This window comes from Zeugodacus cucurbitae, chromosome 6 (genome assembly GCF_028554725.1).
Source record: "Zeugodacus cucurbitae isolate PBARC_wt_2022May chromosome 6, idZeuCucr1.2, whole genome shotgun sequence".
NCBI classification, from domain to species: Eukaryota; Metazoa; Arthropoda; class Insecta; order Diptera; family Tephritidae; genus Zeugodacus; species Zeugodacus cucurbitae.
In genome coordinates, this window is record NC_071671.1 from 27148490 (window position 1) to 27712796 (window position 564307).

General features: G+C 34.4%; 40 protein-coding genes and 2 long non-coding RNA genes across 79 annotated transcripts; 22 read left to right on the forward strand and 20 right to left on the reverse strand.

The window, feature by feature from the left end:
- Positions 1-2605: 2605 nt before the first annotated feature.
- LOC105215989 (uncharacterized) lies at positions 2606-5594 on the reverse strand. The gene is made up of 4 exons (XM_011190234.3): positions 5273-5594; positions 5028-5113; positions 3596-3752; positions 2606-2969 (listed from the first exon to the last, which is right to left on the reverse strand). Exons 1-4 carry the CDS (start codon positions 5460-5462, stop codon positions 2845-2847), a joined length of 558 nt encoding a protein of 185 aa, XP_011188536.1. The 5' UTR covers positions 5463-5594; the 3' UTR covers positions 2606-2844.
- A 1510-nt stretch (positions 5595-7104) lies between these two features.
- On the reverse strand, positions 7105-9373 carry LOC105215988 (uncharacterized). Of its 2 annotated transcripts, XR_003752619.2 has the most exons (4): positions 9079-9373; positions 8914-8999; positions 7311-7896; positions 7105-7251 (listed from the first exon to the last, which is right to left on the reverse strand). XR_003752619.2 is itself a non-coding variant. In XM_011190233.3 (3 exons), the coding sequence occupies exons 1-3, from the start codon at positions 9263-9265 to the stop codon at positions 7768-7770; spliced, it is 402 nt and encodes a 133-aa protein (XP_011188535.1). In that variant the 5' UTR covers positions 9266-9373; the 3' UTR covers positions 7105-7767. The 2 variants fall into 2 exon arrangements, 1 of the variants encoding a protein (XP_011188535.1); XM_011190233.3 differs by having other exon boundaries at positions 7105-7896.
- A 471-nt stretch (positions 9374-9844) lies between these two features.
- On the forward strand, positions 9845-12729 carry Aats-cys (cysteine--tRNA ligase, cytoplasmic). The gene is made up of 6 exons (XM_011190232.3): positions 9845-10218; positions 10357-10846; positions 10908-11594; positions 11654-11798; positions 11858-12447; positions 12509-12729. Exons 1-6 carry the CDS (start codon positions 10040-10042, stop codon positions 12632-12634), a joined length of 2217 nt encoding a protein of 738 aa, XP_011188534.1. The 5' UTR covers positions 9845-10039; the 3' UTR covers positions 12635-12729.
- Positions 12730-12743: 14 nt separating this feature from the next.
- Positions 12744-13938, reverse strand: LOC105215985 (nucleoporin Nup37). Its single transcript, XM_011190231.3, has 3 exons — positions 13700-13938; positions 13425-13623; positions 12744-13354 (listed from the first exon to the last, which is right to left on the reverse strand). Exons 1-3 carry the CDS (start codon positions 13841-13843, stop codon positions 12744-12746), a joined length of 954 nt encoding a protein of 317 aa, XP_011188533.1. The 5' UTR covers positions 13844-13938.
- Positions 13939-14700: 762 nt separating this feature from the next.
- Positions 14701-28178, reverse strand: LOC105215984 (uncharacterized). 2 transcript variants are annotated; one of them, XM_011190230.3, is made up of 13 exons: positions 27928-28178; positions 27052-27247; positions 25391-25516; positions 24960-25136; positions 24476-24874; positions 23625-24411; positions 20527-20968; positions 20273-20438; positions 19888-19996; positions 17338-19811; positions 17156-17273; positions 16386-16826; positions 14701-16305 (listed from the first exon to the last, which is right to left on the reverse strand). In XM_011190230.3, the coding sequence occupies exons 2-13, from the start codon at positions 27232-27234 to the stop codon at positions 15401-15403; spliced, it is 6327 nt and encodes a 2108-aa protein (XP_011188532.1). In that variant the 5' UTR covers positions 27235-27247; positions 27928-28178; the 3' UTR covers positions 14701-15400. The 2 variants fall into 2 exon arrangements, with proteins under 2 accessions (XP_011188532.1, XP_011188531.1); XM_011190229.3 differs by having other exon boundaries at positions 20527-20980.
- A 152-nt stretch (positions 28179-28330) lies between these two features.
- Positions 28331-29398, forward strand: LOC105215983 (alpha N-terminal protein methyltransferase 1). The gene has a single exon (XM_011190226.3). It carries the CDS (start codon positions 28483-28485, stop codon positions 29194-29196), a length of 714 nt encoding a protein of 237 aa, XP_011188528.1. The 5' UTR covers positions 28331-28482; the 3' UTR covers positions 29197-29398.
- Positions 29399-29548: 150 nt separating this feature from the next.
- On the forward strand, positions 29549-31128 carry Tango7 (eukaryotic translation initiation factor 3 subunit M). The gene is made up of 3 exons (XM_011190225.3): positions 29549-29717; positions 29840-30019; positions 30081-31128. Exons 1-3 carry the CDS (start codon positions 29673-29675, stop codon positions 31017-31019), a joined length of 1164 nt encoding a protein of 387 aa, XP_011188527.1. The 5' UTR covers positions 29549-29672; the 3' UTR covers positions 31020-31128.
- Positions 31129-31344: 216 nt separating this feature from the next.
- Positions 31345-32336, reverse strand: LOC105215981 (phosphopantothenoylcysteine decarboxylase). The gene is made up of 3 exons (XM_011190224.3): positions 32202-32336; positions 31928-32131; positions 31345-31863 (listed from the first exon to the last, which is right to left on the reverse strand). The coding sequence occupies exons 1-3, from the start codon at positions 32313-32315 to the stop codon at positions 31606-31608; spliced, it is 576 nt and encodes a 191-aa protein (XP_011188526.1). The 5' UTR covers positions 32316-32336; the 3' UTR covers positions 31345-31605.
- LOC114804418 (cytochrome c oxidase assembly protein COX19) lies at positions 32202-32860 on the reverse strand. Its single transcript, XM_029042710.2, has one exon. It carries the CDS (start codon positions 32666-32668, stop codon positions 32393-32395), a length of 276 nt encoding a protein of 91 aa, XP_028898543.1. The 5' UTR covers positions 32669-32860; the 3' UTR covers positions 32202-32392.
- Positions 32861-33014: 154 nt separating this feature from the next.
- Positions 33015-34491, forward strand: LOC105215979 (GDP-fucose protein O-fucosyltransferase 1). The gene is made up of 2 exons (XM_011190223.3): positions 33015-33180; positions 33256-34491. The coding sequence occupies exons 1-2, from the start codon at positions 33078-33080 to the stop codon at positions 34338-34340; spliced, it is 1188 nt and encodes a 395-aa protein (XP_011188525.1). The 5' UTR covers positions 33015-33077; the 3' UTR covers positions 34341-34491.
- Positions 34492-35621: 1130 nt separating this feature from the next.
- Positions 35622-46521, reverse strand: LOC105215978 (polycomb protein Asx). Of its 2 annotated transcripts, XM_011190221.3 has the most exons (10): positions 45545-46521; positions 44511-44819; positions 43145-44411; positions 42124-43054; positions 41950-42033; positions 40905-41737; positions 39264-40835; positions 38858-39178; positions 38594-38780; positions 35622-37976 (listed from the first exon to the last, which is right to left on the reverse strand). In XM_011190221.3, the coding sequence occupies exons 2-10, from the start codon at positions 44768-44770 to the stop codon at positions 37645-37647; spliced, it is 5787 nt and encodes a 1928-aa protein (XP_011188523.1). In that variant the 5' UTR covers positions 44771-44819; positions 45545-46521; the 3' UTR covers positions 35622-37644. The 2 variants fall into 2 exon arrangements, with proteins under 2 accessions (XP_011188523.1, XP_011188524.1); XM_011190222.3 differs by lacking the exon at positions 35622-37976 and having other exon boundaries at positions 38637-38801.
- A 183-nt stretch (positions 46522-46704) lies between these two features.
- LOC105215977 (protein LTV1 homolog) lies at positions 46705-48533 on the reverse strand. Its single transcript, XM_011190220.3, has 2 exons — positions 48374-48533; positions 46705-48317 (listed from the first exon to the last, which is right to left on the reverse strand). The coding sequence occupies exons 1-2, from the start codon at positions 48374-48376 to the stop codon at positions 46794-46796; spliced, it is 1527 nt and encodes a 508-aa protein (XP_011188522.1). The 5' UTR covers positions 48377-48533; the 3' UTR covers positions 46705-46793.
- A 200-nt stretch (positions 48534-48733) lies between these two features.
- Positions 48734-53203, forward strand: LOC105215975 (rab GTPase-binding effector protein 1). 2 transcript variants are annotated; one of them, XM_054233152.1, is made up of 8 exons: positions 48734-48919; positions 48996-49265; positions 49332-49606; positions 49673-50246; positions 50307-50499; positions 50754-50889; positions 50962-51078; positions 52286-53203. In XM_054233152.1, exons 1-8 carry the CDS (start codon positions 48859-48861, stop codon positions 52559-52561), a joined length of 1902 nt encoding a protein of 633 aa, XP_054089127.1. In that variant the 5' UTR covers positions 48734-48858; the 3' UTR covers positions 52562-53203. The 2 variants fall into 2 exon arrangements, with proteins under 2 accessions (XP_054089127.1, XP_011188518.1); XM_011190216.3 differs by having other exon boundaries at positions 48741-48919; positions 49673-50499.
- On the reverse strand, positions 53036-88307 carry Rabep1_0 (trehalase). Of its 4 annotated transcripts, none has more exons than XM_029042694.2 (8): positions 88157-88307; positions 66429-66449; positions 57885-58068; positions 56931-57809; positions 56186-56584; positions 54782-54926; positions 53464-53547; positions 53036-53384 (listed from the first exon to the last, which is right to left on the reverse strand). In XM_029042694.2, the coding sequence occupies exons 1-7, from the start codon at positions 88168-88170 to the stop codon at positions 53465-53467; spliced, it is 1725 nt and encodes a 574-aa protein (XP_028898527.1). In that variant the 5' UTR covers positions 88171-88307; the 3' UTR covers positions 53036-53384; position 53464. The 4 variants fall into 4 exon arrangements, with proteins under 4 accessions (XP_028898527.1, XP_011188520.1, XP_028898526.1 ...); XM_011190218.3 differs by lacking the exons at positions 66429-66449; positions 88157-88307 and adding exons at positions 62693-63136; positions 75095-75209; XM_029042693.2 differs by lacking the exons at positions 66429-66449; positions 88157-88307 and adding exons at positions 62693-63133; positions 75095-75194.
- A 10960-nt stretch (positions 88308-99267) lies between these two features.
- On the forward strand, positions 99268-106435 carry LOC105215974 (C3 and PZP-like alpha-2-macroglobulin domain-containing protein 8). The gene is made up of 3 exons (XM_011190214.3): positions 99268-99429; positions 104996-105397; positions 105479-106435. Exons 1-3 carry the CDS (start codon positions 99423-99425, stop codon positions 105955-105957), a joined length of 888 nt encoding a protein of 295 aa, XP_011188516.1. The 5' UTR covers positions 99268-99422; the 3' UTR covers positions 105958-106435.
- Positions 106436-109651: 3216 nt separating this feature from the next.
- LOC105215972 (dystrobrevin beta) lies at positions 109652-124962 on the reverse strand. 11 transcript variants are annotated; one of them, XM_011190205.3, is made up of 10 exons: positions 124706-124962; positions 122031-122449; positions 121881-121966; positions 120659-121467; positions 119912-120584; positions 118581-118670; positions 118138-118182; positions 116573-116948; positions 113348-113391; positions 109652-112726 (listed from the first exon to the last, which is right to left on the reverse strand). In XM_011190205.3, the coding sequence occupies exons 2-8, from the start codon at positions 122363-122365 to the stop codon at positions 116617-116619; spliced, it is 2370 nt and encodes a 789-aa protein (XP_011188507.1). In that variant the 5' UTR covers positions 122366-122449; positions 124706-124962; the 3' UTR covers positions 109652-112726; positions 113348-113391; positions 116573-116616. The 11 variants fall into 11 exon arrangements, with proteins under 11 accessions (XP_011188507.1, XP_054089291.1, XP_054089290.1 ...); XM_054233316.1 differs by lacking the exon at positions 124706-124962 and adding an exon at positions 124554-124667; XM_054233315.1 differs by lacking the exon at positions 124706-124962 and adding an exon at positions 124335-124520.
- Positions 124963-125410: 448 nt separating this feature from the next.
- Positions 125411-126206, forward strand: LOC105215971 (dynein light chain roadblock-type 2). 2 transcript variants are annotated; one of them, XM_011190204.3, is made up of 3 exons: positions 125411-125643; positions 125697-125749; positions 125824-126206. In XM_011190204.3, exons 2-3 carry the CDS (start codon positions 125729-125731, stop codon positions 126136-126138), a joined length of 336 nt encoding a protein of 111 aa, XP_011188506.1. In that variant the 5' UTR covers positions 125411-125643; positions 125697-125728; the 3' UTR covers positions 126139-126206. The 2 variants fall into 2 exon arrangements, with proteins under 2 accessions (XP_011188506.1, XP_054089833.1); XM_054233858.1 differs by having other exon boundaries at positions 125412-125749.
- On the reverse strand, positions 126128-126723 carry LOC105215970 (dynein light chain roadblock-type 2-like). The gene is made up of 2 exons (XM_011190202.3): positions 126581-126723; positions 126128-126516 (listed from the first exon to the last, which is right to left on the reverse strand). Exons 1-2 carry the CDS (start codon positions 126584-126586, stop codon positions 126217-126219), a joined length of 306 nt encoding a protein of 101 aa, XP_011188504.1. The 5' UTR covers positions 126587-126723; the 3' UTR covers positions 126128-126216.
- Positions 126724-126829: 106 nt separating this feature from the next.
- Positions 126830-127584, forward strand: LOC105215969 (dynein light chain roadblock-type 2). Its single transcript, XM_011190200.3, has 3 exons — positions 126830-126971; positions 127034-127112; positions 127164-127584. The coding sequence occupies exons 1-3, from the start codon at positions 126969-126971 to the stop codon at positions 127373-127375; spliced, it is 294 nt and encodes a 97-aa protein (XP_011188502.1). The 5' UTR covers positions 126830-126968; the 3' UTR covers positions 127376-127584.
- A 423-nt stretch (positions 127585-128007) lies between these two features.
- Positions 128008-134073, forward strand: LOC105215967 (transposable element Tc3 transposase). 3 transcript variants are annotated; one of them, XM_011190198.3, is made up of 2 exons: positions 128008-128143; positions 129506-134073. In XM_011190198.3, the coding sequence occupies exon 2, from the start codon at positions 130055-130057 to the stop codon at positions 131510-131512; it is 1458 nt and encodes a 485-aa protein (XP_011188500.1). In that variant the 5' UTR covers positions 128008-128143; positions 129506-130054; the 3' UTR covers positions 131513-134073. The 3 variants fall into 3 exon arrangements, with proteins under 3 accessions (XP_011188500.1, XP_011188499.1, XP_011188497.1); XM_011190197.3 differs by having other exon boundaries at positions 128069-128344; XM_011190195.3 differs by having other exon boundaries at positions 128069-128240.
- Positions 133413-137494, reverse strand: LOC105215966 (testin). The gene is made up of 3 exons (XM_011190194.3): positions 136884-137494; positions 135539-136681; positions 133413-135465 (listed from the first exon to the last, which is right to left on the reverse strand). The coding sequence occupies exons 1-3, from the start codon at positions 137179-137181 to the stop codon at positions 134870-134872; spliced, it is 2037 nt and encodes a 678-aa protein (XP_011188496.1). The 5' UTR covers positions 137182-137494; the 3' UTR covers positions 133413-134869.
- A 959-nt stretch (positions 137495-138453) lies between these two features.
- On the reverse strand, positions 138454-141606 carry LOC105215964 (protein kinase 4-like). Its single transcript, XM_011190190.3, has 2 exons — positions 140907-141606; positions 138454-140833 (listed from the first exon to the last, which is right to left on the reverse strand). Exons 1-2 carry the CDS (start codon positions 141602-141604, stop codon positions 140755-140757), a joined length of 777 nt encoding a protein of 258 aa, XP_011188492.1. The 5' UTR covers positions 141605-141606; the 3' UTR covers positions 138454-140754.
- Positions 141607-141617: 11 nt separating this feature from the next.
- On the reverse strand, positions 141618-146089 carry LOC105215965 (KH domain-containing, RNA-binding, signal transduction-associated protein 3). 3 transcript variants are annotated; one of them, XM_011190191.3, is made up of 7 exons: positions 145816-146089; positions 144584-145069; positions 143202-143326; positions 142626-143140; positions 142337-142447; positions 142041-142255; positions 141618-141876 (listed from the first exon to the last, which is right to left on the reverse strand). In XM_011190191.3, exons 2-7 carry the CDS (start codon positions 144909-144911, stop codon positions 141794-141796), a joined length of 1377 nt encoding a protein of 458 aa, XP_011188493.1. In that variant the 5' UTR covers positions 144912-145069; positions 145816-146089; the 3' UTR covers positions 141618-141793. The 3 variants fall into 3 exon arrangements, with proteins under 3 accessions (XP_011188493.1, XP_054089831.1, XP_011188494.1); XM_054233856.1 differs by lacking the exon at positions 145816-146089 and adding an exon at positions 145336-145456; XM_011190192.3 differs by lacking the exon at positions 145816-146089 and adding an exon at positions 145247-145389.
- A 174-nt stretch (positions 146090-146263) lies between these two features.
- Positions 146264-147130, forward strand: LOC105215963 (DNA polymerase epsilon subunit 4). Its single transcript, XM_011190189.3, has 2 exons — positions 146264-146662; positions 146739-147130. The coding sequence occupies exons 1-2, from the start codon at positions 146503-146505 to the stop codon at positions 147026-147028; spliced, it is 450 nt and encodes a 149-aa protein (XP_011188491.1). The 5' UTR covers positions 146264-146502; the 3' UTR covers positions 147029-147130.
- A 927-nt stretch (positions 147131-148057) lies between these two features.
- Positions 148058-150602, reverse strand: Khdrbs2_0 (KH domain-containing, RNA-binding, signal transduction-associated protein 2). The gene is made up of 5 exons (XM_011190187.3): positions 150148-150602; positions 149531-150032; positions 149208-149321; positions 148983-149155; positions 148058-148295 (listed from the first exon to the last, which is right to left on the reverse strand). Exons 1-5 carry the CDS (start codon positions 150422-150424, stop codon positions 148153-148155), a joined length of 1209 nt encoding a protein of 402 aa, XP_011188489.1. The 5' UTR covers positions 150425-150602; the 3' UTR covers positions 148058-148152.
- A 279-nt stretch (positions 150603-150881) lies between these two features.
- On the forward strand, positions 150882-152806 carry LOC105215961 (KH domain-containing, RNA-binding, signal transduction-associated protein 3). 2 transcript variants are annotated; one of them, XM_054233857.1, is made up of 5 exons: positions 150882-151319; positions 151401-151519; positions 151593-152053; positions 152171-152303; positions 152376-152466. In XM_054233857.1, the coding sequence occupies exons 1-4, from the start codon at positions 151109-151111 to the stop codon at positions 152298-152300; spliced, it is 921 nt and encodes a 306-aa protein (XP_054089832.1). In that variant the 5' UTR covers positions 150882-151108; the 3' UTR covers positions 152301-152303; positions 152376-152466. The 2 variants fall into 2 exon arrangements, with proteins under 2 accessions (XP_054089832.1, XP_011188487.1); XM_011190185.3 differs by having other exon boundaries at positions 150883-151319; positions 152171-152271; positions 152376-152806.
- Positions 152807-152963: 157 nt separating this feature from the next.
- LOC128922646 (uncharacterized) lies at positions 152964-154936 on the reverse strand. The gene is made up of 3 exons (XR_008471832.1): positions 154798-154936; positions 153860-153875; positions 152964-153100 (listed from the first exon to the last, which is right to left on the reverse strand). It is a non-coding gene; the product is annotated as an uncharacterized LOC128922646 (long non-coding RNA).
- On the forward strand, positions 154807-164887 carry LOC105215960 (DNA repair protein RAD50). Its single transcript, XM_011190184.3, has 12 exons — positions 154807-154948; positions 155086-155467; positions 155530-155715; positions 155810-156023; positions 156083-157261; positions 157325-157391; positions 157463-157819; positions 159326-159495; positions 159572-159832; positions 159893-159995; positions 161034-161262; positions 161326-164887. Exons 1-12 carry the CDS (start codon positions 154880-154882, stop codon positions 162033-162035), a joined length of 3927 nt encoding a protein of 1308 aa, XP_011188486.1. The 5' UTR covers positions 154807-154879; the 3' UTR covers positions 162036-164887.
- On the forward strand, positions 164691-165076 carry LOC114804419 (uncharacterized). The gene has a single exon (XM_029042717.2). The coding sequence runs from the start codon at positions 164789-164791 to the stop codon at positions 164954-164956; it is 168 nt and encodes a 55-aa protein (XP_028898550.1). The 5' UTR covers positions 164691-164788; the 3' UTR covers positions 164957-165076.
- Positions 165077-165302: 226 nt separating this feature from the next.
- On the forward strand, positions 165303-172991 carry LOC105216002 (pickpocket protein 28). Its single transcript, XM_011190247.3, has 8 exons — positions 165303-167250; positions 167326-167526; positions 167681-167804; positions 167881-168029; positions 168112-168319; positions 168807-169395; positions 169511-169670; positions 169761-172991. The coding sequence occupies exons 1-8, from the start codon at positions 167120-167122 to the stop codon at positions 169801-169803; spliced, it is 1605 nt and encodes a 534-aa protein (XP_011188549.1). The 5' UTR covers positions 165303-167119; the 3' UTR covers positions 169804-172991.
- A 21-nt stretch (positions 172992-173012) lies between these two features.
- On the forward strand, positions 173013-293019 carry LOC105215959 (uncharacterized). 6 transcript variants are annotated; one of them, XM_054233854.1, is made up of 9 exons: positions 266397-266879; positions 284128-284210; positions 284406-284491; positions 284575-284838; positions 285113-285548; positions 285627-285920; positions 286042-286204; positions 286885-287011; positions 291214-293019. In XM_054233854.1, exons 2-8 carry the CDS (start codon positions 284150-284152, stop codon positions 286982-286984), a joined length of 1404 nt encoding a protein of 467 aa, XP_054089829.1. In that variant the 5' UTR covers positions 266397-266879; positions 284128-284149; the 3' UTR covers positions 286985-287011; positions 291214-293019. The 6 variants fall into 6 exon arrangements, with proteins under 6 accessions (XP_028898547.1, XP_054089829.1, XP_011188483.1 ...); XM_029042714.2 differs by lacking the exons at positions 266397-266879; positions 291214-293019 and adding an exon at positions 173013-173097 and having other exon boundaries at positions 286885-287518; XM_011190181.3 differs by lacking the exon at positions 291214-293019 and having other exon boundaries at positions 286885-287518.
- Positions 293020-293517: 498 nt separating this feature from the next.
- LOC105215958 (uncharacterized) lies at positions 293518-294193 on the reverse strand. The gene is made up of 2 exons (XR_851919.3): positions 293820-294193; positions 293518-293748 (listed from the first exon to the last, which is right to left on the reverse strand). It is a non-coding gene; the product is annotated as an uncharacterized LOC105215958 (long non-coding RNA).
- A 284-nt stretch (positions 294194-294477) lies between these two features.
- Positions 294478-299149, forward strand: LOC105215957 (5-oxoprolinase). Its single transcript, XM_011190179.3, has 8 exons — positions 294478-294663; positions 294760-295039; positions 295094-295406; positions 295581-296343; positions 296404-297146; positions 297207-297467; positions 297531-298731; positions 298812-299149. The coding sequence occupies exons 1-8, from the start codon at positions 294490-294492 to the stop codon at positions 298962-298964; spliced, it is 3888 nt and encodes a 1295-aa protein (XP_011188481.2). The 5' UTR covers positions 294478-294489; the 3' UTR covers positions 298965-299149.
- Positions 299150-308361: 9212 nt separating this feature from the next.
- On the reverse strand, positions 308362-347875 carry Spen_4 (Protein split ends). 3 transcript variants are annotated; one of them, XM_029042725.2, is made up of 13 exons: positions 347735-347875; positions 346037-347671; positions 339548-339767; positions 339199-339473; positions 331816-331910; positions 330654-330929; positions 330405-330594; positions 328757-328884; positions 328436-328657; positions 327393-327534; positions 325875-325950; positions 310799-311647; positions 308362-310731 (listed from the first exon to the last, which is right to left on the reverse strand). In XM_029042725.2, exons 2-13 carry the CDS (start codon positions 347657-347659, stop codon positions 308453-308455), a joined length of 6375 nt encoding a protein of 2124 aa, XP_028898558.1. In that variant the 5' UTR covers positions 347660-347671; positions 347735-347875; the 3' UTR covers positions 308362-308452. The 3 variants fall into 3 exon arrangements, with proteins under 3 accessions (XP_028898558.1, XP_011188476.1, XP_011188479.1); XM_011190174.3 differs by having other exon boundaries at positions 331816-331949; XM_011190177.3 differs by lacking the exons at positions 346037-347671; positions 347735-347875 and adding an exon at positions 342384-343812 and having other exon boundaries at positions 331816-331949.
- Positions 347783-374152, reverse strand: LOC105215955 (E3 ubiquitin-protein ligase MYLIP). Of its 3 annotated transcripts, none has more exons than XM_054233764.1 (4): positions 373863-374152; positions 351630-352591; positions 350546-351205; positions 347783-350470 (listed from the first exon to the last, which is right to left on the reverse strand). In XM_054233764.1, exons 2-4 carry the CDS (start codon positions 352559-352561, stop codon positions 350344-350346), a joined length of 1719 nt encoding a protein of 572 aa, XP_054089739.1. In that variant the 5' UTR covers positions 352562-352591; positions 373863-374152; the 3' UTR covers positions 347783-350343. The 3 variants fall into 3 exon arrangements, with proteins under 3 accessions (XP_054089739.1, XP_011188474.1, XP_054089738.1); XM_011190172.3 differs by lacking the exon at positions 373863-374152 and adding an exon at positions 368503-369332; XM_054233763.1 differs by lacking the exon at positions 373863-374152 and adding an exon at positions 361038-363146.
- A 1900-nt stretch (positions 374153-376052) lies between these two features.
- On the reverse strand, positions 376053-385216 carry LOC105215954 (uncharacterized). The gene is made up of 7 exons (XM_011190170.3): positions 384906-385216; positions 381522-384478; positions 381036-381439; positions 380689-380967; positions 378408-378894; positions 378092-378231; positions 376053-377890 (listed from the first exon to the last, which is right to left on the reverse strand). The coding sequence occupies exons 1-7, from the start codon at positions 385039-385041 to the stop codon at positions 377794-377796; spliced, it is 4500 nt and encodes a 1499-aa protein (XP_011188472.2). The 5' UTR covers positions 385042-385216; the 3' UTR covers positions 376053-377793.
- Positions 385217-385422: 206 nt separating this feature from the next.
- LOC105215953 (40S ribosomal protein S16) lies at positions 385423-387047 on the forward strand. Its single transcript, XM_011190169.3, has 5 exons — positions 385423-385539; positions 385608-385649; positions 385752-385883; positions 386050-386164; positions 386804-387047. The coding sequence occupies exons 1-5, from the start codon at positions 385528-385530 to the stop codon at positions 386947-386949; spliced, it is 447 nt and encodes a 148-aa protein (XP_011188471.1). The 5' UTR covers positions 385423-385527; the 3' UTR covers positions 386950-387047.
- Positions 387048-387528: 481 nt separating this feature from the next.
- LOC105215952 (structural maintenance of chromosomes protein 2) lies at positions 387529-392060 on the forward strand. Its single transcript, XM_011190168.3, has 8 exons — positions 387529-387710; positions 387801-388008; positions 388072-389113; positions 389178-389605; positions 389663-389809; positions 389890-390012; positions 390234-390427; positions 390493-392060. Exons 2-8 carry the CDS (start codon positions 387841-387843, stop codon positions 391931-391933), a joined length of 3543 nt encoding a protein of 1180 aa, XP_011188470.2. The 5' UTR covers positions 387529-387710; positions 387801-387840; the 3' UTR covers positions 391934-392060.
- Positions 392061-392338: 278 nt separating this feature from the next.
- LOC105215951 (trypsin I-P1) lies at positions 392339-393937 on the forward strand. 2 transcript variants are annotated; one of them, XM_011190167.3, is made up of 6 exons: positions 392339-392681; positions 392746-392890; positions 392971-393078; positions 393176-393297; positions 393360-393544; positions 393638-393937. In XM_011190167.3, the coding sequence occupies exons 1-6, from the start codon at positions 392570-392572 to the stop codon at positions 393809-393811; spliced, it is 846 nt and encodes a 281-aa protein (XP_011188469.1). In that variant the 5' UTR covers positions 392339-392569; the 3' UTR covers positions 393812-393937. The 2 variants fall into 2 exon arrangements, with proteins under 2 accessions (XP_011188469.1, XP_011188468.1); XM_011190166.3 differs by having other exon boundaries at positions 392349-392681; positions 392743-392890; positions 393638-393936.
- Positions 393938-394215: 278 nt separating this feature from the next.
- Positions 394216-397375, forward strand: LOC128922626 (zinc finger protein 862-like). Its single transcript, XM_054233762.1, has 3 exons — positions 394216-394642; positions 394703-394807; positions 394867-397375. Exons 1-3 carry the CDS (start codon positions 394542-394544, stop codon positions 396722-396724), a joined length of 2064 nt encoding a protein of 687 aa, XP_054089737.1. The 5' UTR covers positions 394216-394541; the 3' UTR covers positions 396725-397375.
- LOC105215950 (putative cyclin-dependent serine/threonine-protein kinase DDB_G0272797/DDB_G0274007) lies at positions 397290-399974 on the forward strand. Of its 5 annotated transcripts, none has more exons than XM_011190165.3 (3): positions 397290-397446; positions 398011-398166; positions 398260-399974. In XM_011190165.3, exons 1-3 carry the CDS (start codon positions 397444-397446, stop codon positions 399676-399678), a joined length of 1578 nt encoding a protein of 525 aa, XP_011188467.1. In that variant the 5' UTR covers positions 397290-397443; the 3' UTR covers positions 399679-399974. The 5 variants fall into 5 exon arrangements, with proteins under 5 accessions (XP_011188467.1, XP_011188466.1, XP_054089740.1 ...); XM_011190164.3 differs by having other exon boundaries at positions 397297-397446; positions 397990-398166; XM_054233765.1 differs by lacking the exon at positions 397290-397446 and adding an exon at positions 397480-397811 and having other exon boundaries at positions 397990-398166.
- Positions 399975-405160: 5186 nt separating this feature from the next.
- On the forward strand, positions 405161-423696 carry LOC105215949 (uncharacterized). The gene is made up of 13 exons (XM_054232780.1): positions 405161-405716; positions 409250-409584; positions 414759-415004; positions 415068-415520; positions 415585-415717; positions 415796-416037; positions 416097-416321; positions 420887-421213; positions 421944-422189; positions 422255-422707; positions 422775-422907; positions 422982-423223; positions 423283-423696. Exons 1-13 carry the CDS (start codon positions 405707-405709, stop codon positions 423514-423516), a joined length of 3279 nt encoding a protein of 1092 aa, XP_054088755.1. The 5' UTR covers positions 405161-405706; the 3' UTR covers positions 423517-423696.
- The last annotated feature ends 140611 nt before the right edge of the window (positions 423697-564307 follow it).

Here is a 564307-nt window from a genome sequence, read left to right on the forward strand (position 1 = left end):
GAATGCCCCGGAAATGTCCAGAAAAGCTCCGAGAGCATACTCTTTATATTCCAGGGCCTTTTCGATGTTAAATACTAGTGAATGGAGTGCAGTCTCTACAGATTTGCCTTTAGTATACGCATGCTGTGCCTTGGACAGGCTGCCAGGGGGCGCCGCGTTCCTTATATGCACGTCTATAATTTTCTCAAATGTTTTCAGAAGGAAAGAGGTTAGGCTTATGGGCCTAAACTCCTTTGAGTAGGTTGGGTTGTTCTTACCTGCCTTTGGAATGAACACTACCCTAGCCTCTCTCCACGAGTGCGGCACATACCCGATCCTTAGGCATCCTCTAAAAATCGTTTTTAACCACGGCACAACCAACCGTGGTATGTTTTGTAGCATGGCTGGGATGATTCCATCCTTACCTGGGGATTTGAATGGGCTGAACGAGCGTATTGTCCATTCAATCTTGTCATCCGTGATAATTTGTTCAGGAAAGTTCCTAGGACATTCCTCTACACACTCAGGAGTGACTGTATTCTTACAGCCTGGGAAGTGCACGCTGACAAGGTCCTCTAATGAGTCCTCACAGTTGTGCGTCCATTCCCCGTCAATTTTGCGAATCAGACCAGGTGGAGCGGGACACAAAATCATAGGGAATCTTACAAAATTATTTGTCATAACACATTTTATTGCGAACGCTAGTTTCCGGAAACGGATATTACATAAATAGAATTTGCAAGATATCGTATTTGTTAACGATTTAAATACAGTTGTTGTACTTGAAAATAGTTATAACATCTTTGCAACTGGTACAACTCTAACCAATTTCTTTGATATTTTGACTGAGAAACACAGTGTCATACCAAACTTATGTACATATGTATATAAAATAGCATATTTTTTGTTTGCAAGCAGGTAGTAAGAACTTCCACAAGACGTCGCAAAAGTCATAAGAGCGGTGCTCACTATTGTCAAAAACGTAACATCGCTCAGCTCACGTTTTCGCTGTTCGCCACTCTGAGAAACGCACCAATAATGCATTGTGGTCATAAAATTGAATTCGCTCTGCAGGAATTAAAGACGATCCCAACCATAAAATAAACGTTATTTACAAACATACAACAACAAACCGGTTTCGAGATTCATGAGAAGTACATAGTACTACATACTTACAACTTGTACTAGCGTAATCGTATGGTATGATTATTGAAAACCAGGTATTCGTGATATTTGGTTTGTAATAAAAGAATCACTATACAATTTAAAGACAATACCTACATTATTTATGCATACTTACTTATATACATATGTATGTATAATCAAATAAATGTATTACACATGCCTGTACAAGTATAATTTCTCCGAAATATCACATTCCATATTATTGTGAAATTAAAAGTTACTCCCAATTACCGGTTGTATATTGCAATTATCGTTTTTTTACATTGATCAATTCAATGGGAAAGAAAAAATTGTTTGCTTGCGTATGAATGCAAAAAAACCGGCGCCTAAGCATTATTTGTAAATAAAACATGAGAGTAATTATTAAAAAAAAAAGTTATGACTAAGTAATATGTTTATTATTTCCATATTATTGTCAGTGTGTTCAATTGGATACATGAGTTGATAAGCCTGTGGCTTAACAATATTTCGGTCGCGCTACGATAATATGTAGCTATGAAGCCTTCAAATTAAATAATTGTTTTCATTTTGACTTTCAACATTTGAGGAAATATTTTTATGCTGAAACCTTGTATGCTGTTTCGTTGATCGTGTGAAAAAGCTCTAATGTTTACGTTCTTATCTTTTAAGGTAGAAATTTAACTAAACATAATTGAGACTTTCATATAAGAGAGCCTTTTTCCCTAATATATATGTATATAGTTATATTCTTCCACACTACTCACTACTTGGCACATAAAATGCTGAACACATAGACGACGATAAGCGGCGAACGACATCTGCCAAATATTAAAATACACACGTTCTTATAGGCACAGATTTTTAGACAACAGCAGGACTTCACGACGAAAGGGTTGAGGTCTCGCTGTCGCTAAATTAGAAATGTTTCTAATTTTGCCGACGACAATAGCCGCTGTAAAGCTGCCACTATTATGGAAAATTTAAAATTATTCAAAGTTCTAACAAGTATAACGTTATTTTGCCAGCAGAATCGTAAAATAACTTTGATATAGCATTTATAATAACAATCGATTATTTAAAACAAATAAATCGACCATGTTTACATTTTTTGCACAAATAATTTCACTTTAAACTAAATACGTAAATTTTATTGAAGTGAAAGATTTTAGTACGGCAACAATGAAATTGCTGTTTGATATGTCGCTGCCGTCTTTAAAATGTTCAAGATGCTGGCTTCAAAGCGACATTTGTAATCAGCCGTCGCTACGTCGTATCGTGTCGTCGTCTTTGTGTTCAGCACTTAATGCAATCTAAGCAAAGCAAAGTAAGCACCAAAATATAAAACCACGCTATGTGAAAGACCTTTTCATTTAGTAACCAGATGTACCCTTATCTCAAATGTTAGTAAGCTTAATATTTAATGCGAAAAATTTTAAAAATTTTTTATAGAAGAAGAAAACATTTATGTATCACATTTAAATATTTTTACATATTAGAATGTATAATTGATATTTTATTTCGTTTTTTTTTTTTTTTTATTGAAATACATTTATATACGTATGTATGCATGTGTGTTCGTAAGCTTTAAATTAATCGTTCTTAAATATAATTAGTAATATTATTAAATGTTGGTTACATTAACAATTTAGCACACTTCAGAGATATATATGGATATAAGTAGATTTTTTTGCGAATATATATGCGTATTTAATATATATATTACATATTAGTATATGATGGATATAGACCGCCAGTCGGGCGAAGCAGTTGCTCTCGTTGTTCGCGATTGTTGCGAATATTTTTGAAGAGTGAATACATCGCCAACCAGGTGTAAATTTTCAGAACTAAAAGGTGTAAAAAAGAAAAAACAAACGCAATTATAATCAAAATATGTACCTACATATATTTTAAGCAGTATAGCTACAACAAGTTTGCACTAAATATAACGGTTTCCAATAGTAAAAATAATGTTATTTTTATAGTATCACAAAAAAACTCGAAACAACAACGAAAGGGTAGATCCACTTCTATTAGAAACTCTTATATTAAAGTACCATATATGCGGTGTGTTCAAAAAATAACGGGAATTTTTGGCTTCAAAATTTCAGTTTAGAGAGTACAAATTACAAAAAGCAATACTGTAACGATGCCCTAGCCTCCATATTACCCAGACATGACTCCATGTGACTTTTTCCTATTTCAAAAAATAAAGAGAATCTTAAAGAGCCGTCGTTTTACAAGCATATGAGAAATCGCTGAAAGAGATATTCCAAAAATCGACCTTAAGAAACGTGACGACGTTTGGAAGAAGCGCTGGCATAATTTCATAATGTCGTATGTTTTTTATGTTTTTGTATGCTATTTTTTGAACACACCTCATAAATTGTACAGCAAATCATATTTTTTCTACATTCAATGTAAATTTTACTATTTCTAACAATTATAATTCGTAATTTATAAAATTACTTACCTAAACCGAGGATAATTGGTAATATCGATCCAAAAACTGAGGAAAATGAGATGTCCCTAGAAATAACGTAGTCAATAAGAAGCGTGTAGTAAATGAAGCAGAATAGAAGAGACACGAGAGAATTCAGTAGCCATGGCAATAGCAATAGATGTCGTTCCTGAAAATAAATACAAAAAATTATATTTTATATAATACTGTAAAAGTTATATAACAGTATAGAATAAGTTTGTGGAAGAAATTGGGCGATGTGCTAGTGTGAAACTTTAAATACGTTTTTCTCAAAACTATGTTTTTGAACTGGTGAAAACAAATGAAAAAAGAGGCTTGGAAAGAAAGATATGTATAAGCATCCATCAAAAGTAAAAAAGTACATATGTATGTTTGTATTATATATATAAACTTCTACAAATATATATGCTTATCTCTGGATCAACTTTATTTGCATTCTTCAAAAATGTCTCAACATATTTGTGTAGTCGTACAAATATGTAATTATCTTACACGTTTGTATATAAATGTATTATTTGTTTGAAATGCAATGGGACTTTTTTATCTGCTCATCACACTTGGATTCGTGCAAATAATCACACTCGCAATGGAAAACTGAATAAGAATGCCTTATCTCTTCGAAACACGAAATGTTTAATAAAAAAACAATGGGTATATTTTTTGTTAAGGTATGTATAAACCTATCTGATTATGATTTCTACTTCATCTCCGCGAGAAACGGCGGAAATCATAGCACTAATGAAATGAATGTGAAATGGCCAGATTCCTTATCGTTATACATATATAGTAGCAGTGGCCGCTGCAATATTTTACCAATTTTCCAATCATTTAATGATGGTTAATATGAAATATTGTCACTGGCATGAATTGTGTTTGCCCCAGTGGCTTTTGATATTTCAAAAAATCATTTAAAAATATCGCCTACATTTCGCACAGGGATGTTCGGATGGATCTGAGTCATCCGCGTAAGGTTGCAATCCACAATAAGTGTTTGTAAAAACCCTATTTACACACATACTCACATACATATGTATGTAAACAATGCTATTTATTTATACGTGATAAGCAATGAAAATTATATGACAATTTAATTCAATAGTTCGTTATTTATTGAACTAATAAAACAAGTAACAAGTATTTTATATTATTGTGCAAATATAATTGTTAAAAACGAAATTGAAACGTCGTTGATTTTGAAAATTTGAAGACTAAGTGAAGTTATACACACATACATATATATGTACATGTACGCACATCTGCTTATATCACAAATTGCATTCATTTCTTTCCTTTATCGGATAACATTTAACTTTTATTTTTATCGAAATCCTTAATTCACATACATATGCAGTTATATACAAATATAATATATAAATATATACAGATACAGATGTTAATATGTGTATAATTATTGAAAACTTACCTTAATGGTGCCCAATAATAAGCAAATGGATGCAAATAGATTTATTGCACTTAATACGATAAAGAATACAAATCCAATGACGAGAACTGCAAAATAAGTGACAGAATAGATATGAATTTAGGAAGCAAACGCTGAACCGAACAAATCGAATGCGTAATTTCGCAAAACACACATGAGTATTACTCACATATGCATGTACTTATGTATATAAATTTTTTCATATTAAGTAGAAACATTATAATTACCATGACGAATTTCATCAGGATTTGGTTGGTCATTCTCTTGTGCTTTATCTATAATCTGCTTAACAATATCATCTACATATCCCAAGCAGAAGCCAAATAATAAAACTGATAAAAGCGAGCCGATTGTTTCGAACCAACCAATGATCATAGCAGCCGTCTCCAGACGGAAACAAAAATATTTGTTCAACATTTTCGCAATAGTTTAATCTATAATTTAGTAAATTTAAAACTGCTTTTTTAGTTTTGAAACTAAACTGATTACAAACAATGGAATTCACCAATGTCACTTAAAATAGAACTTGAATGCTGCGTTCGCCGAACTGATACAATCGTGTACAATCAGCTGGTTGTCAGATTTTAGCGACCTCTACACAGTGTTGCAAATTACGGGAAATAAATTATAATTTGTAAGTTATTTTGCAATATTTTTAATAAAAAACTTTTAAATATGTTTAGGTATTCTTACTTATATGAAGTGATTGCGCAAGAGAAATTTAATTTTTCATTTTCAGTTATAACAACAATATTAAGGGTCTTTCAATCAACATTTTAGCATGTGACCAACCGCTTATCAGCCATTAACCGGATATTTTTGAAAAGGAAGTTTTAAAAAATACCGTTATGAATTTCAAAATTGTAACATGCTGTTGACGCGATTTTTCTCCACATCATTTGTATGTTGGTGTTTTGGCTATTCTAAGTATGTCCACATTGTTAGTCACCTCCTAAATTATTTCGGTGTGTCAACCGGAGCAAGATGCATCTTCTTCGCCTTCTTAGAAGCGCTTCCATTACTCCAGCACTGTCAATTTTTCAATTGTTTTTGAGTAATTAAATTCATTATTCCCGTCCTGATGTATGGCGCTGAAGCGTGGACGATGACAACATCCGATGAGACGACTCTTGGGGTTTTCGAGAGAAAGGTTTTGCGCAAGATTTATGGTCCTCTAAACATTGGCAACGGCGAATACCGCAGACGATGGAACGATGAGCTGTACGATTTATACGACGACATTGACATAGTTCAGCGAATAAAAAGACAGCGGCTACGCTGGCTAGGTCATGTTGTACGGATGGAAGAAAACACTCCAGCTCTGAAAGTATTCGATGCAGTACCCGCTGGAGGAAGCCGCGGAAGAGGACGACCTCCACTCCGGTGGAAAGACCAAGTGCAAAGTGACCTGGCTTCACTTGGTGTTTCCAGTTGGCGCCAAAAAGCAAAAAGGAGGAATGAGTGGCGCGCTCTGGTGGATTCGGCTATAATCGCTTAAAGCGGTTCCTACGCTATATATATATATATATATAAATTCATTTTATATAAAATACTTTGAACCACCGTCTCCAGCCGTGCTCATTAAATATTTGAAAATTTTAATGCAACTTAAATTAATATCTTTATTTAATTTATATGAATATAATAATAAAACAATTGATTTTGTTTAATTTTTTTTAATAAGATCTACGTAAGTGGCTCTTTAAACTTTGGTATTTAAAATTCGTTATGTGATCACCGACTTATTTGCCGTGGCTTATTTCCCTGGATGAGATATTCATTTTTTTTTATGCAATTATTTCTATTTTTTATACAGTTTGAGTTGACTTGGCTGTGGAATGGAAGAAAATAAATACATATCACAAAAAGTAACTATTAGGTTTTACAAATTCAAACTGATATCCGTATATAAATATATGAGCTGAAGATGTACAAAAAAGATTCGTTTTATAATTACTTGGATAATTTCTGATTTTACGTTAAAAATAGAAAAAAGTTTACAAAAAAATATAGAATGTAAAGTTTTTCAAAGGTTGATTTTTTGGAGGCAGTTTTGTCAAATTCATTGTTATTATTTAGTATTATTTCTTTATTTTTTAAAAGCTTGATTTTGTTTTTTGCATTTCAACTGTGTTAGACGTTTTAAGTCGCCGCCAATGTGCTATTTTTGGGTTAGCAAATCAGCTGTTGTATTTATGTATATTGCCTAACGAAGAATGAGCACAATTTAAAGTCTAGTCTCACCTTAAAATAAAATATACTCACTTAAAAACGTGTGTCCTTTTTACAAGTATTGTTGTATTGCGATATTTGAAGTTTTCCAGCCGTTATATAACAATGTATCCTATTGCTGATATATGTGTATATGTATGTCTATTAAACCTTAGGCATTTCATATATAAAATATATGTATATCGCTGTAGAGTCATGTGTTGAAAATATGTATTTTCTTGTTTCATTTAATTTGTTCTATGAAAGTTAGTTGTTGTAAATATTACATTTGTATTTGTTTAGTTGTATGTATGTATGTATGTATGATTGATATGAAAATGATTGTGTTAGTTTATTTAACTATATATGCGTGAGTATTTGTAAATTTATGTTTAGTTTTAATAGATTTAATTTAGTTTAGTTTGTAGTCATGTGCTCCGGCGAGAGAGAGTGATCCTCAGCATATGCAAATATCTTTGTGTACATATGTATGTGTGTTTGCAGCGCCTTTTTAAACATTAAAAGTTTGTGTTGGTTGGCCAGTTGCTGTCAGTAAAGCTGCGGTGCTCTTGTTTTTCACAACTTTCTCCTGTTTCTTTGTTAAATGTATGAATGGGTATTTTAATGACGGTGTGCAAAACTGAAATGAGATAAAAAAACGATTATTTTATTTAAAAAATATGCTTACATACATACATATATATTTCAAAATATGTTATTTCGAATTCAAATTTTAAATTTATATTGTAACCTGTAATCTTTTAATATAGTTTTTTTTTTAATATACATATTAACCATGTGCCGATTTTATTTAGCTAATTTTGCCATTAACCTGAGTATATTCAAGCAAATATTAACACCCAATTGTAATAAGACTCACATATTGATAGTTGTATTCGGCATAAAGTCAACTAGCATAACGAAAATCATTACATTTAGTATGATAGGAGCCTGCAACCTACACCATTAAGAGAGGAAAGAGATGATTTCTTAATTTCTTTAAACATTTTCGCAAATTTATCACTGGGAGCAAGAAAACCAAATTCCAATTTCGCCTATGTTTAGTAGAGAATTGGTACACATTCGATATTTCACTATAATAAAACTATTTTTTAATTTATGCGAATAATGAAATGCATTTTATATTGTTTGATACTAAACTAGAAACACTATATGTTAATAAATAATATATAAATATTTGAATTATAATAATACCAAATATAATTATGCAGGAAAATGCTAAACGCTTAAGTTTTCAAGCACCAACATACAGTTGAACTTCCATAACACGAAATTCTATATTTCTAAGTTCTCCATAACTCGAACTCTTGAATTGGCAACAGAAATCAAATTACATACAAATTACCTTCCAGAACTCGATTTTTTTTTTATGGATTATGGTGATTCGAGTAAGGGAAGTTCAACTGTATATACCTACAAGTGTGCGTGCGTTTACAGTCAGGTATACAACTTTGGTATATAAATTAGCACATATATACACACACATAAACACATAGTTACAAGCAAGGTATACCATATAGTGAGTATGCGTGTATACATAATATCAAAAACCCGTGAATTTTATGTATAATCTAATGCAATTGATTTATAGCAATTATTATTTGCGTTAAACGATTGTGTATAATTATTAACTTACTCTGTGTATGCCCAATATTAGGCAAATGGATGTTATCATATTCATAACACATAAGACAATATACAGCACTGATGCCCAAATCACATCTGCAAGAAGTTCAAAAATGTGAATAATTACTTATTATTATATATGTACACATGTATGCATAAATAGCATATAACTTACCGTTGCGCATTTCATTGTAGTCAATCTTCGATTCGTCGTCTGCTAAGGATATCAACCACCTGGTCATTACATCCGGATATTTCAGACAGAAACAAAGCAATACAAGTGTGATTATGGAAAGTATTGTACCTATCCAACCTAAAACAACTCGCGATACTTCAAAACGGTAACACAAAATTTTCGCCATTTAAAACAAATGTTAGTTTAACAATTTGCAAATTTATTTATAACCACCAGTTTTACAGCAGTGCGTCTTGTGTAAACGGAAGTATACAGCTGAATACTTTGAATCAACCGAAAACTACCCCTATTTGGGAAGTGATACACAAAATAGACAAAAAGTGATAGAGGTATAAATGAATCGATAACATGTATTGTATCGAATAAGATTCAACATTTGTTTTCAATTTCGATAACTTATAGTTGAAATGCGATGCAGCATAAAATAAATATAATCTATATAGCTGTCACTTTCTAGGATTTAATAATTAAGTAAAAAACAAGTAATAAAATTTCGATAAATTTGTTTCTTAAACGATTGCTTTAATTTATGTATACACTGCTATATAACATGTTGAATATCGAAAACACATTTTTAATTGTTCTGTTTATCAATATCGGTTTGCTACTGCAAAAAAATGTTTTTAATATAATTAATGTTAAAATTTGCGAATATTTGTTAAATAAAAGTAATAATTATAATTTTTTACAGTATACTATGCGGATAGATAACAGCTGATCGAATGTTTGTATTTCCTAGTGGCATATGCACACAAATGTCAATGTGCCTTGGCTGGTGCAATTTCTTGTTACACGTTGAAAGTCGGTTGAACGGTGATTAATAATAATATACACTTATATTCTATATAAGTATATAGAGTTGCGACTATCTTTGAAAATCGTGTGCAATTAAAACTCCAAACGAATATAAATATAATAATTGTTAGCGTTCCATTTAAGTATGTCGAAACGAACTCAACCGGTATGGCAGCAGCCAACATCTACAGACCTACCAAAGTTGCGTCTGTTCAATAGCTTAACAAGGCAAAAGGAGGAATTTGTGCCACTGGATGGTAATAATGTGACTTGGTATAGTTGCGGTCCAACAGTATACGATGCAACGCACATGGGACATGCGAGGTAAATTTGAAATTTATTGCCACGTCCGCCTACATAATTGCTTCATGTGTATATCTACAAAGTGATAAATACACGCTATGTTGCTACTTATTGTGATATCATTGAGATATGATACCTGATTTTTCGTTTTCATTTTAGGTCATACATATCTTTCGATATTTTGCGTCGCATACTTTCTGACTATTTTGGTTACAATATTTTCTATGTTATGAACATTACCGATATTGATGATAAGATCATTAAACGTGCAAGACAAAATTATCTCTACAAAAAATATGTAAATGTTGCCAATACAATATCACTCGACGTATTATTAGCAGATCAAAAAGAGGTATTGGATCAATTCAATGTCATCTGCAGAGAAACGACTGATCCGAATAAGAAACTTATGTATGAACGCATGTTAATAAGAATGAATGATGCAATGGAAACTCTTATTATGGCTGTAGCCAGTAATGATCCCGAAAAGATAGACGAAGCGCGCGTCTTGTATTTGGCGGAAGCAAAGGATCCTATATCCGAGTGGTTGGATCGCAAGGAGGGCTCCACTGTTACGGACAACGCCATCTTCGAAATATTACCACGATATTGGGAGAATGAGTACCACAAAGATATGGCGGCGCTTAACGTTAGTATTTTGTTAACAACAAATAGCTAAATATTATAAACATATGTTTTGCTTTTTACAGATTTTACCGCCAGATGTACTCACGCGTGTATCCGAGTACGTACCACAAATAGTCAAATTTATACAGCGTATTTTCGACAACGGACTTGCTTATAATGCAAACGGTTCGGTTTACTTCGACGTGAATGCCTTTGATAAACGTGAAAAACATCATTATGCCAAACTTGTGCCTGAAGCGTATGGTGATACCAAGTCATTGCAAGAAGGTGAAGGCGACTTGTCGCTCACAGCGGATCGTTTGTCTGAAAAACGTTCACCCAACGATTTTGCGCTTTGGAAGGCAAGTAAAGCAGGTGAACCCTCGTGGGATAGTCCCTGGGGCAGAGGTCGTCCAGGCTGGCACATAGAATGTTCCGCAATGGCCTCGGACGTCTTTGGTTCAATGTTTGATATACATACTGGAGGTGTTGATTTAAAATTTCCACATCATGACAATGAATTAGCGCAGTCCGAAGCCGCTTTTGATCAAGCCGAATGGGTGAAATACTTTCTGCATACCGGTCATTTAACCATTTCTGGTTGCAAAATGTCGAAATCATTGAAAAATTTCATTTCGATAAAAGAAGCATTAACGAAGAACACGCCATGTCAGTTGAGACTAGCATTTTTATTACATTCGTGGAAAGATACGCTCGATTACTCGAGCAACACAATGGAAATGGCCTGCCAATATGAACGCTTTATGAATGTAAGTACTGCAGTGCTTGTTCGTAAAGACATTACTAACTACTTCCTCATGCATTTTAGGAATTCTTTTTAAATGTAAAAGATTTAACACGGCGCATAGAGAGTGACACCCCAAGCTCACAGTTTGGCGCATGGACAAGCTCCGAAGCGGCCATACAAGAAAAATTGAAGACAACGCGTGAGGCAGTACATGCGGCATTATGCGGTAATATATTGTTTATGAGTTACAAATACAACATTTTTATATATCATATTGATTTACAGACAACATTGATACGCGTAGCACTTTGGATGCGTTGCGTGATTTGGTCTCCGTTACAAATATCTACATACGTGATAATAAAGATCAAGTGAATTGCCTATTATTGCGTCGCATTGCTGCCTACATTACCGACATACTGCATATATTCGGTACTATTGATGGACCACGCGGTGGCATAGGTTTCCCCGTGGGCGGCGGTCTTAGCAGTAATGTGGACATTGAAAAAACTTTGCTACCATATGTAGATGCGATAGCCGAATTCCGCAATAATGTGCGTGAGGAAGCGAAAACTATAAAAGCAAATGCTATACTACAATTGTGTGATAAATTACGCGATGATGTGTTGCCAAATTTGAGTGTGCGGCTGGAGGATAAGGAGAACGGTAAATATGCTGTGAAATTGGTGGATCGCGAAGTATTATTGAAAGAGCGTGAAGCCAAAAAAATTGCCGAGGCCGAGCGCCTAGCTGAGAAACAGCGTAAACAAGAAGCTGCTGCGCAACTGCTGGCAGCCAAAGAAGCACAGAAGCGCATCAAACCACAAGAGATGTTCCTTAATGAAAAAGATAAATATTCACAATTCGATGAAAATGTAAGTGATTTTAGTTTTTTATAACTAACTTTTTAATAAAAATATATTTTGTTACTCCCAGGGTTTGCCAACACATGACGCAGAGGGCAAGGAGTTAAGCAAAGGTCTATTAAAGAAATTGACTAAGCTGCAGCAACAACAAGAAACGCGTTATAAAGAATATTTAGCTACTGCCAACGACAATTAATAAACATTTACTACTCAGTTCTAACGGATATATAAAAATCAAATATTTTATAGAAAATAAAAAATGCTTTCAAATTTTTTAAATTAACAAACGTACATATGTATGTATTTTATTTAATTTGCAACTTCCATAAGCATAATTTGCGATCTGTTGCCACTCCTATGTAGGGTAAGCGGTGGTGCCAAGACAGGCCCCCGTATAGCTTAAGCGTCGCATCGACTAAAGGTATTCTCGACTTTGCGGTGAAAACTTTAACCGCCACATCCGGACGTCCAACACTTGCGACCACCGTCTCTGCATTTGGCGCTATACGCACAATTTGTCCACCATCTTCATGGACCTGTTTTACATCGATGGGCGTTGGTCGTCGCAAATCCCACGATATTATATCGCCGGCTACGAGCGCTGTTATGCACATGCGATTTAATGGACACCAATCCACTGATTTTAGCGGTGACTTTTGCGCTTCTACCGATATCACTGCTGCTTGTGTTTGTATGTTGTATAGGTGTATAACACCGCGCTTTTCCGCTACTATTACTTTACGTGGTTCCTCCGGATGGCATTTCACCGACATACCAGCTGACAGCAAATGAAATGTTATAGTGTTTTCAAAATTTGATTTGGTATCCCAAATACGGCAAGTGTTATCGTCGCCGACTGATGCCAGGAACTCGCCATTGCAATCCCATATAACCTCATTGATATAATTACTATGTCCTAAGTAAATAAAATGAAATTAGCTAGAGTAAACTTTATTGAAATTGTAAAAAATGTTAAGTCTACCCACCATTGAGTATTTGCACGGTGTCAGAGTTTTGCAGATCTGTGCGAAATATGCGTAAACGAAAATCGGAGCCAGCAGCGCAAAATATAACCGATTTCGGCACCACTGCCAATGAAGTCTCGGGCGCAAAACATAATGAAACACAGCGACTTTCGTGATACAAGTCTTTTATACGCTTCCAATCAAAGCAGCCAGATTCTTCCTAAACAAAAAGTTAATTAATTTTCATATGTGCAGCCGCTCCAAACACACATGTTGTGTTGATATGAAATATTTACCGGCAAACTTATGAGACCCAATATAATCTTCTTATGACTAGCAAGCGCTACCAAATTACTTGCAAAATCGCTATTACAAAATTCAAAACACTCTAATTGCTCTGGAAAACTCAGAGTGTGCGTTGGTGTTGTAGAATTTCGCATAATTTATTTATAAATATAGAAATAAACTTAAAATTGTACTAGACACTTGTAGACTTGGCGCGTATCGTTTACTATTGGTAATCGATACTTATCGAAACTATTAACGATATTTTTCAACGATAAATGCAACTCAATAAATCAGTTTTTGTGATTTTCGATTCGATAATTCGCTGTTCGCAATGTTTGACCAAATTTTTTTGTTTAAAAATTCTATGTGAAAGCAACAACAAGGTTATGCGCTAAATATTACATATATTATAATATTATTTAAGTAACATTAACCACAATTTCACCTGCATGCAAGTAGTTCCCGTATGACACTAACCACCTCTTTGCATGTCCACTCTTCTAACACCCCTTTCCCTTTTGTCCGACCCTGTCGAAACAGCAAGTTTCCTGGCCCTCCCCTTTGCTGACTTCGAAGACAATTGATTTATACTTGCCGCTTCAGGCAGACTTAGTTAAGCGCTGTAACAACAACAATTTGACCTAGTTTTTCTTTTGCCAAAATTGTCGAAATATCAGTATGAGATGACCTCAGTGAAAACTGTTGTAAACTTCGGTCCATTGATATGGTGTTCCATAGGCCACCCGATCTCTCAGTAATTTTCAATCATTTCCAGAGGAACTGCGCATTTTTTAAATTTATTATTCAGCGAAAATGATAAGTGATGTCCAATGCAGCAGTTAACGCAGACGCTAACGACTTTATTTTAGATATACATACATATGTAACTAAGGACTTTCAGTCACAAGGTAGCCGTTGCAAAAAATTTACAACCGAACCCAACTATTTCAGTATTGAATTCTCGAAGATAAAAAGATCGTTTGGTTTGTGATTCCATAATTATAGGCAATGCAGTTTATTATTTATATTTATTATTCATGAAGAAAATTTTACAAATCATATGTGAAAAGGTAAATAAGTAATAACAAAGTGTTCTTTATTTTTCTGTTTATTGGTATATAAATACTTCAAATATGTCGCAGTGATAATGCAATTGCTCAATTGCTGATTGGCTTTTATATAGAGTAATGTTTGACCGAGTGCGTCTATTTAAGCTGTATTTAAAAGTGTATAAACGCACTGTGACCTCAAGTCAAACGCTTATATGTACACGCACGCACACACACACTCCTATGCGCAAGCGCACCAACAACAAAAAGTACTCCGAATTCAATAAAATTAAGTGTTTCATCAAAAAAATTCTAAAATTAGGGTAAAAAATTTTAAACTAAAAACACTAATGTTTTTGTTGTTGTTTAAAAATGTTTCATACTAAAATAACAAAATCCATCAACGTTGGTATGTAATTTCCACAAATTCATATAACATAATACACATATGTATGCGCACGCATATTCACTTGTACACATGTATGCTATATATATATATATATATACATGTATATGTATTTGCATATGTACAATAGCGTAGAATTGCTCATTCACAGTCCAATTTGTGAAATAACGATATTTCAAAACGGTTGATAAGTTGCAAGATCTATATTAAACCGTTGCGGGCATTTAAGTTTCTAAGCACTAGTCCGGAATTGTTTACATAATTGAACAGAGCCCAGACGTCTCAATGCCGCATTGCACTTTTTTCGTTTTCGTCAGCTTGACATTCTGCAAAGCCGGTTTCAATTCGTACGTTAACGTTTCCTCTTGTGGCGGCGGTGGCGTTGACGCTTTCGGTGGTGCTGCTGTTTGTCGCTTCGCCACAGTCGGCACAACTGTGCTGGTAGTAGTAGTGGATGGGGGGAAATAACGTGGCGCTGTTGATGTACTGCCATAGCTGCCAATGACAGATATCGTACTTACATTGGACTCCTCATTGGCAGCTATATTCTTTATACTGCTACTGCTGCTGCTGCTGCTCGACACCACCGGCGCTAGTGTAGTGGTACGTATGCCGGTCGTACCGCCGCCACATAGTACTGGTATTGTGGACACAACACTTATGGCCGATACTTGGCTATATTGTGTTGTAATTTCACCAGCGTCAGTATTGTTGTCACTATTATCATCGCCGCCTGATGTATGCGCATCAGACGCAGTTGAGCCTTTGCTGGGGCTACTCAGCAAATTGCCGGCTGCCGTTGTGCCTGTCACGCCTGAGACGCTACCACCATTATTACTATTGCTATTATTACTAGTACTACTATTATTTGCTGTTATACTACTCTTAGCTATATTTATTTTAATTTTATTAACTAAGCTAGCCAATGGTATCGCAGGTGATGGACCAACAGTGGATAAATTATGTTCGTCTTCGCCATCGCCATTGCCATCAATAGAGGTATTCAAGTCAATCGGCGTTGCGGATACTGCATTTGTACTAGTGCCCTCAGCGAATTCCGTTGTATCGACTTGCACAAGAGATTGTGAGGAAGGTGGTCGTTCGGCACTAGGTGACATGCCTGATGTTGACGATGCAATTGTTTGAGTTTGTGTTTCTTCTGTAAATAGTCAACATACAAATTTGCATTTAGCACTAAAATATGAAATTAAATTTGGAATTTTATTATGCCGAATTTACCACTGCTCTGTATGGAGATTTCCTCATCGGGTGCTATAAGCACAGTGCCAACATCTTCAAAACCGTCATCTTCATCCTCATCGTCATCTTTTGGTTCTTCTTTAATTTTCACATTCAAGAATGACATTTGTGATGTTTCATCGGCATCTGGTTGCTCCTTTTCCACATATGTATCCAGGTCTGTGAATGGAATGTGCGGCTCTTGTATTTCCACATCTGAGCCAGCAGCATCTTCATCTGCGTCCGCGTTCGATGCTGTTTCGGCCTCGTTATTCTCAGTGTCAATATCAATGCCATTTTTATCTGCGATGGGTGGTACACTTTCCGGTACATATTCATCGTCATCGTCAATTTCGGTGACAGAGGGCTCTTCATTAGGCAATACGATAACATCATCGTCGTCATCGTCCATTGCATTATCAGTTGATTTTACACCTTCAACTGAAATAATTAATGGAATAAATTAGAAATTTTATTAAATGAATATTAAAAATTTTCACATTCTTCTAAAAATAATAAAAAATCCCAAACGTTATTTTCCTCTCGTATTATTTTCAAATACAGTTGAACTTCCCTAACTCGAATCACCATAATCCACCAAAAAAAACTTCGATTTAGAAAGACTTCTGAGTTACGGAAGGAATTTTGTATGAAATTTGACTTCTATTTCCAGTTCAAGAGTTCGAGTTATGGAAGTTCAATTGTACTTTTCTACGATTTATTTTTCTCACTATTCTATGAAATATATTATTGTTGTTAAAAACACTCACCATCGCTGTGATCATCGCCTTCAATTTTGATAATCACATCATCATCCGCATTCGCTTCTTCTGCGCCCTTGTCTTCCACCTTCTCCTCTGCTCCCTCAACTTTAGCATTTAGTGCCGCCTATTTGGTATGCAAATTTGTGTTATAGTAAAATGAGAGAATCACAAAATTTTCATATCTTTACCTTGTAATCTTCGTAGCACAGCGGATGATATATTTTATCTTCCACACGTATGGCGTTGCGCAAATGCCATTCCTCAGTTTCCTCGTGATAGAATTGTTCGAACTTCTCTTGACACATATCGCACACACGATCCACATCTTCCGGTAAGGCCGGACAACTAAGTGGGACCGGCGAATTGAGCCACTTTTGATTTGACGTCTCATCGGATGCTTCGACATCATTTTGTTGCGCTTCAAAGAAGTTCTTCTCACGTTCCTCTAAATCTTCGATTTCCTCATATTGCACCCAGTCGGCTAGGTCATAATACCATTTACGTGAATGCGCTTTACGTGATAGGTCTCGTTCGCGCCGATTCTGTCGGAAATGCCAATCTAAATGCTGACTATATTTGATGGTTTGCTCTGGTGGAAAGCGTACACCACAACTGCTGCATTGCATGCCAGAGAATAATGTGTCCACAATGGCCAGTTGGCGTGTTTTAATCGTTTCCGTTTTGGTTAAGTCTATAGGGCGTATAGCAACCGGTTGCGGCGGCTCCTCTTCAAGAGCGGCTGCTGAGGGCAAAATACCAGCATCTTTATTATTAGATGCTATAACGTTACCCGCACCACCCAATATGCCAGAGGAGACTAGTTTCTGGAATAGCTCATCGATATTGATTTTATTTAATGCCGTCGCAGAGAATATTGGTATAGCCGAATTGCCACTGCCAGCTGTGCCGACCACCTGTGGTTCACTACTGACTTCACTCGTTGCTTCCACACTGTCGGGTGCTTTGATGACCGCCTCCAAATTAACATCAGCCGGTGTGTCCATAATAGTGGCATCTTGCTTCAATTCAGTCTTGTTATCAGTATCTAGTTTCACACTCTCAGGTAACGGTTCGCCAATAGCCGGAATTGCCGGCGCTACTGTTGCTATTGGCTCCGGTAGTGGCGGTTCGGTTTTAATATAAATCATATCTTTAACTACGATTTGTCCAGCTTTCAAGCCTTGCGGAAGAGCGCCAAAACGTATAAAGTAACTTATACCGCCCAAGACGTAGCTCTTTGGCAAACCGCCATACTCCACTTTAGCGGGTTCACCATCCAGCAAAACTGTCAATAAATTGTCGGCAAACTGCACGGTGTGTTCTTGATTGCCCAATTTGAAGCTTTGCGGTTTCGCATCAAGGAATAACGGTATAACGATGTGTGCATCAACAATCATATTGATCTTACCGACAACCAAATCTCGACGCAACGCACCGATATTCACCTGTGGTGGCGGACCTTCCGCTTTAAGTATATGTATTCTATTTTGTATGGGAATTGAGACGGGCGGTCCGCCGAAATATATCTCATACCACTGATCGTCAATGTACAGTTCGCGTGATGGAAAACCGAAACGCAAACGATGTGGCTGTCCGTTAATGCTGAAGGTTTTATAGTCATCATTGAATTGCAACGCTATTGGTGGCTCATCATCAATGATGATTGAACGTTGACCAGCTTGAAAGCCGATTTCACGTGGCTGATCCAATTCCATGAACACAATGGCTACCTGATCGTAAATGCGTATCTCCTTCGAGAGTCCATCAATTGTAATTGTGCGCACCAGATCGGCCTGCGGATTATCAATAGAGTTGCACGGTTTCGGTATGTTCGGTGGTAGTGGTATAATCGGCACCATTGGTGCCTGTGGCGGCGGTGGCACATTACTACGTATCATTGGGCCAGCATTCACAAATGGCGGTCCTCCACCAGGCGCAACAACAGGCGGCATTTGCATTTGCCAAGGCATTTGCGGATGCATGATGGGCATATTTGGTGGCGGTCCACCGCGGTAGCCGCTGTTATTAGGATGTGGTCGCATCATATTACCGCCCTTTGTCCATGGTTTGGGCTGGCCGGAATTGCCTGTCATATTAGCGTTGATTGCGACGCCATCCACTTTCTCACCCCATTTAGTGGGTTTCAAACGTTTTTCACGTTGCGGTTTGGCGCGTTGTAAAGTACCCATTGCATCGCTATTGTCATTGCTACGATCGTCGTAAATGGGCGAACGTGTTGCAGCAGTATTACTTGTGCCCAGTTCACTGACGGGAATGGCACTGTTGGCATTATTATCTCCTGTATTGGCTGACGGCCTACGTAATTTCGGAATACGTTTCTTCAGTACAGCTTCACGTGCCGCGGCGGCGCGTTGTTCCTCCAAACTCTCTTCGTCCTCTTCAATTTGCTTCGATTTCGTTGTAGCACTGCCTCCAAGTGATTCGCGTTTCTTTGCCTCCTTCAATTTGCTCGTCTCATTTATGGACATCACTTTCTGCATGAGATTCTTATATTGATCCTGATTGATGGAGTTTGCTTCGAGCAGCTCCTGTGCCTGTGCTACAATTGTACGTATTTTCTCGTCGTTGGCATCCTGTGAATCATCGTTCAATTGTACTTCCGAAAGTTTAACACGCTGCGTAATGTCTTTACTGGACTTTTCTGTAAATTGAAAATTAATAAATAAAATATTAACTAAATTTTTTATTTTTTTTTTTTCAAATATTATAACAATTACCTGATTTATTAAATTTGCTGTATTTCGTTGCTTTTGCCAATTTGGCACGCACGTCATCCAAGGTTGATGCTTTCTTCGTAGGTGATGTTACGTTTGTATTTTTTGAAGTCTTAAAATTTATTAAAAAGTTTAAAATAAATAACAAGGCATTAAGAGAGCACGAATAGCTTTAAAAAAAAATATATATAAAAACAACGGTTGTTCAAGACTGCAGTTGTAGTATTTTTATGCGGAAATATGACTGCACACCTTACGCAGTTATCGATATATTTTTTATAACGATCATCTCAACTTAGTTAAAAAATTTTAATAATTTTTTCATGTTTACATATTTATAAAATTATATAATGATTTATGGCTTGCTACCCCCGTTACCAGTACTCACCTTCAAGTTATTCCAACTCTCCGCATTCTGTTCGTCGGTTATAAATGGCGGAGGCGGTGGTGTTGGCGACTCACTATCGCGTTGTGATTTTTGTTGCAGCTGTTGCACTGCTAAAATCTGTGGCGGTATACAAGTACGCAAATCTACATCTTCGTCACCAAATAAGCTAAAATGAATTACATAATAAATAAAATAAAAAATATGTTAATAAACATACATAGTATGTTTGTGTTATCGTTTAATTATGTACTTACGCATCGAATTTAGCTTGTTTCAGCTTCTTGGCCAATGGTTCTTCAAGGTCCGTATTTGATGTGGAGGCACGCTTCTTCTCATCGCCATCTGCTCTATCGATTTCCATTGCATCCGTCGACGACAATGGCTCCGCATTATACTTGCTTAGTTGCTGTTCCGTAGTGTCAATGCTGCTGTGACGTTTAGCATTAACACTAACGCCAGCACTAACAAGACCAACACCGCCACCACTACCACCACCATTATCATCATCATCCTCAATTTTATCAACTTTATACTTAGTAGAAGTTTCATTTTTCAACAATGTTGTTACTGCTGTGTTGCCATCTTTGCCTTTCGTTACGTTGGCCGCTCCTGTTGTTGCTGCTGCTGCTACTGTTGTTGCTGCTGTTGACAACTCGTCGTCTGAGTCAAGTGCAACAGTGGTCGTCGGTTGTTGCGCTGTAGATTTGTCTAATTTATTATACAATTTCTGAATTTTAAACGACACTTTTGCTGATGTTGTTGTTGGTTTTGTAGTAGTAGTAGTCAAAGTACTAGGTTTTTTAACCGCTTCAGTAGTTAGTATGATCTGTTCTAATTGTGGCGCATACGCAGCAATTGGGGGGAAATGCCTCAAGTCAATGTCCGTTTGCGCAGCAATTGCCAAACATCCGTCGGCCACTATTTTAATATCTAAAATTGGTTTTTGTTTTTTATGCTTACGTTTGTTTCATTGCTCTTACGTTTTCATGCTTACTGTTTATTTTTGTTTATTTTTAATAAATATTTTATTATTTATTGCTTGTTTTATTAATATTGTTTTGCTTGAATTTCTTTTTACAAAATATTAAACAGTTGCCACAAATTTACAAGGACAATAATATTAAATATTCATATTATAAAAGTATACGACTAGCAAAAAATTACGTTAAATAGAAATCAATGTGGAAATTAAATTAAATTAAAAAAACAAAAACAATGCATATATGTACTTAAACCAATTTTAAAAAATTAAAAATAGCGCACAAGTTGTAATGTCTTGGTGGGGACAATGAATCGATTGATTGTTGCCGCACACATATGGCGTACAATCAACAAAGTAATAAATATTAAGGTGAAAGTGGGTGGGGTAGTAAAAAATGTAAAAAGAAATGTATAACATAACTACGCCATACAATCAACACACGCCGCCGGCAGTAATATAAGAGTGTTTGCTTTGCTATTGATATTGAAAATAATTATGTGCAAAATTAATTTATTTCTATTTTTTTTTAACAAAAAACCGTTACTACACTCAGAAAAGGCAAAATTTAATTATTTTTATTTTTTTTTTAGCATAATAAACCGTTTTTGCGCACATAGAACAATTTTTGCTTCACCAAATTGACGCCTTTAGATTTATAATTTTGTTTTTATGAAATTATATACGTACAGTTAAACTTCCCTAACTCGAATCACCATAATGACCAAAAAAACTTTGAACTGGAGAGACTTCGAGTTGCGGAAGGTAAATTTGTATGAAATTTGAATTCTATTGCCAATTCAAGAATTCGAGTTACGGAGAACTTCGAGTTCTAGAAGTTCAACTGTAATAATAAGGAAGTTAACTGCAGAATCCAATTAATTTTCATATTTAATATGACTTAACCAAATTTAAGATACAAAAAACTTTTATATAATATTATATAAACTAGATAAATTGTGCAAAAAATTTGAACTGAAGTTGTAGTTAATATTTTTGAAAAAAAAGAAAAAAAGTAAATACTTGTTAATTGTGTGTTGATTGACAACATTTTCTACTTATTACTCTTACTATAAGCTAAATGTAAAATGCTACAAACTAAATACGTTTAGAAGATATGAAATAATTTGTTTTATAGAAAAACATATTAGATTTTTTTTTTCAATTTCAAAATAATTGAGCAAGCACACTTTTTATTGTCGCGCGGCGTTGGCGTTGATATTAAAAAAATATACATTTATGTAACTTCGTGGGAAAATAATTAAGTACTAAGAGAGAGTAAGAGAGGAAACGTAAACATTAGTGTACTACATACAAAGTCAGCTTGCTGCGAATAGTGTTAATATTCTTCAACACCTTTTGGTTTTGCTTGACATTATTAATTTTTTATGTTCTTTTTTTTTATAATATACAAGCAATGAACTTGATTTCAGCTTATTTTACGAGTCTTTATTAGGTTTTTATAAGTTTTCTCTTTTCAAAATGTTTACACACTTGGCATTGTTTTTAGTACTATCATTATTCAACTAAATAAGTTTATGTTATGAGTATATCACACAGCTACTTTTAGCTAGTACTAGTTGCTCAGAAATTCTTCTGCTAACTTATTAATTAATGTACAAAATCCAAATTTTTTTTTGTTTTGTATACTCTTACAAGAAAGTATTTTAATATCACAGAGAGTTTGGACGTGTGGTGTGGCATCTAATCGCAGTTCAATTGTTGTAATACGTGTTTTGGCAATATCCTACTCAGAGAAAGAGAGAGAGTGATTCGAAGGAAATGTATGACACGTAAACGTATTTTTGGCGAACGATTCAAAAATAACAAACGAGTAAAACAACTTTGGTTGAGCGTATTTTTTTTTTCATAAAAAAGTATTTATTTCATCACATTCAAAGTCTACTTAAACTATAACTTAATTTGTTCACCTTTGGATTCGAGATTCGATATTTAGCAGTAGTAGTAAATAAAAAAAGATCACACATACAAAAGAGCATTATTAGATAGAATATGGGAAACACAGACAACGGCCAAAGCGTATAAATTATGTACTAAAGTAAAACGACTTGAGCTCACACAGCAAAGAAGAAGAAGCGCTCATTTAATGCCCAGTTATAAAACTGCACAAATCAGTGAAATTCACCAGGCCATATTTCTATGAGATCAATAGATACGAATGGGTGGGTAAATTGCCGAATCTTACTTTTGGATTGACTCAAAACTACTAATATTTTGTTTGATGTAATATAATTGTCTACAAATATAACCAAAGTCCACACGCGCCCAACTTACTCTCTATGCTTCGCACATTAATAATACATGTTTCTCGTAAAAGCTGTGAAATAATGTAAAAGTGGAAACGATTCTTACTTTTGTTTTCTACTTTTAATGCGGCGGCATTTTTCAGCTCCTCCTCGTGCTCGGCAACAGCAATGCTCGATTTTGATTGTTTCTTTGTTGCAAATACTTGTCTATCATCGCGATCCGTGAAAGCGCTCTGTGTTGTAGCTTTATCGATTGGCGAACGGCTACGTGAACGTTGTTTACTGGTTGTTGACGTATGTGTACTGTGTGTTTTGCGTTTAAGCTCTTTTTTCCTTGAGGACGCTGTTGTATCGTTGCCGGATAATGATGTAGTTGAGGATTTACGCTTGAATGCAGTAGAAAGTGGCGCAATTTCAAAAGCGTCTTTATCACATTTGCTATTCGTTGACTTTTTACTGCTGCTGCTGCGACTACCCGTATTTCCAGTTGAGTTGCCTTTTTGTCGTTCCGAAGAACACGAACTACCAGACGATGTGGAACTCTTCGATTCGCTACGCTTGCGTTCTTTATCTCTATCCTTTTCGCGTGATGAGCTGCCTTTACGTCGGCTTTCTGAACTCGCATTACCACCAGCCGATTCACTGCGACTGCTTTTACTACTGCTACCATTGCGGTATGAAGACGACGATGAAGATGACTTTGTGTCAGCCTTATGTGTATCGTCGACGCCACGCAATGTTGATGACTTTGATGAGCCACGCATTGTTGGCGTCGCATCTTGTATTTGCTGTTGACGCGCCAAACGTGGATCACGGTGTCGAATAGTGTTCAACAGTGCGGGATTTACAGGATGCACTTTGGGTTTGTTGCCCATAGCGGCTGGTGGAAAATTCTATAAACAAAAAATACGATTGATTCAGTTATGCATAAATAGAGAAATAAATTGTAATGTTTACCTGTGGCGGCATTGACATCATACCAACTGGTACATGCGGCTGTTGTGGTCTGGTTTGGTTAAAATTTGTATGGAAAAGTGCTGCTGGCGGCACCGCATTCCCCCCAACAATCGCCGGATGTGTGGCGCGTGGATGCATGTGGTGTTGTGACATCAAACCCGGTGCCATTACGCCAGTTGGCATTTGTATTGGCGCTGACACACCGGGCATGCGTGCAGTCGCCGCTTCGGGTGGCATGAGCCCATTGGTTACTTTTGACAGCTGTTTATCTTGTTCTTCCAAACTTTTTTTGGTCGCTTCCAATTCTAATTCAAGTTTACGCTTTTTCAATTCCAATAATTCGCGTGTTTTAGCTTGTAGTATTTCCTCAACATCGCCTTGTACTTTGAGATCATAATTCTATATGAATTAACATGTGAAAAATAGAAATTTGCATTTAGTATATAACTTTCAATATCATATATGTATATTTGTGTTTCCTTACGGGTTTAAGAAAATTTGGATTTACGTGTATAGACGGTGGTACTTGTTTTGCTGTAATCGGCCAATTATTGTCAATCCGCTTCACCTTCACATCCAATGCGAAGAGTTTTTGTGATGGGAAAACCTCATTCCACGTTAAGCGTAATGCGTACATACGTTCACGTATTTTTTCGTTAACCTTTGTAACACAAAAATTATGTGAAATGTTAAAATTTTTTTTATTTACTTTCAAGTATTGAAATACCGTTGACAACTAAAATATTTATTATTAATAAAAATTATTAAAGATTATTGTAACAAAATTAGCAACATTTTAATTTAAACAATGCTATTTCAAATTGACTGCATTAAGCGAAATTCAATATTATAAAATTATTAGTTGTCAACAGTCGTTAGACACTGTAGGTGTTAGTTCCAGTAGCAAATGCTTACCTTTTCGAATACATCGCAAAATATGTTCACAATACATTGACTGAAGAGATGAATATATGTGCTTTTAACATTTTTCACGATAGAATCTATTAAATATAGCAAAGGCAACTTTATATCTGGCGGTACCTGTAGAATTGGAACAGTGGGAATAAACGAAAAAATACATTTAAAAAACTGCAATTAATTGACGCCTACTGCATAAACAGCCAAACCGACAAACAGCACCAGCGGTGCGCAGAGAGGTGCCAATAAAAAGTTACATTGAAAATTATTGTAAAATCCCTTGTCAGCACAAACTATCTTTTCCACTCAATAATTAACTCAGCTTTAATTCGTTACAGCTGTTGCCATAAACCTAACAGGAGTTACAACTTAATAAATAAAAAAAATAAGTTCAAAATAAATTCAATGTTAAAAATAACTGACCACAAGATTTGCATTTATAGCACATAGCGTCAATAACACTTTTATATTATATGCGATACCCCCTAACAGATTGCGCCATTTTAACAATTCCTACATGTTTAAATACAAATTTATGAAAAGCTTTAGCTACAACAAACAGTATCACGAAATAAAAGACATTCAAAAATAACTGATCTTTGAAAAGGAATTTTATTAAATTTAGTTTATATGTTAGTTGTTTAAAATGTTTTTTTTTTTTCATCATGTAGACATTGCATATTATCATTTTTTAGCCACATCCGGTGGATTTTACGAATCGCTGGAGCTGTAAATTAATTTTAAAATTGTTTCTCGGAAATAGTTCCAAAAAATACGCATGCAAAATGGAAGTATTTATTACAAACTAAGCTTAAATAAATTTTCACATTTTGTATTATTGTAAATTTCCATACACTTTTCAACCTGAACCACAACACAGTTCCAACATGTATACATTTTAATTTGATTAATTAACCATAACCAATTAGCTTGTATACTATAAAAAAATGTATTGTATTAAAATATAATAATTGTAAAACGTTTTAAAATCTTTACTATTGCGACACTGTATCCAAAATCGGGTATCTTTGATCAAGGTTTTGTCGTTTCTAAATAAGACTGCATTGTATTACTGAAACATGAAACATTTGAGAATAGCTCCCTCTAATATTTATAAGCGTATATGGACTTAAAGCCAGCAACCATTAAAAATTACCGTTTAAAATTTCAATTATGATTTTCATGTTAAAAAAAGGGTTTCTAATTATAAAATTATGCTACTTTTACTATCAATTTCTCAATGCAATTTTCAGCACATCACAACACACTATAAGCCTCTACTTTGCAGTTTTTAAGGGAGTTTAGTACACTTCGTCTAACACTTGAAATAATGAATTATTTACCAGGCTTCTGCCTAAGTTGGTCCATAAAATGCTGGGTTGTTAAATACAACATTATTTTATTCAAAGTTAATGGTAAATAACCTTTTAACGAATAAAAAGTACCCAAGCATGTCTACATCTTGTAAATTTTTCGATTTTGATTAATTTATCAACACACTGACTAAAATATCTACTTGAAAGTTGCCTGTTATAACACGTTTGAGACTCTTTTCCTATCACGTTTTGAATTGTATTAAAGGCGGGAAATCATACATCCACGTTATGCCATGGCGTTATTTTTTAACCTATTTTAAATTCATTAAACAAATTTTTAACCTTGGCGATGTGTTGCTCCACCACTTTAACTATGACCGATGCGCATCCAATGTTTTCCTCGGCTAGCATTGTTAGCATGTTTATCAATGGTTTACTGTTGCATGTCAGATCAGACAAGCTGGATAGATATTCCTCTGCCACACGTGCTTCATTTTCTGCTTTAGTTTTCACAGACATTTCCATTTTAAGTGAATACCTGGAAATTAAGGATTTTCATTATTTTTCAAATTTTTACACTATGCAATCTTCTTCATCATTCACACCAAACATTTTTTCCCCGCTAATTCATAGACACACATTTCAAAGTTTAATTAAAAAAAAAATTATCTAAATATTTACGTATTTAAATGTACGCATTTGTAAATTTCCCTACAAATATGTATGCACACTTTCTAGACTTTGATATGCACTAGAAAGTTTTTCGTTTATATCGATTTTTTTATGGACAATACAAGGCATTTATTCTCAATGCACAAATATTAATAGCCATTTCCTATCGTTACAACATATTCGTAGTATACATGTAAACACACGATTTGCAAAGGTTTGCTACAAAATATACGCCATGATGGCGATCACTCAATGTTCGTTTTTGCACAAATATATATGAATTGAAATATATGTATATGCATAATATACATATAGTGTGTATAAATGTATATATCAATATTTTAGCAAAATTTTAATAAATTTACTCTTACACTTTTTCAACAGAAGCACAACACTTATTTGAAATTAATAACTATGAGTATTCAATCAATTTGCATCAGAAACAAACATAATTTTAATAATTTATAGGAAAAGAAATGTGTATGTGTACAGAAATATCTGCATTAATATTTTGCGTCTCTAAAGGAAATATACACAAAAACTTACCTTCAATTTTACTTGAAGTCACTTTATTATACAATCAGCACTATTTTATTGTTAATAATTAACTTTAAATTTATTTTAAATCACTTATTTTCACGTAACACTATTTCTGCGACGTTGTCTACTTCACCGACTTTTAAGAAAAAATTAATTTGCTAAAATGGCGACCGATTGTCGCTGAATCGGCTGATAAAGTGCTGAGTAAGACGTTACCGTATCGTTTAAAAAACTTTCAAAATTCTGTTCGTTGCTTTCTTTCACGCATGAATAATTTTTCAGAATACATTTTTTTGTTTCCGGTATTTTTTCTTTTATTCAGATATCTTTGCGACAACAATTGACAAATATTTTATATATTATAAATAAAAACTATAATCAACATGAAACTGATTGCATACTGAATTACTTTGACTATGTACTCTATCAAGAAGCAGCACTTTGTAAGCAAGTTTGACATTTGCATAAGTTGTGCCAAGAAATGTGTTGTGTAGTAAACTAGAATTTTTACAGCATTTCTTGTAAAAAATATTTATTTATTATAGTATATAAAGTGGCAATATGTCCGTGCTCAACAATGATCATTTACCGGCACAACAAGCTGACCAAACAGCCGCAACAGAAAATGATTTTTACGGTAAAGCACAAAAATATTGGTCCGAAGTTCCTGCTACAGTAAACGGCATGCTTGGTGGTTTAGGATACCTCAATAGAATCGATATCCAAGGTTCAAGTAGTTTTTTAAGAGATTTAAAAGACTTGGGTAAAAATAACGCACTCGATTGTGGAGCGGGTATTGGGCGTATAACAAAAAATTTATTAATGCCGCGTTTTAACACAACCGACATTGTTGAGCAGGATGCCAGTTTTACGGGAAAAGCCCGCGAATATTGTATCGAAGGCAATGAACATAGCAATCGCTTAGGTGAAATATACACTATGGGTCTCCAAGAATTTACTCCAACTGCAGCTAAATATGATGTGATATGGTGTCAGTGGGTGCTGGGCCACCTCACCGAAAGCGATCTTTTCAACTTTTTTCAACGTATGCGTATTGGTCTAACCAGCAAAGGTTATTTGATCGTTAAGGAGAACGTTACATCGTCTAATATGGTTGAGGAAGATAAGCAGGACTCTTCAGTAACACGGCCACTGAAAACTTACGAGACTGCTATTAAAGGAGCTGGATTTCGAATTGTAAAAACTTGGCGACAACAGAGCTTCCCTAAAGGTTTATATCCGGTATACATGTTAGCATGTCGGCCTATTGAATAAACATGATTTTTTAATATTTGTAAATGTAGAAATCTTAATTTAACTGAACTCCAATTTTTGGACTTAAATATTGGTTTAAAAAAAATTAAAAGGAAATTGTTTAGTTTTTATACACAAACCTCATGAAGGTTTTAAAGGAAATTGTTAGTTATAAATCTGTACCATACTTAGTAAATAAAAAAATAAGTATACAAAATCTCTACATATTTATTTTTGAGTTTGAATAACAAAAATCATCCATTAACTTTGTTGTTGTTTATGAAACACCATTTCGTTTCACTACTTTCGCAAACTGTCAATTTCATGAATGAATACAAGACTACTGTGAATATTTCTCAGTATTTGTGTAAATGGCTGAACACAAGAAGAAGCATTTTCGTGTTTCTTTTTGCTACGTGTAGCGCATAGGTGTTGCGGGTGTAAATTTATTCGGCTTTGAAAAACAGTTGCAAGCACAAATTGAAACCTTAATAAACATGAATTCACCTCCGGTATTTATTGACTTATCTTTGGATGAGCAGGTAAACAGGAAAATTCCTTGAATAATAACTAAGAAGCTATGTTCTGAAACATACCATGTGTGAGGTTATGTTTTCTGTATATAATGCAGCGAGGTACTAAAGCATTTGCATTAATTTTTTAGGTGCAAGAACTGAGAAAATTCTTTAAGAAACTGGGAGCTGAAATTTCATCCGAAAAGTCCAACAAAGGAGTTGAAGATGATTTACACAAAATCATTGGTGTATGCGATGTTTGCTTTAAAGATGGCGAACCCTCGCAAATTGATGGCATTCTTAATAGCATTGTTTCCATCATGATTACGGTAAGTATTTTTTGAGTGATACAAATGAAATTTTTGTATTCAATTTATCTCTTATTAATAGATCCCACTCGATCGTGGCGAAAATATTGTTTTGGCATACTGTGAAAAAATGACAAAAGCTCCTAATGTGCCATTGGCAAAGGTTTGCCTGGAGTCGTTGTGGCGTTTATTTAACAACTTGGATACATCATCACCTTTGCGCTATCATGTTTACTATCATCTAGTTCAAGTGGCCAAACAAAGTGACCAAGTTTTGGAAGTGTTCACAGGTGTTGATCAGTTGAAATCGCAATTTGCTAATTGCCCACCATCTAGTGAGCAAATGCAAAAACTATACCGCTTGTTACACGACGTGACTAAGGATACAAACTTGGAATTGTCGGCTAAAGTCATGATTGAATTGTTGGGCACCTACACAGCAGATAATGCCTGTGTTGCTCGCGAAGATGCCATGAAGTGCATCGTGACTGCACTTGCTGATCCCAACACATTTTTGTTGGATCCATTGTTAGCACTAAAACCGGTGCGTTTCTTGGAAGGTGATTTAATACACGACTTGTTGTCAATTTTTGTATCCGACAAATTGCCATCGTATATACAGTTTTATGAAGATCATAAGGAATTCGTTACTTCCCAAGGCTTAAATCATGAGCAGAATATGAAGAAAATGCGTTTATTGACTTTCATGCAACTGGCGGAAAGCAATCCGGAAATGTCATTTGAAACACTCACAAAAGAATTACAAATTACCGAAGATGAAGTCGAACCATTCGTTATAGAAGTGCTGAAAACAAAATTAGTGCGTGCACGTCTCGACCAGGCCAATCGCAAAGTGCACATCTCATCAACAATGCATCGTACATTTGGCGCAACCCAGTGGGAACAGTTACGCGATCTTCTTTACGCTTGGAAGGAAAATTTGAGTTCGGTACGTGAAGGTTTGGGTAGTGTTTCAGCTGCACAACTCGATTTAGCGCGCAGTCAAAAATTGATACATTAACTGAATTCACAATTTTCTAACAGCCACAGACAACAACATTTTGGTCTTTTGTATTTATAAATGATTTAAATAAATTTAATTCGAAGTAAGGAAAACCAAACATAAGAAAGTTTCAATTCTTCAAATATTTGTAATGGATGGTAAAAGTAGTTACCGTATATGCTACCAGATTTAAGTACATAGTGAATGTATTTTTATTTAAAATATGCTTTACGGCTTTTATATCCGACATAAATTAATTTTTTATTACTATCAAGGCAAAACGTTAACTACATATATAAAATATATTCATATTTCATATAAAATTCATTGAAACTAAAAGCACTTAAATTGCAATATAAATTTATATATTATAAAACATTTTCAATTGATACAAGTAAGTATATAAATTTATTCATTTATTTAAATTTGATTTTTAGTCTACTACTTAACTAAAAGTATGTATTCCATTTGGAAATTATTGCTTTGTAGGAAATTATTCACCGCTGATGAATGACGTCACTTCACAGTACGCATGTACCAAATATTTGTAATTATTATCTAAATACATCTAATTATGTCTGCACATAAGTAAAAAATTTGGAAGCTATGATTTTTCTAAAAACGGTTTTAATCGTTCAACGATTGTAGACACTTCCGCCATTGCACCATTGCCCGTATCACCGCACATCAACATCTTAGATATACAAGGTATTTCGGTGTATCCCCAGGACTTAAGTTTGCTTATTTGTTCATAGGTCAGTGGGTGGTCGTACATGCGAGTATTCATTGCTGGACAGAAAAGTAAAGGCTTGTGCAGGTCCCAGGCACGTACTATACAGGTTAGCAGATTGTCGCAGATGCCCTAAAATTAAATAGAACACATGTAAAATAATATTGATAAACAAGCGAGCTATAAACAAGCGTACCGTTGCTATTTTAGCCAAAGTATTTGCACTGAGCGGTGCGATAAGTAAAATATCTGCCCATTTTCCAAGATCTATATGTAATACGGGATCACCTCGTTTTTGCCACATTGACCACTCAGCGACGTCAATCAATATTTTCACCTTTGCAGGCAATAGCGTACTTTCAAAAAAGTGTCTAGCGTGCTCTGTGGGCACAATTTTAATCTACGAATTGTGTATGTATTGTAATCAATAAAATTTTAATTAATTCGCAATTATGTATGCATGTACTCACATTTATAGTGTAGTCTTTCTCGTATTCTTGTATCTTTTCAATTAGCAATGGCAATTTGATAGTCGCCACACTACCCGTAACACCGATTAATATGTTCTTTTGTGGTCTCATCATAGCTTCTATTTGGTTTCTTTGCAATTTTTTGTTATCTTATTTTGATGTTTGATTGATATTAATTTGGTTTATTGCAATTAGTTTTTGTTATTTTCCTTTGTATTTGTCTTATGCTCGTCTTCAAAGCCCAGCTTAGACCACTGTGTTTGCTCCATCAAATTGTTTTGCATGCGACAACCAAGATATTCTTTAGCTTCTTGGCGACACTTTGAGTTGTTATCGTTGTTTCGGCGCAAACAGTTCATGTACAGGAGATAGTATTTTTTACAAACACTTTCGTGGTCAAGTGGAAAGCTTCCCTTCTCCGGTGGTGTTGGTATGAATGACTTCTGATTAAGCGTATTCGAATTCATTTGACAAATTAATGGTGTTATAGCTACCTGGGAACGGGTTTACAAGTTACCTATGCGCGATTACACAAACTTCACGTGAAACAAAATAAAGCACAGAGACATCTGTTGGGAAAATATTGCTGTAAAAAAATATATATATTCATGAAAATACGGAAATATTTAATTGATTTTATTGCTTGAATCAGACATTGATAGCATTAATTATATAATAATAAAATCAGTTCAATATATTGTTTATTTAATATATAAATGCACAGCCTACCTATTTCTATGTTAGCTTTGCAACACTGTCATATTTCTTGTTTACTTTTCAAATTGTTCACTTACCAGCACTAACCTAGTTTTTGTTTATTGCTTTGCTCCTTTTGTTTGTACATTTTTCCAATTGATCGAAAGAGAAGCCGGTGGAATGCTTGTGCTACTGAGGATAATTTTCTTTTGCACATTGATTTTCTCCAACAATGCCTCCGAAGTTGATGGCAATGGTTATTTGGCTTATTGTCCATGCATGGGTGCGTATCAATATATATTCTAATATTATTTAACACAGTTTTAGTAACAATGTTTATATGCTTTATGGTCATTAGGTCGATTTGGTAACCAAGCTGATCATTTCTTAGGAGCATTAGCATTTTCAAAAGCCATTAATCGTACACTAATTTTGCCACCATGGGTTGAATATAGGAAGGGTGAAATCCGGTCAACACAAGTTCCTTTCGACACATATTTTCAAGTGGAGCCCTTACAAGAGTATCACCGAGTTATATTGATGGCTGATTTTATGTTGCAAATAGCTCCCAAAATTTGGCCCGAAGAGAAACGTATTTCCTTTTGCTATATGGAGAGAAAAACATTAAGTCCCAACAAAGCGTCGAAACCGGACTGTCATGCAAAAGATGGAAATCCCTTTGGGCCATTTTGGGATACGTACAATATATCCTTTGTGAATTCTGTGTTTTATAGTCCGCTCAATTTTGATATACACCACAGAGGAATGGCATCAAAATGGCAAGAGAAATATCCGGCTACAGAATGGCCAGTTATACCCTTTACTGGTGCGCCTGCTAGCTTTCCGGTACAAGCAGAGAATCGAAATTTACAACGCTATCTGCGTTGGTCAAATATTTATGAAGAAATGAAGCGTAATTTTATAAAAAATAAATTACCTCGTGGCGCTTTTATTGGTATTCATCTGCGCAATGGTATTGACTGGGTACGAGCGTGTGAACATGTACGCGATAGTCAGCAATTATTCGCTTCACCACAATGCCTCGGCTATAATAATGAGCGCGGTTCATTATATTTCGATTTGTGCTTACCTTCCAAAGAACTGATTATCAGACAAATCAAACGTTTGATTAAAAGCGTAAAACAAAGTAACCCCACCAATGAGATACGTTCTATATTTGTGGCAGCAGATGCAAATCATATGATTACCGAATTAAATACAGCATTATCGAGAATGAATGTTACCGCCCATAAATTAAATAATGATGACCCACACCTTGATTTAGCCATATTAGGTATGTCAAATCATTTTATCGGAAATTGTGTGTCGTCATTCAGTGCATTTGCTAAAAGAGAACGAGATGTTAAAGGTTTACCTTCGTATTTTTGGGCGTACCCAAAGGAAAAGGAACGCCAACATGCAAGAACACACGAAGAACTCTAAGGCATATGGAAAAAATACTTATATCGCATATTGCTCGCATTTGAACTTAATACAATTCTCATATATAACCTATAAGGTGTTTTTATTTTTAACATATTAAACTAAAATATTAAGTAAGCGCTAAATAAACTCAATGGTATTACATACAAAATCGTCGATTTGTTTTTAATTTTCAATGCAAAAAAGTCGGCGAAAATATATATTGCAGGCTGTTAAGCTTTAGTTTTTAAGGTACAGTGTTCAATAGTTGCTGTAGTCGTAGTTGTAGAAAATTTTCCCATATAAAATATAATTTGGAGGAATATAGTCGATTTAAGGAGTTTTAAAAAAATCACTTTTTTTCGCAATTTCGTTAAAATTTGAAGTTGATACGGTAATTTCGAGTTATTCGACAAATAACAAAAAGCGCCCGGGCACTCCAAAACGCTAGTATAAAACTTTAAATGCGTTTTTCGCAAAACTGTGTTTTTTGAACTGGTGACAACTGTGTTTTTTGCAGGCTGTTAAGCTTTAGTTTTTAAGGTACATTGTTCAATAGCTGCTGTAGTCGTAGTTGTAGAAAATTTTCCCATATAAAATATAATTTGGAGGAATATAGTCGATTTAAGGAGTTTTAAAAAAATCACTTTTTTTCGCAATTTCGTTAAAATTTGAAGTTGATACGGTAATTTCGAGTTATTCGACAAATAACAAAAAGCGCCCGGGCACTCCAAAACGCTAGTATAAAACTTTAAATGCGTTTTTCGCAAAACTGTGTTTTTTGAACTGGTGACAACTGTAACTCGAAAATCGCTCAGTAGATTTTAATGAAATTTTTACAGCTTTTAATATACATAATAATGCTGGGCCTGATCGAAGCCCTTTTTTTAAATTCGATTTTTTTAGATCAAATAACTGTTGCTTTTTTCCGAAAATTTAGAAAAAAATAAAAAAAAAAACGGTATTTTAACTGTTTGTGCTCAGGACTGAGGAGGTTAACAGTCCTTGACCGAATAAAAGTCCGTTTACATATATGCTACTGCCGCGGGTTGCATTATTCAATAATTCCCATTACAGTTATTTGAAGAGAAAAACACTTTTTTTTAACTTGTATTTGTTTTTTTTTATAATATTTATTGGATATTTTGCGATACGTGCGTCTAGGAGCAAAATTATGTATTTATTCATGTATGTAGTTTTTAATGCTATTTTCTGTATCAACGGTTCTTTATTCATTTAATTTAGTTTAAAATACAGTACGAGTAGTGTATGCGTGTATTTATGTAAGTATTTATATATATATGCTTTTATGTTAATGTATGTACTATGTATTTATGTTTGTTTTGTTATGTAAGGTGTCCGTATTAGGCGACTTATAAAATATTATTTACAGTATATGCGCTTACTCCATGGTTCCATTGTCTGTCTGCGACTTAACCAATATATCTTCAAGCATTGTAACGAAAACTAAATTGGTGTATTCTCTTATGCGTGAACAATAAAGTTGGCTGGAACGCACTTAAATATACATGCATACATATATATATTGTATGTGTGTGTGTAGCGTTAAGCCTTACTTAGTTATAATTAAGTTTTGTTAATATCTAAAGGTATGTATGGTCTCAGCGGACAGTTGGAACCAATTGTAAACATTTTGCTTATTTTTAGTATAATCTACATATATATATATATGTGTTATGTATTTATGTTTGTGTATATTAACTTTTACATAATATAGCTTATATTATAACTAATAAAGTAACGAACATAAAATATTCGAATTTCAATAAATATATACAAAATATTTATTACATACATATATAGATTATTATGCTTTATTTACTTATGTATGTATGTTTATTGAAAAATATACATACATAATGTACTTATATGTTACATATACATAACGCTTATTGCAATTAATTAGTAGTTATTAATACAGACTATAACGGGAAAAAGAAAACAATTTTCGAAACATTTGTAATTTCAAAAGACATACATACTTATTTATGTAAAAAAAAAAACAAATGTAATATTATGTATATTTTGTAGTATTCAATGAGAATAAATATATTGATGGTGAGAATTTCGCGTTGGGCAAGTGTGTGTGAAAAATTCATAATTTTATTTCATTGCATTTTTTAAATTTTTGTTCTAGCAGAAACACTTGCATTTTATATGTACATTTGTATATGCAGCGGCACTTAAACCGCATTTATTGTGTACGATAATACGATAACATAAAAATACTAAATACGTTGTCTAAAATAAGTGTTGAATGAAACTGGGCTTCTCATTACAAATATTTATGGTATGCAATAAAAAAATAGTACTACTATATTAATATATAATATATTTATATGTATATATTTACGTTTATATTATACTTTGAAGTCTTTCCAAGGATCTCACAATCAAATTATGCAGAATTTCTCACAAAAGTTCTTGTAGAGTAGCATAAATAATGTGCATAATTGTTTACCAATATTCATTGTTAATTTAACGTTTCACTTGTCTTGATATTGCAATAATGTACAACATTTTTTCTCTAGCTTTTAATGCGATTTGTGGTCTGTACAGTAAATTTTTAAGTAAGATTTTCTTTCAAAAACTTTTTAATAACATGCGACTTTTATGTTAAACGCTTGTTAAATATATACCAAAAAAAACTATACAAAAATAATAATAATATTGAAAAATGATTGAATTATCGTCTCAGCATTAAAGGCATAACTTGAATTCGATGTAAATTCTTGCATATTATAGCGAAAGTAGCAGCAAATCGGAAGGTAATGCTTGAACGCTGCTCTTAGTACTTTAATTGATGCTTTTAAAAACACAGAAAAATGCGATGAACAATAGATAAATAGTTAAAAAAAAAAAATCTACTCTTTTGTTTCCTCCAGTGCACACATACTACTTTTCGCTATATTATACAAAATTCACAAAGCTTGTTCAAACTGAACGGCAGCGATTCTCATAGTTCGGCATTTATATAGTTGCATTAAGCACTTTTTCTATAGCAGAACTTAATTTTGTATTTATATTTAGTTATTTATGCATTTACCACCTGTTAAATTGTATTTTATTGTTACTATTTTGTTGATTTAGTTTGTTTTTGTGTTTTTTTTTTTTTGCAGAATTCAGAATTCGTGTTCAAGTTGATATATTGGTGTAAATATATCTACCATATATGCAATTAGGTATATCTATTCAAGTACTAATATATATATAACTATTGTTGTGTTTTGTTTAGTGCTGAACCACAAATACTTCAACTACATGTGCGCAAGGCCTAAAAGGTTATTACAGAGACTTCATTATCTCATCTGATCACACAGGAGACGCACACCTTCGACGCACTCATACAATCGTCATGACAGAATGCGCCACATTGTTGACAAATAACCATTGCATTCAAGGAGCAGGCACAATTGTCCGCTTCAGTGCGCGTGATATGACCACTACCGCCGCTGCCAGCGCCAGCAGCAACACCGACGCCACCACTGCCATTACCAGCTGCAGCGGCGGCCACGGCAACGGCTTTGCTTACCAATTGTTCAGCATCCAGTGTGCCAGCATTGGCGGCGGTCACTATGTAATTGCCATCGGAAATAGCTGCGGCTCCACTTAAATTGTCTATATAAGTTATATTGCCTAAAAGTATGTTATAATTTTAATTATTTTTTTTTTTTTGTAGTTTTGTAAGAAATTATAATATTTTACATTATAAATTATTTCTAATTTAAATAATTTTTTATACAATTATTATATTATATAGGTTATATTGCCTAAAAGTATGTTATAATTTTAATTATTTTTTTGTAGTTTTGTAAGAAATTATAATATTTTACATTATAAATTATTTCTAATTTAAATAGTTTTTTATACAATTATTGCTAGTATCGACAGGCAGCAGATAATCGACTACTGTGTGATTATCGATTATAGATGCTATCACTCGCTCAACCAACACAACAGATATTTTTCACTCGTTAGACAATTTTTGAGTTTTGTAGAGTTACACAATAGCAAATTAAAATATAATCGACTCAATCGACTAGAGTCTATGTATTCTAATGCCAGTCAACACTTGCAATAGGGGTGTTAGTATATTATTGCACAAAAAAGGTGAAATAATTTTTTTTTTTACCTAAAATATTATTCAATTAATATGTTAATGTTCATTTAAGTTATTTGTTAACAAAAAAGTCTATATTTTCATGGAATGATATATAAACTATAAGTACCCATTTATATATTTATGTACATACCTGCCGTGAAATTTCGTCGCATTATACCAGTCGCTGCTGTTGTTTTTATCGCACTGATTTGTTGTTGTTGTAGATGCAATTGATTGTGTATAGTGTGGTCAAGCATTGCATTTGAAGCGTCAATGTCGACGGAGGCAGGACGCCCGCGTCCTGTTATTGGTATTCCATTCATATTGTGCAGTTGACTCTATAAAAAACAATAAGGTATCTACTTTAAATATATGTATGAGGGGCAATTTAACAAGTTTCTGCACACTAACGAACCTGTGTTGTTTGTGGTACGGGCGGTGCGCTGGATGCTCGTGGCGCTTGATTATCAGCTGCTCCGACATTCGCTCGATGCACCAAGACATATTGTCCACCACCATTACTATTCTGATGTAGGTCGTGTGGTTGCGGTGATTGTTGTTGTTGCACAGCAGCAGCTGCTGCTGCTGTCAATTGCTGTTGCAATCGTGGATTTGTCGTTACGTTGGTGTGCAGCGTGTTGGCTGTTTGTGGTGTAAAGAGATGTCTTATAAGGGTGGGCGATGGTTTTCGTTGCACATACTTTTTACGTGGAAATCCCATACGCGGACCAATCACCTACAAATTGTGATATAAATTAGTTAAGAATTTAATTGTGAAATAATGAATTGAAAATAATTCCGCCGTAGGACAATTAACTGACCTTATATACGCCAGGACGTCCAACACCCATTATATTTGCAGGAATGCTTGTTAGGTCCTCTTGTTTGATGAAATTTTGAGATGACGAAGCGCAGGTGGCAGCTGGCGACGAGGTCGCTACTGATACAGCGGCAGTGGATGCTGCTGCCGGTGCTGTTGGAACTGCACTTTGCAGCGTCATTGTCGTTGCTATATTGCTCTGTGTCAACTGTTGCTGCGGTTGTTGTTGTTGTTGCTGCTGTTGATGCTGGCTCAATATAGCAGATGGTGGTCGTAATTGTGCTTTCAAGTTCTCACGATTTGGACTGTTTTGTATAACTGCTTGACAAATTTGATAGCTGCGCTCTAAATTCACCGCTCCTGGTGGCAGTTTGTTTACGGTTTTACGTCCCTTACCGCTGGTTGGTAATTTACTCGTTGGCCGTTGCTGTGCAATTGTGGTTGGGATGCCAGCTGGTGTTAGACCCTTAATGGCATTTGTATTTGCAACGCTCACATTCGATGTGTTAACATTACTAATATTTGGCGCAGCATTCACAATCAGTTCGGCTGTGCGTGCTGAGTTCGCAATTGCGCTACTAAAAGGCGGGTATGTACTCACAGCTGCGCCGGGCGGTATAGTGACCGAAGCGATGCTTGCATTTGTGCCCGTAACGGTTGCCACATTCGTGCCGCGCGACATTGTTATAAGATTCATTGGCTTCGAAATATATTTTGATGCATTGGCTTGTGCTTGTGTGGCTAATGATTGAAAGGCGGGCATAGGCGGTTGCTGTTGCTGCTGTTGAAAACGCTGTAGTTGTTGTTGCACATGTATTTGATGCTGCTGTTGTTGCTGCTGCTGCTGATGTTGTGTGGGGCTAGCAGTGACCATATTGCAATTAGTTGCTGCCGACACCGTAGGAACTTGTGGCTGTGTCAAGAAGTGTCTTTGTTGAGGTGTTTGTTGCTGCAGCACTAATTGTTGACCCATGTGCTGCTGCGCAGTTAAAGCACCCGGCGAAAGATAGTGTTGACCATTTGTGCTCAACTCGATCGCTTTTCGTATTGTCGACAGCGTGTGATGAGGTTTTTGTACGTGTTGTTGTTGCTGCTGTTGTATGTGTTGAGCTAAGGTTGGTGTTTGCTGCTGTTGCTGTTGCTGCGTTTGTGCTGCCTGAAAGGTAAACTGCTGTGTGGCGTGGTGCAAAAGTTGTTGCTGGTGTTCGAGATGCTGTTGCTGCTGCTGTTGTTGTTGTTGTTGATGTTGTACAAGGAAATTCCCAATAATTTGTCCATTTGTATCGAGTAGTATTTGCCGTTGTGGCGTGTTTTGTCGCTCTGTTGATGTTTGTTGTGTTTGTGAGTGCTGCGCCTGTTGCTGTTGCTGGGCCAAACGACCTATAGTCGCTGGTGAGTGGGCGCTCAATTGTATGGTCACATTGCCTACACCGTTACCATCAAGCCGGCTGTTGCCGCCACCCATATGCAATTCGTTAATGCTGTCGTCGGAATTGCTATTGGTTATAACCGTGCTGGACACTTCCATTTCATTAGTTGACATTTCAACATCGCAAATCATATCCGAGTCCAACTATAACAACAAAAAATTGTATGTAATTGCAATTAAAGCAATGTAGTATATGCTACAAATTAGGCTTACCTCATAGTCAGGTTGCTCGTACGTTAAATGGCCACGATGTTCTTGATTTTCTGTTTCACCCAATTCTTGTTGTTCCTCTAATTGCTGTTGATGTTGCAGTTGTTGTTGTTGCTGTTGCTGCTGGTCTTTAAGCAGTTGTCTATGTTGTTGTTGCAATTCATCAACTATATCACGTACAGCATCATTATCATCAGCGTCATCATCATCGTCGTCCTCATCCCCCTCCTCCGCCTCGTCATCATCGACATCTTCAACATCTTCCGTCCGCATATCATCAACTACTTCTTCTCCGTGTTCATCGCCTACACCGACACCAGCTACAGCACGACAATTAACAATTGCCGCCGCTTCTTCATCACCACCAAAACTCATACACTCCGCGACATCGTCAGCTTGAGTTGCATCCACGCTTGGCATAGATGCATCTTCAACTGATAACGTATTCATATTTTTCACTTTTATAACGCCTTGATGCGTTTGTATCACACCGTTAAAACTGCTTGACGCTGCATCGGTTGGCTGTTGCAATTTTATACCACCGAAGTTCCAATCGTGTTGCACATGATGGAACAAATCCTCTCCACTCTTTCCGGTCATCGATAATATGATTTGTTGCTGCTGCTGTTGTTGTTGTTGCTTTTGTTCGAGTGTTACTGGAGCGGCGTGTGACAGTTGAGCCGCTGTTGCATACAACACATCACCACTAGTCGTCGGTGCCGAGGTCATTGATGAGGAAGAGGACGAGGATGCCGATGAGGTTGCCACTGATGAAATACAACTGCCAATATCTTGCTTATTTTCAAAGAGATTGTCACAAGTTTGAGTTGTTGTGCCTACCGATGAGAAGAGAATTGGGAAATAATAAAAAATAGTATTGTATATGAAAATCTTATAAAAGATTTCGGAGTAATAAATTTCTTATAAACTAACCTAGACATTATATATTACAACAGCTATTAATTAATATTACTTTAAATTGATATGTAATAAGTTAGACTGCTTTTGTGTGTTCTTCCAGTACCTCATATATATTTCAAATATTTACCTTGATCAACTGAATCACAGAAAATGAATTTCTTCTCCTTTATATTAGCGACGTCGCCAGGCGTAAGTAAAGCACTGCTCGTACCTATAAATCATAATTTATACAATTAGGTGTAAATAGTTATCTTATGTTTACCATTTAAACCATAGAAATATGTTTTTTAATATAACTTACCTGCACTGCTATCTGTACTAACATCGCCAGATTCCAAAACATAATTTTGTGCGTCAGCGAACTTTTGCTCGATGAGCTCATCATCATCATCATCCTCGCCATCTTCTATTGAAATGATTGAACACCCGTGCAATTGTTTGTCTTGAGTTGCGAAATTTTGCAGTGTTATGCCGCTGTTGAGACTTGGCAATGGCGACACTGCCGGCAATACCGCATTCACATTCACATACGTTGACGTTCCTGACAGCAGTGTTGCAATACTGTTACAGGTACTATTTGCCACAGAAGTAATTGCTGCTGCAAATGATGTTTCTGGATTTTGTAAGAAGTTGTTCGACGCTTTCAAGCTAATATCAGCAATACTATTGCCCACAACTAACTCTTCACCACTGCCTGTGGCAAGCAATGTCTCCTTTAGCAATAATGCCGCATTAGTTTGCTGCTCGAATTTTGTATTGTAAATATTGCTGTTATACAAAAAACTATCGTTGGTGGGCATTTTTGTGGTGGATGAACTGGTGGTTAAACTATTGCTACCACTCAATTCTTGTGAACTTGAAGTCGCTGACGACACAGCGGCCGAAAGTGTGTCTTTCAGCTCATCTTTAACGGCATGACTAACTTCTTGTTCTATACTGGTTGCAGCGTCAGTTATATCATAATCAGGTTGTTTTTGTTGTTGGCGCTGTTCAATTTGGTGTTCCATTTTCATTTGCTTACTCTGTGTACGATTATCATAAGTAATATCTGACTCCGAACGTTTACGTATATTGCCGCTGCTCCCACACTTAATCAACTGTCTTTCATGTTCCAAAGCAGCAAGTGCTACAGATATTTTAGACTCTTCACCGGCTGTTTCACTTTGTATGCCACTTGAATCACTACGCAATAAATCAAAGGTAGACGAAGAATCGGTGCAACCAACATTATCCTATAGTATATTATTATTTGAATAAAAAAAAAAGTTAGTAAACTCTAAAATCCCAAAATAAAAAATATTTTTTTATAACAACACACTCACCACATCGCAATTTGTATCAGTCTGTTTTTCATAATCCGTTGTAGACGAGCCTGTTTGTTCTTGCTGTCGCAACTCCTCTAGCTGTATTTCCTGCTCACTTTTTAATGAGTTCACATTCGTGCTAGCAATTGATTCATCAATAAATTCTTCACCCTCTTCTTTAATATCCACAGAAGAAGATGTTGTATTTTCTGTACTCTCAGCACTTGTTGCTGATGTCACTGTTGTTGTCGTTGTAGAAGTTGCTGACGTTTGCGCCGCTAATGATGTGGCCGTTGATGCTGGTGCTGCCGTTGGTGTTTTTGTGGATGTTTTCACAATGGTGGCGACCAGGCCACCTTTACTCTCCAATTTGAATTCTAGCCGCTCATCTATTAGATTAGTATAACTATCACTGCTTTTACCGCTACTATAACTTATATTGCTGCTATTGCTACTAGTACTACTGGCGCGATTGTAAGACTTTTCACCCCAAATCGGTTCAAAATGTTTCAATTTCCATGGATCCAATTTATTCTTTTCTCTCTCGGCTTCGGTTTTCATTTTCATTTGATTTTCGGGCGTGAATTCACCTTCCGCCAATCGTTCACGCCACTCCAAGCAGGCACGTGCAAAGAACTCATTGTTTAGGCTGGATGGACCCAATTTTATAGCTTCCATAGTAACGGTGGAATCGACATTGTTCTTGCGTTCTATTTCGATAGCCTCGCGATCAACGCTTGGTAGCAACTGAATGAGGTTATACTGATATAGGGGAGGCAGCATAGAAAATGTTTGTTTATTGAGTAAGGCTCTCAAATTGGTCGAAGCTAATATTGAGTCGGGTGTTTCGAGGTCAATTTTTCCATCTTTTGTTTGCTCGATTTGTGCAGCAGTGGAGATTTTCTTGGAAGACCGTCTACGAGGTTTAAAACTGAACCCTGGTATAGATGCTAACACCTCACGCATAGTAGAAGCTTGTGTAATGGCTGTTATGGGTGTTGTTATAGATGCCACTGCGGTTGATGTCGCAGTGGCAGCAGCGGCGGCGGCGGCGGCGGCAGCAGCAGCAGCAGCAGCTGCTGCTTTAGCTTGCTGTTGAGCACGACGACTACTACTGGCACGGCTTGAAGGGCTAGGTGTTGTGTTCTTTCCGCTGGTGGCATTAATCACAGTATTCGCAGTTGCAGTTGACGTTGCAACGTTGCTACTCAACGTTGTTGTCGCCGTAACTGTAACCTTTTTCTCGGGTGGTATAGGTTTAACAATGATACGAGGAACATGACGTCTGTAAGGTGAAATATAGGGATAAAATCATATTCAAATAATATTGCATATAATCATATACACTCAACAATAAATCATAAAAAGTATATTAATAATTTACCGTAAACTGTGGCTGTGTTTTGCGCTGCTTGTTAGCTTACTTCGCGAACTCTGTTGTTCGATTGCAGTATCTAATGCTAGGGGATCCTTTTCCTCCTCCTCACTTAAGAGATTGACGTGTTCCGTTTTTTCAGCCATGGGATCAGCATTTAGTTTCTGTCGCACAGAAGGTGAATGCGATTCCATAGTCAATGAGAGTTTGTTTTGTCGGGTTGTTGTTGGGCGATAAGTTATTGATGTACCCAATAAGGTCGTTCTCATACTCTTAGCAAATTTGAGTGGATCAGCAGCTTATCCGATGCAACGAAATCTAATATTTGAATATATATAAAAAAATATTATTACAAATAATAAAAAAAAAAATTTTTTTTGAAACATTAAAGATAAAAATTAAATTCCTAATAGAAATATCGACACAACCACCAATAATATCTAAAATGTTTTATTGCTTCATCTGTTCAATTAGTAATTATTACTACTTTTACTTACAATCAGAAATTTTTTCTTGTCACACTACTTGATAGGGTTCATAGAATTACTTTTTGGATTACTTGATGCATTAATTCAGTGACATAAAATTATGCAGTAAAATACATTTATGTACACTTTTGAGTATTTTAATAACAATTCGACATCTATACATACATAAATAAACGCCCTAACCAACTTTTTTAATTCGCACATACGGATTAAATCGGCTATTCTCTAATGCGAAATGTTAGATTTGAGAAAAATATAAACTTTTGTGTGTTATGCGAATATTATTTAACACTATTTTGTTAGTTTAGTACTACCTATTTATTAACAAAATAATAAGCTTGGCTTTTGCTTTTCATCTTCTTTCTTTAGAACAGGAAAAAGTACAAACTTCTGTTTACAATATTTTCTGTGTAGTTTTGTGGTGTTTAATAGTACAAATTTAGCGAATAATTATTTTAATCAAATGCTAATATGTACGTATGTATGCACAATAAATCAGCCCTATTATGCGGGTACGCAATATATATTTATATATTATTTAAAATTCAGACTTACCTGACCTGTGGACTCATTTTGACCCTATTTCTGGTCACAAAAATGAGGTGTACAATTTTTTATAGTCGAGATTAACTCGAGTTTATATCCAAAATTGTTGCGTTTCGTTTTTTCTGCAATTTTTCTATAGCCTCTGAAGCACATTTCTTCTATAGATCTCAGATTTATCGCATCACTTTTCTTCCTACCCGTGTATAGTGGTGGATGGATAAAGTCGTGCGTCGTTTATTCGTTCCCGTTCTTTGATTTCGTTTTTCCTTTGTATCCCATTACTATTCAATTTATTTTCATCAGGTTTGCTTTTCTCGCGTTTCTCTATCTATCACTTCTCCTATTTATCAGAACGCTCTTTTCACTGTTCTTTTTTCAATTGCTGGAATGTCTTTGCAACTATTTTTTTTCATACGCATTTTCATTTTGCCATGAACTACAACTCAATGGTTCTTTTCAATTTTGTGATTCCTTTACCACAAACTCATTTAAATTTTCCACAATTTGTTTTCTTTTCTTCTTTTCACGATTATTAATTCAGTTTTTCATCAAATTTGCATAAAGTAGACAGCGGAAGAATTAAAGACAAACTAACAAACAAAAGCAAATTTTCCTGTTTTCATTCGTTTTGACAGACCCAGCTGACACTCATAGAACCAACTCCTTTTTTCTTATACTTATTGGCCACACTTGCATCACTGGCCAATTCGACCCATCTCTTTCTCACACCAATGCAATGGCACAGTTATTGCAATTCAAGTTTCTGCTTTTGCATATCTTTTTACTTTTTTCGATCTACAATTAACTGCACAATATCATTTTGTATAAAGCCATAAATTATGTAATACATTTTTATATTAATTATATATTTGCTGTTTTTTTAATGAAAAAACCGAAATTTTAACAATTGGACGACGATATAACTTCATTGATGCGAAACTGACTTTTCTATGTCCATGTTCTTCTCGACTCAATACTTTCTGACAGGGTTGCTTTACGAAAAACTTTCTCATTACGTACATTTTGTTGCATAGCTGCGAGAGAAAACGAAAACACCAAAAAGTACTGTTTTCAGAAATGCTGAATTTCGAATGTCAAAATAAATTTCAAAACAGCTTTAGCGACGTCAAAAAAAAAAAAAAATACAGATCGACGAAAAAAACTTAAAATTATATATTTAAAGGATATTATCCGCATCTTTTATTAAAATAAATTTTTATATTTTTATGCAATAGTTAATAGCATTTTTATTTATAAATTATATAATTTTGTTTCCTTGCTGATTAGACTTCTGATTCATTTTAACGTGCGTTTGCCGTTTCTTTTCTTCTTTAAAAGCCTCAGCATTTGCCTTCCTTTCGATCCGTCGTTCCAGCCGATACTCTTTCAATAGTCGTTTACGTTCCCGCTTTTCCTCGGGAGTTTCATCTTTGGGTCGTATAGATAAAACACTTAATGTGGATATCAGCGACTTATTGCATAGTGACTTTGGACCGCTCGACGAAATCGCACCGTTTTCCAGTTTTGCTAAAGCTTTCTCAGTAAGTTGGCTATTATCACCATTTCTTAAAACATTTGTTGGCATTCCCGTTTTCGGATCTATTTCAATTTTAACTGGCCCATCATTTGATTCAGCCTTACTACTCCTACGACTTCTGCGTGTGGGCTCTGCAATGAGTTTCGGGTGATTATATATATTGGAATAAGTCGAGAGCACAGATTCACAATCCCATTTCTTCTCTTTATCGTCATTCATTTCCAATTCAACTAATTCCTCATTGGGATCTTGTTCACCCTCAACTATATTCCGATATTTTCCAACCCGTTCACGGTCCCATTCCTTTTTGTATGGTTCAACTTTTTTGCCATATTTTTGTTCTCTGTAACATTTCATCAAAACCCGATGCTTCTGATCCCAATCGCCCTCAATTTCTTCACAAGCGAGATCACCCAATTCTGGATCATCATATGTTGCGTAAAAGTGCTCGAATCGATCATCTAACAATGACAATTGTTCGTTGCGCCTAATGACACTTGAGGACATAGAATATTCTGTGAATCGAGATTTTGTTTCCTCATCATTAAAACGACGTTCACGCAATAGTGGTCCAAGACGATCCATTAATTCCTCATCATCTTCTTCACTCTCATTTAAATCGTCAGAATCAAAATCTCGGTCATCATCTTCCTCCATATTAGATGACTCTTCATCACTATCACCTTCCTCATATTCACCATCTTCATCGTCATCTTCGCCTTCTGCCATTGCCTTGACAACAAAATCATCATCCAACATGTTATCTTCATTATCAAAATCGAAATCTTCATCTAACGCTGCAACTACATCTGGATCCCAATCCGGTCGTGGTCCAGAAACGGTCGCTGCTCTGTTTAACATACCTTCATCCTCTTCAAATTCAGAAGCGAATACTGAACTCGGCAATGCCAATTTAGGAGCTGTAGTTACTGCGCCTTCTTCAATTCTCTTACGTGCATGATTTGGATTTTCAACATACTCCCAAACTACTTCCTGCTCTGGCTTTTTTAAATGCTGAAGATAATCATAATCATCGTCAAAGAAGATACCAAACTTCTGCTGTTCTTCACGGCGTTTAACAGTGTTTACGGGATCTGCTGTTTTAGTTTGGTTCTGAGGGGTCGCTTCCACCAGAACACGTTGAGGCGCAGTATCATCGGCTACCAGAGGGTCATGTTGACTTCTGTGTACCAAATGAAACGTCACAGCATTTTTTCGATCGATAAATGCTTTCTTACCTTTGCCCTGTGAGTTGAGAATAATTAAATTAAAGCAACAACGAAAATATTACAATATCTTACCATTGTGCTTCAAACTTTTCAAATTGTGGAAATGTAAAGATAATTTTATTATGAATTGACAGTAAAACGCATGTGTCCAGCGATACAGAAGGCATACGAAAAGAAAAGGAATGAAAAAACAAAAAGTGAACAAATAACCAAATAGCTGGAATAATAATAAACAGAGAAGAATTGACTTACGTGTAGGAGTTGCCAATTTTCAAATATAAAGAAAAAATAAATAAAATCACAAATATTTTTTAATTGCTTTGAAATAGGAATAAACAATTACAAAATATATATTTATTATATCAAATATTGTTCTATTTGCATAACGCAAGAAGTTGGAGCAAATATAAAGCACACGCATGCTCTTAAATGTATTTATTATAATTGGTATCACAACTATACTATTCTGACTGACAAAGTTGTAAGAAGAAGAAAGTTTATAAAATTGGTTAAAGTGCAAAAAATAATTGAGTAAATCATGCAAAGATCGTTTTAAAATGGAAGCAAAAGAAAGTAGTACCTCTGATCCTACAGATGCGGCGGCAGCAGGAAACGACGGTAATAATACCACTTCGTACTACGGTATCTTTATACGAATGTATTTATTGATTGCTTTTAAATGTTTTCCCATTAGAAAATTTGCAACAGCTTGTCGAAAATCTACGGGAGGAGAAAAGAAAAATACAAAATGAATTTAACGCCCAAAGAGCAAAAATGAAGGAGCTCTATTTACAAAAGGAGACCGAACTAAATAAATGTCATGCCGACCGTAAACTATTGCAGCGTGAACTGGATGAAATGAAGTCTCAATTCGTGGTCGCGGATTTAAAGTCTGAAAATGAATTGCATGTAAAGGAGCTCAAAGCGCAAGAGGAAATATCCTCGTTGCAGCAACTGGTGCAAGGTAGAAATAATTAAAAAATATTAAACTCGGTTCAATATTACACTTTCTTTCTTTTTTTAAATTTAGATACGATTGAAGAGTCGACAATTTTAAAGGCAGAGTTAGAACGCATGAAAGAAGAAAATAGCAAACTTTGGCAGGAAAATCGCGAATACCGCGACCATGTACAACAACAACCTGCAGAAACTACGAGTTTGGCACCGCAGCAAATGTTGAGTCACGTAAAAAAGACTTTAAGGAAACTCGGCGGTGATACTACCGGCAGCATAATAGGAAATAGTTTAAGTCAATCAGACGGTATTGATGAAAGTAGCAAGTCTAAAAGTGGCAAAAAAGACTACGTAAGTAACTTCATTTTAATAATGGTTAAGTAAAAATATATGTTTGATAACATTGCATAAATTTAGGCGCAAGAAGATGCTGAAGTTTTACGTTCAATTGTGGTGCAGTTGCAAGAGGAAATGGAAGCATTGAAGGAAAAATTACGTGAAACAGATGACAAATTAAGAAATCGAGAAAGTAGCGCAATAACTAATGCCATAACGCATGAGAATGATGCGCCAAAGGATGATGTAACCATTAACAAATCCACTTCCATAGATATCAACACTATAACGTGCGATGCCTGTATACAATACGAAAAACGACTGCAAGAATTGCAAGCGAAAAGCGCTGATGACCAAGCTACAATTGCTGCTATGCAAAAGGCAATTGCCGCCTCGCGTGAAGACCTACAAAAGGAAGCTGCATTGCGTAAAGATTTGGAAGATCAATGGCAAGAGCGGCGTGAGGCTCACAAAACAGAAGTACAAAAATTACGTGAACAGGTAAAATCAAACGAAGAACAATTGCTAGAGTTACAGCAAAGGTTTCTCGACACCAAGGAAGAGGTTATGCGCCAGCTGCAACGTGTCACCGACGAACGTGAACGCGTTAACAAACAACTTGAAACCTTGCAGGCAGATAATGACTTTCTATCAGGTAGTTATTTAGCATCTTCTCTGGAGATCGAGAGTCAAGTGATAAATTTGCCCAACACAGTTGAAGAGTTGCAAGAATTGATATTGCAACAGCAAAACGATCTTATACAGGCGCGTGTGAATAGTGAACATCAGCGCAAACAATGTGTTACCTCGCTGGATGAAATACAAATTTTGCGCGATCAATTGGAAAAAAGTAATAATGAGCGTTTGGCATACAAGAAGAAGATGCAAACCGACAACAAATCGTTGCAGTAAGTGGGAACGTTAAAAAATTTGCATGCATTTATTTTTTGTTTTTAATGTTTTAGTTGTTCACAAATTTGTAGAGTATTAATAAAACATTTAAAAATGTTACTTTTTTAAATATTGTTTCGTTTATTATTAGTAAATTATATTCAATTTAATTTGTATTTCTTTAATAGTATGTTATAATAATTTTTGCCGTAACTTTTGTTAACAAAAAAAAAATTATATAAAGCATTAAAAATGTTATAACTATTTTTAGGGATCGTTTAACCGAACATCTGCTAACCATTCAAACCTATGAAACGGCCAAGACGACGTTAGAACGTAAAGAAGCCGAACTGAATAGACAGATATCAAGATTTCGCGTTGAGGTCATCGAATTGCAGGACACCATTGTAATTATTATTATTCGTCTAACTTGTGTTACGTACTATTTAATAATTTATTTATTAAATTGAAAATTTCAGGAAAAGTTAACCAAACTGAATGCAGATTATAAGACAAAAATCAAGATACTACAAGAGGATTTAGCCACTAGCGAGCAAGTGCAGAAGGATTTCGTGAAATTATCACAAAACTTACAGGTAAGAGACAATTGTATTTTACTTTTTTATATTTATCTTTGCTTATTATTATTTCTTTATTTTGATAATTTTTTTTATAATATTTTTTATTTTATTTTATAATGATTGTTTTGTTAATTTTTGCTTAAATTTGTATTGTAATTTTAATATAATTAATATTTTGGAACTTATTTGTATTTGTAATTCAAATTTATTTTATTTTTTAAGACAATTATTGCTTATACACTTAGATAGTAATTATAAATTTTATGTTTTAGTAAAAGTTTTGTTGTTTTTTTTAATTTTTCTTATATTGTTATTTTGATTTAATTTTCGTATTGTTTTTTAAACTCATACATATTTTTAATTTAAATTTATTTTATTTTTTAAAGACAATTATTTTTTATATATTTAATTGGTTATTTTTTATTTCAGTATTAATTTTATTGTTATTTTTTTATTTTATAATATTTTAATATTAATCTTTTTGATTTTTTTAGTTTTGCTTATATTTTTATTTTGATTTAATTTTTCGTGTTTTTTTAACTCGTTCAATTTATAATTTAAATGTATTTTATTTTAATTTTTTTAAACAATTATTGTTTATACATATATGTATATAATTTTTTATTTTTTTTTTAATAATAATTTTATTGTTTTTTTATTTTGATTTGATTTTAATTATGCTTTTGTAACTTATTTTTATTTTGTATTTAACTTTATTTTATTCGTTTTTGAATATAAAAATTGTGATATGGGTGGTAAATATATACATACATATTTTTTTTAATATTTTGTTTGTATTAATATTCATATTATTTTATATTTAATTTTAATTTTTGTATTTTTTTATTTTGTTAAATTTTTATTTTTTATGTTATTTTATTTTTATTTTATTTTATTTTATTTTGTTTTATTTTGTTTTATTTTATTTTATTTTATTTTTATTTTATTTTATTTTATTTTATTTTATTTTATTTTGTTTTATTTTGTTTTATTTTGTTTTATTTTATTTTATTTTATTTTATTTTATTTTATTTTATTTCATTTTATTTTATTTTATTTTATTTTATTTTATTTTATTTTGTTTTATTTTTTTGTTATTTTATTTTTATTTTATTTTATTTTATTTTATATTATTTTTTATTTTATGTTTTTACTAATTATTTTTATTATAAATTCTAACTACTTCCAATTCCTCTCTCTCTCTCTCTCTCTCTTTCTCTAGATGTCCTTGGAGAAGCTACGCAAATCCGATACAGAAGTGCGTTGGCAAGAGGACGAAGATGTCGATAATTGTCCAACATGCAACACCTATTTCACGGTGACTGTGCGTAAAATCCATTGTCGCCATTGTGGTCACATCTACTGTGAGAAATGTCTGACGAAGACGGTGCCGTCGGGTCCGCGCAAAAAGATTGTACGTGTCTGTGATATTTGCCATACACTGTTAACACCAAATACAGCGCCCTACTTTAGTCAGGAACCGGTGGCCGCTAACTGAACGCAGCTACATACTAATTCGCGTTTATTTACTTTTAAGTACTCGGTACTACACACATACATACTTACATAAAATACATACAATTGAATTGAAAATCATTTAGATAGTCGGAACAGTTTATTGTAACGAAATCAAAAAACTATAAAAAAACATATTTTCCTTTTAGCGTTTAATATTTCCTAGAAAAAGAATATTAGTTTAGTTAACAAAAAAAAAACAAAAAATCGAAATATTGAAAATATTCTCTGTTCATGTTATTTGATATTACTGTGCATAGTTGGAAAGTTATTTGCGAAGATAGTTCTGTGTATGTATGTTTGTTGCAGAAAAGAAAGAAAGCAATCATATCCAGTCATAGCATCAGCGCTCATTAAATGAGTCAGATTTGTGTGTATGTAAATTTGTTTTCTATATTTGCTGCTTGCAAAGCTACAACAAATCAAGTGTGCTAGCTCTAATAAACTATTGCCAACATTATACATACATAAATATATTTTATTAAAAGCAACAAAACAAAAACAAATTTAATAAATAAAATAAATAATAATAATAATAAATAAAAATAAATTGTTTAAGAACGTAATTAGTGTAATGTGCAAGTTGAAATAAAATCTAAAATAAATTTAAATTCTATATACAATATATGTATAAATATGTATTTCATAAATTAATGCATGATCACTGGATAAAATACATATAATACGCTGCATTTGTACGCAAAGCAAAGTGGTGTGTGTGTGTGTGTGTAAGTAACGTCATGGTCATAAATATCACGTCTTCAACGGCCGCTAACGTGTGTGTGTCGGTTGACTTAAATTGGACACTGCAAATAATTATAATTTTTTTTTAACTAATTAATTCACATCACTTCAATATATGCTTAATGCTTTTGAAGGACCTACCTCACCACAGCGTTTGACCCAGCTTTGTGCCGAACAAAGCGATTAGCGCTGCAACAGTCAAACTGAAAACGGTATTAACCGAAACTGCAAAACAGATACATTGTGTTTGTTGTAAACAATTAATTAATTAATTAAGTGTATGTGTGTATTTGTACAGATATTATTAATTTTTTTTGTTTAAATTGAACTTATGAAAATTACATAGAATACAACGAAAAACAAATAAAGCTTGATTGTTTGTATATTTACAGCAACAAAGTGATGGTGTGGTATAAAAAAAATAATTTGGTTTATTATAACAAATATTTTTTTTTGTAAAATTGCATTTAATTAAGTTGTTTAATTAATTAATTATTGTTACATACATGTAAACTAAAAAAACAAGTTTAAGGTGTGTCTCTTATCTGGAAGTAGCTTGCACGTTCTCTCTTCCTAGTTGAGATTTGCTAGTTTATATCATTAAATTTATGGATAATACAAACATACATACATTAGTTATGTACATTCAGTTGCACGTACATATGTGTAGTTTGAGGTTAGGTTGACTTTACAAAATACATCTGTTTCCTGACTTCATTTCTATACATAACTGATCTTGCGTATCACGATTAACGTTAATATTTTAATAACTTTCGCAAATATTTTATAAGTTTTTTTAATTAATTTTGTATTTTAATATTTAAATAATTTTTATGATTATTTTATATTTTTTATTGATGATTTTTTTACGAAAAATATAATTGAGAATTAAAAATGTTTTAAAAACTAATAATTTTTGATAAAATTTTTTTTTGGTTAATTTAAATATTTTTTTTTTACTAAATTGTGAAAAGTAGGTTATATGCAGTGGTGAATAACGCGTACGAAGACTTTATGTGGAAATACACCATTTTTATTTACGTACAATACAGTTATTTTACATATACAGTGTGCAGTGTGAATGTTTGAAATTGTATGCGTGTATATGTGTGTATAATTACATGTATGTGTATGTGTATGTTCCAACATTTTTTAATGAAACAAATTTTCAATTTTATTTTGTAATAATTTTTAATAATTTGTTTAACTATTTTTAATTTTATTTATTGTACAATTACAATGCAATCTTAGATGAATATTCTCTAATTATATAATATATAATATACATATATAGTTTAGCAATATGCTGTGAGACAATAACAACAACAAATACAAATGAACTGTAATGAGTCGAGATTTTTGATGGGTTTTTGTTTATTTTTATACTTCTTTTTATCTTTTAACTATTTTTGTAAGTGAATTTTCTTTTTCTTGCTCTACTTTGAAAGCGCATCGTCACCTGTTGATACCGCACTATTCGACAGTGACAAGTCGCCACCATATTTTGTGAGAAACTCAACAATAACGCCATTGCTCCAGCCAAAGCCCTTCTGCACCTCATACTCGCCGCCGCCACCATGACCGCCAAAGTGTAATGCATCGTACTGTGTAGAGGAAATTAAAAAAAAAACCAAAAAATAAAATTATAAATTAAATGAATATAAAAATTAAATTAATATATAACAAGTAAGGAAGCGCTAAGTTCGGGTGTAACCGAACATTTTATACTCTCGCAATTTATATATTTAACTGTATTTATATTATATAATACACAATTTGACCCACATATTCGTCATATATATTGTATAAAGTCCATTGAAAGTTGGAAACCATAATATTAGGTTAGAAGCCCTGAGGTCCTCGTGTTCGATATTTGGGGCCTTAAAAACCTATAGTCCGATTTCGGCGATTTTTAGAATGGGGCTGTCACACTATTGACATAGTATTTGTGCAAAGTTCTTCACTAGTACTTACTTTATATATTGTAAAGAAAACGATTCAGATTGTCTTCAAAGTTCTAGTATATAGGAAGTAGGCGTGGTTGTGAACCGATTTGGCCTATTTTCACAACATATCATTGGGATGTAAGGAAACTATTACAAACCAAGATTCATTGAAATCGGTCGAGTAGTTCCTGAGATATGGTTTTTGACCTATAAGTGGCAGCTTTCATCTGCCATTTCTTATGTGAAATTTAGTGTTTCTGACGTTTTTCGTTAGTGAGTTAACCCACTTTTAGTAATTTTCAACCTAACTTTTGTATGGGAGGTGGGCGTGGTTATGACCCGATTTCTTTCATTTTTGGACTGTATTAGGAAGTGGCTAAAAAAACGACTACAGAAAGTTTGGTTTATATAGCTCTATTGGTTTGCGAGATATGTACAAAAAACTTAGTAGGGGGCGGGGCCACGCCCACTTCCCCAAAAAAATTACATCCAAATATGCCCCTTCATAGTGCGATCCTTCATACCAAATTTTATTTCCATAGCTTTATTTATGGCTTAGTTATGACGCTTTATGTGTTTTCGGTTTTCGCCATTTTGTGGGCGTGGTAGTGGTCCGATTTTGCTCATTTTCAACCTTCCTATGGTCCCAAGAAATAAGTGTGCCAAGTTTCATCAAGATATCTTAATTTTTACTCAAGTTACAGCTTGCACAGACGGACGGACAGACAGACATTCGGATTTGAACTCCACTCTTCACCCTGATCACTTTGGTATATTTAACCCTATATCTAACTCGTTTAGTTTTGGGTGTTACAAACAACCGTTATGGGAACAAAACTATAATACTCTCTTTAGCAACATTTGTTGCGAGAGTATAAAAATATAAGTTAAGTTTTCACTTTTAATTCGTTACGAACCTTTTCAAACATCGCCTGCGTCTGTTTGTAAGCCTCGAAATTCGATTTAACCCAACGATGTCCCCATCGTTCCGATAGTTTCTTTGCCTCCGGCGTGCCCAAGTTCTCCAAACCGATAACGAGCAGATATTGCATTGGTGGCCACACATTAGGGAAGTCCCATTGTTCACCTGTTGACGCAAGCGTATTTGGCACGCCACCGGGGTAGGTGTCCAATTTCAAGTTATCAATGTATTTTAGTACAGATGCTGAGATTCTCTTGGAGTCGGTGGTATTAAATGCGCCCGTCCAGAGTGGTGCCAGATTGGTTGGTACAAAGTAATTGCGTGGTTTTTGATTGATCATGTCGTAGTCCAGCCAAACTCCGACATCATTATTCCAGTGTATAGCTTGGATAGCCTTGAGAAAGTAAAATTACACCAGAAAAAAATATAAATATTTTTATTCATAGATGAATATTTGTAAGAATTGTTGCGACGACTCGGCAACGGAACTGATTAATAAATCTACTAGTATAACTGTAATAATATATAAACTTGTCTATGAGAATTCTTTTGAAGAAGTTAGTAGAGATGACAGTGCATTAGAATATATCTGGGGCTCGTTTAAGAACTTCCAAAAAATATTATAGTAAATCGGCAGTCGGTGCTCCACAACACTATGGATAGTCTGCCTTTAGAGCTATAAACAATTTAGTCTTGACAATGCTACATGCTTATTCTCCGTCTATAAACTATACACTCACCTCTAATATCTTTGCCGCCTTCAATTCATATTCAGTGCTTTTTGCTTTGTTTCCTGCTTTGTCATGGAATTCCGCAATCAGTTTTGCATTCCAGTGCAGTATGGCATTAAGTTCGACGGGTACAATTGAACGTGTCTTTAAATCGGTAAGATTACCATCGCTTGTGCCAGCCTCATTGATGAACCAACGTGAACTGAAGTCCATACCCGATTCGGCACCGGCCTTCAACTCGGAATAGTGTTGTTCCTTATCTTCATCGGTACGGAAAGCTGTCGATGTGATAATATCTTCACGATAAGATTCTGGCCGTGGACCGCTCGAACTATCTTTGTAGATGGCAACATCATAACCCTTCACCTGTACAGTGTGATTATTCATCCAATATTCAAATTCATGTTCCAAAGTGTCCAAAGCTTCCAAGGCGAGACTGTAATCTTTTTTGAAATCAACATAAGACTTGACCATAGCTGTCAATAGTGGAGGCTGTGAGCGACCCGAGTAGTAAACGCGACCACCGTTCGGTATGAAACCGAAACGTTGTACAATGGATAATAAGTTTTCGATCATGCCACGTGCTGTTTCATACATTTCCGAATACAATAGACCGCGAATAATCCAATAAGAATCCCAATAGTAAAATTCGATGAAACGTCCACCCGGCACGATGACGGGATGATCAACAGGTATTATCGAATAGTATTCTGGATTCTTGTGTACGTCTTCGATCATTTTGCGTCCCAACTCCTTCCAAATGCCATTCAAATCGGCTCCCCATTGTTTGAGATCAGGATCGTTGATGGCATTCAAGAATTCCGGATTTTCCTTCCAGTCGTTTGGCGTCCAGGGTTCAAATTCTTTACCGCGCTCCTCGAAATGTGTCTAAAATTAGAGTAAACAAAGAAAGATGTGTAGCTTAAAAGCTTTTGCTGAAAGTATTGTGGGAGCCACACTTACATCTACGAAATCACGTATCTCCTCCTCGGATGGTGTATTGTTGTGTTTCTGCATGAACTCGTTGAATTCCTCCATGGTTTTCTCTGGTCGATTCTTTAGCTTCATGTCGACAAACGTTTTTGAGTCCTTGAAAAGGTGCGCCATTTGTACGGTGTGCAACAGTGGTCCATGGCAATAGATTTGGCTAACGAGAAACAAAAACGGACAAATTAGCCATTTCAACCAAATACAAATGATCAACAAAATGTGTGTGAGGTTTTGTGAAACCATCTTGCAGTTAGGCTGTTGATCGTACGAAGATCTTACGCTCGTATGTAGTAACGCTCTTATAATAAATACGAACATAAATTTTTTTGTTTTTTATGGTAACTATGTATGTATGTAAGTCAATAAGTTTGAGTGATATCTTCGATTTGTGTCTAAAATTGTGTAGTTTTTTTGTACTCGATTTTACTGAGTACAAAGTGTCTGAAATCCTTAAGTATTAGCAGACGGCCTAGAGGGGTTTACCCAAACCAGTAACCCAAAAAATAAAAACCCGTAGACTGGAAGAAGAGCTTCTATATACTATGGATGATGGGCTTAGTTACTTAGTCTTGACCTACACAGTTCTTGTCGATTGAGTACCCTTAATATTGTTTTGCTGAAATTATTCGAGCTCAATTAGTTCAAACTAAAGGAAAGTCTGATATATATATATATATATATATAAAGGAAAGTCTGAGAATATATACCTTTTGGCTGTGCTGAACACGATATATGTCAATGTTCAGTTTAGTGATTGGAAAAAGTCTCCCTTGAAGTAAATGATGTGAAGGAAAGATGAATAACTTTTTAAGGTACATAAAAAGTTTTGCATTTGTTTTCCGAACCATCGACAGCGAATACCGATATTTCAAACGATATCTGAGATCGCTTATAAGCTTCATTTAGGTTGTAAAACGGAACAGCAAATATTCCGAAGAACTTTTACATTCAGGCTCAGTTAACGAACGAACGAAGGTTTTCGATGTGGCCTTCGTTTTTGATAGTTCTCCCGAAGGAGTAATTTATACTTGTAGACATAAATTTTGGCAAGATCTAAGTTATATATTGAGAGCATTACAGCCTTTTAAGATTCTTGCTTACAAAATGATATTACACTATACGGCAAAATAGATTTTTTTTCTGAGTATTGGTCCAAACTAACTTTTTTCGGGAGATTGATTCAACAGTTAAAAAAAATAATCTCCGAATTTCGAAACTGGCATTTACAAGTAAGGAAGGGCTAAGTTCGGGTGTAACCGAACATTTTATACTCTCGCAATTTATTTATTTAACTTTATTTATATTATATAATACACAATTTGATCCACATATTCGTCATATATATTGTATAAAGTCCATTGAAAGTTGAAAACCATAACATTAGGTTAGAAGCACCGAGGTCCTCGTGTTCGATATATGGGGCCTTAAAAACCTATGGTCCGATTTCGGCGATTTTTAGAATGGTGCTGCCACACTATAAAGGTAGTATTTGTGCAAAGCTCTGCACCGATATTTTCACTAGTGCTTACTTTATATATTGTAATGTAAACGATTCAGATCGTCTTTAAAGTTCTGGTATATAGGAAGTAAGCGTGGTTGTAAAGCGATTTGGCCTATTTTCACAACATATCATTGGGATGTAAGGAAACTATTACAAACCAAGTTTCATTGAAATCGGTCGAGTAGTTCTCGAGATATGGTTTTTGACCCATAAGTGGGGGACGCCACACCCATTTTCCATTTTTTAAACAAATCTCAGTGTAGCTTCCTTCTCCCATTTCTTATGTAAAATTTGGTGTTTCTGACGTTTTTCGTTAGTGAGTTAACGCACTTTTAGTAATTTTCAACCTAACCTTTGTATAGGAGATGGGCGTGGTTATTATCCGATTTCTTTAATTTTTGGATTGTATAAGGAAATGGCCAAAATAAACGACTGCAGAAAGTTTGGTTTATATAGCTTTATTGGTTTTTGAGTTATATACAAAAAACCTATTTGGGGGCGGGGTCACGCCCACTTTTCAAAAACAATTACATTCAAATGTGCCCCTATATAGGTTTTCGGTTTCCGCCATTTTGTGGGCGTGGCAGTGGACCGATTTTGCCCATTTTCGAAAGCGACCTCCTCAGGGTGCCAAGGAACATGTGTTTGAAGTTTCATTAAGATATCTTAGTTTTTACTCAAGTTATCGCTTGCACGGACAGACGGACAGACGGACAGACATCCGGATTTCAAATCCACTCGTCATCCTGATCATTTATATATATATATATAACCCCATATCTAACTCTTATATTTCTTGGTGACACAAACAACCGTAATGTGAAGAAAACTATAATACTCTGTGCAACAGGTTGCGAGAGTATAAAAATCGAAATATTTGGCTTCGAGGTTCGAAAAAAGATTTTTTTTAATTATTAGTAGTTTCAGAATAAAGTTACTAAAAATCCAAAATATGGATATTATATCCATACATTTTACTCTTAATTTAATTAAGCTAACAAGCAAGATGCTGAAGAAGGGTGAAAATTAGATCTTCGAAAAAAAAATAAAAAATTTATAAATCGAAATATACTGGATCCCTTATAATATCTGTCTAGTTATTTATACCATGACTAATCAGAAATCTTTCACTTTAATAAACATGAACGGTAAAATTTTGTGTGAAAAATTTGTAATTAACCAGAGAGAAAACCCATTTAAATTGCAATTAAATTATTTGTGGTATATGTATGTATGTGTGAGTAGTTATTTAATGATTCTTTCAACTGGTGTTAACTAAACGACTATTTTTCTGATGTGTTCTACCCCAAAACACCTACATATTTGTATATGTACATATACTTATGTGCCTATAGAGATGCCTGTAGATATATCACTCATTTTTATTACAAAAGTAAATTACACTTTCATTCAATTTAATGCTTGTACATTTAGAGCTGACAGCGATAATTTCACTGTAAATTATTGCAAATTTTCAACTTTGAAATTTCACCTTGAAACGATTGAAATTAGTGTCGCATGTACAATATATTTTCATGCTTTAATGCGGAACAAGAAGAAGAAACTTTCGGAAACAAATTCATAAATTTAGTACCGCTAAAAGACACGTACACAGTTTTTAAAAATATATGGAGACTTTTTGGAATTCGGGTTTTTTTTTATTGACTAAAAGCACAACTTACTCTTAAACAAGGGTTAAGGATTTAAAATATTGTTCTAACTTTGGAAAAATAATATTACTTTTTTCTCGCAGCAAAAATCGTTGAACACGTAATTCGTTCTTGTAAAAGAATAAAGATTTCTGAGTATCACTGAATGGTGCAAATAACGTATTTATACGGATTCATCAAAGCTTCGTTGTGCCGACGTGTGAGAGCTCACATTGCTTGCCAGATGGAGTGAGTGATTTAAAGTGACGTCACTTTAGCTAAAAAATGTTAACTTGAAATGAGTAAGTGACTGAGCAGTAATATGATTATTTAATAAATATACAATTAAAATTTTAAAATAAACTCATTTCCGTTCGGTTAAGTTTTCAGATATTCCATTAACATTGAATTCGATGGGTTACAAGAATTTTGAGAAAAATTATTAGTTAGTTTTAATATTTAAAACGAAGAGCATTACCGAATAAAAAGGGAAAAACGAAAACAAGGAAAACCGAATACGATGAAGATATTAGGTCTAATACAAGAATGGTGTCTCCTGTTTGAAAAATTTTAAATATATATTTTTTAGAATTAACGGCAATCTCGGTAAATACTTATTCATTTGTTGTAGAGCTCTTGGTATTCGACTAAATGACTAACCGAATTAACCGAATAGGGCATTATTCGAATAATAATATTCGGTTCGTCAGTCATCGACTATTCGGTTAACCGTTGTCGACTATTCGAACGTGCAAGTTCATTAATTTTCTTATTTTTATTGAAAAAAGTGAAACATTAAAACTATCAAAAAACTTGCTTTAAAATACAAAAAATAACAATGATTTCACGGCAACCATTAAGTATTGACCAAATAGTTTTTAACCATTTCAACTGGGCGAATGGATTAAATCAGTATTTTTTATAAAACGTCTATTTCGATATTAGAAAGTTAAAAGGTTAACATTTGTTGGTTGCAAGCAGCTTCGACGTGGTGTCACAATGTGTCCAGCAATGGAGAACGTCCTTTCTGATTCTGATAAAGTGGCTGGAATGTGGAAACTTTAAAAAATCAAAGGCTGTTTGGGTTTCAAACAATTTTCATTTATTCGAATAGTGACGGTATAACTATTCGAATAACAGCAGTAGAACGACTATTCGAATAGTACTAACCGGTTAATATTTATACGAACGGTTAAAAACCGAATATTCGAATAATCGGTTTTCAGGTTAATCGAATAATTTTAAGAGCCCTAATTTGTTGACTTGAAGTTTGGAGTTTGAAAATATTATTTCTACTTGATTTTAATTATTGACTAATTAATATATCTCTTAAAGACTCCATTCTAATTTTTAAGGGTTAACAATAATCAGAATCTGGTCTTATGAGAAAAGAATTATTATTATATTTTTATTCACTCTTAATCATTTTCAATAATTTTTGTAAATAAATTCTCCAATACACCATTAGGCTCTTAAAATGTATTATATATATGTATATTTCATTTAAATATAGAGTCACGACATTGCAACTATCATCAGCTTTGAACCCATCAAAGCCAATTCTTATACCAGATCCATGTTTCTTTTTCTCTTTAAACCATTTTCAACAAGTTTTGCATAACATCACTTACCAAGAGGCCGGCTCGCCATCATTGTAGAGTCGTTTCTGTATCGAATTACAGCAGATTCCACGACCAAAGCTCGTGCGAACACATAGATTTAGTATGACAAGCGCACTAATTGGTATAAAGCGCGAGCTTATAACACTTTTCATCACTATCATTTTGCTGCTTTTTGTTTATTTTATTTAAATGTAATAATACTTTTAATTAATATACTTAAGTAGTTAAGTATGGGTTTAGATTTTATTTAATTGAACGTAACTCATTTATATTTGTTACGAGAATAATACTTTTGGTATAACTGCTAAATTTTTTTTTAAATATTTTAATTTTTCCTTTTTGTTGTTTTTTTAAATTCGACTCGGAATGATTCCGATTTCGATTTTAATGTTTTGCTGTCCGTCTATAACTTTTTCATGTATGAATTTATAAAACTGAACTTGAGAAACACTGCTAAGGAATTAAAAAAAATTTTATTATTCTTTTTTAGAAAGGAATACAAAAACGCGTCCTTAAAGAACTTTTAAACAATTAAGGCGTTAATTTCCTTTTTCGTGCACAGTTTTTATAATTACAACAAATAATTTTACTTTTTTTTATTTTTTCTTTCAATTACGCGTAAATTCTTCACACACAAACATATATATTTATTACAAATTAATATTTCGTATGCCAGCTGGCGGACGCGGATATAACTCGTTCGTATTACTTATTCGTTACAGTAGACTTTCGTTAACAACGCTGCCGCAAATGTCGGAAGTGCGGGCCAACTTGTGAATGAACCATTCTAAAGCGTTTCTGAACTATTTATTTGCGGATTAAGGCAGGCAAGCGTACTCGCGAATATATATAATATACTATATGGTTATTGTGGTAAAGCTCAAACAGAGGATATACATACGAAATTTAATGTGTATTGGTTTGCGAAAATTGAAGACCACAATTTAGTGTGAATGAAAGTTAAGGTTAAGGCTACCCAGTAGGGTTCATTTTAAATGCAATTTGTAGAGTGTGCTTGAGACTGTTTTTTAACCAAATTTTATTTCATTCATTAGAAGAATTTCGAAAACTTATTCTAGGTCGGCACAGCTTCGGCGAACTCGGCGAAGTGATTGGAATCGACATCAGCTGACTTCATAACTTTGTCGAATCATGAGGGTCATAACGATCTGTCAGGAGTATTTTGCTGACACAAAGGACAGTCTAAGCCGTTTAAGTGAAACTCTTTGCAGTTGCGGAGATCTACCTACCTTGACCTAACCTATAACAAGTTCATTAAAATAAGTTTCGGTGATCTACCTACCTTGACCTAACCTATAACAAGTTCATTAAAATAATTTTCTTTCGACATCGAAAAATTCAATGATAAATATTAACTTGAGAAAGGTGTTTCCTATGACAATTCTGCATTTTTTTTGTGAAAAAAATGTAGTAGAGATTAAGGTTTTGGGATGTTTAGTCAAAGAATAAAAGAACTAAGGAAATATTTTAAAAGAAGGTGGCTCTGAGTAATATGGGAGCAAAAAATGATTTTCGGTATTTTACTGCTGCTCTTCTATGTGCTTATCCCTGTTTTGAGAGAAAAAATTTTTTTGGACTTAGAACTTTCCAACGCGCTTTTTTTCATTTAAATTCCACATACAATTTAGAGTTTTCTAACATTTGAAAATCAAACTCACTAAAATTATAATTTTGCACAAAAATTGAAAAAAAGTCTTTTCGAATATAATTTTGGTGTAAAATTTCCTACAGGGTACTTTAATTCTCGTTTAAAATCATATATTAGTCAATTTTCATCAAGAATCTGTCACATACATACATATGGAAATAGCATATGTGTGCATGTAGAGGTTTTATGAGTTTATTAATGTTTGCAAGCTGTGTGGTGGTGTTGGTGGACTCAGCGTACTTTTCTATTTTTAAACTGATCACTAGTGAATTTAATCGGTAATTGTGAAAGTACCGTTATTCATCACATAAATTTGAACTTACACACGTTTATATGTATGTATGTATGAGTGGGTTTGTTTTTGTTGTGACTTATGGCGTTACATTTAATTTCAGTACGCCTCAGGAAGTAATTGTGGCGAGTATATTCATTTAACTACAACTACTATGAAATATTTATATGACATCCACACATACATGTAAACATATTTACGTAGGTGTTGGGGGTGTGAGTAGTTATGCAATTTGTCGGGATCATGACACAACTTTTAGGTGAAATATATGCAGTTAATTGTCGTTACACTTAGTGAAAAAAGGCTGTGTACACAGTTGGAGAAGGTAATTGAAATCTTATAAATTATTTTAGACTCTCACTGCCACACCCACAAAATAGTTGTTTGCAAAGTTAATTCAAGTAACCAATTACTATCATTTTTGGGTTAGGTGACGAAAGTAGTTGGCGTGGTCCTGCTGGTGTAAAATATAAGCACGTCATTAAAGTGAGTTTACTAAGAGAGGCTTGGTATTCATTTATTGGATATTTTCACGGATGTTACAGGGTAAGTAAAATGTTCACATCCCTTATACATTTTCTAAAGCTACTAATACTAAATAAATTTTTAATCATGCATAATTTACGGATCAGGTCAATAATTAGATAAAAGGCGGTTGTATCAGAACCGATGTTTAGGTGAAATCACATACATATATAGCAATCAAACAAAACTTTGAACACATCTTTGGTTCAAGAACATTTTGAAACTAATATAAAACGGACCGCCACGTCCACTTTCATTTTAATGTTATTTTGAAAGATTTTTACACTGTTTACAATTAACCGGCTCTAATTAAAGTAAATAATCCGTTTAGTTACTAGAATCCCAAATATTTGCATGTGATCTGGATACTTAAAAGAAATGCTCAAAACCCAAATGAGTTTAAATTATTTTTGTGCAACTCATCGAGGTTTACAAGATCCTTCTGAACAATTCGTAGTTTTAAATACATAGTATAAAGGCATCTTTACAACTTCTGGCACCGAGATAATTTTTCTAAAACCACGCAAAGCCTATTCGTATGTCAGATATATATATTAAATCTCATAGTTTTCTTCTTTCTTTTTTAATTTTCTATTCACAATTATTTTGATAACAGAATTATCATATAAATTTGTCTCAAATTACATAGTTTGGTAATTGGACGAAAATTTTTGTTCAACAGTGTAAGTACACGATATGTAAATTTCAACGTAAAATTGTATTTTTTTGATAAACTTGCATTTTATTTATTCATAATATGTAAGTATGTTATCTTTGGCACCCAGGGCGGCTTTCATGCTGACCGTGTTGATGGGTGTGTGGTACTTTAATTAGGGTGTTAAGGCGCTGATTATCGAGGTTCCAGACGTGTGTAAATCCATGTGAATATAACGGATTGATATATTACCTGTGATTTTCAAGCACTTGACACATTTTAACTGAAATGTAAATTATTGCCTAAGCGATTTATCTATTTTTTTAGTGCAACATTGTAACTGTTAAAATTTGTTTACAAGGTTTATTTTAAAAATAGCTGTAAATACTAATGCATTTCTCGCATAAACTTGCATTTTTAATTTTAAGAGTTTTTCTGTTTCTTTTTATATTATTGTTTTTGAGATTTTGTTTTTGTTATATCCATTGTATATATGATTATATTTTTTATACACCCTAACTGCAGATCTCATTAAATTCGATCACCTCATCGGATTTCATGCGATTTCATGCCTAATATGATTTCATTTCGTATTTGTACTTACAATTGGGCATCTTCGGTGGCGCTGCAAATGCAAATTTGGGAAGGGAAAAGAAAGAAAAATCATCATAAATTAAATATAAAAAACTTTTGTTTGAATAATAATTGAACAGTGGCGAAACGTGATATTATACGCATATGCATTTTTATATATAAATATATATATTTCTTTAATTTCTCCCGAAATCTCATTCGCATAAGTCAGACGCAATTTTTTGAGAAACTTGTTACGTCAGTGACTGTGATCGGGTATTATTTAATTAATCACACATTTTAACATATAAATGCACGAAACTTAAACCGTATCACACACACGTAGGATATATTCATATGAACCTACATGCATATGTATTTATATAAGTTTATCGTTTTAAACCTCACTACGTAAAACATTTAACTCGTTTAACGTCGTAAAAAAAAAACAAATATTTGTGAAATTGAAGATTGCATTGATTGAGATAATTGCAGTAAACAAATTAATCTAATTGAATTTACTTTCCTTTCTTTCCTTTTTTTATTGACAAAATCATCATACACAATATGTATATGGTTTATATCTTTGTAGAGATATCTGCAATTGTGAATAGAGAATTTTTTTTCGAGGCTTTCGCTATAATATCGGATAATCATGCATCATTTAAGTTCTCTGCATAGACTGTTTCTCGTTAATATTCCCTATAGAGGTAACTGGAAGAATTATGATTGTTTTAATAATAGTCTGTGACATTTTGCCTCGAACATTGACCTCAGTTGATGAAATATACTTTATTCCTACATAGAAACCTTTATTTCTACAAAATAACCGTTCTACAGAAGACTCAAAGCACTCAGTTTACTAGTCTAAAGTTAATCTATCTTTTCCACGTTGAATATTTTACATTTGTTGTCTGATATTAGATGAGCTCATTGAAAGTTCTTCCAACGAATGTTTGGAGTTCCATATAGGCGTCTTTAAAGCTTATCCGCATGTAAGATGTGTTATTGATGCGCTATAAAGCCTATGAGCTTGTTGGAGAGAACTTCAGAACTTTCTAAGCTAAAAGCACTCTGAAATTCTGGTTATCAACTGTGGAGATTCAAAAATTGTAAAATGTTTTAAAATAGATTTTACATAGCAAAAATATTCAGAACTCCTTCAAAATATAAAAATTATGGCTTTTAAGTAGTATTTTTGCCAACCTATCGTGTCCCAATATAATCGCACGTGGGTTAACCCACCTACAATAACCTAAATGTTAGCTAGACTCTCTTGTAGAATTTCAGTTGCATTTCTCTACCGGGTGCTTTTCAGAGAGTTGCGTGTTCGCATTGTGTGTACTTGTAAGACACGTGTGACGAGTTGATTACAAGTATTAACGTAAACATGTAAATTAAATTGAATAATTTTTCCAGTACGTTTGTCTGCATTATTATCGCACATTTTATTTATAAAATGTATGCGAAACAAAAGAATACAAGAAGTGTCAACTTGCAATTTCGGATGCTCAAGTTAATAAACGAGAGAAGAATATCTATCTGAGGGATACATGGAGAAAATAAACTAAATAATATTCTTAACTCAATCTGTTTTAAGAAAATTAGCATTTAGCTCACTCTTTTCGACAGAAATTGGCTTACTTAATAGAGGAGAATTTAAAAAATCCAACAAAAGTGATAGCTAAAACAGAGTTTATGATTAGAAATAAAGGCGTATTCCATGGCATTAAAATTAAAAGCATTAAATAACTTAACAAAAAAATATTTGTGTGAGAATTTGTCAAAAAAGTGCGATAGTATTTATCAGCTACCCCGCAATCGCTAATAAACTGCAGGGCGGCAATTAAGTTTCCTGTCATAAAATTACTTTCTTTCTGAACTCCTTCATTTGGTAAACAAGCGGAGCATATAATAACCGTTATAAAATTCTAACTGCTTTTTTTGGCAGCAGGGGATTTGCTGATAACTCTTTAAAGCAGTCATTAATGAGGTTCTCTATTGTTGAAGTGCTTAAAAACTTTAAACATGTCAAAGAAAGTATAAAAAATGTCAAATATTAGATAGCTTATCTAATCAGTCATTTTAAAGGTTTATATACATACATACATGCATACAATACAAATTTAGAACTGTGTGTTTTGCAGATTTCTGAAGGCCTAAATCAAAGTTCAATATCTTCGTAATCATTCCTTGAATATTATCGTACAAATGCATCAATAATAATCTGTGTTGTTAACATAAATAAAAATATAAGTGATTTTGATTTATACTTAAATAAATTTAAGATTATTAAAGTGATACGATTTTTCTGATTTTTTGGAACCAATATTGTATATCAGTTGTGATTTAGCTCTACCTCTATGGATTCTAGTGTCAACTCTATTTTTCGGAACAAGATTTTAGCTACATATAAGTTGGAGGAGTTGAGTTTATATGTTATGTTAGAAGTGAAAGTACTGTTACTTCATGCATTATAAAATCATGGAGGATGCTTTTTATACTTTTGTAACAAAGTTGCTAGAGAGTATTATAGTTTTGTTCCCATAACGGTTGTTTGTAAGACCCAAAACTAAACGAGTTAGATATAGGGTTATATATACCAAAGTGATCAGGGTGAAGAGTGGAGTTCAAATCCGAATGTCTGTCTGTCTGTCCGTCCGTCCGTCCGTCCGTCCATCTGTGCAAGCTTTAACTTGAGTACAAATTAAGATATCTTGATGAAACTTGGCACACTTATTTCTTGGCACCATAGGAAGGTTGCTTGAGCAAAATCGGACCACTGCCACGCCCACAAAATGGCGAAAACCGAAAACACATAAAGTGCCATAACTAAGCCATAAATAAAGGTATAGAAATAAAATTTGGTATGAAGGATCGCACTATGAAGGGGCATATTTGGATGTAATTTTTTTTGGGGGGTGGGCGTGGCCCCGCCCCCAAATATGTTTTTTGTACATATCTCGGAAACCAATAGAGCTATATAAACCAAACTTTCTGTAGTCGTTTTTTAGCCACTTCCTAATACAGTCCAAAAATGAAAGAAATCGGATAATAACCACGCCCACCTCACATACAAAGGTTAGGTTGAAAATTACTAAAAGTGGGTTAACTCACTAACATAAGAAATGGCAGATGGAAGCTGCACTCAGATTTTTTTACAAAATGCAAAATGGGCGTGGCGTCGCCCACTTATGGGACAAAAACTATACCTCAGGAACTACTCGACCGATTTCAATGAAACTTGGTTTGTAATAGTTTCCTTACATCCCAATGATATGTACTACACGCCTACTTCCTATATACCAGAACTTTGAAGACGATCTGAATCGTTTACTTTACAATATATAAAGTAAGCTCTAGTGAAGATATCGTTGAAGAACTTTGCACAAATACTATGTTCATAGTGTGGCAGCCCCATTCTAAAAATCGCCGAAATCGGACCATAGGTTTTTAAGGCTCCATATATCGAACACGAGGACCTCGGTGGTTCTAACCCAATATTATGGTTTCCAACTTTCAATGGACTTTATACAATATATATGACGAATATGTGGGTCAAATTGTGTATTATATAATATAAATAAAGTTAAATAAATAAATTGCGAGAGTATAAAATGTTCGGTTACACCCGAACTTAGCCCTTCCTTACTTGTTCTATATTAATTTAGAAAGAGGACTGATTCAATACAAATATTTACTTCTTAAGAATATATGAAAATGTATTGTATACCCTATTAATTACTTATTTTAGGCTCATATCAGACGAGTTCTAATGAAGTCTAATGAGAGAATTTATCTCCTAACCTTAAAATCTTTCAGAAACATTGCAGATTAGTCGTAACAATAAAATCAATGCCGCTGATTTCGCTTAAGATATCGGATGTGTTATTCAATAACAGCTTAAAATCTCTGTTGAAAGCTTTCTGTGGGGTTTCTAAGAAAAAAATAAGATAATCTGACAGTAGAACAATGTGAAAGAAAAAATATCTTGATCAAATTATAATATAGTAAATACCACTGTAGTACTGTAGCAAATTAAGACAAATCTATAGCTTCTTGTCATAACTTTCACAAATATTTAAGTAAATAAATAATAAAATAAAATAACCACACACGTAATCGAGGGAATTTTAAATCCGTGTGCATTTAGTGGGGAATTGAAATAAAATTAAGTAAACATTGCTGATATTTAAAAGTGTGCCGAAATGACTATTAACATCATAGCACACTTTTAATTGTATATAGTACTCTTTAAAAAACAAAAGCAAGTCATTTAACACAGTTACTGATAACATATCTCGTGCTGGTTGAAACAATAAAATAAATCCTTTCCAGTATATACACATCCTATACTCGTATAGCCATAATATTATATGACAATTTGTTTTAATTGACTAGAATCGCAGTCTCATTAACTGTTTTTATGATTTTAGAAGTGGTGAAAAGTGTCTAACTAATTTTCTTAGTAGTTGTTGTACGTGCATAGGTAAGTAACTTGAAGTAGATAGAACTTGTTGTTTAGAAACAAATAAACCTTAAATAAAATAGATAATTAAGATTATCTATTAGATTGCTGATGTAGATGTATAGACGAGAGTGGTGGCTATGCGAAGAGAGAAATTTTTATAAGGAAGCAAGTGTTAAAGTTCTAAATATATTTCTAATAGGCTTAATTAAAAGCTGCTAAGTAAGTATACAACAATTGTCGGATAACATCAAGTTTGAGAAGTGAAATCAGCAAGATTAAAGCAAAACTTATAGCGGAGCATGAAATTATATCATAACCCTGACTAGGGCAATTAAAAGCTAAAATAGTTTAATAGAAATTATGGACACTAATTCATCTGAGCGGTTGTAGTAAGTTCGTCAATCTAAATGTTATTGAAAAACGAATAATAGCCGTCTTCGATACGCTAATACTCCAGTTAATCGCTACCCAAAAATTTTACATTAGAACAAAAGTTACTCAACTAATTTCAATAGATTAAGGACTTGTAAGCATCACATTAAGTCTGTAGTACAAACCCTTCTATTCTGACTCTATTTAATTATGCCAGTCTCTTTAATTTATACCAGTTCTTTATTCTATTCACCACTCCCCAAGTTGGTTGAAACGTAGTTAGGTTATGATAAATGTAGTTGTCATTTCTTTCAAGTATGGAATAAAAAGTAGACAATATTTATAGTGTGCATTTGAAAATAATTTTTTTTTATAGAAAAATGCATACATTGCAAAAGTTGCAAAAGTGGTTTAAAACATGTTTTAATGCATTTTTATATAAATATTTAATTTACATACATGGAGAACAAGAAGTGTAAAAATTTAATGAGCAAACCTGTTAATTATGGCACAAATATAATAAGTGAGTTTGACAGGCTCTTATTTTTTATAATATTTATATGCATATGCACGAATATGCATTAACTGGATATATTAAGTGAATCTGCGCTGCGGTAGATAATGTCGTTTTGGACACGTGGAATCTAATTTGCAATTATAATATATATGTATATATATTATTTATATGCAAGCACATCGTTCTTAGTTAGTGAATGTTTAAAAAAAATGAAAGTTGATACTGCACTAAGACATCACAATTTGTGTTAATGAGTTAGTGTTTATTCGAGTATACTAGACAAATAAGTGCATTAATAGATTCAATTGCATATTAACAGTTAAATCTTTAATTAGAAAATTTCTATTACTAAACTCGTAATTAATTTATTTCAATCTACTAATTGCATTAAAAATGATACAGTGATATGGGTACCTCGGTGCTATGAATACCTCGGATTTGTGGACGTAACTTTGGTTGTGGTTTTTAGCTTATGATCATATATCATCGGAAACAAAATCAATTTTAACGAAGATCATTTACAAAATTAATGAAAAATAAATCAAAATTGAAGATCGTTATGATTGAGATATGAAATCAAATCTGGAGCTTAAAAAATGCATTTGAGCTCTGTTGAGGATTGATATTGTTATAAGATTTTACTAGGGGTACTCTGAGATTTCTTCTTCAAATTTAAGGATATATGTACAGTACATACATATATTTATTATTAAGAAAAGAAATAATTAATTCATAATGACAATAAATACATAATATTATACATTTAAACAAAGGTCTACAACTTTGCTTCCGCCGTTTTCCAATAGATGTCTCTAAGGTCAAGCACTGGTCGATTAAATCGATTTTTTTATATCGATCTTGGACATTTGTGTCAACATTAACCCAACAAAATATTTGTAGAGATCTGTTTGCATGCCAAACTTATTCTCAACTGAAAATGTCACTTTTTGAGCCGAATTCTCGACATTTGCGGGAAATTTTGCTTTTCTTTTTTGATTCCAAGAAAAGTGCAGCTGAGGCTCTACGAATGCTTTCGGATACGTACGCTTAGGCTGTCCTAAGTGAAAAAACCTTAAATTTATAAAAAACGGCGGAAGCAAAGTTGTAGACCTAATATTTTACTATTTGGTTACAAAGACTAAAATTATTTTATAAAAAATTTATAAAAAATTCAAGAAAACAAAATTATATTATATTATTGCAATTAATATAAAAAATATTTATAATTGTTATGAATCATTTGTACAAATAAAAGATTATATTTATTCACATTGATTAGGAATTAACTTTACATATATAACTTTGCAAAAAATTGCAACAAATAATTTCACAATTAATTGCACTTCAGTTATTTTCATTGTATGTATTTCACACAGCGCTAAAAACAGACAGCACAGTTATAACTTTTAAAAACACTTAAATCAAAATTATTTTATTTTGAAATGACTGAAGTAGCGCTCATCTTTTGGCGTCTACAAGTAGTGCAATTATTTTTGCATTATTTGTTAGACTTTAGAGTTGTGAGACATGTAAAAATGCATTAATATTGAAGCTAATTTTTTCCTCAAATATTAAATTGCGAAGTAAGACTGAGCGTCATACAGATACGAACGCCTACGTCAGTAAACAGTTTACAATTTATAAACATTGCATACAATTTTCGTATTTCCTTATATTTTTATAGCGCCGTAAATTGTATTGTATTGTAAATACTAGTGATACATATTTTTAAGTCTACCAAATATTGAAAACAATGTAATTAATTAACATTCTTAATAATTTGATATGTTTAAGTTTTTTAATTTATTAGTTGGTTAATTATTAATTTTATATGTGAATTATATTATTTTAAACGTATGTAATGTAATGTTGATTACATACGTTAAAAAATGTGTCAAAATAAATGATTTAATTAAAGAACATATTTAATTAATTTTTTATAAAATAAACAAATATTTGAAAATATTAAAAATAAAGAAATTTTTAATTAATTTTTTATAAAATAAACAAATATTTGAAAATATTAAAAATAAAGAAATTTTTAATTAATTTCTTATAAAAAAAAAATATTTCAAAATATTAGAAATAAATACTATTAAAATTATACAATTTAGCTTCCTTTTCATTAAAGTTTCATTTTGGTAAATAGGTAATAGCTAAGCAGAATTTTTAATAAAAATAATTTTTATAAAAAATTAAGAAAATTTAAAAAAAAAATTATTTGTAAAACTGATAACATTACTTTTAATTTTTCATAAGAAAAAGTAAGGTTAGCTACCTTCACTTTGCTTTTTTCATAACGCTCTAAATATTAATGTTCATTTGTTTTTTATTTCAATTAATTTTAATAATTAAGTTAATTAAATAATTTAATTAATATTTTTAAAGAATTTATAATAAGAAAATTTTAAAATATTAGAGTTAAATATTTTTAAAATTATACTATTTAGCTATGCATTTTATATTAAAGTTTTATTATTTTTTTTTACTTTTAAGTTTCAATTTGGTAAAAAAAATAGCTTTTAATAAAATTCTTAAAAAAATTAATAAATTATTTAAAAGACAATATTTTTAAAACTTCAAAATTTAATTTTTAACAAAAATAATGCATTAAAATTACAAATATTTAAAAATCAAGTTATTCAGATTGAATTTTTAATTAATTAATTTTTTTTTATTGTAACAAAAAATAAAAATTTACTCAATATTTTGCGCTACTCACACTTCCTTTGATAAGCTTTAGAAAAATATAAATCAGTGCAATACATACATATTATATACTTGTATATATGTATATGTAAGTCATGTTTTAGATAAAAAAAAACGCAAAAAAAATGCCATTCAAGTAAACCCCCTTGGCTGATATAACCGAGTGCAAAAAGATCGGTCCACATAGCAATTAATTGCGGTTGAAATACACACACACACGCAAAATTATAATAAATATTCAAGGACTGCGGCAACGCTTTCTAATTCCTCTAAACAAAGTGAATGGGCCCTTCGCGCAAATCGAACAAATTTATTTCATTAATATATACGTTTAGTTGTTGAAACAATCAGTTTGCTTGCACTTTGTCACTTTTTTGCGCGTTCGCCTAAAACGGTCAAACGGTTAATTGCCGACAATCGATGCGGATTCTTATTATCACTGGCATACGTTGGAGCTGATTATTCATTTGATTAACGCAATCGCGGATTAATTGTTCACAAATACATCTGTTTGTGTGTGCGTTATTTTAATTTTAATTTAATTTATATTTCTATATTTATTTTTTTTTTCATTGTAATTATCAGTTGCTGCAATTTAATAATTGTTTTGTGAAAACTTTATTTCTACATTTCTATTTGTCAGTTTCTGTCTGTTGTTTACCGGTCGAAATCAAATGTCGAACTGATCTGAAGTTACCGTATACATTTTTAAAATACAATGCAAATGTTGCTCGGTCGATCGGACATGCTTGGGAAATATTTAACTATGCATGTACATATGTATGTACGTATTTAAGTGTGTATGTACATATGTATGTAAGGAGCAAGTACTACAGTCATAAGTATTTTATTGTATTTGTTTATATTTTATAAAATTGACAATAATCGCTCACTAACTGTTAACGATTTGTTTTTGTAATTTTTTTTTTTCATACATTCTAATATGTAGCACAGAAAACTCTCTTACGTTGCTGATAATGAAATTTTATTTTTAAGCTCTCTCTACGTTTACTTTAGCTTTGCGTTGTACTTGTACATATATGCTCTATATTAATTAATATTTTTGTTTTATTTCCGTACACTTATAAAATTATTGTTTTTTCTTGGTTTTTTTATTTTTGTTTTTTTGCTTTTGTTTTAAAAGTTTGCAAATAAAACGAACGTGAAATATTATCTTCGCACAGTGGGAAATTCCCAAGTGTACCGCTGAAGTTTATGCACAAGCATTTACAGTAGAATTTCGTAGACAGTAATTAAATGAAAATGCTTGAAAAGGAACAGTGGAACAAATTTTCTTTGGAAAAAGCTTCGAAAGCTACCATAATCAAATCTAATTGAATGGATCTGAATTAGAAGAGAAACTTACGAATCTCAAAAGCTTTTCTTTGGAAAAAGTTTCGAATGTTTTCTGATTACATGTAATTGAATGAAATAAATCTGTAGTAGAAGAGAAGCTTTGGAATTTCAAGAGCTTTTCTTTGTTAGCAGGGAAATTTACGAATCACAAAAGATTTTCTTTGGAAACAATCCTGATCACGTATAACTAAATTAAATGGATCTTAATTAGAAGATGAACATTTGATTCGCAAAAGCTTTTCTTTAGGAAAAGCTTCGAAAGCTTTCCAGATCATATGTAATTGAATGAAATAAATCTGGATTAGAAGAGAAATTTTCGAATCTCAAAAGTTTTTCCTCATAAAAAGCTTTGTTCGAAGCTACCCTAATCACGTATAATTTAATCAAATGTATATGAATTAGAAGAAAAACCTTCCAATCTCAAAAGCTCTTTTTTTTGCAAAAAAACTTGGAAGCTATCATGAACTATGCTTTCTATGTGCTTAGTTCAACTTTTTTATAAATTTTTTATGTAACTATTAAGCTTTTATAAATGTTGCATAAGACACTTAGAAAAATCATTGTTTTTTGGTATATTAATTACTTTCTCAGCTAAACAAAAGCTGCGGAAAGGTTTTTATGTTATGAGCTTTCAAATTGTAGCATAATCACGAACAAAACGAAAGCTAAGCTTTTCTTCAAAGCTTTCACTTCGTATATATTTAATATAGAATATTTGCCTATATTAACCATCTAACGTCTTCATATATATGTATTTATTTCTGAGTTTTTCATACAAATAATACAAAAGTAGTAAACGGAAAATTTAGAAAGCTTTCTACAGTAATCGATTTCGTTAAAATTGTTTACAATATTAACTAGAAGTATTCAAGGTCCTTAATAACAGGCACTTGTGATTTTCCGCACAAATTCTAATTGGGGGCAAAAACACTATAAGGAGCACTCCAGAATAATGTCGTCAAACTATAGAGTAGTATTTGACTAATGTATACCAATGTATGTAGGTAGATATTTTTTTTTAACTTTCCATACATTTGATAAGCAACTTGAGCGTATTTTTGTGCTGAAGCATTTCATCTATAGCATTAATGTCGAAAGTTTTTTTTTATGAGAGTCCGTTTTGCCCTATAATGTATAATTAGTATTCCTCAAAAAATCATGTTACTCATAAACACCGATGAAATATATGTATCTGTCATACGCCGGTCTTCTATGACTCTATGAATCATTTACTCCCCTGTCGACATTTAATGCGTCGTCACACAATTTTGTGAATTATGAGACGTGTCTCACATAATTATGTTTATGTCAATTATCAAGAAAATAGTTGAAAAATAACTATTTTCGAATGCGTACATATTTATTTACTTAACACAGTGTAATAATTTACTTTTCCATCAAAATGCTTAATGAAATGTCAATTTAATATTTTCTAGTCAAGTATATCCAATGACATCATAATATATTATTATTGCTATACTAATATTAGCAATGCAAGTAAGTACTTTCAAACCACAATAATACAATGATAATGATGATAAAAGGTAGAACGTACCAACAATTGGCGATAAAACGTCAAGTGCGGCATTGATAACTGGAGTGTTTCAAAAAGTTAAACAAGTAAATGGCATAAACAAATTCTTAACAATTAATTTAATAAAAAAATGTAAATATCAATATTGTTTAATATTTATCAATGTTATTTAATATTGATCAATGTTAATTGATACCAAAATTTATTTGAAATGCTCGGGAAGGCAAAATTCTATATGAAAATCTTTAGAAAATGGAAAAAGAACCTAACCTAATACAAAAAACTGAGAAACTTCGAAAAAAAACTTGACTTTGTTTTGTGTTTAGCTAAGAAAAGATGAGTTTTGACCAATAACAATCATTCATAAAAAGTTGGGTTATATTGATAAATCGATTGTAACTTTTCATAAGAACAAGTGAAGTTAGGTTCCTAGCAGCACTTTCATTCATAATTCTCTAAATTTTAATGCAAATTTGTGCTTTTAGCTTTTTAGTTGAAATAATTACAATGAAAATAATCAAATAATTAGCTTCATTTCATATTATCAATAATTATCCAAATAATATGTTACTCCATAGAGGTTTTAATTATTATTTTTTTAACTAATATTTAATGCTGACTACATTAAGCGTCAATTTAAGTTTGCCATTATTAACTTATTGTTAGCTTAGTAAGAGGTATTTTTTAATTTATTACTGGTTTTAAAGGTTAGCGATAATTTTCATATAATAACAAAATTTTCCCAAAATACAACTAATTATGAATATAAGTGTTCTCATTTGTTAAATGTACCAAAAAGGAATGTGCTTAAATTTTATAATTATTATTTTATTTAATTTCACAATATTACTGCTCTGCCAAATATTTTTATTTTTTTAAGAATTTAATTTTTTTGGTTTTTTGCATTGAAATATTAATTTACTTTTTCTTTGCGCCTAATTGCATCAATTAGTTAATTTCATTAGATATTTTTTGTTATATTACTTACGTTAGATCATGCAAATTAATATTTGTTTAGTGAAGCGGAGAAAATATGTTTAAAATTTAAAAGTATTATATTCATATGATATATGTAAGTGTATATGTAAGTGTAAATATTTTATTTGTTTATATATAGGTTACGTTTGTCATATTCTTCGCTTTCTTTTATTTATTTTTTATTAAACTAATTCAAGTTGTACAGTGACCCCATTGAACGCGCCCTTTATGGTTTTTTAAACAATTTTAGGGCAGAAAACGGCTTTTAAAAGCTGTTTCTTTAAGTCTTTTAATTATTACCCGGCCTACTCCACCATGAGTTTTGAGGTAATCTGACGGAAGAATGTTTCTACAAGTTCTAACTCATCTTCGTATTGTCAGAGAATTTGATAAAAACCCATTTCAGGTCAGAAAAACGGTTTTTAGAATTGCAAAATCCGCAAAATATCCAACGTTTCAGAAGAATAGTATCAATTCTTACTAAAAGCTCTACAAAGATGTTTTACCATCAATCATCTGTCACGGACTTATTTTTAGAAAAACACTTTAAATTCGTATAAAGCCAGAACCGCAGACTTCACTCACAACATTGTAACGAGTCAGGGCTGAACTTTATATTCTTAATGGCGTCTATGTATGATGTTTGCTAAAGTAATTTAGTTTATTGTGTGAAAGAAATTGCGCATATTAATATAGTGGGAAATATGATGCTTCTAAAAGCTAATACAATGCACAATTCATTTGAGAATATTTAACAACAAATAATTGCATTGCAAAATGCAAAATGACAATCTGTAGATTGTAAAAAAAAGCGAAAAACAAAGAAATGAAAATCACTTAAGTTCCATATACTCTTATTCAAGGTCTGTGCATTTCTTGGCAGCTGGATAAATATGTGGCGCTATCGTCGTTTTGCATCTACCATTTCTGTTTATAATGTCATGAAATGTACTCGTATTTGTAGAACTCCAATAAACCGAACACGCTATGCACGAAACGTTTGCAATCCGGTTGGTTTTGCATATTTCTTGCACTTTTTCTTCTTTTTATTGTTATATTTATTAAATTTACAACTCATTTTGTTGCTAATTGCAGGCATTGACATTAGAGCGCAATTTACAGGACAACAAGTAATAATTTGAAATCAAAGAAATGTGCGAAGTCATTAGGAAAGTGTGAAGTAGAGAAGGGAGACTGTGAAATTTTGATTTGTAATGATGAGTTCCACGAAAAAAAGAGAAGTGTGCTGAATGAGTTTGACTTAGTTTTACAAGCATTAGGGAGTAGTTAGAGCGTAAACGGTCAAGGTCATATAAGTAACACTGTGAGTTTGTTGAATCAATTGGTTGATTGATCTTTTTGATTACTTTTGTTAAGCCCTATAATGTACACGACGGTCGCTGAATCCGAATCCGAGATTTAACTCCAGGGTAAGGTTTGACATATATCTTAAGGCTCCACAACAACGCCAAAATTGTACCAAACTAAACCAACCAACAGCAACTTTATTGGAAGCCAATTTCAAGGTTAGAAATAATGCTAATCACTAGGAAATGGGTACATCGATCAGATCCTACGAAATATACTGTAGACTTGTAAATTCTTTTGAACAACTTCAAGCCTTACAAGTACTGCCATTGAATTGAAAGAGCATTCCGTCTCTAGTCGGTTCTAAGAAACCGGAACGTTTCCGATCTAGGAACTGAACTTCTGAACTTGGCAGTATTCCTCAAAAAATATTTAGGAAGCCTTTTCTGCCGCTACAACAACACTTAACAAGTAAGGAAGGGCTAAGTTCGGGTTCATCATTGGGATGTAAGGAAACTATTACAAACCAAGTTTCATTGAAATCGGTCGAGTAGATCCTGAGATAAGATTTTTGACCCATAAGTGGGCGACGCCACGCCCATTTTCCATTTTGTAAAAAAATCTGAGTGCAGCTTCCACCTGCCAATTCTTATGTGAAATTTAGTGTTTCTGACGTTATTCGTTAGTGAGTTAACCCACTTTTAGTACTTTTCAACCGAACCTTTGTATGGGAGGTGGGCGTGGTTATGATCCGATTTCTTTCATTTTTGGACTGTATTAAGAATTGACTAAAAAAAAGACTGCAGAAAGTTTGGTTTATATAGCTCTATTGGTTTCCGAGATATGTACAAAAAACCTATTTGGGGGCAGGGCCACGCCCACCTACCCAAAAAAATTACATCCAAATATGCCCCATCATAGTGTGATCCTTCATACCAAATTTTATTTCCATAGCTTTATTTATGGCTTAGTTATGGCACTTTATGTGTTTTCGGTTTTCGCCATTTTGTGGGCGTGGCAGTGGTCCGATTTTGCTCATTTTCGAAAGCAACCTTCCTATGGTGCCAAGAAATAAGTGTGTAAAGTTTCATCAAGATATCTTAATTTTTACTCAAGTTACAGCTTGCACAGATGGACGGACGGACAGACAGACATTCGGATTTGAACTCCACTCTTCACCCTGATCACTTTGGTATATATAACCCTATATCTAACTCGTTTAGTTTTGGGTGTTACAAACAACCGTTATGTGAACAAAACTATAATACTCTCTTAGCAACTTTGTTGCTAGCAACTTTGTTGCGAGAGTATAAAAATACAAGTACTCTAATGACTACCAGCCAACATAGAAGGCCGGTCTTTGTGTCAGCAGAAGTATTCTACACCCCAATAATTAGTAATAAACCAAAATAATTAGCATTTGCTCCATTTTTCCTACAGGGCACTTTATGTAACTAATTAATTACAGCAATAATAATAGACTATTTGCCGTTCAACGGTGTGTGTACTCACGTGTGCTACTGCTTTATGATTTTAGAATGAGAAATGGTGTGAATAGACGGATATATCTCCGAATGTGTTAAACTCACATGTAAAATATTGTTGATGTGGATATGTTAGTTATCTTAATATACATAAGTGGTTTCATTAAAGTTTGCATACATTTATGTCTCGTGCAGAGTCCATGTTGTTGACGCGCGTTTTAATAATCGTGTTCTTCAAATATTTTTATTTATTTTTTCTTTGCGAAAAGAATAATATTAAACACGTTTTCTTTTATAATAACAACAACAATTGATAAACAGAGCGAATGGTCGCATAACCTTGAGTCCGAGCTGCGCTTGGCTGTGCAGCCAATGGAAGTAATTTATGAATTATTAAATACATGGCATTTTGTGTTTATATGGACATGCATTTGTTATTGTTGATAGGGTGTAAAAAGGCGTAAACTTAAAAATTTGGGAAGCACCTGTGCAAATTGTCCCGGAAATTTTACGCGGAACTTAAAATTTTGTGGTTTTGAGTACATTTTTTAAATTTATTTATTTACTTTTGCCTCTCAGATTTTTTTAATTTTATTTTTTTATTTACTTTTGTAGTTCACCTGTTGAAAACAATAAATAAATATTCTATACTGACAATATTTTATATTTTAATCACGCGCAAGCGCCAAAAATACCCTTCTATGTGCACTATAAATTAATTCCCTTGCAATATTTTTGCATATAAAGTACTTCAAATACATTATAAATTTCTTATGAAATATTCCAACCTCATTTAATAGCCACCCCACCCTAATTCTTATAATTTCTAAACAGCATTTTAGTCTGTACTTGCGCAGTTGAACTAACATTTGTCCAATTTTAATTAATTCTTTAGTTAATACTTGACTTTCAGCACTATTTAGCAATATTAGCGGAATTAAAATTATAACTGCATACATACATACATAGCTACCTACATTTGTTATTTGTATATATGTACTTGTGTTCATGCTCATAAATATGCGTATAAACACGTTTTTGAACTTGCAAAAACAGTAAAATTAGCTAATTTACATAAACAATAATATTTAAACAACAATTCATACATCTAAATACACATAAATACAAATATACATACATATATACATTCTATTTAACACATTAATTATTCAAACGACGTATGTATAAGCGTACACGTATAAAAGAAAGGGGGCTCGTTTCGCATGAACTTGCGGTTTGCAAGCTATGAACTGTCTGCCTGCGCATTGGCTTTTTTTCTTAATTCTAGTGCTGACGAAATTTGTGCAGAGGAAATAATGTAGACTTGCTGGCATAGCATATACATATCTATACATATGCATACAAGTTTGCTGTCAGGTGTTAGATGCCACAAATTGTGGTTTTATATAAAATTTGTATTTAGCTTAGTAATATTATAAGTAATTACTTACATCTAAATATATACATTTGCAGCTAATAAGTTGTTTTTATTGTTGTTTTATCTATACCTCGTATTTATAATTGTTATTGCTAAGTAAAATGATTGTACTTTCGACATACATACAACGATTAAAATCATGTTTGATATATAAAAAATATTCAATCAGAATCGAGTTTAAGCTGCGTACATAGTGAAGCGAATAAGCGCGCAGCAATACATTTACATACACATACATATATATTTCTTGGAGTCTTCCTAGTTACAAGGTTATATATATATATATGTATATACATCAGTTACAACATAAAACTTTAGAGGCGTTTATCTCAAAACTCACTTTTTTTAATTCGGTGAACACGATTTCCAGAAAAGTTATGAAGCGATTTTGTTCAAATTTTGAACACAACTTTGTAAAAACATGATCTTATTGATTTATATTTATTTATTTTTATTACAACTAATTTTTCTGAGCCAATAGGTATATGGCAAAAATTTACAAAAATAAATTATTTTTTTTTGTTCAAAATATCTCAAAAATGAAAATCTTAATATTTTTCTTTGCAATATATGATTGTATACATTCAAAAAATTAAAAAATACCCATTTTTAAACCTCTGAAACCCACTTAACCCCTTAAAATATTACGTGAGTATGAGGCAAACCCTCATAATTAATGTTATATAATGTTTTAAGTATTAAGAACAACAATATGTCGGATTTTCGTTATTTACTGTTGCAACGCCAATCACATACATACTGTTATTAAATAATGAGTAATGCGATCAGTTGCATTCTTTCTCACAATTTTTTGTTGGTTGAATTTCTTTCAATTGCGTTGGAGTTTATTACCTTTTTATTTTCGATATTTTTTTTAATATTTTTACCATTTTTTTATAAAAGCTATTAAATTATTATAAATGCTATAAAAATTATAATTAATTGTGAATGACTAAATTATGCTTAATTAAATAAAATATATATATATATACATATATAATTTATATAAAAATTTAAAAGAAATAATTTCTAAATTAAAAATTTAAATTCACTAAATTCGTATTTATAAAATTTGTAATAGAAATTATTATTTTTTTAATTTTTATTACAATTTTTTTTATATTATTGGGTTATTTTACTATTTATATTCAAAATTTATAATAAATAATTTATTATTAATTTTTATTATGCTTCATGTTACTATTTGAAACAAAAATACATAGTAAACTAACTGGCCTAATTAATTTATAGCACAAAATTCTAATTTATAAAACTAATAATAATAGAATATATTAATAATAATTAAAATATAATAATGAAAATAATAAATTTTTGGAAATTATTATTATTATTGTTTCATTTATTTTACTATTTTCATAAAAATTTTATAATAAACTAACCGTCACAAACTCAAACGCAAGTGTAAAGACGGTTTAAACATAAATCGTTGCCTACTTTTAGGCTCTAAGTAAAGTTGATTCAACTCCAAACAATGGCAAAACGCACACATGCATACAAGTGGCTGTGAGACATACGCACTCTCCCGCTCAAAAATATACACAAATACATATATTTCGAGAAAATTGCGTCTATGTTTGTATGTACATAAATATATGAAAGTGGTTTGTTATCTCATCACTTGTACGACTTCAATGACAACATAGATTTGCTCTTTTCGTTGCAAAAATTTATCGGTTATCTACGAGTATTCACATGTACATTTGTATGTTTTTATATATGTGAATAAGTATTTAATAACCACGCGCGTCTGGTCTCTAATAAAGTGGTAATAAGTAATGAGTATGCTTGAAAAATGCTTTATTTTATAACATTTATAACAACAGTTATGTGAACAAATATAATGCCATAAAAGTGGTTATTTATAATCTAATAACCGCATATATCCTTGTCAAGTGGTAGATAAGTCGCAATGCAGACAAGTGGGTTAAGCTACTATAAATTAAACTTTTAAACAATATCAGCACTTGAATATAAGGAATTTTATCTTTAATACTATTTATAAATACATATTTGAAATATATAAAAATTTCTTGTAAATCACACGAAACATTATCCAACATATTTCGCTTGAATTCGTGGTTAATGTAAAAATATATATTATTATAACCAAGATAAAAAGACGAGTTCTGAGAAAACATATTTTGTGGTCTGTTATGAATTATTCCGCAGACCAAAATGCGCTATAATTAAAATACAGGGTGATCTAATAGTTTTCATATAAAAAACTTATTACGTTTAAGAATTGCTTTTACTGCTTAGATCTTGTATAAGAATATCAATATCGTATCCCTACTGAATGAAATTTCAAATCTCAGCCAATATGGTTTCAGGCTCCAAGAATTATGTTATATAGCACAACAAATATTTATTTGAAACATTTTTTTTAAGATTTTTCAAAATAGTCACACTGAGAATCGAATCAGTTTCACGTCAAATTCCATCGGGTTCAAAATCAATGCGCTTAGCCCAAAAGGTGATTTTTAAAGATGCCATTATTACCGAATAAAACTATTCTAACTGAGAACAGGAAAGTCCGAATGTGTTTCTCGATCATCTAACAAGTACTCATAGTGCGACGAGCTCTTTTCCAATTAATGTCATTGTAATATATAAAATAATAATTTAGCAATTGACTCCTAAGCTAAATAAGAAAGCCGTTATAAAATAAACAGAGCGAACTCTAATTAGACTGCAATCGCATACTTTAAGGTGGCAGGAAAAACGAATGTAGAACTTTCATAGAAGATTCCATAAAAGCTAATGTGAGGGGTTCAAAAAATTACGGGAATTTTCGGTTTTTGGAAAAAAAATATTTATTAATTCCTTTACATTAATATAGTCGCCTTCAAAATTGTTTCACATTCGGTATTATGTACTTATGCCCGCACTTCTCTCAATCACCGAAATTCTTCTCTTACACAATTTTTTGGATAGCCTTTGACCCTTTCAGTGTTTTCTCGTGAGGGTTAAAAGGATGGCCCTTTACATTTAGAAATAGGAGAAAATCACACAGAGTCTTATCTGGCGAATGTGGTAAAAAAATTACAATTGTACTTTTCAAAAAATTCCCGATATTTTTTTAACACCAGATACCAGGTATCACTCATATAACTCATAACTCAATAATCAATTCTTTAACGAAATATTTCTAATTTGTTGACAAAAGTTTATTATGTCATACGTGCATTATATACTCATAAACACAGCTATATGTATGCACTTGTACTTAATTACAGGTTAGTTAAATCCGACTATTTGAATTGTTATTAAATTATTTAATGAACACTTTTATTTGAGAATTTTAATTACTTAAGACACTCTCGAGACTTTTCGAACATATATATTCACATATGTATATTTTTAAGTACTTTCATATGTAAGTATGTATGTACATTTTGACCTTCCAAGGTGATCTTTGCACTGGTGTGCGTGTACTTGTACATATCCACACCGCACACGCTGGCGAATATCAACATTAAAGCAAAACAAAACGAAACGTTGAATGCGTCATCGTTAGCAAAATTTGAAAGAAGTCTCTATGAAACAAATTTTCAGACATATATACAGTTAATATGTACTGACATACATAATAAAAATGTCTATATATACATATGTCCATACATACAAGTGTCTATCATAATAGTGCAAATCAATTGTGAAATGCATATTTGTTATCTAGCGGTTTAAGCGTCGTCGTCGTCGTTGTCGGTAATAAAATAAACAAGAGTACAAACTGTACACGCCATATCTACAATTTGGAGGTGTGTTAACGAACGTGTGTACCTTGTATTTGTAGTTGTTGCTTGATTCATACAGTCCAATATCAGCAGTATGGCATTCCCAACAAGGCAGCAATAAAAGACTAAATAGGCAGAAAGGCGAAAGAACCCGTTTATATCGGTCGTGAGAGCGTGTTAGATATCACACAACAGCTGTTGTATTGATTGTTGTTATATGTTTGTGAACGTGAGTGGTTTCTCGCTAAAATATATGTTTGTATGGGAGTACAGACCGTGCCTCCAATAAGAAAAAATACCAAATTTGACTATAAATAACTCTATAAAAAATATATAAAAACTAATTTTAAAATTTTGTCGGTTCAGTATTTTTTTAGTGATTTTTGAGTTTTATCTGAGATTTGAAATTTCTACCGTTTTTTGACAGTCGGCTTTTGGCGCCATTGCTCACACATTCCATAAATCAAAAACTAAATTATTCCTATATTTATAAGTCGTTATTCAGTTAGCCGGAGTTATCTAGTTTGCTTAGATGAAATTTTCATTGGCGGTATTAAAAGCTAAACATCTAAGTTTAAAGACTCTATATGAAGTAGAAACGTACAATCAAAGTAAACAATGACACTGCATTATATTATTACAATGACACTTAGCTTTATATTAAAATAAATTATAATAAAATTATATAAATAGGAAAATAGCGGGAATTTTTTAAATTTTATTTTTACGGTATTTTTTTTTTGCCAAGAATTCACGTACAAGCAACGAAATGTGAGCTTTTAACAAACGAAAATCGCAATTAGACTTTGGGAGAATTTTCAAATTTCCGTTATTATTTGAACGCACTCCGTACATACTTGCCTTTACACTTAAAAAAATTGTATATACAAATTTCATTCCTAACAAAAACTGTTATGAATAAAGAAAAACAAATTCAAGATAAATATATAGTGCACATCCGCTAAGCGAATCAGAAATAATTTTTTTTTCATACGGGTGCTGCTTCCAATTTATTTTTTTGCTAACTGATGGGCAGTATGGATTATAACGTCATATTTTTGGGTTTCCTCAATAGGCTGGTCGACGTAAACTGGTGTTTTCTGCCGCTATAACAACATATAATCATATTTCTTAAATAAAATAGATTCTGATATTGTTAGTTAGGAGCTTTCTTAACCATTAGAAGTTGTTTTTAGATACAATAATTGCCTACCAAAATGTCTGCATATGTTCTACGCTTAATGCTTTGAAACCGGTATCAATTTCATTAGAAAAAAATTTAAATTTAAACTGAAAAATATTAATTTTAATTCATTTTAATTGAAAATGTTAACTATGCAGCAATTATTAAAGAAAGACAAATTAATTACTAAATCTTCGTGCGTTTTTTCTTAAACACCACTGTATGTAGCTACTTATATGTATATCTGTTTGTAATTCACTCATAAGAGCACGTACATATATTACGCTTTTCACGTTTTATTCATTCTTTACGCTTTCCAACACAATTTGAGGTTAATATGAATTTGCAATTTGCGATTTTCTGCAAAAAGCAGGCGTCTGGTATATAAATTTATTAAATACAAACAAACAATACAATACAAATAACTTTTGCTAACTTATATAGTTAGTTGTACGAGTTGGTATGTACTTTTGTGCTTTTTTGTACTTTTTGTGACTTGCTGATAAACACGAGCTAAATCTATACACAACAATATACATAATTATGCAATTATTACAGAATTTTTAGCACAATATCACAATTCGTTACACTGTTCATTTATAAATATATATATATAAAAGTTTTATGGCAAAATCTGTGCATAACACTTACCCTTCGTTCTTCATCTTCAATTGATTATTGCGGTTATTACGTTGACGTTTGTGGTTAAAGTAACTGATCCGTGCACTTTTATAAACTAACGGCAATATCGTACGCAAGGCAAACGCCGACTTTTTGTTTAACAAATTCACACCAATTGTTGCAACAACTGCAAAATCAAGCAAAAAACAGATGAAATGTAGCGAAAATCACTAAACTGTCATTATATGTATATGCATTATTATGCCAACATACATAAAATTGTATATCATACGATATATCAAAGTTTCAAACACACGCACTTTCAATACCTGTGAAACACACACGCTTATTGGCTTTTTTTCTTAAAGGCAACTAACGCCAGCTGTATTGTGACGTCTGCAAGGAGTTTTTGCGTAAGCACTACTGCTTTTATTTGAATTTCTTTCAATATGTTTCTTTTCTACCAACTTTCAGACACGTAGTTTCAACAACGCTTATTTGTTCAACAACTGTTTGGACACTGTTTAAGATCCGTTGCGATCGCTACGATGTAACTGCAGCAAACATATATTTATACATCGTACTTTTTAGCGAGCATTTATCAACTCTTTCACATTTACTTCACACACTTGCACAACTAAATCCATGTGAACACATTTTGCCATTAACTTTTGTGATATCCATGCTCACCGAGTGATTGAGGTCGTCTACACCGCATGTAGTGAGAGAGCGTAATGGCGAGGGTTTGTTAATATACACATACATACGGCCGGTGCTTGTGTAGGTGAGCAAATTTCCGTATCGTATGCTTTAGTGTTTTTATCATTGTTTCTGACAGTGAGAAATCACGGATGGTTCTGTTTTTCATATGCACGATAGTATTTTCAATGTACCAGCAAGAAAATGTAGCGCCACACAGGTGATCTGAACTGTGTGTGATGCACTTTACTCACTAAATTTTCTAAATTTGACAATTTTAATGGTTTTTTTTTACGTCAAAATAGCTGAATATGATAATATCAGCTAAAATGACAATTACAATTGGCTTGATGACGTCTTAATAGCTGTTACTTATAGCAAGTGTTTTATTTATAAATTATGGTTGTTTGACTTATTAATATCTAAAAAAATATAAATAGCTGCATGATACATTATCCTCTCTTTCAAAGCGCTTCGCAGTACTGATGAAATAATTGTGAAAACGTTTACAAAGCATATGTGGAGTCAGTATACCCAGTAGATAACGAATAAAAATTATACCCACTATTTCAAATACTGCAAAGTACACTATGAATATTAGCCATGAAGTAGGAGTCAAATGAATAATGTGATATAATTCTGAAAAGATTAAATAAATAAATCAGAAAGATTACTTAAACCTAGACTACAAGCGGCTATCAGGGATGCTGGCGGGCTTTCCTCTAGACAACACGGTTTTAGACCCGGTAGGTCAACTTTAGAAGCGATCAAAAGCGTCATCGAAAGCGTAGAAGCCGCACAGCGTAGATGCCATAAATATAAACGAATAGTTCTGCTGGCGACCTTAGATGTCCGAAATGCCTTTAACAGTGCGAGATGGGTGGATATGATCGACGCTCTAGAGAAGAACTTTAGGATCCCCGAATACCTCAACACGGTTTTGCGGAGCTACCTCAGTAACAGGAAACTGTTATACCAGACAAGAGAGGGAACACGTCAAATAGCGGTCACTGCAGGAGCAGCACAAGGATCCATTCTAGGCCCAGACCTGTGGAATATTAGCTATGATGACATACTCAAACAAGAAATGCCAGACGAAACTTATCTTATTGGCTATGCAGACGATATCGCGGCGATCATTACAGCGCGAGACACAGATTCACACAATCTCCAGCTCGCCACAGAAAAAAATAGAGCTACTACTGCTAACAAACAAGCATATACCTCTAGAAGTCAGTATGCAAACGACTACGGATATTCTAAGGACACAAAAAACAGTGAACTCCCTGGGTGTAAGACTGGACCCCAGATTAACCTTCTGGGCACAAATCCAGCACGCCGCAGGAAAGGCAGCGAAAATCACTTCCCAACTTTGCAGATTAATGGCAAACATTGGGGGGCCTACCCAAGAAAAGAGAAAGCTCCTAATGTCAACCACTATTAGCGTTTTACTATACGGAGCAGAGATTTGGGCTGATGTGCTAAAAAGGGAGAATCGGCATAAAGTATTGGCCAGAGTGCACCGGACTGCAGCTCTAAGAGTCGCATCTGCTTACCGAACAGTGTCAGGAGAAGCAATATTAGTTATAAGCGGTAATCCCCCAATTGACCTCCTAGCTTACGAAAGGAAAAAGATATGGGAACTAAAAAAAGTATGTCCAAAAAATAAGAGTGCGATTGAACAAGCAAAGAAAGATACAGCATCAGCATGGCAACGAAGGTGGGAAAATGATAGCCGCGGCAAATGGACGGCCAGACTTATAAGGGATCTAAACTTATGTACAAGCCGTAATTTTGGAGAAGTCGACTACTACACAACACAGCTGCTATCCGGTCACGGGTACTTCAAAAAGTACAGTATGTGTGAACACACATTTTTTAAATGTGTGCACTGGCAACGGGAACGCACCACAGTAGAAGACCTGGTTGGACCAATAAACGCTGATAACATAATCAACGTCATGTTGGAGACCGAGGAAAACTGGAATATTATCCAGAAATACGTAGCCAACTTGCTACGCAACAAAAAGCGGGACCTGGACGCAGGTGTGTAGATGTAAATCTCTCGATGAGAAAAATGGAACGCCACCCTGAAGTAATGCGAAAGCGGTTTCAGGGTGGGCGACGGTTCCCTAGAGGGGGGTTTTTAGTGGCCTGCAAGTGGCACATACCATCGCTGCGACGACAGCGTTGATGATGCGGTAGGCATTTTCCACCCCCTCTCCTGCGAAAAAAAAAATAATAAATAAATAAATCAGAAAGATACAGTCTTAAAATTAGTAAAATGAACTTTGACCTTGCAAATAGCAAACCTTAAGGAGCACAGCTTGAAGCCGGTTCCCAAGACTGTCGGATATCCATAACCTCAACAGACCCGGATTTCTATCCGGCAGATGACTGACAACTCGACGGCCTTTCTCAAAATTATTTGGGAAATATTTCTGTCGCTACAACAACAACAGATGGGAGTAGGTAAGAAATTTTCCTGGAACTCATAAGTGGAGGTTCGATTGGACGAGAAAAACAGCATTAATATTGGAACAAGAAAGTGTTTTAAGCGTCATTAAGCAAAAATTTATAATTAAATGTCCAACGTAATCTTCAACTCATATTTTCAGTGATTCAGCAATATAATCATTATCTTCCGCTTCCAAATTTTGAATGACCTTACGTGAATTTTGAAAACTTGAGCGTTAAATTTACATGTTGAAGGTCAAGTAGATATAGGTATTGAAGAAAAGAACAAAATTTAGAAGAACCTATGTGAATCCTGCAATTTTGCTAGAAATCTAATGAAAATATGAGTACCTAAAAAATTCTTAGTGGGCTCCATACAACTAACACTGAGAGTACGATTGATCATTGTAAAAGAGACTCTCTAATAAAGACACGTCAAATGTGTAGCCAAATACAAAGAAAATCATAGATATTAATGAGTGTGATTAGCGTAAATGTACGAGTTACTCACACACACACACACTTATTCACATAGCGCTTATACCCTCTAGATCTGTCAAATTAGTAAGTTCGCAAAGAGCGTCTAATACATTCTATTATAACTCATTTACACTTTTATGTCGCAAATAACACCAGACTCATAAACAATAAAACATTGTTAATGTTCAAAAATAAAACAAAAACAAAAGTCTTCTTGAGTAAGTGATGAAAAACAAAAATATTAACTTAATCCGTTAAAATGTATATGAAACTGCTTAAGTAGAGAAAAATATGCTATAACATGTAAGGAAGGGCTAAGTTCGGGTGTAACCGAACATTTTATACTCTCGCAATTTATTTATTTAACTTTATTTATATTATATAATAAACAATTTGACCCACATATTCGTCATATATATTGTATAAAGTCCATTGAAAGTTGGAAACCATAATATTAGGTTAGAAGCACCGAGGTCCTCGTGTTCGATATATGGGGCCTTAAAAAACTATGGTCCGATTTCGGCGATTTTTAGAATGGCCTGCCACACTATTAACATAGTATTTGTGCAAAGTTCTGCACCGATATCTTCACTAGTGCTTACTTTATATATTGTAAAGTAAACAATTCAGATCGTCTTCAAAGTTCTGGTATATAGGAAGTAGGCGTGGTTGTGAAGCGATTTGGCCTATTTTCACAACATATCATTGGGATGTAAGGAAACTATTACAAACCAAGTTTCATTGAAATCGGTGGAGTAGTTCCTGAGATATGATTTTTGACCCATAACTGGGCGACGCCACGCCCATTTTCCATTTTGTAAAAAAATCTGAGTGCAGCTTTCATCTGCCATTTCTTATGTGAAATTTAGTGTTTCTGACGTTTTTCGTTAGAGAGTTAACCCACTTTTAGTAATTTTCAACCTAACTTTGTATGGGAGGTGGGCGTGGTTATTATCCGATTTCTTTCATTTTTGGACAGTATTAGGAAGTGGCTAAAAAAACGACTGCAGAAAGTTTGGTTTATATAGCTCTATTGGTTTGCGAGATATGTACAAAAAACTTACTTCCCCAACTTCCCCAAAAAAAATTACATCCAAATATGCCCCTTCATAGTGCGATCCTTCATTCCAAATTTTATTTCCATAGCTTTATTTATGGCTTAGTTATGGCACTTTATGTGTTTTCAGTTTTCGCCATTTTGTGGGCGTTACAGTGGTCCGATTTTGCTCATTTTCGAAAGCAACCTTCCTATGGTGATATCTTAATTTTTACTCAAGTTACAGCTTGCACAGACGGACGGACGGACGGACAGACAGACATTCGGATTTGAACTCCACTCTTCACCCTGATCACTTTGATATATATAACCCTATATCTAACTCGTTTAGTTTTGGGTGTTACAAACAACCGTTATGTGAACAAAACTATAATACTCTCTTTAGCAACCTTTGTTGCGAGAGTATAAAAAGTTATTAAGTAATTTTTTAATAAAAATAAAAATATTTCTTAAAAGCTCCAGCTCCGAACATTAAGAACTGTTTAAATTATAAAAAGATATAAAAATATTAAGTAATCTATTTATTTAGAGCACGCCAGCTACAAGCATAAAAATGCGTATATCCGCATACTTATGAATTTATGTGGACACAGGCATACGTGTGTATGTACTTTAATTTAATAAAAATCATTTAAATTGATGCAAATTACCTACACCGAGATCACTGTCACACGCTGCTCTGGTGTCGTTTTTTTAATAGGAGCGCGTAAATATTTAGCGGAAATTGTAATTTACTCATAATGCTTTGCTGACCGGCAAAGCTTGTTGACCGGATTTGAGTGCTTGACTCCTGTGTATGTGTGAAGAGGTTTGCGTGTGCTCCACGAGACACGCTATCTCTGTGTGTGCGTGGCATCTTCTGCCATAACTACTATATTTGTATTTACATAGATTTTATCCACGACTACTATTATCTTACTTAGTCAATTAGTAGAATTAGAAGTAAACATGTTCGCAAATGCCATTGATTTAATCTGTGTTAGTCGAGCCAACAGATTAAATACAGATTCAAAGAGCGCGCAACCGACACACACTTGCATATGTATATATATGTATGTATATGAAGGGAGTGGAATGAGCGTGAACGATTTAGTAAAAGAATTATATAAAATGTGACCTTTAGAGAACCGGTAGCTAAGCGAATACATTGACTTTACTAGAGAAGAACACTAGCAATATATACATAAATACAATTATAATACAATGCATATCTTTGAATGTATGAATCCACATACATACGTGCACACGTTTATAAATATGTATACATAAATGTTAGTATGTAGCTGAAACCATTTGTTTATAAATTCCATGCTATTTGCAAGTATATACATATATATGTGTGTAGCTATGTATTTACATATGTAAGTGCGTCAAGTGATATCTAAAAATAAGCAATTTCCCATCTGCGCCAAGATGACGTTGCCATACTCACTTATTTTATTTATTTATGTATTTTACTTGACGAACGCATGTCTTCAAAGCCACTAAAAATGAGTATCCACGTCGTGTGTGGCCCATATTGTGAGTGATCGACGTACAGCAACGCGGGAGCATTTATTTACTAAAGAAGGAGACACAAAAATTAAAATAATTGTAAAAAATCTAGGTGTGTGGCTTCATTTTCCAATGCTAGAAAACAGCTAAGTCAATAAAGTCTAGTTATTATTTATTTTACATTTATATACTATATAATTATTATTATTTAGCCTTTTATGTATGTATGTGAGTCTTCATATATACGAATATTTTTCCGTACTCACACTTATGTACATACATTTATGCATGCTCAAGTAACAAAGATGGGGGCTCGTCCCTCCCATACACTTATACACAAATGTCTTACACGCATTCGTATCAAAAACAAATAAAAACGCGCTTACATTGAAAAATGGACAGTTCGTGTATCTGTAAAGCGAGTAAACAAAATGGGTACACTGCACAAAATAATTGGTTAATAATACAAATGATTAATACAAAAAAATATATATATAAGTATTAATATTAAAAAAATAATAATTATTGTATGAAAATTGCTATATATTTTTGAACCATACAATTATTTTCTTCTGAAATTATGTATACATTATTTTTTATTATTTAATTGTTTTTATTAAATTACTAATTTTTTCACAAAAAAAAATAAATTTATATTACTAAATATTTACTTTGTTAATTCAATTATTTCGAAGTCAAATAGAAAAAAGGAAATTAAAAAAGTAAAAAAAAGTATATTTCCAAAAAAATAAAAAAAAATATTTTGCTTTTTTTTCACACATTTCAATTATTTCGGAGTAATATAAAAAAAATATTTGTAAAAATTTATACTTTTACCAAAAAATTAATTTATATCATTATATATTTACTTTTTTATTTCAATTAATTCTGAGTAAAATAGAAAAAAGTAAAACTAAAAATTTATATTTCCAAAAAAATAATTTTTTTTTCACACATTTCAATTATTTCGGAGTAATATAAAAAAACAAATATTAAAAAAAATTATATTTTTACCAAAATAAAAATTTCACTCGAAATATTTTTATTAAAAATGTTTAAATACATTGTGGAGCAAAGTACCACTTGAATCTTAGACTCATCAAACTCATAACCGATTACACTTAATATTGACTTGATAAATTTAAAATAATTTATTTCCGTATTTGAAAATTGTAGAAATGTATCTTGAATTTTTACATTTTTTTTACTTTCAAAAAATTAAACAAATCGAAATTACTGGTCCACACTGTTTAATTGTGAATTATGTATGTATATTCTTAGCTAACAATATTCCTTAAACATTGCTTTATATATATTGATTTATAAAAAATATACAATATACTCTCAACAAAGTTGCTAAGAGAGTATAGTTCACATACTGTTATTTGAATTTTTTAAAAAATATTTTAATAAAATTATTTATTTCAATTACTATATGGATAATGGTACGTTTGATATAAATTAAAAGATATATTGTTAAAGTGCGTGAACAACGTAAGTTGTTTGTAACACCCAAAACTAAACGAGTTAGATATAGGGTTATATATACCAAAGTGATCAGGGTGACGAGAAAAGTTCAAATCCGGATGTCTGTCTGTCCGTCCGTCTATCCTTCCGTTCGTATGTGCAAGCTGTAACTTGAGTAAAAATTAAGATATCTTAATGAAACTTGGTACACTTATTCCTTGGCACCATAGGAAGGTTGCAAAATCGGACCACTGCCACGCCCACAAAATGGCGAAAATCGAAAACATATAAAGATCCATAACTAAGCCATAAATAAAGCTATGGAAATAAAATTTGGTATGAAGGATCGCACTATGAAGGGGAGGTGGGCGTGGCCCCGCCCCCAAATAGGTTTTTTGTACATATCTCGCAAACCAATAGAGCTATATATACCAAACTTTCTGCAGTCGTTTTTTAGCCACTTCTTAATACAGTCTAAAAATGAAAGAAATCGGATAATAGCCACGCCCACCTCCCATACAAAGGTTAGGTTGAAAATTACTAAAAGTGGGTTAACTCACTAACGAAAAACATCAGAAACACTAAATTTCACATAAAAAATGGCAGATGGAAGCTGCACTAAGATTTTTTACAAAATGGAAAATGGGCTTGGCGTGCCCACTTATGGGTCAAAAACCATATCTCAGAAACTACTCGACCGATTTCAATGAAACTTGGTTTGTAATAGTTTCCTTACAATATATAAAGTAAGCACTAGTGAAGATATCGGTGCAGAACTTTGCACAAATACTATGTTAATAGTGTGGCAGGCCATTCTAAAAATCGCCGAAATCGGACCATAGGTTTTTAAGGCCCCATATATCGAACACGAGGACCTCGGTGCTTCTAACCTAATGTTATGGTTTCCTACTTTCAATGGACTTTATAGAATATATGACGAATATGTGGGTAAAATTGTGTATTATATAATATAAATAAAGTTAAATAAATAAATTGCGGTTTTACCCGAACTTAGCCCTTCCTTACTTGTTATATATAATTTTACCCCTTAATTTTAATTTTTCGAAAATAAAATTTTGACTTTTGTTAAATTTCAGTGAATTAAATTTTTTATTCTAAATTAATGTGAAAAACTGTCATTTAATTATATTTATATTTTTATATCTTTAGTATAAGCACAGTCTTGAACATACTATTCACTCTTTTGTGGCGCGCTTCTAAAGACAACATTGTAACAAGTACACGCCCACCACACATATGCAAAAAAATATTAAATTTACTGTGACTGTGTGAGAACTAAACATACATGCATACATATGTACATGTGTTTAAATGCATACAAGCATATTTTTTTTTTCAAATTTATATAAACAAAAGCTTTTGTGGCACCCTGTGTTATTTTATATAAAAAAGCTCGCCTAAAAAGCTACTCATACACTTTCAAATGGCGGTTAGCTTAGTTTGTCTACTAGTTGCAAGCACACCAACGCTATGACTGACAATGGTGCTATTATACATAGTATTGTATATATTAAATTAATTAAACTACCGGATAATGTAACACTTAACTAATTAGCGTGAGTGCATTTGAGGTGAATCGCAATACTTACAGAACATCTGCTGTGGCAAAGCAAATAGTTAATTAATTGTTGCACTAGCACTCGTCGTTTCCGTTTTCAGCAATGGCGGCTGCATAGCTAGACACGTATCAAAAATGTTGCAAATTTCGCGTTGAACTTGTATTAGATTGAAGTTATCACAGGTTTAGTGTTTAATATTAGTTCAGTAGAGTGCTTAAATGTATTTCACTAAATTATATTTATAAATATATGTAAATTTCAGTCTTAATAAGTTACTTGGAACAATCAATTGTTGAGCAGTCACAGCTGCAGCAGAAGACCAACTGAACGAGTGTGGCAAATTCAATGCGTCAGTATGCATTTTGGCGAATAATGGAAGCTTTTGTTGTTGGTTGGAATGAATTTGGTAACACTTTGAAATGACAGCTAAAATGTTTTCTTTATGTATGCGCGTGCATTTGCAAATGAGAAGCCATTATTTATGTTTACAAACAAAATGAATGACACTGTGTAGGGTGGTAATTACAAGAACAATGTAATATACATAGTAAATCAACAACGTGCTGGGCGGCATACGAAATGATGTGACCAGTTGATTTTTAGATTTTGTAGGAAATTTTTATTTGAATTTTTTAAAAAATATTTTAATAAAATTATTTATTTCAATTACTATATGGATAATGGTACGTTTGATATAAATTAAAAGATATATTGTTAAAGTGCGAAAAAATACCAGGAAAGTTTTAATACCAAAAATATATCTTTTGTCGTTACAACAACAACAAAAGTGGCATTAAGTGTCATATTATCATATTTTCTTGTTTTAATGTCAGCATCACCTGCAAACCATCACATAAAGAAAGGCTTTAATGGTAAATCAGAAATATGCTTCCAAATGAAGCTGTTCATTTTTGCTTTGCATCATTATTATTTGTAAATCATAAAGTGACTCAGCATCATTGAATCTAAACTTTTTTTAAAGCTATACACGATTTTAAAAATAAATATTCATCACTAATAATATATGCATATCTATATGGATGTACATATGTATGTATGTAAACACCTTAGTTCCCTCAAATCATAACTCAAGCCATACAACATTCAATTCAACTGTACTTGGAAATAACAGCGTTACCAGATGTAGTCGCTACTTTTTATTGGCTTGCTGAAATAAAAGTAAAAACAAAATTAATGAACGTCATAAAATCAGAAGAGCACTACAAAGTAATAACAGCTTACGGAAAGCTTCAACAAACGAAATCAGCGATGACATCAGTTGCACTTTTCACAGTGGGTCGGGCCAGTCAATGCCTTCGTATAAATATGTACACAACAACATCAGCAGCAACAACACCGGCAACGGAAGCACAAAACTAACAGCAACAACATTGCCTCATTCAATACCGGCTTCTAGTAGCTTACACACTCACACATATTTACTTGCATATAAGAATAGCAACATCGGCATTCGTAGGGTTGCCATATTTCAGATTTAGTTGTAAATCAGAGCTTTTTTTGGTGAACATTAGGCGTTTGTATATTATTTTTGTATTTATTTTAGAAATACGTTTATCAGCGTAATTAGATTTGTCCATATAATTTATTTATTTATTGAAAATTAAATTTTCAAATTGTAAAATCGTGTTACTTTTTTATTAATTTTTTTTTTTATTAAAATTTGTCATCCTGGCAACCACGTCATAACAGCATTGACACCAATGCTTGCCGCATCGCTAACGACCTCAAAATCGGCAAACATTTATTTATTCTAATTACAACAATAACGCATAACATCTTGTTATGGCCACTTAACGTATTAGTCATTCTACACAGCATATGCATAGACGTGAATAACGAATGAAAAATTCTTACGAGTAAAAAAGTGAACCCGACGATCGTAAATTGCCATTTGAAAGCTCCCAAGCAATTGCTAGCTTCAGTTTCAGCTTGAATCTCGTCGAGTGCGCAAGTGGATTAGCAGATACACCAAATACCAAATATTTGATTTTAAATATTATTTATATTATTAGTGCAACAACAACAGGAAAAACATAAAAAAATGCCAGGTAAGTGTTGGTTTCTTGTAAATTGTGGGTGAGGGTGTAAGACGATATAAAAATTGGGGCACGTATATATAAAGAAAGTTACTAGAAAGCAAAATAAAGTGAAAATAGAAAAAATAAGAACTAGTTCATACGTTGCGAATTCCTTTTACATATGTATGTGTATATATTATACTTGTATGTATGTGAACTAACGCTGACTTGACTCTATTGTAATAATTCACAAGTTCGGTGTTGTATTTATTTAATTGATATTAAATTTACATTATTGTTTTTTTATTGCGTAGGTGACCTTTACACCTTACTCCTTTGGTTGACTTGACGTCCATTTCAATTTATAGGTAACTAGTTAACCTACAAATGCGGTACTCTAGTTGTGTTAAACCTTCTATAACTGTCTGTAGAGGCAGAATCTTGTTTGAGAGGACACTTGTTAACAACAAATTTATTACTTTCAGATTTTTAATATATGAGATAATAAATTAGTGTACCTATTTGTTACATTTGATTGCATATTGATTTGTTTGTGCAAATTTTAGAAAATTATGTCATACTTTAGTAAATGAAGCATATGTACATTAGTATGTAGATAGGTTTTATTTATATAAAAACACATATGTTCATACATATGTACATATACATACATACATACATACAAGCAACATTTTTCTCGATATACTTAAATCTTTTGATACTTGTTTGCCGGCTAATAAGAAAACAAGAAAAAATAAAAACAACACTAAAACACTAAAACAGCTGCCGCCCAGCTTTCAATAGATTGTTGTTCGTGGTCGCTTTCATGTTTGAAAATCGAAAGATATGCATTTATAGGTATATATAATATAGATAAATATAATATGCAATAGCAAAATTCAAGTAATAATTCCACATAAGCAATACGCATATACATATAAACCTAAGCATGTATTAGCCATATACTCTTGATTTGGCTCCAAAAATAACAACGCATATCCAAGTATATATATACATAAAAACATATGTATTTGTATTAGTCTGCATACTTTCTCGTCGTCTTTTTAACATTATTGATACTTTTACTTTGCATTCTTGTTGATTGGTATTAGCATAATTTTTTTTCAAACAAGTTATTTTTTTTTTAATATTTAATCCTAAATTTTTAATATATGCATTTTTAAAATACGCATTTTAATTAGACATATTTGAATTAGAAATTTGTATTGGTTACACATCTTTAAAAAAATAACACGTTTAAATAAAAATAAATTAAGCTCATTTTTATGGAAAATAATGTTTTTTTCACGAAATTCCTCAGCTAGTAATTAGCGTAGGCAACACAATTTTAATTTAAATTTAAATTTAAAATTTAAAATTAAAGACTTTTTAATGTGTTTTTTTTTTCATTTGTGTTATTAATACTTCAGTATTATGATCACATAAAAAATAAATATTCAGTTTACTTTTGCCAACAATTTTAAATATTTACTATTGATATTTAAGAAATAATTTGAGTTAAATCTTTATTTTTGATTTTTTTAATAATTTCAGTAAAATTTTACAATTGTTTCGTTTTAAAAATAGAAATTCGGGATTAAAAATGCAGAGTATGCGAGCGCATAACAATAGACATTTTATATTATTTGGCAAAACAAAGATAACACATTATACACTGATATATAATTATATATGCGTTTAAACAAATTTTTTATATTATTTTATTATAATATATATATTATTTTCTCGCCTGGATTAACGCATGCGAAGATTATAGTAAAAAAAACATTATTTAATCTTTAATTGGAATATATGTATGCATACATTATTTGTTTATGAATATTACGCATCCTTTATCTGTGATTAGTGCACATCCAGTTATTATCATTAAGTCGAAGCACAGCATTTCACCCATCTATTGGATGGAGTGAGGTGGTAGAGTAAATTAAAATTCCATATGTCTGAAAACCTAAATATCGTTCTAAAATCTGGAAAAAAAAAATAGAATAAAATTTAATATTTTTAGCATCTAATATTGTTATAAATATGTTCCAAATCTATAATATAAAAATGAATCGCAAAATGTGTTGCTAAGCGCATAACTCGAGAACCGCTGAACCGATTTCGCAAATTCTTTATTTATAATGTTTTTAGAGGTACCGGGATGGTTCTTACGGAGAGAATTATTACGGAGAATTAGAAAAATTGCTTGTCCACAATTTTCTACACATACAAACAATTTTCATTCATTTCCGATTTCACTCATTTTCAACGCCCATATAATGGGAATAGGGACAACTTGGCACCTGTTAGTAGGCAGACAAACGACAATTCGGCCATGAAATTACTCCTAAATTGCAAATCAACGAAACACCAGTCTGCAAAATCGCAAAAAAAGAGCTATAAAGAAGATTTTCCAGATATTCAAGTCGCTAACATTAACATTAATAACATTTTTAACGGGTTTCTGTCACTTCATGGCCTCGAAAGAGAAAGAGGCGTGTTTTTCCTGACATGAAACCATAATATATTAAACATAAATGGCTGATTGAATGACCTATATTGGTGGTAAAAAAAAAGGATCTCTTTGATCTTAATGCGACAATTTAGAATTTCGTTAAAGGAGAGTTGACACAGCTACAAACCAGGATGACGTATTCAATTATCCCACAGACTATTTTAAATTGCTGGACTATCCCCACTCACTTGCAATTAAAAGTAGTGTGAGTTGTCATCATGCTGCGTAACATAAATTCTGTGAAGAAGATAATCAATATCGTCACCAAAGCCAAGATAAAGCCAACTATGAAATTTGGTCATTTGTTACTTTCTCCAATATACGATTAAAAAAATCAAAGTTTTACAAATTATGATGATTTACGCTTAACACAGATCTACAATAATGTCTATCATTCATTTTAAAATTTATCGCCTATAACGTTTTCGTTTTTATGAGTAAGAATTTTTTCTCTGCATTGAAAGAATTACTAATTTAATGTATACCTTAGCCACAAAAACGTGTGGCCGGGCATGCTAGTAAAATAATAAAAATAAATGAAGAAAAATTTAATAACGTTAATATTAATAAGTAAAATTATATTCAAAATTAAATTAATTCATTTAAAAGTTAAAAACATAATATTTATTTTATATAAAAAAATTTTAAATATTTAATTAATATTAATATATTAACATAAGATGAAAAATTTTAACTTACTTATTAAATTTTATTTATAATTTTTTTTACCAAAATATGTAAAATTTAAACAACAATTGAAAATTTTCAATAATACAATTTTTCCAAATATTTTTTTTTATTCTATTAAAGCTTTTAAAATAACAGCAATTAAGTACCTTCTGTGAAAAAAAAACAGTATATAATCTACGCATTGGAATGTAAATATTTGATTTTTTACGAAAACATTATTAATTCTCAGCTTTTGGCGGACTTTCAAACAAGCTAACATATTTGTCATTACATACATACATAGTAAACATATATACCTACAAATTTGCATATTGTTTTGCTGATAACATACATTTATTTTTAATTGAACACGTCATAATTTACGAGTATATACATATGTATGTATGTGAATAGGTACCTGAACCAGTCAGTTTGTAATTAAACTCTACATCAAGTCTCTGTTTAAGCTTACAATGATAACGTCATTCGAAATCGAAAACATTAAATCAGTCATAAGCATTATAAACCATGTTTTCGTGATCATTAGTAAACATATATACTTGCTTGTAAACATATACTGATTTAAATATATATTTATGGTTTGTATTAGGTATATAACGCAAAATAATAATGACCTCACTACATTCAGCTAACAAAACAAAATTATACTAGACATTTGTTATTTAATTTAAGCAAACTGTAGTAGGTGGTGGCCGGTGCCCATAGTAGCGACTGTTGTTTGTTTGTCAACCCGAAACACAATTTGTTTTTGCAAAAAAACGAAAATTGAAAAACAAGTCAGCAATAGAATGAAAGAAGAATAACAAATATTAAAAAAAAATAAAAACAAATTGTAAGTTTGTATATATGTATGTATGTCTTACAGTCCAAATAGAGTGCGATCCACATAGAGTGGAAGAATACACAAATACTCACATTAATTAGCAACAAACGGATTTTTGTTTTCTGTACTTTTACTTTTTTTGTGTATCAAACACCCATTATATGTGCAATTAGCACAGCCGGTATATACAATATGTCTGTATGTATGTGGCTATAATCGAGTTCGTGCTTACAAACTTATGAAAAAAAAATTCGTGCTTTTGCATGAGAATTACAAAAAACTCACGCTTTAACAATAAAATTTTGTGCGACTTAATAGTGTAAAATAAAAAAAGAGAAACAATTATCACCTAGAAGATTCTAGACGGGCAGCCATTTAAGTTTTCTGTTTAAGCGTTGTTTTGAAATGATGTCATACATACATATACATATACACTATTATATATAAAAATGTGTATGCTTTTAGGTACATTAATCTTTCCATCTACTTCTTTTTAACCCCATTCCATTTGCTACGTTATGACTTTATTGAACAATTTATATATAAAAAAGAAAAAAATTGTGGATGTGTTATATTTTCGTTGATTCGTGCGATTTTCACATTCGTTGATATGCAAGTAAATATGAAATGAAAAAAAAAAAAAACGATTTCAATCTGATGAAGATAAATTTTTTGTGCACACTAATGGGATAAAATCGTGAATTTCAATTAGTCAAAATCTTAGCCATATTCTGTGGTTACAAAGCCATTTAGACATATTAGAGTTTTAGTTTTCGTCGACGTAATAGACTGCAGATGATAAATATACAAGTTGGGTGCTTTTTTTCAAAATTCTGCTTAATTTAGTCAATTAGATAATTATGTAAAATGCTACAATTACTAATTGACTTAATTAAAGAAATTTTGTTAATTATATACCCTTATAACATTGATAATGCACATATGAAACAATTGTTAATTGACTCAATTACGGAAATTTAGTCAATTAGTTAATTGTCGACACTAACACAATTGATAATAATAATACACATAGGAAAGAATTGTTAATTGACTCAATTAAGAAAATTTAGTCAATTAGCTAATTATCGACACTAATACAATTGATAATACACATGGAAAACAATTGCCAATGTACTCAATTAAAAAATTAAGTAAATTAGCTAATTGTCTTCTCTTATACAATTAATAACACACACGAAACAATTGTTAATAGACTCAGTTACGAAAATTTTCTCAATCAACAATTGAGAAAACACATAGAAAACATTATGCTAATTTACTCAATTAAAGAAATTTAGTTAATTAGCTAATTGTGACATCGATCATGACTCATCAACGGCATTATGAATCAGAATTCGAAACTGAAACTGTAGCTGATGATGTCTAATCTCTATTTCATAACGGTGCTATTCAAGTACCTGAACCGCCAACAAATATTTTTCTCACATTTAAAAATCTTGAATTACATAAAAACAATATATAAAGTATAATAATGCAATTGAAAGCATTTTCTATACTCAGCAATCAAATATTTATTATATTTCTTTTCTTGAAATTTCTTACAGAAATCAACACACCCGACAAATTGGAATACCAATTCCATCCCGTCTCTGGCGGTGTGTTCACATTCAAAGTGCGCGCCGCACACGATGCCCATTTGGCATTGACCGCATCCCCCGTGGAGGCAGAACCCATGTATGAGGTCTTCATTGGCGGCTGGGAGAATACCAAATCGGTGATCAGGAAGGATCGCCAGAAGCCCGATGTTGTAGAAGTGCACACACCTGGCATTTTGGAAGCTGGTGAATTCCGTGGCTTCTGGATACGTTGGTACGATAATGTCATCACTGTTGGACGTGAAGGTGAGGCAGCCGCCTTCCTGTCGTACGATGCACAAAACTTGTTCCCCGTTAACTATGTGGGCGTTTGCACCGGTTGGGGTGCCAGCGGCAGTTGGATCATTGATGGTAATTTAAATACATTTAATTGCTTTTGCATTACATTGCAGTAATTTGTTTTATTTGTATCTTTTTTTATGAACATCACAGAGGCTCAACCAGCTAGTGCTCCAGTTTTGGGCTTTGCTCCACCATGCGGCAGCGGTCCTGGCTGTTGGGTACCAGCATCCGGTGGCACCGTACCACCCGCCGCTGTAGAGGGTGGCTTCGATGGTAGCGAACAATTGTACGTAGCGCGTGCACGTCATGAAAGTGACCTCATTCCCGGCAAATTGCATCCATCACATGGTGTCTGCTATGTGGCATGGGGTGGTGGCGAACATGGACACGCCGAATACGAGGTACTCTGCTCGAGCGGTGGTCAATGGTTGCCCGCAGATAACGGTAGCATTCCATCGAACGCTTTCCCTGCCGGCGAAACCGCCGAAGGTGAACCACTGTTCATCGGTCGCGCCACACACGACGGCACAATCACGGTGGGCAAAGTGCAGCCATCTCATGGATGTTGTTACATTCCATATGGCGGCGAGGAGGTCGCCTACAAGGAGTTCGAGGTGTTTGTTGTCTAAAGTAAAGTCAAGTTAATTAACATTTATCAAAAGTAAATAATTAAGTAAAAAACAAAATGTTTGTATCTGTGTACAGTAGTGACGCACAAATTGCACTCAATTAAGCGGTTAATGTTGTTTATGGCATTGTTGTTTAATCGAATAGTATAAAAAATGTTGATAATCCAAAAGTAAAATTTGATAAAAAGGCAGGAAGGTGCCTTACTATCAGCTTAATTATCAATTATTATATTATATTTCACTGGTCACAGACTGTTAAATCGAATGATTCAAATCAAATTGTAAAGCAATTACTTAGATATTTCATTTGCATTAAAAAAGATATTTACTTTTTTTGAATCGGTTGCATTAAGATTTCTGAGAAATACCGTTATATTTTTATATTTGTATTTATATAAAATAATTAAATGTATGGAATTTATTCACTGCAAATATTTAATAAATAATATATAAATAAATTGTTGGAAAACAAAAAAAATACTGTTTTATTTAATTTATTAAAAAAAAATAATTTTTTCTTACTTAGGTTATTAATTAATTATTTTATTTTAAATTATTTGTGGAAAATTTAATATTTTTAATCATTATTGCAATAAAAAACATATGAAAAATAACTTAATATTTTTTTTGTTCTTATGTAAAATTTTAATAATCATTCAAAATTTTCGAAATTTAGAAATTAACTATCTTTAATTAATTATTTAAAATTATTTTGAGAAATATTATAATTAATTAAATAAAAAGTGAAATATAAGATTTGTGGATTAAAAATTCTAAATTTATTATTAACCCAAACGATTACCCTCCTCCCGCCCAACCGACGCGTGGGGCGCAGTCCGCATACGAGCGGAATTTGCCGAGTCTAGAAAGGCAAGAGATTTTTAAGCGTCCTGTTCTCAATCTGCTCAGCTACAGAAACAAACATTTCAACAGCTGAGAATTAAAAATTTATAAAAACAAAAAGTTAAAAATTTCTGAATATTACTTATTAAGAGAAGACAAAATAGTTTTTTTGATGCTAAATATTGAATCAGATGGATCAAATGTGCTGGAATGCGAATTAAAATCATGACATATTCGGCAGAATGGTTCATTTAACTCAAAATTTGTTCTAGAAGATTTTAGAAATAATGGTCTAAACTGCCTGGATGAACGCAATGGGACATTAAACTTAATATCAGACAAAAGGAATGAACTACAAACTAAACCATTCAAAAGTTTTACTAGGAAAATTATACCTAGCATTTCTCTGCGACTAGTGAGTGTGGGAAGATTTAAAAGTTTTAAACGACTAGTATATGGGGGAAGATTCAATCTTGAATCCCAATGTAAGTGGCCTAAAGCAAAAAGTAAAAATTGTTTTTGAACGGACTCAAGCTTATCAGAATGGGATTGATAGCTAGGATTCCATACCACAGAACCATACTCCAATATAGGCCTTACCAATGTTGTAAAAAGAATTTTAGTAATATACGGATCACTAAATTCTTTAGACCAACGTTTAACAAAGCTAAGAGCACCTTTAGCTTTTAAGACAATTGAATTTACATGAGAATTAAAATTTAGTTTAGGGTCCATATTAACTCCTAAATCAACAAAGCTAAAAACTTGCTCTAAACTGAAGTTATTTATTACATAGGGGGAAAGATCAACTGTTCTACGGGAAAAGCACATCGTTTTACATTTTTTAAGATTCAGTGGCATATCATTTTTGTGACACCAAGTAACTAAATTATTTAAATCCGATTGCAACTCAGTCCTTTCGTTATGAGAAGTATATGATTTAAAAAGTTTTACATCATCCGCATATAATAAAATTTCTGAAAACTTAATTACTGAAGGTATATCATTGATGAACAACAAGAACAGAATCGGGCCGAGATGACTACCCTGTGGAACCCCTGAAGTGACACTAATTGAATCGGATAATGCATTATTAAATAAAACTTGTTGTTTTCTCTTAGTAAGATATGAGAATACCCATTCAAGAAGTCTTGGTTGAAAACCAAGAAGATACAGTTTTTGGAAAAGAATTGAGTGGTTTACTCTATCGAATGCTTTACTAAAGTCTGTATATATAACATCAGTATTCTTGTTATCCCTAAAACCCATTGACAAATGGTTTACAAATTCAAGCAAGTTTGTTACTGTAGATTTCCCTTTACAAAATCCATGCTGAAAGAATGAAATTAAAGGAGATATTAAGAAAGTTATTTGGTCAGTGACAATAGCTTCAAAAAGTTTGGGTATAGCTGACATTTTAGCTATCCCGCTATAGTTCTCAACAGATGATCTAACTCCACTTTTATGCAAAGGTAATATAAAAGAGTTTTTCCACATTGACGGAAAAATACCTTGTTTAAGAGATAGGTTAAAAAGCTTAGTTAAGGGCAGATAGATATGTTTTGCGCAATTTTTAAGAAAGCTTGAGGGAATCATATCAGGGCCATATTTAAACGAATTTTTTAACGTAACTAAATAATTTAAGACATCTGTTTCAGAAATAATTGGTGTATTAATTACAGTACTCGGACATAACACTTGATGATATGGCACATTCATAGGGTAGTTTGAACAATAATTGGATTTGAAGAATTCTGCAAACATATTAGAAATAATATAATTGTCACATGACATTGTTGATTTATATTTCATCGCGGACGGAAAATTTGAAATCCTGCGTTTGGAGTTAACGAAACCATAAAACAATTTCGGATTACGAATAATATTATTTTTTACTTTGATTATGTAGTTTTTATAACATTTTTTGTTAAGTTCCTCAAACTGACGACGCAATTTAGAATATTTTAAATAGTCAACAAGAGCTCCAGTTCTTTTATAAAGTTTAAAAGCACAAGCTTTTTTATTTTTTAATTTACATAGCTCATTCGAATACCACAAATTTGAACTTTTTCTTTTGATAATAAAACATTTCGGAACAAATCTTTCAAAAATATTAAAAATTGTTTCATTAAAATGTGATACATTTAATTCAATATTACCACTATAATCAGGCCAAGTCAATTTAGAAAGTTCACAATTAATCTTTTTGAAGTTAGCTTTCGCAAAGTTGAACTATTTTTTTAATAGTCATTCAAAATATTCTAAATTAGAAAATTTATTTTTTTGGTCCATATACAGACATATGTAAAATTTACTCACCCACATTTAAATTTACTATTTTTTATTAATTTGAGATTTATTTATTTTTGTTTTTAAATGATAAGTGAGATAAAACTCATGTAAACTTCAATTGGAATTTTTTTTATAATCATTCAAAATATTCAAAATTCAGAAATTTACTAATTATAATTAATTGTTTAAAATTATTTTGAGTAATATTTAAATTTACAATTTTAAAATATTACAATTTTAAATAATTCTTTTTTTTTTAATCATTCAAAATTTTCTAATTTAAAATTTATTTAATTAGTTATTTTTAGAAATATCAATTATTTTTTAATTAAAAGTGTATAAAACACTTGTGAACTAAAAATTATTAATTTTATACAATTATTATTTTTGGTTATAAATTTTAAAAATCTTTCAAATATTCTAAATTAGGAAATTTATTTTTTGTTCAATATATGTATATACTTATGTAAAATTTACTCACCATCATCATTTACCTTTAAATTAAAAAAAAAAAAACACCAACAAATAAATTTTAATTTTTCGCTTACAAATGCAAAGTTTGTTAATTTATCCCTTGCATTTAAGTATTTATTTTATTTTTATTAATTTGTAAAACTGGATTATGTGCTATATATACTGTATACTGTATGTACATACATATGTCTAAGTATATAAGCACGTTATTTGTATGTATGTATGTATTTGTTTTTGTTTTTGTATGCTCACAAATTTAATAAGTATGCATGTAAGTTTATGTGTTGTATGCATGTATGTATGTATGTATGTTAGTTATAACGCTTTAAAAATTCCAACTTTAGTGTATTTTATTAACTTCGTTTAATTTACGATTTTTATTTTAACGAGCATTAGCCGTAAAATATTGTAATATTGAACCCGCATATACTACACACCATAAATGTCAATATTTATTCCTGTTTGTTTCATATTTAAGTACAAATTTTTAAGTTTTATTATATTATTCTTGGACTCGTCGTGTAGACTACAAACTTCGGCAGCTACAATAATAATACATTTGTATGTGTTTGTATATATGTATGTGTGTGTGTATATCAACGACCTGCGCAGGCGTATTGTATGCTTAAATAAGATTTGCCTGAAACGTGTTGGTGGCTATTGCATTTATAAGCAGTCTCAGTTAATAATAAATTTATATTTACATAAGTTTTCTCAAATAAATTCTACTTTTAAAATACTTCGGCAAGAATGGTATTAAAAATTTAATAAAAAAATATGAATTAAAAATTGTAAATAAACAATTATATATAAAAAAATTATATGAATAATAACTTCTTGATTTTACTTATCAAAAATTTATCAAAATATTTGTAAAAAATTATTTTAAAGGCATTTTAGGCCATATCATTGTATAAAATAATTCATACATCGCATAAAAATATATTTGAACTAACGCTGCTATAAAATAATTACAACAAAAATGCAATGTATTCAATTCGTAAATGTATAATTTCTTACTCGAAAATCTACAATTTCCACCACCATAAAATTTCTCAAAATCTGATTTTAGAAATATAATAAATAAAAAACAATTTGAGGTTATGTCGAAAATATTTATAGAAAAATTTTAAAATTTATACACATTTTAGATTTTCCACTATCAGTTAATGACAAATTCGATCTTTCCGTCAAAATTTTTAATTTTTTTTAAATTTCTTAGAAACCGTGCTCAGTATAAATTACAAAATAAACTACATTGTATAGTAGTTTCTATCGATAATTATTAAGTAAAAAGTGCCTTATCGATTCTCTGAATTATTTATACTCCAGTCTGAAGCCACGAGTTGCTATACAAAAATATATACAGTTGATCTCCTTTTTGCACGATTAACTGGGAAGGTAAATTACACGTGCAAAAAAAAAACCGTGCAAAAAAAATCAAATTTTTATATAAAACTCACTATTGGGACCAATTTAAGAAAAAAATCGTACAAAAAATAAAAAAAAGTGTAAAAATATCTAATTTTACATGAAAATCTATCTATTCGTACAAAGAATTTACACTGTTGTTGTTGTTATAGACTTTTCTGGTATTATATATTATTATATATAAGTACATATTACTGTTAGAAGGAATAAACAACAACTATTCTGGGAATGGTAAAAAATAATACATTTCAAAGTTCCATCATTAATCGCTGTGTCTTCTTTTTTCTTACTTCCTCATATAGCTTCATTTATTTGTTTACGTATTGAAATTGTTGCAACCTTTTCACTGGCTTTCGAATCTATAATTTGAAATTTTAAGTTTAAATCTAATTTAAAATTTATTAATTTCTATTAACAGAATTGGATTTGTGACGTATTGACGTATGGAATTTTTATTTTATTGCAAAAAAATATACAATTAAAATAAAAAATCCGTGTAAAAAAAGTAAAACCATGTAAAAATAGTAACTGGGAGTGGCCAAAAACACCGTGTAAAAAGGAGATCAACTGTATTTTTAAAACAAAAAAAAAATTAATAGAAAAATAAGCAAATATTTTTGCTTTTTAACACACTGTATAGATACTACCGGTAGTCAAACACACAAAAATCTATAATTTAAAAGCACACTTTTAGGCGCGCTAAATTTACCATTTTATTTTATATTTTTAGCAAAAATTTTAGATGCACTTGGAATAAATACTGTTAATTATTTCAAGAGTTTATAATTATATTTAATTTGAAGTCCACTGGTGTTAATATACATATATTTAAATATATTTTTCATTTTATGCAAAATATAAACAAAAAAATAAATCTAGTCAAAACTTTTTTCTAACAAACACTTGGTGCTCGCATAATAACATAATTTCCAATATAAATATAATAATAACCACCAACAATAATGAAACAAATATATTTTCAGGCAAATCTATATTGCTATAGTCTCTCAAAACGTTTTCATGCAACTCTGCCACATTCTACTACTCATTGAAAATTTGCTTAATTAAAATAAATACAAGCTTTTAAATTTAGAATATCAATTTGTTTAGTTTTTCTCTTCGTTTTCTTTTTTTACTATAGTTTCATCATACACATATGCAGTTGTTGTATTTATTTATTTATGAGTCTTTATTTTTAGCATTGTCTTAATTTAATACATGTATTTAGTTTTTTTCTGTTTTTTTTTTACTCCTCAATGATTAGAATTAAGTTATAAGTAAGTACATGTTGTTACCACTTGCAAATAAGTTAAGTATTCGTTTATCAAAAACAAAGTTAAATATACACTCAAAAAAGCATACTAAAATTAAATTCAAGTTTCATTTGCATTTTTTTAAATTAAATTAAAGTAAATAAATAGTTCCCTCACGTAATATATTTAATATAGCATTTATATATATATAATTTTATTCCGGCATTTTATAGTTTTTTATTATTTCATATTTATTTAAATTTTTTATTTAACTTTTCCTCCTTTGTAAGTAAGTAGTTGTAAAGACTTATTGTTGTTGTTTTTTAAATAAATCCTAGTAAAAAATGTAAACGTAATCGCCGCTGCTGCCATTAATATTATTTTTATTGGTTTAACTTTGTTGTTGGCTTTTAGTCATTTTGAAATTGTAAACGCCATTGGGCAAACTGTTCCTGCCAGTGATTACTCGCATTTGTCTGGAAGTGTACAAGAGAAAGTGGATAAATAAACATTAAAATTCAACATTTTTACAAACAAATACATACAACGATAACAACAATAGCATTTCTTTTCGTAATTATACCCAACTAATGATCGTATTTACAGTTAATGCGTTAACTACGTTAGGCATAATGAAGGGCTTAGACTAAACATAATTTGAAATTTTTGTTACACAATATTCAAATACAATACTTAAATGAATATATTAAAAATGTAAATACAACTCAGTAGTTTAGTTTATTTATTAAAAAAAAGTTCGATTATGAATATTGAATTTCTTTTGAAATATAAAAGACGTTTCAGGCAGCCAATTAAATAATTTAGGCTTAATTAGACTAGCATATATTTCGATAAATACTAATCGATTCAATTAAATAAAGCTGTCTGAAACGTCTCTAAGGCTTAGAATTAGATTTTCGTAAGAAGTCGTGAGCAGAAATGGGTGAACGTACAACAGGACTGCAACTAGTATGGTAGGGGGAGACTAAACATGATTTTATTTGAACATTTTTTAATATACATATATACTCTTTTTTTTTGGCCGGTTATTGTAAGTAATAATTATTTTTTTTTATTTTACATTGACAATGCTTTACCTTAACGTTCCATTCATTGCTATAAGACTGCGATTCATCAAAGTCTGTAAAATCGCATTTAAAGTGGAGTGTAAAAAATTGCATTAAATATTGAAACGTCTTAAAGAAGTTTAAAGCTAAATAGCTTTACTGATTTTCTAAAATATTAGCAATAAAAAAAATATTTATATTTCGCCCTCAAAGCTTTTTATAACGTAACATAACTATTTTTTGTACAAATTACTAATATTCCATTGTACATATAATATTTAGTTATATAAATTTATTATATTAAAGTAATTTATTTGAACCAACATATGTACAAACTTGTACACTACCATTTAATTTTGTTATAGCTATGATTTTCATGAGTTCTCGCGACAATTTTTTACCGCTTTCTTAATGATTTCAATGACAGCTAGAATTCGTTGATTTTCTTTTTATACTCTCGCAACAAAAGTTGCTAAAGAGAGTATTATAGTTTTGTTCACATAACGGTTGTTTGTAAGTCCTAAAACTAAACGAGTTAGATATAGGGTTATATATACCAAAGTGATCAGGGTGACGAGTAAAGTTCAAATCCGGATGTCTGTCTGTCCGTCCGTCCGTCCGTGCAAGCTGTAACTTGAGTAAAAATTGAGATATCTTAATGAAACTTGGAACACGTGTTCCTTGGCACCATAAGAAGGTTAAGTTCGAAAATGGGCGGAATCGGACCACTGCCACGCCCACAAAATGGCGATAACCAAAAACACATAAAGAGCTATAACTAAGCCATAAATAAAGTTATGAAAATAAAATTTGGAACATAGGATCGCATTAGGGAGGGGCACATTTGAATGTAATTTTTTTGGAAAAGTGGGCGTGACCCCGCCCCCAAATAGGTTTTTTTATATATATCTTGCAAACCAATAAAGCTATATAAACCAAATTCTGGTTTGCAGTCATTTCTTTTCGCCGTTTCCTTATACAGTCCAAAAATGAAAGAAATCGGATAATAACCACGCCCACCTCCCATACAAAGGTTAGGTTGAAAATGACTAAAAGTGCGTTAACTCACTAACGAGAAACGTCAGAAACACAAAATTTCACAGAAATGATAGCAGAAGGAAGCTGCACTCAGATCTTTTTACAAAATGGGAAATGGGCGTGGCATCGCCCACTTATGGGTCAAAAACCATATCTCAGGAACTACTCCACAGATTTCAATGAAATTCGGTATATAATATTTTATTGACACCCTGATGACATGTGTGGAAAATGGATGAAATCGGTTCATCTGATTGAATTCCATCTGAATCCTTCACTTTATAATATATACATTAGGAACCAATGATGATAGCAAAATAAAACTTTACACAAATACAGTATATGATCTGTGGCATCACTTGTGAAAAAATTGTCGTAAACGGACTATAACTTTTCAAGGCCCCAGATATCGAACATGTTGAACTCAGCGCCTAAGGTTAAATTTTAACCGAAAATATGGGTAAATCTCTCAACTAATTTAATGTAATTCAGAGGAAATTGTTTTCTTCCAATAGTGTGTCTCTGTTCCAAAAATTGTTAAAATCGGGTCACAACATCTCCTAGCTCCCATATACCTAATTAAAGGTTTTTCAAAAATTCGTTGGGCTTTATTACGCATATATGTATTGGTTAATATGTGATATATCTTAGCAAAATTAAGTGAGCGTATAGTATTGGATATAGTGTACCTTGCTGGTGAAATTGAATGAAATCGGTTCAGGAATTACCTCAGCCCTCATACACTATATAGGACGATTTTCATTATTCTATTAAACTTTATGCCGAATTTATAGGTAAATTTGTGCGTTATCTTAATAAAATTTCTTCAATAAATTGCGAGAGTATAAAATGTTCGGTTACACCCGAACTTAGCCTTTCCTTACTTGTTTCTCAGTAATATTGCAAATCACACTCTTTTCTGAGCCTACATATAAATTGCTCAACCTCATACAATACTAAAATTACAACTTAAGCTAACTATGCGCAAAATACAGTGTTTGTAAGCATCACAGTGTGTACTCAGTAACGTGCGATCAGATAAGTAAGTAACACAATAGCTTCTGGCGCATGAATTTATTACACATGTGAACCATATGTTAGCATGAATATATAGCAACAAAGCAGTAAATTTCCAATTGGCAGATTATATAATAAAAAAAAATGTATAAGAAATTAAATAAAAATAAAAAAGATTAAAAAAATATAAATAGGTAAAAAAAATAAAATAAAATAAAAAATAGAAATAGTAAAAAAAAATAAATAAGAAATAGAAATGAGTTAAAAATTCAAAAAAGATCATAATACCACTTTAAAAAACATATAAGAAAAATTTAAATAAATAATAATATTGAACTAAAAATATAAAAAAAAAGTTATAGAAAAATAAATAAAAATAAATTGAAAATAAAGATTTACAGATTTAAATTCCAATTAAAAAACAATAAAGAAAAATTAAAAAAATATAGAAAAATAATAACTAGTTAATTAAAAACAATAAAAAAGTTAAAGAAAAATAAAGGAAATAAAAAAAAAATTAAAAAAATTTAAGATTTTCAATTTGAAAATCATTAGAAAAATTAAAAATATATTAAACAATTAACTGTTTTATTATTTAAAAGTTAAAGGAAACAAAAAATAAATAAAAAATTAAAATTTAAAGATTGTCCAATTGGACAAAAGCATAAAAGAAAAATTTAAAATGTACAAAAAATAATTAAATGTAATAAAGAAATAAAGAGGAAGAATTAAAATAAATAAATAATTAAAAAATATTATAATAATTTAAAATTTAGATCTAAAGAATTATATTCCAATTGAAAGAAATTCATATAAAAAATTAAAAATATAAAAAAATATAAAAAAATATATAAAAATATCATAATAATTGATTGATTATAATAAAAAAGTTAAAGAGAAATAAAAAATAAATCAAAACTACGATAATAAATAAATAAATAAATAAAACATTAAGATAAATTTAAAAAAAAATCGAAAAAGTTTTAAAAAATTTACTGAATACCAAATCGATAATAACACATTTTAGCCCACATTTAATGCCTACTTTTTCGAATATGCATGGATAATAAAAAAAATATATAACCCAAATTAATTTCCTAAACTTTATTTAGATGAATAATCTATATTTTTATTGCTAATATGCTAAATTTTATTACATCTCATCTAGCTTCTGTTCTGGTAATTCGCTACACATTTTACCTTTAGTAACAAACACTTCTTAGCAGTGGCAAATGAAAACTTCATCACAAGCTCATACTATACTTCATAATCAAGGCATGCATAATCAGTTGCATTTCATCGATTGTCTCGCCGATTTCGTGTAGCGCCGGAAAACCGGCTTGCTCATCGTCAATTAAAATGTCAGGATAATGTTTGTAACACATAATACGTTGATTACGTGTACGACGTTCACACTCATCCAACCATTTGTACTCTTCATTGGTTTGAAAGACATTCTCGAAGAGACGACGCTCCTCCGCATCAACATCTTCGTTATCATAAGGCGCCATTTGTGATGCGCCAGTCATGACTTCATCGATTGGTGTTGATTCACCACCCACAACGGGACGCATATCTGGTTTTTTGGTGTTTTTTTTTTGCCAAAGTAGTTGTTTATAGCAAAGTTTGGCACAATTCGCCAAAAAAAAACAATAGGAGGCGAGGTCACATGTAGTTACGCGTTTTTATGTGTGTGTATATTTATTTATAGTTTATATGTAGTAGTAGTTAGTTGGTATAAACATAGGTAAAGAATGGAAGAAGTTATAAGTCGTTATTTGTATTTTTACAATTGCAATGCTTTTTACGTCGTCTATTAGGAAAGTAGTCTAAAATAAAGTTGAGAGCATAGGAAAACATGTTTTCATGAAAATACTAATTTTTTCTCGCCTTTAAAACGGATGTATGTGCTTATTATTGAGTATAGTAATGATGAAGTTAATAAATTTTTGTATAATTGTGTAGCTTTTCGTTCTACTGGCTGCACAGTGGGTAATTTATTTGATGAAATTGGTCTGAGATTCTAATTTTTTTTTTACTAAAAAGTGGTTAGTGACTGTAATATCACATTCTAATATTATAAGTTAGGTTATGTTGCCTATTTTCTCAAAATCAGCATGTTCTAAAATTTTATTTTTTTTTTTAATTTTTGAGGTTAAGACATAATAATGGACTTATTTATGAATCATATGATCCGGAGACATATTTAGGAACCATATTATATAAACAAAGGATAGAAAAACAGAGTCAGCTGATCTCTTAATTATTTTATATTAAAAAAGTTTTAAATTTTTGAAATTAAAATTCAAAAAAATTAATTTTATTTTTAAAGCATTTTTGCTCACATTGTTGTTGTAGCAGGCTTATTCAAATTTTATGAATAAATAATATGCATAAATAAAAACTTTACATTTTTTTAATTAAATAAAAAAAATAATTTTATTCCTTCTAACACATTTTTGGTCACATTGTTGTTGTTGTAGCCTTAGTTATGTTTAATTATTAAAAATAAATAATACTTTAAATTTTTAAAATTAAATTAAAAAAAAAAAATTGATTACATGGTGGACACCGTGCAACGTTTTTTCCTGAATTAACTTTAAAAATCTTTACACATTTTTTAAAAATGTTAAAATTCAATCACATAAAGGTATTTTATGTTGTAACAATTTATCAAATCGACAACAATAACAATTGCAAGAACTTGCAGCGCGACATAGACTTTCATTTTGCCAAAATTTACTCAACTGAACTACACAACTTACCAAGCGGCATAATAAAGCGAGGTTGCGCAGGGTTCGCAGTTGGTCCTGAAAAATTTTGCAACGCCATTTAACAACGAAAGCACAGAAATTTCGATTATTTTGATTATTTTGGAAATTTGGTGCCTCTAGCATAAACAAATTATGCGAATTCAATGGGCGCGTTAAGCAAATTAAAATGAGTGACTTTTGCGCGAGCTATCAAGTTAACAAGTCACCTGCTACAGACATAAATATGTGCGTATGTGAGATGACAATGCCGATTAGTTGATAAATTAGCGAAATATCGATGAAGCAGAAATTGCAGCTAATAAATTATTGATGATGACTTGTTTACAATTATAGAAGTCTACAAATGCGCATGGTACGCTCACTGCCAGTGGGAAGGTACAGAAGTCTACCCATATGTATGTATGTATTTGGAAGTGCTTGCATTTCGTATTTACCTGCATTCAAATCGTTTACCAAATTCGAAAGTGCCGATGTTATATTATCAGCAGCGTCATTTATCTCAGCCATGGGATTAAGCATGTAGGCTACGAGGCGCCATTTATTGGATGTGATAGTCGTACATTTGTACATATAGATAAGGTGACAATAAGACATAAAGATGAATGACATATGTACATATAATAGACGAGAAGCGTGTATAGTTGAAAATGGTTTCATAAAAAGTTGCTTTATTTTAAGTATTGTTGTTGCTTTTAGCATGAGGGTAGACGAATGTACACACATATTTAGCATGCTACAAGTATCATTTCGCTATAACTTCAAGAGTGGCGAATCGAACAACATCTGGTATAACTCACATAAACTGGCATTTTGATAATAACCGTTTACAGTGTTGGATTCGGTACAAAATGAGTACTCGATAGATGTCGCTAAGGTTTGAAAATTTTTGAAAATAATATTTAGGAGTAGTCAGGATTTTCAAAAATTCAAAAATTACTGAAAATTCTCACTTTTTCTTGCCTCTGACTACCCCAAACCTCTTAAAAAATAAATGCATTGCACAATTGTTATAACCTATAAGAGGTTTTGTTGAAATTTTTTTGAAAACTTATATATAAGAATTCAGATAAATATATTTTTTAACCATATACTAAGGATTTCGATTAGATATATTATAATATTATAACCTTTAAGAGGTTTTGTTGACATTCATTATGAATATTCATGCATAATATAGCAGGAAAAAATATATTTTTTAACCCTAGATTAAGAAACTCAACAACTTGCGGCGCAGCCATAAATCACCTCGTGTATACAAACAATTTCTCTATAGAAACAAGAGCGCATTACTCCAAATATATGTGTATGTTTTAACAATATATGTAGGAAAAATCACACTGAACTTCTATTACACTCGCATATAAACTAAAAACACATACACTTGAGAAGCAAATACTAAAGCAAACTTATTTTCACATTATTATTAATTTGTTTTCAATAATATTGATTAATTATAAAGCTTGAGACGAATTGCGGTTGACATTTACGAGCCCAAGTACACACAGACACATTTGTTTATACACTGTTAAAATTAAAATTTTTAGCTGAAATGAACAAGCATTTCATAGATGCCAGCAAGTGCTTGAAAATAACCCCATTTTAATTTGTAGTTATCATAAGCTATAAAAATTATATATCAATATCATAAATTATAAAATATAAAGTAACGAACCACGACGTACCTTGCCCTTTAAAACTTAACATGGGTAATTGCATTAAAAAAAAAACGAACTTATCACATTACGATTTCATTAGGTGCACTTACTTGAGCTCGCATTGCCAGTGAATGCTGAACGCACTTCATTGCTTATTTGATTCAATTGCTCCAGTTGGCTTGTGTTAAATGACTGTTGTTGCTGTTGTTGTGTACCTTGTAACGCACCAGTCTGCTGTGCCTGCAATAATTGCTGCTGCGTTGGACGGCCGCCCACGCCGCCGCCTGCCATGCCAATTAAAGAATGTGCTGTTGCTTGCTGTTGGCCTTGTTGCGCATGCATTGCAGCAATATTAAGTGAATTAGCACCGCCACCGCCAATTGCATTTACAGCACCTATGCCGCCGCCGCCGCCACCGGGCATGGGTGGTGATTTGCCCGAACGTGGACTGGAATTGGGTGTGGAGCGCGGTGAGGTCGTTTGCTGATTCTTCAGCATACGCATAAGTCCCTCCAATTGTTCCATGAGTTGACGTCGGGAGTCTTGCAAGGCGCCCAAATGACCTTCCAGTTCGCCCTTGCGTTGACGCAATGCGCGCAGCTCATTTATAAGCGCCGGATTTTCTGGTGTGATTTGTTCAACTTCTTGTTGACGACGTAGTCTGGCGATTTCTCGCATTATCTCCTTATTTTTGGATTCCAATTGAGCGATGAGTTCGCGTTGCGCACGCGAGTTATCCGAGCCGATACTACTAGCATTATCCACATTACCAGCATTGACCGGCTGCAATACAGGAAAAGAAATACAATGAATTATTGAAGAAATTGGAAAAGTGTATTTATAAATTTCCAACTCACAGCACGATTTTCTTGGGCAAGACGTGCGGCATAGCGTGCAATCAAACGATGCTCCTCATCATTGGCCGAAGCGGTGGCCATGCGTGACATGCTAGCACCGGTGGCACTGTCGAGACTGCGTCCAGTAGCACGTGAATCCAGCGTACTGGAGCGATCATACAACAGGCCACCACTATGTGCGCCACCGGGCACACCGCCATGCAGTAGTGGCGGATCGGTGAAACCGTTATGTGATGGTAATGGTGATGGCGGTACAATATGCGAGAGATTCAAAGTCTTTTCGGGATGTTCGGGGAATCGTGGCAACACTTGTGTCGTCTTCTCGGGCACACATCGGAAGCTTTTGCGCAACGAATGGCCGATCTGTTTACTGGGCGATTTATAACTCGAATACTCTTTGACTTCGTGATCATTCTGATGATTCAGTGATGTCTTGCCGTGCCAAAAACACTCTTGACATAATTGGTAGGCGTGGCACCGCTGACAACGATAACGAAATCCCGTAAAATTCTCCTTATGACATACCGAACAGATGGTCGGATGTACAATTGTCTCAACAGTGGCCAAACGATGCAATAGCGGTAACCAAACAAGGCACGATGGGCCCGGTTCAGACATAAGTGTTGCCATGAAATCATTCACTGTGACCTTATTCTCAGCTGGAAATATTTCCTCCTCTAAGCCGTCCTTATAGTGGAATGTGGGAGATTCATAAACAGCCGCTGGCAAAGCCAATACTTCACGTAGAAATTCACCCAATTTCCAATGTACCAATTGGCCAGCGCCATCAGAGATTTGCGAAAAAATATCTGGAATGATCAGAAATGCAAATAATTGATTTGTATGAAAATCAAAAATTATAGATATAAATTAATGTTAATTAAATTAAATAAATGTCTATAAATAACAAAAACATACAAAATATTGACAAAAGTAAATAATAAACTAAGCCATACAAAAAAAATCTAAAGTGAATATTAACAATAACTCAATAAATATAAAAAAAAAATTAATTAAATTATTAATTATAGATATAAATTAATGTTAATTAAATAAAATAAATGTCTATAAATAACAAAAACATACAAAATATTGACAAAAGTAAATAATAAACTAAGCCATACAAAAAAAATCTAAAGTGAATATTAACAATAACTCAATAAATATAAAAAAAAAATTAATTAAATAGTAAATAATATTTTCTTAATCCCGTATCACTCACATCTCAATTTATCCACTAATTTTCCAGAGCACATAGTCGCCAAAGCTACCTTGATTGAGAATACACGAATTTTGCCAGAATTATCGCTGCAAAATATTGGAAAATTATTAAAAAAAAAAAAAACAAATGGTGAGTTCCTTTTCAACTGACCTTGTATACGCTGCTAATAGCCAGTTGAGCAAGAGGCCAGCCTTCGAATCAACGGGCACTTGCTGTGCCGTTGGAAGACGTTTATTGAGGTTATGATAGAGTGATGATACGAGCGTCTCTAAACGGGCCACGCTCACTTCACTTTGTGGCTCCAATGTGTTCAAACCATTCTCACGGAATGCTTCAATCACATTCCATATATCGACCAGATGAAGATTTGTCGACTTTTGTATATAACGCAATTTCGAGGCGGTGCGATATGAAGCAAAACGTATCGAATCAAATGTCTGCAAACGCAAATCCTGCAGTATAGCTATACTCGATTCCAGTTCCATTTCAGGAGTTGCAAAGTATAAGGCTTTTATGGGGAAATATTTTTAGTGATTTGGTGTAGCGTTTACTTTAATGTGGAACGAATACTGTAATAAAAATATACATAAATTCAAATATATTCTATAAAAAATAAAGTTCAAGTAATCTAATATATGTGAAGACCGTTGTAGCTGTGTTTGACTTATTAATACCGTATAAAATTATATGCATACATAAATATGAGTTTACATTTGTTACATATGAAATACATATACACATGTGTATTGTTTTACTAAAGAATGCCGATGAGTGCAGCCTTAAAACTGTTCGAATGCTACAACATTCACCCACTGATATTCAAATACGGCAGGCAATATGTTCAATGGAAAAATATTGATTTGTGACATTTATAAAAGTGTAAATTGCATTAGAAAACAGACAATTGGAAATATTATTCATGGAAAAAATAAATGTGGTCAAGGCAGCAGTAGTTGAAAGGAAAAACTTGCTACAGATGGCTAGGCAAACGTTTAGCAGTAAAAAAAATAATTAGAGAGGAAGAGTGTTTAACTAAATACTTACAGTTACATTATACATTTGATAAACAAGCATTATCACTACATTTCTCATAACTATGTAAATAATATAAAAATAATTTTAGTAGACTATCAGAAATACTATTTTATATTTCAAACGTTTACAGCCTCCAAGAAGGCGCCACTCATCACACTCTGACGTAAAAAATATACATTTATTATTTTGCTCCTACATAAACTACCCACTCGGCAATATTTGTAAAATATTTTTGTTTCATGGGTGCCACATTCATTGCACTATGCATACATCTTCATGTGCGAGTAGTTGGCATGTAGGCGTCTGCTGATTTCAAAACTTCAGGCTTTTTGGGATGTGATGTTGTGCCGTGTGTCCAAAAATTATTCATCACACGAAAAAATTAAAATACAAAAACAAAAATAAAGTAAAAACAAAAAAACAAAAACAATATATCAACACACATATGTGGTAACTACAGACAAAAACAAAATATTGATCAGCCGAAAAAAATAGCAAAATCACAATATAATGACGAGGGGAATGTTTAGTATGGGCGAGAAGTCAAAATAGCTTGGTGACATCATTTCCTCTAATTACGGCGACAGCGCCGACAAACTGAACTGTTTACAAACAGAGATCTCTCTGTGTGAGGCTGTTGCGATGCGCAGCGCTGCTATCCATAGCGATGCTATGCGACGCGCTTCGTTGATTGTATACCGCTTAATCGCTGGTGGATTATAATTTCATCTTTCTTTCATTACTTTACAATTTCACGAGCGATAAACGCATTATACTTTTAATTACTTATACTAAATGTAGATAATTTAATACAAAAATTCGCTATGAAATTTCCAGTTTACGCGTTTGCTACACGTTTGCTTGCTTCTGTATAAACAGCAAACTCAACTTGTCAGGTGTTTATGCAAAACAAGTACGTGAGCGTCATCGGCTTAAAATAATTCTGGTATTTCGGTTTTAATGATAATTTTTTATAATCTCGTTTTTTTGCGCAAAATATGTTCGCCTAGCTATGCACATACACCATTGACACACATTAAGTAACTGATATGCTTAATACCAGACATTTAAATTTAATAAGAATTTCTTTATATTACATTATAGGGAACTGCATGATTATAGTATATAGTTTCAGTATGTTTTAGTGATTTTCACTTGTTCCACTAACAATTTCACTGCTGTTTCACAAAACTTTTAATTTTTCATTTAAATTACTACATTTTACAATAGGCAGATGTTATAAATTTCTGACCCATAAAACGCACATCACAAACATATTAATTCCGGCCGACAGCCAATTACTCTTAATCCTTTGAAAATCAACTCAACTGGAGCAGTGTGCACCACACTGATTTCTGTCTTCAAAAGATTATGATACACCAAATTGCTTTGCAGTTGCTGTCAGTAGCAGTATCATACTTATATGTTGTAGGCAATATAGTAGTAGCAGAAAAATTTAATCATGCGCAGTTGCAGTATCCCTTTTCGCAGACCGGTAGGTAGAGTTTTTGCTTTATGAATGAGGTTTTGCGAACGGTGGACTAATTATGAGGCGTATATCACGCTCATGTGTACTTCTTTAACAAGCCCAAGTAAGCTAGAACTTAATCTCTTCATTGAAGCGTGCATATTTCATACATGCTTATCGATTTTCACATATTTTCAGCATATTAACACATGTATAATTGTCAATCATATTTATAATTGTCCAAATTCTTATCATGGGTATTTTTTGCACTCCACTGGACCACTTTCACAGCGTTGCTAACCATCGTCACTACGCTGCTTACCTTTCTGCAATTTTTTATCGCCAATTGGTATTTTACTGCGGCACGCAATAGTTTTCATTTCACTTCACTGCTCTCTTTTCACAGCCTCTTATTTAATTCACATATCTTCACTTTTTATCTCTTGTCAGCTTAATGTATGTGATTTGATAAATATGCGTTCCAAATTATTTGATAAATAAAATTTAACAGCAACAAAACTTTCAGCCCACACCTCAAATCATTCAACTTGACTACAATGAAAGCGCGATATAACTATGAAGGTGCCATCGACTGTATTAAACAGTGATGCATTGGAATGTGCACAAAAATGTGTGTTATGCGATGAATGTTAATTTATAATAATTTTTTAATTCAATTTTTTTAATATATCTAATTATTTTCGATATAATACTATATGTGAATATATAATTTCGATTTATTTAAACTGAAAAATAGCTTTTGATAAAGATATATAATGAAATAAATCTTTGTGTTGTATATTGTATAGGGAATGCACTAATTCATCTGTAATATTTTATTGTAAAATAGTTGCAATATATTAAAAATAAAATACCGTATCATTAAAATTGTTTATTGTAGGGGCACATAAAACGTTTGTGATTACCGATATCTGATTAACAATCTCATGATATCGATTATTGGTAATGCCATCTTTGTATTCTAGTTCGAAAATAACGTTACACACATTCCGCATACATGTTACGGAAGTTCACGGAAGTTTTCCCTTAAAAGTTGTGCATTTTTTTATTCATATTTACATAAAAAACTATTATATATATTGCCACTGCTCTTCGTACTCATATTGTAGCTAGTAACCATGACAGTAAAAAGTGATAAAACCATTTATACAAACTATCACCTATTGACCTATATTGAGTTCACAAAATCACCTAAAGGAAATACTATGGAGACCAACTTACTTTCAAGGCATTCACGAAGTAAGCACAGCTTGTGTGACTTTTATTTTCAACTTTTAATCACATTTTTATAGCTTAAGAATTATTTTGTGCCAAAAAAAGAAGGATGCAAGCAGAGCAGCAGCAGGTATATATATATATATATATATATATATATATTTTGAGTGTATATACATATAAAACAATTGACATTTTTTATAGAGTAAGCGCACACGCTCATATGTGGAGGAGGTTTTCCGTTTAATTGAAGAAAAACCCGATATAGTAGATATAATAATATTGAATAAAAATGGTAATCCCATTAAGACAACTATGGAGAAACAACTTGCTATTGAGTTTGCTGGCCTGTATGAAGTATTGAAGGAGAAGGTGCAATTGGGTTTACAGAAGATTGATCCAAAAGATGAGTTATTAATGCTACGAGTACGCACAAAAGCCAATGAAGTGCTTATAACGCCAGATGGAAAAATTACTGTAATGGTAGTACAAAATGCACAAGACCGAATTCAGTTATGAATTGTAATTCCGAATTTAAGATTTTACAAAGCCATAATACACAAAATTATATATTCATAGTAAAATAATGATATAGTTTTATTGCATCACAACAATTGTGAATTCCTTTTCCGGTGCGACTAAATATTCAAATTTTCGTGTTGCAATGCGTAGGAAAGCCAAATCATTGGTGGCATCTAAGTCACGTACTGCGCTGCGTGCTGTTGGCACCAAGACTCCGCTAATCAATTTAGTTATGCCACCAGAAGTGCTGTTGTCGAATGTGGATTGTACCACAGTTCCTAAGGCATTATTCGACACCACATAGCCAATCGCGTTCCTCATGATACGTTCTGTGTTCTCAGCATTCCTGCGTACAACGTTTTCCAATTGTATTGACTGTTGTTGAGGAAACATTCTATTTAAATCTGGCAAATTTATTGATAATTATGTCGAAACATACCAACATTGAAAATTAATATATGAGCAAAAAAAAATTATAATAATTCGAACAGTTAATGCAGTGCAGGAAATCTGTTGCTGAGAAGTAGCTGATTGACATTTTTTTTGAAAATATTTGTATAAAGTTAAAACTTTTTTATCACAACAAATATGAATGGTTTTATTTTCATCTTGACTATTGGAAATTTTAATTCAAAATAGTCAAGTGATTTGCCACCCTGGTAACTAACGTGTAATAAAAAGTTCTATTTTATTATTTGTTAAACGCAACCCCGTTTATGTTTTCTGCTTGATCGATGACAACATTGATTTTCATTCTGGTTGTCGTCCACTGACTCAGGTGAAAAGTTTGCAAATTATTATAGTTTCAATAATAAATACAAGAAAACATGGTAAATAAAACAATTTTATACAAAATATTCAATAATATAGATTATGTAATTATATATTGTAGTCGCAAGAAGTTGAGGAAACATTAAAACGTATTCAGTCACATAAGGGTGTTGTCGGTACCATTGTTGTCAACAATGAAGGTAACATTACAATGCTACATACTGCTTATACTAATTGGACTATTTTATTAGGTATTCCAGTCAAGTCGACATTGGACAACACGACTACAGTGCAGTATGCCGGTCTCATGAGTCAGTTATCGGACAAAGCGCGTAGTGTCGTGCGAGATTTAGACCCATCCAATGATCTCACTTTCCTGCGTGTACGCTCTAAGAAACACGAAATTATGGTTGCACCGGATAAGGATTTCATATTGATAGTTATCCAAAACCCAACTGATTAATGCGTGCAGAAAAGGTATCTAGATGGTCAAAAGAAGAAACACTTCAGCTACTTACGTATTCATTGTATTAAATTGCGTGGCAGGTCAATCTGCGTTAAAATATACAATATATCTTTTAAGAACTGCTTGCATATTATGTGATTAAATGTTAGTATTAATTTTGATACAAACTTAATACAGCCCAATTCAAAAGCTTTTGAAAAAAATAACATTTTAGACTTTTTAGAAGTACTCTAGATGATGATTGTGGAAGCTGGAGGCAACAATACGGAACATAACCTTGATTGCATTTAGAATAATTGTGATGCATTATGTTTATAAATTCGTTATTAAACCATTTTTACAAGTTTTTAACATTTTGTTGAACAACAATAAAGCATTAAATTAAATGGTAGGTATTATAATTAGCAGGAAAACATTAGTGTTACCACGAAACACTAAAATATTTGACAATTCGCAATAGAAAGTACAGGGTGTCACTAAAATGAAAAAATGTAATTGTTATAAAATAAAAACAAATTTATGTACATACAGAAACATAAAAAGTTATTAGTACTTAATTTATTCTACGTTACAACATAACTTTCTAATTGTTGTCTAGCTAACATGAGTTTAATTTAGGCTGACATTTGTTGCAACCATGCCATTATGAATTGACAGCTGTAAATACGGATAGCTTGCGTAAAGTCAGATTTTCAGATTTTGTCATTGGCTCGCCCTGTCTGCCTGTCTTCTTGTGTGTTGCTGTTGCTGCATCGGATATGCAAGGTTTCCATTTTTATTAACGCATCGCAATTAATAAAGCTAAAAAATGGAACCAAATTTTATCTGTTTTTCTTATACAACAAACACGATCTAAATAAATGTACGTGAACAAAGTGTGTGCAAAGTGCAAATGATGAAGCTTATAGTTTGCGAGTGGGGTTACGGAAGTAAAATTTTTCACTCAAATGTGCTGTTGTGCGTGATGTAAAGTCCTTTCACTGTGTTATTTTCAGTGAATTTATAATTATAATTTCGAGTGCATATACGAAAACGATAAAAATAATTAATTGAGTGAATAAGAATATACACTTGAAATTGAAATAAAGAAAAATTTAATCGTTCGCATCCAGCGAATTCCCGAGAGTAAAATTTTCGTTTCGTCACGATTTATGTACATATTCACAATATCGACTGGTTTTCGGTATAAATATGTACAAAGTGCGTGTATATAGAGACGATTTGAACGCAAACGCACGTAGTTTACTTTGCTTTATCATTTTTATATACACATATGTACAAATAAGAGCCGCATATTCAAGTTAATCTGTGCGTTTGTTCACATCTGTATGTATTTACAGTGTAAACTAAATAAACATCGGCCATCAATTAAATGAAGAACACAAAAAATCTTCATTATATTGAAAGCTCTTCAGTGGAACCCTTTGATGTGTCTGGTGCTTTGTGTGTTATGTGATTGTTTAATTTTTCAAAAATCCGTTTACAATAAGTAATATAGAAAAAATGCGTAATATAAAAATTCAATTGTGATATCCGACATTTCATATAAGATATTTAAACTTTGCAATACTTGGCTTTCAAAACAGTGTAGCGCATAATAAAATCGACCATTGCTTGTCAATATACATATATTTGTATCTACACGAATGTGCTGTTGATGTTGCGTACAATGCTGCTACCATCTACGGTAGCATTGATATCAGTATCGCAAGGTGTACCATGATACATATGTATGTTTGTACATATGGCAATGTAAATATGTAATCTGTCACCAACAATTAATGCGACAGTTGTTCGGGTTTGAAAACTTCTTTTGCAGCAAGAAAAATGAACAAGCTGTGAAAATATTAATACGGGTGGTCTCCTACAATGTAAACTGTAAAATATGTGGTTTAATTTGTTATATTAGGTCTCAAATTGTAAAAAATATTGTGGAAAAAAAATTACCAAAAATATATAATAACAAAATGTGCACATCATGCACATCGTCACAGTGTATACTAATTAAACTAATAGCAATTGTGGAAAAATAACAAAATAGAACTAATTCAATTAAAATTTGAAAACTACGTCTTAAAAATCTTTTAATCTTTGTTTTAATTTATTTTCCGTTTTATTTATTTACAGATTCTACACAAACAACTATAAACACGGCATGAAGATAATATACATAAAATATAAGTCTACAGTGTTAATGGAATAATAAGAAAAGTTAATTTAAACATAAAACATTGCTTCTTCTACTAAAATAATATAATCAATATAGATAAGGTAATTTATAAAATTACAATCTAATTAATCACGATATTCGTAATCAAATCAGCGCAACAGCGAGCAAATACCTACAACATATTATATAATAAAAAAAGTTTAAAATAGTTAGACTCATGAATATTTGCTAAAACAAAATCGCCGGAAAATCGATTGATTCACGCTCGTATATTTGGCCACAAACTGTGATGAAATTTTTGAAGCGCCGTTAAGAAAAATAAGGGAGAATTCACTAAAAGTGCTAACTGCATTTTCACCACAATCATTGAATCCACTGCAGCATAGTTATCTTAATTTTTATGATTATTGTTGGCATAAAATATTACAGAAATAAATCGATAACAATTTCGAAAAGCAATTAGAAGAGTTTGCAGTGGCGGCTAGTAAGCGCCTGCCTCACCTCTGATGGCCCTACAACACTACCTCAAACACACAGACAATTACTGCGGAACTGCGCCAACAGTCACGGCAACAACAGCACCAACAATCAGCACAGGAGCGATAACGCAAGCACATTTGCAATTGCAACATCACGCAGCAGCAGTGACAGCGCAGTCCTCTCAAGAACAGCAACAACAACAACAACTAACACAGAGTCAACAACAACAAACGCAACTGCATAACATCACCATAACAACAACCACCACACCAACAACAACACAGGACACCACAACATTAGCTGCAACATCATCAACGGGTCACACTAACGCACAAGCGCATCAACAATTACTTGTACAATCACAGCATCGTCTAAAGCAGCTGCAACTCAAACAGCCCACCATATATCAACAGCATATGACCTATCATCATCACCATCCCTACTATCAGCAAAGCAGCCATCATAATACTAATACATCAGCTGTGTCCAATACATTAGCCAACACGGGTGCGGCCAATCATAAATTCAAAAGTGCGCAGCACAACCAACCGAATTACAATCACAATCGTACGCTTCCCATACACGCATTAAATCAGAATTCGAATTTCTCAGCGGCCAGTTCGAGTACTGGTGGCGGCACAGCCTCCAGTCATGCGCCCACACAGCAATCGAATGCCACCAACTCTAGTCGCTCCTCTGGCGCTAATGGACATGCCACCAATGCGGTGGATAGTGCCAAAGCCGGTGCGGTCGGTGCAACGATGCGCAGCGGCACATCAGCAGCTGGCAGTAGTACAGCTGTTAATTCGAAAAAAATCAAAATCGAACCAGTGCTGTCACAGTATCATCAAACAGAACGTTTGAACTTCGCAAATTCACATATTGTGTGGGGTGAGGAGCATTGGCGACGTGTGGTCTTCCAGGATGAGCGTAAATTCAATTTAGACGGACCGGATGGCTTCTCCAGTTACTTTCACGATTTACGTAATTACGAACAAACGCTATCGCAACGACCGCGTGGCAATTCCGTTTACATCTATATGCTAATCACCGCCGGTGGCCCCATTCACATGGAGGTGTCGACGGCGAAACAACGACCACAAACATATATTGAAACGATATTACGCGAACGGCCGAATATCATCACGAAATTGGGTGGTAATCCCGATTTTATACTGCAAGATCACAATTGGACGGCCAATATGACGCCGACCACACAAGAAATGCTCGATGCCGAAGGCATTAAAATGCAACGTTGGCCAACTATAGCGCACGACCTCAATATTATGGAAAACATTTGGGGTTGGCTGATACGCGAAGTCTACGATGGTGGACGCAAGTTTTCGCGCAAAGACGATCTCATATTTCGTATACGCGCAGCATGGACACGTCTGCCCATGGATTTTGTGGTCAATCTCTACAGTACACTGCCTGAACGCATTGCAGAATTATACTATACGCGCGGCATTTATACAAACTGTTGACGATGGCAGTGTTAGGATAGCATAGTTAAGTTGACATAGATCCACGTTGCGCGAGTACGAGGATAAAAAATACAGCACAATGGAAGGGTTGCAAAGCAAAGCAGCGCCAAAATAAGCAGACTGGGGTTGAAAAAGTTCTTACGACACAAAAAAAAATATGTTTTCAAAATGTAATGTAAATAAGGCAAGTCAAAACATCCGCAATGTAAATGGGAAAGAAGAAAGCAGTGAAAGATATTCACACACAGTTTTGGTAGCAGCAGATAGTGTTGAGCAGCATGTTAAAAGCGAAGAATACGAGTTTATACAAATTTATATTTATATACATGAAATGTATGTATGCCTAGGGTAAAACTGAAACCTCGCAGCCCGACGAAAAATGAAAAAAATTATTAGTTTATTGTATTTGTGCCTAAATGTAGGCTCATCAAAGTTATACGCGTGTGCGCCATTTGAGTTCTTCATTCACGGCTGCTAAACTCATTGCAATCTTTAAACTCTGCCCTTTTATAGTTTTTTATATAAAGACAGCTGAGATGAAGGCATGACAGCGGACGTTTTCAAATTTTATACCTGAAAAATACAGTTAACTATATATGTGGGAACCAATACTGAATTGTCTGTTATATTATTATTTTTTTTTTAAACTGTAAATAATTTCTCATTAGTGTAAGCTCACCACACATTTGTGAACAAGTGATTGATCGTCATGCGAATTTCTTACTGTTAAAATAGTGCAAAACATTATTTCAATTATTTTTGTGGGGAATTCGACTGCATAACGTTTCGAATACACGTACAAACCTGCAGTGTCCCAGCATGTGTTCACAAACAACAACAACGGCAGTCATACATGTGTTGTTGCTCCACAAAAATTCAATAACTCGCATTATTTTTTTTAATCTTCTTTTTTTCTTATGTATCTTTTGTAACGTGCTAAGACTGACTGCGACTGCTTTAGAATTGCGCATACATACATACATATATACCTAAAGGTATACAGACGAGACGAACATATGGTTGATTGGTACATCGGTTGGTCGGCTGCTTTGTCAACAGGCAGCTAAGCCGCACACGAACAAACAGCGTTGCACTTAGCACCTGCTTGTTTCTTCTTCAGTGCAATTTCCCAAACTTGCTGCTGTTCTTCCCGCACTTTGCACGCTGCTAAATCTCACACTCACACACATACACGCTCTGATGCATTGGCATACATACATACATACATATGTTCTGTGATAGTTGTTAGTGTGCTTTTGCATTTTATTTTTTAATATTTTTTAAAACTGAACAATTGTTTTTTATTTTTTATTTTTTTTGGGTTATACTTTTGACTTTTCCTAGTGAATCGCGCGCTATATTGAAAATACTATATAGTGCATAAATATAGAAACATTTATATCTATACATACATACATAATATGTAATTTGTTCACGGAACACTATGCATATACGTGTTTATATATATGTATATGTATGTATGTATTTATATATGCTGCACGACATGTTTGTTTGTATGTATGTAAGTGGGATGATCCTTCACATTGTGCTGCATAGGAGTTCTTTTGTAAAAAGTACTGAAGTAACTGAAGTATTATCGGAAAACTAAATGAAACAAAAAAAAACTAATAATACTACATATAAATAACGCAAAAAAAAAAACCTTGAAACAACAATAACACTATGTAATACGTATGGAGACTTGCGTTATCTGTACATACTCGTATGTAACGAATTAGCTTTTAGTAACTGTATTTTTTAATGAAATTTAATTTGGAGCAAATGAATATACTATATGTTCAATAGATATGTTAACTAAAAAAAAAACAAAAAAAGAACAAGAACAAGAAAAAAGTGTAAACTTAAATAATTAAATTAACTAAACCTACAACTTAGCTACATATACATAGTATATACATACATACATACCATATATTCATACATATGTATGTATGTTAAGTTAGTTAAGTTCAAATTTACTATCAAGCGACTGACCAGCAGCGCTCAGCAGCTCTATACATACATACTTATATCTAACTGAACTGCATGAATTCGTATGTTTTTTTGGCGTTTCTCACCTCAGCTGGTACGCCTTGGATGACTACTACTACTAAATATAATATGTAACAACAACAACAACCAGTTATATAATGTTGATTTCACGACCTGAATATGTAACAATTAGAAATCCTAAATCTAAAATATTGTAGTTCCACAAACAATGCAAATTCATTTATTATGCTGTCTGACTCGTCGTAGTGGGAGTAGCAGAAGTAGCAACGTAACGAAGCGGCTTGCAACGAAATGATGAATGGCATCGCGCATGCGTACTTATGTACATAAATACGAATTCGTGGAATGCGCGTATGTTTTGTGTGTGCGTGTATATTATGTATGTATGTACGTATGTGTATGTATGTGTGATGTGAGTACGGCATAATACTGGAAATTATGTGATTTTTTCGCTTATAAAATATTTTTTTAAAAACACACACAAACAAAAATGTATTTAAAAGCTCTAAAAATAAACGCTCTCGATGAATAACTGAAGTATAAATATAGGCAATTGTGTTTTACTTAACTTGATTTAATTTTACTGAAATTACTAAAACTTATCGATTCAAATAGATTAGATTGTCGAAACAGCACAGCACTTGGTGTCAATTCTGATAGTGTAGAACCGGTTGTTCTTGTACTTTCCGTTTCAGCTGGGCTGGATGATCGTTAAAACAACAACAACTGACTACTAAATAGTGAGGTGAGTTCGTTGGTCAAATAAAATCGGCTCAATTCCGATCAGAAGTTCGAGATTCTCGCTACAATTACAAAAACCAAGAACAACGAATGGCGGAGTTGTTCAGGAAGACTAGTTAGTATGCTTAACTGCTCTTAAAATAGTAAAAATTTAATGGAAGCATACTTTACATGCTAGTGGACCTGTTCAGGAAGACTAATAAGTACGCTTAAAAGCGATGAAAATAGTAAAAATTTAATGGAAGCATACTTTTCGGCGCCATACTATTTTGTAGCGAATGATAGCAATTTCACGAAAATGAACCTGATCCAAATTTTCAACTTTTTTGTTAAAAAAAACACTCAAATTTAAGCAGACAGTAAACATTGTGTATAAGTATATTTCGTGGCACTTTAAAATGTGCATATAAACTGGCGTACATATAAAAAATACGGTATATTTTATAAAAATATGTATATGCATGAATGTATGTATGTAAATATAAAATGCATTTTAAATAGGAATTGTAATTGTTCGTCTTGTGTTGAATACTTCCGTTGATAGTTAAATACTTAGCTGTATAAATATATATATGTATGTTTGTTTGTAAAAAAAAAATGATCTTATATAATACTACGCACACAAGTTGGGCTGCAAAAAGGCATTTTCTGTTTCACACAAAAACGTCCACCAATCAATGATTTGCCACAATCGATGCCAGCACAAATGAAGCACGCGCTGTGCCAATGTACATCACCCCAGGCGACACCCTGATCGGTTGGCTCAATTTGACGATTACAACGTTGGCAAGTGGCCGCAAAGAACTCATTGTAACATTTCAAACATAACGGCATATTGGTCTTCTCATCGGGTATATATTGTTGCCCAGCCAGGGGTGTATCGCAATGATAGCAACAAAAATGTTTGATATGAAAGGTGGCACCTTCGGCCGCCGTATACTCCTTAGTGAATATTAATTCGTCGCATGCTTTGCAACGCGGTATTTTCAAATTAATGGCTAAATCACGACCACAATACACTTGACCACCGTGAAAGAAATACACGAGATCCGCTAATAATTCACGACATGTATAGCACTTGAAACACTCGGGATGCCAGGCGATTTCTTTGCCAGCGCGTTCGGCTTTCACTGCGACCTCACCCAATGGTATTGGTTTAGCGCAATCACGACAATTCACGATTGGCGTTGGTGGTTGCTCTGAAAGAATATTTTTCAATAAATATATTATTGACGAATAATTATATCAATTTATTTTTGCATAAAATAAAACCTTTATTAGTTAGACGCATTTGTTGGAAGGCACTTGGTAGGACAGCAGCAGTCAGCATGTCAGCACCACCTACCGGTGTTGAGGCTTTTGAACCAAAGCCAGAATCATTGCTACTGGAACCACTCAGTCCGCACTTGCCTAAGTTGTTCTCTGTGGGACTTGTATACATTATGGCCGCGCTGTTGGGCAATTGTGTTACAAAACTACTCAGTTCCTCAGCGACAGGTCTATTTACGAGCAATTCTTCTCTGAGCGCTTGTATCGGTGCTAAAACGCGACATTCATCAAATCGGATATCATTTTGCTTAAGCGTATCGTAGAGTGCATCATAAAATGGACTATTTAGTAAGGCACTTTGCACTGCTTTCACATTTACACCAATATCTTTGAGTTTCTGTTTTGTAGCTGGACCCAAAATTGAGGCGTTCATAAAATCTGGCAACATTTGTGCGGGGGAAATGATCACCGCTGCTGTGGGTAAACCTTTACATTTGTTCTCAAACGCCTGTTTGAGTGGTTCAGAATGTAGGATTTGTGCAAAAATTGCATCACGTTCGTAATCGACATTTACGGGTAGGCCACAATTATTAGCCAAATTACATAAAGTGCCGAATTTCAATTTACGTGCCGGTGTTTCTTGACGCATTTGTGCGCTAAAACGCGCATTTGCTGCATTTTTGACAGGCAACGGTGAGTGGAAGGATAAATCATTTGTATCGTTTGTTAGTGACGCATTAAATGGTGTTTGTTGTGTTGGCATATTGTAAGCATCAACACCGGTTAGCATATTATGTTGCTGCTGTTGTTGTTGTGGTGTTATATACTCAACAAAACCGATACCCATATTGCCAATGCGTACAACAATTCCCTGTCCAACGCAATTTTCACGTATCTTCACCACATACTGTTGTAGTTGTGCGGCTTCGGCATCGGTTAGATTGTCGCACAGCGCCGCATTCAAATCATGCGGCGGCACTTGGAATTCCAATTGTTGTTTGCGCTTTTGTGCCGCATCACTGCCCGCAATCGGCACTTTGGCCGCGCCTAATTTCTCCATATAATCGGAAACAACATCTGGTGTTGTGTTCGGTGGCACCCAATCGACTTGTACGGGTTGGCTGGCGAGTGCTTTAATTTTAATGACTGTGTGGGAAAGAGAAATAATTGTGAGTTCGTCGTTTATATTGTTGTGTACAAAGTAGCAAAGAAAATATATTAAAATGAACTAATTACAGCTGATACAGCGCTAATTAAAACTTTATTGCGAAAAATAAAACGCACATTTATACATAATTACATATGCAAAGACAAACACAAGAATATATTAGTGTTCATGCATACTTACAAGCTGGCTTTGAACATATTTGTCCCAAAATCTCAAACTGTGCCCAAGATGATAAATCGTCATCAACACATTTGTGCTGATCCTTGCGACACTTGCAATTACGACATACTTTACGCCAAAAATGTAAATCTAAACCAGGACATTTGTCACCGCATTCACCACATGGTGCACCGGCACCCACTTCATGACTCAGCTTTGTGGAGCGTTGTAAATTTTCGCGTCGACTTTCCAATTTCGAAAGCCATTCTGGCGCAACAGGCTCCTCCACACAATTCTCACTATTACCGCGTACACTCATAATAATACTGAGTGGGTGGTGACAAGTTGTTGGCGTATTCTTAGAAATGTATGTCTGATTTGTGTATTGTTTTTAATGCAAAATATTTTTGTGTATATGTGTATATTACGATGAGGTCATTTGTTGCATATAGTAAATGTTATATTTAACAAGGCACAAATTAATTAAGTGTTCCGTTACGTATAAGTATTCGTTTTTCAAATGAATTACTAATAGTAGTTGTTTAACTAGAACACTCTTAAATATAAATATTTGCTATATACAACAAACTTGTAAATTGCATTTAAACAGCTGTTGAGTTGTCAAATTATATTTGAAACAGGGTTGCCAACGCAATAATTTGTAAAAAATAACACAAATTTCAGGGAACAATTGCGGATGTGCCAATGATGCTGACACAACAATTTCGGTTATTTTTTTAATTTTTAATGCTATACCGTTACTAACATAATAGTGGTACTCATTTAACGTCGTAAACGTATGGCAACATCGCAAAATTACAATATCGTAATTTTTACATGTATTTCATTTTACGACTATCTTGCAAATATGCGAGACCTTTTTCAGTGGCATTCATGACATGCTTACAATTAATTCACAATAAGCTGATATTACAACAATATTGCCAAAGAGCGCTCATTTAACATTTGTTGCCATATTGCAAATTTACTATATTTATATCATTGCAATGTTAAATGAGTACCACTATTATAAAAATTATATTTTTCTATAACCGGAAAACTGTTAAAATTTAATACATTTCTTAATTAATAATTTTAATAAACCCCATTCTTTAAAGTTTTCAAATCATTTGTATCACGCTTTACCCGCCATTAAATCAAGTACATTGAGTACACATACAACACTTCCAATATTTTTTTCGTATTTATTAATGCGTATCCTTTTATATTTTATTGTATGCCATTTATTTTATTTATTTTCATTTGTAGGGTAATATGTATTATGAATTGCATAGAGCAGCACATTTTCAAAGTAGAAGTCTTCATTCGTTGAGTGGAATCCATTATAAACACCAACCGAAAGGAGAGAACGGACACACAAAATTTATGCCGGCAGCGCTATATGTAGTACAATACGCTGCGCATGCAATGTGCAGAAAAATTCTAATTTTTTGTTTTCTCTTTTTTTCACTATAAACAGACTTCTGCAATTATAGTAAGTAATATTTAGATGTTTTTGTTTTTTAATATTTTTCTTCAATCGATATAGCAATTATTAAGTATTCTTATTATTTTTCATTCTATATATGTATGTATGTGTATATGTATTTGTATAACTTTTATTCATATATTTGCAAGTTCGATTTAACGATTGCTTGGTTTACTTTTATGTACTTTATCAGCATGTTGTTATGTTTGAATTTGTATAAGTGTTACAATAATATATATTTTTTTCATATTTTTGCTCGTAAGTATAATATTAATTTAATAAACTTTATGATTTATTAAGATTTAGTTACAAACTATATATGTATGTATTGTATAAATGTATATTGTTAAGTGTGTGTGTGTGTGTATTTTTTATTGTTTCCAACAATATTTGTATTCATTAGCAAATAGAAAAGTTATAATGATCCATTTTAAACGCTGCATTACGCTTTCCTAAAATAGTTATAAATTAAACTGTGGTGGAATACAACAATTGTCTGTTTTTACTTGCAAATAACCACAATTTTTTATCGAAGATAAAATTTTTTTTTTTCAAATTTGTATTAAACAAAAACTATTTTTGGATCAATTCTTAATTTAAATATTTAAGTAAATAAAAAATAAATAAATAAATTTTGTAACTCGAATTTGTATTGTGTTTGCATTATCGCAATATTCGTGGTGAATTTTAACTAATCAATTGTACACATTTTCAATAAACTTTTTTTTTTGTGAATATTTGTTTGTTTTTGAAAGTATTAATTTCTTTTAACAAAATACACAAAATTGTTCTATGTCTTTTAGTTATTGGGGTTCTTTAACAGTGTGGTGAGTTTTCACTTTTATAATGTTAGATAAACAAATTTTCACAATGGATATATAGTCGTATTGGATTATTAAATTCAGAAATTTTAGCGTGTTTACAAATAAAAATGGTGCAAAAAAATTTATGAGAAAGTATAACTGAGGACAATTTTATAAAATAATGGTTTCTATTTTTTTGTTTTTTAACTCAGCGCTTCAAGTAATTGTTCAGAAAACATAAATTATTAATACCAGTAATTTAACGAAACAAGTTGTACATATGTTTTAAGTTTATGTGTGTTTGCACAATTTAACATAAGAATTAGACAAAAGAAAGAATTTTTATATAATATCATTTTTAAACACAAATTACAAAACAAATAACCAAAAACAAAAACCAAAATAAAATAAAATAACAATAATAATAAATTAAAGATAACACATAGTTTGGACTTGATAGCATATTTTTTCGCATGTCTGTAAATCAATATTCAGTACGTTCATATTTATATATGTAATATTTATGCACATAAATGTGTTTGTTTGCTTAAATCCTGTCCCTTTTTATGCCGTTCATGATTTTTGTTTTTGTTTTTAGTATTATACGTGTTCGATTTAATGTTTATATGCGCAATTTTTCAAATTTAATTTTGTTATAGTATGTATTATAATTGTAGCTACTAATTTGCAATTTGAGCTTAAAATATGTAATAAATAGGCTTTTAACACATACAATTACTGGTTATTATTATTTTAATAAATTTATGTGATTTTGTTAATTAATTTTAATGTTTATTATTACATTTGTTTCGTATTTTTTAATATTTTTTTTTTGTGTTTTTTATAATTTTGTTTGTATTCACTTCGTTTGTTTGTGTTTTTCTTATTTATAAGTTTTTCCTTTTTTGTTATTTATTTATTTATTTTTTTTTTTTTTTAAATTTTTGAAAGTAATTCTGTTTGCATGTTTCATGTCATCTTTGATTCTTTTCCCTTTGTAAGCGCTCTACTACTTGTATCATTTAATCTTGCTGGTGTTTCCCATTAGCTTCTCGTTTTTTTTCTTCTCTGGTTTAAATGTTTAACCCTATTGTATTTGCTTGCTATTAGTTTTTCATTAAGAATATAAATATATAAATATCATTTTTGTTAGGTGAGAGCTTACTTTTTTCTTTATATAAATAATATGCGTCTTAAACGTTAGCCCGCAGGCATGTACATATATATATGTATATGTATATGTAAATGTTTGTATGTAAATACATTGTATGTATGTGTTTATGTATGTAAGTGGGCTTGATTTAACGTCATGTTATTTTGTTTTTTGTTTTGCTTTCATTTGACGTTTTATGTATGTATATTACTGGGTTTTTGTTTTTTTGTAGTTCTTTTCCCTATTTCGTTGATTTAAACATACAAATCTATATTGTTACTTGTTATTACATATTTAAATCGCGGTTCACTGCAATGCTGCATGAAGAATTTCACATTGTTAATCACTGGAACATTTTCTGTAAATTAATGCAAGTTTCACTGCTTGTTTGTTTTTGTTGTCTTTGCAATTGTTTTAATTACATAACATTGCTGCGCTGTGTAAATTTTAAAAGAGCTGCACCGGTACAAATGGTTGTAATTCACCAATGTGTAGTGGTTGTGGTGGTGCTGGTGGATTTGTTGGCCTAAAATAAATAAAAATAATTTTAATGACAGAAATCAAAAAACGCTTTTGCACAAACAAACGCTAGTTAGTACCTTACAAAAAACATATTAGCCGCTGACATGGTTGCACCTGCAATTTTCTTCGTATTGTTACCAATAGTTGTTGTTTGCTGCTGCTGCTGTTGTTGTTGTTGCTGTTTGTGTAGCGACTTTTGTGTAGCACCCGCTGTTGATGTTAGTGCACCATTAATATGTTGCTGTTGTTGTTGTGTAGGTGTGATTGCCGTGTAATTCTGTTGTTGTTGTTGTTTGCTCGCTATATTGTTAACGGACATAGTGGGCGCAACATGGTTTATGTTAAGATTAAGATTATTACTGTTGCTATTATTATTATTATTATTGTTGTTGTTGTTGTTGTTGTAAGGATAAGTGTGTGATTGACGTGGTGGCGGTGGGAGGGTTTGTTGTTGCCGCAGCTGTTGCGGCGTTTGTTGTAGCGTATGCGCTGACAGCTGTTGGTGTTGTTGTTGCTGCTGCTGCGGTTGATTGTGTTGTTGCTGTTGTTGATGTTGTTGTTGGTGTGACAACAGTTGTGTGTGATTCTTGTTTGCATTCACACTAAATGGTTGCTGTTGTTGCATTGTGGCCCCTAAGCCGGTAACAGTATTCATATTATGTTTTGCAATATTATTTAATCCGCCACCGCCGCCGCCAACATTTAGCCCGTTTGTGTTTTGTTGGCTTGTATTAAACAGCGGTTTTGTGGTTGTGACGGTGGTTTTATTACTCATATTATTATTATTATTATTGTTGTAGTAATTGTTGCTAATATTATGGTTATTACACTGTCCGACTCTGGCGTTTGGGGAGGTGTTATTTGTGGTGGTTATGGTGGTGGTGGTGTTGACTGCTGTGCTAGCTGTGGTAATGTGTGACGCAACAATACTTGCATTTGTTGTGTGTAGTCTGGCGTACGAATTTCACCTATTAACGTGGCTTCGATTATGATTCGGATTTATGCCAGTGTTGTGATTTGAATGCATAGTCGAAGCACCGCCGCCACCTGTAAGACACAAAAGAAAACCATTTTTATGTGTGCATAAGAAATAAATAGAAAATTATATGATTTTATTTGTTATTCGTGATTTGAATATATTTTTACAATTCAAATTTGTTAATCATAATTCATTGGATTTGCATAGTAAACGTTATTTGCATACAACGCACCTCCGAAATTCGACGAATTGGGATAATAATCTCTTCTATTGTAATCAGTTTCATAATCGGAAACATCATAGGGTCCTCGCGGTGCCATATTTGCTGTACCTATGCCGGTATTACTTGACACATGTCCAGTATGTGCATGTGTAGTCGGTCCATGGCCATAGGGGTAAGCATCGTATGTGGGTTGCTCATATGAGATTGGGTCTTCGTAGCCACGTCTGCAACACAACACATATATAAATTAATAATAATGTTAATAATACAGAATAATGCACAAATCAAATGCAAATATAGCATACCCATATGTTTCTTCCATGGCAGTTCGTGCCTTCTCTAATATGGACAAAACCTTTTGCTTAGGTGCTACTGTATTTTTATTAAATTGCAAATTTTGCGTGGATTGCGGAGTTCTGTGAAAAAAAATGTTTAAATAAGAAATTATTAAATATAAAAATTAATATAATAAAATAGAAAATAATAACAGAAAAAAAAATAGAAATTAATATTAAAAAAAAATGTAAAATGTTTTACATAAAAATAAATAAATCAAATTTAAATTGTTTTATATAAAAATAAATCTAAACCCACCGGTATGCATGATGTGGCGCCCCTTTACCCATAGACATATTGTTGCCACCAGCTACTGCACCCATCGTACCGCCGGCGCCACCTAAAACACCAGCTGTACCACCTGCACTTCCCACACCACCGCCAGTTAGATTACTACTAGGCGGCTGGTGAGGAATTTTCTTATAAGCTGACTTGGTTACATCGTCAGAAATGCCTGTATTGTCCATTAATTCTCTTAGCTGCTCTTGTCGTATAACATCATTACTATCAGGTATTAAGTACTTGCGTAGCTCAGCCATTGCGTAGGCGATACGCGCATAAGCTTCTGCCGGTGGTGCGATTGTAGAGATTTCCACATGTAAATCACTATTTAAATGTGCATATTTCGGGTCTTTTGACGAACGCAATTCCTCTTCCTTCGCACGATCACGCATCGAATTGCGTCCCAGTACGGTCATTTTACAAAGTGTCTCCTCTTGCAATCGGCGCAAGGAATTCCCTTTTGGTCCCAATAATTTGCCAACAAAATTAAACTGCAAACAAATCAGTTGTATGTGTATTGAGCTCTTGTTATTTTAAAATATGACTGCTTACCTTGGGATGTTCCCGTATTGGTACCAATACTTTTTGAGAAACACGCAATGGTTTTTCTCTATAAATATCCGCATATTTTTGTTCACGTGGTGGTATGCGACCCATAGATTGGACCTTCTCGATTTCTAAAATATATATAAAAGTAAGTTTTAAATTTTAAACATATATGTATAAAACATCTATAAACTAATTACAACTTCAACTTAACGATCGTTTAGCCGATTTTAATTAAAAAATAAATTATTATTTTTTATATAATATAATATAATATATATATTTTAGTATATACAGTAGAATTCGGATATAACGACCTTCAAGGGACCGGCGATATTATGTCGTACTAACCGGATGACGTATAAAACGGATAATTACATATGTATGTAATTATGTGTTATAAATGCGAACGTTTGATTTTCCTATTTAGGTATTTATGTTTATTTTAATTATTCTTATATGTACACAAATAAGTAGTACATACCAAATTACAAACATAAGTACGTAATGTACTGTAATAATGTCGCTAACGTAGGAAATCTGTTATTTGGGTTTGTTTTTGACAGACTTTTGTTCGGTAGTAAGAACTTTGGACAGCATTGTGAATTCTTGACATCATTGTTTTCATATGGTCATCATCAAAGTTAGTCTGAACAAATACATTAAGCGTTTCCGCAGCCTTCAGAGCTTCAGATACACTCAAGGTTGGATAAAACTCGTCGCTATCTTTGCTATTCTCGTTGTCGGCGATGATATTATCCACAATGTTTTCATCAGACGGCTCTTCACAAGTGGCGACAGCATCATCGACGCGCGCGTATTGTTTAAAGTCCTCGTTTGTTATGGGTAACTGATGCTTATCAATAGCCTTCGCCCAAATGCTCAGCAGTTCGTCGTCTTTTTCGTTAAAATCATCTGAAGTTATGGTACATTCTACATTGCTTCGGACAAAACCAGCATGTTTGTAACAGTTAAAAATTGTTCCTTGCTTGAGTTGAGTCCAGGCACTAACTGTGATTTACGCGCGCCAATAAGGAGAATTGAACGGTGAAGTGCGTCGTTTTAAACGGACGAATTATCGTAAAAATTGTCGCTATAAACGGTTTGTCGCTCAAACCGGAGTCGCACTAAACGGTTACATTTTCTTAGTATCTAACTATTAAACCTAACTTGAGTAAATAACAACTACGCTAAAAACGGTTAGTCGTTATAAGCGACGTCGTTATAAATGAATTCTACTGTATTATAATATTTTCATTTTTAAGTATTATAATATACATATCTATTTATTTAGCTTTGCATAAATATGTTTTCTGTTCCTTGTTAATCAGCATAATCTTAATTACGTTAATTTTGTTTCCAAATTTGATGCTACCGCTAAAACTCACCACAGTCCATTAATTTTTCGGCAATTGGAAACTTTCTATCCATACGATTTTTCTCAGCCATACAATCACGTATGTATTCGTTTGCCTTATCGTTCAATTGACCACCTTCGCCACCGCCTCCCATCATACCCATTCCAACACCGACAACACCGCCACCACCACCACCGCTGCCAACAACTCCGCCTACATGGTGGTGTAGATCATGATTTGAGCTATCACCATTATGTGGATCTACTCCCGGTACACAACCGCTTTTACGTTGCTTGCCATAGTCATCATCATCATTGTAGTTTGCGTAGTCACCGTTGCCGTCGTAGACGTCAGTCATCTTGCAACCGCACAACAACAAATGTTTGCGCTGCACACACAACAACGTGTGAAGAGCAGCCCCCAAAAGCAGTTATCAATTCACAAAACGTTAATAAACGGAACAGCAACTACGACACAATCAGCCAAGTGAAGGGGAAACCTAATACGAAAGTAAATCTGGAATATGCACAAAAAACGTGTATATACATATTTATTAAGTTGCAATTATTTAGTGTCCTCTCTGCATATAGTATATGTATGTGTATATGTGTTAAAATTCACGAAACAACAAAGAAAAATGTTGCGATTCCCATTTATGTTACTATTTCCGGTGTTTTTTTTACATTCACGCACATAGTTTAATTAAGAGTTGAATTATTTCAAACCGTTTATTAATATTTAATCTTCTGTATTTTTTTTCACAAAATGACTATCACTTTCACCTTCGGTATATAGAAAAAATTAAGTTGCATTTTACACTAGCCTATCAATCTTTCTGCCATGCATGCAATTGCCGACAAGCGTTGCAAATAACCGGACCGTTAAATCGATTTAAAATTTTTTTAAATGAATACAAATTTAGGAAGAATAAAATTTAATTATGTATATATTTTAATAATACATACTTTTATTTGTCTTAAAAAGATGTGTATTTTTGTTTTAATTATCACTACAAATTTAACACATACAACTTTTTTAACAAGTGTTGAGAATACCAAGTAACCGTTTCGTCAGCACTTTCGCACAACACTAGCATTCACAAATATTTTTCTATGCATGCAATTGCAGACATCAGCAAGATGCAATGCAATTTCCCCCTCCAACTATTATTCACATTTTATTATTTTATGCAATTACTGCTGCACTTCGATATTATATTGAAAGCGCACATAATATAAACGCATTCCTGCAATGTTTATTACCTTTAACAAAAAATAATAACTTTTAATTGTCGGAAAATGCAACGTCCGACGACTTTCTCGATTCCGATTCACCGCTTCGATTTTTCCAACAATCAACCAACAATGAGCAAACTGATGAATGTATTCAAAATTCGCAAGAAGGACTACTAATATTGGTGACTTTTTTGCAGAACACCAATCAACGCCATTGTGAATGATATAAAAACTTTACACACGTTCACAATCGTCGTTTGATAAATTTTAAACATATACAATTATTAAAATGTTTAATTTTATTAGAAATTATTTCGTGAATTTATTCAACCAACTCAATCTTTCACTACGTAAAATTCAGTTATTTAAAAAGTAAACAAAGTTTGATAAACCCTTGGCAGTGACATTTTGGAAATCAACTGAAATATTTTGAATTGTTTATTGTATATTAAATTGCAATACATATTTTCTTCAAATCTTGATTGACAAAATAATTTTCGATTGAAAAACAAAAAAAAATTTATTTTTTTTTATGTTTCATTCAATTACTATTGTGAATGAATACAGGACAATGCTAGTTGTCCTCCCGTTGAAGATTAAAAAATAAAATTTTGCCAGTACATAAATATTTTAATGATATGGTAGCTCTTGGAATATTTTATTTACTAACAATCAGCTGATAAATCATTAAGAATTTTGCGCGGGTTCATAAAAATGGCTAGCGAGGAATTATTTAGCGCAGAATTGACTGAAGATATCCTTAACAAAGAAGATGATAAAGAGGAGCAATTGGACAATGTGGAAGAAGAATCCGAAACGATGGCTGATGTTAAAGAAACCGAAAATGCTGAAATAGCAGAAGCGGCTAACGGCGGTAACAAATACATTATTACTTTTTGCGCAAATTTCCGATATGTCTAAATATATGTATGTTTTTTTTTATGATTCAGAAAAGGTGCATTCAACAAGTGAAAATGGTGGGCCAGAAGCACGCCTATTCCAGTTGCCACTAACACGTATCAGAAATTTAATGAAATTAGACCCAGACATGAATATTGCTTCAACCGAAGCAGTTTTTGTGGTCACGCGTTCAACTGAACTCTTTATAGAATCATTGGCGCGAGAAGCTTTCTCCTACACAACGCAATCGAAGAAAAAAACAGTACAGAAACGTGATGTAGATCTGGCCATTTCATCAGTAGATAGCCTCATGTTCTTAGACGGCGCAATGAATTTCTAGCAATTAGTGCGTACCATAGAAGTGGTGTTATATATATTTTTTCTAAAATTAATTAACCTTAAGTTTTGCGTATAATAATAATTTTAATGAAATGAATATGAATTGTTGCGTTTACATTTGGTTAATGTCGTATAGCAAGTATACTGTTCAACAGACCGATATCATTCAAGCAAAATATAAAATTTTATTCGGGAATATTATTATATTTTTTTTATACAAAATTCGACTTACCACAACTTTTGCTACTTTATTTAAATTAAAACCAGCTTAATTGTTTTATGTTTGTTATTTATTTTTAGATTTTTAGTGTAATTCTTAAAATAATATGTCTCTTACTATTGTTTAACATTCGAATTTTTAATTGAGTCTGATTTTTATAATGTCTTAATGTTTCTTTCTGTACCATGTTGTACAATCATTAACACTATTTTCATAGTTCGGATTTAAATTGGCTGCGACAAATACTTACGTTCAAATGATAACACTGCACACACATTCTCAATAGTTTCCTGTATTACTTATTACTATTATCATTATTATTATTTTTTTTTGTTTTAATTAATTAATAATTTCCAAAGTGCTCGTTGATTTGTATCAATTAAATGGGTTTTACATGTCTATATTATTTGTTTTATTAATTTTGTGGTTTGTTTGTCTCAATTAAAATTTTATACTTTCTGCTTTTGCTATAATAACGTTTTTATTTTGTAAAATGTACACTAATGACTTTTGTTTTAATTAATGTTTAAATTTGTTCCTTATATGATTTTTCATTGTTGTTTTGCTTAAAAATTTTGTATACGCGTTACTTGAAATCATTTACGAATAATTATAAGATTTGATATTAACAATTAAATACCATTATACTGTTTATTTGTTTACTTTCAAATATATTTTCTAACTCTGTACGTTTATATTTTATATATGTATCCTTTAGTTTTTGTTTTTTCTTTTCTCATGTTTATTTAGATATTTGATATTTAATAGTTTAAACTAACACATATTGTTATTGTTGTTTCTGTTTTCTTGTTTTTCTTTTTTTTTTTTGTTTGCAACATGGATTGGTAGTCATACTCATTTTGTAGAGTTGTTCTCTTGTTGTGTAAAATGCTTTTATTTACATTTTAACGCAATTTCGGATATGGTGCCGAACGATAACGTACGCTTTCCCCCCGTGAGCGAGATCCTGCTTCGTAGTGTGAGGAGGAGTGCGAGCCCGATGTTGCAGGTCGGTATGACGATGAAGAACGACCGTTGCTTGGTTTAGCTAATTTGGAGAGAATTTTGTGTTTTTTTCGTTATATCTATGTGTTTTGAAGCATTTGAAATATTGTATTTAAAGGCTGATTAAATGAATTTTTTAAGCTATTCTGTTTATATTTTTTCTTTTTTTTTACAGCAACTCCCTTTGGTTTCCTTCCTTAATTTCATTTATTATAATTTGGTATAGATACAACGAATTTAAATAACTTATGACATTGAAATTCGGAACAAACGGTTTTCATATAAAGTCGTGTTTTAGTTATTTGGTTTTTGCGTTACTTTGTTTTTTTTTCTCTCGGTCAATTTATATGGAAAACATGTAAAGAGTTGAAAATATTAGTGATCTTGGTTTGAGTTCTTCATTATATATTTTATAAGAAAATAACTTTTATATATTTTGTAGGTTTTCGTGTTTAAATGCATTTCATTTATAGTTAGTTCCGCATATTACTTTGTCCTGAGTTACTTTAATTGCACTTTATTTAAATTCGTTACTTTTATCGCGTAGTTTGTATTTATAATCTTCATGTTGGTATTATATGATTTAGCTACGGTAGTTTTTGGCATGTAAATTTCGCGTTTAAAATAGTGTTTTAACGTAGATTGCTTGTGACAATCAATCACTTGATTGAACGTGTAATTTTTCAGTTTCATTTAAATAGTTTATGCATGTATTGGGTACGCGACTTACCTGGATATGCAGCTGTGTATGAGGATGAGTGCGGATGATATTCGCGACGATAATCACGCTCATACGAACCACTTTCGTATGGCGCATGATGGGTACTTGAATGTTTTGATGGTGGCGGTGGCGTATAACGATCATATTCACCATGGTGCTCGTACAATTCATGATCACGTGATCTATAAAAATCAATGAATTTTACAAATTTCGGCTAAAAGTAATTATTCATACCTGTGTGATTTTACTAGGCCATAACCTGGATCCTCCATAACATAACGTGCCTTCTCTAAAATTGAGTAAACCTTCGGTTTAGATGACTTCTCAAATGCAGGTGGTGGTGGCGTACTGTAATATATGGTAATTCAATAATAAATTAGTATATTTCGATATTAAAATTTTCCCTGATGGTAAAAATTCATAAACACTCAAATATACATTCAAGTTATGTTCACTGTGCAGCGCACGTATAATCTGTAAGCACCACTAAATCATACATTTCTATACACTTTTATAAAAAATTCGAAATTAAAATTTAGATTTTTACATAAACTCACCGACAGCTATAGACAGCATGCTCACCGTATGATTTCGAGTAATGAGTTTTTTTGTACATACGCTCTTTGCCGTCCATTTCACGCATTTGCTCCATGCGTATATCGTCATTTGCATCTGGTATCATGAACTTTCGAATTTCAGCTAAAGCATATGCTAAACGATGATATGCTTCCGAAGGTGGTGCCACCGTTGATATTTCCACATGCAAATCGCGACTGAGATGTGCGTACTTTGGATTACCGGAGTTTCGTAATTCCTCCTCTTTAGCGTGATCGCGCATAGAATTACGTCCCATAACGACCATTTTGCAAAATGTTTCTTCTTGTAATTGGCGCAATGTATTGCCTTTTGGTCCCAGTATCTTACCAACAAAATTAAATTTCGGATATTCCTTAATCGGGAATAATACTTTTTGTGCGACACGTATTGGTTTTTCACTATATACATTTGCGTAGATTTCTGGCTTTGGTATGCGTCCGCTAACTAAAATTTTCTCAATTTCTGAAAATAAAAACAACTTTAATGATATGTACATGCATAATATTTATAGATACATATATGTACATATATTGGCAGAGCCACCACCTACTGCACACATATTTATCTACATACTTACCATCGTCTATTAAACGCTTGCAAACAGTATGATCTTTACCAAGCGTCTTCTTTTCTTGTTCACATTGCTCCAGATAGGAGTTAGTTTTTTCGTTTAGTGGTGGTGCGTCATGAGATTGCATTGCTTGTCCATGATCCTGTCCGCGTCCATGTCCATCCATATCTCCACTACTGCCAGCACCCGTATTACTACCACCACCGGCTTCATCGTCTGTACGCCTTTTCCTTTTGTAATCTGTGGTATCGTCATTGTAATCACGATCATAATCTCTTGGCATATTTAGTATTTAATAGTTCTTTGCACACACAGAATTATATATTAAAACTTATGTTCTTTCCACCTTCGTCAAATTTTCACAAGCTTTGGTTTTTTTTTTTGCGAAAAAAGATGGAGACTGAAAAAGTGTTGCCAAATTAACTGATTACATCAATGCGGCCGGACTGATCAAAATGTTTAAAATACATATCTGTTTTTATAACAGTTACAAAATGTTGAAATAAAGGATATGCGGTAATTTTTAGAATTAATTCAGTTTTTAACAAAATTTATTTTAATATACTATAATTTTTGTTTGTTTGTGTAATTATTTTTGAAATTTAAATTTAATAAATTTCAAAATTTTGTTATCATCATACGTTGCATTTCCGCATGCATTCGTTGGGATGCATTAAAATTTTGGCATCTCTGATTTTACGGCGAATGATATGGAAAATGTCAAAATTATTCGCCGTTTCAAGGGGAGGAAAATTAATGAAAGACTTGACAGGTATTCAGTCTGCCTATCAGCATATATGCCGTTGTCTATTTTTTAAATATTCCTCTTTATGTTAAATAAGTGAAGTTAATTGCCAACAAACTACAATTTATGTAAATGCACTAACACGGGTATAAGCGTAAAATAGCTGTATTGAAGTTATATTGTGAAAATATTGTAAACGAGTGTGTGAGGGGTAGCAACGGTATGGCGGAAAATGGCATGCGTGTTGGAGGCGCCAGCGGAGCTGAAGTTGGCGACTACAGCAATGGAAATCATGAACACGAGTTAGGACAAGAAAATATTAAGAGCACGCCGCGCTTAAATGAGACTGCACAAAAGTATATGCAGGAATTACTTGCCGAGCGTGCACGTATGGAAAATCACTTTCCTTTAGCCGTGAAGCTGATCGATGAAGGTGAGTGGGAGCATAGAGACAACATCATCTTATAATGATGTTAAAGTGAATTGCATGTTTAACGCAAACATTTTCTTACAGCACTGGAACGCATACAGCTGAATGGACGCATACCCACGCGTGAGCAATATGCAGATGTTTATCAGCAAAGGACTATTAGACTGTCACAAAAGGTGCATGTTCCCATAAAAGATAAAAAGGTGTGTAGCACATTTTTGTATATGCTACCTTTTATAGATTTTATTGAATTATTATTGTGTTTATTATCTCTAGTTTAATTATGTTGGCAAACTGCTTGGACCAAAGGGAAACTCATTGCGCCGACTGCAAGAGGAAACACAATGCAAAATTGTTATACTTGGACGTTTTTCAATGAAAGATCGCGTACGCGAAGAGGAGTTGCGCAACTCAGCTGATGCCAAATATGCTCACCTTAACTTACCGTTACATGTCGAAGTGTCAACTGTTGCCCCACCAGCTGAAGCATATGCACGTATTGCCTATGCTTTAGCAGAAATACGACGTTATTTAATACCAGATAAACACGATGACATACGGCAAGAGCAATTTCGTGAGTTGATGGAAGATCCGGAAGCAGCTAAGAAAATCACCACACGCCAACAACAGCAGCAGCAACAACAACAGCAACAAAATAATGCTCATTCAGTTGGCGGCAACAACAATAATTCAAATCATCGCTCAGGTGGTGCGGCTGGGAACAGTGGCATGTATAGGTAACAATCATAGTTTCCAATGTGTTTTTCATTTCTTTGCGTAATGCAGAATTGAAATTTTAATTTGGTTAATTTAAAAACATGAAAAGTTTATTGAACCATTATTCTTCCTTTTAGGCCAAAATATCAACAACAATTTAATTACCATTACAATGATGAGACTGTTTATTATCGTTCGCATAACAACAATTATCACCAACCAAAACCTTATGTGCCAGGTGAAAATAATGGCTTTTATAACCGATAATATGTATTTAATATGTTTATATGTTTTTGTTGTCCGCATATTTATGTATGTGTATAAATTTAATATATTTTACAGCTGCCCAACGCTCAAACCTAATGCACTCGACAATGCCGCCACAAGCTATTGTCAATGCTTCACCATCGGGTATGTTGCCAAATACATCAAATTATAGTGGGCGTGGTTCAGCCATAAATAGTGGCATACCATCGAATAACGTAAATAATTTACGATATCGTTCGTCATTGCCGCCGTATCAGTTTGTAAAAAAATAATGGAAAGACATAGCCATTAAATGGATTTCGAAAAGTTTATTTTTTTTGTTGCTTCGTTCTCCATATTTCCTATGTAATTATGCATATGCATATGCATAAACGTAAACATATTGTTTATCCCTAAAATGTTAGCATTACGGCTGACCGATGTTTCATTTGTTAACTAGTGTACTGGTTGCGTTATATAGACGTAGTTATATATTATTACATACAATAAATAAATACACACGCATACACATACTTGACATTTATGTATACATACATACGCGAACAACATCCATTTATACATACATATACGTTCATGGTTAAAAAAAAAAGTTTTTGGTGTGTACATAGAAACTCAAATGTAACGTATTTTATATACTATACATATTTATGCGTAGCCTTAACATATACTTTTCTAATATATATCGTATATATTTTTTTGAGTTTGTTTAAAACATATATAACCTTGTTTTTATATCTTTAAATTTAAAGAACTCGATACATTTTCATTCAACATTTATCCATAAATAATACGCGTTGCTGCTGAAAATTTATAACATAATATTAATAATATTTTTGAAACTCTAAAAGAGTGTTAATAATCTCAATATGCAAATATGCTACAACAATACATAGTTATTATTACATTATGGTTGATATACTGTATTTCCACTTTTTTTTTTGTTTGCGTTCCTTAAAAAGTGTTATGCTACAAGTAGTTAAGGGAGAAATATTATGACAACAGAATATGTCTAACAATCGTAAAGAAAACACTTTCACGTGTGGCATAACATTTATACAGTAATGCAATTCAACATGTGTACATCAATATTTTTTTGGAAAAACTGTAATTTTTTATTATTAACGTTATTGCTGTATTACGGCGAACGGCGCACTATTTTTTTAAACATATATGTATATCTATATACATACATACATACTTATATTATTTAAATTTGAAGTTTGTTATGTTTATCTAAAATGAATATGATTTTTATTCATTTATTATACATATTTATTCAAGTTTCTAAACAAATTATAAGTCAAATAATAACAGCACGTGGCAATTAGATTACAAATAAAGCAAGAAACTAATATAAATATTGAAAAAAGAAGAAGTAAAATAATACAAATTTATGCCTCAATATGCTAAAAGAAAAGCTGTGTCAAAAGGTGTGCAAACCATTAAAGTGTTTGTATATAAATAAGGGAAGCTAACTTTTTTGAGTGCGTAAATTTGGCGAATTGCCATGTTCATATACATACATACATACATACATAAATATATATATATATAAATACCTTTATGAGGATGCCTCTGTAAAGAAATATAATAATAAATGCATACTAATAATTGATTTAAATGAAGAAAGCTAAATATTTCAAGTTTAACTAGCATTATAAGTATTTATAACAAAAGATAATCTCATGTACGAATAATCGTTGAATTAAAAATGGAAATTAAATCTCAAAGTAATAATAAATATACACACACATAACAAAATGCTTAAGCATGTCGCTAAGAAAGAATTTATTGCAAAATTAATGCAAACACAACCCTTGAAGTACACTTTCTGGAACCTAAAAGCATATGCTAACAACCTAAACAGCACTCGTTAAGGGTGGTACAACTTATGGTTGGAATTATGGAATTTTAATCATACACATTACTATTATACAAACCATTTATAGACTTTAATTGGAAAGTAAAACTACGTAAATACCATAAAAATAAAACCAAGTGCTTACATGTTGGGTTGAACTGGTATGGAGGGTATGGTCCGTTAAAACTACGGCAAACTATGTTTAGAGGCAATAAACGTTAAACTTTTCGTACTGCTGCCTTCAATATACTGATTAATAATCACAGTAAAACATTTAGTTTTAAATTATTTTACTAATTTGAAAAAATTTACAAACGTTTCAGTATTTGTCGGATATTTACGGTTATGCTTCCGGCAACTGTCTTTTCACACTCTTCTCTAATTTATTGTGAATAAATTCTTTCACAATTGGCAAACAAATTCATTCACAATGAATAAAAGCTGAAAGCTCATTTCGTTAAGTATAAAATATTATTACACCGCATGTACCGTATGTGTGCTAAAAAAACAAATATCCAATTTTTTTTAAATATAAAGTTGTTTAAATAAAATTTAAGCAGTCAACTAATTATGCTATGCTAAAATTTCTTGCAAACAACCTTGTGCAGTAACAGCTGGTCACCTTACAATACATACCCGGCAAAACGTCGCAATTTTGCATTTTATTTTGTTGTGACTTGTTTTTGAATTGTTGTGAAATTTTGCGCCTCTCTAAAAAATGTCCACTATTGAAAAATTATCCATACAAGGAATACGGAGTTTTGGTTCCAATTCGGAGGATGTTCAGGTAAGCACAACATTGTTGAAAATATAGCTTAAAAGCTACAAAATCCGTGATATTTGGTTGTATTATGAGCTGTCGCTTTTGTTAAACTTGCTTTAAGTATGTATGTATTTATTAAACATATATTAAAATTTCATTAGACGATAACATTTTCGTCGCCGGTGTCACTGATCGTGGGTGAAAATGGTTGTGGCAAGACGACTATAATAGAGTGCCTTAAATATGGACTCACTGGTGAAGTGCCGCCTGGTGGTGATCATGGACGCAGCTTTGTGCATGATCCAAAAATATTTAATCAAGCTGGCACTTTGGGTCAAATCAAATTGGAAGTTAGTAATATACAAGGAAAACGCCTATCCGTTTGTCGCTCTATGAAAATATCGAATAAACGTGGTAAATATTCATTTGAAACACTAGATGCGACTATGAACTATATAGATAGTAAAGGTGATGGCAAAGGCACTACGAATTCCATTAGTAAGCGTTGTGTTGATGTCGATGTGGCTATGTGTCAGTTTATGGGTAAGTTGACCGACACATTTATTGAAAAGTATGAAAAGTGTTTTGATTATTCTTTTTCGCAGGTGTGTCTAAAGCTATAATCAATAATGTGTTGTTTTGTCATCAAGAGAATTCAAGTTGGCCATTGGATGAGTCGAAAAAGTTGAAAGATAAATTCGATGCCATATTCGGTATAACCGAATTTAATAAAACAATCGAGCGTATAATCAAAATGCGCAAAGAGGAAGCTGAAAATTTAAAAGTCAAAGGTACAAGATTTTATACTTTTGTAAGCTATACGTTTTTTATATGCTGGGTATTATAAACATTTAACTTTTTCTTTTGCTTAAAAATATTCAACAGAGACGCATTTACTCTTTCTTGCACATTTAAAGCAAGAAATGGATGATAAATCGCTAACTTTGAAGAAGGCACAAGAGAAGTGTGCAACTATAGAACAAGAGTGCGAGCGTTGTGAGGAAGAAATGAAGCCAATCGAAGCACGTCTGCTGGAGATACGCAACGTCGAATATGATGTCGGCAAGCATCAAGCGAAAAAGGTTGAAATCGAAACCGAGTAAGTACAATTAAAAATACAATTTTATTCATAACAGTTAATACAATTAACTAATGCAGACAGAAGAACTGCCAGGAGCAAATATTGGCTTTGAGCAGCAATATAAAAGTGCCATTCGAAGGTAGCCGCGAGGAGTTAGAACAAGAAATTAATGATTTCGCACAGAAAATGCTTGAGAAGCGTCAACGGCGAAATGTGTTGGACAAAAAGGTGGATGCGCTGAGGCAAGAAGAAAAAACTTTACAAAGAAACTATACAGATTTGGATAAAAAACGCATACTGCTGATGCAGCAACGGCAAAAGGAACAAGAATGCATTTCGAAACGTGCCGAACAATTGAAAACACTCTGTCAACAGTTGGGTATTACACTCACCGAAGATTTAGAATTTCAACCTGAAAGTGTGCCTGCGGTATTGGAAAAAGTGGAAAATTCATTGCTAAATAAAGAGTGCAGTATTACGGAAAGCGTGGCGCAAACCGATAAAGCGGATAGTGAACGGCAGCGTGAAATAGACACACAACGTGTGGAACTCACTAAAGTGGAAGAAGGCATTGTGACATATGAAAAACAGAAGAAACTCAATGAAAAAGAATTGAGCACAATTACCAAAGAGATTGCCGAAATCGAGACGTCTGCGCAGCGTATAAAAGTTTTAACCGAAAATATAGAACGTCTTATCAAAATGATGGACGAAATGAATGGTAAATGCAATCAGGAAACACTGCGTGCTGACATAGCTGAGAAAAAGGCAAAAATTGTGAAATTGCAAGAGCAATTTCGTGAATTAGACGAGCGTCTAACCAAATTGAATATGTTGTCCAAGTTGATGGCTGAGATTACGTTGAAACAAAAAGAGTTGGACAAGAAAGAGCAGGATGTGAAACGCGTAAAAGGCAAGCACGCCGATAACTTTAAGAAACTGCTCAGCCGGCCGGTGGAAAGCAATTATAAGCGTGCCATACAATTGTGCAGCGAAAAGTTGCGTGATAATATTAAGGAGTTAAATGGGAAATCCAATAAATTGCAATTGGCCCAACAGTCGTGTGAGATAAAACGTAAAAATCTGAAAGCAGAATTAGTGAAATTAGAAAAAGAATTGGAAGAGTCAAAGGAGAAAGTTTACGAAGCGTGTCATGCCGCAACATACGAGGATACGCTGGCTAAAAGCAAAGCGGCAATGGCGAAATATCAATTAGAGCATGGCGCCTTACGCTCTGCCGAGGCCATGTACAAAAAGTTAGTGGTCATTTTGTAATTGTAACATTTATACTGACTTTTGTATTTACAAATTATTTACAGATACATAGAAAAGGTCACAGAGGAGCCATGTTGTCCGCTATGCCATAAAGATATGACTGATAATGAGGCAAGTTAATATAATTAGAAATTAATAGATATATTTTGGTTTAAATATAATTTTTAATTTTATGCTCAAAGGCCACCGATATCACCATGGAATTATCAGATGAGATAAGTCGCTTGCCAGAGAATATAAAACGCACAGAAAAACTGTTGAAAGCAGAGCAGAAGCGATATGAAAATCTATTGCACATAAAATCGGTCGTAGAGACAGTCGCTAAACTGGAAGCAGACATTCCGAAGAAAAAACAAGAACTCAGCAGCATAGAAGAGAAGTTGGCGGAATGTGTAGAGGAACGCGAATCACTACAAATGCTGCTGGCTGAGCCGACAACTTCTTTGGAGTTGGCTGATTCGATGATGGGCGATGTCTCACTGCTGGATGAGGCTATGAAGGAGATTACGCGTTTGAAAAATGATATTGCGCAATTGAATGTGAGTACAAAGGAAAAAAATACGAATTATAAAAAACAAAATTAAATAAAAAAATAAAAATTAAAAAAATATTAAACAAAAAATAAACAAAAAAAAATATTAAATAATAAATAAAATAAGAAAATTAAAAAAATTAATAAAAAATAATTATTAAAAAAAATACAAAATTAATAAATAAAAAATAAACAAAAAAATATTAAATAAATAAAATTATCAAATTAAAAAAATATAAAAGAAATGATTATTTTAAAAAATAAGAAATCATTAAATTAAAAAATATTAAACAAAAAATAAAATGAAAATATTAAGTAAAAAACTGAATTGAAATAAAATAAAAAATAAAGTAATAATAAACAAAAAGACATATTTTACATTTAAAAAATATATTAAATAGTAAAATTAAAGAAAAAATATTAATATATATTATACAACAAATGAAAAAAATAATACATAAAAAAAATAAAGAAATTATCAAATTAAAAAAATATAAAAGAAATGATTATTTTAAAAAATAAGAAATCATTAAATTAAAAAATATTAAACAAAAAATAAAATGAAAATATTAAATAAAAAACTGAATTGAAATAAAATAAAAAATAAAGTAATAATAAACAAAAAGACATATTTTACATTTAAAAAATATATTAAATAGTAAAATTAAAGAAAAAATATTAATATATATTATACAACAAATGAAAAAAATAATACATAAAAAAATAAAGATACAAAATAAAAAAACAATAAAATAAAAATTATTAAATAAAAAAAAGCAATTAATAAAAAAATATATTAAATAAAAAATAAAAAAAAAATTAAATAATAAATAAAATTATAAAATAAAAATAAAATAAAAAATGTAAAGAAAAAATTATAAAAAAGAAATACAATTATTAAATGAAAAAATATTAAATAGAAATTAAAAAAATAAAACTATTAAATAAAAGATAAATAAAATAATATTAAATAAAAGAAATTATTAAATAAAAAAAAAAATTTAAATAAGAAATAAATAAATGTATTTAATAACATATAAAAAAATTATTTAATAAAAAAAATAAATTGAATAAAAAATATATTAAGTAAAAAATAAAATAGTAGTATTAATTTAAAAAAATATATATATTTATTAAAAAGTAAAAACAAGTAAAATAAAAGAAGTTATTAAATATAAATCAAATAAAAAAATATTAAATAAAAACTAACTATAAAATATAAAATAAAATAAAATAAAATTGTTAAATAAAATAAAAAAAATTAATTAAAAATAATTATTAAACATATTAAAAATAATTATTTGTTTATTTTATTTAACAATTTTATTTTATTTTATATTTTTTAGTTAGTTTTTATTTAATATTTTTTTAATTAAAAATAATTATTTTTTTATTTTATTTAACAATTTTAGTTTATATTTAGTTTTTATTTAATATTTTTTTAAATAATTAATATTAATTAAAAATAATAATTTTTTTTTTGAAATACATTCTATTTTTCAATGTATCACAGACAAGATTACCAGCCGACTTTGAGTCCGATGTCAATATAGAGGAACTGCAAATGACTAAAGCAGGCGTATCTGAAGAACTGGATACTGAACGCCATAAGTTAGAGGAGACACAGGCGAATCTCGAGAAAATCGTAAATACTTTGAATAAAATGCAAGAAAAGAAGAACGCGTAAGTACAAAAGCAAACAAAATTTGTGAAATAAACAAAACCATACACCACCATCAATATCTCTCCTAACACGCAGTTATCAAGATGAACGCCTAAAACTGCAAGAAGGCCAACAATCGTTAGCACAGCTGCAGGAGCGTCAAACCGAATTGAAGAATTTAATTGAGAGCAAAACTGCCGAAATAAAACTACTAACCACGCGACTGCCCACATTGAAGCAGAAGCTAAATGCCTTAGTAACTGAGAAGAATCGCCTTTTGGAGGCCTCGCGCAAGCGTGTGGCGAAAATGCAAACCGAATTGAATGCATACAAGAAAATGGACCATGAAATAGAGCGGTGACACGCAAAATTCTAGTTTTATAAACTCGTTGTTTACTTTTTAATGTTTCTTCTTAGCTTAACTAAGGAAGTGCTTGAATTTCAAACGCTAAATCTAGTTGCGGAAATTGCAGAATTGAAGGAGTCCATAAAGACGTGCAAAGCGCAGCTTGAAAAGAAGGTATAATTGTAATAAATATGTTTGATTTAAGTTAATTGCTTAAAATAAAATTTTAAGTTTAGCGATTTTTTTTGTTATGATTCTAATCAATTATTTTTTTGTTTTTAACTTTTGTATGTATATTTTTATTCTTTTATATTTTTATGTATATTTTTTATTTTTTTTATATATTTTTTTAATATATTCTTTTTATTTGTTTTTTAATTGTTCTTTATATTTTTCATTGGATTTTTTTAAATAATCTTTTTTAATTAAAAAAAATATTTTAATTAAAAAATTGAAATTTATTTTCTAATTAAAAAAAATTTATATTTTTTTTGTTTATATTTTTTTATTCCTCTTTTTATTTTTTATTTTTTTATATATTTTTTAGTGTTTTTTTATACTTTTTTAATATTTTTTTAAATTTTAAAAAAATTTTTTAATTATTATTTTTTGAAAATTTTTTTTATATATTTTCTTTATATTTATTAAATATTTTTTATACTTTTTATATTTATTTTTTTTTTAATTTTTATATATTTATATATATTTTTTATTTTTTTATATTTTTATGTATATTTTTTATTTTTTTATATTTTTATGTATATATTTTATTTTTTTATATTTTTATGTATATTTTTTAATTTTTTTTTTTATTTTTTTTTATGGAATTTTTTTAAATAATCTTTTTTAATAAAAAAAAAATATTTTAATTAAAAAATTGAAATTTATTTTTTAATTTAAAAAAAATTTATTTTTTTTGTTTATATTTTTTTTGTATTCCTTTTTTAATTTTTTATTTTTTTATATATTTTTTATTGTTTTTTATACTTTTTTAATATTTTTTTAAATTAAAAAAATTTTTTTTTATTATTATTTTTTGAAATATTTAAAAAATTTTTTTTTTTATATTTTCTTTATATTTATTAAATATTTTTTATACTTTTTATATTTATTTGTTTTTTAATTTTTATATATTATTGTATATTTTTATATTTTTGTTTTTAATTTTATATATATATATATTTTTTATTTGATTTTGAAAATTTTTTTTAGACCGAAGAAATTTTAAAAACATCAAATGAACTCGAAGCGGTCAAAACCGAGTGCTTACAACAAGAAACGCTCGAACGTGATTTGAAGGATAACCGTGAATTGAAGCTATTGCAGGATAAAAAGGCGAGTATTGATGTGCGGGTACAAGCTATTACCAAGCAATTGGGAAAAATGGATTTCCCAAAGTTATCACTGGAAAAGAACACATTGATTAAGCAACGTGAAAAGGGTACACAAACATTAAATACAAATACCAACATTAATTTTCACACATAAACACAACACATTACAGGCACCGAGCGCAAGGGTGAATTAATCGGCAAAATTGGTGAGGTTAAAGGTCAAATTAAAAAATTAGAAAGCGAAATTGACGAACCCAAATATAAGAATTCACTTGAGAATTATCGTCGTGCCTTCTACGAAGTAGACACATGCAAACAACTGATTAAGGACTTGGGTGAGAGTCGCATCAGTTTGGAGTGGTCACTCATGCAGTTTCATGCTGAGAAAATGCAACGTATTAATCGGCTTATACGCGAGTATTGGCGTCTAATTTATCGTGGCAACGACATTGACTACATACAAATACAAACCGATGAGGTGGATCTGAATGCGAATGCCGATCGGCGACGCAACTACAATTATCGTGTTATGCAATCGAAGAATGGCTCTGAGATTGAAATGCGTGGCCGTTGTAGTGCCGGTCAACGTGTGCTGGCATCGCTGATTATACGCATGGCATTGGCCGAAACGTTTAGCAGCAATTGTGGTGTGTTGGCGCTGGATGAGCCGACAACAAATTTGGATCGTAATAATATCCTATCATTGTGTGAGGCCTTGAATCGCATTGTGGACGAGCGGCGTATGCAATCGAATTTTATGTTGATCATAATTACGCACGATGATGATTTCATATCTACGTTGGGCAAAATAAACAGCTATCATCGTGTATTTCGTAATGATGAATGCAAATCGGTTATACGAAAGGTGAAAGTGTCCTAAATTGAAATGATAATGTTAATACAGCAGTTAAGTTGCACTTTTACTTTGCTATTAATTTCTAATTTATATATTTTTGAATATAAATATTATATTTAGCAACTATATTCCTATGAAAGATACATTTTTACAGTACTTTGTTTACTTAAACGGCAAAATTGTTACTCTCTCTTATATTAATATCTTACTGAATGATTTTTGCTATATTTCCAGTTATTATAATTTCATTGTACCAATTTTCGTCCTTCCGTTTGACTTTGTACCATACATTTCGGTATATAAAAGAATTATCTTATTAAAAATCAAGTGCCAAAAAGATGAGATCTTGGTACAGATCTTCCCCTAGTCTCCATGTAGCCATTTAGCCATTATAACGCGTCTCGTTGTTGTTATGTTAATAATATATGGAGATATAGCGTAACTGTGCTCTAAATCCAGATCCGTGCCGGTTACGTAGACCCTATGGTTCAAGAAAATTATGCGAAAATATTTTTTGTAATTGCGAGAGTATTTAGCATTCGGCTGCAGCTGAATTTGACCCCCGTTTTTTATGTTTTAATATTTTATAAATTTGGTTTAAAAAAATACTTTCAAATCAATATCCATTATTTAAAATTCTGCCGACTCTACGAAACACAATTGAATTAGTTTTCTATGTTTTTGTTTTTATTTTTTATTTATTTATGTTTTTTTTTTAGTTTTTTTGGTTGGTGTTTTCTCGTTCTTAGTTTCTCAGTTTTTCTTTTATTTAATTTTGCTTTTGTATAGATAAGCCGTTAATGTAGTGTGTTTGTTTTTGTTGGTAATTACCTTTACTTTTTTAAGAAAAAAAATGGTAATATTTTTCATAATAATTAATATATGTACTAGTATTATTATATAATTCTTTACATACTATTTTTCAAAAAACAACGATTTTAATTTAGTAATAGACAGACAGATATAGTCTGTTCTAAAATTAAGCGATTTTCTTAATGTCTTAATACATATAAATGAATAAAATCGGGTCATAAATATTTTATTTTTAAATGTATCAACGTCAGCCACCTGTAGCGTGCTACTGTCTGTCTTGGGAGTATATAATACATGGTCACTTTTAAATATTGTACCGTTTAAAAATTTGTCCACTGGAAATAACTATTGACGAGGTAAAATACTTCAAATGTTACTCATAATGAATGATTGAATGTCAAAAAATCTAAGATTTATTTTCAAAAGATCATTTGATTTTCTACTATTCCGTTGAACATCGCCTTAGGGAGAAGACTTCAGCAATAACCTGGATACCCAAAATCCTGTCCTCTTCTAAAGTAGTATAGTAGAACGCTGTACTCTCCCAATCCTTCTCTCATACTCTCTCTCACATTCTCATACTCACACATACTTCAAACTATCTCTGTCACACTTTCACTCTCTCTGTCCTACACTCACTCACGCAATCTATTGCTCACTCTCAATCATTTCTCTCTCCCTCACACACATTCATTCCTCTCTCTCAATTAAAAAAAGAAATTTTTATATATTTTTTGTTTATATGTGTTTTTATATATTTATTTTTTAATTTATATATTTTTTAATGTTTTTTTTTATAATTTTTTAATGTTTTTTAAATACTTTTTTAATATTTTTTTAGTTTTAAAAATTTTTTTATTATTATTTTATGAAATATTTTTTAATTAAATTTTTTTATATATATTTACTTTATATTTTTAAATATTTTTTTATACTTTTTTGTATTTTTTTTTTTAATCTATCGTTCACTCTCACTCATTTCTCTCTCTATTTCTCTCACTCATTTCTCTCACTCATTTCTCTCTCTATTTCTCTCACTCATTTCTCTCACTTATTTCTCTCACTCATTTTTCTCACTCATTTCTCTCTCACACTCATTTCTCTCTTTCATTTCTCTCTCACACTCATTTCTCTCTCTCTCACACACTCATTTCTCTCTCTCTCACACTCATTTCTCTCTCTATCTCACTCATTTCTCTCTCACACTCATTTCTCTCTCACACTCATTTCTCTCTCTCTCACACACTCATTTCTCTCTCTCTCACACACTCATTTCTCTCTCTCTCACACACTCATTTCTCTCTCACACTCATTTCTCTCTCTCTCACACACTCATTTCTCTCTCTCTCACACACTCATTTCTCTCTCTCTCTCACACTCATTTCTCTCTATCTCTCACACACATTCATTTCTCTCTCTCTCTCTCTCTCTCTCTCTCTCTCTCACACTCACTCTATCGTCTTCTCACTCTCACTTACCATACCGCTCACTCTCACTAACTCCCTCCCTCCCTCACTCTCTGGTAATTTTTTGTTTTGAAATAAAATTCTCGCCCGTAACCCGACTCTAACTGTTCTAATTCTTTCATTTCAATCGAACATCTGTCAATTGACGTCTAATTCGTAAGAGTCATAACGTAACCAAAGTAAACAAACATATTTACTAACGTAACATAATAAAAATAGTAAGAAGAGTGCTGTAGTTGTAATTTTACAAATATTGACAAAGTTACCTTATCTTTCGAGAGCAACTGTATCAATAACATTCGCGACGCAAATACTCACTCCATTGTGCGACCCCGTTCCGTACTAATTTAGTTACGCAAATTCATACACCTCTCGCTATAAATATTCGCAATATCGCCATTGATATCCTCAGTACTTATCGGGTTATTGCAACCAAGCAGTCTTAAGTTGACAGTATTCAACGGTATATAGAACGAAGTTAAAAATCAGCAACAAAACATGAAGTCATCTATGTTATTCGTTTCGTTATTGCTGATCGCCACTTTGCTACTGGTCAGAGTGCCTGAAGCAGAATCGACAATAATTCTATTGCTTTGTGCTCTACGATCACCATTATGTCCGTTCACTACAACTACAACCACAACGGCAGCTCCTAGTGGTTCCTAAGTGTGGACAAAAGGCACCGATATTAAACAGCACAGGATTTTAAAGTACTCAGCTGTCATTTAATGGAATTGGATATATAAATAAAAAAAAAAAACAAATGTAATGCAAATTAAAATAAAAGTCTTTAAATGTTAGGTTAGTTAATTATGAACGAAAAACGCGTTCAAAGTTTCCAGCTGCCAACTGACTGACGCTTCGGACATAACCGTCTTCTAACTGCTGTATCTTTAAAACGACTTCGAATGTCTGAAAATCACTTTACTACCGTATTCTAGACATGTTAAGTAAGCAATTTATGATAAAAAAAATAAAATTTATGATCCCATCCCATGGGATGACCCCCTCAAACCACAATTTTAAAGTTCTTCTGATTCATTCACTTTACAATATACAAGTTAAGCACCAGTGAAGATATCGGAACAAAACTTTGCACAAATATTGCGTTTCTAGAGTGACATCACCCATCTTAAAATCACCGAAATCGGACTATAACATTTGAAGTCCCCAGATACCGAACATGAGCACCTCGAAGCCAGAGTCTAAATTTTTAGTGAAAATATCGGTAAATTTCGCGATTGTATCTATGTGATTGGCGTTGCAACCGTTTAGCCGGTTATAGCCGAATCGACGATAGTGCGCCACCTCTCTCTCTCCTTCGCAGTTCGGCGCCAATTGGAGATCCCAAGTTTAACCAGGTCGCTCTCCACCTGTTCCCTCCAACGGAGTGGAGGCCTTCCTCTTCCTCGGCTTTCTCCGGCGGGTACTGCATCGAACACTTTCAGTGCTGGAGTGTTTTCGTCCATTCGGACAACATGACCTAGCCAGCGTAGCCGCTGTCTTTTTATTCGCTGAACTATGTCAATGTCGTCGTATAACTCGTACAGCTCATCGTTCCATCGTCTGCGGTATTCGCCGTTGCCAATGTTCTGAGGACCATAAATCTTGCGCAAAATTTTCCTCTCGAAAACTCCTAGTGTCGTCTCATCTCATGTTGACATCGTCCAAGCTTCTGCACCGTAGAGCTGGACGGGAATGATAAGCGACTTGTAGAGCTTGATTTTGGTTCGTCGAGAGAGGACTTTACTGTTCAATTGCCTACTCAGTCCAAAGTAGCACCTGTTGGCAAGAGTTATTCTGCGCTGGATTTCGAGGCTGACATTGTTCGTGTTGTTGATGCTGGTTCGCGATTATTAAACAAAAAATCAAAGGAGATGTGTCTCTTCCAACAGTGTGTGTCTGTGCCAAAAATGGAAAATCAGGTCAATATCTATTTTCGATTGCCCCATATACCTAATATTCTGATTATCAAACTTCCGGTGGACTTCATACCGCTTAATATGTGAGATACCTTAGCAAAATTAAGTGAATGTAAAAACATGGATATAATGTAGCTTGGTGGTAGCCCCATATGCAACATGATTTTAATTTTCTAGTGGACTTTATTCCGAATATGTGGATCAAATTGTGTGCTATCTTTATAAAATTAAATAAATAAATTGCAAGAGTATATAATGCTCGGTTACATCCGAATTTAGCTCATTCTTACTTGTTTATTATACAGTATTGTCCCTGCTTCACAGTCTGGCAGTCCAAGTAAATCACTTCTAACAAATTGCGTCTTAAATTATTACTATTGTTTTACTATATAATATACAATTTAATTAGAAAACATTTATTTCTAATCCGAATGATTTGATGTTAACAATTTCATACCATTTTGGCCGAGCTTCTGCAATTTGTAGCGTGCCTCGTTGTGTGTTTTAATAGCACGAAAAAATCTTAAATAACGTTTTTTCGAGTCTTAACAGTGCTCTAACGTTTCAGGTTTGACAGCTCTGAGGTGTTTTTAACGAACAAACTAATGTAGTTTCTGTTTTAATCGTCACCTGAACACATGAACTATTGTTTAGCTGTCACACACTCGTAGGTACCCGTTAAGCGACGGCTATCGAATTAAAAATCACTTACCACAGGTCAAAAACGAAAATTGAAGCTCATTATCTAAGTGTTTAATTACACCATGTTCAAATGATTACCTTCATTTACCACACCAATCGTCTGCATATCCCGTCTACATTGTTTCGTATTTATACCTAATGTCTTAGCTAAATTAACTCATTTTGTTAAGAACATTCGTCACGCAAACCTAACTTTGGCAGTTCAATGGAGGATACACAAGAAACGAAGAAAATTGTGAAAACTTATTGTCGTCGCAATTTAAAGAAATTTCTTAAAGAAACCACTTTGCATGGCTTGAAATATCTGGCTGACGATAGCATCACCATCTGGGAGAAGTGAGTTTATTTTGTGCAAGACGTTATATTTTTAAAAACTATAAATTTAATTTCATTTATTGTACTCCTTCTTAGATCCTTCTTTTTCTGCGCCTTTATAGCGGCTATCATAACCACAGCCAATCTAATTGCGAATGTCTATGCTAAATGGATTAGTACACCAGTGATTATTGGCATAAGTCCGCATCCCACGTCCATATTGAATACACCATTTCCGGCTATAACTGTTTGCAATATGAATCAGGTGATGTCGAGTCGTGTGGCGAATTATACATCGTAAGTAAAAACGATTAAAGTAATGAAAATTTGTTAGAAAATAATTTTTCAATATTTTGACCAAGAACTGAACTCTTCAACGCTCGAACGCTTGAAATTGACACAGGTCATTATTTGTTTTCGTAAAAATAAAAAAAATAAAAATGTTTTTCAGCGATTCCAACGAGGGTGTCTTGTTAAAACTTCTATGCAATTTAGATTCAATTGAGGATGAAAAATTAAGAGAGACACCACACTTTATGCATAACAATTTGACATTTTCCAAATTTATATTTGATGTGAGTATAGTTTTTACCGTTATTTAAGCATAATTAACTGTACCGATTATATTATTATTATAATATTCTTTACTAGCACGCCCAACCCTGCTCTCGTATGTTACTGTCTTGTTCGATTGGTTCGTCTGTAAAGAACTGTTCCGATCTATTTCGTGAAATTATGACAGATGAGGGCCTTTGTTGTGTTTTCAATGTGTTACATCCCGATTTTCTATTTAAGGGCAAGTAAGTGTTTTTGAATGCCTTGAAAGTTGATGTTATGAGTACTTTACACGTTCTTTCTTTATCTCTCTGGCCCTCATTGTAGCACTAAGAAAATAATTAACGATTACGATCGTGCCGATAATAGTATACCGATCGATTGGAATCCGGAAAGTGGTTATCCCAAAATTTTACCATCGAATTACTATCCGCGTGCAGCATCTGGTACAGGTGTATCAATGGGTCTCTCGTTGATATTAGATGCCGAATTGGATAATTATTATTGTTCAACAACTAATGGACCGGGTTTTAAGGTGAGTTTATTGTTACAGCATCATGAAATATATAATTATGCTGACAAATGTTTCTCTCTCTTATTTTGCCCGTCTCTTCTTCACTCTGCTTTATACATCTCTCACTCTCACTCTCTTTCTCTAATTTTTTACATTTCTCTCACTCATGCTCTCTCTCTTTATATGTATCTCTCTCCCGTTCTTTCTCTTTTATATTTTTCTTTCACTCATTCTTTCACTTTTTATATTTCTCTCTCATGCTTTCTCTCTTTTTACTCCTCTCCCTTTAATTCTTTCACTATTTATATTTCTCACTCTCTCATTCTTTATCTATTTATATTTCTCTCTCTCTTTGGCGTGCTTTCCCTCTTTATTTTTTTCCTTTATTCTAACTCCCTTTATATTCACTCTCTATCATTATTTTTCTTTCTCATTCTTCCTCTCTTTATATATTTCTCTCTCCCTCTTCCTATATCTTTTTCCCTCTCTTCATATTGATTCTTTCTAGATCGGCATGCACAATGCAATAGAAGCGACTGCGATCAGAGAAACCGCGCTCATTTTGCCTGTCAGCTTCGAGACTCGTTTACGCATCGATGTCGTTAGTACCGAAGCCACAGCAACGGTACGTAATCTGCGTCGCAACGAGCGTCAGTGTCTCTTCAATGGTGAAGAGAATTTACTCTATTTCGCCCACTATTCGCGTCGCAATTGCGAGAGTGAATGCCAAGTTAAATATCTCTATGAACAATGCAAATGTGTGCCATTCAATTTGCCGATGATCTATGAAAATGCAAGCATATGTAGCGTGCAACAAACATATTGCATCAATTTAGCCGACGATAGGTGGATGAAGGGTGACGGTGCAAATAGTTGTCGTCAACGTTGTTTACCCGCCTGTTTTGATTTGAGCTACAAAGCGGATGCCACATCGACACCACTGCGTGCCTACAACTATCTAACGCCGCCAAGTGTGCTAAAGAATATGTCAATGGCGTATATTAACAAAAATGTTGCGGTGGTACATTTCTTCTATCGCGAGTCCGTATTCCATGGTGATCTGAAGAATGTCTATGTGGGCTTTACAGAGTTTCTGTGTGAGTATTTTAGCTATATTTTTGTAACTCTATCGAAATTTAAAGACAAAAAAAAAAAATAATGGCATGACATAAAATTGGTTTACACCTTTGTTTCTACACTTTGCGACCAAAGCTAACACAGGCGGTATTATGGGCTTGTTTATGGGGTTTAGTTTCATATCTGTTGCCGAAGTCATTTATTTTGCTTTCATGCGTCCCATATTCGAGTTCATTTTGCCGTTGAGAAGAAAAAGAATGATCCAACGCAGAGCCAACTCAATGTTGGGTATGAGGTAAAGTTGTTTTGTTGTTGTACTAATTGAGTTAGGGAATGCCAAGAAATTAAAAATTTTCTTCACTTTTTTGTTTCTTTTTACAAGCAGACCGCATTTCCAACCACGTCATCGATTTCTGAAAGTCAACTGAGCGTCAGTGAGGACTTGCGGGTTAAAAAATAAATAAAATATAATAAAATATTATAATAATAATAAAATTAAATGCAAAAAAATTTTAAATTTATTAATTCGAATGAAAATTAAAATTTTAATTAATTTTATTTCTATTAAAGTTTTGTAACCTAAATTATTCGGAATTAAGACACGATTCGACATAGATATACAGATTCGTTTCTCTATAACTATTTTTATGTCAACTAAACTGGTTTTTTGAAAAGGGTTTAATTTAGCGGTATTTTACAAAAATGTAACAAGTAAGGTAGGGCTAAGTTCGGGTGTAGCTGAACCTGTTCGATACTTATTTATATATATATTCTCAATTTTCATTACTCAAAGTCAGACAAATACTTTCAGGTGTGAGAAAGACTTTATAATAACCAATCGGAAGGAAATGACAAGAATAGGTAAACATATGTACCGATTTCAACCATTTCTGGCATCGATCCGAAAGCTCGGAATTCACTATATTGTGTATATTGGTGTTAGGGGAAGGTCTAAACCGATTTCATTTTTTTTTCATAACAAATAAACACAAATAGGCTCGAAAGAATATCACATTAACAGAAAAAATATATATCTCCGTATATTTTCAAAGACATATAAGAAATTGACCGATATTTTCGGCATAACATCAGCCACGGGCATTGGGGTCTTAGTTTAAAATGTTGTCATATGGGAATATTAAATTTAACTTCGTTTGACCCGTAACTTGAACTTGCGTGTCTACGTTTGACTGGTTTCGACTCCTTTGATCTTTAGTTTAAATTCTCTTGAATTGATCTTTTCTAATTTGAACTTGTTAGACTTCTAGCTGGACAATGTTTGACGTCGAACCTTCCTTGAGTTTGTTGACGGGCGTTTTTTGCTGCACAGAGGCGTGTGCGTATCTTTGCTGCTACTAGATATTGGTCCGAGTCTATATTTGGTCCTCGGAGCGTACGCACGTCTAAAACACAGGAGACATGTCTTCCGTCTATCACAACGTGATCGATTTGGTTACGCGTGTTGCGATCAGGAGACAGCCCAGTAGCTTGATGTATTTTCTTATGCTGGAATCTGGTACTACAAACGACCATATTTCAGGCCCCAGCGAAATCGATCAACCTCAGGCCATTTGGCGATGTTTCGTCATGGAGGCTGAATTTTCCGACTGTTGTGCCAAATACACCTTCTTTACCCACCCTAGCGTAGAAAGCATCTTTGGTCATATCGTCCTTCTCTTCCGTTGGGGCGTGGGCGCAAATAAGTGATATGTTGAAGAACCTCGCTTTTATGCGGATTGTGGCTAGACGTTCATGCACCGGGGTGAATGCCAGGACTCGGCGACGGAGACTCTCTTCCACCACAAATCCAACACCAAATTTGCGCTCCTTTATATGGCCGCTGTAGTAGATGTCACAAGGACCCACCTTCTTCCGTCCTTGTCCCGTCCATCGCACTTCTTGGATGGCGGTGATATCAGCCTTTAGTCGTATGAGGACATCAACCAGCTGGGCAGAGGCACCTTCTCAATTAAGGGTCCGGACATTCCAGGTGAATGCCCTTAAATCATTATCCTTAAAACGTTTGCAGTGGTCGTCATCAAAAGGGGGATGTCTCATCCGAGGCTTTCTTCGAATTTTCATTGGTACTTCGTTTTTATGCGGTGGGTCCCAAACCCTATACACAACCGCAGAAGCGGGTTCGCCTTCTCACTTTAGCTCGCTTTCAAACGGATGTTGGTTAGCTACCCAGAGGATACTTGGTCTAAAACCGGAAGTCGTGAACTGCTTGAATCATGTGGAGAAGAATCGTTTCTGGCCACTCCCAAATGAAAGACAATCAGAAACTTTCCTCGCTTACGTGAACTTCTACACATGACCTCATGATCATGAGGTCCTTGGGTAAAAAAGACTCATGAGTTACTAAAGCGCCGTACAGCGCAAACGAGGGAAACTCAGGCAAGCAGTTGGTATAGATGTAACGTGTACATTTATATTTTTGGGAAAGTAATTTGAAAGCTATATGTATGGTATATACATACAGTCAGGTGAAAAATAATAGGGACACTTGCTTGAAAATAGGTAAAAAATAAAATTAAAAATAAAATAAAAAAAAATATCAAAAATGTAACATGCAATTGTTTGCTGGGATGTAAGTGAAGTAAGTGAACCGTTATCAAAGAAAAAATCTTGATCATTTTGTGAAGTAAGATCGTTTTTGAGTGTGCGAAATAATAGGGACATGTGTCATGTGTCCCTATTATTTTTCACATGACTGTATGCAAATATGTATATATATATGTATGTATGTAAATAGAATTTCTGCACCTTTTGCTCGCAACTCAGCACACCAAATCAAGTGTGCAAAATAATGTGGCTTATATTCTGTTATTGACCCTTCGCAAAAAAAAGTGAAACAAAAGCACAAAACAAAAACAAAAACCAAAAAATTGGAAAAATAAAATACACAAAATAAAGCCAAATAAATTCCCAAAAATATATTATGCACACATCATTTGCATTGCAAGTTGGTTAGTTAAGACGATATGTAATTGCTTAAGCGCAAAGTATTTCAAGCATGAAAACATAAATCTGTGCCGAGAAAACCAAAGCAGACCAACAACTGATTGAGTCCAACAACGCTGCGCGGTGGATATACATACATAAATAACAAATGGCTAGATTTACGGTGTGCCGGTGTGGCTGCGTAGAGTCGGTGTGTTGAACCTTTATCAGAATTTAATAAGATACGCAAGAGTGGAGATTTGGTTGCGCTTTTGGATAATTTAAGTGCCTCTACTCAGTGTGTTCATGTGTACATTTATACATATATACATATTTCCGTATAATGTTGAATTTATAGCTTAATATATTTTTATAAGTAGACAATGTCTGAATACTTAAAGAGTAAACCGTAAATATTGTTTTCAAAATTTTGAAAGGTTGTTATAATAACTAATCTCAATTTTTATTTTATTTCTTTCGAGAAAATATTATTAAATTCGTCAGAGGTGAGAGGTAATATTGAAAATGATTGGTTATTTTTAGTTTCCTAAACTAACTTTTTTAATTTTTTCTTTTTTGATTATTTCGATTTGTTCATTTATTTGTGTCACGTATGTTATGAGTTTCATAATTTATTTTAATGATTTTTATTTATTTTTATTTTGAAACAATGTTTATTTCTTTTCTTTTAAAGGTTAATATGTGTGAAAACATCTTTATTTCGATTTTATGGCAAAACAAATTTTTAAATTACATTTCTTACATTATATTTCTGCTCGGTAAGTACCTGAAAATTATACTCTTACTTAAAAATAGGATGGCAACAAACCTATGGTACATACGAGGTGTGTTCAAAAAATATCGGAAATTTTCGTTTTTTTTTTTAGTTTATTGATTCACCTACATTAATGTTGCCGCCTTCAAAATAGTTCTCTTTCGATATTATGCACATATGCTAACGCTTCTTCCAATAGTTGAAACACTTTTCAAACTGATTTTTGGCAAAGCCCCTTTGGTTCTTTCTGCGATTTCTCGTATGCTTGTAAAACGAAATGCCTTTTAAGGTTCTCTTTATTTTTGGATATTTATATTTTATATTTATTCTGGCGAATATGTCGGCTGGCTTGTTTTTAGGCAAGATCTCACGAACAAGCAACGAAGTGTGAACTTTTAACAAACGAAAATCGCCAATCTCATAAAAACACGTCCAACTTTAGCAGTTGCACTAGACAAGGTAAGCAATGAATAGAATTGAAAATTTTCGTACTTCAGGTGTATAAAAAATGGGCTCTCCAAATCCGCGAAGTTTTAATTTTAAGCACCTAGTATATCAGATCTCTTCTAACTTTTCGATACACATTGCTTGATATATCTATTAAAAGACGATTATACGTGATACGACCTTACGTGATATATCTATTAAAAGACGAATATATAAGTTTTAGTTGAGATATTAGATCCTTTCAAATATATGGTTATCCATGGAAAATAACAGCATTTTCGATCAAATACGAATAGTTACGTTCCAAAATTACGAGTCCACCGAAATTTATGACTCTGTGCTATTCTAAAATACTCTGTTCAAGGCTGAAGTCTATCATTGGTATTGGAAGTCAAATATCTGGACTAATTTAGACTTGATTAATGTTTTCCAGGAAAAGTTTGAAACTAAGTGATGTCCCGTAGCAAGTTACTTGTCTTTTTTTTAGGAACTTACCGAAGAAACCCCACTGAAAGTCACTGAATTCGACTACTTCATTAGTGTAGATAGTCCCACTGGTATCGTTTAATGAAAATGTTGTAGATATACTCATTGCGTAGCGTCACCATTTTATAATTGACTTGGTTTTAATAGAGTTTTTCAAGTGCTGAAAACCACTATTAAATGAGTTTTTTGAAGAACTCATTTTATAGTGGTTTTTGTTGAACAAATATATGCTGTTGTTATTGTTGTTTATAAAAAATTCCAAATAGTTTTAGGGACTCATGTCGAGCAAACATTATTTAGCCTGATATAGACGTGGATCGCTTTTAGAACATAACCAACACAACCTGATTGTTTAGGAATTATCTGTCTTGGTTTCGATTCCTTCCACTTTGGTATTCAGTTGAATATTTTGATCCCGATTTTTTACTCTTGTCGTCTCGTATGAATGTGCAGAGACTACGGACATCCATCTCTTGTAAGTTAACATGTGAGGCACTAGCTTTGAGCAACAATTAATAATCTTTTAATGATGCACCCAAATCTCTATATCGAAATCGATTCGTCTTTTGCGATACTCGTTTAGTGGTCGTTCACTAATTTGCGGCACTTCGGTAACTATAAAAAACGTCATTCACTAAATCTGCCTAACATTATAAGAGCACACACACACACGAAAACTTAGAAAAAAAAAATTAAAAAACCATGAACCGTTATACGCTCTACTTAAAAATTATACAATTTACAAATTATTATATCTCTTTACGTCCACACACACACACACTTATTAGGGCCTTTAACTAATTTTCACAAATTTCGTATTTACAAATACTTAAATGCAAAAAGCCAAAAAATCAACTAAAAGTTGCGACCAAAGTGTGTGTCTTCTCTCAACAAAGTAGGCACACTTAAGTACTACAACAATGCAAACTTTTCATCCACAGCTGCTTCAAGGTTCCATAGGTATCTGCCAAACCGAAAAATTCTCCACACAAATACTCGAAACGTCGTCGACGACGAGGCAAACTTGGTTGTGTGAAGCGAAAAATTATTAGAAAAGTTATGAAGGCTTGCGCTACGCTGCCTGGTTTGCTGGTTTGTTGGGTCGTCGATTGGCGGGTGTGTACGACGACAACAAAGTGGGCTCAATAAAGCGTCTGCATATAAAATACACCCACACATACATATAGAGATACGGCTGCTGCGTGTTGGTATAATGCAATGCAAAAGTTCAGCACTTGAGCTATTAATAATGAAACAATAAGAAAATTCAAAGCAGCTGAGTGTCGACCTGTCGACTAACGGTACATATTGGCAATGGGCGCAATGGCGGAGCGTAGGCTTTGGTATGAGCTTAAGTTGGAGTTGTTGCCGGTGCTGCAAGAGATATTTAATGTATAGGTGTATGCAAATACACCGAATGTATGTATGTGTGTGGGTTAATTTTGAGCGAAAACGAAGCTTCAAAAAGGTGTTGAAAATTTAATTATAAATCCTGAAGACATACAGGTCACAGACGCACTTGTAGATACCTATATACACATATATACATATTATATATATAATATAAATATAAGGTTTGTTCAAAAAATAATGGGAATTTTAAAAATTTCAATTATCAATTTTTTTTGTTTTATTTAGACAGTCCGTGTGATTTTTTCCTCTTTCCAAAAATAAAGTGTGCCGCAATGGGTCGTCGTTTTACAAGCATACGAGAAATCGCTGAAAGAGCTAAATACTATACCAAAAATTGGGTTTGAGTAAGGTTTCGACGATTGGAAGAAGCGCTGCTTAATATTGAATAGATACTCCTTTGAAGGCAACAACATTAATGGAGACGTACATTTTTTTTTCAAAAATGTTGATGATATATGAAGACTCCACACTATATATTATATATACATATGTATGTTTGTATGTATTTAAATGTATTTATTTATGCACATACACATACATTTGTATGTATTTAAGCACAAAACTAATTAACTTGTAAATTAACTTGCAGTGCTACATACAACAACAATAACAGCAGCAACAACAACACGTTTAATAACAGCAATAGCACAATATCGTCTCCGAAGTTTCTGCCTTTCTGTTGCTCATATACTCGTACTGCTGCTGCATCCTTGTATAAATAGTTAATTTTTTTATTATGCATGATTTTACCATGCATGCAGACATTAACATATGTATGTACATACATTTGTAGCTATGACTGCCAGCACATGTACATATGTGCATAGCCTTATGTTTGTGTTTATGTGTATGTACATATGTATGTCTCTAAGTCAGCTTTGCCACTTGGAGAATTCAAGTTGGTTTTCAGTCTTATTAGAGCAATCGAAACCGCAGGCGCACTTAAGAGTCACCTATATGAAAGTCAATAATATAGTATGTGGACTGAACCATAGTGATGCACAAAGAAAGTAGAAATAATACAGTTATACAAAAAAATTGGAATCTAATCTAATCATAATGTTAACTATTTCCGATATATAGGCTTTGCCCTTGCGATACTTTTGATTGTCTTTCAAAGCTGACTTTTAGAGATCCGGTTAGGGAATAAAAAGCTTAGACAAATATTGAATCTTTAAGTGTAGCATTCTCAGACTCAGAAATTTACTCTTGTGGTTAGCAACAGCCAACTTATCAAAAAACAGTGCCTCTCCACCCTTCAAAACTTTTTAGGGTGTGTTCAAAAAATAACGGGAATTGTGGACTGAACAATAGTGATGCACAAAGAAAGTAGAAATAATACAGTTATACAAAAAAAAATTAGAATTAAATCTAGTCATAATGTTAACTCGAGTATCCAATTAAAAGCTTTCGTGGGTGTGTTCAAAAAATAACCGGAATTTTCGATTTTTAGAAAAATTTTTTATTCATATGTCTAAGTTAATCTACTTGCCCTTAAGATAGTCGCCGAAACATTTATCAAACACGAATTTTAGGATAGCCTTTGGCTCTTTCAGCGATTTATTGTATGCTTGTAAAACGAAGGCTCTTTAAGGTTATCTTTATCTTTGGAAATAGGATTGGGTTGAAATCTTGAGAATAGCGAAATAAAAATGTTGATTAATAATGTATTTGAAAATATAATTAATTGTGAATTTGCAAAAGAAATCCCGAAAAATTCGGAAAAAAATATGTATATCGGAATCCTGATTTAAAAAATTTAAGGTTATCTTTATTTTCGGAAATAAGATTTGGTTGAAATCTTGAGAATGGCAAAATAAACATTTTGATTATTAATGTATTTTAAAATATAATTAATTGAGAATTTGCAAAAAAATCCCAAAAAATTCGAAAATAAATATGTATATCGGGATCCCGATTTAAAAAATCGCGATTTCATTTTGTTTAATTATTTTACAATGAAACCTCGAAAATCCTGAAAATATTTCGGAATACCGACTATTTTAATTTTCGAATCCCGAAATTTCGAAATTTCCAACTTCTTTGATCGCCTTAATGAAGGCAAGACGTACATATATAAAAATATACACATCCGCAATAGCATCTCCACACGCGTACATTTGCGCCTTTTAATAAACACGCTAACACTTCCGCTGACGTCCTCATTACATACATAAGTACAGCTTCGTCGCTTTGCTAATATTAAGTTTTCCGTTTTATTGCACATCATTATAATTTATGCACACATATTAGCCTAATATATGCAAATTGCGATTAATGGCATTATTTTGACACCATATCAACTGCAACGTCAAATGAGTTGCGAAATACTATATAGTGTGGAAGGCTCGTCAATGAAATTTGGATAAGCATTTGGTTAGGCTTAATTATAGCCACAAGGCATGCATTTAATGAAGTTTAATTAAAATGAGTTCAAAGGGTTTCTAACCACATTATTATTAAGTCATAATGGAGACAATGCTCGCGTGGGTGATTCATCAAGGATTCTTAGCACTTTTAGCAATTACAATTAGTTCGGTGAATATAATATTTTTTGACGAACTTTGCCCTATTAAGAGTTATCAGTATGCTTATGAGGTCATAACTTGTATAAGAAGAGTCTTTTAATTCTTGCCTTACTAACTGGATCTTGGAAAACTTTGGACCATGACTACATCGGGAAGGCGGATTGTAAGATGTTCGGGGAATATATACTGGCAATACCAAAGTATTAGGATTCTCCAGCTATAAAAGCTTGTTTGGTGGACTCGACCGAATCGGTTAGGCCTTGAGTCCAAACTCAGAATTATGTTCTTATGATACTGCTTGATCCATGTCTTTGAATGGGTAATTTTAGAGATCTTTTCTGAGTTGGAAAGGCGCAGTACAGACTTTAAGTTTAATTAATTAATTAATTGTTATGGTCGAATTCGGTCAAATCGGCCTATCTGATTTGGTCCACGGTTCAGGCTATGTCCTTAGTTATAATTTTGCTGTGATCTAGGTAAGGTAATTTTTTACCAATGGGTGGTAGTAAAAGAAATAAGACAAATATATTGATAATATTATATTTTGATAAGTGTACCGCAACCCATCGTCTATTGTGTATTCTCACTTATCAAATCCCTACATCTTGCCCTATCGCGTTAAGGAATCTTAACAGCTCGTATGGGCTGATAGATGTGATTCTAGCTGTTCCGTGAGTTTGTGATCTTCTTCTAGTGTCTGCTGGGCAATCTAAGAGTAGATGCTCTGGTGTCTCCGCTTCGAATTCGCAGTGACTCCATAAATTGCATTGTCCAGTTATCTGAATTTGTCTCTGGGTAGGATGATGATATCTTTGAACCGTTTCTGGTTGTACTCACCCAAGAACAACTTAGCCGGGCGAAGTCCAGACGATTGTAGCCATTCAAATCGGTTGGGTTCGTGGTATAAAATGCCAAACTATGTGCTTGGCTATACTTAAGCCCCGCAATTATCCGTTTCTGATGTGATATAAGCCTTTAAGTGTTGTTACATTTTCGATTAAGACAAACGGTATATTCATAACAGCTGTTTTAGGAACTTTTCCTTTCGTACCCTGAAGTCACGCATCTCGGTAATATGCTCGGTCGTGTAAAAAATTTGGCAAATTCACAATGATTAGCTATAAAACGAAATTATACTGCGAAACTGTGACACTTCCAGCTAATTTTCGCTCTAATCTCTACAAATACCTTGAGCTCATAAAGTGTAATATCTGCATAAGTGCGTATAAAATATTATATTAATTTCCGGAAGATAGTGCGTAAAGTGAGGATGTACATACATACGTAGAGTGACATATGCACTTACCTAAGGTCATATGCCGAGCACCACATTCACAGTATAATGTAGCACATGTCTCTGGCGTAAGTTTAAGCGTCTCATCTTCGTAAATGGAGAAACTTTTTTATTTGATTTCATTTCATTACACTTTCTCACACATTCAGTTCAGCCAGCTCAACCGAAGTCGCTGCTGTGCATTTGCATAATGACTGGGCGACTGATACGCTGTCAGACACACTGACAGGCAGTTCGACCTGCTGACAGGCGCTCGCATGCACGAACTCGCCCGCATTTAAACGTTTAACCGCCCGACCGACAATAGCTTATAGCTCATAGCTCAATACAGACTGCATTTGCATTTCTGCATATGAATGAACTAACCAACTGTCTGTCTGCTTGAACCGATGGTGGCATCTGTCAAGCGTGCCATTTGAGCCATAGTGGACCAGCGCATACTCATGGTCGTATAACGTACACCTCATACACCCATGCAAACACATGACGACTGCCAGGATACCCGCTTCAGCATCTCAAATAGTTGTAAAAAAAGAATATCATTTCACTTTGTGGTATTTATTTATTTTATACATATATTTAAACAAATAAGAGAAGATGGAAAAATAAATGACGACGGTGTTTGATGAGTGTGCCCTTTTGTTTGATGCACCGTTATATGCGTGGCAAGCAACGCCGGAAGGTCTGTGTTGCATAAATATTGATTAAACTAGCCAAGCTGAGGGCCACTTTTATGCTGAAAGAAGTAAGATTATTGGCACTTTGGTTGGCGAGATTAAAAGCAAATGCAGGTTTCTTATAGATTCGTATGCAGTCGAATGATAGTATGCGAACATAGTTTTATAATAATATTGAACGAGGGTGATTCGATAAGTGCGGAGTGTCATCGCCCGATGACGCCATAAGAAACTACGAGAAAGACTATCGCTGACGATAATAGGCATGCAAAGCATGCAAAGAAGGCGAAGACTGACCAATAGGTCTGGAAGGTAATGTCCATCGTTTACTGGGATTCACTCTAAATACTGGTACGCTCTGTGGACTCCACCCGGCGATGCTACACCAAAGAAGCCGAAGACTGGCCAATAGGCCTAGAAAGTAATGTCCATCGTTTACTGGGATTCACTCTAAATACTGGTACGCTCTGTGGACTCCACCCGTCGATGCTATTCCAAAGAAGCCGAAGACTGGCCATTCGCCCGGGAAGGTAATGAACACAGTTGGAATTCACAAGACCTGATCTTCATTCATCGGCTATTCTAGCAAAATGATCACAGGATAATACTATGCCGAATTATTTGGGCCGATTAGACGCCGTAGTTAAAAAAATTACTCTATCTGTCGGAGAAAAAGTTATTTGCACTCATAACTTCCATAGCCGAACTGCCGACCCATCCACCGTACTCCAAAAAACATCATAAAAGAACACGATGGGTAGAACTTTTGAGCCGAATGAGGAGATTATCGCCGGAGCTCTTATATAAAGTCCTACAGAAGAAGCGTTAAGTTAAGTGGACAAATTAGTTTTTAATATCTTCTATTTTCTTGTGTGGGCTAAGGACCTGTCGAACCGACGTCGTAATATTATAAAACTAAGAGTGTGTCCGTGTAAGTGTCACCTTCCGCCGCTTTCTGAGAAAAAATAAATTTATTCTACCTAGAGCGTTTAAAAAGCAAATATATGTATATAACATTTTCCAAAAAGACCTTCACCAAAGCGAGATCTTCATTAGAGTTACTAGTTTCCTCGAGGCTCAGTATGGTTTCCCAAATAAGGCGTGTATAACATTATGCCTCAAACCATTGTGATGTGAACAGCTGTGTACTTTTCAGGCGTCTACTAACTAACCTACAAAATACTACAAATAACTGTACTTACAGAAGAGTATATACAGACGAATGTTTATACGACAAAAGTGTCTTGTGTATTTGTGCTAATGCGCTTCATAATGACAGGGCAACAATTGCTGAAGTGTTTGGAGAAGGAGTCGTGTGTAATTAGTATTCTAAGTTGGAAACTTTCCACTTACTCGTATTGTGCTCTCACGCTGAAGTTCGTTTACATGAAAGTATACACACACACATACATATATGAATATGATTAAATGCAATGTTAAAGCGGGAAAATGCTCGTTTCGATACATACAAGGTGTGTTCAAAAAATAACGGGAATTCTGAAATTTGGAATTTCACGAACTCTCCTCAAAATTGTAGAATTTTAGAAGAGAACTTTAAAAGCATACTCGTATAAGAAATTGTTGAAAGGACCAAAGGCTATCACAAAAATCGAGTTTGAGAAGTATTTCTACAAAATTCCCGTTATTTTTTGAACACATTTCGTACATGCATATACAGCTCTAATAAATAGTTTCACATTCAGTGCTCATTTCCTTCAACTCCTCAATGGCTGTTCGTACTCTTGGCTTAGAAATAAATAAGCAAACTAATGGTTAACAGTTATATTTTCACATTCCATCGTTTATTGCACGTGCATAATGACCGATTTAAAAGTCTGTCTGTATGTTGAAACAATGCAAAATGGTTGATTTCTTTCTTTTCTCCACGTAATATCCTGTGCGGTCCTTGGCTTATGCGTGCAGCAAGTATGCGCCACAAGTTTGTATGCTGTCTGAGTACTCGTACAAATACTCCTTTAAAATACTGGTTATTACAGCTACACACCTGCCTTTATGTATATATGTATTTAGCAATTGTCCGTGGCCGGAAAAATCAGCACACTTGCAGCTTCTTCTAGCTAAGTTCATGTGTATATATACTTATATGTATGCAAAATAAATCACAATATCGGCAAGGACAGTGACAGTGAATTCTAATCGCTTTAAAAGCTTCTTTTATATTCAAAATTGTGCCATATTTGCTATAGCTATTACTAGCTCGATGAAATATGGGTTATTCCTTGGTATATTGTGTGGTAATAAAGTTTTGAAAGTGAAATGTTGCCTATATTCATCCTTCTAGCCAAAATTTTAGCATAGTCACACATCTGTTTAGGAAATGAAGTCAAATCACCGCCCATTACAGAGCTCGTATGGCCTCGCGAATATAGAGTGATATTGGTGCAATTTTGTAACACTAACCACCGCTTTGTATGCCTAATTCGTCTAACACTCTTTTCCCTTTGGTCCATCCTGTCGAAACAGCTCGTTGACTGGGCCTGTCATTAGATGACTTCGATGACTATTTATGCTTGTCGGATCAAGCAGGTCTAAATAACTGTTACAACAACAATTTTATTTAGTTACGTCTTTAGAACATTTCTATATTTTCGCAGTATTATTTATTGTTGTTAGTGGCTCAATTGACTCAACTGGTAACTGGACTTCTATAGATGTATGTAACCAAAAATCGCATATCTAGGTCTATAAGTGTAAATAAGTTGATGAACAGAAATCAGATTTCAGAAATCAGACCTTGAATCTAAGTGAAAATATGAAAGTCTACTTCAGCGATTGAAATCTCAGTGTGCTCTGCCCAATCCATAAAAAGGGAGATCCCACAATCTGTGCCAATTACCGTGGGATAAGCCTCCTAAATATCGCCTATAAGGTTCTATCGAGCGTCCTGTGTGAAAGACCAAAGCCCACCGTCAACAAATTGGACCTTATAAGGGTGGCTTTAGGCCTGGAAAATCGACAACTAACCATATATTCACCATGCGCCAAATCTTGGAGAAGACCCGTGAAAAGAGGATCGGCACGCACCACCTTTTTGTCGATTTTAAAGCTGCTTTCGACAGCACGAAAAGGAGATGCCTTTACGCCGCGATGTCTGAATTTGATATCCCCGCAAAAACTAATACGGCTGTGTAAGGTGAGGTTGAGCAACACCAAAAGCTCCGTCATGATTGGGAAGGACCTTTCCGAGCCGTTCGATACCAAACGAGGTTTCAGACAAGGTGACTCACTATCGTGTGACTTCTTTAACTTGATAATGGAAAAAATTATACGAGCTTCAGAGCTAAATAGAGAAGGTACAATCTTCTATAAGAGTGTACAACTGCTGGCGTACGCCGATGATATTGATATCATCGGAAGAAACAACCGCGCCGTTTGTTCTGCTTTTTCCCGCATGGATAAGGAGCCGAAGCGAATGGGTCTGGAGGCGAATGAGGAAATATCTACTGTCATCAAGCAAACAGTTGGCGCATTCGCGTCTTAGCTCCCACGTCACTGTTGACAGTCATAACTTCGAAGTCGTAGATAATTTCGTATACCTGGGAACCAGCATCAACAACACGAACAATGTCAGCCTCGAAATCTAGCGCAGAATCACTCTTGCCAACAGGTGCTACTTTGGACTGAGTAGGCAATTGAAAAGTAAAGTCCTCCCTCGACGAACCAAAATCAAACTCTACAAGTCGCCTATCATTCCCGTCCTGCTTTTTGGTGCAGAAGCTTGGACGATGTCAACATCAGATGAGACGACACTAGGAGTTTTCGAGAGGAAAATTTTGCGCAAGATTTATGGTCCTCAGAACATTGCCAACGGCGAATACCGCAGACGATGGAACGATGAGCTGTACGAGTTAGACGACGACATCGACATAGTTCAGCGAATAAAAAGACAGCGGCTACGCTGGCTAGGTCATGTTGTCCAAATGGACGAAAACACTCCAGCTCTGAAAGTGTTCAATGCAGTACCCGCCGGAGGAAGCCGAGGAAGGGGAAGGCCTCCAATCCGTTGGAGGGACCAGGTGGCGAGCGACCCGAACAGCAACGGAAAGAGAGGAGTGGCGCGCTCTCATCGATCCGGCTATAACCGGCTAAACGGTTCAACGCCAATTACATACATACATACTTCACGCAAGCACGAGTTATGGGTAGACCGGAAGTAGAAGAGGAAGTATGAGACTCAAATCTTTTACAATAATTAAGAGACCTTGAGTACGTAAGTAAGACCTTGAAATGGAATTATTAGTTCGAGATCTTCTTAAGTAATTATAAGTTATCTATAGACGTTGAGTAAAAGTGAAAATGAGTCTAAGGCCTCTTTAAATATTTATATTTGAGACTCCTCTTTGATTAATTTTGGGCTATCGGTAGACCTTGAGTCAATGAGAAAATATAAGTCTGAGGCCCATTAGGTAATTATGACTTATTGGTGGACATTAAGCAGAAATCGAATGTTGAAGCCCCATGTTTTTTTAAGTAATTATAAGTTATCGAATATAAGTGAAACTTTGAGGCTCGGATGTTCTTTAGAGATATAAGACTCAGGTCTCTTTCAGTAATTATGGGTTATTGCTGTAAATCTAGTAAATTGTTGTAGTTAAAGGGTTTCTTTTTCTGTTGCCACTCAAATAGACTATTATTATTCCTGAACGTACGCGAGTTTATTACGTCTCTAGTAGAACTTGACCCGTTCATTAAACTATTATTCATATTTTGTATGATCACTGCTGTCTACCTGGATTGAATTGATGTGTGTTTGTGGGTCGGTTGAGAGCGAACTCTGGTACCGCGATATAATGAATAGTAAGCAACTCAAACCACTATGTCATGGCTGCTGTCATTTATTATTTACTAAACCGTACAATAATCAGCATTAGTGCGCTACTCAGCTTTAAATCTCTTAAGCTGAACTACTTCAAGTTCAACCAAGAATATTTGTTATACCGTTTGAACCCCACACATCACTATTACCCTTTTGTAGAGTAGCACTTCGCACTGTGGCAAGCTGACCCAATTATTAGAAAACACCCTGTGTCGGGTAAATAGTAAAGAAACTATCCCTACTCTTTCCCGGACGCCACCAGAGGATATCATGCGATGTATGGTAGCCCTGAACTTAGTCAGCGTGGCAGTAAAATAAATAGTTGTAATAAATACGAAAATATAGCGCGCATTTACCTACTACGTACCACTACTGAATTCCGTCATGCTCCAATGGGACCATATATGCATTTGTGTAATTTTATAAGTGCCTATATAGGACTGCATATGTAATCACAACACTAGCGTTGCAATCGTAAAATGAAAATAAAAAAAGACATATGTATGTATATACATATACATATACACTCATATATATATACATTGATAAGCGTGCAAGCCGTGACATTACTAGAGCGTGTGTTTAAATTAAATTGCCACTGCGTTCACGAAACTATTCCCAGTATTTTCTTGTTGTTGTTCTTTGTTTTTGTTTCATACATATACACACACACGCCTGCAAGCAAGCACACGCTGGCGTATGAGTAACTGCATTGAAAGCTTAATTTATGGCTTTTTCTGGAGCGTAAGGGTTACCCAGCAGCAAATTACCGTTATACCGATAAGAGCGCGGCTAGAGCGAGAGCGAAAAAGGAAAAGTGCGCATAATGCAGCGTGCGTATAAGCGAGATAGCGAATAGAGAGAGAGAGAGAGAGAGAGCGAGCGTAGTGACAGTGAGTGAGTGTGTTTTTTGCAAAATTGTTAAATGTCGAAGGGCGCAACAATAATAATAACAACAAGTTGGAAAACACACAAACACAAAAACAATAACAATAACAAAGCCCAACAACAATGCGCACACAGTGCCAACACCGCTAACCAAAGGTTAAATTGGCAGGTGGCGCTAAGCCGTACACAAACACGCACACACATTCACTAAATGAAGGCAGCAATGATTGAATAACTGTATATACAATATACGAATGTCTGTCTGTATGTGTTTGTCACTATAGTGTAGTAAGTATACTTGTGCATTTGGCCGCATTGTGTTAGATAGTAGCTAAAGCAGCGCAAAACTGCGCGCGGTCTGCCACTGTGTGGGTGCCTGTATATGGATGTGTGTGTGTGTGTGGGCCACAAACAAAACGTAACAATTGTAACATAAACCAATACATTTGTATGTATCACATACAACACACGTACATACATTTGCCATCACATTTAAAATGACTGCAACAAAGTTGTAACAGCTTGACTTGCGCTTGCATGTCATTTTGCCTCTCGCGTTGCAATTATTTAAAAATAAGCTCTAATTTCGGTTGTAACCGAACATTTTATACTCTCGAAATTAATTAATTAATTTTATTTTATTAAGCTGACACACATCGACTTGTATTTCCGGCTTAAAGTTGACTAGAATAGCGAAAAACATTATAATTATTTATGGAAGCTGGGGTAATTCCTCAGCCGATTTCACTAATTTTCGTCAGCAAACCATCATTATGTCCTCGAATTTATGTTTACTTAATTTTGCTACGATATCTCTAATATTTACCGATTTATACGGTATAAAGTCCACTAGAATTTTTAAAAACCTAACATTAGGTATACGGTAGCTAGGGTAAGTTATGACCCGATTTTACTCATTTTTGATAGAGACATGTATCATTAGAAGATTAAGATTTTCTTTAAAATATCGGTTAGATTTACCGTTATTGTTGGTACCAAAATTATCCATTAGCACTGAGGTCTTCATGTGCGATATCTGTGGCCGTAAAAAGTTATACTCCGATTTCGACCATTTTTAAATGAGTGATATCACAGCTCAATGCAGTATTTGTGAAAAGTTTTATTCAGATATGTTCATTGGTTCTTGATGTACATATTGTAAAGTGAAGGAATCATATGTACTTCAAATTAAAGTTATATGGTTGTGAACCGATTACTTCCATTTTCAAGCTTTAATTCATTAGTGTGTCATGAAAATAATAAATATCAAGTTTCAATGAAATCGTTCGGATAGTTTCTGATTTTTTTATTTTTAATTTTTAAAAAGCCTTTCTTTACCAATTTTTTTTGTGAAGTGAGTTAACGCTTTTATAGGTGAGTTGAGTTTCCTTGTTTGGTGAGTTATCGTGGTTATTATCCGATTTCACCCATTTTAATGATGAATTATTGGATGCTAAAGGGAAATGTGTCCAGTAGAACATATTGGAGGGCCACTTCCACTTTTTCAAAAAAAAATACTTCATCCAAATATGACCTCCCTAGGATCTGTATCAAATTTCATTTTCATAGCTTTATTTGAGGCTTAGTTATAGCACTTGGTCCATGGCAATGTTCAGATTTTGCCAATCTGCAAAGGGAACTCCCTTCCACAGTGCCAAGGAACATATGTATGTATCAATTATATCAAGATATATTAGTTTTAGTTTACCATAATAGTTATGCCTTGGTTATAGGTGAACAAAACTATTATACTCTCTATGCAACATGTTGCGAGAGTATAAAAAATTAACATAGGAACAGTTCAAATTTTTTCCATTGACACCCGCTATAATAACGTATGGAATTGTCTCGGCGCTCGTCGTCCTCACCAAAAAGCTTCGACCATTTACAGTTATATTGCTGGCACCAAGTTATATTTATTTGTATGTATTTCTGGGCAAAACGTTAATTTAAATATTCATGATGAGTCAATGGTATTTTCAATATGCGCTTTATCGGCGAATCGTTTGGCATTTAACTGTTGTCAGCACATTATTTTACATCTTTATTAATGAGCGATTATACATACATACATGGATATGTATGTGTGAAACTTTGACACTTTAATGCCGAGCACATTTTGTAATTGGAACGCTGTAAAGTTTAGCCTAGCCGCCTCTCAACTATGTCGTAAGTGTAGAGAGAACAAAGCGAATAACGGCATAAATTATTTTCGAGTTTTGAGCGTTACAAAAAAAATATCATTAATATTCTTTTGATTGCTTAGAGAGGCTTTTAGTGGCGTTAAAGTTGTTAGAAAAAAATTTAATTGACATTCAATTGGATTTATTGCGACTTCTTGGGTTTCAATATAAAAATGAATAATGATGGTAGACATTTTATTTGATTGCAATGGGAAGTATGTGCTTTTCTGACAAAGGAAATACAATTACTAGCGGGGTCAAAAGGTTTAAGGAGAATCGTAAATGAAGTAAAGCGAAAATTATGGCAGTTTCCTGCAAAAAGAATACAAACAAATTGGGTTAAGGGTACGGAAGTTGTGATTTTCTGGAGACCAATGGACTAATAATAAAAATTGATACTTAATTATTCTAAATTTATTATTATTTTAAGCAATTTGTTGTCAAAAAATGAAAAAAGAAATGAATAAAAAACTCAAAACTTCGTATACCAATGGTTTAAGAGTCTCTTAACATCTCTAAAATGCTCACCGCACTTTTTATACTCTCGCAACAAAGTTGCTAGCAACAAAGTTCCTAAGAGAGTATTATAGTTTTGTTCACATAACGGTTGTTTGTAACACCCAAAACTAAACGAGTTAGATATAGGGTTATATATATCAAAGTGATCAGGGTGAAGAGTGGAGTTCAAATCCGAATGTCTGTCTGTCCGTCCGTCCGTCCGTCCGTCTGTGCAAGCTGTAACTTGAGTAAAAATTAAGATATCTTAATGAAACTTGGCACACTTATTTCTAGGCATCATTGCTTTCGAAAATGAGCAAAATCGGACCACTGCCACGCCCACAAAATGGCGAAAACCGAAAACACATAAAGAGCCATAACTAAGCCATAAATAAAGCTATGGAAATAAAATTTGGATCACACTATGAAGGGACATATTTGGATGTAATTTTTTTGGGGAGGTGGGCGTGGCCCTGCCCCCAAATAGGTTTTTTGTACATATCTCGGAAACCAATAGAGCTATATAAACTAAACTTTCTGCAGTCTTTTTTTTTAGCCACTTCTTAATACAGTTCAAAAATGAAAGAAATCGGATAATAACCACGCCCACCTCCCATACAAAGGTTCGGTTGAAAATTACTAAAAGTGGGTTAACTCACCAACGAAAAACGTCAGAAACACTAAATTTCACATAAATATTGGCAGAAGGAAGCTGCACTCAGATTTTTTTACAAAATGGAATGGCGTGGCGTCGCCCACTTATGGGTCAAAAACCATACCTCAGGAACTTCACGACCGATTTCAATGAAACTTGGTTTGTAATAGTTTCCTTACATCCCAATGATATTTTGTGAAAATAGGCCAAATCGCTTGACAACGACGCCTACTTCCCATATACCAGAGCTTTGAAGACGATCTGAATAGTTTACATTACAATATATAAAGTAAGCACTAGTGAAGATATCGGTGCAGAACTTTGCACAAATACTATGTTTATAGTGTGGCAGCCCCATTTTAAAAATCGCCGAAATCGGACCATAGGTTTTTAAGGCCCCATATATCGAACACGAAGACCTCGGTGCTTCTAACCTAATATTATGGTTTCCAACTTTCAATGGACTTTATACAATATATATGACGATTATGTGGGTCAAATTGTATATTATATAATATAAATAAAGTTAAATAAATTGCGAGAGTATAAAATTTTCGGTTACACCCGGACTTAGCCCTTCTTTACTTGTTTTATTTAGATTAGGTTGGGTTGTATGACCCAGAGGGAAATACACTTACTGCCTTCCCTAAATAAAAGCGGCAAATTCCCAAATTGTATGGGCATGAGAATTTTTTGACAGTAATTTGCCACTGCCGCTTTTATGTAGGGAAGGCAGTTAAACTATGAAAGACAGTCCGTTGTGAAGCCAAGACCACCCACCTTGATTAGGCATTAAAACTCGACGAAGGACCCTGAAGTTACTACATATCTGCTAAAAAATTTTACTTCTATATCAGTGTTTGTCAAAAGTGGGACATTCCAGCAGAAAGTGATGAGATGATTGCACCTCGTCCTCTTCCAGGCAGCTCTACAGTTAGCATCCGCTGAGAATTTTAACAGCGTTGATCCCGATCAAACAATCGCCAGTTAAAACCCCTACAACTAAGAAAATATGAACCATGGTAAGGGTGAAGAGCTCCCTAGACATCTTGTGGTTCACCCTAGGCCAGAAGTATCTAGTGGCTGACTAGTGCTTATCCATAATAGGATGGCGAGATTCCTACTTGTTATCATGATTCTGTTGCTGAGACTGATGTGCCCAACCTTATTTTATTTAAGAAAACGAAAAATAATAGTCCATTATTGATTATTATAATTTATAAATTACGCTTTAAGGTCCTAACATCATTATTAAATTGGTAAAATAATGAAAAAAATATTTTTTTTGACGGTGGCAACCGCCTTTAAAGCAATTGCATAATTCTATGAAACGTAATTTGCTACCATACCATACCGTATTTGCTTTCGACTTCTTATCCACAGGGTAATAGTCCCATAGTCAACATGCTCATCTACTTTATATATAAACTCGATAAATTCCTTTACAAAACGAAAGCATTGTTAAAATTCCACTTCAGTGTCATTGATAAGCATGCAAAGGACTCTATTTGCTGTTTTTATTTACTTTTAAATTTGTCGATAAATTGAAATTTTAAACTCATTAGCGATAAATGTGATGCACACATTATTATATGTGCGTATGTATTTCGTATGCAGGAATATGGTACGAGGGTGTGACTTTAGTTTTATGAATTTGATCATAAAAGGTTTATGTATTTTATAAATTGCGAAAACATCTGGAAAAGTTCGAGCCTTATGCTAAAAATACCGATTTCACTACTTTATAGCTTATTTATTCTGGAAATAATTATAAAAAATTCTTAGACGGGAATAATTGTTGGTAGCAGCAGTTGCCTGTAGCGTCGGTGTACTAAGGTTACAAAACGTTTGGTACAGAGCACTAACTGCTTTTTGCAGTACTTAAACGATATCTAGCTTAGTCAAGCCATTTTTATACTCTCGCAACAAATGTTGCTAAAGAGAGTATTATAGTTTTGTTCACATAACGGTTGTTTGTAAGAGTTAGATATAGGGTTATATATACCAAAGTGATCAGTGTGAAGAGTGGAGTTCAAATCCGAATGTCTGTCTGTCCGTCCGTCTGTGCAAGCTGTAACTTGAGTAAAAATTAAGATATCTTGATGAAACTTGGTGTACACTTATTTCTTGGCACCATAGGAAGGTTGCTTTCGAAAATGAGCAAAATCTGACCACTGCCAAGCCCACAAAATGGCGAAAACCGAAAACACATAAAGTGCCATAACTAAGCCATAAATAAAGCTATGAAAATAAAATTTGGTATGAAGGATCGTACTATGAAGGGGGATATTTGGATGTAATTTTTTTTGGGGAAGTGGGTGTGGCCCCGCGCCAAAATAAGTTTTTTGTACATATCTCGCAAACCAATAGAGCTATATAAATCAAACTTTCTGCAGTCGTTTTTTCTAGCCACTTCCTAATACAGTCCAAAAAGGAAAGAAATCGGATAATAACCACGCCCACCTCCCATACAAAAGTTACGTTGAAAATTACTAAAAGTGGGTTAACTCATTAACGAAAAACGTCAGAAACACTAAATTTCACATAAGAAATGGCAGATGAAAGCTGCACTCAGATTACTACAAAATGGAAAATGGGCGTGGCATCGCCCACTCATGGGTCAAAAACCATATCTCAGGAACTACTCGACCGATTTCAATGAAACTTGGTTTGTAATAGTTTCCTTACATCCCAATCATATGTTGTGAAAATAGGCCAAATCGCTTCACAACCACGCCTACTTCCTATATACCAGAACTTTGAAGACAATCTGAATCGTCTACTTTACAATATATAAAGTAAGTACTAGTGAAGATATCGGTGCAGAACTTTGCACAAATGCTATGTTTATAGTGTGGCAGCCCCATTCTAAAAATCGTCAAAATCGGACCATATGTTTTTAAGGCCCCATATATCGAACATGAGTACCTCGGTGCTTCTAACCTAATATTATGGTTTCCAACTTTCAATGGACTTTATACAATATATATGACGAATATGTGGGTCAAATTGTGTATTATATAATATAAATAAAGTTAAATAAATAAATTGCGAGAGTATAAAATGTTCGGTTACACCCGAACTTAGTCCTTCCTTACTTGTTTGATATTGAAAGCTTCAAAAAGCTTCACAATTCTGTTTATGCGTATTTTTCTTTAATAGAGCAATACTTCTGAAAATCTCACTTTTAGTTGTTTTCCTAACTCTGGGTCTCCTTCATATGGGGACTCGATTATAGCGTTTGGACCATGTTTTAAAGCTATGTGTTTTAACAGTATTGAGATTTCATTAATTTTTTCTTCTGTTGTTGTTGTAAGGTTAAAAGGTAGGATAAAATCCGGTGCTGTTCCAGTTATAAATCCGTCTGTTGTAGGACCTTTCCTAATTTGGAAAGCTTTGGTGGGTTTACGATATGTGTTTAAAAAATAGCGGGAATTTTAAAATTTCGGAGGTTTACAGAGTCCAATTGTCATACAAATTTTAGCTGCATTAGTTGCTCATTTTGTCTATAGCAGCCGCTTAGGTTAGACATGTTTTTATGAGCTTGGCGATGTTCGCGTGTATATATATTCGCCAGAGATATGGCACCCTGCGAGCTATTCGAAAAAAAAAGAAAACCTTAAAAAACCGTCGTTTTATAAACATACGAGTAATCGCTGAAAAAGTCAAAGCTTATCACAAAAGTTGAGTTTAAGAAGTGTTTCGACGTTTGGAAGAAGAGCTGGCATAAGTGCATGCTATCGAATGGGAACTATTTTAAAGGCGACAACATTAATGTAGACGAATGGAAAAATATTTGTTAAAAAAGAGAAAATTACCGTTATTTTTTTAACATATATCCTACAATATGTTTGCTTGATAAGTGACACTATAATAGTATTGTACTAGATTTTCTTTGAAATTAAAAGTTTCTTCATGCTGGGCATGTAGTAGTATTCTAATTCAAAAATAAGACAATTAATACTTCAATTTTTGAATTAGCAAAATCTTGTTCTTCCATGCCGTGAACTTAGAATAGCACCCTCGTATATTGATATTGACATATTGCATGAATTTTTATGTATGTACATATGTACAAATATTTAAAAATGTAATCAATGGCAGAGCGAAAAAATTTATAACGAATAATGTAATTATATACACACAGGCATAATACAAAAAATATACCCACTGTTTTGCTCATTTGTATATATGTTGGTATATCTGCACATATTGATCACATTAAAATAAAAGTGCATAGTTATTTTTCCATTAAAAATGTAGATATGTAAGTACAAACGCAATGAATGCACATAAAAACACGCAAATTTTTATATAAATACAAACGCATAACAGTACAAATATATGTATAACTGTATATGTGTCAGCGCAAATTTTCATTATTTTCTCCGTTTATACACCTAAAAGTATGCAGCGTTTTTATTTCGTGCAATTTAACGGCACTCTTATATACATATGAGTGTAAATATACATACATATATATATATACATACAAGTAAGTACATGTGTGTTCATCTGGGTGCTTGCATGCATGCCAGTGTGACCAAGTTGGCGCACATCACATGTGTCTGTCCTGCGTTGCACAACCGGAAGCGCTTGTTTGTTGTCGTTTGCTAAATTGTTGTTGTTGCTGTTGTTGTGACTGTTTGTTGTTCTTCTTCTGGTTCACTACTGCAGCAGCAGCAACAACAAAGATAACAATGAAAGTTCTTAGCATTTTTGTCTGTCATTTGTCACGTCCTTCCACCTGCACTTTGTCATCAGCGTTAGCGTGTCATCGCCATAATTACCCGAAACACTTGGCAAACAAACGTCAATGAGAATGTGCTTACCTTGCCTCCATTGCCTAAGTACGAGTATATGCGTATGTATGTATTCATATGTAGGCACATTCATATATACATATCAACTCCGTTGCGGTTGAAAACAACAGTATATGTATTCACAGTTAAATTTGTGTGTGAGTGTGTGTGCTTGTGCTCGATTGGTTGCGTAGTGGGTAAACTGAGCTGATTCACCGACCGCTACTTGCTCTTTAGCATATGCTGTATAGGTGGATAGCCAACTATGAAGTAGCCACTTAACGACAAGCACACTTATAACAGTCAAGCAGACATACATATATACAAGCATATATATACACGTATATATGCTCGTTTTAATGCACAAATATATTTTTAAAAACAAAAAAATCAACTTCGTTGAACTGATTTAACAGAAATGCAAATTTAAGAAAATAAAAAATTATACTTATCTACAAGAGTGAATTATGTTTACAGATAATAAGACAAGCAATTTAATATGAATATATACAACTTTTCATTATACAGTGGTGGTCTGGAGAGTATATGAATTTTTTGTGAAAAGAAAAAACAATATTCCCTTAGTTTTGATATTTTTTTTTTTGAATTCTTAATTACTAAAACCCATACTGATATCTCGTTATAACATATCTTCTCGATATTTATTATTTTCAAGCTATTTTATAGCCAAAAATGTACTCAGTCGTATAGCTGGTTGCCAAAGATCTACACATGTGTAACAGCAAAAATATTCGACAGTCCCGGTTTTATAATATCTTCAACACAAATTATATTTTTTCGCCTATTTAGGCTAGATCCGAAATATATTCGGCGATCTCGGAGCCTTCACGACTTATAAACCCAATATATTTTATATATTTTTCTGCGGTGCACCGGTTTCTTCGAGTTTTTTTGTATTGTAAGAGAACAATGCTTCATTCGAAATTTTGGCGCTAGTGTTGTGTTGAAACAACTCACAAATGTTTCAAAAAATAACGGGAATTTTAGCTTTTTTGTTTAATATACATATATCCGTTTACATTAATGCCAGCTTACACTTAGGCCAGTGCTTCTTCCAATCGTCGAAACCATACTCAAACTAGATTTTTGGTTATAGGAAAAAGTCACACGAAGTCTCATGTCTGGAGGCTGGGACATCGTTACAGTATTGTTTGTGGTCAAGTATTCACGAACAAGCAACGAAGTCTGAGCTTTTAACAAACGAAAATCGTCAATCTCATAAAAACACATCTAACCTCAGCGGCTGCTTCAGATAAAGTAAGCAATGGATACAGCTGAAATCTTCAGAGACATTATATCAACATTATAAAAAATAAATAAAACAAGTAAGGAAGGGCTAAAATCGGGTGTAACCGAACATTTTATACTCTCGCTATTTATTTATTAAACTTTATTTATATTAATAATACACAATTTGACCCACATATTCGTCATATATATTGTATAAAGTCCATTGAAAGTTGGAAACCATAATATTAGGTTAGAAGCACCGAGGTCCTCGTGTTCGATATATGGGGCCTTGAAAACCTATGGTCCGATTTCGGCGATTTTTAGAATGGGGCTGCCACAGTATAAACATAGTATTTGTGCAAAGTTCTGCACCGATATCTTCACTAGTGCTTACTTTATATATTGTAATGTAAACGATTCAGATCGTCTTCAAAGATCTGGTATATAGGGAAGTAGGCGTGGTTGTGAAGCGATTTGGCCTATTTTCACAACACATCATTGGTATGTAAGGAAACTATTACAAACCAAGTTTCATTGAAATCGGTCGAGTAGTTCCTGAGATATGGTTTTTGACCCATAAGTGGGCGATGCCACGCCCATTTTTCATTTTGTAAAAAAATCTGAGTTTAGCTTACATCTGCCAATTCTTATGTGAAATTTAGTGTTTCTGACATTTTTCGTTTGTGAGTTAACCCACTTTTAGTAATTTTCAACCTAACTTTTGTATGGGAGGTGGGCGTGGTTATTATCCGATTTTTTTCATTTTTGGACTGTATTAGGAAGTGGCTAAAAAAAACGACTGCAGAAAGTTTGGTTTATATAGCTCTATTGGTTTGGGACATATGTACAAAAAATTTAGTAGGGGGCGGGGCCACGCCCACCTCCCCATAAAAATTACATCCAAACATGCCCCTTCATAGTGGGATCCTTCATACCAAATTTTTTTTCCATAGCTTTATTTATGGCACTTTATGTGTTTTCGGTTTTCGCCATTTTGTGGGCATGGCAGTGGTCTGATTTTGCTCATTTTCGAAAGCCTGTGGTGCCAAGAAATAAGTGTGCCAAGTTTCATTAAGATATCTCAATTTTTACTCAAGTTATCCGTTGCACGGACGGACGGATGGACAGACAGACATTCGGATTTTGAATCGTCTCGTCACCCTGATCATTTTGATATATATAACCCTATATCTAACTCGTTTAGTTTTATGAATTACAAACAACCGTTATGTGAACAAAACTCTTATCAACTTTTGTTGCGAGAGTATAAAAATTGTACAATTGGACTCTCCAAACCCGACTAGTTTTGAAATTCTCGTTATTTTTTTTAACACCTCGTAGATTTCGTATCCTTCACGACATATATACCCAATCTAATCTTCTTCGATGAACCGGTTTATAGGACTTTTTGTATTCTGTGAAAACTACTTCATTCGCTATCATGAAATTATATAATGCATTTGCAATTGCGACTGAAAAACTCTTTCCAAATTTAATAATACTTTAGTAGTATACTCGAGAATTTCAGTTTTCTCGCATATTTTCAGACTCTGAACTTTCAAATGTGAAAAATATAGTTTTTAACGACGTGAAATCTTCATTTAGAGACAAGTTTAATTTTATTTTCATCATTTCGATCACTACAGTACTCAGAAATTATTTGTAAAATACCCCATGCTTGTGCTGAGATTATACCATGACGAAAACTAAACGAAAACCCTATTTTTTAATTTTTTTGTAAGAACTATATGGCTCTCAAACTATTATTAATTGGAAAACTATGCTAAAGATTTGATTTTAATCGTTTAACAGCATCAATAGGTTGAGTTTCAAAGTGTGAACTCTATCAATATATTTCAGTTGTCTACCTAGGTAGAGTTAGATTCTGGCCGGATTTTTTACGTCTCAGGCGCGAAATGAATTTTCCGAAATTTTTTTCCGAATGTGGACCTTCAGTGTGCTCAGTTTGTAAAATTTCAGTCCAAAGCGGACACATTTTTTTCTCTGCTAAAACAGATCGCAACTTCCAGCACAGTTTGAGTTAAACACTATTCTCCAATCTCAATTGTAAGAGGTTTTTGTGTTTTTTTTTCGAATTTCACTAGTTTTAGATATAGGCTAAATTTTTAAAACTACTTTCTAGTTATTACACGAGAATTCTAAAATAGGACCGAGAACTGAACTGTAAAGTAACTGATGACTTTTATTACTGGCTTTCGGAGTGTTCTCTAAACAGTTTGGTTTCCTCATTTCTGTCAATGTATTGCTATAATTATGCCTTTAATTTCTTCTCAGGATTATTAATGACTCTAGTATTCGGAATAAAGCTGTTTACTTATAGCACTGCCCTCGTAGATCACTTGTATTCTTGTTTTACGGTTTAATTGGCTTTTATGTTCAATCAATTTTATGAAAAGGTTTTTGATATCGTGAAAAGTATTCATACATATACATTAAATAATAAAATTTGTACATATGAATAATTTATTATGCAAAAAAAAATTATTATTGCTGGTTGCTGGAGTTGAGTGCTGGTTGAAAACTTACACACAATAAATATATGTAAATGTGGTTAAGTAAAAAATGGTTTTGATTTATAAAAGAGAGAACAAATATTTGAGAATTATTTTATATTAAAATTTCACTTTTTTAACTACTGCTTCAATTCTTTTGAATTTTAGCACAATTATACAAATTTGTGTTCGTTTATTATGGAATTTGTTGTAAATTTAAAAATTATTATTTTATATTTATTTCTTTTATATTTTTTGTGAAGTTAGTTCTATATATTTTAGAAAGTTTTGAGAAAAGTTTGCAAAAAAAAAAATTATTTTTCAAAATTCAAATTCAAGTTGAGTGAGTGTGGTTTGTAGAGCAAATAGTTAAATTTTAAATAAAAGATTTAAAAATTTTAGGTTTATTTGTAGGTTAGGTTGGGTTAGGTGCAGGTTGAACGAGATTGAATTGCTTCTATTTGTAATGATGGCTTAAAGGTGATTGGAACGGTAATGACTGGACATCGCTGTTGTTGGAGTTTCTGGTTTTCAGTTTCTACTGGATTGAAAGATATTGGTGGAATATATATGGGATCGTTTCAGATAATCGTCGACTCAACTTTAGAAGAAAACGTCCAAATTGTCCAACATAGAAAATATAATTCCTTTCAGGATTGGATTCGCTCTTTCGGGTCTGTCTTTGAAATAAAGATTGTATTCCTTTGAAATGCTAATGCGAATCGTCATATCTTAAAAGTAGCTGGTGAACTCGCCACACTGTTGAAACCGATCAGTAGTTAACGACCGCTTTATAAAGTTTTCTCTAATTAAAGCTGTTTTATTGTCTTGTATGTCCATCTACGGTTACATTATTATCGATTATAGGTTTCGGATTGGTCATTTAAAGAAAGTTCTCTTCATTGTTTCTTTGTTAACATTCACTCGGTTAGTACAGCTATCCTATTCATGTGCTAGCTGTCAAAGCTTAGTCTCACTATTAATGGCTCCTAGCTACTTTAGTATTAGACTCGTTTGGGTTTCAAAACATAGCGCTATCTCTTGGAACTGCTATCTGAGAAGAAGACGATGATCTTGCGCGTAAGGATATCCAAGTTCCACTTTCTCCTTCCTTATGCAGCTTTCCCTAGACTGCGGATGAAACTCTGGGCTGGACGAACTTCTAAAAACCAGTTGCACTGTCCCGAATACAAATTAGTTGCCTGAACAAATTTGTAAAAAGCTCAAAGCACTTTGTCGTGACTTGGAGGTCTTGGGCACCCATTTTGAGGAGCTTGCGGCATCACAAAGAACTATTGACTGCTATTTAGCTGTCCAAGTGGGATCTCCAGTGGCACAGGGTTCCGACCTTTAATCTAACCTCACCTAACATCTTCGAAGCAATCAGCATGCTCCTCGTGATTGCTTGATAGAAACTGTATACCGTTTTTAGAACCCGTTGTGTAAATTAAATCCTTAATCTTCTTCCGTTACAAAGTAATCAGTGCATCATGGGGCGTGTAAATTAACAATACAGCAATACCTATGTACATATATACATAGCATTTGCCACCGTTCAATACAAATTCATTGGCCATAAATCACGTCGTCAGTTGCCTTATCTGCTTGAATAATGAATAAAAAGCCTCGTTAAGTAAGTGTTTTGAATGAAAAATTGGCTTTCGCAAACATGCAAATAAATGCACAGACCTCATGAATATGTATATATGTTAATACACTATATGTGCATGTCTGCAACATACAAAACTCACGAGTGTGTGAGTACCGGTAATGTCTCTATGGCTGAGCAAAATATTGATATCTAAAAGTTTATAGGCAATACAGAGCGAGTCGCATCACGTATTCAATAAGGCTGGTGAACCAATACCATTGCACAACATCAATACCAATACAATTCCCGTAATACATGTCATAGGCGAGTCCTTTATGCCGGAGTGTGGTGTGTTTAAATGTTCGAATGTTTGAATAGGTAAATTGTTACCATTGATTGACTGCACCACGTTGCGGTATTTACGAGAATCAGTGTAAATATTTTGTATGCTTGAGTTGTGTGTGTAGTGTATACAGGCAGACAGACAGACAAACAAGCGAAAGAAAGAATTTGTCGAAAGGGTCGTAGGCCAATGCTGGAGTAAGAGTAGCGTACGAGGTGCTGATACATTCATATGAGATGATGGTGTTGGTGGGGGAAATTGAAGGTAGCTGAAGATGATCGAGTGGTTGAAAAGCTAAATATAGATGTAAACGCGAATTTTGTTGTTCGTGTGGGAGTGAGGGTTTTTGTACAATTATGGATTGTAGGTAAAAATGCATGTACATATGTATAAGATAAGCAAATATGGTGTACTCTTTGCACAGCAAAATTTCGGGATTCTTTTATGTTTATTTCCGGATCACGAAATGTTTCATTAATTTAGATGTTTTTCTTAAAAAAAAAATTGCGTACGTAAATTAAAGAAATTTCGTAATCCCGACAATTTTTCGGTATTTCATTAATTTGGATGTTTTTCTTATATTTCTTAAAATTTCCAAATTTTCTAGCCTCTACCGGACAGATAGTCAGAAAGAGCTTTAAGACGGTTAGATTGTCGACAGAGCAGTTCCAAAATATCTGAGGTATAATTTTTGTGTCACTGCAATAACAAAAGAAACATGTAAGGAAGGGCTAAGTTCGGGTGTAACCGAACATTTTATACTCTCGCAATTTATTTAGAGATCTACCTATATTTTCGGTGAAAATTACCCTTAGGCACTGAGTTCTTCATGTTTGATATCAGGGGCCTTGAAAAGTCATGGTTCGATTTTTACAATTTTTCCACAAGTGATGTTACAGCTCAAATACAGTATTTGTGTAAAGTTTTATATGTTCCGAATTTTATTTTCATAACTTTATTTATAGCTTAGTTATAGCTCTTTATGTGTTTTGTTATGGTGCCAAGGAACACATGTTCCAAGTTTCATTAAGATATCTCAATTTTTACTCAAGTTACAGCTTGCACGAACGGACAGACGAACAGACGGACGTACGGACAGACAGACATCCGGATTTGAACTTTACTCGTCACCCTGATCACTTTGGTATATATAACCCTATATCTAACTCGTTTAGTTTTAGGACTTACAAACAACCGTTATGTGGACAAAACTATAATACTCTCTTAGCAACTTTTGTTGCGAGAGTATAAAAACAGAGTCATTATCATCCAGCGACTCAGAGTGCTAATGCACTTCAGAAGACAGATTAGGGCGATACATAACAGATGGTAGACGGTTATAAATAAATCGTTTAACACCTCTGGTGGACTTCATATCCATCTGGTTAACAATGAATCACTGAAGAAACTTGAATGCTTTACATTCCCTACTAATTGTGGTATTGGAAAACCCAATGAGTCGAAGAAATGAATCACGTTCGCACGATAGTCGGGTCTACGTAACCATTACAAAGCTGGATTTAGTAATTAGCGATTATAATTAATTGTTCCAGAAGGATCTATGTTGTAGTTGGAGATAAAAAGATTCCCACGATAGTTGTGTCTACGAAAGGGACCCGGATTTAGTATTAATTACGTGTTCTGGGAGGACCAGTGCTGCGAATTGTGGTAAAAATATTTCCACGATAGTCCGGTCTACCCGAATTTAGTATTGAGGGATTATATTTAAGCGTACTTAGAAGAAGTTGTAGTTGTAGATAAAAACATTCCCACCATAGTCGAGTCTACGTAAGGACCGGGATTTCGTATTGGAGGATTGTAATAAAGTGTTCTGGGAAGACCAATGCTTTGAGTGAAGATTAAAAAGCCAGCAAAAATGTATGGCTCTCCAGTCTAGTAAGTCCAGTAAATAATTGAATATACGATTCTATACGAATACAAAGTTTCTGCGCTTCTATTTTCCTGTGTAGAATAGCATAAGCTCTTAAAACACGTGCAACACTCACACTCATACATAAGTATGTACATATGTATGTACCGACATGATGCTACATCAATACTTACACCTTTTTAAGCGACATTCTCTTTTCATTTCGAATGATTTGCATCGCATTCTCGCATTTCGATACGCTTTTGTATGACAATTTTGACAGCACAGCCACAGCAGATAATCAAAATGCGGTTGCTGGCGGTGTGGCATGACTGTGGTGAGATTAAATGCTATTTAACTGCAAGCAAAACAGCGCTACCAATGTCTACATAATGTATGTGCGTGTGTGTATGTGTCTAGATATTCAGAATTGCTTTAGGTGCACAAAATTACCTCATTTCGATAACATAACCTTTGCCTACAGTTATTTGTGCTTAACATGCACTCAAATGCATACATATCTACATTTATACATACATACATCTGTATATAACGCTTTATCTATCATGTATACATGCACTTATACATAGTAGCGTAGTAGGTGTAATTTTAACAAAATCATTGTTGTTGGCCCAAAAGTGGGTCACCATCAAGTGCAACACAATCAACTTATACACATAAACACGCATACATACCTGCCTATATATTTGTCACGGCAGCAGACAGTTGCAGCAAATATTAATGTGTGTATATAGTTTTATGTATATATATATATACTTATATACATACCTTTGTATAAATACATCTCCGTCACATGTATCCTAATAGGTATAAATATGTTTGTATGTATTCGACGGTTGTTGCGACAACCCAATTGGTAGTTTGATTTATGATTTGAGTATGACAGTTACCAAAAATATAATCAGCTAAATATATCCATGACATATTCACAGTTCCGTTAGTTGAGTTATTAATCAAAATATTTGAAGCAGAACGTTCTGAGATCACCATACATAGTTTAGGACCATAAAAAATCTATTTTCCATTCTTTCCGCATTAAGTAAAACCAAGTCCTTCACCATCTGAACTTTCGAACATTTGAATACACAAAAGCAGTTTTTCTAGGCAGTTCAAAGTCTTGGTAAATCTTTTATAGTTTTTAATTTCATCCTGCTGTCTTCACAAAGCCGTTATTCCATGAAAGTTTTCAATCTAATCCTATTGACTGTGAGTCTAAGATCTTGAAATGATTCGCAAGAGCCCTGAAAATAACAAGAGTTTGCAGAATTTTCCTTTAATATTTTTTAAAATTTCATTTGATCTTATATTGTTGACTGTCGGTCTTATGATGTCCTAACGGCTAGGGCCCCGAAAATAGGAAGATTTGCGAAATTTTTGTTCATACGCAAATTAAGACCACACTAGCTGTGTTTCTAGACAATTCAATGTTTTGGTAAAGCCCATGTAGATCCTTATTCCATACTGGTTTCTTCGCAAATGCGGCAAGGCTTTTGGATTCTTTGAAGCATTACACAATTGTTTAAAAAGCTCAATAGCACTTATTCCATAAAGCTTTTCAAATTATAATAATCCAGTTGATCGATCGGTCGATCTTATGATCTCGAAATGGTTTAGTCATGGGATTACTTCTTAGGCAACACAGATTTCTGAAGACTAGGATTACTTAATGTATTTTTCTTACCATCACTGTGTTTTTCAGATCTTTGCTAGAAATCTAATTGTTATTTCAAGTCCTTTCTGTGGGTTTTTTATGAACCAAACTAAAAAAAAAATGACCATATTTTACATAGTTGCATGTTTAAGAATTGATAACATAGTACATACTTTTTTTCTTGTTCATGGAAGTCAAGAAGTCAATGTGTGCGGTTACCACCACAACGATCTCAAATTTTATAATTGCTTCGTACTCTAGTTCCGAAATTGAGTTCGTAAATAAATGCTTTCCATGTTTTAGAATTTATATCTTTATTTCGATTTGGAGACCTCTTAAAAAATCTGTGATAAAAACAATTCACTCTGGATGTAAGTCTCTTGTTTAAATTTTCTATTATTTTTCGAACCTTAGAATCAGTTAGTTTGAGTCACCTGGTTTTGACAGTTCGATAGCTTTAGCATTTATATTGCTCTTCCTGATAATCTGATGTGACCACAATTGTCTTCCGAAAATTTTGCTTTCTTGTTCATATCTCAGGAGAAGTGAATCTGGGCAGTTACCACTATGGAAGATCCCGAATTCTACAATTCCGCGGTACTCTAGTTCAGAAATTGAAGTCGCAAGCTGTTGCTTCTCGTGTTTTAGAATTTATATCACTCTTCCTCGTTAGAAATCTCTAGAAAAATCTGCTATAAAAGCAATCCACCCTGATGCAAGTCCTGTATTCAAATTTCCCATTCTTATTCGAACATTAGTAGCAGTTAATCTGTTCCACTATGCTTTCAGAGTGCTCGAGCTTCACAATTCTGTTATAGTCATATTTCAAAATTGAACGAATTTGTAGTTGTTAACAGTCTGAAAGATATCTGTAAGACAACCAAACCGATCAGAAAGTAAATAAAGAAATAAATAATAGAATTCACCACAGCTAACTCTATTGACTCGATGGGTTATGGAATTGTAGTTTCGATCGAGAAAAAGTCAAAATTACTAAAACAAAAAAATATAAAATGTATTGTAAATTACTTAAAAAAATTTCCCACAGGGCACTTGCCTATAGCAAAATTCCATAATACATGCCAACGAACAAGCTGCTTAGCCACGCAGTTAGTTGCTAAACAATTCGCATTTTCCTGGATAAGCGCTTTTCTGCGAGCGCCCACATTATTACACATGCCACATACCACAACACCAAGAACAAAACATTGTACACAAATCTGTTAAAAAGAGGCAAAGAGAAACCTTCAATGTGTGCTTGCAAAGGATTTTCGTAATACGAGTACAACAACGCAATTTACGTAAATGCCACATTTTCGCCTCTCACTATGTACATATTAATTGTTCAAATTAATACAAACATACACATGCTTATGCAGCACAATGCGTTAAACATTACTTGATGACATGCGAGAAAAATGTGACGAAATAGCACAACAACAACGAACAAAAAACAGCAATAATAGTGTAGAAAAAAGTCAACAACGAAAATAATATAAATATAAAAAATCGACAAAAGAAATGAAAGTAAGAAATAAAACAACAACAACAAACTGAATAAACAACGGAAAAACAGCCGGTGCGCAACCGAAAAGCGGAAAGAAATTATTTGCGAGAAAAACGCTGCAATTTGACAAAGCGCATCAGGAAGTGAGCCGACACACCCCACTTAACTACAATGCTCTTTAGCACACTGTTGCCGCTCATTGCCTCCTTTACGTTACGGTAATGCACCGTACGGCCCGCTTTGGGTCGTTTTGTTTTTGTGTTTTTTTGCTGTTTATGCAATTTTTTCTTGGTTTGATTCGTCCGTTCGTTGAAACGTTTACGTTTCTTTGGCAGTTCATCTGTGTGTGTGTATGTGTGTGTTTAGCATAGTGACTCGGGAAATTATTGCGTTGGTGATATATATATGGAGGTATACTCTGTTATATGAGCGTAAGGCGATCTTTTGCCTTACTATTAGAGCTCCTTCTGCTGTAGCTGAACTCGAAGCAACCGTCACTTCAACTTTTGGCTCTGAACCATCCTGTAGACTTGATAAAGTTATTAAATTCAGTTTTATAGTTAAGTGTAACTTTCGCGACATCGTCAAGAAAATCGCGACCGATCCTTGTCAATTATTTCCTGTGCAAAGCCTTGCTAGAAGATGTTCTACAGTCAACGCTTCTCCTATTTATTGGCAGCTTCTACAGTAATCTGGCATGTCTACCAATCAGACAATGACCTGTTATCTCCCACTTAACTGCTTAAGTTGTTCCTTTTGAATTTTAATAGTCGGCATGTGCGACTCTAATACTCTTTCAGGCCACATTTGTTTGCTGGTTGAGCGTGTCAGAGATCGTTTCCACCAAGTCTCAGGCATGTCTACGACATATTTCTCGACTACATATCTACAAGTGCCAAAGGAATTTAGTTGTAAGGTGGTGTCTAGAGTGACTAGTTCGCCCGCTTCACAATTTCCTGAAATGTCATTGTGTCCTGAAACCCATTGCAGGTTTATCGCGAAATAGTTAGATAGCTCCATTAATAGCTCAAGGTATTCTCTCACTATCTTTAGTGATTTCAAGGCCGCCTGCCCAAAATAAATATATTTCTTGTTGTTACAGATAGATTATAGTAATCTTTGCTTGAAAGGCATTGTAGTGAACTGGAAGACGATTCTGACGTCTAATTTCTGTCGTCCAAGACCAACTTAACCTCACAAAAAGTTGGTCCGTTGGTCCACACTTTTTAACAAACGTTCTTACTTCTTCTATTATGCGTTGTAGAAAGTTGGTATCGTACCGGTGGTTGAACACATAAAAGCTTTATACTACACTTGATCCAGTACAAGAACAGTAATTATGATAAAAAACAATACAGCTCCAATAAAGCTTGTGAGATCGTATGATTTCGGTTAAATTCTTCAAACAGCCCCAAGTGTTTCAAAAGTTCGAAATCTAGGAGATCTAGGCTGTGTTAGGTTATAGCTTTCGGTTAGATTATTAATTATGCTCAATAACGGTAAAGCTCCATTAAAGCTTCTGAGATCAATAGCTTTAGATTCGATTTTTTAAATAACCTCAAGTGCTTCACAAGTTTTGAATCCTTTTTAACTTTTGGAACTTTGCTTATGACAGCGGTTTGATCATTGAAAAAGTACTAAACCAAGGAGATCTAGCCTGATAAAGGATTAAATTATTAATAATGCTCAATAACGGTAAAGCTCCAATAAAGCTTCTGAGAGCAATAACTTTAGACAACCTCAAGTGCTTCACAAGTTTTGAATCCAGCAGGTCTACGCTGTGCTGGGCTTCAATAACTTTTGGAACTATGCTTATGACAGCGGCCCTTAACGGAGCTTTGAGATTTTCATCCAAGTCTGTCTGAATAAAACTACATTACCATGTTAGTATTAACTTATATTAAATTTACCTAAGCATAATTTTGCGCAACACTGTAAACACACATTCGTACATATGCACATACGAGGCATATTTACTCGTATTTGTATGCCACTGTACCGTGCATTCACTTGGTACACCATTGCGGATGTGGAACCTTCCGCTTCAGCAGATGTTGTGTTGTTGACTGCTTAAGTTGCAAAGCATAAAATATTTCGAAGAATAGAAGCGAAGAATGCAAGATGGACGAGCGACTTGTGCAACTTGTGCGCCTTATGGGCTTCGCTATGTGTGTGTGTGTGTGTGAGTTTCGTCTTTTGAGGCAAATGTGTCTTTGTATGCGTACTAGTTCCAAGTGGTGGACACACACCGCACAGGCCATTAAGAAATTATGCAGTGTAGCTGGCGTAACGGAGGTGTTCGTATGTCTTAATGTATCATAAATTGCAGGTGTAAGCAAGTATCGCCAGGGGATAAGAATGCTTTAAGTGTGAAACTTTGTATAAAAGTTGTGTTCAAAAAATAACGGGAATTTTAAATTTCACAGGTTTGAGAATTGTTTCGACGTTTGTGAAGATGCGCTGTCATAAGTGCATAATATAGACTGGGTTTGTTTTGAAGGTGACGACATCACTATAGACAAAAGAATAAATATTTTGATAAAAAAAAAAAAATGAAAATTCCCGTTATTTTTTGAACACACCTATTTTATGTAAATCTGTATATATTCATATTCGTATAGGTCTATATGTGTATATATAGTACAAAATATATTTTCAAAGATATATATTTTTTTAATTTTTTTGTAAAGCCACTAAGGTCACTCGCTGCAGCTAAAGCTATATTTGAAAGCACTATAAGGTATGTTGCTGTGGTTATACATTTCGCTTAGCCTTTTTCGTGATATATTTAAATAAAGAATTTCGGTGAAATTTATTTTTATTTCACATACACACATACAAACGCACATACATATATTATGCTTCGAATCAATAGCGTGCCCTATGCCTAGGCAGCGTGCATTAGTGGCAAAGTGTGGCAAGAAATGCCACCAAAAGTGCAGCATTGCACATTTTTTCGTGAGCATTTTAGTATATACTTTTTTTTGGTGCCCAAAAATAGTTGTACTCGTTCAGTAGAGAGCACTGTGGTCTGACGTGATGCTGCTGTAGCTGTTTTTATTTTATATTTCCAATTTTTTTTCTGGTGGTTTTCTCAGTTTTGTTGTTGTTTTTTTTTGGTGCAGTTTGTTATGGTTTTTGTGCTTGTTGTTGTACCGCTGGCGGCGCCGTAAAAGTTCTGTGTACAACGAAAATTCGTTAAAATGCATACACACGGTTGCATTTGTATGAAAATCCAATGCGCTAAAAGAAAAGTTAGCGCACTTACATACGCTTAAAGATACAGTTAAAGTTAAAGGTGGGTTTCAGTTCGTGCGGCGAAAAGGTAGCGAGAATGATTTCGGCAATTTTAAGGGGTTTCAGGTAGCCCTCGCTACACAAAGAGGGCTATCACATTACTGAAGGCCCCAGATATCCGTAAGCTCTGTTCGCGACGGGGCTATTTATGGGCCCTCAGCCCTGATCATCGGCACGGGTCGCATCACACTTGATCCAGCCGTTTTTTGTACCCGCTATCATAACACGACTACATCTTTAGCTGCTGTGCTTTTGAGGAGCAACGAACCCTCAACGATAGAGCCAACCCTTACCTAGAGACCTCCCAACTGCAGCATGGACGAACTGTTTCCAACCTGTTCATGCCCCAGTCAACAACCTGTGGTATCTATTACCAGTTGGTAGCCTCGGGGATGGTTTTTTGTCGACTTTCTCTAATTTGAGAAAAAATGTATATAAAGCTTACAAGATATGCGGATTAAGATCTCGTTTGTGTTCAGATAATACGAGTTCTTAAAATCACCGTCGTAAATTTAGACTTTTTTGAACCCCTAGACTGATTCTTATAAATAATTTTAAATTTTATGAAAATTTTCCCAACAAATAATACTAGATAAACTCAAACTTTTTTGGTTGAAAGCTCAATCAAAAAAAAAAAAAGTTTGTGGGGTTAAAATTCGGATTTCATGGGAAGTAAAAATGGTTGTAAACAGATTTTTCCACTTTTATACTCTTAATATATGAGGATATCTCTTCACCTGAAGGACGGCAGCCATATAAAATATGTAATCTATTGTAATCCAATCGCTATACGTATAACCGTTATATGAACCAAACTATTAAGCTCTCGCTAAACATTGATGCGGGAATAAAGTAAACGAAACAAGTAAGGAAGGGCTAAGTTCGGGTGTAACCGAACATTTTATACTCTCGCAATTTATTTATTTAACTTAATTTATATTATATAATACACAATTTGACCCACATATTCGTCATATATATTGTATAAAGTCCATTGAAAGTTGGAAACCATAGTATTAGGTTAGAAGCACCGAGGTCCTCGTGTCCGATATATGGGGCCTTAAAAACCTATGGTCCGATTTCGGCGATTTTTAGAATAGGGCTGCCACACTATTAACATAGTATTTGTGCAAAGTTCTGCACCGATATCTTCACTAGTACTTACTTTATATATTCTAAAGTAAACGATTCAGATTGTCTTCAAAGTTCTGGTATATAGGAAGTAGACGTGGTTGTGAAGCGATTTGGCCTATTTGCACAACATATCATTGGGATGTAAGGAAACTATTACAAACCAAGTTTCATTGAAATCGGTCGAGTAGTTCCTGAGATATGGTTTTTGACCCATAAATGGGCGACGCCACGCCCATTTTCCATTTTATAAAAAAATCTGAGTGCAGTTTCCATCTGCCATTTCTTATGTGAAATTTAGTGTTTCTGACGCGTAAGCGGTTTCTACGCCAGTTAAGAAGAAGACGTTTTTCGTTAGTGAGTTAACCCACTTTTAGTAATTTTCAACCTAACTTTTGTATGGGAGGTGGGCGTGGTTATTATCCGATTTCATCAAGATATCTTAATTTTTACTCAAGTTACAGCTTGCACAGACGGACGGACGGACAGGCAGACATTCGGATTTGAACTCCACTCTTCACCCTGATCACTTTGGTATATAAAACCCTATATCTAACTCGTTTAGTTTTGGGTGTTACAAACAACCGTTATGTGAACAAAACTATAATACTCTCTTTAGCAACTTTTGTTGCGAGAGTATAAAAATATAAGAGAAGCATATTTAAAGGCGCTTGCACACAGACACTCATAAACACACTGGTATATTCAACTGACGTTGCAATGTTGTTGTACCTGTTTGTGAATTTCGATTTCGCATGCAATTTTTTAATCTTTCAAACGCTGTAAGCGCCAAACATAACCTAAAAGCATACACATTTACATGCATATTAAAGTTGAAAGCGGGAATTCGGGTTATAAAAAAATTATTTTCAAACAAAAAGAAATGCATTATATTTTGGCGCATAAATAAAATATTTTATAAAATTGTTTTGTTAAAAAAATGTATATCGGTACAAACATTTTACTATTGTGCTGTACAATTGTTTCATCATTTTTATTTTTCAAATGTTTGAAAATAATTTTACAATTTTTTCCGTATATTATTTCTCATATTCATTCAATTCGTTAACTATATGCTGCTAATCTTTCATTGTGTACCACTACCGTGGAATAATAGTTATTAGCAATTCTAATAAATAAACCAGGCTAAACTGGCATTCGCTACGCCGCGAATAAACGTTGGATTTTGCATAAATGGCATTTGAATATTGATGAGTATTGGCAGAATCGTTTTTATTCACATAACTGTTGTATACATAAATAACTAAAATGAACTAAACAAGCCAAGTTAAAATATGAAGAATAGGTAGAATTTGGACGTTATGTAAATTTTGAGCGGAACAATTTCATTTATTGTTGAAATAAATCGGAGAGGGGTTTTGAGATATATACATTTTCATGCCAATTTTATAATTTTTTGACAAGAAGGGTTGAAAAGTATCTTTCGCAGTTATTTTAGCAAACTTTAGCAATCTGTTTTGGGGGTAGAAAAAAGAAGTAATTTTGTTATTATAAAATATAATTATAATAACAAAAATTCATTCCGAAAATTCGGTATAAAATCCACTAGAATAACGAAAAGCATTTTATATAGTACATGGGGGCTAATTACTGGATCCAATTCAACTATTTTTGGCAACAAACTACATCATATCCCAGATAATATGAAGTTTGTTAAAATATCTCACGTATAAAAGCCACCGGATGTTTGAAAAACCTATAATTAGGTTTATGAGAGGTAGTAGAAGTTATGACCCGATTTTAACCATTTTTTTATAATAAGCAATAATTCTCCTATGAGAATATCTGGAGCCTTGAAAAGTCCTTATAGTCCGATTTTGAAGATTTTTAGACCGGCGATGTCTTACTAGAAATGCAATATTTCTGCAAAGTTTTGAAATACGGATGTCTGTCCGTCTGTCCGTGCAAGCGATAACTTTAGTAAAAATTAAGATATCTTAATGAAACTTGGAACACATGTTCCTTGGCACCCTGAGGAGGTTGCTTTCGAAATCGGTCCACTGCCACTCCCACAAAATGGCGGAAACCGAAAACCTATACAGTGTCATAACTAAGCCATAAATAAAGTTATGAAAATGAAATTTGGAACATAGGATCCCATTAGGGAGGGGCACATTTGGATGTAATTTTTTTGGAGAGGTGGGTGTGGTCCCGCTCTCAAATCGGTTTTTTGTACATATCTCGGAAACCAATAGAGCTACATAAACCAAACTTTCTGCAGTCGTTTTGTTTAGCCACTTCTTAGTACAGTCTAAATGAAAGAAATCAGATTGTTAAGACTAGCTGTGTCAAATATTTCTTACCGCTGGTGGGGGAAAATAAGTGATAGTCTAGCCTTATTGAGAAATTATTTCATTCTAGTTTTATTTTGGTTTTTTACTTACTTATATACAAATTTTAGAATTATCTTAAGATCTAATTATATGTGTATGTGTGTATGTCTATATCTATATTTTATATGTTGCACGATAAGGGGTTATTTCAAATGCACACAAGCAATTGCCCCAATGTATTTTTATAACCAATAGGTTATCTTGTGCATACATATAAATATGTTTATTTATTAGTAGTTGAGTGCATGCGTGTTGCATATAGATGCATGCGTGCCTCATATAAATGTATGTGTGTTCGGTAATGCCAGCTTTCTACATTTCTCCAAAATGTGGGTCTGCCGGAGGAGAAAAATGCCAAGTTATTTGCTCATTGGCGAGAATATTGCTCTCGACTTCTTGATCTCCAGTTTCATTTTTAATTTTATGAATGTCTACATCTGAGGTTTCAACCACTTCAGTTGATTTTTCCTCAAGAGTAGGGTGTTCAGTAGTCTCTTCCTGTATTTTGTTTTCTGTAATTTTGTTTTCGTTCCTTTCTTTCTCTTCTTCTTCTTCTACTTTAGTTTTTTTAACCAATTCATTTGCAGAAGATAGAGAGAATTTTGGAAGTATTATACAATCTTCTTCTTCTACTTTCTTATCTTCAACTAATTTAGTTGGTCTCTTCTTAGTTTTAGAAAATAGATTGAGATCGGGAACAATTATAAACTCTTCTTCTTCTGAATCACTTGTTTTAACAAATTTAGTTCGTTCAACTTCAGAAGATAGGTTTGGAGATAGGTTTAATTTATTTTTTAAATTTGGAATATTTATCAATTCCTCTTTTTCTTTTTGTATTGGTTTTGTTTTAACCAGCTTTGTTGTGGTAGATGAAGAGAATTTTGGAATTATTATTCTTCTTTATCCAAATTACTTCGAAAAGCATTTTTTGGCTCTTCTTGTTGTGATTGTCGATTAAAATAACAAAGCTCTTGAAAAAATTCATCACCTATTTGGTCATATATGATTTCAATTTCTTCATTGAAATCTAATTCGTTTTTCATCTTCTGAATATCATTGTATAATGATTGCAAATAGTTTAGTTGATAATTCTTTATCGTTAATTCTAAACTTAGATTTTCCATTTTATTTTTAAAGATTTCAATTTTCCGCATAATCATGGGCGTTTTTCGATCCAGATATTGGTATTTAGGTTCAGTCTTCCACATTTTGGAGAACCTTATTGCTATATTCTCGCGACAAAAATTGTTGTTTTTATATTGTTAATATGCGGGAATATGCACCCGTCTTACAATTATTATTTTATTTTGCCTGAATTATAAACAGGGCTTTAATGTTGCCTGTGTAAATAACAGGGCTTTTTATGGTGCCTGTATAAATAACAGGACTTTTTATTTTGCCTGTATGACTAACAGGGCTTATATTTTGCCTGTATTAAATTCAGGGCTTTTGTTTTGGCTGAGCTCTTTCATAGGCTCGATAGGACCAATGTAAGAAACATCCGGCCTACCAATTTTTATAAAACAATGTAGTTTCTAACAAACCTTACCGCTGGTGGGGGGCAATGATAGACTTGCATTGAGTGAGAATTTAATTCATTCTCAAATGTTAAAACTAGCTTTTTCAAATATTTCTTACCGCTGGTGGGGGAAAATAAGTGATAGTCTAGCCTTGTTGAAAAATTATTTCATTCTAGTTTTATTTTGGTTTTTTACTTACTTATATACAAATTTTAGAATTATCTTAAGAACTAATTATATGTGTATGTGTGTATGTCTATATCTATATTTTATATGTTGCACGATAAGGGGTTATTTCAAATGCACACAAGCAATTTCCCCAATGTATTTTTATAACCAATAGGTTATCTTGTGCATACATATAAATATGTTTATTTATTAGTAGTTGAGTGCATGCGTGTTGCATATAGATGCATGCGTGCCTCATATAAATGTATGTGTGTTGCATGTATGCGTGCAACATATAATGTATGTTTGTTGCATATTAATGCATATATGTTTATGTGTTTATTTATGTATACAAATTTATGTTTTATATGTAGCTCCTCGGATTTGCTAAGGCATAAAAGAATGCATGTTCAATGATATTTGAACACAGATAATAACCACGCCCACCTCCCATACAAAGGTTAGGTTGAAAATTACTAAAAGTGGGTTAACTCACTAACGAAAAACGCAGAAACACTAAATTTCACATAAGAAATGGCAGATGGAAGCTGCACTCAGATTTTTTTACAAAATGGAAAATGGGCGTGGCGTCGCCCACTTATGGATCAAAAACCATATCTCAGGAACTACTCGACCGATTTCAATGAAACTTGGTTTGTAATAGTTTCCTTTCACCTCAATGAGATGTTGTAAAAATAGGCCAAATCGATTTACAACCACGCTTACTTCCTATATACCAGAACTTTGAAGTGGATCTGAATCGTTTACATTACAATATATAAAGTAAGCACTAGTGAAGATATCGGTGCAGAACTTTGCACAAATACTATGTTTATAGTGTGGCAGCCCCATTCTAAAAAGCGCCGAAATCGGACCATAGGGTTTTAAGGCCCCATATATCGAAGACGAGGACCTCGGTGCTTCTAGTCTAATATTATGGTTTCCAACTTTCAATGGACTTTATACAATATATATGACGAATATGTGGTTCAAATTGTGTATTACATAATATAAATAAAGTCAAATAAATAAATTGCGAGAGTATAAAATGTTCGGTTACACCCGAACTTAGCCCTTCCTTACTTGTTATGATTTAATTTTAACATTTTGTGGACCACTGCCACGTCTGAGTTATACAATACCAACTTTCTTATGGTGCCAAGGAACACGTGTGCTAAGTTTAATCAAGATATCTCAATGTTTACTCAAGTTATCGCTTGTACGGACGGACATCCGTATTTCAACTACTCGTCACCCTTCTTTGATATATATAACCCTATATATAATTCGATGAAAGTGCTCCAGTTCTGAAAGTATTCGATGCAGTACCCGCTGGTGGAAGCCGAGGAAGAGGGAGACCTCCCCTCCGATGGAAGGACCAGGTGGAGAGGCACCTGCCTTCGCTTGGTATAACCAATTGGCGCCAAACTGCCAGAAGGAGGGATACGTGGCACACTGTTGTGGACTCGGCTATAACTGCGTAAGCGGTGTCTACGCCAGTCAAGAAGAAAGAGATATATAATTCGATTAGTTTTAGGTGTTATAAGCAACCGTTAGCTGAACAAGACTAGTTTTGTGTCTCATATGTTGCGAGAGTATAAAAATATTAATGCAAATATATGCCATGACTAACTTTTCAATCTAATTTGAAAATATTTCAGATACTAAAAAACCTCTATTTTTAGAGAATTTTTGCTTGGTTTAAGAATTTAATTTCTTTGCCTCTTTCAGGTCAGATCGATATTCGATTTCTTTAAACTAAATTTTACTATATTTAATAGATTTAGACTAATCTATTTCCTATTCATAAATTAAAATAAAATAAATTGTAAAATTTGTGCTTAATAGTTAAAAAAAATATATTTTTTAATAAATTTTGATTTTTATTAACTTTCTATGAATTTTCATACACCTTCCCTAACAAGGCAGCATTTTAAGCGTTTAAATAAAAATTTATTATTATTTAATCCGCAAGGTAGACGGCGCACAAACGGCGTCAGCTTCAATACATGGCTGTATATATGTATGTATGTATGTATGTATGTGTGTATAGTATGTATATACATAAATAGGTTGTGAAAAATATATAAAAATCAACAAATCAGCAGTTAGGCTGTGTAGTAAGCGCTTAAATTCGCTGCAAAAATGTTAGCGCAACAGCACAGTTGTAATGCTATTTTTTCACTTTTACCCACAAATAATAGCCTACATATAGGCGCAAGAGTTGGCTGAAAACTATACCAACATGTATGGGTGTCTTTATATGTATGTCTGCCTCGGTGTTTGTACGCTATTTGTAGGTGCTCCTTTGTGTTTGCACAGCAAAAGGCTAACGTAAATATTCGACGACCGAAATGTCCGCAATGCTACCAACTACTACTAAATACAAGCTCACACACAAGTGCTTGTATTTTTCACAAATTTTGCTTTTTTCAATTTTCTTTCACTAGCGCTTTATATACACATTTGTAGGTATGTGTGTATGTCTCGGTTTGTGAATGGCAGCAATTTGCATGTGCGCGCAGATATAACAAATTGGAAAAATGAACGAACGAGAATAAAATGGAAACATGCGTGCCTGAAAACAAACCACTTAAAGGTCTACACTTTAGACACACGTTTGCATATGTATATAGAGGCAGTCTAGCAAACTGTAACACACAAGCACTCATACTTGGTGTGTTAAAAAAATAATGGGAATTTTAAAAATAAAAAAGAAGAATTCTCGGCCAAAAATAAGATTGTAACGATGCCATGTAAAGGAATAAATAAATTTTTTTTTCAAAAAACGAAAATTCCCGTTATTTTTTGAACACACCGTGTATACCTACAAAATATAGAATAGGAACAATTTTGAAAGTGACAAACTTAATTTAGCCGAATGAATGAACATTTTTTTTTTTTTCAGACACCAAACATAAATTCCCGTTATTTTTTTAACATTCCTCGGTGACCTACAACATAGCGAATTAAAAAAAAAAATTAAAAAAGTAATTCCCGTTATTTTTTAACACACTACATATACTTACTTACAAAAACGCGAATGACCATTATTTTAAAGATAACAACATTAATGCATCGTTTTCAAAAACCCAAAATTCCCGTTATTTTTTGAACACACCTCATAGACCTACAAAAGCTTGCTTGCCTACTACACATTTTAATTAAGTGACGAACTTTATTATGCAAAAATGTACGAGTGCTTATTTGTAAGTCGCTGCATATATAATATTGAGTGTGTATGTGTTCCTCTTTTATTTTATACCATTTTCTTTGTAAGAGTATGTGTGTGCGCCGCTATTCACAACGCTGGCTTTCAGCTGCTGGCAATCACCTTTGACCGCATGCAGACACTATTTTAATACATAATAAATAAACCACCTGATGGAACAACTAAAGGGCCATCAATACCAACCAGTTTGAATAAACACATATATAACACAAATAACTGGCACTACAACTACAACAAGAACATTCGTGCGCACGCAACGTCATTTGGTGGTCTGTGGGTCACGTATAATGCATTAAATTCGATTCATTTGCCGCCCAAAATCGGTAACGTGAGCATGTAAATCACATACAAATTAACATCTCGGTCTCTTTTACATCTCGCACAGCGGTCGTGCGTTTGCCTTTTTTGGCAGCGATTTTTCAGCCTTTTTCATTTTGCCTCTACTCCTGCTCCTCACATCCTTCTTTTCAAGGGATATTTTATTACAAATGGCGGCAGTGTTGTTAGTGGCTAACGAAATTACTTGGTTGCTTTCCAATATTGTTTATCGTAGCTTCACACTTCTTTCTGGTTTCAGTTTTCGTAGGTTGAAGGTTGAAGGTGTGAGAGCATGCTAGATGACTGGTATTTTGGAGAGTCGCGTAAGATTGTGTTGCATTTGTTGTGGGATCTGTTAATTTTGTTCTATGTTTTACTTAATATTTATGTGTCGAAAAGGTTGAGAAGTTAAATTTTATAGCCAACATTTAAAGTTAGACAATAAAGTGAGAAAAAGTATGCAAGAAGGGTTGCCATTAAACTTTAAAAAGGTTGTGATGCTTTGGGATTTTGGTTATTCATTGGTTAATGTGACAGACATTGTGCTGAATATTATGAAGGTTTCATTCAAGCAGTTTGTGGTAAAAAATAAGTTAAGAGTCAGAGTGAGCTTAGCGAGCTTTTTAAGTTCACGAAAGTTCAACAGTTGTTTCTACGTTTCGTAGTTATTTTAGAGTTAGGGTTAAGCCCTTTACTGTTTTGTATTTTTTATGTTAAAACTTAACGTTTCTTGTATTTCTTCTTCCTCTGTCACAACCAGCTGTTGCTTTAGAGAAAACACTCATGAGTTGTTTCTTCGTTTGGTACTTACTCGAGTTAAAATTAAGCCGTTTACTTGTTAACTTAAAACTTAACGTTCTCGCTTCTTCTTCCTCTGCAACAATGAAGCCACAAAGCAAGGAAACTCTCATGGGAGTTTAAAGTCCAACGAGCAGCATGTGTGTCCATTACGTCGTAAAGTTTTTGGAGACCGTTTATCCATCATTTCAGATCAACTTGCAAAGATTCTTAAATCCTTCGCTTGAACACTCCAGCAGCCGTCTCAACGTGCTCGCTGTAATATTACCGAAATCCAGTAGGTTCCACAACAACTTTCACACACTTCTAATGATGAATTACATAGTCGTTTAGACCTCATGGATCTTGGCAGAAATAATTTCCTTGAGCTTCCTTCCTTGCTGTAAGGGGTGTCGATAAAGCAGTGAACTAGCAATTGGTCTATACATAAAATAATTTCAGTTTCAGTGACAAGATGCACTAAGAGAAACTTTCTAAATTACTCTGTAGATACGGAACGTAGGATCATAGCTTCACAAATTCTTTTGTGCACGATGTCTTGATAGTCAAACTGACATTTGCGCCGTAACTGAACTTCAAAAGTAGGCGTAACAGCTTCATTAATAATTTTCAAAACTCATTTACCACTTTACGGGAAACTATATATCGTCATCCAGAAGGTCCTTTCTTGAAGATTCTTAAGTATATGAAGTGTAGTAGTGAAAATACTTCGAAGATCCATACATATTTAAAATTCTTGGAAAAAACGCTTTCACCATAATTTTAGAAACACACTTTACCGATGACTCCATATCGTCCTATATAGAGTGGTCAGACGGTCTGTTTTTAAGAATCTTATATATTCATAGTGTGATTGTAACTTCGAAGTTCCATTGACTCAAGTTGAACTATTCGACGACATTCGACCTAATATTATTCCATAAAACTGTCCGTTGTAACTATGAGTGATTCTTTCAAGAAAAATATACTCTTTCTTCTACATTTGCGGTGTTTTCATAAAAATTAGAGATTTTACAAGTTTCTCATGTATAACAAGTAAGGAAGGGCTAAGTTCGGGTGTAACCGAACATTTTATACTCTCGCAATTTATTTATTTGACTTTATTTATATTATGTAATACACAATTTGACGCACATATTCGTCATATATATTGTATAAAGTCCATTGAAAGTTGGAAACCATAATATTAGACTAGAAGCACCGAGGTCCTCGTGTTCGATATATGGGGCCTTAAAAACCTATGGTCCGATTTCGGCGATTTTTAGAATGGGGCTGCCACACTATAAACATAGTATTTGTGCAAAGTTCTGCACCGATATCTTCACTAGTGCTTACTTTATATATTGTAAAGTAAACGATTCAGATCATCTTCTAAGTTCTGGTATATAAGAAGTAAGCGTGGTTGTGAAGCGATTTGGCCTATTTTCACAACATAGTATTGGGATGTAAGGAAACTATTACAAACCAATTTTCATTGAAATCGGTCGAGTAGTTCCTGAGATATGGTTTTTGACCCATAAGTGGGCGACGCCACGCCCATTTTCCATTTTGTAAAAAAATCTGAGTGCAGCTTTCATCTGCCATTTCTTATGTGAAATTTAGTGTTTCTGCCGTTTTTCGTTAGGGAGTTAACCCACTTTTAGTAATTTTCAACCTAACCTTTGTATGGGAGGTGGGCGTGGTTATTATCCGATTTCTTTCATTTTTGGACTGTACTAAGGAGTGGCTAAACAAAACGACTGCAGAAAGTTTGGTTTACATAGCTCTATTGGTTTTCGAGATATGTACAAAAAACAAATTTGAGGGCGGGACCACGCCCACCTCCCCAAACAAATTACATCCAAATATGCCCCTCCCTAATGGGATCCTATGTTCCAAATTTCGTTTTCATAACTTTATTTATGGCTTAGTTATGACACTGTATAGGTTTTCGGTTTCCGCCATTTTGTGGGCGTGGCAGTGGACCGATTTTGCCCATTTTCGAAAGCAACCTCCTCAGGGTGCCAAGGAACATGTGTTCCAAGTTTCATTAAGATATATTGATTATTACTCAAGTTATCGCTTGCACGGACAGACGTGGATTTCAAATCCACTCGTCATCCTGATCATTTATGTATATATGTGGTAAATGGTTCTTTATTACTACACGTCTGGGCGACGTGATAACCAAAATCCAACTGATTGTTGAATAGCTTAGCGTTAGTTAACTTATAGTAAAGGTAACGGTGATCGAGCATCAGGTGATGATGCTCTTAACATGTTTGCTTAGTATAATAGATTAATGTAATTGCTTAATTACTATGCGTAAGAGAGATAGCAATAGTGTAACTCTTAGGATAACAAGGTAAAGTAGAATGTAGGATAACAAGGTGAAGTGAAATGTAGGATAACTTAACCTTTAGTTGTGCTAATATAAATGATCTTAATATTAACCTGTAAGTGATCGCTTTATATAAATTATATGAAATGTTAAATGTGGGTATCGCCACATATCTCCCCTGCTGGAAAAAAAGAAAATCATACAAGTGATTTTTTGTTTTATGTAGGAGTTTTGAAGCGTACTCTTTTTCGATGTCTTTGTGTTGTAGTAGTTCCAGACGGATTGAGATTTAGATGTTCGATGTCGTCACTACAAATGAATGCTGGTTTTAGCCGATCTATGGAAATGTGTGTTGGTTTTCCATAAAGTAGTACTTTGTAGTATTTCTCAAATCGCTCCATGACTGGAAATGGTCCGTCATATGGTGATGAAAATGATTGTTTGACTTTATCGTTACGAATGAAGACGTGTGTTGAGTTTCCGAGATCCTTTGAAATGAATATTTTCTCTCGAGTATGACGAGAAGCAGGAGTAGGTGAAAGATTTTGAAATGCTTTTCGTAACGTTTTAACGAGTTCAGGTGCTTCGATGGTATGAGTTGATGGTGTTAAAAATTCACCTGGGAGTCGAATTGACTCACCAAAAACGATTTCTGCTGGAGTGGCTTGAACGTCTTCTTTGAATGCTGCACGTAGTCCAAGGAGAACTGCTGGGAGTGCATCGTACCAACTTTCGTTGTGGCAGAGAAGAGATGATTTCAGCTGTCGATGAAAACGTTCGATAAGTCCGTTTGATTGTGGATGATAACTCGTTGTGCGTTGATGTTTGAAGCCAAGGAGATCAGCGAGTTTCCTGAAAAGGTCTGACTCGAATTGTCCTCCAAGATCGGTGGTTATGCGAAGTGGGATTCCAAAGTAGGATATCCAAGTTTGCATGAGTGCGTGTGCTACTCGGTCGACTGTGCCGTCAATGAGAGGTGAGGCTGCTGGATAACGTGTAAATCTGTCGATGATTGTTAGACATTTGGTGTGTCCTTTTGATAGAGGAAGTGTCACCAAATCTATGTGAATATGTTCGAATCGACGTGAAGGTGGTTGAAAATTTGCTATAGGTGAGAATGTATGTCGAGAAATTTTGTTTCGTTGACATTGAATACATTCTTTGGTCCAAGTGATGCAATCCTTGTTCATTGATGGCCAAACGTATCTTTGCGTAATGAGACGTCTAGTAGCTCGACGGCCTGGATGTGAAACTGAGTGTAGAGTGTTGAAAATTCGTCGTCTTAGTGGTTGTGGAACAAATGGACGAGCTGTACCTGTGGATATGTCGCAGTATACAGTAGTGTCCGTGGTATTACTCTTAATTTTGCGTAGCTCAAGTGGAGTGTTAGAACTGTGGAGTAGTTGTTGAAGTTCTGCATCGTTGGTTTGTGCAGTTGCAAGTTCTTCTGATGTGATTGCTGTGTGAATGGCGTCGACTCGAGATAAGGCGTCCGCAACGATGTTGTTTGATCCGGATATGTGCCGTATGTCGGTGGTAAACTGACCAATGAAATCGAGTCGTCGAAATTGCCATGGTGATGCGCGTTCAGGCTTCTGTTTGAATGCATGTATTAAGGGCTTGTGATCTGTGTAGATTACGATGTGTCGTCCCTCAAAAATGTGCCTGAAATATTGTACTGCTTCGTAGACTGCGTTGAGTTCACGATCGTATGTTGATCGTTTTTGAACGGATGTTGCGAGTTTGCGACTAAAGAAGGCGAGTGGTTGCCAGTGTTCGTCAATCCGTTGCTGTAGAGCGGGACCTATTCCGCTTTCAGATGCGTCTGAGAAGATGGCCCACTCGGCGTTGTTATCCGGGTGTGCCAAAAGCGTTGCATTAGCTAGTGCTTTCTTACAATTCGAAAATGCGTCTTCGAGTTCTGTGGTCCAGTGAATCGGAGTTTTTCCACAGATTTTAGGTCCTTCGAGTAGCTTATTAAGTGGGGCTAATAAGCTTGCTGCGTGATTGATGAATTTTCGATAGAAGTTGATTGTACCAATGAAGTTGCGTAGCTTGGTGATTGTTGAAGGACGAGGGTAGTCCGCAATGACTTTGACTCGTTCCTCAAGTGGTTTTATACCATGGGCAGTAATGGTATGCCCAAGGAATTCTACTTCTTTGAGGCCTAGCTTTGTTTTTGTTGTATTAATAACTAAGCCGTAGTGTTGAAGGCGCTGAAATACGACGCGTAAATGTTGTTGATGCTCGGTTTCATTTGCAGATGCGATTAGTAGATCGTCAATGTATGCGAAGACGAACGGTAAATCTCGAGTTACCTCGTCGATGAACCGTTGAAAGGTCTGAGCTGCGTTTCGGAGTCCAAATGTCATAAATGGAAACTCGAATAAACCAAACGGTGTGATTATAGCCGTTTTATGAACGTCTTTGTTGGCTACTGGGATCTGGTTGAAAGCACGAATCAAGTCGATTGTTGAATAACATGATGTACCGTGTAAATTTGCGGTGAAATCTTCTAGGCATCGAACTGGATATCGATCAGGTATAGCACGTTCATTGAGGCGACGGTAATCGCCACATGGGCGCCATTCGCCACACTTCTTTGGCGCGAGGTGCAGTGGGGATGACCAAGGGCTGTCTGATGGTCTCGCTATGCCCAGCTTGATCATCTACTGGAACTCTGATTTTGCGATTTTAAGTCGATCGGGAGCTAATCGCCGAGCTCGACTGCTGATTGGAGTACCAGGTGTTGTTTTGATGTGATGTTGCGTTGTATGTGTAACTTGTGTTGGTGCACCATCGGGACGAGTGATTTTAGGAAATTCGGCTAGCAGTTGCCAAAATCTTGATGATTGATCCGGCTGTTGAAATTTGATCGACTGTACATTCACGCTTCTGGTTGTACCTGAGGTGCACAGTCGAGTGGTTTCGTCGATGAGTTGTTGATTTTTGAGATCGACGAGTAGACCGTAGTGCGAAAGTAAATCGGCGCCAATGATCGGGTTCGAGACATCTGCCAGTATGAAGCGCCATGTTAACGATCTGCGAAGGCCGATGTTGAGAACGATTGTTGCGACACCGAATGTATTAACGGGTGTTCCGTTAACTGCGATGAGTTGGTAGCCGGTCGCCATCTTCGAATTTGGTTGTTGTTTGTGTGGGAAGACTGAGACTTCGGAGCCTGTGTCCACTAGAAATTGTGTGCGAGACTGGCGGTCCGTGATGAAGAGGCGGTACGATGGTGGTAGAGAGGCGCTTTCCGCCGCTAACGTCTCTCCGATGCGTTTCCCGCTTGTTTGCAACCTGGTGTGCATTTTTGAGCGAGGTTGCCAAACGTTTTGTGGTACCAACACGTGTTGTTGGTTGAATTAGCAGGAGGAATTGATCTTCTTCTGTTGCTGTTTTGTGAGCGAAAGCGTTTTCGCCCAGTAGTTTGATGGTTGTATAGAAGCTTCTGAAGACTTTTTGTAATGTGAGCGAGTTGTTGTCCCACATCTGTAGAATCGGAGCCGTGGTTGTTTGCAAGTGATGTTGCAGCCATGTGAGTCCCTTGAGAAGGTTTGAGTACCTCATGTAGACGATCTGCGGCTTCACTTAAGTCCTGTAGCTCGGCCGTGTGTTGCGTAACCAAACACGTGCGCATTTGGTCGGGCAGGTGTGAGAGCCACCTTACACGTAATATCTCCTCATTTATGTCTGGCACTAAACTTCGAAGGTGTCGAAGGTGTTGAGATGGCGTTTTGTCGCCAAGATACTCACCATCCAGTAGTTGAAGGAGTTTTGCTTCTCTAGATTTTGAATAGCACGCGATTAGTGCGGCTTTCAATCGTTGATATGGGTTGTCGGCTGGTGGATTGAGAATGATGTCTTCTGCGTCAGCTGCTATGCGCGTGTCAATCAGTGGAATCGTATGATGGAATTTGTCCACCTCGTGTGTGACGTTATGATTCCGGAACTGTGATTCCAACTGCGCGAACCAGAGACCTGGTCTGTCTTGGTTGAAATTTGGAACACGAATTGTTGCTGTGTTGGGGTTGTTTCCCATGAATATTGATGCTTTCGGCAAGCGTGGTGTGTCATCGTCGGAAGGCATATTGATTCGCTTCCAATACAAACGTTTTATTGTTAAATAAAGAAAATATGCGAACGATAGTTACAAAATTCCGATGGTTGATGAAAAACGCTGCGAAATGTTGGTTGGGTGATGTGACTTTAGGTTACGTTCACCTTTAGTGGTGTGGCCGGTTGTCGGTAACGGGCTGCTTACTGTTGTTCCACTGTTAGTCCAAGGTGACTACTAAAGTCATCACGTCGGGGTCACCAATTGTGGTAAATGGTTCTTTATTACTACACGTCTGGGCGACGTGATAACCAAAATCCAACTGATTGTTGAATAGCTTAGCGTTAGTTAACTTATAGTAAAGGTAACGGTGATCGAGCATCAGGTGATGATGCTCTTAACATGTTTGCTTAGTATAATAGATTAATGTAATTGCTTAATTACTATGCGTAAGAGAGATAGCAATAGTGTAACTCTTAGGATAACAAGGTAAAGTAGAATGTAGGATAACAAGGTGAAGTGAAATGTAGGATAACTTAACCTTTAGTTGTGCTAATATAAATGATTTTAATATTAACCTGTAAGTGATCGGTTTATATAAATTATATGAAATGTTAAATGTGGGTATCGCCACATATATAACCCCATATCTAACTCTTATATTTCTTGGTGACATAAACAACCGTTATGTGAACAAAACTATTATACTCTGTGCAACAGGTTGTGAGAGTATAAAAAGATATGCATATGAAGATTTTAACATTGTGAGACGATGTTCGGTAGCACTTTCATACATATTTGTCAAAAATTCTAAACTTGTCTCACTACCAAAATTTAAGCTATGGTCTCCTATTGGTAGTCATACTATAAAACGCCACACTAATGCTCTTTAAATTACATAAGATGTTTCGAAGAATTTTTCAAATCGAATTTTTAAAGCTATAAATGAACTGCAACTCACTTTAAAGCACATTATTTGATATCACATTAAATCTGAATTCATTGACAAATAAGAAGACATTTATGTATGTATGTAAGCGTCTTCGCATGCATGTTCTTCACAATTATCTATTTTAGTGCCCATAAAAGAAATATTGCATACATATTCATATTTTTTTCTTAATATCTCTCAATATATACACACGCATTCCTTACGAGGAATTCCCTCTGTGCGTTAAAGGATACGCTATTTTATTGCTTATTTATTTTTATGTTATATTGCGAAAAATTTAATTTTATGACGGGTCAATCAGGAAGAAGCCCACATGTTTGGGTAGAAAGTAGGGGAAGAGCGCATATTGACTGACTTTGAGCTAATCGGTTCTATATGTATGTATGATTGCATATATTCGAATGTGAGGAATATTCATAGCAAGCTTTTTACATTGCAAGCGAATTCCTTACAGCGTCGCAAAGTGCTTCTTGAAGTTTTTTAAGATTTTGTGTGTTTTCACTGAATTTGCTTAACTTGTGTCTATTTCCTTTTTGTAGTCCAATCGGTTTAGGTTTCACGCCATTAAGAGCTTAGCTTTTTGTTTTTAATAACTTTGGCTATGAAGTCATGGCAAAAATTCGTTAGGGTGACTCCTTTATTAAAGACTTCTGGTAACCTAATTTTCTAATTCTTTCTGTTCTGAGGTCTTCTTTTATAATTCTAGGATTTGGCTGAAAAGTTCCACTTCCGGTTTTATTTGACTGGCATGAGACGACATTTTAGTACAGACATAATTCTAAGAATTTCTCTTAAAATTATATTCGACCTAAAAAGCGAAAATCTATCAGGATCGATTCCAAAGTAGCTTTCAGTATCTTAAGAAGGTTCCTATTTTTTGTTGGACAATTGGATATAATTGCTTTTTCTTACTCTCATTGAGTTACTCTCAGTATAACATACTATTCTATCTGCTATATCTGGTACAAAGCTTAAACAATTGATGTTTATGTTGGACCTTCACATTATACACCGGAAGAGGTGTATGAAAAATATCCGGTGATCCCTAACACTTAAATGAGTTTCTGGGTGCACTTCAGCAAATTGTTTGGAGAAAAAATATAGTCTTCACTTATGTTCAAGGTTTTAAGTTTTCAAAATTTCAAACTGACATATCTATCTTCTTCTATATATATAAAATTAAGTGGCAAAACTTCCTGTTCGCATACTCCTCCTAGACGGCTTACCCGATTTCAATGAAATTTTCTGGGGTGATTGGGGTCTGTGTGGAGGGTGCACATAAGAAATTTAATGTGTGTATCATTGCGCGTTTTGCAAAAAAAAAAAAAAAATGAATTTGCAAGAACATTGCTATATTCCGAAATACCACAATATTTCACTTGGAATCCATCATCGAAAACATTTCAACGACGAAAGCAAGGGGAGCGTGTTGACGGTTATCCAAATGTCCGTAAAACCGATGTCATAGGATGCATTTACACTATCCATCCGAACAACGCGGAATGTTTCTATTTGCGTCTGCTATTAGTCAACGTGCGCGGACCAAGATCATTTGATGATTTGAAAACTGTTGACGGTTAGTTGTGTGCGACGTATCGTGAAGCATTTCAGCGATTGCATTTGTTAGAAGATGATATGCATTGGGGCACCGCACTTCATGACGCATCACTCACATCTCATCCAAAACAAATACGCGTACTATTCGCCATAATAATATCTACATGCCTTCCGTCAAATCCGCAAGAACTGTGGAATAAGTACAAAGACTGCATGACCGAGGACTTATTAATTTTGGCGCGTAATCGAGCATCGGACGCAGACTTGCTATATACATTACAAATGTATAATGATGCTTTGATATTGGTTGAAGATCTGTGCCTTACAATTCCGAATAAGGCATTAGCGCAACTTGGCATAACTGCGCCCAATCGTTCAGCGATTGATATGCTTGACCATGAGCTTCAACGTGAACAACAATACGATTGCAATGAATTGCGTGCTTTCATACAAGCTAACATTACCAAATTGAATATTCAGCAGAAAAATGCTTATGATAAGATTATACGAGCGGTTGACAATAACGCCGGTGGATTCTACTTTCTGGATGCGCCCGGTGGTACAAGGAAAACGTTTCTGATCTCTTTGATTCTTGCTACTATACGGTCACAGCAGAAAATTGTGCTGGCAATTGCTTCGTCAGGCATCGCTGCTACTCTACTTGATGGAGGCCGAACAGCACATTCTGCGTTGAAATTATCGTTGAACATCCAAGTCGTTGAAACACCAACGTGAAACATATCGAGGAATTCAGCAATGGTAAAAGTTTTGCGAGGAGCTGGAATAGTTCTATGGGATGAGTGCCCAATGGCTAACAAAAAGTCATTAGAAGCTTTCAATAGAATAATGCAAGATTTACGCCAAAAGCAACAACTTTTTGGCGGAGCATTAGTCTTATTATCTGGCGATTTTCGGCAAACTTTGCCAGTCATTCCTCGATCAACTCCTGCCGACGAAATAAACGCATGTTTAAAATCGTCAGTGTTGTGGAGACATGTTCAAAGGCTGACCATCAACATGCGAGTCCAATTGCAAAACGATCGATCCGCAGCGGCGTTTTCGAAGCAGTTGTTGGACATTGGCGAATTCAAAATACCAATCGATGATACCGGTTGGAACACATTGCCGAACAACTTTTGTACACTTTTACAATCGAAAGAAGAATTGATTAAAAGTGTATTTCCGAATATTGTTCAACACTATCAACGCCACGATTATTTAAGTGAACGCGCAATATTGGCATCGAAAAACGTACACGTCAACGAAATCAATTTTGCCATTCAAGAAAGACTGCCAGGAGAAGCTACAACATATACATCGATTAATAGAGTTTTGAATCAAGATGAAATAGTCAATTATCCAACTGAATTCTTGAATTCTTTGGTCCTGAAAGTCGGTTCACCCATTATACTTCTAAGAAATCTGAAGCCACCAACTTTGTGTAATGGCACAAGACTGGCAAAATTTGATTGAAGCAACAATACAAAATGGCAAGGCAGCATTCCCATGATTCCAACGGACATGCCGTTTGAATTTAAGCGCTTGCAGTTCCCAGTACGTCTTGCCTTTGCGATGGCCATCAACAAATCGCACGGGCAAACGTTTCAAGTGTGCGGCGTCAATTTGGAAGAACTGTGCTTCTCCCACGGCCAATTGTTCGTCGCATGCTCGAAAGTGGGAACACCAAGATGCTAATTCGCGCCAGGTGGAAAAACCAAAAATGTTGTAAACCAATATGTTTTACAAATGTTTTATAAATAAGTAATAGTTTTACAACAATAAATAAAACACAAAGTAAAAACCCTTAAAAGTTTTAATCGATTTAGGTGTAGCGAAGCGCACAGGGTAACAGCTGGTTATACATATATTTCAATCCGATATACATTTCAATCAGTCACAAATATATACATATGTCTCGACACTTTTGATCAAAGCTTCAAAAACCCTCAAGCTGAATGCTCCGCTCCTGTTTTCGTGACTGAAAACAAGGTGACTGGAAACAGAGAAAAATAAAAACGCATAGGCATTCCTTTGACCTCTCAATTGCTATTTTAACTCCACCAAAGCGGGCCCCTTTTGACTTTTGCGCAAAAATTCACTCATAACAAAGGATTTTACTTAGCCAACCAAGCGAATTTCGATGCTCACAAAGAGTGAATGCTGCGTGTACTAAAGCAAAGACGATTGTAAAATTTATGAGGCGCTTAAATTTTATTGCAAGAAAAACAAGCGAAAAAAGAATACGCACAGAGAATTCTTTCTATTGTTGGAATTAGAAAAATCGTATTTACGCAAAGCGAAAAGGTCGAGAGAAGGGGCAATAAAAGTAGGAAAAAAAGTAAAGAAAACAAAAAGAGATAAAACAACTAAGGAAATGCTAAGTTCGAGTGTAACCGAACATTTTATAGTCGCACAATTTATTTATTTACTTAATTTGATTATGATAACACACAATTTGACCCAAGTATTCGGCAAAAGTTCTACTAAAATAACGAAAATTATTATATATAGTATATGAGGTTTATGATAATTCCTGGATCGATTTCATAAATTTTCGCCACCAAACTGTATTATATCCAAGATTATACGCTCACTTAAGTGACCATGGTCGGGACCTTTTACAGGGGTTTGTATACATTTTGGGTCGAGGTCGTTGACCTTTGGTTGGGGTTTGTTTACATTTTGGGTGGCGTTTGTTTACATTTTGGTCGAAGTCATTGACCTTTGACAGGGGTTTCTTTACGTTTTGGTCGAGGTCATTGACCTTTGACAGGGCTTTGTTTACGTTTTAGTCGAGGCCATTGACCTTTGACAGGGATTTGTTTACATTTTAGTCGAGGTCATTGACCTTTGACCGGGGTTTGTTTACTTTTTGGATGGTGTTAGTTTACATTTTGGTCGAGGTCATTGACCTTTGACAGGGCTTTGTTTACACTTTGAGCAGAGGTCAATGACTTTTTGTCGGGGTTTGTTTACATTTTGATCGAGGTCATTGACCTTTGACAGGGCTTTGTTTACACTTTGGGCAGAGGTTAATGACTTTTGGACTGGGTTTGTTTACATTTTGGTCGGAGTTACTGACCTTTGAGAGGGGATTGCTTACATTTTGAAAGATCACTTGAGGTTAGTCTTGTTAAGAGTTAGGGGATTTTATAAGGTTAATTTGTTGATATTTTGGGTCGGTATTGTGAAATGTGGTTTATTTATATTTTAAGTGTATGGGTATTTATATTTGAAAATAATGAAAATGATGAAATTTTTGGAAATTTTTAAATTTCCTAATCTGTATAAAAATTGTGCAAATTTTCCAAAGAATTCAATAAAAATTATACTTACTTTATTTTTATAGCAAATTGTCTCAGCTAACGTTTGCTACCATTTTAATTCCCTTAACTTTAATTTATACAGAGTTATGGGCAATGATGCAAAGATATTGAAATTCTTTAAATTCGAGACTAGTGGACTTTTGAGTATTTTCATATTTTCATGAAAGGGAATATATGCTTTCATTCTAAGTTTTAAAAACTTCAAGTGATAAGCTTGATAATACTGAAAATTTCATATTGATATTCGAAAATTTGAACATATTATGGTAATTGGAATGAAAGTTGTTGATCAGGTTGAATTTTGAAAATTCGAATTTTCTCAAAATTTTGATTTCAAATAAATCTATGTGAAAATAAGCAACTGTTGTGCGTGCAACAAAGTTTTTTCGCTTAGTTATAGCAAGTTATTTTTTCAACCATTAGATGAACAAAATTATTATACTCTATGCAACATGTTGCGAGTGTATAAAAAGAGGAGCGAAAATAATAATAATGAAGTGGGAAAGGGGGTTGAAATGTATTAAGCTTTACTATAATTTGAGCGCCACAAAGGCATTGTCACTTACTACATATTAGGCGACAGTGTTGTTGTAACAACAAGATAACGGTAAGCAATAGAAATATATACCGTATACCTATATATTTGTATGATTTTAGGTTATGTAAAAGTTTATTATGAGAATATTTCTTACACGCTTGTATAGTTTTACATTTAATAATACATACGAGTATATAGAGAAACACATAGATAACGAAAAAATGAGTTCAAATATTTCCATCGAAGTGGAAAATATGCTTAAAGATTTCTTAACGCTGAATTGCTTCTACCTTTAGTAAACACTTTAGTGCGTTATTACTGGAATTTCATAGAGGCAAGCTGTAGGAGGTATGTATGTCACTATGTCTGTCCATATGTACTTGTTGTTGTTACATGCATGAGCGTACAAGGACAACATGGAAAAACAACAGCTGGCAGTTTTGTGTCTGGTGGGTTCCGTACTGTTAACGGTACTACAGATGCCGCTGCCGCTAAAACACCGGATGACAGTGTATGGTTGTTGAGGGTGAAAGGTGGTGATGGTGGTGATTCATGTTAGTAATGGTAGTATAATGGATAAGTTGTTGGTTGCGATAACGTGGCTAGTGTATAACAAACAAAAAAATCACAACAACAACAACAATCACAACTATAATGGCAACAAATATGCTTTTAAGGTCATAGTTGTAACCCATATCCTTTCAACGATAAATTGCAGCACATAACCTTTACCACATAACAGCAACAACAGACATATACATATATATATATATACGCACAATCACACACATCTCACATATGTTTCTTGTTTGGGTTGCAGCAATGCGTTCGCACATACCATACATATGTAGCTATATATATTGTATATAGTTATAGGCATCCAACGCCGCGCCGTTGACACCTTTAAAATCATCGCATATTACTTTTTTTTGCCATTACATTTTCGTCATTTCGGCCTCAAAATTATGGCTGCATTATGAGGCATAAAAAAAATATATTGTGGTTGTGCAGCGGCTGGAGTTGTAAAAAGTATGCTATATCGTAAGAAGTAGTTGTGGAATGCCAAAGTTTCGTTACGCGAAATAAAACATTTATGTCGTTTATTTATATAAAAGGGATATTATCAAGCGAAGTTAGTTTTCGAATTAAGATAAAGAACATTGAAAAGCATATACGACATGTGTTCAAAAATAACGGGAATTTTAAAATTTCGTGGATTTGGAAAGTCTAATTGTCAGATTTTTGTACTCTCGCAACAAAAGTTGCTAAGAGAGTATTATAGTTTTGTCCACGTAACGGTTGTTTTGTAAGTCCTAAAACTAAACCAGTTAGATATAAGGTTATATATACCAAATTGATCAGGGTGACGAGTAAAGTTTAAATCCGGATGTCTGTCTGTCCGTCCGTCCAAGCTGTAACTTCAGTAAAAATTTAGATATTTTAATGAATCTTGGAAATCGTGTTCCTTGACACCATAAGAAGGTAAGTTCGAAGATGGGCGGAATCGGACCACTGCCACGCCCACAAAATGGCGATAGCCGAAAACACATAAAGAACTATAACTAAACCATAAAATAAGCTATGAAATTTGGTACAAAGAATTGTTCTAGGAAGGGGCATATTTGGATGCAATTGTTTTGGGAAAGTGCGCGTGGCCCCGCCCCCTGCTAAGTTTTTTGTATATATCTCGTAAACTACTAAAGCTATATCAATGAAACTCTCAGGAGTCGTTTTTTCCTTATTTCCTTATATAGTCCAAAAATGGAGGAAATCACATTATAACCACGCCCACCTCCCATACAAAGGTTACGTTGAAAACTACTAAAAATGATTTAATTCATTAAGAAAACCCAACAGAAACCTTAAATTTCATTATAAAGAAGGTACAGAAAAGCTGGACTCAAAATCGTATACAAAATTTTAAATGGGCGACCAATTTCAATGAAATTCAGTTTTTAATATTCTCCTCGCATCCCAATGACGTGTTGTGAAAATAGGCCAAATCGATTCACAACCACGCCTACTTTCCAGCCAACTTTTAAAAATCGTCGAAATCGGACCATAAGTTTTCAAGGCCCCATATATCGAACATAAGGCCTCAGTACTTAAAATTTTTTTTACCGAAAATATAGGTAAGTCTCTCAGATATTTTGAAGAAATTCGGAGGGAATATCTTTCTTTTAATAATATGTCTCCGTGCCTAAAATACGTGACATCTGGTCATAACTTCACCTAACTCCCATATACTTAATATTAGGATTTTCAAACCTTCCATGGACTTTATACCATATATATGACGAATATGTGGGTCAAATTGAGTGTTATATTAATGAAATGAAATAAATAAATTGCGAGAGTATAAAATGTTCGCTTACACCCGAACTTAGCCCTGCCTTACTTGTTTTTTCATAATATTGGTATATCTGCCCCAGAAGTACGATACAATTTTCCTCTGTATTCATTGTTAACTTTGTCTGTAGCAGCCTCTAAGTTTGGACGTGTTTTTATGAGCTTAGCGGTTTTTGTTTGTTTAAAGCTGTGTGAGCTTTTTTCGTTGCTTGTTCTTGAGTTCTCGGCCAGAAACAGTACTGTCACGATGACTCAGCTTCCATATTTGCTAGACATGAGGCTCCCTGTGGATTTTCCTTATTTCTAAAAATAAAGAGAACCTTAAAGGGTCGTAATTTTACAAGCATACGAGAAATCGCTGAAAAAGCCAAAGGCTATCACAAAAATTGAGTTTGAGAAGTGTTTTGACGATGGGAAGAAGCGCTGGCATCAGGGCATAATATCGAATAGTGACTATTTTAAAGGCGACAACTTGAATGTTATGAAGAATGAATAAATATTTATTGCAAAAAAAGTAAATTACCGTTATTTTTTGAACACACCTCGTACATAGGTGCTATATCTTAAGTTTAAGCGTCATTCTTTAGCCATTCAGCCATACAAATTATTATTATTTTTATTCTAACACCACTTCATAGCCAATTTTTACCCAGAGATTTTTCTTTACGGTATCTATTGCATGAAACTGTAATTATGCTCTTTGAAATTGTTTTCAATCTACTCCGCCTCACATGTGTCAGAACAGACGTTAAATACGATTTTTCGAATACAATACACAGCGCTATCTATCGACTGGAAGATTATTACGAACTTTTGATTTTCTTATAAAAAACATTTATTATATAAATTTAGTATCGAAAGAATTTTATAATGAACATTTGACAGCTAAAATTATGGCTCATGCTAATATTGACCAACATCTGCTATAGTTTTAGCGACCCTATACGATGATTAGTCTCTGCGATTCTAAGCTAAACGCCCATAATAAGACTAAAAAGACTATTGTTGTTGGGATCTCTTGAAGCTGCAGTCCATTGTCAGTTATACATTAATTCATATAGTTTGTAGTGTGGTTCAAATGACCTTACATTATACAGTGAGACCTTCAGGCCTATGAGAGTTTTTGAAGAAGTTCTTTATTTTCCTCAGTTTTGAAGCTTTCACGGCAGCTTGGAATGATAACTAATGTTCGGCTGCTGAATATATAGGGCTGTGATTGCTTTGTTTCTGATATTATATGCGTATTTGGATATAATATATATTTTTGTTGTTGTATTTTCATGCTGAGATCGGTGGAAATATTTTTTACAATGAGTTCAACTCTGTGACAATTTTTATTTCAAATTTTTTCGTTCAACCACTGACAGATCTCTAAGATCACATGTTCTTCATGTAACCACTTTCTGACTGCTTAGCACGAATCACACACTGAAGCTTTAATCTAATCTTATATTAATATAAAAAGTGTGTTACAAAGACTCGGCTATAACCGCGTAAGCGGTTTCTACGCCAGTTAAGAAGAAGTGTTACAAAGAATATCTTAATACTCGTATGTATAAAAAACAAGACACAAATAATGGGTTAAAGCATAACTTGAGCTTTTGAATGAAGATCAATTAATAATAGGTGCCCAAAAAATTAATTAACACTTGATTTTTGAATAAAATCCGTTGAAATATTTGCAGTGATAAAATCCGGAAAACAGATTTCCCTTAGGTATTATTTCACAGTTACTTTTTGCTAGGCAACGGCACTTATTTTGCAAAAAACCAAAGCAGAAAGTGTAATGAATAAAACACAGGAAGAATAGAAGAATTATAGGCAACACATTTGGAAGGTCAATTCATTGGGGATTAATTCACATAATTCAAAGCATGAAAATTTGCTACGAAATCTAGGCACACCAACATACATCAAACACACTCTCACTCTTTCTCTCCCACTCGAAACATGTTCCTGCTTTTCGGGTCCTCCACCCCCCACCATGCATGGAAGTATCGATATTTGCGCTATTATAAAATATATTTTTGTGTTAAATTGAATCATGAAAGGACATGCAATGAAGCGTGTTGGGAATTTTGATTTATGCCTGCAAAAAAGGTCGCTCAATTAAGGTAATCTTTTTTTTTTTTTGAATAAATTCGCAACGAAAAAAACACCGAAGGGTGAAATTTAATTTAGCGAAAATAGCATTAACAAATCAAATGCAATTTTCATTTTACGCCCTTACTTATTTATGACCAGTTTACCCCCTTTCCCGCATTTTTCTTTACAATTTGCCAATGACACAAAATGTGTACGGGTATACGAATGCAGCATGTGTAATGCGTAGTGTAAATAAAAGCTCATCCACCTCAATTTTGTGTGGCCATATAAATAATTTCCTCGCATACAGCCGCCACCCGTCGCGTCGCGTCGCAAGTCAGTCGTCTCGCAATGCTCGCTGTGCTCGGATTTGGCTTTTAGCGTCTGAAAAAACTTTCAAATCTACGCTACAGCTCGTCCATCTATGTCGTCCACTCGCACCAAGTACACGAATTCGTCGTCGTCAGAGTAGGAACAGCCGCAGCAGCAGTAACGGCGGTTGCCTTCTCGCCTTTGCGAAAATGTCAAAATCTACGCGCCATGTACTCGAATTCAGCGTACTCGCAGTCGTATATTTATTGTATATATGTATATAGTTTTAGTATGTAGGAGTACGAGTGTAAGTACTGCCTTCGAACAGCTATAAATTACAATAGAATGCCATCCATCTTATAGCGAAAGTCACCGTCGACACTAATACTATAAATACGGTGGTTGTTTGATGAGTCCGTGCGGCTTCCGAGAGTCATGTATCTTGACTTTAGATGCGACATTGCATCTGCCAATAATCTACAATTTGAAACTTTAGTTTTTATGTCAAAAAACCATCATATATAGATTCTATACACTTAATGTCTCAACAGAGGAGACAATTCAGTTCAGTTCTCCTAAAGTCGGTTAAGAGACCTATAAATTGATACTGTAATCATTGAAACGAAAAATGTTTTTCTATTACTTTAATACTCTGGAAACTTTAGTTCGTTGATAAGAGATATTTTTAACTATTAGAAGGGTCTGAAGATTGCGAATTCACTACTTAGACGGCTGGAATTATTTTCTATTTCTTCGAAGAAAACTAGTTCACGGCCTATGTTCACATACGACAACATATCTATAGATTTCCTGAAAATTTTCGATGGGAATTAGGCCGAAATAATAATTTAAATATACATTTTATAGAAAATCTTGATCTATCTTATCAGGACCTGGTCTTCTTTACGTAGCATATTTTACATATAAGTTCCACTACGACTGAGTTATGGCTGTTACTGATTCAAGGGGCCGATCTTTGGATCCGAGATCGTTGTCAGTAAAAGAAACTGTCATTTAAACTATATTAACTTAGAAGCTCTCTTTCATCAAGATTTGGTATTCATGGTGGAATATTCTTCAGAGAAGTTCCACTATGACTGAATTATTTCTTTTACTGACTCAAGGGGTTAGAGCTCCGGATCACAAAGAAGATGTTATCAGCAAAAGGGACGGTTATTGAAACCATTTAAGAATCTTCATTTGATAGGAATTTGGGATATGCTTCATCTCAATACAATAGTACAATCTACAAGTTTTAAAATGCTTGTCAACTAGTAACCAAGTAACTAAACCGCCAAGGAAGACATTAGAGGCATCAACTACTGGAACCCAAGGTCTGACAAATCCTTCTCACATAGCTCATAGCACACATCTGGGTTTGAGAGATGATATACATATATTTTTTTTTTGAAAAAATAACATTGATCCAGTTAAAGGTTACACTTATCACACCCACCTCGTACAAATCCTACAGGCGGCATTGGAATCGCGTACTCGTACATTTCAGATTTAGATTGCGGCAACAGTGCTATCCAATTGGGAATCGACACACTCGTACTCCCAACTCAGGCAGCCATAGACGCCTTAGCTGTAGCATCATCTAAAGAGTGAAATAAAATTGAATAAGATAGCGTTGGATGGTCGGAGATAACTACTTGTAGTACTCGCCGTCGTCGTAGACAACCCACAGCGTGCGTCAGAGTTGGAAGGTGTCTAGCTGGCGGTGGCTAGTGCGGCGGTGAGTTAAGTTACTTGGAAGAAGTGATAGTAGACTCTCAATTGCGTGTGCGTATATGTGTGTGCGTTGGCGATGTCTATGGCCACGCTTGAATTCATCCACAGTCAAGGTGGTGGTTTGATCGAACAGTTGCCGCCGCCGACTCTTACTGACTAACAGTAACTGAAGTGTACACATCCACTCACACATACACATATTTACACTTTCATCTTGCGAGCGGCGTAGTGAATCAGGTGCTAAACAGCAGTTGAAATGAAGTTCAATAAATTCTCATTTTTTTCCACTTACTTAAAGTTACATACATATGTATACTTAGATAGATTTGTAGCATCCATCGGAAATGCATAATCAAATATTTGCACTCACTTGTTCGCAGACAATTTATTGTTAAGTGGTGTGGTTATTGTTGTTTTTGGTGTAAGTTCTATATACATGTATATATGTGTGTGTGTTGAGGTGAAGGCTAGGCTAAGTACCGTAAATGACGTGGAAAAGTTAATCTCGCAGAGTTCTGGCTCTTCTTGCAAGACTTGCAAATCCTCCTTTCATCCTAAAAGTATGCACAATTTCGTACATTACTTCGGTGTCAAGTATGGCGCTATTTTGCATATCTTGTGGCGTGACAGCTTGGTGCTGACATATCTTTTTAAGATTGTATTTTTATAACCTTTCTTGAGTTTTTTCGCTTGGAATATTATTTTTAGAGTTTCTTTAAGTACAGCTAACGGCTTATAATCTATTTTGTTGAGGAGAATTTTAGAAAATTAAATATATATTTTTTATTCGCGACCCTTACCCGGTTGGAAAAATAATGCAGCTCTTGTTGTTCATTAGATTACTACATTGAAGACTAGTATGGTGTTATAAGTACGTATCGACATCAAAAAACGAGATCCAAGTATACTTTGATACTCATTTTCCTTCGGTCTTCAACTTCAATATTTCCTTAGCGCTTGCCGCAAACACATACCTTTAGGTTAGGTTAAGTTAAATTGCGGATCCCTATACCACAGGAGATCCGACTTGGACAGCTAAAGTCACCAGTCCTTTGTGATGTCACAAACTCTTCAAAATTGTTGGGGATCAAGGCCCCCAAGTTAAGACGAAGCGCTTTGAGCCTTTTGCGAATTTGTTGAGGCAACTAATTTGTATTCGGGACAGTTCAATGAAGGAGGAAGTGTCTCGATGTCTCGATGTCTCAACTTCACCTTCCTACATGCAACTTTGCATCCGAAAGGATATTTAGACATGTAGCCCCATCGGGCGGTGTCCAGTAAGGACTTCTACCATTAGGGCGAGCTAAACCTTGCTAAGGGCAAATAGCTTTGTAGATCTCCTACGACCCACCTCAGGATTTTGCATTGGCAAGGTACTGGTCGTTATTTGATATATGTAGCTTAAGTCTTTGCAGAATTTCCCGTTACCTAATAGTAAATATATATATATAATAGTAATACAACTTGATCTAGAATGTGCCTGTGTATATTAAATACTAATATCTTACAAACGTCTAGAACCGTGAACTCAAAAGTGACCTTAGTTAACCTTTGAGTCATCTATAATAATTCTTCAAACAATGAAATGACCTCTAATCGACTGAAAATATTGTACAATAGTCCAAAAAAGACTCGCGGTTGACCAAAAAAGAAACGTATTCAAAGAATACCCTACGTCATCCATGGAAGCGTCAATCATTTTCTATATCTAGTAACTCAAATACCACAATAGACCACTGAAGAATTTGTAAACACACAACAGTTCAACTAATAGCATTGTCCATCAACAACAAGATTATAAATTAAGCAGAAATAGAAATGTATAAATGTCATTATTAAGCTAATATCCTTTGAGTTTCATAACTGCATTTCCAAGAAGATGAGCAGCAAAAACTATGAAGTATTGTCTTTTGCATGATTGCTGTGGTTTCATTTTCATTGCAATTTGCAAAGCTTGTTGACCTCAGTCACTGGCAAAGGAAATAAATACCAAAGAAATATGCAAAAATGCGCAGAAAACGCATAAAAAGTAATTAAAAGATGAAAAATAATGCGAATATGGCATGCTGAGACAGTAAAGAGGATTGCGGACCGAAGCAAAAAAAAAAAAGAAGAAACGGAAAAAGCAGGAAACAATCACTGTGCAAATGCGGTTTAATTACTGTAAAGCAAAGCGAATACTTCAACTGACAGGTGACAGCTGACAAAATACTTGAACTTGATTGATGATAGATTTCGATATCTCTACTCACTGCTACGCTCTGCTCACTCTCTCTTGCTCTTCCCAATCAATCAGAATGTGATAATTTTTATGGTAGTCGATTTTTAGTGATGAATTCAATAGATTTGCATGTGTTGATTTATACTATGGACCTTATTAGATAAAATATTAATAATTCGGAATTTTTTTAGAAAAACATGTTTCATTTTAATCAACCCTATGGGAAATTAACGAAGCGTGATTACTATAAAACGTGTTGATACTATGTTAACATTTTCGAGAAAGACAACTTGAAAACATGAAGAACGTAAGACGAGTGTCATTACTAGAGAGATATACTTGGAAGGCATAATGGCTGACTTTTGCTTTACAAAATCAGTTCTTATGAAAAGCTTACTGTTATGATGTAAGATCATTAAATCGGATGAAAGTTTTGACTATTCTTAATGATTAAATTTTAACTCGGCATTTATCGAATAATAACCTAAAACGATATTTATACTGAGTTTGACTTAATTCGGAGACATGGTCCCAGGATATATACAAAAAAGTATTTTGTAGAAGATTTTACTTAAATTTAAGCATTATATCAAGAATAGATAAAGTCTTATAAGCTGTCGTGAGTCTCATTGTCTTACATTAGTCTACTCAATTTATTTTGATTAACGTTTTGAGTAAGTTTGAGTAAAAAAATCGCATCCACAAAAAGCACATATTTTTTCGAGCTAAGCCGCCTTTCTTCCGATTTAATTTTAAATCGACATTTAACAAAGAATCGATAATGTACTTAAACCGAATTCGGTAGAATTCGAAAACGTGATTCCAGGATATAAAGAGTTTTTCAAAAGTGACGCTACGAAAGTAGACCATAGGGACAGCAAACGACGCAGTATTTTTTCCGCTCTTTTGATATTTCTCTTCACTTCAGTTTGCCATTTCATCATTGAAAGAAATACGATCCAACAACCAGTCGAAATTATTAAAATTTACTGCCCAAGTTCGGAGTCAGTAGCCTCAACTTTAAGAGCGCTACGTCCAATTTATGGTCGTCATAACAGTCTTCTCTGACCGCTCAATGATAACCGAATATTTTTGGGCCGAATTGGATGATATGTACTTGGACAATATGTGGTTCCAAGAGGACGGCGCCATAAGCCACACAGCGAATGTCACAATCGATTTATTGAAAACTAAGTTTGGTGAACGTGTTATCTTAAAATATTGGGTTCAGCGTCTGGGCTTCTGCAAGCGCGCCCGTGGTGACCATGTAAAAGAAATCGAGCATCGAATGTATTATACTTTCACAGGAATAAGGACTTTTTTGTTTTATTTAAATTTGTTTTTATTTATTTTGTAGCGTTCTTATTGAAACCCCCTTTACATATACCAAAATCTCCAAAAACATACGTGCTTTAAAATGAGATATGAGATAATCTGTATATTACGGAATCATGGAGAAGGTTTTTTTTAGGAGTTTTATCGATTTTAGAAATGCAGTGGAACTTCCCTAACTCGAATCACCATAATCCACAAAAAAACTTCGAGTTAGAGAGCCTTCAAGTTATGGAAGGAAATTTGTAAGAAATTTTACTTATATTTCCAATTCAACAGTTCGAGTTATGGAAAACTTCGAGTTATAGAAGCTCGAGTTATGGAAATTCAACTGTATTTCAATCACAATTAAGGTTATAAAATCCTAGAAAGTTTTGCACCAAAATCATACATTAGGAATTAGAGAGAAAGCTTTCAAGCCTCTCAATAAAGCAATCAATGAGGTTTGTAAAAGAGATATAGCGTGAAGTTTGCATGACTCTTAATGTCTCTTATATAGATCTACTCGGAAGGAGTATTTCAGTTGATATTTTGAGTAAGAAACTAGTCAACAGCCAAAAAAGCAGCCTTATATCTCATTTAAACTGATTTATGTAGCTCCCTATGATATTTTTAGATTACAGAAATTTAAATATTCACTTATTTTCTGCAAATATTTTAATTTTTATATCCAAGATGCTAGTTTATACATAACGATAATGTAATTCTGTGTTAGCATAATTCCGTAAAAAAGTGTTAACAACAAATGTTTTGCAACATGTTACACTACATTCGCGTAAGTAGTTAATACCATTATTTAATACACGCGAGACCATAAAATATGCAAAAATTCAATTACCAAAAACGACAGCGTATAAAATTTCAACTATTTCACAATTAATTAGTTAATAACTAGTTCCACTTAGAATAATTGCGTTTTTAATTACACTCATTCCCAAACGAGAAAATGAATTGAATTGAAAATATAAATTTTTCGCTTTTCAGTTGCGGTTTATTAAAACCGCAAACTTGCACTACTAACACATTAAAAATATACATAAACTTCTATATGTATATACATCTGTATGTATCTCTATAAAACCGAAAAATATAACTTTCCAAACACTGCATCCATCTTGAATTTATACGCTTCACCATTTGTTGTTGTACATTTATGTCTAACTGTATATATTTCTATCTGTATGTGTATAAGTTTGTATATATTTTCGTCTGTATTTGTGTGTCTGCCCATGCACATTGTAGCATTGAAATATTTTCGCCACAATGTTGCCTAACAAAAGACTGGCTGACCGAATTTTTGTACCAGCTCACTATTTCGAAACAACATTTACGAGAATTCTTTGATGCTATTGAATATTTAATAGAGCGCAAAGTTTTTGCAGCGTATAAATTGGTTGGCCTGAAATAAACAATTGTATAAAGTGGTGTTTTGAAAATAAGTAAAAAAATTAAAAATGTTTTTTTTTTTCTTTTTAAGTCAATTCAAATGGCATTTAAACTGTAGTAGTTCAATGTGTCAAACCACAGTTTAAGATACTGAATGTGTAAAAATACTAATATAATTCTTAAAGTAAGTTTTGTTTTTAAAACAGCGTTGTATAAGCGTTGGTACAATTACTTTTATTTATCGGAAAACCTTTTAAAATATATCGATTTCGTATGGACTATAATCATAATATAAATCAAGTTCAAAATGTTTTCCAAATATTTTTTGTAATATTTTTTGTCTTATAACAAATAAAAAGATCAAGTCAAATGTCGAGTTTTTCTTAGTAGTCACTCTCCCATCTCTCAAAGCTCATAATTATACCCTGAACAGGGTATATTAAGTTTGTCACGAAGTTTGTAACACCCAGAAGGAAGCGTCGGAGGGCCTATAAAGTATATATATAAATGATCAGAATGTTGAACTGAGTCGATTTAGCCATGTCCGTCTGTCTGTATATATACGAACTAGTCCTTCAGTTTTTAAGATATCGCTTTGAAATTTTGCAGATGTTATTTTCTCTTAAAGAGCTCCTCATTTGTCGGAACTGCCGATATCGGACCACTATATCATATAGCTGCCATGCAAACCGAACGATCGGAATCAAGGGCTTGTATGGAAAACTTCCGCATTTTACTACATATCTTCTTTGGTGTGAGTTATTGTTCATAGAAATAATTTAATCTCCGAAAAAATTGTTCAGATCGGTTCACTATAGCATATAGCTGCCATACAAACCGAACGATCGGAATTAATGGCTTGTATGGAAAATTTTCGCATTTGACGTGGTATCTTCACGAAATTTGACATGGAATACTGCTTAAGGTAATAACTTAATCTCCGAAGAAATTTTTCAGATCGGTTAACTATATAACCTTAATGTTTCTAGCAAACAACCCGGCTAAAAAGAATTAGTAAAATGTTTTCTTTTTTACTTACTTTTTCTTACGTCTTTAGCTTTGCTTAAACACATAGTTACTAAAAGAAGTGCACCTGTGAAGGGTATATTAGCTTCTGTACAGCCGAAGTTAACGTTTTTTCTTGTTTCTGTCACGATCTTAATGCTCAAAAGTTGGAGAATTTTCGGATATTTTTTCTCTGAACCCGGTAGATTAAGGTAATAATCTATGTTATAACCGACGCACGCCTATCAATCCAAACGCAGCATCCACCCATCTTATCAAAATAGTTTTAGTTACTACCTTCATCTAAGTTATCACCGACCCATACTTATTTTTACTGAGGAGCACTATAAAGATTGACGTTCTAAAAACAGATGCAGGCTCGGCCCATCGTCTGGTTGCGGTCATCCGAGATTTATACTAATATTCTGAAATTAGGAAATTACGTGATTTATGTGGGGAATTCTTCGGAATAGAATTGGTAGCGCGTCTCGTATATACTATGTATCATATTGATGAAGTTCATTTATCTAATCAAACTAGGTCTCAATTAGTTAAATGTGAAATGATATAATGGAAAAAATCAAGTGTGTTATATTGATTTGGTCATCAGTTGGTGAAGAAGAAAAACCTCTTAAAGCATGTGAATTCTTCGGAAGTCTGTCGAATATCTCTCCTCCAAATACACGCTTCGCACCGGAAGATTCTTAAATTTCGTTACTTTTCTTCAACCGTTTTGAAAAAGTCATGCAGCAAACGTTTTTGACCAGGTGCTTTAAATTGTTGTCAATCTGTCAATTTGAAGGGGAAAGGGGACTAATGTGCGCCCATTTAATAAAAAGTATATATTGGAGGATGGGATCATGTGTAGAAGTTCACGCAAGTGAGGAAAGTTTTTGATTGTCACTCACTTGGGAGTGGCCAGAAACGATTCTTCTCCACATGGTTCAAGCAGCTCACGACTTCCGGTTTTAGACCAAGTATCCTCTGGGTAGCCAACAGACATCCGTTTGAAGGCGAGCTAAAGTGAGAAGGCGAAGCCCGCTTATGCGGTTGTGCGTAGGGTTTGGGACCCACCACATAAAAACACCCCCCAATGAAAAATCTACGAAAGCCTCGGATGAGACACCCCCCTTTTGATGACGACCCCTGCAAACGTTTTAAGGATAATGATATAAGGGCATGCACCTGGAATGTCCGGACCCTTAATTGGGAAGGTGCCTCTGCCCAGCTGGTTGATGTCCTCATACGACTTAAGGCTGACATCACCGCCATCCAAGAAGTGCGATGGACGGGACAAGGACGGAAGAAGGTGAGTCCTTGTGACATCTACTACAGCGGCCATATAAAGGAGCGCAAATTTGGTGTTGGATTTGTGGTGGGAGAGAGTCTCCGTCGCCGAGTCCTGGCATTCACCCCGGTGGATGAACGTCTAGCCACAATCCGCATCAAAGCGAGGTTCTTCAACATATCGCTGATTTGCGCCCACGCCCCAACGGAAGAGAAGGACGATGTGACCAAAGATGCTTTCTATGAGCGCCTAGAACGCACCTATGAGCGCTGCCCCCGCCACGATGTAAAAGTCGTGCTTGGTGATTTTAACGCCAGGGTGGGTAAAGAAGGTGTCTTTGGCACAACAGTCGGAAAATTCAGCCTCCATGACGAAACATCGCCAAACGGCCTGAGGCTGATCGACTTCGCTGGGGCCCGAAATATGGTCGTCTGTAGTACCAGATTCCAGCATAAGAAAATACATCAAGCTACTTGGCTGTCTCCTGATCGAAACACGCGGAACCAAATCGATCACGTTGTGATAGACGGAAGACATGTCTCCTGTGTTTTAGACGTGCGTACGCTCCGAGGACCAAATATAGACTCGGCCCATTATCTGGTCGCAGCGAAGATACGCACCCGCCTCTGTGCAGCAAAGAATGCCCGTCAACAAACACAAGGAAGGTTCGACGTCGAAAAGCTGCAATCGCAACAGACAGCCACGAAATACTCTACTCGACTTGCACTCCTGCTCTCTGAGAGCACTCATCAGCATCTCGGTATAAGGGAACTGTGGAACGGCATCTCAAACTCACTGCGTACCGCTGCAGCCGAAACAATTGGTTTTCGGCAACGACAAAAAACAAGCTGGTACGATGAGGAGTGCCGTCTCGCAGCGGAGAGAAAACAGACTGCCTACCTCGCAACATTGCAAACGACCACAACACGTGCGGGATGGGATAGATACCGAGAGCTGAAGAGGGGAGCGAGACGCATTTGCAGACAAAAAAAGAAAGAGGCCGAAATGCGTGAGTACGAAGAGCTTGAGAAGCTGGCAGACAGAGGGAATGCTCGAAAATTTTATGAAAAAATGAAGCGACTTAACGAAGGTTTCAAGACCGGAGCATCCTCATGTAGAGACCAAGGTGGTAATCTGGTAACCGATGTCCAGGGCATACTGGGATTATGGAGGGAACACTTCTCCGACCTGCTGAATGGCAGTGAGAGTACAACACCAGGAGATGGCGAACCCGATCCCCCAATCGATGACGATGGAACAGATGTTCCATTACCCGACCATGAAGAAATTCGAATAGCAATTACCCGCTTGAAGAACAACAAAGCAGCAGGGGCCGATAGATTACCGGCAGAACTATTCAAATACGGCGGCGAAGAACTGATAAGGTGCATGCATCAGCTTCTTTGCAGAATATGGTCGGAAGAAAGCATGCCTGACGATTGGAATCTCAGTGTGCTCTGCCCAATCCATAAAAAGGGAGATCCCACAATCTGCGCCAATTACCGTGGGATCAGCCTCCTAAATATCGCATACAAGGTTCTATCGAGCGTATTGTGTGAAAGACTAAAGCCCACCGTCAACAAACTGATTGGACCTTATCAGTGTGGCTTTAGACCTGGAAAATCGACAACTGACCAGATATTCACCATGCGCCAAATCTTGGAAAAGACCCGAGAAAAGAGGATCGATAAGAGCTGCAGAGCTAAACCGAGAAGGTACAATCTTCTACAAGAGTGTACAGCTCCTGGCGTACGCCGATGATATTGATATCATCGGAAGCAACAACCGCGCCGTTTGTTCTGCTTTTTCCCGCATGGATAAGGAGGCGAAGCGAATGGGTCTGGAGGTGAATGAGGACAAGACGAAATATCTCCTGTCATCAAACAAACAGTCGGCGCATTCGCGTCTTGGCACGTCACTGTTGACAGTCATAACTTCGAGGTCGTAGATAATTTCGTATACCTGGGAACCAGCATCAACAACACGAACAATGTCAGCCTCGAAATCCAGCGCAGAATAACTCTTGCCAACAGGTGCTACTTTGGACTGAGTAGGCAATTGAACAGTAAAGTCCTCTCTCGACGAACCAAAATCAAGCTCTACAAGTCACTTATCATTCCCGTCCTGCTTTACGGTGCAGAAGCTTGGACGATGTCAACATCAGATGAGACGACACTAGGAGTTTTCGAGAGGAAAATTTTGCGCAAGATTTATGGTCCTCAGAACATTGGCAACGGCGAATACCGCAGACGATGGAACGATGAGCTGTACGAGTTATACGACGACATTGACATAGTTCAGCGAATAAAAAGACAGCGGCTACGCTGGCTAGGTCATGTTGTCCGAATGGACGAAAACACTCCAGCCCTGAAAGTGTTCGATGCAGTACCCGCCGGAGGAAGCCGAGGAAGGGGAAGGCCTCCACTCCGTTGGAGGGACCAGGTGGAGAGCGACCTGGTTACACTTGGGATCTCCAACTGGCGCCGAACTGCAAAGGAGAGAGACAGGTGGCGCACTATCGTCGATTCGGCTATAACCGGCTAAACGGTTGCAACGCCAATCACATACATACATATATAGTATATATACTTATATATAACTAAGCACATGTATATATATACATATGTCAATTTCAAATTTATGTCTTGCTTTTATACGACAGTTTAGTTGGGTTCAGTCAACATTCTTCGCTTGTTGTTTTCTGCTTAATGAAGCCCGAAGTTGTCGCTGCGCTCTGTTAGCTTGTTTCTCTTTTTCAATAAACGTTAATTTGTCTTTAATGAAAAATGTTTGTCAAAAGTTGGTCAATATAGAACATTTTGTCTCAATAACAAAATAAATTTAAACTCATATTTTAAATTGCACAGGTGTTGTTTTATGAGCACTTAATAACCCAGCAGGAAAAAATAATAAAACTCATTATTAGAAATGGTTAAGAGTTAACGGAAAAGATGGGTCTGTATAGTTTATGCTTCTTGTAAGTATATTGATTTCTCAATTGAGGGAGTTTACCCGGATTAGAAGGAGAAACAAAAATTATTAAATAACATTTTTAGAAATTGTGAAATTGTAGTACGAGTTTGGGGTATTCAAAATATCGTTTCCTCTAAAACTAGCCTTTAAAAAGTTTGAATATATTATCGAGTAATATTTTATAATTTAGTACTACTTTAAAAAAGTTCTAAAATAACTCGTACGTGTACTAAACGGTTTATATAATTTGGTACAGATTTGAAGTCGATAAAATGATTCGCAGAAGATATAACAATCATCGAAATTAAAAAAAAACGGTGTTAACTAATACTGATTGTATAATTTAGTACTCGATAATAGTACGCTAAATTGCTTATAAGTTGGGTATTAAATGGAAAAATCGTTTGATATATTATATATATTAGTTTAGTAGCTCTTATTGACCTAGTACTAGTTGAGAGCAACTGGGTTTTATTTAAAATTTAGTACTTAATTAGTACAAGCTTACTTTTATTTCTTTCACAGAATTGAATTTAGTTTTAACTTAAGATTTAGTATTAGTGTGTGCTAATTCTGTTCTGTAACTTAAGATTTAGCACTAGTGTGTGCTAATTCTGTGTCTGTATTTAGCATTAATATTTAGTATTAGTGGGAAAAGTTATAGGTGAGACATTCAAATATTGTTTTAGTACTCATTTAGTACAATTTAGACAAGTATTTATTACGCCATTTAGTACAGTTTATAATTGCTAAATCAGGTAAGCATAGACAAGATACAAAGTTGCTAAAGACAGTATTATAGTTTTGTTCGCATAACGCTTGTTTGTGTCACCAAGAAATAAAAGAGTTAGATATGGGGTTATATGTATATATAAATGATAAGGATGACGAGTGGAGTTGAAATCCGGATTCTGTCCGTGCAAGCGATAACTTGAGTAAAAATTGAGATATCTTAATGAAACTTGGAGCACATGTTCCTTGGCACCCTGAGGAGGTTGCTTTCGAAACGGACCATTGCTACGCCCACAAAATGGCGAAAACCAAAAATTTATAAAATATCATAACTAAGCCATAAATAAAGTTATAAAGGTGAAATTTGAAATAAACGATCGCACTAGGAAGGGGCATTATGCAGTTGGTTCTCTTACGTACGCCACCACACACCATGAAAATAGTTGAAATCGGATAATAAGCACGCCCACCTCCCATACAAAGGTTAGGTTGAAAATTACTAAAAGTGAGTTAACTCACTAACGAAAAACGTCAGAAACACTAAATTTTACAGAAGAAATAGCAGAAGGAAGCTGCGCTCAGATTTTTTTACAAAATGAAAAATGGGCGTGGCATCGCACACTTCAAAAACCATATCTGAGCAACTACTCGACAGATGTCAATGAAATTCGGTATATAACATTTTCTTGACACCCTGATAATACGGATAAAAAAATGGGCGAAATCGGTTCACAAACACGACTACTTTCCTTATAACTCAATTTTGAATTCCATCCGATTCCTTCACTTTATAATGAATACATAAAGAACCAATGAAGATAGCGGAATAAAACTTTACACAATTAGTGCATATCACTTGTGAAACAATTGTCGAAAACGGACCATAACTTTTCAAGGCCCCAGATATCGCACATGTTGAACTCAGTGCCTAAGGGTAAATTTTAACCGAAAATATGGGTAAATCTCTCAGATAATTTAATGTAACTCAGAGGAAATTGTTTTCTCCTAATAGTGTATATCTGTTTCAAAAATTATTAAAATCGGGTCATAACATCTCCTAGCTCCCATATACCTAATTATATGTTTTTCAAAAATACGGTGGGCTTTATTCCGTATATATGTATTGGTTAATATGTGAAATATCTTATCAAAATTAAGTGAGCGTATAGTCTTGGATATAGTGAAAATGAATGAGATCGGTTCGGGATTTTCCTCAGCTCTCATATACTATATATGACGATTTTCGTTATTTATTAAACTTTATGCCGAATTTATGGGTAAATTTGTGTGTTATCTTAATAAAATTGCTTCAATAAATTGCAAGAGTTTAAAATGATCGGCTTCACCCGAACTTAGCCTTTCCTTACTTTTTTACAATGTTTTTATAAATGGTGGAGATAATATATTTTGGTACTAATCTGGGGTACTAAATTAAGTACTAAAATGCTACATGTGAGAAAGCTTTGACAAAAATACTGATTTTGTTATTGAATTGAGTAAATATACTTAAATTGTGAACGTTGAAAATAAAATTTGGACAATCAGTCATTGATTTAGAATAAGGGAGTATTCAACAGGCTATACTTAAGAACTAATGAAGTTAATACTAAATTAGCACTTGTTGAATGTTATAGAAAAGGCACAATTAATATTTCCAGGGTTCCAAATTTGTCACCTTAAAGTAAATAATGTTCATGTATGTGCTGGAACGAACCTAAAACCGAGCCTAATGCTCTATAGGGTATTCATATAAATATGTGCTTTTCGCCTATGTGTAGGTGACTGTTGATTTATGTGTCTAAAAAATCTTTTAAGCTTTTACTTTTTGCTTCCGCAATACCTTAAGCATACATGAGTATGTAAACAATGAAATATAGGTGAACATACTTACATATATTTATATACATATGTACATATATACATAATACCTATTAAAGTAAACGCACCTAATTTTACCATTAAAGAAACAAAGCCTTACGCTAGCGTGTATTGTTTAAAAGAACTCCCACAAATCCATATATAAATCCTGGCAAACAAACACACACACACACATATCGTACATACATGTGAGCTTATATAAACAATGCTCCAGCTAGGTTATGTACATACATATATACATGCAAGTGTATATGCAAATACACATACACATGTTTTTGTTGGCGTCTGCTCATTGTAGTATGCCATTATACGCCAAAATGCTAACATTTGTTCTTAATCCGTTCATTGTTTCTGTGCGCTCTGTGACGAAAGATGACAGTCAACTTGCCAGCTTTTGCTAGCTGGATAGCTACGAGTATGGCTTTGCTATTGCATAAGCGTTTATATTTATATACAGTGTTGGAAAGAATAATAGAAACAACGTTCATTCGCTGTAGAATAGAGTATTATAAAAAAAATAAAAACGAAGGAAAAATAAGAGAAATAGCTGAATTGCATAAATTCTGCATCCTTAAAAAAGTGTTTTCCATAGTTAATTTAAACACAGCAGAAAAACTTGTCAGGAAGCGAACCACATCTCAAAAAGTTCGACGGTATTTTGATTCGTACACAAAAAAATCATATCAAAAAAAATTCTTAAAAAAAAAATCATCGAAAGGTCTCACGAATACATTTTCCAGTCATGCAATACGATATATACTAATTGAAAAAGATTAGAAGAAACTTCATTCAGGAAAGTTCAATTTTTAAGTAAAAAAAATTCTCCGAAAAAGACGATCTTTCACAAAGCGACACATAGCCCATAAAAATTGAAATAACGCAATGTGATCTGATAAAATTTAATTTGTTTGGATCTCTGCTAGTTTTAAATGTATGTCGCCCAAAAAAATTAGGACTTCGACCCTAAACATTTAAAAAAGTAAAATCCTATTGTTATTCCATTGAATCTTCAACTTGCGTCAGTCTGATGACTTTGAAGCCTCTTTAATATCACTAAGTATTAAAAAATATTTTAATAATATAATTTCAAACAAGTAAGGAAATGCTAAGTTCGGGTGCAACTGAACATTTTATACTCTCGAAATTTATTGAAGAAATTTTATTAAGATAACACACAAATTTACCCATAAATTCGGCATAAAGTTTAATAGAATAACGAAAATCGTCATATATAGATATGAGGGCTGAGGTAATTCCTGAACCGATTTCATTGATTTTCACCAGCAAGGTGGTATATCCATGACTATGCGCTCACTTAATTTCGCTAAGATATCTCACATATTAACCAATACATATAATAATAAAGCCCACCGTATTTTTGAAAAACCTATAATTAGCTATATGGGTGCTGGGAGATGTTATGACCCTATTTTAATAATTTTTGGAACAGAGACACACTATTAGAAGAAAACAATATCCTCTGAATTACATTAAATTATCTGAGAGATTTACCATATTTTTGGTTAAAATTTACCGTTAGGCCCTGAGTTCAACATGTTCGATATCTGGGGCCTTGAAAAGTTATGGTCCGTTTTCGACAATTTTTTCACAAGTGAAGCCAGAGATGATATGCACTAATTATGTAAAGTTTTATTCCGTTATCTTCATTGGTTCCTTATGTTTACATTATAAAGTGAAGGAATAAGACGGATTTCAAAATTGAGTTATAAGGAAAGTAGTATGGTTGTGAACCGATTTCGCTCATTTTTTATCAGTGTTATCAGGGTGCCAAGAAAATATTATATACCGAATTTCATTGAGATCTGTCAAGTAGTTCCTGAGATATGGTTTTTGACCCATAAGTGAGCGATGCCACGCCCATTTTTCATTTTGTAAAAAATTCTGAGTGCAGCTTCAGAACTTCTTCTGTAAAATTTAGTGTTTCTGACGTTTTTCGTTAATGAGTTAACGCACTTTTAGTAATTTTCAACCTAACCTTTGTAAGGGAGGTGGGCGTGGTTATTATCCGACGGACAGACAGACATCCGGATTTCAAGTCGTTTCATCATCCTGATCATTTTGATATACATAACCCTATATCTAACTCGTTTAGCTTTATGACTTACAAACAACCGTTATGTGAACAAAACTATAATACTATCTTTAGCAATATTTGTTGCGAGAGTATAAAAAATACGATAACCCAAAATGGCAAAAAGACGTAAAAATTACAAAAACAAGGCCAACAACAACACGGCTGTCAACTTCATGCAACCAATGTCTTCATCGCTGTTAAGCGAGCGTATCAAGCGTGCCTTATGCCTTATGCCAGAATAAGATGGATTTCAAAATTGAGTTATAAGGAAAGTAGTATGGTTGTGAACCGATTTCGCTCATTTTTTATCAGTGTTATCAGGGTGCCAAGAAAATATTATATACCGAATTTCATTGAGATCTGTCAAGTAGTTCCTGAGATATGGTTTTTGACCCATAAGTGAGCGATGCCACGCCCATTTTTCATTTTGTAAAAAATTCTGAGTGCAGCTTCAGAACTTCTTCTGTAAAATTTAGTGTTTCTGACGTTTTTCGTTAATGAGTTAACGCACTTTTAGTAATTTTCAACCTAACCTTTGTAAGGGAGGTGGGCGTGGTTATTATCCGACGGACAGACAGACATCCGGATTTCAAGTCGTTTCATCATCCTGATCATTTTGATATACATAACCCTATATCTAACTCGTTTAGCTTTATGACTTACAAACAACCGTTATGTGAACAAAACTATAATACTATCTTTAGCAATATTTGTTGCGAGAGTATAAAAAATACGATAACCCAAAATGGCAAAAAGACGTAAAAATTACAAAAACAAGGCCAACAACAACACGGCTGTCAACTTCATGCAACCAATGTCTTCATCGCTGTTAAGCGAGCGTATCAAGCGTGCCTTATGCCTTATGCCAGAATAAGATGGATTTCAAAATTGAGTTATAAGGAAAGTAGTATGGTTGTGAACCGATTTCGCTCATTTTTTATCAGTGTTATCAGGGTGCCAAGAAAATATTATATACCGAATTTCATTGAGATCTGTCAAGTAGTTCCTGAGATATGGTTTTTGACCCATAAGTGAGCGATGCCACGCCCATTTTTCATTTTGTAAAAAATTCTGAGTGCAGCTTCAGAACTTCTTCTGTAAAATTTAGTGTTTCTGACGTTTTTCGTTAATGAGTTAACGCACTTTTAGTAATTTTCAACCTAACCTTTGTAAGGGAGGTGGGCGTGGTTATTATCCGACGGACAGACAGACATCCGGATTTCAAGTCGTTTCATCATCCTGATCATTTTGATATACATAACTCTATATCTAACTCGTTTAGCTTTATGACTTACAAACAACCGTTATGTGAACAAAACTATAATACTATCTTTAGCAATATTTGTTGCGAGAGTATAAAAATATTGTGGGTTTCCAGTTTTAAGGGGGTTGTTTCTATTATTTTTTTAAGTAGAAATAATTTTTTTTTGGTAAATTTTTTTTTCTTTTTTTCTTTTAATGGAGTATACTCGCTTATTTGTATGTAAAAAAAAAAATAAACAAATACTACTTTCATGTTGCACGAAATATTTGAATACAATATATACAAAAATATTGGACCAATATGTAACCATTATTTTTTCCAACACTGTATGTATATGTGTATATGTACATGTGCTGTTGCTTGTGTTATCCTTTATACTCACATATATGCTCCTTTGGCTTTAATATATTTATATGCTGAAGAGTTGAAAATTTATTTGTGGTTAGAAAACTTGGTTGACACTTTTGTGCAGGTTCAACCAACACACGCACACTCAAACACACATGCATGCCACTAACTTCATTTTAATTTTGTGTGAAAGTATAATTAAGATTTTGATTAAAAGTCGAAAATTTGATTTACTCTAGTTTCTGGTTCCATTCTACTAGTTAGATTTTTGTCTACGAAAAAGTTTGCTTAACTCATTTTATGCCTTGAAGCGTTTCGAAATCAACGTAAAAAATTAACACCAAATGTAAAGGAAGTAAACACACTTACACATGTAAATAAATAAAGTTCAAAGGTTACGTCGAAGTTTATGTGGCTCGCGGGGGCGGTTGTTGTTGTGCTGTAGTGCAAACGAGTGTCAATAATCTGGCATAAGGCACGCTTGATACGCTCGCTTAACAGCGATGAAGACATTGGTTGCATGAAGTTGACAGCCGTGTTGTTGTTGGCCTTGTTTTTGTAATTTTTACGTCTTTTTGCCATTTTGGGTTATCGTATTTTTTATACTCTCGCAACAAATATTGCTAAAGATAGTATTATAGTTTTGTTCACATAACGGTTGTTTGTAACACCCAAAACTAAACGAGTTAGATATAGGGTTATATATACCAAAGTGATCAGGGTGAAGAGTGGAGTTCAAATCCGAATGTCTGTCTGTCCGTCCGTCCGTCCGTCTGTGCAAGCTGTAACTTGAGTAAAAATTAAGATATCTTGATGAAACTTGGCACACTTATTTCTTGGCACCATAGGAAGGTTGCTTTCGAAAATGAGCAAAATCGGACCACTGCCACGCCCACAAAATGGCGAAAACCGAAAACACATAAAGTGCCATAACTAAGCCATAAATAAAGCTATGGAAATAAAATTTGGTATGAAGGATCGCACTATGAAGAGGCATATTTGGATGTAATTTTTTTGGGGAAGTGGGCGTGGCCCCGCCTTCAAATAGGTTTTTTGTACATATCTCGCAAACCAATAGAGCTATATAAACCAAACTTTCTGCAGTCGTTTTTTTTAGCCACTTCCTAATACAGTCCAAAAATGAAAGAAATCGTATTATAACCACGCCCACCTCCCATACAAAAGTTAGGTTGAAAATAACTAAAAGTGGGTTAACTCACTAACGAAAAACGTCTTCTTCTTAACTGGCGTAGAAACCGCTTACGCGTCAGAAACACTAAATTTCACATAAGAAATGGCAGATGAAAGCTGCACTCAGATTTTTTTACAAAATGGAAAATGGGCGTGGCGTCGCTCACTTATGGGTCAAAAACCATATCTCAGGAACTACTCGACCGATTTCAATGAAACTTGGTTTTTAATAGTTTCCTTACATCCCAATGATATGTTGTGAAAATAGACCAAATCGCTTCTCAACCACGCCTACTTCCTATATACCAGAACTTTGAAGACAATCTGAATCGTTTACTTTACAATATATAAAGTAAGTACTAGTGTAGATATCGGTGCAGAACTTTGCACAAATACTATGTTAATAGTGTGGCACCCCCATTCTAAAAATCGCCGAAATCGAACCATAGGTTTTTAAGGCCCCATATATCGAACACGAGGACCTCGGTGCTTCTATCCTAATATTATGGTTTCCAACTTTCAATGGACTTTATACAATATATATGACGAATATGTGCGTCAAATTGTGTATTATATAATATAAGGAAAGTTAAATAAATAAATTGCGAGAGTATAAAATGTTCGGTTACACCCGAACTTAGCCCTTCCTTACTTGTTTTTGTGTGGGTTTATGCAGTGTTTTTGGTATAAATCCTTGTGATTAATTGTTTTTTCTCACTTCAACGCACACAGATTACCGTTAATATGCATGAAAATATTTATACACTTATATGCGTATATAGAGACATACATTAATGCCTATTAGGGTGGTTTATGCTGGAGAACGGAAATAATTTATATTTTTTTGCAAGTAATTGATAGGAAATTAGTTTGCTTAATCTGCTTAAGATTGTTGGAAATACAATTTCTTGTTGTTTAAGTTAACCAGAGTTCGATTAGTAGTTTCAGATTACTGTATATTTTTTGTGGGTTATCAAGTTATATTCTTATATGTATTTCAGTTTGTACATTATTATATTTACCTCGGTAGTTTAATAAATCCATTTCGTCTTTTAAGACAGGTCATCGATAGGTATCTAATATCAAACGCCTGAGTGTCTTATTGTCTTGAAGAGGCTTTTTATAAAATTAAAACAAAATTCGTATTTACCAGGTTTCAAATGATTGTTGGTTGAATATCCAATCGAATAATAAAAGATCAGAGTTGCCTATTACTCCAACTCGGAGATAGTATATGTATATAGCTCATATTTGTGAAACCACAAAATGTGTTTTCTTACTTTTCATATACGGCCCTTTGGCTATTGGATTCTTAAAGAATTTAAGCCGTTGGTTACTCTCGAATTGGTATGAATAGATTAACAATATCAAGTTTAACTAATCGCTAATATTAACTGGAAATTATAGCACCCTTCTATTCTTCCAATTGTAGAAACTTTGGATATAAATATGTACTATATTCGCTTTATAGAAACCATTTATTTATTTTAATATATTTTTTTTATATATTCGAGATTTTTCAATTTGTCGATTTTGTTACAAAAAATATATTTTCAATGACAATTCAAAGACATTAAAAATTCACATTTTACAACCTCGTCAACAAAGAAGATATAAAACATTATTAAAATAATTAAAAACTTTTAGAAAAGTATTACATCAACAATTTACAAAAACGCAGCCGCTTGTTATAGTTTGGAAAAGGACGAAATCGGTTCACAATCCCGCCTACTCTCCTTAGACCACATAATTTTGAATTCTATCTGATTCGTTCGCTTTACAAATCTATATATTAAGCATCAGTGAAGTTATCGGAACCAAAATTTGCAAAAATAGTGTATTTCTACTGTGACATCGTATTTCTCAAAATCACCGAAATCGGGCTATAACTTTTAAACTTTTCAGATATCGAGCATGAGAACTTCAGTGCATTTTTACCGAAAATATCAGTAAATCTATCAGATTTTCTAAATAAATTCAAAAGAGATCTGATTTTTATAATATTGTGGCTCTGTGTCAAAAATGGGAAAATCAGGTCTCTATTTTCGTAGCCCCCGTGTACTGATCAGGATCAATTATGGGAATGACACACATTAAATTTATAACAGTTTGAGTTTGCCCCAAATCCAAAAAGACATACATATATTGAGTAAGTCGGGGTTCAGTCTGGATATGTAAGAGTTTAACCTGCTACAATATCCAGAACGAAGTTACACGAGGGTCACTCTAGTTTCGCGAGGCAACTCGAGCTCTGTGTCTGCGATGAGTGGTGTTTTATATCCAAGTGCGCCATTCGCGGGAAGGGAGTCGATGAATGTATTAATGGCTCCTCTGTGAATGGCGTTCAGGGCCAACAACAGAAACTGTTTGGAGAGCAATTCGTAGGGCAGGTAGCATACGGGCCTCATTGTGTAGTTTCTCAACCGGAGACATCAAGAGGCATCATGTGGCTGTCTGACAAGTCTGAAGCTTCCTCAGCTGCGTCCTACTGCATCCAGGCATGCATATCGGGGCTGCGGCCCGGCTAGCTCCAAATCCAAAAAAAACATACTGGTATTTTATTTAGACAACTCAAATTATCTCTTTCCGTTTTAAACTTTGCTTTCCGTATACCGATTTTCTCACTTTGACATGGCCGTCCTAGCGTTACCAGGAGTACGACAATCCCAAGAGTACCATATTGCTATGGAAACTGACGCACTTTGGCGGGAACTGGCGAACGGAGCGACTCTATTGTCTTCTTCTTCCAAATTTCAGATATATATCTTCTTCCGTTATATTTATCTTCATACCCATGAAACCAAAGTTTTTTTGGCAGTCATCAAAGCGGAGATTTAATAAAAAAATAATTTATTTAATAAAGAACACCGGTCAACGAAGCTAAAATTGTTCTTAGACACCCTGTAAATATTTTCGAAGGAGATTCATGGACATCGAAAAAGCTTTTTACTGAAGTATAATTAAAACATCTCGCCTTCGATTATATTGAAACTACTTTTTCTGGTTTTTTATTTCTATTTGTGTATTTGAAACTCAACGACACACCCTTAAGAAAGCTTTTTACTTAATTGATTTTTACCACCTATCGTTCAACGACAGCACTAACTCCTTCGATAAGCCTCTGTAGACAAAAATTGACTCAGTCTAATGTAATGTAAGACACCCACACACACAGGCAGAGAAAAAAAAACATTAAACGCACAATTTAGGCTGACTGTCAAACACAAAACATAACCTATTTGCATACTGCTTTGGTATGCGTGACCGCGCGCGGCTCTCCGTATATATGTGTGTATGAGTTTGTGTGTGCATTTGACAAAACTGACAACGGTTAGTCTGTCAGTGTGGATTATGCTATGCTTTCTACAAATGTAACCCTTTTTCTCGAGTGGCGCTTCGAGTGTTTCGGAGCCGAGTTTACTTAACTCTTTGCCTACTTTCTACTTTCGTTGTACATTTTATATATATAAATATGTGTGAGTGTGTGTTTGTACGTGCACCGCATGCCATCGCACATTAATAGAGCTGTATGGCAGCAGACAGATGTTTTTGTGCATATTATAAATCATCTAATATTTGTTTAAATGCCAGCATTACAGTCAAATAAACATCCATAATAATGTCTACAGTGTCTAACCACACCACTGACATTTGTTTGCCAACAGACAAACACACATTCACACATACAAATATACAAATGTACGCATGTAACTATGAATAATGGCTGGCATCTTAGTACATCCTTTTCGGTTGACTTTCATTTGATTAGGTGCACCCACAGGCATGAGCACGTGATTAAAGGCATCGGTTGAGATTGGTTTGTTTGCGGAGAGCTGTGCGCATTGCGTATAATTTGTACTTTGCTGTTAGTTGCGAAAGCAACAGGAATTTTGGTGGAGGAGTCCTACTCATGTATATCTGTAGGCATGTAGCTTCGTCAAATGGGGACCCAACATTTCCGTTGTTGCTGCGCGCTTAATTTATTCGCTGTCTAATGCTAATAGTTAACAAACCACAACAACGGAGCTAATGTGTGTAATAAGCAGTCTTTGACGGAAGACACAACAACCCACATTCCTCAACAAAATGTTGTAAAAATCGACGGCAATTATAAGCTCAATTAGTTTCAATAGCAGAAAAAGGAAAACGAAATACGCTCTCGAAATCGCTGTTGCATACGCACGTTCACGCCTTCTCCGGCATAAATTATTTAATTTATAAGGAACACTGACATGCCTGAAATCTGTATAAATTGTAATTCCGAAAATCTTCAAAATCTCTCTAGAGTACAGCTATGCTTGATTGTCAAACAATGTTTCGTTAGTCTTGAGAAAGGCCTATCCGTTTATTCATTTGATATTACGACCATGGAGACAACATACATTTACTGTTTTTCCTTTCCAATTAGAGTTTAGATGCTGTTGTATTTATATATAACTTCTAGGTCTAATTTGTCTATTTTAAATTTATGCAAACACAATAATTTTACTACTTTTTATAAGCTTTGTTGGTTTCTCTGTAAGTTTTATCATTAATACCCAAATATATAAAAATGAATCGCAAAATGTGTTGCTAAGCGCATAACTCAAGAACAGCTGAACCGATTTCGCTAATTCTTTTTTGCAATGCTTCTTAAAGTACAAGGATGGTTCTTACGGAGAGAAAAATTAAAAAAATTCCTTAAAAAGTCTAAAATCCACACTTTTCTAATCTCCCATACAAACTACTCTACAAATATAAAAATGAATTGCTGTTCGTTAGTCTCGCAAAAAGTTGAGAACGGTCACACCGATCTGGCTAATTTTAGTCTCGAAAAATTCTAGCAAGCTCAAGAAAGGTTTAGAAAGTAAGTAAATATGGAAAAATTGCGAGGAAGATAATAATAAGAGAGTTTTATTTGAATTGACAACAAAAATACAAAATAAAATAAAACAAAAAATAATAATATTTTTAAGGTTGTCATTGTTGCTTTGTTTTGTCATTTCTCAAATGTATAAGGTTGTGCCGATATCCCAAAACAATTTGTAACCAATAAGGAATGGCTAAGTTCGGGTGCAATCGAACATTTTAAACTCTCGCAATTTATTGCTATATATTTTTTAAGATAACACACAATCTGACCTATATATTCGGCATATAATCCAGTAGAAAATCATCAAGGTTAAATTGCATATTCGGCCTTGAAATTACTCATAAATTGCAAATCAATGATAAACCAGTCTGCAAAATCGCCACAAATAGCAATATAGCGAAGATTTTCCAGATATTCAAGAAGTCGCTGGAAGCACCGCACTGGACTTTAAAGGGTTTACGCGACAACTAAAACGTTTTTGTTAGAGACATGATTCTGTTGGCAGGTGATTTACGCCAGACCATTCCAATTATTCCTGGATCAAATGTTGCTGACGAACTAATCGTATGCCTAAATCTAATTTGTGGCGACACATAAAGAATCGCCAATTAACAACTAATATACGAGTGATTTCGAAACAATATCAAATTGCGATTGTGGAAGCAGTTGGAAATGGTAGCGTCCCAGTTGACACCTCGATGGATTAATAACATTTCAAACAGATTTCTGTTACTTCATTGATTCGAAAGAGAAGCTTATTCATCGTCTTTTTCTGACATGAAACCACAATATGAAAACCATAAATGACTATTTGTGGTAAAAAACAAAGAGCTCGGTGATCTTAATGCTACAATTTAGAATTTCCTTTCAGGAGAGTTGACACAGCTACAAACCAGTATGTCCCACAGACTATTTAAAATTGCCTGGACCATCCCCACTCACTTGCAGTTAAAAGAAGCGTGGGTTGACTTCAATATATCTCGACTTTTTAATATAACAAGACTGGCTGTGAAGAAGGTAATCAGTATAGTCATCGAAGCCAAATTTGAGCCAACTTTGAAATATGCTCATTACATACTTCAATATACGATTACAATTCAAATTATAACAAATTATGATGATTTACGATTCTCTGTATTGAAAAATTTACTAATTTAGTGTATACCTTAGCCACAAAAACTTGTGGCCGGGTCTGCTAGTACCCAAATATAGTAGTTACAATAAAAAAAAAATCCATATTTTTATACTCTCGCAACAAAGTTGCTACGAGAGTATTATAGTTTTGTCCACATAACGGTTGGTTGTAAGTCCTAAAACTAAACGAGTTAGATATAGGGTTATATATACCAAAGTGATCAGGGTGACGAGAAAAGTTCAAATCCGGATGTCTGTCTGTCCGTCCGTCTGTCCGTGCAAGCTGTAACTTGAGTAAAAATTGAGATATCTTGATGAAACTTGGAAGACGTATTTCTTGGCACCATAAGAAGGTTAAGTTCGAAAATGGGCGCAAACGGACCACTGCCAAGCCCACAAAATGGCGAAAACCGAAAACACATAAAGTGCCATAACTAAGCCATAAATAAAGCTATGGAAATAAAATTTGGTATGAAGGATCGCACTATGAAAGGGCATATGTGGATGTAATTTTTTTGGGGAAGTGGGCGTGGCCCCGCCCCCTACTAAGTTTTTTGTACATATCTCGCAAACTACTAAAGCTATATCAAGTAAACTGTCTGGAGTCGTTTTTTTAGGTACAACCTTATACAGTCCAAAAATGGAGAAAATCGGATTATAACCACGCCTACCTCCCATATAAAGGTTATGTTGAAAACTACTAAAAGTGAGTTAACTCACTAACGAAAAACGCCAGAAATACTAAATTTCACATAAGAAGTGGCAGATGGAAGCTGCACTCAGATTTTTTTATAAACTGGAAAATGGGCGTGGCATTGCCCACTTATGGGTTAAAAACCATATCTCAAGAATTACTCGACCGATTACAATGAAACTTGGTTTGTAATAGTTTCCTTACACCCCACTAATATGTTGTGAAAATAGGCCAAATCGCTTCACAACCACGCCTACTTCCTATATACCAGAACTTTGAAGACGATCTGAATCGTTTACTTTACAATATATAAAGTAAGCACTAGTAAAGATATCGGTGCAGAACTTTGCACAAATACTATGTTTATAGTGTGGCAGCCCATTCTAAAAATTGCCGAAATTGGACCATAGGTTTTCAAGTCCCCATATATCGAACATGAGGACCTCAGTGCTTCTATCCTAATATTAGGGTTTCCAACTTTCAATGGACATTATACAGTATATATGACGAATATGGGCGTCAAATTGTGTATTATATAATATAAATAAAGTTAAATAAATAAATTGCGAGAGTATAAAATGTTCGGACTTAGCCCTTCCTTACTTGTTTTCTATAGAAGCAGTATAAATGAAAACAAGTAAGGAAAGGCTATGTTCGGATGCAACCGAACATTTTATTCTCTCCCAATTTATTCCTATATTTTTATTAAGATAACACACAATTCGACCCATATATTCGGTATAAAGTCCAATAGAAAAAAGAAAATCATCATATATAGTATAAAGGCTGAGGTAATTCCTGAACCGATTGGTCCGATTTTGCCCATTTTCGAAAGCAACCTTCCTATGGTGCCAAGAAATAAGTGTGCCAAGTTTCATCAAGATATCTTAATTTTTACTCAAATTACAGCTTGCACAGACGGATGGACGGACAGACAGACATTCGGATTTGAACTCCACTCTTCACCCTGATCACTTTGGTATATATAACCCTATATCAAACTCGTTTGGTTTTGGGTGTTAAAAACAACCGTTATGTGAACAAAACTATAATAATCTCTTAGCAACTTTGTTGCGAGAGTATAAATATTAAGTGGGATATTATTTATAACGGGTGATTTTTTTGAGGTTAGGATTTTCATGCATTAGTATTTGACAGATCACGTGGGATTTCAGACATGGTGTCAAAGAGAAAGATGCTCAGTATGCTTTGACATTTCATCATGAATAGACTTACTAACGAGCAACGCTTGCAAATCATTGAATTTTATTACCAAAATCAGTGTTCGGTTCGAAATGTGTTTCGCGCTTTACGTCCGATTTATGGTCTACATAATCGACCAAGTGAGCAAACAATTAATGCGATTGTGACCAAGTTTCGCACTCAGTTTACTTTATTGGACATTAAACCAACCACACGAATGCGTACAGTGCGTACAGAAGAGAATATTGCGTCTGTTTCTGAGAGTGTGGCTGAAGACCGTGAAATGTCGATTCGTCGCCGTTCGCAGCAATTGGGTTTGTGTTATTCGACCACATGGAAGATTTTACGCAAAGATCTTGGTGTAAAACCGTATAAAATACAGCTCGTGCAAGAACTGAAGCCGAACGATCTGCCACAACGTCGAATTTTCAGTGAATGGGCCCTAGAAAAGTTGGCAGAAAATCCGCTTTTTTATCGACAAATTTTGTTCAGCGATGAGGCTCATTTCTGGTTGAATGGCTACGTAAATAAGCAAAATTGCCGCATTTGGGGTGAAGAGCAACCAGAAGCCGTTCAAGAACTGCCCATGCATCCCGAAAAATGCACTGTTTGGTGTGGTTTGTACGCTGGTGGAATCATTGGACCGTATTTTTTCAAAGATGCTGTTGGACGCAACGTTACGGTGAATGGCGATCGCTATCGTTCGATGCTAACAAACTTTTTGTTGCCAAAAATGGAAGAACTGAACTTGGTTGACATGTGGTTTCAACAAGATGGCGCTACATGCCACACAGCTCGCGATTCTATGGCCATTTTGAGGGAAAACTTCGGAGAACAATTCATCTCAAGAAATGGACCCGTAAGTTGGCCACCAAGATCATGCGATTTAACGCCTTTAGACTATTTTTTGTGGGGCTACGTCAAGTCTAAAGTCTACAGAAATAAGCCAGCAACTATTCCAGCTTTGGAAGACAACATTTCCGAAGAAATTCGGGCTATTCCGGCCGAAATGCTCGAAAAAGTTGCCCAAAATTGGACTTTCCGAATGGACCACCTAAGACGCAGCCGCGGTCAACATTTAAATGAATTTATCTTCAAAAAGTAAATGTCATGAACCAATTTTATGCGTTTTTTTTTTTAAAAAAGTTATCAAGCTCTTAAAAAATCACCCTTTATATATTTATTCTTGTTCAATATATAAATCAATGTAAACGAAACGGCTAGTTAGTTGAATTTAGTGTTTCTTACAAGTTTCAAGGATCTAGTTCAATGTTATACATATGTACATTAGCTACAGAACCACTCAATTCGAGATTGTTGTTGTAACGGGTACCCAAACCTGCCTGAACCGGTAAGCTTAAATTAATTGTCATCGAAGTCATCTAACGGGAGGCCCAGGAAACCAGCTGCTTTGACAGCGTCGGACCAAAGGGAAAGTAGTGTTAGATGAGTGGGGTTTAGAGGGCATGTAAAGAGGTGGTTAATGTCATGCGGGGACTACTTGCATACAATACATATATTGAGTAAGTCGGGGTTCAGTCTGGATAGGTAAGAGTTTAACCTACTACAATATCCAGAACGAAGTTACACGAGGATCACTCTAGTTTCGCGAGGCAACTCGAGCTCTGTGTCTGCGATGAGTGGTGTTTTATCTCCATTGCGCCATTCGCGGCAAGGGAGTCGATGAAGGTGTTATTGGCTCCTCTGTGAATGGCGTTCAGGGCTTGTCGAAAGTCTGTCGCATCCGAAGCATCCCAAAAGAAACTGTTTGGAGAGTAATTAGTTATGATCCCTCACAGGTAGCATACCTGGATACATAGCATCCAGGCATGTGTATCTGGGCTGCGTAGTTTATGACCGGCCGGCCGATAGTTGCCAACACTCGAAGTCTCAAAGAATTGTATTATGTATTTTTATACAGTTTATTTCAACTGAGCCGATGGAGGCCAGTGAAAGTCTTTGATGATATTTGTGTATATTTCTCATCCGTTATTTGAATTGTAAACTTAAAAATTCCATGTGTTTGGAGAGCCTAATTGTCAAACTTTTTCTATATATATGCCGCTAAAGTATAATTTTCAGCTGTATTCATTGCTTATTTTGTCTGTAGCGGCCGCTAAGGTTACATTTGCTTTTATGAGCTTCGATATTTTCGTTTGGTAAAAGCTCGAACTTCGTTGTTTGTTTGTGAATTCTTGACTAAAACCAATCTACAACGATGCCCTAGCCTCCATATTCGCCAGACATGGCTCCGTGCGATTTTTTTTTATTTCCAAAAATTAATAGAACCTTAAAGGGCCGTCAAGAAATCGTTGAAAGAACCAAAAACTATCCCAAAAATCGAGTATGAGAAGTGTTTCGACGATTAAAAAAATTATAGGCGTATGAAAAAAAAAATTTTTTCAAAAACAAAAATTTCTGTTATTTTTGAACACACCTCATACAGTTTAGCCTTATGACTTAACCAATAGATGGCAACGAAAGTTTGTGGTGGTATTTTTAGGTATTTTCCTTCCTAAAAAGGTATATGGATTGAACAACCGATATTTATGTTCTGAAGCGCTGAATTAAACGCAGTTAAACTCTTATAGATTGGCTAGCCTAAGCAAAATTGATTTATAGTAATGAAAATTAACTGTATAAGTCGTGTATCTGAGAGCAACACGAATGAGAAATATACCGATATCTACGATATTGAATCCAGCTGTTTAGACTTCACTGTAGATTTAATTTTTTTTAATGCGGAGCATAGTTTGAATATAACGAGTGAATAACTGGCGATTCGAATACGCTCTAGATAGATCTACGATATTGAATCCAGCTGTTTAGACTTCACTGTAGATTTAATTTTTTTATTGCGGAGCATAGTTTGAATATAACGAGTGAATAACTGGCGATTCGAATACGCTCTAGATAGATCTACGATATTGAATCCAGCTGTTTAGACTTCACTGTAGATTTAATTTTTTTTATTGCGGAGCATAGTTTGAATATAACGAGTGAATAACTGGCGATTCGAATACGCTCTAGATAGATCTACGATATTGGATCCAGCTGTTTAGACTTCACTGTAGATTTAATTTTTTTTATTGCGGAGCATAGTTTGAATATAACGAGTGAATAACTAGCGATTCGAATACGATCTAGATAAGGAACAAAGTTTTTCTAGTAATTAAAGATTTTACTAGAATTGATGTTTTTTTAAACAGATGATTGAGATTTATGAGAGATGACTTTTTTATACCAGGACCACAGTTAAAGGTTTGACTTATTCTTAATGTAGTTTTTAAAATTTAATGCTACTTGAGGGAATTAGAAAAAAAATCAGGAGCAATTGTTTAAAGTGTAAAACCTTATGTTATCGCAATGTGTATAAAATACTATGTATCCAATTAATATACAATAAAAAAATTTATAAAAGATATAATAATATTTTCCAAAAAAAAATAAGTTTAACTATATACCACAAAAAAAAAACCACAAAGGATTCTGTGTTCTAAAGCAGTTCCGAATGCGAAGAAATATAAAAAACTATTATTTTTCAAATTTACATCTCTTCAGAGATAAATAGGCTCAAAAAGAACAACAATTTTGCAAAAGTAGACACGAGAATTTTCTGGCATTTGACTATTGACAAAATAAATCAACTTATCTCTGCTTTCTTTGTAAAGAAAGAAAACGCATTATCCATCAAATGCTGGCGTTTTTGTTGTTCTTTCACTGTTTCTTCAATCAACAGCTGCATTGCATCAGCAATGCATCAGCGCATCGCTCACACACACACACTCACACACTCACCTCATATGCCGAAAGTGCGCTCACAAAGCACGACTAACCTTCCACTCAGCCGTGCGACAAACAAACACATGCACACACACATACATACACCTACGAGTACAACTGTGTGACAACTAATTCAGGCAGACACAGGTGCTGCCAGCATAGAACTAACTGTTTACAATGTGTTTGTGTGTTCCCAGTATTTTGCGCAACAACAACACAAATAACACTTCCATTTCAACACCAACGAAGAGCAGAAATCCATATTAGAAACTCTTAGAACCACCCCCGTACAAGAGTGAGGAGCGAGCTTGAAAGCTCAGGAGCAGCAGCAGCAACTGCAGCAGGCGATGGATGAGCAGAGGCGAACAACAGGCGCTGAGGACGCAAAATATTGTATCTTAAATGGCGATGCTGGCAGAGAAACGAATTCAGTTGCTCGCGACAAACGAAAGGAAGCTAACGAAGCGCCGTGCCAAGCGGAGTGCCAAGCTGAGTCAGCTAGTTAGCAGAGCAGTTATAGTGTTCTAAAAGAAATTCATGTGCGGTGGGCAAAAACAAAAAAAAAAAAAACATACAGATTGTTGTAACATGCAACAACAATAATAGAAATGTATTAGCAACACTAGCGAAAATAAGTGTGATTTAAGCAAACAACAAGTTATGAAAGCGCTGAAAAGGCAACAACAACAGCAAAAAATAAATAAGCAAAAATAAAAACCAAGCAAAAAATAACAACAACAAGAAAAAAGTAAAACAGCAAATAAACTACTAAATAATACCAACAATAACAACAAATAAAATAGTAAAAAATATTACAACAACAAATAAGCAAGTAGAAAATATTAGTAATTTGGCAAGTGAAAGCAACAACAACAACGAGAACAACATAGGTGCAGTAAAGGTGAAAATAATACGGTGAAAACTGTAAAATAACAAAAAAATATATATATATATATGAGTATAACGGAAATTGCGTGAAATTTAAAAAGTCGAAAAAAGTTTGATGAAAATTTCGCGAAACTAGCAGAAATTGGCACGCTGCGTATAAGAAGTACTAGAGCGTAAATTAGCAAAAACAACAAAGAAAAAAATATAAATTTATGTACATCAATGAATAAAGTAGTAATTTACGCGAAAAAGTTTCACACAAAGTGAAGAAGCTACCTTAGCACTCACTGACACACATACTCATTTACAGACCTACATACATACATTGACAAAAAACATAGTGGCACAGTGTTGAGTGTGAGAGCGAGTCGGCTGTTGGTGTGAGCGAGTGAGTGGCTTGGGTGACTGAGTGACAGCGTGCTACGTTGGGTTGATGCGGGGTAATGGTGGTGTTGAAGGGTACGCAGCTACAACCGATGCGTGATTTATGGGTGCTACTGCGTTGTAAAGCCACTACTTGAAGTTGCAACAGCAAAAAAAAAACAGACAGCAAATAAACTATAAAAAGTAAGACAAACAAACTATAAAAGAGAAGACAAACAGAAAATAGTAAAAAAAAATATTATTAAAAAAATATTTAAAAAATATGAAAAAAGCTCGAGTGTTGCAAAATGATCTTACGTCGGCAAAGTTGACAGTGAAAGACACGAAGAAGACACATACGAAAGCGGCAGGCAGCAAGCGGTGACTGCATTTTCACCAGCATGACCTGAACTGAGCAGCGCAGCGAAGTGTTAAGTTGAAATTCCAACTCATGAATGAATGAATTTGTGTGTGTTGCATACACACAGGCGCACGACAAGCATATATGGCTTGCATGTGTTCTTATATCTGTATGTTCTGCATGTGGCTCTGTGTATGTTAGTCGGTGTGTGTGTGTGTGTTGGCACTCTATTGTGCCTGCAAGGCGACTTGCAAAAGGCAATGGGTTATACAAGTTGTTTGCATACATAGTAAGCAAGCAAGCAAGCAAGCGAGCGAGCGAATGAGCAAGCAGAGTGCCCGCCTTGGATAAAAACCACTTCACAAAAACAATAACAATAACAACCAAGTAGTGTAATAACAACAAAGCTGGCGCTAAGTGAGACATAAAGCATAAAAAAGGTAGAAGCAGCAGCATTGCGACCAAACAAACAAATCAACGACAGCGACAGTGCGCCTTGAAGTATGCAATTCAATGCCAAAAAAAAAACACGAGCGAAAAACAAGCAAAAAGCGGGAATGCAAAGACAACTTGAGCGCTCAACTTAATGACAACACAATGCCGATTTAATTGACAAGTTTTATGTGCTTTGGCAACAAAAACAATTTCAAGAACAAAAGCAACAACAAAAACAGTACGACTGTACTAACTGTAATAAAAGTACGAAAGTGGAAATTGCGGAAATACGCAAATTTAATATAATACACCGAAAAGTATTGTGGTTTTGCCAGGGTGTCAGGGTGCCAGGCGCGCTTACATACAAACATACATACATACACACAAACACATACATATACATGTATTCTACATTATAACTTGAGCGCTACATTGTGTGGCAGCTAAAAACGCACAATTTTACTGTTGCAAAAATAATAATCATAATAAAATAACAATAAACAGTGAGTAGTGTAGCTTTGCGAGGCGCTTAAGTCTGTTGGTTGCGTGGGCACTTTTCGGACGAATGTTGTAAGGAAAGGTTACATTTAAGCTGCTACATATTGACAGAAGAAAGTCTGTATGTGTGTGCCTGTGTATTTAGTGCGCTTTGTTGTGCCAATAAGTAAACAAACAAACAAACAATTTAGCACAAAAGCAGCAACAACAGCAACAGCAACATAACAAGCTTAACACTTAAGCTATACATAATTTATCTTCAAGTGCCTATGTCATCGTGTATTTACAAGCACAAAGCGCAAAACAAAAGGGAAACACAGCGTTCTTGCTCACTCACCACTGGGAGGAATTAATAAAACGCTACAAAATCATTTACGACAAGCTTTTGTGTAATAAAAAAATATTAAAAAAGGCTTTTGGGTACTGCTTTTGTCGGCAAACACAGTGTTTTCACAGTCAAATAAAGCGTTTGCATTTCGTATGAGTGTGTGTGTGTGGGTGTATAGAAATAGGCTAAGTGCTTAAGCGTTTAATTTTTGTTATTATAATTTAATTGTTATTGCTGAGAGTTGATATGTATATGTAGTTGATGCTAAAAAATATATTTTTTACTAAATTATTTTTAAAATTAAGCTTTTAAGAACATATTTGGGTTATTTAGTGAATTTAATTGTAGGGTGTTAAACCACCCCAAAGTAATTGAATTTTTAAATAATAGAATTTAATTCTACATAGTCATTTGAAAAATTGTAATTTGTTGTTTTCAAAGCAATCTTTCTGCCGACGATGTAAGAATATGTAAAATAAATGAATACATTAGTCACTAACAGCGTTGCCGTTTTGATACAATTGTATCTTCTAAATTTTGTGATTTGATAATTTTTTTGTTCACAAACGGCCTATTTTGATACTTTTCTGCTGATAGAATTTAATTTTTTGAAACTATGAAAATGTTAAACTAAAAACAAACCTATTGTATCTGGATAGTATTAAAAAGTTGTGGGAATGTAGGCCAATTAAAAAACCCAGAAAAATATAAACAGGACTTTGCCTTATAACTCTGTGGCTGCTGAACTGGATTTTTTTAAGGTTAAAAATCTTTTCTTCAGATTATATTTTCTAACTAAAATTTTGAATATATTTTCAGGAACTGGTTAAATCAAACAAAGAGATCCAAAACTTTTTTAGACGCGTTGAATTGTTGCGATGCAAAAATTTTCAAAACAGTGCATCGTTTTTTAAAGATTGGAGCAGCAATCCATATATCTGTTGCTTCAAGTGAACGCTCGTTTTCCTCACTTCGCAGGCTTAAAACATATTTAAGAAATAAAACTGGAGAAGCACGCCTGAACGGAATGGCTCTCTTGAATATCCATAGAGATATAGACGTGACGGAGGAAGAGATTTTAAATGTTATGGCCCAAATTAAAAGAAGATTAGACTTCAATTTCTGAATAAAATAATGAAACATTGTCTTTATACCTAAAAACATATGTATCTCATACAAAGAATTATATGTGCATTTCTGTTTTTGTTTATATGTATATCTTATTCACTGTTATTTTTGGGATTTCGGTAAATGTGATATAAAAGATTGATATATTGCCGTTACTATGCAACGAAAATTGTTTCATACTTTTTTCGTTCGTTGTACAGTTACATTGAGAATGTGCTTGTGAATTGGATATTGCATAGTAAATATTTATATGTGCAAAATCAGTTTAGCGGATCCTTCTTACTGATAGTGTCGCACCAAAAACTTTTTTTGTTAAAATTTGTTTGTAAAACTATTGTAGGTGCATTAACTTAATGAAATATTAAAAATTTGAATAAATTTATTTAACTTTAAGCCTAAAATGCCTCGTGGATCTTGTTTATCAGCCGAGGAACATGGAATAATCATAGGAATGCGCGAAAGTGGTTCCAAAATGGCTCTAGACCAAAGCGACTTCGGAACTGTATTTCAAAATTTCTTAAAAACCCCACTAATTATGGTATACTTGGTTCGCAGAGGTCGCAAAACAACATTAATGAGCGGTGCGAAAGGATGATTCGACGGCTAGCAGTTGCGGACTTGATAAGCAGCGGTCAAATATGGACCTAGTTAAGACAGAAAATCACAATAAATAGAATTTTTCCAATTATACCTAAACCAACCATAAACAAAGGCACAATAAAGCACATTTGAGGTTTGCAAATAAATACCAATTCTGAGCCGATGAGTGACAGAATACAGTCTTTAGTGACAAAAACGTTTAATTTGGTCGGCCCAGATCATTGCAAGAAATATTGTGGAGATTCGCACCAGGAACAACGATCCTGCCACAAGCGATGTTTTGGAAGCGGTACCTTGATTTCATGGTCTGCATTTTGCTGCAGTGGAAAGCCATCTTCATGATCCTCTCTGCTCCTATTTTCTAAAACGAAAAGCAGTTTGAGACAGTACGTCACCTTAAATTAGCCATAAAACAAGAGTTTGTCAATGTTTACATAACTATTCTAGAGTCAGTAGTTAATTCACTGATTAAGCGGCTTAATTTAGTTTTAAAATATAAGGACAATTCTACTGACTATTAAAATAAACATTTCTTTCAGTTGAACTCCAATGTATAGGATTTACTGGTAAAAAATAGTAAAATGCACATATAAATAAATACTATTAGTCTAAACTTCAATTCTGTTTTACAGTTTACAAAAATTTTGAAATTTGTTAATTTTTTGTTTTTTTTTTTTATATCGTATACATTAATAATAACAACCATGCATACCCAGAAATATTTTGCAATTTTGTAATCTTTAATTTTTTTTTTGAAAAAGTTCATGCACATATTCGTATGAGGTATGTATGTATGTAATTGGCGTAGGAACCGTTTATCCGATTATAGCCGAATCGATAATTGCGCGACATTCTTCTCTTACCGTCGCAATTCGGCGCCAGAGAGATGACTTTAATTTTCAATTGCCTACTCAAGCCAAAGTAGCACCTGTTGGCAAGAGTAATCCTCTGCTGGGAACATATATTTTCCTAAAAAGTATCAGATAAATGTTTGCTTAATATTGAAAAAATACTTATGATTTTCGTGAATATTTGGTTTTTGGAGGGTCTCGATGGAACCTCCCGCCAAGTCGTCACTCACGGCACCCAAATTTTCTGAAAAAAAAATCCAGATGAGAGAATAGTAGCATATGTATATTTGAGCATATCTTACACCTCAAAGTTTTAGATGGCATTATACATACGTACATATATTAAGTCTTCGTAATTTTTCGATTTATGGTTTGCCAGGAAATTTTGGACAACGTTCACAAAACATTTACAGACGAGTTTTTCCTAATCATTAATTGTTTCTTGAAAGCTCGTATATTTTTTCAATTGCCATATTTGTGGAATTACAAATATTCCCTCTTTAATTTTTGTCTCGCTGAGTCCTGAATCCTGATTTTCTTATCGATTTGGAGGTTTTGGCACAGGCAGTTCGGTACTGTATAGGGTGGCCGAAGACATGTTGGGATAAAACTCGTTTTGAGAGCACGACCAGAATGTGCTATTTTTATTTAATAAGAATGGTTCTACATAAGATCTCGAAATCTAACAAAAGTTGTCATAGCAAAATAGTTTTATTTCAAAATACAATGCAAAATATTGAGATACCTCGTTAATCAATGCTATCTCAAATAAATTTACTTTATGAGAAGTATATTTCCATATAATATTAATGAATTGCTGTAAATAAATTATGATAATTTTTGAAAGGTAGACAAATATACAGTTTAGTTTCTATAAGAGCGTGAAGAGTCAAAATTCAAAAGAATATTTTTTGAAAAATTTAAATCTGATGTTTATATTTGAGATAATTTTCACAATTATTGGGTCTAATTCCTTCATTCCGCAGTGAATTCGATATCGATACGGGAAGGATTTTCGATCGAATCCTTGATTTGAATAACCTGCTTAATAATAATAAACCCAAACGATTACCCTCCTCCCGCCCAACCGACGCGTGGGGCGCAGTCCGCATACGAGCGGAATTTGCCGAGTCTGGAAAGGCAAGAGATTTTTAAGCGTCCAGTTCTCAAACTGCTCAGCTACAGAAAGAAACATTTCAACAGCTGAGATTTAAAAATTTATAAAAACAAAAAGTTAAAAATTTCTGAATATTACTTATTAAGAGAAGACAAAATAGTTTTTTTGATGCTAAATATTGAGTCAGATGGATCAAATGTGCTGGAAATTTTTTTAAATAATTAATTTGTTTAAGTTGTTTGCTTTGTTATATTTGAAATGGACTCGCTTTACATTTAAGTGATAGTTAAAGTATAAAAATTCTTTTAGAACGCAGGATACTTTAGTATTTAGTTAGTTAACTAGTGTCCATTACCTAATCAGTTGTTGTTGTTGTTGTTGTTGTAGCGGCATAAAACATTCCCCAAAAAATTTTGAGGAATACTTCCGATTTGACAGTCCTTGGCCGAATAAAAATCCGGGTCCGTTCCGGTTACGTCGAACCGACTGTCGTGGGAACGAGTCGTCATATATGGTGAAGATACAATTTCAATTGAGAGTAAATGGCAACAATTTGTCTCTTGTTAGCGATACTTGTTGTAGGGATCTCAAACGAAATATTTTCTATTCCAGTTACTGGTGAGCAACCAAAACTTTCGAATGCTTTTCAAACACTCGCCGGATATACACTGACCTCCAGCTCGTGTAAACTTAAAGTTACTTGGCTGAAGAATTCCCTCCACCCCTATTCTTGAAATGTGTTTTGTATTTTTGACAATTTTTTTAGTTGAAAAAATTCGTCCAAATCAATAAATAAAACGCTTTAATAGCCGATTCTTCCAACCAGTTCTGCACTTGATTTGAGAGCCCAAAACGTTTAACGTTTTCAAATTTTTCCCAAAAAGTATTTGATTCGACTTGGTGCTCTTTGCGAAAATCGTTTTGCTATGTCGGGCTGCAACTTCGTTTCGTTCACTATCAAATTGATTTTCCTTTTATTTTTATTTTTGTTTTCTATACAGTTTCAACGTAATATTTTCCTATCGAAACGAGTTCAATGATAAGACCCAATATAAATTTTGATAATATTGACAGCAGTTGATTTGAAATAGATAGAAAGTCTGAGTATATGCCAGCGAGATTTTCCATTTTCTATATTATATTTGTTTATTTTGCTCGGTGGATAACTATAAAAGAATTAAGTCAATTAACGAATAGCTAATTGACTCAATTAAAGGTTGTCCGAAAACTCGATAAACATTCAATTGTACCTAATTTGGTTCCATTTCTGAAACAATCACGAATTTATTCAAAAATTATTCCTACACAAAAGTTCGATATCTAACGAAAGTTAGTTATGTTAAAATACGGTTTAAATTGACTCAATACTTTTCGATTGTATGAGTATGGTATTTATTTTCCTATCAAATCATGAAGATTTAAAATCGGAAAAAATATTTTTGAAAACTTTTTGAAAAATATTTACAAGTATTATTATTTTTATGGAAGAATGTTAAAAATAGTTGGAACTACTTTGTTTCAAAAAAATAAATAAAGTTCAAACCAATGAAGCCCCAAACCAAACCTTTTAATGCAATTTATTTTGCAAAAATCTCATAAATTAGAACAAAAAGTTTCTGGAGGTCACATATAATTCACTCTTTAGTATAAAATTATTTTTCTTTTTTCAATAAAATGTATTCTTGATTGCACAATTTCGTCCAATGAAGGCATTTATGTTTATGTTGTGATTCCGAGTACTTCAATAAATTCATTGTAGAATGTATAGCAATACAACAGAGTTTTCTTTGTTTAATATCCTTTCATATTTTTCACTTACATGATGCTGCTAATTTAGCGTGTATTTGGCAAGTGAAATTTTATTTTTCAATATTTTCACCTATGTATGTATGTTTAATCGCACCTACAAGAACAGCTCTGTTTAAATGTCGAGATATATGAGTGTATATGTATGTATGTATTGTTATTGTCTGCAATCGAAATGTTTACTTTCAACTATGTAGTGCTCATGAATTCACATTTACTTTTCTATATATAATATATACATATAGTACAACTGTAACTGTGAATGTGAATGTGTGTGTGTGTTTGCGTGCGTCTACACCCCACACAATAGAAAGTTCAAGGAAGTTTCTGCAATAAGCAGGAAGTAAGGACATTGCAGTGTACTTAAAGTTTAATGAGGTGCAAATGAAAGCGAGTGCTTTGAGTAATATTTGATTTGTGAGGGCAACAGAAAAATACAATAAATACAACAAAAACCAAAAACATGAAAAGCCAATGCAAGTAAATCGGAGGTGGCCAAGTGGAAGAAGATTAAGTAACAATTTTACTGTTACTCTTTCCTTTTTGTGTTTTACCCTTTAATATTTATATACAAAAATTTATAGGGGAAACTCTGATATATGCGCAAATGTATATTTCTTTAATGAAATATGCATTTGTTTGCATAAGCAACTAAGAAATGGGGTTTAACTTTATGTTTGACTTGGAAATTCTAACTTTGCACAGAAATTCAAGCAGTTCAAAGCAGTAAGGGTGTACTAAGTATGCGCGAATATGAAAGCTAATATAATAATAATGGCAATAATTTAGCATTTATATATTATTTCCTTATTTTCTTCACTTTTGTATGTTTTAAATTTGCCTTCAAAGCTCAAAAGGTTTTCAATTTTTGAAATACACACGGTGTTTTAATAGATCTTTCAAGTTGGCGCTTAATTTAATCAATTTGTTTTTGACAATTTTTCTTACGCATTAATGTAGACAATTGATACATTTACTAACATAATAAAGAACCGTGCAATGATACTTATTTCGTTGCAGTGAAATAAAATAATAATTTTCAATGTTTCCTCCACGAAAATAAAGTCCCGTCGGCAGTAAGCTCGCACTCAGCTTAGCTTAGTTACGACTAAGAAAAAAGTGCCTAAATTGATTTGATCAAATATTTTTAGCCCTCTGTCTTATCTCAATAATTCTTTTACCACTTATAAGCAATTAAAATGCAATATATAAAGTAAAAAATCCTAAAGTTGAAAACCAGTAAAAAATACCAAATTCTATGTATTTAACAACAGTGTTCCACAAGTTCAGTAATAGCAACGGTTTAAAAAAAACTCTCAAATAAGGGTCCGCTTAAACAAGTAACTGTACTGTATTTTAATACCTCATAGCATTAAAGTCAACCAAAATTAGTTCTACGTTAAATTATGTAATTTAATTGAGTGAATAGAGTCCGTGTAACGCGGACTCAATGCTTAAAGGCATATAGAATGTCTAGCTTTAGAGAATGTCTAACACTAACTACAGAAGAGCTTTTACTGAAGAAAAAAGCTTTCATTTTACATATCCATTTCGAAGAAATTAGCTTTCACTTCCTTTACAATTGAATTATACTTTCTTTTATGGAAGACCAGATGTTTTCGATGAAGCTTTTAGCTTTCATTAAAGTTTTCACTTATCATAACCATTGATTTTAATTTGTGTAGAAGAAGAAACTTGCTTTTATTGAAAGTTTCACTAAAGCTTAAAAAATGGCTCTCACTTCTCCTAACAATTGATTATAATTCGTGTATAAAGATAATATTTGAGAGTTGCTTTTACTGAAGCTTTCACTTAACACATCCATGGATTATAATTTGGGTATAGAAAGAAACTTGATTATACTGAAGCTTTCACTAAAGCTTATAATTCTCATATCCATTGATTAAAATTTGAGTATAGGAAAAAGCTTGCTTTTACTGAAGCTTCCACTAAAGCACCCTACTAGCTATTCATTGATTATAAACCGCACATAAAAAAATGCGAAATTTTAGAAGATAGTTATTTAATGTTTATCTCGTCTATGTTAATTTTGAAATTTTACGCTCAGACCCTAATAAGTGAATAAGTCTCTGGTATGAAAAAATTTTAATTAATAACTTCACTCTATATACGTTGGCTATATTGAGTTCTAAATAATCCACTAAGCTCCATAACTTACATATACTTTGGCACAAATGCCGTTGAATTTATGCCAATCAGTTAAGCTTATATTTTAAATGCAACCCTGGTGTTTAATAATTTTAATCAGCATATGCTAACATCAAATATTAATAAATTCACAATTTTATTATTATTTTTGTCAACGTTGTTTAAGGCCAGCATTTATTTACGCACCGACTAACGGTAAATATTGTTAAATTGAAAATAATTATTTACATATGTCCATATACATGGACATAGATAAGTATGTGTGTGTGCGTACATGTGCACACAATTTCACAGTTGACATATTTGGTTTCTGATGTAAATATCAATATTTCACGTTTATCTCATTATTCAAGAGCCTAATTACACGAGCAGTAATGTGCAAAATAAATTGAAATTATTATTAAAATCCCTTAAGCGGCAACGGGCGCTACTAGTTGCATCAAATGAGCGCCCGTATGTTTGTGTGTGTGTTCGTGATAATTTTGCTTGTGGCACGGATATAGACGTTGTCTATGCGCCTATTTCACATATACAAACACAAACACATGCATATGTATTAACACATTATTTACTTTGGCCCACTTGCATAGATAAATAATAAGCAGTCGGGTTTTATGTGCTCTATTAACTTGCTCAGTGCTTTTAATTGCGAATTTACCATCAAACTCACAGATAAACAAATATACAAATACATACATGCATACATATGTACGAGTATACGTGTGTTTGCTACAACAACATTTCGAAATATGAAAATAAATATTTATGATCTCTATTAATTTATTCATTTTTTTTAATTATCTATAAGTGTATTGCTTAACACAGACTCAAATACAGCCATACTCACACACAAATGCACCGTTAAGTGTTGCCGTAAATATTTAAGCACATACAATCATAGATACCTGCTGTATGTTTGTATGTTGGCTGTGCTGTGATTATTATAAAGTGGAAAGCAATTTGCTTATTCGCTATGACCTTGTCTTCTGCTTGCTTACTCGACGTGGGGCGCAAACATTTTAGTAGTTAAGTTGTAATGAAGTGTCCTTAGAGAATTGACACCTACCACTTTGAAGTGCTTTAGCTATTAAGTTTGGGTTGGTTATGTATTTAATATAATATAATTTTCTGTGATCTTTCGGTTTAGCAAAGGCTAAAAAATTATAAAATTTAAAAAAAATAACAAGTAAGGAAGGGCTAAGTTCAGGTGTAACCGAACATTTTATACTCTCGCAATTTATTTATCTAACTTTATATATGTATATTATATAGTATATAATTTGACCCACATATTCGTCATATATATTGTATAAAGTCCATTGAAAGTTGGAAACCATAATATTAGGTTGGAAGCACCGAGGTCCTCATGTTCGATTGATGGGGCCTTGAAAACCTATGTTCCGATTTCGGCAATTTTTAGAATTGGGCTGCCACACTATAAAAGTAGTATTTGTGCAAAGTTCTGCACCGATATCTTCACTAGTACTTACTTTATATATTGTAAAGTAAACGATTCAGGTCGTCTTCAAAGTTCTGGTATATAGGAAGTAGGCGTGGCTGTGAAGCGATTTGGCGATTTAGCGATTTTCACAACATTTCATTGGGATGTAAGGAAACTATTACAAACCAAACTTCATTGAAATCGGTCGAGTAGTTCCTGAGATATGGTTTTTAACGATGCCACGCCCATTTCCCATTTTGTAAAAAAATCTGAGTGCAGCTTCCATCTGCCATTTCTTATGTGAAATGTAGTGTTTCTGGCGTTTTTCGTTACTGATTTAACACACTTTGACTCGTCTCGTCACCCTGATCATTTTGATATATATAACCCAATATCTAACTCGTTTAGTTTTAGGACTTACAAACAACCGTTATGTGAACAAAACTATAATACTCTCGTAGCAACTTTGTTGTTCATTGAAAGTCTAGAGCTTTCATGAAATTTTAAAATTTTTTAAGCAAAAATCTTTCGCCTACACCAGTGTTTTTCAATCTGTGCCTTACTCGGGGGGTCGTCAGCTGAAAGAAAAAGTCGAAGTTCTTACACAACAAAAACACAATTTTAATGAGAAAGATGTGCTTGTTTATTTTTCATTAGTTTATCAAATTGTGGTGTTATTTTTGAAACATTAATAATTAAATCATTTTCTAATTGCAGTCTATTTCTCTTTTTAGTTTTAATGTTTTTAGTTTTAATGTCTACCATTGAAGAAAATGTCAGTTCACACAAGTATGAAGTGGCGAATGGCACTAATAATTTAAGAGCTTCCCTTGCCAGCTCTGGATATTCGTGTTTTCTTTTCATCCAAAATACGTCGACACTTTGGGAATGAAATTCCATTTTAAGCATGTCATCAGTAGCTAATTCTAGAAGACATTCTTTCATTTTTGTGTTGATATCAGCCAGATCTATTGATTTGTCCAAAAAAGGGTTTAAAATCTACCTACGCCCATTGTCAGCTTCAGAGTGCAAGTCTGGAAAGTATGTCAAAAGTTTCTCTTGTAAATTATGCAAGCTTTGTACCATGCAAGGAATATGAGCCGATACTGCAAAACTTTGGTTTGATGCATTATCTTCAACAATCTTCTGAACACACGGAAAAGACTCAAACATTTTGTTTTGCAGAGAGGTCGACCACAAACGAAGTTTTGCGTGAAATGCTTTTACTTTATCTTTAGCTGTTAAAATATTTTCTTCTCTTCCTTGAAGGTTCTTGTTCAAATTGTTAAGGTGGCTAAAAAGATCTGCCAAAAATGCTAATTTCAAGAGCCAAATAGGGTCAGAAAAACGGTGAGCATATTCTGATTTTGTATCTTGTAAGAACATTAACAATTCAGCTCTCAGTTCCAGAACTTTTGTCAATACCTTTCCTTTGGATAGCCACCTGACCTTGGTATGATAAAGGAGATTTTGATGAAGCGATCCAAACACTGAACTCCTCTATAGCTACTGTGATCGAACTCAAATTACTGAACTGCAATTGCGATTGTAAATCACTGATATTTACAAAAATTGATCACAGTTGCTATATGTGATTTTTCACAGTGAAAAAATCACCGGTAGTGAAATATCGCTCATCATTATAGTGCACCCCACGCTTTTTTCATTATTTTCTTACTTACCTGATTTATAGTATTTTGCTGCTGGCTTTCAACTTTCGTTCAAAGAAATCCAACGGCTTATCAGCTTCTTTTTGATGCTTGGTTGGGAGATGCCGCATAAGCTTTGACGGTTTCATACTCTCACGTGATAAAACATCGCCGCAAATTACACATTGAGGTTTATTATTTATGACTGTGAACCCGTATTTCAAATAACTGTCATCGTAATGTCTATTTTTTTCGGATTCGATTCACCACCACCGCTATTGATACTCGCACCAGATGTTGAAGGCTGCGATCTTTTGAGAAATTTATCCATTTTATAAACGCGCAGAGCAAGCGAAAAAACAAAAGAATGACGTCAAAACTCATCGGCTACTACGCTTAACTGAGTGAAGTGCTGAACACAAAGACGACGACACGACACGACGTAGCGACGGCAGATTCCAAATGTCGCTTTGAAGCCAGCGTCTTGAACATTTTGAAGACGGTAGCGACATATCCAACAGCAATTTCGTTGTTGCCGTACTGAAACCTTTCACTTCAATAAATTTTACACACTTTGGTCAAAGTGAATTTTTTGTGCAAAACATGTAAAAATTGGTCGATTTAATGGTTTTAAATAATCGATTGTTATTATAAATGATATATTAAAGCTATTTTACGCTTCTGCTGCCAAAATAAAGTCACACTTGTAAGAACTTTGAATAATTTTACATTTCACATATTAGTGGCAGCTCTACAGCGGCCATTGTCGTCGGCAAAATTAGAAACATTTCTAATTTGGCGACAGCGAAGACTTCAACCGCTTTGTCGCGAAGTCGTGCTGTTGTCTAATAAGCTGTGCCCATAAGAACGCGTGTATTTTAATATTTTATAGATGTCGCTCGTCGCTTGTCGTCGTCTATGTGTTCAGCGCTTGATGAGAGTTGAAACAAAAGAATATTGCGGGTGGCACGCGCGGGGCGCTTGCTGTTACCGCAACGTCGCCGTCGCCGACGCAGTATGACCCGCGCGAATAATAGATAAATTTGAATGAAAAATAGGAAAAACTGATTACCTAATGTATGTAGTCTTTTAATTAAAATTAAATTATTTCTTTGACTTACTATGACACAAGGGGGTCGCCAGAATATTTCAACCTGTAAAGGGGTCGCGAAATCAAAAAGATTGAAAAACACTGGCCTACACTGTTAAACATAGTCTAACTTACTTTTATCTTACTCACTTCTTCTTCTTCTTACTTTACATTTTAGTTGAGTCTTTCGAGCTTTAACATTTTCGACGAAAGTTCACTAAAAGTCTAAATCGCTCATCAAAGTTTGGTTAAAGTTAAAATTTTTAAATTTTAGTTAAGTACTGTGAGCTCTCATCAAAATTAAGTTGGCTTCAAAAACTTTGGAGCTTCATCTTCTAATGAACTTTAATACATTGTTGGATGATTTCCTCGAAAAGTATAAAAATTCAATGTATGTACATTAGAGTGGGTAAATTTTTTTCTTGCCAAAGCGGTTATAAAAATCGTAAACTACGATGAATTCTAAGAAAACTTGCCCAAGAAATCATGGGTCTAAAATGAAAATCAAGCTTCCGGTTTTTAACGAGAAACTTTCGTATATTGTATTTTGTAAAAAAAAATCCAATTCCTATTCCACTGTCGATTGTTTGCTTGTTTTGTAGATATCGAAGCTAATTTGCTCAAATTTGGTATGTGATGTTGTATTTAAGCAGAAAATTCGACAGTACAGAAATTTTTTATAGGGGGCGTGGCACTGCCCACTTATGAGTTGATATATATATCTCTTTGAACCATCTCACCGATTTTTTTCAAATTCTGTATACGTATTACCCTATGCCTACGGCCTATACGGACAAAACCAACGCCTCGTTGTTCAAAATAACTCATATTTTGCACATTCAGAAAATGTTCTACTAACAATGCTTTTTGATGCCAGAAAGGAAGTGCGCCAGAGGGCTATAAAAAAATTTTGTACTATCGTGAAAAACTTTACGACCCAACAAAATTAAGAGCTTACAAAAAACCAACTATAAATTTTGACTGCACTGATTATGTTGAGATGATAAACTTAGATAACAATAGCATTTTGTCGGAGCCGCCCTTCACTGCAAACATACCCTATAACCGTTTGCTCGAATACATAGAATTTGACAATCCACCACTTCCGGATCCACAAATTCCTCCACATATTCAAGGAACCGAGCGCTTTGTGCAACTGCTGACTAGCGTTTCCCGTGGAACTATAGAAAAAAATCGTGATGGTGTTATGGCAGTCACGGTTGCAAGTCGAAACGCAACATCTAGGATGGACAGCAAACAAGACCTTAAAACTAATTAATTGTGAACTTTAGAAGTATATTATATTTTGTTAGGCTCTTAACAGTTAAGTTTTTGCTTTATATATAGATATAAAATGAAATTGTTAACTGCAATACGATTTCGCGGAAGATTAAAGCTATTAAAGTTTGAAATTTTATTTATTATTATTTTAATTTTTATGGGTGGATAGGTAACATATAAAACAAACAAAATGAAAAGTTTCTCGTTAAAAACCGGAAGCTCCATTTTGATTTTAGACCCATGGTTTCTTGGGCAAATTTTCTTTTTGATAACCGCTTGGTGCATTTTTTTTTATCCATACAAATTGACCCACCCTAATGTACATATTCGCCTAAACGTCGAAAACTCATATTATTATATTGAAAATTTTATTTTTAATCGAAACTTAAATAAAAGTTTAAAGCTTTCTTTCAATCAATTCATTGGTTTAATTTGAGCACTCATAAAAGTTTCTTTATTTGTATATCATGTTATCATATCATGTTTGGATTCATATTATTCGTCCATTCGATTCGAAATAAATGATTTTTGAATATAAGATCAACCCTACTTAACTTTGAAGCGCTTTGCTTAAAGTTTAGTTGAATCTAAAAGCTTTAATATATTACTTATAATTTATTTTATTTCATTTCTCAATGAGTTTGAAGAGCTTTCATTAAAGTTTATTTAAATACAAAAGCTTAAATATTTCGAATAAATTCTTCGAAATTTTCGAATAAATTCAGTTAAATTCTAACCTCCTCTCCCAGCCAATTTGTTGAATTTTTCTGCATATTTGTACTCATTGCATTTAGAGCTTTCATCTAAGTTTGTTTAAAAATGTGATGAGACTAGCACGAAACGTTTTTGATTTGCTTGATTGCCATTGAGAACTGACAAACTAGTACTAAAATGCGCTAAATTATCCGAAACTTGGCCTAGTGTCTGATTTACCGCACTTGTTTGAAGAGCTTCAAAATCGTGAATATATTTCTGACAGCACACTGCTGATTTTATATATTTTTTTGGCGCACCTTAGTGTACTTATAACCATACGTGTTTCTCGTATGTTGAGGTGCCTTTACTCAATTTTGTTTAAAATGAAGTTGGGGAAATTGGCTACTATTTTTAGAGTTTCTTTTGCGGAAATGACTTGAAAAGTTCTTAATTGATTGAGTGTGTAGGTAAATTTAGAAAATACGCAAATTTAATAAAAATAAACACAAAAGATTTTTCGCAGAATTCTCAAGCTAATTAATGGTGTAAAACTTTGTGAATACTGAACTTTCGTTAAATTGGCATTTATTGAATTTTTAGGATAATTTCGTGGGATATATTTTTTTTTGTTTAAAAATTATATTGCGTAATCTTCGCGATTCAAAAAACATGAAAAAAAAAAATTTGTACAATAAATTAAAGAATGTAACGAGAAAAAGTTAAAAAATTGCATTGTGAACCAATTTTCGTACGATAAGGTTGCTGCAATCCTTATAGAATACAGTGTTTCTAATACCCCTGACAGACGGCGGCGTTAATACGGGTTAACTGCTTTAATCGGGGTTAATTCGAAAGTTATCTCAGTTAACTCCGTTTGCTAACTCCCATTTAAGCCTTAAAATTTTAGAGAGTTAGTGGGAGTTCGTGGTATTTTCGTTGGCAACATTGTTAAACATGGCCGCTATTTACCTATTGTGAATGAAAATATACAATAGTGACAGCTATTTTTCAATTAATTTTTTATAAAATGGAAGATCTAATAATTATGTATTTATGTATATTTGTTTAGTAATTAGTGATTTTGTACTAATTGTGCGACTAACAACCGCAATATTTGCTTTCTATCCAATTTTATTTTACCAAAATGGAAATATTATTGCCAATCAGCTTTGTATGGGAGTTTATAACTCGCTTTGCTGCCGTCTGTCACCTACAAATTTAGAACTGATTAAAAGCGCAGTTAATCAGGTTAATCGGGGTTAACTCTGCCGTCTAGGCTATAAGTCATAAATGTAGGCAAGAGAATTCGTGTGCAATAATTCTAACACGTTGCCTACAAATAGGCATTACAGTAATACTTTCTAATAATATACCATTTACCATAGCCTATTTACCTTATAGAATCCTTGTTTTATTCTCTTATAAGAAATTTTCTTTTTTTTATGCAGCTAAGTTACGTTGTCAAACAATATGGAACTTGTTTCAAAATCAAATATGAGCGTCTTAGAGGATCGTTCGACAAAAAGCATGGGTAAGTAGTTTGTTTGATTTTTTTCACAGTTAATTCATACATTTTTTATGGTTTTTTAAAACTATTTGGTTCCTGATTACTTCTGGCAGAAATTGTAATAAATTTGTTGAAATATTTTTAACTTTTTCGGCATAAAAGGCTATTTTAATCTTTATTTGATATGGTTTTTGACAATCTTTTGCATTTTTTTTTTAGAAAAATTAAAAATGTTGGATATAACACGAGATCGTCCAGTTAAAGTGGCGGTAAAGGTAGCGGTACCGGTGCGAGATCATCCGAAGGTAAAATATCAACAATAAAAGAGATTTGTGAAAAAATTAAACTTTATTTTTTTTTATTTGTTTTTCGATCACTTTTTTCTCAGTTCAATTTCGTTGGTAAACTCTTGGGCCCTAAGGGCAATTCTATGAAACGTCTACAGGAGGAGACAATGTGTAAAATGGCGGTATTAGGTCGCGGTTCGATGCGTGATCGCAAAAAGGAGGAGGAATTGCGTGCCAGTGGCGACAGTCGTTATGCTCACCTCTTCGAGGATCTACATGTAGAGATCTCCACATTTGCAGCGCCCGCCGAAGCGCACGCACGCATAGCATATGCGTTGGCCGAAGTGCGAAGGTTTTTGGTGCCGGTAAGTAGACTTCTATAATTTGAAAGAGGATAGATCGGGTTGAAAACTTCGTCAACCAAAGGTTATGGGTTAAACTTGTGGAAGTGGAGAGAGACCGAGGGAGATGTGTTTCATTTTTACTTCAATAAAAAAGCGCAAGACAAATATGGTTGTTTAAGTAACAAGTTCCTGTAGAACTTGTTAGAGTTATTGGGTTTCTTTAATGCTTAAGCTTTTTTTGGACTTAGGAATTACCTCGTCAAAGCACCATAACCATTTTTATATGCATTTCTAGGACTATCACGACGACATACGACAGGAGCAAATGTGGGAAATGCAAGCGCTGAGTTCCTCTACTTCGCTGACCTACACCGACGATCAGCACAGTCCCAATCGTGGTGGGGTCACCGACATGGATACATCGAATGATGAAAAGCTCGAGTTGGAACCGAATGGCATGGAATGCAATACACTGGATAAGAACGAAGCACAACAGGTAAGTTTAAGCAGCGAACAGCAACAACAGTTGCACCAACACCAACAGCAACAACAACAACAACAACGCAACTTACATCATTTACTACACCAACCACCACCACCAACGTCGACACGTGGTGGCCCCAATACCACAGTCGCCGCAGTAGCAACTCATCATCACACCAATCTCTTGCCGACTAATACAGATGGTCTGTGTCAGAAAGTGAGTGCCGTCAGCAACACAGCAACAGCAAGTAAGTCACACATATATGTACATACTCCTGTGTATAATCAATATTGTACGAGTAACCACAATAATTTGGCAATTAAAGTGAATTCCTTCCCACTAGTACACCCAGCAGCAGCAGCCATGTCGGTTGCCTTGCAACACCAATTGACCGCAGCCAGTATTGGTAATATATTGAAGCCGGCCGCACCGACGGCAGCTGGTGTGCCGCCTACAGTGACTGATTTGCATACGGCAACGCAACAGCCCAACACAGCCGGCGGCTTAACATTGCCAACGGAGGCTGAAACGCCCATGGCAGCCACATTGGGTTTGCTGGAACCACCCACGGGCGCGTTGCTGCATCCGGCGTTGCGCAGCGTGAAGGCAATCAATATTGGTGAGTTTGTAGAAGAGAAGAGTTTGTGTTTGCAGTATTGAATTATTGTTTAATTTTCGTGTACTCCCCCTCCTTTATGTATAACTCTCTCTCTCTTTCTCTTTTCACTGCAATTTTCCAGCGGGTGGCTTGGCACGCAAGCGACCACTATTGGGTGTGCCACGCTCTAGCATGAATCCAACTAAACGCACTGTAATGACTTTACTAGCCAGAGCTAAAAATTCGCAAGCTTTGCATGCGGTACGAAATCCAATTGCAGCAGCCACGGCGGCACGTTTTGCTGAGTGAGTATATTAGGCGGTACATTTGTTATTATAATATTATAGAATTTATATACCCAACGTCTCGTTGTCTGTGTTTTGGGCCTATAGTGCACGTACTGAGATAAATTTGGGAGCGTAATGGGCTCCTAAGACTTTTATGGCTTAAAGAATTTCAGTATTCGAAGTCGAGCTACTGTTACTAAAATATTTTCCGTTTCTACAACTATGCGATCTTGGTATACTGAAGGGACCCCGATTTTAATCTGAACGTGTAATCCCGGGTACTTGATAATCAAAAAATATTAAAAAAACGGTTATATTTTCAGACTTCACAGATTCTGAGTCCATCTTGTGTAAAAATATACATTTCTACAATCCCAAGATCTAGGTAACTAGAAGAGACCCCGATTTTAAAGTAACCAAATCATCTCGGCACCGGGAAATAAATCAATAAACGGAAAAACGATTATGTTTTTCGGCTTCCCAGTTCCTAAGTCGATCTTTTCAAAAAAAATAAAATTCTACGATCCAAAGCCAAATCAATATATGTATACACCCGAATTTGGGTCAAATATTTATTTTTAATATCGGGTGGCAAAAGTATTCATAGTTCACATAATATTTTTCTAAGTGCCTAGTGCCCCCCATTATATACTATAGAGTGATGCCTCAACCGATACATCCATTTTTTTCGCTCTCAGTCCCTTACAGATGCTAACCTCCCCATTTATATTATCATCACAACCCATGGACCAATCGATGCTAACATTTCCAAAGGAAAGTCTCGCACAAGGAGTCTAAGTCTCCTCATACACACAAAAAGACAAGGTATTTTGAATTGAAACATTTTGATCCTTATTGAGCCCGCCTCCACCTACACACCAATGTATTACAATTAAGAAAACACAAGAATAATATATATATAAATATATATATATTTAAAAACAAAAACTCGCCCAACGCAAATATAAATTAAACTTTAAAGAAAGAAAATACAAAAAAAAAAAACAAAACGTGAACTGTTAAATTAAAATTAAAATAATAAAAATAAATTAAAAGAGGAAATAAATAAATTATACAGATATTTATACAATTATACCTAAACTTAATGGAATGTTGAAATTAATGACACATTACGAGTATTATGATGAAACACAACTTTAGGGACTAACTGGCAACATAAGTGTACACGACAAGTAACTTTGAAAACAAAAACAAAAAAAAAAACAAAAAATAAACATAAAAAACGCAATATATTTTATTTACACATAAAAACTAAACACTTAAACTATATTACTAAAATCAAAGCAAAAAAAAAATATATATATATATATACTATATATTATATTAAGCAAAATCTAAGCGAAGTCTTAAAATAATTGAAATAAAAAAAAATGTCTTGACAACGCAAACAATTGTTTTATTCTACATATTCACATTATAAATGATTAAACAAAAATATTAAATTAAATAAAAAACAGAGGAAAAAACACAAACAACTTATATATATATTATAAACATTTAAAAGCTAAAGTATTACTTAAATAAATATTAAATATATAGTTAATAATAAAAACATGGGAAATTAAATTAAGATTTAAACAACATTGTAATTTAATGTGAAAAAAACAACAACAACAACCAAACTTTAATGTGAGACATAAACAGCAAACGAAATTACTTTAAAGCATTACTTTAAAACCATTACAAATTTTTAAAGAAATATTATATATTTATATTGTGTATTAAACATAATTTTTTACGATTTTAGACTTGTAAACGCAATTAGTTTCATGTTGCTATGAATATGTGTGTGTACTTAAAGTAAATACAATATATATAAATAGCATAAATGTATAAATATATATATATATATATAAATGTATATGTATTTGTATATGTATTTGTATATGTATTTGAATTAGTAGTGTACGTGCATGCAATATACGCATACTAATTACAAGCAGACATACATACAAACATACATATACAACAACAAAAAGCTGAGCGATGGTTTTGAGGCATTGCTTCCGTGAGTGGGATGCAGCGCGTCCTTAGCCGCCCATGGCAATGGTTTCAAAGCAATGCAAAGGGAAGCAAAGAAAGGCTAATGAATTAACGATATTTTACGCTGACTACTTGGTAGTCGGAGTAAATTCAAATTAATAATTAAAATTATATTAAATAAAAATGAAAAATAAACAAAAAAAAACTAAATCTAAATATTACAAAAAATATACAATTAATAATTAAAATGATCTTAAATAAACATTAATTAATTACAAATAAAAACAAAATAAATTTAATACAAAAAATGACAATTAATAATTAAAATGATCTTAAATAACAAATAATAATTTAAAAAAACGCTAAATAATACAAACAAAAATAAATAAAAATTAATAAATAACCAAAACTTAAATAATATCAATTAATTAAGTAAAAAATTAATTTCAATGTAATAAAAAATTAATTGAATTTAAAAAATAACAAGAAAGGAAGGGCTAAGTTCGGGTGTAACCGAACATTTTATACTCTCGCAATTTATTTATTTAACTTTATTAATATTATATAATACACAATTTGACCCACATATTCGTCATATATATTGTATAAAGTCCATTGAAAGTTGGAAACCATAAAATTAGGTTAGAAGCACCGAGGTCCTCATGTTCGATATATGGGGCCTTGAAAACCTATGGTCCGATTTCCGCGATTTTTAGAATGGGGCTGCCACACTATAAACATAGTATTTGTGCAAAGTTCTGCACCGATATCTTCACTAGTACTTACTTTATATATTGTAAAGTAAACGATTCAGATTGTCTTCAAAGTTCTGGTATATGGGAAGTAGGCGTGGTTGTGAAGCGGTTTGGCCTATTTGCACAACATATCATTGGGATGTAAGGAAACTATTACAAACCAAGTTTCATTGAAATCGGTCGAGTAGTTCCTGAGATATGGTTTTTGACCCATAAGTGGGCGACGCCACGCCCATTTTCCATTTTGTAAAAAAATCTGAGTGCAGCTTTCATCTGCCATTTCTTATGTGAAATTTAGTGTTTCTGACGTTTTTCGTTAATGAGTTAACCTACTTTTAGTAATTTTCAACCTAACTTTTGTATGGGAGGTGGGCGTGGTTATAATCCGATTTCTTTCATTTTTGGACTGTATTAGGAAGTGGCTAAAAAAACGACTACAGAAAGTTTGGTTTATATAGCTCTGTTGGTTTGCGAGATATGTACAAAAAACTTAGTAGGGGGCGGGGCCACGCCCACTTCCCCAAAAAAAATTACATCCAAATATGCCTCTTCATAGTGCGATCCTTCATACCAAATTTTATTTCCATAGCTTTATTTATGGCTTAGTTATGGCACTTTATGTGTTTTCGGTTTTCGCCATTTTGTGGGCGTGGCAGTGGTCCGATTTTGCTCATGTTCGAAAGCAACCTTCCTATGGTACCAAGAAATAAGTGTGCCAAGTTTCATCAAGATATCTTAATTTTTACTCAAGTTACAGCTTGCACAGAAGGACGGACGGACGGACAGACAGACATTCGGATTTGAACTCCACTCTTCATCCTGATCAATTTGGTATATATAACCCTATATCTAACTCGTTTAATTTTGGGTGTTACAAACAACCGTTATGTGAACAAAACTATAATACTCTCTTTAGCAACATTTGTTACGAGAGTATAAAAAAATTAAAATAAAATTTAAAAAATTACAAACATATAAAAAACAAATACAAAACAAAATAAAGTAAAGTGTTTTAATAATTTCAACGACGACGAATGTTTATCAAAGTGAATTTCAATATTTTTTTCACTATTTTATAATAGATAGTAAATTATTTAAAATTATAATATATTAAAAAATAATGAACTATTCCTATAAATTAAAAATTTATTCAAAACTTAATTTGATATGCTATAAAAATTACAAAAATTAAAAAATTATTACTACCTATTAGACATACAAAAATAATAATTTCTGTAAATTACGAAGAAAAAATTGTTTTGATTATAATGGCAATAAAGCCATTTTTTAATTAAAACAAACGAATGTTCGCAAAATTTATGTTAAGTTTCAGAAAAAAATCAGATTTACTTAAAAAGTGTCTTAACTTCACGTATAACTATTTTACTATTGTATTTTTTTAATAAAAATATTTAAAAATAATAATTTATTAAAAAATAATAATATTGTTTATTAACATGAAAAATAACATACTAAAAGTCTTAAGTTAATAAAAGAAAATACATAATAATACAATAAAACAAATTATTAAAATATAAAAATAAAAAATCATAAAAAAAGTTTGAACTAAAACCTTTCTGCGCAGAACATCGCTCAAGTTTTCGCTTCCACAAAATTTATTTAAATAAAAGCGCTACAAACATACATATATATACATACATACATAGATGGATATAAATATAAGTACATACATATATGTATTGCATGCTACAGTTTATGTATGCGTGTGTGTTAAACAAAAAAAAAACAAATAATGGGAAAATATAGAAATTACATATTTACAAGCAAACTAAAGCACCAAACAATAAAAGCGTTCACGCAACATATAAACGAAATCATACATAAAACATAAATACTAAGTGCTAATTCGAAATAATAAGCAAACAAATTCAAAAGAATTATAATAATTTATATGATTTTACTTTACACAGACATTTTATAGATTTTTTATATCATTATATTTACCTTTTATACATAAAAATTGATTTTTTATATCTAAAAATATTTTTTTATATTAAAAATTATATGGTTAAAAAAATTAAACCAAAAATATTTTTAGTAATATATTAATTATTTATTTTTTTTATTTTAGAGTTACTTATGTATGTCTATGCATTATATATAATTCTATATATTCTAAGTTTTAACAATATTTATAATATTTATTATCCCTTTTTTATTTTTATTCACTCATAATTTGTTTTTTTTTTTTATTATTTATTCTTTACATTTTCTTTTAACATTTATGTTTATGTTTTAATTTTGTAGAGTAATGTTTACAAATGCCCAAAATTGCCAAAGAAATATTGAGAATTGAATTTGTCGGTTAGCAGTGGCAAGAAATCATGAAAATTTGGAGTTGATCTGGTAAGGTAAATTTAAAAAATTATATTTATTGTAATAGGATGTGTGTTCAAAAAATAACGGGAATTGTAAAATTTAAAATTTCATGTATTTGGAGAGCGCAAAATTTCTTTTCATTTTTCATTATATTGACATAGTACATATCCTTGAAGTACGCTAAAATTTTTACCGATATTCGTTGATATTTTTATGAGCGTTTATTAAAAACTCATAACTTCGTTGCTTGTTCGCGAATAATTGACGAAATACAATACTGTAACAATGCCCCAGTCCAATGGCTCTGTGCTACTTTTTTCTATTTCCAAAAATACAGAGAACCTTAAAGGGCCGTCGTTTTACAAGCATACGAGAAATCGCGGAATGCTGGGAAGACTATCCCAAAAATCGAGTTTGAGTAGAGTTTCAACAATTGAAAGAAGGGCATAATATGGAATGAGGACTATTTAAAAAAATAATAACGAAAATTCCCGTTATTTTTTTAACACACCTCGTAGTTCAATTCCATATTTTTGACAAACTCCTTAGAATTTTTGCTCTATTTTATTATATCAACACCCTCGTTTGCTCAGTGTCGTTATTATCAATTTTTTAATCTTATATTTTTTTTTAATTTTGATTATTACTTTTATAATTTAATTATGACAAGTTTTATTTTAACTTTTTTTTTTAACTTTTTTTATTAAATATTTTGTATCACCATATTATTCTAAATTTTAACAAAAAAAATTAGGGAGTAAAGTATTTAACACACAACTAATTTACATTTTTCCAACAACAATTTCAGTTTTACTACGATATTTTGCGCAAGCACAATAAACCTCCCGTGAATAATAAAAAAATCATATTCATATAATTTTCAAGCGGTTGCTAATAGCTAGCTACCTATAATAGTTGTTTTTGTTTCTGTATTGTCAGTGCTCCTGTTCTATTAAATTAATAACGGCACTTAATACGTTCACTACGTACATCATACATACATTTCAGTAAAACAACAACAAAACATTGCAATAAAACTAATTTTATGATTATTAAATAATACATAGGCAACAACAACATTCAAGTCAATGTAAATTACACAGAAAAATAAATAATAATTAATGTTAATTAATTAAACCCGAAATGAAACATTAAATAATTTAATATGTATATGTCTGTATATTGTTGCAAGTGAAGCGCTTTAAAGAATAAACTAAGAGGAAATGAAGCGAATAAAACAATGGAATCAAAATGTTTTTAAATGTGAACACATTAAATCAGCAATTAAACAATTAATTAAAATTTCAAAAATAAATAAATGCAAAAACACGAAATTAATGAAATTAAATTAATTAAATGTTAGCAGCGATACTAAATGCATTTTAAGTAACTAATTCAAGAAAACAAAGAACAGCAAAAAATATATACATATATATTAAAAAATAAAAAATAAAAAAACGGAAACAAATTAAGCATATATACTTATAAAGCAATTACGAATAATTAACTGTTGTACCACAAATATTGATTACTGCATGTTTCAATGTGAAAAGCTAACAGGTGTTGAATTTTAAAAACAAAAACAAAACATGGTTTGGTTAATAAAAACGGCAATACAAAGTAAAAAAACAAAAACGTTAAAATAAAAGCAACAAATAAATGGTTTGGCTGAGGTTTATCGACTAATTGTTCCGCAACAAAATAAAAAAGAAAATATTGCAAGCAAACGAGAAGCATAAATTGATATACTGCATATTTGAATTATGAATTAAAAATAAATTACAAAAAAAAATACAAAACAGGGTGTTATTGCATAAACGCATTATAACATACATACATATATGCTAAACACAACGGATAAACTCGACAAACACAAATGGCAGACAGACACCTGCATACATATTTACATACACGTACACGCACATGGCCAACACCAACACGCAAGGCAATGCAATAAAACTTCAAACTATTTCGTGCGCCCAAAACAAAGATGTAACGAGTTTTTATTGAAAAGTGGGAGTCTGTCTAAATTTGGGAACGGGTAAGTACGCATAGTATTATAGTTTGAGTTTAACTGCTAACGAACAGTTGAGCGATCAACCGAGTACTCTGTGCATTGTAAAGTGGGCAATAGATGGGAGGAGAATAATGGAGATCCAAATAAATTGACCTGATATATGCCCATTTTCATACTTATACATCAGAACAGTTCGTTATTGAATCCCAAAGTCATTCTCTCTTGCTCCATGTCAGTAGTAGCGCCTTTTATTATTACTATTATTTTTTTAGTTTCATTCCAAAGCATATTTCCATTTTAGAAATTTATAAGTAATTAAATTTTGTCTTGCAGTTTTTAATATATCCCCTTTCCTGTTTTAGTCATTAAAAGAGTTTAGCCAAAAAAGTTTTTCAACAGAACAGCAATTAGCTGGCATCTAGTACTGGACATCATATGGAACACACCTAAAATAAAATAATGAGTTTTAATAAATATATACAACACATATATCATATAGAACGACAACTATTTATACATAGCTAAATACATATGCATGTACATAAGTCTATATTATAGACTCTATAACCGCCGCCACACCTGCTCACATTGTTTTGTTAACCCAGTCACGCGCTTAATTGAGAGCTACGCTTATAGTTGCCAATATTCAAAGTATCTCACACCTATAATAATTTATCATGAATTTCGCCAATAAACAGATTTCTTGCTAAACCTCCAATATCAACTTGTTTTTTTATACACCAATCAGTATTTCACAATCGTACAACTATTTACATGCAAATTTATCGATAAATGTTTGCGCACCTGTCTATCGAACTGCGGCGAGTATAAAAGAAAATGTTAAAGCGTGGCAACACTCATTGCTGCTCTCACACAGCTGAATTGTTGTTATCATAATTTTATTTGTTTTGAAAAGTTTCTATTGTATTAATGTGCTTTTATTTAAATTGTTGAAAACATCTTTATTTAATCTTCAACGACACTATATTTGTTTTTCGTTTATCATTTGTGACTATCTTTTACGATTTATAGGCGTATGCAAAGCTGATACAAAACTCAGAATCCATTTGGCATTCCAGTTGAGCGGACGTATTTGCAAAAATACCTACATCATATACATACATATAAACGCGTTGAAATATATTCAAATTACATTAAAGCTAAATTGTAAATAATCAGTGATAATAATGGCAGAGCTGACAGGTGGAAAATATTGCTTTGCAATTGATCGCGGTGGCACCTTCACCGACATACTTTGCATACGCCCCGATGGAAAAGTACGTACATTGAAGCTGTTATCAGAGGATCCCAGCCGTTATAGCGATGCACCGCGCGAGGGTATAAGACGCATTTTAAAAGAGGTATGAAGTGGTTGCAAAGAAATTTAGTTAAACAAAACAAAAACATATAGTGTGACTGAATCTTATTTTTCTTATTGCATTTATCTAATCTAACAGGAAACTGGACGTGATGTCACCTCGGCGGGGCTTGTGGATACTAGTCAAATCGGTTGGGTACGCATGGGCACAACGGTGGCCACGAATGCGTTACTCGAACGTAAAGGTGATCCTGTGGCGCTTGTGGTGAATGAAGGGTTTCGCGATTTGCTGTATATTGGCAATCAAGCGCGCCCGAAAATTTTCGACCTCAATATACGTAAAGCGTCCAATTTATACAAAACCGTAGTGGAAATTAACTGTCGTCTTGTGCCAGAGCAAGCAAATCGCTGTCAGTTAGGTAGGTGTCATGTTATATAAGCATAGTTGAATATTTAGATTCATTGTTTCATAGAACACACTTGGCCGCTGTTGGAAGGCACTTCGGGCGCCAAGTATTTAGAAATGCAGCCCGTCGATGTAGCGGCTGTGCGTGAGGCACTACAAAAGGTGCGCGTGGAAGGCATCACAAGCGTGGCGGTGGTGTTGGCGCATAGCTTTGCATGCCCAGTGCACGAGTTACAAGTTGGCGCAATAGCGCAGGAGCTTGGTTTTACACACATTACACTCTCACATCAGACTATGCCAATGCGCCGCTTAGTAGCGCGCGGTTATACAGCCTGCGCTGAGGCATATCTAACACCACACGTAGAACGTTATCTCAACAGGTAATAAAGTTGCGCTTGATAAGCAACCCAAAAAAGATAATGGCTAGTAAAATTTAAGAATATTAAGACATTGTGCAAGTTGTTATCTGCCGCATATCCTACGGTATTATAGTGATGAATTTAAATGATTTAAAATGTGATAAGTGAAATTGTTTTTCCCCCAACATCGTACAGTTTCAAATCTGGCTTCGATAAAGAATTGGCTGGTGTTGATGTGCTTTTTATGCAATCGGATGGCGGTTTGGTGCGCATGGAGAACTTTCGCGGTGCGCGCGCCATACTCTCCGGTCCCGCGGGCGGTGTGGTGGGCTATGCAATGACGGGCGCGCGTGAAACGAACGCGCCACTAATAGGTTTCGATATGGGCGGCACTTCGACCGATGTCTCACGCTATGCTGGCAGCTATGAGCATGTGATTGAGAGCACAACAGCGGGCGTCACGATACAAGCGCCACAATTAGATATTAATACAGTGGCGGCCGGTGGCGGTTCGATGTTGTTTTTCCGTTCTGGTCTATTTGTAGTCGGTCCTGAATCTGCTGGCGCACATCCTGGACCGGCGTGCTATAAAAAAGGTGGGCCACTCACTGTCACAGATGCCAATCTAATATTGGGCCGTTTATTGCCGGAATATTTTCCAAAAATTTTCGGTCCCAAAGAAAATGAAGCGCTCGATTTCGCTGTGACCAAAGAGAAATTCGAAAAAATGCGCGTGGTGATTAATGAGTACCTGCAAAGTGGCGGTGACACAAAGCAATTGAGTGTCGAAGATGTCGCTTTGGGCTTTATACGCGTCGCTAACGAGGCTATGTGCCGTCCCATTAGAGCGCTAACACAAGCGCGCGGTCTGGACACGTCACAGCATGTGCTGGCATGCTTTGGCGGCGCTGGCGGTCAACACGCTTGCTCCATAGCGCGTGAGTTAGGCATAAGTAAGGTAAGAAGACAAAATTTTTGAGTTATAATGAAACATGATTTAATCAAAAATATTCCTTAGGTGCTTGTGCACAAGTACGCCGGCGTTTTGTCCGCCTACGGCATGGCGCTAGCCGATGTAGTGCAGGAAACACAAGAACCATGCGGTTTGTCATTCTCCGCTGAAAATGCTGCCTTCTTCAAGTCTCGCTTGGACGCATTGTCCGCGCAGTGTACCAGCAGCTTGCAATCGCAGGGTTATAGCAAAATCGAATTGGAACCTTTCTTACATTTACGTTATGATGGCACCGATTGCGCGCTAATGTGCTCACCAGCCGCTACAGCGCGCAAGGAAGACGCTTTACTCGCGTCTTATGGCGACTTCATCGACACATTCCTGCAACGTTATCGCACCGAGTTTGGTTTTGTGCTGCAAAATCGCGCAATTGTCGTGGATGATATACGCGTGCGCGGCTTGGGTAAGAACAACACACCGCCTGGGTTGGAAATCGCGAGCGCGTCCGTAGAGACACCAAAACCCGTTGGGTTTACGCGCATTTTCTTTGAGCAAGGCGCACACGAGTCACCGATTTACTTGACCTCGAGTCTATTGGCGGGCAGTAAAATCATCGGACCGGCGATTTTGATTGATCAACTTTCGACCATACTTGTAGAACCCGATTGTGTGGCTGAAGTGACGAAGCATGGCGATCTTGTCATAAATGTTTGCTCCTCCAATCGCACTGTGGTCGATTGCAAACTCGATGCCATACAGCTGAGCATCTTCAGTCATCGCTTCATGAGCATAGCTGAGCAGATGGGCAGGTGAGCATGCGTTAAAGTAAATTTTTTTGCAGAATTTTGAAATAATCCCTTTATTTAAAGAGTGCTGCAACGCACATCGATTTCGACCAACATCAAAGAGCGTCTCGATTTCTCGTGCGCGCTCTTCGGTCCCGACGGCGGTCTCGTAAGCAATGCGCCACACATACCCGTGCATTTGGGCGCTATGCAGGAGACAGTGCAATATCAGTTACGCGTGCGTGGCGATAGCTTGAAGAATGGCGATGTTATTTTGTCCAATCACCCGCAAGCCGGCGGTTCACATCTGCCAGATTTGACCGTTATCACGCCTGTATTCTATCGGTGAGCTCACACACATTTTTTCATTTCACACATTTTATTTATAACACTTCCATCAACTGACAGCGATCAACCGAAACCAGTTTTCTTTGTCGCCTCACGCGGTCATCACGCCGACATCGGTGGCATCACACCGGGTTCCATGCCACCACATTCCACGTCACTGGCGCAGGAAGGTGCCGCCTTTAAGTCCTTCCTGATTGTCGAAGGTGGTGTGTTCCAGGAGAAGAATATCGTTGAGCGTCTCACCACACCGTCCGGCGCTAAAGGCGCCACTGGCACACGCAATCTGCCTGATAATATTTCCGATCTGAAAGCGCAAATCGCCGCCAATCACAAAGGCATACAACTCGTATCGGAGCTCATCGATAGCTATGGTCTGGATGTGGTGCAAGCCTACATGAATTATATACAACAAAACGCTGAGGTCGCCGTGCGCGATATGCTCAAGGAAATCGCACAAAATGTCTTGAAACGCAACGGCAGCACCACTTTGGAAGCGGTCGAGTTCATGGATGACGGTTCACCGATTAAGTTGCGCGTCGAAATCGATCCCGTGCAAGGCAATGCCTTATGTGACTTTACCGGTTCAGGGCCGGAGGTGTGGGGCAATTGTAATGCACCTCGCGCCATTACACTCTCTGCGCTCATCTACTGTCTGCGCTGCATGGTCGGCCATGATGTGCCACTCAATCAGGGCTGCTTGGCGCCTATCAAAGTTATTGTGCCGCAGAACTCCATCTTAGATCCCTCCGAGGGCGCCGCTGTTGTCGGTGGCAATGTGCTGACCTCACAGCGCATTGTCGACACCGTGTTGAAGACCTTCAATGTGTGCGCCGCCTCGTGTGGCTGCATGAATAATGTCACCATTGGCGATGAGGAATGGGGCTACTATGAGACGGTGGCAGGCGGCGCGGGTGCTGGTCCAACATGGCATGGTGCCGACGGTGTGCATACGCATATGACCAACACGCGCATAACCGATGCGGAGGTCATGGAATTGCGTTATCCGATCATCTTGAAACGTTTCTGCTTGCGCACCGATCAATCTGGTGGCGCCGGCCAATTCCACGGCGGTGAGGGTGTGGAACGTGAACTGCTCTTCCGCAAGCCGGTCACGTTGTCGATTTTGACGGAGCGTCGCACGTTGCAACCCTACGGCTTGGCGGGTGGTCAACCAGCTAAGCGTGGTTTGAATTTGTTGCGCAAGCCGGATGGGCGCGTCATCTCATTGGGCGGCAAAACCTGCATCGATGTGGAGGCGGGCGTAAGTGTTTGAATTTTTTATTGTTTTTTGAATATTAAAAAATATATTTTGTCTAAAAAAATATTTTTGTAATTTTTCAGGATATATTTTTGCTTAAAACTCCCGGCGGTGGTGGTTATGGTGTGCCAGATGTGACAGCTGATGCTGGTAAAGTGGTCTCACATACCGAAAAACATAATTTAACCGAACGCGGTAGTGTCTTTGAGTACAGACAAGCGCAGGAGTCGGCTTGAAGAGTGCACCACAACAACAATAACAAGACAATAACAATAGTTGCAATTCCATTTACAGACATGATCTTTACGAAACAGTTTTTAAAACCAAATCTAAAGTGCTTTGTAACAAAACAATAATGTTATACCAAATGTTAGAAGAACTATTCTACAAGTGCAATTGCATACTTTATTATGTGTATAAACATATATAATACTGATATTAAGTAAAATGTTAAACAAAACTTATTAAAAGAATTGTTATAAATATTAATTATTTTATTTAAAAAAATATACAAAAAAAATTATAAAGAAGAAATATTTTTATTCAAAAAAAAATTTAATATAAAAAAACTATAATAATTTTGATAAATTTTTTTTTATTAAATATAAAATATAAAAATAATACAAACTTTTATTGATAATTAAATTTAAAAAAATTATTGAACATATTTTTATTAAAAAACATATTAAAAAAAATTACAAAAGAAAATATTTTCTAAAAAGTGTATTAAAAACCAAACCAAAAAAAAATATTAAAAAAATTTTATAAAAAAAGTTTTTTTAAATAAATAATTTTACCTAAAATTCTTTTTTATTAAATATTTTTTATTAAATTTTTTTCCAATTTTTTCCGTGTATTTTTCCATGCCATATTCGAAAAATACGAGTTTTAAATATTTTCCTAAAAATTCCGTTGCAAAAAATCCGGCCGACCACCCTAGTTGAAAAGGATTTTGTGACGCAGCACAATTTCGCCAAATGCACCAGGCGCACAGAACAGACAGCAAGCGCCCAGTTTGCACTTTTGACTTCCGCCCCCTAAAAGCAGACAACATAAATGGCGCACACAGCATAATCGACTCAACATCCGGCGACTTGTGGATAGGCAATGAATTTTTGTACATCCGTTGCAAATGTAGCATGCGTGGACAATGGTGTGAGTGAAGGTTTTGGTTAATGGAATTTTGATGAATTCCTTTTTAACGAATTTAACTACTTTTTTAGTTTAATTATTAAAAATTAATTCGTATGTTTTTTATGGAATATTTTTCTATTTAATCGTATCCATTTTCGTAAATCCATTTTTTACTAAATAAAGTTTTTTTTTTATTTAAGCAAAAATAATTTAATCCCATACACTTACCTTATTTCTCTGAATTCTTCTTTGTGAACAAAAAATGAATTTATTAAAAAACCTTTTTCTGAGAATTTATGTATGGAAGTTTTTACTTTTAAAATAATAGATTTCTACCACTAGTTAAATTTTATTTTGGTACTATGTAATACATACAGACAGACACACACAATTGCATGCTTGTACGTATGTACATACATATAAATGTATTTTGACATATGAACAATGCATATTTTGGTTGGAACTTACAGCACAATTTTTTCTTACAGAATTTGCATAACTGTTATTTGATTGTTAATTTTTATAAACGTATAGATTTTATTTGATTTATTGTTTGAGAAATGTGTGTATTAGTTGGAGTGGCGAGTTGTGAATGTAGGAGTCGAGATAATTGAAGTAAATTTCAGTGGGAGAAAATATAAAAATATTTAATAATTCATAAAATTAATATAAATAAAATGAAAAATTAAACAAGAAACGAAAATTATAAAAAAATATATATTGATATAAATTTCATAAAAAAATTAAAAATTTATAAAAAATATACACTGATGTAAATTTAATAAAAAATATAGATCTAAAAAAGATATATTTAACTTAAAACAATATTTAAATACAAAAAGGTCAGTAAAAATAAATAAACAAAAATAATAATAAAAAAACCTACAATAACAAATAGAACCAAAAAATACTGAATAATAAAAATTCCCATAACATAATTTCCAAAGTAAGTTAAATAAAATATAAATAACATAAATATGTTAAAAATGTAATTTAAAAAAGTGGATTACAAATTACAAATTAAATTGATAAAAATATTTCGAAAATTAACTTAAATAATATATAATAATTCAATTATCACAAAAAAAAAATATAAAAAAATTACATTAAAAAAAATATTTTAATCCAAAAAAATTAGAAAATATGCAAAAATATTAGCATTAGCTAAATTATTATAAAAATTATTAAATTAAAAAAATTAAAATTATTTTAAAAAAATATTTTAATCCAAAAAAATTAGAAAATATGAAAATATATTAGCATTAGCTAAATTATTATAAAAATTAAATTATCTAAAAAAACAAAACAATATTTAAAAAATTCAAATTAAAAAAAACGTTTTATAATCCAAAAATCATTTGAAAAATTAGATTAAAAATAAAAAAAAAAATAAAAGTAAAAAAAAATAAAAGTAAAAAAAAAAATAAAAAATATATAAAAAATTAAATTATCAAAAATAAAATTTAGTTTCAAGAAAATATATTAAAAAAAAACGTTTAAAACACTTAAAAATCACTTTGATAAAAAATATATAGAAGTAAAATAAAGAAAGAAAACAAAAGAAATTATAAATATTGAGAAAATTAATTTCGAAAACAATAAATATTCAGAACATAAAACAAAAAATATATGAAACTGTGTATAAATACAATAGATACTTATGGATATACAAATATTGAAAAATTTAAATAAAGAAAAAGCTGACTAAAAAATTTTCGATTATATTAAAACTATATCAACGGTTAGTAAGTGTTGCAACAAAACTTAAAAAAAAGAAAAAAAAAAGAAAACATATGTACATATCGAAAATTCGGACTACTACTTCACCTTGCACCACTCGCCATTTTGTTTCCATTTAATTTTTTATTTTTATTTTTTTAGTTTTGTTTTTGTACGAACATGTCTGCTGTGAGTGTTGCAATTCGAATATTCGAATATTCAATTCTCCATATGCAATGTATTTTTTGTTTGTTATGTTTTTTTAACTTCTTCATTATTTGTACGCAAATAATTTTTGTTGTTGTGTCTTTATTTGTTTGTAATTCTTTGTTACTTTGTTTTTGGCAATAGTAAAGCTTTGAAAAAACTATAATTTTCTACAATGTGCTTAAAATAAAACTAAACTATTTGATATTTGTTTCGTTAGGAAGTTAATATATAAATATCTATAATACATACATACAAATACAAATACATCGTTTAAACTTATTATAAAAAAAACTTATATTTTTATTATAATTTTTCCGAAACTTTGTTACATAAGATTTCCTTTTTTTCAGTTATTATTTTTTTGTTTAATTTTTCCCCATATCACAGTTTGCTCGAGATTTATCGAATTTGTTGTTTTTCCTTTTTCGTTAATAAAAATTAAGTACAATACTTGTTTTTTGTGCAATCAAATAAATTGAAATGGTAAATAATGAAATTTGTAGCGAATTTAACGCGCTTCTTCTTGTGTATGACTTGCATACATTCATTTTCAAACAGTAAAAGTGAAATTAATATTTTCCTTTTGATTTTTTAAAAATGCACAAAGCCCATAGACAAGGCTGTTTACAAAATAAGAATTACAAAAATAACAAACAGCTGCTGAAATTGCTGGCTCAGTTCGGTAATGTTGTAGTTGTTTCTAAAATAAATCAATATTTTTTAATTTTGAAATTTTAGAAAATTAAAAATATAATTAAATGTAGATTTTTAATTTGTTTGTTAATTAAATTAATATTCCAAATCAGGGTCAATGAAATTTCTTTAAATTTAATATTTTTATAATCATGATTTTTAATTAATCTTTTTTTTTATTTCAAATAATTTTAATTTTAACTGTCAAATTATGTTAATTAAAAGTACAAAATGCAAATAACTTTTTCTAAAAAAATTTAACTTTATAAAAAATGTGTATGTGTTAAGATTACTTTTTCTAAAAAAATATAAATATTTTTTTAAAGTAAAAAAATATTCACAATATTATTAAATTTGAAAAAAAAAATGTTTATATGATTGAAGTTAGTTTTTATGTGCTTGAAATCATAATGTAAAGCTTTTTTTAATTTTTAAATATAAATATTTTTTTATACAAATTGTAAATTAAAAAAGATTTTGTTCTGAACTTAATTACTTGTAACAAACAACTTCTTGTAGTAAGATAAATTTAATATTATGGTAATACTTTGAAAGTTAGATAAACAAATTTTGAATCCAATATTTTTAACTATACAAATTAGTAAAAAAAAGCTAAAAAAAAATATTTTTTTGCATAAATTTAAAAAAATAATATAATAATATTTTTAGTAAAGTATTTTTCATTAACAGTTTGAAATAGTACAAAATTTCAAGAATTCAAATTTATAACTAAATATTTTTAACTTAACCAATTAATAAAATGAAAAAAGTTATAAAAAAAATACAGTTGAACTTCCATAACTCGAACTGCTCTAACTCGAAGTTCTCCATAATTCGAACTATTGAGTTGGGTAGTCAAAATTCATACAAATTACATTCTATAACTCGGAAGTGTCTCTAACTCGATTACTTTTTTTGTGGATTATGGTGATTCAAGTTAGAGAAGTTCCACTGTATTTCTTTTGGGGAAAATCTTAAAAATTATTTTAAATAATATTTTTAGTAAAGTATTTTTCATTAATAGTTTTTCAGAAAGTACATTAATTTGTTTTATTTTTTTTTTTAAATATATTTCTTTCGTTAAATTTTAATTATAGTCTGAAATCGATTTTTAGTAAGCATTTTTCATTAATATTTTTATGGCTAATATTTTAAATTATTTTTCTAAAATATATATTTTTTCGTTAAATTAAAAAAAAATATTAATTATTATTTTATATTTTTTTAAGTATTTTTCATTAATAGTTTTTTAGATAATTATCCAATTTTTTAAATTTATTATTATTTATTTATAATAAATATTTTAATATTTATAAATTCTATCTAAAAGAAAAAAATATTTCTACAATTTCATATTTCGTAAAAAAGTGAAGTTACACAAATTTGCAAGACTAAAAGAAAAAATGTTTTATTTAAACATTAATTATTGATATTTTCTTAATATCAACATTACCGAACTCTTTTTGACCAGCTTAAAAAAATAATAATTAAAAAATACAAATAATTTGAATTACAATAAAATATGTTTTTCAATTAAATATCAACAATTTAACATTGTGTACATTTGTTTGTCTTGTCTTAGTATTCATGCGATAATTTGCTAGTGACAGCTTATTTATGCACATATGCTTTTCATTTTTATTTTGTTGTTAATTTGTTTGTTTTTTTAATATTCATGATTTTTTTTGGTTTTTGTATATTTTATTTTTAATTCACAGTAGCTTATCGAAACGGTGTACAATTAAGAAATTCTAACATCAATAATTAATTATTGTTTTTTTTTTTGTAATTACATATTTAATATTTTTTTTTGTCTTTTTGTGTGTGTATTTTTTGCTTTAATGACAATTTATTCTGGCATAATTCACGTGGCATTAGATGAAAAAACGCTATTTATTTATTATTTTTTGTTTATTTTTAATTATGTATATTTAATATATTACAGTTTGGGCGCAATAAAAATTACTATTTATACACACACACACACAAAAACATACACACATACATAGTGTCCAAGAATTACAGGATGATAAAATACACGCGCCTTCTTATTTGTTTGCTTAAATTATTTTAATTAATTAATCTTTGTTTTTGTTTTTTTTTTCGGTTTTTTTGATAGTAGTGCTGCGCAAGCTGAGTTTAAAGGCGCGGCATTAGTCGTACAATGTAGATACAATAAATACATATAGTACATATATATATATATATTTTTTTTATTATTTTTTTGTTACTTCTTTTAATATATAATATTTTCATACAACTTCAGTGAAATAACTACAATGTATGTATGTATTGTTCATAACCATAAAAATGTCTTGCGTTCTTTCATCGATATTTGCTTATTTGGGGACACAATTTCAACGAACTCGTTTAAGTAAAATTTAAATTTCAAAAAATATTCATATCGCTCGGTGCTTTTGTTTTTGTAACTCGTTTCTAGACTTATACGATTTGCCTAAAAATGTTCAGTTCTGTTATTAACCAATTCGTACTCTCCAAAATCACAATATTTATGCATATGTATTACATATTTACTTATGCTATTTTCAAAGTTTTTTTGTTTCTTTTTTTAATATTTATTTTTATAAGCAATTTCAAAATTTGCCTAACTCTCTCTTTCTTTATCCTTATTATTTTTATTTTTAATTTTTTTAATATTTCGTAATGTAAGGGTTAATTACAGTTTCTCACACAAACAGCTGTTTACACGAAACTCCTCGCTCGTGTTGTTGCTGCTCACGAATGCCACGTCGGCTACTTGATCAGCAAGTTATCGATGTAGCGTTTCTTCTCCGTGTAGGCCGCATGCTCGGCCAGCAGATACATGCCATAGTCGTTCATGTTTTTCAGCAGTTACTTATTGGCCGCTTGAAAGAATTGATGTCATGAGGCCGATGCAGCGGCTGCCGCCTCTTCGGGTGTGCTGCGATTGCTGCAGACGAGCGCGCTCAGCGGATGTGTGACCGCAGTTTGTATCACATCTGCAATTTTATGGCTTCAGTAATGAGCTAAATTAAATGAGGGGGTGAAAAACAATTGGATTATGTCAATTTGTTGTGGGGTGAGTGTAGCAAAACGCCGTCTTCAAAGTGTGCTGAGTAATTGTTAGCAAATTGTGTTTTTGTTTTTTTTTCGCTTTAGTTTTAGCTACACAGTAGTCGTAGTATTATCCTTTTAATGAGACACCATGCGGTTCCACACGCAAGTCTGCTCTAAGAAGTGTTCTTAAGAGTAAGCTGTGGGTTCTGCTCGTCGCAAATTAATTTAAATAAATATAAATTTTTACAAAATTATAATTTAAATAAATAAAACTTTGATAATAACAAACATTCATTCACTCACTAGTAATATTTTGAAAAAGAAATTAAAAATATAAAATTTACATAAATTTAATTTTAATTAAAAAAAATAGTTAAATTTTCTTTAAGAACTATGAAAATCTGAAATTTTCTTGAAAATGAGTTTTTGTAAAATTGATAAAAAAATACATAATTAAAAAAAAACCAAATTTAAAAAATAAATCATTTAAAAAAAAAATACGTTTCGATAAATGCTAATATTTTTCGAAAGCAAATTTTTTGAAATAAGTTTTTTTTGGAACAACATAAATTTAATAAAAAAGTACCTTTTGAAAAATAAATCTAAAAAAGTATTTTCAGAAAAAACTACCTTTTAAAAAATAATTCTTCTAGAATGTTTTTTCACCACAAATATTTAAACAGGAGTATAGTTTTATATTTACTATTATATATAATAATAATAATTTTGAAAAATTAATGGGTTTAATCATTGAATCCGTATCAATCGAAAAATGGTTCGATACGATCGAAACATTTTTTCGAAATCATTGAAACCGTATCGAAAATAAAATTTACGATCACACCGAACTCTCTTACCGATTCGAAAAAAATACATTCCGCGGCTAATATATGTCGCTAATTACAAAATCATTGAAACCGCAAAATCCAAAATTTTGATCGAAATTTATCCGTTGATGAGTGAGTTGCGGAAATTTAAAAGAAATAAACCATTTGAAAGTTTTATGTAAAAAATTACTGATGACGGATTAATTTATATTTAAATAAATAAATAAAGAGACAAAAATAGACTAACAAAAATAAATTTAAGGTGTTACCAAGCGATATAACGTTGCCTCTCCGAAATAGCGAAAAAATTTTCTCAAAGAGGCTCAGGCGAATTAAATACTTTTTGTGAAGAAATTTCACAATAGTTAAACGGTGTAGGCTCTTCAATCCAGGACAAAACTGGATGAAAGAAAATGTGTAAAGGCATCACGTGTATATATTATGGGTTATTTAAAAAAAATTTAAACAATTTATTATAAAGAAAAAAAAAATCACAGATAATTTAATAAAACAGTTTTACGTTCTCACTTTGTGGTAAAGCAGTTTATCGACGGAATCAATGATTGCATAAAAATTTTCGATCCAAAATCTTTATCGTATCGGTTGCAATTATTAGACGCAATATGTTTTTCTTAAAAAAATCGAAAATATAAACTTTACTTGGAAAGGAATCTTCGTAAATTCTATAAAATTACACAATTTTTGAAAACCAAATTTTGAAATAATATAACATTTATGTAGTATTTTACAAATAATATAACAAAATTTTTTAAGAAATTTTTTTTTTGCAAAACCAAAAATTTGAAAGAAATAATTATTTTGTATAATATTTTTGAGAAAAAGATCTCAAGATAAATATCTGTAAACTGTTATGTTTTTTGTATAACAAATTTTTATATAAAAACTAAAACAAATACATTTTTTTTAAATCGATAAATTTGAAAAAATATCGATGTTATTAATTATTACTTTACACAAATATTGATCTTTTGAATTATTGCATTTTTTTGCAATGGCTAGAAGTTGATTTATTAAATTTTATTTTGTATTTCGAAAATTTATTATTTTCTTTTAACTTTTTTTAAGAAAAGTTTTGACAATTAATAAAAAATATCGGGAAAAAAATTAATGAGGTAGTTCTTTGAAAAAAATATAAAAAATTAAAATAAATTACAAATTGTCACAAAAAATAAATAAAATTTAATAAATCAATAATTTATTTTTTTTTGTCAAAACTAAAAAAAAAATATAAGAAAAAAAAGAATAATTTATTTAACAACAAAAAAATTAAATTAAATATGATAAAAAAATAACGAACACATTTTATTTTCATTTTAAAACACATTAAACTAACCGAAACGAAACGCAACGAAATCATACATATACACACACACACACATAAGTAGTAGTTGAAATAGTTGAAACACAGTCGAATTTGGATTGCAAAAGTTTATTTCATAAATTCAAAAAATAAATGTAATTTCGAAATTGCATACTTTGCATTGTTATTGGTATTATTATTTTTATTATTTTTATTTTATTTATTTTTATTGTTTTTGTTGTGTTAGCAAGTTGTTCTACCAACTATGAAAACCTTAATTCGAATCCAACATAATAGGTATGTAAGTATATTACTTAAGCAACTAAACTAAAATTGAAATGAAATGAAAATTTAATAATAATAATAATAGTTAAAATGAACTGAAAATTACACTATACACATAAATTCAAATAGACAAATATATATATATATATATTTAAGGCAAATTCCCGTTATAGTATGTAGTGGCAAATCATTAGTTCAATAGAAGATATTCAAAGGGAATTCGTAAGAATAAAATAATTCGGAGATTTGTGTGCATGCGCAGAGCGGAAGGAAAAAAGTAACTAAATGAACAAACAGAAAATGAGCAGATTGTGAGCTGTCCGCGTGGTTAACGGGTACATGGCATGAAGCTTGGCTTAACCTTAAGCGTGCTAAAGTAATTACAGTTACGAAATATTTATATGAGCGCATAGGCTGAAGTTGAGCGTTTGGCGTACACACTCCCGTGTGGTTGTTGCTTTTGTTGTTGTTGGTGTCGACACACGGCAGCACAGTATCACCGACCGCCACCACCACCAGCCGCAGCACCACCGCCGCCGCCGTTCACCTCAATTGCGGCTGTGGTCGTTGTCGGCGTCGCACTGGACACCGTCTCATCGCAATTGGCCTTCGGTTGTGTTTTATTGTTTACAATATTCGTGCTGCTACTCACCACCGGCGGTGAGGTGCTGCCACCAGTGGTGGAGGTCACGCCACCGGCGCTGGCACACGCATCGGGCGTGGTGGTCGTCGGTGAGGTTTTGTGCGTGTGTGTGCTGCTGTTTGTGTTGGTGTTGGTCGGCGTTGCTGTCGACTGCACATCTGTGACGCTAACCACCGGTAGCACCGTTTCGTTGGGCGGCGGCACACTTTGTGTTTTGAGCGCAAAAACATCAGTCGTGGGGTCACCACCGGTGGTTTTGACAATGGTCTCTGACGGTACGGCCATAACTTTGGAATTGTTGCTGTAATTACCTGAACCTGCTCCTGTTCCATGTACTCCGGAATCACCACCTCCAATTGTTGGCTTCGCTGGCGGCGACACAGATGTATGCGGTTCGGCCGTGGTGGACATCGCGCTGTTGGGACTGCATTGACGCGCCGGATCATCAGCATTGTTGGAGACGGTCATATTGTATGCGGCAGCATTATCTTTGGCGGCTACTGTGGGCGATGTCGATGGACTTCTCTTATCGGTGGTGCTTACATTGAGCGAGAGATTTTTTGCGATCCCTGCGGAGGAATCTTTGCGTTCCCCAACGGCAGTTGCTTCCACTCCACTGCCACCGTTCAACTCATTTGGATGTGTATTGTGACCGCCGCCGCCACTACTGGCTACGGATGAGACCTGTACGCTGGAGTTGGAATTCGAACCGGTTAGATCTAATGTGGCCGGCTCGAGTGCACTCGGCGTCAAGGTGTTTTGTTTGTCGTGTATTCCAGCATTTTGTTGGTGTTGCGTTTGGCTCATGGCCAGCTGACGTGCAGCGTGTGGACTGCTGGCTGAGCGTCCACCGTTTTGATTATGCATGCCGGGATTGTTGTTTGACGATTGCGTTGTTGCTTTCATTGTTATCGGTGATGCCGAATGGCTGCGACCCGAATTACTAGTTAGCGAAAGGGGCATTGAGGTTGACGGCTGTTGATGCGCTGATGTGGGCGCCAATCCAGCGCTGGATAGATGCTGTTGACTAGAGTGATGCGAGTGGTAGAGTGAGTTGCTCATTTGCGGAATGTGTGAGGACAGCGTTGAAGTGGCTTGCGTCATGCTAGTGGAGGACTGCAAACCCGATACTGAAGTTTGTGAAACACTATTGGGCACTGATACCTTCATGCTGGCACCCGCATTGCTTTGCATACTCAAGTTCAGATTGTGCGGCGATGTGGTAGTGGTCGATGTCGAGGCTATTGACGAAGAGTGTGGTGAAATCTGATGACTGGGCACCATTGCCGGATGGTGTGGTGAGATATGTGGATGTGTCAAATTTATACCGTGGTGTGACAAACCTAAAGCGGCTCCCGGAAAACCGGGATGCGTTAAACCAGCAGCACTTGGATGTGCCAGCCCCAGCGCAGATTGTTGCAGATGATGTGGTAGGCCACCAGGACCATGCGACAGCGATGGTACACTACCCAAACCGGGCAGACCGAGATTGAGACCCATTGCAGAGTGTGGGCTCTGACGTTGACTCGCCGCATGATATGCGGACATTGGCGGTAGACTGTGTAGAGCACCGGGCGGTGCACGCAAGCCTAAACTCAAGTGTGGCATCATGGGACCGAGTAGATTGCGACCCAATGGCGAATACAACTGGCTTGTATAATGATGCGAAGCTGATAGTATTTGCCTTTCGCGTTCTCTTGCTTCTCGCTCTTTCTCACGCAATTCACGCTCACGTGCTTCCTTCTCTTTCTGTTCCTTTTCACGTTGCTCCTTTTCGCGTTGTTCGCGTTCTCGTTGCTCTTTCTCACGTTGTTCGCGTTCCCGCTGTTCACGTTCACGTTCGCGCTCTCGTTGCTCCTTTTCCCGCTGCATTTCCCTTTCGTGCTCCTCCTCTCTGGCGATACGCGCGCGATGTTCCTCTTCCAATTTCATGCGTTCATGCAACGCGGAGCCCAAACCAAGCGCTGCACTCGGTATCATCGAATACAAATGCGAAGCATAGGGAGAAGCCATTGGTGGATAGAGGGCGTGTGGATGTGTGTGGTGAGAACCGGCTGCACGTAACATTTGAAAGCGTTGATCTAAGTACAATTGTTCGGAATAAGGCAGACCAGCTGGACTCAAGAATGGTCCTATAAAAGAAAATTACATTAATGCTAGATACAGAGTTTATATGATGAAGAGCGTGCGTTCACTCACCTGGCGGCATTGTTGGCAAACCGGCGAAGGTGGCATAGGCATCCAATGGAAAAGCGCCAGCCGGATGTATCAGACGTTCATCCGATCGATATGGTTGAAAACCACTGCGCGCCAACAACTCTGGCTGCATTTGCACCGACTGTTGCGAAGACATGCGTGCGATCTTCTCAGCTGGTTGCGGTGACGAGCCAGCGCGCTTTTTGGCCATAATACGTTCGTCTACGCCACTAATTTGCCCACCACCACCGCCGCCACCGGTTGGTGGCAGCCGATCGTTTGACATCGACGAACGCGTCGTATTGGACACATTCACCACATTGGTATTAGCAACACTCACCGCAGCGGGCACACCTACTGCAACGCCGCCACCGGGCACGCCACCACCACCGCTGCTGCCCGCACCTAGCGGTACTGCGCGTTCATTGCGTTCGACGCGTACATTAACATTGATATCATCTTCCTCCTTGATGTCGGCCTGCTTAGCCAAGTTGCGTAATGCTGAGGCGAAGGGTCCGCGTGCGCTCGCTTGTGCCGCGGTCAATGCACCTGGTACGCCGACCATTTGTTGTTGTTGCGCTTGTGCGGCTGCTGCTGCGGCCGCAACGGCCTGTTGATGTGCCTGATGCTGTTGCTGTTGTTGTTGCAAGGAGGCTGCTTGTAGGCCACTCAATTGATTGGGTGACATAACATGATTCAGCAACGCCGGATTGGACGTCATTTGCGCAGCAGCATTTGCGCCGCTGCTATTGCCAGCGCCGGGTGTGGTGGAGGGCGATTGTATGTGATGGGGCGATGGGATGGGTGGTGCTGGACTTGTTGCTGGGCGCTTTTGACCACTCTTTGGGGGAACTGCAAGATAAATAAAAGTATATATTTGATTAAAATTCCGGGTTTTTTTAAATAAATTATTTAATTAGCAAATATTTTTATATAATGGGTATTTTTAGGAGTAATTAACTTTCATTTCTAAGTGTAGCGCAAACAGTAATTATTTATGAATTAATGGGGTTTGCAGAGCTTCTTTAGGATGGTATTTTGCTTATTTTTCATAAGTTAAGACAGAAATGTTTATCAAGATGAAGATGGAAAATTGGAAAAAAACATTTTTGTCATATTTTACTGTCTTTACTATCAAAAGTTTAAAAATTAGTTCAAGTAAAGCAAAAATTATGTGATGTGTGATACATTTATAAGCCCATTGTTACTGGCCGCGAAATGCATGGTCTAAAAAGGATGAATGAAACTCAAGCCACTTCAAAGACCAAAAATTAACAAAAAAAAAGGATCGTTTATTTTGAGTTTTTGCCCGATTAATTCTGAAGTATATCAGATTCTGCGAGTCAGGATCAAATCCAACAGAAGAGGACAGAATTGATTAATAGCAGGGACCGGAAATAAGAGTTATTTTACAATTTTTAATAAAAAAAATCATACATAAAGGAACATCGTAGAAAAGTTTTGATTACACCATCATGATTTTTAGGTGAATTATAGCGAAATATTGTATGATTTTTAAATTTTGATTTTTATATATTTAGATCAAATATAAAAGTTATTTTTGATTTTTATTTTTTTAGATCAAAAATAAAAGTTATTTTTGATTTTTATATATTTAGATCAAAAATAAAAGTTATTTTTGATTTTTATTTTTTTAGATCAAAAAATAAGAATTATTTTTGAATTTTATATTTTTAAATCCATAATAAAAATCAATTCAAAATTTGTGACATATAAAAATTTGAATGATGCAGCATATTGTAATACATACGGCATAAATAAATAAATAAAAATTTTGAATTGATTTTTATTATGGATTTAAAAATATAAAAATCAAAAATAATTCTTATTTTTTGATCTAAAAAAATAAAAATCAAAAATAACTTGTATTTTTGATCTAAATATATAAAAATCAAAAATAACTCTTATTTTTTGATTTTTTTGATAAAAGTCATAAGAGTTACGGTCCCTGATTAATAGAAAATGTGTGGTCTCCCAGCTTCATTAAAATTGTAAAACTATTTTGTTCAGAAGACATTTTTTGAAAAACATCCGTAGTGATATGAAGGTTAAAATTAGGAATAAGATCCAAGGTAACCAACAAATCAAACAAGATTATATTTTTTTCAAGACTAACATTTTAAATTATCTAATAAAAAAATTAAAATTTTTAAGTATGTTTACTTTTATTAACCCCCTAAAGATGGGTTTCGAAATTTCCAAATTAAAAAAAAAAAAATATTGCCTTATTAAATACATAGTCCAAAATGTTTAAAATATCATCCAAAAATATCAAAACAATCGAAGTAAAATTTCAAGAGATATACTCTTTGTAATTTCAGCCCATCAGGTCACGTCATAAACTCAATTTTGTAAGTCGGTGAACACGATTTATCGAAAAGTTATAAAGCGATTTTGTTCAAATTTTGCATACATCTTTGAAATAACATTATCTCGTTAATGAACTACTTAAGCAACTATTTTTTTCGAACCGATATATGGCGAAATTATAGCCAAATAAGAATGTTTTTTGATTAAAATTCTGTCAAAAATGAAATACTGAACTATTTAAATGATATATGTGATTGTATATATTTAAAAAAAATCTAAAAGTACCCTTATTTTTAGCTCCTGAAACCCACCTAACCCCTGAATTGATCTTTGGTACGTTAAATCTTTGAAATCCAATCTGTCAAAGTATACCGAACACAAATGTCAAACATTTGTTTCTTATACCTTTCAAACAACCCTAAAAGCAATAATTATTTCTCTAAAATACTTCAAATTAAAATTTTATAATATTAATTATAAAAAAATACAAATAACAAGTCAGGAAGGGCTAAGTTCGGTTGTGACCGAACATTTTCTACTCTCTCTACTCTCCATTGAAAGTTGGAAACCCTAATATTAGGTTAGAAGCACCGAGGTCCTCATGTACGATATATTGAGGACTTGAAAACCTATGGTCCGATTTCGTCGTTTTTTAGAAAGGTGCTATCACACTATAATTGCAGTATTTATACAAAGTTCTGTTCCGATATCTTCACTAGCGCTTACCCTTCTGTACCTTCTTTATAATGAGATTTAAGGTTTCTGGTATTTTCCCTTAATGAAATAAAGCATATTTAGTAGTTTTTAACATAACTTTTGTATGGGAGGTAGGTGCCTCCATTTTTGGACTGTATAAGGTAGTACCTAATAGAAACGATTCTAGAAGGTTTGGTTGATATCGCTCAAAAACCGTTGTAGGGGACGGGGCCACGCCCATTTTTCCAAAAAAATTACATTCAAATATGCCTCTCCATGCCAAACATTATTTTCATAGCTGTATTTATGGCTTAGTTAAGGCACTTTATGTGTTTTCGGTTTTCGCCATTTTGTGGGCGTGGTAGTGCTTTTCTTCGAAAGCAACTTTCCTTTGGGGCCAAGAAACAAGAGTGCCAAGTTTCATCAGAATATCTTTATTTTTACTCAAGTTGCAACTTGCACAGACGGACGGATAGACAGACATTCGGATTTTGACTCGCCTCGTCGCCGTGATCACTTTGGTATATATAACCCTATATCTAACTCGTTTAGTTTTGGGCGTTACAAACAACCATTATGTGAACAAAACTGTAAAACTCTCTATAAAAATTACTAAATATAAATTAATAAAATGTTAGAGAGGTTTCCAAGTTACGGAAGGTAATTTGTATGAAATTTGACTTCTATTGCCAATTCAAGAGTTCGAGTTATGGAAAACTTTGAGTTACGGAAGTTCAATTACTACTTCTGGCAGAGGAAGAAAAATAAAGATTTTTGAAATATTTATGTAAACAATTTTCAAATTTTAAAATTCATTGATTGTGTCGAAGTAACGAAACATCGATTCCTCACATAACTAACAAAAGTAACAGAATCAAAGTTTCTAATAAAATTAAGAATTAATCTCAATTTGAGACAAAAGTAATACCCAAAATTAATATAGTACCATTCACAAACATTTTTAAAACAATTACGCACGATTATTTGCAGAATATACGCACCATAAATATATTTGTATATAAGCAGGTGTATGCAGAGGCAGGCACATAGCAAATAAATTGCATATTGAGCGCAAACAAAAATGAATATGTTATGAAATTTAGATTTTGATTGAATTTCAATTAAAAACGAACCTACAAACAAACATATACATATGCGTGTACATACATATGTAGAGCTGTTAGTATGCACGGTTTGATGATAGATAGATAACATTACCAACAACTCACCACAAATCGGTATTGGTGCATGGATGCTGGGCAATCCTCTCGGTAGCCATTCCATCATTTATTTTATATTACCGACACACAACACACACAAGCACAAACACAAAATATTGCACTGACGAGAGCGTCGTCTCGTGTGAGCGAGTGAAAATACGAGCGTACGTATGAACGACGGCGCGCGAGCGCTACTCTCCAAATGAGCGTAAGTTGTTACAACAATTATTATTATTTTTTTTTTAGATACCGTTAGTTATTTATATTTTCTCTTTAGAAAATTTTCACTACTTGCTATTTAGTATTGACACACTGTACGATTTTTGCTGTTTACACACACTCATATAATTTAGTAGTGACACTTTATGGAAGAGGCTCGTCGTCTTCTTCACTTTATTCCTCTAACGTTTACGTTTCAATTCACGTCTGTCTGTTTTGACTGTATTCAACTTATTTAATATGTAAGTTGCATGTGATGTGCACGTCAACGGTGTTGGGTAGCACACTAAACTGTATATTAATAGTGGTGTTATACAACAACAATAACAAATAAAAATACAAAAACCATAAGTAGAAAACACGTAACCACAGTTATTGTCCACGAAAACAATCCAAAAACACACACAAAAGGTAAACAATAGCGGAAACAATTGCGTTGAGTTGAGTTGGTGTGTATGTGTGCGGTGTGACGGCGCACCAACACCAACACTAACACACAAGCATTTAAAAGCAAACAATAGAGTAGGGGTGCATTTAATAGTAGCAGCAGCACAGGGGCAGAGCACAGTAGAATAGGTAGCACAACAATCAAAAAGAGGGGTTGAAAGACTTTTGTTAACACTTCACGCATACACGAGCACAAACACACACAGCCACACACGACGCGTGAGTGCAACAACAAAAGCACTCATACGCCAACCGCAATAAAACGCAAGGATAACGACATGCCGCTGACGGTACGCTGTATGCGGTCACCGTGTATAGGGGGTACAACAATATTTGTAGTTGTAGTTGTTGTTGTTGTTACTGTGCTTTTGTCAGCACCGCGCTGAGCGCTGTGTAGTGTTGTATCGGATGTGAAATGGGAGTGTCAGGCTACTGATTGCGTTACACGCTTGCATTTCGTTATGGTACTTGGTAGTGTTGTTGTTGCTGTTGCAATTATTGTTGTTAGTATGCTGCTTGCTTAAAGAGTTCTGAGCATGAACTCTGATACCTTTGGTCCCTTCAACGGAATATTGTATGTATTTTGCACTTTTCATGTTTGACTGGCGCTGCGGTTGTTGTTGTTGTTGTAGCTAGTTCGCTGTTTGTTGTTGTTGTAGTTAGCTGTCACTTAAGTTGTTGTTGTTGTTAGTGTTACTCGTGTTACACGTTTTTGTGTTTCTTGAACTGCACACTTAAACTTGTTGGCATTTGTAGTTTGCAGAGCAAAAAATAAAAACAACAAAAACAAAACAAAATCGCTAAAAAGTGTACTCTTGCTCTGCACACTTGCATACATAGCTATAAAAAATACACAAACACTCCCGACTCTGCGCTCTCCTTCTTAGTTTTTAGTGTTCTTATTCTTTTTTTTTTGTTTTTGTGGGCTCACAATTTGCAATGCGCGCCTCACGAAGGATGTTGCAAGGTACACACCAGTCAAAAAGTTCGTTTTCGCACTGTTCAATACATATCTATATATATGTATGTATATTTATTGTTGTCCCGTGGAGCAAGTAGGCGCTGCTCCCAATACGCACACACACACACACGCACTGGCTGGCTGGAGAAGAAAATTCGTGAACAATTATGTTTGCGGAGACAATGCATTTTTCGGGGTATCAATTTTCAGCTGAAAAATTGCGCTAGCGCCCTGTGTGTTGAGTAAATTATCTGCATTTTTCACGTTTCTTAATATTCACACACTTGATTTCTTAAGTTATTTCAAATTTGAAGGTTGATTTTTTATTTATTTATATTTAAGGAGTTAAAAGTTTATTCATTTTTTATCCATAAATCATATATAAATGACAAAATCCTTTTATTTTCGGTGACAATGAGAATTTTATGCAATCTTTTAGTAAGCAGAAAAAAGAGGCTATAGAAACTGTTATCTTAGAAGAAAGTGATCTGGTTGCACATGTTACTTACTATAAAGTCGTATTCTCAACCCAAAAACACGTGTTGGTAATGAGCTTTCAAGCATTACATGCTAAGACGGAGTGAAATTAATATCAGTTTCTCCCAGAAAATTAACACACGGTTATTATTTCGAAAATACACAAAAAGGGTATCACAAGGTCTATATGTATTCCCAATAAAGATGAGACGATCTGACGCAAAAAACTGATTTAAAATGTAAGTAAACCCTGCAGGGGATAAATTGTTCCGTCATCTCTACATTACAGAAGGTTCTGGTAAAAATCTAAGTGCAATTGTATGTTTTCTATTTAAAAATCCTTGCATAAAAATTTTAAATATGCATATCTGTCCATCTGTCCCATCACTTAAATTGAAATTTATAGAATAATAAAGAAAATTTTAAGGGACTAAGCGAGAGTTTTCTGTCAGAGTAAAACTGTAAAACAGCTTTAAGCTGAGAATAAGTGTAAATTGTTATAAATCTAGGGAATCATGAAAGCAAAACAATCAAAAATGATGCTCGGTACTACTAATGGAAAGAAATACAAGAAAAGCAATCTTCTTCTTGAGAGTCTTTGATATACATAGTTACATTTCAGAAAGGACGAAGACTTCGAGCTTTGCAGTTATTACTGATGGAACTAAGTAAACGTAAGCAAAGTATCACTCTGAACAATTACGAACTTTACAACTGTATGCAATGTGCTAAATGCCTCATGTGGTTTTATCATAGTAGAACTCTCTACTGGGCCTAAATCATATATAATAGATAAAACATACTAAAATATTGATGTCGATGGAAGCTGAGTGAGGATATTAGTGTGCATAATATAGAATTTCTAACTTCTTGTTTAATTCACTTTTATTATGCACGTATTTGAGCTCGATCACTGGAAATATTTTAGGTTATGTTCGTATTTGAGCTCAATCAATGGCGACAAAATGTGGATCAACAAGTTCACAACTAATTTTTTTAATTTTTTCTTTGAAGCAAATTATTACTTTGTTTTATTACAATATTTTGTAAGGGTTTATGAATATTTATTTTCCATAAAACAGACTTAATTAATTGTAACCACATATATGCTTTATTTTTGTTATTTGGTTTTAACGGATTTCTTAGTTTGTTTAATGACTTTTTTTATAGTTGCAAATGAAATATGCATATTAAAAATAAAAAACAATATATTATTTTTCACATTTTAGAAATTTAATGTGTATTTTTGATTTATTTAACAAAAAAAAAATACTTTTTTGTTCTCAAATGAATTAAATTTTTTAATTTTATATTTTTCAGTATTTTTTGAATGTATTTCATGAGTTATAAATTTTTTGAAAATTTCCATAATAAGATGCTGTATCCTTTGTATGTATATATTTTGTGTTGATGAGTTATATATTATTATGCGATTTCACTTGTGATTTGCAGCACTTTTAGAGTACAAATATGACTATTTTTTATAATTTAAGTTTTTTAAGTGTATTATTTATGGAATTTTATTGTTTTTGTGTTTATTATTTATAAAACTTCAATATTTTACGTGCGAATTCCGTTACTTCAGTTGGAAGATGAAGATAAATTGCTGCATTTTTGTAAATTTTATGTGGTTTTAGGTTATGTTTTCCAAATTATTTTAAATACAATTTGACGGTATAATACATTTTATATGTTTTTAATATATTTAACACAACTGCATGTTGCATACCTTTAGGCGAATTAACTATTATAGTATATTATTAAAACAATTTTGAAACTTTTTTCAGACATTTTGAATCAAAATGATTTCAAGAAATATTTTAAATTCACATTTTCCGCTATTTTTCGCAATTTTCAATAATTTTCAACAACATTCCCACACATTTTTGCGATTTTCCATGCAATCAAGTTCATTTTCTTCACAAACTTTCACAATTTAAAGCAACAAAATCGAAATTTTCGAATTTTCTTCACAGCAGCGACGTTGCCATAATCAATACACAAATAATCGCATAAACACAACGTCAAAAAGCAAAAAAATTGAAGACCAAAAAAGAAAAAAACACCAAAACGAAAATTCATGTGAATGTGTGCCGTGCGCCGAGTGTGGGAAAAAAGGACGAGACCGACGACACAGCATTCGTTTCGTTGCGCTAAACGCTACAATAATCACTTTGTTCCATACACAAACCTCATGTTGTAGAGCCTTAACGCCGGCAATAAAACCACACTCGCACACTCATTTACTTTAAGTTAATCCGCTAAATCGCTTTTGTGTATTTGTATGGCATTTATGATGATGCTTTTTTCCATGCATTTTCCTTTGCGCAATTTTTTTTCCTCACTTTTCGCTCTTTGCTTTTGTTGTATTGCTGAGTCGGTCGGTCGTTTGTATTTATTTGGCGCGTTTGGCAGTGTAAAAGCTGCTGCTGCTTATCCAAGCAATACCCACTTAGTACTGCCTTAGTGCCTAAGTCCCTGCTTTGATTGTACGAGCAGTGAGTGCTCTTCTACGCTGCAGCAGCTGCTGCTTCTACTTCTTCTGCTACTTCATCCTCTACAGTTACAGTGAGTGCTAGTGATACTTCCACGGCTGCTGGTGTTGCTAATATTTACTGTTGTTGTTCTTGTTATAGTTGTTCTTATTGTTGTTGTATATAGTCTTTTGAGTGTTCTCAGCGCTCGCAGTTTTGCTGAGTTGACTGAGGTTGCCGCAGGTAGTGTGAGTGCTACTAGGTACTTGATAGGCGTGCACTATACACAACAACAACGCTGTGATATGATGGAAATGTGCACGCTTCCGTTCGATGGTTATGACAAAGACGCGTCAAAGTATACGAAAGAACTAAAGTAAAATTTCTCTACATTCACGCTATGCCGGAGTGCAGAGAGATTGGATGCGTTGTGCGTCCCTAAGAATGTCAGATGCCAACCACAAGTGCCACACGCATACACACCTACATACGTATAGTTCTATATGGAGATATGCAAGAGCATTTGTAGACAGCCGTAAATGTTCTCAGGCATTAATACCAAAACGCAGTTCGTGCACATGCAACTCTGTGTCTGTGTGTTGGGTACACATTCAGGCACAACAACAATAACAGTTGCAGTTCAACTGCAAACAATGTGGCAGCAAGTGAGTAGTGAGTGACACCAACAATATACCAACTTGTACCCTTTACTGTTACCCGTTACCGTTATAGTCATCGTCGTCACTACCACCCATACGATGATTGCACTCGCACCAACACCACTTTAAAACACAACTCAACTCGAAACACAACACAGTTCCACCACCACCACTACACACCACACACCAAGCGCTGTCAATGAGCACTAAGCAAATAAGCGCGACGACGACGTACCAACGAACCAACACTACCAACCAATGCGACCGACCATCCGACCCGACGCAACATAGACCTTTGCTTGCTGCACCACACACTAATAATATAGACCACCGTCACGCTCGCTGTTCGAAGTTGAACTGTCTGTGCGAGCACTACTAGGTTGGCAAGCTGAGCGCAAAACTCGCACCAGTGAGCACCAGAGTTTCGAGGAATCACTTCTAACCAACCAAGCTACAGAACGAGGAGATGACGACGACGTCGACGACGATATTGGCTGCAGGACGCAGTGGCAAATAAAAAGATGCGAGAGCGAAAAGTTAAGTTATGTGAACGGATGACTGACAAACTGACTGACTAGCAAGGCAAACGAACTGACTGTCCGACTGGCTGGCTGACTAGCATGGCAGACGCACTGCTTGTTTAAATGACAGCCGGAGAAGAAGCTGAACATACACACCCACACACATAAGAAGATAGCATTATAAAGGACGAGCTGAACGGAAGTTGCTGGCTCAGTCTAACCATAGAACTGCATGACAGCATGAATGGGATTGCTTGTTCGTGTGCGCTTGTGTTGTTGGTGTGTCGGTGTAACAGGAAGTGTTGCATATCTTCACAAATTCTTTCTTAGTTACTGTTTATCGGTGTGTGATGTGATGCTTGACTTACTCACTCACTTACATCAACACACTTAAACACACAGAGAGACGTGTGTGTGGGCGACACAGTCATAGCTTTCGAGTTGGTAATAAGCATAAACGGTATTAAAGCGACACCGGAACAGCAGGATAACATCCTCATCATAAACGCTGCTGTGTTGTTGACGTCGCTGCCGTTTTTATTGCTGACGCGCGTGTGTATAATAATAGCAAAGCGTTTTTGTACACCCACTTCGGTGTGATTCTTGTAACAGTGAATTGGAAAAGTATTCCATAAAGAGATTTCAGATTTTCAAAGTAATAATATAATAGAATAAGTTTTTAAGAGCTTTTAGAGCTTTCATCGAAATCATTAGAGCTTAGAGCTTTTACCCGAAAATTCAATTTAATATTTTTCAGGAAAGAAGCAAAATAACAAAACAAATAATACTTGAGTTAAGGCTATTATTAAAGCTCGTAGAGCTTTTTGCGGCTAGTTAAGCTTGTTATAAACTAAGGTGTACCATATTTAGCAGTTCAGTACAATATTAACGTAATTGGGTTCCTTCAAAAGAAATATTGGAACCGATGCTATTAGAGTTAAGCTGCTTTGAGTGTTTTCATAGCTGACTGGTGCTTAAAGCTTACATAGGCAATGCATTATTTAACATTAAAGAGATATAGGTATTAAATACACTTCAATAAAAAGAAATTATTGTAAATAAGCTCATTGTGGAAGCTTTCAAAACTTTCATAGGAAAATAATAAGTTCAGTACAACTATTAAAAGCTTGAAAGATTTCAAAAAGTCCATAGCTTACAAGTGCTTAAAGCTTACAAAGCCAATTCAATTATTAAATGGATATAATAATCAATATCTTTCAAAAAAAAGAGAATATTATAAGCTTTCATATGATAATACTCAAGATATTAAAATATATGATACAGGAGTGAAGATTATTATAAAAGCTTTCAAGCTTTATTCAGCGATTGTGAGATCACATATCTGAGCGGTAAGCAATACAGCTAAGCTTCTTGAACTTTTACAAAGTAGTTGAGCTTACGTGAGCTTTTTATTACGATTTAACAGTTAAAAATTAAACAGATTGAATATAAATATTATTTTTAATATAATAAAAATGAGGTTATGGAATCCTAAGGTCATTATTAACTCTTTCTAAAACTTTTATTGTGTAAAAAATCAAAAAGTTAAAATATATCATACGAGTGTCAATATAATTATGAAAGCTTTTAAAACTTTCGTTGGTTACATAATGCATTAGTCAGTATGTTTCAACTATTTGGCGCTGTATGAGTTTTTTTCTTGAACTGTCGCTGCAACTAACCCCACAATTATTTTTTATAACTATGTGCTCACAACATTTCAGTAGTCACTGTAACTGTATCCAACACATAGCGGATATTGCGAGGGTGAGTTCAACCCGAGGGTTGTATTACATTTCTTTCGAGTAAACCACCAAATGTCAGCGCTACTCGCTCTCTCCTCCAGCGCAACGAGATGCGGCGTACGTATGCAGATGCTAGAGACATACGATACTAGAGCATAGGCGAATACTCCGAGTACACGTAACGGAAGCAGTACGTACTTCTCAGTTGTTGAGCTGCTGAGCGACTCACTGAAGATATAATAGCAACAACGCAACATCCCCACAACTGAAGTAGACACAGCGATTGCATTGAGAGCCAGACGCCAGACACCAAAGCAATGTTGTAAAAAAGTAAATAATGAGCGTAACGTTTGAAATTTGTTAATAATGAACTTTCTAAATGTGATTATTAAAGATTAGTTCATAATCTTTAAATGTAGAAGCATGAATGGGTAATCGAATAAACATTTCTTGGATTGCATATAGAAAAAAGAGCACCGAGAACTACAAATTGGTTGGAGCAAATGAAGACAAAATGCTCCCACACACATACATGGTAAGGCAATATGCGCGCTCTGGAGCGCCAAGCACCCAACAATGCTAGAGTCAATAGAGAGCAAGCAGCCGAAAATTAATGCCCTGCGCCTGCAGGAGTACAAATGCATACCCATGCTGTCGAATTCGAACGGTGTGTAAAAAAATGTATCAACGGTATATAAGGTAGTATAGATTATACACATCCACACAAGAGAAACGGCAGAATGACGAAGTGCACATCAACTACACTCACTGACTGCAACAACAACAATGATAACAATGACAACTGCGTCGACAAGAACTGCACTTGGCCTCTGTGTACCTCGAGGTGAAGTGGAGTACATGTATCTACTAGTAGCATTTAGATACACTACACACACCCACACATATTCTCATACAAACTCACACATAAGCATTTGTAGTTGAAATACGAAACTGATGGCCGCAATAAAATCAAACCAATATCCTTCAGTGGACACACGACTGACTTCTCGCATTCGTAACAGTCTGCTGCCATTGTGGTTTTTATGCCAACCGACTAAGAGTACTAGTGCGAAAATTTTGCTGAGTTTGTTGAGTATTTGAAGTGGTGTAAGTGGCAGAGGGGGAGGTTAGGCGTAAAATAATAAAAAGAAGAAAGAAACAACAACAGCAAAAGTTTGCATAGAGCTTTGGTGTGGGTGAAGTGTAAATAATACTGGCACTGGCAGTCATACAATGTATAGTGGTGAATGTATGTTGGTGTGTATGTGTATTCACTGGTAGTCACGACGAAGTTAGCAGCAGGTATGCATTGCGATTTGCTCCGAGTTAAAATTACTTAAGATTTGCATATACTGGCACTTAGTACTCGCACCATTTGACCGTAGAATATTTTTGAGGGGGTGAGTTGGTAATGCCAGCAATTTGTAGTAGCAGAGTTGCCAATGCGCAGTACAAAAGTTGAAAATATGCGTCAAATATATTATTCAACGAGCTTTGTAAACGCCGAGAAGTGTGTGCACAGAGTTTGGATAATGCAGCTAAAACTTACTACTATATATGTAAAGTTAAAATTATTAAATGACTTTTGATTGTCAATTAGATTTAAACGAGCTTCTCATCCTATTACAAATAATTTTTTTTTGTCAGGTGTTTAAGGTTATATGATTACAAGCACATCAGAAAGTACGAAAAAAACGTGAAATTAAACATAAGCAGTTTTTATTTTCATTTATACAAAAAAAAATCAATTTCGAAAACTTTTCGAATATCGAAAATTTATCGAACCCCTTAAATGAGTAAAACAAATCTAAGAAATTAAATTAAATCCCTTAAAAGATTAAAAATTTCTAAGAAATTAAACTTCGAAATTTTTTCGAACATCAAAAATATTTTCGAAAAAAAAAATATTAAATTAGTTGTATACATTTTCAGGATAAAATTGTTATATTAATTTTTTTGTAGAAGTTTCATGAATAAAATATGTTAGGAAAAGCTTCAAAAATCGGAAAATGACGGTAGAGAGTCAAACACTTTAAGAAAAATTGTAATTTTACTTCGCCAATCCTATCCTCAGATCCAAGGTAAGGCATTGCATTAACTATGAAAAAATCCTTGAATTTGGTATACGGAAGACACTGCGCGATATATTCCTAATATCCAAACAAGGCTGTGGACTATACAGCTTTAAAGCATAGTAAATGCATAATCGAAATTTTTCGAAAACAGTATCAATCACAAGCGACTTCAATCTCATATTCTTTGGATATGGTCGAACAAGGTCACATTATCGCCCAATGACTTTATAATAACCGTAAAGAAATTATATATTCTTGGAGAACAGAAAAGTTCAACCCTAAGCGAAATAAAATCATACTATACCGGCTCAAACTTTCTTTTAAAGTTCATTGATCTGTTGAAAATGAAAGAAAAGAAAACGATAAAAGGATAAAAAGGAAGAAGAAAAAAGAACGAAGTTTTCCGATATGAGATCGCCATCGAACAATACAATTATGAAGTCTACTTTAAGAATCAATAACTGCTAGATCAATTTAGTTTTTTTGCTTTTTAACTCAAAGGAACAGACCTTTTAGATATATATTTTTTTTTCTTTTTAACTCAAAGGTCTGTTCCTTTGAGCTAAAAAGAAAAAAATCTAAATTGATCCATCAGCTATTAAGCCTAAAAGTAGGCTTTTTCTTTCTTCTGTATTGTAGATCTTTTCGAATTATCATAAGGTGGAGACTTCGAGTACGAAAGTTGTTTTAGTGAGCTTTTAAATTTTCGAAATCACTACACACTCCAAAGATAAGATTTATCCTATCCATCCTCAGTTATAACTTCAACTTCCTTGGCAACTCGTTCTACAAACTACAGATGCGATTGGCACAACTTCTCCCTTAAGACTTTACCACATAATACCTGCTAAGTATTAATAATATGATACTAAATGTTGGTGGGTGCACTCAAAACTGGTGCGTGCTACTTAAATATGGTCATAAACACTTCCAGCCAATTGAATAGCTGCAGCCGAAGCAAAAAAAAAACATGTTTCGATATATAAACTCTGGACATTAGTCTTCCTACATATATAAAACATTTTAGGGTAGTTGTATTGCAACGGCTTCCGCAAATAAACTAATGTTAAATGAAGCGAATTGTTCGCTGATGGAAAAATGTTTGAACTTTTGATTTACTTAAGCGTACGTAAATGACCTTTTCGGGTATCCGATTTCGACATTATGTTTATTCCTATATTTGTTGTACATATAGATTATATGTACATATGTATACAACTAAAGTAACGTTTTAGTATTTTGCTTGTGACTTACCATCTTTTGTTTTTTCGCCTTGCTTCGGCGATGCAATCTTCTTATTAGAAATGGATCTGAGGGTGGTGTTGATAGGCTGTAGTGAAAAAAAAAGATAACAAATAGTATTAAAATATTTTGTAATCAGTTTTAGACATAAAAAATTTCGAATTCGAATTTTTCGAACATTGAAAATTTTTCGAACATCAAATAGTTAAGCAATAAATACATTTTTAAACTGTACTTAATTAGCTCATCGCAATATCCGTTTCACATAATTAAATTATTATTTTTACGACTTAAGTAAAAGTGTAAGCAAATCTTTTGACTGACCAGAACTACGTCACTTATTGAAATATTGCTTATTAATTTCTGAGTACTCGCATGTAAAAGGTTTTAATTATCATCTTAATTTAATAAGCAATTTAGATTATACAGCAAATTAAATAATTTTATTGCGACACTAGAAATATAAGAGCGATAATAATATTACAAGCTGTATTACAAATGTACATACTATATATATAAGTACATATATATATTCATTCATACATATGTATATTCAAATATAGTATTTACTGTCACTTATTTGTTCTTATCTTTGTACCTTTATCGCGCACACGTGTACAAAATAAAAATACAATCATAAAAATCCACTTCGAGTGAAATCAGTACTGCAGTACAACAAAAAATATAGTCATATATTAAAAACGTGAGCAAAAAAAAGCGTGTTAAAATATAATATTATTGATTTCGTTCCCAAGTTACGAAATATTGAATTCTGCGATATTCATTGCTCAGTAATCGAGTCAAAATTATATTCCGCGCTTAATTAAGCAATAAAAAGTAATTGTAAGCAAAAATTTAAGTTCGAAAATTTTCAAAATTTCTAAAATTTTGTGTAGCTGCCGATAAGAAGATTTTACGATAAAAGTATGAATATTCAATGGTTTCCTATTGAAATTTTGAAATTTATTATATAATATGTTTTCTTTTGGTATTCTAGAAACTATAAATTTAAGTTTAACTTTATAATAAAAATATTAAAAATTTAACTTCGAAATTCATACAAAGGATTCAACTTCGAAAATTTTCAAATATCGAAAAAATATGTCGAACCTTTTAAATAATTAATAATTTCTAAGAAATTAAACTTCGAAAATTTTTCGAACATCGCTTAAATTATCGGTATATATTTTTTAGAATAAAAATCTTATAAAAAAATTTACCAAAAACCAATTTCAAAGGTTTTTTTAAGAAATTTGAAAATTAAGAAAATTTGTCTTTCAATTTATAAAAGAATTCAACTTCGAAAATTTTCGAATATTGAAAAAAATATTTGACCCTTAAATGATTAATAATTTCTAAAAAATTAAACTTCGAAAAATTTTCAAACATAGCTTAAATTACCGGTATCTTTTTTAGAATGAAATTGTTATTTAAAAATCTACAAATATTCAATTTCCAAATTTTTCGAATATCAAAAAAATATATTGAATAAATTAATTTAAACCAATCATAACTGTTAATAATACTCACAAATCGATCCGAACGCTCTCCGCATGGCAAACGCGCTACAGCAACATCCGGACTGTCCTCGGGCGGTGGTGGTTGTGGCACCCAATTGTATCCACGCCTAGAAATCGGTACACCAAAACGATCATGATGCGAGGCTTGTTGTCTGAAATTGACATTTGCGTACATGCAATGTTCTTATGCTTTTTTTGCTTTATGTATGTATGTGTGCTGGTTGCAGGTGTCTCAAATCAATTAATGCAATGTACTAAATACTATACCTAGCTATATAAGCAAAGATGTGTGTACATATGCGAGTTAAGCTCTATAAACTCTATAAGCTTGTGCTTGAGGCAAAGAGGTTGCAATTTAGTAAGGAAAAATATTAGTTGAGTAACAATTCGAAATTAGTTACCAATGCACAAAATGTGTGTAGATATGTATATGAAATTTTTTCGAAATTTTTCAAAAATGTATGCAATATAAATGTATATGTAGAAAAGCAAAAATTAAAGACTCAAAAGCGATTTTAAGTGCAAATATATTTATATAGAAATTTTTGAAATTTATTACATGCAATGTTTACCATTAGAAATCTATAAATGTTAAATATAGTTTAAATGTGTAGACTCAATGAAAAGGGTAAACAATTTTTCTTTAAATGTATACAAAAAATTCAACTTCGAAAAAATTTCGGACATTTAAAAAAAGTATAACAAATCTTCGAAATGAAAAAAAATCTAAGTAAACTTCGAAAAACATTCGAAATTCTGTAAAATAAAACATATTATTTTTTTGTTTCAATATAACCAAAAAAAAAATCGACTTCGAAAAAATTTCGAATATCGAAAAAATATATCGAATCACTTAAATGATTAGCTAGAAATACATTTGCATTATATTTTTTAAACTTAGTTTACTTTGTGTGTTTGTGCGATATTGTATTGTACGAGTATATTGAAATTTGAGCAAATTGTTTACTTAAAAGTTTAGGTTGCAAATTGATAGTGAATGTAAAGTAGGCATATAGAAAAGCAAAAACACGAAAAAATTAACTTCATATTTACCTAAGGCTCTCATAGCAATCCAAACAAACCACAGCGTATTCGCCATTCTCCAACAAAAGACCATCGCCATTTTTACGATTTTTCACAAATGGAAACTCATTAACGGGTAGTGCGCGTACACGTTTACGGTATGTCGTAATGCCGCACAAATGACAAATATAATCATGCCAATTGTATTTACGTTCGGTTGGTGCTATAGCTGCTGGTGTCTGTGCTTCATACCTAGAAAAGTCGAAACAGTATAATAATAATAATAATAATGAAAAAATTGTGTGCGAAAAAAAGCAAAAAGAATATATTTAATGAGCACACTACACTTACTTGCGCCACTGATTCAACATGGAGTGGTAGCAAAATGTACAAACAAGCGCTGAGTAATCCTTACGCAACTGTTCGGCATTTGGCAACGAGTTGTGTTTGAGGAGATGGGGGAAATATGGTCGAGAGCCCTGCAAAAACAAAACAAAAAGCAAAAATGGAGTGTTAAATAAAAAGTTAATATTATTGTAAATAATGTGTGAAGTGAGTTGTTGTTGTACACTTGAAAAAATATACTTAAAATGCTATAAATTACTTTTTATCTCTCTCATGCATTTTTGTTATTATTTTTAATTCTTTTAGTTTCACTGAAAACGATTTATTACAGAGCCTAAATGTACACAAGAGTTTATCAAGTAAAGTTTATGTAAATATATAATTTTTAATGCTAACTCTTAGCAAAATAAATACAATAAAAACAAAAAATAATAATAAATATAAAAAAATTAGAAACAAATATATAAAAAATTAAAAAAAAAAATAAATTAAAAAGAAATTAAAAAATATAAACAAACATATAAAATAAGAAATATGTTTCAACAAATATAACTAAATATAAAATTTAAAAAAAATAACAAAAACCAGATTTTTTTTTCGAAGATAACGAAAAATATATGGTAATTCATTCTATAAATAAACGAATAAAAAAATAAATACCTGAAAACACACAAAAAATATATATATATAAATAGGCAAAATTATAAATAGGGTAAAAAATATTAACAAGATAAATGAAGAATCAATTAAAAAATAATAATAATTACAAAAAAAAAAAAATAAAGAAACGAACGAAACGAAGATAACGAAACATATTTAGCAATTCGTTCTAAAAATAAACGTACAAAATAAAATATTCGTACATAAATTAAATACAAGAAAAAATCAAAATAAAAAAAAAATTATAAAAAAATTATAAAAAAATTAAAAACAATTATACAAAATTAAAAAAAAAATTTTTAAATTAATAAATAAAAAAAATTATATAAAAAATATATATAAATAAATAATAAATTAAGAATAAATTAAAAATAATAATTCAATTAAAAAAAAATAACTTAACACAAAATTAAAAAAAAAACAACAATAATCAAAACCAAGATATGCTTTCGAAGATAACGAAAAATAGTTTGTAATTTGTTTCAAAAATAGTCGAGCTTACTACTACAACAATCATAGAAAGAACACTCATCTCATGAAAATTTCTCAAAACTATTTAGATTTTTGATTAAATTTTAAGTACCAAAACAATAACAAAAATAACAACGACTGGGACATATTCGAAAAACAACGCTAAAGCGATTTTGAAATTTAAAAATATCAAATAAATTATCAAAAACATTTAGAAAAGGTCATATGTTACAACAACAAGTATGACCACGTTTGGAAAACTGCCCATCATCGATATTTGAACTTAAATTATATTAAATTATATCATATATACTAAAGTACGAAATATAGTATATATATATATATATGTTCCAACAACAAAAATTACAAAACAAAACTATAAGCTAAAAAATAACCGTAAAAATGTTAATTTCTAGCATTTCAGTCGGTTTTTTTTATTTATAAACGGAGCTGAAAAGGTTTTTATTTTTTCTAAAAATTAAATTAAATAATAAAATCATTAACAAAATTCCAACAAATTTACCTCTTTACTGGCATACAACACCCGCGCCAATGTCAAATCCGAATGCAAACCGCATAGAAAACAATAAATCGATGTACTGGCAGGTGTTGAAGACACAGAAGGCGTAGACGGTGGTGTCGTTATTGTGAGGCCACCATGACGTGAACCATTCGGTGAACTTGAAGTGATCATCGGCGAAGGTATATTATATCTGTAAATATAAACGCATATAAAAAATGTGAAAACAAACAAATATTCTGCTTTACACACCTTCTATGCTCCAATGGCACACGCTCAGCATCCATTGTCTCCCACTGACGTGCCAAATAATTCACACAATCCTTACAGGCAAGCACACGATTATTGTTATCATTATTATTGACAGAGTTGCCATTGCCGCTTAGGCTGACGTTATCACGACCATTATTGCTGCTGCTGCTGCCGCGTAAGCAGGGAAAATGCATGGCATGCGAATTCATATGTTCGGCGCTTGTGGATAACCACTCCATTTTATTGGCGGCGCAGAGGGTTTTGCAAATGTAGCAGCTGTCGAAAAGAAAGAATATTTGATTGAATGATGTTAGTATTGTTTTTTGAAATAATTACGAAAATATTATATATGGAATTTTAGATATTTTTTTTAATTTTTCGCAAATAATTTAATTTCTATTTTGAGTTAATTTTTGTATTTTTATTTTTATTTTTCTGCTTAAAAGTTAAATGCCATTTATTTTAATTTTCGAATATAATTTGATTTCGATTTTGACTTAATTTTTGTATATTTAATTTTCTGCATTAAAATTAGAAGCAATTTTCGAATTTTTGCATTTTCGAATATATAATATTTCGAACATAATTTGATTATGATTTGGATATAATTTAACCATATATTTTTAATTTTAATTAATTAAAGTCGACTGCAAATTTCGATTTTTTTCATTTTCGAATACATTTTCGAATAAAATTTAATTGCGATTGTGAGATAATTTAACCATGCCTTTTTAATTTCAATTAATTAAAGTCGAATGTAAATTTGGAATTTTTTCATTTTCGAACAAAATTTAATTGCGATTTTTAGATAATTTAACCACACATTTTTAATTCAATTAAAGGCAAATGCCAATTTCGATTTTTTCATTTTCGAATGCATTTTCGAAAAAAATTTAATAGCGATTGAAAGATAATTTATCATGCCTTTTTAATTTTCTCCATTAAAAGTGTATTATCAAAATATATAAATTAAATTACTGTCTATTTAAAATTTCAATTTTATTTTCGAATAAAATTTTATTATGATTTTAGATGCTTTTTTTAATTTTCTGCATTAAAAGTATATTAAGAAAATTAAAAAATAAAAATTAATTTTAGAATTCGAAATTTTTAAAAACTTAAACCGTTACAATTTTTTAACTTTTTTGTATCGCAAACTTACGGATATTGTCCACGTTCACTGTCGCCTGGGCCCTGAGATGATGATGTCGGCGAATTGGGACGTGAATCACCCTGTCGTGCAAATTTGAAATCGCGCTGTGTGGATGGAGAACTATTTGAAATCGGTTCGTATGGCTGGAAAGGAAGTGAAATAGTTGGCAGGCACCTATATTAACTACATTTACATTTACCGTACAAATAGTAGCTAAGGCATACGCTTACAAATACAACAATTTAAGATACCAACAAACACATTGAGAAAACTAAAGCTGTACATATGTATGAAAGTATGTAAATATGTACAAAACAAAAACAAACAAAATATTACACACATTTTAAATGTTTAAATAATAATAAAAAAATGCAATAAATCACAAAATAGGTTTACACTGCCACTTTTCAAATCCATATTAAAGATAAAATTTTATGAATAACTATAAACTGCTTTGTCACAGCAGTGCTTCATACTAATCAAGACAAACTACGTAATTTTTTATATTTATATTTATTTACTTTTCTAATGTATTTATGTACTAATATGACGGTATAAACTGGCAAATGCCACAAAGTCAACAGACACACACGCACACACATACACCGGGATAATTGCCGCAATTGAAAAGTGTTTACTTAAGCATTCTCGTGGTGATTAGATATCTAAGAAAGTCACTGCTGCTTACTGGTTTTAACTAATTCCACCGATATCAACGCTGCCATGCGGTGTACATACGGCTCAAGTTTAACATGCAGACGTTAACTGGAGTTTGCGTCGTATTTTTTGTTTTTGTTTTTGTATTTTTTTTTTTTAGGAATTTTGCTACTATTTATTGTAGAATCATAATTCAATTTCGAATATATACATTGATTCAGGAATATATATATCAATATATAATTATATATACATAAATATATATATATACATTTATAAATGATTCTATGATTGCTTGTATGTTTATTCGTCTTTGGTTGGGTCCACATTTATTTTCGTCACTAAAATTTAATCTGCTTTTTGTGGTATTTAAGATTACGCCGCCGCCTCATATCAGCGACTTAACAAGCTCCCTGGCTGTTAATTATGACCTTAAACAAGAAAAGACGCAGTAATTAACCACGCTTCCTTCTTGGGTTATCGCAATTTTCGTAGAAGCAATAAGTGGACTGCGGTATAATGTACATACATAAGTGTGTGTTTTAAAAATAAATTCGACCACAAAATCGCATATTGCCGTTAAACTGGTTTCAACTAGTTGATATATGAAATTTGTGAAATTATAATTTTACCCTGAAGTATAAACAGTGATTGATTCGTTTGTTTTGAACCCAGTAAGCAATAAGAGAGGATAGGAAATTGAAGTTACCCAAAATAAAATAAAATATGTTTTTTCAATTTCGTTTCAGTTGTAATAGTGAATTACTGAATTTTGTTCTTTGATCCGACGTTTATTGCGAACACAATAATAAGAGAGATTTGCTTATAACTATGTAAATAAAATTAAAAAAAGATATAGGTTTTGGGGTCTTTTGAAATAATATTTATTTTTAAGGAAGATAATGAAATTGATTGGGAAGTTCTTATGCATCTACCTTGTACTCAGAACCAGATACCAAGTGATTACTACCTATTACTCGCTATAGTGAATCATTTTCCTGGTAAAAATCGAGTTTCGAAATTCGAATTCGATTCAATATCGAACAAAATGGTGCATATTTGACCTAAATCAGATCATTTTATTGCCTGGACTGGACACCAAGTGATTACTGCCTATTTCTGGTTATGGAGAATGATTTTGCTGATGGAAAAAATCGCATATCGAAACACGAATTCAATTCTATTGGTCTACGAGGGCTGCTATATATATTTCTGGCCTAGGCAACACTAAGTGTTGCCAGGTGCAGTCTGACATTTCCATTGGAAAGTTTGACATTTTTTAGCATAACATCACTCAGAACGTTTTGTCATTTAATCGTGAATTGTTTTATTTACAGGGAATTAAAAAATTCATCTCGGCCAAAAAATGGAATTAACTCGTGAACATTTTCGTGCGATCATTTTTCACAACTTTCGATGTGGATTATCGCGACAAGAGTGCATCGATGAACTGAAATCTTTGTATGGCTATGAAGCACCATCCTATAGCACTGTGAAAAACTGGAACAACGAATTCAATCGTGACCGACGCTCGCTCAAAGACGAATTCCGTGAAGGTCGTCCAAAAAGAGCCGTGCCTATGCATGCCTATGCGTATGCATTTCTCCCACCAGCATACATTCGATATTGCATGAACACCTGGCCGTAAAAAAGGTTTGTTCTCGTTGGATCCCGCACAATTTGACAATCGCTCAAAAAAAGTGCTTCGAAAATTGGTTTGAGCGCTGCAAAAGTGTATAAATCTTGATGTAGAATATTTTGAAAAATAATAAAACCATTCTCGTTGATAAATATTCCTATATTCATTATTAGGGCAGAAATACATATAGCAGCCCTCGTACAACTTTGCTTCCGCCGTTTTTTTGTAAATTTAAGGCATTTTTATACTCTCGCAACAAAGTTGCTACGAGAGTATTATAGTTTTGTCCACATAACGGTTGGTTGTAAGTCCTAAAACTAAACGAGTTAGATATAGGGTTATATATATCAAAATGATCAGGGTGACAAGAAAAGTTCAAATCCGGATGTCTGTCTGTCCGTCCGTCCGTGCAAGCTGTAACTTGAGTAAAAATTGAGATATCTTGATGAAACTTGGAAGACGTATTTCTTGGCACCATAAGAAGGTTAAGTTCGAAAATGGGCGTAATCGGACCAGTACCACGCCCACAAAATGGCGAAAACCGAAAACACTTAAAGTGCCATAACTAAGCTATACATAAAGCTATGGAAGTAAAATTTGGTATGAAGGATCGCACTAAGAAGTGGCATATGTGTATGTAATTTTTTTGGCGAAGTGGGCGTGGCCCCGCCCCCTACTAAGTTTTTTGTACATATCTCGCAAACTACTAAAGCTGTATCAAGGAAACTTTCTAGAGTCGTTTGTTTTAGGTACTACCTTATACAGTCCAAAAATGGAGGAAATCGGATTGTAACCACGCCCACCTCCCATACAAAGATTATGTTGAAAACTACTAAAAGTGGGTTAACTCAATAACGAACAAGTAAGGAAGGGCTAAGTTCGGGTGTAACCGAACATTTTATACTCTCGCAATTTATTGATGTAATTTTATAAAGACAACACAATTCGACCCATATATTCGGCATAAAGTTCAATAGAATAACGAAAATCATCATAAATAGTATATGGGGACTGAGGTAATTCCTAAACCGATTTCACTCGTTTTCACCACCAAGATACAACGTATTGAAGACTATACGCTCACTTAATTTAATATTACTTATAATTAGGTATATGGGATCTGGGGGAAGTTATGACCCAATTTTTACCATTTCAGGTACAGAGAGAAACTGTTATAAGAAAAAATTCAGAGGGAATGAATTACATTAAAATATCTGAGGGATTTACCTATATTTTCGGTGAAAAATTAACCTTAGGCACTGAGTTCTTCATGTTTGATATCAGGGGCCTTGAAAAGTCATGGTTCGATTTTGACAATTTTTCCACAAGTGATGTCACAGCTCAAATACAGTATTTGTGTAAAGTTTTATTCCGCTAGCTTCATTGGTTCCTTATGAATACATTATAAAGTGAACGAATCAGATGGAATTCAAAATTGGGTTATATGGGAAGTAGACGTAGTTGTGAACCGATTTCGCCCATATTCCACCCGTGTCATCAGGGTGTCAAGAAAGTGTTATGTACCGAATTTCATTGAAATCGGTCGAATAGTTCTTGAGATATGGGTTTTGACCCATAAGTGGGCGACGCCACGCCCATTTTCCATTTTGTAAAAAAATCTCAGTGCAGCTTTCTTCTGCCTTTTCTTATGTAAAATTTGGTGTTTCTGACGTTTTTCGTTAGGGAGTTAACCCACTTTTAGTAATTTTCAACCTAACCTTTGTATGGGAGGTGGGCGTGGTTATTATCCGATTTCTTTCATTTTTGGACTGTATAAGGAAATGGCTAAAAGAAACGACTGCAGAAAGTTTGGCTTATATAGCTTTATTGGTTTGCGAGTTATATACAAAAAACCTATTTGGGGGCGGGGTCACGCCCACTTTTCCAAAAAAAATTACATCCAAATGTGCCCCTCCCTAATGGGATCCTATGTTCCAAATTTCATTTTCATAACTTTATTTATGGCTTAGTTATGACACTGTATAGGTTTTCGGTTTCCTCCATTTTGTGGGCGTGGCAGTGGACCGATTTTGCCCATTTTCGAAAGCAACCTCCTCAGGGTGCCAAGGAACATGTGTTCCAAGTTTCATTAAGATATCTTAATTTTTACTCAAGTTATCGCTTGCACGGACAGACGGACAGACGGACGGACGGACATCCGGATTTCAAATCCACTCGTTATCCTGATCATTTATGTATAAATAACCCCATATCTAACTCTTATATTTCTTGGTGACACAAACAACCGTTATGTGAACAAAACTATGATACTCTGTGCAACAGGTTGCGAGTATAAAAACGCCAGAAACACTAAATTTCACGTAAGAAATGGCAGATGGAAGTTGCACTCAGATTTTTTTACAAAATGCAAAATGGGCGTGGCATCGCCCACTTATGGGTCAAAAACCATATCTCAGTAACGACTTGACCGATTTCAATGAAACTTGGTTTGTAATAGTTTCTTTACATCCCAAATATATGTTGTGAAAATAGGCCAAATCGCTTCACAACCACGCCTACTTCCTATATACCAGAATTTTAATACGATCTGAATCGTTTACTTTACAATATATAAAGTAAGCACTAGTAAAGATATCGATGCAGAATTTTGCACAAATACTACGTTTATAGTGTGGCAGTCCCATTCTAAAAAGCACCGAAATCGGACCATAGGTTGCCAAGGCCCCATATATCGAACATGAGGACCTCGGTGCTTCTAACCTAATATTAGGGTTTCCAACTTTCAATGGACTTTATACAATAGATATGACGAATATGTGGAACAAATTGTGTATTATATAATATTAATTAAGTTAAACAAATAAATTGCGAGAGTATAAAATGTTCGGTTACACCCGAACTTAGCCCTTCCTTACTTGTTTCACTTAGGACAGCCTCACCGTAATTCCGCAAATGTCGAGAATTCGGCTCAAAAAGTGACATTTTCAGTTGAGAATAAGTTTGGGATGCAAACAGATCTTTACAAATATTTTGTTGGGTTAATGTTGGCACAAATGTCCAAGGTCGATATAAAAAAAATCGATTTAATCGACCAGTGCTTGACCCTAGAGACATCTATTGAAAAACGGCGGAAGCAAAGTCGTAGACCTATATTTAAATCGATAAAACGGTGTATATTTGGACTAAATCGGACCATTCTAACTAAGCTAAATAAAACATAAAATTTTTTTTTTTTTTTAAGAGCAGCCCTTGACCGGATAAAATCCGGGTCAACTCCGGTGCGTAGAACCGGCTGCTGTGGGAGTTGTAAAACATACAATGTAATGCATCTCTTTTTACTAGTACCAATATATGATTTTGTAACCTCATGAACGATAGAAGGAAATTTATTATTTATTTAAAAAAAATTTGAGAGTAGTTCATTTCGTTTATGACGTTGCATGTAGCGATTGTATCTACCTTAGAATTAGTAAGTTTTTACTTCATTTTACTCAAGCCATTTATCTAGCAACAATGCTTATTGGGTAAAACCAGCCAACTTTAACTTTATAACATATGCAATACATACGGACAAACAAACAATATTTAATAATTTTATTTCCTAAGCGCATTATAACTCACTTCTTTTTTTATAAGCAAATTTATATTTGCAAGAGCACATTACGAGTACTCGTACAATAAATACTACACTGAGTATTTCCAAATACAATAAAAATGAAATAAAGCATGAAAAAAAACAAATATTATAGGCTTATTATCTTATCAGTGACATTTGTTGACTTGAATTTGTGCACATGTTGACATATTATTCGGTGATATTGATAATGAAATTGTACGCTATAATATAACAAAAGTTATAAAAAAAAAAGTTGCAAATACAAAAGTCAAGAGAGCGTGCGTCAGACAGTCATATAGCCAACAGCCGACAGCCGAATTGTCATTTGAATGGTATTGACAAACTCCTCGAAATAATCTAATAAAATCTACTAAAATAAAAGTAGCGTTTAATTATCGCAAAACTTGTAGAGAAATGCTTGACTTAAGTATGTTCTACACGCTCTTACTCAACTGACGTCGGCCAGAATACAATATATACACACACACATGCAGCAATGCGCAATGTGTTAGCCAACGAACGGCCTTCAGCGCGAAAAAAATCGCAAACCTTTTTTTGTTGTTGTTTTTGTTACTAAAATTATAAGACATTTGTGTACACGTACTAGTATAACAGTATTTTCTACGCAGCTTTTGTCACAGTGTCTCACATTTAGTATTTTTCCCATAATAGCGGAATTTTTGTAATAACCACTACCACTGACTAAGCTGGTTGTCTATCTGTCTGTCTGTCTGTCTGTTAGCTCATGTATCGGTCTGATTGCTACAATCACATATTTTACAATTTTTTTTTTCTTTTCCTACTGTTGTATGTAATCTTTAAATCATTTTGCATTCAATAAGAGCGCGTACAATATGAGTACAATGCTGCCGTCGCTCGCTCAACTTGTTGATTTGTACACACGAGTATGTATGTATGTATGTGCAGGCATGTTGAATTGGTTGCTTGCTTGGCCTGATAAGGCGAAAGGTGACTGTTTTATTGCCCCGAATGATAGCCTCTGTTACATGGAGTAGGCACCTTTATTGACATTCGAACGTTATCAACAAAAGAAATAAATAAATATATGTGCCTGTTAATCGCATTGATGCCGATCGTTGCTTGTTGAAATGCGCCTATAAATGTACGAGTATGTATGGATGTCTGCATATTATTTGTATTATTATGTAGTACACTTGATTAAATATGTTTGCTTGTTTAAATGTGTAGTACAATGAAATGCTGTTATAAATTTATACCGTGAGCCTATTAGAGCTTTAGCTAGTATTTACAGTTGAATGGAAATATTTTAACCACTTAATATAAGACACGTTAATAACACACTAAGAATAGCCACTCAAATGCGAAAACACAAACAAACACACATATTCATACAAACTGTAGCACACAAAATTTGAGTTGAGGACCTACGGCGACTGGCGTAAAAATTGATAAGCACCACACAAGCAGATAACGTGGTCATAAATCAAGTATTTGTTTTTTTTTTTCTTTGGTTTCAAATGAATTGAACCTAGCTCACCTTAAATTTCACATTACTTGTCGAATCAGAATTGGCCAATGACTTTTCGGAGGGTGTGTAACGTCCTGCACCCTCAGCGCTTGTGGCAATCACATTGTTGTTGCTGAGACTTGCGTCACCATCGACGCTGTAAATTACACCGCCGGCCGCATTATTATCAGCCGGTCCACCCGATATACGACCGGTAGTGGTAGACGCTGCCATTGTAGTATTGCTACCACCTTCCGCCAAATATAAATGCTTTTCATAGCATGAGGAACATATTTGCACCATGCCTGCAGTAATTAAAAAAATACATAATTATTTTAATTTTTTATTTTTTTTGCAAAGTCAGGGTTATCGTACTCACCCTGTGGACTGATTGGACTAGCATTTTTGAAAGCTTTCATTGTTTTTATGAAGGGATAGTAGGGTTCACGCTCCGCATTTGGACAACAGTAGACGAGTCGCAAACGTGAGGAGGGCGTATCGCCGCCACATGTGTAACAAACAAATGTGGTGCGTTCTGTGACGGATGTAGGTTTCTTACGTAACGTATAGGAGCGTTCATTTTCAGGTGTTTGTGTAGTCTATAGTGAAAATAAGAAATATAAATATATTTATTTGTTTAGTAAAATAGCGTGAAATATTTATAGTAGTATAAAAACAATGTACATGTGCCATATCTTAGCTTATAGAACTTATTGACAAATATTTGTGCACTTCATTAACAACTAATAACATTAAAATAATACAAAATAAATATTTGCTTATATTTTTATAATAAATATGATAATTTCTTGTGTTTATTGGTTTATTTTTTTACAAGTTAAAAAGTAGTTCTAAAAATGTGTGTAATTTCTTAACAAATAAAAAATTATGGTAGATTAGAAATCTATTAAAATTCTAGTTCTATTGTTTGCTAAACTTGTAATAACAAAGATAAGATAATTTAATAAATAAATAATAAGCAATTTTTTGTAAAAACAAACATATATTACAAGGATGAATTCCGAACTTCAGTTATAACAGTAATTTATTAGAAATAAATAATAATAAAAAAATTAGAGAAAAAATTAAAATAATGAATTTTTAAATTCCGTTATAATTTCTGTCATAACAGTAAGTTATTCAAAATAAATAATAAAAACTTTTAGCAAAAAAAAATAAAATAATGAATTTCCGTTGTAATTTCAATTCTAATACTAATTTATTAAAAATAAATAATTAAAACTTTTAGCAAAAAAAAAAAATAAAATAATGTATTTTAATGTAAATAAAATAATGCGGAATCACATATAATTATAACATTATCTACAGTCATTTATAAAATTGAAATAGTTTGGCTTAAAGAAATATTTTTTTTTCCTTCCAAAAAATTTTGGCGCATATATTTTTATTTTTTAAACCATTTAATTTGTATATAATTAAACTTAAATATTAATTATTGATTTAGTATTAATATTATGTAGTAAAAATATATATACTTTGTTTACACTTGAAGTGAAATTAAATTTTATATCTATTTGTATACAAATATAATAATGTTTCATTAGATTTTATTTACTTTAAAATTTTCTCTGTTTTATTAGTATTGTTGTTAAATAATCTATATTTGTTTGTGTTTTAATTTTTATTTTCGTGTTTAAAATAGTTTCCTCTTTTTAATTTTTTTTTTATTTTTTTGCATATAAAATAAAATTCATTTTTAAAATAGCATTTTTATGAATCTTCTGTTTATCAAAAAAAAAAATTTCAAATTTTATTAAAAAAAAACAAAATTTTTTAAATTTTTATTGAAATACTTTGTTTTAATTTTTATTATATAAATTTTTTCTTAGTTCACTATTTTCATAATTTTTCCCTTTTCAAGTTTTGATAACATAATTTTAAATTTTATTATATTTTATTTTATTTTTTTAATTTATAATATTTCTTTTTACTCTAAGACCAATTTACACTTTTCGTTATGTATTTATTTGATTGGATTATAGTTAATTCTAAATTCATTAAAACTTGTTATCTCATTTTAAGATTTTTATTGTTTTATTTAGTTTTAAGGGGTTATAGATACTACCTCTTCAAACAATTTTCAAAAAATCATTTTTTTTTTTAAGTTTTATTAAGTGTAATATTTTAAAACTATTCTTTGAAATTTTGAAGTTGATTCGATAATTATTTTTTGAGTTTTTCGACAAATAACAAAGAACGCCCGGGTACTCCAAAACGCTAGTGTGAAACTTTAAATGTGTTTTTCTCAAAACTATGTTTTTTGAATTGGTGAAAACGGTAACTCGAAAACCGCTCAGTAGATTTTAATAAAATATATACAGATTTTAGAATACATAATAAACTTAGGCTGATGGGAGGATTTTTTTCCCGAAAATCTAGAAAAAAATTTCCCGAGGCCGCTATTTTGTTAATTTTTGAAAAAAAAGCTTTGATCAGACCAAGGATTTTCTATTTATAAAACTAATTTTTTCTTATCCGTTTGATTTTAGATGCATCTCCAAAGACTTATGATAGTCACCGTAAGGACCTGTTTTTGGAACTGGATCAATACAAACAGCTATACTCTGGAAAATATAATTTTTTTCAAATTTTCGTAACTTCAAGTCAAAACATTATGTAATAATGTCATATTATTACTTTTGTAAAATAACATGATTTAATAGCAAAAAAAAAATACTGAAATTTATAATTTTTTCGTGTCTGTGACTAACCTATTTTTATATAATAATTTTAAGGAGAGTTTTTTCAACACTTTTACTTTGCAGAATATAATAATCTATTTTGTAATGCATTAAGAAATAACCTAAAAATTGCGAGAGATCGTTCAACAAAAACACCAAAAACTAGTTGTTTTTAATGTTATTTCATTTTTTTTAATTTTAGTTTACACTAAAATTTTTATATTATTAAACTTTAAAAAATAAAAAAAAAAAATGTTTTTCTTAAATTATACACATTTTTTAAGGAACTGTTTTTATTTGTACAATTTTTTTCTATTATAAAAACTTCTCGGTAACGCGGAATATTTTTAGTTGTTAAAGTATTCCTCACATTTTATTTACTTTTTAAGTGCATAATTTAATTTATTGCCTACCATTTATGGTATTTAACTTAAACATTCCTTATATTTGTATATCAATTTTTTTTCCTATTGACATTAGCATTATGCATGTTTTTTTTACGCTGCAATTTACCTTCTCAACCATCTTATCTTTAAGTATTAGGTAAGTTTTTAATTTCTTATAATCCTTCCAGTTATCGTTTTCCAACAATTTCCGCTCGTTTCGCATGCACACCGCAGCCGCGTCCGTTTCGCGCAGTTTTAACATTGTGCCGGTGGAGGTATTTGTTGTTGCAACAGCAACAGCGAAATCGATCGCAACTTTATTATTATCACTACAATCTGACATTGCCTGTCGTACGCGAAAACCCCGCTCGAATTTGCATTCATTTAAGGGTCACACAACAGAATTTTATATAATTTTCGCACATACACAAACAAACACACTTAAGATTATATAAATATATAGTTTACACGGAACTGCGATGCATCATTATCTATGCCGTTATACTATATATGCATTCAATGCAGTAGGAGTAAAGTAATTGTAGATGGCAATTGTTGTGCGAAAAGGTTAAGAACACTTTTGAGTATGTACGGCTAATTGTTGTTGTTCTGTATAATATATAAGTACAAGTGTGTGTATAATTTTTCAAGCGCTTCGTAATTGGCGGAGTTTTCTCCTCAAAATTTACACTCAACACCCACAGCCTCGCACACAATTACTACGAAGTATATTATTTCGTATTTAGCACACACAGACAGGAGTAATTATTATTAGAGCGCCAAGTGATTTATAAACTTTCAAATGCTGATAAGCGATCGCGATCGCAATACACACGAATTTAAATATATGCAAATTCATGGCACTTATTTCATATATGTATAAGCCGGAAGCACTGCTTATACGCGTATAAATTTTTTGATTTTTATACTTTTTTTTTGTAGGTTTATCTAAATTTCTGTCACCAACAACAACAAATTATACTTTTTTTATATTTTTTTGGCACTTTGCATTACGAAATTGCCTTTTATTATCTTTCTTATCTGACATTTGTGATCTAATTACTCACGCACAGTAGCAGTATGACACACATATTTATGTACTTGTATCTAGCTTGTACAATGGTTATGTACATATTTGTACAATTTTTTTTTTAAAGCACACAATTAAAATTAAAAAAAAAAAAAAAAAAAAATTACACAAAAATTTGGTGTATTGTTTGTGCAGTTCTAAATGCCATCAAGTTACTACTTGGAGCGGTAAATCAAGCGCCACCACTACCACCACTTGCACTGACACGACGATGACGACGGTGATCACGATGACGGCGACATTACTGACGCCGCAGCGCTTGCTTGCTTGCTTGCGTTGTATGGTGTGAAACGTGTAGGAGCACGCTTCAGACCCGACTGGGAGTGTGTGGCGCGGCGAGAGCAATTCGAACCCAAAATCCACATTGGAAAACTGATAACAGTGGGAATCAACTGTGTATGTATATACAATATATAGAATCCCGAGCCGACAGTATCAACGTAAATAGAAACAACAGTCAACTATACTGCCAACCCATATCGCTCAATGTAATCTTAAAACAAAAACTGTTGTACTCCACAACACAATAGTTAATATGAAATCATATGAGACTCTGTCGACGACGCAGCGATACGACGTATCGACATAATATATGTACATATTTGCAAATAAAATAAACATAACCAGACATTCAAAGTGGTTATAAAATTCGGTACAAAAATGAGTTAGCAATCACAAAAATAACAAACACTGTGTAAATTGTTGGTATGCCACTTTGTTTGCACTTCTTTTTTAATCGAACAGCTGTTTTTTTAAATAGCTCTACTAAATGCGAGTACTTGAAAATAAAATTAATTTCTTTATTGACTTTACTGTGTTAAGTGTAAAACGTGAAAGATAAAGGCCACGAGTTGCTACTTTTTGGGTGTTTTTAAACATGCTCTTAGGAAATTTTATACAAAACACTTTATTATAGCAGTAGATGTTTGGAAGGTTCTAGCGTGGGTGAGGCGATATTTCTAAATATAGTTTCATAACTGTTTTCGAACATTTATACAAACGAATACGGCAGTTCTTCGATGAATATAGGACTTTAAGATTTGCCATCAAAGATTTGATGGATTCCAAAAATAATATGAGTTATTTCTTCCTTATAAAGCGGAAAACTACTGTTGAGTATATATTACAACTTTATGTAAACCTTAAGGGTAATTTTAGAGAAATTTAGCAGATATGTTTCAAATGTCAAAGATACTATTTTTGTTGTTATTAGTTTAATTAATAAATATTAAAAAAAAATATAAATATTAAAAACAGGTAAGGAATAGCTAAGTTCGGATGCAACCGAACATTTTATACTCTCACAATTTTATTTTGATAAATTGGATTTTATTAAGATAACACACAATTTGACTCATATATTCGGCATAAAGTCCAATAGAAAAACTAAAATCATCATATATAGTATATAAGGGGTGAGGTAATTGCTCCGATTTCACACATTTTCACCACCAAGGTAAACTATATCCAAGACTATACTTAATTCTGCTAAGATATCTAAGAGATTTACCTATATTTTCGGTGAAAAATTACACTTAGGCACTGAGTTTTTCATGATCGATATCTAGGGTCCTGAAAAGTTATAGTCCGATTTCGACAATGTTTACACAGGTGATGCCATACCTCAAATGCAGTATTTGTGTAATGTTTTATTACGCTACTTTCATTGGTTCCTAATGTATATATTATAAAGTGAAGGAATGAGATGGAATTCAAAATTGTGAAGTAGGCGTGTTGATTTCAACCATTTCCATGTCATTACGGTGCCAAGAAAATATTATATACCGAATTTTATTGAAATCGGTCGAGTTGTTTGTAAGATATGGTTTTGACCCATAAGTGGGCGATGCCACGCCCATTTTCAGTTTTTTTTATCTAAGTGCAGCTTCCTTCTCCCATTTCTTCTGTAAAATTTAGTGTTTCAAAGAAAGATGTGTAAGTTTCGTCAAGATATCTTGATTTTTACTCAAGTTATCCGTTGGACGGACGGACGGACGGACGTTTTGTCATTCTGATCATTTTGATATACATAACCCTATATCTAACTCGTTCAGTTTTACTTACAAACAAACGTTCTGGGAACAAAACTATAATAATCTCTTAGCGTTCTTGCTAAGCAACCTTGTTGTGAGAGTACAAAAAGCAAATAAACGCTATTGCTCCCATTTAATCGGAAATAGTCGCTCATAGTTGACCTAGTTTCATACAAAAAAAATAAAAATAAAAAAAAAATTGTTTATTAAAGGTTGATGTGTGTTTTAGAGCACGTGCCGCTGTAGATTTTTTGGTAGTAAATCCACGATGAATTTCAGCTCTCACACAAATCTGTGACGCAGTGTTATTTTTTTAGAGCATATTCATTACGCTGACGTTCGCCGCACAGCGTATATACAACGTCATTTAGTTGCTTTCAGTTAACATTTTCCATTTTCTTCTTATTATTTTGCACGTTCGCAATTAAAATTGTAAACTAGACTGACATACAGTTTTTTATGAATGATTTAATTCTATATTAATTTTAATTACTGCAAACTTTCCTTTATATTTATGCATACTTATTTGTTACTGATATATAATGTTACAAATATATATAAATATTTATAAAGACATAATAACTGCATTTGTGCATATTAATTGTTGCTATAAAAATGCTTAGAAAAAAATTTACACACAGCCTAGCTGACACCTACCTGATAGTTATTCCATTGTTGTATGAGATGTTCATAGCATAATTGACAGGCCTGTATCATGCCACGTGGATCTTTGGGACGCGAGCGCGGTGGGCGCGGAATTTGTTCATTGAATATCGGAAAATATGGATGATGACGACCCTTCCCATCTTTTGAACGCACAGTGCTCAGCTCAATGAGACTGCCACGTCGCTGCTCATCACCGCAGACGTAACAAACTTCAGTTAATGAATTCTTGTCGGGCATTGACAAGTCTAAGATGCCGACATCGACTTGATTGGTGGCATTACTGCTAGGTGAGGGATTTCGAAACATTTGGCGTGAGGTGCCGCATGACAACATGTATGGTTCACAGATGTTATTTGCTGAATTACGCAAATCTAAGGCTGCACTTGCATCGTCAATATCAGCCATTGAGGCGGCTTTGGAGTGGCCGCCAACAACTCCAGCCGGCATTCCATAGTCATAATGTGGACTGATACGATCTTGTCGTTGCTGTTGTTGTTGTTGCTTACTGTCCGCACTTGCATGTAGCGATTTTTGTGTATCATTTAATGAATTGAGCTCATTACGCGCTGTTGCTGAATTCATACACGAAATCTGACCCAATTTAAATTTATGATGAGCAAAAGAGGACGATTTGATATTTATCGAGTCATATGGTGATGAACCACTACCGACAGGTTTGCGTGTTTCCACAGTTGCCGGCTCTTCATTCATGTGTGTCACACTCTTAGGTAACTGCGTGGTGCCAGTTTGTTTTTCTTTTGGTTGCGGCGTCATTTGGCCATTCAAGGTAGCATTGAAATTTCGATTATAGTAATCACAGTATTGTTGTGCCGTTGAGCTAGGCGTGTTATTCGTTTGAGCATAATGTATGGACGATGACGGTTCGTTCGGTTGCAAAGGATAATATTGATTTGTCACATTCGATTGACGTTCGTAATCGGCGCGATTGGGTGTGCGTGGTACGCCACTTAAATAGGCGAAATCTTCATGCAAATTGCCATGCTGTAAATGTTCGGCACTTAGTCCCAGCACCTGTGCAGCGTACTCACCCTGGGTTTGTATGTCGGCGCCAATGTAACTTTTGCCATCAACTCGTTTCATATGATACAAACGTTGTAAATGCGGTTTCTTCTTTCGTTCGTACGAGTCCCATTGTTCACGCAAAGAACGATAACATAGCATACAAGCAATTACATAGGGTTGTGTAGTCGTAACCTTAGGTACACCATTAGGTGGTTCGTGCCGTTCCAAAAATGGGAAATACGGTTCAGTTGGACAATCTTGATTAGGACGCACGCGTAGAGATTCGCAGCCCCCACTACCGCCACACACGTAACATGTGGGGAAAATACCATCATTAGCGGAATTTCCGATAGTATCACATTCCGAAATATTTGCTGGATTCGTTTTGGATGATGGACGTTGAGGATGGTAGTACACGGCTTGTGTTGGATGCTCTAAGTTATGGTGCATTCCCATATAGGGTGAAGTTTTCAATTCGGGTGATAGTGACGTTACAGGATGTCCTTCAGCAATTTTTGGCGTTAATTGTTGTTGTGTTTGTGCAGGCACGCCACGATGCTCGTTTTTCACATGTACTTTCCCCTTTTCCATAATATAGTATATCTAAAATAAATTTTACACAAATGATTGCAAAAGTTTTCAAATTGATAATAAACAAATATTTACCTAAACTTCAGTAATAATGCGTCGTTGTACTTTTGTGTTGGAGTTGACAAATGATGACAATGCATATAATAATTCAATGCGTTTAGACGGTAAATGAAATTTAAAATCGTTAAGGCGTATATTTTTGTAATAATAAACTAGTTTTAGCGGACAGAACGCTAACCGATAATCCGCATTTATCACTTGATTTGTGTTTTCAAAGGAATAAAAATTTGTCCTTGTTTGTAGGCACTTTCAAAATTGGTTTCTTTGTAGTTTTTTAGTACTTTTACTGCAAATTTATACATTTTTTTGTTGTAGTATAAACTTTTAGCTCTTTCTACAATAATTATACATACTTTGCATTACACATTACCATACTTTTTAATTAACACTGAACTGTTTATCGAGTCTTCATTCACAAGTTGGCAATACGTGGAAAAACTTTGCAAATCTACGTATTGCATTATTTAACTAATCCATCACAATTTCCAACAAAAAAAAAAACGAAAAAAGTAAAAGCTGGTGTAAAACAAAAAAACTGCCAAATTGTCACTAGCTCAATTTCCGATCGTTTGTACCTTCTTTCTTTTCTGGTCTTGTTTTCTTGCTGCGTTTTCGGTTTTTCGTGTCCAGCCAGCCAGCCAGTCAGCCAGTCGGTCGCTCGTTTAGGATTGACCTACACACAAACACCCGCACATCAAACATTGACTTCTAGCTGCTATTGCTAACTTTTCGACCGCTCTTGCTGGAGAATTTCTATGTTGCGTTTTCAGTTTTAATAATACTTGCAAAGAAAATTTGATACAAACAACGTTTTGGCAATCGACGACAGCACAATATGCTCAGCTAGCGTGTGCTAAACGCACACAAACGCCAAAACGCAAAAAGTGAGGTCACAAAGAAAACTCGCAATTGGTGTATTACAAAATTCCATAAGACAGTTTCAGTTGATTTGTATTGCAAGTTTCTCACTACTTTGGACGAAATTTTGCGTAAACTCTTTGTTTATTTAACCACTTTCGTTCCATTTACTTGTAGTATATCACAAATTTAAATTTATTAGCATTTTTTCAGTTTTCACACTCCACTTTTTTATTAGGAAAAAGTAAATTGCAAAAACTTATCACTTCTGCTCACGCGATCTGAGAATGGGAACACAAAGATATTGCGTCCATTTTGAACAGAACTGTCAACCAATTGTTTGCTATTGCCTGACATTTGTTGCATTTTTTCCGATTGGTAGCGAGCGTTGCCACATCCGTTTTAGGAAATAATTTGATATTTTTTAATTTTGGAGGAATTTTAATAAGTAACGTTGCCACGGGGCATAAGTGGTTTGATAAGGGAATAGTTTCGTGTAACGTATAATTTTATGTTTGAGAAATTGTGTTCCCACTTTAGTTTGGCCTCAAACATGTTTCGCATTTAATAAAAATAATTAAAAAAGCTAACAATAGAAGGCTTTAGAACCAGTGCTTTTATTGTAGCTGCCGAAAACATTCTACAAACAGTTTTGAGTATACTGCCGAGTTGACAGTTCTTGGCTAAAAAGAAATCCTAATCTGTTCCTATTAAGTAGGTCTGTCTTGAGAAGAGCTATAGATTTTTAATTCAATATTTTTATATTTTTCATCTAATTAGCATTGAAAGTCATGATTTTTTTTATAATTTTCTTATACTTATAATTTTCTTTTTATTTCTTTTTTTATTTAATTTAATTTTTGTTTTAAATTTTTCTTTCCGCTTTCACAGAATATTCGTCGTCAATAATACAAAATATTACAACTAATTTTATAACATGTTTATATTGCACGTTTTTTTTCTCAAAAGACAAGCAAGTTTTTAATTTTAAGTTTTCAAAAATAAAACGGAAAAACCGATAAAGGCACGATTGCTGGTATAATTATATAGACAATATTTTTTAATATACTTTTTTATATTTTCGAAAATAGTCGAAATGCTTTAGGTTAAACAAAAAAATACAACGGATAACTCCGCAAATGGCGAATAATTTGGAAATTCGAATTAACTTAATATTATACTTTTATAATTATGTTTAAATGCTTTAGGAAAAACGTACAGACAAATATTATTTCTTCATAAATTTAAAAGTGAAAATATTGCAATTTTTTCTCAAATATTTTTTATAATGTATACAACAAACTTGATAAAGGTTAATGATTTAAATACTTTTTTCAATGTACGGCTTTTAAGCACACACTAAGTAAACATAAATATTTGTAAAAATACTTTTTTTTTTTTAAATATGGATGCATTGGCAACAAACTAAACTAAAATAATTCGAAGTCTTAATTAATTACAGTTACTTTGTTTGTGTAAATCTACTTTTAACTTAACAGTGAAATTAGTAACAATTGCATAAATGTTTAAATAATAAAATAAAAATAAAACAGTTAAATAATTACTTTAGGTTCGCTTATAAATATTTATGATTCACAATACATTTATACACAGTAAAGCTTAAAAACTCATCGTTGACGCGTTTAGCACAGTTTCGAGTTTTTTTTTTTTTGTTTTTTGTTTCTGTATACTGCAAATAAAGTACAGCGCGCATGTACACAAACGCCATTCGATGCAGAGAAATGCAATGGAAATAATGCAAACGACTAATGTGCAGCGACACAGCTGGTGGTGGCGGCGGTTGGCGTGGCGATGCTTATGCGCAGCTCTGGCGGTAGATATACGCGCGTAGTGCTCGTCACTTTTACACGACAATTGGGACAATGTATGCATCTGTAAAAAGAAGAAAAAAAAATGAAAATTAATTGAAATGCTCCGCACGAGGAGTTTGCGTATTTGTTAACTTACCTCGCCGCACACTCTGCACAGGTGGTGACATGAGAACAGGGATTAAACATTGTATTGATTTCACGATCCATACAGATTTTGCAGGTCATCGCTTCGGAGATGCGTGTCTCCACGCAACGCGCAATTGCCGCATCGCGTTTCTCTTTCGCACGCAGCGCCATGTCTAATTTATCGGTGACAGCGCTAATATCAATAAGCGAAGGCGCAGCCTCTTCATCAACACCGGGATGCAATGAGCTCGCGCTCAACGTCTTTGTGGCGCCGCTGAGCATATTCTCAAAGAGATCTTCACCACCAGCGGTGTTGTTATTCAAAGCTTCGATACCCTTTTCATGCAGTATACGACGCGCCTGATCGTGCACCTCGCGACAGGTGCGCTGTATGTCGAAGACATAACGTTTACCCAATTCGGTGTCCTCTTTGAACATTGAGGCGATTGTACCCTTGAGATCGCGTGTAAATTGATTGGTAACCACACCGCGTACTTTATCACAGACATAGAAGGCGTGTCGCTCCGTTATGGAGCGATAGAGACCGGCGGCCATTGAGTGTTTTGGCAATTTGATTTCGAGTTCACGACGATCATTGCAATCGCCGACATATTCCAATTTGAAAGTGCGACGGAATGATTTCGCTGAGGCGATTGCGCTGAACGGGATGCTGCAAGAGAACAGAAAGAAGAAATTTGAAATTAGTAAAATATGTGGAAAAGAGCTAAAATAGCATATTGTTTTGTAGAAAAATAAATAAAAAAATATAAAAATTAAAAAAAAAATATATAAAAACATAAAAATATTATAAAAGAACGAATACGAAGAGAATAATAAAATAAAAATATTTTTAGAAAAATATTTATATAAACAAATTACGACGAATAATAGACGAATACAAAGAATATTAAATAAAAAATATTTTTAGAAAAATAAATAAACAAATTAGAAAAAAAATATGTGAAAGAACGCAGAAGATACTAAATTAGCAATTAGATGATAGTAATTTATTAGCCAATTTTTTCAGTTTTAATTTTTTTTTCTTCCCCCTCCCCCTCAACACCTTATTTATAGCGCATATAATAGATACTTACACATTCTTTTCGTCTCCCACGCAGGTCGTGATCGCATTCGTACCAACTGAGACATCACAACGCACCGAATTCTCGTGCGCTGTCACGCCGCTGAATACCTCCTCACCATAACCTTCGAGATCCTGTATTTGCTTCAAGAGCCAATATTTTGCTGATTTTGTTGTCATTTTCAATGTCGCCAACTTGCCATGCTCCATGGCGATGCGATTGTAGTAATCTTCCGGCATATCGGTGTCAACACCATCGACAGACGCCGGATATACGATATAATTTTGATAAACATAAAGTGGTGATGCTGATGCCACGGCGGCTTTGTCTTCGCTCGAGTCACTATCGCATGACTGTTGTGTTGTTGTTGCCGTTGCTGTGGCCGATTGTGAGAGTGCGTTGGCACATTTCATGCTCGCGGTCAATGTCGTTAAACCCTCATCGGCAACAACGGTTGCGGCGGTGGGTAGATGTGAATTATGTATGTTTTCGGTGGACTTTTGTTTTGAAAGGCGTCGCTTCTTGAATGACAAAACATGTTCTTTGTCTTTGCCGCTCTTGTGTTGACATTGTTGTTGTTGCGCAACATCACCAGCGCTACGGCGTCGCATTTGTGTGGGACATTTGGCTTTCACCGCCAACGGATTGAAGTGTATGCCGTCGGCTTGACAGAGCAACGCTGCCAATTTGGCCGCATTGTTCCAGTCACGTGCGTGCAGCCGCTTCTCCAAGAGGTCGGAACGTGCTTGCATATAGAAAACGTTGCGTACGCTCTCTTGCAGTAGACAGTGTACGGGTACCCAGAATTTAACGCGCAGCGCGAGCATTAGGTGTATGCTGCTGCTGCTGTTGTCGCACGACAGCCGATTGCGCAGATTGATCCATTGGCGTGTGCGTGACTCCTCCTGGTTGGGCGTCCAGTATTCGAGGCCGAAATATTCCATCTCACAGACAATGTCGAGTGCCTTGCAGACCTGTAAGCGAATGGAAAGGAAAACAAGTGTGGTTAGTATTGATTGTTATCGATATATATTTATAATAAATTTTATGTTTATTATTGTAATTGATTTATTTGCAGTAAATTTCAAATATTATTTTTATTTTTATAAAATTTTTTATATTATTTTTTTATTTATGCTGTGTTGACAGCCATTATTTTTCCATTCACCGTTATCAATAACGGCCCATGAACGCCTCAACCTTGATTACTACTTTTCAAGCATTGCAGATAACAGATATATTTTATAGCATAATTATTTGTGGCGACAGAGAATGGAAAAAATTAAAGCATTAAATCTCAAATAAGTAATGAAATTAATAATTAAAATACAGTGGAACTTCTCTAACTCGAAACACCATAATCCACAAAAAAACTTCGAGTTAGAGAGACTTCCGAGTTACAGAAGGTAATTTGTATGAATTTTGATTTCTATTGCCAATTCAATAGTTCGAATTATGAAGAACTTCGAGTTAGAGCAGTTCGAGTTATGGAACTTCAACTGTAATAGTTATTTTATTATTTTTTTTTAATTTAATTTTTTAACATTTGAATATTGGTGCCAGAATTATTAATTATTAAAAAATTAAATTTTTAAATATATTGTTGTTTGATTGTAAACAAAAATAGTTTTGTTATTTAATACTTATTATTTTTTAATTTTAATATTTTTATATATTTTCTTATATTTATTTTTTAAACATACATACATATGTATTTTTTAATTATAAAAACAATATTTTTTTCATTTAATTTTTTAATATTTTTAATATAAAAATATTTTTTTTTTAATTTCAAATTTTTTTTTTATAAAATATTATTTTTGTTTTAATTATAAAGCTGTACGATTTATACGACGACATTGACATAGTTCAGCGAATAAAAAAACAGCGGCTACGCTGGCTAGGTCATGTTGTACGGATGGAAGAAAACACTCCAGCTCTGAAAGTATTCGATGCAGTACCCGCTGGAGGAAGCCGCGGAAGAGGACGACCTCCACTCCGGTGGAAAGACCAAGTGCAAAGTGACCTGGCTTCACTTGGTGTTTCCAGTTGGCGCCAAAAAGCAAAAAGGAGGAATGAGTGGCGCGCTCTGGTGGATTCGGCTATAATCGCTTAAAGCGGTTCCTACGCCAAATATATATATATATATATATAAAAAAAATATAAATTTTTTTATCATTTTTATTTTAATTTTTAAAACATCTCAATTATATTGAAATTATCTCAAACCATGTACATTTTCATGCTTCAAACATATTCCATAAAAAGTTACTCATACGCCACGTCGAGCAAAAGCTGCCATCATATAATTTTCACTTTTTACCGTACTATTTAAAGCAGCTTCAACAGTAACAAGCTTTTGATCAAATTGCATTTGCTAAGCTTCCTAACGATTGAGCTTTGATTTTGTTCGAAATTTGATACATTATGTTACTCATACGCCATGTACAACAAATTATTGAATGATTTTTACTACATTTTATGTATTTTTTTGCTATATTTTTGAATTCGATTAATTTAAGTTCGAATAAAATTTTATATATTTACAAATTGATAATATTTTTTTTTGTTGTTTTTATTGTTATTTCATTTAAAAATATTTATTTCTTTTTTTATTTGAATTTTAACACTGAAAAGAGCGAAAAATTAAATTAATTAATGAATTTTGCAAAAAAAATATTTTACTAAATATTTTCATCCTAAACACCCTGTCTTGTCAAAGTTCTTCTAGCATGACCACATTTTATTATTATTTACTTTTTTACTACGAAAACAAATATTAAAGCAAAACTGGGAAATTCCATATTTTTTAATGGGGTGTGTCAAAAGTTGACGTTTACTTATTAATATATATCTTTAATTACGTTTATAATGTGGCCATTAAACATTTTTACTTTCATTGACACTTTTATGTTTTTTGTGTGTAATTGCTTTTGCTTTAAATATATAATTGTGAGCCAATATATTTGCCGCTATAAACGCAGAAAACCAAAAAAGAAGTGAGAAGGTTAGAGGTGACAAAAATATATTAAACTCTTTAATTTGAATGACAAAAAAAATATATATTTTTTTATATTATTCTTCACCTCTGCTAACCGTTTTTAACGTCAAAATCATAAAATAATATTTATTTATTTTTACATATTTTCTCAGCTTGAACTTATTTTTTTTTTGTGCCTTTAATACTTTTGTGTGTTTATGATTTTTATATATTTTTTTCAAATTAAACGCCTTTTGGATGTAGTTCATTTCTTACATTTCTTCGGCCACATAAACTTCCAGTAAACACACAACTGTAAATTTCTACAGTAAACAGAGTAAAGCGCAGTTTGCGATGACATCAACCAAAAAAAAAGACACAACAACAAGACAAGTACAAAAATAAACCGCACATTTCGCAGGCAGACAAGGTACGTCTCCAGTGTTGTTGTTGCTACGAACTTCTTTATAAATAATTAGCACTGCTCTAAAATGTGTGCGATAAAAATTTGTTGTTTTTTTCTGACTTTTTTGCAAACAGAAATTTCAATTATTGTGTGCTTATGGAATTTTGATTTTTTTCTGCACATATTCATGAGAAATATTGTTTTTTTTTTATAAAACATTGTTATCTTGTTGGTTAAATATAAATAAATCATAATATTTGTATATGTGTGCATGTGTGTTTGCGAAAAAACAGATAACAATAAAGATACCAGCTGAGATATATGTAAGTATACATATGCTTGCTTGTTTTTGTACTTAGAGGCAAACATTTTTTTATATATTTCAGACTAAAGTTGGAGCCTTCCAAAAGTATTTGCTTTTATTTTTAGCTTCCATGCTGTTTTGCTACCACTTCCAGCACGTTTTTCTAACTTTTGCCATATTGCGCTTTACTTTATTCACGCCCTCTTTGTTATTATTGTTTTTAAATTTTGCAATTTTTTTAAAGCTTATTTGCATTTCGCATTAGCGATGCAAAGAGCAAGCCAAACTCGCCGAGACACCAATTTGCCAAGCTCATATGGCAGCCATGTGGGCGCAAATAACTAGAGACAACAAGCATTTAATGCCAAAAATCGTAAACAAGCTTGAATTTGTGTGTCTGTATATATACACATACCTAAAAGTGTGCGAGTGTGTTTTGGAGCCGCCGTACATGAGCCGCTGAAGCGCTAAAAGTAAGTTCAAAACAGTTTAAAAATTACTCCCTTACATAGTACAAGCAAGAAGTGAGCGCTCTTTTGGGCGTCCAAACGAGTAATCACAACTTCATTTAAGAGATACGAATGCACGAAGTGTACGCGAGCGCGTCGCATGTATTCACAAACGCTTGCGAAAGATCAACGCTGTGATATCTCATACACGCAAGTTGTTGTTGCTGTTGCTTTTGTTGTTAGCAGTAGCGTAGCGATCACGTATCTTTTAGCTGTTGCTTCTTCAAACTTAATTGTTGCGTTGCAAGAGAATCAACTTAATATTATTTGTACTTATTTCACTAGCAACAACAGCAACAACAACGGTAACAGCAATTACTAGGTGAGAGCGAAAAAAAACATTGTTTAATAAAGAGAATTTCGTGAACAAAACAGAAATGAAGTGTAACACATACCGTAGCAAGCACACACACACACAGATATACAGTTATATATACATATACACAAATATATCCATTACACATACATACGTACACACGCATGCAAGCATGCCGTGTGTGAATGGTAAAATTGGACTTTGGAACACGACCCAAACGAAAATTGGACTTTGTACCCATTCACATATGAACTCAACTGAACGCGTTTTTTTCGTTTTGTTTTAATTTTTTTTTAAGTTTTTTGTTGTTGGTTGCTTTTTCGTTTCGTTGCCGTGTGCGCGTACTCATGCCGCCGCGTGTTAATAGATTGGTCATGCAGTGTTGCCGTTCATTTTGGTATAGGAAAAAACGGAAAAAACATTTGCAAACAAAATAAACTAAATAAATAAATGTAATTGAACATTGTTTGTTGTCATTAACTGCTATTATGAAGGCAACAAAGTGGACTTGTTTTAATTAGTTTGCGGTTTTGCGAATTTATTTGTTAACATTGTCATTGTTAGCATTCTTTTCCTGCTTTAAAATTAGTTTCGTTTTTATTACAATTACAATTAAATTAATGTTAACTAAGACCTTGGACTTTTTTATATACACAGTAACTGCGTAAAGTTCATAAAATTAAATGCTTTAGAATGCGACAGTGAAATTATGGCAAACAAAAAATGATACAATATTTCCATTGTAATACGCATACAATTTATAAACATTTATACAAAGTTGACAGCAAATTTAGCGCAGGCAATGAACTATGGCAAGCGTTGTTAAAGATAAATCAATATTTTGGTTTAAAATTTATAAATTTTAATAAGATTTAGTTTATTTTAAAATTTACAATTTACAATCAGAAATAAAATTTTCATATAGTTGAAAAAATTGCCACTGCAGTCAACTATAAGCAAACAAAAATTGCAAGTTATCGATAACATTATCCCCAACGCAATTTTAAATTAATTATTGAGCAGTTTCTTTTCAAAATAATTATAGTTTTTGGAAAAACATTTAAGGAAAATATGCATAAATAGACAAAATGCGCGCAATTTAAAATCAGAAGTGTGATATATTTATTAAAAAAAGGTGTGGATGATAAGGAGTAGATAAACATTGTGCTGCAACAACATTGTGTCAGGAATATGTGCATTTTAAATGAAGATTATGCAAAATGCATATGCATGCAGGCTTGGAAAATTGCAAGTTATTTTATAAAATCTTGGCAACCCTTGTCACTTGCGGTTGCATTTAATTCTAATGGGATTTCCATGATTCCACGCTGTCGTGACACTGTTACTAACTCATTGATTGCTGCTGACTAGCTGCTGCGAAAAAGTTGAATCTTGCTGTGTTGAGGAGTCACAAGGCATTACCTAATTAAATGGTTATGCGTGCAGAGATGAGACACCTGTCAGGGGTTTTTTTTGTATACTTATTTAATTTCATCAGCAGCAGGATTTTTTCTGTATATTTTTGGATATTTTTTTTTAATTTCACTTTCCTTTTTAAAGCTTTACAGTTTTCACGGATTTTTTTATTTTTTCATTTTATTTAATTTATTTTATTTTTTTATTTGTTTGCTTTTTGTCTGTGCGCTTTTTCGTGCAGGCATAATATATTCTTTTAAAAGTGAATTATTTCAAGTGTGCCTCGAGCGCCGCGTGGATGACGCGCTATAAAAATAGCAACTTGTGGCATATTCAAAAACAAAAAAAATAGCAATAACAAAAAAATGCACATATAAGCACTTTTAAATTGTTTGAGTAGCACAGCCAACATTAGTATATATTTAGTATGCATATATTATAAATACAAATATATTTATAAGTTCTAAAATAGCTACATATGTGCGTCTGAAATCGCTGGTGTGCAAAGTTTACATTTTACATTTATCACTTGTCTATAAGCGAAATTCCTTCGGCAACGAGGTTGTCGCCACAACGGCCTGTATGGCAGACAAGTGTAAATACATATATAATATTTTTGACTGTGCTAATAACCAAATGTTTATTGTAGTATCTCTCTGATATGTGTCATACACAATCTCGAGATTGTATTGTAATTGTAGCACGCGGTTGTCGAGTGATTCCATAGCGTGTACAACAGTTGCCCGTGTGTAGCTTACAATTTTATTGAGTACATACTTAGGTATGAACGATCGGCGGCTATAACAAGGCATATTTACGTTGTAAGTGAAAAAGGCATATGCATATTAAATGGGCCATAATTGTTTGAAGTTGGCTGTAACTGAGCGCAGCGAAAGGCGCTACAAAGCGGATTTAATATTTGCATTTTTTATTGCAAGTAACTTTGTATTTTTTTTTTTTAATGGTTTTGTGTGAGATAAAGAAAAGTCAGAGACGCAGACATTTTATAAATATATGTATAGTTTCGACGTGAAATGTATTTTTACATTTGCATTTTTAATTTAGCTGCACAATTTAAGCGTTTAAAGTGTAAGATAACTGCTAAAGTCGCTACAGATAAATTTTTTAATATGATAATTACGTGTTTTGTTATAAAAATGTATATTATGATATTTAAAAGGCTAAAAAATAAATATTTTAAATTATTTACAAAAAAAAAAAAGATTTTAACCCAGTGGAATCAGCCATTTTGACAAGAAAAATATTGGTAAATATTACAATTTCAACCGAAAATGCCACACATAGCCTTGAAACAGCAATTTTATCAACTGAAATCAATTAAAAAGAGGTTAGAGTTCTCTTACTAAGATAAGATTAACGACGCTTGATTTACGATGCAGCATACACTTGAACGATTGCAGTGCTATATTGCCATAGGAAGTCTGTAGTAAAGCATTAACGACTGCTGAAAAACTCATACACGCTTATTAAAGTTTAATAAAGCTTGACAGCTGAGTCATATTGTGGCAATTGGACTTTAGACTTTCATATTTCTTATGATTTTTTTCATGTGACCACAACTGCGGTTGTCTAAATTAAGTTAATTATATTGTGTTAGCAACCAAACTGCAAATATGAACCCACTACTGACCCAACCTAAATCTAAGCGCATTATATTTGAAAATGTTAGAGTTACTCGAAGACTTTTGTAGGCCAACATAGTTGCCGCGGAACCTGTCCTAAATATATTTATACACAAATTAATTTCGTAAGTGTGCAAATTTGCACGTACAGATAGATTTTCAATAAATTGGTAAGAACTTAAAGCAATTTTTGTTTGTATGTATGCACAGGAATATTGCACAATGAAACCAGTTTGTGAAATACTGTATTGAGGAAATATGAATAAAGTTAAAAAAATCGCACAAAATTTTGCCCTTTTCATGATTGGTCAACAGCTTCAAGCAATTTCAAGAAAAATGTTGTGCAATTTTTTCATTATTGCACAATTTTAATATACAAAATTTTAAATAAATATATAATTTTTATTGCTTACACTTTGTTGGCTCAGCATTATTACACAATGTAATCATATATATGTACATAAAAATTTTATGCTGTCATAATGACATACTTATTGTATGCTGATTGACGTAGTTTTTACTGGGGGGCACGTTAATGTTATCGACTACGATTATTGCTGACCATAAAAAACACAAAAAAAGTAGTAAATAAAAAAAAAACAATTAAAAAAATTTGCTAATCAACCTTTAGCAACTGTTGCTTATTATTTTCACATTTATATTTGCTTATCAGCGCAATTTGTTATTAATTTCGCTTAGCGCTTAACAACAAATTAATGAGAGCAATCCCATTTGACCGGCTAAACTATGATTACAATAATCATATAAGTAGCAAGTAATCTCACAAGGGCGTTAGTACACCCCTTTAATGGAATCACATGGTTTGAGTCACGTTTTGCAAACAAAATTCTAATATAATTATATAATAATGTTTTAAGACTTGATAAATGCTTTGAAAATGTAATGTAAATGTGTAAATGCAAAGTAATGGTTAAATAATTAATATGTTGTTAAATAAAATTAATAAATAATTATATATCATAACTAAAAAGTACAATTTTTAATATTTTTTTAAATAAAATTTGAATATTTTTTTTCATATATTTTTTAATATTTTTTTTAAATTTTATTATAACTTATTTATATTATTTTTTTGTATTATTTGTAATATAACGTTTTAATAAGATTTTATTATATGTATTTTTCATATATTTTAATTAAAAATTTTATTTTTATTATTATTTTTATAATTTTTTTTTTATTATTTTCATATTTGTTATTAACTTTTTTATATTTTTTAATATTTTTATTTAAATACTTTTATTCTTATTTTTTTATTATTTGCAAAACTTTTTTTTATAAACTAACGTAATATCAACCGTTCAGAGTGTATCCACTTGACGTACACTTTAATGTAATCGATCGCTGTTATCGAAAAATCGTATTGACGTAACAGTAAATAAGCTCTTATATAAGATATATATTACAAATTCACGCATACATATTTATATAAAAATATACATTTGTATTTTCTTTGCATACATTGCAAATGTCAAATTGTGTAATTTTAGAATGTTGATTTCTACATTTGAAATGTTTTGAAATTCAAAACTTTGATATTATTTGGGTTAGTAAATTGTAGAATATTTAAAATGGAAAATAGCGCTCTTTAATAACAAAAAAATGGCAAAAAGTTTAAGTAAATAAAGAAAATTTTGATTTTCTGTGTAAAATTGTGCTTTAGAAATTTTTAAACTTTGTTGATGTCAATTATAAGTCGATAAAAATTCATTTTCAGTGATCGGCAGTATACGATAACATAACGATATACTTTAACGGTTTCTACTATCGTTAAAAAAAATACGGTTCTTATAATTCAACTTATTCAGCTTCCATCTTAACTTACTTCCATTTCCAAAATAATTCTTCAGCTTCCGCTGAGAGAGAGAGATAACCTAGTCATAGCTCCAAATAAAATATGACAAAAGTATTGTGACATTTAAAATGAAATACGACTGCACCATGACCAAATGGCGTTGCGCAAAGTTCAAGAACCATTGCGTACCATAAATCTTGTAACAATTCGAACTGTGAATCACAAAAATCATAAATGCACAATTCAATTTGGATTAAGTGTCGTATTATGAAAGTCGCAGGTGTCCAATTGTTTTTTATATGGCTAAAAGTGATAAACAAACTACCTGCTTAAGCGCACATTCGTCGTAATTAAACAGTTAATGGCTGATTGGATTTCAAGAAAAATCGATTACTACCACACGTATTAATAATACGGTGTTATTAAGAAAATTAAATGAGTGGATTAGCGAAAAAAACAGTCCATATAATTGTAATCTAGCACTATGTTTTTCAAATATTTATGACACCTTTTTATTTCTTGCTTTTTATTGTTGTTTGGTTAGGTAATTGACTTAATTAAATGTTGATTAATCCGTTAAATATGATTAATGCTATTGTTTTGAACTGTACAGGTAAACACATAATCGACGCAATTAGTAGTTGGCGTACATGTTTCTAGGTTTGTAATTGACTTTTTGCTATCACTGTAGCGATAAAAGTACAAGCCTACTTGAGAAAGTTAACGGGGTACAAAGTCGAAACTTTTATACGGTTATCGCTGTATAATTGGGCCAGTGTAGGTGTAAATAAAGCACTTTACCACCTTTATGGCAAAGTAAATAAATATATGTAAAATGTATATGTAGTACGTGCGTTAAGACTTATAAGCCAACAGTTCTTTAATACTGATAATAACCAAAAAAATACGAAATTGATAAGCATAACATTGGCTATATGAAAGAGTATGGTGAAACAGTTTCTTGCAATTAATAAGTAACTAATTTTTGTATATGAAATTACCAGTCAAAGTATAATTCTTATCAGTTAACAAAAAAAAAAATTAAAAATAATTCAAAAATTAGTATTATTTAAAAGTATTTGCAAAATGTTTTATAAGGCTTATTTAATGAGCACAAAAATTAAAATAAAAAGCTTATTAAAAAGCGCGTAGAGCTCTAAATTTTATGATTTGATTAGTGCCGCATATATATATACACATGTAAATATTATATATTATATTTTGTTTTCGGTTATGTTAATAATGCGCGCACTTTGTTTTGCTGCGTTCAATAAACTCATAATAATATGGCATGCAAAACGTTTACTTAAACATATATGGCAGTTAATTTAATTAACATATTTTTTGGAGTTTAACCATAATGTATGTAGCTATATACTCGTACTGTGCCGATATTAATTGCAAATGTAGTGTGTACTGCGCAGTTTTTCAAATTTAAATATTTACACACCTATATGTATAACGGTAATGTGTTTTGTACTATTAAGCTATTTACTAGGCGTGTATATTGACACTTCAACAATTTTATGGTAGAGTGATGACTTATTTTTCATGTTTTTAAGATAGCAAATGCAACTGAAACGAATGCAGCGTTTGACTGATGACTAGGCACGCGTAGCAGTTTGGAGTTATTACACAGAAATGTGTTGAAAAATTAATAATCTAGGCAAGATTTTTTGTGAAATTTGAAAGCAAATGCAAAATTGTGACTAAATTATTGAATTTATAATTTTAATTTGAGTGTGAAGTTTGTAGTGTGTTGCCACATGCATAAAGAAAATGGCTTACCAATTGTCTACACTATCATACATATTATATTATGATTTTTAGCACTAAGTTATGTGTGCTAAAAAAACGAACTTTGCTAGTTCTTCATTTATATTAACAATCGTAATTTGTTCAAGCGCGTACTTAATCGATGCACAACATTAGCTTAATTTGTTGTGGACTTGGAACTAAAGTGTATACTTTGAGCTCAACTCATTATGGTTAATTTGTATGCGCTTCATCAATAAACAATTAAATTATGTCAAAGAATAAAGTTTGCTTTTTCAAACTGCGGAAATCAATTAAATAAATAGGCAATTAATGGGTCAAAGCAGCAAACTATTTGTAAAACAAAATGTAATTCAAATTTAAAGTGATTAAGAAAGAATTATTTTATTTTTGTTTTCAAGTACTACACATATTATTTAAAAAAATAAAAAAAAATTATAATAATTATAAAAGAAATAAAAAAAAATTAATAAAAAAAAATAAATATAAAACAAATATTTAAAAAATACATAAACTAATAATTAAATTTTTTTTTCTACAACAAAGCATTAATATTTAGTCAGCAGTGAAAAGAAATTAATGAAATTGCAAGTATAAAGCATGGGTCAATGCTTTCTGAGAAGGTATGAACTTTTAATGAGATTACTCACTGGAAAAAGTTTGCGTGCACTCATAATAACTACTCTGTAATGTAGTCACTAGAGAAAACTGAGAAAAGAGCATGTTCTTTGAAATTTTTACTACGTACTTCACTTACTCATCATTTGGTATTATATAAAGTAAAAGCGGTTCAAAGAACAAAGATTGGCAAACTGATATAAGCCAACTTAAACTACTGTTATGAGGATTAGTCATGATTAAAAGAAATAAAATATTTTAAAGCTTATCAACGCTAAGCCGGCATATTTTGCTTTTGATATGCGCGTATGTAGTTGAATATGTTATTGTTTATTTATAAATAAGTATGGCTTATCAGAATGTTGTTTGTTTTCCATTAGCAATGCCTGCGAAAACAATGCCGCTAATAAAACACAAAAAAAAAACAAAAACAAATAAATAAAAAAAATATATAAATGATAAGCACTACCAAAATAGGTAAATAAACTGAAATAAATGTTTACTAAAAGGGTGTAACCCTTTAGACACTTGTAAACTTGTACATACACTTTTTTTTTATTAAAATGAGTTTTGAAATTTGAACAAATTGAACTTTAAACAGGTGTAATGCAATGAAATATAAAATTTGCACTTTGTCTTCAATGAAATAAAGTAGGAAAAATAAAAAATGTTGATAATATGTACAATAAATAATAACAACACATATTACAATTGTAACGGCGGCTAAAATGAAGTGTGTAGCAAGTAGGAAGAGGCTTACAAGCATTAAAGCAACGACTTATAAGTTAAGTAAGTGAATAAGTAGTGGTATTATTATGTTGTTTATCAAATGTAAGTATTAGACAGCGCGGTGCATTGAAATAGAGCGCGATTGTTGAACTGGCAATTATTTATATGAAATTTACAACTTCAGATAGAATTTTTATATTTCAATTAAAATGGGATGGGATCATGTGTAGAAGTTCACGCAAGTGAGGAAAGTTTTTGATTGTCACTCACTTGGGAGTGGCCAGAAACGATTCTTCTCCACATGGTTCAAGCAGCTCACGACTTCCGGTTTTAGACCAAGTATCCTCTGGGTAGCCAACAGACATCCGTTTGAAGGCGAGCTAAAGTGAGAAGGCGAAGCCCGCTTATGCGGTTGTGCGTAGGGTTTGGGACCCACCACATAAAAACACCCCCCAATGAAAAATCTACGAAAGCCTCGGATGAGACACCCCCCTTTTGATGACGACCCCTGCAAACGTTTTAAGGATAATGATATAAGGGCATGCACCTGGAATGTCCGGACCCTTAATTGGGAAGGTGCCTCTGCCCAGCTGGTTGATGTCCTCATACGACTTAAGGCTGACATCACCGCCATCCAAGAAGTGCGATGGACGGGACAAGGACGGAAGAAGGTGGGTCCTTGTGACATCTACTACAGCGGCCATATAAAGGAGCGCAAATTTGGTGTTGGATTTGTGGTGGGAGAGAGACTCCGTCGCAGAGTCCTGGCATTCACCCCGGTGGATGAACGTCTAGCCACAATCCGCATCAAAGCGAGGTTCTTCAACATATCGCTGATTTGCGCCCACGCCCCAACGGAAGAGAAGGACGATGTGACCAAAGATGCTTTCTATGAGCGCCTAGAACGCACCTATGAGCGCTGCCCCCGACACGATGTAAAAGTCGTGCTTGGTGATTTTAACGCCAGGGTGGGTAAAGAAGGTGTCTTTGGTACAACAGTCGGAAAATTCAGCCTCCATGACGAAACATCGCCAAACGGCCTGAGGCTGATCGACTTCGCTGGGGCCCGAAATATGGTCGTCTGTAGTACCAGATTCCAGCATAAGAAAATACATCAAGCTACTTGGCTGTCTCCTGATCGAAACACGCGGAACCAAATCGATCACGTTGTGATAGACGGAAGACATGTCTCCTGTGTTTTAGACGTGCGTACGCTCCGAGGACCAAATATAGACTCGGACCATTATCTGGTCGCAGCGAAGATACGCACCCGCCTCTGTGCAGCAAAGAATGCCCGTCAACAAACACAAGGAAGGTTCGACGTCGAAAAGCTGCAATCGCAACAGACAGCCACGAAATACTCTACTCGACTTGCACTCCTGCTCTCTGAGAGCACTCATCAGCATCTCGGTATAAGGGAACTGTGGAACGGCATCTCAAACTCACTGCGTACCGCTGCAGCCGAAACAATTGGTTTTCGGCAACGACAAAAAACAAGCTGGTACGATGAGGAGTGCCGTCTCGCAGCGGAGAGAAAACAGACTGCCTACCTCGCAACATTGCAAACGACCACAACACGTACGGGATGGGATAGATACCGAGAGCTGAAGAGGGAAGCGAGACGCATTTGCAGACAAAAAAAGAAAGAGGCCGAAATGCGTGAGTACGAAGAGCTTGAGAAGCTGGCAGACAGAGGGAATGCTCGAAAATTTTATGAAAAAATGAAGCGACTTAACGAAGGTTTCAAGACCGGAGCATCCTCATGTAGAGACCAAGGTGGTAATCTGGTAACCGATGTCCAGGGCATACTGGGATTATGGAGGGAACACTTCTCCGAACTGCTGAATGGCAGTGAGAGTACAACACCAGGAGATGGCGAACCCGATCCCCCAATCGATGACGATGGAATAGATGTTCCATTACCCGACCATGAAGAAATTCGAATAGCAATTACCCGCTTGAAGAACAACAAAGCAGCGGGGGCCGATAGATTACCGGCAGAACTATTCAAATACGGCGGCGAAGAACTGATAAGGTGCATGCATCAGCTTCTTTGCAGAATATGGTCGGAAGAAAGCATGCCTGACGATTGGAATCTCAGTGTGCTCTGCCCAATCCATAAAAAGGGAGATCCCACAATCTGCGCCAATTACCGTGGGATCAGCCTCCTAAATATCGCATACAAGGTTCTATCGAGCGTATTGTGTGAAAGACTAAAGCCCACCGTCAACAAACTGATTGGACCTTATCAGTGTGGCTTTAGACCTGGAAAATCGACAACTGACCAGATATTCACCATGCGCCAAATCTTGGAGAAGACCCGTGAAAAGAGGATCGACACACACCACCTTTTTGTCGATTTTAAAGCTGCTTTCGACAGCACGAAAAGGAACTGCCTTTATGCCGCGATGTCTGAATTTGGTATCCCCGCAAAGCTAATACGGCTGTGTAAGTTGACGTTGAGCAACACCAAAAGCTCCGTCATGGTTGGGAAGGACCTCTCCGAGCCGTTCGATACCAAACGAGGTTTCAGACAAGGTGACTCACTATCGTGCGACTTCTTTAACCTGATGCTGGAAAAAATCATAAGAGCTGCAGAGCTAAACCGAGAAGGTACAATCTTCTACAAGAGTGTACAGCTCCTGGCGTACGCCGATGATATTGATATCATCGGAAGCAACAACCGCGCCGTTTGTTCTGCTTTTTCCCGCATGGATAAGGAGGCGAAGCGAATGGGTCTGGAGGTGAATGAGGACAAGACGAAATATCTCCTGTCATCAAACAAACAGTCGGCGCATTCGCGTCTTGGCTCCCACGTCACTGTTGACAGTCATAACTTCGAGGTCGTAGATAATTTCGTATACCTGGGAACCAGCATCAACAACACGAACAATGTCAGCCTCGAAATCCAGCGCAGAATAACTCTTGCCAACAGGTGCTACTTTGGACTGAGTAGGCAATTGAACAGTAAAGTCCTCTCTCGACGAACCAAAATCAAGCTCTACAAGTCACTTATCATTCCCGTCCTGCTTTACGGTGCAGAAGCTTGGACGATGTCAACATCAGATGAGACGACACTAGGAGTTTTCGAGAGGAAAATTTTGCGCAAGATTTATGGTCCTCAGAACATTGGCAACGGCGAATACCGCAGACGATGGAACGATGAGCTGTACGAGTTATACGACGACATTGACATAGTTCAGCGAATAAAAAGACAGCGGCTACGCTGGCTAGGTCATGTTGTCCGAATGGACGAAAACACTCCAGCCCTGAAAGTGTTCGATGCAGTACCCGCCGGAGGAAGCCGAGGAAGGGGAAGGCCTCCACTCCGTTGGAGGGACCAGGTGGAGAGCGACCTGGTTACACTTGGGATCTCCAACTGGCGCCGAACTGCAAAGGAGAGAGACAGGTGGCGCACTATCGTCGATTCGGCTATAACCGGCTAAACGGTTGCAACGCCAATCACACACACAATTAAAATGAACATTTGGTTAATAAAAAATGTTCTATTTTACTTTTTTAGTGAATTTTTTTAAGCAAATTTAAAATTTCTATAGTCAAAACTGCAATTTCACACAACTGTGCCATTTTTAATGTACTATCTACTCCACCTATTATTTCACTTATAACATCGCCGCTTTTTATAAGTCTCACATGTTATATGTTTTTTAACAGCGGCACTCAAAAATTTGCTATATTTGCTTAGAAATAATTTTCAGCTTAAGGCAACAAAACTCATAAAAAATTTGTAGTACAGATTATGACAATTATAGCCCACTTATTGAAGAATTGCAGCTGTGTGAGCAAAACTCAAGTGGCCACATGACAAAATTTTTTGTTATTTTAATACTTTAAATACTTCATATACAAAATTCTACTCTGCATTTGAAATGCCAACGCAAAAATATTAAATAAATTTCGCTACCTAACTAGCGCAAGTACAGGTAGTAATCGATTTAGTAAAAGTATCGATAATTTTTGCACAATAAAAGCATTGTTTACATTTGTAAAATACAAAATTATGTGTGGATAAAAATAAAATAATTTTAAATAAATATAATAATTTTTAACTGTTTTCTCGCATATTTCATGCCTATAAGTGTGTTGTATGTTTGTATATGCATATATATGCTGCTTGCGGTTTGCCGTATATGAAAGCGGCAAACGTTTGTTGCGTAGGTCATTGCAAAAACCGATATGCACTGCAACATAATACGTCAAACAACAGAAAACGAAGCAAATGCAAGAAATCCAAAAATGTAAAGAAATATTTTGAACGCTGTGCATTTATGTATATACAGACATAAGTGCATATGGGCTTATGGCAGTTAAAGAATGAAAGCGTAAAGCATAGTATTTATGATAAACACACCTTTTCGAGGCACTCCTGCCCAATTGCCTTCGTATCCCATTTGACCGCTAATTGTGTGCCGTTCGGCAGGTTGACAATGCACCACATTTTGATGACCGAATTCGCCTACTTTTTGTTGCAGTGGCACTTATGTTGCTTGCTGCAGCCAGCCTTTCACTTAGGTAGAATGTTTTTTGTTTTGTTTGAGATTTTTTAATTTACAGTTTTATACAAGGATTTGTGACACTTTTTTTTAAGGTTGGTTGTTTGCTCGCAGTTTGTTCACGTGCAATTTACGTGAATTCTACCGTCTTTCAACACTCATATGTATGTAGGTGTGTGTGTACACGGACATACAAACTGGATTTTGCAGTGTAGACGTTTGTATGTTCAAATTTATGTGTAGGTGCGCGCACAACAGACAGACCAGTTTTATTGTCTTCTTTCACGTCTCAAGTATGTATATATTTATTTTGGCTTTTTGCGTTCTTCAAATACACTTTTTTTTGCTTTATATCTTTATTTATTTGCATGCAAAGGCATACGGCACGGCACGCATTTAAAACAAAATATTTATATTTTTACTGAAATTTTACTGTCGCCGAGTTTCAACGAGTTCAAGCGCTTATGAGCGAATAACTGTGTATACTTTGTACGTTTGCTTTATAAAGTAAATATTTTTATGTATTTTGAAAACACTTTTCACAATTTTTTGTTGGCATAAAATATGCTTTTATTTGAATTTATATTTTATATGTAGCTGGTATAGTATAGTACACCTGCGACTTGCGTATGCCGCTCACACGACTGTATTGTTTGAAATCCGCGTAACGATTGAACGTTTTGTCGTTTGCAACAACCAACAAAACAGCGCTAGCTAGGCAGCCAGCTAGCCTGCTCTCCGATAGAAAGTCAGCGAAACCGAAATGCAAAAATAAAAAACAATAAAAACACATATAAATAAACAAATTAAATAAAGAAAAAAACAGGAAAACAGCACACAAACATAATAATTGGAGTAGTATTGGCACAAACACACACACACAAAACCTGTACGAATGGCTGGCATAAAATAGGCAACGATGAGCGTCTAAACTTGTACTCGTGTGTGCCGCCAATATTTCCGCACTTCTCCATGTGAGTAACAATGTCGGTCGGTATGTGTACGTTTTTATCTCTGAGATACGATAACACACACACACGTACGCGAAATGAAGGCAAGGTGATTAAGTTGCCGCTTGGTTTCGTTCTCAAGTGCATGCTCTTTCGCGCTGATTTCCACGTTCGTCGTCGTTTTTAAGAGCACGCACATTGTCATTGTTTATTTAAGAGCAATTGATTCATTAACGATTTACCGCGTTTCATCTGCCTCCCCCAACGGTGGCGCACTGTTTGTTTGTTTGAGAGCGCACGAACAGCTGTTAATTTATTTCAAGCAAACAATTGTTTTCAAAAACTACGAAGGTCGTTCGATAAGCGCTGCCGAAGGAAGAAGGTGTATACATTGATCAGCGATCGAGCCAATATGGTTTCGACTAAGTCTTACTATAACTTAAGTAATTATATTTTCTGTTAAAACAAGAAGGGCTAACATAAGCTTAAGCTTAGACTAAATGAGCTTTGAAAAAAGTTGATATCTTGAAAAAGAATACATAGAATAGAGATCCAATTAAATTTGACTTGTGGACACATTGTATAAATGAGAATTAGAACAACGTTGACGGAATGAAAAAATATTATTAATAAAACAAAACTATATTACTCTCTTTGCAACATGTTGCGAGAGCATAATAAATAATATAGGTCTACTACTTTGCTTGCGCCGTTTTCCAATAGATGTCTCTAGGGTCAAGCAATGGTCGATTAAATCGTTTTATATCGATCTTGGACATTTGTGTCGACATCAACCCAACAAAATATTTGTAGAGATCTGCTTGCATCCCAAACTTATTCTCAACTGTCAAAATGTCACTTTTTGAGCCGAATTCTCGACATTTGCACGGAATACGCATGCTCCCAGAATGATGGTCCAAACTAGTAGCTAGCGACGGCCAATATTTTGAATAACATGTTTGTAACCGTTTTTATACAAAAAAAAGCCTTAAATTTACAAAAAAAAAAACGGCGGCAGCAATGTTGTAGAGCAATATTTCTATTGAAAATCAAGGCATCACGTTTCATTATACTGTACAATACTTGGCTGGGTATTGGACAAAACTATTTTTTTCCGGGAGATTGAGTCATAAGTAAAAAAATTATATTCTCCGATTTCCGAAGTTAGCCTCCAAAATCGAAATTTTTAAAGTCGAGGTTAGAATTTTTTTATTAATTACAGGATATAGCTACTAAAAATCCAAAATATAGATATAATCTAAAATTTCTTCTTAATTCAATTGTATATCCACCTTTTTTTCTATAACAGATGTTATAAGGGCTTCAGTATTTTTCTATACATAATACCATTGAATTAAGAGGAAAATGAAGATCGTATTCATATTTTGGATTTTTTAGTAGCTATATCCTGTTATTAATAATATTAAAAAAAGCTTTTCCTGACCAATTTCCTGAGAAATGTTAGTTGCTCGCAATACCCAGAAAAAAGTTGATTTCCGTCGTCTATGACAATGAATGACAATTTGAATAAGACCCCGTGTTGTTGTTGTGATTCCAAGGGTTCTTAAAATATCCTATAACCTGATTTCTTAGATATTCATAAAAAACAATTTTTGGAATTGATATGACTGTGATTTGAAGTCAAGAGTCTTTGATGAACTTAACCTAGCAGAGTTTGATTTAGTTATTAGTTTGAGTTTAAAATTTTTCAAAGAAATCTGAAATATCTTGCGTTAAATATGAAATACTATGTCAACATCAGATGAGACGACACTAGGAGTTTTCGAGAGGAAAACTTGGCGCAAGATTTATGGTCCTCAGAACATTGACAACGGCGAATACCGCAGACAATGGAACGATGAACTGTACGAGTTATACGACGACATTGACATAGTTCAGCGAATAAAAAGACAGCGGCTACGCTGGCTAGGTCATGTTGTCCGAATGGACGAAAAGACTCCAGCCCTGAAAGGGTTCGATGCAGTACCCGCCGGAGGAAGCCGAAGAAGGGGAAGGCCTCCACTCCGTTGGAGGGACCAGGTGGAGAGCGACCTGGTTATACTTGGGATCTCCAACTGGCGCCGAACTACGAAGGAGAGAGAAGTGGCGCATTATCGTCGATTCGGCTATAACCGGCTAAACGGTTGCAACGCCAATCACATACATACATTTTTTTTTAATGGCATTAACCTCTATAGTTGAAACTTTTAAAGGGTATTTCTCGAAACGACATTTTGCAAAATTTGCTGACATCATAACTCAACGAGACATTGATCGATCGACTTCAAATTTAAACTGAGTATTCTTGAATATATTTACTATGCAATGACCTACGATTGTCAATTTGGCAATTACGCTAATTTTTTTATTTTTTTTATATTTTTTCAAAAATCATAGGTTTTTGTATAGGAAATACCTTCAACTTTATTAACCTTTTTGATTGTTTTTCATTAAGCAACTTATTTGGACCGAATCATGTCAACAGTTGGGGTACTTTTTTTTTTGGGCACCTTCGAAAACAGCACATAACTCCCTTATTTATCAATATGTTCGTGGGTTGCACTGGTATAGCCCTTTAAATTGAATTTGATGTTTTAATGAACAAGATGGATAGATCGCTGGACGCAAAATCTAAAATTCCACCTTTTTTATATACGCAGTCGTCTCTTCCGACCAGTAACAATGCATTTTAGATGCTTGTATGAGCTTACCGCGCCACCCTCGTACCAAATGTTCAGGGATGCATATATTATTGGAGAATCAGTTATATATTATATTATTGGACTGATTGGCAGAATGTCACGTACAACAGGCGGATACTTTTTGAAAGCCTCCACATGCCTGAATATGTATGTATGCGTGTTTGTGTTTATGCAGCGCTGCCATAAGCGGATGTCATATGCGGCTGACGCCGATGCAACAAAATCGTGTATATAATTGTATGTAGAGTTGTATGGTGTTAATTTGCCACAGGTTTTTATACGAATCACATTATATACATATATACATACATACGAGTACATTTGTACCTGGCACAGTGACTTACAAAATGTTAATGTCGCAATTTGTTAAAAACAATCTATCTAGCCTAGACTATTGGCAGAAATTTTATAAAGAAATGCATGCATAAATACACATACAGAACTACGTATCTATATATGCATGTGCTGAATTGTTGTATAACAGCGGAGATCATTGAACTAGCTGTGAGATCACCTTGGACGAACTCACACTGTATGTATGATAAAATAGTTCAATGAATTGTAATGCCTTATGGGGGTGCAAAATTTTCAGCAAGGGAAGTAGATAGATATAAATTTTAAATGTGCCTGTGTGCATGGGTTTGGCTGAAGTATTTAAGTGTGCATGTCAACGTGGATATGGATATTAATGACTTTAAAAATTTTTGACATTTTTTTTTGAAGATTAAACGTTGTTATATAATTTTGGGGGCGTTGAGGTAAATATCTAAAAAAATTCTCAATTTTAATTTTTTTTACAATTTTATTCTTGTTAAATTTATTAATATATGCACTTTTTTGGCGATTTTATCAACTGTATGTGATTATTAAATTTTTCTATTATTTAAAAGTTTATTTAAGAATTTTTTTATAATTTTTTTAATTAATTTGTTAGTATATTAGTTATAACAAAGTTATTGATTATTATTATTTTTATTCTTACTTTAGTTGAATTTTCAAATTTATTATGCTTTAATTTTGTATTTTTGATTTAAAATAATTTAATTTATTTTATTTTCATGCAATTTATTTAACTATTATTATTATTATTAATTTTAATTCAATTAACCTCAAAGTGTATTCATTTATTTTTTAACTAAAATCTAAACATTTATATTTTTTTATTTTTTTTTGTAGTATTTAATTTTATGTGACTTAATTATTTACTCTTTTATTAATATTATTATATTTTTATTTATTTTTTTTTCATAATTATACTTCATAATAAAAAAAATAATAATTTATTTTTTATATTATTTATAATACTTTTTATTTTATATTTTTGTTAATTTTATTTTTATTTTTTATAATTTCATATTTTTTAAATTTTTATTTATTAACATTTATTTATTTATAATTTTATTTTAATTTATTAACTATAAATTTTTTTATTAATAATACATATATTTTTTATTTACTTCATTCATTATGTTCCATCAAATTTTCCAAGAACATTTTATAAATAACATAAAATACTTCCACTTCTCATGCACAATTTTCCAACACACTGTTAATTACAGAACTCACCTCAAACTCAATGTACAGCTACAAGTACGTACATATGCACATGCCTCTGTGCTAGCCCGTTACATGCGACAGCTCGCACGTTTTCCAAAAACGACCTCCAAAACGTGCCAGGCCTTTTGCTTTAGCTTTGTTATTGTTGTTGCTGTGTGCCCAGTGCAACAAACCAATCCAATTAGTTGCGTAAACGCAACGTTGAGTCATGTCCTTCTTTTGATCGCATTAAAACCCCACCTTTGTTTGACATTTTACAGTTCATTTGTTAATCAGGTGAATGCTGAGCTTTTGTTCCTTTAGCTAATTACCGAAGGGTGCTTGGTGAAAAAATGCGCACGAAAAAAAGAAAGCAATTAAAATAAATTACAAACAAAAAAAAAATAAAATAAAATAAAATGAAATAAAAAAGTGCAATAACAAACAAAAATTGGTGAATTGAATATAAAATGTATTAAAAATAAATGTATACATTAAAAAATATAACCTCAAATTGTTTTATACAAATTTTACATTTATATATATTTTTTTATTTTTGGACTTATGAGACTGAAAAAAAAATATATATATTTGGAGAACAAAAATCTCACCTTTCGATAAAATTGCTTCCCGGTGACGAAAGTCTAATTTATAACCTCAAATGACAGATTGATTCCACGAACCACAGTCATTATCTTGACAGTTGGATCCACATAACCGGGACGGATTCGGATTTTTATCCAGCCAAGGACTGGCAAAACGGTAGCATATTAAGCAAATTAATTGATTACTATTTTAGGCCGATACAACAACAACAAAAATTTCTAATAACCTTATATGCATTACATTCATATATATTTTTAGTATTTCCGAAAGCTTTTGTAGATTCAAAATATAAAGTCCACGATACTTGTAATTTGTCTTCTTTCAAGAGATTATTTTGCTAACTTTCTGGCTTCTCCAGTCCTTAGGCACAATTTTTTGCTGAGACTACGACCGTTGTGACTGAGGTGAGACGATTGTGGTTCAATCTGAGCCGAGCCATTATTTCGTACATTACCGAAAGCTGCTGAAAAATAAATTCAAAGGCGAATATTTAAACTAAATAAAAATTCAGTTTAAATTAAAAAATAAGAAAAATAATTCGCAAGCAGAGTTCTTATCTCTTACCCTTAGCAACCAGAGCTATTCTTATCAATCGCAATATTGCCACGCCCACAATAGTCATGCGTTCAAAAACACTTTTACTTTAAGGGGTTGTCAGAGACACGAAAAAATATAAATTTATTCATGTCATTTTACAAAAGTAATAATATGTCATCTTTTGAAGTCACGAATATTTGAAAAAAAAAAATTAATTTCCAAAGTTAAGTTCCAAAGCTGTTTGTGTTGACCCAGTTCCAAAAATAGGTCTTTGCGGTGACTATAATAAGACCTAGGAGATTCATCTAAAATCAATAGGATAAGAAAAATTAGTTTTACAAACAGATAATCCGGGACCTGATCGAAGCTTTTTTTTTTTTTTTTTTTTTTATTAATAAAATGGAGGCCAAAGAAATTTTTTTCCAGATTTTCGGAAAAAAACTTAACTGTTGGTCTTAAAAAATCGAAATTTTGAAAAAACAAGAAAAAACGTTAACTTCGGCTGTACCGAAGCTAATATACCCTTCACAGGTGCATTTCTTTTAGTAACTATGTGTTTAAGCAAATCTAAAGACGTAAGAAAAAGTAAGTAAGTATAGTAAACCGATCTGAACATGTTTTTCGGAGATTAAATTATTTCTATGAACAATAACTCACACCAAATTTCGTGAAGATATGTAGTAAAATGCGGAAGTTTTCCATACAAGCCCTTGATTCCGATCGTTCAGTTTGTATGGCAGCTATATGCTATAGTGAACCGATCTGAACAATTTTTACGGAGATTAAATCATTTCTATGAACAATAACTCACACCAAATTTCCTGAAGATATGTAGTAAAATGCGGAAGTTTTCCATACAAGCCCTTGATTCCGATCGTTCAGTTTGTATGGCAGCTATATGCTATAGTGAACCGATCTAAACAATTTTTACGGAGATTAAATCATTTCTATGAACAATAACTCACACCAAATTTCGTGAAGATATGTAGTAAAATGCGGAAGTTTTCCATACAAGCCATTGATTCCGATCGTTCAGTTTGTATGACAGCTATATGCTATAGTGAACCGATCTGAACAATTTTTACGGAGATTAAATTATTTCTATGAACAATAACTCACACCAAATTTCGTGAAGATATGTAGTAAAATGCGGAAGTTTTTCATACAAGCCCTTGATTCCGATCGTTCAGTTTGTATGGCAGCTATATGATATAGTGGTCCGATATCGGCAGTTCCGACAAATAAGTAGCTTCTTGAAGAGAAAATAACATCTGCAAAATTTCAAAACGATATCTTAAAAACTGAAGGACTAGTTCGCATATATAAATCGACTCAGTTCAACATACTGATCATTTATATATTCGTGACAAACTTAATATACCCTGTTTAGGGTATAAAAAAATCGTTCGTCAGCCAGAGTTTATTATGTATTCTAAAAGCTGTAAAAATGCATTAAAACCTACTGAGCCATTTTCGAGTTACAGTTTTCATCAGTTCAAAAAACATAGTTTTGAGAAAAACGCATTTAAAATTTCACTCGAGCGTTTTGGAGTGCCCGAGCGCTCTTTGTTATTTCTGTAATAACTCGAAAAGTAATTATCAGATCAACTTAAAATTACTAGAAAATCCTTAAGAATTTCCTCGATATTTCTATGTAACCGGAATGAACCTGACTTAGTCGCCCAAGTACGGCAGCATCGACCAAAATTATCCACAGCTACAATAACAACATGAATGCATATTTTATAGTAGACAATCTCCACAGACCCTCTTTTGGAAATCACCTGCATTAGCATAACCTAACAATGTAGGAACCAACCCCAAACAAGCAACGATGATGAGATGAAATGCAATTCCCACAACAGCCTGTTCTACGTTACCAGAATTGAGCCGAATTTTATGCGTACAAAAGCTGTTATTTCGATGATCCAACCCTGATTGAAGCGGAAAGTTTTAAGATTTTTTTCAATTTTTTCTTTAATAACCAGTAACCGAGCCGTAACCCACCAAAAACAAAACGATTAAATAAAAGACATTTGAAATTATTTTTATATAGCACTTATGTATTTATTTCACTTTGTAAACAATTTTTCTTATAACAACGTTATAAAACAGTATTTTTATTTTATTTATTTTTTTATTATTATAGCTTAAATTTATTTTTAATTTTTACAAAAATCAAAAAAAAAATATGTGGCAAGTTTGCTAAAATACAGCAAAGGCTCCATGACTTGCATTTATTCTATGCATAAAAACAATATGGCACCTTATAATTTGCAAAAAAAAAATTTATTTATTAATTAAAAGTGTAAAGGAATTTTTTTACTTTTAAAAAATTAAGAATTTTATTATTATTTTTTATAATTATTTTTTTATATTTATTTTTTAATTTAATTTATTTTTAATTTTTTTATGTCAACTCATTATCCGCACTTCTGAGCGCGCTATAGTTACAACAGACCTTTGTGCTGCATTTGTAGCAAAAACTTTCAACACCACACCACCAACTCAAATAATAAATGAAAAACGAAAAAAAAATTAAAATTATTGAAAAATGCTTTTATCACAACAGAAAAAACATGTATTTTCAATAGTAAATTACGCACGAGTGGTAGAGGTATAAGTATCAGGTGGACGCGCTACACAAACTGTGTGTATAATTTCTAAATTGAGTGGTTTAACTTACCTATGAGGCAACTTCTATTTGCAGTACTCCATTAACGCTTTGTTAAACTCTTTTTTTTGTTTGTTTGTTTGAAAAACGCTAAAAGTTTTACGCACACTTGTGGCGCGCCAACGTTTTATTTTTTTTGTTCTCTCATTGGCACATTTTCAAATGTTTATAGCTGCAGTCCTTGTCCTCGCACTGACCCATCAACTCGTATGGACAGATAATATCGTTGGGATCCCAGTTTCTGCAATGTCAATACAACGCTAGATGATGACGCAAATTTATGTAATATATACAAGTGCAACAACAACAACAAATTGTAAAAAAAAAAATATTAAATGTAGTTTATGAAAGCTCTAGATATACATAGATGCTATATTAAAATTGAGTAAAATCACTTTTTAAAGTATTTTCACACACACATATGCCGACGCTTAATACCCACCCACAGTCGCTACGCAAGTGCAGCAGCGGTGACACGTAATCACGTAGCGCATGCGCCTTCGGCATCTCCACCTCCACTTGCTCGACGTCCAGCCTTGGCTTGCTGTCCACTACTGCTGGCTCGTAATCGTCGTGCAGCACCTAAACATACTCAATAATTGTGTTAATATAACGGCATTTGTTTATATGTATGTATGTATTAGCGGTAGTTACTACATTATTTATATGCATATACTGGTATGTAAGTATGTAATGTACTGTATTGCATGATAAAAGCTACTAATTTGTAAGAGTTCGTCAAGACAAAAGGCACGCACTTCTTTGCCGCTCGCAAACGGCACAGGCTGCTGCTGCTCCCTGTTCACCTCCTCATCCACATCCTTCCTCGCTTCACTGTCTGTGTCAGCAGCTTCGACGCTTGGCGCTGCTGGCTCCACAACACACTTTCTATCACAGCTTTTGTTCGCTTCCTGAGCATTATTCTCCTTAGGTAAATCTACATTTGCGTTGGCAGCATGTGTTTCCGCATCGACTTCGGCTTTTTTGTCGCTCGTTGGCGCTATAATGTCCGCATTTTCATTCACCTCACAGTGCATGCTATTGGTTGTTTTTGGCACCAATTCTTCACAAGCCGTCGTACTTTGTAGCGCAAACTCAACATTCGTATTTTTGTCTGGCGTTGTTGGTGCTGGCACTTTATCTAATACATCTAGATCACTATATCTGATTGAATTTACAAGTTTTATATGCGTGGCCAATCCTTTTGTTTTGTGCGCTATTTCATTTTTCAAATCATTATTTAATCTACAGAGGAATAAACGCAAGCAATTAGTAGGGATTTATGACAGAAATATAAAAAAAAAAAAACTTTGTATGAAGCTAGGAAAAATTTATGGAAATAACAAGAATGGTAGTACGAAGTTCGTGTGGAACCGAGCATATAAGACACTCTCGCAATTTGAATGAACAAAATATAAAAAATATAACAAAAAAAAATAATTAAAAATAAAATAATAAAAAATTAAAAATTAAAAAAAAATTATAAAAAGTAAAAAAAAATTAAATACAAATAAAATAAAATAAAATAAAAAAAAAATTTAAAAAAAAATTATAAAAATTAAAAATAAAATAAAAAATAGTAAAATAATAAAAATAAAAAAATAATAAAATTTAAAAATCAATACTAAAATAAAATTAAAAAAAAATATATAAAAAATTAAAAATGAAATAATAAAAATTAAAATTAAAAATAAAATAATAAGAACAAAAAACTAATAACATTTTAAAAGAAATACTAAAACAAAATTTAAACAAAAAAACTGTAAATTATGGAATAATAAATAGCGCAAAAAAAAACAAATATAAATTCAAAGCAAACATAAACAAGTAAGGAAAGGCTAAGTTCGGGTGCAACCGAACATTTTATACTCTCGCAATTTATTGATATATTTTTATTAAGATAACACCTTTGATCCAATTTGAAAATCCTATAATTAGGTATATGAGAGCTAAGGTAAGTTACACTATTAGAAGAAAAATATTTCCTCTAAATTAAATTAAGATACCTGAGAGATTTACCCAAATTTTCGATGAAAAATTACCATGGGGCATAGAATTCTACATATTCGATATTCGGGGCTTTGAAAAGTTATGGTCCGATTTCGACAATTTTTTCACAAGTGATGCCACATATGATCTGTACAGTATTTGTGTAAAGTTTTATTTCGCTATCTTCATTGTTTCCTTATGTATATATTATAAAGTGAAAGAATCAGATGGAATTCAAAATTGAGTTACATGGGAAGTTGTCGTGTCTATTTGTCTTAGTTTATTGCTTGGGAGCTCAAACAATTGTTAATAAAATGTAATTGTATAGACAATAGTGCGGATCAAAAATCGGAAAAAATACTTGTACGGCATTTAAGTGAAGATATGCACCGATTGTAACAATTTTGAGAAACAGAATTTGTTTTATTTTATTGTTGATGTTGTTGGCCAATCACTTTCATACTAATTTTACATATTTTATTATTTAATGAAAAATCCATTCAAATGAACCATAAATAAAATTAAACTTTTTACCTATACATAACCTCACATTTATGTCTGTTGTTGTTGTAACGGTTATCTAAACCTGCCTGAACCGCCAAGCATAAGTCAACTGTCATTGAAGTTATAGAGTTGTTTCGACAAGGTCGCACCAAAGGGTGTTAGTCTCTTTGCAAGTAGGGCATATATTGGGTCCTTCGGATTTCAGTCTAGATAAGTAGGCGCTTAATCAATTACAGTATCCAGAGCGTAGTTGGGCGATTTTTTGAAGAATGTTTTCTGCCGCTTCAACAACAACATACTAGCCTGAACTGACAATTCGAAACTTTTGATATGGACTTAATCTCAGATAATTTGTTGGTGTTATAAATAAACGATATTATTCGATGCCTATAATATTCTGTACAAAATATTGCGAGAGTGCATATAAAAAGAATGTAAAGTGAGAACACAGCACATGCACTTCAAAAAACCACAGCCCCAGTCTTAAATTCTTACATAACTATGGTTATGCCAGCGTAAACGAACAAATATGAACTATTAGAATACCTATAATCATCGCCCTTCACACTCTTGCCCAACTTCACAGCCATCTCGAGCACTTTTGCGCGCTTCTGCTTCAGCTTCGTGATCAATTCGTTGTTGGCGCAAATTTGCGGATGTATACGCGTAATTTTCACTTGTTCCTCTTTTATTTTGCATTGCGTCTGCTCCATTTCGTGACGCAACTCCTTCAGACGCTGCTCATGACGCATTTTGGCGATTTTCGCCGACTTCGTTTCATTCACCAGCTGCAGCGATTTGTCCAGTCTTGTTATGATGTTATTGCTAGGAGAGTGAGAACAGCAATTGAGTTAGTGGTTGATGCAAAATATTAAAAATAACTTCGATGTTACCTTATGCTGGTGTAAATAGTCTCCCAAGAGCGTAGCTTATCCGTTAATGCCTTCTGGTTTAGTGGCGGCGTTTCGACGGATGGCGCTTGCGTTGTTGTCGTTACACTTTTGTTTGGCGTTGATTTTTCGGAATGTACTTCGGCAGGCTTTTCAGCAATCAGACTGACCGCTTCAGTGCTGGGCGGCTCTGTGTCGTTGCTTGCAGTTTCTGTATTGGTGTTGACATCATCTATGCCTCGCGCATTATGCTTGGCATTGTCTTGTTTGGTTTTCGTATACTTTTCTGCATCCTCAACTAGACTCTTTTGCATTTTCTTCAATTGCTTTTGCCTCTCCAGTATCTTCATGCGATGCACCAGCCGTTTGTATTCCTCCTGCGAGGCTATGGGAAGACTGCGTACGGCCTGATACGAAGAAATGTAAAAATGTAAAAAATAATATAATTAGAAAGCTCAACAAACACGCTACTCTACAACTCATACGCACCGTGGGTGTGCGCGTTTGCGCACTGTTGCTGCTGCTCAGCTTACGTACACGCGCATGCGCATGCTCAACGCGTTCGCTCGTCTGCAACGTTTTAGAGCGTATGGTTTTGAGAAAATTCTCCAATTTCTTTTCGAACGCTTCACCCACGTTGCTGTCTTTGGCAGTTGACGCATTCGAGTTGTCATCTGCAGTTTGCGCATTCGACGCCATTGTCCCCTCTGTGGGCGTGCCACACGATTTGCGTCTGTAAACATTCTCGTTCAGCACATTGCTCAGCGAATCGGGTGTGTTGGTACGCGCCGTCGCCAGTCCAATGCAACGTTCCAAGGTTTGATTGCGTAGTATCTCCTCATCCTCGGAGGAGGAGTCCGAATCACCTACACGTATGATGAGCTTTTTCACCTTTATATTCGGCAACGTGGTGGGTGTGAGTATGCGCGATTGCTGATTGTTGTCGTCAAGTTTCTTTTGCATATTGTTATTATCCGACTTTTGAGCTTTCTGCTGTACTTCCAGATTCTTATTGATGACCTTGTTGGGCTTAACAATTTTCAGCTGTTGCGCTTGTGGCTTTATCATACGCGTTGGTGGCGCTACGCTAATTCTAGGTGGCGCCGTTATGCTTTTCGCTGGCACCAGTGTGGCGCTATTGACTTTGCTCTTCGGCGCTGTCTTCACAGTTTTGGCTATAGGCTTAAGAGTCGACTTCGCTTTTGTGACCGCGTCATTTTTGTTCATTATAGCGCTGGATATCGCCTTGTTTTCCTTTTCACCACTGCTGTTGGGGTCGCTTTCTTTTGTACCAATCTCTTGTGCATGCTCCTTGAACCGCACCTCGCTCAAATCTGTGGTTGGCAACTGATTTGCCGGTTCCATTGTCCGTTTCAGTTTCTTAGTTTGTGTTTCATAGGTGTGTTGTGTCTTTTGGCTGCTTTGTAACTGCACTTCATTACGGTCCTCGGAGGAGTGTAGGCTTTCAGCCATCTTCGGCAGCTCACTTACTGTGAGCTTATGTTCCTCAACAGCGTCAATGCTTTCCAAGCGTCGTTTTGTGGCCACTAATGACGCGGCGTTCTCATGCGAATTCATACGTGTGCCTAATATTTCGGGTGTGCTCCTACGTTGTATACTTTCAGTGCTGCTCATGCTCTCTTCATGTTGATTAAATGCATTATTGAAATGTATTGTTTGCACTTTAAAAGCTTCCACCACATTGTCAGCTACATGCATTGGTTGCGCATGCGCAGTTACAGCTTCTTTATCAGCGTCTATGTAACGCGCAAAAGCTTTTATTTTCAGACGTGGCGGCTGAGGCTCAGACTCTACGGTGGTCTCCGCATGCGCATGTTCGCCACTTGCAAGTGTTTTGACTTTTAAGCGCCGCACGGCTTCTTTCAAAATCGACTCTGTGGGTGTAGGCTTCGCATTACATTCACTTAATATTGTTTGTTGCAGTGTTTTTGGCTTGCCTTCAACACTTTTCACATCCTCAAATACACTTTGTGTCGTGTGACCGCGTGTGTTCGGCTGCGTATCGTGCGTTGGCGTTTGTTTGCGCGTTTGTGGCACGCCATTAGCTTTTGTACTCTTCGCCATTTGACGCTGCGATAGCAATAGCGCGCGCAAAGCTTCCGCCTCTTCTTCATCACTACACTCACCCGTTGGTTCTTGTTGTATAATCTCCATAGTTGATGATTTGGGCGAGAGACTAGCTCTAAGTGGCTCACTGGTTACTTCATTCTTAATACACGTCACATCGTCACTGGCGTCAATGGCATTTTGCGCCAGCTTATCATATGCGTACGCTGGCTGTGTTGTGTTTGTTAATGTAGAAATTGGCAACATTGGTTGTGGCAGTTCCAGTGGCGCGCTGTAATGCAACGCCGGCATATACATTTCATAGGCCATGTGATTGCCATGCGCTGCATAATCGTATGTCTTTGGCAAACCGACGTTATCCATGGGTAGACCAGCTGGTAACGGTATATCGTGCGTTTGTGTGTATAACATATCCGTGTTGATAACATACTTATTATTATCTTCCGGTTCACTATCACTACTTGCCAGCTCCATATCGACAGGTTTATTGTCCACCTGATTATCCACAGTGTCCAAACTGATATTACTATTTTGTTCATCGTCACACTGTATGGGACTGAGTAGCAGTCTGGGTGAACTAGCCGGACTTATTTCCATATCACCCTCTAATTCGTCAATATCCGTATCGACTGAACTGACGGGCTCCACTAGCAACTCATCAAAATCTGTTGGTGAATAAGCAATCTCGGCATTACGTTTTTTACGTGTCGCATGTTTACGCATTATCGCTGAACGCAGTGCTATTAAGCGTAACTCTTGTTCTTCAATCGATATAGAATTATCACTGTTGATTTCCACAACATTTTCGGCGTCAATCGAATTCGTAGCCGATTCTGCCAATATATGTACTGTTTCAATGCTATCCAATGTAGTAAATTTATTCGGTTTTAAACGTTCTTTCAATGGACAAATATTATTTTTCCTTTCCGTCGTGCTACGTGCCAGCGCCAAACGCAGTTCTTCACGACTTAATGGTAATGTCATGTCACCGTCATTTTCATCGGTACTATCAATATCCATAGTAGCTATGGAGTAGTTATCCTTCTCATATTCACTATTATCTGTGGTGTCCAGTGATATCGTTTCAATACCACGATTTTCATAGTAAGGATTAGGGAGACGTTCTCTACGTTGATGATGTCTTTTACTGTGCTTGTGCCGCTGATGCGTACAACGATGACTGCGCTGCAGTACACGCCGTTCATGTAATTTGCATTTAGCTTTTTTATTTCTTTTATGCTTTTTCTTTTTTGGTGAGGGAAAGTCATCGGAAGAAATTGAGGATACATCGGTGGGTATTTGACCGGCGCGTTGCACAGCTTCCCAGTTATTAAACTCATTCAGTCTATATATGTTATCTGCAGGCATACATAATGTATTAATTAGGCAAATTATGTGAATATATCAATGTTTATATTTTCCAATAAATCCAATTAAGATTTACGATTTTTATAAGTAAATATGACTGATTTTTGTACGTGTAGATTATATTAACAATGCACACAAAAACATAATAGCACAACTTTAAAACGACTTAAAAAAATATTAATTAACAAGCCTAAAATGATAAGCGTCTGATTACGCTTAATAATAACCTTGTACATATTTACAGCGATATCTAGGTATGTATGTACATATCTCTGTAGGTTTATTCACATGTTGCTCATATACATACAAACATACATATATAGTGGCTACCGACTTCAAAAGGAAGTCTTTGTGTTGGAAGAAAGCATACCTTCATAATTGGCATACAAAATCCTGCAGCTCCTATCATGTACCTACCATATTTATCACTATAACTCTCGGAAATTCGCTTGATCTTTTCATATTCTGCATTTTCATTTTCAAGCTCATGTATGCGTTTGCGAAGACCATCCTCCTCTGAATCGATTTCTCCTTCTTCACGTCCACTAGACATTTTCCAGCTATTTTATTATTTTGGCAAAATGTGTGAAAATAGTTTTCCTTTCTAATTAATATACACTCAAATTAATAATCACACTAAAAACAAGCGAAAAATTAAAAAATTCATGCACTCAAATTTTTTAGCTACACAAAAGTATTTTTTTTACTACATGAGTGACAGCGTTCGTATGTACCGGGTGATACAGGTGAAGAAATATACGCAAATATTTAAAAAATCAATCGAACTGTTAAACAAAATACAGATAATATATTTAAATGATAACAATAAACACATCCACTCAATTATAATTAGCTGATTTGTGTATACAAATTAATTTTAATTACATTATTAAATATTTTTTTTAATTTAAAACTCAAAATATCCCTTGAGAGTGCGCTGCTGCATTGAACGAAAACATTTGACATTTCGTTTCGTTAAATTACAGTTCAGTGGCGCAATGGCCTTTTCCGGTCTTTTCACAAAGTTGCTTGAGCAAAGATGCAGCAAAAAGTGAGTTTGCTAAAATTATTTTATGTAAAATGGTTTTATTATAATTTTTCACCTTTTTTCAATTACAGCGCAGAGAGCCCGTGCACGCTGTGCAAGTTTTCGGACGCAAGGTAAGCAGAAAGTTGCAAAATCTTGCATTGAAACGCCCGTGGAATACACGTGCAACGAATCTAAAATGGTATGATAAATTAATGAAACTTTTGTAATTGCAGAAAACCGCCACCGCTGTTGCTTACTGCAAGCGTGGACATGGTCTCTTGAGGGTCAATGGCCGTCCATTGGAACAAATTGAACCCAAAGTTTTGCAATACAAATTGCAGGAACCACTTTTGCTGTTGGGCAAGGTGAGTTGTTTATGCAAAAAGGGTGATACAGTGCAGCTTTGTGATGAGTCTTACTTATCCCGAAATTGAATATAATGAAACGAGTTTCTTAACTGAAAACATAATTTCAACAATAAAACATATTAGTGTGCATGAATTGTTTAGTAATATAATAAAAATATTGCAGGAAAAATTCGCTGGCGTAGACATCCGTGTACGTGTTAGCGGTGGTGGTCATGTGGCACAAATTTATGCCATCCGTCAAGCTATCTCCAAGGCGCTGATCGCTTTCTACCAGAAATGTAAGCATAAAATTTACAGTTGAATTTGTTAAATTTAAATACATCAAGAAATAATGAACCCGGTTAATACCAGATTTTCGGTTGGAACATAACTTTCCTCTCGAAAGATGAAAACACGGGATAATAATTTATCAAGCAAATACCAATCAATCCTACTTTCATAGGAGTGAGTGATGCTCGATAAACAAAACAAATATCTAAATTAGTGAACCTTTATATGTAATGCAATTAAGTACTAGTGCCGGTTAATACCAGATTTTCGGTTGGAACACGAAATTCCTCTCGAAAGATGAAAACACGGTAAATTAAAGATTCAGGCAAATACCAATCACATAGTTGTCCAATTTTGACGCATGTGAGTGATGCTAGATTTACAAACAAAAATAAAGTTTTCGGTTACATTATGGTTAATATTTTATGCCGGTTAATACCAGATTTTCGGTTGGAACACGAAATTCCTCTCGAAAGATGAAAACACGGTAAATCAAATAATAAAGCAAATACCAATCACAGTACGCTGTTATAGCAACTATGAGTGATGCTCGATTGACAAGAGTTCAAAATTGTTTTAGACTTGTATTAAAACGCCAGTGTATTTATATTTTTACTTATGATTTTTTGTTGTTATTATTTTTTCAGACGTTGATGAAGCCTCTAAGAAGGAAATCAAGGATATCCTCATCCAATACGACAGAACTCTGTTGGTTGGTGATCCACGTCGTTGCGAGCCAAAGAAATTCGGTGGTCCAGGTGCCCGTGCTCGCTACCAAAAATCATATCGTTAAGTATTTATTACGATATGCATTTAGTTATATTCTAAGGCGTTATTGGTGGACACTTATAAAAAGAGATAATAAATTTTTTATTTGAAAAAAAAATAAAATTCAATTGTTATTAATTAAAATGGGAGGTTAGAAAGAAATTATTTGCCAAGAAATACATACAATATTTTGAATAATTGTGGCAAATCTCGCTGCTATTTAAGCATCGGGGAAAATAATTGCTCAAAAAAATAAATGTTTATAATTAAAATTGATGTTGAACAACTATTTTAAAAATTTAAACTTTTTATTTAGTTTAAGTTACCCCAAAATAAAATATTCGGCAACCCTGTTCGTTAAGGTAATAGATTCGGCCATGCAAGAGCTGCCACACATTTAAAAACAAAATTTTGTTAACATTGAATAAATATTTCAGCTGTATAATAATACAACTAAATAATAAATAATTATAGCGATAATAATTATATACTTTGTAAAGAGCGAAGCAATTAGATGAAATAATGACGAATATGTGGAAGCTTTAGTTAAATCGATAAAAAGTTTTGATTTTAAAATTCCATAAAAGTGGCAACACAGGCCAACGGTTGTTTGAAAGAAGAAGCGAAAAAACGAGAAAGGCTTGTATTTGTGTTGCTGTCTTATTGTTTGGAAAATATTAAAAATTCAATAATAATTTCAATATTGCATGCTTAAGTGTGGAATTTATATTATTAAATTGTTTGAAACGCATCAACGGCTAAGCTATAGCAGAATTGGCTATTAAAGTGAGTGTAGCTGTAGTTGTACACATTGTGTTGAAGACGCGCGCTAATTGTTTGGTTGAATTTGTTATAAGCTACCTATTGTTTTTGCAGATTAAAATATTCATTTAACTGAGTGTATTGCAACGTTAAGATGTATATTAAATCTGTTATTATTGATGGTTTCAAGTCCTATGGACGACGCACAGAGATCCATGGTTTCGATAGCGAATTTACAGCGATTACCGGCTTGAACGGTACGGGCAAGTCAAACATATTAGATTCAATATGCTTTGTGCTTGGTATAATGAATTTGGGACAGGTAAGACTCATTTGCTATTACATTACAATATTTTTGTTAATATTTTACAATTTTCAAATGTAGGTGCGTGCTGCATCATTGCAAGATCTTGTGTACAAAAGTGGTCAGGCGGGTGTTACAAAGGCTACCGTTACTTTAATTTTCGACAATTCTGATCCAAATCAATGCCCGCTGGGCTACGAAAAGTGTCGTGAAATCTCAGTTACGCGTCAAATTGTTGTTGGCGGTAAAAATAAATACCTCATCAATGGCAAACTTGTGCAAAATAAAAAAGTATCAGATTTCTTTTGCTCCGTGCAATTGAATGTTAATAACCCGAACTTTTTAATTATGCAAGGACGCATAACGAAAGTGTTGAATATGAAACCACAAGAAATATTGTCCATGATTGAGGAGGCAGCTGGCACTAGTATGTATGAGACAAAACGCGAAGCCACTACAAAGCTGATTGAGAAGAAAGATGCGAAGGTGCGTGAAACAAATACACTACTACAAGAAGAAGTCGAACCGAAATTGGAAAAGTTGCGGCAGGAACGTTCAGCTTATTTGGAATTTCAAAAAATTTGTCGTGATATTGAATATTTGACACGCATACACATATCATTTCGATATTTGAAACAAAAGGAGGCATTACGCTCTATTGAAGAGAATATTGAAAAGATAACTAATCGCATTGAAACATGTAAAACAACAATTAAAGATAATAATGCTGAAATAGAGCAGATTGATGAAAAATCTAAAGATGTGCAAGCGCAAATAGATAATGATAGTGGCGGTGCGCTTAAGGAAGTGGAAGAGGAACTTACGAAACGCGTGGTGGAAGAAGGTAAAATGGCGGGTAGTTTGAAGTCGGCGCAAACCAGCATCGAACAAGAGCAAAAGAAATTACGCGCTTTAGAGAAGAATATTACCGATGACGAGAAGGCGCTTAAACAAAAGGAAACACAAATGTCCAAAGTGCACTATCTCTTTCAGAGTCTCAAAGAAGCGGATGAGCGCGATGCGCAAGCCTATGATGCGGCTCAGAAAAAGTTTGAAGCCGTGACACAAGGTTTATCGGTGGACGATGAGGGACAATCATGCTCGCTACAGGATCAGCTAATAAGTAAGGATCAGCATTATTAAGTAAGTTAAAAATTGTATTTAATAGAAAATGTTTCTATTTCCAGATGCCAAACAACAACTCAGTCAGGCAGAGACAACACTTAAAACATCCAGCATGGAATTAACACACTGCAGAAATGTGCTCAAACAACGTGAGAACGACAAACAGTCTAAAGATACGCTATACGCCAAAGATCAAGAACTATGTGAGAACCTGGAAAGGGAAATCGCTGGTCTCAGTTCAAAAATGCAAGCCATTGATTATGAGGATGGCAGCTACGAGGCTTTGCAGGAGCGTAAAAATGTTTTGCAGCATGAGATGCGCGACTTTAATCATCAGCTGGATCGGCGCAATGCCTATCGCTATGAACTGAAATATCGTGATCCTGAACCGAATTTCGATCGCAGCAAAATGCGTGGCATGGTTGGCAAGCTATTCAATGTACGCGATGAAAAGAATAATCTTGCCTTAATGATGACTGCTGGTGGCAGCGTAAGTGTTGTTGTTTCAATTAGTGAATTATTTCTATTAATAAACTTTCAATTTCAGTTATACAGTTATGTGGCCGATGATGACATAACGAGCAAGAAAATACTGCAGAAAGGACAATTGCAACATCGTGTGACCATCATACCAATCAACAAAATCACATCACATCCGATTGATCAGAGCGTAGTTGATTTCGCACAAAGTTTGGTGAGTTTCATGAATTTTTAATTTTAATATACATATTTCACACTTGCTGTAATGTTTACACTTTGTTTTTATGTTTTTAGGTGGGTAAGGAGAATGTGCAGTCTGCTTTGTCGTTAATCGAGTATGATCGTTACTTTGAACCAGTAATGAAATTTGTTTTTGGCCATACATTGGTGTGTCGCGATTTGAATATAGCAAAACAGGTGCGTAAATATTTCTTTCATTTAATTTTTTAATTCATTTTTTTGAATTTGCTTTTATTTAATTTTTACTTTTTATTTATTTTTTCAATTTTTTTTTACTTTCTATTTATTTATTTATTTTTTTTTCAATTTTATTTTATTTAATTATTATTATTTTTAATTTTTTTATATTTTATTTTTACTTTTTAATTATTATTATTTCTTTTTTCTTTTCAATAAAGGTCACTTATCACCGCAATATACACTCGCGTTCGGTAACGCTGGAAGGCGATGTGGTTGATCCACAAGGTACGCTCTCTGGTGGCTCACGTCCGAAAGGCAGCAATGTGTTGGCTGAATTGGCCGAAATCAAACGATTGGAAAGAGAAATCGCCTCGCGCAAAAAGGAATTGCATAATATTGAGCAAAAATTACGGTAACATTTTTTTGTTGTTGTCATAATTGCGTAAATAATAATTTCCTGTCACTTCTCTACTACAGCTTCACAACAGAAGCAGCACGCAACTACAATCGCATCAAGGAGCAACTGGATCTGCGTCAGCATGAGTTAAACGCCTGCAAGCAGCGTTTGGCGCAAAGCACATTCCAACAGCATCAGGAGGAAATGAAGGCATTGCAGCTGCAAATCGAAACGCTGGAAGGCGATCTGGTCAAGGCGCGCGAAACGCAAAAGACAGCACGCAACAAAATCAAGGATATCGAGGCGAAGCTAGCCGATGCTAAGGGCTTTCGCGAGCGTGAGCTGAAGACGGCCGCAGAGGCGATGAAACTGGCGAAGAAGAAATCCGAGGAGTCGCGTAACAATTGGAAGAAGCGCGAGCAAGAATTCGAAACGCTACAATTGGAAATCGATGAGCTGCATAAAAGTATTAAAAAGACCACCGAACAGCGTGATGCTATGGTGGAGAGTATTGAGACTTTGAAAACGAATCTCGAAGAATTGCGCATTGGCAGCACGGATATCGCAACAGTGGTGGCCGAACTGAAGAAACGCATCAAAGAGCAAAAAGATAAAATTAACTCACAGAATAGAGAGTTGAAAAATTTGTTGGTTAAAAAGGAGAAGTTAACCAAAAGTAATCAAGATATGACATTGGAAATTAAGAAGAAGGAGAACGAGGTGAATAAGGTGCGTAACGATAGTAAGGACTCATTTCGCAAAATTGAAACGCTCGAGGAGAAGTACCCATGGATTTTGGAGGATCGCGAATTTTTCGGCACAAAAAACACCAGATACGACTACGCCAAAGAAGATCCCATCGAGGCGGGACAGAAATTGAGCGTTATGCGCGAACAAAAGGATAAAATGGAGCGACATATCAATCTGCGCGCTATGATACTCTTAGATCGCGAAGAGGAGCAGTATCAGGAGACAATGCGACGCAAAAAGATCGTGGAGCAGGATAAAGAAAAGATCAAGCACATAATTTGTAAAATGGATGAGAAGAAGCGTGAGAAAGTGGAGAAAGCATGGAAGGTGGTCGATGAGAATTTCAGCAGCATATTCAGCACGCTGTTACAGGGTGCGCAAGCACGTCTCAATCCCGTCAAACAGGCGGGACAACTATTCGGTTTGGAGATAAATGTGGGCTTCAACGGCGTATGGAAGGAGTCGCTCAGCGAACTCTCCGGCGGTCAACGCTCGTTAGTTGCGCTATCACTTGTCTTGGCTATGCTGAAATTTTCACCCGCGCCGCTATATATACTAGACGAGGTTGACGCCGCCTTGGATATGTCGCACACACAAAATATCGGCAACATGTTGAAGGCGCACTTCACTGGCTCGCAATTCATTATTGTCTCGCTGAAGGATGGCATGTTCAACAATGCAAATGTGCTCTTCCGCACCAAATTCGAAGAGGGCGTATCGGCCGTTACGCGCACGGTCAATGCAAAGTTGACGCAACGTGGACGTAAGTAATTCACTTCGTGCGCCAACGCAGCGGCGTTTTGTCTGTTGTATGTTATTTTATGTATTAAGTACTTTTTAACAAATCACACAAACTTAAGAAATGAAACAATAAACACTTTTGGTATTATTACAATAATTTATGTGTTTTTAATGAATTTTTTTAACTATTTTTTTTTTCATTTTATTTAAGCGCGAATTAGGAATGCGAGTAAATTTTGTAAAAAAAAAGTTAATTTAAACATTGAGTTAAGTGTACCACTTAAAAACGCTGTGTATAATCTCCGCTGTTTTACAATAACCCTTTCAAATTATCTAACTATCATTACAAGCAAATAGCTTCGCTCAACTTTGATGTACATATTTCAATTGTGTTTAAAGCGCTATAAATGTAAATTATTTATTGTTTTGGCGATTGTACACCTCGTTTAGACGGAATGGCGCGTGCACTGCGACAATTTCGATACTAATATTATTGTATTATTTTCATGTATTTCACTCTAATGTATTGAAACAATACTTATTTGTACAGCTTGTGTGAGTTGACGTCGTGTTTCTTATTATTTAGAATTGTTTTGTATCCGAAGTAAGAAACCGCCAGGCTAGCTTGCAATGTAGTCTCAGTAGTGCTACATACGCTCAGCCACAATGCTGTTGTTTCATATTTATAGCGTGGCGTTTTTATTCTTATTCGATTTTAAGGAGCATATTTATGCAACACCTATCGTTGGTGGTCAAGTAATTTATAATCCAGGCGATGGTATGTTATAAATTTGTTTTTAATTTAATTAATATTTTAAAGTTATAACTCAACACTTTAGCAGCACCCAAGTATCCTTATATGGTTTCCATACAAGAATTGCATAAACCTACCGATGCACGGGGCGTTGAAGAGTTTCGTCATTTCTGTGGTGGCGCTATGTTGAATCGTTGGTGGTTCGTGACTGCTGCACATTGCTTTTTGCGCAAGTAATTAACGAAATAATATATATTTTCATTTAGCAAACACTTTTAAACCTTTTAAAAACAACAAATTCACTCCATAAAAGAAAGCTGGCACGCATAGCAGCCGTTATCGGTCATGAAAATCTTTTAAGCACCAATCAGAATAACAGTCGTTACGCCATCGAACGTGTTAAATTTATTTACTACCAACCGTAGGTATTTCCAATTACTAAAATTTAATATTCACTTGAAATGTTTTTGTTAATTATGTACATATATGAAATCAACATGTGTGCACTTACTCGACAGTACAAATATACAAAATGATATTGCGTTGGTGCGCTTGAAGAAATCTTATGAACCGGAATACAATTTAATCAGCAATGCGTTTGGTACATTACCGCTGCCTGATATGAAACATTTAAGCGGTGGTGAGTGCATTTTTATTTCAAACATATATGTACATATATCTCTGCATTTAACGTTTTTTTAGTTTTCTGTCAGATTATAGGTTATGGTGCAACACAATATGCTGGAGAATTGCAAAACAAACTGATTGAAGGTGTGGTAAAAATTATTACAAAACAGGAGTGCACTGAGATTTTGGGCAGAATATTGGCACCACCACACGATGAAACTACACTTTGTGCATTGGGTGACAATCAAGACACTTGTCAGGTAAGCAAAGAATATTGCTGGTTTTAAGTGTGCACTCACAGGCGTAGATTTGTATTTAATACAATTTCCAGAGATAAAACAATTTCTTTGTAGGGCGATAGTGGTGGTCCTTTAATTTGTAAATTGGATGATGTGCCTTACATATGTGGTATTGTATCCCATGGTCTCACTTGTGGTGTAACTGGCGTGCCTAGCATCTATACGGCTATATTGCCATATTTGGAGTGGATTACATGGATTATCAATGATAAAACTGAAGATAGTTGAAAAATACACAAAATGTAATAATACAAGAATTAAACGAGTAAATTTAAAATGCGGAAGCAACAATTGTGTTAATTTCCTATTATCGATATCGATAGCAGCGGTGTGATATCGGTCAATGACAATTAATTAATTGTAGTTGCTGTATTAACTATCATTAAAATAGTTTACGTTAATGTTGGAAAACTATCGTTTGCAGTTTAAAAGAAATGTCTGTTATGCTTAGCACTTAAAACAAAGTAATTTTATTTACATTCACTTTATTTCCTCTCGTTTTGAAAACTCCATCAAACGTTGCAACTGGCAACACCCATTTGTGTCATTTGAAAATGTCGAAATTGTTATCGATTGCTAGTCGTGTATATCGACAGCGCAGTCAGCCACCATGGAAGACGGACGGTTCGTGAGCAGTGTTGCCATAGTGGCTACATTTGTAGCCATTTGGCTACATTTAAAATATAAGGCTACAAAGCTACACTGCTTATTAAATGGCTACTATTTCTTAAAATTTTCAAATTGACTTAATTTTTTTTTCTTCTTTGTTAAATTATCGCATCATACTACTCAATGCCACAAGAAAATATGACAATTACATTGTGATCATACCTTAATTGCATTGTATATATATGCATGGTAGGTGTAAATGTCACAAATGTAAAAGTAGGGTTGGCAAACCATCGATGGTGATAGTTTTAGTGACGAGCAACCATCGATAGTATCGATAGTGCCGTCGATGGTTTGCCAACCCTGTGACAAAGTATTTACATGCAAATGGTGGCTTGATGAAGTTTGCTTTGAGTGTTTGTTGGCTGCTGATACATTGATGATGGATAGGTAAGCTAATTTTAATGTTAATAATTATAAGAAGGAATAATTAAAAATGTTATATTTCAGATTTATAGTAAAAAAGTCACGGATTGATAAACAAAAGGAAAATGAAGAAAACTTTACTGAAGAAGACATTACTGAAGAAGAAGACCAAGGAAATAACAATGAGCCGTATGTGTTTAGAATTTTGCCATTTCCAGAATTTTATTAAAAATGTTTTGTTTATTTAGTAAAAAGAGCAAAAGAACGAGAAAGTTCAGAACTGAGTGGCTGAAAAAGTTCCCGTGGCTGGAAAACAAAAATGGTCTCGCTTTTTGCAAAGCGTGCAACAAGAACTCTTTAAATATATTGTCACATCTTAACAGACACGCCAGTTGTTCTTCTCATGTACAAAATATGGAAACCAAAAAGAGTCAATTATCGATGGAGACATTTTTGGATACCGAAAAAGAGCAGATGAGCAAAAAGGTTCAATATGCAGAATTTACACTCGTCATGTTTCTTATAACGCACAACTTGCCGTTTTTATTAATGGATGTTTTACCTGCTCTGTTAGCTGAATGTTGCCCGGACTCTGAAGTGGCCAAACGTTTGCAAATTGCCAGAACTAAAGCAACAAACATAACCAAGGAAATTGCTAGCAAAACAACATCCGAGCTTGTTTCAACGTTAAAGAACTGTAAGTTTTCAATAATCATTGACGAAACCACGGATATCTCAATTAAAAAATGTCTGGTAATGGTCGTGAGATACGTTGTGAACTTTATTGCAAAGGATCGATTTTTAGCACTTATTGAGCTACCAAAGTGTGATTCAGCTTCAGTATTTGGAGCAGTAAAAAAGTTTTTGTTAGACAACAATATTCCGCTAAAAAATATTATAGGTATGGCAACAGATGGTGCAAGTGTCATGGCCGGCCATTTATCTGGCGTAAAAGCGTTACTGGAGTCAGAAACAAATATTTTTTATTTGAAATGTACTTGCCATTCTTTGCATTTGTGTGTGAGTTATGCCACTAAAAAAATACCCGAAGATGTCAATTGGTTATGTCGAAATATATATAGCTTCTTTTCGCATAGCCCTAAACGAGTTCATGACTTTAAGGAATTTCAGGAGTATTGCTCCGTGAAACCACATAAAATATTAGGTGTTTGTCAAACACGATGGCTGTCTTTAGAGGGAGTTGTTTCCCGAATAAATGAGCAATGGGACGCCTTAAAATTCTTTTTTATTTATGCAAAATTAGAAGTCAATGCAATTCGATCAAACCAATTGGCTGAAAAAATGGAAGATAATAAAACAAAATCCTATTTCCTATTTCTTTCGTATGCGTTGCCTTTGATTAACAATTTGAACAAAGAGTTTCAGTCAGAAAAAAGTCGTCTTCCATATCTCTATTCGAGTATGAAATCATATTTCTTGTTAATTTTAAATAATTTTATTGCAAAGAACAAAGAACTTCACGTCAATATTAACTATAAAAGCACTTGTAATCATATTGAACTACCAAAAATATTTATTGGTACAAAAGCAGAAGTTCTATTAAAAAAAAAGGCAACAGCTGATGAAATAAATGAAGTGAAAGGTAACATTCTGGCATTTTACATAGAGCTTTTAGATCAAATCAAATTAAGATTTGATTTCTCCAGGAAGGATTTAGAACTTTTAAAATTAATAACACCTGAGGAGGTGATGTCAGCAAATGACAATAATATTTTAGATTTAGTTTTGGAATATGCAGACTTATTTGAATGTGAATGTGATAAAATCATTACCCAATGGACTTTATTTAAATTAAGTAATCACAATTTAAATAGTAATTTGGATATTGACTTATTTTGGGAGAAAGTCGCTTCCATGAAAGATGGACTGGGCGACTTAAAATTTCCAGATCTAAGTGGCTTTGTATTTAATTTATTGTCATTGCCTCACAGTTCTGCAGTGGCAGAGAGAAAATTCTCTTCTCTTAAATTAATTAAAACCAGCACTAGAAATAAGTTGGAAGTAAGTACTTTACATGCGATAATGACCTGTAAAGAACTAACGAATAGAAATATTGTTTGGTCAGCAAAAAAAGATTTTCCATGAAAGATGGAGTGGGCGACGTAAAATTTGCAGATCTCAGTGGCTTTGTATTTAATTTATTGTCATTCTCTTCTCTTAAATTAATTAAAACCAGCATTAGAAAGAAGTTGGAAATAAGTACTTTACATGCGATAATGACCTGTAAATAACTAACGAATAGAAATATTGTTTGGTCAGCAAAAAAAGATTTTCATTATTTTTACAACTTTGTCAATTAAACACAAGAATTGTTTTTTTTTTATTATTTTTATAATAACAACGATATATATATATATTTATAATATTTATCACCAAATGTGTTCCTTTAAGTTTAATATAATAATTTTTAAATACATAAAAAACAATGTTAACACAAAGTGGTTATTTTTTTGAGTTAAATAAAATTATATGAATAAAGAAATTCTATGAACTAACTGTCTTTTACAATTTTTAGGTGTAAAAAATGTATGGCTACATTAAGTTTCGGTTTGCTACACTTTTGGATACATAAAATATTTTGTCAGTGGCAACACTGTTCGTGAGCAGAACGTTAGCAAACCAACAACAAATACAGCTATGACAGACATACATAAAAATGAAAACGACGAACGTCGACGGCAACGACGATTGACTGTCGACTGTCAACACGACGGTGAATCAAGTAAAATATATCGCTAAATACCTGCAGCAGAAAATAAACTTTAGCGAAAAATTTATTTGATTATTATTTGCAACGAACAAAAATGGTAAGTGTGTATACAAATAGTATTTAACTAGATTCTAAAACTGTGCGCTAAGTAACAATAGGCAATAGATAGTTCGGTAGGTACCTGTCGCCAAGTGCTAGGTGTCTGTGCGAAAAGCCCACAAAAAATCACAGATTGTGTGCTGGTTAAAAAAAAAACACTCACACAAAAGTAAAGTGTGACGGATCATGTGTGTATAGCAGTGGAGCGCCAGGTTGCTGTAAATGGAAACAGTCTACCAATGCCGCATACTGTTCCAAGCGGACTAAGTATTGTGCCACAGTAAATAAACCGTAGTGTGAAGAGTTTGCCGGGTGACGTCTGGCAATTTAACCAAATGGCTGCTGTAGTACTTATCTACTGTTGTACGTACCAATAACATCTATAGAGTGCTAGTTTGTTATGTTGGAAGTTTTATATGATGTTCGTATGTATGTATAGATTTATTGTAAATAAAACGATAATTACTTTGTATTGTTGATCAAAGAAGTATGTTCGTGTGAAATATCCAGTTCTCGCCTTTTTTCGTTTCTTAATTTCAAGGTTTTCAATATTTTATTCAAGGATCGTGTAACGAAACCCCAGAAAAAGATGCTTATCACATTGCTGCGTGAAACCAAGTACATGGAGGGGAAAAAGGAGAAGGAGTGGTACTGGGAGAAGATACAGGCAGCGCTAAATACAATTGGACCGAAGAAGACTATAATACAATGGAAGAAGGTGAGTTGTGACAACTATTAGGAGTGATTAGAGAATCTTATTGGTTCCTTAATATGATTATTATTCTGCGAATCAACATTTTTTTCTATTCAGTGTTGGCGTGATATGCGTTTGACCACGCGAAAAAAACTTGCCGAATTGAAGCGCTGCCAATTGGCAGGCGGCTCACCGCCTCCGGGCATCGAGCTCAATCAAGAGGATAACGACATTATCGACATAGTTGGCACTGAATACTTTTACGAGGAAATGAACGGCGAATTGAAGCCGGAAAACTTTATGTCCGGCTTTGATTATGTACCGGAGCATTTTTGTGATGCCATTTTAAGTGCTGCTGCTGTATCCAATGGCCAGCAACAGCTTATGCAACATCAGAAGGATCAGCAACATGCACCACCACAACAACAACAACAGCAACAACAACAAGATCATGCCAACAATGATGGCGAAACAAATGATGCGCCCGGTTCATCGAATCATACCGATACGCATGGTGGTTCCTTTCAGACACCCGGCGTTGGCATGCAAACGCACAATGGCGATCATGTCTCCGGTAGTAGTTCATCGCAACAACACAATTCGATGCCACACCTGCAGGCATTCCACGGCGGTCTACACTCACATCTGTTGCGTCGCCAACAACATGCTGCAGCCGCAATGCAACGCGAATCCGCATTTGAGGAGAAGCTCTTACAATTCATGCAGGATGCTTTCCCGAAGAAGAGCAAAAAACGCAAGAATCGTGACCCGGACAAGCTCTTCTTACTCTCACTGTATGAAGAGATCAAACGTGTGCCCGAAGAGATACGACTTGATGTCAAGGGCGAACTCATACAGGTGCTAAAGAAATACCAGAAGAAACCACCGGTGAAACAAGAAAAATCCCAATCACAAACTCACGCACAATCCACGGCGTCATCGACGAGCAAGCAAAGTGCGAGCACAGCAAATGATAAAATACAATTGTCACAACACGCGCAAATATCGCACAGCATGTATCAGTTGCAAAAGAAATACGAGAAAAGTGAAAAAGAAGCATCACCACAATCACAAGTCGAACGTGTAGCGGCCTCAGCGGTGGCGCTACACGCACAACAACAATTGCCACACACGCTATTCCAGCTGCAAAAGAAATACGATGAGGGCGCCGAAAAGGTGCACCAGCAACAAAATGAGCAGCGTAAACATGTCGAGGGAAGCCATCAACAACAACAACAACATAATAGCCATCAACAGGCGCCGGCACCACCCACCAGTGAACAACAACAACATCTACATCATCCACAAATGGCGCACGGCATTATGTTTCCATTGCCACAAATACGCAACGAGCAACCGACGGCACAGCAACATCATGCACACAATCCACACCAGCAGCAACAGCAGCAACCGCAACACAATCCACATCAACAGCAAGCGCAACAACACCATCCGCCCACCATATTCGGCGCAACGGCCGCGGCCACTGCCATGAGCAGCGAACGACCAGCCATGGCGTATGAAAATGTCGGGTGAATGCTGAGCCGTTTGTGGGAAGCAGCCTGGGAGGGACGTGTGCATGCCGCGCCGGCGTCTACGGCGCTTGCACAGCACGAACTATGAATTGCGCCCACGCACTTGCTGCTTGCTAGTGACGCACACAATTTCTATGCATATGTACATAAATATTACTTACTAACAACTAAAATATTAGTATAAAAATATGAAAAAAAACACAAGGAAATGAAAATAACTCGAAATCACTTATGTATACATACAAATAATATACTATATGAATAATACAATATAATTGTTAATATTTGTAATGAAAATATGCAGCGTTTAATTTATATGCAGATTTCAACATTCTCATTCTAGTTTTATAATTATTATTATTATTGATTTATTTATTTTTTTTTAATTTGAATTTAACAAGGTGTGTGTTTGGCTCCACGTGCTGGCATATAAATAAACAACAACTATTTGATTGATATGCTGAGGATAAACGCACTCAACAAAGCAAAACTGTGATGGGATTTGTCAATTGTGTTGGCATTTGCGTTGTTGTTTTTTTGTTTTTAAAATGCAAAATGATTTGTTTTGCCAGTAAAATGTCAGTTGGACTAGCCAAATGTATATAATTATCTCGCGTGAGTGTGTGAATACTTGTGGTGCAGTGGATCCAGCACAGAACTAGTTATGAATTAGTGTTATAGTAAAATAAACTACTACAAAACACTTTAAATACAAAAACAAATGATTAATGCTAAAAAATAGATACACACGTTTGTATGTATGTATTGAATATGGTTGCTTCAAAGTTCCTCATTCAAATGTTTTTTTTTAATACTTGCGGGAAACTTTGTATAAAAAAATGCAAAAACAAATAACATAACATTTAAATTTCTATTAAATAATGGTTATTATTACATTATTTAGCATTTTCATGTAAATATTATTATTAATTGGGTGATAAATTTCATACGCAAAGGCAGAACTAAGTATAAAGGTGCGCTTGCTTGTAATAAAATTATTATTTATTAGGTAATAAAATTTAAATAATCGTTTAATAGTGCAGAATGCGCATTAATTAAGGAGGATTTATTTATAATTATTATTACTATTATTATTTTTTTTTTTTAATTTCGCAATAACATAGGGGCGTTAAGGAAAAAATGTATTTACAATTTTGTATTTCAGTTATTTTATTATTTTTTTATTAATTAATTAATTAGTTTTATAGAAATGTGTGATTCGAAGATCTAAAGTCGCATTGTTGTTACTACTAACTACAGTTTCAAACTCTGCCGAATTAATATTTGATTTATACGCTTTGAGAGAAATTTTTTTTGAGCTTTTGACAATGAAAACACACGAACCAATTTTAAAGACATTCGGGTTTTTAAAAGTTGCATGGGTCTAGATTTATATCCGATAAAGCACTGTTGTTTTTGTTGTTGTAGCGGTTATCTATCCCTGCCTGAAAAGAAAAGCATGAATCTAGTTGTCGTCGAAATCATCTAACGGGAAGCCCAGGAAACGTGCTGTTTCGACAGGTTTGGACCAAAGGGAAAGGGGTGTTAGATGAGTAGGGTTCGTTGGGCATGCAAAGAGGTGGTTAGAATCATGCAGGTACTCATTGCATGCGGAACATGTATTTTATATATCGGGGTTCAGTCTGGATAAGTAGGAGTTTAACCTGCTACAATATCCAGATCGAAGTTGCTTGATGCACTCTGGTTTCACATGACAACTCGAGCTCTTCGTCTGCTATAGGTGGTGGTTTGGTTCCAAGGACGCCATTCACTGGAAGGGAGTCAATGAAGGTGTTGATAGCTCCACTGTGAATGGCGTTTAGAGCGTGTCTAAAACTGTTTGCGTCCACACTCTGGTCGGTCGACGTGTTGTAGAAATGATCACTTGATGCACCTAGGGGGCGGTTCTACCTCCAGCAAGTGAGTACATGGGTGATTTCTAATAAAACACCCAAGTAGAAACTGCTTGGTAAGCCGTTCGTTATGCTCCTTAATAGGCAGCATAATGGCCTCACTGTGAAGATGTGTCATTTTTGACATCAAGAGACATCATGTAGCTGTTCGGACTGCGGTGTTTTGACACGTCTGTAGCTTCCTCTGCTGCGTGTCACTGCATCCAGGCGACCATACCGGTGCTACGTAATTTACGACCGGCCAGCCGATAGCCTTGTAAGTGGCCAGCAACGTTTCTTTGTCCTTTCCCCAAGTGCTACCGGCTAGCGACTTGAGGATTTTGTTGCGGCTCTGTACTTTAGTAACTATCGCAGCCGTGTGTGGAGTGAAGGAGTGCAGACTGTCAAATGTGACTCCCAAAATCTTGCGATTGTCCACTGTCGGAATTGGTGTGTCATCGATGTGAATATTAAGACTTAGTCTGTACTCCTTCGTCCAATTGGCCGTGGATTTAGTGTGTGCGAGTGCCAGGCTCTTCGCAGAGAAGAAGCACTGTCAACTCGACTGCATCCCTTAAAATCATTTGCGACCCTTATTTTTAGTATTTCTATCTGACTCTGTACTACAAAGTCCTATAGTTGTTGAAGTTATTCTTTCACCAATAAAATTTTACTTTAAGCGGTACTTTAAATTAAAGTTTTTAAATTAAGAACGCTATTGTTCAATGATTGTCTCGATGAACCAGTTTTAAGTATGTAGATAAGTATCGCGAGTTATGTTTTCGGCGATTTCACACGTTTGGATCGGTAAGTTCTAAATTAGTTAACCACATAGAATCCGGGTGCAATATTATATGTACGATCAGTTTTCTGACTTTTTTTTTTTGTATTTCAAAAATCATGTATGAGATATTTTAGATGAAGAGAGTAGAGAGAAAAACATTTACCGTTATGTGAGAGAGCAATGCACCACAGGAAACACCTTATGGACCTGTATGTAGTATTTAGCAAAAAGTTGGTAACTACTTGTCCGTTTTAGTGGGTGCGGGTCAAAATTAATTTTGATCAACCAAAATGAAGAATGCGAGTATAAACAATAAAAAATACATCAATGTGTGTATTATTATCTGGTTATTGCATTACTTAAAATTAATGGCCGAGTGAGTAAAACTAATTATTAAAAGTAAAATTTTAATTTTAAACGCATAAACACAATAAACAAGTTATCAATGAACGAACCAAGAAATGTTGTAGCCGTAGGGTTTGTTGATCTATTAATCAGCAGGCCCAGGCGATCCAGGTTTGTTAAGTAATTGTTTATTTTTATTGAAGTGTCATTGCAGTTAAATAGATTCTACTAAAATATTAAATTGTACAGTGCTGTGCAAAATAAGTGCAGTACCTGTGCTCTGATTATGCCGAAGAAGCTGCTGATTAACGTGTTTTTGATAAAACAGATAAAAATGTGAACTGAAATCAGCATTCAAACGCGTGGGATCGTTGTGGTTTTTATTATTGTTGCTTTATATCACAAAATAAATAGTAGTTGGTTATGGTCTTATTTGATTTTGCTTAGAATGTTTTGTGTTTATCTGAGTGTGTGGTCTTGTTTAGATTATCATCATACGTGAAAATTTGTTGATAAAAATACAGTAAATACTTGATTATTAGAACAATTCTTAAAATTATTAAAGAAATGTTAGGTAATTGAAAGTATATTTCAAGCAGTCTAAGCTTTTCCATTCCTAGGCATTTCGGAAAAGCCCAAATTACAGTACAGAAAGAACCAGTAAACTCTGTTATGATCAAGAGTTTTGCCTTACATCTTTTGTATTATAAGTAAGAACTTTTAGAAGAAAACTATATGAAGACAAACCGACAGGTTTTAAAAATTTTCGTAGGAATGTCTACTGAACCGTTTCTATCGATCTTTCGTTGTACTAAGTAATTCCAGAAGAAATACGATAGTTCGTGTTTCTTATGTTTAAGCTAAATCTTCACTCAAATGGATTAGTCTCATAGAGCGTTTGAGAGTTAAGGATATAAATTTTGACCCCAAGCTTTGAGAGAGTCCTAAGTTAGTCAACAAATTACTGATCCAAACAGATCGGGTTCGCCTAAATAACAGCCTTTTCTCGGATCCGAGTCCGAGTCAATCCCGGTATCCCAGAACCGGGTGTTGTGGGGATTGTGCAGAGAGTCCTCATAGATATGGGTAGATGTTTTCGCGAAAATTTACTTGACGCCGTCTTTACCTGTCGTGGTCTTGATACCCTACGAACTTTTTAATTGGAAAGTTTTATTTTAAAGTCTGTACTCGCTAATTGGATCGTAAATTCTGAGGACTAACATTGTCCTATGAAACTCTGGTCGAAGTTTTTTGTTTGACTTCGCTTTGGCTTTGAAAAACTATTTATTACTCTGAGCTTTTATTTAATGTGTGAGCTTTTAATGCTAAGCTCTTACAAACACGCTAATATGAGGGTTTTAAGAATATACATATATATATATATAGTATATGTATATGTTTGTCGAGTTATCACTGTATTCGCGTCGAATATTTACTCGAAACCGTTTGTTTACCTTTACTTTTCGTATGAACAAAGTTCTATTTACCTTAGCAAAGGATTAAAGATACTTTTCTTTTTATTCTTCGCTATATTTTGATACGTTTATCAGTTGTTGGAAAAATTAACGTTTTGTCTCAAAGCCACCCAGCCTCACACACGAATGAAATCAGCTGCTACTTATTGCAATCAACGCTGCTTTCTGCTTTAATCGTTAAATGCATATCGTAATTCACGTTCAAAGACATGATACCACCGCATGCCACAATGGGAGATGGATTAGCTTGTCAACACACCCGTACATATATTGTATATTATTCGCACACGAGCATCGTGAGGTAGACGAAGACGCTTTGAGGTTGTGATAAGCATGATTACAGCTGTTTACGTTTGCCGCTGCAGATCGGTGTGAGAGATTATGGGTAAAGCGAGAGAGTATGCATGAAGGAGGGTGAGGAAGAGCGGGGGAGGAGGGTGGAGATAAAATGTTATCGTGTGAGTTTAGCATATGAAGGGGAGATGCATGCACTTGACTGATAGGATATTCAACAATTGGAAAGGTGTTCGAGTAGAGAGAAAGAGAGAACGCGTGAAAGAGCGCATATAATTTATCAAAATAATAAATACAACAAAAAATATAAGCGCATTTGATAAGAGACAAGAGCTGCGACTTATTTTTACAAATGTTGTCGCGATCATTGATCAGCTGTTGTTGTAGCTGTTGTTGCATGTTGATTAGCAATATGTATTAAACGTAGTACGACAAGATCGTTAGAGTACGCTCTGTATTATTTGTAGGCTGGTAAAATGTGTGCGTATATTAAATGTGGCAGCCACCTACACCTATGTATGTAGCCTCGTTTGTATGTATTGTATTTTTATCAGAAAAATTTGAATGTCGTCAAGTGGCGAGCAATAAATAATATGTACCCTGTGTTGTTGTTGCTGTTGCTCTAGATTATTTTTTGTTCTTTCCTAGACTAGCTCAGCGGCTCACCAACTTCGAGATATGTATTATTAGACGGATAAGATTTTCTTCATTCAACTTGCACACTTCTCAGTGGCAAGACGTGATCGTCATCATTCAATTCGTCCCGTCCACGAAACTGTTTTTGTCCAAAAGTAACGCGTTTATTTAATATCTGGTTACTGAATTTAATTCTCACGGATTGCGGATTATTCGCGGTTCGCGTGTGCCGTTTGATCGTTTAAGGAGTTCTCTCGTTCTCTTATGTGTCAGAAAGTGTTTTGAAGTGTGTGCAGAAGATGCTGAGTTCGATGGTGGCAATGTTTTGAAAAGGCTTCCCCCACATTCACACCCACTCAGTAGTGTGTACGCGTGCCAGTCGTTGGGCTTCCTTGTCTGGCGATCGTCGTTCGAGTTTAGTGATCGACTCCCATTTTAAGTGATCTACTACAGTCACTGCACGCATCGCACTTGTTGTTGGCGCGTTGCGGAAGTGCGCAGACGCACACTTGTTCGTTTTTATAATAATCAAGGATATTAAGAAATTTTTGCGCGAAGCTGTCAGGCTATAAGTGTTTCTTTTGGTGGAAAATAAATTTAAAAATGGTGGAAGGTAAATGCTATTCAACGATTTTATGTGCTCTTATGAAAATAACACAAAAATTAGTGCTAATTTTAAGTAATAAAATTTGAAAAAATGTTTGAAAAAAAAATTGAAATTAAAAACCTAATTTCAACTTTTCAAAAAAAAATTTTTTTAATTTTTAGTCATTTCTTCATATAATTTTAAATATTCAATTTTTGCTTGCAAATTTTTTGTAATTTTAAATGTAAAAAAAAATTAAAAAATATATTAATAAATATTTTGTTGTACAACGTAAACTTTTTGTGATTTAATATAAAAATTAAAAACATTATAAAAAAATATGTTTAATTTGATTCAAATAGAAGATGAAAAAATTACATTTGTTTTATGGGGAGTATTAAAAAAAATAAAGAGAGTGTTAGAAAAAATTAATTTTATTAAAATTTTATGATAAAATTTTTCCTTTGGAATACATATAAAATTTTTACTTAATTTAGTTGCAATTAAATAAAAAAATATATAAATATAAATCTTTCCCTATGAATTAATGTTTAAAATAAAGAAATGTGAAAAAAAAAAATTTTTTGTTTAATAAAGAAGTGAATTTAAATAAGAAAGTAATTTATAAGAAATGAAGTAACCTGCAATTTTTAGGAAAAATTTCAAATATCTTTTTCAATATACATATGTGGCATATTAATTAATGTACAACTTTTACTAAAATAAGCAAAAAAGCAGTAAAAAATTCATTTTTAGTGAAACTTCAAATTTTTTTAAATTAAAAATTAAAATTTTGTGCAAATTATTTTTTTTTTGTTTTTAATATTTTAATATATTTTTTAAATGTAAGTTAAAAGTAAATTTGAAGTGAAAAGTTTTGTTAAAATTTTATTTTTTTAGAAAACAAATATTTTTTTTATGAAAGGTAAAAGTGAAAAGTTTTGTTAAAAAATCTTTGCAATCAAAAACAAACAAAATATTTGTGAAAACGCAATAATTAATTTTTTGGGAGCAAATTTTATTATTTTCTTGTTTTTAATGGAAAGAAATTAATTTTTCTAATGAAAGGTAATGGTGAATTTAAAGTAAAAATTTTTATTTACAACCAAAAATCTAAAAAATATCTTTTAAAATGGAATAATTAACACTACAATTTTGAAGCAATATTTTTTTTAAACCGCTCAGGCTCACAAAAAATATTTTTTTGAAAAATTAAGATATTTTGTTTTAATTTGAATTTTTTAAATTTATTTTTATTTTTTTTTATTTCTAAGTGAAATATGTGTCTTAATATTTTTATTCAAAATTATTGCAAATAAAATTTTAATTCATTAACAAAATAAAAATAAATTAAACAAAATTGCAATTTTTTTTAGAAAATAATTAAAAAATTTATTTTTTTATAGAAAATAATTAAAAAATTTATTTTTGTTAGAAAATAATTTATTTTTGTTAGAAAATAATTTTTTATAATGTATTTTATATTTGTATATTTTTTATTTTTCCAAAAAATTTTTTTTCGAATTTCAAATATTAATTTTTTTTGTATAAAATTAAATATTTTCCACATTTGCTTCGCACACCGCCGACTTAATGTTCCATTTAACTAGCTTAGAATTAATTTTATCATAAACGCACTTACTTCATTTTAAATGCCTTTAATAATATTCCTATAATTTTTTAATCCGAAATTCACGCTAATTGCCAAGTGCATACACTTGATTAAAATGTTACAGCAATCATTTGCTGCTATTTCTTTCATTCACTTACAAATGGCTTTTCCATGCAATTATCAAACAAGTATCAGCACTTTTTTTATAAAAATTTAAAACAGCGCAAAATTTTTAGTGAAAAGTAGTTTTTGTGAAATCATCGAATTTTCAAAAAAACATTATTTTTATACACAAAAACTTGCTGCCAATCGAGAGCAAATGCAAAATACTTTGCATTTATTCCGAGAATCAGCTGTTGAGCGGTTGTTGGCGCGCTAACTGATCGATCGACGCATTTCTGCTGGCCTAGGCAATGACTTACGCCGGGTGTCACATAACATAGAGTTCATTCATACTACTTACTAACTAGCTGTACTGCACTATATGCATTTACATATTTACGTTTTTTTTTCTTTGATAATCGATATGAAAATATGTGTGTTTGAAAAGCGATAAAAGTTTAAACAACTTAAATCAAGAGCAGTTTGTTGATTGCCAGCATTATATAAACTAATATGTATGTATGTATGCATATATATTAGCTATTTATATGCATAAATAAATGTTAGAATGCGGTTGAGTACTCGTACGCTTGTTGGTGATAATTAAAATTAATTATAGTATTCTAATAATGCGGTTTAAATATTATAAATAATATAATAAATAATAATTTATATCGATCTGTTAACAAGTGTTATTATTCATTGTATTTGTATTTCAAAAAATATATACTTATATTTTAATATCTCAATTAAATTACAAAAAAAAAAAATATATTATAACAAATAAAAATATTTTTTTCTCCAACATTTTTATTAAAAATAAAATAAATGCAAAAAAAATATTTTCTTTTAGTTTTTGTAAAAAAAATTTAAAATATACATATTTCTAAATTTAATAAGTTGTAATAAAAAAAGTTAATTTATAAACTTTATTTGATTTAAATTTTTATTAGAATTTTAAAAATTAAATAACATAAACTAACGTTTTATTACTTTTTTATAATTGTTTTAAATTTATTAAATTAAACTTCAAAAAATTTATTCAACAAATATTAAAAAAAAATTTAACCCAGACTTTTATTAGAAATTTTTGGAATTAAAAATTATTTAATTATTTTTGATAATATTCCAAAGATATAATTATTTAATTTTTTTTAATAAAATTTCAGAATATACAGTATACTCTCGAAAAGTAAATCGATTGGTATTTTGGGTAATTTACTTTTTCGAATAATTTACTTTTCCAAATATATACATAAATTATCTGTTTTTATAATATTAAATGCATTTTTAAACTTAAAAAATTCATTCATTTATTTGCTTCAATAAAACATATGGAGTTACATGAAAAACATATTTACATTTACATACATACATATGTATTTACTATGAAGAGAAAAAATTGAATATTATTTTGTTTTTTTTCTTTTGCAATATATTTTCTGACCATTTTTGTATGACAATTCAAAAAGTCTGACACATGATTTGCATCGTTTTCATTTTTAAACCAGTGGATCAAGTAGGTAGGAGAGTTTATTTACTAAAAAGACGCGATAAACAAGAGAGTAAGTGTTGTTGCAACATCGTAAAAAACGCTGCTTGCTTCGTTTCGAATTTTTTATCACACTCTCTGAAAAGTAAATTAAAAAATTAAAAAATTTACTTTTTCGAGGTGCATGTGTAATCTTAAAGGTGATTAACGCGATTTTCCGCGATTATTTACTTTCTGAGAATTTACTTTTTATATTTAATTTAATCGATTTATCTATAAATCATATCTATTTCACTTCTCATAATATTTCACCCATAATTTCTAAACCTACTCTCTATCACTCTCTCATTACAGTTAAAGCTCGCACAGTACTCTGGTACATGGCTTTCATCGGGTTCGCGGTGAATTACATGATTCGCATCAATCTAAATATAACAATTGTGGAAATGATAGCCAATAAACCGTTATTAGCGCCCACAACCACCCCCACGGAAGCGCCGCTGTTAACGAACTTCACACAAAGCTTACTAGTCGATAGCAACAACAACAGCAACACCAACAGTATTTACGCGAATATCAGTAGTAACAGTGTAGCAGTGATCGCGTCTAATCGCAGCGACGAAGTGTCATTAGCGCTCGTGCAAGAGCAACGTTATTCGTGGGAGAAGCACTTGCTCAATTCGTTGGGGGTAAGTTTGAATAATTAATTGAGGGAAAAAGTTATGAAATAGGCGCTGAAGGTGCGTCGCATTGAACTGACGGCGCAGCAAACGTGTTGCGTTCGCAGCAAGTTCGTGTAATCGTTTGTGTAAATGTGTGTGCGAGTAATGGCATTTAACCAAGTTCCTATTTTAATTTACACTGCCTTCAAATAACTCTGGAATTTTATTGAGAAATCTTCTTATAGCAGAAACAGCTACCTAAATCGGTTCTGACTTTAACTACCGATCAATAGTATAGGTGATCTCAGTTGGAACAATTGATTCTAAAAATTTATGTAATCGTATGCTTGAAGTGGTATATGTCGGATATTTTTCATTTGATTTCCATCATTTAGTTTATCCGTACTCTATTTGGTCTACAACGTTGGTTCCGCCGTTTTCCAATAGATGTCTCTAGGGTCAAGCACTGGCCGATTAAATCGATTAAAACGTTTTATATCAATCATGGACATTTGTGTCAACATTAACTCAACAAAATATTTGTAGAGATCTGTTTGCATCCCAAACTTATTCACAACTGAAAATGTCACTTTTTGAGCCGAATTCTCGACATTTGCAGGAATGGCCCTGGGGTAAGCACTGGCCGATTAAATTGATTAAAACGTTTTATATCGATCTTGGACATTTGTGCCAGCATTAACCCAACAATATATTTGTAGAGATCTGTTTGCATCCCAAACTTATTCTCAACAGAAAATGTCACTTTTTGAGCCGAATTCTCGACATTTGCAGGAATGTCTCTAGGATCAAGCACTGGTCGATTAAATCGTTTTATATCGATCTTGGACATTTGTGCCAGCATTAACCCAACAATATATTTGTAGAGATCTGTTTGCATTCCAAACTTATTCTCGATCGGTGAAAGCGGTTTGGTCCGATGTGTAAAATGTTATCCAATTGACAGTCCATTGGATCCATTTCTCATACGTAGAATTAACGGCGTTGGAAAGATCTTTCAATAACTTAAATTCTGACTGCAGAAGAGGAAGTGATGACAACGGATAGTTACTGATTTTATATTCAGAAAGTGAAGACCTTCCTATCAGGAATCAACTTAAATGTTGCAACACTTTTGAGTTATTAAACTGATTCAAAATGCCTAAGGTCTTTTGATACAAGTGACTCTGACTGTTGGAAATCAAATAAAAGCTGTCTCAATGCCATATATTTCAAGATCTCATGCTATCGATAAATCTCAAAAGGAAGCTCAGTCAAACATTCCAATGTTCAAATCGCTTAATTACTGTAATCTTTTTATTTCGAAACATTGCACGCGTTTTATGAGTACGCACTGAGTGATCATTCTCTAATAAAAAATAATTAAACACCATGAATATGAGTATGATCACAACAAATGCTGAAATTTCGGCAATTAACCCATTCATATCATTCAATACTCGAGTGCATACCGTCAATCTACAACAGTAACTATGCGTCGAAAATAATCACTTCGTTATCAGCAGATAAAATGACCCATTATTGATTATTTAGAAGGTGGTAAATACGGTAATTTACCGATTTTTATGTTTGTTGACAAAAATGAATGAGAAGAAGTGTATAAAATCATAAATTGATTGACAAAATGATAAGTAAACAAGTAAGGAAGGGCTAAGTTCGGGTGTAACCGAACATTTTATACTCTCGTAATTTATTTAGAGATTTACCTATATTTTCGGTGAAAAATTACCCTTAGGCACTGAGTTCTTCATGTTTGATATCAGGGGCCTTGAAAAGTCATGGTTCGATTTTGACACTTTTTACACAAGTGATGTCACAGCTCAAATATAGTATTTGTGTAAAGTTTTATTTCGCTATCTTTATCGGTTCCTTATGCATACATTATAAAGTGAACGAATCAGAAGGATTCAAAATTGAGTTATATGGTAAGTAGACGTAGTTGTGAACCGATTTCGCCCATATTCCACCAGTGTCATCAGGGTGTCAAGAAAATATTATATACCGAATTTCATTGAAATCTGTCGAATAGTTCTTGAGATATGGTTTTTCACCCATAAGTGGGCGACGCCACGCCCATTTTCCATTTTGTAAAAAAAATCTCAGTGCAGCTACCTTCTGCCATTTCTTATGTAAAATTTGGTGTTTCTGACGTTTCTCGTTAGTGAGTTAACGCACTTTTAGTAATTTTCAACTTAACCTTTGTATGGGAGGTGGGCGTGGTTATTATACGATTTCTTTCATTTTTGGACTGTAAAAGGAAACGGCTAAAAGAAACGACTGCAGAAAGTTTGGATTATATAGCTTTATTGGTTTGCAAGATATATACAAAAAACCTATTTGGGGGCGGGGTCACGCCCACTTTTCCAAAAAAATTACATTGAAATGTGCCCCTCCCAAATGCGATCCTATGTTCCAAATTTTATTTTCATAACTTTATTTATGGCTTAGTTATAGCTCTTTATATGTTTTTGGTTATCGCCATTTTGTGGGCGTGGCAGTGGTCCGATTCCGCCCGTCTTCGAACTTAACCTTCTTATGGTGCCAAGGAACTTCTTATGTTCCAAGTTTCATTAAGATATCTCAATTTTTACTGAAGTTACAGCTTGCACGGACGGACGGACGGACAGACAGACATCCGGATTTGAACTTTACTCGTCACCCTGATCACTTTGGTATATATAACCCTATATCTAACTCGTTTAGTTTTAGGACTTACCAACAACCGTTATGAGCGAGAGTATAAAAAAGCGGTTTACAAAAACAAAGCATTGAATAGGGTTGTAAAAACAATGATTTCAATTTCAGCAGTATACCAATGACCGATAATTTGAGTGGCTCTCGGTAGGGGGTACGCTTACGAATGAAATTTGGTAAATAAGTATTAGGTATTTTATTGGTTTTAATGGGAGGACCACTCGAAAGAGAATTTGTGGACTAAATGTGTCAAAATCTAATCGATCAGCGATCAGCTTGAATTTCATTAGATAAAACCAGCATGAAAGCTCTCAAGTGGCGTCGAATTAGTGTTGAAACGAAATAGCCATCGATAAATTAACTAAGATAACTAACTTCAGAGAATGAATGAGGCATATAGTGAAAATTCTCAAGATGTCTCGAAAGGATTTGTTTAGGAGAGCGCTGAAACGAATTTCATGCGAATTCCGATCTGAAGTTTTAAATTTTTAGAAGAATCTATAGACTTCTTCTGAAGATTCCCGAATTAAATTTGAATATTATATTTAAAGCATCAACCATATCGAATATAATTTAATTGTCTTAGTGCTTTCATTACAGAATAGCCATAGCTAATTTAACTTTAGAATCGCTTTTCTCTTTTTTGATGAACCCATTGAGAATTATAAGCTGTAAAGAACAAAGAAGAATCGATAATTTGTTTGTTCAACGGAAATATTATTGAAACTCGAAAACAACCGTGATTACAAAGGCAATACTTTACACAGCTGTGCAATTGAGTAATACCTTTGTATTTGAAAAGCGCATGATTATGCATTGAAAGAAGTCAAATGTCTAATTGTTATTTACATTGTCTATCAAAAGGTTGTAAACACCGTATACGCTCCCTTTCCTCCTACCGCAGTAGTGACCAAAAACAGAGCGCTAAATACTATTTATACTTGTCATATATTCAAGATGTGTTGTCTAGAGTGCGATGTATGTGACTGTATTTATTTTCCTGCTGTTCTTTAATTTTAATAATTAGATATTTAATTTAGATAAACAAATTGATGTGTTGTATATAGTGCTATGTAACTAGATAATTAGAAATTATTATTTAGATAATGAAATAAAAACGTCATATTGTTGAACTTGTTTTCGATTTATCACACTTTAATATAAACTATTTTAATTCTCATTATTTAAAGTATTAGACTTTCTCTAGTATTTTCTTATCAGTAACATAGCGGTAATCAGATTTCACAACTATTTACTACTTGAAGTATTTAAGCTGTTACTCATATTGTATAAAAATGCATTATTTATTTTGTTGTTGTGTTTTATCTAAATAAAAATACATGTGAAAACGTTCAAACAGTACATGCGACCTTTGCCGGTTAAGGAGTGTTGAATACTTAGATGAATAGGAAGAAAGCTCTTTCTATATATGTACGTACGATTCTAGCGTTGACTAGGATTGATTTTAGCTTTTGTAAATGGCACAAGAGGTTCTCGCAGTTTTAACTGGTTGTTTGCAGATACTGACCAACCAAGCAACATCTTAGAATTATGTTCGGAAACCATCTATCTTCGAAGACTGAAAACTCTATGAACTCCATTTATATCAAAAACTATATTTTTCAGGATAAAATCACATTTTTTCTTATATTTTAAATATTTATAGATAATAGATTTAGTAATGGTTTTCGTGAGAACCACAAGATTAGTAATAATTTCTTTAATTTCTTCAAAGTATCATAGTTACAAATCGTCAAAGTTTCGGGCCGATCTAGGGAAAACTTCGTACTTCTAACTAAAGTTCTCAGTGAAATTTAACTTATAGATACCAAGCCGCGAATAAAGTAAATCTGCAGATGCTTTCTCTATCAAAATTTGGCAAATGTGAAATAAGGCTCTAAAGATCCATTGAGTTCGGTAGACTTAGAGCGAAGATTGTAAACTCAAACTCATTGGAACTGAAATCAGCACAGCTTATGTAATACACCGATAGAAAGAGTCAAACATCCAAATATAAAAGTGAGAAGAAAGCAAGAAGTCGTAAAGAATCGTCTTATTTATCTTTTCTCATAACACATTTAAGAATTTGATAAGCTTATTAAGAGCTCATTACGCTGAGTTCGGAATGACTTTCACTTTAAAATAATGTCATAACAAGAAATATGTTTACACGTTCTGTCAGTTTCTACATATACTTCGAAGTGGTCGGGAGATCAGGTATCTCTTAGTAAAGATTATTTTAATAACCATATGCAGATTAGATATAAAAGGCTTATAAGAGTAAATTGCCCACACGAGCACACAATGTGGGTGCTTTTGAGCCCAACGCGTTAGCCACGCACTGTAGATATGTTTTATAACCGTATTTTTGTTTAAACACATTTATTTACATACATTTCTTTGTAGAACTCACTTATTTAAACATTTTATTTGTGTTTACCTAGCTCAAAGCCTCACTAATTTTAATCTTTATTATTTCATACACACAGATTCATTACGACGCCGAGGGTTTCGACTGGAATGAGTATCAGCAGGGACTGGTTTTGGGCTCATTTTATTGGTTTCATTGGATTACGCAAATTCCCGGTGGTATTTTGGCCAAAAAGTATGGCACGAAATTGGTCTTCGGTCTATCGAATGCCGTTGGTTGTTGGATCTGTTTCGTGATACCACTAGCGGCCTATTGGAATTATCAAGTGCTCATATGGTTGCGTATACTACAAGGTCTTGTGACGGTAGGTTAAATGACAATGTTTATTTTGCAAAAGAGAAGACTTAAAATAACTGTTGTCTTAAAGGGCTTATCGTGGCCAGCTATGCATCACATGACGGCCAAATGGATACCACCAAATGAGCGTAGCAAATTCGTCACCGCTTATTTGGGTAGTTCGGTAGGCGTTGCTGCATTTTATCCCGTATTCGGTTATATTATGCATTGGACTTCATGGGAATGGGTATATCTGGTGTGTGGTGTCATTGGTACTGCTTGGTGGTTTTGTTGGCTCTACTTTGTCTACAATACACCAGCGGAACATCCACGTATTAATATCTCTGAGCAGCGTTATATTGAAAAGTCGCTGGGCGCTTCGGTGCATGCCGATGTGGGTCCGACACCTTGGCGACGCATACTCACCTCACGTGCTGTCTGGATGAATGTGATCGCACAGTGGGGCGGTATTTGGGGTCTATTCACGATGATGACACAAGCGCCGACATACTTCCGTGTTGTGCATCAGTGGAATATACGCGCGGTGAGTAAAATACGGTTGTATTTGTTATAGTTTTATATCTTGAGTATTCTTTTTTAATATGCAGACCGGTATACTCTCTGGCTTGCCACATTTAATGCGTATGCTTTTCGCTCTGGCTTTCTCCATGTTTGCCGACTATTTGTTGCGTTCGGATAAAATTAAACGCACGAATTTGCGAAAATTGGCAACAGCGATTTGTAAGTGCGACGTTGCATAATTTCACAGCGCTCTTTAAATTTGTATGTAACCCAAATGTTTTATTTACGTTCTTGTAGGTTGCGTTGTGAATGGCTCGATGGTCTTTTGTCTGGCCTGGTTCGGTCATAATGCGCTGGCCGCGATTGTTTTCCTCACACTAGCCTTAATGTTCCATGGCGCAGTGTCCTCGGGTCCTCTAGCCTCCATTGTGGATATGTCGCCCAACTATGCGGGTATAGTTTTGGGTATTAGCGGTATGATTGGTGTGCTACCCGGTTTTATATCATCTTATTTGGTGGGCATAATGACGTTGGGCAATGTAAGTACAAGTTGCGTTTAGTGTTTTTGTCAGTTATTATGGGTTAATTTCTTCTTCAGCAAACAATTGAGGCCTGGCGCAATGTGTTTCTGCTCTGTTCGGGCATGTTGGTTGGCAGTGGCGTACTCTACGTATTCTTTGCCGATTCAACGCTACAAGACTGGAACTCACCAAAACGTGCTTTGGTTATCGACCCGAAGGAGTTGGAATCCTTGCAAACGAAGGTCACAAGCGAGAACGAGAAGCAAAGTAATGATGCGGAGAAGAACTCTGACTGCAAAAGTGTAAGCTAAGCCGCCTTAACTGGGTATAGCTATATTTTGTTGAATTTATTTAGTTGCATTTTGTAATGTTAAGTAAAATTCTATGTTGTTATTGTATGATATTAAGCATAAGTTGTTAATTTTAGCAAAATCTACTCAAAGCTGTTAATAATAATTACAGTTAGTATTAAGAGAGTCTGATTAAAAAATTCAAGAAATCAATTGAATTTAATTAAATGAAATGTATATAAAAAAAATTGTAAAGAAATGTTATAAAAAAGTACCGTATGTATATACAAGTTGTATTGCCATATGTAACAATAATAACATAATATAATAATTAAAAAGAAACATATATTTGTTAGGAATAACTCAAAAGAAAGAATATTTTATGTGAATAATTGAATAAACAAAAAGAAATACCATATAGTAAGTACAGTCTGTTGTGATGCGAAAAATTTTACCCCCTCACTTAGATTTAAGAATCGACAAAGCGCCTAAAACCCACAACAAATCAGAGATTTTTTTAATTCTATATCTGCTAGTTCGTGAAGATGTAGTACAATAAGTTAGCTTTTTTGTCTAGCTCTTGCAAAGACAGGGTGTTCCAAAATAATCTGTTTGAAAGATTCCAACTCGCTCTAAACTGCTTTTGCAGTTAACATCTGGTAAATTTTTTTAGTTTCACCTTGTGCATACCGATGGGACAATGATCAGTTAGAACCCTTATCTAATGATATAAAGATAAGAAATATTGACTTTATTAGGTCGAAGAGTTCTCTACACCTCTGGGCCAGAAGAATCTTGCGACAGAGCAAGAGCTAGTTACTGTCCAGCTTTTGCTCAGTTCAGCTGAGATCCGTCGATCCTGTAGTAAATTACAAGATGGTAGTGATGCTCCTACTTGTACCCACTTCACTGTACGTGGAACTGACGTATCTATCCTAGAAGTGTCATCAGTCTTACAATGTCTTGCGATTCCTCTGTGACCTGGCGCCCAAACTACTTTGAATGCGAAATGATCCAATGCCATTCATAGTGGTATCAGACTTTCCTCAACCAGCATCAAGCGCACAGTCAGCGAGCTCAAGGCTAGTATCGCAGCATTGTTTACAGAGTAGATTTTCACTTCTCTAAAATATGCCGGGTTCAACAGTTATAGATCCTCTGCAATCTTAATGACCACTTCCACTTCAAAGATTGTGCAAGCCTGAGGCTAAAGTTGATGAGAAGTTCACACAATAAATTCTTATAGTGTTTAGAACAATAATATAGGATCTGCATTCCCATAACAGTTGGGCATTGGTGATCAAGGACTGTCAACTTGTCCGTATTGTTGAAATCATATGAGCATACTTATATTTTAGTATTTCTTTCCGATTTAGTTCAGTTAGTTATCGGTTAGTAGTAGTGAGATAGTTACATTTGGGGTGAAGAGTGAGTGAAAGAGAAACAAGTACCGTTATGTAAGCGATATACCCATTCCACCTATGCAACATTGTGTGTAATTTGCGAAAAACTGGTAAAAAATCCTCCGTTTTAGGCGGTGGGGCTTAATGGGTGTATTATCAACTGGATATTGCATCACTTAAGATAATATAATACACAAGTCTATAACCATTGGCCTAGTGAGTAAAACTAATTATTAAAAGTTAAATTTGAATTTTAAATGCATAAACACAATAAACAAGTTATCAATGAATGAATCAGAAAATGTTGTAGTTGTAGGGTTTGTTGATCTATTAATCAGCAAGCTCAGGCGATCCCGGTTGTTAAGGTGTCTGTAAGGGCTAATTATATAATTGTTTATTTATATTCAAATGTCATTGCGGTTCAATAAATTTTACTAAAATATTAAATTGTACAGTGCTGTACAAAATAAGAGCAGTGCACGAGCCGATCCTATCGATCTTTCAGTGCACTAAGCAATTTCAGAAGAAAAGTTTCAGTTGTTGTTGTGGTTGTTTGTTGGTTGTTGATTATTACCATGTATTAAACGTAGTACGGCAGAATCGTATGCGTGCGAACAATCTGTGACGCCTATGAAACCTCGTATGTATTGCATTTTTAACAGAATAATTTAAATATTGCCAAGTGTCGAGCTATAAATAATATATACCCTATGTTGCTTTTGTTGTTGTACTTTATTTAAATTCATTCCTGAACTAGCTCGGCGACTCACTAACTTCGAGATATTTATTATTAGACGGATCAGATTTTCCTCATTCAAATTGCACACTTCGCAGTGGCAAGACGTGATCAATAGTCAACTAATTCGTTCCGCCCTAGAAACTGTTTTTGTCAAAAAGTAACGCGTTTATTAAATACAGTTTTGAAGTTAATTCTCAGGGATTGCGGATTATTCGCGCTGCGCGTGTGCCAAGTGATCATTTAAGGAGTATCCTCGGGTCTCTCATGTGTCAGAAAGTGTTTTGAAGTGTGTGCAGAAGATGCAAGTGCTGGCAATGTTTTGAAAAGGCTTCCTCCACATTCACACATTCACAGCGATCGTTGTTCGGGTTTAGTGATCTAGTGATCCCGACCCGTTTCAAGTGATATCTTACAGTCAATGCACTCATTGCACTAGTAGTTGGCGCTTTGCGGAAGTGCGCAGACGCACCTACATTCGTTTTTATTATCATTAAGGATATTACGAAATTGAGTGCGCGAAGCTGTCAGGCTAAGAGTGTTCGTTTGGTAGAAATTTTGTGGAAAAAAACTGAAAATGGTGGAAGGTAATTGTGATTTAATTAATTTATGCGAAAATGAGTGCTGATATTAAGTAAAAAATGTGAAAATATTAAAAAAAAGGAATTGAAAAACTGAAATTAAAAATCAAAATTCAGTCTTTACTATAAAAATATTTAATTTTGTTTTGTAGTTTTTTTTTACAATAAATTTTTTAAATTAATATTAACTATTCCTTTGCAAAATTGGCCAATCTAATCGGGAATTGAATGCGTTTGAATTCGATTGGCACAACTGTTGGAATCAAAGTTATTTTTACGTGTTTAAATAATTTTTTAATGACTAATCGTGTGCCATTGCAAAGTCATGGTGGATTGAAATTGAGAAAATCCAATGAATTTATCTCTTCTACGGTATATTGGATATCCTTCAACATGAGTGACCCTATCGGTGGTGATATTTTTGTAATTTTTCCGTCTGCCAAGCAAGGCGACCAATGATTAAGGATTTTGAGCTCCACCACACATTTTAAAGTGAAAACTATCTAAAATTAGGATTGAATCACGCTTATTGAGGGGTATGGAAAATGGCTTACGACCGATTTCCAATCCTACCCGATATGCTAAAAATATTTTATAAAAGCGGTCCAGCTGTTTGGAATGAGTTTGGCAACAAACACCACAGCACGAGAAATGTCGTCTACATTCATTCGTTTTTTTTATAGGGTTATATATACCAAAGTGATTAGGGTGAAGAGTGGAGTTCAAATCCGGATGTCTGTCTGTCCGTCCGCCCATCTGTGCAAGCTGTAACTTGAGTAAAAATTAAGATATCTTGATGAAACTTGGTACACTTGTTTCTTGGCACCACAGGAAGGTTGCTTTCGAAGATTGCGAAATCGGACCACTGCCACACCCACAAAATGGCGAAAACCGAAAACACATAAAGTGCCATAACTACGACATAAATAAAGCTATGGAAATAAAATTTGGTACAAAAGATTGTTCTAGGAAAAGGCATATTTGGATGTAATTTTTTTGGGAAAGTGGGCATGGCCCCGCCCCCTACTAAGTTTTTTGTACATATCTCGGAAACTAATAAAGCTATATCAATGAAATTCTCAGGAGTCGTTTTTTTCAGGGATTTCTTAATATAGTCCAAAAATGGAGGATATCGGATTATAATCACGCCCATTTCCCATACAAAGGTTATGTTGAAAATGACTAAAAATGCTTTAATTCAGTAAGGGAAAACACCAGAAACCTTAAATTTCATTATAAAGAAGGCACAGAAGGGCTCCACCTAAATTGGTATACAAAATTTTAAGTGGGTGTGGCTCCGCCCAAAACCATATGTCCGAAACTACTCGACCAATATTAATTAAATTTGGTTTGTACTATTTCCCTTGCATCAAAATAATATGTTGTGGAAATACGCCAAATCGGTTCACAAACACGCCTACTTCCTATATACCAGAACTTTGAAGTCGCCCTGAATAGCTTACAATATGTAAAGTTAGTACTAGTGAAGATATCGGTATAGAATTTTTCATAAATACTGCATTTGTAGTGTGGCAGCCCCTTTCTAAAAATCATCGAAATCTGACCATAGGTTTTCAAGGCCCCATATATCGAACATGAAGAACTCGGTGCTTCTAACCTTATATTAGGGTTTCCAACTTTCAATGGACTTTATACCATATTTACGACGAATATGTGGGTCAGATTGTCTATTATATAATATTAAATAAATAAATTGCGTGAGTATAAAATGTTCGGTCACAACCGAACTTAGCCCTTCCTTACTTGTTAATAATTTTTTTTTTTAATTTTTAATAAAAATAAATTTGTCTACCCACTTTCATCCTCTCTATTTATCGCACTCTCGTTACAGTTCAGGCGCGCACAGTACTCTGGTACATGGCTTTCATCGGTTTCGCTGTGAACTATATGAATCGCGTTAGTTTAAATATAACAATTGTAGAAATGATAGCCAAAAAACCTCTATTAACCGCCAGCAATATAACAGAAGCACTACTGTTAACGAACTACTCACAAAGCATACTATTAGATAGCAACAACAACAGCAACATCAACAGTATTCATGCGAATATTAGTAGCAACAGTGTAGCAGCGATCGCGTCTAATCGCAGCGCCGAAGTGTTATTAGCGATCGTGCAAGAGCAACGTTATTCGTGGGAGAAGCACTTGCTCCATTCGTTGGGGGTAAGTTTGAATAATTTATTGAGGAAAAAAGTTATGAAATAGTGCATTGAAGGTGAGTCGCATTGAATTGACAGCGCAGCAAACGTGTTCGCGCCAGGTTCGTGTAACCGTCTTGTAAATGTGTGTGTGAATGTAATGGCATTTGGCCAAGTTTCTATTTGAATTTACACTGTAAATATCTCTGGAATTTCATTGAGAAATCTTTTTATAGCAGAAACACCTACCTAAATCAGTTCTGACTTTAACTACCGTGTAATAGTATAAGTGATCTAAGTTGGAACAATTGATTCCAAATATGTATGTAATCAGATGCTTGAAATGGAATATGTCGGATCTTTTTCATTTCATTTCCATCATTTAGAACCCGAGCCCATTTCGAATACGTAGAATTAACCGCGTTGAAAATTGTGATCTTTGAAGAACTTCAACGACGGATAGATTGTTTTTTTATTCAGAAAATGAAAATATATCTATCACGTAACACCTTAGATATTACAACGCTTTTGAGTTATTAGTTAGTAAAGATTATTTTAATAATCATACTCAGATTATTTAGCCTTTTGAATGGAAGTATGTGGTTAAATAGATAGCTTATACGAATAAATTACCTACACGGGCTCAGAACGTAGGTATTTTGACGCTTAAAAGCTCAACGCGATTAGCCAAGCACTGCAGGCATGTTTTATTAGATATGTCATTACTTTTAATCTTTATTATTTCAAACACACAGATCCATTACGACACCGAGGGTTTCGACTGGAATGAGTATCAGCAGGGATTGGTTTTGGGCTCATTCTTTTGGTTACTTTGGGTCATGCAAATTCCCGGTGGTATTTTGGCCAAAAAGTATGGCACTAAATTGGTTTTCGGTCTATCGAATGCAGTAGGTTGCTGGATTTGTTTGCTCATACCATTAGCGGCCTATTGGAATTATCAGGTGCTCATATGGTTACGTATACTACAAGGTCTAGTGATGGTAGGTTAAATGGAAATGGTTTGCCTTAAAAATGAAGAAGACTTAAAACAACCTTTGCTCTGAAGGGTTTAGCGTGGCCAGCTATGCATCACATGACCGGCAAATGGATACCACCAAATGAGCGCAGCAAATTCGTCACCGCCTATTTGGGCAGTTCGGTAGGTGTCGCTGTATTCTATCCAGTATTCGGTTATATTATGCATTGGACCTCATGGGAATGGGTATATCTGGTGTGTGGTGTCATTGGTACTGCTTGGTGGTTTTGTTGGCTCTACTTTGTCTACGATACGCCGGCGGAGCATCCACGTATCAATATCTCGGAACAACGTTATATTGAGAAGTCACTGGGCGCTTCGGTGCATGCCGATGTGGGTCCGACACCTTGGCGACGCATACTCACCTCACGTGCTGTCTGGATGAATGTGATCGCACAGTGGGGCGGTATTTGGGGTCTCTTTACGATGATGACACAAGCGCCGACATACTTCCGTGTCGTGCATCATTCGAATATACGCGCGGTGAGTAATTAATGAGTGTTGTTTTTGTGTTAGTTTTGTGAGTTAACACGTCTTATTTTTTCCACAGACCGGTATACTTTCGGGCTTGCCACATTTGATGCGTATGCTCTTTGCTTTGGCTTTCTCCATTTTTGCGGACTACTTACTACGTACGGATAAAATTAAGCGTACGAATTTGCGAAAATTGGCAACAGTGATTTGTAAGTGCGACGTTGCATGACTTCAGTGCGCTCTTTATAGGTATCTCTTCAATACTTCGTTTACGCTCTTGTAGATTGCATTGTGAATGGCTTGATGGTCTTTTGTCTGGCCTGGTTCGGCTATAATGAGTTGGCAGCAATAGTTTTCCTTACGCTAGCTTTAATGTTTCATGGCGCAGTGTCTTCGGGTCCGCTAGCCGCTATTGTGGATATGTCGCCCAATTATGCGGGTATAGTTTTGGGTATTAGCGGTATGATTGGTGTGTTACCCGGTTTTATATCATCTTATTTGGTGGGCATAATGACGTTGGGCAATGTAAGTACAAGTTGCGTTTAGTGTTTTTGTCAGTTATTATGGGTTAATTTCTTCTTCAGCAAACAATTGAGGCCTGGCGCAATGTGTTTCTGCTCTGTTCGGGCATGTTGGTTGGCAGTGGCGTACTCTACGTATTCTTTGCCGATTCAACGCTACAAGACTGGAATTCACCGAAACGCGCCTTAGCTATCGATCCAAAGGAGTTGGAATCCTTACATACGAAGGTCACAAACGAGAACGAGGAACAAAGTAATGAACAAGAGAAAACCTCTGACTGTAGAAGTGTAAGCTAAGGCAACTTAGCTGGGCTCAGCTATTTTTGGTTGAATTTATTTAGTAGTATTTTGTAAAATTAAGAAATTGCCTTATTGTATTAGTAAAATCAAATAAAATGTATAATTAAAAAACACTACTAATGGAGCGACGTAATGTTAAAATGAATTAAAACGTTCTACTTTTGTACAAAGACCTCAGTGCCTGTGTCTAATTTGTTAAATGGTTAAAATCTTGATCTTACATCCTCTAGTTCCCATAATGTTAGGTTTTTAAGTTGAGGTGAACTTTAGGCAGTATATATCTCTTAATATGTGAGATATAATATTGGACATAATTTGTTGGCGAGAATGAGTGAAATCGGTCTAGGAGTGACCCCAAACCCCATATACTATATAATGTTTTTCGTTATTTTAGTTGACTTAGTGCCGAATATATGGATCAAATTGTGTATTATATCGATAAAATTACATAAAACAAGTAAGGAAGGGCTAAGTTCGGATGTAACCGAACATTATATTCTGTCGCAATTTATTGAAGATATTTTATTTGCATAACACACAAATTTACCCATAAATTCGGCATAATGTTTAATAGAATAACGAAAATCGTCATATATAGTATAAGAGGGCTGAGGTAATTCCTGAACAGATTTCATTCATTTTCACCAGCAAGGTGCACTATATCCAAGACTATACGCTCACTTAATTTTGCTAAGATATCTCACATATTAACCAATACATATATGCGGAATAAACCCCACCGTATTTTTGAAAAACCTATAATTAGGTATATGGGAGCTAGAAGATGTTATGACCCGATTTTAATAATTTTTGGGACAGAGACACACTATTAGAAGAAAACAATTTCCTCTGAATTACATTAAATTAGCTGAGAGATTTACCCATATTTTCGGTTAAAATTTACCCTTAGGCGCTGAGTTTAACATGTTCGATATCTGGGGCCTTGGAAAGTTATAGTCCGTTTTCGACAATTTTTTCACAAATGAAGCCAGAGATGAAACCGCTATCTTCATTGGTTCCTTATGTATATATGTATTATGAAGTGAAGGAATAAGATGGAATTCAAAATTGAGTTATAAGGAAAGTAGTCGTGGTTGTGAACCGATTTCGTCCATTTTTTGTCCGTGTTATCAGGGTGTCAAGAAAATATTATAAACCGATTTTCATTGAGATCTGTCAAGTAGTTCCTGAGATATGGTTTTTGACCCATAAGTAGGTGATTCCACGCCCAATTTTCACTTTGTAAAAAAATCTGAGTGCAACTTCCTTCTGCTATTTCTTCTGTAAACTTTAGCGTTTCTGACGTTTTTCGTTAGTGAGTTAACTCACTTTTAGTAATTTTCAACCTAACCTTTGTATGGGAGGTGGGCGTGGTTATTACCCGATTTCAACTATTTTCATGGTGTGTGTAAGAGAACCGACTGCAGTTTGGTTTATGTAGCTTTATTGGTTTGCGAGATATATACAAATAACCGATTTGGGGGGGGGGGGGGGGGGGTTTTGGTTCCACAAAAAATATATATCCAAATATGCACCTTCCAAGTGCGATCCTTTATTCTAAATTTTACTTTTATAACTTCATTTATGGGTTACTTATGACACTTTATGCGTTTTTGGTTTTCGCCATTTTGTGGGCGTGGCAATGGTCCGATTTTCGAAAGCAATCCTTTCACGGTCCCAAGGAACATGTGTTCCAAGTTTCATTAAGATATCTCAACTTATACTCAAGTTATCGCGTGCACGAACAGACATCCGGATTTCAACTCCACTTGTCATCCTGATCCTTTATATATATGTAACCCCATATCTAACTATTTTATTTTTTGGTGACACAAACAACCGTTATGTGAACAAAACTATAATACTCTCTTTAGCAACTTTGTTGCGAGAGTATAAAAATTTGTTACAGCATAAAATGTTCAGTTAATTCAGTAATTAAAGGTATAATGTAAGCGATATAACCACCCTTGCAACATATGGAACTGGTGGAAAACTGGTAACAACTAGTTCGTCTTAGTGGGTGCGGCTCAATGGGTGTATTATCATCTGCTTATTGCATCACTTAAGATAATATATTGCACAAGTTTAATGACCATTGGCCTAGTGAGTAAAACTATTTATTAAAATAAAAATTTGAATTTCTAATGTATAAACACAATAAACTAGTTATCAATGAATGAACAAAGAAATGTTGTAGTTGTAGGGTTTGTTGGTCTATTAATCAGCAGGCCAGGCGATCCAGGTTGTTAAGATGCTGTAAGGGCTAATTAAATAATTGTTAATTTATATTCAAGTATCATTGCGTTCAATAAATTTTACTAAAATATTAAATTGTACAGTGCTGTGCAAAATAAGAGTAGTGCAAGTGTTAGCTGAAATCAGCATTCAAACAAATTGTTGTTTTATTTAATTAAATAAATAGTAGTTGCTTATGATATTATTTGATTTTGCTTAAAATTTGTTAGATGCTGTTTATCTTATGTGTGTGGACTTGTTTAAATTACCACAAAATTTGCACAGTGAATACTTGATTATTTGAACACTCCTTAAGATCGTCGAATAATGTCGATTAATTGAAAGTATATTTCAAAAAGTTGAAGCTTTATTCTTGCAAGGCAAAGTTACAGTAGTGAAAGAGAGTAAAGAAAAATATATCTAAACATAAGAACCAGTAAACGCTGTTACGATATTCAGCATTCCTGGATTACCAGGTTCTCAACAAACAAGCTCTTTAACAAAGCAAGAGTAAAGCAAAGCGAGTAAAGCTTGTTCGGCCGGCAAAGTATAATAGAAATATAATAGAAAATTGTTTTAAGAGCATAAAATTAAAAAAAATGGCTCATAAAGGCCTCTAAAACCTTGTTTCGTTTCCACAAGCTTTAAGACAACTTACATAGGTATAAATGACCAACCAACCAACAATTATTGAGGTTGTAATGGGGTTCGTGGAAGGCCTGATCGATATGAGATGTATATGACATTTAAAACTCTGAAACTCTCTATTTTTATCATTTAAGCTTGGGATTCTTATTGGTCATGAAAAAGCTTCACAAGGACTTTTTACGTAAAATTTTGCTGGTTATCGCATATGTAGTTGAGTATCAAATCGTCATGGTCTACGAACTTTCGCGAAAAGGATACCGCCGAATGAGTGTAGCAAATTCGTCACTGCCTATTTGAGAAAATCGGTAGGTGTCGCTGTATTCTATCCAGTATTCGGTTATATTATGCATTGGACCTCATGGCAATGGGTATATCTGGTGTGTGGTGTCATTGGTACTGCTTGGTGGTTTTGCTGGCTCTACTTTGTCTACGATACGCCGGCGGAGCATCCACGTATCAATATCTCGGAACAACGTTATATTGACACTTCCGCGCGGTGAGTAATTAATGAGTGTTTTTGTGTTAGTTTTGTCAGTTAACACGTCTTATTTTTTCCACAGACCGGTATACTCTCTGGCTTGCCACATTTAATGCGTATGCTCTTAGCTTTGTTTTTCTCCATGTTTGCCGACTATTTACTGCGTTCGAGAAAAATGAAGCGCACAAATTTGCGAAAATTTGCAACGGTGATTAGTAAGTGCGACGTTGCATGATTTCACAGCTTTCTTTACATGTATATTAAACCAACATGCTTTATGTATTTTGTAGGTTACATTTTGAGCGGCTCGATGGTGTTTTGTCTAGCTTGGTTCGGCCATAATGAGCTGGCCGCGATTATTTTCTTCACGCTTTATTTAACATTTCATGGCGCAGTGGCCTCGGGTCCGCTAGCCTCCATTAAGGATATATTGCCCAACTATGTGAGTATAGTTTTTTTGTATTACGCCAATGATTGGTGTGTTACCCGGTTCTATATCATCTTATTTGGTGGGCATAATGACGTTGACCAAAAACTCCGTCATGATTGGGAAGGACCTCTCCGAGCCGTTCGATACCAAACGAAGTTTCAGACAAGGTGACTCACTATCGTGCGACTTCTTTAACTTAATGCTGGAAAAAATAATACGATCTGCAGAGCTAAATAGAGAAGGTACAATCTTCTACAAGAGTGTACAGCTGCTGGCGTACGCCGATGATATTGATATCATCGGAAGCAACAACCGCGCCGTTTGTTCTGCTTTTTCCCGCATGGATAAGGAGGCGCACTCGCATCTTGGCTCCCACGGCACTGTTGACAGTCATAACTTCGAAGTTGTAGATAATTTCGTATACCTGGGAACCAGTTTCAACAACACCAACAATGTCAGCCTCGAAATCCAGCGCAGATTCACTCTTGCTACTTTGGACTGAGTAGGCAATTAAACAGTAAAGTCCTCTCTCGACGAACCAAAATCAAACTCTACAAGTCGCTTATCATCCCCGTCCTGCTTTATGGTGCAGAAGCTTGGACGATGTCAACATCAGATGAGACGACACTATGAGTTTTCGAGAGGAAAATTTTGCGAAAGATTTATGGACCTCAGAACATTGGCAACGGCGAATACCGCAGACGATGGAACGATGAGCTGTACGTGTACGAGTTATACGACGACATTGACATAGTTCAGCGAATAAAAAGACAGCGGCTACGTTGGCTAGGTCATGATGTCCGAAAACACTCCAGCTCTGAAAGTGTTCGATGCAGTACCCGCCGGAGGAAGCCGAGGAAGGGGAAGGCCTTCACTCCGTTGGAGGGACCAGGTGGAGAGCGACATGGTTACACTTGGAATCTCCAACTGGCGCCGAACTGCGAAGGAAAGAGAGGAGTGGCGCGCTCTCATCGATTCGGCTATAACCGGCTAAACGGTTGAACGCCAATCACATACATACATACAATGACGTTGACAATGTAAGTACTAGTTGCGTTTAGTGTTTTTGTCAGTTGTTATGGGTTAATTTCTTCTACAGCAAACAATTGAAGCCTGGCGCAATGTGTTTCTGCTCTGTTCGGTCATGTTGGTTGGCAGTGGCTACTCTACGTATTCTTTGCTAATTTAACGCTACAAGACTGGAACACACCGAAACGCGTATTAGCTATCGATCCAAAGGAGTTGGAATCCTTACAAATGAAGGTGACAACTTTAATTTAATTTTCTACTTAAAGCTATTTAATAATCATTAATGTTAGTATTAAGAGAGTCTGATTAAAAAATTCAGGAAATCAAATTTAAATTTAAGGAAATAAAATGTACTCATTTAAATGAAAAAAAAACTGTCTAAATTTTTCTCAATCAACACAGCACCAAAAAGTTTGCAACTTTAAGTATAAAATATGTTTAACACAAAACAACTTAACGTCAATACGTTACGTAACAGCGCAAAATGAAGCTTTCAAAACTTTTCCTTTTTGTCAAAACTGAACTTTGCACCTCAGCTGAGTAGAGTTGTGTGGAACAATAAATTCGGTCTGATGATGTCCACTTTTTAGCATTTTTCATGCCTAAAAATATTACAAGCACATACAGACGTTAGTGATCCTGCATATTGAGAGTGTTGTGGTCCTATAGTTATACATATGTAGGGTGTGTGTGTGTCAATCCCCTTGTTGGCTGTCAAAAGTAAATAGCTCACCACAAAATGTCTGATAGCCTAAACAAAACCAACCTACTATACAACAACAACAATAATAGCGGTAACACGTCAATACAGACGAAGAAAAATGCGTTTATTGCCGGTAATCTCCAAGGAAATTTGTGTCGTGCAAAAACAAAAAATAAAAAACAAAAAAAAGTTATAAATAAAAGCCAAAAATTTGAAATTTTGTCCATATTTTTTTTTTTTCAAATTTATAAAAACTGCTTAATTTCAACACGTATCCTGTGACGGGACAGGCACCAAAAGAGACGACAGACATGCACGCGGCAGGGGAGAGAGAGCGTATGGGCGTTAAAAAAACTGTGGCAAAATGCACCATACTGTAGGCTTGTGGCTAATCCGGAAAATTTGTAACCAAACAACCACTGTCCACCTATGTACCCGGCGCTACATGACGAGGAGCGAGCGAAATGATTAATGTTGGGGTAAACTTTTTAACAGTTGCACAAAAATACCAATGAAATAAAGCGAAGTCAGAAAAAAATAGAAACGAAGTAAAAAAGTGAGAAAATGCGAAAAAATTACATTTACAAATGTGAGCTGGTAATTTTCGAGGGCTGCTGTTGGGCTCGAACACCAATGAGTGAAGCTGAAAGTTTTGCACTTAAGCCCACATCTATGGCGGCCAGCTGTGCTCGGCGTAAATGATTTTCACATTAAGACTGACTGTCATGAACGTGCTAAGCATGCTACATAGGTGGCCAATGAATTTTGATGAAATTTCAGCATTTTCCGAATCGTCGTCAACAAATCTCACTCGTTTGTTGCGTTTATTTGCAGCATGTGATTATTATGCCGTTAGAGCAGAAAATCGGTAATCAGCTGCTTACATAATACCGTTGGTGTTTCAGTTCTGACGCCACTCAAATTCACCGTTAGTTAAACAATTGATTTGCCAGCGTCTTAAAGCAGTCTTCCACTACTCCACTCTTTTCTCTTTTCTTACTCCCACTCACACTTTACACGCCTTGCTTACTAGTTTTGCACTCCACTCGTTAGCCATTATAGCGAGTATCCGTTTTTAATTTCTGGTCAAAGCAATTGCTCTCCTGGGAGCCATAACTTCAAGTACTCTCACTCTAACGCCACAGCCAATCACTAATGTCTTCCTTTGCCTTCGTTGGCCTTCGGCTTGATATTCGTTACACACAACATCTTGACTTCTGACATTCGATTTCGACAGCTCGTTTATAGCGTTTTTAGCGTTTTTTGTATTTTTTATTCGCTCAAAGGAGGCTGTTTCGTATTATTGCAACTAATTTGCTATCCAATTGCATATTGTTGAAAAAAAAACGAATCGAAAAATGCAATAAAAAAGTGAAAATTATCAATGTATGAAAGTAAATTGAAGGACGAAAGAATTATATAGCATATATTTGAATTACTCTCGACGTTTGTGTATTGGGAATATCCAACAAGGCTTAAATGTGGCGTACAATTTCGTGCCAGGAAGTCATATCATATATATTTATAATTAAACTGTCATATGAGTTGAATTTTGAGAATGTGGCAGCATTGTGGGGTATCATATGGAAGATAATTCCGTGGAAACTGTTCTTTTTTGGTGTTTTCCGTGTGTAAGTGAAGATTTGGAAGAGTACTGTTGAAGAAAAGTAGTTGAGCTTTAAAAATGTTTCCTATTGTGTTGTTGTAAGGCATTTTTAACGGTCCGTAAGTATCTAACTAGTTACAGTTTTTATTTTGGAATAGTTGAAATAAGGGTCTGGAAGAATTATTATCTACTTTTGGAGAAGTCATACGTGAGTTCGTTCAAACATTAATATATCAATCATTTCAAAAACCGTTAAATAGTCTTAAGTACCGTTAAGCTACTAACAGGATATTCGATATATTCATAAATACTTCAGAAATTCACTTTATGGTGAAGAACTCATATCGTAATTTATTATACTCTCGCAACCTGTTGCACAGAGTATAATAGTTTTGTTCACATAACGGTTGTTTGTGTCACCAAGAAATATAAGAGTTAGATATGGGGTTATATATACATAAATGATCAGGATGACGAGTGGATTTGAAATCCGGATGTCTGTCCGTCCGTCTGTCCGTCTGTCCGTGCAAGCGATAACTTGAGTAAAAATTAAGATATCTTAATGAAACTTGGAACACATGTTCCTTGGCACGCTGAGGAGGTTGCTTTCGAAAATGGGAAAAATCGGTCCACTGCCACGCCCACAAAATGGCGGAAACCGAAAACTTATACAGTGTCATAACTAAGCCATAAATAAAGTTATGAAAATGAAATTTGGAACATAGGATCCCATTAGGGAGGGGCACATTTGGATGTAATTTTTTTGGGGAGGTGGGCGTGGTCCCGCCCTCAAATTGGTTTTTTGTACATATCTCGGAAACCAATAGAGCTATATAAACCAAACTTTCTGCAGTCGTTTTGTTTAGCCACTTCTTAGTACAGTCGGAAAGAAATCGGATAATAACCACGCCCACCTCCCATACAAAGGTTAGGTTGAAAATTACTAAAAGTGGGTTAACTCACTAACGAAAAACGGCAGAAACACTAAATTTCACATAAGAATTGACAGATGGAAGCTGCACTCAAATTTTTTAACAAAATGAAAAATGGGCGTGGCGTCGCCTACTTATGGGTCAAAAACCATATCTCAGGAACTACTCGACCGATTTCAATGAAACTTGGTTTGTAATAGTTTCTTTACATCTCAATGATATGTTGTGAAAATAGGCCAAATCGGTTCACAACCACGCCTACTTCTTATATACCAGAACTTTGAAGTGGATCTGAATCGTTTACATTACAATATATAAAGTAAGCACTAGTGAAGATATCGGTGCAGAACTTTACACAAATACTATGTTTATAGTGTGGCAGCCCCATTCTAAAAATCGCCGAAATCGGACCATAGGTTTTTAAGGCCCCATATATCGAACACGACGACCTCGGTCTAATATTATGGTTTCCAACTTTCAATGGACTTTATTAATATATATGACGAATATGTGGGTCAAATTGTGTATTACATAATATGAATAAAGTCAAGTAAATAAATTGCGAGAGTATAAAATGTTCGGTTACACCCGAACTTAGCCCTTCCTTACTTGTTTTTTTATTATTTCCGACTTTTTTACTTCACTGACACTTCAACATAACCTCACTAAAGTTGAAAAAGTTTGCATGAATACTTATTCAGCTCTCTTTTTATTTTTTATTATTACAGAAATAATGTAATTTTATGCATCGACTTGCCCCAAGAGTTCAACAGAGTGAAGGATGCATTCCATTTAAAATGATAACAACATACATTTTTAAACACTTCCGGTCTGACGAACATCAAAGGTAAGCAGCAGTGCTGGGTTCAATGTCAATTTAAGGTGAAAGATGTAAAAATAATAAAAAATACTGTTATATGATATTCACATACCTAGTTATATAAATCTATGTATGTATGTATATATTTACATAATTTTATGTATAAATGTACTTTTATATATATGTATTAAAACAATAATACACACATTTAAACCTCGCAAACCGCTGAAATTTATGTTAAATACTGCATGCAAAAAGTTAATGCAAAAAGCAAACTATATAGTATGTAACATAACCTAAAATGCCAAAAGTACCACAATTTAATAGTTTGCAAACTCTCCACTTATGCACACGACTACACACGCGCATAGATAATTAAATTAGCCTTTGCTGATATGCTGGGATATTTAAGAGCATGTATACCACAAGGATAGATATACATAACCGTTAGGAATAATATACATATAGACCTGCCAGACATATATACATACATATCTTTTATGAGTTTATTGAATATGAGTGATGAAACCATCACCACCGAACCAGCACAACTACTTTGCCTGCAGCATTTTAACTTAAGGCAAAATTTACTTAATAAGTTTGCTATACTCGGTAGCCAAGTATGTGGTGTATGTGTGTTTATGAAATTTAGGAAATAGTTATACATATGTATATATTTATAAGCTTTTATGCACTCTACTGGAGTTTACATGTGTGCATTAGAACTCCTGACAGTCGCCAAACTTTCCACCTCACAATTCCCGCAGCAATTTAGCTGCACAAAATCTAATAACTTGTAAATTAGAAAGTTTGTTATACTCCGAGAAGCGCATCGATAGCATATGAACATCAAGTTTTTACTTGTGTTTGACTTTAATAGAAACCGGCGGTCTATCGACATGTTTGTGGCATAAGATAAACACATAACCAGCGGTAAGCGCAAATATTGCTCGGTAAATATTTAATTTGCAGGCCAAAATCCTCACGTTTTGATTACTATGTTTGCTTGCGGAAGCTTGTAATATTACTGTTATTTTAATGGTACTGCATTTCTTGACTTGAGAGCGGTATTGTTGGCAAAATAGTATAAAATTTAAAATGTACTTACCTGGAAAACTCTATAAAGCACTTTGGTTTCCATTTTTCTGCAATGAGAACGTTGCATTTAAATTATAAACTATTTTATACATTAATTACTTACATTAAATTTCACTACACAGCTCTTAATTGGATTGAGGTGCACCTTCCCAAAGGCACATAAATTTCATTGCCGTAAAAATATTTTTAAATATTTTAGCACAATTTCAACTGAATTAATATTAAGTAATTGCGAAAATATAGTATTATCCTTCTTAATAACAATTTCGCAAATATTATCTTGTGCCGGCTTACAACACCTGTGGCTGCGGCGGCATCCCCAATCAAATACATATAATAATCACCGCCGGAGAAAGTTTGTTACTTATTTTCAATAGCATGTCTTAGAAATATTGCATTATAAACAAAAAATATCATTTCAATAAGTTTTATATCAAAAATTTACTATTTTACATTATAGCGCACTTGAAAGCTGGGCAAAACCATTGGTACACTTAGAAAAAGCTTTTCGTGGACTATTTTTGACTTATTTACACAATAATTACCACTAATACTACATTATATTTAATTAACGACTCTTTTAATTGTAATTTATAATATATAAATCTACTTTTTACACAATTGTATGCCAAATAGCCAAATTTTAATTTGTGCTTGCGGAAATTAATACGAAACGATTGGTGTGGCGGCGGAAATTTAGCTAGATATAGGGTGACACTAATAATTAACAAGTTGTAATGTTATTGATTGTAGTAGATTAAACTGTTTTTATTTTTATAAATATTAATAAATATGTTTAAATTAATTTAAAAATAATAACGAAAATTATTTAAATTGAAATTTAATAAACTATTTTACTTTAATTAAATCAAGTATGGAATACGTGAGAATATTAAAAATTCATACTCTATTTTTTATGTTCTACAAAACAATTATAAAGATTTGCTTGAAAAAATAAAACATCAGATAAAATTAAATAAATAATAATTTTTAGCCTAATATTAAAAAAAAATAGTATTATTGGTACTTCGTTGTACCCTGTATTACCAGACAACGAAGTATTAGCTTTTAAGAAATTAATTCGCAATTATATAATTTATAATAAAACAGCTTACAAAAAATACGATATTGATTATTTAACATATTTGCATAATCTTAATTACATATAAATACAAAATAAACTAAATGAAATCGATTGAAGATCAATTTCTATAATTTTTTAATATACACGATCATTAGTGTCACCCTGTGCAGATTTAAAGTACGCAGTTTATTTGTAAAAAGTGCTTGAATTGATTTATATATGCATCTATAATTGAATTGATTATTATTACCTGTATTATTTTATGCTGTTATTTAAAATATTTAAAGGAAACAAATTAAACAAACCTATAATTTAAAAATTTTCACAATATGTGTTCATATGTGACATGCTGTAGCTAGCTAAATATCCGCATTTAGAACTATCGTTTTATTATAGTTTCCGCTTTCGCGTGTGTAAAGTTCGACAATTGTTTTAAAACTTGTATATAATATTATATAAATATATTAACAATATTGTTAATAGTGTAAAGTGTAGCAGTAGTGCTTAATTAACAAAGTAACAATGACAGCAGTGCGTTTAATGTGCATAAGTAAATCATATGCGGCAATCGAGTGTGCCGCGGACAGTTTAGTGCTTAAAAATGTTAAATTTGTTATTAAAACCACTTGCAAATGCAATTTTGTTATAGTTAAATGCTATAAGTGATTGTTTTCTGCAATAACTAAGCAAAAAATTAATGCCGGCAGTACATTAGAGTGCATAAGAAAAATCGGTGCTCCGAGCGCCATAGACCGGCGCACAGCGTTTTTATAAATCGATAAATAACTGCTGATATAAAACGATAATTCAAATTATTCTTTCATAAACTAATATTAGTGAATAAAGACTGTAAAAAGTATGCAAAACATTAACTCCGGCGGTTGAAAATTGTATAAATATAATTACAACAAACTGCAGTGTTGTGTGCGCTAAGTGCAGACGCGCTACATTTTATGTTAAAAAGCAAATGGTTATTGTTGTCGTGTGACAATTGGTATTATTGTTTAAAAATACAATTTTAAATACAAATCGTTTTATGTTAAATATAAATAAAAGATTGACTCCGGCAGTTAAATATTGCGAAAATATGGTAATAATATTGCAAACTTCAATGCGTCAAGCAACCGGCGCAAATACATACATTTATGTAGAATTAATTTTTTTAAAGAATTAAGTCAGTTATCGCAAATATTATTTGATAATGCTGCAGTGCTTACTATTTACTGTGATTAGAAAGCAAAAAACAAACTCCGGCTGTTAAAAAACTATTTTTAATTTGTTAATGAAATGCTGCTGTCGTGCTACCCACACAATTTGGCAGTAAAGACAAAATTGGTATTGGTGTGTTTGAAAAATAGTATAAATTCGAATATAACAATAATCACGATTAATCGGTTGTAGTGTTAATTAAATAAATATTATCGATAACATGAGCAAAACAGAGATCATTTCTACTTGAAATAATGGATTTTTCTACTACAAGCAGAGGTAAAATAGGGTAAGTGGTTCTTAATTTTTATATAATGCAGATTTTATAAACATTATATTCATATTTAATAACTCATTTTAGCTTTTTCGACCAGAAGCGCAGCAACAAAGCTGTTTAAAAGTCTATAAATAAGGTAAGTGGCTCTAAAATTGTTTAAGTACTATTTTTAAAATTGTTTTCTCAAATTATCGATTCTTGATATTTATTTTAACACACTAAATTATCATATAACTATCTTCTTATAAAATTTTTTGTAAATATAAACATTTTTGTAATTCCTTTATTGTTTAGAACCACCACTTTGATATGAAATCTCTAGTCTTATTGCCAAAAATTTATTTAACAAAAAATTGAATGTAATATTCTCTAAAAATTTACGACATAACTAATTTTCTATGCCATTTCTCAGTCATATAACCGTTGAGCGCTTGAACTCTCTTTCCAAGTTTTTACGATCCGTACACTTCACTCATTGTTGTTGCACATTGTCTAATCCCATTGGGACAATCTTGTTAATTACTAGTGGCGGTTCGAGTGTTTGGCTACACAATCTGTTCACAATTGGCTTGCCTACTCACTGTATGTATGTATGTCAGTCATGACAGTTTGGCGCTACGCCACACCACACCATGATTTTGCTCCAACTCCACCGAGTTGCTGAGTTTTCCTTTCTCGTATGCCCATAAACATTTGTAGATTTGCGCAAGTGAATGAAGGGTACAAATTAAACTACACTTCAACTGTTGAAGTAAGGCGCTACAGACTGACTGCACGTGTACGCACAGCCTCCCTAATCACTAGCTACTACAATTTAAGTAACTCATAATGATGCAAGGCACAAATGTGTGGCGCTGTATAAAGGGTTTACACGCTTCTGCTTCTTCTTCATCTCATCAGCTTCTATGAGTGTTGGTACTTAGTAAGCGTTGCACGTACTTTAATTATCCAAACTCAACTGTGGTTGGTCCAGCTTTGTACTTGCAACCAATACTGTGATTGTAATTATTAATGCGTGTAATAAGTAAAAATGATGAGCTTTCTGCGGAGTTGACAGGTAGAAATGTTTTATTGAACTTAGCCGCTTAGAAATATCCTTTGAGTGCAGCTATTTTTCGTCCTTGATTAAAGTGGAGAAAATTACAGTTTTTACATTTTAGATTTATTTCCCGCCAGCTTCCACATACTCATGCGATTTCACTGCTGTTCTTTTGCCTGACTGCGCTCGATCAAGCATTGTAGTCATACATAACCTCAAAAAGCACATCTCATATGCTATATGCACACTTGTCCATTTTACCATTTTTCCATAAATAAAATGAAAAAAAAATTGTTAAATGTGGTTGCACTTTTATTTGGCACTCTTCTTCTTCTTCTTCCATTCTACTTGATATGCATGAAACACTGTTTCGTACGCCTGACCGCTTTTTGCCACGTTACATTTCTAAAAGATTGCTTCTGTCGCGTTGTGTCAGGTTTATTTAGCTTTTAATTATCTAAAAAGCTTTGGAGCTCTTGCTGGATGCGCATATAGACTGTGGTACAGTGGATCAAAAGAGAGAAGAAGTGAATAAATTTCAAGCGGTGATTGTTAGTTCTTACAAAAAGACATATGTTAACCGACCGTTTTTTGCAAGTTTGTAAAAGTATTTTTTTCAAAGCTTTAAAGCTTTTAAGCTCAAGCATTAATAACAGGTTTTGGCAATTTTTGTCATTTTCAATATTTCACTCTATTAGCTTCTATAACTTCTTCAATTAATTTTAAGATGGAGTTGAAAGTGTTTTTTATATTCTCCTAAGCCGATCTCAGTTGAGAATAAAAAATAGCATGCGAGAAATGTTTTTAAATAATTCTCTCATGCGAGTTTTTCATAATTAATATACCTAAAAATCCCACTGTGTGCACCAAACCACAATCTTAATCTTAGCAATGAACAAAAACAATAACACCAACGCGCTCAATACCACAAATGATTCAACACAATTAGGCGAATGCATTGAGGTGGCAAACAAAAAATGGGCGTGTCCTCGAAGCTACTGGTTGCACACACTGTAAATATGTGCTGGCATTGTAAATAGTAGATGCTGTGAGTAAATAGATTTTGTGGTGAAAAGATGCAGCTAAAAGTACAATGGATGTATTTTAAGGAGGCATTTTACTGTGTTTTTTCTTGAATGCAGCCCGTGAAGTTGGTTGTTGTTTCGAAGGCGTGAAGTTTAGGTCTTATAATGGATTTCCAGATATATTGGTCTCGACTTTTAAAGGCTTCTAGGGATGTGAGGAATGAGATGAAGTAAAAAGATCTTAAATCAGATATCAAATAACTTTAAAAAGAAATCTTTTGAGGGAACTTATAATGGTCCCTTTGAGGATAATGTATAAGAGAGAGTCGGCTAGAGTGGTAATCTTAAATTTCTATTTTTATCAATTTGTAAGATACACGAGATGGTTTTGACAGAGTGTACTTAGCCATACTATTTGGATGTATTTCTCCAAAAATATCATAAGATACTCGTTATAACAAGTCTTAACAAGGCTAACAATTACTGAAGACGATGCAGTTTTCATAGAGTCTTTAGGAATGGATCGACGTAGTTTTTCTACATTATAGTGATCGAATGCAGTACGAGGTCCATAAATGGCAATGGACGAGCCAAAATTGCAAATAAATATTTATCAAAAACTAGCTCTTCAAACCTAGATTGGAGCTTACATTATGATTTCTGAGACCTGAATTTCATATTTAAGGACCTGAATTCCCATTGGGTCGAAGACTGACATATCTAAATCATTTTTAAAGCCAATGTATAATGATTTCTTTAAGAAGATTGGGGATATATTTAATTTCTGATATAAAGGGGTCTATTTCAGGACTTTAAATATTATTGGGTCGAGGACTTTCACCTTTTAAGCTATTTAAAAGCCATGTTTTCTTCTAGACAATGTGGTCTATTTCAGGACCTGAATTTTTATTGGGTTAAGGGCTTTCACCTCTTATGTTTTTTAATCCCTTTTGGATAATAAAGGGTGATTTTTTAAGAGCTTGATAACTTTTTAAAAAAAAAAACGCATAAAATTTGCAAAATCTCATCGGTTCTTTATTTGAAACGTTAGATTGGTTCATGACATTTACTTTTTGAAGATAATTTCATTTAAATGTTGACCGCGGCTGCGTCTTAGGTGGTCCATTCGGAAAGTCCAATTTTGGGCAACTTTTTCGAGCATTTCGGCCGGAATAGCCCGAATTTCTTCGGAAATGTTGTCTTCCAAAGCTGGAATAGTTGCTGGCTTATTTCTGTAGACTTTAGACTTGACGTAGCCCCACAAAAAATAGTCTAAAGGCGTTAAATCGCATGATCTTGGTGGCCAACTTACGGGTCCATTTCTTGAGATGAATTGTTCTCCGAAGTTTTCCCTCAAAATGGCCATAGAATCGCGAGCTGTGTGGCATGTAGCGCCATCTTGTTGAAACCACATGTCAACCAAGTTCAGTTCTTCCATTTTTGGCAACAAAAAGTTTGTTAGCATCGAACGATAGCGATCGCCATTCACCGTAACGTTGCGTCCAACAGCATCTTTGAAAAAATACGGTCCAATGATTCCACCAGCGTACAAACCACACCAAACAGTGCATTTTTCGGGATGCATGGGCAGTTCTTGAACGGCTTCTGGTTGCTCTTCACCCCAAATGCGGCAATTTTGCTTATTTACGTAGCCATTCAACCAGAAATGAGCCTCATCGCTGAACAAAATTAAAAGTAAGTAAAGCGCGAAACACATTTCGAACCGAACACTGATTTTGGTAATAAAATTCAATGATTTGCAAGCGTTGCTCGTTAGTAAGTCTATTCATGATGAAATGTCAAAGCATACTGAGCATCTTTCTCTTTGACACCATGTCTGAAATCCCACGTGATCTGTCAAATACTAATGCATGAAAATCCTAACCTCAAAAAAATCACCCGTTATTTTGTTCTAAAATATTTTGAGAACTGTTTGGGTTTACTTCTAATTTCTGAGGCTATAGAATCTATTTGAAGACCTTGTTGTTTATAGGGACGAGGATTGCCCCCCCCCCCCCCCTGCAGCTGTTTAGAAGCCATTCTTCATATTTTCTTCTAGACGATGTGATCTTTTTCAGTACCTAAATTCTTATTGGGTCGAGTGTTGCTTCCACTGAATCTTTTTAAAATCTACTGAACAATGTTTTCATTTATTTTGAGAACTATTTGAAGTTTTGATTTAAATTTACTTACTGAGACAATGTGGTTTATTTCAGGACCTGATTTTTTATAGGTTTGATATCTGCAGATATATTTGAAGTGTGGGTTTACAACTCAGTAACAACTCGACTTTATAACGAACAGATCACATTCCGAAGATTTTTTAACCAAGATTTGGAAATATTTTAACGGTATTCTACAAAACCTTAATGTGACCGTGTGGGGCTTAAATTTTCTGCGGCGTTTCTTTCTAGATTATCTAAGCTCAATTTCATCTAATTAAGTAAATATGTATGTACCGTTATATTAATGTGAACTTTTTAATGACTCTACGATGGCAGCTATGCTCCCATGTCCCACTTAATTAATTGATATGAATATTGAAATGTTTTATAAAAACAACAAACACACACAAACCCCGGTACAACAACAACTGCGTCGGTATCCAGCACAAATAAGTAACTGTAAAGTAGCTAATCCAATATTTTTTCCTGACAACTGCTTGTGGTTATATAAAGTATGCCCAATTTAATTTCAACAATTCATACGGCAGCTAAGCAACTTTCATTATCACCCAGCGCCCAGCTTCTACCTCTGTTTCCCCCGCATCCAAAAGATAGTCTTCACACACGCTCATGGCTTTCATATATAATTTCTGTTATTTTATTTGGCAAAAAAAAACAACAAATGACTTTGGCAGTGGCGATAATAAATCATAAGATTTTGTGGTGCACAACCGACACAGACTCGGAACACGAAGCTGAGAAGCCAGTGGTTGAGCATCCGGTTTGGTTGGTTTTGGTTTGTAGCTTCGGATAGCTCTTCACTAAGTGGTGTGAAGGGCCATCTTGTGTGTTACAGCGCTCATCCGTTAGCCGGGCAACAATAGCAAAAACAACAATATTAACAACAACAACTCTGCAACAATATGTGAATATGTTATTTGCTTGGGGAATTGATAAAATCTCAACAGGTTCCCGCACTTTGCATATTATTTTTAATATATATGTAGCCAAAAGCAGGAAGGCGGGTCAAAAATGAAGATGCTACCATAGCTAAGCAAGTGAAAGATATTCTTCTCGGGCATACACAAATACATACATAAATCATATGTATATATGTGTGTGTGTGTGACCCCAGCGCCGCAGTGAAGACTACTTTGCATTTCTTAGTCTCTATATGAATTTATTTATTTGTTTTCATCAGCAAGGATGCCTTACGACAACCACTAGCAGCAACTTTTGTTTTTCATAGCATACTTTAAGGCGTCTTGACGTGACATCTCGCCTACGCCTGTCAGCAAAGTTTTAATTATTATAATTAAACGCTTTGAACTTGTGCTAGCTGTGAAGTCAACAACTTTTCACCGTTAAATACACCGAATTGCCACTCAACTGCATACAAAGTACCGTTATCCTTCCATTTTGAAGACGCCGAAGTTGTGTGGAAGACTGATTTCACTATTAATTTACGAAATGAGGTTTGTTGTTGTTGTTTTTTATACACTTTGTGTGGATCGCATTTACTTTGCTGTGGCAATTTTATGCTGAAAGCGTAATTAATCTGTGAGAGATGCTGCGCAAAAAATAGAATAAAGAAAACAACAACAAAAGACTACTACTCACATAATTATCCGAACACAAATATATAAAATATAGAATGAATTACGCTGATTTCCATTTATGTTCCACATGAAGTTTGAAGAAGTGGCAGCAACAGATAAAGTGATTTCATGTTTTCACATCCCAAACACGTTTCTAATCAGCCAAATGAGCAGCACATGTGCTTATTACTTAGTCTACAACAACAACAAATTACAACTGATTGTTTAAGCTGCATTTATGAGCGAGCTGGCAAACTACTATAGTCTACTTTTAGACGCATTGCCTTAATCGAACGCCACAACATTGTTTGAGCTCGCTTATTAAGTGCTTCTAACGGTCGTTCATATTGCAATTCCACGCAAAATAGTTAGTTGAGAGTTTGAGTTTGTCGCTGCTTTGGCATGTGGGCCGCATCTCAAGCGGTCGCCTTCTTGCATAATTGACAGCATCAACGTCGCTGCTTGCTGGTTGTTGTTGTTGTGCTGAGTATGCTGCATTATTTATGCACTTATGCAAATTGAATTAGTCGGCCGCATGCACATGTACCGGCATAAATATGTAATTGTCCAGAAATATAGATGTGAAATTATTGCATATTGCATGGGGGTACACAGGAAAAAAAATTAAGTTGAATATTACTTTACGCGCAGAACTTCGAGTAGTGCATCGAAATATAGAAAATCGCTGCCCAGGAGCCATAATTCTGATATTGACTCCGTAGCGGTAGTTTTTGATGAGTCTGATTCCGTTTTGGTTGCTTATGAACTGCTATCTAGGGGAGCTGACATTTTCATTTTGTAAAAGATTACACGATTCACCTTATTTTTATACTTAAGAAGTCAATATTTTCTAAGAAGCTTCGAAGAGAGTCATTTAAAGAATTAAAAAATCTCCGGCAGATTCCAAAGTAACACTGTTTGGGTCGGGCCTCTTGATGTTAAACTCGAACTCGAGGTTATGAAGCTCCCGAGACTGAAAGCTGCACATATAAACAACGATAGCCATTAAGCAACCCAGTTGGAGTCGGTCGACCTGGACGTGAGCTCGAGCACCATTAATGAAACGGTTGATCCATTGGATATGGTGGTAGACAGATTGTATGAAGATAGTTTGAGAAGCATAACTCTGTTTTAGGCGAGTCCATATACGAGTATGGCTCTGGTAGATGTTCTTCATATGTCCAAAGTTCGTTAAGATGCTGAAAACCCTTTGTGCTGAAGTTTTTCTTTGCTTGAACTTTGATTTCAAGAATGAAGTTCCTTCTCTACGACTAAAACCGAGTTCCATTCAAAAATGCATGTCGAAAGGTTAATCCGTTAACAATCTACTTAAAATTCCTAAGAGAAACCAGATCTGAAGAAACTAAAAATTTTGAGCTCCAACCAAGATTTATAATCAGTGAAGTTTCATTTGAAAAGTTTGGATTTTGTACCCCTTTCTGCTATCGTCTAATCTCAATTACAAATATCGAATAGACTTTAACTCCGAAGAGGATCTTTTATACCTCCAACTAACATCATTTTAATGAGTTGAGCCGAATATAAGCCAGACTAAATATTTTGAAGTCCAATTAAGACTTAGAATCCATGAAGTTTCATTTGAAAAGTTTTCTATATGGATTTGGTCTCTAGATTCATGAGAAACGTCCAAAGGACCCTTTCTACTATCAACTAACCTCATTTCAAATTGTCAGAAGGGATTAGTTCTGACAGGGTCTTTTATACTTCCAGCAAACCTCTGAGAGCTGAGCCATATTAAACTCGACTAAACCAAGATTTTGAATGAATGGAACTTAACTTGCGGATCTCTCAATGGAAGTGTTTTATTTAAAGTCATATTTGAGACTCGAAGATTTTGAACCTCAGATGGGTTTCTACACTTTTAAATTATTTTCTAAATTTTCCAAGATATCGAACCTCATATGGGTTTAAATACTTTTAAATTATTTTCTCAATCTTCCAGGATTTCGAGCCCCAGATGGATTTATATACTTTTATTTTATTTTTTCAACCTTTGGCGGCTCTCTGTCAGGAGAACCTTTCTTTTTGTTTTATGAATTTGAGAAATCAAGATCGTTTCTTCTTTACAGAAATGTTTCGAGACTCCAGAACTACGAAACTCAGATAGATTTCTTGACTTTTTCCTCTACTTTGTTTTGTTATATTTTTTACGATGTACACCCTCCATCAAACAACACAAATACTCATTTGAACCCACTAAAGGCAGTGCAAACGTTTAAATATTTGAAGACACGCAAAGAAGGACAAACAAAGGGTAGCGAATCAAATGGAGTCTGAATCCCACGACCGTGGGTGGAACGCAATGCAAAGGTGGAGAAAGGCCGCCATATGACCGAAAGGACACGACCACAAGCAAGAACTGCAGGTAATTCAGAGCGCTATAACTGAAGGTAAGGCTGCAGGGAAAGCCTACAGCGAAGAAGCAGTAACAGCAGATGCAGAAGAACAAGAGATTGAAACTACATGCTAACAAATGCATGATTACAAATCCCTGGATAAACATTTGTTATGATTATGCATGCATTTCCACATAACGGTATATGTTCATATGTGAGTGGCAACCGGTATTGTCGCCGTAAAGTAGACCACCCTCTTGCATTGGCGACGAAGACAGCGACGCTGTAGCTTCTTAGCATAACATAACTTTGTTTTATTGTTGTTTTCTAATGCTTTTTTCGCCGAAGAAACAATAACTTCATTGCTTCTATTGAATTATCATTCGATTATAAGGACCACAAGGATCGGGGTATTTTATGCGTTCTTTTTTCTTTTTTTTTCAAGGAGGATGTTATGCCATACATGAAGTATTGAATTACAACTACAACAAAGTAAAGTATTTTCAATAATATGCAACGGAAATGTTATTTGTGTTCTGACTTCCTATTGCTTTCTACACCAGTAAGTGTGTGTGTGTAGGTGTGTGGATCCGGCGGAGGAACCCAAAGCCATTATAAAGTACAAATATAATATTTTATTTTTATTTGGTTGTTGTTGTTATTGGCACCCCTTTTAACACTTCTACCATGCGCCCAAAGTGCTTGCTGCCAGCAACAATGTGCGTGTTTTTTGTTGTAAAATTTATCAATTTTTTTTGCTTTCGTTCTTTTATATATTATATGTTTTGTTGTTTTTGGTTTTTTTTTGCGCAAATGTCTATTCGCTTGTCGCCAATAGCCGCCAAATGAAGACATATATTCGCATTAAAAATTATGGTAATGGTCGCACGTTTCGCCATTTGGGGATTTTTAAATGCAGTCAAACTGCTTCAAGTGCGCTCTAAAGGCATAATAAAGCGTACATTATCTATGTGTTGGTGTGTGTTAGACGCGTTGAAGTTTTAATGTTATTTGTTTATGAACTTTGCAAAAATAAGGAAAGAGAAAGGGGAAAAAGGAATTTTAGCGGTAGACGCAGAAGCTTGTGCCTGAAGATTTGATACAATGCAGGTAGGAAGAGATAACTGACTTGTTTGAGAGAGTTTCCACCGAACTTCTTCTTCTTCTTGAATGGCGTAGACACCGCTTACGCGGTTATAGCCGAGTCCACAACAGCGCGCCACGTATCCCTCCTTCTGGCAGTTTGGTGCCAATTGGTTATACCAAGCGAAGCCAGGTCCCTCTCCACCTGGTCCTTCCATCGGAGTGGAGGTCTCCCTCTTCCTCGGCTTCCACCAGCGGGTACTGCATCGAATACTTTCAGAGCTGGAGCACTTTCATCCATTCGAACAACATGACCTAGCCAGCGTAGCCGCTGTCTTTTTATTCGCTGGACTGTGTCTATGTCGTTGAATAACACATACAGCTCATCGTTCCATCTTCTGACCATAAATCTTCCGCAAAACCTTTCTCTCGAAAACTCTTAGTGCCGTCTCATCGGATGTTGACATCGTCCACGCTTCTGCACCGTAAAGTAGGACGGGAATGATGAGAGACTTGTAGAGTTTGGTTTTTGTTCGTCGAGAGAGGACTTTATTTTTCAATTGCCTACTTAGTCCATAGTAGCACCTTTTGGCAAGAGTGATTCTGCGTTGGATTTCCAGGCTGACATTGTATATGCTGATTCCCAGGTAGACGAAATTATCTACGACTTCAAAGTTATGACTGTCAACAGTGACGTGGGAGCCAAGACGCGAATGCGCTGACTGTTTGTTTGACGACAGGAGATAATTCGTCTTGTCCTCGTTCACCACCAGACCCATACGCTTCGCTTCCTAATCCAGCCTGGAAAAAGTAGAACTAACGGCGCGGGTGTTGTTTCCAATGATATCGATATCATCGGCGTACGCCAGTAGCTGTACACTCTTAAAGAAGATTGTACCTTCTCTATTTAGCTCTGCAGCTCGTATTATTTTCTCTAGCATCGGGTTAAAGAAATCACACGAGAGTGAGTCACCTTGTCTGAAACATCGTCTGGTATCGAACGGCTCGGAGAGGTCCTTCCCGATCCGGAGCTTTTGGTGTTGCTCAACGTCAGCTTACACAGCCGTATTAGTTTTGCGGGGATACCAAATTTAGACATCACGGCATAAAGGCAGCTCCTTTTCGTGCTGATCCACCGAACTTAGTTGGAGATATATTCGTATCAGCGATAGAAGAAATGATCTATTGAATAAAGAAAGCGAGAATAAATAGAGAAATTTGGTTTATAGATGACCCCCAAATAAAGTCTATAATATTGATTTAGCAAGCTCAATACTGGAGGCTTTATATATAATGAAGAGAGTTAAAATCTGACTAAGAGATCTCAATCGTGCATCGCTATCTTGAAGCTATTTCTCAATTAGTTATGACCGAAACATTGAGAAGACTAGAGCTTTCAGGGAAGGGAACATCTTTTAAATGCTAATAATTAGTAAATTACCATTTAGAAGAGAGACAATAAGTTGCATTATTAACATTCTGCTGTGATTCATTAGAAGTTTTTATAAGACCTAACATTTTCTTAAATACTGTCAAATAAGCTGGATACAGGGTATAGACATGTAAAACCATTAGGAAAAAGAGAGAGTCTCCTATCCAAAAGTAAGCATTAACATTTACTTAGCAGAGGTCCGTATGCTTCCTGTTAAGGAGCATAATGAAATGTTGTCCAAGCAGTTTCCAGTTGACACTTACTGGAAGTCGAGCCCTCTCCCAGAGCCATTTAGATTACTTTACTGAAATACACCGCCGATATACCGAACTTTAGCGACCAGACTTTGGATTGACTTCCAACAAGCACTGAGGAGCTATTAACACCTTGCTTGACTCCCTGCGCGTGAATGAAGTCCTTTTTGTGAAATCATCACCCATTGCAGCCACCGAGCTCGAGTTGCCTCACGAAACTAGAGTGATCCTCACTCACTTCGTTATTTATACTGTAGTCGAATAAACTCCTACTTATTCAGACTGAACCTCGACATGCCCAATATATGTCTCGCACTCAAAGAGTTCAAGCATAACACTAACCATCTCTTTCTAAGCTCAATTTATATACTCGACTGGAAAACTGGAAGAGTAGTCCCAATAGTACTTTCCCCATTAGTGAAGACACTTCAAGCTTTGCTTTCTCCCGACATTCATCCACCTCCCGGGCCTCCCGTTATATGACTTCTATGTCAATTGATTTGTACTGGCCAGTTCAAGCGCGGTAAGAAAGCCCTCACAACAAGAACAACATATTAGCTAAAATTTAATGATCAAAAATTCTAAGAAATAAAGAAAAGCTTCGTAGAATAGAATATAAGCAGAAATAGCGCAACGATAAAGAGTAAAACCATGAGCAAATCTTCCATCTCGACGGAAGGATGTATCTTCTAAATGCAAATTTGAGTTCCTTCTATATTTTATATAGAGCCATCGTTAACTAATGCGTCTCTTGGAATAAGTTTTTGGTTATATTATAACATCTTCTTTTCAAACTATACATATACGTGAGTTTGAAAATTTTTTAGCTGAAGACAAAATGGCTTAAATGACAAGATATGATGGGGTTAAGGTGAATCTGATGACCTTACGGAAGTAATTTGAGTTCGGAACCGAGCACCTTCGCTTAGTCTTACCAAACAGGTTACTTCTCTTCTCGGAACTCGAATTTGCATTATCCATGGAGTAGTTTGATAGCCCGCCTGAGGTCTGAAGCACTGTTGAAATATAGGGAGTCTCCATTAGAATATTCTCATTGTACTTGAGATGATATAAGAGATATAAGATAAAGAATCACCCTTACTCGATGGCAACGTTGATATTTCTGATGCAGATCGCCTTCGTTGGCTAAGCAATCGATTTCTTTCCAATGCGAGAGGACTTCATTAAATTAAAGCTGGTATGAGTCTCTCTGCTTCAAAGATCTCGCCGATAATCTGAAATAAATACAAGAAAAGCAATAACTGTAGCTTCCTGAGTAATTGTAAATGAAAAGTACTATATCTCACACACTCACTTCGTCCTCCACCCACACATCACATTACACAACACAGAAGCAATCTATAATTGCTTGGCCATAATGTCCACATCGAAATGTGGCAATCTGCATACTACTAAGCGCATTCAAACCGAAAGACATGTGCAAGGGAGCAGAAAATTAATATTTTCAAAAAGGTCCTTTTTCCTTGACGACCAACCGCACTCACTTTCTCTGCCATTCTCTCTCTCTTTCCCGGCGTCCCGTCGTGCACTGAGGATGCAAAGTAGCTGCTAATCTACTCGCAGTTGCATATCCGGGCAACTTAAGTGTGTGCTGCCGATGCGACTAAGATATGAGTTCAAATACAAATGCCCACATGTCAATCCTAATTTAAATAAGCTCACCAACACACACATACACACACAAACAAACAAAATGTGTGTTTATTTTTGCGAATATAATATTTGTACTTTCACAACAACAATAACTTGCAGTATAATCAACCTGCGGCTTGGTGGTCGGTCAAGTAGGTGGTGTCTTCTGTAAGACAGCAAAAAAGTAAAATAAATAAATAAATGAAATATTCATAGATACATACATATATGGCTTACACGTATGAGCTTCGGAATTAGTCCTTTGGGATTAGTGTGAGAGGGCAAAAATCAACGCATCACTCAAAGCAAAGAGTCTTAAGCAAAAAATAAATAAATTATAAAAGTGTCTAGATATGTTGATGTGGGCACTACTATTAGACAGCGGTGAGACGCGTGGAGAATAAAAATAAAAAAGTATTTATATTATGAATTTAAGATATTCATATAGACTGGACGTCATTTAGTCAGATACAAAACTTCTTAAAGCTCTAAATAACTTTTCTTAGCAAACATTGTGAACGCAGTCATTACACTTCGGTTGGATTTAAGCTTCTTTTGTACAAAATTGAATTGAGAGATTCTTAGTCTAACATTAGTTGATACCAATTGGTTGTTCGGAAGAACCAGGCCAAAATAACTACTTAAACAACATTTCCTGTGTTAAGAAAATCCATAAAATCAATTCGATCTCTTAGGTTTTGAGAAAATCCTATCCTTTTTGTCATGGTTCCAAGATAGCTTTACAGTTGATCAAATCTCCTGAGTTAGAACTTTAATATTCTCTTTTAACTTCATATGTTGGCAGATGTTTGTCCATTTATCCATATTTGACCAAATACAATTTTCATCTAGCTCTTTTCTTTTCCAGGGGTAAGTTTATATTTCCATATTTAAAAAGAAAGTTAAAAATTTTTCAGGAGAAAGAAAGGAATCTTTGATTTTTTTTCATTTTTTTCGATTCTTGGTAACCTTTAGAATGTATGTTTGTCGTTCTTCGAGGAAGTGTCGGACTGCTAAGTCACGGAAAAGTGAAAATTGTAAACAGTTCTTCGATCAAATTCGGTGCTTGGTTGTAATGAGGTTCCATTTCCATATTCCATACCGGAGCCGGAACTGAAGTAAGGGAAGAGTAAAGAAGACACTTTCGGCGGTTTCGAGTTATTAATAGCGCGCCATTTCTTTTTTCATTTCGCCGTTTGGCGCTAATTGGTGCGTGCAGTCAGGACTTTCTCATTCCTTCCTCTTCAGGTCTTTCGTTGGCTTCCAGCAACGGTTACTGCATCGAACACTTTCAAAGTTGAAGTGTTATCATCCATCTGGACTACATGACCTAGCCAGCGTACAGCGATGTTTCAGGATTCACTGAACAACATATCTCTCCATATATGTATCACGCACAGCTCATCGTTCCGTCGAACTCGGTATTCATCGTTGCCAATGCGGAAATTGTCATAAATCATCCGCAAAACCTTACTCTCACAAACTCTTAACGCGGACTCAACTGTTGTTGTCTTTGTCCATGTCTCCGCTCCATATTACAGGACGGGAATGATGTGGAACTTGAAGAGTTTGGTCTTTGTGCGCCGAGAGGGAAACTTTTCGCAGGTCCCACGAAACTGATTGATAGCCCCCGCGTTTTGACAACCTGTAGAGCTATTAGATTTAACTAAATGAAAAGCTCAATGGACGTTCTTGACCTGAACATATCTTTAACTTTCATGTTGATTTCGAGATATAATGAGGTATTTTTCTGCTTTAAGCAACCTCAATTTTCTTTCGCCTATGGAGACTTGTTAGACCCGTCGGTAGGAAATCTTCACTGACTGACTCTCATTAAGCATTCGCGGGCGAAATATAATTTTGGAAAAATCAAAAATACCTTCGGACCACTATATTAGTATATACGGGAATCGGCAATTCGATCTATAATGAAATTTTGAACTCACAGCTGGCGCTCGAGGCTCAGAAACCGTACGTTCAGCATCTCTTATAAATTGTAGTGACTAAATATTCACTTCATGCATAAATCTTCACGCAGTTCATATTCTAGAACCCTCTCAATTCTATTGCCTTCAATTTCGCGGCAGTCAAAATATCTACGTTCATGCTTCGTTACACACTCCGCCTGCGCAATCTTCGAATCGGGGAAGCTAAGTTACCTTACAAAGCGTAAGTAAATAATGACTTCGTTGCTATTATTTTGTTGTGCAAATTAAATTTATTGCATTACAGCGAAAGCGCTTTGGCGGGCGCATTTATTTTAAGCGTCACACGCTCGCGCCAAACACACACGAGGAAATAGCTAAGGATTTGAGAGTGTATAAAAATTTATTGTGCAAACGAAGTGTCTACGTACGACTATATGGCACTGTGAATATGTGTGTGAGTCACGCGTGCAGCCTCCGCAGCGCCAGGAGGACTTGAAGCTCTCTAAAAAATGATAGCTCATTGAATAAGTGAGTGAGTGGAGGTGGCCTGTGCGCTGTTTAAGAATTGATATGATTTTTTCTCGTTGAGGAGAGAAGTGTGGTTGAATTGCGGCGTTGGAAAAAAAATTAACCGAGAAAATATTGAAAATTAAAAATTCACATTCTGCGGTACGTGCTGGCAAGGATATGACTACATTCCTGTGTTTGAGTGTTTATAAATGTCTATGTCTAAGTGAGATATTTAAAAAAAAAAAAAATTGTCGACTACAAACAGGTGTAGCATAGCCTCCGCCCACTACCATACAAATACGCTATGCTGTTGCCGCATGACTTTCTCCACTCCTGCTCCTTCAACCACTTCTTCTGACAGCCATACTTCGCACAATTTGCGTGCTTGTAGTCGCATTTGCAAATTCACGTTGGTGCAAAGCGTTAATGCTACGTTTGAATGAATTTTTGATTGCATTGTTTACGATTGAATTTGTTTTTTTATTATTATAAATTGTTGACTTTGCCGAAATCCCAGCGAAAATGTCAGGGCAGCATGAGACTTTGTGGGCTTACTTACTTGAGTTTGTATGGGTGTGCGTTGAATTCTATGACAAGTGGGCGTGGAATTTCCATATTTGCGCGTTTTTTAAATTAATGAGCGTGTTTGGGGTTTCGGTATCCCGAATTTCGAGACTGAGTATTGCATTGAACTGGACATTTTTGCCTTCAGTCTTCACTTATTATTTATTTGTTCTACTAATATATTATTATAAATAAGATTTTATGCTTTTTTGCATTAAAAAATTGTTTTCGGGATCCCGAAATCGATATTTTTAGATTTTGCTTCAATAAATTTTTATAATTGCCTATACTTTATACCTACAACACATCACACACACACAAAGACATCCAACTAAAATTTTTGTTAATTTCTAAATTTGAGAAATTTTTCGGGATCCCGAAATTACAATCGAGGTTTGCAGATTCGAAAATATACTTAACTTTTCAATTCAGTTTTTTATTTATTTTATTTTACTGAGTATTTATAAAAAATAAATGTAATTCAATTCAAATTTTTATTATTTTCTAAATTTGAGACATTTTTCGGAATCCCGAAATTACCACTTAAAAGGGGTCAAAGGAGCTTTTGTTAGGCTATACATCCAAAAACTATATTTTACAAATAAAAATTGGTAGACCTTGGTAAGACTTCGTGCAAATTTCGGAATTATTAAATTCACAATCTTAAATCTTAACATATTATAATGCTTTCATATTAAATACTTATTTTGATAATATTTTATTATATATTTTTTATAAAAAAATTAAAAGTCCCGAAAATTTTCGAGATCCCGAAATTACAATTTAAAAATTCCGAAATTATAAAAGGTGCAAATGAATTTATAACGGCACTTTTGTTATCTTAGATATTCAAAAACTATATTTTACAAATAAAAATCGCAAAATATTGTTATTTGCGAATTTCAGGATTTTTTTATTCATGATTTTAAATCTTAAATATCAAAATTTTATAATGTTTTCACGTTAAATATCTATTCTAAAAATTATTTATTTTACAAATAAATTCACATTTTCATACCTTCCGAAAAATTTCGGGATCCCGATAATTTTCAACCAAAATCCCGAAATCCAAAATACATTCCTACGCCACACTACCACCCTCCGCCACTCATACCTTACATTTACAACAAATTTTTCGCGAATTGTATTTATGTATGTGCCACGTTTAGTATTTTTTGCTGTTGTTGCTTCCTACTTGCTTTATGCTCAACGCAAATTTACAAGCGCGCCTTTGTCATTTACTATGTTTAACAACGATTTATATATTTGCTGGTTTTGTTTTACGTCCGCCCACTCCGCACGTTGGAAGCTAGTAGCTTACACTGCGTGCGACTGGAAATGTCTTTGAGGGGTAACGGCACATTTTTTTTAAATTTTTTTGCTACTCGCCATGTATTTGAAAATTCAAAATGCCGCTTGTTTCATTTGTGTCTTGTTGTTGTAATTTTTTTACTCTCATTTTAGTTTTAGCTTTACTTAATGCCTATTTAAACAGCGTGCCGGCTCACATGTAAATGCAGGAAAGTAAGATAAATGTTTGCTCTGTTGCGTGCTTTGTTGGTGGCGGCGAGCATGCGGGGAGGTCCATGTGGCCTCTTGAGAATGCCAGCTAAAGTACTAAGTACCTGCGAAAGTGCTGGAGTACTGTGAAAATGGCATTAAATACAAACGTGAGCGCTTTTAAATGAATATATCTTCATATGGGAGAGAATATCACTGCAGTAAAAAAAAAGCAACAATAAGCATATGCAAATTCCATCAGTTATGAATGCGAGTTAAACTACGTTGCTTTTTTGAAAACAATACACACGCGTAGATATACACATAACGATGTATTCATATGTCTGCCCCTTTGTGTATGCTACACAATGCTTTCATTGCTTTCATATCTCATGTTACTCACTGAGATTGAATTAGCGATAATTTCTTTATGAATAAATTATAGATTTTTCTGCCTCTTAAACGTCTAAATGGCAAATAAAGGTGCAGGTAACTGTTTTGCCATGGAATTTGGTTGGTGTGAGTATATATTATAATATAACACGTTTTAATGTTTAAAGCGCTTAAGTGTACTTATACGAAGTTATGCAATTGATTTTATTTTCACTAAATATATATATATATATTTGGCGTAGGAACCGCTTTAAGCGATTATAGCCGAATCCACCAGAGCGCGCCACTCATTCCTCCTTTTTGCTTTTTGGCGCCAACTGGAAACACCAAGTGAAGCCAGGTCACTTTGCACTTGGTCTTTCCACCGGAGTGGAGGTCGTCCTCTTCCGCGGCTTCCTCCAGCGGGTACTGCATCGAATACTTTCAGAGCTGGAGTGTTTTCTTCCATCCGTACAACATGACCTAGCCAGCGTAGCCGCTGTCTTTTTATTCGCTGAACTATGTCAATGTCGTCGTATAAATCGTACAGCTCATCGTTCCATCGTCTGCGGTATTCGCCGTTGCCAATGTTTAGAGGACCATAAATCTTGCGCAAAACCTTTCTCTCGAAAACCCCAAGAGTCGTCTCATCGGATGTTGTCATCGTCCACGCTTCAGCGCCATACATCAGGACGGGAATAATGAGCGACTTATAGAGTTTGATTTTGGTTCGTCGAGAGAGGACTTTACTTTTCAATTGCCTACTCAGTCCAAAGTAGCACCTGTTGGCAATAGTGATTCTGCGTTGGATTTCAAGGCTGACATTGTTGGTGTTGTTAATGCTGGTTCCCAGATAAACGAAATTATCTACAACTTCAAAGTTATGACTGTCAACAGTGACGTGGGAGCCAAGACGCGAGTGCGCTGACTGTTTGTTTGATGACAGGAGATATTTCGTCTTGTCCTCATTCAAAACCAGACCCATACGCTTCGCTTGTTTATCTAGTCTGGAAAACGCAGAACAAACGGCGCGGTTGTTGCTTCCGATGATATCAATATCATCGGCATACGCCAGGAGCTGTACACTCTTGTAGAAGATTGTACCCTCTCTATTTAGTTCCGCAGCTCGTATTATTTTTTCCAGCAATAGATTGAAGAAGTCGCACGATAGTGAGTCACCCTGTCTGAAGCCTCGTTTGGTATCGAACGGCTTGGAGAGGTCCTTCCCGATCCTGACGGAGCTTTTGGTGTTGCTCAACGTCAGCTTACATAGCCGTATTAGTTTTGCAGGGATACCAAATTCAGACATCGCGGCATAAAGGCAGCTCCTTTTCGTGCTATCGAAGGCAGCTTTAAAATCGATAAAAAGATGGTGAGTATCGATTCTTCTCTCTCGGGTCTTTTCCAAGATTTGGCGCATGGTGAATATCTGGTCCATTGTGGATTTTCCAGGTCTAAAGCCACACTGATAAGGTCCAATCAGTTCGTTGACGGTGGGCTTTAGTCTTTCACACAATACGCTCGACAAAACCTTATATGCGATATTGAGGAGACTTATACCACGGTAGTTGGCGCAGATTGTGGGGTCTCCCTTCTTATGGATTGGGCAGAGCACACTAAGATTCCAATCGTCAGGCATGCTTTCTTCCGACCATATTCTACAAAGAAGCTGATGCATGCACCTTATCAGTTCTTCGCCGCCGTATTTGAATAGCTCGGCCGGTAATCCATCGGCCTCGCCGCTTTGTTGTTCTTCAAGCGGGTAATTGCTATTCGAATTTCTTCATGGTCGGGTAATGGAACATCTATTCCATCGTCATCGATTGGGGAATCGGGTTCGCCATCTCCTGGTGTTGTACTTTCACTGCCATTGAGCAGGTCGGAGAAGTGTTCCCTCCATAATCCCAGTGTGCTCTGGACATCCGTTACCAGATTACCTTCTCGGTCCCTACATGATAATGCTCCGGTCTTGAAACCTTCCGTTAATCGCCTCATCTTTTCATAAAATTTTCGAGCGTTACCCATGTCGGCCAGCTTTTCAAGCTTTTCATACTCACGCATTTCGGCCTCTTTCTTTTTACGTCTGCAAATGCGTCTCGCTTCCCTCTTCAGTTCTCGATATCTATCCCACCCCGAACGTGTTGTGGTCGATCGCAACGTTGCGAGGTAGGCAGTCTGTTTTCTCTCCACTGCGGAACGACAATTCTCATCGTACCAACTGGTTTTTTGGCGTTGCCGGAGACCAATTGTTTCGGCTGCAGCGGTATGCAATGAGTTTGAGATGCCGTTCCACAGCTCCCTTATATCGAGATGCTGATGAGTGCTCTCAGAGAGCAGGAGTGCAAGTCGAGTAGAAAATCGTTCGGCTGTCGGTTGTGATTGCAGCTTTTCGACGTCTCATGTTACTCACTGAGATTGAATTAGCGTTAATTTCTTTATGAATAAATTATAGATTTTTCTGCCTCTTAAACGTCTAAATGGCAAATAAAGGTGCAGGTAACTGTTTTGCCATGGAATTTGGTTGGTGTGAGCATATATTATAATATAACACGTTTTAATGTTTAAAGCGCTTAAGTGTACTTATACGAAGTTATGCAATTGATTTTATTTTCACTAAATACTAAAGAGAATATCAAAGTATTATTTGAGAGATTATTTTCACAGTTATGGTGCATACCTCAGATGTATACTTCAACCAAAAAGTAGTACAAACAAAAATATGTCGAAAGACATGAGAATTATCATGAAAATATGTCAAATATTTGAAGCCTAATTGAAGACTACTCCTTTGTTTCATAAATTAGTTGCATGGTACTAAACGATAATCCGAAGAAATTTGAATCTGAACTGTTTTTCAATACCACAAACAATTATTACTCAAGTGTGGGACCAACTGTTCTCTAGCATTGTTCTAGAAAAATAGAGAAAAAATGGTAATAATATTACGTCATCTCTCACTGATAACCAAAATACTAAACTCCAGTTAAGGTTAGCACAACTGAAGATTTCCCAAGGATCCTCCAAAGAATCGAACAAGGATTAAGAATATCCAAAATATACAATTTCTTCCACCAAATTGAAAATCTACTGTGCTGTAAAATCGAATGCGCTCAACAGTACTTTTCCTACCTACCCTTCCGAATTACCCTAATATGATATTGGAAAACCAATGAATATACTTCGAAATGTCAACGTACGCATTGAAGGAGTGTTGAAGCCCGACGTTAATGCCAGAAAAAATATCAAACTCTCCATAATCATGTGCTATTAAATAGAGTTTCCATTATTATAGTCTTTAAGATCAACTAAGTGTTTGTTTGGCGGCTAACCCTTTTCAAAATTATCCTGAGAAATATTTAATCTTCTTAAGTTTTCAATATTGACAATTAGTTCTGCTACACTAACTAAGTAGTAGGGGTTTCTACTTCTTCTACCTCGATCCCCAATTTGACTTATGTTGACCTCGACCTCTAACTTGAACTCCCTTGAACTTCTTCTGTGGAATTCTTGACCTCTATCCTGGCCTCTCTTTGCCTGACCGCACTTGAACTCTAATTTGGTCTGAGTTATCCACTATCTTGATCTATCAAACCTGTCTTGAACCCGCTTATCCCTTAGTTGGACTGAATATCCTTAACTTTTCTTAATTGATAATTAGACACATTAAGTAATAGATTTTCTACTTGTTTTCCCTCGATCTCTGATGTGATCCAGGTTGACCAGGACCTTTCACTCAAACTTCCTTGAAACTAATTTTTGCAACACTTCACCTCTATACTGACCTCACTTGATTCTTCGCGTGACGGCATTTCAAACTTGGTCTCGCTTGTCGCTTATCTTGATAAGGCCTATTCCCTGTCTTAAATCCACTTGGTCCTTAACTGCACTGAACGTGAATCCTGAATGAACCTCTTTTGACTCCTAATTTGAACTCTCTTGATCTATAACTTAACGGCAGTTGACCTCTAACTTGAGCACGCTTGTCTTCGGTTTATAACTACTAACTTGAACTCCCTTGATCTCTAACATTTTGTTTCTTAATCCAAATTGACTCTTCGGGCTTTAATTTGAACTCCCTTTAGCTTACGTCCCTTGATCTCAATCCGTACTGTTTTTGACTCTTAGTTTGATCCAGATTGATCTCTGAAATGAACTTTCTTTAGCCTAAACTTAACCTGGCTTGTTACCTATCTTGCTAACGCTTGTCATCTGTCTTAAACTAAACAGTTGACTTAACCTTGATTGACTCCTAACTTGAAGTGCCTTGATCCATTACTTGACTCCGATTAAACCCTGCTTTGCCCTATCTTGACCCCTAATAGCGTCTTATTCTTCTTCTTCGTACGGCTTAAGCCCTTTTAGAATTTTTTAGAGCATTTTATTTTTGATCAGATCCAGATTTGGGATAGCATCTCAAGATAATATAATTTTTCACTTATTATAGGCAATGTTTGACTCACTCACCGAAAATATTTAACCTGTGACTTCATGTCCTAAATTTTCTGCTAATTTTCTTTTACTAATATATTTAGTTTCTAAGGTGGTACATCAATCAATTTTTCTAAGGTTAATGCTATTTCTAGACCTTCTGAAATCGTATGACGTATTATCTAGTTGTTTAAAATTTAAGGTTATGTCCATCAGCTGCAACCCTCTCAGTTCCGTTCATCAAATAAAAGAGTTAAACATAATTTATACTCCTGAATAAGTAAATCACAAAATAAAACTTTATTATATTACAAATAAAACCATTACAGCAACAATGTATTTAACCATTTGTGTGCGCATAAAAGTGTCCTTCATTACCCTTTGATTATATTTTATTATTTTGTATTTGTTTTCAATGCAAAAAAGTAACGGAGAAAAATAATGTGTATCTTTTGCTTTAGTCCTGTCGTAAATTATCATGATCCTTGCCGCTAATACGTAATTTATTAGTTACCAAAAATCTGACCAAAACTGGGTGGGTGCAGAACCTGTTGGCCAGTGACATTATACAGAGATATGTATGTGTATATAATACATATATACACACACTCACATATGCTGACTTGTTTGTGGCAAGCTTTTGTTTTATTTTTATTGTCAGCCAATGCAGCCAACCGTCTTCTGTTCGCACTGTCAGCTGGACTGGTGTTATCTTGCGGTCACCGAGTACCAGAAACTCAAACCACACAAAAACAACAGCAGCAACAACAACATGAACTAATAAAAAATAAACATATTAAAAACCAAATGAGGGTTGGTGGGTGGGGCAATGTGCACAAAAAAGGACATATGTGACAAAGAGCTTACAAGCAAGCGAGTGCATGTGTGTGTGTGTGTTTGTTGTTGTAAGTAGATATATGTGTATTTTTAGGACACCAAAAAGGGTTACCAAACATGAAGACACACACACACACTCATACATCGTTGCATATTTGTTTGCATTCAACTTGTTCGCTTGCACATTATTTGGCACACACTCACCCAACAACAACAAAACAGATACCAGCGTTACATCGCCTTTCCACCAACAAGATAATGTTTATTTAACTTTTATATATAAATAGACCAAACGGCATCCAAAAAAGGTCATTCAATAAGGTCACTTTTGGTCGTTGTGTACTCCAGAAGATGAGCTTTCGCGATAGCATTTTAAAACAAAGGCTCTGTGTTCGAGGTTGAGTTGCGCATTTGTGTGGCGGTACTTGGCTGCAGTCACTCTTTACTCTAAACTCTTAAATGCTTGTACCTCGAAAAGGCTGCCATAAATAAATTACTTTCTTTTTGGGTGAAAGTTGACAGTTTGGCATGGAAAATGCATCATCCAATACAAGCTTAATTATGTAGGTTCATATGTGCTAAACTTTGCTACTCTTAATATTTCTGAATTTCAGGAAATTTAATTTAAATTTAATTTAATTTAATTATATAAATATAATTTTGGAAATTGTATAAATTTTGCACAAAATTCGCAAATAAAGCAAACAATTATAATTCTACAGCCGTTATTAATATGCAAACACCTTTACGCCCAAGTCTCCTATCTGAACTACTCTTTAATCCCTATCTAAATACACTCGATCCACAAACCTTACATTGGCTTGACCTGCTTTGACAACTAACTTGAACTCTCTGGATCTCCCTTGACCTCATAGATTTCCTTCGTTGAATATAACTTGGCGTCCATTGACTCCTTGCTCGGCTTCTTTTTGATCCTCACCTATACTTTCTCGATCATCCAGGTAAAGATTTGGCTGATCTGCCTACATTCCAACCTTGTATGTAAAATAACGTTCCTTGACCCCTCAACTAATCTCGCTTTACCAACTATATGAAGTAACCTGAGCTATATTGGCATCTAACATCAACTCTTGAAACTTTAATTTGCAGTCCTTAACCACGCATGTTCCCTATTTTCATACAACTTGAACACTTAGCTAAACCCAGCGTGAAAACTACCTTGCCCTAGTTTGACTCATATTTAACACTTATTGGCCATTTTCTTTGATTCCTAACTATAACTCATTTGATCTCTGGATTAGCGCCTGGCCGCTCGTGATCTCTAATTTGACAATACTTGATTTCACTTGATCCCTTGACTTTGCACAACTTAAACGACTTGCTTTGAAACCTACATTACCTTAGCTCTACCCCAACATGACTTTCTTGACTCCTAACTGCCTAGCTAGCTCCTAAAATACAAAGAAACATGACTTAATTTTACTTCTCAAACTTCACGTGACGATTCTATATAAAAATAAGTCTTTAAAATCTAAAAAACCTGAACTCTGCAAAATGTAAAAAAAATTGACCACACTTTACCCCCAAAACCACAAAAATTTAAACAAACCTGACGTGACAATAATGTCAACCAACATGACGTCACGTGACCCGCAAAAATGTAAACAAACCTGACGTCACGTGAACCGCAAAATGTAAACAAACTTGGCCGAGGTCAATGACCTTTGGTCAGGGTTTGTTTACCTTTTCGTCGAGGTCAATGACCTTTGGTCAGGGTTTGTTTACCTTTTGGCCGAGGTCAATGACCTTTGGTCAGGGTTTCTTTACCTTTTTATCGAGGTCAATGACCTTTGAGGTTTCTCAATTAGGTTTTTCAATTAGATAAGTTTATATTTTGAAAGTAAAATGTGGATAGGTTTATGTACATTTTGAGAGGTTAAATTTGGTTTCACAATCTGGAGTAATGAAAGATAAAGGATTACATTTTGAAAAGTAATGGTCAGGGTTGTTTATAAGTAATGGAAGAGTTACGTGGGGTGAAATCATATTTGTAGGTCATGTCAGATAAGGATGGTTTCCTTTTGGGGAGGTCACGTGAGGACAAGTTTGGTTACAGTTTGGTGGTCACAGGGTCAGGTTTGTTTAAATTTTTTTTGCGGTTGAAGTGAGGGCACTTTTGTTTATATTTATTTTGAAGGGTCAGATGAGGACAAGTACGATTCCAATTCGAGGGGTTAAGTAAGAAGAAGTTGAAGATTGTGAGTAATAAAGTTAGGGGTCGCGTGAGGTCATTCTAGGTTTTTTTTTAATTTTATGTTTGTTATTTTGTAGGGTTTGGGAAGCTTTTAAGCTTTTTAAGGATTTAAGATAATCAATATGTAATTTATTGGTTATTTGAAGAATAATTTTATGGTTACTTCCTAAAAAAAAATTTTCATGGAAACAAACCAAAGAAATATGAAAAGCTGTCACCATTATCACCGGCTTAAATTTTACACCATTTTGATGTATTTATATGTGGCAGCTACTTATCGCCACCCTCATAGCGCAACATCCTAGCAGTTTGAGTTTAAATTCGTAAATTTCACCAAAAATTTCACTTGTCGCATTTTTCAATCAGAAATCCCGTTTTTTAGCTGCCAATCTGCTGCAAACGAACACTTGCAAGCCTTCACAATGTGTGTGGCTATGAAGAAAAGGTTTAAGAGCTAAACCCTGTTGAGATGATTTGAATTCCCACAACACTTTGTCAATATGCTTCGGAGAGAAAGAACCACGCGCAAGCATAACACTTTGCATTCCATTTGAAGAATACACTCGGATTTACCCCCACTTTTCTTCATTTTCTTCTTCTTCTGCTGTTGCTTAGCGTAAAATACCGCATTGTCAACTGATTGAAGAAGCTTCGATAAATTTACAGCTTTGCTTGGTTGGGCAAATAGGTTTTTCTTGAGTGTCTGTTTGTTTGTGTTGTTGTTGTGGCATTGTCACAGTTGCGCCACATTATTGATACTTTCAATAATAGTGGATAATGGTGATAATGTAAATGTGAATGAAGATGGAGCACCGGTACCTGTGAGCCGGCATCAAAGGCGCTGGCCGTGAAGACGAGAGAGAGAGTGGGTTAAGTCCCATTCATTCTTTAGTTATTTTTGGCATTCATCTTATTGTTTGATTTTTTTCTGCTGTTTCTTTCTTCTCGGGCGCTACTTAAGTAAGCACTCAATTTTATTGCCTTCATTGAGCAACGCTGCCACTGTGTGCTATTCAAAAGCTTTCAATCACAGAGTGCCATCACCGCAATTTCCACCACTCCAGTGATGTTTTTTTTGAGTACTGACTATGGTTACAAATTATGTAATCCATAAAAAATTCGAATTTATTAAAAATGACAGCCTGCCTTTTCCGCTTATTTGCGCTGGAGTGGTAGGGGGCGCGGTGTGTACAAATCGTTTGAGTAAATACCAATGTCCTTGTCGTTTAGATGTCCTTTGTCGGTTTGTTTGTTTGATTTCGTGTGAAAGCTGCTTGTTATTGATATGAATGATTACAATTGAGGTTGAGTGTTGTTTTAAAGACTCTATTTTTCAGGAGAGATGAGATTTTATAGAAGTTGAAAGGCATAATTTTACTCTAAAGTCATTTGGATTGTATTTTGGGAAGAAACTGAAGATTATTTAAGGCGGAGCTGTTATTTGTGAAAGAGAATGAAGATGTCTGTTAGAGAAACATCTAAGTTTTGAGATATTCAATTTAACTTGATAGAAATGATTATAGTTTGAATATTGTCGTACCAGGCGTTCCCATTCAAGTTTTATCTTTTTTTCCTATTTGTTATAGTTTTAGCTTTTTATGTACAAAGAGTTGTCATTTTGTCGGGCCACATAGCTTTGGCTTTGGTTCGTTTATATTTTAGCCGGGGTAAATGACCTTTGACCGGGAAAGATCATAGCACTGATCAACAAAAAAATTGTTTTTCTGTGTTACAAATTTTGGCTGTTTCTGTTAGGAATAAGGTCAAGTAGAGTACAATAAGTAGTCTAAAATTTTAGATACGAATAGTTTTATTGTAATATGATTTTTTTATTTTTATTAAATTACAAATTATTTTAACAAAAATTAAATTATTATTATTAATATTATTATTATGATTTTCTCCTATATTTCGCGTCAGGAACGTCCCTCTGTCTTTTTTATTAAAGGTGTTAAATTTCTTAAATTTTGTTGATCAGTGTAGTTAGAATATTCTCTGGTCAATAGTTCCCATTGAAGTTCTATTTTATCCTTCCCTTTGTTATCATTTTAGATTTTTGTATCGGAAGAGCTGTCATTTTGGCCGGGCTCAATGACCTTTGACCGGAAAATATTATAAGCTCATTTTACGATCAGTAGTTTTTAATCAATTTCCAACTTTTTTTACTCTTTTTTTTCCCTTTTAAGATTTTTATATAGAAAAGATTGTCATAAAAGAAGTAGGGACTTCAAAATCGAGCACTTATTGTCAGGGAAAGGGAGGGGGAAAAGCTATCTTAGAAGCTTTCGATTACTTTTAACTTCTATATCAAATGAAATAAAAATATAGACGGAATTGATTGAAAGAATACTATGATATTATTATACTTGGAGTATAGGAAAAATCACTTAAAAGAAAGCTTGAACGTTACTTGTTGGATAGAAAGTATTGATAATTGAATTGTGAAAAAAGCCAAACTTCCGAGTTTCTTGATTCAAGATGAACAAAAAAAGATGCGCAGATTGTTCTTTAACTATCTCTTTGGATTTCAAATTTCTTTTTTGAGTCTTCAAGGCCGTTTGAGGTTTTCTCATGAGCTTGTGTTCAAATTACTTTTATCATTGATTGGAATGGAATGGATTTAATGATTTTAAGATTACTTTAATTACGGAAGCGAATTAGATTCCTTCTGGAGTATTGGCTGATAAATGGATAGTGTTGATAATTGATCATGGTTTTTTTATTCAAGACGGATAAAAGAAATATATATATAGATCTGCAATGGCTTTTTGAAGCCTTTAATACCGTTTGAGATCTTCTTCTGAGCTTGTGAAGTTCGAATCACTTTTATCATTGCCCGGAACGGATCGTTTAGTTCACTTTTAATAGCTTTAAAATCACTTTAATTGCGGAAGACGACAGAATTAGATTCCCACTCTCAAATATTCAGTTCAGAACGCCCTGTATGAAGTTAATGTTCTAGGATGTCGGTAATAAGAGGTCGATAGGAATAACGCTTCTAATATTTGGAACCTTTTGATGAGTTCGACAGATTTCACGATAGATTTATACAACTTAACTCCTTGAAATCGGTGAATATGCTTTAATGAATGCTGAAGGCAGGAGAAGATAAAGATGTATCAGTTTGTAGTAGAAGAGTCTTGATACCCACTGTGGTAGAAGAGGAAGTGAGAGATAACGATTCCGTTATAAAGAACAAATAAATACATATTTGACATTACTGTGGGTTTCTCTTTCGATATTCTTGTAAATATCAGCAAATCAAACTAGAAAAGGCAGTTTGATAGAAAGCTATTGCCTTTTCCTCTTGAAAAAAGGACTTGAGTTAATTAGCGAGATTTTCGTATCCCAAAATCTGTAACTATACCTTTTTCAATTAAATTCAAATGATTTCTACAGATTTTCGTTAGCTGTAAGAACACCTTTTTTTCAAAAGCATCTTCAACCAATGCTGATGAGTAACCTTGCACAGCAAACGAAGGACGTAGTGACCAAACGCCCAAGTGGCTTCGCACGCGCATTAACGAGCTGCTGTATATTTGGCGTATCAAAGAGTAAATACACGAGTTTATGTGCGAGGAAGAAAATCAAACCGAAAAAAATTACACTTACAAAATTTCATTTATTTTCATTTACTGTTTCACATTTCCCTTGAGATGGACGCAAGCTACAATATTTTTTTTTTTTGATTTTATTAGTTAATTCTTGCCGCCTGGACTGCGTGTAGAGCGGTACAAGTTGGCGACGCGGCAAAAACTTTTTCTTATGCACATTCTATTTACACACAGAAAACCGCGATGGATTGGCCAAGCTGCCGAGCGCGACAAAAAGATGAAAAAAGCAAAAACAACAACCCGTCGTGTTCATAATTTTGTTGAGTTGTCGTACAGATTGTAATTTTACAACGTAGGGCAGTAAATAATTTAATAACAAGAAAAAGATGTGCTAAATGAAATAAAATGAAAAAAGGGAAATTAAAAAAAGGGGAAAAAAAAATTTGAAAAAATGTAAAAAAGTGAAAAGGCGAGAACGACTGTTGGGTGTTGGGAACGCACAACTTTTACGCGCGTCGCAGATTTTATTGCATTATTGTACTTTTCACAATATTTTTCTTAGCTCTGTGAACATACAAGGGAGGTTGGATGAGTACTGAGCCTATACTATTCGATGAATAACGCAAGAGATCTTTATCACGCTCTGGGGGCCTCAAAAATTGATACCATGGTGAATAACGTAACAAAAGTCCTTGATCTGAGTCCGTGCTCAAAATGGTTATATCGCTTTGAATGACAAGCGTAACCGTGGGACTACTTTCTAACATCGTTGGTCGCATTTTAAGCACAGTTCGAACGGGTTTCTTCGTCGTTTTTTGACCGTCAACAAAATATAGATCCACTGGTATACACGAGAGCCCAGGAACAGTAAAAACAATGAACTTTACATGGTAAAACGAAGAAGGCCAAGGATGTTGAATTGGTCGAAATAGACTTCTATGGTGCCCTGTAAACGGTTACCATGATAACCTAACAAGTGTTCGCGATCTCGCATAAGCCGATTAAAGTCTGCGAAATAGCTAAGATAATAGGTATCTCAAAAGAGCGCGTGGGTCATATCATACAAGAAATATTTGGCATGAGAATGTCATCGCCGCGATGGATGCCATTGTTGCACTTTCTGGATGAAAAGCGAAATCGTGAGACCACTTTCAAACGATGTTTGACGCTTGTTAAGCGTAGTCCGAAGGAGTTCCTTCGTGGTTTCGTGACAGTCTATGAAGTATAGATTCCTGTTACATGGCAGAGATCTAGGAACCGTTGAAGTAGTGAACTGTACTCGGCGAACCTTCTCCGAAGAATGTAAAGACTATCAAATTAGGCGAATTAGGATTTGAAACAGTGGAATTCTCTCGACGAATCTTCTCCAAAGAAGGCGAAGATTGTTAAATCAGTCGACTTAGACCATGAAGTGCTTAGCTATTCACCGTATTCTCCAGATTTGGTTTCGTTTGGCATCTTTTGGTTTCCAAAACTAAAACAACGGACAGAAATTTGAGTCGAATGATGAGGCTATGGTTTCTACAACTTTGTAAACCTCCAGAAAACGGTCGGTCTACAGACGGTTCACAATAACGAGCTAACAGGAGAATAAGTTGAGAAATAAACAGACATTTTTTCCCAAGCTTTCGTGTTTTTTGTGGGTTCAGTACTTAACGAACCGTCCTCATTTCTCACTTTTTTTGACGAATGCCGTACGGCGTGTCCAAAAGTTGTCAGCGTGTACAAGTTTTAATTCAATTTGTTTAGCATTTGTCTGGAGTGATTCCGGTAGAAGGGGTAAGGGTTAACGGTGTAGAAAAAAGGAGTTTTTATTGGTTGCTGCGTGATTAATTCATAATTTTGACGAACTTTTGCCGCCTCGCAGCATGGTGTTTGATGCAATTATTTTTGGCATTTTTCTTAAGACAAATTTTTCTACAACTTAACTCGGCATAATTCATGAACACTTCGAGGTTAAGTTTATGATATCCACACGTATACACCAACATCTTCTCATCCGCCACCAACCAGCATCCGCCACCTTACAACGCTACATTGGGAAAGCTTCCAATTTCTATTTAGTACATCTATATTCTTGCCACAATAAAAGACGTCTCTGGTTCCTTTGGGAAATTTCTTTCAGCCGCACATACATTCCATACCAATTCCAATCGCACTCATATAACACTAATGTCTGCAATACACGTGTGTATGAGTGTTTGTGTGGTTGTTATCAGAGTTCCTCGTGTAATAATAATAGCGGTTTGAGTTTATTATTTCTTCGCATAGCCGGAGTCGTTTCTTTTAATAAGCAGCAGTGTCAGTAAGCAGCCAATCGGGGCGAGGGCGCGAGTTGGGCCGCAGTGCCAAACAAATGAATAACTAGGAAAAGTGTGAAAGAGTGCAAACACTATGAAGAAACTTACATATACGGTGGGCAGGCTGTGACCCTATTGGAAATATTATCATAAGATTCATATAATTATCTGTGGAAAGTTTCTTCAGAGAAGACGTACTGGAAATATGTGTGGAGTTGCCAGTGAATTGAAACCAGAAATTGAAGATTGTATTTAGTAAGTCGAGTCGAACGATAAGCTGATTCTAAACGGTATTGATTAAGCTTTTATGTTGTAGCATCACTGGGCTCTCAGTATTCCCGCTTTGTTTTCGTAACTTCATGCTGAAAAGGAATTAGCCCAAGCTCTGGACTGTTCGAAGTCAAAAGTTCACCGTATAGCTGATTGATTGGAAGAATAACACACCCGGCGTGATTAGTAGCAGAGTTGCTCGTAAAGAGTTTTCGTTTCATCCATCCAGCTGATTCCGAATGCATAATCCTTGAAGTATAACCAGTAATATTTAAGACACTTAGGGATTCAGTATTTTGATGAAAAATTATCTGATTTGTGGAGAGATTCGACCGATGTTTCTTAGGAGGATCTTCTTATTCAATATACATTGTTTTCGGTAGTTGAAGGAGTGTGGGTTTCTTAGCACAACTATTTGTATTTAGATTTGGGACTGAGGAGTCTTTCTACCTACCTTAGGATAATCTCAAAAGGAGTCCTAGCTGCTTCATGAACTCCTACTGGACTAAGTTTTTTTCGGAGCAGAAGAGTGTAGTTACCGATGCCGATGCTGATGCTGATCAGCCATTCCATCGGTCGGAAGAATGTAGAGCCTATTGTGGAGAGATTCGATCGAGGATTCTGTTATGTATTGTCGTGGTTCAAGCTACTTTGTAATTCAGAAAGACTGATTTACTGAAATTATCAATTATCAGATGTCTGATTGAGGATATTATCTATTTATCTTAGGATTACAAGAACCAAATTGCCATTTTTTGAGTTTATGGAGCGTGACTCTTACTGAACTAAAGTTTTTTCGAAACGGAAGAGTGTAGTTACCGAAGCCGGTGCGATGCTGATGCTGAGGCCGTTTAATCGGTCAGACTCTATCAGTATTAGAACGAAATGTAGAGCCTTTTATCTAAAGATTCGGTTGAGTTTTCTGTCAAACCGTGTAAGTGCCATATGTTGTCGGGGTTCAAGCTGCTTAATGACTCAGGAAGACTGACTTCTTAAAACCGTTTAGGATCTTATGTGATATAGTTTGGTTTAGTTGAGAGAGTTTTGGGACTGAGAGCACTTTCTAGCAATCCTGGGTTAACCATAATAGGGGTCTGAACTGTTTCATGAACCAAATTGCGATTACTTGGGTTTATAGAACGCGTCTCTTGCCAGGACCTTTCTTTACGGAGTAAAAGAGTTTAAAGGTTAAGCATATAATTTATTTTGGAACTTGAGTCGTATCCCGCAATATATGACTAAATGAGATAAAGTATTAAGCATAAAATACTTCGAAAATCTTTAATTTGGACATATTTTTAATGGAGTTGCCACCTATACTAAAAATTAAAATTGAAAATATTTAAAAGTGTTTGAGAAAAATGATTCGCTGGAGGAAGTATACAGAAAATTACTCTATAAAGGTTTTATTTAAATATATTTTAAAGCAGAGTTGCCACATATCGATAAAAAGACAAATAATGCAATATATATCAAAATTGTATCCTTCCGAATAATTAAGTAAGGACTTTTTTTAAAGTAAACAAGCAAGAAAAATTTCTGCTAATCAAGTCTAAGAAGGTCTGTCAGCTCTTTCAACTCAATTTATAATGCACCGAAGCGACACTTTCCTGTTGGGTCTTCTGGATCTGTATGTGTGGGTGTATTTATATACCACTACAGTAACATAGCTCTCCGTGGCGGAAAACTTTTCTGCGAAATTACACTACGAGTGCAATTTTTATAAGCGTGAAAATGGTTATGATACTGCCACCACACTTCCAGCATCTGCACCAGTGCCTGTATTCTCTCCACCCACAGTGACTAGAAATCATTTTGCTGCCAAACAATCATTATTACAATCACAGCCAGTACATACTCGTACTCCTTCCCCCTCCACCTGCGAAGCATAATCATCTGTCTGCTCATTTCGGTTAGACTTTTTCCTTTGCGCCAGTAACGTTAATTACAAGTTGATTTGATTTTTTCCTTGCCTTTGCGGTTGCTGTAATTAAAATTGAATGATTTTCATGATTTCTTATGAATTTCTAGATGAATATATAAGCAATTGCAAGTGCAGCAGAGCATCATCATTTCATTTTCATGCCATACCAATTTATTTCACTTCATTATATTTCATTTCAGTGTGTCAAAGTTAATTATGCGTATTGATATTGAGTACAATTTAATATGAACGTGAGTATGTGTAGATGTATATGTATTTATATTTATAGACTATGGTGTGCTGTGCTGTTAGTATCCTCGATTCACTCCACTTTCATTCATTTGTTTACGCAAGCTCATTGAGGTGTGCAAAATTTGGCAAAAAAATGTTGTTGTACAACAAAAGCACAGCGGTGTGCCAAAATATTTTCCATAGCTTAACTGCGACACTAAGCCTTGCAGACATAAATCAGTTCAAACAACGGTTTTTTTATATTTTAGATTTGAATTTACTGCCAGACATGCATCGAACTTCTTTGTTTGGGTTATTGATTAGCTTAATCTTTTGTTGCTTACACATTTTTGTATTCTGTAAGTTTGTTTTGACTTTGTTTATATGCGTTTTGTCAGTCAAACGAAATTTAAAGCAAATTTTGGTGAAATATATTTTTGAATTTTTTTTTCTGTATGCAAAGCTTTGGATTTTTGGAATTTGTCAAAATTTAAAAATTAGGGATTTGTTTGATATTAACTCTTAAGCTTATGATCGGAAGAAACTGACGATTGGAATCTCAGTGTACTCTGCCCAATACACAAAAAGGAAAACCCCACAATTTGCGCCAATTACCGTGGGATAAACCTCCTCAACATCGCGTATAAGGTTCTGTCGAGCGTACTGTGTGAAAGACGAAAGCCCACCGTCAACAAACTGATTGGACCTTATCAGTGTGGCTTTAGACCTGGAAAATCAACAATAGACCAGATATTCACCATGCCCCAAATTTTGGAGAAGACCCGGGAAAATAGGATCGACACACACCATCTCTTTGTCGACTTTAAAGCTGCTTTCGACAGCACGAAAAGGAGCTGCCTTTATATTTAGTATCCCCGCAAAACTAATACGGCTGTGTAAGCTGACGTTGAGCAACACCAAAAGCTCCGTCAGGATCGGGAAGGACCTCTCCGAGCCTTTCGATACCAGACGAGGTTTCAGACAAGGTGACTCACTTTCGTGTGATTTCTTTAACCCGATGCTGGAAAAAATTATAAGAGCTGCAGAGCTAAACCGAGAAGGTACAATCTTCTACAAGAGTGTACAGCTCCTGGCGTACGCCGATGATATTGATATCATCGGAAGCAACAACCGCGCCGTTTGTTCTGCTTTTTCCCGCATGGATAAGGAGGCGAAGCGAATGGGTCTGGAGGTGAATGAGGACAAGACGAAATATCTCCTGTCATCAAACAAACAGTCGGCGCATTCGCGTCTTGGCTCCCACGTTACTGTTGACAGTCATAACTTTGAAGTTGTAGATAATTTCGTCTACCTGGGAACCAGTATTAACAGCTATAAAAATGTCAGCCTGGAAATCCAACGCAGAATCACTCTTGCTTGAAAAATAAAGTCCTCTCTCGACGAACAAAAACCAAACTCTACAAGTTCGTCTTGAGTACAAGCTCTCATCATTCCCGTCTTACTTTATGGTACGAGACGGCACCAGGAGTTTTCGAGAGAAAGGTTTTGCGGAAGATTTATGGTCCCTTAAACATTGGCAACCGCGAATACCGCAGACGATGAGCTGTATGTGTTATTCGACGACATAGTCCAGCGAATAAAAAAACAGCGGCTACGCTGGCTAGGTCATGTTGTTCGAATGGATGAAAGTGCTCCAGCTCTGAAAGTATTCGATGCAGTACCCGCTGGTGGAGCGATACGTGGCGCGCTGTTGTGGACTCTGCTATAACCGCGTAAGCGATGTCTACGCCAGCCAAGAAGAAGAAGAACCCTTAAGCCAAGACTTTATTGGTAGGTTACTAAAGCTTCAAAGAGATCTCTATTATATTTCTTCTATAAAAGCGGGTACTTTCGTTGTCTAGAATCACTTTGCAGTTTTTTTTAACACAAAAAAGACTTCTTATTATTTTTAATTTGTTTTCCGTTCAATATTGCCTTTTTGAGCTTTGGTGAGGGCATATCCAAATCTCTTTACTAGAACCAATTGGTTAAAAAGCGTGTTGGTTGAATATCAAGTATATCCAATGTATCCTAGGTACTTTGATCACCCTTGTATTGAATCCCGAAAACTTCATTTGTAAGCTGTAAGATGAAGTGTTAAAGAAGGTTTCTGAAGATAATAACGAATAAGCCTACCAAAAGAGGAACCTATATTGGCTGCATTTACAGGGACTTTCACTGTTTCACTTCAAACTGTTTCTTGAGGGTATAATCAGAAAAGATTTAAACAATTGTTCGAGCTCCGAAGAAACAATTGTTTTAGGTCGCACCTTATGATGGCCACTGCAGACAAAAAAGCCATCTGCATGGGAATCTGCTTGTTGGATAAATGGCCATCTACGAGGGCCTTTTTACTGTCCATAGAAACCTGGGCAGCTTTCCAAAGGTCGAAGAAACTTTTTTTTAATGTATGCAGTATAGCGGGAAGACTGGTATTTTATAGGATCTAAGTGATTAAACAAGTTAAAACCTCAGGCTAGGTTGTGAGAAATTTTATTATACATACCTTTATTATGCAAAGGCATGCAGGGTTTATCGAAAATATGGGGTTGAGAGCAAATTACTGCTCCTTCATTGCCTTGAATTTGACATTGTTTTACTGTAAGAATGCGGTCAGAGAAGCTTTCGTAGTTTTTCTGAGTAGAAAATCAGTACATTTGAGAAACATATTCCTCATTTATATCATGACCAAGCTTTTATTTCGTTAATACGGTCCTATATTCAGTCTGAAATCTTCCTTCGAGTACTTCAAATATATAGAATTCAACATTAGCTCTCCAGATTTTAAAATCTCGTAGTCAGTTTGGTATAACATGGTTTTACCTTATGTTTTATTGAGTTTGGATAATCTCTCATTATATACCATTCGATTACTGATGTTATTAATAGCAATGTACCAAAATGAAGGCAATGATTTTCGGGCCTTTTTAGTATAAAAATGTTCACTTGAAATTATAAATTTCAAGATAAGAATAGAGTCTATACATTCTGAATTTCAGATAACACTTTAATTTCTTCATTTCCATTAAATTCAACCAATTTGATGAACTCCGTAAAACCGTTAAAATTACCTATCATAAAAGCTTGAATAAAAACAAAAGTGCCGCAACGCTTGATTGGCTGTTCATTGGTCAGAAAGTGTGCCAATTTGTGGTCCTTAATCAAACATATCAACAAAGATAAACATGTCCATGTACAAATAAATGAACCCACACTCACACACATTTAATAAACAACAACGCAATAAAATGGACCGCAACAAGCGACGACAACCCTTCCGCTCACCTACGAAACGCACATTCCGCCATGTACCCACGTGTTGACCACAGGCGCACCTAACACACGTACCCCCACCCACCAGCACGCACCTGCCAAGCACACACTGTGACCAAATGTCAAGCGTCAAACACCGGAATTTCCGTTCTCTACACCCACCCATAGGACATTTCGTAGAGATTTTATTTGCTGTACTGCCATTTTTATTTACTCTGTTATGACTCCGTTATTTCCAATTTGATAATTGAATTGGTCTGTACGAATTGCGGTGACGCAATCAACCACCACCGGCGTCGCCACCAACTACGCTCCGAGGCCGGCAGGCAATCGCAACGTCCAGTCCGTAAGCTGTCCAAAACGGTTTTATGGGTGATTGGCGTTAGCAAACACCCAAAGGTGTCCACATTTACAATCACATTTATGGTTGGGCTGCGCTGCGCCCGAAAGGGTTCGAAAAGTATCTAATCAGAGTTTGTGTTGGAATGACTATTGATCGTCAAATTTGCCAAATGTCCAATTGATGCTGGAAATTAAGTTTGTTTGTTGTTTTCCCTGTTTTCCTCTTTTTTTTGGGTTTGATTGTTTGAATGTCAACAGTGACAGCTGGTCGAAAATGATATGCTTGGTTGAAGCTCGCAGTGGATGTTGCTCTTGAATTTTTTGGTAAATGCAAGTAAAGGCTTTAACATTTATATATCTAACATCTCGTACTACGGTAAAGCAACCGTGCAGGTCTTCTACGCATGAGTTGTGAAGAGAACTGCTGGATGATGTGTCTTCTTTAACCGGGTCAAGCTTAGAACGAACTCTTTTATACGTTAGTAAAGGTCTTTGCGAATATCTTATTTTGTTTTGTTTCGAAGCGGGATCCCAGAAAGTTCATTAAAATGAACACACCGATAATTCGGTTTTCATAAAAGATCTAACAAGAAATAAAAAAAAAATGGATCTGGAACTACATCCGACTAAAATTCATTCCGAATAAAGTCCTATATTAGCGAGATCATCTAGGATATAGATCTGGAACTGTATCCGATTACAATTGGTTCCGAAAAAAGTTCGGTTTCGCACCAAAAATCACGAATCTCAATGTTAGGACCACCGATTAGATCTTGTATGTTTTCACAAGGCTGTGGACACCGCATTCTACTATTGCCCTCGGCACTAAAGATACACTCCGGTCTGTAGGTATCTGATGAGCTACTTTGGGTTCAATATATTTATTATAATTGGAATTACATGCCACTATATGCTGTGTTTTTTGGATCTTTCTAACCACATATTTTATGAAAGAATGGATCTGGAAGCGCATCCGATTAATATTGGTTCCAAAAAAAAAACCTCACATACGACCGAAAATTCATGACCTCAGTGTGAGAGACCGTCGATCATCCGAGTCGACCGTCGAAAACACATGTCACGCTCCTAAGACTGTGGACTCCTCAATCTACTGTTATCTTCGACACAGCTTTACTGTGACCTATTGGTGTTGACTACTTTGAGTTCAGTATAATTGAAAATTAGATTCCACACTTAATCAAAGTCTGTTTTTTTTGAAACTTTCTATCAACATCTTTTATTAAGGAGTGTCTATAGAACTATTGAAAGCAAGATCTATTAACCTATCTACGATGGAATTGGATTCCAAAGTAGGATGTACTTAGTATCGATGAAGCTTTAATTTGACACAGTTCGTCAGACTTTAGGACTACAGATTCGGCAGTTCTTAGGAAACAACGACTTGTGCGCACAAGATGGAGCTCCGAACACACGGAATTGAGTATCTTGTGGAGTAACGATAAGTTACGTACATTTGGCGGAGTTTTCGAATATCAACTCAAGGAAGTTGATGACTGCGACGAGCAAGAACTAAAAAATTGAAATTTCCACATTTCCATAGAACTTTAAAGTCAACTCCAGCGTCTTTCTCCATCCAATTTAGTGTCTCCATCGTCGCGAACGGCTGCTCAAAAAGCATAAACACCAAATTTTAGCCGCTTTTATGCACTTCAATTTCAATTGGTTTTCGAAAAGGCGACGGCGGATAAAAAATGATGTTTAGCTCAAAGTCATGGTCCACACAAATGTGCCGGGCGCATAAAAGCGTGGCCCGCACAAGTGTTAGGCGGCCTGCATATGTACATATGTATGCCCACAACATTTGAAGTTAAAAATTCATAGCCACAAAATTATTTAAGCGTGACGGCGGCTGTGTGGATGGAGCAGCACACCTTGGCATTAATATTTAATCGGTTGGACGATGTCGCACCACCCGTAGCAGCGGCAGCGGCTGGCATAACATTTGACTTCTTTAGACGACTGACATCCTATTAAGTTATGCCATATCTTCGTTTCGATGTTGTTGTTTTTTTTTTATTTTGTTCGGCTCGACCCCCAATTGTACCGTTAAGTTGTTGCGGCCGCTGCCAAAGTGACACTTTTTATGACCTCACCTCATGCCATTAACCACGTCCACACACACAGAGCGAGCTTAACCATATCCTTTCCTCAGGTTGGAGGTCGGGTGACGGTCGGCCGGTAGTGTATTACAGTTATGGCCACGAACAGCCTCTGTGATTCTGTGTGCTTTCTCAAGTCTCGGTTTGTATGTGCGGAGTTCTTCTTCTTGCTAAACTCCACATTCCTTTGACAGTCACAGACATTTGACTTGTCTTGAGAACACTTCATGTTTCCGTAATGTGCCAAACAGTTTGTGTGCGAATATTAATTTTTAAAATAATGGTTTTCGTCTTGCTGGTATTCAATTCGTTTTTTCCTGAAGGAAAGTTGGGTTTCCATTTCATATGCAGTCCAACTTATATGTAGTAAGTTAAGGTCGCTTACAAGTTTATCCTTTACACACAAGCGCGTATTCGTGAAAATATATTGGAGCTTCGTCTGCTTCCTTTGGTTCGCTTATCCCGTTGAACCCTTTAAAGTTGATTGCGTCATTTATGTTTTAGCAAATGTCAATTTAATATAAAGTGCAAATTGGTTAGCTAACGGGTACATTAAATTTAATCACAATGTAAACAAGTATTTTATATTTTAATATGGACAGAAAGGTAATTTCATTTATTTATTTTTTTACTTCGCCCGATGTCTGGGTTTCATCTTCAACTGGTTCAACTGTGGACAACTTTTGTCATTCGAGTTTGACTCATACCTTATATAACCGATTCAAGACCTTAACCGGAGTCACTTTCTAAGGACAGCTTATGATATTTAAGTTTACCAAGTTTTCATCCTAGGCTTGAAGATTCTAAGCTCCTTTTAATACTATGTTGCTTTACGACTGTATAATACTACACATAAGACCCATTCCCAGAGAACTGCACCCATTCCTGTTAGAGTCTGTCAACTAGACATTATTCCTTCACAACTATTTGAGAAATGTCTTATACTACATGGATGAGATGAAGTCTAATAAGGTACACTTATTTGGCTCGTTGTTCAGAAGTAATGAAATTCCTGTCTAAATTCCGTTCACTAAGGTCACTATTTGTCGATTTCGGGTTTAACATCTTCTCTTAAAATCGTAAATAGAGTTATGCTCCTTATGTCCTTATGCTATTAAATCAAGAACTCTTAGACAGCAGACTACTTCACGAGTGTGTCGAAATAATCGCGGATCTCTTGGGGTTTTCACTATTCTGAGTCATTTAGGTCTTCTTGTAGATTCTTTACTCCCTGAAGTGTGTGATTAATTTAATAATGATGTGGCTAAAGTATGAGCTTTTAGTGTTAGTAATTTTAACATGGAACAGAACATAAAGACTCAACCTTATTGCTTCTTTAGAAACCAATTAGATACCAGAATCCTCTTCCGACTACCACTGTAGTGTCTTTCAAGTGGAGATTACTGCAATTGGTTTCTTCTTATTTTGACTAAAGCCAAGGTACGTCGTCCGACATCCAATACTTTTACTCACCTACCTATTGCTTCTTAAATCTTCGTGAGCTCAATTTATGCTGTTCGATTCAGAATTTAGTTTGGATTGAGAGTGGTGGAAATGGGTTTCGCATAATCAACTATGTTGAAACTATAATTGAGCTGCACATTTTAAACGTCACTGTTTCTACAGTGCCTCTCTGATTGCCCGGAATTTATTTCCTAACATTCGGAATGTCTCAGTTTTTATTTCTTCAGACTGGAATTTCTTCAGTGATCTAAACTTTTTTAGATTAAAGAGTTATATTTAGTTTAATTTTAATAACGACGATTATATCTAAGAACGGATAGAAATTGTGCTCGAAACCCGTTTTCTTTGCATAGGTTAGGTTAGGTTAAGTTAATCTGGTAGGCCAGAAAGCCACACATAGACTAGTTTTGGTCGTTTGCGATACCAGATGGAGTGTCGTCATGTAGTTAATAAGGAGTAATCATCCTTTAGGATATCTGCGCTTGACGCGAGTTTCAAAAAGCTTTGTGGCTCCACTAACGAAATCTCTTCCAGATTAACGTAATGTGTAGCCCCCAAATGCTGAAGCCGTTGTCTTGATAATGCAGAACACTCACACAAGAGGTGCTCCATTGTTTTTCTGGTGCCTTGCTCTTGACATTTCCTGCAGTCTTCGCGATCTATCAGCCCCATCTTGTAGGCGTGCGCCGCCACAAGACAGTGACCAGTGAGTATGACGACCATCAGTGGCGAACGCAGGAAAAAAATTTGGGGGGGGGTTTTAGGTAAAAAGACAATGTTTCATTATTTTATTTACAAATTGAAGTCTAATCTTCTTTTATTTTGGGCCATAACATTTTAAATCTCTTCCTCCGTCACGTCTATATCTCTATGGATATTCAAGAGAGCCATTACGTTCAGGCGTGTTTCTCCAGTTTTATTTCTTAAATATGTTTTAAGCCTGCGAAGTGAAGAAAACGAGCGTTCACTTGAAGCGACAGATATAGGGATTGTTGCTCCAATCTTTAAAAAACGATGCACTATTTTGAAAATTTTCATTTGAAAAACAAATAATAAGTAAAGTTGTGTATCTAATTCAGACCAGTTTTTTCTGGTTGTTTTTATTAAAAATATAGACATTTTAGTTAAGGCACTCAAGTATTTTTTTGCAAATAGCATAATTTTTTTTAATTTAAATTTATTTCACAACAGTTTGCTCATGGAATTGAAAACTGAAAGTCATAATAAATGAGTTTTTAGTTTTCCTGTGTTATGATTAACAATAAACTCTAAAAAAATAATAGAAACCTTATTGGTGACTTTTCAGTTCAGAACTAATTTTCAAAAGAAGTCCATTTTCGACTCACAATTTCCCTTAAATCTAAAAAATTCAGTTCAGCAGCCACAGAGTTATAAGGCAAACTCATTACTTTGAAGCAAATTAAAAAAATGTCTCTGTCCAGTTTATATTTTTCTGGGTGTTTTCATTGGCCTACATTCCCACAACTTTTTAATACTATCCAGATACAATAGGTTTGTTTTTAGTTTAACATTTTCATAGTTTAAAAAAATTAAATTCTATCAGCAGAAAAGTATCAAAATAGGCCGTTTGTGAACAAAAAAATTATCAAATCACAAAATTTAGGAAAAAAAGTATCAAAAAAGATACAAATGTATCAAAACGGCAACGCTGTTAGTGACTAATGTATTCATTTATTTTACATATTCATACATCGTCGGCAGAAAGATTGCTTTGAAAACAAGAAATTACAATTTTTCAAATGACTATGTAGAATTAAATTCTATTATTTAAAAATTGAATAACTTGGGGGGGGGGGGGGAGTTTAACACACCAAACCACCCCCCCCGCCCCTTGCGTTCGCCCCTGACGACCATATTCCTACATTATTTCCTTCTATCGAGCTTCAATGAAAATCTAGTGTTCTGCTTGTCTACCGCCTTACACATAACTTTTGCGATTTTGCATCCCGGTAGATTCTTCCAGCGCGCTTTGAACTTTTTTACCAAGTTTCTGTCTAGATCATCATACAAACAGTGCATAGGTTTATCTACGTTGATCGGATTTGGGTAAAAGTTTTGGCTAATACCGGATGAACAGATTTTTATTTAAGATCGTACAATAGATTTTTATTCCTTCGCAATTATTTTTGCCAGATTTGTTTATTTAGAACTTTTCAACTCAAATATTCGATCAGAGAAACTGCAAATAGGTCTAGAAGAAATTAACAAGAGGTTGGTATGGTTACATTGACCTAGGAAGAGTTCAATTGGTATTAAAACCTAAGGTTATGTCGTTTTTGAACAGCCGGCATTACACTTTTTGAAAACATTCGAATCTGAAAACATTCAACGTAGTGTTCGAAGACGTTAGAGGGAAATTAAGCGTTATTTTTTGTAGGAGAAATTATATCAAAGGGCATAAGAGAAGGACCGGCTGTTGATTCTCTTGCGTATCAATACCAACACAACCCATTACGATATTCGGATTTGTAGTCTTTGATAAATAAAAGTCCATCAAATACAAATTTCAATTATCATCTGCAGTTAATAAATCCAACGATAACTTACTTATTTATTAAGGCAAATAATTTATACTGCAACATTTTAGCTGAGAATTGAAGCCCTTAACTATACAACCATAATGAATTACAAATGGAACGAACTAAATAATATTTTATGCATTAAAAGTTTCTTTGCACAGCGCAATTAAGCGAATGACAGTGGAATAAACATTAAAATGAAATTGCAACAAAAATTTTCAAAAAGTAATTTGAAAAGAAATTAATTCAATGGAAACGCCAAATTTGCTTTAACACACTTTTTTTCGTACAATTTCTTGGCACACCATTGAGGTCACACAGCAAACACTCGCCATATACACACACACACAAGCGTTTGCACTTAAGCTTCACGCGTAATTTTAGTTGCCGCCACTTAGTTAGTCAGTAGGTGACTTCTTATAGGCGAAATGTCTGTTTGTATGTTGTGGTTGAAGAAAAGACGCCGTTCGTCGCAAGAGCAGCAAGTGTAAGCAAGAACCCAATTGCTGTCAAGCTTCTACTCACACAGTGTGGCTCCGCCTACGTGCAGTGGGAGACAGCCTAACTGGTTAAACACACACAGATGAACTAACTAGCTGGAGTTGGCAGCTGCGCAATGGCTGCTCCGGCGAGGTGTCTGCTTCGTTGGGTGGAGTCTTTGGGGTGTTGGTTGTTGATGCTCCGGTTTGTGGACTGGAAGTTGTACGTAGCATGTTGCAAAGTGTGGTGGACTGAGTGTTTCATTCCAATTCGTTTCACTGTTGGAGCGCTAGGAGACAAGCTGAGAGGTGTTGGCTCTATAGTAGAGTATGTTGTTTGGGGAGTGTGAATCTGCTGCTTTTAGAAATAGTTGGATGATTAAAGTTTTGTAATCACCATTTTATTTGGAAATGTGAATGAAATGCATTTAAAATGTGAAATAGAAGTTTTTGGTTAATATAATTCGGAGATAATTGTTAAGTTTAAAAAATAAATAAATTGATTAATTCATTTAAAATTAATATTTTTTTATTTTTATAAAAAGTTATTTTGTTGATTAAAATGAAATATCTACCTTATTTTCGCGTTTTGGTTGCAGTTGTAGAAAAAGTGAGCAATATCGAAGAAGTGGCTCGAAATTACTAAGTATAGTAAAGGGTTTTTCAATAAGAGCGGTAAAAAAGTTTTTTTTTATTTATTTCTTTTTTTTTGGGATATAAATAAAATTCTTTAATCCTGTGGAAATACATTCGATGCCATTATGCATGGAATTCGATTTCTTTTGCATGACCACCACCAGCACGCCTGCAGAAGTCCAGACGCTGAATCCAATTTTCGACGGTTTTCAAGCATAAATCGGCCGATACTGCTGCAATTTCACGTTCGATATGCGTACGAAGTTCATCAATGTCGTTAGCTTGTTGACATAGACCATAGACTTGACGTAGCCCCACTGGAAATAGTCTAACGGCATCAAATCGTACGACCGAGGTGACCAATTTTCTGGGTCATGGGCCATTTTATGAGATAACTTGTGATGAGCGATATTGCTGTTTTTGAATAACTGTGGTTATACTCATGTTGCACAAGAGTATTATAGTTTTGTTCACATAACGGTTGTTTGTATCACCCAGAAATAAAAGTGTTAGATATGGGGTTATATATAAATAAATGATCAGGATGACTAGTGGAGTTGAAATCTGGAAGTATGCCCGTCCGTCTGTCTGTCCGTCTGTCCGTGCAATCTATAACTAGAGATATTAATGAACTTGGAACAATTATTCCTTGGCACCCTGAGGAGGTTGCTTTCGAAAATGGACAAAATCGGTCCACTGTCACGCCTACAAAATGGCGAAAACAGAAAACGCAAAAAGTGTCATAACTAAGCCATAAATAAAGTTTCGAAAGTAACTTTGGAACAGAGGATCACATTAGGGAGGGGCATATTTGGATGTATTTTTTTTTTCAATTGGGCGTGGCCCCGCCCCCAAATAGGTTTTTTGTATATATCTTGCAAACCAATTAAACTATATAAACCAAACTTTCTGTAGTCGTTTCTTTTAGCTATTTTCTTATACAGTCCAAAAATGAAAGAAATCGGGTAATAACCACGCCCACCTCCCATACAGAGGTTAGGTTGAAAATTACTAAAAGTGGGTTAACTCACTAACCAAAAACATCAGAAACACTAAATTTTACATGAGAAATGGTAGATGGAAGCTGCACTCAGATTTATTTACAAAATGGAAAATGGGCGTGGCGTCGCCCACTTATGGGTCAAAAACCATATCTCGGGAACTACTCAACCGCAGTTGCTATATGCGATTTTTCAATCACAGTGAAAAAATCACCGGTAGTGAAATATCGCTCATCACTAGAGATAAAACGTTCACTAAACTTAGTTTTCAATTTCTAGAGATTTTTCGAATGTAACATTCGTTGTATGGCTTGTGGCGCCGTCCTGCTGGAACCGCATATTGTCCAAGTCCATATCATCCAATAATAATCGGTTATCATAAACCGCACCAAACCGTACTTTTTTCGGGATGTAATGGTGACTCATGTCATGGAGTATTCGTCTTTCAATGATGAAATGGTAAACCTTACTGAAGAGAAATGTCAAAAGACCAAAAGTCTTTCAATGATGAAATGGTAAACCTTACTGAAGAGAAATGTCAAAAGACCATTTTCTCTTTTGAAAAACCCTTTAAATGCTTTCTTTATCAACGAAAAAACATTTGCTGAAGTTAAAGTGTACTTTAAACCAACGGACGCTTTAACGTCTGGTTAAAATAAATTATATTTCATCTTATGTATTTTAATTTTATGTATTTACTTCTACGTCGGTTTTTTCCGGGTGAGCTAAAATATTCTGCGATAACCATTAGTTTGTGGTAATAAAATAAAATAAATTTGAATCAAATCTAAATTTTCAAATTTTCAGCAGCTTAAAGAGTCTATAATTAGCATTAAACGAAGTATTTAGCATACATTTTCTACATATACACAACCTTTTTTCAAAAATTAAATCAACACCATTAGCTGGCTACTCCATCTTAATTAAATTTTGGAAACTTTACTTTGTGTAATACCAGCACTCAACAGCTCCTCATATGCTTTCACACATTAATTTCTAACACAAAATGCATTAAATTATGACTACACACATTTCGGGTTAACGAATACTAATGAGGCGACGTCAAAGCGCCTAAAAGCACACCATAAATATAATATAATATATGCATATGAAGTATGATGCCAACTGATGGCTACCATTTTAATGTCTAACACCACATACATATGTATGTTTAATAATAAGCGCATATGCGCATATAAATATTCAGTTAGATATATGTATATGGTATCCATGTGTATTTGTGACACACACTCATATATTTGGCTGGGCTTTAACCCAAATGAAAAATTTTCACGCCTTCTGGCATTAAAATTGTGTATAAAACCATCCCAAAAGATTTACACACTACTTAAGCGTATGGTGTGCCTTAGCTTACTAAACAACAATAACAATGCTGCAGTAATGAGTGTGTGTGAGTTGACTAAGCAGTTAGTGTGCGTGTAGCTGCAAGGTTGCTTAGTTGACCTCATAGCTGATTATGATGTTATTGTTGTTGTTGCTGAATTTAGGCATAACCCTTTTTCGGTGAATTTTCAACGGTATAATGAAGGTGGCGTGGCCATAGCGTTACTTAAATAATCAACTTCCCCCATCTTGCAATCCAAAAGCCCCTGAAAATGAGCTGTGTGCCACAAAGGTTTTTAAGTTTTTTTTCACGTTATTTTTGACGCAATGGCTGGAGTATGTTGGCGCTCATATGCAAATATCCCTACACACACTCTCACCCAGTCATGAATATTCTCATACCTCTGTATGCTCACGCTGTCTAATGAGGCTTTCAATAGCGCCAAATGGCCCATCGACCGGTCGAACGAGTTTTACAACATTTACATAGGCAGGAGTACATGTATGTATACATACGTAACTGTAAATATGCATGCATAACAGTAAGCAAATGAATGCCGTTCGTCAGACTCGTTTGCTCCATTTGTGCTTTTGTGTTGTTGTTATTGGAGATATATTGTCAGTGGGGTCAGTTTGTTTGCTTATCTGTGGTTATTGTTGTTGTTGGCTTGTGTGGCATAATAAACTCATTTGTGTTGGCTTTTTGTGGACATTTACACTGTTGTTCTTATTGTTGCTGTTGTCGCTATGTTGTTCAAGGTGTTGATTACACTTTTGATATGCAAATAGTCGCTTTATCATTTGTTTGTCTTGAAGCTTTTTCCACCTGTTAATTTTGGTAGCTTTATGGGCTGATTTGGATGTTAAGTAAATATTTTACACATATAAAGTATGTATGTATTATATTTCAATTTATCTAGAAATATAATTATCAATTAATGAAGCTAAATATTTGATTTTTTCATCCTGTCACTTGTCAGCTGTCATTTGTCATACACATTAAAAATCTCTAGAAATTAAATTATCGTCTCATTATAATTCGTGTATATACTTATTAACAATATATAAAATATAATATTTTTCAACAGTCACTTGTCAGCTGTCATTTGTCATAAACTAAAAAAACTTTAGATTTTAAAGGATAATGATATCAATTATACATATATATACATATATTTATTTAAAATGTAAGGAATATAATATTCTTCAAATCTATCACTAGTCAGCAGTCAATTGTCACGCACTAAGAAACTTTAAAAATTCAATTGTAATTAGACGATTAGAATATACAATTATTTAAATTGTTTAAAAATAATATTTGTTTACTATCACTTACCAGCTGTCATTTGTCATATTGTAGGAAACTCTGGAAATTAAATAATAGCTAAACGATCCACAAATACATATAGTTATTTAAACAGTATAAAATATAATAATTTTCGACTGTCACTTGTCAGTTGTCTTTTGTGACCTTCTAAAAACTCTAGATATTAAATTGTAATAAGGCGATTCGAAAATATAATTATTTAAACTATATAAAATGTAATATTTTATCAATTGTCACTTGTCAGCTGTCAACTGTCAACAAATTGATGTAATACAGCGTACAAAATATACACAGCACCAATCAATACATACGAAATGAAGGATTAAGAAAATAATACCTCGGCAAGTAGTTTGAATTGAACCATTTATAATCTGTATTAGCTTTGTCAACCATCATGAGTAATTTTTGACTCAACTCGGGAACATGGTTTTGTAAGAAAAGTTATGTGATTACGAGTGCTCTTCATATTGAGTGTAATTCAGATATGAATTAAGTTCGAGTAAGAATTGAAATGTTAAACTTTCTCAATAAAGTTTTCTATAGAAGGTCAGCGATGAAGATCATCACTTTCACTGAACTCATATTATCCCCAAATAAAAAATGGAAACTTCTTTTGTAGTCTGATTTCTCCATATTCTTCATCGCCAGTGGTCTAACTACTCTTCTGGGAAGTCCATTTCTATCGATTTTGATAACTCCGACATGTAGATTCAGAGAGAAAATAAACCATGACCGAAAGCTTGGTCAAATACCGGGTCCCCGTGGGTCAAAGAGCTTTGATTGATTTGACAGGTAGATTCAGAGAGAACATAAACCGAAAGCTTGGTCAAATACCGGGTCCCCGTGGGTCAAAGAGCTTTGATTGATTTGATTTTATGAAAATGATAACTAGATCTGGATATTAATACAAGAAAACCACTTTTTATGAGTAACTGCGCACTATCAGCTAGTGGAAAGCAGTCTGAGTCTCGCTAGCTACATTCTGATAGATGCTGAGATATCAGATCAGATCAGTGAAGGCTGGAGAAATGAACTATGGAAAACGAACATATATATGTATGTCGTCACGAATTCTCACAAAGTTCCGAAGAACCGTTCCCAGGACAGTAGAGTCTAATAACCCGAATGGACCTATATTTATGTCCGCAAATGTCCGCCACCACAACAAGAAGAGCAGTTTTGAAGACCTCGTGGATAAAATTGTAGATCTTTAGATTCTACAATCCACATCTTAGTCATAGTTTAAAGGCTTATTTTGGAGCCAATAGAAGACCAGTAGAATCCCAAATCGACTTCGGTTGATAACGGAGAAATGGTATTTCTGCGGAGATAGTTCCATTTTGGGAACAGTAATGAAATCACTTAAAGCCTTCAAGGGTTAAATTATTAGTAATTCTATAATCTGTCCTTCAATTATAAATAAAAAAGCTTTTAAACTATTTAATTGCAATTAAATTCACAAAACTCTGCGAACACAAACACTTTAATAACATACACATGTAATTTCCACGAAGTTAATGTGGCAGCCAGATAAAAAGAGGCAAATAAAGCTTAACCACAGTAAGTCAGTCAGTCGATTCTATGCGCCTACAACCGACACACACGCTATCATCAACGGTGAAATGTAATGAAAAAATTCCAGCAAATGTTGCAGATATGCATTTCATTTACCATTGCCTGCATGCATTACACTTTTACACCGTTGCATGCGTATTCGTATCTACCGTTATGCGCGCCTTGCAATTATTAATTTGTGTGACACAAAATTATCGCCAAACCCATTTGTGGTAATTATTTAATGCGGTGTCCCAGGTGAGTAAACAGCAAATAAAATGAGCGAAAAACAAAGTGCAAAAATAACAACAACAAAATACTATAACAACAACCAGTAGTATGGCAATGGCCGTTGTAAAAGAGTTGAAATAAAAATGCATAAAATTAAACTGAAATGGCAGCGTAAAAGCTTAAAAGCCTGCAAATGAGCGGCACAAGCGGCCGACGCGGAAGCAACAACAACAACAGTAAGCAACAACGAATTGCAAATGTGTCATGGCGACGCGCCGAAATGCAGGTGAATGAGTGCATAATTAGAGGAGAGAGAGTGAGTTTTACACATGCATGTGTGGCGCCACTATTCTCCTGTACGAGCGTCCTTCGCTGGGTTACCGCATCATTCACGAATTTACGAGCGGCTCGGTATCGCCCCAAATGGGAGGCACGCACACATATTTACAAGCATATATACTACATACATATGTATAATATGTACTTACATATAAACTCTCCACCTTGAGTTCCTGCCCTTTGTCCATCCATACGTCCATCCATGTCCACTCGCCAAGTCGCTCGCCCATCGTCCATTGGGTCAATTAAATTTTGTGCGAAAATTTTTGCATTTTACGACAGAACTTTTGCCATGTATGTAAGTCAAATTGCCGCACACTCTCACACACTTCTGTAACGGAACACATACACACCTACATTTGTATAAAGATATATTCACTTAAATGCGACAAACAGTGGCCGGACATTGCCGGTTCATACGCCTGGCGGCATAATTCATGCCGATTAAGCCTGCAAATGCATTACGCACGAACACTTGGAACAACAAACAAACACGGATGAGTACTTAAATGCTTTCACAAACTCACACGACACCAAGCAATGAGTGAACTCAGTGGTCCGAGGCTTCGGCACGAACAATAAAATCGACTTTCTATCATAAACAATTAAAAAGTGTGTATCTGCAACTGAGAATACGGGACTTTTTGGATTTACATCGCCATCGGAATGGATTCGGAGTCATATCCATCCAAGGACTGCCAACTCGGTTATATTCTCCAAATTATTGTATCAGTACATTTAAGTTACCGTTTAAATTCACAAAACACCGCTTAACTTAATGTGGACTCAGGTTAGGCAATCTGGAAAATCGCGGTCCATATTTTCGATTTATTGAATTAAAGCTAAGGGAAACTGTACATGAAACTTCCTTTGCAAAATATTCTTTCATCTTGTTTGGAAATCCATTTCGCCAGGCATTGATGTCATTTGAGAACTCAGTCAATCGAATTGTCCCAACCAATGCCAAGTGTGTCATATTATAATAGTTATAGTCTCCGCATGGTAGAAGCTAGAACTATTTAGACCAACATTGAGACCGGAGGAAAGTGTTTTGAAAGAAAGTGAGATGTTGGCCCACTACATGTTGGACCGACTCCTGCAGCCAAGGATCGTTTTGCTCACTTCTTAATTAAGTTTACTCTTGTGACTGTTTGAGAACTCCATTTGCTTATTGCTGAATTGCATTGTTTTCAGAGACCCGTGTCTACTTGTTTGATAGGTTACTGCTAGATACTAGACGGGTTGGTGCCGAACTTCTTTACACGTTGCCCTCATCACTCCAGTATCGTTAAAGCTTACTAAAGAATAAATCTGGCACATTCGCAATGTTCCTAGATCAAATCGGAATCTTAATACCAGCTTTGAAGTAGATTAAAATAACCAATGGATCTTTACAGTCCGCTAATATAGTATAAATACATAACAACTAGATAAGGCAAAAATAGTTCCAGACAAAATTAATTTGGCTGTCGATAGATTGAGGGAATGAGCTTTGTTAAATCGAGCTCTGGAGCTCATTTGTATTTGAAGTTCGCCAGCAACTGGAAGATCACTTCGAGCAAATGCTGCCCACTACTTTTAGAGGTAGAAGAATTTAATTTAGATTCTGATTTATGAGAAGCTGCAAACTCAATTCACTGGGTTCTTCGTTTAAAGATATTTTATTGTTATACATTTGGAGCTTTGAAGTAAGGAATGTAAGGGAAGGGTCCGAGTTCTGAAGCTTATTTACATTTGAAGTTCACCATCAACCGTAGGGTCAGTCAAAGTATGCGCACTACATTTATAGATTGTGGATTTAGGATCTGAGTTCTCAGAAGCTGGAAAGTCGGTTTAACGGTTCCTGAGTATAACACATCTTATTGGAACTCTGAAATAAGGATTGCAAAGAAAGAGACATCAGAAAGATCCTGGAGAATAGTTTTACTAAAGAAAACATCCTATTATATGTTCTCCAACAAAATGTGGCAAAAATTCAATATAATAAATTGCAGTATGAAAACAGACACCGGGAAGACATTGCTACACACGTACGGACGTCGGCTGGAGCTCATTTAGCACAGCTGGCCTGAACATGTTTTTAATCCGGCACAGAACATGCAACAACAACAACAACAACAACAACACACACGCATATGCATAAATATGCATATTCACAGCGCTGTCCTGTGCTGTGGCAACTTGCTGCGGCTGCCTGGGCGGCGTTGGTGTTGTCGGGTTAATTAAATTAAGAAATCTGTTATGTTCAAAAGTGAGCGCATACACAAACAGACACATGTAAAAACCGCATATAAGCAAACGAATAAAAAGTTTAAAATGAATTCATGCAAAGTAAGTGCATAAATGTGAACAACAACAAAAAATAATAATAAAAAAATAACAAAAAAAAATTAAAACAACAACAAAAAAGTTTAAATGCAGCAGAAAAACTCCGAATTGAGTGTTGAAATATTAAAAATGTTAAAAAAACAACAACAAAAAAGAAATAAAAAACTTAAAACCAAAACAACAACAATAGCTACACAAAAAGAATCATAGCTCGACACAATGCTCGTAAATATTTAAAATATTTCAACAATTTGCATATTCAGCGCACACACACACACGCACACAAATGCATAGACTTCACGCCCGCACAGCTCTTCGAGGCCTATCTACCTATAAAGACCGATAAAGCCTATAAAAAGGACAAACAATCAACTAATTAAGCAAGAACTTTGTAGGCGCGCACTTAAAAGCCGAAAGAAAATCGGCTGAAAATAAAAAATAACAACAACAAAAATATAAAATGTGTTACGAAAGAATCATTTTGTCAGCGTCTGATTTCCCAGGGGCGTACTAAGGCGCAAGTAGCCAAAGCAGCAGAGTCCTGCTTAATAGTTTGTCACACAAAGGCAATGCATACTCGTACACACAGATGTATTTGCCTCATTTGACAACCGACTAAGTGGGTGTGACTTTTGTGACCGACTGTGGATGAGCCGCAGCGGGCGACCTCTTGAAATATTTATTAAAAAAAAAGTACAAGTATTCTACCAAACACATGTTAGCAGGTAGGAAATATGCAACATTTTATATGAAGGTAGAGGAAAGGAGGGGCAGTTGGTTAAGAAATACTCCCAACAGTAGAGGAATTAACACACTAGTGCAGCCTAAGTGCTACCAACTATGGGATAGTAACATAGAGCTATAGATATTATATTTATGGAGATCATACTGGCTTTAGATAGAGAAAGGAGCTAATATTGCATCCAGCGCTTGATAAAAAGCTAAATGTAATGTCTAAATGAAGACAACTCGAAAGTAAGGTCAAAAAGAATAATATAAGTGGTTTTAAAATCATTCCTTAGCTGATAACCAAATATGGTGGGAGCAATTATCAAGCTTACCAAAGAGAGAGAACACTGAGAGCTGTTCTTTTAGATGTGACCCTTCGAAATCACGCTTGAGTAAAATAGACCTACCGCCCTACCATCCGTCTAGAAGAGCGTATTCATAGGAGTAAAGGAGCTGAAAGCCACTTAACTTGTTTGAACCAAGAGATTTTCGATAGATTATTCAAATATTCCAATGAGATGCTAAGAATCACATGGGTTCTTTAACAATATAAATACATACATATATAACGATTTATTCAGAAATCTTGCTGTTCCACATGTTCATAAAGAAGAAATAAGTGAACTGTACAAAATGTTTGAGCCTATCCGGACTGCTCAGTTGCAGGGAGTCATCCTATTTAAACACTCGGAAAAAACCCTGCCGAGCTTTTCAAAACATCCGATTTTCAATGGTATTACTGGGACCCCATCCTTGCTTTCTAGAAGTGTTACTTCTACAGTCTGCAACCTATCAAAGGTTTGCGCCAGAAAATAAATGAAAGCAAGCAAGAAATATTCATATATGGGATAGTACCAAAAATTATGGAAACATAGTATCTTTAAAGGTATGTTTTCACATCTGGACACAAAGAAAAATAGTATAATTGGTTATGAGAGAGTCTCAGTTTAATATAGGTTCGGTAGCTTCTTTTACTAAAGTGGTTTTTGAAGAAAAAATTAGCGAGTATGGCCGAGCCTAATAGATTATAGGTTTCATTTATGTAGTCTTCATCGAAGTCACTCTCATTCATGTATAAATCCTAGTAAAATGACAACTATAAACCTGAAATGTAATGTATAAAGATTAGGATTTGTGCATGAATGAGAGTGACTTCGATGAAAACTACATTTTATCTGTAAGTGTTTTATTTCGACTAACTAGAGCGGCCTTTGATTTAGCATTTTATTAAAGTGGTCTTTTAAGGTCGATTCTGTAGACTTCAAATCGAACCAGAAATATTTATCCAAACTCATCTTTCATCATTCATAGCATTAATTATACTCTCGCAACAAATGTTGCTAAAGAGAGTATTATAGTTTTGTTCACATAACGGTTGTTTGTAACACCCAAAACTAAACGAGTTAGATATAGGGTTATATATACCAAAGTGATCAGGGTGAAGAGTGGAGTTCAAATCCAAATGTCTGTCTGTCCGTCCGTCCGTCCGTCCGTCTGTGCAAGCTGTAACTTGAGTAAAAATTAAGATATCTTTATGAAACTTGGCACACTTATTTCTTGGCACCATAGGAAGGTTGCTTTGAAAATGAGCAAAATCGGACCACTGCCAAAACCGAAAACACATAAAGTGCCATAACTAAGCCATAAATAAAGCTATGGAAATAAAATTTGGTATGAAGGATCACACTATGAAGGGGCATATTTGGATGTAATTTTTTGGGGAAGTGGGCGTGTCCCCGTCCCCTACTAAGTTTTTTGTACATATCTCGCAAACCAATAGAGCTATATAAACCAAACTTTCTGCAGTCGTTTTTTTTTAGCCACTTCCTAATACAGTCCAAAAATGAAAGAAATCGGATCATAACCACGCCCACCTCCCAAACAAAAGTTGGGTTGAAAATTACTAAAATTAACGAAAAACATCAGAAACACTAAATTTCACATAAGAAATGGCAGATGAAAGCTGCACTCAGATTTTTTACAAAATGGAAAATGGGCGTGGCGTCGCCCACTTATGGGTCAAAAACCATATCTCAGGAACTACTCGACCGATTTCAATGAAACTTGGTTTGTAATAGTTTCCTTACATCTGATATGTTGTGAAAACAGGCCAAATCGCTTCACAACCACACCTACTTCCTATATACCAGAACTTTGAAGACGATCTGAATCGTTTACTTTACAATATAGATATAAAGTAAGTACTAGTGAATATATCGGTGCAGAGATTTGCACAAATACTATGTTAATTGTGTGGCAGCCCCATTCTAAAAATCGCCGAAATCGGACCATAGGTTTTTAAGGCCCCATATATCGAACACGAGGACCTCGGTGCTTCTAACCTAATATTTTGGTTTCCAACTTTCAATGGACTTTATACAATATATATGACGAATATGTGGGTCAAATTGTGTATTATATAATATAAATAAAGTTAAATAAATAAATTGCGTTCGGTTACACCCGAACTTAGCCCTTCCTTACTTGTTTTACTTATATAATATCAGACTCCCACCGTCTAAATTCGATCCAATAATTTGAAAGACCCCAGGGATCAATTGAAATTTGCGACCACAAATCTTTGAAACCACTGAGACTTGTGTATCTACAATTTTGAGCGGAATTAGCGTGTGCATTACCAAACTCAGAACTCATTTGTGGTCAATTGGTGAATTTATGATGTTGAAGACTGATTTACGTTGCACCAAAATGTGTGTAGACTAAATCCATATGATGGCTGCAAATCACATAACAACGCTTGGCGTAAATTAATGAGCATTAAATGGTAATCAATCGAAAGTGACGGAATTTGTGTCCAATGATTCATTCGTTTATAGAAGGAGGTAGGTTAAAATTTAAGTGTTGCAGAGGTTTAAATCATTAAGCATTTTTAAGGGAGGCAACTCTTCCAGAAAATATCTCCGATTTTTTTTGGCTAAACGCATAAAATTTTATGCTTATAGCACTTAACATTTTTATTAATATTAAATCAATTAATTTTTATTGAAATACTTCTAAACAGGTGGCAACCTTCTACCAAAAATATTTCAACTGTATGTAAGTCTCCTTTAACCTCCTTAATTTGTTAAACAATGTATATTCTCTTAAGTAATACATTTAATTAAATTAAAAATGAAACACGTGGCAACCTCGGTTCAAAAAAATATTTTTTCAACTCTGAGCTTTCTTAAAATTATTCCTTGTAACACGAAAATTGAAAATTGTTTTTAATTTTGTTATAAATTTTTTGTTAAAATTTCAAACAGGTGGCAACTTTCTATATTTTTTTTGTTCTTTTCCAACATTAAGCATTCATTAACTTCTTTATTTTAATGCCAATACTGTACATTTTCCTTATTTTATTTTTATGTTTTATATAAAATTTCAAGTGGCAACTTTATACAGTTTTCTAGTCTTAAACTGTACAAGTATTAAAGTGACTAACCCCACAACCGTATATAAACCGGTGCAGTATAGCTCTGTTTACCACTCTGTATACCACGCGCGTGACGATTTTTTGTTGCGTCACACAATTTCGTTGCAGTTTGAAAATATGTGTTTTTTTATATTAATTTCAACCAAAATAAATAATTTCAATAATTTCCCAAAAACCAAAATTGAATTCACACTTATTAAACAGGATTTATAGAATTTTCTACCATTCAACATTCCAACAGCCAAGTCAATTTGCATTAGTGCAAATTGTTTATATTCAAATGCTTGCTTTTGTTGTTGTTATTGTGGTTGGGTCTACGACTCCAACTAAGCGATTACAGCATGGCCCCCTGTGTATGCTGCAGCATGCAACAAGAAGCTGGAGCAATTTGCAAGCTGACTGACTGACTGCATTGCTGGCACTTTGAGCGTTTGATTGCATTGCTGGAGGGGAGGGGCAGAGTGCAGTGGGCAGCGAGAGATGGTTGAAGCGAGCGACGGGCGTTGCGCATTAGGCAATACAGTTAAACACGATTTCAATTTGTCATCAATTATGCAAAATACGTCATGATGGTTACTCACTGCCTCGCAAATGCAGCAATTGCATCAGAACACCGCTCATGCTCACTCTCTCTCTCTCTTTCTCTCTTTATCGCATGCATTTGTTTGCTTGTGTGCGCCTTTTTGATTTGGCATTCTGGCAGTCAGGATGTCAGAATACGAAATGCATTTCGCAGGCGGCTGTTAGAGAGCTTGGCATGTCATAGATATTTGCCTAATGCATCGTACAACAACGACTGCAACAGGAACAACACTATACACACTTGTTCACTTAAATTGACTCTATGTACATATAGAACATATAGAAATACATATCTATTTTCAATGTTGGAATTATTACTTATTGATATGCATTCATTCAATGAAGGGTTAAAGTGCGAGTAATTTGTGCCTATAATTGGGTTACACGACTCCAATTACCAGGGGTTGGTGCAAGCAGTGGGTTGTGACTTCGAATAATTTACACAAGCGAATTTGAGTCTTGAAAGCAAATAAATTTATCGATATAAAACTGAAACAATTCTGCATGAAAATAACAAAAAATTCTCAATATCAAACCATTATTTGTTATAAAATCAAATTATGACCCGATTTCATCTTCAACTGGTGCCAAATCAGCCTTTTCTCCATGAAATATGTTAACCCAGACTAAATAACAATATTTAAAATATTTTAAATAAGTACTTTGAAGTCAAATGATCTTATGAAAAAATTGTATTCACCATAGAGGACACCGAGGGCGAAACCAAACTTTCTACAGTCGGTTCTCTTACGTACCCCACCACACACCATGAAATTAGTTGAAATCGGAGAACAACCACGCTCACCTCCCATACAAATGTTAGGTTGAAAATTACTAAAAGTGGGTTAAGTCACTAACGAAAAACGTCAGAAACACCAAATTTTACGGAAGAAATAGTAGAAAGAAGCTGCACTTAGATATTTTTACAAAAGGGGAAATGGGCGTGGCACCGCCTACTTATGGGTCAAAAACCATATCTCAGGAACTATTCGACTGATTTCAATGAAATTCGGTATATAATATTTTCTTGACACCCTGACAACACGGTTAAAAAAATTAGCGAAATCGGTTCACAACTACGACTACTTTCCTTATAACTCAATTTTGAACTCCATCTTATTCCTTCACTTTATAATATATACATTAGGAACCAATGAAGATAGCGAAATAAAACTTTATACAAATACTGTATATGAGCTGTGACATCACTTGTGGAAAAAATGTCGAAAACGGACTATAATTTTTCAAGACCCCTGTTATCGAACATATTGAACTCAGCGCCTAAGGGTAAATTTTAACCGAAAATATCGATAAATCTCTCTGATAATTTAATATTATTCAGAGGAAATTATTTTCTTCTAATAGTGTGTCTCTGTTCCAAAAATTATTAAATAATAATTAATTATTAATTATTATTATTATTATTTAAGATCATTGAGCATAACCTCATCTCCGTGGCTTAAGTGGTAAACTATATGAGGCAAGGGCAGAAGCATAGGATAGTCTCAGCTTGATTTATTAACGGAAAGATATTAATATAAACAAGTAAGGAAAGGCTAAATTCGGTTGTTCCCGAACATTTTATACTCTCGCAATTTATTGCTATATTTTTATTAAGAAAACACATTGATACCTGAGAGATTTACCGAAATTTTCGGTGAAAAGTTACCATGGGGCACTGAGTTCTTCATATTCGGGGCATTGAAAAGTTATAGTCCGATTTCGACAATTTTTTCACAATTGATGCCACAGATCATATGCAGTATTTGTGTAAAGTTTTATTTCGCTATTTTCATTGGTTTCTTATGTATATCTTATAAAGTGAAGGGATCTGATGGACTTCAAAATTGAGTTATAAGGAAAGTAGTCGTGGTTGTGAACCGATTTAGTCCATTTTTTGTCCGTGTTATCAGGGTGTCAACAAAATATTATATACCGAATTTCATTCGAATCGGTCGAGTAGTTCCTGAGATATGGTTTTTGACCCATAAGTGGGCGATGCTACGCCCATTTTTCATTTTGTAAAAAAATCTGAGTGCAGCTTCCTTCTGCTATTATTTCTGTGAAATTTAGTGTTTCTGACGTTTTTCGTTAATGAGTTAACCCACTTTTAGTAATTTTCAACTTAATCTTTGTATGGGAGATGGGCGTGGTTATTATCTTCTTCTGCAGTGGGGTACGTGGGAGAACCGACTGCAGAAAGTTTGGTTCATATAGCTTTATTGGTTTGCGAGATATATACAAATAACCGATTTGGGTGCGGGGCCACGCCCACTTCACCATAAAAATTACATCCAAATATACCCCTTCCTAGTGCGATCTTTTATTCCAAATTTTACTTTTATAACTTTATTTATGGCTTAGTTTTGACACTTTATAGGTTTTTGGTTTTCGCCAAACCTTTCGCAACCTTCTCAGGGTTCCAAGGAATACGTGTTCCAAGTTTCGTTAAGATATCTCAATTTTTACTCAAGTTATCCGTTGCACGGACAGACGGACAGACGGACGGAAGGACATACAGACATCCGGATTTCAACTCGTTTTGTCATCCTGATCATTTTGATATTTATAACCCTATATCTAACTCGTTTAGTTTTATGACTTACAAACAACCGTTATGTGAACAAAACTATAATACTCTCTTAGCAACTTTTAATGCTAGAGTATAAAAAGGCATTGGCGTCTCCTGGCAACAGAGTTCTCTTCCATACTGTGACCAACAAACTGTAAAGTTTGAAGTAAACTTATGGTGGAGTTTAGGTTAGGTGTTAGAAAACGTAATTTCCTTCGCTCAAAAAACAATTTTTAGTTGAGGCCTAATCTTCGGGATGATGGTTTCTGGAAAAATTACCTTATCTTTTCGACATGAATATCCCTAATAACTAATCCCGTAACAACGAGTCATAGAGCATAACTTCACTACCGTGGCCTGAGCTGTACCCTATATTGGACAAAGGCAAAATCACATAATAAAATATTTAATGCGAAATTACTGCACGTCTTGTTAGCATTCTTAAATTTAAATATTTATGTATGACACTTCCGTTACATAAGTAAATCTCCTGCAGCCTGCTATTTTTAAGTTAAACATCAACGTAACAAGCTTAATCGCTCACCAAGCGACAAGACCCAACGCTGAGCGTCAATTTAAACACAGTCTCCTCCACTACAATACCCTAAACCACAACCGCCGTTATCTTCCAAATCAAGCGAAGTGCTCTGCTCTACTCTGTGCATCAATGGAAAATTGCCAATTTATAACGGGGTTGCAAAATTACCAACAACACATGACTTCTGACATCGCTAGTGCTCACTCCTACGCAATTTTGTGTGTGTTCCTCAAACCACTCTCGAGTCATTCTCCCACTCATACACCCATTTGGCAACCAAATATTAAGTGTTGATGAGCATTCACTTATTACGCAACGCCATTCCGGTAGTTATCTCCACACTCATTTTCCATACGACCGGGTCGTAAGATTATCTAGGGTATGGCTTCACAGAGTACTCGTTGCTCGGGTGTGTTTGTTAATGTGTTTGCATAATTTTTAATCGGATGTTGTTGTAAACAGCAGTAACGGTATTTAATGCATTGTCAATTCTAAATAAATTTCACTTGTCTATTATAACGGCAGTTTGGTTGCATGTGGCACGTATTTGGTATGAGAGAGAGAGTGCGTGTGTGTGCAACTGTTCTTGTATGAGCTTTTATTGCACCCGTGGGTGTTTTGAATGCGGGTTCTCATTGCATTCATGTGAGAAGTGAGGCGAGGCGCCTCCCGCCTGGTATTGTACCGCGTGTGCTTTGGCTGATGATTTGACTGAAGAAACCTCTTCGGATTTGTGCCATAAAACTTGCCTATTTATATGTTAATTTTAATGCTGTTTCGGCTATGTATCTTCTTCGACAAGTTTAAAAGATAATACGATGTCCGGAAATGGGAAACAAGTTTAAAATATAATGGCGAAAAAAAAAATTAAATAAACAAATGTGAAGCAGCAGAGCAAGTGATAGCGGTTATTGTGAGCGAAAAAAAAATTCAAAAAAAAAATTTCAAATTTGCATATCGGCGCTTTAAAGCTTTAACAACGTATGATATAATATTTTTTATTGCCACACAGTATTTGAGCATTATTCATAAAACTTGTATTTAAAACATGTTTCAAAAATTTTAAATTCTTTTTTATTTAATAAGCAAAAATTTAGGCTAACGTGCTGCCAATTAATTGAAAAACTTAAATTTTTAAAATTCGTATGCCTAAAAAAAATTTAAAATAGTGATAGAATTATGAAATTATGTAACTAAAAAAAATTTGGTGTTGCCACTTTTTTGAAAATTTATTTTGAAATTTTCTAGCAATCTATGTTTATTACAAATAGTAAATTTAGACCATAAATAATAACTATTTTTGAAATTATGCAGTTTAATATTTTACAGAGTTGCCTCCTTACAGAAAAATTACTAAAATATCTTAGCCAGTAAACTATAAAATACATTAAAAATAATAGACTTCATAAAAAGCTTTAATTCAAGCAATATTCTTAACAGAGTTGCCACCTATTTTCATCAGCCAGCTCTACTAATTATATAAATTTAAAGCATGAAAAATTCGTTTCGAATACAATTCAATAAAATGTGGTTCCTAAAATGTCTATCCTACATTTGAAGTACTTTAAGAAACCTTTGCTTAAAACTGTTGTCAATTTCTGCGTCTTTGTTCCTACAAAATAGATTTTAGTGATTCTTATAAGAACTCTTAGACGCACTAGTTAAATACAGGGCCTTATTGATCTAGTTCCATACAACACATGTCTCAAATGCCGTCAAATTAAAACTCTTAATGTCTCTCTCTCTCTTCTGGGTTTCTCTCTCTCGTTCTTTCTTACGAAGTCTCGTGAAGAAATCTTTCTTTATAAATTTTCAGTTTATCAATTTGAAGACTCCCTCAGGGTCTGCTTCAGTTTCTCGAAGACACAAAGATAATCAGAAACTGCTAATTAAGGGAAGGTCTTCATACTCTCTTTTAAATCAAGGCAAATTAGTTTCTAATAATTAAAATTATGTTTTTTTTTCTTAAAATATAGATTTTTGTATGTTAAATCAGGTTAGTTCACTAAAACGAATACGAATCTGTGTTTTGGGAGGGTTTTAAGCTCTTTTATTAATATACTTTGTCGGCGGTTATACTCTGTCGATCGTTATTAGTCCTATCTAAGGAAACTTGCAGCTTGTCTTGGGTTGTCTAATCTATATTTGACAAAAATTCAGCATTTGAAACAGACCTTATGGAATAACTAAGTAATATATGCGAAATAAATAATGAAATCATTCTAGAACTTGATAAGTTAAGCTAAATTTGGTAAAGTTAAAGTTTCAGTGGTGGTTAGTTTATGGGACCTTGTCCCACTCTTTGGAGAATTTAAGTCCTTTTTTTAGTTTTTAACTGTATTTTCGCTCCCTTAAAGCCTCCTTAGTCAAATTCAAATTAAGAAAGTTATTCCACGAAACTTGTAGCTATCCGCCCCCGTTGTGAAAATTTATCTCACTCCACAATTACGAAGACTTCTTAAATAATCCAGCTTACGATTATAATCCTCCACATTTTCTCGAAAGCTTTCTAATTTCATAATTCCTCACTTTATACTTTACTTTAAGTGTCATTTAAATGACACCTTCGGGTCATTCGCCTAACCGACCACCCTACCGACCAAGGAACTGCCCCCATCGCCAACGCATTTTAAAAACAATTTCTAATCACCTTAATTATGCGTTGAATGCGTAAAATAATAGCACGTTGAAGGGTTGAAGAGACATACTTTTTGGCACTTGTTGCAATTAATGTTTAACTAATAAGGAAATAACCTTGAAGCAAGTAAATGAGACTTTGGGGAGTATACAGACAGGAATACACAAAGTAATAGCAAAACGAGAACTGAAGAACACAAAAAGAAAAATGCCAACCGACGAAGAGCATACATTTCGGCAAAATCACAATAAGAAAGCATACTTTAAGGCGTTTGAATTGCACAAAATGCGAACAGAAGGAGTTACAGAGTTACTATTCCCAGTGGCCATTTTGACGACGGCTTCTTAACGTGCACATTAAAATAATAAGTATTTTAAAAGGACATTGCCTTGAGTGCTTGCGGTTAGTCGCTGAGTCATAAAAATTAAAAATTCAATCTAATTACTATACAGTTAGCCAGCGAATCGATGTCAACACTGCTGGAGCAGTTAGCGCAGTTCTGAAAAGCGATTTTGAATTTGTAATTGGTGTTTAATTATGCATATTGAGGAGTTAATGATGAATTAAAGCGTAGTCATAAATTAATTATGCTCCGCTATAAACTGAAATTACTGTTCTTTGGTGATTAGTGAAGTAAGCAGGGCTAGGAAAAAGAGATTAGGTGTAAGTATAATAAAATGGTGTGGAGAGACTAAAAGCTGAAAAATATTTTAAATACGTTTATAACCATATTTGTATTAAAATAAATTAAGATTCACAGATCCCGGAATCCCGAAAACACAATACCGAAATTTCGGGATTTAAAAATTGAAGGTAATATCAGAAAATTATTTAAAACGAAGAAACATGAATTTCTTTAACCAAATTTTCGGGATCGCGAAAACTGAAAGTTGAAAAAATATGAAAAATAAATTTACAAGATTTTAAAATTTTAGAAATTTTTTAAGCGAAAAATTATGAAATTATTTGATAAAATTTTCGGGATATCGAAAACTAAAAGCTGCAAATAATATATAAAATGAATTTAAACCAATATCAGTAAATTATTTGGAGCGAAATATAATGAAATTAATGAATACAATTCTCGGGATCCCGAAGACTGAAAGCTTATGAGAATATTAGAAAATTATTTTAAGTGAAAAATTATGAAAATAATTGATCCAATTTTCGGAATCCGAGGACTAAACTCTGAAAATTATTAAAAACAAAATCGGACCACTGCCACGCCCACAAAATGGCGAATACCGAAAACTCATAAATTGCCATAACTAAGCCATTAATAAAGTTATGGAAATAAAATTTGGTATGAAGGATCGCACTATGAAGGGGCATATTTGGATGTAATTTTTTTGGGGAAGTGGGCGTGGCTTTTTTGTACATATCTAGCAAACCAATAAAACCATATCTATATAAACCAAACTTTCTGCAGTCGTTTTTTAGGCACTTTTTAATACAGTCCACAAATGAAAGAAATCGGATAATAACCACGCCCACCTCCCATACAAAGGTTAGGTTGAAAATTACTAAAAGTGAGTTAACTCAGAAACGTCAGAAACAATAAATTTCACATAAAAAATGACAGATGAAAGCTGCACTCAAATTTTTTTACAAAATGGAAAATGGGCGTGGCGTCGCCCACTTATGGGTCAAAAACCATATCTCAGGAACTACTCGACCGATTTCAATGAAACTTGGTTTGTAATAGTTTCCTTACATCCCAATGATATGTTGTGAAAATAGGCCAAATCGCTTCACAACCACGCCTACTTCCTATATACCAGAACTTTGAAGACTATCTGAATCGTTTACATTACAATATATAAAGTAAGCACTTGTGAAGATATCGGTGCAGAACTTTGCACAAATACTATGTTAATAGTGTGGCAGCCCCATTCTAAAAATCGCCGAAATCGGACCATAGGTTTTTAAGGCCCCATATATCGAACACGAGGACCTCGGTGCTTCTAACCCAATATTATGGTTTCCAACTTTCAATGGACTTTATACAATATATATGACGAATATGTGGGTCAAATTGTGTATTATATAATATAAATAAAGTTAAATAAATAAATTGCGAGAGTATAAAATGTACGGTTACACCCGAACCCGGATCCCGAAGATTGAAAGCTGAAAATAGATTTAAACAATATTAGAATATTAGGAAACTATTTTAACCTAAAATAATAAAAGACCGAAGACTATACGCTGAAAAAATATATTAAAAATGCATTCACAACAATATTAATTTAAAAAAATTATGAAATTTCTGGATCCCAAAAATACAATCTCAAAATTTCGGGATTTCAAAAAAATCAGTTTTTTTTTGTAAGAATTTGTTTGCTAAAATTATAATACATATTTAGATTTAGAATAAAATATTTTATTCCCACGCTACCGCTACAAACCCAACCTCTATATAATTGTAGACCAAGCAAGTTCCTCTAAACTTTCGTCTAAGCGGATTAACTTGAAACTTTAAACGCTTCACTTATGTACTCATACACGTTTTCAAACGAAATTTACAAACAATATAATAACAACAATAGCAAGTGTATGCAGACGCTTGGATAAATAGTTTTCCAACAACAAGTTGCGCATTGTTTACAGGAGCGTTGGCTGTAAAGGATTTACTATTTGAGTGACGCAGCAACACGTGTTGCGGATAATTAAATTAAACGATATTTTTTTGTTATGTTTTTTTTTTTGCCAAATTGCAACGCTGTGTTGATTGGTGTTGAGAAAAATCGAAAAATCAGTGCAGTCCGAAGATCGCGAGCCAAACAAAAATACACACAGAGGCAGCAGCAGCAACAGCCGTCTGTTAGCAAAAATAAATAAGTAAACAAAAATGCATGCAACTACAACGCTTACAACAACAAGCTTAGGGGCGTCACGTGTGTTAAGTGCACACCCATTGCCACCGCCACCCGAACAATTAAAAAATATTCAAGTGCTCATTTGAAAACTAAACCGCCGCTAGGGCAGTGTAAGCATATAACGGGACCTGCCAACAGAAGCGGGTGTAGGATTACCCAACAAAAATATTTAATATTTGAAGGGTGGGTAGGGGGTGGTTGTTGTGGTGTTACTTGTTATATGTTGTTGTTATTGTTAATGTTATTATTCTTTGTTGTTGTTGTTGTTACATGTAATCACACACTTGTTAACCAGTCATCAAGCCATAGTCATTATTCAATGCAACAAACAATGCAACGAATTTGAAATTATTGTTGCCGCAGATGTTGCAAAGTGTAGCGGTAACTAATACATACACATACACATACACATATATATGTATATGTATGGATATATATTCATACACTTTGAAAGTGAGCATGTTGCAGTGGGTAGCAAATTACAAATTGTGCGGTATTGTTGTGCTTGCCACACTATTTAATTCAATGATTATATGTACAAATACACATACATATGACATACAAATAACTGCTTCTATATACATACATACTAGTACTTTGCTATGGTCTTTTTGCAAATTTTTACTTTTGCCACAAGCAAACTGTCATTTCATCATGTGCAACATAGCACAACAACAACAAACATAATACTTACAACAAATGCACTCCAAGTGTCTCAGTGTGTGTCGGCAGTAGTTAATCGATTTTTGTTTGAAAAACTACTGTTTTCTAGTAATTTTGTTTTTATTTTCTCTTCTTTTGTGGTTGTTGTTGTGGCTCTTTTCTTGTTTTCATTGGAAAAACTACAAACAACGACAAATGTCAAACGTCAAACGTCAGTGTTGAAGTCATTAATCAATAAATGCAATAATAATTGAGCTTTGTGGCTGCGGCGTACAATATACACACAGCATCAATAACAACAACAACAATATTAATATTGTTCGAAAAATAATTATAGCGAAAAACTGTTTAGTTGACTACTAGTATTATGACAGTTATGAAATGAATATTCAGTGAATGTTTTTGTTTTGTAGTTCTAAAATGGGTAAGGATGTGTCTTTCAAGTCAAATGACGAGAGTTAGAAGCATAAACAAGAAAAAACGTTAACTTCGGCTGTACCGAAGCTAATATACCCTTCACAAGTGCACTATGTGTTTAAGCAAATCTAAAGACGTAAGAAAAAGTAAGTAAAAAAAAGAAAGCATTTTATTTCTATATATTATAATTCTTTTTAGCCGGGTTGTTTGCTAGAAACATTAAGGTTATATAGTTATATCTGGACAATTTCTTCGGAGATTATATTATTACCTTAAGCAGTATTCCATGTCAAATTTCGTGAAGATACCACGTCAAATGCGAAAATTTTCCATGAAGATATGTAGTAAAATGCGGAAGTTTCCCATACAAGCCCTTGATTACGATCGTTCAGTTTGTATGGCAGCTATATACTATAGTGAACCGATCTGAAAAATTTTTTCGGAGATTAAATTATTTCTATGAACAATAACTCACACCAAATTTCGTGAAGATATGTAGTAAAATACGGAAGTTTTCCATACAAGGCCTTGATTCCGATCGTTCAGTTTGTATGGCAGCTATATGATATAGTGAACCGATCTCAACAATTTTTTCGGAGATTAAATTATTTCTATGAGCAGTAACTCACACCAAATTTCGTGAAGATATGTAGTAAAATGCGGAAGTTTTCCATACAAGTCCTTGATTCCGATCGTTGATATAGTGGTCCGATATCGGCAGTTCCGACAAATGAGCAACTTCTTGAAGAAAAAGTAACATCTGCAAAATTTCAAAACCATATCTTAAAAACTGAAGGACTAGTTCGTATATATACAGACAGACGGACATAGCTAAATCGACTCAGCTCAACATACTTATCATTTATATATATACTTTATAGGGCTTCCGACGCTTCCTTCTGGGTGTTACAAACTTCGTGACAATCTTAATATACCCTGGTCAGGGTATAAAAATGTGGCCCGATTAATTTAAATCGCTATAGGTCACGTCTCGTAAGGTTTTTACCTAAACTGTTCACTCTTTTCTATATTCATGTTTAGTCAAGAGTGGTAGTTTCTCTTCTTATTTCCTATGAATATTCACACCAGCTTGGGAAAAATAAGGAATTTTTAAAATGGACATTCCTAGAATCCCTTAAGACCTCTTTGAAGATGAAGTAGAAAGTGGATTAAATCATATTAAGACAATTATGTCGAAGAACCACTTCATCTATTATTGAAGGATCACTAAAATAGCTGAAAGAGAAAAGTGATGTATCTTTAGAAATGTTATACGAAAATTTTGTTAATCAAAAAAAGTTTTGACGAAGTTTGATGAAATAAGCGAAATATTATACTATCCTACGCTAGATTACGGACATCCTTAGCAAAACATTTTCGAAATTATTAAAAAACATGTAAGGAAGGTCTAAATTCGGGTGTCACCGAACATTTTATACTCTCACAATTTATTTATTTAAATTTATTATGATAACACACAATTTGACTCACATATTCGGCACATACATATATGGTATAAAGTATATTGAAAGTTTGAAAACCCTAATATAAAGTATATGGGACATAGACGAAGTTATGATCCGATTTCACTCATTTTTGGCACGGAGAAAATTATTCCCTCTTAATTTTTTCAAAATATCTGAGAGACTTAACTATAATTTCGGTAAAAAATTTGTTAGAAGCACCGAGGTTCTCATATTCGATATATAGGGTCTTGACCACTTATGGACCGATTTCGACGATTTTTAGAAGGGCGATGCCACTCTTTAAATACAGTATGTTTGCAAAGTTCTGTTCCGATATCTTCACTTGTACAAACTTTATCTATTGTAAAGAAAACTATTCAGACCGACTTCAAAGTTGTGGTAAATGGGTAGTAGGCGTAGTTTTGAACCGATTTGGATTATTTTCACAACATATCATTGGGAAGTTTGGAAGGTATTATGAACCAAATTTCATTGAAATTGGTCGAGTAGTTTCGGATATATGGTTTTTGACCCACGGGCGGAACCACGCCCATTTAAAATTGTGCATACCATTTTGAGTGCAGCACTTCTGTATCATGTTTATAATGAAATTTAAGGCGTCTGATGGTTTTCCTTACCGAATTAAAGCATTTTTAGAAATTTTCAACATAATCTTTATATGGGAGGTGGGCGTGGTTATAATGCGATTTCCTCCATTTTTGGACTGTATGAGGTAGTACCTAATAGAAACGACTCTATAAAGTTTCTTTGATATAGCCTTAGTAGTTTGCGAGATATATACAAAAACCTTAGTGGGGGGCGGGACCACGCCCACCCCCCAAAAAAATGACAACCAAATATGAATTTTCATAGTGCGATACTTCATACTTATTTTATTTTCATTTTTATTTACTTTAATAGCTTAATTTATGGCTGAGTTATAGCTTTTTATATATTTTCGGTTATTGCCATTTTGTTGGCGTGGCAGTTATCCGATTACGCCCATCTTCGAACTTAACCTTCTTAGAGTGCCAAGAAATACGTATTCTAAGTTTCATTAAGATATCTCAATTTTTACTCAAGTTACAGCTTGCACAGACGGACGGACAGACAGACTCTGATCCTGATCATTTTGATAATAACCCTATATCTAACTCGTTTAGGTTTAGGACTTACAACCAACCGTTATATGGACAAAACTATAATACTCTCGTAGCAACTTTTTTGGGGGAGTATAAAAAGTAACGGGAATTTAACAATTTTTAATTTTGCAGATTTGGATAATACACTTGGCATCCGCTAAGTTTAGACGTGTTTTTAAGAGCTTTGCGAAAACCCCATGATGAAGAGAACATAACATCTATTGGGACTAATATGAAAGCGACAACACTAATGTGGACGAATGTATAATTTCTTTTTTCAAAAAAAGAAAATTCCCGTTATTTCCTTAGCATATCTTGTATTTTAGCTAAGTTCTTTTAAAGCCGCACCAAGTAATTAAGAATAGTATTCGTATCATTTCGCTTTCTTATTTGGTCTCCTGAAGAAATTTCATATAAATATTCCCTACTCTATATCCTTGTAGAATATTGAATTTTCTAATCATCAGAGGATCTCTGAAATAAATTTTTGAAGATTTTGTGGAATTGTCGAATAACGGAAAATTTAAATTAAGGAACATTTTGACAAAAAGAGCTCTAATCTATGAAGTTAATATCACTAAAAGGCCTGCTTGAAGAACTACTAAAATTGTTAGACGAAAATTTTGAAAGAAAAGTATCGACAGAGGCAAGCAGAAAACTTGAAACTACTCATAAAGGGTAATTTTTTAAGAGCTTGATAACTTTTTAAAAAAAAAAAACGCATAAAATTTGCAAAATCTCATCGGTTCTTTATTTGAAACGTTAGATTGGTTCATGACATTTACTTTTTGAAGATAATTTCATTTAAATGTTGACCGCGGCTGCGTCTTAGGTGGTCCATTCGGAAAGTCCAATTTTGGGCAACTTTTTCGAGCATTTCAGCCGGAATAGCCCGAATTTCTTCGGAAATGTTGTCTTCCAAAGCTGGAATAGTTGCTGGCTTATTTCTGTAGACTTTAGACTTGACGTAGCCCCACAAAAAATAGTCTAAAGGCGTTAAATCGCATGATCTTGGTGGCCAACTTACGGGTCCATTTCTTGAGATGAATTGTTCTCCGAAGTTTTCCCTCAAAATGGCCATAGAATCGCGAGCTGTGTGGCATGTAGCGCCATCTTGTTGAAACCACATGTCAACCAAGTTCAGTTCTTCCATTTTTGGCAACAAAAAGTTTGTTAGCATCGAACGATAGCGATCGCCATTCACCGTAACGTTGCGTCCAACAGCATCTTTGAAAAAATACGGTCCAATGATTCCACCAGCGTACAAACCACACCAAACAGTGCATTTTTCGGGATGCATGGGCAGTTCTTGAACGGCTTCTGGTTGCTCTTCACCCCAAATGCGGCAATTTTGCTTATTTACGTAGCCATTCAACCAGAAATGAGCCTCATCGCTGAACAAAATTTGTCGATAAAAAAGCGGATTTCACATTTCGAACCGAACACTGATTTTGGTAATAAAATTCAATGATTTGCAAGCGTTGCTCGTTAGTAAGTCTATTCATGATGAAATGTCAAAGCATACTGAGCATCTTTCTCTTTGACACCATGTCTGAAATCCCACGTGATCTGTCAAATACTAATGCATGAAAATCCTAACCTCAAAAAAATCACCCGTTATATGCAGTTATTTATGCAGTAACTAATATATTTGAGTCTACGATGTGCGCTCTACAGGTTAGCATGATCGGGTTATGTCCGAGTACGCTGAAGATCCTCTGCTACTGGTATGAAAAACAGTTCCAGAAAACGGCATTTCATATATGGGAATATATTGTAACATCACTGGACGCCTTAAAGCTAAGAAGACTTCATAACAATTTTTTCATTCATTTGGCGTTCCGAAAAAGTCAAAAACACGTACAAACACATATTATTACATCCATTGTCAAATTTTTGTTTTATATTTATTTCCACTCATATTTCTAGTCACGCATGACTAAACACTTTCATATTTTCTTTACTTTGAATATTTGTCATCTTTTTTTTACAAAAATATTCAAATCTATAGTGCTGTGCGCTGAGTATATGTCAAAATCGAATTATGTTCGACCACCAGCAATGGTTTCTTTGAACTGTGGCAGCCTTTTATTGCATATCCTTTGGGTATTCAACTCCCAATAGTTTTAGCTTGGTAATAGTTTTTTTGTTTTTGTTTTTGCTTTTTCCTACAGTTGTATGTTAAGTACAAAGCCATATTGTCATACAATAAATTAATAACAATACAAATATTTTGCTTTTGTTTAAGTTGAAAATTTGATTGGCGTAAATTATGGGACATCAAAATATTTGAAGGAATCTCATGCAAAATATGCAGAGTCATCTGCATTCACTAAATATATATATATATAATACTTTTTTTGTATGTAACAGTAAAGGAAAATTAATTGAAATCTGGCTGTGAAGGGATTTGAAGCTAGAGCTCCCCAAGATCACAGGTTAGTTTCAGATTCTAATCCATTCTAATATAACAGTTATAGACTTCATCATCCATTCCCCTCATCAATTATCTTCCTACAACGGGAATTCGAGGGCTTATTTCAAGAGTCAAAATGGTCCGTTAACATCTTTATGCTAACTCTAGTCAATATTTGACCCCAGAACGCACTCCTATTAACATGCTATTATAGAAACTGTATTCCCAAAGCCTCTGTCAAAGGTCATCATTCCAATTCTTCCGATTCCGATTCTTCCTAAAATAACTGGTTGTCATCCATCCTCTCTGAAGACACTTTCAATATTTATCAGTCGGTGTCGTTCGAAGATCTCGTATTAGTCCTTATAAATTCCAGAATTTATTAAGAAAATTCAAGAGTCTCCTATGGTCTCTTAACATCCTTTAGCTAACTCTAGTCAATATTTGATTATATGTACAACACGTTCCTCTATACATGTTATTGTGAAAACTCTTCCATGATAGCCTCAGTGCCGGTTCGGCTTTAACTGGTTCGTTTTACCGAAAACTTTATACATTTGAGGTCATCCTTTCGATGCTTCCAATAATACCTGCGCCTCATCCATCATCTCTGAAGAGTTTTTCAAGATTTATCAGTTGCTCTCGTTAGGATATATGACGTAAGCGACAGTATTCGTATAAGACCTTATAAATACGAAAGTTTATTGACAAATTTTAAGAGTCTACAATAATCCTTAGGCTAATCATAATTAACTTTTGTATCTCAGAACACATTCCTCTTTACATTTTGTTGTGGAAACTGCATGCCATTAATGTTTCAGTCCCGGCTTTAACCGGTTCGCTTTATCGGCAGAACTCTACACCTCCGAGGCGCTTCATCAGTTTCTCACTATAAAAGCTATACCTAACTTGATTCATTCTCTCTGAAGAGTGTCTCAAGATTTATCAGTTGTTCTCGTTAGGAGATCTTATGAATAAATGTTTATATCTCAGCCCTATCGCCACTAGAATGTGTTCCACATAGTCTGAAATAAATATTTAGAGCAACTCAAAGCAATGCAATGCCTTAAGTACTACAAATTAGGAGGCGTCTAAACTATGAGAACTCCTAGCCTTGCTATCCAACCATTTCAATTCCTTTTATTTTCACAAAAATTCCAACTATTAGGGATCTTGATTAGTTTAAATACCAACAGAGTCTCATACTTCTTATCACCAACATCGAATGTGTCAAATCAAAACAACAAAATCTGACAAAGTATACTCATAACCGCACAAAGCTGTCAAGTCTTCACACATCCATGGACTTATATGTATGTATGTATTCATCTGGACGCCGGACATTTTCACTCGTATTGGTAACAGAATTTCACCACCAGTTTGCTTATCAATTGTGAAAATCTTAATTTGTAGACGATAATGTAAGAAGCATTTATAATTACTAATAAATATTGATCAGATTGCTAAAGTGCTTATGCTACAAAAACAACCTACAACAAATGAAATGTGAAATAACTAATGAGACGATGACGTGACGATATAAATGAAATGAAGGAGTGAAGAAGCTGGCACGACGCCAACAACAACAAGGAAGCACCGTCAACTTTGTCACTTCAGACTTGGTTCGAAGACAAAGTGTGTGAGAGGCTTACAGAGGAGAGATACGTAGTCGATATGCTACTAGCCACTCACCGCGCTCTTCTTCAACTCTGTGGACCACAATCATGATCAGATATGAGTAAAGTTATTTGTTGGACTGCACAACAACTGCGTAAAGAAGTGATTGTAGTACATAAAAAGCATCGTTATCGAAGCAAGACATCGTGTTAAAAGCGCACGGAAGCTTATTTGAAAGCATGGAAGGCGAATACGTCACAGCTGGTGTTAAACTAGTGAACGTCCGAACGTCCACGCTTACGCGAAATCGTCCGTCCGTTCACACACCGGCACTATTTCCACACTCCTTCAATATTTCCTCGTATTTTTGAACTACCCATCTCCATCCGTCCCTTTGTCCAACTCCAGCCATCTATCCACCTTCCGTCCATCCGTCCAACTCCAGCCATATACTCACCTTCCGTCTGTCAATCGTCATACCGTGCTTCCATCCGCCCGTCTGTCCAAACTCATACCGCCGTTCCGCCGACCGTCCATACATTCTCATATCTCTGTACCATCCACCTCCAACAGTCATCCACCAATCGTCCAGTCTTCCAACCACCATCCGTACATTCGTTCTTTCGTACTTTCGTCCGTCCAATACTGATCACTTGTCATCCGCGAATGATGAACGACTTGTTGTTCAAGTGTAAGTTGCACTAAGCACCAATAAGATAGAAAAAACGTAGAGCAACATACCTGTAAACATTGCTTGCAACATGCCAACAACATACTCACAACATAACCGGCAACATTGCACGAGTATGTGCGAGTACTCGCATTCGTACCGATATGGAGGTGACAATGATGATTTGGTGCTGTAATGATGCAACGCCGCGTCTGCTGGTGCCGATGCTGTTGATGCTCTCAAAGCGATCGATATAAATAAATGAAAACGTATTTGGTGAGGTGTAGGCATTTATGAAATTGATATGTATTGGTATGTGTCGGGTATCCTAAAATGTCAACTCCTTGGTGTGTTTTTCTGCAGGCTTCTGCCACATAAGATGAAATTAATTATCTTATTTTCTCATTTAGGTGCGAATTATATTATTTTTAGTCTTTTAAATTCAAGTTGCATTAAACATGTTAATAAATGTATTTTTTAACCTCCAATCTGATCTAAATCCGTAAGCAGTGGTAGTCAAGTTAACTTACGATCTCCGTAAAGTCATTGTTTCTCTAAAAAGTGGTGACGATTCGGTTATAAGCTCTTATCCATAAGGGGTCATCCATAAATTACGTCACACGAATTTAAGGACTTTTTAACCCCTCCCCCCTCCTTGTCACAAGTTGTCACATTTTGAACTGACTGAATTTTATGGATTTATCATAAAATAAAAAAAAAACAGATTATTCTATTGATTCTTATATTTATTGTATAATCTTTAATAAAATCAACATTTAGTTAAATATTAAAGTACAGAGACAACGGATGACTAGTCAAGAAATAATAGATACTTAATTATGCTAATTAAAAATACAAAACTTAATCATCTTGTGTCCATGGACTTTTGACCCACTCCTTTATATCATTTATTATTGGTAAATCAGGCACTTCATTTTCGTTCTGAATTTGGATCATCTTTCGCATCAACATCTTCTTCTTCCATCCATAAAGCATCGTCATCATTCATTAAACAGAGAATCTCTCGGGCACGTCTAGCAGCAATTCTTTGAGGACGAATTTTCGCGATAGGTAACAGCTCTTGTGTTTTATGTGATTGTTTGTGTTGATTGGTGGCTTTATATGAAGAACAAGTAAGGAAGGGCTAAGTTCGGGTGTAACCGAACATTTTATACTCTCGCAATTTATTTATTTAACTTTATTTATATTACGAGTATATAATTAATATTCGTCATATATATTGTATAAAGTCCGTTGAAAGTTGGAAACCATAATATTAGGTTAAAAGCACCGAGGTCCTCGTGTTCGATATATGGGGTCTTAAAACCCTATGGTCAGATTTCGGTGATTTTTAGAATGGGGCTGCCACACTATAAACATAGTATTTGTGCAAAGTTCTGCACCGATATCTTCACTAGTACTTACTTTATATACTGTAAAGTAAACGATTCAGATTGTCTTCAAAGTTCTGGTATATAGGAAGTAGGCGCGGTTGTGAAGCAACAAACCAACCAAACCAAGTTCATTGAAATCGGTCGAGTAGTTCCTGAGATATGGTTTTTGACCCATAAGTGGGCGACGCCACGCCCATTTTCCATTTTGTAAAAAAATCTGAGTGCAGCTTCCATCTGGCAATTTTTTTGTGAAATTTAGTGTTTCTGACGATTTTCGTTGGTGAGTTAACCCACTTTTAGTAATTTTCAACCGAACCTTTGTGTGGGAGGTGGGCGTGGTTATTACCCGATTTCTTTAATTTTTGGACTGTATTAAGAAGTGGCTAAAAAAACGACTGCAGAAAGTTTGGTTTATATAGCTCTATTGGTTTCCGAGATATGTACAAAAAACCTATTTGGGGGCAGGGCCACGCCCACCTCCCCAAAAAAATTACATCCAAATATGCCCCTTTATAGTGTGATCCTTCATACCAAATTTTATTTCCATAGCTTTATTTATGGCTTAGTTATGGCACTTTATGTGTTTTCGGTTTTCGCCATTTTGTGGGCGTGGCAGTGGTCCGATTTTGCTCATTTTCGAAAGAAACCTTCCTATGGTGCCAAGAAATAAGTATGAAAAGTTTCATTAAGATATCTTAATTTTTACTCAAGTTACAGCTTGCACAGACGGACGGACGGACGGACAGACAGACATTCGGATTTGAACTCCACTCTTCACCCTGATCACTTTGGTATATATAACCCTATATCTAACTCGTTTAGTTTTGGGAGTTACAAACAACCGTTATGTGAACAAAACTATAATACTCTCTTAGCAACTTTGTTGCGAGAGTATAAAAATATAGGCCACATATGCTACACGATCTTTTAAATAAGTATGACTCGACACTAGGGCAATAACTATCATATGGAACTTGTTTAGATGGGATGATGCTTGGAGATTTAATAATATCTGTAGTAATAATGGAGCAAACTTAGCGTCGTTGTCATCACTCCCTGTGACTCCATAACCTTCTGATGTCTGTTTAATTAACACAGGTGGTGGGAAAAATTCTTCTTTTAATAATTTCCAAAGACTAGAACGTCTTACACCGCAACATGCAATAGTTTCACATTTAACTATTTGTAAAAAATATTGTGACTCACGTACATGTTTAGCATACCAAGTTGCATTTTTTTCAACATCATAGCCTGTTCAATATCCTGTCCAGTAACAGTAGGTGCAACATATTCAGCAACGACTGGATTATTATCACTGCTCCAAATCTCAGCCAACACATTGCCCGCACTTTCGAAGTTTCGTTTTTCTAGATCTAAGTCAGTAGTTCGATTAATTGAATCAAGATGTACCCCAAAAGCATAATGTTTTAATAGTACACCAGTAAGTGATCGGCGTGGTACAGAGCAGTCAGTCGCCTAGCACACAAGAGCACAGCAGAGCGGGAAACGATATTGCCCTAAATTTTGAAATGTGATGTCACAAAGCTTTTGACCCCCCCTGCCCCTTGTCACACAATGCCACTTCTGAGTGATACCCTCACCACTTCACAAATGGATCTTTAAGACCTGATTCCATGCTTTCTTCAGACCAATCCCTAGTGCAGCTGATTTAATGTCTGATGATGAATTTAATCAAGATAAGTTACTTTATAATCTTCCTTATACACGGCATAGATTCCTTAACCACTTCAAGCTATTTAGCGTTTAGTTTTGGAGAGAACCCGAGACCAAGAGCTTTAACCTACGGAAAGTAGTCCTTACGCTTTTCTATGTCATTAAGAAATTTTCAACGGATGATTAGTTCGGGCAGATACCAGAAAGCGTCTGATAGTTATTGTCCTCGATGGTATTTTAATGCGTTTCACAGTTTCTGAAGCTATACACAACTCTCCTCAACACCTTGCGCATGAAAATCTTTGAAACATTAGGAGATCCCCTAAATTTTCACTGGCATCATCATTATATTTGAGTTATAGGACTGACTGGAACCAAAAATAAAGTATCTTTCTGGTTAGAGCAAGTGGGGTGCTCAAAAAAAACTTTACATCAAAGCCCAAATCATTATATATCAACTTGAAAATTACAATGACGAATGTCGGGTTCACATGACTTAAATTTCGTCGGATCTATGTCCGACGGAAAACTAGAAATAACAAACGAGAATATGTTAACGCCTAAACTCTAAGTCTAAATCTAATGACTGACTTTCATCAAGTGTTGCTAAAAGCTCAACGAAGTGAAGGGACACATGAAAAGAGTTCATACTCAGTCTAGAGTCTGCATCGACTTATAATATACCTTATTATTAAAGAAATATCAATCAATATCGGATAAAAGAAACACCCATTAAGATAACGGAACCCTTCAAGTTCTGAGATTTTCCGTGGTATCACCACCGAAGACCTGTAAGCTCCAAACTAAGCCACAACTGACCAACAGAATCCCTGCCGACATTAGGTATTTGTTTCAGGTTACTACGACTGGTTTAACTTAAGTTATCTATATCGCTGTCAGTAAAAGAAAAAGAAAACCTAGGATTCTTTGAACTGAATGGTACCTTTGATCTCTACTTTAAATTGAGCTTCTAAGTCGACACTGATGAGAGTTAGGGGCCATCCATAAATTACGTCGCACCTTGAAGGGTCACCCTGTGATAACCCTTTTTGTTGCTCGTTCATGCCGCGAGGGGTTGAAAGCGAATAAAATTACGACTTCGTACGTTGAAGAGGGGCGACAAAAAGGACAAATGAAATAAATTACCAACACTAAAAGAACAACTGTTCAAATAATGAGGTAAGATTTGAGACAACAACAGCAACAACAATAACAGTAGTAGTAGTTGAAAAAGTGAAAAAGGCAGAAAGGAAAGTTAAAATATATGCAACATTTAGAGAAGCGCTGATAACTATTCGATATGCCCGCAGACGACGCGCAACTCTATGCGACCGTATGTGAGAGTGTGTGTTCGCTGGGTGTTGTCGCTAAATGAGCAGGGCGTGTTGGCGAGCGGCGAGCGGCGAGCGTTATAAGTTTGGTTTTATAATCAAGCGTTACACCGCCGATAAAGATGTGCTGTGCCGCGACCGTGTATTTGTTGTTGTTGCATACATAGATATTTACATACGTATGTAGCGCGTTGCATTGAAATTATGCAAATTACAGTTAGTAATTTATGTAACTGTTATGTCACAAGTACCGTTGTATTAACGCTGGATTGCACAAAGGTGCCAAACTAATTCGTTCAAGTGATGAGCAAATATTGTAAACACGCAGTATGATGCCCCACGACAACAACAAATACACGCACTAAATTTTATTAGTGACTGTAAAAAAGTCACAAACAAAGTCGTTGCATACTAAATATATAAAAACACACATCAGCGCCTATTATGTCAACAGCTCTAACGAAAACAATTCATTTCGCCAGCTGATGAATGAGCGGGGAAAGAAGGAAAGTGAGTAAGGTAACATCAAATAGCTAGTGGAACCACAATTTACGGACCTAGTCAGCTTAGAGGGAGATAGTTTTGGGTTTACGCCTTTCCACAAGCCCACGAGCGGCTAGAGAATTTGAACGACCGTACGACTTGGGCCGATTTGACTCATAGAGGTATAAGAAGTCAAATGATACTCTTTTTGGATCAGTTTAGATTTGGATATAGCAATATACGATATGGATATAGCTCCATAAATGGCTTTTAAGAATTATCAGCGCATTCTATCCGTTTTGAAAGTGGTTTACTGAATACCAAACCGATCTTACAAGCAAAAATCAGGCTGAACTTGATGCTCTTTTAAAAGAGATTCTCACATCAAGAAGTTATTCCCAAGATTCCATACTACTGGACGATCGAAGAATATTGAGTGCCTATGGAGCTCCAAACAACAAGAAGCTCATCAGATTAATATCAAGGTTTATGCAGCGGATTCAAAAAACAATCTAAGTCGGTAGATTTTACTGGGTTCAGGAGTTTGTGATCCAGTTAAGATAGGTTATTAAGTCAGTATACTCAAGATGATAGATTTTTAGAAACCAAGAGATAATATTTGTGGAAAATTACTTCTTAAACTTCTACAAAATGAAGAATAAAAGGAGTAAAAATAGATTCTTATCTCAGTATACTCAAGATAGATGTTAAATTTTTAGAAACCAAAAGATAATATTTCTTGAGAATTACTTATTTAAATATTACAAAATGGAGATACAATGTTGTTGCATCGCACTAAGCGTAGAAAGTCGAAATTCTTTTCTAGGAGTCTTCCTTAATTTAGTAAAATGTCTAATTTGAGATTAGAATTGCTTTGTTGACCAGAATATGCTCCAGCCATAGATCACCTTCGAAGATTTAATATTTAATGTATGAGAAGTCACTCAATGCTAATAAATGTTTCACAAAGATTGAGTTCCCAACTGAGTGAATTGAAAAAAAAAAACTGAATTGGACCTGGAGATATTCTATTACGGAATCTAGAATCTTTTACTAAATTAGACCTCCATTCCCAATTGAGGACACGAAGGTAAATTGTAATTAAATAAGGAACACTTTGGACTAGAAGTTTTTTCTTGTAGGTACGACTTTCTGAACTAATTATAAATTCCTCCAAAAATAAGAAATCTCCTTCAAAGGGTTACTGGGATCTCAAACTAACCTCTAACAAATAACCGTTAGTTGAACTAAGTCATAATACATTTAGCTACTTGGTGTCCGTGACAACAAAAAAACCAGAAACACCTCAGCTAACCATCACCGCAGCTACGTCCATTTAGCTAAGCATGTGAGCCGCTCACCGTTGTGCACTCATTTGTCCTCAGTCAATGGGATACCTTTGCCAGCTACGATTAACTACGAATTCGCTGATGTGTGAGCCATAAGATGTTATCATTTAATTCGTTGAAATTAACACGAACATTGTTCGCCATAAAAGATCTAATTAATTTAGTAAATGTGTTATTAATGTGACACTGTGGCACCAACACGTCACGTCCAGCGGCCTGCAGGCCGCCTCGGTGCCATTCGGTACGGTTGTTACTTAACGCACGCTTTTTGTGTGTCTCCAGCGGCTAACAAGGTGGCGCAACGACGGGGAGGCGGCATAAAAATGCGAGCGAGCACTTAATGCTAATATATTCGGGAATGCTTGGACACACACGCATGTCGATGGCGATGAGCCAATTGAATTCCTTGAGGATTAAGGATACTTGCATATGCATGTGTTGATGGCACACGCGGTCGACTGTCTCTCCATTATTAATGGCTAAACAACTAAATTAGTGTATAATTTATTTGTATATTTAATTTGGTATTAACGCCATCGCATAAGACATTAATCTACTTATGAGTCTATGTATAGCGGCTGACATTTTAGAGTGATTTAAGGTGTTTTTAATACAAATTAAATTCAAATTTGTTGTGGTGCTTAGTTTAAAGAGTGAGGGGTGGAGAGAATAAACTATTGATGCGGTGAAATAAAATTGTTAATTTGAAAATAAAGACGATGGTCTAGATTGCCTAAGCGAGCTAGGTGTCTTTTTTATGGTAAAAACTGACATGAAACCGCATAACTCAGACATATTTGTGGATAATTCATAATCATAGGAATACAATTCCAGAGACTCGTCTGTAGACGAACTCCCGGTTTACAAGAAGGGTGTCTATTTAAATTATAAATTAAGTTTTTTTACTAAAATACTTTATATACGATGGTCGCAAGTGGCAGGGACTTGTCTGTAGATAAATTGCCGGTTCATAAAAGGTGTGCCGGTGACTTTTTAAATACAACAGTTTTTTGACTAACCGGCCTTATATATGATGATTCCATGTTCAGAGACTTGTCTGTAGACGAATTACAACATGGCTCCAACTTCCAGAGACTTATGCGAAGATGAACTCCCGGTTACAAAAAGTGTGTTGGGGTTTTTTTTATTTAAAAATTAAGTTTTATTTTACTAAAAGGTCTAATTTACAAACCTTATTTAATTTATCTCAATACCTCTTTCAATCTCAAAATCTCAATATAAATTTATTTCTCTTTTCAAAACAATTCCTTTATTGGGAGGACCCGGATAATTGAAGTGAAGCTCCGACTAAACCATATACATATTTTACCCCGGTTAGAAAACCATATTTAAGAGACTGTTCTAATAGAAGACTTGAACTTCGTATAGCTCAAAGTTAAAGCCCCTTATTTACAGATTGGATAATAATATATTGTTTTTATGTGATGTCAAATGATTTGATTTTGTGTCAAATCTAAGAGTTGTCTTCTATATGAGGCCAACAAGATCGGTAAAAGTAATATATGGTTGGCAAAAGACTCAACAGATATTGAAAGACAAGCTCTCAAAGCAAAATTCTCATGCGATTAAGGTTGGATTCAAATTCTGTGCCAGATTTAGCTATGTTTTAAAATATTATCTCGAGATCTGGAACCCCTGAGTTGAGGGCTAAGGTCATTTGAAACAAGAAGTAGTTCTTCTATTACTGGGTGTTCCCAAATTGTTAGGTTATATCGTATAATCTTTTCGCGTTTCTTACATAATTTAATATATAACTTCTCTATGATGAACCCATAGATAAACCTTTATAAATAAATCCAAAAGTATCTCACCGACCCCATTGCTTTTTCGAAAGTTTACACAATAAATAAAGCGTAGAGTCCACTAAGTATAATTACGCCGATTCAAACAAATTTCCACAACAAATAAAATAACAAAGATTTGTACTAACAACACACGTATCACGCCAGCGAAATATTCATTAAATGTCTCTATGTCTACATGGCACCAGTTCACTGCCTAATGCGGCACATTGCCAGCGCTAACACAGATTGGAAGTGCATACAAACGAAGCACAAACCTACGGACGAATGGACCATGTGAGTTGTTTGAGCGAATCCGACGAATGAGGCAATGAAAAAAATAAATCACTTTATTGGAGTCGCAGTCGCGAGTTGCACGTGTCTGGCATAATTAACGTCTTGTCTCAAATGATGTTGGCAGCGAAGTACAAATATCATAACTAAAACTGGTTAACGGTCTAGCGGCGGCGAAGGCGCTGAGTGTAACAGGCGACGGGGTGACTCCAAAGCCGATGGTTGCATGGACCATCCAACGCCGTCTTGCTACGGCTGTTGTTGGTCCAAACTCAACGTTATACGCTTTGTTCTCCGCGCGTCTGCGACGTCTTTGGCACAGTCCAATCTAGATGAATCGATCGGTTGTCAAACACCAGTCGTCTCGGCTAAATATGGTCAAATATCATTCGTGGCAAATAAATAAAGAAAGCAAAATTTTAAAAAAGTTCAAAATCTTTAAGTAACAATCAGTGTGGGACTCAATAAGCCGTGCACGGTGTGTTCTTTTGTGATACTGGCTTTCGAAGAATTGACCAAAATAGGATGGATAAGCTTTCGCCCAGTTTTAGCTAAATATAAATACCAGAAGCGTAGGTCTTACTGAGATCTAAAGACTCAATAGAAACTTAGTTGAACAGTATTCTGATAGATCAAATGTTATTTTAGTTTCCGGTCATAAATTTCTAACCAACCTTCAGTGTCTTTAGACCTCAAGTTATACATCTTTGCAGATTTGCTTGTCCTGAACTCTTCTGAAGTGGTCGCATGGGTTCGTTCCATCTGTCTCGGCAAGTGGTTTCCAATGACCATGGAGCTCCACAGAGGAACAGTTTCAGTTTTACATGATTTTCACTTTTTCATGTCATTCTACACTCGGTGTTTCAACAATTATATGCTTCGTCCGATACTACCATTTCCCAACCTTCCGAATTCGCCTCATCCTTTCACAATTGACTGTGGACTATATTAAGGCCTTCAAACAGCAGAGCCTAGGCAACTCTCTCCATCTGGTTAAAGAGTTCACAGTTTCTCAAGAGCTCAGGCCACACTTCTGAATCGACCAGGCTGTCGAAACCGTGGAATGAGTTCCCTCCACCCATCTCGGCATTTGGACCCACTGCTCTCAAGGTGGCTCGAAAAAATGTGCAAGCTTCTCTACTGCGCAAATGTGCAAACGAGCTTTTGTTGCGAAGCCAACGAAAATTATGCGCCTGATTAATGGGAAAAATTCTTTTGCAACGCTTTAACACTCGCTGACAACACAAGAAATGTGTAAACAATGACAGTTTACTTCCCTTTTGCACAGTTTTTTGCAACAATGCAAGAAAACGGAGCTCCCCCGTTTCCTTCCTTCCATGCAACTCTTCAGTATTTTCACTTTTTTCTCTCATTTATTTATTATTTTTTCACACTTTACACATTTGTCTTTCAAGTTTTCAACTTGTGGCAGCGAAAAAATTTAATAAAAAATCCTGCTGCGCCAACTTCTTTCGTTCGTTGAGCTGTTCTTCGCTTCTGCTATTCCGCTCCGCGCTTCTGCCCTCGTTACATTGTGCTGTTTAAGACTTCGAGGCACGAGTTCCTTTTGACGCCGCAGATAAGATATCATTGGGTACTTAACACTTTCGATTTGTACTAAATTCCTTAAATCTGCCGCCGTTCTCGTCTCCAGCCGTTGCTGTCAGTAACTCGTTAACGCGCGTTACTTAGCACTGAAACATCAAAATGGGAATACCGACACCTTCGGTTGTCGTGCACAGCTTCAATCCCATTCTTTTTTAGTAATCAAAAGCCTCACAGCCAATCCTTTGCCACCTCATCTCCTTTATCGCGCAGCATCGCATTTGAAAGCATTGTGGTTTAGGCGCAGCGAAAGCGTGTAATTTAAATTTTCAACGCACCTTCTGACGTGACATGACACGTGACGTAGGCGAAAATGGCGCGTCACATGATGAAAGCAATAGCGCTTCGGCTGGGTGCTTGCACCTGCTGAAAAGCGCTGTTGAATTGCTGAAAATGCGCGTTGAAAGGGTAACTAACACACAAGTGAAATGCCAAACAGTCATTCAAATCATAGTTAACCCCGACCATCGTCATGAAGGGTGTCTTTGATGCCACATACTTATCCAGACACATACCTTGAACCTTGAGGTCTTCACCTGTAGCGAGTAGACTGAGTTCATTCAATAACACAGTTTTGAGTTACACTCTTTACCTTGTGAAGCCTGTCCTCGGCGGCTGTCGAAGCTAGCATCGCAGTATCCTGCCCATTGTCGCCCCAATTTGGCAATGTAAGTTCCCACAAATTGAATTTGACACCCAAAAATAATGGCAATTTCCAATGAAATTTGCATTTGACTTAAAGGAATGTTTGGAGTTATGCAAATCTTGGTCTTGCGGTGTCTGCAAAATTCATTTGCCGTTCCGCTTTGTTGTTTGAGGTTAAGTGCAGCTGGTAGATTTGTAGTTAGCTTCATTGGCGTTATTTGATTGATGGATATTGGAGAATTTACAACAACAATTTACTTATTTGTACTGGATATTGAAGCTGGAGAGACATCCGTTCCACTTCCGCAGATTCGACTGTCACGGGAATATTCCCAATATAATTTTGAGGAATGTTGCTGGTTTGACAATCCTTGGTCTGTTTCGTTACGGTTCAATAAACCTGACTTTCTGGAAATGGAGTTCAATTTGTTCTTTAAATGATAGTGCTCAGACGGACTGTTTTTTTATTCTCGCCGGATTCATTCTGATTAAGTGGCAGCGTTTAGACGTAAGTTTTTGGCTTAAAAAGTGGTCTCCAGATTCGTTCCGATTACATAGAACTGAGTGTCATGAGAATGGGTTTTAATCGGATCTATATGTGGAAGTGTTTAGACCTTGGTTTTTGGAATCTAAGAGTGGTCTCCGATAGTTTCTTCCGAACTCAGAACTCAGCATTTTCGAAAGTTCTACGAAATTCGAAAATTGTTGGTTCCAAGATCTCTTCAGAAGCAAAACCTCCAAACTCCATATACCAGATGGAAAGTTATGACCAGTGTTCTTTAAGTGGCAGTGTTGAGATGGTCGTTTTTGGTTTCTAAGAATGGTCTGTTATGGTTTTGTCCGAAATCAGAATCCACGGAATTCCATCTAATATGTGGAAAGTTTTGGCTTTTTAAAGGAGATCGTGTTATTTCTGACTTTTCGGTAATGGTCCATAGACCCAAATGTTGTGGGATTTGGTTTCAAATTATGTGTTTTAAGGGAGATCTTGTTACTTCTCTCTTCTTTCGAGGTTAATCTTAGCTTATTTAACTCTTGGAGAGGCTATTTTTGATCTATGCTCTTTTAGAGAACTCACTGAGTTACTTTAATCCCATATTCAACAGAAAATGATGCGCTTTATCCAACTAATCTCAATATCTCACTAAAGTAAATGAAATTAGTAAACCCGTTTAATGATTTTCATGAGAAAACAAAATTAATAATTGCGAAGAAGGAGTTTTTAACATTATTATATGCATAAAAGTAAGCAGTTAATTACTCAAAACTCATTTATTTGAAGAAACTAAGTGATAAAGTGGTATACCTTAACGGTTCGGCACTAAAATAAACACACATACATATGAATCGTAAGTAAATGTGGATCTATTTCAGACCACATATGCATATAAGATTAATTATTTTTGCCAAAATTTTGATTCATTTTCGGTTTTATGACAGAAAATTTCACTAGTTACATACAAAGAGAGAGTATGAGCGGCCGTGGGGTTTCTCGGTAGACAAAACCATCAGTAGCTAACTACTTTAATGACAGTAGTGACAGTACGTGTTTGCCGCATAAGTAACAGTTATAAATAGAAAGGATGTGTGAATAAATATACGCCTACACGCCTTAGAAGTCATACATATGTATTTCGTACATATTTATATATATAATATAAATGTGCATATATGCGTAGCTAAAGAGCATATTTGCTAGAATATTCGCGCTCCTGCCACTGCTGGAGTTTAAAATATTTCCCCAGAGAGTAACCTTTGGCTTTTTAATGTGTCCGCCGACCGCACACGAAACACACACGCACAGTCACACAGCCCTAGAAACTAAAAAACATCAACCGACAGTAGCAATGTTTTGGAATTAGCCTGTGGAGAGTGTGTGGGAGTGCGAGTTACTGGGGACATTCTTAAAATCCAAGCAACAAATGTCAATACATTCGCTTTTAATTTTGAGTATGTGTGTTACACACATGAAAATAGAAAATTTTGTGAGATTTCTATGGAATTTATAGGAATTTTTGAAGATGAAAACAAGTAAGGGTTAAAGTCAGACGAAAATTATGCCTATAAAGTACGTTTTTCATGTAAATTTTAAAATAATAGATAGTAGCCGTGGCTTTCTCCTACATCTGGAAAATTTTTAAGCAAATATGTAATTTTGAAAATCCCAAAATTTCGGGATTCAAAAAATAGTAATCCCAATATTTTTATAAAAATTAAAATAGAAAAAAAATTTAGAGATTTCTGTGGAAATTATAGTAAATTTTGAACAGAAATACATAAATACTATATTAGAATGAAAACAAGTAAAGAAAGGGTTAAGATCAGACGAAAATTATGCTTTCAATACATTTTTAGGAGTTGGAAATTTAAACTAACGCATTTAGTGTAATATACAGTTAAATGGAAAATTTGTATGCCAATAATTTGGAAAATCCCGAAATTTGGTGATTCGAAAATGGCAATCACGAAATCTTGATGAACATATTTATAAAAAAATCATATTAAATAGCAAAAAAGTATTAAAATTCCTCAAAAATGGGTAATCCCGAAATTTAGTCCCGAAATAAAATTGTTATAATTTTTAATGAAAATTAAAATAGAAAATATTTTGAGAGATTTCTATGCAATTCATTTTTTGCACAGAAATTAATACTAAATGAGAATGAAAAGAAGTAAAGAAAAGGTTAAGATCAGACGAAAATTAAGCTTTCAAGCTGATAGGAATTTAAGATTTCTTGTTATCTATTATTTCGCTGTAATTTTAGAATATTTATGCCAATAATTTTCGAAAATCCCGAAATTTCGGGATCACAAAACTAATAAACCCGAAATCTCGCTGTACATTTTTATAAAAAAAACTAATGTTAAATAAGAAAAACATATTCAACAAGTAAGGGAATTCTAAGTTCGGGTGAAACCGAACATTTAAACTGTCGCAATTTATTGCTATATTTTAATTAAGATAACACACAATTTGACCCATATATTCGGCATAAAGTCCAATAGAAAAACGAAAAATTTCATATATTAGCCGATTTATATGCTATTAAGCCCATCGTATTTTTGAAAATCCTATAATTAGCTATATGAGAGCAAGGGGAAGTTATGACCCGATTTTAACATTTCAGTCCAGAGACAAAACACACTATTAGAAGAAAAATATTAAGATACCTGAGAGATTTACCGAAATTTTCTATGAAAAATTACCATGGGGCATTGAATTCTTCATATTCGATATTCGGGGCTTTGAAAAGTTATAGTTTGATTTCGACAATTTTTTCACAAGTGATGCCACAGATCATATACAGTATTTGTTTTAGTTTTATTTCGCTATCTTCATTGGTTCCTTATGTATATATTATAAAGTGAAGGAATAAGATGAAATTCAAAATTGAGTTACATGGGAAGTTGTCGTGGTTGTGAACCGATTTCATCCATTTTCCACACGTGTCATCAGGGTGTCATGAAAATATTATATACCGAATTTCATTCGAATCAGTCGAGTAGTTCCTGAGCTATTGTTTTTGACCCAAAAGTGGGTACAGCTTCCCTCTGCAATTTCTTCTGTTAAATTTAGTGTCGTTTTTCGTTAGTGAGTTAACGCACTTTTAGTAATTTTCAACCTAACCTTTGTATGGGAGCTGGGCGTGGTTATTATCCGATTTCAACTATTTTCATGGTGTGAGAGAATCGACTGCAGAAAGTTTGGATTATATAGCTTCATTGGTTTGCGAGATATATACAAATAACCGATGTGGGTGCGGGGCCATGCCGACTTCCCCAAAAAAATTACATCCCAATATGCCCCTTCCTAGTGCGATCCTTTATTCCAAATTTTACTGTTATAACTTTATTTATGGCTTAGTTTGTCACTTTATGTGTTTTTGGTTTTCGCCATTTTGTGGCCGCGGCAATGATCCGATTTTGCCCATTTTGCAAAGCAACCCTCTCACGGTCCCAAGGAACATGTGTTCCAAGTTTCATTAAGATATCTCAATTTTTTTTCAAGTTATCACTTGCACGGACAGACAGACATCCGGATTTCAACTCCACTCGTCATCCCCATATCGAACTCTTTTATTTCATGGTGACACAAACAACCGTTATGTGAACAAAACTATAATACTCTGTGCAACATGTTCCGAGAGTATACAAATCTCAAAAATTCGTAATCTCGAAATTAGAATTTTCGGGATCCCGAAATCAATTGTCATCATTTTGCTTAAAACCCCAAAATAACACAAAATCCTCCACATTTCGTTTATTTTCAACTCTTTCATTTCTTTACTACCCAGCTATTATGTATTTTATTTTACGAAAATGTCAACATACGAGTGAGCGTGCGTCTCGTCATCTTGTCTGTCTGCTTTTATCGTAACCTTTAAAAGACATAACGATGCATATAAATTTGATTATTATTAAGTCAGGCATATTGTGGCGAATAACTAATGTGTGGGCTCTTATATGTTTAATGTTTATAGTACAATATATATGCTGACAAATTACATGCAAACAAATAAACAAACACAGACTTAAGAGTGTCATAGAAAGCCTTTCAAAAGCAGTTCAACTGGATTACACATACAAGTACATGATTATACAGAGTATAGTAAAAACACACATGCTTTTGGCAAACTAGACCAAACAACCAACCAACCAACCAATAACCTGCCATTCAACCGTCCGTCCTTAACTTTTAAGTGCCTCAGAAGATGGCATGTGTTCTCATATCCTCATATGTGTGTGCGTCTCTTTGCGGTTACATTCCGGTTACTCAACTAGCAGCTTGCTTAATTTATAAATACCTGTATTATGAGATTAATAATTTAAATGCCTATTAAAAGGTAAGCTTAGCCGAATGCGAGCGGCGTGTGTGTGCTCTTCGGAGACAGCGACAAGTGGGTGAGAATTTATTCACAATCTACAGTCATTTTAAGAAGTGAAAATGTGATAGGTTGAATGAAGAATTTAATTTGGGAGAGTCAAGTTCATTGCTATCTTAATAAAAGAACAGTACTGTTATAGAATTCATATCTTACAAAATCATAGATTCCTACACTAATATTTAGCTCATTCAAACGTGGTCCGTATCAGTTACGTAGATCCGTCTATCTTGGGAAGCAACTCACCATAAGAAGAGGTATCCTGATATCCGGACAGGTTCACAGATCTTTCGGGTAATATTTCTGTAGTGTGCTTTAATCCTAATTCTCATTGTTTCTTAAGATCTTAATTGCCTAACCTTCTGTTCTCTTCAAGTTTTGACGATATCATCTGTCTTGGGAACAAACTCGACATAATAACGTTATGCAAGTTTACTAACTGGTCTGCAGATCTTTCGGGTAATATTTCGTTGTATGATTTTAATACCTTCTCATTGTTTCTTAAGTTCTCGAAATTGCCCTTACATCTGTTCTTTCCAAGCTTGGACGATCTCGTCTATCTTGGGAACCGACTTATCACAATGAGCGGTATCTAGGTAACCTGCCAGATTCACAGATCTTTTGGATAATATTATAGTTCTCGTGAGTGATTTTAATATCTTTTCATTGTTTCTTAAGGGCTATAAATGGAGCTTACATCTTGTATCTTCAATTTTTGACAATCTTGTTTCATTTCTAATATTGTCTTGGGAACATCGGTATTCCTGTCAGATTCTACATCAAAACTTAGAAACCTTAACAGTCTAAAGTGCTTGGACTTAGAACTTCTACAATATTAGTTTTCTCTAGATGGTTAACAAATCTTCTTTCGCTCGGTGTCTTACGATGAAGTCTAAAATCACTGAAAAAACTTTCTGGTTGTCTCATGAGCTTCTTTTGGGTAGTTAAAGCTTACCCCAGGGTTCAAAAGAATACCAAGAGTGCTGCTAAAATCATTCTTACTGTCAATTGACCGTAGTCCACCTGATGATATACTGCTTTAAATTGTATTAAAAATATGCATGATCGTGTAAACAAAATCTCTGAATATTTTAGTAATTAAACACAATGAAATATGGAATTTATTTGTCGGCAATCAACTTTTCTGCGTTGATTAAAAAAATACGCAATTTGTCATTACGAATTCATGGCGTAATAAAAGTGGAAAAGCAATTATTTTATGCAGAATTGTACACTAATGTGCAAAATTATTGTAGTCCATGTGACTCCAATTTAGATATAAATAGGACTACAGTGAATTTTGATGATTATCTTCTAATAAAAAATAACTTGGTGAAAGCTTTCTGAAATTATTGACGTTCTAATCAATTTGGATCTCGAAATTTCAAAATTTCTAATCCCGAAATCCCGAAAATTATAAATTATATACCGAAACAATTCAAATTTAAGTTCCAGCTAATTCCGAAAAATTTTAGGATCCTAAGATGCTAAAATTTTTAATTCCGAAATTACAAAGTGTTAAAAATGATATACCGAAATGATTAAACTAAATTTCCAATTCATTCCGAAAATTTTCAGAATCCTGAAATACTAAATTTTCTACCCTGAATACTCAAAGTGTTAAAAATTATACAACAAAATGATTCAAATTGTGATTCCTGTCATTCCGAAAATTTTCAGTATCCCGAAATTCAAAAAAATTTTGTTCGCGGAATTACAAAGTGTTAAAAATGATATACCGAAATGATAAAACTAAATTTCCAATTCATTCCGATAATTTTCGGAATCCCAAAATTTTATATTTTTTATCCCGAAATCATAAAATGTTAAAAACTATATACCGAAATGATTAAATTATACTTCCAATTCATTCCGAAATTTTTCGGAATCCCAAAATTTTATATTTTTTATCCCGAAATCATAAAATGGTAAAAATTATATACCGAAATGATTCAATTAAACGTCCAATTCATTCCGAAAAATTTCGGAGTTCTGAAATTCAAAAAAATTTGATCTCGAAATCACAAAGTGTTAAAAATTATATACCGAAAGTATTAAAATAAAATCTCAGTTCACTCCGAAATTTTTCGGAGTCCCGAAATTCAAAAATTTTGAAAGTCGAAATTCCGAAACTTAAAAATTATTAAAATTTGAGATAAATAAAAATCAACTTAAGATTAAAAAACAAATATTTTTCCATGTCACAATTTTCCACAAAACTGTAATCAAATGTCGCATATATTAACAAATACATTTGTAGATTACATATGCTTACACTTACCGTAAATATATTTGCAAAACCATAAACCCACCTTCCTTATACCAACCAAATCATCAGCGCCAACTGACCTGCCAAGCAATTTCAATGTGTTTATTTTACCGCCATGCCTTATTCTTGACATTTTTAACACCCACACAATCATCTTCACCCAATCGCACACACAAAAACCACTGCGAAATCACTCACATTCATAAAAGCAACATAACTTGCGGCACTCAAGCACTCAAATTCACTTACAATGCTAACGAATCGCAAACACGCCGAGAGCAAGCAGCAGCGGCAACAACAACAACCAAAACAATACAATAAATGTAACTTGCATAAAAATCAAATAAAAAGTGAGTGAGGAGCAGTAGAAGAAACATAAAATATAAGCAGAAATAAAAAAGCAGTCAAAAGTCATCTGCCACAAACGAAATTAATTTAAAGTAATTTTTTGTTTGGGTGTGTGAATGTCTCTGTTGTTGTTGCTTTTGCCTGCCTGTTGGCCACATAAAGCTGACTTGTAAAATATTATTTTATTTTCGACAACAACAACATTTACATTCATACATACATATATTTACATACATTCCTTGCTGTCCACTACAAGAAACAAACAAGCGGCAAGGAGCAGCAACCAAAAAATTATTTTTTTTTTTGAAAAATTGTAATTGTGAAAATGAAATTTACTTCATTTGCTTGTTTCATGTGCCAAAAAAAAAGTACCGTAGGCATTTCGTTAGGGCGGAAGAGTAGCGGTGAAAATATTATTTGTTACTTTTTGCTCAATGAACAGCCTCAACCACAACCTCACACACACTCACAAGCAGCGTTGCACAGCGCTCCTTGGGGAAAAGTGTGCGCTAGTGTGTGCTCTGTCATGCAGATGGTTTTTCTTTGCATATAAAATTATGCTATTCTACATTTTTATTTAATTTTTTCACATTTTTCTCTATTTTTTATTTCCTTGTCCTTTCCCAAACATACACACACGCATACTGCCTCAAACAATATGTGTTCGTGCAACACTTGCGTCTGTTTGGAAAAAATTCATAAATTTGATTGCTGCATAGAACTATTTTATATTTTGAGACCGCAAGCATACACACATATACTTGCAATAATAGCAACAAACATATGCAACGACATGCATTTCCTTCCTTTAAGAACAGCAACGACAGGAGGTGAAAATTTATGCAGGACATGCCGGGCGTAAGGAAAAAATCACTATGCTTGAATTATGTTCGCTGAAAAAAATTGCTGCGCAGGGACTCAACAGTTCAATTGTCTGCGAACGAGTGCCCACTAGAACCTAATGAAGCTCAGAGATGTCGAAGATCTCACACTAATGGAGAAACTAGTTGGAATCGGAGCTCTTTTGCTTTGATTCACTCAGATTGAGATCTAGATCAGGGGAGAGAGCTGCCGTCTTGAAAGCGTAGTCGACGAGGAAGAGACCTGCCGTTCCCACGACAGTCGGTTCTAGGTAACCGGAACGGACACGGATTTTTATTCGGCCAAGAACTGTAGAATCGGCAACATTCGTCAAAATTACTTTAGGGACTGAAAACTGAAACTGCAACTGGCCGAGAAGAGACCGATTTCAGTCATATAATCTCCAAAGTCCCCTATAGATTTTGTCTCCAAAAAGTTTTCTGTCTCAAATGAACTGAAAGTCTTTTGTCTCAGTACCTCATAGGTTCGGTAAACGATACTAGAGCTAATATTCGACTTTTATCTCACTCGGGAACTTAGAAAAACACTGAAAGCTCACTCCGAAGACACTTCTCACAATGATAATCTTCCGATTTTACAGAGACTATCATCCTCCTTATTCTCCATTTTATTGAACTCTGTGAAACCCATTCTACTGTAAAACTCTGTAAAGTCTAAATTGTAGAACGCAAATTCCTAGCTTGAGATCATTTATAAATTATCAGTTTCCATTGCCCAATGCTAGCTGTCTAGAGTACACCTGGGACTATTGTAAGCGTTGAAAATCCCAACTGAAAGACTGAAGAGAACCATCATAATCATATGATCTCTCAAGAAACCGTTATGTGCTCTTGGAATGCTTAGAATTTTTTTTATATTTAACTCAAATTCGTATATTAAATGTGGGTTTTCCCCTCATAATTTTGAAAGTACCGAAATTTTCGTGTCATAAAATGACAGTCCCGTAATCTGGATGTAATTACTTATGTTTAAATCTAGTATATATATATAATAATAAAAACACTTATTGAAAAGTCACAAAAAATGCGCCATCACGAAATTGTAATTCCGTATTTTTGGGATCCCAGAACCTGAATTGTCGTCGTTTTGCTTGAAATCCCAAAATTCCGAGTTTCACCTAAACATAATCTATACTACTGATTTCAGTAACACAATACTAAACGAGCTCCCTTTAATTACTGTCTAAACTTTACAGATCTGTAAACTAGATCTATGCGTTTCTATAAGTAATCAAATAATAATTCAACAACTACTCCGAATACAACCAATTACCAACTAGTGTTTATTTGAAACAATTTCCAAGAAAATAATTAATAGATTTGAATATCCATGTTCCGACAAGGTACATCGCATACCTCATACATATTATATGAGTGTGAGTACGATGTGTAGCCAAGTAGTCCTTGCGACAAATCGAATTTCAGTCTCCACATCACCGCAATGCTGATTAAAGTTTTGAATTGATTTCTCGTGTTTGATTTAAAGCAACAAAAGTGCAGCAGCGTAACGAATTGAAATCGTAGTCAATAAGTGACTTTCCAGTCTCGCCACTCACAAATGGCGAACATTTCAAATGGAGTGCAAAGTTCCCTCAAGAGCAGCACAGCAACTACAACTCAGAGTGTTAATGGCTCACATGTGGCTGCGGTCGGTGATAGCCTAATTGTCGCCAGAGCCTTTAGTCAATGACCGTTAGTCCAAGTGCATCTCATCATAGCGCTGTGACTCCATTCTAATTAGAAAGACGATGCAGCAATTTGCAAAAAGCATTTGTGCAATTTTCCTGAAAAGCTTCAATGCAGTCAATTGCGTTGCACTTTTAATTTCTTGATAATTGGGGGCACTATGTGTTGTAATTTCGGGCTGAAGTTGCAACTTTGGCTGCTATAAACATATACACGTGTTAGTCATATGGTAAACAGAGGAGCAGTCATTTCACAGGCGTTGCTTTTGTGAAGTGTCTCGTCTCATGTCCTTTGCGGTGCATGTGTTGCGAGATTGTCTGCCGCAACCGCAAAACCAGCTACTTGATTTGAGTTGTGTTAGAAGTACGGAAAGATTCTAAATAAACTGCCGTGAATTTAACTCTTGTATTGTAGAGCTTTGATGTAGTTGCAGTCGTTGTAGCGGAAGAATATATTCCACAAATAATTTGGAATAATGCTGCTTAGTCGATGATCCTTGATCGGTTGTAAATCCGGGTCCGTTCCGATCACGTAGATCTCACTGTTATAGGATCGAAACAGGGCTTTAATGTTACATTTGCTTCCACTGAAGTTAAAATTAAAGTTTATAAAGCTTTTCTGATCTGAAGTATAAGTTGATCTCTTAGATTTTGACACAAAGCTTTTGTACGAGCTTTAAAAGCTTCAATAAAAAACTAAAGGGTTTTATAAAAAATTAGATTGCAGAATTCAAATGCCGATAGAAAAAATACGATTTCCAATGCATGAAACATGGATTTAGGATAGATAAACTCTAGGTTACTTTGGACCGTAATGGTTTTTGGAGTAGTAGTAAGAAGGGAAGTACTAAGTATACATTGAAGAGAGCTCTTAATAGTGAATAAATAGATTTGAAGCTGAATGTTTTCTAAGTTATTTTAAATGATCACTTTCCTAGAGAATGACCACTTTTCAAGATATGGAAAAATATTTTGCATTTTTTTAATTTTAGATTCTAATGATATGGTTGAGCTCTCTCGATCCTCTTTGAATTTTTATTCATGAATCCTTTAATTTTTTCCAATTTTCGAGTACAGCCTTCATATGGTTCTTGCTCTAACCGTGTGTCCCTTAGTATGTTTCTTTCTCCTCTCTCCACTGCTCTCAATGCATCTTTGCCATTAATAACTCAAGTGGTTCATTATGAACCCTTCATTAATCTGCATACATGACTTCATCGCATATGTCCTTTCGTTGTTTTTTTTTTCGGTACTCATGAAAAATTGCTTTTATTTTTTTCGCTGGCCATAACTAATACATAAGAATCAACCCCTCTCATTGGTTGAAGATAATAAAGACAAAAATGCATATGAACTCGTATACAGATGAGCAAGCGCTGGGAAGGCTGCGTTGAAAGTTTTTTTTTTTATTTTAATTATAAATTTGTATTTTTTTTTAAGGATTATTTCTAAATAAAATCAAAAAATTTCACACTTGATGAGTTGTGAAGGTTTCTATTATAAATTTCAGACGCGAAAAAATTATGAAAAAATTAGGATTTTTCCAAAAAAAAAATGTTTAAATTATGAGGCAATAAATTTTAATTATATAAATAAAACTTTCAAATTTACAAATTTCGCATGGTTATTTGTCATAAAGTCATATCATCATAAGGCTCATACGAACATATGATTTCATCCAGTTATTCCATGTTCCCTATGGATATGAGCACTCCACGTGAAAGAAGGAAAAAAGTGCCTAGCGCTGTAGATCTAGGATAATATCAAAACAGTCAACGTATCATTTCCTAATGGTAACTTAGATAATCGAAATTGTTTAGAAACATTACTCTTTACTTTGTGGGTCGTCTACTAACTGACGAAGGCACAGAAGCGTCGATGCCCGAAATGTATCCGCATCTGTACATTGTTCCATCTTAGATTTATTCAAGTCTGGTACTACACTCCCCTGAAGATCAGGAAGGAAAGTATTGAGTTGTGACAGCGAGTTCGAAATTAATGAAGTCCTGGAACATTCCAACGAAACTAGATGATAATTATCGTGAGTACATATTTTTGAACTTCATATCTTATAGTCTTAAACCTAAAGTCTCTCCATAGCTGTATTAGGGAATATTCGAAAAAAATTCATAGTCGAGTTTAATGCCAAGTTTTAGAGTTAGTGAACTGAATATCTTGTAGTTCAGCTGTCCGTATATGACTAATGAGTTGAAGAGAGTCAAATACTCTTCTAGAATTTTAGAATATCTGTAGCTTTACTAAGAATGTTGTCTGGAGGAGTATTACAAATTACTAATGTTCTCAGACCCAGTTATGAGGCTCTCTCGCAGTACTCAAGCGCTGTCGCTTCAAATGTTATATGTCTGGGTTTTGATCTGTACTATTTTCTTATCGAGAACGTTGTTAATAGTAACTTATTGCAGATTCCTAGTGAGACCTTCTCTGAGATTATAGTTTTTCAGTTCAATAGCTACCATCTGACATCCATCTAACATACGTTGGGTGTTCAAAAAATAACGGGAATTTTAATATTTTAAATTTCAAGGGTTTGAATGGTCCCATTTTCAAACATTTTTTTATAATTTTAATATAGATGGCCCTGAGGTACGATACAATTGTCTGCTTAGCGATTTTCGTTTGCTTCGTTGCTTGTTCGTGAATTCTTTTCCAAAAACAATGCTGTAACGATGCTCCACCCTCCATATTCGGCAGACATGGAGCTCCTGTGACTTTGTTATACTTCCTAAAATAAAGAGAACCTTAAAGAGGCTATGCCAATACCTAGATGGCCCTGAGGTACGATACAATTGTCTGCTTAGCGATTTTCGTTTGCTTCGTTGCTTGTTCGTGAATTCTTTTCCAAAAACAATGCTGTAACGATACTCCAGCCTCCATATTCGGCAGACATGGAGCACCTGTGACCTTGTTATACTTCCTAAAATAAAGAGAACATTAAAGAGGCTATGCCAATAATCGATTTTGGAAGTGTTTCGTCGATTCTTTTTCAAAAAAATAAAATTACCGTTATATTTTATATACTCAGAAGTTTACTAATTTTATTCTTTTTTTTTAATTTTTCAGATTTTATATAGGAAGCATATTCATATGTAAGTAAGTAAATATGTTTCATATTATATAATTGTATATTTCCATGTATGTATGTATATGTATGTATGTATACAGCTACCTACAACCAGCTAACAGTAATTAATCAGTCTTATCCAATAAGTATATATGATTACTTGCCATTCTCTTTAAAAACTATCAATTGACATAAGTATAACAAAGACCTACTTTTGTTCCTAACCTTGTTAATCGATTTGTGGCATAATGGCTTCCCGCCCCTACGCACGCGTCACGCCCGCCGGAAACATTTGCGTGGTGAATTACTTGTATACGGCTGCTTAACCCACAGATTCTCTCTCTGACACATACATAACGGCAAATCACTTCCAATGATAGCTCAATTGGCGCTCGGCTTTGCGCGAGAAGCCCTTCGCTGTTTAACACGTGTTAGCGGTGTCACGTGTCCAAGAGCAAATAAGAGCATTGCGTAGGTTGCAACAACAATAGCAGCATCTATAACTGTAACAAACAAAAACGAGATCATTTCTTGTTGAATAACAGTTTCGCCAAAAAAAAAATCTGATAAACGTTGCAAATGGCCACAAGAAGCCACACAAGCTGGGCGCGTCGGGCATCATATTTGAAGGGGGCGTGAAATTTGCACTGAAAACGCAAAAAATGTGGCATAACGCCACTCCGGAAGGATGATACGCTCTTGTATACAAACTACTTTATGTCTTTCTTCCCATTGAGAGCACAAGCTACTGTGGAATTGTTCGGATTTTTGGTGCGTAATACGCCTTCGAGAGGAAATCACATTGTCGTTGTTTAACTTTCCCAGGCTCTATGCTGTTTCCAAAAAAAAAAAAATAGATAGAACTTGTGGTGGTTGCGATTAAGCCTCCTTCTTGATTGATATCTTCAACTGCCACTGCTGAGTTGAGGTCAAAGGACATTGATACAGCGGAGAGAGAAGGTCATTATGAGAGTGAGTGGCATGCAATATGGATTGACTTCGTATAATTAAATTGTCCCTGACTTTCAAGGCTTTCACATGTCACTGATAATTTTTATTATTTGCTATAATCTTACAATGGAATGAAATAATTAGCTTTTAAAAGCTCTAAATTAGCTAAGGAGTAAAATCAAATCAAAGTTAAGAAGGCATCTTCCATCTAGGACGTATGGAATATATGTTGATGAGCTGATAGTCTAAGTGATTTATTGAAGAAACAGAAACCGACGCCACTGCGCTAAAAACTTGACTTGAATCTATATCATCTACTCTTTTTTAACTGTCAAAAATAAGGTCCGAACTGCCGATGTCAGTATTTCACGAATCATAACCCCTTTTAATTGGTCTTTAACCCTAACGCAATTGAATTTCAACCCTTCCATTCCTTTTCCTTTTCGGAACACGTTCATGATCGAATTGGTTTTACAGTGATCTTTAATGAAAAGATGTAAGTCGATTTTAAGTGGAAATTTTGTTCGGTTTCGAATTTCCGACCAGTTTCGATATCAAGACCTATCGACCGATCGTCATGAACTCAATACAATCACGTATGATGGTCAAAATCTCTCGAATAGTGGTCTCTCACTCCTTACGGAACTTTATGAGTTTAACAAGAGATTTCAGGAACTCTGCCTAAGCTTGAAGAAATCCACGTTCCACTAACCGATCATCATAGGCTCAATGAGTCAAGTACGATGGTCAAAAGCTCTCGACTTGTGTTCTCTCACTTTTTACGGAACAACATGAGTGTGATAGAAGATTTCAGGAACTCTCCCTTAGCTCAAATAAATTAACGACTTCCTCATAAACTCAACACAATCATGTATGATGGTCCAAATCTCTCTACTATTGGTCTCTCACTATTTCGGGACGTTGCCTGAGCTCTAATCTGTTTATACCAGATTAGTGAATTGTAAACTGATTCGACTGTGTGAGCTCCGAGAGTCCACTACAACCGTGTCCTTCCGATTTTATAAATGCGACTTCTTAGTGAATAAGACGAATCCAATTGAAGCAACTGAGCTACAACTAGCTCTTATCTCTACTACTTTTCTTGACAGTGAACACGGAACATCACGTAGTCCATTTATTGTGCTCTGCAGACATTGTATTTAATGAAATCTTTGACGCCATTATTTGCAACTCATAAAAAAGAAAGCGCCAACTACAAACACATTAGACACCCCTTCCCATCCACTAGTACCTGTGAAAGCCAATAAAAAAGTCAGCAAATGTTTGAAAGTTGACACATATCCATTGTGCGTTGCGTCTTTTAGTTCCAACCCCACCTCCAGAGGTGGCAAGTAAGCTGGTATACTTCATTGTCTTTTGTTTACACTTTGCTACGATTTCATTACCTCCTTCTGCACATTCAACCTGGTACACTTACTATTGTTTTATAAGCTTACATTTTTATCGTCCGACCCGACATTCGCACGACGAACGACTAATCGCACAACCAGAGGTTAATAATCAACCGTCAACAGCCCATTACAGAGCAAAAGTGCCATATTGGGGCGATGAAAGTGGCAAATGTGTGCTCGTCTTCATACACAGCCTCATCCTCCTTGTCTTCTTCCACGTCCTCATCCTCGTCTTCGGTAGTTTGTGGTGTGAACCCGTGTAACTGTGTGGTTTCCGGCGGTGTGGGAAGGAGGTTAACGGATTGGTTGGAGTTCCACACAGTGTTGCATCTGCTCGCTAGTCATTACAACTACAAAATAGTAATCGGACTTTTTGCTAACTGTTGTCGATGTAACGGAGTTTGAACTGTGTCGGTACGGGACAAAAGATTCATGAATGCGGTCGGTTCTAGGTGTGTATGTTAGGTGGTGTGTGGAAGCTACCCGCACATGTTTAGTTTACGGCCTAATTGCACACCAGGGGAACACCGAGCAAGCCCAACCAAGCAGCAACAGCGCCAAACAAACAGGTCTGAGTCAAGGCAGCAGCGAAGCAAACAAAGCGGACCCGCTACGACCACAAAAAGAGCTGCTACTGCCTGTCTGCGGGCAATTGTAAGCGAGATTGTGTAAAACTTTGCTTACCCCTGCAGTTTTATAGCGACTTACACATATGGAATATGCTTGTTTATTGATCGGAAGGGGGGAAGTAATGTGTACTAGAAGTTGGTGAAGAAAAAAAAGGAAAGAAAATAGACAAACAATGTAGCTGAATACCCTTTCGTGGTGCTCTTTGTAGGTCCGTGTAAATGTATGAAAGCTTTCATAGTTCCAACTTTTTTTTCTCTCAACTTGCTTGAAGTCCTTACAACTTGTATTCTTCTTGACAATTTCTTTTTATTGACAACATTTAAGCGCGCACGCACAAAAGAAACGATTAAAGTGAGGAAATGTGAATACTATATAATACATGCATATGTGATACCGTTATCGCAAAAGCTTTAAAGCAAAAAAAAGCTTTTGAAAATTTTTGTCTCCAAACAAAAGTCAAAAATATGCATGCGCAATTTACCAAACGCCTTGAGTTGATTTCTACATCTCAACGGCACCATAATCGTTAGGAAAACTTCAAACAATCTGAAAGCCTTAGCAACTTTGTGCCAATTAGGCGCTTAAATAGCAAATTTTTAAGCAAACATGGGTGAATTGTGCGTAGAATGGTTAAGTGGCTGTCGAAAAAATTTTGTTGACTTATAAAAACAAAACTAATAAAGAATAAAGTGTTCACTGAAAAATTTTGAATAAAAAATGTGCTAACCCAGTGAAGAGTTTCCTCGAACTAGTTGCATTGTAACTAGTAACAATGGGAGCACTTCTTCTTCTTAACTGGCGTAGAAACCGCTTACGCGGTTATAGCCGAGTCCACAACAGTGCGCCACGCATCTCTCCTTTTGGCGGTTTGGCGCCAATTGGTAATACCAAGTGAAGACAGGTCCTTCTCCACCTGGTCCTTCCACCGGAGTGGAGGTCTCCCTCTTCCTCGGCTTCCACCAGCGGGTACTGCATCGAAAACTTGGGAGCACTAGTGATTTTAAATTTGTCAAGCTCAATGTGAATAAACACTAATGTGATATGCAGTATATCTATAAACATTTTCGACTTTTTATAAAATAATTACAGCGAAAGTCAGAGATCTTTAGAAAAATTAAGATAAATATTATAAAAATTTAGCTGAAAATTAAAAAATGAATGAACCAACCAGAAAAATCTACCGGATCATCTACCGGAGAAACAATGGTTTATGTGTTGTTGTTGTAGCGGTAGAGAACAATTCACTAATAATTGAAGCAAAGCCTAGTAAACAGTCCTCTGGCGGGTATATATGCGGGGATGTTTAGATTACATAGGTTCGACTGTCTATGGAACAGGATAAAGAAACTGAGTAATACTTTTCACTGACTAATGAATCTTGAGCTGAGTTGGAGGCTGACAAATCGCAATAAAAAGGATCCAAGATGTGACCTTAATACCTTGAATCCAATTAAATTTATAGTCGCCTGTCAAGATATTTAATCTGAGCTCTTGCTTAACAGAGGTAGTTTGAAAATTCTTGCTTGAAATTTATTGAATAGCCTCTCGTTCCAATATCGTATAAGATATGTTAAAAGATTTTCTCAGTCTTAGCAGTCAGCGTCAATCTAACAACTTGAATTCAGACTCAATGGAAATTAAAGGATTAGTTGGAATTAAAAAAAAAAAAGAAGTACTCAATTTCCTCTTCTGCTTTACTGGTGTAGACACCGCTTATGCGTCTTCCTTCCCTTCTTCCCACGGCGGGTACTGCAACGAGCACTTTCAAAGTTGGGGTGCTTTCGAACAACGTGACCTAGCCAACGCAGCCGCAGTCTTTTAATTCGTTGACTATGTCTATGTCGTCGAATACCTCATACAGCTCATCATTCCATCGTCAACGGTATTCGCCGTTGCCAATGTTTAAAGGACCGCAAATCTTCCGCAAAAACTTTATCTTGAAAACAACTAATGCCGTCTCATCGGATGTCGACATCGTCCACGTTTCTGCACCATAAGTCAGGTAGGGAGTGATGAGGGACTTGCATAGCTTGGTCTTGGTTCGTCGAGAGAGTACTTTACATTTCAGTTTGTCTACTCAGTCCAAAGTAGCACCTGTTGGCAAGACAGATGCTGCGTTGTATTTGAAGGCTGACATTTTTATACATTTTAATGCTGGTTCCAAGATAAACGAACGAACAGCTCTAAAGTTATGACTGTCAATAATGATGTAGAATCGAACTCCATTTTACAGACCCAAACGATTACCCTCCTCCCGCCCAACCGACGCGTGGGGCGCAGTCCGCATACGAGCGGAATTTGCCGAGTCTAGAAAGGCAAGAGATTTTTAAGCGTCCGGTTCTCAAACTGCTCAGCTACAGAAAGAAACATTTCAACAGCTGAGATTTAAAAATTTATAAAAACAAAAAGTTAAAAATTTCTGAATATTATTTATTAAGAGAAGACAAAATAGTTTTTTTGATGCTAAATATTGAGTCAGATGGATCAAATGTGCTGGAATGCGAATTAAAATCATGACATATTCGGCAGAATGGTTCATTTAACTCAAAATTTGTTCTAGAAGATTTTAGAAATAATGGTCTAAACTGCCTGGATGAACGCAATGGGACATTAAACTTAATATCAGACAAAAGGAATGAACTACAAACTAAACCATTCAGAAGTTTTACTAGAAAAATTATACCTAGCATTTCTATGCGACTAGTGAGTGTGGGAAGATTTATAAGTTTTAAACGACTAGTATACGGGGGAAGATTCAATCTTGAATCCCAATGTAAGTGGCCTAAAGCAAAAAGTAAAAATTGTTTTTGAACGGACTCAAGCTTATCAGAATGGGATTGATAGCTAGGATTCCATACCACAGAACCATACTCCAATATAGGCCTTACCAATGTTGTAAAAATAATTTTAGTAATATACGGATCACTAAATTCTTTAGACCAACGTTTAACAAAGCTAAGAGCACCTTTAGCTTTAAGACAATTGAATTTACATGAGAATTAAAATTTAGTTTAGGGTCCATATTAACTCCTAAATCAACAAAGCTAAAAACTTGCTCTAAACTGAAGTTATTTATTACATAGGGGGAAAGATCAACAGTTCTACGGGAAAAGCACATCGTTTTACATTTTTTAAGATTCAGTGGCATATCATTTTTGTGACACCAAGTAACTAAATTATTTAAATCCGATTGCAACTCAGTCCTTTCGTTATGAGAAGTATATGATTTAAAAAGTTTTACATCATCCGCATATAATAAAATTTCTGAAAACTTAATTACTGAAGGTATATCATTGATGAACAACAAGAACAGAATCGGGCCGAGATGACTACCCTGTGGAACCCCTGAAGTGACACTAATTGAATCGGATAATGTATTATTAAATAAAACTTGTTGTTTTCTGTTAGTAAGATATGAGGATACCCATTCAAGAAGTCTTGGTTGAAAACCAAGAAGATTCAGTTTTTGCAAAAGAATTGAGTGGTTTACTCTATCGAATGCTTTACTAAAGTCTGTATATATAACATCAGTATTCTTATTATCCCTAAAACCCATTGACACATGGTTTACAAATTCAAGCAAGTTAGTTGCTGTAGATTTCCCTTTACAAAATGCATGCTGAGAGAATGAAATTAAAGGAGAGATTAAGAAAGTTATTTGGTCAGTGACAATAGCTTCAAAAAGTTTGGGTATAGCTGACATTTTAGCTATCCCCCTATAGTTCTCAACAGATGATCTAACTCCACTTTTATGCAAAGGTAATATAAAAGAGTTTTTCCACATTGACGGAAAAATACCTTGTTTAAGAGATAGGTTAAAAAGCTTAGTTAAGGGCAGATAGATATATTTTGCGCAATTTTTAAGAAAGCTTGAGGGAATCATATCAGGGCCATATTTAAACGAATTTTTTAACGTAACTAAATAATTTAAGACATCTGTTTCAGAAATAATTGGTGTATTAATTACAGTACTCGGACATAACACTTGATGATATGGCACATTCATAGGGTAGTTTGAACAATAATTGGATTTGAAGAATTCTGCAAACATATTAGAAATAATATAATTGTCACATGACATTGTTGATTTATATTTCATCGCGGACGGAAAATTTGAAATCCTACGTTTGGAGTTAACGAAACCATAAAACAATTTCGGATTACGAATAATATTATTTTTTACTTTGATTATGTAGTTTTTATAACATTTTTTGTTAAGTTCCTCAAACTGACGACGCAATTTAGAATATTTTAAATAGTCAACAAGAGCTCCAGTTCTTTTATAAAGTTTAAAAGCACGAGCTTTTTTATTTTTTAACTTTTTCTTTTGATAATAAAACATTTCGGAACAAATCTTTCAAAAATATTAAAAAAATTGTTTCATTAAAATGTGATACATTTAAGTCAATATTACCACTATAATCAGGCCAAGTCAATTTAGAAAGTTCACAATTAATCTTTTTGAAATTAGCTTTCGCAAAGTTGAACCGAGAACAAAGGTCCTGTTTGTTGCATACAAGTAATTCGTCTATGATTTCGATATTAATTTCCAAGGCAGGGTGATAAGAGTCCTCTGGCAAAACTAAAGGATCAGATCGGACCACAGAAACTGTAGTATTAACACAGTATTATCAACATAGACCAAATCTAAGAATTTACCAAACTTGTTCGGAATTAAGTTAATTTGGTTAAGACCCGTCCCAGACATTTCTTCCAAAAACTCATTAAAGCTTAAACGAGTGCAAAAAGGGGTAATGCAATCGTCAACAGATTTCCAAGATACACACGGTAAATTGAAATCGCCTAGAACAATTATGTAATCAGTATTCTTAGCAATTGAAAAAACATTATTTATTAAAAAAACATGCTGCGTATATACAGATAAGTCCGATTGAGGCGGAATATAAGATAAAGTTAGATAAATAGAACATTTATTAATACAAATTCGTATGCACTTAAATTCAATAAAGTCCGCATGAGGAACTTCTACTTCTTCAGATGGAATTGAAGAATGCACAGCAAATAGTACACCCCCCCCCCCCCCGACTCTGTTCAGTCGATCGCATCTAAAGATTTGAAATTCACTATTTAATATTTCGTTATCAAAGATATGAGGTTTAAGCCAAGTTTCAGTAAAAGCGATGACTTTAAAATTACAATTAGTGCTGTTCAAATACAATTCTTTTAATTTTGTATTTAAACTCCTTACATTTTGATAGTGAATTTGTAATGAATTTTTTATAATTAGTTTTTTGAATCCGCGGCATTTTTTGGAATATGAGCAATTACAGTTTGTTTTTGTTGCTTTTGCTCGAATTCGCGCACGAAAGCACCAGGTGGCCAAAATGATTCATCAAGTAGCAATTGAAAATTAACAGCTGAAACGCCAATCTTGAAAGAAGATATGTTTCTTTCGTATTTAAAGTTAAATTTTCTGACATCAATATCAATATCGTTAATTTTTAATTTCGACGAGATGTAAAACTTTATATCTTCGATTGTGGTATCCGAAGCGAATCTCGAAACGAAAATTGATTTTCGTTGAGGTATTACTACCAAATTTTTTGCCACAAACTCAGAGTTAATAGGAGGCGGATCCTGAATAGTTTTCCGCTTAAGGTTATCGTTAATTGTTTTCGGAGGATTAAGCACTTTTGAAGAGGAAGGCTTCTCTCCTTGAGGGCAAGGAGATGAGAGATTAATAAGGTCTAATTTCACCGGTGACATACTTTTCACGGCCAAAGTGGCAGGTTCCTCATTAGACGGACGTTTACGTTTTGATGAAGGCTTAGCATTATCATCTGTTTGAGAAGCACTGAGCCACTAAAAAATAACACGCAAACAGCTGTGAGCAAAAATGAAAGAAAAAAAGACGAATCAAAAGAAAAAGAGCAAATTAAAACAAAAACAATATGCAATCGCACAAACAATTGCAAAGTAGGAAATAAAATTGATAATTGATAACAACAACAAATGATTTAAAAGACTCGGCACCAGAATTTAAGAAAATAGTTAAAATACAATTAAAATTTAAATATAACACAAAAGCAAATTAGCACAAATACTTAGCTTTAGATTACACTTATTAAAAGTAAACTTTCTTTAATTATATTAATAAATTTAAGCACAAATTCAAGAACCGAGAAAAAATTAAACTTCACAGTTTGACGTGTTGCACAGACTATTATAGTTTTGTTCACATAACGGTTGTTTGTGTCACCAAGAAATAAAAGAGCTAGATATTGGGTTATATATATATATATATAAATGATCAGGATGACGAGTGGATTTGAAATCCGGATGTCTGTCCGTCCGTCTGTCCGTCTATCTGTCTGTCCGTGCAAGCGATAACTTGAGTAAAAATTAAGATATTCTAATGAAACTTGGAACGCACTTGAAAATTACTAAAAGTGCGTTAACTCACTAACGAAAAACGTCAGATACACTAAATTTTACAGAAGAAATAGCAGAAGGAAGTTGCACTCAGATTTTTTTACAAAGTGAAAATTGGGCGTGGAATCACCTACTTATGGGTCAAAAACCATATCTCAGGAACTACTTGACAGATCTCAATGAAAATCGGTTTATAATATTTTCTTGACATCCTGACAACACGGTTGAAAAATGAGCGAAATCGGTTCACAACCACGACTACTTTCCTTATAACTCAATTTTGAATTCCATATGAATCCTTCACTTTATAATATATACATTAGGAACCAATGAAGATAGCGAAATAAAACTTTACACAAATACTGTGTATGATCTGTGACATCAATTGTGAAAAAATTGTCGAAAACGGACTATAACTTTTCAAAGCCCCAGATATTGAACATGTTGAACTCAGGGCCTTAGGTAAAATTTTAACCGAAAATATGGGTAAATCTCTCAGATAATTTAATGTAATTCAGAGGAAATTGTTTTCTTCTAATAGTGTGTCTCTGTTCTAAAAATTATTAAAATCGGGTCATAATCTCCTTGCTCCCATATACCTAATTATAGGTTTTTCAAAAATTCGTGGGGCTTTATTCCGCATATATGTATTGGTTAATATGTGATATATCTTAGCAAAATTAAGTGAGCGTATAGTATTGGATATAGTGTATCTTGCTGGAGAAATTGTATGAAATCGGTTCGGGAATTACCTCAGCCCTCATAGCTATATACATACGACGATTTTCGTTATTCTATTAAACTTTACGTCGAATTTATGGGTAAATTTGTGCGTTACCTTAATGAAATTTCTTCAATAAATTGCGAGAGTATAAAATGTTCGGTTACACCCGAACTTAGCTTTTCCTTACTTGTTTAAATATAGTTCTGAGAGTACTACTTTTTCAACTGGTACCAAACGGACCACTACTACTTAATAACTGTCTTAAATATTTCTCTAACTAGAAAGTTAAGAATACCATAACGAATACTAAATCGGTTTTACTACAACGCTGAACATTACATATATGGACTACTCCAGCAACTAGTTACATATAATGAAATTCTAGATTAGATTTTATATATATATTATACTATGCTATTTGGCCATATGACTTTACATAAATACACATATGTACATATGTATGCATGCATGTATGTTCACTAAGTACTCAAGTATGCAAAATTTACATATCCTTCGGCATACACAAATTTCGGTAAACGCACATTCATTAAATATTTAACACATTAAACATTTAACGAATCACATTTCACGAATACAATAGCTGCAAAGCGGCCAAAAAATCTAAAAAAAAAAATACTAAAAAATTAAAATGAAGAATAATATACACGCTTCCGTACACCCCCAAAAAAAAGTGCTCGAAAAAGCTGTTTAAAAATTACACAAATTCGCTATAAGCTGCAACGAGAAGAAGTGAGGTGAAGTTAAGCAATGAATTTCGGTAAATAATTTTTGGTTACAAATACAGCGAGCTGCTACTTTTTACAGGTCCCTCATATGTCAATTGTGTAGAATATTTTTGTGTGTTTGCTTTAATTTTTTCGGCCACTACATGTCATTCATTGTTTACAGTTATATAATGCGCAAATATTGTACTCGTACAATTGCCAATGTTTTCAGATGCGCTGAAGCGTGTAATGTGATTTTTCGACAATTACACTTGAGGTGGAGTGCTTTTATTTAATGATTTGCGGGATACTCATTAAGTGATTGTGGGGGAGTAAACGTTGCAAAAGCTTAAGTGTTGTTCGCCTGGAGAGGAAATTTTATTTAACTTGAAAGATAAACTAAAATACTTTTACTTTGACTCAAGTTCTATAGCTGAAAACATTATCCGAGCGAGTATACGCCACACAGTGGATGTTGATTTCCGAAGAATATGTAATCAGCGTCACCTCTAGCGCATTTTACGATGGAAGAAAGCTCTTGCTATTCTCCTTCTCCATGTCCTTTGACATTATACTACATTCCAGTTCATCAAAATCACATTCTTCACTGAAATTATTGTGATCTTTTAACTTCAGCCCGAAATCTTGTCATCATATTGAATTTTCTCTTCACTTAAGTTTAAAAAAGTCTCTGCTAAATACAATTATGTATATACCATTTATAGCATAGGATTGCATGTTTCTCATACAAATATTCTTGTTACTCAACTTTATGTGGACATTAGTTCAGAACTAGGCAACCCTGTTGTTTCTAATGAGGAATCATACATCCATACATCATGAAAAAGGTGATATAGTTTCTCTCTCTCTTGGATTTTGCAATATTTTTGGCAAATCTAATCACTCTGAAGTCCTCTATTGTTACCAGTTCCACTCAATATCTTAAGAAAATGTTCGAAAAATTATGGACACGAGTCTTATCGCTAGAGATATCCATAATACTCCAGAGCACATACACATATGCCTATCTCAAACCGCGAAATTATTTATATATTTCAAAAAATTAATACTTTTCTCTTTTCGACTTCTCAAACGAAATGCCACATAATTTCCACTCACATTTCGGTATACGTGGTGCGTTCAAAAAATAACGGGAATTTTTTGATTTTTTGAAAAAAAATTATCATTCGTCTACGCCTTCAAATAGTCCCAATTCGCTACTAAGCACTTGTGCCAGTACTTCAATAAAATAAAACAAATGTTGATAATTGAGAAGTTCAAAATTCCCGTTATTTTTTGAACACACTTCGTATTTATCTTTTTTTGATAGATTTTCAGAAATAACTCCAAAAAATAGGAATAACAGATTTTACCGTCATTTATACAAAATTTCAAAATTCCCGTTATTTTCTGAACACACTACGTTTGCATCTTTTTTTTGGAAATAAATCCAAAAGAAGTTCCGAATAACAGTTTCTACCACCATTTATGCAATAAGAAACTCCACCGTCTATGCCTTAGAGAGCCATTAGAAAATTAGTTAACTCACTAATTTTCACATTTATCAGCTAAAATTGCGAAAAAAATGGATAACACAGGCAATACTTCCACAGACAAAAAAAAAATGTAAACTGTATGGCAATTCTAATGGCCAATACGGCTGTCTTTAACCCACAGCGGGCGGTCAGATCATACTCGTATAAATATGAGTCGCGCTCACCCCTCTAGCTTAACAGTGTAATAAGCAGGAGTGTTGCTTAACTAACAACTACATTTGTTAACGTCACACACACACACAGACACAGAGACACACAGTGTTGCATCTGCAAGCGAAAATTAGCAAACAGCATGAGGTCGCTACCGAACAGCAGCAATGTGAGCTTATGCAACAAAAATATAAATTACAACAAAAATATAAATTACAGAAACAAAAAACAACAACTACTGCAAGCGAATATGATCAATGAGCCTCTACTACACACTCGATGTCTGTGTGTTTGGCTTGTGGCAAACGGAAATTGATTTTATAAAAATAAGTGGCACATATGTGCAAAAATATTATACGAAATTAATATATGCGCTACTGGATATAACTGTATAAATACATATGTGTGTGTGTATGGCATATTTTGATTATTGACTATTGCAACCACCGGATTTGTTGCCATAATACCGTACGAGGCAAACAAATGCTGCAATTGTTTCTACTACTTGAGGGCATAAGCCACCCTAGCACACCTTCGCTGTTGTTGTTTTATTGTTGTGCTGCACTTGCAACATACAATAAACATACTTACAGGGTGTGTTCAAAAAGTAACGGGAATTTTGGAATTTTCGAATTCTCAAACATTTTTTAATTTTTTTTACGAGTATTACGTTCAATTTTTTTTGGCATAAATGATGGTAGAAACTGTTATTAGTAACTCTTGTTTGGACATATTTCCAAAAAGTATCAAAAAAGGTACATGCGAGAAGTGTTAAAAAAATAACGGGAATTTTGAAATTTCCAATTATTCAAATATCGAATTCTGATTTTTTTTATTTTTTTAGGAGTATTACGTAAAATTTTTTGGCATAAATGATGGTAGAAACTGTTATTCGTAAAAAAGTTGCATAAGAGGTGTGTTCAAAACATAACGGGAATTTTGAAATTTCCAATTATCCAAATATCCAATTCTCAACATTTTTTCTAATTTTTTACGAGTATTTCGTCAATTTTTTTGCATAAATGATGGTAGAAACTGTTATTCGTAAAAAAGATGCATACCAGGTGTGTTCAAAAAATAACGGGAATTTTGAAATTTGCAATTGTCAAATAAATAAAGAATGTAGACTATTTTGAAGCCGACAACATTAATGTGGACTTATGTATAAATAAAAACCAAAAATTCCCGTTATTTTTTGAACACATCTCGTACATATCATTTACAGTTTTTGGCATACATTTCAAGTGGTATTCGTTAATAAAGAGTTAGTTCGGTAGTTTAGTGCTCGCCTGGCTCATCAAAACAATTACAAAGGCCAATGCATCAATTTATCCTCCCATATGTCCTTGCAGCCTTGCCTCGTTGCAGCCCATGCCATATTGCGTAGACACGCTGGCTGTCTTTGAGCGGTAATGTATCACTTTGCATACATTTCCGCCCGATTTCCTGTGATGCTGATGTATTTCAGCTCTCCCCTTATGAGTTGCCGCTCGCTTGCAATCTCTCTCTCTCTCTCTCTCTCTCTTATTCCTTTGTACTTCCTCGATTTATTTAAATTTCCGGTTTTTACACATTTGCATCAGATTGTAATAATTATGAAGTGTGTTTGTTGTTGTTGTTATTGTTCTATACTCGACTTGATTTGTTGAGCTCATGCACACAAGTGGTTGTTGTTGCTATTTTGCCACTGTTTTTCACTTCAATGAATTTGTTTTCGTGGCTGTGTGTGTGTTGTGCTTATACAAAGCAGTTAATTTGTGTTTTCCCAGTTATGTATCTGTAAATAATAATTAAATATTAGCACATCTGTACATATTAAATTTGTTGGCAGTTGAGTTATTATTTGTAGAAGATACCCGTGTGCCAACGATTTGGTGGAAGGATAATCAAGGATAAGCAAAAATCATTAGTTCAAGTATTGTTAGCGTATATTAGCTTAGCTTGGATGAACTTTGACCGCAGGAAATCGGATTTCGAACAAGTGGCTACAATAACAATAAGAAAATAATATGTAGTTAGCTGTGGGTTATTCGATTTTAGAGTGAGCATATGTGAAGATGCGTGCCAGCAGGAGCTCACCTGGATACTTCGTTCTGCTAATCTCATCTTTGCTACAGATAATCAATATGATCTGAGTTGGAAGTTCGATAAGTAACTGACTTCCGAATGGACTGTAGATACTTCAGTGATTGCAAATTTCCATAAAGATCGCGGCTACAGGTAGAACTTCGGTTAAGAAAACCTCATTTATAGTATTCTCATATGATAGTAATGAAAGATAGTTTAATGGAATCAAAGCTAATCAGATTGAAACGACTTATATCATCTATTAAAGAAGAGGAGTCAAGAGACCGAAGTTTATCGAAATTGTCTACAGACCAGAAGTGGTTCTTCCTCTTGGATCGCATATATTTAGACATATAATATGACCTGATTTCTCTATATGTTCCCACAACAGTCGGTTTTACATAACCGAAACGGACCCAGCCAAGAACAGCCAAATTGGCAAAACTCTTTAAAATCAATTTTGAGAATATTTAATGTCGCTACAACAACATCAGCACTTTTGGAGATGGCTGACTTTCGTCTTAATATTTTGTCTTGATGCAAATACTTCTTCTGCTGAAAATCCGTCAAAACTACACAACTAATATTTTACGGGTAAAGATTTATTGATACAGACACCACAGATTTATTTAATGACTGATCAACTAACCGAATTGCACTCGATGCCAAAGATCTTCCATAAATAAGTAAAGAATTATTTTAAAGATTTCCAGATGACAAGAAAATGATGCCAGTAAACATTTAATTACCGAAGAGCTGACGTCTATTCGAAGCATCCCAGGAGGATGACGAAGTTTGTAGACCAATCGAATGTAGTATATTGCTTAATGCTTTCTCAGCAATCTGTCAGCTTCGGTTACAGTATCGAAGAGGATTGAGCTCCACGTTTCTATACTGAACAAAGCATTTCCGGATAACAAATGCGTCTTCGCTTGGTGTGGGCTAGATCAAAACACGTTTTTGTGTCTTATTAGTCAAAGACGTTTTTGACTAATCCGGTGTAGGTTGAGCCTTAGATGGTAGCGCTCCCCAGTCAACCTGTATTCACTCTGTATGGTACACAGAGAGCCTAATTATTTAGTTTCGACGGCGAGGTTCTAAATAAAGTAAACGAGGACGAGAGAAGAATTTATAAGTCTTAAGAAGCCTCCCAAACAGCTGATGCATTTTCTGAAAAGCTTTTTTGGATGTAAGCTTTCATACACTGAGTTTTTGTTGGACCTATTAGCTAAGTTATGCTCGAAAATTTTATGAAAAAATGAAGCGACTTAACGAAGGTTTCAAGACCGGAGCATCCTCATGTAGAGACCAAGGTGGTAATCTGGTAACCGATGTCCAGGGCATACTGGGATTATGGAGGGAACACTTCTCCGACCTGCTCAATGGCAGTGAAAGTACAACACCAGGAGATGGCGAACCCGATTCCCCAATCGATGACGATGGAATAGATGTTCCATTACCCGACCATGAAGAAATTCGAATAGCAATTACCCGCTTGAAGAACAACAAAGCGGCGGGGGCCGATGGATTACCGGCCGAGCTATTCAAATACGGCGGCGAAGAACTGATAAGGTGCATGCATCAGCTTCTTTGCAGAATATGGTCGGAAGAAAGCATGCCTGACGATTGGAATCTCAGTGTGCTCTGCCCAATCCATAAAAAGGGAGATCCCACAATCTGCGCCAATTAACGTGGGATCAGCCTTCTAAATATCGCATACAAGGTTCTATCGAGCGTACTGTGTGAAAGACTAAAGCCCACCGTCAACAAACTGATTGGACCTTATCAGTGTGGCTTTAGACCTGGAAAATCGACAACTGACCAGATATTCACCATGCGCCAAATCTTGGAGAAGACCCGTGAAAAGAGGATCGACACACACCACCTTTTTGTCGATTTTAAAGCTGCTTTCGACAGCACGAAAAGGAGCTGCCTTTATGCCACGATGTCTGAATTTGGTATCCCCGCAAAGCTAATACGGCTGTGTAAGTTGACGTTGAGCAACACCAAAAGCTCCGTCATGGTTGGGAAGGACCTCTCCGAGCCGTTCGATACCAAACGAGGTTTCAGACAAGGTGACTCACTATCGTGCGACTTCTTTAACCTGATGCTGGAGAAAATTATAAGAGCTGCAGAACTAAACCGAGAAGGTACAATCTTCTACAAGAGTGTACAGCTCCTGGCGTACGCCGATGATATTGATATCATCGGAAGCAACAACCAACCGCGCCGTTTGTTCTGCTTTTTCCCGCATGGATAAGGAGGCGAAGCGAATGGGTCTGGAGGTGAATGAGGACAAGACGAAATATCTCCTGTCATCAAACAAACAGTCGGCGCATTCGCGTCTTGGCTCCCACGTCACTGTTGACAGTCATAACTTCGAGGTCGTAGATAATTTCGTCTACCTGGGAACCAGCATCAACAACACGAACAATGTCAGCCTGGAAATCCAGCGCAGAATAACTCTTGCCAACAGGTGCTACTTTGGACTGAGTAGGCAATTGAACAGTAAAGTCCTCTCTCGACGAACCAAAATCAAGCTCTACAAGTCGCTTATCATTCCCGTCCTGCTTTACGGTGCAGAAGCTTGGACGTTGTCAACATCAGATGAGACGACACTAGGAGTTTTCGAGAGGAAAATTTTGCGCAAGATTTATGGTCCTCAGAACATTGGCAACGGCGAATACCGCAGACGATGGAACGATGAGCTGTACGAGTTATACGACGACATTGACATAGTTCAGCGAATAAAAAGACAGCGGCTACGCTGGCTAGGTCATGTTGTCCGAATGGACGAAAACACTCCAGCCCTGAAAGTGTTCGATGCAGTACCCGCCGGAGGAAGCCGAGGAAGGGGAAGGCCTCCACTCCGTTGGAGGGACCAGGTGGAGAGCGACCTGGTTACACTTGGGATCTCCAACTGGCGCCGAACTGCGAAGGATAGAGAGAGGTGGCGCACTATCGTCGATTCGGCTATAACCGGCTAAACGGTTGCAACGCCAATCACATACACATACATTAGCTAATACCAAAAAAATCACCAATTCTTTTTACAGTTAGACGACTTGGATCGAGACAGTTCGCCAGCCGACTTTGATTCAATTCAATTGTAGGAAATGTTTTTTTATTATTTTTCCAGCTTCCAGCCCATGTCGTGTTGAATACCACTTTCGTACTTCAATAACGAGTTCTGAAGTCCTGAGCTTTATTTAAAATTTGTTAATTAAGTTTAAGCTTTCTGTAATGTTTACTAAACGTTTTATAAATCGTTAAATTCATTACATATGAAAGCTCTAGGAAAGTTTAATTATTTTGAATCCTCAATGTCTAAATAATCTCGAAGCTCAAGTTGAGATAAAATATATAAGCTTTCTGAAACCAGAGATAAAATATATAAGCATCATGAAATGGATCCGATCAAAAGGAAATGGATCTGGTTATTGGTCCAATAAAAGCAACGTAAAGCTTTCCACTCCACCTAAAAGGTTCTCTCTCATACACCAAAAGCTGACTTAATTCGAAAAATTAAAGCAATGACATGGAAAATTATACAAGTGTTTCATTAACAATATACCGTTATACATCTATATGAATGATACTCAGTATATCTAAGCTTCCCAGCAACGCTTCAAGTACCATCAAACTACACGCTTGCTACTCGTCATCCTTCATGTCACCCCATCATTTGCCGCCACGATATAACAATGTAACGATTGGAAATAATTTGATTACCCATTAAAAAGTTTTAAATGTCATCAACGTGTTGTGAAAATTGCGAAGAGCACATTTGACGAATCATAAAATTAGAGAAAATTGAATTAAGTAGCGCAAACCACGACCCAAACGAATGGCAGACAATCGGCGAAGAATCACGATTGCGAAAATAAGCATTGCCAGCGATTTGAATTGTGCGGAAGAATTGATGATTTGAGCTAAGTGAATGAAGATGAGTGTGAGAGAAAGGCTGATGCGCTCTATTTAATATAACGGTAAACAGCGCTGATTTTGTACAGCTCGTTTGCGGTTAACACAATTTAAAAAGCGTGAAATTGAAGTGATTTTGAAAATGATTTGCAAGTGATAGTGGAATGCTGTTGTGGGAGTCGTAAGGAGTGGTATACCATTTGAGAGAGAGAGAGAGAGAATGAGTTTGTATTTGTTTGAATAACTGCTCATCACATACCAAGGAGTCAGAAGTCAGAGATTGAACTTAGAGAATTGTAAATGTCGCTTATATATCTCGGTCGGTTTGAGTTAGTGTAGTGGAATACGACTTTTACGGCATGTTAGCCGCGTGTCAGCCACAGCATTGTCACAGGGGATGTGCGCCAATACAAAATCGTATCAGCTAAGTTCAATGGCTTGATTATGACGCCTGGGAGACAGACGCAAATCAACTCAATGCAAGCAATAACAATAACAACAACAACTGCAGTTAAAATAATTTGCTGAGTATTTAATCTTTAGCCTTTAAATAGGCATTAAATCCATAATACGCGGCTACGACGAGTTACAACAAAAACAACAACAACAAATATTTATATGGATGTGTGTGTGTTAGTTGTAGTCTCGTTTGATTATTCCCAGACGTGTAGCGGTACTGAATATTTAATTTGTGATTTTTTTTCGTTTGATGATTTGTCCATATAAAAGAGGGCCACACAATCAGAAGGCAAGGTTAATTATAGTAGCGTACAGCTTTGCCGAGACACATACATAAATATATACACACACACACTCACTGATCGCTATAAAATGAACTATTAATGAATTATGTCTTGACTTTAGTGTTCCCAGTGGAGAGGAGAGAGCGGTGTGTTGCATGAATATATATGTGTGTATTTCTTTATAAGAAACAAGCAAAATCATAACTACAAGCATAATTATGGCGGTTGCCTAAACATATGCCGCTTTGCAACGACAAAAAAAAATTATGAATATTAGAAACAACAGTGGAGTGAAAATTATTAGAAACACTTGCAAGAATATCGATAAAAATGGATTTCTAAAAATGTATTTGGTTAAAAACAGCCTTTAGCTCAAAATATTAAAAAAAAAAAGTGTGTTCAAAAAATAACGGGAATTTTCTTTTTTTTTAATATTATTCACTCGTTTACATTAGTGCTCTCGCTACAAAAATAGTCTCCATTGGATATTATGTTTTATGCGACTTTTGGACAATTCGAAATTTTAAAAGTCCCGTTATTTTTTGATTACACCTCGTACAAGAACATTTCGTGAAGAGTTAGAATATTTAAATGCAAATAGTTGTCCATATAATTGGATACATCATAATTGAAACTCTGGAATATTTTTAGTTCTCCGAGACAGCCTCAAAAATTAATTAGAAATACTAAAAAATAAATTAGCCCGACCGTGAAGAAATTCGAATAGCAATTACCCGCTTGAAGAACAATAAGGCGGCGGGGGCCGATGGATTACCGGCCGAGCTATTCAAATACGGCGGCGAAGAGCTGATAAGGTGCTTGCATCAGCTTCTTTGCAGAATATGGTCGGAAGAAAGCATGCCTGACGATTGGGATCTCAGTGTACTCTGCCCAATACACAAAAAGAGAGACCCCACAATTTGCGCCAATTACCGTGGATGAGCCTCCTCAACATCGCGTATAAGGTTCTGTCGAGCGTATTGTCTGAAAGACTAAAGCCCACCGTCAACAAACTGATTGGACCTTATCAGTGTGGCTGTAGACCTGGAAAATCAACAACAGACCAGATATTCACCATGCGCCAAATTTTGGAGAAGACCCGTGAAAATAGGATCGACACACACCATCTCTTTGTCGACTTTAAAGCTGCTTTCGACAGCACGAAAAGGAGTTGCCTTTATGCCACGATGTCTGAATTTGGTATCCTCGCAAAACTAATACGGCTGTGTAAGCTGACGTTGAGCAACACCAAAAGTTCCGTCAGGATCGGGAAGGACCTCTCCGAGCCGTTCGGTACCAGACGAGGTTTAAGGCAAGGTGACTCACTCTCGTGTGATTTCTTTAACCTGATGATGGAGAAAATAATACGAGCTGCGGAGCTAAATAGAGAAGGTACAATCTTCTATAAGAGTGTACATCTACTGGCGTACGCCGATGATATCGATATCATTGGAAACAACACCCGCGGCGTTAGTTTTGCTTTTTCCAGACTGGATAAGGAAGCGAAGCGTATGGTTCTGGTGGTGGACGAGGACAAGACGAAATATCTCCTGTCGTCAAACAAAGAGTCAGCGCATTCGCGTCTTGGCTCCCACGTCACTGTTGACAGTCATAACTTTGAAGTTGTAGATAATTTCGTCTACCTGGGAACCAGCATTAACAGCAATAACAATGTCAGCCTGGAAATCCAACGCAGAATCACTCTTGCCAACAGGTGCTACTATGGACTAAGTAGGCAATTGAAAAGTAATGTCCTCTCTCGACGAACAAAAACCAAACTCTACAAGTCTCTCATCATTCCCGTCCTACTTTACGGTGCAGAAGCGTGGACGATGTCAACATTCGATGAGACGGCACTAGGAGTTTTCGAGAGAAAGGTTTTGCAGAAGATCTATGGTTCCTTAAGAATTGGCAATGGCGAATACCGCAGGTCATGTTTTTCGAATGGATGAAAGTGCTCCAGCTCTGAAAGTATTCGATGCAGTACCCGCTGGTGGAAGCCGAGGAAGAGGGAGACCTCCACTCCGATGGAAGGACCAGGTGGAGAGGGACCTGGCTTCGCTTGGAATAACCAATTGGAGCCAAACTGCCACAAGGCGGGATACGTGGCGCGCTGTTTTGGACTCAACTACAACCGCGTAAGCGGTGTCTACGCCAGTCAAGAAGAAGAAGAATCTGCGTGTTTACTTATCTAATTCGCTCCGTTGAGGGTGCTTCTGGTCTAATCCATCTCAAATCTTCTCTAAACTTAAGTAAAATACAGTTGAAGTAGAGATGCTTCCAGAAGACGCTACTCTGGTATCTAAACGTTTGCACAATTCTTTACTAATTTCCAGAAAAAAAATTCAAAAGTGGTATTAAATTTATGTCCAACACTGTATATTATTTAATCGACCTAAACAACCTTTGAGTATGGCCTTTTGAACCAGTTGCACCCAATCAATCGTAAAGTAACAGCGAAATGTCTGCACAACTAATTTGAATACGGCGCACTGCGCTGTGCAGCGTTGCATTTCGCTGTTGTTGTATTCTCTTTATGCCAACAGCGGCAATCAGCGTGCACTTCGGCGGTTTGTAGACGCACAGCCGCCAACACCAGCAGCAGCAGCACCTTAATAACCTACAGTTAACATACAAACAAACACACATACATAGAGATCCACAGAGCGTTGCGCTCAGCCAAGCAAAATCGCAGCCATTCTCCAATTCCCAGGTGTCCTTTGGTCGCGGCTGTTGCTGTGCTCTATTGGATTAACCCTACGCGGTAAGAGCTTGACACTCCACACGCACACACGCTTCCACATACTAACTTGGAAATATGTAAATCTCAGCGGAGTTTGGTAGTATTTTGTGGCGCACAGCCGCACTATAAACAAATACAAAAACAACAACACACAGCTTTCGCTGACAGCTGTCTGCTGGTATGTCTATAGCCAGCATGTTGCATTCGTCGAATTGTATACATACAAACAGAATTTAACGGCAACTGCTTCGGCTCAATCATTGCTGGTTCGAATTTGATTTATTAATCACTAATTTTGGTATTTTTTTTTTTTTTGGTTGGTAGTGTTTCAGATTACGAAGTTCTTAGTTTTGTAGTAGTTCCTTTTGTTGAGAGATGGAAATCAAAGATTTCAAAGTTGCTGAGTAGCTTCCAATTTCCTTTTCCACGATAACTTCAATTTCCTACCTTCATACTTTGGTACTTTCTAGAGCTAACCTTCTTTACTTTAAAAGATTTCGTTACCTTGTCGTTGAACTCGTCTCACCGTTAAAACTTCTCTAAAGATCCGATAATTCCAGTTGTGGTAAATACATAATAATTAATGTTTTGAAATCTATATGCTGTTTCAAAAATCTATTATTATTCTGAGAAGTTCTACTTTTTCTTTTGAATTCAATATCGGGAAACGAGAATCCAAGAAAATCTTGTCAAAGCCATCAAACACGGAGCTTATGGCAGAGCAAGTTCATTCCAAAATTGGAACTACCTCTATGTAATGGAATCTCGGAGACATCTATGTGAGACAACTCAGAGAAGTCATACAGTCGAAAATGAAATAAGGGTTCTCAGATTATGATTCTTCGTTGGTCTTCAAGGTGATCATCAAGAACAGTCATCTCAATCTTGCTTTGATGTTAGAATTCAGGTTAAATTGTCAGTTTTAACTAGACCTATAACTTTCTAGAGAATATATGTAAGACCCTTGAAGATCCGCTCAACGTTTAGAGAGAATCCATTTTTATACTCTCGCAACAAATGTTGCTAAAGAGAGTATTATAGTTTTCTTCACATAACGGTTGTTTGTAACACCCAAAACTAAACGAGTTAGATATAGGGTTATATATGCCAAAGTTATCAGGGTGAAGAGTGGGGTTCAAATCCGAATGTCTGTCTGTCCGTCCGTCTGTACAAGCTGTAACTTGAGTAAAAATTAAGATATCTTGATGAAACTTGGCACACTTATTTCTTGGCACCATAGGAAGGTTGCTTTCGAAAATGAGCAAAATCGGACCACTGCCACGCCCACAAAATGGCGAATGAATGAATTTGGTATGAAGGATCGCACTATGAAGGGGCATATTTGGATGTAATTTTTTTGGGGAAGTGGGCGTGTCCCCGTCCCCTACTAAGTTTTTTGTACATGTCTCACAAACCAATTGAGCTATATAAACCAAACTTTCTGCAGTCGTTTTTTTTTAACCACTTCCTAATACAGTCCAAAAATGAAATAAATCGGATCATAACCACGCCCACCTCCCATACAAAAGTTAGGTTGAAAATTACTAAAAGTGGGTTAACTCACTAACGAAAAACGTCAGAAACACTAAATTTCCCATAAGAAATAGCAGATGGAAGCTGCACTCAGATTTTTTTACAAAATCAATGGGTCAAAAACCATATCTCAGGAACTACTCGACCGATTTCAAAGAAACTTGGTTTGTAATAGTTTCCTTGCATCCCAATGATATGTTGTGAAAATAGGCCAAATCGCTTCACAACCACGCCTACTTCCTATATACCAGAGCTTTGAAGACGATCTGAATCGTTTACTTTACAATATATAAAGTAAGCACTAGTGAAGATATCGGTGCAGAACTTTGCACAAATACTATGTTTATAGTGTGGCAGCACCCATTCTAAAAATCGCCGAAATCGGACCATAGGTTTTTAAGGCCCCATATATCGAACACGAGGACCTCGGTGCTTCTAACCTAATATTATGGTTTCCAACTTTCAATGGACTTTATACAATATATATGACGAATATCTGGGTCAAATTGTGTATTATATAATATAAATCAAGTTAAATAAATAAAATGCGAGAGTATAAAATGTTCGGTTACACCCGAACTTAGCCCTTCCTTACTTGTTTTTTTTTTAAACTCAATTGCAAATTCAAATCACTTCTTCAGAGCCAACACAAATGCTAATAATTTTACAGTTAGCTAAACAGTTATGTATATATATTTACGCAGATGTTTAGGTAAACAATATAATCGATGGAAAACCATGGCCAAATGGCAAATCATAACAGTGATAATCTTCACCGCTGGATGCCAATAGAAGTCAAGCAAATACAGTACTTTTAACGGTTTAAAAGGCTTACAAATGCATGAACACAACAACATAGCAGGCGGAAACCGCAACCAACGGCAGGCGAAGGCATCAACACTTGTTTCTGTGAATTACGCCCGATGCAAGCGTGTACAATTAGAAAATGTGTGCATGCATTATATACATTCTTATATGTATGTACGTATAGGTACATATGTTTGTATGTATTTGGAATCTCTGTCGGAAGGGGTTAAAATTCCATGGAAGAAGTGTGAAAAATCATAGAGTTGCATAGCTGCTTGGAATAAAGGTTGGTTCTACCGTTTGTGTGGAAGCCTGTTATGGCTTTAATAGTTTCAGTACTTACATACTTACAAACATATATAATGTATAATGCGATTGTGTTTTGTAGGATGATACTTACTTATGAGCGTTAAATTATATTTTGCCTATACATTTTTGTTTGTGCCAATTTTAGTTGAGCTGTTTAAAGACATTTAATTTTATTCAGCAGCAGATTTTTGGTGTTAGTCCTATATATGAAGATAAAATCCTATGCGTGTTTTAAAATGTAAAAATTTCTACTAGATGTGTTGCTTCAATATTTTCGCTGCGCTTTATATAATCCAAAGATTTTATTTTAATAAATTATTAATTTAACTTAAGAGTTTCCACAATTTTTGAAATGAAAGTAAACTTATTGCCTGTGGAGATGAAATCTTGATTTCTTGGTGTAATAGCCACAAACTAAGTCATTATTGTACTAATAACCTCTACCTAGTAGTAACCTCTAACCACTGTTTTTTTCTTTAATATTCTTTAAAATGTTATGAAACCCTTTCTAATTCGAGATTTGATATTTATATTGCAATTATTATCACATCTTTCATGATCCGCTTGTGTAGAATATAGTGAAATCAACCTAAACAAAATAAGACTGAAAAGTCTTTTATTAATTGCGACCATTTCACAGGTTAAAAATTTTCGCTTTATGAATTAATTATTGTATTGATCAGCCAATTTTTATTGTTTTTGAAAAGTCACATCCGATATCTTAAGGGAACATTGATGTTTTTGTCGATAATCTCGTTAAATGGCATAACCAAGATTTTTAATCTTTAAATTACCCTACAACAAGCTTCTTCCTAAAGGAACCTATCTTGCAATTGAAAAAATGAACTAAATTTAGATGCATGAAATACATCAGTTTTATTTAGACTTGAATATCCAAAATTTGTAATTTGAATTAGGAAAACTCAGAAATATAACGGTTGTTCTTTTTTCATAATGAATAGACTTACCCCGCAACAACGTTTGTTGCTGACATACCGTCCTAACCGCTGCAAAAAGTGATCGAAGAAAGGGCTTTTATACGCGCCAACTGTGACCGACACTTGCCACAAATCATAAAACACAATCGCAAATCCTTATCTTTACAACAAATCTAAATTCTTGGCCATAACATTCAAATACAGTTGAACTTCTCTAACTCGAATCACTAAAGTCCACAAAAAAAACTTCGAGTTAGAGAGGCTTCGAGTTGTGGAAGGTAATTTGTATGAAATTTGACTGGTATTGCCAATACAAGAGTTCGAGTTATGAAAGTTCAACTGTATATGTCATCTTGAAAACAGCAAGCCTAAAAATCCCCTTCCTTTATTTGTGTATACTGCTCAAGGAAGATTTAGTAACACAGGTTTGAGAAATCTCTAAAATTATCTTCAGTTTGAAAGATTAGTTTGCTGTTATTGAAAGTAGAATTTGAGTAATTTTTAAAATCCTTTTTAAAACATATTTAAATTGATAAAATTCATAAATCAAAGAGTCAGTGTCAATATATTCGATGAGTAATATTTCGCACACACTCCTTCACCACAACTATAAGAAAATTTTACAGATGTCATTTCAATATATTTTTATTTTTTATTTTAATAAATAAGAGTCAAGAGCCAAGAGCCAAGTCAACTTGTAATCCAAAATATTCACAAATTACGAACAAAGCAATTTGAGCGGCTCATTCAATTGACTTATCCACTAAGCAGGTCATTATAAAGTCAAACACTGCCTTACCGACATCATTTCATATTCCCACTGCGTTCCTCTAATAGCCAATACACTCTATCTTTCGCGCGCTCTCTCTCTCTCTCCGTGCCCACTAACCACCTTTTGCACGCCATCACTGCACTGGAAATACGCGCCAATCACAGCATTGCTTTCACACAGCAAATCAGCAACGCGCACACAAACGCCACTAAGTAGCAGCAGTAATAACAGCAGCGCAGCAACACAATGACGCCAGCGGCGCTGTGGCGTCAACAGCACTTGGGAAGGGGCGTTAACTAAAACGAACACAGGCGAACAGGCTTCAATGTGTGTGTGCGATGACATGACAATGCCCAATTGCTGTGTATTCTTTGTGTTGACTTCGCTTGCAATTGTGTGAGTGTGGGTGTGTGTGCGCTACTCACTTGGGAGTTTGCGTAATACTGAGCCATCTTGTTTGCGCATGCTGCGAACGACCAACAAGCTACAGCATTGAAATGCGGCAGACAAACAGGCTCTGTGTAGCGGTTAGGCGAGTAGAGTCGGTTGTTTGCAGTAGTGTTGTGATAGTGTTTGCATTTGCGTGTGCGTTATTTTAGTTCGTTTAGTTGTTGCATTCATTAATGGGGCCAATCGCAACTAATACTTGTCAACGCAACTAAAAAAGGAAAAAAAAAAACACAACACAAACTATAGAAAGCTACAAAAACTACACAGCGCAGTCAGCGACTGCTAATTAGCTGTCAGTTACATTATGTTAGCATGTTTGTGCATGCATTTTTAATACAACTGTATGTGCTTGCATATTTTGTATATTGTGTAGGTGCTCTTCTATGGTTTACAGCGGTATTTACATACATGTGGTTGTCAGTATATTGGTATGTAATTTTAAATTCAGTTTCATTAAGCTTTTGTTGCTGTAGGTACTCATTTGCTCGCATGAATCATTTGAATTCCAATTTGCTCTGTGTGCGGTTGGTTCGTGCGCCGATTTACAGCATGTATTCGGTTGATTTATTATTATTTGTGTTTTTTTATTTATTCAATTTCTAAAGCAAAGCTGTTTGGGTGCAATAGAAAAAATTTATAAGTATATAATAAAAATATAATTGTTTATTGAATGTTAGTGGACAGGGAGCACAATATAGCTAAACATAGATTTTCATTAATATTTTTCTTCTGTTAACTTGAAACTGATGTCCGATTTATTTTTAGTCGCATTTACTGCATGTTTTATATAAAAAATTAAGAAATCATTGGCTTATTTTTGTTTTATTGTTTAATATTTTGATTTATTTAATTTTTTTATTATTTTATATGGTCTATATTATTTACATACTTGCAATAATGTTAATAATTATGTAATTATATCTTTTATTATTTTAATTATTTAAATGTATATTTATTTTCTAATTATTTATAATTTTTTTATTTAAACTATTTTATTAAAAACATTATTAAAATATTTTTCAAAACTTCTTACTTTTTAATTTCTTAAAAACAACAACAACATCACTTTTTTTAATTTTTTTATATGTAATATACTTTATCTCTACTCTCTATGTATGTACATATGTATGTATATTTATGAGAGCAGATAGCTTTAATTTCAACTATTTTATTGCTTTGCATTAGATACTCTTATCTGTTTTAACCATACTTTTTTCCATTTTAATGGTTTTTTCTTACACATGCATATGTATTCCTTTCTATACATATGTGATATTATTGTCTATTTGCTGTTGTTTTTTCTATTTTAACATTTTTTCTTTACTTGTATGCGTGCCTTAGCATTATAAACGCCTCCTAATCACTAACGTTGTATTGCTCTGACCAGTTAAGCTCTTAGTACTCGCTATCTCTGTCTCGCTCTTCTACACTGTCCATTTGTTGGCTCCTTCGGCTCCATAAAAGCCAGCTCCTATTAACAACAGTTAGATCAGCGTCGGTTATTGTTGGGCACCTACCAGACACAGCTAAAGTTTGAGCGAGAAAATACTAATACAGGGTGTTACGAAAGTGAGTAATATAGATATGTACTATATAATTTGACTTTTCTTAACTGTTATTAACATTTTAGAAAAACAGTGATTAATTTATTTAAAAAAATAATGATTATTAAAAAAAATTAAATCAAATTAAAAATTTATAGTAAATTAAAAAAAATATTATTATAAAACAAGTAAGGAAGGGCTAAGTTCGGGTGTAACCGAACATTTTATACTCTCGCAATTTATTTATTTAACTTTATTTATATTATATAATACACAATTTGACCCACATATTCGTCATATATATTGTATAAAATCCATTGAAAGTTGGAAACCATAATATTAGGTTAGATGCAGCGAGGTCCTCGTGTTCGATATATGGGCCTTAAAAACCTATGGTCCGATTTCGGCGATTTTTAGAATGGGGCTGCCACACTATAAACATAGTATTTGGGCAAAGTTCTGTACCGATATCTTCACTAGTGCTTACTTTATATATTGTAAAGTAAACGATCCATATCGTCTTCAAAGTTCTGGTATATGGGAAGTAGGCGTGGTTGTGAAGCGATTTGGCCTTTTTTCACAACATATCATTGGGATGAAAGGAAACTATTACAAACCAAGTTTCATTGAAATCGGTCGAGTAGTTCCTGAGATATGGTTTTTGACCCATAAGTGGGCGACGCCACGCCCATTTTCCATTTTGTAAAAAAATCTGAGTGCAGCTTCCATCTGCCAATTCTTATGTGAAATTTAGTGTTTCTGACGTTATTCGTTAGTGAGTTAACCCATTTTTAGTACTTTTCAACCGAACCTTTGTATGGAAGGTGGGCGTGGTTGTTATCCGATTTATTTCATTTTTGGACTGTATTAAGAAGTTACTAAAAAAAAGACTGCAGAAAGTTTGGTTTATATAGCTCAATTGGTTTCCGAGATATGTACAAAAAACCTATTTGGGGGCAGGGCCACGCCCACCTCCCCAAAAAAATTACATCCAAATATGCCCCTTCATAATGTGATCCTTCATACCAAATTTTATTTCCATAGCTTTATTTATGGCTTAGTTATGGCTCTTTATGTGTTTTCGGTTTTCGCCATTTGGTGGGCGTGACAGTGGTCCGATTTTGCTCATTTTCGAAAGCAACCTTCCTATGGTGCCAAGAAATAAGTGTTCCAAGTTTCATTAAGATATCTTAAATTTTACTCAAGTTACAGCTTGCACAGACGGACTGACGGACGGACGGACGGACAGACAGACATTCGGATTTGAACTCCACTCTTCACCCTGATCACTTTGGTATATATAACCCTTTATCTAACTCGTTTAGTTTTGGGTGTTACAAACAACCGTTATGTGAACAAAACTATAATACTTTCTTAGCAACTTTGTTGCGAGAGTATAAATATGAAAAATATCAATTTTTTATTGTTTTGATAAAAAATAAGTACAGTTAAACTTTTAAAACTCGAAGTTCTCCATAAATCGAACTCTTAAATTGGCAATAGAAGTCAAAATTTTTACAAATTTCCTTGCATAACTCGAAGTTTTTTGTGGATCATAGTGATTCGAGATAGAGAAGTTCAACTGTATTCAGATTCAGCTTGATTCAGTACATGCAACTGTGTAAATCTCAAAATAAAAAAAAATATTTTATCTAATTGCAATCTTTCTTGCATCACCCTGTATAAATCCAACTAGATTCCGTAAAGCAATACAACAACAACAACTAAAATGACTACGTCTTATCTTCGCCTTCCAGTCTATCATTTGTGGCACGAATAGCGACCAACAACATTGTAGGTTCCTTCATAGGCACTTACACATGCACGTTACAACAACAGCCTGCATACATTCGTACAACATAGTCTTCTTCAACAGCCTCGCTAAAAGTCGGTTCTCTACTAGTCTAGTAGATGCGCTTAGTGCTGCTCCAGCACCGCCTCATATGTATGCGCCACTGACGAGCGCTTAGTGCACCTACTCGTTGCTACCAACAAATTCCTCCACCAGCAATTTTCATTTGACTCGTGTGCGCCTTGCGCCGATGCGCCTGCTCAGCGCAGCGCCAACTAGTGAGGGGTTAGGGCTGCTAAAATGCTGTTTTTTTCTTCATTTTTCTTTTTATTATTTTTTTAATTCCTTTTCCCTAATTGACACGCTTTT

Excerpts from the sequence above, each read along its gene's own strand:
- LOC105215989 (XM_011190234.3), bottom strand. The coding sequence starts at position 5,462 with ATGTTGAACAAATATTTTTGTTTCCGTCTGGAGACGGCTGCTATGATC. Across the intron at positions 5,114-5,272 it reads TCCTGATGAAATTCGTCATG|TTCTCGTCATTGGATTTGTA; the intron begins GTAATTATAATG and ends CTTATTTTGCAG. Across the intron at positions 2,970-3,595 it reads ACCAATTATCCTCGGTTTAG|TTCTGAAAATTTACACCTGG; the intron begins GTAAGTAATTTT and ends TACACCTTTTAG.
- LOC105215988 (XM_011190233.3), bottom strand. The coding sequence starts at position 9,265 with ATGGCGAAAATTTTGTGTTACCGTTTTGAAGTATCGCGAGTTGTTTTA. Across the intron at positions 9,000-9,078 it reads CTACAATGAAATGCGCAACG|ATGTGATTTGGGCATCAGTG; the intron begins GTAAGTTATATG and ends AACTTCTTGCAG. Across the intron at positions 7,897-8,913 it reads TAATATTGGGCATACACAGA|TTTTGCACACCGTCATTAAA; the intron begins GTAAGTTAATAA and ends ATCTCATTTCAG.
- Aats-cys (XM_011190232.3), top strand. The coding sequence starts at position 10,040 with ATGTCGAAACGAACTCAACCGGTATGGCAGCAGCCAACATCTACAGAC. Across the intron at positions 10,219-10,356 it reads ACGCACATGGGACATGCGAG|GTCATACATATCTTTCGATA; the intron begins GTAAATTTGAAA and ends TTTTCATTTTAG. Across the intron at positions 12,448-12,508 it reads ATTCACAATTCGATGAAAAT|GGTTTGCCAACACATGACGC; the intron begins GTAAGTGATTTT and ends TGTTACTCCCAG.
- LOC105215985 (XM_011190231.3), bottom strand. The coding sequence starts at position 13,843 with ATGCGAAATTCTACAACACCAACGCACACTCTGAGTTTTCCAGAGCAA. Across the intron at positions 13,624-13,699 it reads TGGGTCTCATAAGTTTGCCG|GAAGAATCTGGCTGCTTTGA; the intron begins GTAAATATTTCA and ends CTTTTTGTTTAG. Across the intron at positions 13,355-13,424 it reads CACCGTGCAAATACTCAATG|GACATAGTAATTATATCAAT; the intron begins GTGGGTAGACTT and ends TTATTTACTTAG.
- LOC105215984 (XM_011190229.3), bottom strand. The coding sequence starts at position 27,234 with ATGGAAATGTCTGTGAAAACTAAAGCAGAAAATGAAGCACGTGTGGCA. Across the intron at positions 24,875-24,959 it reads ATCCAAATTTTCTTAAACCC|AATTATGATCTCAAAGTACA; the intron begins GTAAGGAAACAC and ends TAATTCATATAG. Across the intron at positions 16,827-17,155 it reads AGGCGATGATCACAGCGATG|TTGAAGGTGTAAAATCAACT; the intron begins GTGAGTGTTTTT and ends TAATTATTTCAG.
- LOC105215983 (XM_011190226.3), top strand. The coding sequence starts at position 28,483 with ATGTCCGTGCTCAACAATGATCATTTACCGGCACAACAAGCTGACCAA.
- Tango7 (XM_011190225.3), top strand. The coding sequence starts at position 29,673 with ATGAATTCACCTCCGGTATTTATTGACTTATCTTTGGATGAGCAG. Across the intron at positions 29,718-29,839 it reads ACTTATCTTTGGATGAGCAG|GTGCAAGAACTGAGAAAATT; the intron begins GTAAACAGGAAA and ends TTAATTTTTTAG. Across the intron at positions 30,020-30,080 it reads TTGTTTCCATCATGATTACG|ATCCCACTCGATCGTGGCGA; the intron begins GTAAGTATTTTT and ends TCTTATTAATAG.
- LOC105215981 (XM_011190224.3), bottom strand. The coding sequence starts at position 32,315 with ATGATGAGACCACAAAAGAACATATTAATCGGTGTTACGGGTAGTGTG. Across the intron at positions 32,132-32,201 it reads AGAAAGACTACACTATAAAT|ATTAAAATTGTGCCCACAGA; the intron begins GTGAGTACATGC and ends CACAATTCGTAG. Across the intron at positions 31,864-31,927 it reads CTTTGGCTAAAATAGCAACG|GGCATCTGCGACAATCTGCT; the intron begins GTACGCTTGTTT and ends ATTTAATTTTAG.
- LOC114804418 (XM_029042710.2), bottom strand. The coding sequence starts at position 32,668 with ATGAATTCGAATACGCTTAATCAGAAGTCATTCATACCAACACCACCG.
- LOC105215979 (XM_011190223.3), top strand. The coding sequence starts at position 33,078 with ATGCTTGTGCTACTGAGGATAATTTTCTTTTGCACATTGATTTTCTCC. Across the intron at positions 33,181-33,255 it reads GGCTTATTGTCCATGCATGG|GTCGATTTGGTAACCAAGCT; the intron begins GTGCGTATCAAT and ends TATGGTCATTAG.
- LOC105215978 (XM_011190221.3), bottom strand. The coding sequence starts at position 44,770 with ATGAGAACGACCTTATTGGGTACATCAATAACTTATCGCCCAACAACA. Across the intron at positions 38,781-38,857 it reads CCGTACCACAAACAACACAG|AGTCAACTGCACAATATGAA; the intron begins GTTCGTTAGTGT and ends TGTTTTTTATAG. Across the intron at positions 37,977-38,593 it reads GCGACGAAATTTCACGGCAG|GCAATATAACTTATATAGAC; the intron begins GTATGTACATAA and ends ACATACTTTTAG.
- LOC105215975 (XM_011190216.3), top strand. The coding sequence starts at position 48,859 with ATGGAAGCAAAAGAAAGTAGTACCTCTGATCCTACAGATGCGGCGGCA. Across the intron at positions 49,607-49,672 it reads AAAGTGGCAAAAAAGACTAC|GCGCAAGAAGATGCTGAAGT; the intron begins GTAAGTAACTTC and ends GCATAAATTTAG. Across the intron at positions 50,500-50,753 it reads ACCGACAACAAATCGTTGCA|GGATCGTTTAACCGAACATC; the intron begins GTAAGTGGGAAC and ends AACTATTTTTAG.
- Rabep1_0 (XM_011190218.3), bottom strand. The coding sequence starts at position 62,844 with ATGATAGTGATGAAAAGTGTTATAAGCTCGCGCTTTATACCAATTAGT. Across the intron at positions 56,585-56,930 it reads AGGCGGCAAAGATATTAGAG|GCTATCCAAGCTATACACTG; the intron begins GTGAGTGTATAG and ends TACTTTCTCAAG. Across the intron at positions 53,548-54,781 it reads GAATAGTGCGGTATCAACAG|TTTCGGTTAATACCGTTTTC; the intron begins GTGACGATGCGC and ends TCTGTTTTGCAG.
- LOC105215974 (XM_011190214.3), top strand. Across the intron at positions 105,398-105,478 it reads CGGCAGTTGGATCATTGATG|AGGCTCAACCAGCTAGTGCT; the intron begins GTAATTTAAATA and ends TGAACATCACAG.
- LOC105215972 (XM_011190205.3), bottom strand. The coding sequence starts at position 122,365 with ATGGAACTGGAATCGAGTATAGCTATACTGCAGGATTTGCGTTTGCAG. Across the intron at positions 118,671-119,911 it reads CACTGGCAATGCGAGCTCAA|CCTACATGCTTAATCCCATG; the intron begins GTAAGTGCACCT and ends GGCGCCTCGTAG. Across the intron at positions 118,183-118,580 it reads GGTAAACGATTTGAATGCAG|GACCAACTGCGAACCCTGCG; the intron begins GTAAATACGAAA and ends AAAATTTTTCAG.
- LOC105215971 (XM_011190204.3), top strand. The coding sequence starts at position 125,729 with ATGCAAGCAGAGCAGCAGCAG. Across the intron at positions 125,750-125,823 it reads TGCAAGCAGAGCAGCAGCAG|AGTAAGCGCACACGCTCATA; the intron begins GTATATATATAT and ends CATTTTTTATAG.
- LOC105215969 (XM_011190200.3), top strand. Across the intron at positions 127,113-127,163 it reads CATTGTTGTCAACAATGAAG|GTATTCCAGTCAAGTCGACA; the intron begins GTAACATTACAA and ends CTATTTTATTAG.
- LOC105215967 (XM_011190198.3), top strand. The coding sequence starts at position 130,055 with ATGGCCCTACAACACTACCTCAAACACACAGACAATTACTGCGGAACT.
- LOC105215966 (XM_011190194.3), bottom strand. The coding sequence starts at position 137,181 with ATGAGTGTACGCGGTAATAGTGAGAATTGTGTGGAGGAGCCTGTTGCG. Across the intron at positions 136,682-136,883 it reads AATATGTTCAAAGCCAGCTT|TCATTAAAATTAAAGCACTC; the intron begins GTAAGTATGCAT and ends TTTCCCACACAG. Across the intron at positions 135,466-135,538 it reads AATGCGTCTAACTAATAAAG|AGCAACCACCAACGCCAATC; the intron begins GTTTTATTTTAT and ends ATATTCTTTCAG.
- LOC105215964 (XM_011190190.3), bottom strand. The coding sequence starts at position 141,604 with ATGAGTAATAAAACCACCGTCACAACCACAAAACCGCTGTTTAATACA. Across the intron at positions 140,834-140,906 it reads GCTAATATGTTTTTTGTAAG|GCCAACAAATCCACCAGCAC; the intron begins GTACTAACTAGC and ends TATTTATTTTAG.
- LOC105215965 (XM_011190191.3), bottom strand. The coding sequence starts at position 144,911 with ATGACTGACGTCTACGACGGCAACGGTGACTACGCAAACTACAATGAT. Across the intron at positions 143,327-144,583 it reads CGAAAAATTAATGGACTGTG|AAATCGAGAAGGTCCAATCT; the intron begins GTGAGTTTTAGC and ends TATATATTTTAG. Across the intron at positions 143,141-143,201 it reads CAATACGGGAACATCCCAAG|TTTAATTTTGTTGGCAAATT; the intron begins GTAAGCAGTCAT and ends ATTTGTTTGCAG.
- LOC105215963 (XM_011190189.3), top strand. The coding sequence starts at position 146,503 with ATGGCTAGCGAGGAATTATTTAGCGCAGAATTGACTGAAGATATCCTT. Across the intron at positions 146,663-146,738 it reads AGCAGAAGCGGCTAACGGCG|AAAAGGTGCATTCAACAAGT; the intron begins GTAACAAATACA and ends TTTATGATTCAG.
- Khdrbs2_0 (XM_011190187.3), bottom strand. The coding sequence starts at position 150,424 with ATGCCAAGAGATTATGATCGTGATTACAATGACGATACCACAGATTAC. Across the intron at positions 150,033-150,147 it reads CAAGCGTTTAATAGACGATG|AAATTGAGAAAATTTTAGTT; the intron begins GTAAGTATGTAG and ends TTTTATTTTCAG. Across the intron at positions 149,156-149,207 it reads GGCCTAGTAAAATCACACAG|ATCACGTGATCATGAATTGT; the intron begins GTATGAATAATT and ends TGATTTTTATAG.
- LOC105215961 (XM_011190185.3), top strand. The coding sequence starts at position 151,109 with ATGGCGGAAAATGGCATGCGTGTTGGAGGCGCCAGCGGAGCTGAAGTT. Across the intron at positions 151,320-151,400 it reads CGTGAAGCTGATCGATGAAG|CACTGGAACGCATACAGCTG; the intron begins GTGAGTGGGAGC and ends ATTTTCTTACAG. Across the intron at positions 152,272-152,375 it reads ACCAAAACCTTATGTGCCAG|CTGCCCAACGCTCAAACCTA; the intron begins GTGAAAATAATG and ends TATATTTTACAG.
- LOC105215960 (XM_011190184.3), top strand. The coding sequence starts at position 154,880 with ATGTCCACTATTGAAAAATTATCCATACAAGGAATACGGAGTTTTGGT. Across the intron at positions 155,468-155,529 it reads GGCTATGTGTCAGTTTATGG|GTGTGTCTAAAGCTATAATC; the intron begins GTAAGTTGACCG and ends TCTTTTTCGCAG. Across the intron at positions 161,263-161,325 it reads GATTAAGCAACGTGAAAAGG|GCACCGAGCGCAAGGGTGAA; the intron begins GTACACAAACAT and ends AACACATTACAG.
- LOC114804419 (XM_029042717.2), top strand. The coding sequence starts at position 164,789 with ATGAAGTCATCTATGTTATTCGTTTCGTTATTGCTGATCGCCACTTTG.
- LOC105216002 (XM_011190247.3), top strand. The coding sequence starts at position 167,120 with ATGGAGGATACACAAGAAACGAAGAAAATTGTGAAAACTTATTGTCGT. Across the intron at positions 167,251-167,325 it reads AGCATCACCATCTGGGAGAA|ATCCTTCTTTTTCTGCGCCT; the intron begins GTGAGTTTATTT and ends ACTCCTTCTTAG. Across the intron at positions 167,527-167,680 it reads CGTGTGGCGAATTATACATC|CGATTCCAACGAGGGTGTCT; the intron begins GTAAGTAAAAAC and ends AATGTTTTTCAG.
- LOC105215959 (XM_029042714.2), top strand. The coding sequence starts at position 284,150 with ATGGAACTTGTTTCAAAATCAAATATGAGCGTCTTAGAGGATCGTTCG. Across the intron at positions 284,839-285,112 it reads TGCGAAGGTTTTTGGTGCCG|GACTATCACGACGACATACG; the intron begins GTAAGTAGACTT and ends ATGCATTTCTAG. Across the intron at positions 285,549-285,626 it reads CAGCAACACAGCAACAGCAA|TGAATTCCTTCCCACTAGTA; the intron begins GTAAGTCACACA and ends TGGCAATTAAAG.
- LOC105215957 (XM_011190179.3), top strand. The coding sequence starts at position 294,490 with ATGGCAGAGCTGACAGGTGGAAAATATTGCTTTGCAATTGATCGCGGT. Across the intron at positions 297,147-297,206 it reads ATAGCTGAGCAGATGGGCAG|AGTGCTGCAACGCACATCGA; the intron begins GTGAGCATGCGT and ends CTTTATTTAAAG. Across the intron at positions 297,468-297,530 it reads ATCACGCCTGTATTCTATCG|CGATCAACCGAAACCAGTTT; the intron begins GTGAGCTCACAC and ends ATCAACTGACAG.
- Spen_4 (XM_011190174.3), bottom strand. The coding sequence starts at position 347,659 with ATGGAAAAGGGGAAAGTACATGTGAAAAACGAGCATCGTGGCGTGCCT. Across the intron at positions 330,595-330,653 it reads GTGCCATTGGAGCATAGAAG|ATATAATATACCTTCGCCGA; the intron begins GTGTGTAAAGCA and ends TTATATTTACAG. Across the intron at positions 328,885-330,404 it reads TGTTGTATGCCAGTAAAGAG|GGCTCTCGACCATATTTCCC; the intron begins GTAAATTTGTTG and ends TTGTTTTTGCAG.
- LOC105215955 (XM_011190172.3), bottom strand. The coding sequence starts at position 368,589 with ATGTGGTGCATTGTCAACCTGCCGAACGGCACACAATTAGCGGTCAAA. Across the intron at positions 352,592-368,502 it reads GGCAGGAGTGCCTCGAAAAG|GTCTGCAAGGCACTCGACAT; the intron begins GTGTGTTTATCA and ends ATTCGCTTACAG. Across the intron at positions 350,471-350,545 it reads TGTGCAGAGTGTGCGGCGAG|ATGCATACATTGTCCCAATT; the intron begins GTAAGTTAACAA and ends TTCTTTTTACAG.
- LOC105215954 (XM_011190170.3), bottom strand. The coding sequence starts at position 385,041 with ATGTCTAGTGGACGTGAAGAAGGAGAAATCGATTCAGAGGAGGATGGT. Across the intron at positions 384,479-384,905 it reads GAGTTATAGTGATAAATATG|ATAACATATATAGACTGAAT; the intron begins GTAGGTACATGA and ends GTATGCCTGCAG. Across the intron at positions 378,232-378,407 it reads CGTTTGCGAGCGGCAAAGAA|GTGCTGCACGACGATTACGA; the intron begins GTGCGTGCCTTT and ends GAGTATGTTTAG.
- LOC105215953 (XM_011190169.3), top strand. Across the intron at positions 385,884-386,049 it reads CACTTTTGCTGTTGGGCAAG|GAAAAATTCGCTGGCGTAGA; the intron begins GTGAGTTGTTTA and ends AAAATATTGCAG. Across the intron at positions 386,165-386,803 it reads GATCGCTTTCTACCAGAAAT|ACGTTGATGAAGCCTCTAAG; the intron begins GTAAGCATAAAA and ends TTATTTTTTCAG.
- LOC105215952 (XM_011190168.3), top strand. The coding sequence starts at position 387,841 with ATGTATATTAAATCTGTTATTATTGATGGTTTCAAGTCCTATGGACGA. Across the intron at positions 389,606-389,662 it reads TGATGACTGCTGGTGGCAGC|TTATACAGTTATGTGGCCGA; the intron begins GTAAGTGTTGTT and ends TTTCAATTTCAG. Across the intron at positions 390,013-390,233 it reads ATTTGAATATAGCAAAACAG|GTCACTTATCACCGCAATAT; the intron begins GTGCGTAAATAT and ends TTTTCAATAAAG.
- LOC105215951 (XM_011190166.3), top strand. The coding sequence starts at position 392,570 with ATGCTGTTGTTTCATATTTATAGCGTGGCGTTTTTATTCTTATTCGAT. Across the intron at positions 393,079-393,175 it reads AAATTTATTTACTACCAACC|TACAAATATACAAAATGATA; the intron begins GTAGGTATTTCC and ends CTTACTCGACAG. Across the intron at positions 393,298-393,359 it reads TATGAAACATTTAAGCGGTG|TTTTCTGTCAGATTATAGGT; the intron begins GTGAGTGCATTT and ends ACGTTTTTTTAG.
- LOC128922626 (XM_054233762.1), top strand. The coding sequence starts at position 394,542 with ATGGTTTGCCAACCCTGTGACAAAGTATTTACATGCAAATGGTGGCTT. Across the intron at positions 394,643-394,702 it reads GATACATTGATGATGGATAG|ATTTATAGTAAAAAAGTCAC; the intron begins GTAAGCTAATTT and ends GTTATATTTCAG. Across the intron at positions 394,808-394,866 it reads CAAGGAAATAACAATGAGCC|TAAAAAGAGCAAAAGAACGA; the intron begins GTATGTGTTTAG and ends TTGTTTATTTAG.
- LOC105215950 (XM_011190164.3), top strand. Across the intron at positions 398,167-398,259 it reads CTATAATACAATGGAAGAAG|TGTTGGCGTGATATGCGTTT; the intron begins GTGAGTTGTGAC and ends TTTTCTATTCAG.
- LOC105215949 (XM_054232780.1), top strand. Across the intron at positions 415,521-415,584 it reads ATCAGTGGAATATACGCGCG|ACCGGTATACTCTCTGGCTT; the intron begins GTGAGTAAAATA and ends TTTAATATGCAG. Across the intron at positions 416,322-420,886 it reads AGAACTCTGACTGCAAAAGT|GCGCGCACAGTACTCTGGTA; the intron begins GTAAGCTAAGCC and ends GTTACAGTTCAG.